General features: G+C 35.3%; 6 protein-coding genes and 2 long non-coding RNA genes across 18 annotated transcripts; 4 read left to right on the top strand and 4 right to left on the bottom strand.

The window, feature by feature from the left end:
- The first annotated feature begins 2,441 nt into the window (after positions 1 to 2,441).
- RIOX2 (ribosomal oxygenase 2) lies at positions 2,442 to 16,113 on the top strand. 2 transcript variants are annotated; one of them, XM_034413750.3, is made up of 11 exons: positions 2,442 to 3,182; positions 4,805 to 4,935; positions 6,027 to 6,459; positions 7,893 to 8,012; positions 9,958 to 10,086; positions 10,466 to 10,569; positions 11,713 to 11,815; positions 12,345 to 12,510; positions 12,959 to 13,047; positions 13,451 to 13,555; positions 15,501 to 16,113. In XM_034413750.3, exons 3-11 carry the CDS (start codon positions 6,031 to 6,033, stop codon positions 15,660 to 15,662), a joined length of 1,407 nt encoding a protein of 468 aa, XP_034269641.2. In that variant the 5' UTR covers positions 2,442 to 3,182; positions 4,805 to 4,935; positions 6,027 to 6,030; the 3' UTR covers positions 15,663 to 16,113. The 2 variants fall into 2 exon arrangements, with proteins under 2 accessions (XP_034269641.2, XP_034269635.2); XM_034413744.3 differs by having other exon boundaries at positions 3,024 to 3,187.
- Positions 16,114 to 19,395: 3,282 nt separating this feature from the next.
- On the bottom strand, positions 19,396 to 85,509 carry CRYBG3 (crystallin beta-gamma domain containing 3). 3 transcript variants are annotated; one of them, XM_034413734.3, is made up of 22 exons: positions 85,073 to 85,509; positions 67,442 to 67,520; positions 65,293 to 65,726; positions 56,376 to 61,014; positions 55,521 to 55,568; positions 55,022 to 55,137; positions 53,576 to 53,720; positions 52,078 to 52,211; positions 50,534 to 50,648; positions 49,265 to 49,300; positions 48,566 to 48,699; positions 45,311 to 45,437; positions 41,607 to 41,749; positions 40,468 to 40,594; positions 39,750 to 39,782; positions 37,774 to 37,883; positions 33,969 to 34,095; positions 31,939 to 32,078; positions 28,022 to 28,145; positions 23,772 to 23,930; positions 22,412 to 22,571; positions 19,396 to 19,944 (listed from the first exon to the last, which is right to left on the bottom strand). In XM_034413734.3, exons 1-22 carry the CDS (start codon positions 85,204 to 85,206, stop codon positions 19,856 to 19,858), a joined length of 7,353 nt encoding a protein of 2,450 aa, XP_034269625.2. In that variant the 5' UTR covers positions 85,207 to 85,509; the 3' UTR covers positions 19,396 to 19,855. The 3 variants fall into 3 exon arrangements, with proteins under 3 accessions (XP_034269625.2, XP_087751080.1, XP_087751081.1); XM_087894954.1 differs by lacking the exons at positions 19,396 to 19,944; positions 22,412 to 22,571; positions 23,772 to 23,930; positions 28,022 to 28,145 and adding an exon at positions 31,066 to 31,312; XM_087894955.1 differs by lacking the exons at positions 19,396 to 19,944; positions 22,412 to 22,571; positions 23,772 to 23,930; ... (7 more) ...; positions 45,311 to 45,437; positions 48,566 to 48,699 and adding an exon at positions 48,736 to 48,951.
- Positions 85,510 to 90,273: 4,764 nt separating this feature from the next.
- ARL6 (ARF like GTPase 6) lies at positions 90,274 to 104,807 on the bottom strand. 6 transcript variants are annotated; one of them, XM_087894958.1, is made up of 8 exons: positions 104,590 to 104,807; positions 103,354 to 103,512; positions 100,163 to 100,224; positions 99,065 to 99,133; positions 96,298 to 96,392; positions 94,525 to 94,654; positions 93,174 to 93,229; positions 90,274 to 91,526 (listed from the first exon to the last, which is right to left on the bottom strand). In XM_087894958.1, the coding sequence occupies exons 2-8, from the start codon at positions 103,474 to 103,476 to the stop codon at positions 91,501 to 91,503; spliced, it is 561 nt and encodes a 186-aa protein (XP_087751084.1). In that variant the 5' UTR covers positions 103,477 to 103,512; positions 104,590 to 104,807; the 3' UTR covers positions 90,274 to 91,500. The 6 variants fall into 6 exon arrangements, with proteins under 6 accessions (XP_087751084.1, XP_087751082.1, XP_034269615.1 ...); XM_087894956.1 differs by having other exon boundaries at positions 100,160 to 100,224; positions 104,590 to 104,665; XM_034413724.3 differs by having other exon boundaries at positions 104,478 to 104,616.
- Positions 98,173 to 119,295, top strand: LOC117663486 (uncharacterized). Of its 2 annotated transcripts, none has more exons than XR_004590719.3 (3): positions 98,173 to 98,241; positions 116,490 to 116,722; positions 117,769 to 119,295. It is a non-coding gene; the product is annotated as an uncharacterized LOC117663486 (long non-coding RNA). The 2 variants fall into 2 exon arrangements; XR_015734436.1 differs by lacking the exon at positions 98,173 to 98,241 and adding an exon at positions 104,636 to 104,888.
- EPHA6 (EPH receptor A6) lies at positions 116,305 to 545,579 on the bottom strand. 2 transcript variants are annotated; one of them, XM_034413652.3, is made up of 19 exons: positions 545,374 to 545,579; positions 509,395 to 509,459; positions 425,998 to 426,661; positions 323,926 to 324,081; positions 321,140 to 321,475; positions 261,871 to 261,995; positions 250,470 to 250,517; positions 249,956 to 250,118; positions 239,154 to 239,262; positions 235,693 to 235,763; positions 232,548 to 232,673; positions 230,887 to 231,072; positions 204,008 to 204,133; positions 189,281 to 189,342; positions 166,360 to 166,569; positions 124,663 to 124,812; positions 120,973 to 121,166; positions 117,114 to 117,263; positions 116,305 to 116,709 (listed from the first exon to the last, which is right to left on the bottom strand). In XM_034413652.3, the coding sequence occupies exons 1-19, from the start codon at positions 545,480 to 545,482 to the stop codon at positions 116,595 to 116,597; spliced, it is 3,165 nt and encodes a 1,054-aa protein (XP_034269543.1). In that variant the 5' UTR covers positions 545,483 to 545,579; the 3' UTR covers positions 116,305 to 116,594. The 2 variants fall into 2 exon arrangements, with proteins under 2 accessions (XP_034269543.1, XP_034269555.1); XM_034413664.3 differs by lacking the exon at positions 250,470 to 250,517 and having other exon boundaries at positions 545,374 to 545,557.
- LOC148113334 (uncharacterized) lies at positions 158,448 to 163,459 on the bottom strand. Its single transcript, XM_087895635.1, has 3 exons — positions 161,734 to 163,459; positions 158,742 to 160,594; positions 158,448 to 158,530 (listed from the first exon to the last, which is right to left on the bottom strand). The coding sequence occupies exons 1-2, from the start codon at positions 163,457 to 163,459 to the stop codon at positions 158,742 to 158,744; spliced, it is 3,579 nt and encodes a 1,192-aa protein (XP_087751761.1). The 3' UTR covers positions 158,448 to 158,530.
- LOC148113333 (uncharacterized) lies at positions 399,519 to 405,846 on the top strand. The gene is made up of 2 exons (XR_015734437.1): positions 399,519 to 399,666; positions 402,756 to 405,846. It is a non-coding gene; the product is annotated as an uncharacterized LOC148113333 (long non-coding RNA).
- Positions 517,351 to 535,880, top strand: LOC148113332 (uncharacterized). Its single transcript, XM_087895634.1, has 2 exons — positions 517,351 to 517,445; positions 535,070 to 535,880. Exons 1-2 carry the CDS (start codon positions 517,351 to 517,353, stop codon positions 535,878 to 535,880), a joined length of 906 nt encoding a protein of 301 aa, XP_087751760.1.
- Positions 545,580 to 572,501: the final 26,922 nt, after the last annotated feature.

Here is a 572,501-nt window from a genome sequence, read left to right as displayed (position 1 = left end):
GATCCATTATGACTTTGCCACTTGTAAAACCAATGTCTCCCCTCCCCAAGAACTGATCTCATATCCAATTTTGATTAAATTATATTATCTATTTCAGAAGTCGATTTTCAGTTTTTGCTATTATTGTGGAGGAGATAATTGGCTGACTGTATTTAGGAAGGAAATTTTGTTAGCCAAATCAGACAAGATGATGATACTATATTCTCAGATAAATTCTCATGGTATTGCACACAAACTAGGTGTGAGTTGCATTTATTTGTGTTTTGATTAACTGCAGGAGGAGATTTTAAAGGGAGAAATGGCAAACATGGAAAAATAGATTGTTTAATATTTTTCCTACTGTTTTCTGTTCCAATTTCCACTTGTTAATACTTCAAGAGAATTAACATATATACACACATAGGCTAATAACCCTGTTTTTTATAAATACTAAAAGTGTATTAATTCTTGAGATCTTTAATTAAAGCATAACTTTTAAGGAGGTGGCAGTAATTTGTTTCTAAACTATGAAAATATAAAGGATGATTGTAACGATTATATATAATGTATATCCCATACATTAAGTATGACTTTTTGCTTGTATACTTTTGAACAATTGTGAAGCTGTTTCAAGAACACTTATGGATACCATGCTTTCAAGGCTGGTTGGGGATCCTTGTGTATCTAATGAAGCAAAGTTTAATCCATGAAAGAGCATGTAATATTACATTTATTATTTAAAATGCTATAGCACATTAATAATTCATATTTTAAAATACTTGCTCAAACCATAATTTCTTATTTATTCTTGATATCTCCAGAAACATTAGAGTACCTCCATTCATGGCAATAAAATTTCAGAGAAACTGATTTGTAGGTTGCACTTTTAATTAATATTTATTTTTTCAGTTTAATTTTCAGTGTAGAAATATGTTTTGGTTAAAAATATGAAAAATATATGTTGATGGTAATTAAAATAAAGACTACTTTAAAACAAGAACACACTTGTGTAATATGGCATTTCTTCAATGTTGAAAAATGAAAACATCGTAGGCTTATGAAAAAGCAAAAAAAAATTGAATATGTATCATATTTGATGTTACAAAGAATTTTGAAGATGAATATTGAGACCAAATGAGGACTCCTTTTATTGGCACTTATGAATAGTAAAGTTAGAAAATACTTATGGAAGACTATTATATATACTTAAAGTAAGATTATATCAGTGGTGGGTTGCTACCAGTTCTCCCCGGTTCTTGCGAACCGGTAGTGGAAATTTTGAGTAGTTCGGTGAACCGGTAAATGCCACCTCTGCCCAGCCCTGCCTCCAATCTATTTGCTGCCTCCTGGGTCCCAGCTGATCGGCTAGAAAGGGCTAAAATCAGGGCTCACTTGACAAAGAAGAGAAAAAAAAACACTTAAAGACACCTTAGCTTTAAATTGAGAAGCCAAGAAGCCTCCCAACTGATTGCTAGAACCAATCCGCTCCTTGTAAACTGCTGGGTGGTGGTAGATTGGCAATTGAGGCCAAGCTGCCTGAAAGCGGTTTCCGATGCTCTCGGTGGTGGCAGAGCAGCAAAAAACTGTTTAAACTCTTGCTGCGGCGCTTCATAGGGCCGCCCTATAGCTGATCAGCGGTAAAAGGCAGTATGGTGGTAGACCAGTGCACTCCAAAAACAAATGGGTAGACCGGTATGGCTCTGCAAGCAGTTAAAAGTCTGGTAGACAAGTACCTCTGCTAAATCCTAAAGAATTGCTTGTCACATCACCATCAAGCCACGCCCACAGAACTGGTAGTAAAAATTTTTAGAACCCACCCCTGGACTATATGCACAAAGATGGAGAAATACTGAAATATTGAAATGGAGGAATGGATTCTGAAGATGGCAGAACTAGCAGAGTTGACAAAACTGACTTGCTTGGGACTTTAGGGACAAAACACTAAGTTCTTTTATAAAAGACTAAAAACTGTTTATGAATTGTTAGCTGAAAATACAAAAAAATAAAATGGTGATTCCCAGATTAGATGATTAAAAAAAAAAAGAATTGAACGAGGGGCTAAATAAATTGTTGTAATTTAAGAAGGGGGAGGAGGGATAATGAGCTTGAAGTGGTTGTAAAGAAGGGTGAAAATAATTTATTTAGCTGTCTTTTTTTCTTATTTCTGTACTTTTTCTTTATTCACTTTCATATTTGTCTTTTAGCTATGTAAAAACCTTTAATAAAAAGTTATATTAAATTTTTTTAAATATAACTCTCATAGCCTCTGCACACTAGAAAATCAATCTTCCTGAATGTGTCTTCCCCATTGTCTTTGCTTGTCAGAAGGTCACAAAAGGTGACCCCTGGACCATGCAACCGTCATAAATTTGAACCAGTTGCCAAAGCATCTGAATTTTGATCACAGGATGCTGCAATGGTCCTAAATGTGAAAAAGTCATGTCCCTTTTTTCAGTGCTGTTGTAACTTCAAACAGTCACTAAGTGAACTGTTGTAAGGCGAGAGCTACCTGTATCTTTTTGAAGAGAGCTTTTTTTTTGTCAGGGGAAAAAAAAGAATTGCCATTCCGTTTTCCGGGACATTTTTTGACTACTGGCAAGCCGGTGGTTCTATCCAATACTATCCAATTCTGTACTGTCCAGAACAGCGAAGGACAGGTCTATTTAAAAGGATTTAAAAGCAGACATGCCACAAGTGCATATTGTCTAAGCCAGTGGTCACCAATCAGTGGTCTGTGGACCACTGGTGGTCCATGAGAAAATTTTGGTGGCCTGCAGAAACATTTTCTGCATTTTTTATATTGCACTAAACACTATTTATCTTTTTAAAAAATTCATATCAGTGGTCCGTGGGATTTAAAATTATGAATTTAGTGGTCCCTGAGATCCGAAAGGCTGGTCTAAGCCAAGGAGGGCTTGTGTTATGACAACAACATGCTCAAGCCGGTGAACTTCTGAAAGCGACTCAGCTGTCAAGGCCACAGAAAACCGCGAAAAGGCGGCGCTCGTGTCGTTTGTCAGGAAAGCTGTTGCCCCGCCTGGTCTATTTGATAGGCGGGCAAAAGCAACAAGTCCGGTTCAATAAGGTAGGCTGCCGCGTCCACGCCTCCTCCTTCTCCTCCTCCTTCCGAGCAGCGGCCTTTGCTCGTCCCTGCAGCCCACGTGGCTTTGGCGGCGCCCTTCCAGAGCCGAATTTCTAAGCAGGTCAGGTCTGTATGAAGTGCGCGCGAAAAGACCAGAAGCGGGTGCTGCTATTTTGGCCCCGCTTCCCGAAAAAGAGGCTGGCGCTTCTTTGTCCATTCCCGCTTGAGGGTGGGGTGGGATCCGGTCCCTTCTTGCCTACCTTTCCCCCGGCGAAGGCTGCCAGACCTTGTTGCCGTTTCCGTGCTTCTTTGCCGGGTTCAGGCTTTCCTCTTGAAATGGGTATTGGGAGTGGGAGCTTTTTTTTCCGGAGCGCCCGTGATTTTGAGGGAGCTGGGAAGCTACGAGGCTTGCAATCCAAATTGGGCACGGGGAGAGGCCTACCAAGTGGCATGGAAATCTGTTCTTCCTGGTAAACGTCGGGACAGATCGTAGGAAGGAAAATACACCTTTTGCTGGTTCGGAAGAAGGGGAGCGAAAGGGACCTGTGCATGCAGAATGAAGTCTGTTCTGGGGGGCTTGGCCCTTTGCAGCTTTTAGGAGTAATGGAGCCTGTTGGATATGAAAACGTGTTTTCCCCAGTAAAGATCTTCCAGACTGTAGTATCCACCTACCCCCATCTTTTGGGGTGTACACTATTTATAAGGAATAACTTGTATTTCTGTTAAAAGCAATCCAATGCTGTGATTAAGGATAAGCCTAGGTGTTGTTTTCGTTAATACTCAACTCCAGTCTCTTCTCCATGAGTTTGTGACCAACATGCTCTTTTGATTGAAAATGCAACAAGTTCCTGCATCAGAAAATAAAATATACACCCACCCACAGCCACACCCCTTTACGGGGATAACAAAAAAAAAGTTCTGATACCATTTCAAAATAGCATATAGGGTCAGGCAAGATGATCAACAAGGTGGGGGCGGGAGAGGAAAGCCATAGGTAAAAAATCCTCTTCCTTTTTTTTTCATACTTATTGATCATCTTGCCTGAGCTACATGCTATTTTGAAATGATATCAGAACAATTTTTTTTCTTATTCCCATAAAGAGGTGTGATTGTATATGTGTGTACTTTTTTGATGCATGAACTTGTTCCATTTTCAATCAAGACAGCGTGCTTGTCACAAACTCATGGAGAACAGATTGGATTTAAGTATTAACTAAAGCAACACCTAGGCTTATGTGGACTGGATGCAGCTGCAGTGAGCCTGTCTTTCTTTACTACTGGATTAAGCCATAGTCATTTCTTGAACCATCATAAAGCAACACTGGAATTTGATCCCAATTGCCAAACTCTGCTCTGCTTCTATTGCATCTGGGAGTCATTGCTGGATGCTGATTTTCTAATCTATACAAGTGACATAATTGGTTTTCTGGTTTTACTGCTGGGTCTCCTCAGGATTGTCACCAACCATCTAGAGTCCTCATCCTGCATTCCCTATGGCATCTTCTACTGTGAAATAAACAGATTGGAAAAGAGGGCAGCAAAAGGCCAGAAGGAAGGATACAGCCTCTGCCATAATTATGCATCTAATAAGGACCTGAACACTGGGGCTATAGAAACTGTATAGCTGTTGGGAACCACATATTTTTCAGAGGGATTTGTGAAAAGATGGTTGAAACTGATAAATACAGGGAATTTGTAAATAATGAACAATAACTGAGTTTATATTTCTTTGTTATTTTCCAGACCTTGCAATAAGGAAAAGGATTCATTTATTTACGTAAACTATATAGCCTCCCATTTTACAACTAACTCTGGGTGACTTCCAATGGAAAATTGTTGCATCTAGAGTTAACACGCCAGGGTTGCCATTTCAGGTACTCTTAATACAAAATTATGTTGATGTATTCTGCTTTCTTCCTGAAATTAAACAGCAGGGGTTCTGCTGTTTTCTCTGATGCCTTGTTTATACAAACATTCCAGTTCTTTGGTTTCTGTTCAGGTAGACTTGTAGGCCAAATGAAAAATACTGGCTATTACATATAAAGTCCTTTATTACATGGTTTTGTGCTGTATTAAGGACCATTGCTCTGAGAATGATTTTGCTGACCCTATTAGGTAATCTTGAGAGAGCCTGTTCAAGGTCCTATCCACTGGGGTAAGTGAGGGAATTGTGGGCACAAAAGGCCTTCTCTGTGCTAGCTAAAGGGTTGGGAAGTGTCCCTGGCACTTTCTCAAGGCTCTCAGGACAATTTTAATCAAGTGGGCTTTTGAAGCTTTGTGTTACTGCCCTGTTTATTCTTTTGTATGCTCAAAAGCATCTGTTCTCTGTGATTGTATTTTGTGATATTTTCTGCATTTAAAGAAATGTTTCTATACACTTCCTTTGGTGGTGGGAGCAGTGTAATAATGATGATGGTGATAAAAAAATTAATACATGTTGTTCTGCAAGCTTTTTTTCTCTGTGAAGAATCATTCCAAAGAAATACATTTCATAGGGTGACCTGTCATCACTTCTGTTAATACTTTGGATGACATAAATTTAGATTAGTTGGGGATTTTGCAAAATTGGGATTTCTGGTGATAAGTGAATTGGTGTGACCTTATGTGAATAAAACTTAAGATTTCTTGGAGGGACTAACTGGTTTTTACAGATGTTGATATCATGTTCTAAACTTTATAATTTGGGTTTAAACGTTATAAGCCCCTTTGGTAGTTCACATTAAAAGAACAACAAGGTATATAAAAAGAAGTTGAACAGGACCCAACTTCTTGAAATTGAATCTAGCAGTGCCGGGTATGCTTCCTGATCCTAAGCAATTTTGCACAGAAATAAAATCCACTGGTTTCAGTACATCATGCTACGTCATCCCTTCTACATGGAAAATCAAATTAGAATGTACTTGTTGGATGTGTTTTGATGAAATATGTATAAAATCAGGTGTTTGTTTCTTCGTTTCTTGTATAGCATCATGCCCAAGAAAGGAGGAAGACGAGCTAGAATAGAGAAGGAACCAGATTTGCCAAGCAAGCAAGCAAAAACAGAAGTAGTCAGTCCTTTGCTTTGGAAATATGACAATCCAGAGAGCTTATTTGAAAGTTTGATTGCTCCTATCAAAGAAGTTGAATTTTTTAGAGAATATTGGGAACAGAAGCCACTGTTGATTCAGAGAGATGACTCCTCCATGGCATCGTATTATCAGTCTCTCTTTCAGTTAACTGACTTGAAAGACCTAGTCAAACTAGGCTTGTATTATGGAAAAGACATCAATATATGTAGATGTATGAATGGCAAAAAACTTATTTTTAATAAAGATGGAAAAGTAACCTACGCACAATTGAAGAAAGATTTTGATCAGAAAAAGGCTACAATACAGTTTCACCAGCCACAGAGATTTAAGGTAAATAAAGAACAATTGTTTGCATTTTGTGGCTGCTTTTGTGCTTCTCAACTTTGACTCAGAACTAATGAATTTAGAAAGAAAACCATTGCATGATGTGTGCCTGCTCTTTGCTTTAGGTTAATGTTTTTAAACAAACAAAAAAAATACCACAGATTACTTTTCTATTTAGCATTAGTTTTTACTTTTATTTTTAGTTTTTCTGTTTTATATTTTTTAAATATATTTATTTATAAAATTTATAGGCCGCCATCTTACCTCAAGGTAACTCTGGGCGGCTACATAGTTACTACAGACATGTATTGCTGAGACTATCATTTCACATTACAGGTAGTCCTTGGGTTATGATGTCAACTGGAACCCAGATTGCTGTTTCTGTAAAGTGCAACATTATATGAATTTATCACTTAATGACAATGATCCCAGCAGTCCTAGTTGCCTTCATAACCCCAAGACACATGGATTGTTAAGTAGCAGGAGTCCTGTGTAAGGATCATGAGGATGCCATGGGTGGTGGGAGAATCCCTGGGAGGCACAACATAGGAGGCTATTGCTTCGCACCAACTTGGAGTTAGAGGAAAGAGACTACAACACCATGCGGGCACAGGGTATCAGTTTTGCAGGAAATTGTGAATTTTCAGTAACTAAAATGCAGTGATAAAACTAACAATTTTTATGAATGAGAACCTATTTGAGTTTTGGGATTGGTTAAATATAAATTCAAAATTATAGCCTCTATATAAAGCTTTAATTCGTTTCTAATAAGCTGAAGTAGCTATGATATCATTGTTTCAATTCTTGGAAATCATCATGTAACACAGTGTGGAGTAATCTCTGTTACCCAGCCAGTTACATTTTCCCTTCTTATTCCAAAGGCATTCAACAATCTATAGCTATTACCTGATTTTGTTGGAATTATCTGCTGTTGAACTTTTTCTCACAAGTAATCTTGTCATACACAGATCTTAGATTTTCTTCAAATATGCTGATAACTCCAGTTGCTTCTTCATAGCCTTCTAATGATGAGGATAACATAATTGTATTAGGACTTTCATTTTTTAAACCACTCTTACTTGCTGTTCCTTGTTTGCTTTCTACTCAAATGGAGTTAGATTGACCAAGTCTTGGCAGGATACATTTAAATGTCAGAAGAGTTTTGTAATGCTAGGATCCTGAAAACGACCTACACAGAAGTTTGCTAAAGAAGATAAAGTTTACTATTTTTGCTTTAGTTTTTGCTTGTTTGAACATTGATTTGTCTCAGTATTAGTGAGCTTTATTTAGGCTTCCTTTTCCTGAGAATACACAATTTTTGTCTTATGCACATCTTACCATATTTGGAATAGTAGAATGCAATACTGATATCAATACAGATATGACAAAAGATAGATGATTTTCCATTATTAAAGTTATTTCTTTTGTATTAAAATAAGGATGAGCTCTGGAGGATACAAGAAAAACTGGAATGTTACTTTGGCTCATTGGTTGGATCTAATGTTTACATCACTCCGCCTGGATCCCAAGGCCTACCTCCACACTATGATGATGTTGAGGTAAATAAACCCTTATTTGCTTGTACATTTTCTGCTCACAAGTATTTTCAAGAACAGAAATTTTAGGAGAGTTGTCACATATGCTATGGACTGAAAAATATGGAAGTTGTATTGTAGTAAATTGGATAATCATGATAAAAACCTATAATAGATTTTGAGCGTATGTCTACAAGCACATTTTGCTTTAAATGAAAAATTCTTGCTAGCTCTATTAAAATTGTTTGTGTATGTGGAATTTGGCTGCCATAAATGTGTATTCTTTAGAAAAACTAGATATACAGTGGGGCAAAAAAGTATTTAGTCAGCCACCAATTGTGCAAGTTCTCCCACTTAAAAAGATGAGAGAGGCCTGTAATTGTCATCATAGGTAGACCTCAACTATGAGAGACAAAATGAGAAAACAAATCCAGACAATGACATTGTCTGATTTGGAAAAAAATTATTTGCAAATTATGGTGGAAAATAAGTATTTGGTCACCTACAAACAAGCAAGATTTCTGGCTCTCACAGACCTGTAACTTCTTCTTTAAGAGGTTTCTTTGTCCTCCACTCATTACCTGTATTAATGGCACCTGTTTGAACTTGTTATCAGTATAAAAGACACCTGTCCACAACCTCAAACAGTCACACTCCAAACTCCACTATGATGAAGACCAAAGAGCTGTCGAAGGACACCAGAAACAAAATTGTAGACCTGCACCAGGCTGGGAAGACTGAATCTGCAATAGGCAAGCAGCTTGGTGTGAAGAAATCAACTGTGGGAACAATAATTAGAAAATGGAAGACATACAAGATCACTGATAATCTCCCTCGATCTGGGGCTCCACGCAAGATCTCATCCCGTGGGGTCAAAATGATCACAAGAACGGTGAGCAAAAATCCCAGAACCACACGGGAGGACCTAGTGAATGACCTGCAGAGAGCTGGGACCAACGTAACAAAGGCTACCATCAGTAATACACTATGCCGCCAGGGACTCAGATCCTGCAGTGCCAGACATGTCCCCCTGCTTAAGCCAGTACATGTCCGGGCCCATCTGAAGTTTGCTAGAGAGCATTTGGATGATCCAGAAGAGGATTGGGAGAATGTCATATGATCAGATGAAACCAAAGTAGAACTGTTTGGTAGAAACACAACTCCTCGTGTTTGGAGGAGAGAGAATGCTGAGTTGCATCCAAAGTGGATATATACCTACACATACCTACTGTGAAGCATGGGGGTGGCAACATCATGCTTTGGAGCTGTTTCTCTGCAAAGGGACCAGGATGACTGATCCGTGTACAGGAAAGAATGAATGGGGCCATGTATCGTGAGATTTTGAGTGCAAACCTCCTTCCATCAGCAAGGGCATTGAAGATGAAACGTGGCTGGGTCTTTCAGCATGACAATGATCCCAAACACACTGCCCGGGCAACGAAGGAGTAGCTTCGTAAGAAGCATTTCAAGGTCCTGGAGTGGCCGAGCCAATCTCCAGATCTCAACCCCATAGAAAACCTTTGGAGGGAGTTGAAAGTCCGTGTTGCCCGGCGACAGCCCCAAAACATCACTGCTCTAGAGGAGATCTGCATGGAGGAATGGGCCAACATAACTAGCAACAGTGTGTGCCAACCTTGTGAAGACTTACAGAAAACGTTTGACCTCTGTCATTGCCAACAGAGGATATATAACAAAGTATTGAGATGAACTTTTGATATTGACCAAATATTTATTTTCCACCATAATTTGCAAATAAATTCTTTCCAAATCAGACAATGTGATTGTCTGGATTTGTTTTCTCATTTTGTCTCTCATAGTTGAGGTCTACCAATGATGGCAATTACAGGCCTCTCTCATATTTTTAAGTGGGAGAACTTGCACAATTGGTGGCTGACTAAATACTTTTTTGCCCCACTGTAAGTACAATTTGCTGTAGATGTTCTGATACGTGTTGACATGGTACTCCTAGGTATTTATCTTACAACTTGAAGGAGAGAAACACTGGCGACTCTACCGCCCAACTGTACATCTAGCTCAAGAATACAATGTTGAACCTGAAGAGAGAATTGGAACGCCAACTCATGATTTCATATTAAAGGTAGCATATGCAAACTCTCTTTTTATTCTTAAGCCATAAAGGGGGTTTAGACTTAATTTAAGGTTTTCAGAATATATTTATGCTCACGTAACAGCATATCCCATTACTGTTCTTTTTCCTTTCCCTGCCCCATCTGCTCAGAGGATTTCCTAATTTCAAACATAAATTGAAAAAGCATGTAAAAGGAAAAAGAATCTGTTCTGTATGCCCAATATAGTTAAGATGTAGTATTTGAAATCTGCTTTTATTCCAATGCAGTTGTGCATGAAATGAGAGCCTGTGTCACTTTTGTTATTGACAGTAGGTAGGCAAACATAGCAACTTAGGCATAAGCGCTTATAGTTCCTATTATAACTATCATGCTTGCATTTCCTTTCAGCCAGGAGACATGCTGTATTTTCCAAGAGGAACAATTCATCAAGCTGACACTCCTCTTGGAATATCTCATTCTACTCATATTACCATTAGCACATATCAGAACAAGTAAGCACCTTGTATTATATTTCTAGTTTAATTTGGTTAATGATTTTACTGTAAATCAATAGTTGTTGGCACGTTAATACTTCAGTCATACCAGAAAAGTTTTAAAAACAAAATTTGGTATGTTTTGCTGTTATGTGCAGAGATTGCTCTATTATGTTTGGGTTTGTGTATACCTAGCAGCACAGGAAATATCATTCAGGTGATAGGAAGAATGGATTCAGCTGAGCATCAATGTATCTTAGAAACTAGGGCCCCATGGTCAGTGAAGAAATGGAAGCTGAAAAGTGATTGGTTGTTTCAGTAAGATTGCAGCCTGAAAAGTACCTCCAAATTATTGATGAAGTAACTTTTGGAATGGACTTCAAAGTCCCTCAGATTAAATATTTCTGAAAAATCTATGGGGAGACATCAGACATATAGTATAGGCAAGAACACTTAAGAACATTTATTAACTCTGTTTTTTTCTTGGGTCTTTCCTTGCTTTTCATGTTTAGTTATTGTGAGACCTGCATAATAACTTTCATAAAATATTTTGTAGGCTATTATGTACATTGGAAAATTAATTTTTACTGGGATTTGAGCACTTCACCACTTTCTCTTTAGGGTCCCCTTAAAGATCTCTTTGAAATTGCAATTAATAGAAAGTTCTTCAGCCTACCTCTTATGGAAGGAGACCGAACCAAGTTTTTAAGAAATCACAGGGATGTTTTAACATTTTAGAATCACTTACAATACTTTGCATTTGACAAACTGCCATGAAAGGTGTCATAAAATAGTTTCAGGGGGAAGTTGAACGTGCACAAAGCACTCATTTCATGGAAAACATGGAATCTAAAAGACATGAAGGTGCTCAAGACCTTGAGTACAAGGTAGAGGTGGATCTCGGACAGTGCTGTGAGCCACAGGTTTGGTATCATCCCTTCTCTAAAACATGGTATCTGATACAGCCCAAGCACACTGGTAAAACTGAGTCCTCACTGATGTCAGTGGGACTTCTCTGAAAATCTGAATGTATGGTATGAGTTTCTGACCTTTGCTATTTTGGCCAGTTTCTGTACATTTTATCCTCAATAAGAAACATTTCTGTAGATTGTTAATATCTTATTTATTCTTAATAACTTTAATTTGTTTTGTGCATGCCAGCTCTTGGAGAGATTACTTACTGGACATGGTTCCTGGACTTCTTTTAGATACAGCAAAAGAAGATGCCGAGTTTCGAAAGAACATTCCAAGGCAATTGTTAATGGTAAAGCTGCGAGGCGAAAGGAAAAATAATTTGTCTGCTTCCAGAAGCAAATTTTGTAGCCACAGTGTTAATTATAAAGTAATTCCTATTAATCACCACTAAGAGTTCCATGATGCTATTTTTGTCAGAACTGTGAGCCTTAGCTCTTGGCGAAAGATCTTACAAATGTTTTTATTTTTAAATATCTTTATGTGAAAACAGTATGTCCTCCACATTTCTAATGTGATATTTTTCATGCTGCTTTGTCAGCTTATGGTAGGATCATAGAACAATTATGTTCCCGATATATTTCTTACAAAAATTTAAAACTTAAAAATACATAATCTAAAACTGAATCTGAAATGTACATTTACATTTTTTAAAATAACAAATATTGTGTTCTTGGATATGTAACTGACTCTTTCTTGTTCTACATCAGTTACTAATATAAAGCATTCACAAATCTCCTTTATCATTATATGAATGGTCTCTGTAATAATTAAGTTCTCATTTCAGGTTGTTAGCAAGTTATTCTTGACTTTTTGTTTAGAAAATGGATTTATCGGATTCATCCAAGCAGTTAAATAGTTTGCTGAAACGCCTTGAAGGCCATTTGGAAAACGGGAGGAAACTGAGATCATCTTATATGAAAAAAGATTTTATTACGAGCAGATTACCTCCGTTTAGTGGAACTAATTTGGATTTTCTCACGCCAGGTGACATTTAAATTCTCTATGGATATATTTTGCAAAAAATAAGGGGACAACTTTTATTGTAATGTTAATTACAAAGTATTTAAAAACTAACCACATGGAAGTAGCTTGCAAAAATTCATACTTAAAGAGACAACACAGTTACTACATTAAAAAAAAAATCCATGTTTCAATTTATATTAAGGGGGTTTGCGAAAGATTGCATTAGCAGCCTCTTGAGTCTGCACTACTCATCCAGGCCAGACCTGAAGAAGCCATTATCAGTCTTTGTAGCAGCTGCAGCTGCTTTTTTTTAAAAAAAAAATTTGATTTATATATCGCCCTTCTCTGGAGACTCAGAGCGGTTTACAATGCGTTAAGCAATAGACTTCTTAGTTTGAATGTGACAAGTAGTTAATGTTGCCTAATAGCATTTCTCTTCCAAATAATGTGGATGTTCTTTCTTTTTTAGATGGAACACTACCAAAAGTAGACAGCACAATCAGGTTAAGATTTAAAGACTACACAACAATTACAACAGAATTAGAACAAGATCTTCTGGTGAGTACAGAGGAGGAAGGCTCACAGAAACATGTTTTTCCATGAGGCCAGCTCTATGGTCAACATGCTATTCTTAGCATGCATAGTTGTGTCTAAGATCATCTAATTGAGCTGTGTAATTGTATTATAGTAATACTGTTGCTCTGTTCCATAAATAGAATGTGCTAGTATTTAAGAAGGTTAAAAAGCTATACAGTGTAAACTTGACATATGAGCCGAGGTCAGAAATCACATTAAATTTGTAAAAAAAAAATACTGAGCATAATTTAAATATCTCCACAAATAATAAATGAAAGTTAGTTATCCACCCAGCCATGAAGAGAAGTAATGATTGTATAAAAATGTGTTTAAGTTGTACACTAGCTGGCTAATGTATAAAAATATATTTCTTATGGTTTTTCAGAACGATTCAGTCAAAGAAATGGTTTTTGTTTATCACTGTTTAAAGAATAAAAGGCAGATCCATATGATGGGGGATGAGAATATGAACGAGGAAGAAATAGCAGAGGTTGGTTTTATTTCTGTTTAGCAGATTTTATCGTGCTACAGTCCGTATTTTATTATTTTTAAATCCTAAATATTTTCTCAAATGGCATTGTTGTCTATATTTTCTTCCCTGCAGTTGTCAGGAGTACAGTTAGTCCTTGATTTATAACCACAATTGAAACCAGAATTTTTGTTGCTAAACAAGATGCTTATTAAATGAGTCATGCCCAATTTTATGAGTTTTTCTTCCACAGTTGTTAAGCAAATCATTACATTTGTTAAGTGAATGCAGTTGTCAAATGATTCCAGTTTCCCCCATTGACTCTGCTTGTCAGTAGATGGCTAGTAAGGTTGCAAATGGTAATCATGTGACCCTGGGACAATGCAACTGTCATAAATACATGCCCATTGCCAAGCACCTGCATTTGGATCATGGGACTGTGAGGATGCTATGATGGTTGTAAGTGTGAGTTTCAGCTATAAGTCACTTTTTTCTGTGCCCTTGTCTCTTTGAACAGTTGATAAATGAATAGTTCTAAGTCGAGGACTAACTGTACATATGTCTTTTTACATATAGAATATAGTTCATTTTACTTCATTTTGAAATTGCTTGGATTCCTCTTCACCCATAATTTTTGTAGATAAGTGTAATCCATAGATGCACCTGTAAATTACCTGTGAATATATGTTCTCAGGAAGAAATCTTTTGTTTATATATTTTGATTTATAAGACCACCCCTCTTGCCAGAGTGACTGTGGGAGGCAAATAAAATTTATAATTGGAAGAATAAAAATAACTATAAAGCACTATATATAACCAGAGAGAAAAAAGAGATGACTGCCAATGATAGAAACCACAAAGCAATGACAAATCACCCTAGCCTCATAAGGTCTTGCCTCCTGTGCCTGGTTAAACAACCAAGTTTTCAATGTTTTTGGAAGGCCAGCAAACTTGGGACCAATCTAATCTCAGGGAGTTCCAGAGGGTGAGTGCCATGACAAAAAAAAGCACACAAGATGGTGTACCATTAATTGACTTCCCTACCTTTTATTTAGAGCATGAGAACAGAAATAATAACTATTTTAGGCTCAAATATTTAGGGGTATGGTTTTGTTTATACATTGATGTTCATGTATATATCAATGTATGCTGATTAACTTACATACTATAGCAATTTTCATTTGATTGGAAAACTTTATTGTCAATTTCCTGATCACCAGTTAATTATTTTCAGAAGCCTTGGTCAGTCATATTTTTGGAGGCTAATTTTTTTCTTAATTGAAATGGGAAAAACCATATGCTACCCAATCTTCTTTGGCATAAGGAGCAAACATAATAAATGAAACCATAATAAAGTTCGGAAGATTATTAGTTTGTGTAAGTAATTTCAGTTGGGAAAAAAATGTTCTGTCTCTTCAATTAATTGTTAAAACCACAAAAAAACCCAAATTACAGGAAAACAATTTCTCATAAACATGCTATTATATCATAATTTTGTCTTAAAACTCAGCAAATATGTTGCACATTTTCTCATTTAAAATAGTTTTCTAGAATTATATCAAATCTATGATTGCATATAGTATTCTAAACCATAATGTGGTTTGATTTTGATTTGGTATGTTATATGGATCTTGTCCTTGTAGCTTGATTTATGGCTTAATGCAGTTCGTGATCCCAATGTCTTCAAACTGTTATTTAGAAAATTGTGATTTAATGTGCTCCATATGGACAACATATATCATATAGTTCTCCTCTACTTGTGTGACATCTTGATACATAACATTTGGGTTCCTACAATTATAATCAGTATGAGCCTTAGCCAACTGAAACACTAATTATATATAACATACATAATAACTATGCATAGTTATTATTAGGCCAGAGTATGTATTGTTCTGTAAATTAATTTATATGTAACTAATGTTTAATTTTACTTGATTTTTAACAATCATTTTTCTTCTTTAAGAAGGCACATGGATTACGATTTCCTCTCTCTCACATGGATGCACTGAAACAAATATGGAGCTGTGATACTGTTTGCGTTAAGGACCTTAATCTTGGTTCAGAAGCAGAAAAAGAGAACTTAGTGATATCATTGTGGACTGAATGCCTTGTTGAAGTAATCTAAAGATAGATTCTTATCATGGTTAACAAACTTTATATATTTTGGATTTGTGTAGAGGAGTCTACTATGAACGTAAATCACAATGAATAAGGACTTGATAATCAGGCAAAGCATATTACATAGAAATTATTCATAAAAGGCTCTTATATAGTCCCAGGCATTTAATAAGATTGTGAAACATCTGATTCTTTTCAAGATGCCTGAAAGTTATGAATTTAGACATATGAATCTTAAATATGAGCAGGACTGATTTCTTAATGTGCAAAATAAGAACACATTGGAGATGCTAAATATAGTTGGGGTCAGTGATGAGTTTATACAGAAAGTTGTTTGTGTTAAATTTGCTTCCTTAAAGTGTCATCTGATATTGGTGTGTTCTTTGAATGAAGCCAAGACATTTCTAATGAACATCTTGCAGTATAATAAATTTCTTCAAATGAAGAAAATTCTACAATTTGTTTAGCATCCTGTTTTGTGTCCATGAATATCAGAAGCAGCATGTTGTTGTCTCTGTAAGCTCATGAGCAGGAGAGTGAAAATTATGAGTTTCTTTTCTTTCTTAACCCAGGTACCAATGTGGAAATACGTGGAGTGTGTTTGATTGCTTTTTCATTGGGTGGAAGCCTTTTCACAATATTCTGTCTGCAATTTTGAATCTGTACATATATTTTAGTTTAAGTTCCAAGCCACCAATATCTTCTCCCTTTTTCTTCTTCAATATGCGTGGTACTTTAGTGACAAAGTTGGTTTGAAAAATATAGTACAACTTACGGCATTGATAATTACTTATAGATCCCATATATGAAGTCATTTGGAGGCAAAGTTTGTCAACTAGCATAGTGATCTTTTTTAAAAATAAAATAGGAAGAGCTCTTTTATAAAAACCTTCCTTTTGTGCTATTTTTAAAGGATTATTTCACTTCAGCACAGTACAAAATGAGAAAATTCTCTTTAAAGTATAGTAGCAGCAAATAAAACCGTAGGATGGTTTAATCACTTAAATAGAGCATGAATTTGTAACAGTTCTCAAATGCCTTTTAAAAGCATGATGGTTCTTATTCCTTGTGGCTTATCTGTTCCCCAGAATCAACAGAAAAGGATGCCATTTTGAAACTATCCTTTATTCACTAGAATCCAACTAGACCAGGAGTGTCAAACTCAAGGACTGTGGGCTGGATTCAGCTTGCAGGGTGCTTCGATTTGGCCCAGGGAGCTGGCCTGGAAATAGAAAAGGACCGGTCCGTGGTTCCTCTGCTAGCGAAAACAGGCCATTGGGGGGGGGGCGCATGCACACACACCCCAGCACCCAGTTTTCAGCCTGGATGGCCTCCTGCAACACTGCCAGCCAAATAGGGGCATGGGGGCCTCTAGAGGCCTCCCCTGGCCTGTTGTTAGCTGAAATGGAGCCTCCATGGGTTGGATCTGCAGGCTTAGTTTGGGCCCAGTGTGATCAACGACAAGCAGCCTCCTCCTTGCTACTGACTGGCTAGGTTGAATGAGCAGCTTCAGGGATTGGTGCATGGCGGTCAATCAGCCCGATGAGAAAAAGAAAGCAAACTCCTCATTGATTGGTGGTGCTGCTGCTGCTTCAATCCCTGAAGCTGTCCTGAGGCTGCTGTGGCCCCACCCAGGCCTTTTGTACTACCAGAGGCCTGCTGGTCACATGACCCCCAAGCCGAAGTCTCAGAAGCTGGCGAAAATGTTTTTCTTAGATTTCACATTCTTATAGCTGTGCGATCACCTGAATAAAAACATTTTGGCTTCTCTGCCAGTGAGTCAGCCTCTTCTGGAGATCTTCAAAAAGTAAGTAATCCATGGGAAATGGGATGGGGAGGAGTAAGTGGAATACTGGAAGCTAGCAAAGCAGGCCCAGTCTGTGGAGACCCGGTGGGGCAGGATGGGGGGGGAGCAATTGTGGGGATCCCAGGGTAGCATGAGGTATCTCAGTCGATTGGAGGCAGCCTTGGATGGCCTTCTCCAGCACTAGGCCCCACATGCTTTTCCCCCACTCTGAGATACTTCATGTGCATTTAATGACCTGCACATTCAATTAACAAATGCATTGGGGAAAGCAGGGAGTGATCACTTTCATTTAACATGATTCAATCAAATGAATCCTTGGCTTATGAATGTAATAGGCAGACCTCTATTACATTTGTAACTCGATTACCTGTATAATGAGGGAGGGTCTCAGGGAAGTCTTGCCTTAGCACTTGGCCACCACAGGTGCCCCCCTGACATGAGTACCATGTCATGCCCACCATGCCCATGCCCACTCTGGCCCTTGATGGTCAAACGACCCTCAATGAAGTTGAGTTTGAGACCGCTGAACTAGACTAAGACTGAGCTGTATCTTAAAGATGCACTACGGTAGGCTTCTTTCAAAGCTAATTTTATGATAAATCTCTTGAAGAGATACTTCATTGTAAGGCTTTAAACCTCAGCATACCCAGAAAAAAAACTAATTACATAGTTTGCTTCCATAATCTAGATTCTCTTGCAGATATTTTCTCAGAAATAATTGACGGTGTATTTATCTAGTCTTATTTTCTTAGAATTATGTTCAGCATTACAGCTTTATGTAGTAGTATGAGTCAGATGATCTTATCAGAAATGGAGTAAGGATAACATGAGCTGGAAAGAACAATTTATTTAAAAGGTGTGTTATCAAATATATCTATTGCTTGTTTTTAGTATACATACAAATCTTATCTATTAAATAAGTTCTTTAGATTAAAATATCAATACCTTGGTTACATAAAATAAATGCAAGAAGTAAATAAATGATTTATTTTACAATATAAAATGCTACAGGGTTGTAGCTCACACAGCTGAACAGCATTGTACCTCCCTGGCTCCAGACCCACCAACGTTTACGGTACTTTAGGATCTGGAACTTGACAACTGCTTTTATTGGTAGGACCTGTGGCAAAATATTTGGTTAGGAGGTAGAGATCCATGGATGTTCTGTTAACGAAAATCAACATACGTTGCAACCACTGCCTATGGTTGGGCTTGAATAGCTGTGAATATTTGGATATTCCAATATTTTATTTTGAACTGGGCCTAAAAACTACAAGAAACATTTTTGGCTATGATATTAGAACCTAAATTAAATCACACTCAAATTGTGTGAAACAATACTATTGAAGATGAAATGATGGATAGTAGAAAATTTGAGGATGAAAAAAGAAAAAAACAATCTGAATACCATTTTGACTAAGTTTCTTTTACTAGATACTGTGGATATTTTGACACTCGTATATAAAGGAAGTTTTTTTTTAAAAAAAAAAACTGCATAGATATAAGTTGTATAATAAATGTTGTATATGTTTCCTTAATTTGTAGGTATGGTAAATGGTAAATTTCCTGCTGTGCTTCATGATGTTAATGACAAGATTTACCAATTCAAATTGCTAAATTTAAGCAATAGCAGTTGTCAAAGGAGAAACCATTAGGGCCAAAGACACATCAGATAACACATCTATTTCCCAACTTTTTTGTTTGTTTGAAAGCAATTGTAAGACCTTCATCAGTTTTCCAGTAAGAGCAATCCTAGGAGGAATAGGTATTTCATAATTTCTTGCCCTACGACATGTGAAAATTTGAAAATAAGGACTTAGCGTGTGTAAGTTTGGCATGATTTGGGAAAATATTAGGCAAAGAGTTAATCACATACCATCCCTTAGCCAATTTTGGCTATATGTAAAAATAAATGAGATCAATTATAGACCACTTTTTTTCCTTTTTAAACATGCTTGTAACTTTTAATTAGAATTATACAGAATTCATTACATTAGAATACAAACTGGATTGACAAATAATTTCATCCATTCTCTTAATCAATTTAGAGTTATTGTATCAAAATGTAGTATAAATTTCTAATATTTAAATGCATCAGTTCTGTGAAGGCATAATCTGTACAAAGTTGCATTTTAAGTTTTGGTTACTAACAATCCAAAATTGTTAAGAACATTTGGCATAAATTACCCTGCAATATTTTATGAATAACAACACTATTGGAAATAAAAACTTAACAGTTTGGTGAACTTTTAAATAAGCTGTTTTTTTATTCTTCGTTTGGCAGTCTTGGGCAGATCTTTAACATACACCAATACTATGTCTCTTCAGTAGTTCAAGTGTTTTCAGACAATTTAATACATATTTTCAAATTAGTTTATCTTGAGAACATCCATTCATAATATTTCAAAGTTCCATTTCTGTGTACATTCATTGATGTTAAGTCGATTTACAATAATGTGGTTTCTGTCATAATAATCTCCTCCTATAAAAGAAGTTTGAGAAATAAGTTACTTATTTTGCCCTTTAAAAACTGTACCTAAAAATGTTACAAAATTATCACCTTAGAATCACTTTTCAGCTCTAATGAAAAAATTCTTACTTCAGAAACAGGAGGGTAGGCAAGAGCAATCAATTAGCCATAACAGAATTTCAAGATTTGAATGGCATTGTTTTTGTTTTTGCATCATACCTTTCTCTACTTTCCTAAGCTGCATTGAATAGTTTCCCTCCTTGACAAGCATTTGATGTAAAGTTTCTTTTATGAATGCAAATATCTTGAAATTGCAATATATTTGGATGGGTTAAGATGATATAGCACTAGGCAATTTCAATCCTAAAGCTCTTTGTGTTCAGAGGTAAATTTAGAGCTGAATATTGTAATAAATTACCCCCAAAATGAATTAAAAACTGCATTTACGATTCAGTCTATAATTCAATTTTACCCCCTAAACAAAGAAAATGATTATTTTTGAAAAATATACTATCCAGGAATAATATTCTAATCATTTTTCCAAACAGGAAAGCCTTACAAATAAAGTATACAATTGTGTAAAATCAAATATATATTCCAACTATTGTTGGTATTTGGATAGCCAATAATAGTAATATTTTATTTGCTCATGTAAATGGCAAATGGGTCAGTATTCAAGCATCTATTCCAATGCAGATGCAAACTCTGTAGTATATAATTATTTTGGAATATTCAATCTTGACCTAAAACTATTTTAAAAACTAGGTTAAATGGCAAGGTAAATCTATCCAAAACTTTAATTATGTATATAATGAAATTAGAAAGTCTATACACCCCTGTTAAAATGACACGTATTTAAGATGCCAAAAAAATCAGACCAAGATAAATCACTTCAGAATTCTTTCCACCTTTAATATAATATATAAGCTGTACAATTCAATTGAAAAACAAACTGAAATCTTTCAGGGGGGAAAATAACAAAAAAGTAAATAACATGGTTGCATAAAGATGCACACCCGTTTCAAACACCTTTTGATTTTTTGACAACATTAAGTCTTAGGGCAGGAGCATATCAGCATGGCAGATCTTACCATGGGAATATTCACCCACTCTTCCTTGCAAAAGTGCTGCAAAATTGTCTGATTGGCACCTCCTGTGTACAGCCCTCTTCAGGTCATCCTACCATATTTTCAAATGGATTCAGGTCAGGGGTGAAGCTGGGTCATTTCAAAACTTTGATATTCTTCTGGTAAAGCCATTCTTTTGTTCTTGGATATATGCTTTGGGCCGTTGTGTTGAAAGGTGACATTCCTCTTCATCTTCAGCATTTTAGCAGATGGCTGAAAATTTTGTGCCCAAATTGATTGATATTTGGAACTGTTCATAATTCCATCTTGACTAAAGCCCCAGTTCCAGCTGAGGAACAGCAGCCCTAAAACCAGTGGTGAAATGCAGCCAGTTCTATCTGACTGGGGCGAATCGGTAACGCCGGCGGTGGAAGGTTCCGCCCACCCATCCGGACATCATCACGTCCTGTTTTTGTCCCTCTGCGCATATGCAGAAGGTCCTGCGCATGCACAGAGGTGTCGTGAGCGTGTGTTTCCATTTGCGAACCAGTTGCGAAGGTAAGTGGATTTCACCACTGCCCATAACAGTGCTGCCATCACCATGCTTCAGTGTGGGTACGGTGTAGTTTTAGCAATATGCAGTACTCTTTTTATGCCTAACTTTTTGGAATTATGGTCAGAAAGTTCAAACATGGTCTCAGACCATAACACATTTTCCCATATGCTTTTGTCAGACTTGAAGTAGGGTTTTGCAAAATGTAGCTGGGCTTGGGTGTTTTTCATTATAAGAAAAGGCTTCCATCTTGCTATCCTACTCCACAGCCAAGACATACGAAGATTGTTGTCATATATAGTATAAAACCAGTACTTGCCAGAAATTCCTGCAGCTTCTTCTTGGCAGCCTTTTGATTTTTTTTTTAAATCAAGTTTGGAGGGACATCCAGGTCTTGGTAATTTTCTTCACTTGCTGATGACTGTCTTCATTGTGTTCCATGGTATATCCAGTGAGATCTCTGATGCTTTGTAAGGTCTTTGCAGACCATACATTTTGATGTAAGAGGCAATTGAGTAAATGACAAAAAATCCCGCTAGAACAGCTGAACTTTATATGGGCTTGATCAGACTTTAATTCATGGCAGATGTGTACTGACTACTATTTAATATCACAGCCACATCCCTACTTATAAAAGGATGTGAACACTTATGCAGCCACATTATTCTAGTTTTTAATTGTTATTTTTTCTCCTAAAATATTTCAGTTTGTTTTTCAACTGAATTATGCAGCTTATATGTTAATATTAAAGGTGGAAAGAATTCTGAAGTAATTTATCTTGGTCTGATTTTTTTTACATCTCAAAAACCTGGCATTTTAATGAGCATGCAGACTTTCTATATCCACTCTAGGCTAATACCTTTGATATCAAGAACAAGCTGATCGCTGAGATAAGATGTGATGGTTCCATCCTTATTGCATGTCCATTTCTGTCTTGGTTTTCCATGTTCTGCCCACAGGGCAACTTTTGCTCCAGGTATATCCCTGCCTCCAATGACATCAAGGCAAGCATCATTGACCTAGATAAGTAGGAGAAAAAATGAATTTGCTTATTGCCTTAAAAGGATTAATTATGCATACACTTCTGCCAGACATATGTCTAATAATACCATAAAATGTAACTTCTCTTAAGGAAACAGTAGTTCTAAAACGAATTGTTGGGGATAGGTAGGCAGTGGCTAAATTTAGGCAGTGGTTTAAATTTGGTCAGTTGTATTAAGAGTTAGGTATAAATTAAGCCAGAAATAAAAAAAAAACCCCTTTCAAAAACAATTTACCCTTCATACTCCACTTACAAGAACAATAATTTTCACGAATGACTGCAACTATAATTTGCTAACAGTTTGTGAAAGAATTTAATTTGTGGAGCAATGATAGGCAGAAATTTGATTTAGTACATAAATAACAAAGGAGTCCTAGTGTATTATTCCTAGTGTTTTTTTTTTTGTTTAAGAGTCTAAACACATTCAGAATTTCTAATTGCCTAATCTACCTTTGAAACCAGTGGAATTTGTGTGCATAGTAGAACTGATTATAGATTTTTAGAAATACGAAAGTGTTGGACTAAGAGTGGTGAGTTGAGATTCAAGTCTACCATTGGGTAACCTCACAGCAAAATCTGTCTCATAATAGTTGTGAAGAAACATTAGAGGACAGCGAGTTGTGTATTTTGCCTTGGGATTTAGGTGGATATAGATCTAACAAATAAATATTCCTGGAATGTATAAGAAGAGTAAGCACATGTAGTAGATTCTTGAAATTGCTTCAAATCTGCCTTCACTTCAGACTTACATGCTGGTAGAGAATTATAGATAAGCAAATTCTCATTTTGAAAAATACCAACTATTTAGGGAACTTTCTAACTCAGAAAAATATCCATTACAATGATGATCACATTCAGAATGAATATTTCTGAAACTCTTAGAAATGAAATGATTTGTTATTCCATGAAATGTATTATAAATTCTCTCTAAAGATCTCTTTCATTTCCTTTTAAAATATGGTCCATTCTTATTCTAAAGAACTTGCAGTTAAAAGTCACACTTGTTACAGCAGACTGTAAGTGCAATGAAACATGGGTTTAAAACATGCAGTAAATATGAAGCTAGTAAATAAGGATGAGCTAAAAATCAATTAATTATTCTGCTCTTATTTTAATTTCTCTGCTGCTTGGAAGTTGAGATGGGTAGCTATATAAATTTGATAAGTAAGAAAACTACCTTGGACTTGATGAGTCCACGACTGTAATGCCAGATCTGAGTATTCTTGCCATTTTGTGGGAACAAACATACAGATGTAGCTCTTCCATCCATTAAAGTGCCAGCAACTGTCAAGTATTTTTCTTGGGATCTGTTCTTTATTCTGAAATACACCGCTGGCTGAAATAGAAAAGCATAATTAACTCATACTTCATGAAGAAATACAAATCCATATGATAAAACTTGTATAGACAGAACATTTTCCTCTAATAGTACAGATAATCCTTGATTTACAATGATTTGTTTAATTAGTTTGAAGTTATGACTGCTGAAAAGGAACATTGGGACTTACCTGAATGTTCGTTCGATGTGCGCTGCAGGAGAGTCCAAGCAATGGGTTAACTTCTGTTTGGTTGGCCAGAGACTGAGTTGAATTTGCTTAGCCACATCTCTTCCTCCTGACTGAGCTTCAGTGTTTCGATGAAGTGGATCTGGAGAGGACGTGGCCTGCCTGATGAAAAACGGATCCACAGGAGACTGGACTGCCACAAGAGCTAGGGTGGGGACTCTCCTGCAGCGCACGTAGAACGAACATTCAGGTAAGTCCCAATGTTCCTTCTGTGCGCTGCTTGGACAGTCCAAGCAATGGGATATACCCAAGCTAAATATCCCTAGGGCATGAATCCAAGGGGTCCAGGGATCTTTTGCCCGGTAGAACCTGCTGCAGGACTCTTCTGCCGAATGCTGCCTCAGCCGAGATGAATTTGTCCAATTTGTAAATCTGATAAACGGAGTAGGGGAGGCCAAAGTGATCGTCCTGCAAATTTTCAGGATGGAAGCTTGGGTAGCCCAAGCGGCCATGGTAGCTGCACTTTGTGTTGAGTGTGCTATGAGACATCCTGGAAGAGGTCTGGCTTGGTGTTCGTAAGCCAGCGCGATACATGCCTTGAGTCATCGTCCAATAGTTGAGGGAGTCACTTTCTTTCCCATCGAACTGGGCTGGAATGAAACAATGATTCAGATGTCCTGAACGATGCTGTTCTGTCCATGTACTTGTGAAGAGCTCTACGAATGTCCAGAGTGTGCCAGCGTCGTTCCCTCGGATGAATGGGATCTGGACAAAAATTTGGTAAAATGACCTCCTTTGCCCTATGAAACCAGGAACTGATTTTTGGCATGAACGTCGGGTCCAAGCGGAGGAGGACTCTGTCCGAATAAAAGATACATAACTCCTGGCGTACAGATAGGGCCGCCATCTCAGAAATTCTCCTTGCCGATGTGATTGCGATGAGAAAGGCGACCTTGAAGTATCTTTGAGACTGGCAGACCCCAATGGCTCGAACGGGGAGACGTGAGAGCTTGCGAGACTAGAGACAAATCCCAAGTGGGGACATAAATTGGAAACCCCTTTTAGGAAACTTCGCCCTTGGGTGTTGAAACAGGGTAGTTGTGCCATCGCAGTGTAGAATAGTCATGAGGGTGGCCACCTGTCTGCGGAGTGTGTTGGTAGACAATCTGTGATTAAATCCAGTCTGGAGAAAATCCAAAACGTTCGGAATGGATGCAAATGTGGGAACCAAGTGTGATTTCCAAGCACCAGACTTGTCGGGTGTTCTACCCTTGTCCTCAGAGAATTCATGCTCTGCTGGTTCCTCCTCCCCAGTGTAGGACACCTCGCTGCCCTGAGACGTCAAAGGTGAATGGGGAGCCTGGGAATATACCCTTTCTGGTTGCCCTTGAGACAAAATAGCTGCTGTGCTATTGGGAATCGGTCCTACTATTCCCCTCCTAAGGAGGGCTGAATCAAAGCCTTGGGACAGGGTTTTGATTCTCCTCAGGCGGAGCCCCGCCGCTGTGGGAGTGAAGGTGGCTAATGGAACTGCCTGCCTGGGGCCTGATGTGATCATCTGTCCTGAAGAGCCCTGAACAGTTAGGGGAACACAATCTCCTGCATAGGCTGGTAATTCAATTTGTGGTTTTGAAAGGGGATCAGGTGACCAAGACAATCTTTCTTCAGGCAAAGCTGAGGAAGATGTGCTTTTTGCCAGGGAAATATCAGCCTCCATGTGGCCATCTTGAGGGCCTGGGCTCTTTGTAGCTTCTGCCTGTTTTTGGGCCTTGGCAAAGTGTTTTTCTAAGGCTTTTTGCCTTCTTTCTGCATCCTTATCTGCTGCTGTGGAAGTGGATGCCTTGGATCTAGTGGAAGGCCCATCATGGAAACCCTTTGCCTTTTTTGGTTCAGATGCCATTGATCTCCGAGATCCAGAGGATGAGGCTGCGATCCGCCATTTTGAGAATGAATAAGGAGGCTTTAATTATGCTGCAGCTCTTGAAATTACTGCCCAAGGTTAAATTATTGGGTCTCACCCCGTCTGATAAGGTTTGATGCCAAACTGACAAAACAGTTTGTGAGTGCAATGGTCAACTGCTGTGGAATAGTTTTGGCGCGAGACTGGCAAAACGGCCTCTTGCGCAAGAGCAAGTATGCAGCAGATAATAGGGAGTGGCGTGAGACCAACAATACAGTCCACAGGCCTCAATCCCAGTTTTAAGCGCGAAACCGACAGAATGGTTTACTCTGCACTGGAGCCAATCGCCTGACTCACATAGGTCTTCCCTGGTGTTATCCTCGATGAAGGGAGTGGTTCCGACAATCCCGCTGAACCTCTGGCTAGTGGCCTGATGTTCCCTGCCGCTAGCTACTTAGAAGAAGCCTGGTGAAGCGCGATCAGCAAGATCTCAATCGCTGCCGCTGCCCCAGTAACCGGCTTCCGCTTGCGATCGGCTCCGGAGTGGTCTGCTGCCCACGTGACTAGAAATCTCCTCCGGAGCTTCTGGAGCTCTACGGAGTGGCTGCTGAGCCGCTTGCACAGCGCTGAGATCGGCACCGAGATAAGAAGGAAGTACTCAAACATAAAAGACAAAATTTTTGAAGATTTGAATCCATCTAATTTCTGCTGAAAAGTCCAAGCAATGGGAGAAGAAAAAAGCAAGTCTCTATAGGCCGACTGAGTTGAAACACTGAAGCACAGCCAGGAGGAAGAGGCGTGGCTAAGCAAATTCAACTCAGTCTCTGGTCAACCAGACAGAAGTTAATCCATTGCTTGGACTCTCCAAGCAGCACACAGGAGAAAAATGATTTATAACCTGTCCTTGAAGTTACAACTGTCACTCCATCACTGTAGTCATAGGATCGCAATTTGTGTGCATAGCAACCAGTTCATATTTACAATGGTTGCAGCATCTTGTGATCATGTGATCAACATTGATCACACCACCTTCCCAGAGGGCCTCTGACAAGCAAAGTCAATCGGGAATCTGGCAGAGAAGATAACAAATTGTAAGCAGGTGATTTTTCATTTAATGACTGTGGCAAATAGGATTATAAAATTATGTGTCTCTTTTAATGACCATGTTGCCTAATGACAAATTTTCTGGTTCCAATTGTAGTCTCAAGTTGAAGACCATTTGCAGATTCATATTCAAGTTTCATATATATGAACTAATGGGATGCAGTGGGTAAAGCATTGGATTAGTACCAGTATTTCAATGGCATTTGAGCAACAGTGACTATGTTTCAATGGCTCCAATGACTATGTTTCAATTCATTTTGATTGTTAGTCTGAATTTTCGAAAGAAGTACCAAACTGAGTACAGAGAGTGATATTTGGTATTAAACTAGAGAAGTAATTTGGCATAATGGTTAAGGTACCAGTTAGAAAGCAGGAGACTGAATTCTAATTCTATCTAAGGCAAGAAGGCTGACTGGGTGACTGGGTCAGTCTGTTCTCTCAGCTCACAATGTCAGATTTGGGTGACAAATTAGTTGGTCAATTCCTGTCACAACCAATGGGTCAATACTTGCTTGGTTTGGAAAAAAAGTGGACCTAACACTTGTGGAAAAAATTTGTGAAAAGAAGAATTTGGAATCACACTGTTTTGCTGACTTAAACCTGGAATTATGGCTTCCTACTACAATATTTGTGAGGTAGATACTAAATTCTAGTTATATATCAATCAATCTCTACTTTAATGTAGTCCATACTTAATCATAGTACTACTCCTAAACAATACTGGGGAAGAACAATACTGAAACATTTTTTTATTTGATTTCATGCTTCCAAGTGTACGTAAAGTGCTAATTTCAGGGTTTGTAGATAGATTTGTATATTTCTAGCCTTAAAATGGCAAGAACTCACTTTACCAATTTTCAGTGGAACCTCAAATTGCCACTTCAGGTTTAGGGGGGGAAATTATCTTTACACTAGTACCTGCTTTATGGGACGAAGTGAGCCAATTGCTGTCCATCCACTAAACTGTGTCCAGTTTGAAATCTTGCTTGATTCAAGAAGAAACTGTTTCCCTCCAAAATTGCAGCCTTCATAAGCAATCCATCTGTTAAAAATGCAATATACATTTAGTACAGTATGCAAAGAGTTCCATTAATGGAAAACACAAAACAACTTAACATTCTATCTTATGCTCATATTTCACTATGGCAACGATTCATACAGAATGAAAGTTTTATCTTTCTAACTACAGGTAGTCCTCGACTTACAGTAATTCATTTAGTGACCATTCAAAGTTACAATGGCATTGGAAAAAAGTCATTTATAACTGGTTTTCATACTTATGACTTACAATATCCCTTCGATCATATGATCAAAATTCACTCTTGGCAGCAGATTCATATTTATGAAGTTGCTATGTCCCGAGGTCATGTGATCACTTTCTGTGACCTGACAAGGAATGCCAATGGGGAAGCCAGATTCACTTAACAACTTTGTTACTAACTTAACAACTGGAGTGATACACTTAACTATGGCAAGAAAGCTTGTAAAATGGCGTAAAATTCACTTAACAAATATTTCACTTAGCAACAGAAATTTTGGGCTCAATTGTGGTTGTAAGTTGAGGGGTATCTGTAGTTGTTTATTTTACAGCTGTTTTTACAAGCGTCCCCTACTTGTGTTGAGAGGAAAACATAGTGGCAAAGATACCATTTAACACTGGAACTTTTCCTTCATATTTAATTATAAAGAAAATCTTTTAGAAAATTCTAGACTCTAGGTTTCTTAAATGTATCCAAGCCTTGGCTATGGTCATGATTATTTAAATAAGAAGCCTCATGTTACAAAAGGCATATCAATAATTCACTTAATACTTTTAAATATTTTTAAGTGCTTGTCTATAGCAGTATGAGACCATACACTTAGAATCAGCATATCTGTATAGTGTTGTACAGTCTCTTGTGTGAGTTAAAATACTGTATATGGTCATATAGTATAAAGGCAGACAAGCACTTTTTTTTGTACTGATTATTTAATTCGTAATATATTTAAGGCACAATAAGGATATTATGATAAATTTTAAGTTCTTAATTTATTTTACTGTTCCCAGTTAGGCTGCTAAAAAGTATTGCACCGAAAATACTGCAGCAATTGCAAATCTGAGTTTTACTGTATTGCATGTTCATAAGATTATCCTAAAATAAGATTGCATACTTCATGCTTTTCATATCAGAAGCTTTATTTAAAGCTGTAATTTAACTACACAGTTTTGCTAATTCCACCTTGTTTGGAAGATTCTAGCAAAACAAAACAACTTCATATTATTTTTTATTTTTAATATTTTTTAATATATTATTGTGAAACTGTCATATCTACATTTACATATGTCTAACTATGTGTCAATTTATTTTTTGGTAAACATAATTATATGAAGTTGTTTCTACTGGAAAGTTTATCACTGTAATCAAGCACTTTAAAATAACACATTATTCCTGATTCAGAAAATAGTTTATTCTTATGAATTCTTTTCATTAGTAGTCATAGTTCAAGACACAAATTAATACCCAGAGCAATTTTAACAGTGTTAAACTTTCAATTCCAAAAATAATGCCTAAATTTTTATTTTAATAAGAACCAAACAGTTCTGATATTGATATTTTGCAAAATAAGATCACTTAGTTTTGAAACATTATCCTTGTCGTTTAGATTAACAGAAAAGAAACATAGAACTTGTATCAAATATGAAAACCTGGTGCAATGATGGATCAAATATTTGTGTAAATATGAAAAGATAAGTACAAAAAATGCACCTCTGTTTAAATTGTAACTATGGAATGATTTTTTAATTCAAAATGGTCTACATAGGTATATTACATACATATTTTAAATATATTAATATTAAAACAACCTATATATTAATAAAGTATTGAAGTAGCATGTTGACAGTTGTTTCGAAAAGACACATACTGTAAATATAAAATCTGTATTTGGAAAAAGAAAACAGGTAAGATGAAAATTAAGAACAAAGGAATAGAAGAAAATATTGACATGTAGAAAATAATGTGGTTTAGGGACAGGAGAAATCTCACTGGCTGGAAAGCTAAGGACCTACTTATGTACTGATTGTAAAGGAATAAGAAAATCTTAGTTGACCTGAAACACTGCTACAATGAAAAGCCTATGTGGAGCCAATCTAAACATTGTTTATTAATGTATAATTGATATATAAATTAATTTAGAAAGAAACATCATGATTTTCAGGAGGAATTTTATGTGAAAATCCAAAGGACACTAAAGGAGAATTGGGTTCATTCTCTTAGTAAGGACTCACACATTTCCAACCAGCTCAGCTATCTCTACCTATTTACAAAGCTGATAATGATAACCAAGTAATAGGAATATACAAATTCACTGATGTGGCAATGTAACAATTGCCTGAAATGTTCTGTCCCATCCCACTGAAATATTGTTCAAGGGACAGATTCCGAGGATTTCCCCATAATAGGCTGTTTTGTCTGTCCGTGACACATCAACTGTTTCTAGCTTGGAAAACTTACTTCCTGGCATTGTCAAACTGCCTCAAAAGAGCATTACTGAATTAGGAATTTTGCATAACTATAAAGTAATATTTTATATTCTGTCTTTGTATTTCTAACCCTAATATTTAAAAGACTAATAAGGTTTTTAAAAATAGAAGATGGACCTCTTTTCTAAGGAAAAGATCTGCTAAACTCAGCAAATACTGGCTTTAAAGAGAAAAATGTTCTTTGCAGCAGATGAATAGGAAGATTCTTGGAGTCTAAATAATTGCCCCATATCTTAGAAGTTGTCATCATCCAGTTTTCCTGCAGGTTCTATGAGGTCTTGAGTCCAAAACACACATATGCTGGTCTTTTAAGAAGACATAAAAATTGCAGTTGGTCCAAAATGTGCAGCATAGCTTTATACTGGCATAGTAGTTTTATAACAGCCATTATGTTGGTTACTAATAGATTTCTAGATCTAGGACAAAATGACTTGTTAGCTTATAAAATCCTATTTTAGCCCATACATACCTTCTGGGCCATGTCTGCTACTACGTTTCTGCCTATCTTTTGCATTCTTTCTGATAAGGTGAAATGGGACCTAAAAGTGATCCTTTTTGGTAAATGCTCCCATACTGTGGTATCCCCTGAATGTATAGGGCTCCACCCTGTTGGTGGAAAACTTACGAAGATCATAGTTCTTTCATGTTTCAGTTTCTTGATTGATGTGAAAAAAGCAGACCCTGCACTAGGAGGAGGAAGGGGAAGGGGAAGAGGAAGGAGGAGAAGGAGAAGGAGAAGGAGAAGGAGAAGAAGTTTTTAGTTATTACTTTTGAAGCTCTAGGGCCAAGTTATTTGCAGGATCACCTCCAGCTATCTATCATTCCTACCATATCAAATAGGATGGGCATGCTTCTAGTCCTTTCCCTTAAACATTGCCATTTTATGGGACCTAGGAAATTGTCCTTTTCATGTCAGCTCCTGCCCTATGGAACACCCTTCCCCCCTTGAGGTTCAGCTATCTTCCTAGCCCTCCAAAGAGTACTTAAGACCTTGTTTTTCCTCTAAGTGTTAGGATAGAGTGAGGTGGATGAGAGGATTCAATGATGAGCTGCATGTGGAAACTTAACTTTGGTGCCAGGTTTTTAATGTATATGGTTTTAATGGATGGATGTATTATGTTGTTTTATTATTAATGTTATTTTAATTGTTGGTTTAGAGCCATCTAGAATTCGATACAAGATAGAAAGCTAAACGTTTTAAATAAAAAGTAAGTAAGTATGTTTATCTATGTGATAGGAGTATGTGATTTCTCCATAGTGAGTAAAGAAATTAAACTCTCAGTACATTAATTTATTTTATCGTCATACTTACATGCCACTTTTTACCCAGATTGACTGAGTAAGAAAGTGAAAATCTTTATTCAGAATTGAACTGGTAGCTTCTTGCAAGTGCAGCTCTTTGCCTTCACAATTATCCAGTGCAAAAAGGCTGATCAACGGCTCAGCAAAAACCTGGAAGGAAAAAAAAAGATTAATACTGTGTTGGTTAGCTATATTTAGATTTTCTTTGGCTCCTCATATGTGATGAAGCTTTTCCTTGGTTTGGAGATGCTTATTTAGAAAATAATTTTGGCTTCATTATATTCTGCAAATTTTAATCAATAAACCAATATTAGCATCAATCATGGTAAAGCAAATTCAGTACCAATCTACCCAGATGTTTAATGTTATTTGTTGAATTCCCTAATCAACTAGGTCTAGGCAATTTATTGTAAATGATAAAGATAAACAGATAAACAGTGATTATAGTTGCTGATCTTGAACTCTTACAAAATGGACTTTCATACATCTATCTATATAACGTTTTTTAAAAAATGGGACCAAGATGTGATCTATACTTAGAGAGGGCTGTAAAGCACTGTAAAGTGGTATATAAGTCTAAGTGCTATTGCTAATTCATTCAAGTAACTCTAATCCTCTGAAGTCATTCAATACATTCAAGTCCTAATTAGTTACATTGTTTAATACAGGAAAATTGAATTAAAAAACAATCTCCCAAGCAAAATTACATTAGTACAATGGTGAAAACTGAGGAAACCATTTTCACACTTTTTAAAAAGCAATTAAGCACAAATGCGATTATCTGCTAACCCAACAGAAAAGTCAGCACGTGTGTCCAACATTTCAGCTATCCCTTATTCTGAAAGTATGACATTGTTTTACTCAGTTATTATATATTGTCCATTACCATGACTAAGTTTATAATGCCTTATCCATTTTGTAATGGATAAGTTACCACTGAATGTTGAACATAACAGCATTAATTTTGTAATGCCATGCAGGTATTTGTACTACAACACTTAATTGTCCTATTGTTACAAACAAATGCTAGAGATTTTCAAACAATCAATCAGAAATTCAGAAGAAGCTTGAAATGTTTTAAAAGAATACTTCTTAGATTCTTCTTCATCATAAAAATAGATATTACATGATGAAAATAACTTGTTTTTATCTTCTAGAATTATTTCTCTGGGCTGCTACTTCCTACTTGTGTAACAGATTTTGCAGATCTGATATGCAAATTTCAGACTACCTCAAGAAAATTTTCTATGCCTCTGCTGCAATCTAGATTTTTGAAGTGATAATGACTGAAGTGGGGTAAGAAAGTAACATGAGTAAATATCTCAGACAAGACTCTCCCTAGTTCTCGCAAAAATAGAGACAGGAAGGTGAAAAGCACATTCAGATTTGCAAGATCCTATTATTAAAGCTTTACAATAAAAATTGTACTGACCTACATGACATTGGATTCCTAGTCTGATCTACCTTGAAGGGCTAATATCCATATTATTCCTTTCTTCTTGAATGGGCATGAAGCTGAGGCAACTTCAATGGCTGTATAATTTAAGTGAATTAAATTTTATTGAGCTAAATGCTTCATAACATTTTAAATGATTACTAGTTACCCTCACTTTAAAACGGAATTCTCCCAAATTTTTATAGCTATACTGCCTAGTTTAGCTTAATTTATGAATCTGTCCCTATTGGTTCAATGGTTATCATTTCTTATACTGTAAGTAAACTATCCATGTAAGAAACATAAGTCAGGTAGTTCCTTTATAATTTTATCACAACCATGTGATCTTATATGGATAGTATTTCAGTGTAAGATCTCTGTCAAGTTGTGTAAATCCTTTACTGGGTTGTTTTTCATTTAATAAAAAGTTTCTTTATATGGATAAATTTGGCTTCTTACTAATATCTGTTACAGTTGTATGCCTCAACTCTTGTAAAATAAAAAATACAAATCAGAACCACAACTGCTTGGTTATATTCTTTTGAGGGCACCACATTTGGACTCTATAAGGCTTTTCTGAATATTGCTAGGTGGTAAGTTCTTACATGGTGAACAGGCTTGAGGGACTTGACTTTAGTTGCCGAACATCCACAGGAAGCAAGGTCAGGATAGAGGTCTTCTTCTAGCACACACTGTTCAATAGCCGTTTTTCCCTGATAATAAAGCAACCAACTGAAAGATAAGAAAAAAATTCCATATGAAGTTGTATTGGTTTCTATTAAATAAAATAGCATAGCATAGAAATACAGATTTATTATTATGAATTACAACTAAATGTCGACAGATTGATGTGTAGAAACAAAATAATACAGCATTCATCTCCAAATGCCCTTGATGCACTTCTCAGATGGCTTTGTTTCTAGAATTCCCTATTTCTGATATTACTCTATTCAGGAGATGGAACAGAGAAAAGCTCTGTGCGGCAGTTGTGAAAGTACTATTTTAATCATCGTCATATCTCTACCATAGCACTGACCAGAAACTTGCAATTCAATGTTACGTATTTCAATGACACCGACAGGGTTGCTAAGGATTCTGCATTGTTATCTGCAGAATCTCAAATAGGTTCTTTGAAAACAGAAAAATTGGCAGACTGCCCTTAGATGTCCCCTTAGATCTTTTAAATTAGCAAAGAGCAGTGAACTGGAGTCCCTATAATTGCTATTATTCAAATTCAATTAGCAGAGTACTAATAGTTTTGAAGGGTTTGCTATTATTAATTACATTAAAATCATTCAATAATTATCTTGAAATATCAGATTTCAATTTTCTGGGGTCCAACATGCAACCCACACCAAGCAATTTTACAATAAATTCAACTGATCAATTAATCTAGCAGGCTCTTCTCTATCAAATGTGTTCATTTTTTTCTACAGCATCTGGAAAGTGAAAAATATAGCAGTTGTAGCAGCTCTAGCGACTAACAGCAACTATTGTACTACACAATTTCTGAAGATTCCATAGATTTCTTGCTGACAACAAAAGAGTATTAATTTCAGTCCTTTAGCCAGATGGTCACAGTTCATTGAACACAGATAACTTCAGAAGAAATGAGTTACCCTGAAATGTCTAAATGCGCATATACATGCTTGTGCCACTCTCACTATAATTGGTAACTCTTTAGAAGCAAGAAAACTTGCATTTTAAACAAAGCAGAAAAATCATGTATGGGCATGACTTTTAGAAATTCTTATAACCTTTCCCAGTAATGGCAAAAAGAAGTGCCTGAATATTATTTTATTTAACAAAGTAATATCTTGCAGCTATCTATATGTGTATACTGGGAATACAAGTTAGGCTGCATACACTTTATTCTAGGCCATGTAAACAGGAAGGAGGCAGACAATGGAGCTTGTTCCAGAATTCTGCTCAGCTTCGTCTACATAAGGATGTTTGAGGAATTTGTTATAAATCTTTATCTCTGCAATCCTTGATCTTATCTGGCCTCTTTTTTACCTTGACTTTTTGTTTGCCAGCTTCTCCTCACAGGTACTAAATCTGGTCCTGTTCTACTCAGTTTTTGGGGATTTATGGTGCTGATAGCCATGTAATAAATTCTTGTATAACTCATTACACAATATCTTTTTAAAAGTATGTTGAAGAATATTTAAAAGTATGTTAAAGAATATTTAAAAGTATGTTAAAGAATAAAAAGAAACAAAGAACAAAATAGAAAATAAAAAGGCCTACTATGCTGTCTCATAAGTGGCTGGTTTCGAGTGGGGGAGAAGAGTTTGGGTGGGGAGGGAGAAAGTTGTTCCTGGAATGTATGAGCGACGAATGCTGGTTGTATGTGCCAAGGCAGTGCTGGGTTCCTCCCGGTTCTGCCGAGCTGGTAGCGGTGATGATATGACATCACTGAACCGGTTCTGCCCCCCCGCCCCCGTTATTCTTAACCTTTTATTTGGCCCCACCCCCAATCTATTGCTGCCTCATGAGTCCCAGCTGATCGGCTAGAAGGAAAAAAAACTGTTTAAACTCTTGCCGCGGGGCTTCAAAGGGCAGCCTACAGCTGATCAGTGTTAAAAGGCAGTGTGGTGGTAGACCGGTGCCTGCAAAAATAAATGGGTAGACCAGTGCCTCCAAAAACAAATGGGTAGACCAGTGCCTCCAAAAACAAATGAGTAGACCAGTGCCTCCAAAAACAAATGAGTAGACAGGTGCCTGCAAAAACAAATGGGTAGACCAGTGCCTCCAAAAACAAATGAGTAGACCGGTGCCTGTAAAAACAAATGGGTAGACAGATGCCTGCAAAAATAAATGAGTAGACCAGTATAGCTCTGCAAGCAGTTAAAAGCCTGGTAGACCAGTACCTCTGCTAAATCCTAAAGAATTGTCACATGATCATCAAGCCACACCCACAAAATAAGCCATGCCCACAGTACCGGTAGTAAAAAAATTTAGAACCCACCCCTGTGCCAAGGGTATATACTTACAGCTACTTTAAGGCATTAAAAGTTAACCCAGCTGCCTAGTTAAGGCAATCAGCCACCCATATTGGGCAGCAGAAATACAGAAAGATGCTAGAGACAGAGGATCACTTTAGGGACAATGGAAAAGGCATGATTTTTTTATTACATGCAGAATAATAATATAGAAGTTTTGTATTTTACCATAAAACCCTCATTGATAGAAAATATAAAATGGTTGATGATATGGTGCTGCATTATGGGCTCCTCAAGTTAGATGGCCCTCAACATGGCCACTCACTCTCATCATGTGTAACCTCTAAGAGGACAGGAAGCCACAATCTGGAAGGAGCATGATGAAAGACTGATCTCAGATCAGCAAGGCGATACACTGCTCCCTTACTTATTCAACCTATGTGCTTAATCTGTAGTGAGGGCAGCTGGAGTGGAAGAAGATGAGTGTGTTTTTAAATTGGATGAAGAAGCATCAGCTTTGTTGATGACACCACGCTGAAAATGCAAATCATCTGCAAGGTTTAGTATATAAAGGAGTACAATGAAAAAATGATTAAATATAAAGAAAAGGGAACTAATGGTAACAGATACAATTAACAGTCTTAAAAATGAAATGAAAATATCAAAAACATCAAAATAGCTTCTGCTTTTTAAGACCACCTATCAACAATAAAGGAACCAGAAATCAAATATTTTACAAACTAGCATTTGGTAGGGGAGCAATGAAAACCTTAGAAAAGGTATTCAAATGCTATGATGTGTCCCTACTGAGAATTTTCTCAGTAATGATTTCTCTTCTGACATCTATGGAAGTGAAAGTTGGACTTTGAAGAAACAAGTCAGAAAGAGTACTGACATTTCTGAACTTTTGTGTTGAAGAAGATTCCTGAAAATACTATATGGATAGCCAAGAAAACAAAAGGCACAAGTGACCAGGCTTAATTTTAGAGACCTTATGTAAAAACCCATCTTCCTTGATAAGTCCATAATATTGGGAAAGATGAAAGAAAGAAGCAGCAAGATGAATGGACTCAGTTACAATAGTGAAGAATATACTGACACATTTTAAGCACATAATCAACCATATAATCCAGTGTTTGGGTGGAAGGCACTGATGGTGACAAATATTGAATTCTGTTATGCCTAACAATTTATCTGACCACATTATGTGCTGCATCAGGCCTCATGATGATGAATAAGGCTCAGGGTTTGTAGTCATATATAAGACCACTACACAATCCATTTAACTATAGTACACATTTGACTGTTTGCAAGAATAACTGTATAAGACATTTATTGATTCCTTCTATTTTAGGAGAGAAATACTTCAAAACAGTTTAAAAATGGAAAAAAAAGGACTAAATCACAGAAATAGATCGAAATAGTTTTCCAAAGTGCTTTAAAAAGTATGCATAAATCAGCTCACCATCCTCGTAAAACTTTAAATGAGCGTGGCATGAATGATGTAAAATCAGCAGCTTCTGTTGTAAAATCAATACATGATCCCTGGAAGTGTATATCATCAAAAGCTTTGATCTGTAAAGAAGCAAAACACTGGAATAAAAAATTAATGTTTAAGAATCAGCTAGAAAACAAACTATGTAATGGAAGAACTTTTGTCAGGCACTACTCCATCAATTCTTTTTTATGTAAGCTGCTGAGTTTCTGGATTGTGACAGGATAGAAATATGGTTAATAAATAATAAATTGTTCATATATGATTCTGCCGAAAAGGTTGTTACAAGTACACACACGTTGACATAATAGTCTGCATGTTACTATTTAATTAGTAAGATGCAGAAATTATTGTATATTATTGCTAACTAAGGTTAAGGTATTCCACATATGACTCAGAACATATTGCTTTCCAGGAAGTTATTTGTCAGCAACATACAAATCTAGCCTAAAAACTGACAGAATGTGCAAGACTTATTGTTGGTAATACAGCACTTCTGGGTGTTTGACAAATGAAAATTCTCATGTTTCATCCATACTGGCAAGAACATCAAACAAACAAATATTTTTCAACTATCTCATCCTCTCACAAATTTAGAAGGTAGTGGAATTTGTTTTAAATTTCCATCCAGAAAAGACAATTCCTATATAAAAGAAACTAAGAAATTCAAGGATGGTTTCTTTTCAAACATTCTTAAAATGTATCTATGGACTATGAACCTGCCTAATAGCCTTGAATATTTTAAATGTCCTTCCACACTGTGGGGAAGAAACTCTATAACTAAAAAGAGAAAATTATTAATAAAACATAACATTTTAAAAACTTATTTTAGACAGGAAATCTCCAAAATTATAATGAACAAAATGTTTAATATTTGAAATATTTTGCATGTGAATCCAATTGTTCAAATCTCATGAGAAATGCCCAATCTATTCTAATCATACTGAAAACATTCTGAGTTTGAAGCAGTCCTGTTTTGAGTTTGAAACCCTTCTGTATGGTTAAAATTGCAACAAACCTATTTGTTTAAACTGTTTTGAACTTGAAACAGGGTATTTGAAACTTGACACATTTCAACATTGAATTTTTCGCATACCACTTTCCAATATTAATAATTTTTCCCTAACTTGTGGTTAGGAAAAAAAATAACAGCAGAATATAGCAACATGTTGTACCATGTTGTACCACAAAAGTATGACATATATGTTAGATATGCCAAGACTTTAGATTTCAGGTATAGTTATATAATAAACTCAGATCCTACAATTTTCAAATGGCTTTAAATCATAGTTTGGCTTGAGTATGGCCTACAGATAAACCTACAGAAATTCCTTTAACAAGATTACAGCTGTTCAGTTTATGTTCTACAATCCAGCAATAAATTGCTCCAGGCATGGTAGTAACAAATTGTTCTAAGACTATATCTTCAAATGTACCTTGAAAAGTCTGTATTTCCAGAGACAGCCACTTCCTGGCAAGCTCTCTGATCCAGTTCAAGGGGTGACCTTCCACTAATTTGAACCTATATTATCCTTGAAACAGTTGTCAATAGGCTCCAGCATGGACGTTCAATGGTTGTTGCATTTCAGCCCATATTAATTTATGGTCAGCATATGTCTAGGGTGGAACACTGTTACATTGTGGCTTACAAAATGGCTGCAATGGCATTTACTCACTCTTCTCAGAAGTTCAAACCAAAATTTTTGAAAATAACATTCAAAATACAACATTTAACCAAGGAAGTAAACTAAATTAATAGAAGCTGCTCTTTCCTGCTCTTGTACCAGCAGTCTAAGTAAGTCTTTCAGCCTCAGCTGTGAGCATATAAGCAATTCCTTGCTTGACTAGTCTCTATTCCCTTCCTTACCTTCAGCACACTCTTATTCTGCTGCGGTTTATACTCACAGGTTGACCACAATGAACAAAACCTCATTTCAAAAACTTACCCAGTGTATGGGTTGATGATCTCCCAATGGTTCCTGTAAAAAGAAAATACATGAATCATATACACAAAAATATGTTATTAAAGAAAAATACGAAACACATAGAGAAAATAATTCAAGAAGATCTAGTTTGAAGGTTTTCCTGGTGAGCTAAGCTTTGTGAAAATTCTCCAAGTACTGAGGAATAGCTGAAGTTGATTTATAGATTTAAACAATGACCTGAAAGCACTTTGAAATATAGTTATGGTAGCTAGGATAAATGACAAATTGAATATGCACTTTATAACTGACTGTATTTCAATTTCCTATTCAAATGGCTTTCTTTCAATAAAATATAGGTTCATATACATATATCCTTGGTTATAATTTTATATATTGTGTTCTATTTCAAATAACACTTTTTGTATGAAATATGTCACAAAATTGTTTTTTCTTCTCTGAAATGTTTTCATAGTAGCTAATTAATTGTGTATTTATTGATGATGCTAGGAAGCAATCATAAAAATCCTAACAGATTTACAGGAATATATTGTAAATATATTTAAAAGAATAGGAAACTATAATTTCATGCATGATACGAAGAGTTTTTATTAACTCTTTAACTGTCTTAACTCTTCAGGTATTAATTGTTATAAAATATTTATTTTATTTATTCATAAATATTATTAAAAATAACTTCCAGTTTATTGCATATCTTTTTTCATAAATTTTGTTAGCTTACCAATTTAATGGGGCGAATTGACATTATAGTTTCACTAGTGCCACCCCAGTCCAAAAAACACTTATATTTTCCTTTCTCCAATATATATTGTTCTCCACAGAAATACTTCTGTTGATAAGCAACCCACCTAGATATAACATACAACAGACATTTTAAGATAAATCAAATATATATTAATAATCTGGAAAACACTCTAAAAGAACCCTGAAATTTTCATCTATTGAACTTTCACATTTTTTTTTAAAAAGTATTATATGCACCTTATTAAATCTTTGACCAGGTTGCCTCTAAAAGTTTCTTGCTATACCCTTATTTCATATTGAAAAAGGGATGGCTGATCCATCCCAATTCTGGTTCTCTAGGCATAAATCCCAGCGTTTTAGGCTGGAAAGTTTGAAAATACAACCCAGAAATGGCAATAACAAATCAATTGCTTAGTGTAATGTTGCCAAGAGAACAATACTGTATAACATGTCCATATAGTTACCAAGAACCAAGGTACATTTGAAAAGCAATTACTGAAATATAACATATACCATACATGGTGTTTCTATGACATATAAAGTATTTCCAGATTCAATGATGTTACAAGCATAAAAAGTTAAAACAGAACCAAGAACTTGTATCAAACCACAATACTGAATTCTTAGTTTCCAAGCGTTACATTTCAGAATAATGGGTTAATTGTTTGACAAACATTTCAATGTCATTTATGAAGTATGTAATACTTTATATTGTGGCTAAATGTTTTAAATGATTTATGTTTGTATTACTTAATTGTTCTTTGACCATAGCTAAGCCCAGTCAGCTAAGCCTTGTCTAAGTTAAGCAGGGATGGACATGTGCAGTACCTATATAGGAGGCAAAGCCCAACCACATCCTAAGTAATCAATTTAGATTAGAATGGGAAGTTGAAGGTTAGAATGGGGAGTTGAAAAATATTCCTGCAGAAGATAACAAACCACTGCATAGTTATATCTCTATGGTCACTGGAAGTCAATCTTAACCCAAGGGTGACTGTACTTTTAATTACTTATACCTTTTTAATTAATTTATTTATGGAGTTAAGACTGAAAAGAAATGATAAAATAGGAAAATCAGGCATTTCATGCTGCACAAACATGTGAAATTCAACTTACACTCCACTTTTCACATTAACTGATCTTGTCACTAGGCCAAACCCTGCCCATTCCAAATCAGGAATTTCTTGATTTACAACATTCAATACTTTTCCATTTTCCTCATCAGTTTCGAAAAGTGTTACTTCAGATTCCATAAAATTCTGCAATTTAAAAATTAAATTAGGAACATCTATTACTACTAAAACCATCTTTCTGTTTGTAACCTTCAATTAGCCCAAACAGTGCCTAATAATGCAACAATTTTTGAATCAAGGTACTTCACATCTGCTAACTTAAAGAATGCTAAAAAATCTAGCACCCATCGCTCCTGGGGAATTGAAATTTCAAGGATCTTCAGGCCAGTTGGATTCGCAAATTTGTGGCTGCTGCTGTGATCACTGCAGTCACATGACTGTGTTTTCCAATACTCCCCTCCAGTTTTCCACAAGCAAAAGCAATGGGGAAGCTGCCAGGAAGTTGAAAGACACTCCTGCTCCCACTGTTTGTTTTTTTTTGTCCACCCATAGCCATTCTGTTTATCTGTTTAAGTAAGTAAATATCTCTGAAAGGATGACCCAGAAGATCATGGGTTATGTAGTACATCCACAAAATTCTTCAGCTAATAAATATAGAGATATTTTCTTCAAATTATTTGATTTGTTCTGGCCAAAATACTGGCATACATCAATTCAGTGCGCATATAATACAATTCATTATTACAATGTCTAGACCCATCCAAAGCTAATATAAATTCATCTATTTAGACAAAGTTATAATAAACAAATAACTACAATTATTTATAGCTGAACAGTGAAAATTTAATAGTGCTGCTTTTCTAAATAGGGTACATTTTAACCTGTTTTCTTTTGTCATAGAACTTAAATAAAAATACTCTGAAATTTCCCCCTACTTTCCTCTTCTTAAAATGTTTAAATACAGTGGTGCTTCAAGGTTTGTAAACCCATTTGAATTTTCAATATACAGAAATATAATCTAAAACATGATCTTTTCTCTACACATGCCCTAAAACTAGATAGAGAATCCAAATAAACAAATGAGACAAAAACATTATACCTTGTTCATTTATACATTAAGAAAAATGATTCAAAGATACTTATTTGTGCATGGCCAAAATTGTGAACTTCGAGGATTATTAGTTCATTTGAAGGGAAGATTAGAATTAGGTGTTTAAATCAATGGGATGATTATGAGATGTGAATATAGGAGTATTGTGCCTTATTTAAAGAACAGAGTTCTGGGTCTTCACAATCAAATTCTGATGTTCACAAGTATATGGAAGTGTCTTTTGGCTTAAACAAAGGAGATTTCTAAAGATCTGCAGAAAACAGTTGTTGATGCTTACTAGGATGGAAAAGGTTATGAAACTTTCCAAAGAGTTTGGACTTTTTCTCCAAAGTATCATGGTTTGGGCCAGCTTCACTGCTTCCAAACCAGGATGGTTTGCCTTCATTGATTAAACTATGAATTCTGAATTGTACCAGAAAATTCTACAGAAAAATGTCAGAGTATCCGTGAAGTTCAAGAGAAAGTAGGTCATGCAGTAAGACCCCAAATACATTTATTCAACTAAGTAGAAGAAAGTTAATGTTTTAGAATGGCCAGTCAAAGTCCTTACTTATGGGGAATTCATGCAAAGGAAACCCACTAATACCCCTGAGTTAAAGCTGGTGAATTCAGAGATATTGAAAAATGAGTAAAAATTCTTCCAAGTCAATGTGCAGGTTTGTTTTGGGAAATGTTTAGTTTTAATTATTGCTTCCCACAGTGACTATACCAGTTACTGAAAGCAAAGGTTTGCATACTTTTGTCACACTGAAATATATATTTGGATTATTTTCCTTAATAAATAACTGAACAGTAAGTAAAATTTTGACTCATTTGTCATTTGTTTCCTTTATAGGAATCCATTAATCAGAACTTTTATATGGAATTTTAAATATAAATATTACATTTTAAGTGATTTATTTAAAGATGTGCAAGTAGATTTATGCACAAATAAGTATAATGATGAGATTGCAACATTTTATTATTACACAAATAACTGCATTTACAACTCTGCATTTATAAGGGCTTAATCCAGGTATCTGGGAAATTCTTAGTAGGTTAGGTTTAGAATGTGAATTCTTTATGCTTTGTAAGAAAAATCAGAGTGTCAATTTATCTCCAAAAAGAACTTTGGAGCACAATATACTGCACAAATAACTAATTTCTCTAAGGTATGTATCATGCATTTAACTATATTTTTCCTGAATGTTCTGCTGATTCTGTAACCAGAATATTCAAAAATTGATTAATGAAGAAACGACTTTCATTTCTGCATGAATTTCTACTTTACAGGTAAATGCTATGTGACTTTCCATGTCTGCAACCTAATCAAGAAAACTAGAAATATGCACACACTCACACTTCGACAGTGGTCATGAGCCTGATGTATAATTGAATGCACATTCATACCATCTGGCATTCAAGGGACCAGTATATTTAAACAGCGAAAATGCCAATTACAGTTTGTACCTGAATGTGTGCATTACTGAAATATTTATAAATTGGAGGTACGCCTCATTTGAATGCCCCGTTTTACATATCATGTTACCAATATATACAATGTGATTTAACTACCTTTTTGCAAATCAACTTCCTTGTATCAGAAGCTTAGAATATAAATTCATTTAGTACTAACTCAATTAATCATTTTTCAGTACTAGTTACATTTTTAAAAAATATCATAAATGTTTCACTGCAGAGATACATGAACATGTTTAAATTCTAGAATCAGGACTCATTTTGTTTCAAGACAAAATATCTTTTAAATGCAGCTGCTGAATTTTTGGTCTCTTAAAGGAACAGACTGCGGTCAATCTCGGGGAGAAACACTATCTGCAATTGATAGATAATTGTGGAGCTTTATATGGATATATAGCAGTAAAGAGTAATGGATTGGTGGTGGGGTACTGGTTAGGAATGCACACTGGAATTGAAATTTGGTCCCTAAAGTGTGTTTAAAATACGGTGCCAACAAAGTAAAAGTCATTTTTTGCAAACAATAAGGAACATAATATATTTTCCACTTAGACTATCCCACAAGTGCAGATTTGATTTTATTTCGATCAACCAAGTGTTGATCCATGATTTGTGCCACGAATTGACTGACTGGCTTCTTGCCTGAGCCTGATGTCACAGGCTGAGAAAGCGTGACTGGCCCAAAGTCACCAAATCTGTTTTCACGCCTGAGATGGGACTAGAACTCACAATGTCTTCTATCCTGGTGTCTTAACCACTATACTCTAACAACAAAACAATGCAAAAACTCTTGGCAGACTATTTTCTCTTTCTTTATTATGTGAATTGTTTTAATGGATGCTTTACAGGTTAAACATTATGGTCTTCAAGCTTCCATAAACATTTATCAGATGTACTGTATGTAAAAAAAATGTTACCTTGGATACAATCAAATATAATGAGCAAAAATAGAGAAAGAAGATATGCTTTGCAAAGTCAATCCTATGAACTTTAAAGTATTTTTTCACTTCCTCAATCTCACTGAATTGACATTTATTTATTTATTTAAAGTATAGCATATCGTACATGGAACTGAATTGACAATAACAGCTCTTAATTTACTAATACATGTTCAATTCCAATTAAACGAAGAAATAAAATGTTGAAAGAATATTGCCTTAAAGAACAAATTAAGTACTTACAGCTTGCAAAAATCTAACAGAAAGCAAAACACTGCTGACTCCACCCCATGATTGCCAGTGTTCATATTCTCCCTCCTCTAACAAGTATTGCCGGCCTTTATATCGTTCCTTGTCGTAAGCAACCCATCTACAATGTTGATAACACAAATTTTGACAAAGTTAGAGAATGAATGACTACTACAAATGTATTGATAATCATTAAAGCATATAATTTGGCACTCCTCCTCTACGGCATTAATTTAGTAGCTTCAGTTACAAGAGGCAAAACAAATGATTCTCTATTCTCTTTGCCCTATCCTTAATCCAAGCAATTCAGAATAACCCACAGCAGTCTATCCTATTAGAATTTCACTGCAATATTATGAGATATGTTAGACATACCCACAATTTACCTGTTGACAAATCAATTCTACCTTTGGCAAGGTAAGTCTGGGGCTGGAGCAGTTGGCTAATGTTTTGAAAAAAAACTACTTCCCTTCATGTTAAATAGCAAGGAAAGAATTTGCTGAATGATTTTGAATTTTCCCTGGGAGACTTTTTATGGTCAGAAGTAACCTTGATAGGCTATGATTGCACACTATCTGATCTCAAACAATGGGCCTTGATTTAGAGTTAAAGCAAATTTATCAGTTCTACCTAGAAACATCTTGAGTCATTCTGCATATCTTCTCCAATCAGCCAGAGACCTTAGCTACATAACAATTCCAAAATTTACAGGGGTTTAATGTTGGCTATATTCAACAGATATTAATGAAGGGAATTATTTAAGATCCCTTTTGTACCGAGACTGCCCATGCGATGGAAGAATAGTTGAACAGTTGGACTGATAAGAGTGTGAGGAAGTAGTGTTGAAACTGTTGTCTGCTCATTTCAATAGTTGCTGTAGTCATGCAAACATCTTCTCTCAGGCAATTGTTCATTACTCCAGTACTCAGAGGCATTCAAGCTGGTGTTCCAACTATCTGGATAATTGTGCCACACCCTTGTGTTTTCAAGGACATGCTGACATCCAGAGGCAGACTCACCCCACCTAATCTTTTGAATGCTAAGACAGAGTGAGAAGAGGCTAGGTATAATAGGAAAGGTGATAGCAAATGACATAAGATAAGGAAGTGGAATAGACAGGTCTTGAGACTGGCAGCTATTACAAGTAGATAAGAACATTTTCATTGAATTGCCAGGGCTACAAGTTATTGTGATCAGCATATTCTGGTGGGAGTCCTATCTGGAGCTTGAAGCTTTTCCTGGAACTCAGCAACAACTAAAAGAGGAGCAACCACCTCATCCCAACAAGTACAAGAACATTTGGAAAAAAGCAACAGTTATATTCTGTGTTTCTCCAAAAAGAAGGCCGGGTCTTATTTTCTTTTGACCCCCCAAAAAATGGCTGGGCCTACTTTTTGAAGGGTTCTAATTATTGACTCACCTCGTGGCTGTGGCACCGACAGCCCCACCTGGCCTCAGTTTTGCCTTCAGATGCCTGCTGGAAGGCATCTGCAGTTGATAACAGAGCTCTGGATCAATCTGGAACTCTGTTAATGGCTGCAGACCCCTTCCGGAAAGCCCTCTGCAGTCAGCAGGCATCTGAAGGCAAAACTGAGGCCAGGGCGATGCGTGTGAGTGGTGGCAAGCAGCCGCAGAAGAAGGCGAGGCAGGTGTCAGGGTATGCAGGCAGGTGTCGGGGTATGCGAGGCCTGGTAAGTAGGGCAGCCTCACCATTCCCCCCAGTTTATCCCTGCCCCTGGGGTGGGCAGAGTACTAATTAGGGCTTAATTTGATCGCATGCACTCAAAAACAGGATAGGGCTTCTTTTTAAGATGGGTCGTCTTTTTGGAGAAACACGTTATTACCTTAAAGACTTTAAGACTTTAGTTCAAACTGAGTATTAACAGAATAATTATTAAAGGATTGAATATCAAAGACATAGTTATGTGGCAAAGTCACCTTGTAAAGTCATAGAAATGTGGAGTTGACCCAAAGCAATAACCTACTGTTGGGGAAGGTATGTGTTGCAATAAAGCATGTGTATAGATTTGCTAGGCTGTGCTAAGTCCTGTCCTTAGAGAGCAAAGAACCCTCACATGGAATAAATTATTTTGTATTATCCTCTATACACAGATGCTTGCCAGGAATTATCTGCATTTTTCACTGAACATCCTGGTCACCCTGACTTGTTTTATCTCGTTACTATCAGAGCAATCTGATTTTATTTCTTTGTCTACAGTAAGTATTACTCTGTAGTTTGTACAGTACACTGTAGTGTATTTTCTAATCCTTCTTGGATATTTTAGAACAACTGTTTTTTCTTTCAGCCTAATTGTGATTTTCTTATCTTATTTGTTGATTTATGACCAAAGAAAAAGTGATTGATTGATATCTGTTTGAGCTATTTTCTACTAATTTTTTAAAACAGCAAAAAACAGTTCCCAGGTTTGCTATGTACATGACATATCTTTATTAAAAGATGCTTTAGAGCACTCTCTAAACAAACATAGAGAGATATATTCATCAGCAACAAATGAGCAAGAAAATAATCAAGTAAAACTGCATATAAAATAGAGTTAATTTATAATATTTGGTTATTAAGCTGACTGGCTCTCTCTCTCTGTACATGTGTGTATATGAGTGCATAACCAGAAACCATTGTAAAGCATCTTTTAATAAAGACATGTCATTTACATAGCAAAACCTTGGAACCATTTTTTTGCTGTTTTGAAAAATGTGAAGACATATTCCCAGCTCAGGCAGCTTTATGACATGAGAGTGACATATGTAAATTATTCCCATTACACTCCACAAAAGAGGAATAAATTAAGGGACAATAAACCAAGGAACAGTAGACTGATTTATAGTCATAACTTACATGAAGTTACCTTTGGCCACATCCTATATTTTATCTTCCTTTTGTCAATCCAGATAAGATAAACATACTATTAATACAAAATATCCAGTTTTAAACAGTTTTAAAGCCCCTCTTGTACATTCTCCAAGCTCCTAAGATTTGTTTGATGAGAATTAAAGAGTTGGGGTTTTTTTAAATGATGATACTTGCACTTAGCTTTTTCATTGAAAACTATCAACTAATACATTTATAAAAGCTTCTGATTAGCAAGTTAAGATACTTCTAGTTAACTGGTGTGGGCTTTTATCTGTTTTAATGAAATATTGTTCTTTTTTACTGATTTAGTTTCTAGTGGACAGATATTTACATATTTAAATATTCTTAATAGTTGTTAATAACAAAATCAAACTTACATTCCACCAATGACATGTATTGATCCAATTCCCTGGAAAGTATCAGAATTTTCAAGAAGTACTGGAATGCAATCAGTATTCTCAGAAAGTTTTTTACACCACCCTCCAAAGTGTGGTCTTTCATATATTATCATCTACAAAAAATGGGAAAATTGATCCTTTAAAATACATTTCTAATCCTCTGTTTATTTGGTAGATTGAAGAAAGGTTTAATTATAAAAAATGAAAGATTTATATGATTTGAAGAAACTGCAAAGCCTGATCAGCAGCTTCCACTGAGCATTCCATACTTATGATTTCAATCAGAGTTTCTTAAGAGACATTCCATTGGAAGAAGGGAAACAAGAGAATTTTTGTTGGAATACTTCCCTCTGCAGAGCTGCCCCCTAAAAAAAAAAAAAAAAAAAGCAAGAAAAGGGGATGGAGAAAATGTATTCCTGTTGCTGTTCTTTACTAGTTATTCTGGATTTATATGATTGATAAAGAAAGCATAATTGAAATCAATGACAACTTTATTTTTTGATTTTCTTAAATGTCTGAAGGGAAAGTATGAATGGAATAGTAAGATTGGTTTAGTCAACACATATCTACTATAATTTGCACTTCTAAAATAAATCTTTAAAAATTAGTGGTAAAGAATACCAACTTGTTTTCTTTTACATGAATAAATTTCTCTTCCTAAAAGGATACTGTGCTTACCATAGTATTCATAGGCACCTGCACCTTTAGGCCACCCTAAAATACAAAATAAAATAAGAAATATGAATATATACTTCCATATTAATACATAATATATAATGTTAATATACTATAATATTTATTATATATATTTATTATATGAGATACCTTATCAATCAATCAATCAATCTATCTATCAATGAGTCATTATTTACATTTTTTCTCTTCACTTTTACTGTGTTTTAGGAAACTTGATTGATTTCATGAATAAAAAAGCTTCATCAACATCATGGCCAACTAAATTAATTTGTTCTGTAATAAAGGGCAGATATGCCTAGGAATTTTTTTCTTTTACTTTCTAATTCATAGCACCAACAAGAAACTTTAGAGTTACTAAATACTAAATATTAAATATTTATAAGGGTTGAGGCAGTTGAAGTGTGTATATGCCATTTCTAGACCAGATATGACTGTTATATACAGTAAGCATACAACTACTTATTTTCAAGGCAACAAATTACTGTACCTATTAATTTGGATGGATAGTCCTCTACATCTTTGTCCTAGAAGTAGGCAACCAACAACCATGTGTGGCTTCAGTTTTGTTTGCAGTAACAATTTCAATTTAGTCAAGTTGTACCTGAGATTTTTTACTCAAATCAAGATAAACTGAGCTAAACTGGTTAGGTATCAGGGAGGTCTATATTTTATTACTAATTTTTCCCATGGAATTGGTACTTTTTAAGAATCATGAATGCAAAATTTGTAATGACACAATATTGTTTTCTTGATATTTTTAGGGAGGGAGGAAACTGAAAGTGGCAAAATATATTCATACAAGTTGTAAGGAAATATATTAGTAGCAATCCAAAATAATTTTGTAGATATAAATTTCTATTATAGAAAATAACTTCTGAGCACCTCCTGGGAATGTCTATAGAGACATGGATTCATCTACAATAATAAGAGTATCAAGCCACGACAACTTTTTCAATCTTGATTTAACAGATAGCACTTAGCATCCTATAACTAAAGGTGATAATGACATTTATTTTTTCTTCAATATTTCTGAAGTAATATATTCTAAGTCAAACATAATTCCCTTTGTCAAGTTACCAGAAGTCTGATTTTAACAGACACAGATTCTTCATCAAAAGGTTAATAGTTTATTTTTGAACTCATAATAATATGACAAAATAAATATGAATTTTCAAGCATGGACACATTCAGATTTAGATTCAAAATGACTGTAGCAAATTAAATTGATTATAGGCATTAATAAGTCCTTACCATTTTCAATGGTCGGAAAGATTTTACAACAGTGGCTGAAAGTTTACATGGGCTTTGATTTTCTTCCAATACTGTTTTTTCTCCTTTGTAATCAGTATCTGAATAAGCAAGCCATCTATTAAAATGAAGAATTAGCCTATTAACATGATAATTAATGTGCAACTTTATTCATGTATCTTGGATTAGCACACATTATTGAAGGAGCATATGGTTTTTCAAAATATGGTATTTCATTTTGCTATCATAGATTATAGTCACATTACACAAGTAGACAACATTTTTGAATGCATGGGTACATTTGGAATTTTAAAAAGTACGAAAGTTTTAAAAATTGGCAATCATGGTAGGTTTTGCTAGCATCCATTTATTTATTTATTTTTATTTATTTATTTTTAAATTTGTATACCGCCCTTCTCCCTGAGGACTCAGGGCGGTGAACAGCCAAGTAAAAGCATAAACTACAAACATTAAAATACAATTAAAAAGATATATATAAATTTGGCCCCATGATTAAAAACAATAACAAACAATTAAAAACATTTTTAAAAGTGTTAAGCCAGCCCGGCTTGCTGGAAAAAGAAGGTTTTAAGGGCACGGCGGAAGGCACCGAGATCTTGGATTCTCCTTATCTCTGGGGGCAACTGATTCCAGAGGGTAAGTGCCCCCACAGAGAAGGCCCTCCCCCTGGGGGGTCACCAGCCTACATTGTTTGGCTGATGGCACCCCGAGGAGGCCCTCTCTGTGGGAGTGCACAGGTCGATGGGAGGCCATTGGTAGCAGCAGGCGGTCTCGAAGATAACTAGGTCCTATGCCATGGAGCGCTTTAAAGGTGATAACCAACACCTTGAAGCGCACCCGGAAGACCACTGGGAGCCAGTGCAGCTCACGCAGGAGCAAACTAAAAAGTTGGTTTTAGTTGCTCTCTTCCTCCCCAAATGCTTTCTATCATCTGGGTTTACTTTTTGCCTTTTTCTTTGCATGTGAACGTATTTCCAAAGAACAATTATGAAATCCTTATGGGACAATCTTTAAATAATAATAGCCTGATAGATTCTGATTTTTGTTTTTTAATTAGTAGAACCTAAAAAGAAGAAATACCAAAGGGTATAACTTCCTCTATTCAGAGTATCTATTATTTAAAAAGATACTAGAACATGGGTACAATTGAGTTACAACTGGAAATGATAACATAAAATTTGAGATCATTGCAAAAGAAAACAGAAAATTTTCAGATTCAAAATAATGAAATAAATATTTCACCTTTTTCCTGCAATATTACTTGTTATACATACAACTCTCAGAGGCATATACTACATATAAGAAAAGTGCTAACATTAAAACTTAATTTCAGTCAAACTTTTCATTTTATAGTATTTTGATAACTTCAGAAAAAGTCTAGGAAAGCTTTTATTTGATAAATAGAACTGTTAATTTTATGATAATTTTTCTTTGAAGACGTAGCAAGATAACAATTATTTTGGTTACTTTTTGGCATGATGAACAAATAGCTATTGTTTATATAAGTAAAATAAATATTTACTCACACTCCTGCTTTCACAGAGATGATAGGATTTTCAACTTCCAATTCATCTACATTGGCTATGCCAGCCTGAATGCAGATTGGAAAATGACCTGTACTATTGTGTGAACAAACTTCAATTTCAGGAATACTACAATCCTGTAAAGCAAATTAAACCAGAATAAAACAAATCAGATAAGAAATATATATATGCGGACATTAGCCCTCTCTATGCTCCTGTCAGTTTTGCAGGAAGCATGGCTAAATGAGCTAAACCTTCTTTATTGCAAGATTACATGAACAGAACCTTAGAAGTCTGAAAGTATATTTCTCTCTTTATTAATATTGATTAAATGAGCATTAAAAACTTGCAAAAGTGAAATATTTTCATACATCCTCTTAAAATAGTTGACAAATTTAGAATATAATATATCTGGTTAGTTAAAGGTATCTTAGAAGTAGAATAAGCATACATCTAAGTACACACTTGTTTATAAATAGGATTGTATTTACAGATTTTAAGAACTTTTTTATGACAATAACTTTTCTAGACTGGAAACCATTTCATCATTGTTATTGTTATATCACTTGTTTTGTTTTCTTATTCTCAAGTAAGAAAAGAAAACAGTAGTTCTGTTTACTGTTAAGATAACTCCAAATTGCTAAATAATTTAAGTTGCTTGTAGCATTACATTTTAGTTATTATTGTGAATTTATTTATTTAAAGTCGATATGGTCATCTGAAGTTTCTCTTCAGCAGAAAGTTTTAGAGGCTGCCATATTTTAAGAACCAATTTATTTTTTGCAGAAATCTGGCACTTTAAAAAAGCAAAGGTAGCACTTTATGGTTATACTTTAATTCACAACTTTAAAAATAACCTTTTGGATTCTTTAGAGTTAATAAAGCTAGGCAAAAAAGGCATAATGAGAGTTGAATTTAAATGCCTGCAATTTGCTCTCACATTAAAATTTCAACATTAGCTACTCACTTCCCTCTTTTCAACAATATTTTTGCTATTTTTATGGCTCTATTTTGCTGTATTTTCAAAGATACCATTTGACCACATAAGCAGTACAATCTGTAGTCAAGTCTCATGTACATAATACGTACTAGTTTAGCATTCTTTAATTGTCAAACAGCAAACAAATGGTAATACAGTGGTATTTATAACTTTTGACCTCACTCTGCTATTATCATTGTAGTGCCACTCATGCACATTGTTAAAAGGTTGGTAAACATTTGGTTTGATAATAAGCAAAATAAAATATGATGAATAAAGCTTGATATAGAAAAGACAAATCTGGGGCGCAGAAATAATTACAAGAGTTATCAAAAGTATAAGAAAAATAGCTGAATCTTTGATAATTTCAACTTTAATGCTCTGGGAAGAGAAAGAAATAATAAAACATTGAGGAAAGATAAAGTAGAGTGACAGGGAAATATATATAAGGATACCCATTTGGTAGCTACTCGTAGCATCTGATTTTCACAAGAATTGAAGTATTCATTATAATTGCTATACCTTCATTATATGCCTGATGGAACCAATTGTGACATTTCCTTGAGCTTTCTCTCTGTGAAGATTCAAGATGTCAGTCAGCATCTTTTCTCCTTCTTCTAGAACATATTTCTGACCTTGAAATGTTGGTTTCTCATATAAAATCCAGCTACATTAATGAATATATCAATATAAATATGCCACTCACATTGCAAGCACAGCACCAATACTAATAAGGATCCATGTTTATCATGATAATTATCTGCAGCCTTTCACATGTGTAGAATGAGCATACATACACACTGATGTATAATATGAACAATTGTTTTTTCCAGCAAGAGATTTACATTGCACACTGCTGCAAGAAAAACATCTGCCACCTAGCTACATTATTTTCATTTGTTAAACATATATGTCTTATTTTTAAAGATTTTAAAAATTAATATGGAAAAAAATATTGAAAGCCAGTCTTTTTGTTTGTTTGTTTGTTTCATATGGATGATTAATTTCCCCAACAGACCATTTTCAAATACTACTTTAGTCTGTCATTCAGAATGGGCAGGAGAATATATATTATTTTTCTAATGTTAGAATAAGATAGGTTGACAACAACGATCACAAAAAAATAATTTCACTCTAACATAGTTTTAGGGATATAATAGAAATAAACATTTAGTTCTTATCACTTAAAGATTTTTCTGTACTTTGTTTACTTCCCAACATTGCTTGGAAAGCTTACATAATTATATATTATGAAAATTACTGCAAGGATGTTTATACTTGTCATTTGACTTTGCACCAGTGACTCTTTCTTCCTAATCCACCTCGTATGTTCGTGGCAAAACTGGAGGCAGGATCATTATGCATGCTGCCTTGAATTGTACAAAATAAAGGTGGGATATAAAACTATAAACTAAATATAAATAATATTTATTTATAAAACAATAAATAAATATTATATATTTCTTGATATCACAATTATTATATACTGTCTGGAAATTAAACTTTTTCTTGCACATTAAACCATAATATTTCTAGATCTATATGTATATTAATTGAGGTGTTATGTCTCTAGTCTTATTCCTAATAAAATATACTTTCTATGTTTTCTGTTTTTTTGATATGGATATATTCTTTAATTACCGACAAATATAGATTTTTGGAAAGTATACATTTACAGTACTTGAGTCGCCATGGGCGAATAAGCTGCAATATAAATTAAATAAATAAATAAAATAAATAAATAAATACTTGCTTATCTTGTATTTCAGCCTTCTTAAAGCTCTGACAAAATATTCAAACTAAGAAAAATGCAAAGTATTACTTACTGTTAAATATTATATGGCAAAATTACAGTGAATAAACTTTGCATAGTGTGTTGTCTTTTTTTTATGTCCACATATATCTATTATCAACATTGTCATGATATTAGTGAAATGTGATTCCTGCTATAAGATACGTTTTTCTTACCATCCTCTAACAACTCTGATTGATGCTTCTTTTGAAAACACCCAGATGGTAGCATCTACCACATCACGATAAATTTCTAGTTTATTTGTGTTCCCATGGAAATCACAAATAAGCATCTGCAATGACATGCAATAATGCAATAATGTAAAGCAAATTTTGTACATTCATTTTATATTCCTCTTATATCAATTATACTGTGTTTTTGGTGCAAACATAACATTTGCATGACATAATTACTAAGCTAGTTTTGATGACTTGAATTTTATGGGTCTAGCCCACCAGGCTGGCTTATCTAGGTCATAAAATGAAACCATCACAAGAATACCTACCAACCTCCTTCTTGCATTTCATTGTTGTAGCAGATAACTATGTTAGTATATCAAAGAAAACAGACTTCCTTTCCATACTCGTCCCTCATTTATTCCTCACTTTTGAAAAAAGTTTATGACAAAGCAGACAATACTGACAATTTTATTGTCTTATATAAAATCACACTCACTTTTCCTGGTCTTGGATTGCATTTGAGTATGTCCCTATCAACAGGACACTATAATCAGAAAAAAAGAAATAATTTTAATACTACAATAAGCCAAGAAAATATATTTTAAACAACATGTTATGAAGCAAATCTTAGCACTTTTAAGTAAATGTGTATAAGTATGCTAACAAACAATTTCTGAAAACCTTAAAAACATAAGTTAAACTTGTAGAAAAATACATTTTGCGACTTCATTCAAAACTATCAGCAGAGTATTCTGAGTCAGTTCTTACAATTCCTATTAAAATATAAAAGGCTGTGTACAATGCTACTTTTCTCATATTATTCATCAGAAGAAGATATGGACTATTATGTTTTAAGCAGATTTGGAAATGTGAACATACATGCTCATTTATCAAACATTATTGCAAGAAACAGAACTATTATACTCAGTCTGCCTGATATCAAAGTGATGGTGGTACTTCAGCTAAGAATGTTCACTCTTCACACTTATAACTCATTTATGAAATAACTTTTCCTCATATCCCACCTAAAATCCCAGGAGAAAAAATAGTAAAGAGAAAAGTATTTTTCAATTCAAATTCTGCTAAAAAAGTGTGCTCTCTTTCATTTCATCTGCCTAGTATATTGTATATTGTACAATATATATAGTGTATATTGGATACAGTACATTGAAAGACTATCATATTATGTACTAAATTCTCACAGTAAATTAAGCAGAATCAAGAGATTCAGAATTTCATTTATATGGAAAATCTATCTCCATAATATATTTAGCCTAAAGATGTGTGTACAGAAGAAATGAAATGAATAGATTAGGTTCCTACTGTGTATAAATTTAGTGAAAAAAATTACCTTTTGACAGGTTACCAATTTAAGCAGCTTTGTAGATTTAGATGGAGGATCAGCTGGCAATATTCTGCTTCCAAGCGTACTTCCTTTTTCAACTAAATAACTTAAGCCAGGCAGATTTTCAGAATATGTATCCTTTAAAAAAGGCTTCATGCCAGGGTCAGGTTTTTGAATAAAATGAACTGCAAACGTTGAACTCAAAGATGAAGTCTCTTCTGAATGAAGTACTTCCTTAGAAATAAATTGTTTAGAAAAGTCTTTTGGGAATTCAGTATTTTTATTGTCTTGCCAAATATTGGAAATAGATGTTTCATTTTCTTCCTCTTGATTTTTTCCTTCATAAAGTTTGTCTTCTTGTTCATTTTCATTACACTGATTACTAGACTTCAACTTTTCAGATACTGATTGCAAAAGTGATAAGATAGACAAAGATTGGTTTTCTCTTGGTGATCCACTATAGTCATTTCTTGGTGAGATATCAGTGGAAGGCAAGTCCTCTTGGGAACCATCATCTTCATATATAGGAGACAAAGAAAAGGGGTAAATCCTGTATCGCTTTGCTTCCACAGTCATGAAAGATTCTGAACAAGTATCACCCAGCATCTCATTCAACTGCTTGCTTTTGTCATAAGAAGGAAAGAGGTCCTCTTTGAATCTGGATGTTTCATACATCTTATGCTTGTTATCTAAGGATAAATCAGGATGGGATAAGGTACTCATTATTTCTTCTCCTGAAAAAGAATAGCTTTCATCTTGAAGACTGTCTTTATACAAAATATTAAAGGAAGAATTGTGTTCCCAGTCTTCTGGTGTAGGAAAGTCAAAACAATTTGGGGATTTGTTTTCATTTTCATTGTCAACATGCAAATAATATTCCTTAAGTACATTATCTGCTATTAAACATGGGTCCTCGTTTACTACTTCTCTATGGACAAAACCAATGTTTGATGAGTTGTTCAACAGAGATGATTCAGATATACTAAAAAGGGCATTGAATTTAGTATCTTGTTGTATTATATCTTCATTTTCCATTTTGCTACTGTCCCATTCACTATTTATTTCATTATATTTTTCATGTGGTTCCTTTCTTTCAGCAGTAATAGCTTTGCTTTTTATTATCTCATTTTTGGGGAAATCATTATGTCCAGGTGAACATAAGTAAGTAAGTTTATCTTTATCAGAAATTTGATATTTATCAGAAAAGCTACCATATGTATTAATGTTTGAGTTAAAGGGTAGCACATTTTTTGTTAAAACTGAGCATGCTGACAATTGCTTATAGGTCATAACAGCCTCTCCTTTTACGAAATTACATTGATTCTCACATGTCCAGCTACTAGTGATATCACCAACAATTGCCGTATTTGTTGCACAATTATCATCTTTATTGTATTTGGCATTATTTATTTTGTCAGGGCTGGAATTTAGTTTAGTTATGTCATCATACCATTCTTCACAAACTGTTTGGCCTAAACACACATTCTTCGGTATAATTTCTCCAGAAACCTCTTTACTCTCTTCTTTGAAGTTAAAAGGAACGGAGACATTTGTTACATCCTCAACAGTTATCTTCTGCTCTTCAACTGTGGATACTGGACTTAGGTTTAACGGTATTTCAATTATTTCAGGAAGCTTAGTTGATAATTCTGTTTCAGTTATAGGTATCTCTGATATTTCAGTGTAGCACATATTTGTATTTTGAGAAAAATCCTTCCTTAAATGTTCCTCATAGGGCACAACTGCTGGATTTTGTATGGCTGTTTTAATAACATTGTCAGTTATTTCTTTTGGTTTTACTATTACTGAATTGTGTAAATCAGTTTTATCAGTGATGTTCAATGGTTCTTTTTCATTCTGAGTATCATCGTCAAATTTAAGTCCAGAGAACTTAATATAACTCACATTACAGGGCTTTAATGAAGAGTTCCTTGACTGTATTTTTTTAGATTCTGACAGCATTTTTCTATTTGTATGATGTTTTTGAAAGTTGGGACTTTCATTATACTTAGTGTCATTATTTTGGCAGATGCAAACTGTTTGTTTTGATCTAATTTCTTCTATTGCTAAATGAAGAACTTCATCTACTATTTCATCAGCCTTTTTAAACAACAGTGTTAAGTTTTGAGATTTAATTTGCAGTTGCTTTCCTGTTTCAACATTTTTCAACGGTTCCTTAAAAAACTGGTTGTTTGATTTAGGAAATAAAGCAGCAATTGCTTGTTTATCCATTCTAGTAGCAATTTTTGAAGGTGTAGCCACAAGGCAATTAGAATTCTGCTCTGAGGGAGTTGTATGAATTTCTTTGCTCTGCTGGGTAGTAAGAGGCATTTCTGATGCTATCTTTGAAGAATCTATGGTATCCATGTAATAAGTAACTGAGGCCATTAATGGAGGTGAATAAGTAACATCTGATATTGATTCAGAAGATAGACTACTTAATTTATTTTTAGATGACAATTTTACAGTATCTTCTTCAGAATTTATAGGAAGAGAATTGATTTTGTCAAAAACAGCCTCTACTGCTTCACAGACAGGAGAATGAAGGTCTGAAGTATCTTTAGAAGAACTTGTAGGAATAGCAGACTTGGGCACATGTACATTGTCAGATGTAAAATCAGGAAAGGTCTCTTTTATGAGAATGGATTCAGAATCCATTGAATAAGAACTAGTCAAATATTTTGTTTCATTTGAATGTGGCAAAATCTTTTTTCCAGAGTTATCTCTGTCAATAGTATCAGGGATAATATGGGATTTAAAGTTATTTCCAGATTCCAGAAAAAAATGTGACTTTAAGACAGTTTTAGAGTTTTCAGACACAGAATCAGAGAAGCATATTTCACTAAAGTCTGTCTCTGCAGAATTTGCTGCAGTGGTGACTTTTGCGGACAGCAACATATTTTCCTTTTCATCAGGCAAAAAATGTGAACCCTTCAAAAAATCCTGATCTTCGGAATGAGATACAGATTTAGCCGTAGTATCCAAATGAATGCTATCTTCAAATATGTTAGCATTACTGATCAATGCAGGTAAGACAGAGCAAGAATTATCTGGTGGCGAGTTAGTTTTTTCAGGTTTCACAGGTAGAGAACTGTGGGTCAAGCACTCATTTTCAGAAGAAATAATAGACAGACAAGAGAGTTCTTTATTTTCAGGAGGCTTGACATGATTTCTTATGCTACTGAGCATTGAATTGCTTGTTTTCTCAGAAATAATTGGAGTTTTAATTGCATCAATTTTTATAGTTTTAAGAGATGACATTTCTGTGTTCTTTACATGTCTTGTGTTTTCCAGTTCAAAGAGCTTATTTTGTTTCTCAAGCGGAGATGAACAAATATTTAAGCTGGTTAACGGTTGGATCAGAGTTTTATTTTCATCTCTCTTGGCAGGATGAGAGTCATTTTCAGCTTCAAAACTTTGTGGAACATCATCTGCATCTGTTTTAAAGGAGTTGACATGTGTATATTCAGTATCTAACAAAGAAATGCTGGCTTTATTTTCCTCTGTACCATTAGACAAAACTGTATCAAGTTCCACAACAGATATTCCAGCATTCTCCTCAACCACTTTACTAGCCCCAATATTAGCTATTATGGAGAGCCTGGAATTATTTTGTAAATCTCTAAGTAATAATGGCTCAGTGTTTTCTTTACTCTCTAGACCACTCTTGCTGCATAAGTGCGACCCAGACCTGTTTTCTGTGGAAAGGGCTGACATTCCTGATTTGAAAACTAATGATTCTTCTGTAACTGCTGGTTTATGGGGAAGCAATTGAGAATGATTTTGAGTCATCATATCTGTATTTAATTCTTCATTACTGTTTGTTCCATTATTTACTTGATCACCAGAGTTATAGCTATTCATGTACAATGATGGATTAACTGATTCTAATTTGAACTGATTGTCAGTCCAAGAATATTTATCTTCTAACAATTGACGATCATTATTAGTTGACTCTACTTTGGGGTAAGATGAAAACTCATTTTGTATTGCCTCTTTTGTTTCTGTGTTAGAAAAAACACATAAATATGTTTCTTTTTTAAAACAAACAGTGGTAGCATTGTTTGACTGTAGCTGCATATGTATTTCTTCAAATGCTTTTCTCTTTTCATCTAATTTACTGTTTTCTGAATTGATTCTTGCAGAATCTATATTTTGGTAGCTAAAACTGACCTGATTTGGCAGCAAAGCTGGTGGCTCTAACAAAAGCTTCTTAGTAGTTTCTGATTTGTCTGAAAGTGATACACATTTTGCAGACTCAAGTTCTTCTGTGCAGTTTTTGATAGTTTCAATTTCTCTCAAAGTGGTAATTTTGTTCTTTAGTTCATTGTGCTCACAATCACCATGAACATCTTCCTTCTGATTCATTTCGGATAAAAGCATGTTTTCTTGTGAATATTGTTTGTCATCTTTAGTTTCAGGTTTTCCATTCTGCAGTAACGATTCTGGTTCTTTTGTAGTTTCTGTGCTTAAAGTATTTATGATTTCCTCTTTTTTGCTTTCCACAAGACAATTGCTAATACTGGTTCTGGTTACTGTTTCTTGTTCCAAGTCTGCTTGTTTCTTAAGCAACTGCTTAATTCTTGCAGAACCTCGGTAGGTTGCATAAGTAACTGCATGTGCGGGGGGTTCACTTTCTGTTTTTCTGGAATAGAAACATTGTTAATGGCATATTAGCAAATGTTTTTAGCCACATACAATTATAAATATATCTACTACTTAAATAGTTAACCTATATTATATAGAGAGGGTATGGTATTAAAAGTGTAAATTGTGCAATTCATTTAATAGTTATCTACATAATAGTTGTAGAATTACTGAAAAAGAACAATTTTCAGACTATTAAGGTCAAATCCCTGATCTAAAGAAGATTCCTCTTGCAATATATATTTTTGTGTATGAGAAATTTTTGCCTTACACCCAGTGGTAGGATTCAGCCAGTTCGCACCACTTCGGGAGAACCGGTTGTTAACTTTCTGAGCAGTTTGGCAAACTGGTTGTTGGAAGAAATCATTAGGGCAGAGAACCGGTTGTTAAATTACTTGAATCCCATCACTGCTTATACCCCCACAAGAGAAGCGGCAAAATACCACTTTAAAACTGGGATAACTAAGGATGACTTTTGGTTGTCTAGAGTGAATGCCGGATATGAGGCAAAAGCAATGCCATGGGAAAATGGCTGAAAAATAAGGCATGTTGGTGCAACAGTTATGTGCAGATAAGGAAGAATCTTTGGAAAGGTTTCTCTCCATGGGAATAAATGGGTTAGCACTGAAACTACATCATTATGCTAACATGAATTACAATAGCCAATGCTATTAATAGAATGATGGTAGTTACAGCAAAATATCTGGAAGGTATTACAGTTAGTCCTCAATTTATAACCATAATTGAGCCCAAAATTTCCACTGCTAAGCAAGACAGTTGTTAAGTAAGTTATGCTCTTTTTTTTACTACCTTTTTGCCACAGTTGTTAGCAAATCATTGCTTCTGTTAAGTAAATCATGTGGTTGTTAAGCAAATCTGGCTTCTCCTATTAACTTTGCTTGCCAGAAGTCAACAGGGAAGATTGCAAATGGTGATTACATGACTCTGGACAAGTGCTAATGTCATAAACACATGCCAGTTACGTCTACATTTTGATCATGTGGCCAAGATGGTGCAACAGTCTTAAGTGTGAACAACCATCATATCACCTTTTTCATTGTCACTATAACTTCGAAATATCACTAAAGAAATGCTTGTTTAGTGGACAAATGGACTACCTATATATTGATAAAGGCTGTTTTACTTTACAAAACAATGTACAAAATCCTCACATGCACCATTTTAAAAAATATGGGAATAGAAAATGCAAAAGCTAAGTATCATCCATTACTTGATGTTGTGTTTAAAACAACAGTTTATTATTAGACTTAGAAACAGTTTGAAAATTTCTTTCTTTTGGAGCAGTAGGATTTGAACAAATATAAGACAGCCTACTTTCTGCTTGTGTATTTTTGATTGAGTGATTTTCTTAAAAAAATATGAAGTCTATATCGAAGGCTATGTGCCAATAAACTGTTATTTGCAATTAGCTCAGTGCACACATGCATGGATAATCCTTAGCATGCTTCCTCTGTAACGTAATGTTCTATGATTTAAACTGAATATAACTTTGCCTCCATTAAAAAGCATGGTAAAGTAATATACCTATAGTATTTGATTTGTAATACAGACATTAGTAAGCATAAATGAGATGTAAGCACATGTTGTGTAAATGAAATTAATGAAAGTTATTGACTGTAAAATCAGGTATGTAGGTCATGTATTCGGGTACTGTTGGGATGTACAATAAGGTGACTATGTCTCATTAGGAAAGATGTATGACTCAGGTATTAAAAACCTATAAAAAGTGATATTCTGTCATGGATTATATATAATTGGTATAATCTCTGCCTTAAATGTATTTTATTCAACTACAAGTGAATAGAGACTAAATGAATCTAAAATAAATACAAATTCTCTTGCATTTAACAGCCCACATAATACTAATGGAAGCTATAATAATGTTGCCAGGAGAGATTATTCTGATGCCATCCTTATTCTTTGGGGGGTAGTGGTGGTGTAGGAAAGCAGCTTATATATTCCAATAGTTCCATCTGGTATTTCAGAGCTGTCTGATAAAAACACTTTAATCCTTGTTACAGCTTTCACTGAAATAAAATATCTAACATTTGAGGAAAAAAAGAAGATAATGCTATATAATACAGTATTGGCATGTTTGCTTTTATGTTTACAGAATTTAGTTCACAGCCTATAAACCACTTTGTTTTAAGATATATTTTAAAAATTGAAAAGGTAATAGAGAAACTTTATCTCAAACTAAGCTCTTCTATTGTAACTTATAATTTTATGACAACCTACATCTACCTGTTAACTAACCTTACAAAAATGCATAAAGAACTGTTGCCATATAAAATAAAAAATGCAATAATACATTTTTAAGTCATATACTTTATTGAATACTGTTGAAAAATTGTGCCATTACTCCCCAAGACAAAAAGTCATTTCAATACCAGTAGTTCTCAGTTAATGACCATTGGTTCAGCAACTGTTTGAAGTTAAGGCACTGAATGACTGGTACTTATAACTGGTGCTCAAAGTTCCAGACATCTGAGAATCCCTGCAGTCACATGATTCTGGTACTTGGCAACCAGGTCCCACTTATGCTGCTTGGGTTATCCTGTAGTCACATGATCATCATTTGTGATCTTCCCTGTTGACTTAGGCTTAGTCCAAGAATGACATAGTATATCTCCCTTCTGGCAGTGGCCATCTCAGCTTGGCCTGGCAACAGTCACCCCTGATTGAGCATGCTCATGCTGTGCCACAGGAGACCTTTGTGCTTCTTCCTTCCCTAAAACTACCCCAGCCTTGTTGCGCCCATGCCACAGCAATCACTTACCCACTCACTTGCTTACAAACTACCTGGATTTGCAACTTCCTGCCGGCTTCCCCACTGTGTTTGCTTATTGGACTCTGGCAGGAAGTTGTGAGGATGTCTTCATTTAATGACCTGTGATCCTTGTGTAATGACACCAATGGCTAGGATTACCATTGCTAAATGATGTGGGCATGGGATGTCATGCTTTATGATCACATTGCTGAGTGACAGAAATTCCAATCCCAATTAACATCATTAAGCGAGCACTACTTGAAAGCACAAAAGAGACAGATCTGAAAGATTTTCAAAACTGGTTATTCAAAACACTGTACTGCATTTTCTCAACTGTAATAAAGCCTATGAATCTAACTGCATAAAATAAACCACTCACATTTCTCTACACATTTTCATTGTGCAAAATGCATACATGAAGAAAACCGATGTTCCATGGAAAGCTATGCTCATATCCAGAGTCCATGTTTGTGAAACATGGGCATGATCAAATATAGGTTCCAATCTCTATAGACTGACTTTCTACTGAGTAGCCATTACTGTTTTTATATACTTTGCATTGTGATTAGTTTCATCTTCCTGCTGTAACAAAGATGCTTTTTTGTTTCCTATAAATGGGAAACTCTGTTTTGCAATAGTGAGTGACGTTGCAGAAGTAGCTGCATTTGTGTAAGCCTATCTATGAGACACAGTTTGCTCTAAAGATTAATATACTGGACTAGGATTGAGAAGATCTGAGTTTTAGTCTTGCCTTAGTTTAGTCTGGCCTACATTTTAGCAGATAGCCTGGACCAGTTATTTTCTCTTAGCCCTAAGAAGGCAATGGCAAATCACTTCCAAAATTGTTCCCTAAAAACTGTTATAAATTTGCTGATGTAGTATGTAAGTCAAGACTCACTAATGGCATAAACAAACAAACAAACATTTGCGTAGCTATTGGAAGGGATCACATTTAATTTCCAGCTCTGGGATAATAAGACCATCTTAGTCCAGCATTTTACTTTTCACAGTGACTAAACCAGATAGTAGTATTTACCTCTGCAGAATTTATGTGATTCTTCTTCATTAAGGCTAGTTCTGCTGTATGCTTACTTCTTTTTTTATTTTATTAATTTTTCTACAATTTGCCTGATAATGTCATTAAAATGACTGGTGTATAATTTTTACAAATTGGTATCATACTGGCCAGCTTTCTATCTTTTGATACCTTATTCGTTATTAGATTCAACTGATAAGGAGTATGTAAAATGTTTATAATCTCTCTTCATTCTTTGTTTTTAATTTTGTAAATTCAAACTTCTTATATATAAGACTGTATCTTTTGCATGACTCTCCCACTCATGAATCTAAAAAAATAGATCATACAGGATGAGAACTATTTTATGTACATTACGCATTGTTCAATATGAATAACATTGAAGAAAATTTTTATGATCCTATGAGCTCAAATTAAAATACATATTTAGATACTATATTTGAACTCACTTGGCTGTTTCAGCAGATTGATCCTGAGGTTTCTGTAAATGTTGTGGACTAGATTTAATTCTTAAATTACTGTCTTCATCTTTGCTTGATATTTTCTGTTCCGTTCCAAAATTTGAAATGACAAATATTTTTGATTTGAGATGCTCAGTGGGTCCTTTGTCTTGATGGCTACCTTGATCTGAAAAGTCTTCTTTAGTTTTGCAATGTCCATCTCCAAAATTAGAAGGTTCTTTTTCTTTGTATGATGATTTAGAAGAAATACCAAATAAACTCCCAAGATATTGCAAAAATCCTTCTTTAGACCGTTTATTGTTATTGTTTGCTTTGCTTTCATGAATCAAACTAGGAAGACTTTTTGCTTTCTTTAATTCCTCTTGAGTGGTAGATCTATTCAAGCCTTCTGTACATAAATCCTTATTTTTACAGACTGAAACCTACAAGGAAAAAAACAGATTATTTTATCAATTGTTGAAGAGGAAGTAGATTTTACTGACTATATAGGAGGAATTGTATTGCATTGTATCCTGTCTTTCTTATGAGAAGCATAAGGTAGCACATACTCAGTTCTTTTCATAGTATTGTTCCTATAAGAGAATTAATGCCATTCCAATTTTTTAAGAGATGAAGATAAGGGACTTCCCAATCTAAAGCCAGAGCTCTTTCTGCTTAAGCATACTGGCTCTCATTAAGTGTACTGGAATACATTAATGTACAATTTTAATGCCAGTGCTTTATTCCTGGCATACATAATATTGATTATCTAAATTACAGTACATTGAACATTGCTAAGTATGCATAACACTGATTCTATAAACGCAGAAAACTAGCTCTTTTACTAAAAGCTCACATGAAAAAGAATCTCCACTATGAGATCTGCCTTTTATTTTTTGAAATATATGTTCATATGTAATGGATGTAACAACATTACATAAAAATAAACAGTTGCAGCATTAGCAGCTATTTTTAGTTAATAAATCTTTTCCCCCCAGGAATGATTAATGTGGCATATCTGCCAGGCTTCTTCCCCAAGAAAGCCTATTTTTAAAAAGTCAGTGTCTCTTTCTCTTTCTTCTTACCTGTGAGCAGTATATCTGACTATTGCTTAGATAAGATGTGTCTATTTCACTAATTCCTCAGACCATTAGACTTTTATGAAAAGTATTTCCTTAGTGTCTCTCACATAATGTCTTTCTTTTCCCTTACTCCTTGCAGGGAATTTTGCCTTAGTTCTCTGTGGAAAGTTTTTTTATCTTTACAAAATCCCAAATTTTGGGAACCGATGGGGGATGAAGCCAGAAAACACGGTTTTTCCATCATGACACTTGTATTAGTCAAAATCCAGAATGGCCCTATGGTTATAGCTTTGCAGAAAGTAGCAAAGGCAGAGGACTGGGCATCATCTGAACCTGGATTTTTAAATTTAATGTATTATCTTATTGGTATTGGGTATTATTTGCACTAGTTTTATTTTATATGAATCTGTTGTTGTTCTGATGGTTTTTATTGTGCTATATATTAGAAGTCACCATGAGCATATTGTGATTTTTAGAAATTTAAATTCTATAAATAATAATTCAAAAGGCATTTCACTTTCTAGGTAATTATCATTACAAGCATTACATTATATATAAGGTATAGGCAAAACAGAGTACAGAAAAATCCTATGTTTCATAGATGCCACAATGCTCTACTGAAACATGCACATTATATAGCCATTTGTATATTTTTCTTATCTCATTATAATATTTAGTTTTGAAAAGCTAGAATTGGAACTGCTGGCATAATATATATTAATTATGCTTATGCTTGAATCATATCTATTTTCTTGCTTTTAAGTTTACATTTCATGCTATTAAACTTTTGAAACAATTATTTAATTAAAAACTATCTACGACTAAACGATAACAAAGCCAGAGATCTTCAAATGATCATTGTAATGATAACTGACGCTAATGTCATTATTTACAATTTCTACTCTCACAATCACATATGAATACACACACACACACAGAGACGTATTTCAGGACAACATTTTCTGCATATAATGAAACGGACAACAATACAGGAAAACCTAAATAAAAATAAACTATAGTTTTTAGGAAGTATAAAACATAATTCTGATTCCTATTATAATAATAAATAGAAAGACCTTTAATAATTCTGGAAGAGGACTGCTTTCTTTTCTTGGACAAATCACATCTGTAGATTCATCTTCCTTAATTTCAAAACTGAAAAAGAGAGAAAGAGATGTAACTATTTGAAAGTCCAAATTTATTTGAAGCATTTTTGAAACAAAGTGCAGAAACCAAATGCATTTATTTTGCCTGCTTGCTTTCAATCATCTTGGCATTGTTTAGACAGCTTTTCTAAACCTGATCAAAGCATTTCCTTTATTGTCATAAACTTTCCAAGCTCATTTTTAAAATTCCAATATTTTTTCCTATCTATTTTTAACACAACTCTTCTGTAGTATATTTTCGAAACTAGTCAGTTAATTTGATTTTTAGCTTAAGGTTACCATCTGTTTAATCTAGAATTTTGTCCCTTATCTTCACATAATGGTAGCTGTAATTGTAACTGCCTTACAAAGTTTTTTGCTTATTGATCAGATTTGTATGCTATCTAATATCCAATGATACTGGATGGCTGATATAGAATAAAATTATAAGTAAAACTAAATTTCCCAATAATTTAATCCTAAATTGGAAGAAAGAAATTGAAAATCTTTGCATATATGTCACATATTTAAATTATATAAAATTTAAATATCTCTTTATTTTGTTAAATTTATTTCAAATTTGGTATAATAAAGATCATTTCTAAAAGTCTCTTGATTTTATAGTAATAGAGACAGACACATGAGAAGTTTGTTCTTGCTCAGTTGAAATGTTAGTTCAACTAATTTCCAATTTAAATGGTTAACAATTTATAATTTTAATAATTAGTAAAGAATGAGTTGAATTAAAAGACTTAATATAGTAGAAGACTCAGATAACATTTAAGTGTAAACATGGTTAAGTGTTGAATATGTTGAATTAACAGCATCAACATGAGAGGAAATTAACACAAATTTGTCTATCTGGGAGTAACTCTGTTATATTTCTCAATACGCAATTTATATTTCAGTAGATTTGGACCAAAACATATTTTTGGAAACTAAACTGTATAAAATATGCAATATCAAATTATGCTAAAACAAATTCTATGCTGGATTTCAGTTAAGCTCCAGAGTATTTCATTCAAATTTCCTCCAAAACAAAAACACAGTTTTAAAACCAAGATCTTCCATAATAAAAGAAAAATACCAGTTATTACTTTTTTTGTTTATTTAAGATACTTATATAGCCATCCATTTTAAGAAACATAATTGTAGGTTCCATACAGTAGCAGTACAAAACAACAGTGAAATGCACTTACCTTTGCTACCGGTTCAGGAATCTGAGCGCGCGCCTGTTCTGCACATGCAGAGCCTTCTGTGCATGCACAGAGGGTCAAAAAGGGGACGTAATGACGTCCCGGTGGGTGGGCAGAGCCTCCTGCCACCGGCACTACCGGTTCGCATGAGCTGGATAGATCCAGCCGGATTTCACCACTGGTACAAAACAGTATCCCCCCCCTCCCCAAAAAAAATGCAGTCAGACACAGTCTTTAACCTCACCCTATTCCAATACTTGGATGACAAGCTAGCTCTCTATAGCCTTCTCAAAGAGATGACAGCCTACTAGATCTCAAGGGGAAGATGTTCTATAGGACAGGGACTGCTATGGAAAAAAGTTGCTAGGTCCCACAACATTTAGGTGAAGGGATCTGGAGTGTGTTTACTCTATTTGATCTGATGGAATGGAAATATACTGTCAGGGAGAAATAATTCCACAAATAACCTGGCCCCATGCTAAGATGATATGGAACAATGGAACAAAACTAAAATAATAACTTTATTGTCATTGTATATATATACACAGTATATCGATACAACGAAATTCACTTAATACCCAAAGACCAGGTCCAACACACATAACAATCCCCAAACACACTCCCACCCACCACAAATTCCCCGCCCCTAAATCACCCAAACATCCACACAACAGACCAAGTAATGCTGTCCAACAGCTCACTGATGGTGGCCCTTTAGTTCATTGTTGAGTGCAATTATAGCTCTGGGATAAAAACTATTCAGAAAATGTGTGGTTTTAATTGTTCTGTATCTTCTGCCAGAAGGCAACAGTCCAAAAAGATTGTAAGCAGGATGGGAAGAGTCTCTGAGAATATTATGCAACTTCCTCAACAGCGAGATTCGAAGATGTCATCCAGGGCTGGTAGCTGGAGCCCGATGATATTCTGGGCAGTTTTAACGATTCTCTGTAGAGCTTTTTTATCCACTGCAGAGCTGCTCCCATACCATGCAAGAATGCCATATGTCAGGACACTCTCAATGATGCTGCAATAGTAGGACAGAAGTAGATGCTGAGATAGATTTGTCTTCCTGAGCATTCTCAGGAAGTACAGCCTCTTCTGTGCCTTCTTCACAAGCATGTTAACTTTCATTGTCCATGAGAGGTCCTTTGAGATATAAATGCCCAGAAATTTAAAACTAACCAACCCTCTCCACCTCCTCACCATTTATGTACAATGATAAATGTACATCTCTCTTCCTCCTGAAGTCAATTATAAGTTCTTTAGTTTTTTTGGTGTTAAGTGTAAGATTATTTTCTTTACACCACAATGTCAGCCCTTGTACTTCTTCTCACACAACGAAAGTATAATATGGGCAAACCTAGGGTGCCAAACACTGTGAGAGCCACTGCATTCTGGACTAGTTATAGTTTCTGGGTGATCTTCAAAGACAGTTCCACATAGACCACAGTGATCTACAACAATAGTTGAATGGCTTCTTAAGAAGGAAGACATATATTCCACACCGACATCTTTCATTCTGCAAATGTCAAACTTAATACAAACAGTAGCAAACATATAAACTTAGCCCAGAGTTCAAAATATGGCCAGAAAAAGAAAAAAACTATTTTAAATAATATTTATTTTATTAAAGACTGGCAATTATAACCAATTGTAAGATTCTTCATTTCTAAAATAAATTGATCTTGCATTTTAATGCATGTACATAAAACTGATTCTTTTGCACAAGATAATAAAAGCATATTAAGTTATATATACTGTGGATAAAGTGTCACACAACACAAACTACATTCCAACAGTAAAAACAAGGTTGTAGACATCAGGAGACATAACTACAGCAACTTCCATAAAATGCAATGTTTCTTACTCCTAGGAGGAGGATATGCTTAAACTACTGCCATAAAGGAGGTGTCCCGGGGAAACTAAGGAAGAAACATAAGGTTCTGGACTGTATTTATTCCTTTTCCTCTTGTTCTTTTCTGAGTGTAAAGGGCAATTATTTGAAATGGAGAACCTCCATTGTCCTATTTAGGTGTCACTACAGGATTAGTGGGGACTAGACAACGGTTGATCTGTTGGGTCCTCACTTTAGCTGGGTCATCATGGGTCATTGTTTCAGCTGGGTCATCATTTCTGAGATATTTATTTACCTAAACAGGTAAGCAGAATGACCGTATGCTAGCAAAAAATCAGTGAGAGTAGGAAGAAGAAATTTCTGATTTCCTTCCTGTTTCCCCACTGACTTTGCTTGTGGAAAGCTTGCAGGGAGAAAATTAATGGGAAAGGGAAATTAATGGGATGGAAACTCTTAAGTTGCTCAGTTAAGTCTCTTCCACCCATATATTTTTCCCCAGTCCCTCTGTGTTTGCACTTCACTGGCCACTCACATACCCTTCCTGATCCTCACCATACCATGTACCCGTACCACAGGGGTGGGTTCTAAATTTTTTTACTACTGGTTCTGTGGGCGTGGCTTATTGTGTGGGCATGGCTTGGAGGTCATGTGACTGGATGGGTGTGGCTAGCTGGGTGGCCATGGCTATGTGTATAGGGACTACTCAGAGGGCTGAAAAAAGTCATTTCTGACAGGTCCTAGCACTTTTGACTGGTCCTCACACTTATGACCATCCTCACATTTATGCCCGTGCAGCATTCTTAACAACCGTGTCACTCATTTCACAACTGCTTCTCTTCACCATGGTGACAACATAGGGCGAAAAAAGTGAAATGTGAGGACAGTTGTAAGTTTGAGGACTGGTCAAAAGTGCAAGGACCAGTCAAAAATAACTTTTTCAGCCCTCTGAGTAATCCGTATGCACAAAAGGATAAAGCAATAAAGAGGGATGAAGGAAGGAGAAGAGAGGGAAGGAAGAGAAGGGAGGAAGGAAGAGAAGGGAAATTAAGAGTAGGAGTGAGGGTAAGAGAGGGAGAAAGAGAGGAGGAGAAGGAGAAAGGAAGAGGAAGTAGGGAGGAGAAGAAGAGGGGGGAAAGAGAAAGTAAGAAGGAAAGAAAAGAGAGGGGTGGTAGGTTTGAGGAGAAAGATTGCTGTACAATAAAAAAGATGAAAGGGAAGAAAGCCAACCCCAAACAAATATAAAGATATTAAGATAAAGAATGAATTGTTAAACTTTAAAGAATAAGAGAGAACAAATATGAATAAATAGCAATAATTAGAAACACACATACAAACATACAATGTATTTTCTTTGAACAGAGTATTTGGCCAGTTCACAAATTTAAACAGTGTTTAGTCATTTCAATTAAATTTACAATTTCTATATTTCCCTTTTGCGATATTTATTCCTCATCTATTTTTTTAAAAAACCAATATTACCCTTCATCCTCATCTCTAATCTTAATCAAATTCATTTTTTCCCTTCTATTCTATATTATACCCCTTCCCATTGTCATCTATTTTTATATCCATCCTCACATTGGATAATTATATATTACAGTTTTTTAATACAAATTCAACATTTTAATATAAATCAATTAGTTATATAACTATCTTTTTTGTATATTAATCAATATGAACATGAATATTCCAATTATTTATTTATTTTTATTTTTTTATTTTATTTCAAATTTATATACCGCACCTTCTCCCGAGGGACTCAGGGTGGTGTACAGCCAGATAAAAACATACAATACAAACATTAAAAACAATTAAAAGGATATATATTAATTTGGCCCCAATTTAAGATAACAAACCAATTAAAAATATTTTAAAATATGTTAAAAAATATGTTAAGCCAGCCCGGCTTGCTGAAAAAAGAAAGTTTTAAGGGCATGGCGGAAGGCACCGAGGTCTTGGATTCTCCTTATTTCTGGGGGCAGCTGATTCCAGAGGGTAGGTGCCCCCACAGAGAAGGCCCTCCCCTTGGGGGTCACCAGCCTACATTGTTTGGCTGATGGCAGCCCGAGGCCCTCTCTGTGGGAGCGCACAGGTCGGTGGGAGGTCATCGGTAGCAGCAGGCGGTCTCGAAGATAACTAGGTCCTATGCTATGGAGCGCTTTAAAGGTGGTAACCAACACCTTGAAGCGCACCCGGAAGACCACTGGGAGCCAGTGCAGCTCACGCAGGAGCGGTGTTATGTGGGAGCGCCAGGCGGCTCCCGTGATTACCCACGCGGCCGCATTCTGGACCAGTTGGAGCCTCCAGGTGCTCCTCAAGGGGAGCCACATGTAGAGAGCGTTGCAGTAGTCCAGGCACGAGGTGACCAGGGTGTGGGTGACTGTGCACAGGGTATCCCGATCAAGAAAGGGCCGCAACCGGTGAATCAGGCGAACCTGACAGAAGATCCCCCTGGCTACAGCCGTCAGATGTTTCTCCAAGGACAGCTGCGTATCCAGGAGGACTCCCAGATTGCGCGCCCTCTCCGCGGGGGCCAAAAACTCGCCCCCGATAGTCAGTGATGGAGTCAACTGACTATATCGGGATGCCGGGAACCACAGCCACTCAATCTTAGAAGGGTTGAGCTTGAGCCTGTTCCTCCCCATCCAGATCCACACAGCCTCCAGGCACTGGGACATCACTTCAAGGGCATCGTTGGGGTGGCCTGGGGTGGAGATGTACAGCTGGGTGTCATCCGCGTACTGATGGTACTTCACCCCAAAGCCACGGATGATCTCACCCAGCGGCTTCACATAAATGTTGAACAGAAGGGGTGAGAGGACCGACCCCTGAGGCACTCCACAAATGAGAGGCCTTGAGGTCGACCTCTGCCCCCCTGCCAACACGAACTGCGACCGGTCTGAGAGAAAGGAGAACCACTGTAACACGGTGCCCCCCATCCCCAACTCTTCCAACCGGTGCAGCATGATACCATAGTCGATGGTATCAAAAGCCACTGAGAGGTCTAACAGGGCCAGAACAGAGGAGCAACCCCTGTCCCGAGCCCTCCAGAGATCATCTACCAATGCGACCAATGCCGTTTCCGTGCTGTGCCCAGACCTGAAACCCGACTGGAACAGATCTAGATAAGATGTTTCCTCCAGGAATTGTGGAAACTGTCGCGCGACCACACTCTCAACAACCTTCGCCACAAAGCGAAGGTTGGAGACAGGACGATAGTTGGCCAATACTGCCGGGTCCAGGGAAGGCTTCTTAAGGAGAGGCCTCACCACCGCCTCTTTCAAGGCAGCGGGGAAGTGACCCTCACTCAACGAAGCGTTGATAATTCCCTGGAGCCAGCCTCGTGTAACCTCCCGGGAAGCCAGTACTAACCAGGAGGGACACGGGTCCAGTAAACATGTGGCCGCACTAAGTCTCCCCAAAATCCTGTCCACATCATCAGGAGTCACAGAGTCAAACTCTTCCCAGATAACGTTCTCAAGACTATTCCTCGTCACCCTGCCCGAATCTACCCAGTCAGAGTCCAAATCCCCCCTGATCTGAGCGATTTTGTAATACAGGTATTGTCTGAAATCCTTGGCCCTGCCTTCCAGGGGATCCTCCCGCACTCCCGGATGGAGCAGGGAGCGGGTCACCCTGAACAGGGCGGCCGGACGATTCTCTGATGACGCAATAAGAGCGGAAAAGTAGTTACACTTTGCCACTTTTATCGCCACTAGGTAGGTCTTAATATGCGACCTTACCAGTGTTCGGTCAGATTCAGCAAGACTGGCCCTCCAACTGCTCTCCAGGCGTCTTTTCCGGCGCTTCATCTCCCTCAGTTCCTTGGTAAACCAAGGAGCCACGAGGGATCGGCACCGGGTCAGAGGCCGCAAAGGCACGACTCGATCCAAGGCCCCACCCGCCGCCCGATCCCAGGCAGCCACCAGGTCCTCGGCCGAGTCATGTGCCAGTTCCTCAGGAAGTGGCCCAAGGTCCATCTGGAACCTATCAGGATCCATCAGGCACCTGGGGCGGACCCATCTTGTTGGCTCCGCTTCCCTGCGGTGGGGTGTAGCGGTTCGAAGGTCCAGGCGAAGGAGCGAGTGATCTGACCATGACAAGGGTTCCATGTCTATATCCCCTATGACAAGACCACTCAACCACTGGCCAGAGACAAAAATCAAGTCCAGAGTGTTATCCCCCTTTTGGGTGGGGCCATGAACTAACTGGGTCAGGTCCATGGCCATCATGGAAGCCATGAACTCCCGAGCCATTTCAGATGTTTCACCAACAGATGGCAAGTTGAAATCACCCATGACCATAAGCCTGGGTGACCACTGCCACTGTGGCTGTCATGTTGAGTAGCCACTGCCACTGCCACTGTGGCTATCATGTTGAGTAGCTCGGGCAGGGCCGTTGCCACGTGGCAAGGAGCCAGGTACGTAAGCAACAAGCCCATCTGCACCCCATGACCCCATCTCACAAAGAGGGATTCACACCCGGCAATCTGTGGCACAGTGGTCTCCCTCGGACCAAGATCTTCTTTAATAATAACCGCCACCTCTCCGGGGCCCTCGGCTGATGGAATGCTCTGAAGCCTGGTGGGCACATCTCAACCAGGGGGACCCCTCCCTCCGGGCCCAACCAGATCTCCGTAATACCCACCAGGTCCGCTCCCCCCTCCTGTATAAGATTGTGAATGAGGGGGGCCTTATTTACCACAGACCTGGCATTGCACAGCATCAGCCGAAGGCCCAGATCCTGAGTAACTGTGCCACCTAGTATCCGAGAGGAGCCTTGGGGGCCAGGGTGCGCAATTGCTCTCAAACAGCGGGTGCGCACCCCTGACACATGATGTGGTCCCCTGCTCCCGCCATATCTGCCCCTCCCATCAACCGTGCTGATGGTACATCCCTCATTGGAATAGCCCTCCATCCCCTCCCCAATCCCTCGTCCTACACCCTCCAAACTGCCATCCCGTGCCGGGCTCGGTTCCGACCTTAGTGGATTACCCCCCCATCCCCTTTGGTCATCCTCCTGGTTCCCCTTAAAAGATTATTAAAACCCCCCTCCCAGAAACCTTTAAAATCTTATTAAAAAACTTCCCCAGAAAACCCCACAGGCCCTTCCTCGCGCCATTTCCATGCAATCCAATTTCTTACAAATCAATTAATTATATTTACCAATAGTAATAAACCAAATAATTTCCCCCATATATTCCTCTAAACCACAACTTAACCATTTCTGTTTTCAACACAATATACAATTAATAGTATCTCAATTATTACAATTCCCTAGTTAAATAGAGCTTTTCTTCTTGTGTTTTAAAATCTTGAACTCTCCTCTTTTGCCCTAAATTTCCCATTATTTGCACCTACCTTTTTGGTGAGCAAAAAGAAAAAGAAATCTCTCCCTGCCTCATTTTGTTGCAGCAGAGCCTGCTTTACTTTCAGTTTCGTTTTTTCCCTAGCATAGCTACTCATTTGTTTTAACACTGATCAGCTGTAGGGCGGCCCTTTGAAACCCCCCAGCAAGAGTTTAAACAGTGTTTTTCCCTCTAGCCATCAGCTGGGACTCAGGAGACAGCAATAGATTGGGAGTGGGGCCAAATAAAGGGTAAGAATAACACGGGGTGGTGGTGGTGGAGGGGCGGTGGGGGGGGAGAACCGGTTCGGTGACGTCATATCGTCACCACTACCGGCTTGCGGGAACCGGTGCGAACCGGGAGCAACCCACCACTGCCATACCCTCTCTGATATATGATGTATCTCTTGCACATTCCTGCACTCTTCTCAATGTTCATCTCACCTCTTGTATGCTCCTTTGCTCACTCCCTCACTCAGCAGCAGTGACGTACCTGTCTGCTGCCTTGAATTAGTAATTCCCGCCAGCCTCCTCACTGAATTTGGTTGTGGGAAGCTGGCAGGGAATGTCAGCAATCATGACTGACTTTAGAATTTCTGCTAGTTTCCCCAGACTTGTGGGACACTCTCATGGAGCACTGGAAATGATTATCATGTGGCTGCAGCTGATTGTGGCAGTGCTGAAATGCACACATTTCCAAATCTGAATCCCACAGAAGTAATGGGTCCTGGATTTTGGATGCATTCTTCGAGTTATCTCATTTGAAATACCTTGGTCCAAAAATTGTTGCCCAATGATGATCTATTTGGCCAATTGAAGGTTATAAACAGACACAACAGTTTTGGCATGCAGGTAAGCCCTGCATTTCCTACCTCATCTTTAAAAGCCGTAATATTTTCAACAGCTATACCTACACTCACGTACTTTATTAGTTAGCATCTCCAATCCATTTCTTCTTTTCCAACTGCTTCTTCTATTCTAAACACATAAACAATTGCTCCAATTTACAGATAATTTTTGGGAGGTCTTCCTATAAGATACTGTTTCAGGTGTCTTTCAAGCCTTTTGGATAGATGTATATTTGTAAAGATTTGGCACAACGTTTTCAAAGCTTTTCCCCATCATGTAGATTAAATATATTTTGGTTGAAGCTTTGAGTAGTAACCACTTTTTTTTTGTACTTTTCAAGTAACAGAATTGGAAGCGACCTTATAGGCCTTCTAATCCAATCCCTGCTCAAGCAGAAGATCCAATACCATCCTGATTAAATGGCTATCCACTCTATTTTTTAAAGTCTCTAGTGACGGAGCACTGACAACCCCAGGAGGCAAGCTATTCCATTGATTAATTGCTCTTGCTATCAGAAAATTTCCCCTTTCTTCTAGGTTATATCTCTCTTTGACAAGCTTCCACTTCTATTCTTGTCCTGCACACTAGAAATAAGTCAGTGTCTTCTTTGGGACAGCCTGTCAGGTACTGAAAGAGTGTTATCAACATCCCTATGCAGTGATGGGATTCAAGTAATTTAACAACCGGTTCTCTGCCCTAATGATTTCTTTCAACAACCAGTTTGCCAAAATGCTCAGAAAGTTAAAAACTGGTTCTCCCGAAGTGGTGCGAATTGGCTGAATCCTACCCCTCGATCTTTCTCTTCAATTTATCTGGACATCCCTCAGATATTCATCATACAATTTAGCCTCCAGATTCTTTATCATTTGTTGCTATTCTCTGCATACTTTTCTGGTCTCAATATTTTTTTTTATATTGTGGTAACCAGAACTATACACAGTATTCCAGTGCAGTGTAAAATGGTACTATCACTTCTTGTTGTCTTGATGCTATCCCTCTGTTCATACAGTCTAGGACTGTATGGGCCTTTTTGGCAGCTGCAGCACACTGCTGGTTTATACTTACGTGATTATCCACTAGGACTTCTAGATCCCTCTCAATTACTGTTGTTGACCTAGGTACCACTTATTCTATATCTGTGCAGTTAAGTTTTCTTGTCTAAGTTTAAGACCTTACTTTTCTCATAACTGAACTGTATTTTATTGGATAGGGCCAAATGTTCAAGTCTGTCAAGATTCTTCTGGATCTTGAGTATATCTTCTAAAGTGTTGGGCTAATGTTAATTTGATAAGTTCCCCTTCTATCACTTCATCTAAATATTTATAAAGATGTTGAAGAGTATGGGGCCTAAGAAATAATCATATGCTACCCCACCACATTTCCCTCCATGTCAATGTAGTTCCATTAAATTCCATTCCAATACATGGAGTGAGGTTGGTCAGCCAGTTACGAATCTGTCTGGTGGTGATGTGACATTGCCCATTTTTCTATCTCACCAAAATGTAGGCTGTGGTCTAATTTGTCAAATGTACTTTAGAAGAGTACTTATTTTTAGGGAAAAAAATAGAAGTAAAAAGAGAAGATTGAAAGGCTGCATGCTAAGGTAAGAATATAGGTTTTAAACAACAGAAAAAATTGTGCAACACTTGGTATAATTATACCAAGTTAGTAACTGATGCAAGAAGAAAGATTCAAAAGAATAGGTCTAAAGATAGTGTTTGGAACTTGGGTTCATCTACTGAAACAGAAAAGATGTGCTCAAACAAGCTTTTGATGAAAATCTACATAATGTAATACTACTCCTGAGGGAACGATTGATATCTGCAAAGAAAAAGCAACAGATGAGGGGAAGAACTTAATCTTCTGCCATTTGTTAATTCTTTCTGTAGACATTTTTCCTAATAAACTCCAAAATGTGAAATAAATTCAGTCTCAAGACACCGGGCTGGAAAAGAAGATTACAAATCACTTGATCTTCATTGATACTTTAATGTGTATCACTGTTATGGAAATGCATAATAGGAGTGCCATCCTGTTCAAACTGATATGGCAAAAATAGAGAAAATACAATGTTTATTAATATACCTATCACCCAATTTTCATAAAGGACAAACAACATACTGGCTACATCTAAATAAATGTAAATGTAAATAATTCAAAGTCAAAACTTTTTCTTAAATGCAAGTTCTAAATTGCAAAAGTTTTGTTCAAATTAAAAAACACCCCAAATCATTACACATTACCTTAGACAACAACATTTGAGACACTTTAGTTTCAATCCCATAATATGAAAACATTTTTTCTCTGTAAAATCTATATATTAATATACCGTTAACTCTTCAAAGTTCATCCAAGCATCATACCAAGTGTATTTTCCCATCTGTTCTTTATTTAAAAAAATCCTCTGGAAATGTTAAGGGAAAAAAACAAAACAAAACCTATCCTCCTTTAATAAGCTACCCACCCACATTATGTATACAAAAGTTTATTTGCAGCATTAGGCATCAATAGTTGGAAAACAAAAGGAAGCAGTACTGGCAGGAGAAAGTAAATATATTAGTTTTGGCAATAAAATTGGCTGGGTTTGGAGTCACACAGGAAGATAAGGGTTCTCAAAATAGGTTCCAACATTTGCAGGCTATATAAAGATACTGTCATTCCAAGGCTGATATTGGACAGCAATATAGCTTTAAATTAAGCTTAGATCAAAATTGCTCAGAGTATAGGGTAATTCTCAATATAATTTGTATTAAAACTTTTAAACAAGGTAAAAGCTAACACAAACTACTAGAAAGTAAGAAAGGAAAAAGAAAAAAGAAAAAAACCCAGAAAAACAAAAAGTGCAAAACAAGACAAGAATAAAGAATAGAAAAGGAAAAAAGTATAAAGAATTGGCTTCCAAAATTCCACATAGCCATTACAAATACATTTTAAACTCAGTTACATTATATTACTTTATTTGTATAATCTATTCTGTCTAATTATTAAAAACATAAGTCCCAAGCTATTTTTTTTTCATTTTTAAAATTTCTATTTTAATTTATAAAATAAGAGGCTTCCAGGTAGGAATAAATATAGATAATATTTTTTTTTTCTAATCAGAGAAGTCCAGTGCTAGGGTAATTAGCAAGAAGAGAATTAATCTTTTTATTTACATTCATTGGAGAGGAAGGGATTACAAGAGAATAAGCAGGTAAGCAAAGTGGAATACACACCAGAAGAATGTGCTAGCACAGGCTCCAGTGAGCTTCTTATGAGGGCAGCAAAAGAAAAAAAAAGCCTTTAGCGTGAAACTGATTAGGGTCCTTCAGTGTCAGTGTCAGTATCAGTCAATACTGAACTAGTTAGAGGGTTCTAAGGCCACAGAGCTGAGTTTAACAATTTGCGATTACTACTTTTTAGGGACATCCTAAAAAGAACCTCTGGAATAGATAGCTTGTTCAGGCAAACTTTCCACTCTGTGGGGTGGAGGAAGAAAAATCCTGTCAGGCACAGACAATGCTTACTGACTATAATGGTGAACATGTGACTGAGAGACAGAAAGTCACTACAAAGGTCGTAAATGCGGGCATAGTCACAAAATTACTTTTTCCTTACTTTCATAACTATGAACAGTCACTATCCAAGGCAATCACTAAATGAAGACAACCTGTAAATCAAATACAAAATTCAAAAGCATTTGAAGAATTAGGATTGACTGCCAGTGATGTGACAAATCAAGAGAACAACTACTTGCATACTATTGTCAATGTTTTGCTTTTTGTTTTGCCTTATAGTTCAGGCCTTTAGCCCAGCCTCTACATATGAAAGTGGGGAAAGTCTGTCTCTAAAAAGCACGGAGTTTCTTAAAAATTTACACACTCTAAGATGGCCCTAGAATTTCCCATCCCACAATTCAAAATCATGTAAAAAATACTGTATTTCTATTGTTCTTTCTCCAGTTTTTCAACAATAATTGACTCAACAGTTATTATTTTAATGAGTGCTAACAGCATCCTCAGAATTGTCCTTCATCTTCCATATCCAGAGCTTGTTGTATTATTTATCAAGTTAACTATTCAGAAACTACTTTTCTGAAACCTTCTCAATCCTACCCGTTGAGTTCATGTTTGTGCATTATTTGTTTTTGTTTTGTTTTTTGTTATAAAGTCTTGGTAAAACTTTGCTTGTTTGAATGTGATGGTTCAGTAATTGATGTACTATTTTGAATTCCCACTATATGTTGTACCATATACACCAGTCTTTCCAGTCCTTCAGCTTCAGTTTTGTTTCATATTTGTTGACCCATAATTGTTAGCTTTTTAAATGGCTCCGCTCCTATTACTTTAAAGATTTCAATGGGTATTTAATTGGTGCCTGCTCTCTAATTTGACAACTTATTTACTGCTGTCATACCTCATTTTATTTATTACAGGACTTATATCCTTCAAAAACTCTGGATGGTTCATAAGCATTAAAATATTCTAATAAAACAATAACAAAAACAAATACTTAAAGGCATTTCACTGCCTTCATGAATACCACCAATATGGAGGCCACCTATCTCTGTCTCTTGACAGGATGCACCTCCAACTCCTCCCCACTGGATCAGCCCTCCCAGGTAAATTAGACAGGAAACCCAACCATATGAGCTAATTCTACTTTATTGTATTGTAAAGTTACATTAACAGAATCTTGCAAAGTACAAACTTCCTGTTGCCTTTTTTAATTGCTTGATCAATTAGGGTGGATCCTTCCTAGGTTTCGTTTGACCTTTAAGCCTTTGGAGGATCCTCCCTCTTTTGTCCGATTGTTTCCTAGCCAGCATCTCTTCCCCTCATCTTCCAAGGTCATACAGACATAATTGCACGCACAGGTCAAGCAGTTTCTGCTTGGAAAAGATAATTCAGAAGATATTGAAGAAACGAAAGCAGGAATGGTTTTATAGATCAAAAACAGCACTTTAAATTGTCAGGTTGCTTGTATGTATGTATGTATGTATGTATGTATGTATGTATGTATGTATGTATGCCTTCAAGTCATTGTTGACTCCTGGTGACTGCCTAAAAAAGTCTATGTAGTTATCTTGGCAAGATTTTTCATAAGTGGTTTGCCATTGCTTCTTTCCTAGGATTGAATGTATATAAGTGGTCCAAGTTTACCAAGTTGACTTTGTGCCTAAGGTGGAACCAGAACTCACACACTTCCAGTTTCTAGTCCAGTGCCTTTACCACCACAGCAAATTGACTTTCACTTGGAAATATATTGGTAACTAATGCAGTGCTTCTAATCTGGGTGTAATGTTGTTGAAGCAACTCTCATATGCTGCATTCCATACCATTTAGTTTTTGAGTAGTCTTGAAAAGCAGTTCTAGATAGTGTTGCAGTAGTCCAGTTTCAAGATAATGAGGGCATGTGTGACTCTTGCCAATATCTCATATTCCAAGCTTTGCCTTGCCACTCCTAGCACATATAATAAAATTGGACAAAGGCTTGGTGACAGCTTCTTTCTGCTAATCAAGCAGAAGGCTTATATAGGTGAAGTGACCCCAATGTCACTTCAGGTAGAGTGCAATCTGGATCCAGACTTGGCACAGGACCCAAAGAGGAGCCAAGATGTTTTTTGAACGAACGGTACTTCCATCTTGTTGGAATTTAGTTTTAGCTTATTTTGTTCCATCCAATCTAATCAGCCACAGTAGAAATTTATAGCCAGATATCCATTCATTGCTGATACATCACCCCAATGATGAATTATCTCCTCCAGCAGTTTAATACTGATCTTAAAGAGGCCTCCGAAAATATCGGTGAAGACCTCAAGTGCAAATCCTCCATTACTATTGAATGGAATTATCTATTCAAAACAGAGAAAAAGGCATGCCCCTCAACCCAATCTTTATAGGTAGTACAAGATAATACCATGTTGAGAGATATAATGGGACCAAGAGGGCTTCATGCTCTTTCTCCAAATCTCAGCAAACATTAACCTCAAGACTTTCTGTCCCACATCCAGGCCTGAAGGAAAGAAGAGGCTAGGTAGAAGTGATCAATACAGTTGGATCAAGAGATGGTTTCTTCAGACATGGCTGCACTATTGTTTCCTTTAAGGTAGTTAGTACAAACAAATTAATAAAAGAAGTATTTTTTGTATAGAAACCTTTTTGTATCTAGTGATATCCCTTTTGGCAACCCAAAGAAATCAAGTAGCAGATGATTCAGCCTGCATTTTATAGAACTCAAATTGGAAAGAACTTGTCCATTTTCTCAGAATCCACAAACTAGGTCTTCACTAAACATTGTCCCAGTCACCTAATGAAATATGTTCAAGTTGAGTCTATGCTAAAGTGAATTGAAGCAATTTGATCAGCAAAAAGTCAAGGAAAAAATAGTCAGAATGGAATCACCATAAGTGGCATCACTGACTGACATTCCGCTGAAACAACCAGGGCAAAGAAGTCGATGCTTCACTACTCTAATCACTATAGGGTGGGTTCAGCCATGAACATGCGTTTGAGTTCTGCAAGCTTTCTCCTTGTTTACTACCACCATTACTGGGAATTATAAGTATTTTAGTGATGCTTTCTAATCAAATAATTTTCAGTCTACATTATTATAATACTGTTATATCTTAATTACTATTGCTTACATAAAAACTAAAACAAAATGCCAAAATATTTATAATTTCCTGTAATGTCCAAACTGAAAATAAAAATATATCTCTACGAAGTAATTATACCTTTAATTTAAACAAAATTAGATTGCAATTATGGTTTATCTAAGAAACTGATCAGTTTCTTAAACAACCAACTTTAAGACACACAATTTATTTACCAAATTATACAACATGGAAATGCTTTAACCAAAACTGTGGTGCACTAAAATTTGAAATTAAAATCTAATTTTAAAAATTGTTTGGCTGCTTATATTCACTATCTAGAGTTTATTATTATAATCTTGAAAATAAAACATTATAAAGGCTCATAATAAAATACTACATAATTTTAACCTTTTGTCTTTGCCATATATTATATGACCAAAAACCACTCTTACAATGGGATTTCCTCTCATTCTTTCCCCTTTCCATTTCAGGGTGTGCTGAAAGGAAAGGAAGGGGACAAGAATGCATTATGTTGATAAGTACTGCTACTGGATATAATCTTGTTTGTTAAGTTTTGGACCATTACATTTCATGTATTGTAAGATTGTCATTAAACAATTTGAACCAAGGGTGTGTAACATGTTTCATACATGAAAGCAATTCAAAACAAACTGTTCCAACCTCACTGGATTTGTTGTGATATTCTTTTGACCATGAGTGGGAGAAAAGACTTTACTTAATTTACAGAAACTTTAAGGATGGATATATTAAATCACCACAGAATTAGCTTAGATTACCACAGTATTTATTAACTGTTACTTTTACTTTGCATTTTACCTATCATAGATCCATAGGAAATGTGCACATACACACAGGGGATGCTCGTAATAAAATGTAAAATATAATATAAAATGTGAGAAATAGATGCACTGGCACTCTGCCCTAGACCAGTTGTTTTATTATCAGAGGCATCCCTGGGAGTTTCCATACCTTTGTAACCCAGAAGAGGTTTTGCCAAAATGCTTCCAGAGGGCAAAGGCTATACTCCCCAAAATGTAAAAAAGCTTGAAACTAGTATTTGAACTTAAATGATCCAATTTTATTTACTGGCTAAGTGGGAGGAAAAGAAAGAGCCTAAGAGAGTAATCCCTATCTAGATCCTGTCTTCCTTGAATGATAACAAACTGGTTCGAGACCCAGCCTTGTGCACAGTTCATCTGCCTTGCTTGCCCCATGTGAAATTACACTGCTTATACTGAAGATGCTCTTAGCGTCTGAGGCTTTTTAAAAAACTTTTTAAAGTTCTTTAAAATTTAAACATAAGACCACCGCCTAGTTTGCATTACAAAGGCTGCGTTCGCCTTATACATTTATCCGGACTTAACAAAAAGTTTCCTCAAACCCCCCCATTTTGCGGGGAATTTGCATAACGCTCTCAGCCCTTCCACGGAACGACTCTGGGCTGAGCTCGCGCCAGGCTAACAGGCGTTTGGCAAGTTTGCGGCTCTGGGTTTAAAGTGGCGAATTCAGCCAAAACGAAGGGAGGATGCCAAAGAAGTATCGCAGCGCGGGGCGGAGAGAAAGGATGGCGAGGAGGTGAAGGGTGGCGGGGGGGGGGGGGAGAGGAAAAAAGAAGCGAAGGAGAGGTAAAATCGGTCGATAGCCAACCTACTCCAGCCAGGAAGGAAAGAAGGAAGAGTCACACCGCTTCTGCCTTCAAACTTTGCCCCCGTCCCTACCTTCGTGCGCAGTGCAGTTCAGGGGCTACTTTGCTCTCTTCTTCCTGTTCCTTGGAAGAACTTCTCGTAAAAAGGCGAGATAAATTGCTGTGCCAGGGGGAACCAGTTCTCCTCCGGGTACTCCCTCCAGACATCTTCAACAACCAGGGAAGCAAGCAGGCTACTTTTTTTCCCCTTAAGGCTGGAAAAAAAACAACCACCACCCAAGGGGCGAATCACCGACGCTTGTCCTGGGGACGGAAGCCCTCCTTCTGACTAGCTTCCTAGTCCATTATTGTCCCAACGGGACCGAGTACGGCGAAGCCTGCCTCCGAACCCTCCCTCTCTCTACTAAGCTGTGGAGGCAGAAATATTTGCGCGTCTCCCTCAGCGGCCCGGCCCAGGAGGCGGGTCTCGGCCCTGACCAGCACCGCCCCCTTCTCTCCAAAGCCCCGCCTTTTCCCCCCCACAGCGCAGGAGCTTGGGTTCCCGCGCGCGTGATCCGTGAGTTTTCGCTTCGCCGGTGTCGCCTCCTCTGCTCCTCCCTTGCTCTCTGCGGCCGAGAAGTTCAGGTTGATCGAGTTTTTGCCTTTCCTCCGAAAATAAACAAGTCACCACCGAAGGGTGTGCTTATTTCTCGACAACAGCGCGAAAGCAATACTGGAGTGACTGCCACGAACACCTCTAATTTAACCTGCTGAAAACCTGTTTTAAAAGTATTCTTAAAACGTTTTAAGAAATAGCTTCGTGTCCCTCCCTTTGCCCAAGACTGACAGCCCTCTTATCAGTGATAGCAAAAACCAACAAAACCCAAACAACAAACAAAATAACAAAACAGTAAAATACCGGAAAATATGTTCGTGGCCATGAAGATAGATATGTTGTAGGGTACATACTTCTGAGCCTTAAGACCACTAAACATTGATGAAATCATGTCCCAGAAGTTAATGCAGTCAGAATTGATTAAATAAGGTTTATTTAATCCTCCTAGGCATAAACTGATTGTCCTATTTTAGTGTAGGTGCTACAGGCACTCTATTTTTTTTTAATATTCCTCATAAAAAGTATAACAATGGGGCTGAGGTTTTTTTTTTTTTTACCAGTATTAAAAACTGGTATAACTAGGACATACCAAAGACCTGTCCTCCTACATAATCTTAAATGTATTTATTATTCTTCATCCATTTTCTCCAAGACACTTCCTTTTCCAGAACAAAAAAATGCTCTAAGGCATGTACACAGAAGGAAGCCCTCTGAATAAATGAGTTTGGACTGGAGCCTAAAATAATTGCGTGCCATTGCATAAATCAGTTTTCTTTTTAAATAACATTTCAGTGTGTTATCGTCAAAATAAAAGCCCAAAATGTAAACAATTTGAAACTATTTTACATTTGAACTGCTCTGAATGTTGTGTAGACTGAAAAATATACAAATAGTTTCCTCTCTGAGTCTTCGGAGAGGAACGGCATATAAATTTAATTTAATTAAATGAATTAAATAAAAATTAAAGTAACAATGTATTACAACAGTTCTATAAATGCCAGTGAGAATGCAAAGTGAGTAAGTACAAGAACACTTCTTTCATCCTGCAGAGTGAACCACACTATGTGGATACAATAAGATCTACTCCCACTTTCTGGTTACTAGTTTTGAGTCATATTCCTCCACCATAAAGGGAATACTGTGAGAGTACAAGAAAATAGTAACACTCACATGCCAATCAATGCAAATATTACTGATACTATAAACAATAGGCTTTGTTCCAGACATCCACCTATTAGGACAGCCAGAAACTTTCTGAATAACAACTTCAATCTGCTTCAGGCCTGGATGCAAGAATGATCCTCTATTACTTCTCCGGAGTATCACAACCTTCTCTGCTTTACGGAGGGAGCTAAAGGATTCAATCTGTCCCATAAGACCTGGTCAGTGCTCAATACGATTAGGACTCAACATGGCAGATATGTTAGCCTACTCTGTAAATGGAAAAGCTCTCCTCTTTGGAATGTAGCAGCCAATGTGGCATATTGTGGCACAATGCCCTCTGAGCACATATAAGGGAAATTCCAGAGATTTTATGTATGCTACACCATCATGCACTGACTATATAATCTACCTTTGAATTTGTAATTAGAGTAAATGTTTTCATATTTGTTCATTGAGCATATAATTGTGATGTGCTTTTTAACATATTTGCCATACACTAAATAAATAAATCCTGCAGAGTTGGATCCAACCTTGAGGAAGCCCCTGCTTCTAGATTCACGGCAAACATAAGATAAAGGACTCCCTGCGGATTTTACTCCCTAGTTAATGCAGGTGCTACTCATCTCCATTTTGAGGCCATTGAGCCAGCACTGTCTGAAGACTTTTTCATGGCCCTGTATGATATCGATGGCTGTGGTCTTCCCACCAAAATGGTACCTATTTATCTACTTGCATTTGCATGCTTTCTAACTGCTAGATTGGCCAGAGCTGGGGTGAGGACAGGAATTTACCCATTGCATGGCGCTCAAGTCTCGAACCTGGGCTTTTGGCTTTCCAGAGACAAGCCTAGCATCTTAACTGCTGAGTCATTGCGTTGCCCTTGGCAAAGGACTAAATGTCTATGTCACTCCAGGGTATGGGATGAAGTTTAAAAACCCACTTCCTGAGTAGAGAATTACCTTAGAACAGTGATGTCAAACTGGCGGTCCACGGGCCGGATGTGTCACATGCAGGCCATGCCCACCCCAGCTCCGCAAAGGGAAAAAACATCGTGATACGTCACAATGCCTTAGAAGGTCTTTGGCAAATACTATGCTCCAAACATAAACACTTAAAACCAATTATTTGATCAATGGTGGCCATCCCAGCACAATATCCTTGCTAGGATTAATTCTATATATTAATTTAATATTACATTCCAATTCTGAAATTAAAATAAGTAGTAAGTAGTAAAGTAGTTATACAACATCTGGGACTTTATATTTTTATTCTGCCATTTTTTGTCAACTCAAGGAAGTATACATACCAAATTTTCCCATCTCATATTTTCCCCATAGCAACAACCCTGGGAGATGGGTTGGGCTGAATTACTGGTCCAAAATCACCCAACCGGCTTTCATGCCTAAGGGAGGCCTAGAGCTCACAGTCTAAGCTACCACCTTAAGCACTACATCAAATAGGCCCATCCCATTGATTAGTTGGGTAGGTAGGTATATAGAGAGGTATTGCCTCTCTTCACCTTCTGAGGTCTTGGCAGCTGTCCAAGGGACCTTATGATTGAATAATTATAGCTTTTCTTTCTAGCGTGCAGTAAAATAACCTAGTTTTACTTCTGATAAGAAGGTTTGGATCATTTAGATGATAGTTCCTTCTCTATTGGTATACAATAACATCAAACATTTACCCAAAGCATTGTGACAAAGGCACTGTAGCAATACACACTTTGGGCTTAACCTTACATTCTTATATTTCATATAAGAAATTATTTGTCATGTGTTAGGTGGCAAAAGCCTCTAGCTTCTGACCCTAATTGCCAACTAAGAACCATGTAAATGCATGCAAATTAAATAGATAACAATGAGGCCCTAGTTACCATATAGAAACCACAATGCTGGCAAAGCCTATATATGAAACCATATGAGGGCTAAAGATATATTTTATATTCTAAAGATTCTTACATGTTACATAGCTTTGAAAAGCAACCAGACTGAACTTGCAACAAAAAAACTCCAGCTATTTTAAATGTTTTATTCAGAATATATTGCTAAGAGCTAAATAATATCTCATTAAATTATATTCATTATTCAACTTGCTTTGCTGCTAATTACTAAAGTTTTATTTCTTAACAAATTGCATGTTGATTTTCTCTTTGACTAATTTTGAAAAACAATTCATTTCATTCCCCTTTTAATTTGTGGACAATGTAATCCTATCTATGCTGCTTATTAGTAAATTGCACTGATTTTAGACTTCTTAAAATTAGAAAATTAACCTTAATATAGTTATTTGGAAGTAAATCAGGAGTGGTATTTACTTACCTTCGCTACCGGTTCGCAAATGTGAGCGTGCGCGCTATGCTCACACCACCTCCACACATGCGCAGAGGGTCAAAAATGGGACGTGATGATGTCCAGGCAGGTGGGCAGAACCTCCCACCGCCAGTGCTACTGGATCGCGCGATCCGGATAGAGCTGGCTGAATTTCACCACTGAAGTAAGTCCCATGGAACTCAGCTGCCCTGAACTGAAAGACTCTAAAATATCCAACTAGATTTCTATATGTATTTACCTATCTTGCTCTTAAGCATACTATGTTAGGTTGCAAAAATTTACATGAGCATGCAATGAGCATTCCTATTAGTTTTTTATGCCCCTTTTTATGATTGAGTTGCAGAAATTTAATAATTAGCATCAGGTTATTTTCTAATCCAGTTTTAATATATTGCATATATTGTATATTTTGTGACATGATATATGTCCAACCTAAAGCTGCGGATTGCATTACTCATTTTCTTAGCAGTTCCTTATGTTCTTAATTGTTCAATGGTCTAGTACTATATTAACAACAGAGGTAGGCAGTACTACCTGCAGATGTATGTCAATAGTTGGATATATCAAATTAGATTTGCTTTGGTCAAAAGTTCTATACTATGAAATAAAAATATGATTATTTATAATTGGATTGTCATTTTCCATAAAGAGATTTGAAAAGTTCAATTATATTTTTCAATATAAAACTTATTCTTAAAGCCATTCTGTTGATTCATGCAGTTTCCATCCTTGTGATAGTCCAGAAATGAAAAAAACATGTGGTTGTTCTCCCAGGCCTTGTGATTGAGGTAGTCGTAGTGTCCCCTTTAGTTTACTTTCGCTCCTCCATGTTCTCATTTTTAAGCTGCCCAGAATCACCAAGCATTTATGTAGCTCCAAAATTGGAAAATATAAAACAAATACGGTAATAAATTCCAATCATTCCTTTCTCTTGATGCAGCCCAAAGATGTGGAAGTTCTGTCCTGCTAGCTTGCTTCACTCTCCAATGAAAGCCTGTTCCCTTCAACTTTTAACTAGGAAAAATATTAGTCCAGGTAACTGATCTTGAAGCAATTCTTACAGAGTGTTTTGCCTGCTTTGCATTTTCCCCAAGTGAAGCATGGTCTCTGAAAAATGCTCCCTATAGTATTTCAAACTACTTCATTTCATGAATGCAATTTTTCATCTTAAAAGATACAAATTCGTTATGTCAGTTATGTACTTTATTTATCAAAATATTGTTTAAGCTATTACAGAAATCAATATAATTTAGCACATAAATAGCACATCATAAACATCCAAATAGCTTGTAAAATCACAATTCACATCTAACTAAAACATTGTATGGCATAGCTAATTTCTGTGCAAGTTAAAAATTATACCAAATGTCTATTGCAGTGGGCTCTTTGACATGATAAACATGGCCTACTAAGACATGCAAGATGCCTATGAATGTTATGGGAATATAAGTATGCAAAATAGAACAGTTTGTTTTAGAAATGTTCAATCTCCCTACCCTAAAGGGGTTGATTCAAATGGTTTGTGTCTTTTCAGAAGTGTATCATCCAGAATACCATACTTTGAGATGTTACAGTTCCGGTAAAAACCTCCCTGCAATGTGTGGATCAGCCTATTCAAGAAGAAAACAAATTCCAGAGAAAACTGAATATTTTGCAATTTTTTTAAAAAATCACCCATTTTGCTTAAAGCAAAACAGTCCAACTTGGTCCTTGTACATCTGTCATCTTCTTCTATTATCTGTCTGGAAAAATAACTTTAGTTCCATTTTTTTCTTAACCCTTATTCTCTTTCTCAATATTTCGTTATATAAAACAGGTTTATAAAGTCAAATTTCAAGCTATGGTTTGAAAGTTATTTTGTACACAAGAGTTAGGGTAAACCATGATCTATGACAATACAACATAATGATAAAAAATAATGGAGGGGAAGAAAAGTGATAAAAGTAGTCTTCCCAGCCGCAGGGAAAAAAGTTTAAAAGAACAAGAAGTGTACTACCTTAAGTTTTACAGCATTTTTTCTTTCTTTCTTATGACTATTAAATTTAAACCTAATTTTAGTTCAGGAAGAGACATGGCCAGTGTGAAACTCTGAATGTAAGACACTATACAAAGCTTTTCAGAAATAATTTTTGTTAAGATACCATATGCTTTCCCCTAAGTTCTAATTAAAAATCAAGCAAAAATATACCAAAGGTTTTTGAATAGTATACAATTACTTCATTGTTTTATTTGACCACAGCTGAATCTCTGGTCACATTATGGCCATTATAAACTATTAGCAAAAATATTATTTTATTTTTAAAGGCTTTTATAAAAACCAACACAAGAAAACACACAGGCCTAAAGTTTTTGTCTCCAAGGCCTTCAGTATCTATAAATTATCTTTAATATTTCCATTAGCATATTAGCTTTTCATGTCTTCATTATTTGGATCTGATCTAGATAAAAACAAATAAAAATTCATATTAAAATGCAGTTTTCTTATAGGATACCATCAAAAAATTTCCACCACTGTTACCATTCAGAAACATTTTAAACTACTAAGGAGTAATGTACAAATATGTTTATAGATTTTCTGGTTCCTGCACAGAAATGTCCAGCAGCCTACTTTTTGATGGACAGTTCTGGGAAACTATTTCAAAATTCTAAATATTTACTAAAGTTTTCAGTTTCCATATAATAAATATTGTAGTTATTTATGAGGTTTGTCTGCATCTCAATCTTCAATCTTTGCTGACATCTAGTGGTGTTTTTTTACGTAAGATTCTTGACTGGAAAGTTTTAGAATAAAGTGTTAATAAAAAACTGTTAGTTTTTATTTATTTATTTTGTCAAGTACGTATTAGATAATGTATATCCATATAAGCATGAACTGAATACATAAAATGAATACAAATAAAGAGAACATTAGGACAAGGATGGTAGGCACGCTGGTGCTCTTATGCATGTCCCTTACAGACCTCTTAGGAATGGGGTGAAGTCAACAGTAGACAGACTTAGGTTACAATTTTGGGGGTTTTGGGATAAAACCCAATAGTTGCTGTCCAATTAATTCTTCTTCAAAAAGTGTATATTTTTATTGCCAAAACTAAAGTCCATTTTTAATACCTTATTCTGTCAAATCTTTTAACAGTGATATAAAGGAGCCTAATGATCTTTTAATGTAGATTTATTTGCTATATTCTGCTTGCTGTAGCAAAATAACTTGAGGTCCAGCGTCTCTTCCTACTTTTGAGGAAAATGCCTCTAGCTGCTCTTTTGTTATGGCAGCTCAAGCAACACTGTTGCTTTGTAGGTCATATTAAAGCAAGTAAACTTCAGGTAAGGTAGGAGTAGCAAAATTATCTTCTCTGAATTGCTTAAGCAAATGTCTTATGAGGATTAATGGAATGACTAGCCTTGTTAGTGATGTTACATGAAATAATTCACATACAGCATATTTGTAATGTGAGTATGAACCATCATCTTGGAATGAAGTTCTATAAACGGCTTCTGTTCAGTATTTGTTGTTCCCTTCCCTTTTAACTGCTTTTGGTTTTTATATATTTTTAAATGATTTTGATTTTTATATTGTTTTTTAGTGTGTTACATTCTGCAACCCATTTTAAGATGCTTTTACATAGGAAACAGTAAAAGTACATCTTAAAAATTTTGATAATAGTAAGAACCGTGTGTGTGTATACACACACACATATATAATTTCAGCTGCTTTAAACAAAAGCTATCATTTGGATCAAATTTAGACCAGAAATTAGAACTGTTATTCTTCTTTTTATTGTATTATTTACAATGAATTTAAAAAGGAAATGAATATTTTTATAATATTATTTGGACTTTAATCACAGGAATAAAAGTATTGCTGACATAGTAATCAAAATTGAATTTTTAAAATGGAGATAACCTTGTTTGAATGACAATGTCTCATTGAAAGAAGTATCCAAATAATTGTAAGGATACTTACTGTGTAATTTGATCTGACAGCAGAAATAGGCAGGAAAAAACAAAATGAAATGATGGAAAAATATTTTTTTTAAAAAAGGAGGGCTTGTGGAAAAAAAAACAAGGAAGGCAAAATTAAGACATACCTTGTAGCCAGTCCACACCTTCTTGCAATCCTTCTCCTTTAAGAGCATCACTAGCACTGAAACAACACATTCTTGTAAGTGATATAATCAATTGAAGAAATATTTTTTAAATTAATCAGCTTCAAGTGAGTCACACATACACAACGGTCTTTAGTTATAAAATCTAGTTTCAAACATAGATGGTACCAAGTGTGAAGTTACTTCCTGCTTCCTGATCTACTGAAGAAGTTAACACACTGGATTTTCTCTACATGCCCACACTGGTGCATGGCAAGTTATCTGCCCTACTGTACTTTATATCTTAACAGCACTTTAAAAAAAAAGTCCAAGAAATTGGCATCAAAGAGCCAGCTGGCAGTATCCGCTTTTATTTCCAAGAATGCTTCTAGTCCCCAAACAAATCCCCTAAATTTGGGGGCAGTTGTAACCCACTGCTTTGTAATTGTGTATATCTTCCCAGAAAAATGGCAATGATAAAGCAGAGGATTAAAAGTGTTCTATAGTTTTCAGTATTCATGCTGCTTCTTGCTGGGAAATCCTTGTGAGGTCCAGCAGCTAGAATGTGTGTTTAGCTGTGACAAAGTCATGTTGCCCGGGTGCACCACGAGGAGGCTAATCTACATTGCAACCCAGGACACTGCTGCCTAATGGTTAAACAATCCAGATATCCGGCCATAGGTTTAGTAATCCCAGTAACTGCTCATAATTTAATTTTATTCATAATTTTATTCATTATTCGTGCTGTGTGTTTTTAAAATGCTGTGATGCTTTATATTTTAATACACATTATATGTTGTTTTTGTGAATTTTTATGCATTAATGCTGTATTCTGTTATGTCATATGAAATAAATAAATAAAATTCTATAGTTAAATGTAAGCCACAATGAAACTATTTGAATGTGGAGACATACAAATTGAACCCAAAAATATAAATAGAAGGTTCTCTTCCCCCCCCTATTTATATGTATATGTAATATATATTTAAAAATACAAATATACCTGCATACATACATACATTGGGTATTTGATCATGTATGCATGGAAGAAACCAACTCTCTTCCTCATTTTGCACAAAACCCTGTATTCAGTGAAATTTTGCATATTCATCATTAGTGAAAGTAATATTTTCCAAAAAAGAATTATGGAAAGTAAACAGATTTATTGGATAGCATACTATTAACTAGTATGCACAAGAAAACTAAAGAACAATGGAATAAAATTAATTTGCTTTCATAAGCTTATTTACATTATCAAACATCAGAACATTCAAAATCCAAATACAAAATATAATTGTGTATTTAATTCATATTAAATATTATTTTAGTTATAGTTATAAAATTAGAATTTTACCAGATCTGCCATGGCTTGTCTTTGATGTTCTCTAATGTCAGTAAATGAGAGACTTTAACAGAGGATACAGCATCTCTAAGATCCATCTTGTTTGCAAAGAACAAAATTGGTATTCGGCGGTGTTTAAGATCTAGAACATAATCATTTGTTAAATTGTCACCATATATATGAAAACTGTTTTAGATAGAAACGGGAAACATACATTGTTTATCTTCCTTAAAGATTACAACCCTCAAGATGAAAGCTCTAAGAATGTTTATTTCTGAAGAAATCTCTAAATAATCTTGCATACTCACATGTTTAAGCACAAAAACTGTTGCAAATGAAAACACATTTCAAAATGCCCCAACATATCCTGTTGTTCAAGTAAAAACATTTTAAAACTCTTCTTTCAAAACAAAGCCCCAAAATATATGAAATTAATGTACTTTTTTCTAATTAACAAAAAAGCTGCACACATAAACCAGAGTAAATTTATTAGACAATATGGGAAAAGCAATGATTAATTGCTTAAAAAAGAAATGTTAAATCAGACTGGGAGGATGCAAACTGTGTGGCTTGTTTACATTATGATTTATGTTAAGCTAATGAAATAGGTACAGCAGTTAGCCTTAGAATGGACAATTAAGATACTGAAGTAGTGGACAGCCTGTGCCTTTCAGGATCAACTATCAACATTAAAGGAACCAGCTGTCAAGAAATACATTGCAAACTAGCAGTAGATTGGGTAGCAAAGGCATCCTAGAAGAGATACCCAGATGTTGCAATTTACAAAGATCAGAATTGTGCAGGCAATAGTTTTCCTGTGATCCTCTATGGAAATGAAACTTAAGCTCTGAAGTAACAGGACAGAAAGTTTAGATGCTTTTGAACTTTGGTCTTGAAGTAGAGTCATGAGAATACCATACAAAACAGAGAAACAAAGAAAAGTCTAAATAAATCCAGATTCTCATTTGAAGTACAAATGACAAGCTCAAATTATCATGTATAGATACCCTAGGGCCGTGATGGCGAACCTATGGCACTTCTAGAGAGGCTCTGGAGGCTGGGGACAGCAAAAAATGTCACTTCCTGTCCCACCGGGAGTTAGGAAATGGGCCCTTTCAGGCCTCCGGAGGGCCTCCAAGGGAGTGGGAAAGGCTGTTTTCGCCCTTCCCAGATGCATAGAGAGGATCTGGAGCCAGGTAAGAAAGAAAAATGGGCCTACCAGGCCATCGCGTGCCAGGAGCGGGGGGGGGGAGGGGGGTTGCGCGTGCATGTGCAGGGGGTGCACATAGAATTATGGATGTGGGCACGCGCACGTGCGAACCTCCCCCCCCCAGCATGCGATAGCAAAAAGATTAGCCATCACTGCCTTAGGGAAAAACCTAGTTCTATTAAGTAAATCTACAATGCTAGGAAATGTGTAAGGAAAGAGAGAACAACCTCTCCTCTCATCTATCAACCTATCAAGGGGGATAGGTTCTATTATAGTGCTGACTGGCACAATGTTAAAAGACCTAAAGGACCAAGAACATACTCAATTAAAAAAATGTCCAATTCTAGAGGTTTTTACTGCAAATTAAACTCAATTTCTTATTTAACAAAAATATTTATTTAATGTTTAAAAAAATGTCAGTAATTTTAATATTGAATTTAATACATTTCATAGTTATAATGATGAAAAATATACCAATAATGCACATATTTTAATCACTAAATAAATAAATAAATAAATATGTAATTTAGAATTATTTCAAAAGCGATTGATTTATTCTGAAAAAGATTCCCTACCTGGATGAGTCAAGAGAGTATCAAGTTCTTCCTTGGCCACAACCATTCTTAGTACGTCACTGCTATCAATGACAAAAATAATGGCCTGACAATCTCTGTATAATATAAAAACAAAAGACACGAATTACATGTATGAAAAATCTGAATAGTAAAGTGGTAAGAAGCCATGAGGCAAAAAAGTGTTATAGGCTATGCCTCAGAATTACACAGAAAAGCAGCATACTGGTACGTGTTCTTTAATTGCCCTTATTTGGGTCATCCTGCTAATAGGAACAACTAAATAAAACAAGACACCTCTGCAAATTGTTTAGGATCATCAGCAACCCTGGTTTCTTTCTTTCTTTAAAGACCAGAACCAAAGGCCATGATTTATTCTTACTTTTTGATTCTGGTTTATTAGGAAAGAACAAGTCAGAATTCCTAGTTTTCACGTAATTCTGAAAAAGGATTGTTTAGTTGTTCCTTCTAGCAGTGTGCATTAGCAAGCATTTTATTCCAAGGAATACAGTAATCCAAATACAGTTAAGGATTTGGAAGAAAAAAAAATCCTATTTACATTAAAATTTAGGTTTTTGTAAACAATGATAATAATAATCAATCTATATTAATACAAGTTGATTTTTAAAATAATGTTTAACTAAATGATTCTATCTGGCAAATTTGTTCCATGATACCTCTTTGTCATCCATTCATGCACCAGGCTGCATTAAACAATTCATGCAATTACGAATAGTTGGAAAAAGTGGGAAATGTACTAAGTCTGAGAAACCTCAGTTGAAAGTGCTCTAGTGCAATAGACGATATTTAAAAACTCAAAAACTAGCTTGAATGCAAAATTGCAATATATACTGTAATACAGCAGTTGTAGAACAGCATTTTTACATTCCCACTCTGCAGCAGCCCTCTCTGCCCCCAAGCAGTAGGAAACAGTCATGTTCATGTGAAGTGCTGCAAAAATGTAACAGGAGCTATTCGTAAAAATGAGATAGGCATTTATCTCACTGAAATTCTGTTTGCAGAAATTTAAATCCAAGCTATTAGGGCCTTTAAAAGGTAATATGGTAATTTGCTAAATCAGAATGCTTAACTACTATAAAGTAAGTTTAAAAGACAGTCCTGTACTTACATACATCTATAGAGCTCAGTGTAATTTACTCTCAGTAAGTATGCAAGTATAGCCTCAATATACTTTAAAAACAAAAATAGCAACTTTGTTTGAAGTTGCAAAGTGGTGAGGCTTTAAATTTTCTCTATTTGAAATCTTTCAAAACAAACAAACAAACAAACAAACAGTAATAAAAGCTTAGATGCTTGTTGCAATGTGGCGACGCTTTACAATTCTATTTGGAAAATAAATAAATAATTAAAATGTAATAGAAGCTTAGATGCTTAATGTAGCAGCTTTTTATCTATTTTTTGCACAATTAATTAAGCAGTAAATGCTAGTGTTTTCAAGATATAAAATGTTTAAATACTGGAGAAAGGAGACATAACTCAATCCATATAAATTCATAATCCATAAATCATTTTATATTATTTCCTATAACTATTCAAGGAAAGAATTTTAATTTGTTATATAAAAATAATTCCATAGGCACTCATACATTCTTAATAGAAGGACCAATATTTTGTAACCTAATTTGTCCATTAATTTATTATATATATTCAACAATTAAGCAGCTGTAAATGTATTAAGTATAAATTCCAGGCTATGCAATCTATAGCCCACCATAACTTAATGGGTTGCAATTTCTATAAGTTGCTTTACAAGTAGCCCTTATCTTACAATAACAATTGGGTTTAGAATTTTGGTTGCTATGTGATGTGGTCATAAAGCATGACAGCATCACTTAGTGATGGCAATCTTTGCAGTCCAATTGCTTTGGTTAAGTGAATCCCAAAGTCAGTGAAGAAGAAATTTACAAGTCCCAGGCGAGCAGGCAGGTAAATGGCTGCTGCCAATGAGGGAAGAAATAAGTGGATGCATGGGGCTGGATTGGGGAGGATGTGTCAGGCTCATGAGAGGAAGGAGGACACAGTGTGTGAGAAAAGCATCACACAGATTGGGAAGGTTGCACACACTGCACAAGGATGTGTGAGGGGTGCCATGCGGATTGGGGAGGATGCATGGAGGTATGGCATAAATCTGGAAAGGTATGCAAGAGTGCACTGACTTTCTGGAAAAACCAGCAAGGAAGATTGCAAATGGCAATCACATGATGGCAGGTGTTTGGCAGCCAGTTGTTAGCGTGAATGAGTTACCAAATGCTCAGATCGTGATCATTTCACCATGAGGGCAGTGCAATGGCCATAACTTTGGCGATCAGTCATGAGTCCTTTTGTTCAGTATTGTAATTGATGAATGAATGGTTATAAATCAAGGACTACTTGTACTAACCAAGACTGCTAGAAAATAGGAATTTAATTTGGGCATTTTAAAGGATGATGACTTTAAAAGGTATTAAAACTAACTAAAAGTTAGTATTTGCTGCTGTAGCTGTAGCAATAATTTTCACAGGAATAGATAATTAATTTCCTTTCATATATTACCTAATTATTCCCAGTTTTGAGGTTTTTATATACATTATATATATTTATATTATTCCAATTCATCATTCCTTCCCTTTTGTTCATGCTTGAGAATACTGCAGACAAGTCTAAGAGAAACTTAATTATAATTTTACTCTGCGAACTATTTTAACTAAATATGTTCATAAATTTACTAGAGGAATACATAACTAAGACTTACTGTTAAAAATGGACTTACTTATAATAATGTTCCCAGAGATTTCTGTATCTACCTTGACCTGACATATCAAACACAGTGAATGATAAACTGTAAAGAAACAATAAAACAGGGCATTAGATCTGTGACACATTCTGGATTGCAATCTTGTATAAATTATATTATGCCAATTCAGTGTAATAACAACTTTTTGACTGGTACACATTTTTTAAAATTGATATTTAATTTAATATGATGTGTGAGTTTTATTGACAAGTGTCAAACTAAATTAAAAACATAGTTTTATACAAAGAAATAATCCATATTAAACAAAGAGGAACTTAATTGGTTCTTCACACTGTTGTCTTACTCAGTGCTGTGCACTTCTAAATATAAAGAAAACTACTTCCCATCGTTCTCTTTTATTCTGCTCCATACTTCCAAAATTTGCCCTGAAGAATATCTACCTCTGTAATCTTGTTAAACTGCATGATAATTTTATACAACACCTTAACTATTAAAAGCTAATCAGTAGCTTTAACAGTCAATCATCATATGGTCAGGAAGATGAGCCCAACTGTAAAGTATTTTTTCGGATTTACTGGTCATGTCCATAACATAAGAGATGGGTGTGTTTTTCTTACAAGAAAGTTAACCTCCATTTACCCAATATCTCCTATTAAACTATAAGAATAGTGCTAAAATGGAAGGAGCAAGGTGGGTCTGCCTAAGAACCTCTAATTCTAAACAAAATAACCACATGATTTCTCTCCAACTAGTTTCTCTAAAGTGTCTCAACATGTCTTGAATGCAAGATCTTATTCAAAAAGCAAGTAACTAGTTTAGATAGATACTGTAGCTGTGCTGATTTTATCTGAAAATGTGTATACAAGGTTGTCTTCCATTTTTCCAATAAACATTTCTTCCTAGAGATTTGGGTTCATTAAAAAGAAAGTTTCTCATTAAAACTTTCTTCACATGTGAGATGCACAATTCAGATTTACCTTATGTGTTTCAGGACATGACATTTTCAGAATGAAAAAATGACACTTTAAATGTTATATCTGAAACATTTTCTTTAATGATTTAATGCATAATTAAATAAAAAGCTATAAAAATATTGGAATAAAAGCGTACTACCTTGATGTTCTGAATTTCTCTATACTGAATCCTATTGTAGGAACAATATCTTGAGCTTGAGCCTGTGCAAAAGAAAAATTGAGTTAAAAACAAATTGTTATTTTAATATTTAAAATCAGTGATATATATTATCTCTTAATTGAAATAGTGTATTGAAGTCATAATAAAATATTATCAAACTGTATAACAAGCAATGATACTAACACTTATAAAAGAATACATATGTTTTTGAATAAAAAAGATATATTTATCTTTTAAGTTTGCCCCTAATTTTTTACTCAGCATAATGGTGGCTCTGCAGGCTTTTTTATTTGCTTTTATTCAATCCAATTGTATATAAACCACCTTACATTTAATTTTACTTCATTTATTAGTACTCAACAATGGGATGCAGTTATTCTTGTTGTCTTATAATGTGAGTTGTTCAGGTGCTATATTAATTTGGATGAGCCTCTTGTTGGCTATGTCATATCTCTGTGCTGTTTGTTTCCATCTTTTTTCATTATTGTATATTGCTTTTTTTAATCGTGTTTTATTACAAGCTGTCAACAATTGGTCTAAAGTTAGGAAAACAAATAAATAAATACATTTATTTGAAGCCTAAATATTTGTCTACAACTTCTGTAGCAGGTATTCATCAGGATTGACACTGTTGTTTGTTTTAGGATAATTCAATTACAACATTCACTTTTGAAAAAAAATAAGTATGTAGTTCATCAAAGAAATAAAGAATATAAGCACTGAATTTGTCTCACTCACTTATCTAAATGTTAGTCATCAACATTGTGGATGTGGATCCAATATTTAATGTACTCTTTCTGTGTTCCTCACAAAACTATAGGGATTAATCATTAGTGTTTGTTTATGCAATCTAAATATATTGTGGAATCTCCTAACTTTTGAGAAAAACATAGAGAATGAGTGATGTACCAATTGAGAAAGATAAAAATATTTATAATCTGTCAAGCATAAGTATTTCATCTTCTTAACTGGAAGATGATTTACTGGTAAGAAACAATGAAATGTTTAAGAACCAGAGTAAATCTTAACTTATTTTGTATTTTGCATTTAAATACAGTACACATATACTTTGTTTTTGCTAAAATTGTTTCTTTAACAAATCAATCATTATTTATAATACTATTACTCATCTGAATGCTTTCATGACTTAAATATTCTTTTTCAGAGATATAATCAAACAAGTCATTGCCCATTTAAATCCAAAAAATGTAAGGAGCCTGGATAGCTCAACAGACTAAAAGCCTGTTATTAACATTCAGCTGTCTGCAATTATTGCATGTTCGAATCTCCCCAGGCTCAAGGTTGACTCAGCCTTCCATCCTTTCTAAGGTAGGTAAATTGAGGACCCAGTTGTGGGGACAATAAGCTGACTTTGTATAAAATATACAAAAGTATGAAGGCTATTGCTTAACGCATTGTAAGCCGCCCTGAGTCTCCGGAGAAGGGCGGCATGTAAATCTAATAAAAATAATAAAATAAAATAAAATAAAATAATTATAGGGGTGACTTATTTATTGTATTTTAAGCTACAGAAAAATAAAATGCTCTTGATTAATTACATAGAAGACCAAAAGCATAAAATTCCACAGCAATCAGTATGTGAAACTGAATATAAATTGTACAAATATAGTCACTTTAACCCGGGGCATTACAATTCTTTAAAAAATATAGGACTGAAATCCTAGATTGTCTTAGAAAATAAGACTATCTTTGCATGAAGTCAAATAAGATATTAAGGTGGTATTGAATGTCCATAAAGGCAAAAGAAGCTTACCAGCACATATTATTACATTACATATACACATACTAAATTTTCATTGGGATTTCATTCTACCCAATAATTACGGATAATAAAACTGCAGATAATGAGGCCTGGAGTCTATAGGGATTAGGAAAGACCAGTGACTGATTGGAGGCTTGGAGGGTATATTGTGAAAAAAAATCAGGGATGAATGACCTGGTGAGAAAGAAAACAGCACTGCAAAGACTGGCAACTGTGCATGGGAAGAAAAGGTGAGAGCGCTGCTGCGGGATGAGTGGCAAGTACCGAAAAGATATAGGAAAATATAGACTGAGCAGATTGGTAAAACTGGCAGCAAACTGCTGGGAAAATGTATTTGAGGACTAATGAATATACAAAATGGCAGATAAGAATCACATCTTCAAACCCACAAATATGCCGAAATCTTTACTCTAATTATTTCTGGTCCATATATATATAAATTGCAAATACATAAAACTGCCTGTAGGTAGTCCTCGACTTACAACTTCATTTAGTGTCTGTTCGAAGTTACAATGGCATTGAAAAAATGATCATTGCAGCATCCCATGGTCACAGATTTATACTCAGATGCTTGACAATTGGTTCATATTTATGATGGTTGCAGTGTCCAGGGGTCATGTAATTAACTATCTTGTGTGACTTTCTGACAAGCAAATTCAATGGGGAAGCCAGATTCACTTACTAATTTAACAACTCCAGTGATTTATTTAACAAATGTGACAAGAAAAATTGTAAAATGGGCAAAACAAACTTAATAAATTTCTTACCTATAAACATAAATTCTGGGCTAAATTGTGGCTGTTAGTCAATGACCACCTGTAGAATTAGGGCTCCAATGTATATACAGTAAATAGCATTAACTTGCTTTACTATGTAATCCTAGTTTAAAAGTCATAAAACTGCTAATGGTCCTCAGCAAAATTGACAAACGTATTAGTTCTTAATTGCTTCATTGTTAATATTGGTTATTTCTTCTTTAGAGGATAAATTAAAGAAATAGCCAATATTAACACTGAACCAATGAGTCTGAGATCATAGTAATTTACTTTCATAATGTTCCTTTTTTGAATTCTACTGTATATTGAACTAAGTTATTTATTCATTAGATGATTAAAGTTTACAGTCCAAAGAATATTTATTTTCTAAATTCAGTATTACAAATTTAAACACAATTTCTATTAGCATTTATTTTTGGAAAGATAAACTGTACAAACATGAAAAGTTTATTTACAATTTACTCCTTCTCAAAGAGGTATATATAAATTTTGTCTTGAAATTAAATATTGAAACTATTCCATGTTTCCACAAATATCTCTAGTGATATATATATATCAGCTTTTCAACAACATAAAATGAATTGGTAATAAAACTAAAAATATCTACTTACATTATATGGTTTTAACTTGTTGATAATTGTTGTTTTACCACTGTTGTCTAATCCAAGGCACAGAACATGAACTTCTTTCTTTTTCAGACCAAGCCAACTTGCCAGTTTATCAAATAATCCCATAATTTTGATTGAATGGCACAGACAATTTGTGTATTTCTAAAGGTTGTAGATAGATAGATAGATAGATAGATTTAAAAATTGAAATTACTATAGATGAACATGAAGGCAAAGATTTCAACACAATTAAATCAGAAGCATCCTGAAGAAGAAATAGTTGCAAATCATGTCACAGCAGGCTGGTTAGCCTAAGGAACAAGTAGATAAGCTGCTTATTTGGAAAGTCTTCTGGTCAAAACAGGCTAGGTACTTATCTTTCTGTTAAAGCACAGTATCTTTCTGTCAATGGATAAATGTGATTTTACAATTCATAAAGCATCGTGCAATGAGGCTAAGTTTTTATTTGTACAAAAAAATTAGAAGTAGATCCACATTTCTCATTTTATAGTTTAACCAAAATCAGAACATTCTGTACAGTGCACTATTAAAAATATTCAAGGATCAAGAAGTGAACCCAGTCATTATATCAGACCCACAAATAAGAGTTTCACGCCTTATTAAGCATCTTTCCCCCTGAGCCGTGAATAAACTTGCTGCATTTCTGGTTCCACCCAGATAACAGAATTGTTTTAAGGGTAATCAAGAGCACGATTTCCCACGCTGGTGCTTTTCGAATATATGAACCCCAAATCCAGAATCCCTTCAAAGCGTGGCCTGAGAACGATTCGCCTTTAAATCCTACGCATCCAGGGGAGCCGCTTTAAAGAATGACATGGTTCACTAGGTAAAACCCGGATTTAAAATCCTTGCTCTGCCATGAAGCTGGCTGGGTTAGCGTGAGTCGATCCCGCTCTTTCGTATTGATAACCTACCGTAATCCTCTCCCAGGATTCGTCCAAATAAAGGAGGGGGGGGGAGGCTGTGGAAAGCCAGGTGACCTAATCTTGCAGAGAAAGACTACATAACGTTAAATTAAAAGTACAAGAGAAGCACTCAACCCGACGTACCCCCCCCCTTTTTTTTTTTATTTTTAAAGGAGCAGGAATCTACTATACTATACTCACCAAAGCAAACGCGACCGACAACAGCTGCCCGCCGGGCCTTGAAAGAGCAAGAACCCCCTCCTCTTCTCTCCCCGCCCCCCACTCTCCACTTCCCCGACGCCTACGTCGTTACCTCGGAAACAGAACCGTTCTGTAAGCCACGCCCTCCTCGAGGCGGAGCGTCTTTTTCAGTCCCGGGTGGCGGTGAACTTTTGGTGGTGCTTTGTGGGGTGAAGAGTCGCCATTGCCTGGATAGGAAAGCGGGGGCGGTCCGCCCTAGAACCCCCTCACCTTCCGCCCCGGGTGACAGGAGGAATACAGAAGTATCAAGAGACGGAGCCAGGGGTTGAATATCCTGGTGACGAAGAAGTGCCGTGGGAAGGAACAGTAATCCCGATAGTCTGCTCTCCGCCCCTCCACATTTGGCGTTTGGTCAATGTCTTCTTTAAATTAAACGGTTAAAAGCTCAATATGTCCGCATAGGAGCGAGGCGAGGGTTGGATTTTGATGGGGCGTGTGTGTGTCAGAGACGTGATTTAGAAAGACGGCTGCTTGGCTTTTAATGCGTATAACACAAATTAACCTCGTCCATCCTATTAACTCCCAAGTATTAACCTAGCAAATTATATTGCGCGCCTACTTGCAGCCCCTCCCCTTCCTGCTGTATGTTAAGAGTTGTCAATTGTGTTGCTGAGTTAAAATGTTCCAAGGCAGCAAAAACCCGCATCCGAATTTAAATGAGCGTTTATTTTATAATCCTGTTCTCCGTTTCTGATTCGGTGTGCCCAAATCATTCCTGAATGGTTCTATTGATCTTTTGAATATGGTTTTTTCCGTGTTGTTGTACCTGGATTAATAGGTGATTGTATTTCTTGGCCATATCTGCTATTTGCTAATGCATTTCTGAATAGATTTTTCTTTTGCAGACTTCACAGCCTGGTTTCTTCGTTCTTAACCTTTGCAATTCTCCTTTATTACTCGTTTTGCATACTGTGCGGTACTGATCTGCACAATAGTTCAGGGATATTTACCTTCTGTAATGAAAACGGAGCATATTGTACCGGGAAAGAGGAAAGAAAGTACAGCATTGCATTCTTGCTTTGTAGAATATTGTTGAATTTCATTTCCTTGCTGAAATTGTGGATTGACTAATGGTAAACTATGTGAATTGTACTCAAAGTCTGGAAGAATCTGGCCCAAACAGTACTTAGAAATTCTATAGGAAGTATACCAGTGTTTTCTAGCTTTTGTACTTCAGCTCCAGGTAATAATGGGCAATTTGCTGACAGTTTGCAGGTTACAGATTATAAAATGTTTGAATTATTCTGTGCCTAGAAAATATTTTTTTCTCTTAGTTTTGTTTAATAACCAGGATGCAGACTGTTTCTTTTAACATGCTGCTTTAAAGCCAGTTGCTCTTTAAAGCCAGTTGTCTTATGGCAACTGTTCCACCAATTAAATTGTATTGGAAGGTTTACTAGTAGAAGAATGAAGCTGTGGTCAGTTTAATTACTGTTTATTTCTAGAGGTAATACCAACATTTCAGATTTTGCTAATTTTATAACATCTCTTTCTATAAAAGAACTAGAGAAAAGTCAAGCTTCTTATCTCTATTTCCCAAGTTAATAGTAGCAAGGAAGGATTAGACCCCCACACCCAATCTAGACTTTGCTCTACTCATTTGTCTTTAAATCTGTGGTTCAAGGTCAGGAAGCAGTGCAGGCTATTGACTAAGTTATTTCACATTTTCTGACTTGTTATGTGAAACAGTACAGGGAACAATGGCTCTTGGCTTTGCTGTGCATCCAGTGTGTATGTTATTAATTTTTTTTTAAAAAAGTATAGCCATTTGCATTATCTGGTTCTAAAAATTCTGAGTTTATTTTCTGTAATTTGTGCATTAATAAAAATAGCTGGTTTCTCTAACATCTCCACCCCGGACCACCCCAACGATGCCCTTGAAGTGATGTCCCGGTGCCTGGAGGCCGTGCGGGTCTGGATGGGGAGGAACAGGCTCCGACTCAACCCCTCCAAGACTGAGTAGCTGTGACTGCCGGCGTCCCGATATAGTCAGCTGGTGCCATCGCTGACTATTGGGGGCGAGACATTGGCCCCCACAGAGAGGGCGCGTAACTTGGGTGTCCTCCTGGATGCACAGCTGTCTTTAGAAGAGCATATGACGGCCATGGCCAGGGGGGCTTTCTATCAGGTTCGCCTGATACGCCAGTTGCGCCCCTTTCTGGATTGGGACTCCCTATGCACGGTCACTCATGCCCTCGTTACTTCCCGCCTGGACTACTGCAACGCTCTCTACATGGGGCTCCCCTTGAGGAGCACTCGGAGGCTCCAATTGGTGCAGAATGCGGCCGCGCAGGTGCTTATGGAGGCGACATGGTGCTCCCACGTGACACCTCTCCTGCGCGAGCTGCATTGGCTTCCAGTGGTCTTCCGGGTGCGCTTCAAGGTATTGGTTCTCATCTTCAAAGCGCTCCATGGCTTAGGGCCCGGTTATTTACGAGACCACCTTCTGCCACCGATAACCTCCCACTGGCCAATACGCTCCCACAGAGAGGGCCTCCTCGGGGTGCCGTCTGTCAGGCAATGTCGGCTGGCGACCCCCCGGGGAAGAGCCTTCTCTGTGGGGGCACCCGCCCTCTGGAATGAGCTACTCCCAGGGATACGACTGATCCCGAACCTCCGTACCTTCCGCCGGGCCCTGAAGACTTTTATTTCAGCAAGCCGGGCTGGGTTAAAAATCTTTTAATTGGGGAATTTTATGGGTAAGGGTTTTAAATTGGGGAAGCCATAGATTTAATTTCATTTTAAAGAATTTTAATATTTGTATTGTGTGTTTTTAATTTTGGCTGTTCACCGCCCCGAGTCCTTCGGGAGAGGGGGCGGTATAAAATTTTTTAAAATAAATAAATAGATAGATAGATAGATAGATAGATAGATAGATAGATAGATAGATAGATAGATGAATAAAACCTGTAGGACTTTTAAAAATTACACAATTTAGGTGAACAAACACACAGAAATAACCACGAGTACTATACTTTTATTTGCTAATAAATATCTTAGTAAACAGGCTTATTCCATTTGTAAGACTTGATAATGCCTCTTAGGAAATCATAGAAAAATAAAACACAATAATAATCAGTAACTTGTACTTTGTACAAATATCTTATTATGTTGCTCAGCATGTAGCTTTGCCAAACCCCATACACTTTCTGCAAATAGATGGCATATGGATGCAATTCACCTTAAAATGCCCTCATTATGAAAGCTGAGCATTTTATTACATTGCTAACTTAATAGGCAAGCTAGCACATGAAAAATCACATGAAACATATTATCAAAGTAGATTTCACATAAGGAGAATAATTTCAAAGTTATTAATTTTTAATTAAAAAATGGGAATCAGGATGAAATTGGAATTCCGAATATATATATATATTAACCTTTCTTTTGAACAACTATTCTTGATTTATTACTATAGCTAATAAAAGAAAATGTGAATGTGATTTTATTTAATGGAGCAGCCTCAAAATCGATACCAAGCCCTTCTTTTCAAACATGGTAGCTCTAATTTGCAATTGGTAGTAAGACACAAAATATTAAAAATGGGTAAAAGGCATAGTTTTAATGCAATGAGCTTAGGCATCCAAATTATTCTATATGCATAGAGATACTGGAGTGAAATATGCATAGAGATATTGGAGTGAAATGGGAAATATTGTCAGATTTGTGAATCTATGAAATGAGTTTGAAACTCAAATTCAAGTTCGTATATTAGAGGACAACGAATTATTTTTTGCCATTGCAACTTGGAGCAAATACAAAATTTTTTTTAATTATTTTTACTTCTTTTAAAGTAAAGCAAGGAGTAATTTTAAAAAGTTGATTGTTTTCAAATGATAAACTTAAAGAGTTTAAATTTAGGTTGCTATCTATGCTCCAGGGTGTAATCCTAGAAACTTTAAAAGTATTTTGCATTTCCATATCAGTGGAGCTGATCCACTGGAATAGGTGTCCTCATTCCTCTGACAGGAGTCTCCACAGCCATTTCTCCTCTGCCATTAGTTTTTTCAGCAAGAACTACAGTATGTGTTCATGGGTGTGGATTGAGGTCAATCTTGAATTTATAAGGTATAAGCCCCACTTAAGACACAATACTAGATTATGTTAGCCACAGAGTATATGTATTTATCCCATTCTACTTGTTAACAAATCTCCAAACATCTTTCCTGATTGATGTGATTCCTGTAAAATTTAGGAATAATAATTTACCCACTAAATTATCCTGTGAGGACAGGTTTCTTTTTGTTACTGTTTTAGAAATCTCGTTTATTTGGACATTGCTATTTCAAATATAATTTTACACTGAGTCAAATATATGCCTGTGCTAGCAATGCAAACGTAGCAATCATATACCGGTAAAAAGGGGAAAAAAGTACAATTCTCTTAATCTGTCAGCATTTATTACTGTGTTGTATTAGTTAAACAGGAATACAATAGAAATAGGTCTTCTGTGTTGCTGTATTTTTCATTAAAATAGTTGTTTGGATCAGGAAAATGATATTTGAAAATTTCTAAAAACTTGTTTTTAAAGACAGAAATAGCATAGAAGCTTTAGATTTGTTAAAAGGAGTGTTACACATTTTCTGTAGTTAATCATACCTAACACCAAAGTAAGAGATAAATACTTGAGTTTCTGCCAGTAGCATAATCCTGTATCCTGAGTGGTTCATATTTTATGAATCCAAGTATAAATGTAAATGTTATTACAACTTGATATTATGTGATTGTTTTGTATTATTAAAATTATTTGATTTTATTTTGTTCTGTGTAGGAATGAACCTGATCAGCAATGTAGATTTATTTGTCCCACCAGTATTTATAATATACAGCTGGGATCAAGTTCTGGTTTTTATTTTAGGTTTATATTACATTACACTATAACAGCAGTTTTCTATTTCCAAAAAATATGTTTTTTGCAGAATATACTGGTAGTAATAGCATCTATCCGTCACTTTTGGAAGTTAATTTTTGTATTTTGATGGACACTATACATAAAGCAAACAGGAAGCCCTTCTAGGTGTATTATTTCAAGTTTACAAATGTTACTATCAAGTAGAAGTACATTACATTTTAGCTAAGTATTGATTTATTGTTGGTCATAAATTCTTTTGTATGAAAAATTAGAACATTAAAAAATATTACATGAAAGCTTATGGGATTGTAATGCTGAATAATATAAATGTTTACAACAATAATAAAACAATTGAATTATATTCTGTATTTATCTTATTTTGTCACAAGGTTTAAGAGTACTGTAAATAGGCTACAATAATATGAACTAATAAATAAATATATTTGAAATTCTTGATTAACTTTTGCTTAATAGTATCAAATCTTTCAGTATTAAGGTCAGGCTCTTGGAAAAATCCTCTGTGGGAATTAATGAATTTTATTTTAAGCTACACGTGCATATCAATTATAAGAGTTTTCCACACTGGGATGAGCAATAGCAGCAGATCTTCTGAAACTGACTATTTTTTAAGGAGCATATTTAATATTAAATGATTTTTTTGGTGTTTTTAATATTGCAATCTGTTTTAAAACATGCCTATAATATTGAATTATTTCTGATAATATACTTTCCAAAGCACAAAAGGCAAGTTAAGTTGCTTATAAAACTACATCTTGGGGTATAAAAAACCCTACTTTTATTGCCATGTTTATCATTACATAGTTTCTTATCTGACTAAATTCACATACTAATGATTTAGTAATAAAATGGCAGCACTTGTAAATAAATTACTTAAATGAAGTTATGGTGTAAATATTCCAGTTTACCTTTTGTTTCAATCAATATCTGAAAATAAAAAATAAAAATCAAGTTCATGTGCCAGGCCAATATCAATTCTTGTTTAAACATAAAAACTTGAGCTTTGATTTTAAAATAACAAGGCAGAACATTCTCGTTAATCAAAATATTATACTATGTCATCTTGAAGTTTTATTGAAATTATTAGCTTTATATCAGAGCTTTTACAGAGTTAACATTTTGTATAATTGACTTAAATACATAAACCAACTAGTTAAAAACTTCATTAACTAGTAGATGCACAATTCACCCTGATCCAGCAAGGTTTTCATAGACTGGTCATCCTTTGCATTCTGATCTTATGTTCACAAAAAGGTGTTATGAAATGTAGCAAAGAGACTATTCCAAATTCTTTCAAACCAGAAACAATCAACTTTTTCAAGCTAAAGACTGCATTTGACATTGAGTGATATGCCAGAGTTTACTTCATCAATAAAGTAAGGACAATTGCTAAAAATTGATTAAATTTGTACACAAATTAAATTAACAAATTAATTGAATACAGTTAATATGATTATTCCCATTATTTTAAAAAAAATTTTTTTGTCCCACATTGATAATTTCATTGATGGGCATTTTCCAAAGAGCTGTGAGACTCATTCAGACTGGAAAACTTAGGGTTCTGTCTTCCATATTAAGAAAAGAGAAGTCTGCATTCAGCCTGAATCAGTTTTTCTTTGTTTACAGGTAGAATGAATAAGCAATTCTGGTGGAAATAAAAGTTGAAGTATTCTGTAGTTTTCAGAAATCTGCACTGATTTAGTGTTAATCAAATTCAACCACTATTTAGGCCCACAGCATAGCTTCTCTATAATTGTCAAATGTGGACTGCTTTATTCTTTTTGTCTCCGTGGGAAACCTAAAATACTACATGGTACAAGCTACATTGGGGTTGGGTTGAAAATGAACTACATCACTTCTATGATAATGTCCAATGAGAGCTACAGGTCAAATTGGTAGGAAATTCTAGATGTTTTTCTGATGCATCTGGAGCACAAAACAATGCTGTGCTAAGTGAAAATGATTGTATGTTCATTAAAGGTTATGTTGTAAATGGCCTTAAACAGAATTTTAAAAGCAGCCTTGGAGAGAACATTGGACATGATAATGTTCACCATATTTTCACCATATCAGTACTCTGAAGAGTGAGTATTTATAGGAATCTGTGTTATGGCAGAACTATTTATAATTTAATTGAGTTTTACCTACTTTATCAGTAATGACTTGTCAAGATTTTGGGAAATTTATATCACGTGTTACTTGATCTTTTTAACTGAAGACTCCAGGGATTGAACATAGCCTTATATGCATCCAGTGCATTGCTATCTGTCACTGATGTATGGCTCCTCTCCTAATAGACTCAATCCTTCTTAAGCCTAATGAAATCAGTGGGCTAAAGAACACAACAGTATTGGCATTGTCTTTCTCTGTTTAGTTGCAATATATGTGTGGAATTGTGTTATCAACAGAGAATAAACAAAATGTAGCTTCTAAAACTTGGAAATTATAGAATCATTAAAGGGTAGGGGGAATATAAAACAAAATGTAGTACACGAAACAAATCCATAGACAGAATTCAAAAGAACATTAAGATTTTTAACTAATAGATTGCTAAAAGAATGTATTCCTTTACTCTTTATTTAATTGCTTATTATAAAAATATATTAAATACACATCTACAATATTTTTCTCCTGTTCCTTTCTGTTGAAAATATATATTCCCACTGAGTGATAAAACAGGAAATAAGTACTTTTTATACTGTAGCTAGACTAATGAATGTGTATCATTTCAGCCATCTGAATGGAAAGGTATAGATCTACTTATGTGAAGAAGAGCTGTACCAACAGTTATTTTAAAAATTGAGTGATTACATATAAACAGAGAGCTTCTAGTCCCATATGAATGTAGGTGTGTGGGTGTAAGTGTGTGTGTATATATATATACACACACACAGACACATGCACACACACATATACATACGCTTCTCTTCCATACATTTACTTAAAAGTAAGGACATTGACCAGTAGCTTCAGATACAGGTAATCCTTAAGTTATAAACATTCATTCAGTGACTGTTCAATGTTATGGCATCACTGAACGAAGGGAGATATCACTGGTCCCCCACGTTACAGCTGTTGCAGCACTCCTGCAGTTATATGATCAAAATTTGGCACCTGGCAGTTTGCCAGCACTTATGACTGCAGGGATGCTTCAATTTCCATGTCCCCCTGCCTGCCTGTTCCCATCTATGCCTTTTTGGCTCCCTGCCATCCATGCCACATGCCCCTTGCCACATGCCCCTTGGCTAACCTTTGCGGTCTTGCTTCCACTGACCATACATGCCCAGCCTGACCCTTCACGAAGCAGCTGCTGGCTGCATGAGGCTTTCTTTTCCAGGTCATATACTGCAGTTTACTTGCAAGACCTGGAAAATATGGACTTGTGGCAGCAATTGCTTCATGAAGGCCAGGGTGGAGCTGCCTCATCAGTGGCAGCAGAAAGAAACTGGAAAAAATCAGCTGAGGCTGTGGAGTGACAGGGACCTCGGAGTACAGGGTAACTAGCTGGGACTGGGCTGAGGTAGCCCAGGATGGTTGTGGCTTGTACCACACTGTTGCTCCTGGTATTTCCCAGGGCACAGTGGCTTTGCATTGTACTGTTGGGATGACCGAGGCTTCCAGAGACAGCTCAACTTTGTACTGTGCTGCAGATGAGAAGCTTTTTGCTGACCCAGAGTTGCAGTACACCAAGATGCCCTTGAGTGCAGAGTGGGAAGCAGCCCAAGAGTTGTTAGGTTCTGGGTTTTTTTATTGCCCCGAAAGGTAGAGTACAGTAAAAGGCAGTGATAGGGGGAGTTCCTTACTTTACTGAGATTCAGAACTGGGATGGACCAAACCTAGAATGGCTTAGATTGGGGTCCCAGGCTATCAACCAGTGGAATTCAGTTAACAATAGCAACGGGAGTGCAATTATTGCTAACAATAGCAATGGAAGTGCCATTATTGATTGCTGTCAATAAGTGATCTGGTCACTCAGTGTCATTCTTTATGGTTACATTGCTTAAGCAATGGAACTTCTGATACCATTTGTGAAAATAAATCAAGGACTACCTGTATTAATGATTTGGTCATTCCTACACCACCCCCCATGCATAGCATTCTGAATCTTGCTGGTGCTTGTTATGATCAAGGAAGAATTTGCCCAGAAGGAATTGTTGGAAATTGTTGGAAATTTGGAAATGAATATGCATTTAGTGTTGGATTGGAGGGGGGGACATCATTTCAGATGAATTCAATATTCAAATACAAGAGAGAGGGTGAGGGAGGGGGGGGACTGACAGTATTTTAAGAGTAGCAACAACAATTCAAATAGCTATAAAATGTTATCAGTGCAGGCCAGAGTGTTGTCTTTTCCTTTTTTTAGTGAAGGGATTGCTGCTTCTGCCAGTGGCTTTTCCTGGCAGTTGACTTTTGGCACATCAGTATTGTTCAAATAAACTTTTCCAAAGACATAGCTCCTTGATTGCTAACTTAAAGCTAGTCATATGGAGACTGCTTATCTAGCTAGCCAGTATTTCATGTACAGTTGCATGCTTCATAGCTTCAACCATAACAAGAGCTGTGGCAAAATGCTGTCTTTGTGGGATTAGCAGCTGCCCAGGCAGAGTTTATGTTTTTTAGGAGGTTGCTTGTTTGCGTAAACTAGTCTGTAATCCATGTATGTTAACAAAATATAATACAATAAGGTTGCCAACAAAACAAAAAACAACTCTATTAGAAAAGTCTAGGAATGAAACTAAACTTGGCAGGCAAATTGAAAAGCCAAAGAAAAAGGAAAGATTTTTTCTATACATGAGGCTGTATTTTTAAATATAAAATATAATTTATATGGCTTTTCCCTTAATAGATAAAGAGCAAACCCACCACAATCATTACAATGATCATTTTTCATAAACAGTATTAAAATGCATAAAATAACATGTTACTTCCAAGCTAGCAAACCTGATGTATCTATATGGTAATCATAGTGCATGTATAACAGTACCTGAAAGATGTTAAAATACAGACTATTAGCGTCTATTAAATACATGGGCAATAAAAGAAATATTCTTATTGATTCCATTTCATATCTTTAAAAATAGTTTTTGTTTGCATTTTGGGGGCTTAAGTTTAAGAAAAAAATAACCTAGTCTAGGTTATATAGTCCTGAAATCATATGTGAAAAACAAAGAAACAAAAAACATTTGCATGGGAAGCCAAGTAGAAGTGTTTACTGAAATTAGACAAAAAGACTAGTCAAGATCATTTTCCTGTATTTCTTTTCTCTGATGCAATATATCCCTTTAAGCATTTCTATTTTTGAATGGAACCAAGAACCAATTTAGTAGTTGGTAGTTAAGGGCACCAGGAGATAGTGAGTTCCAGTTCTCTCTTGGGCACAAAGTGGCGAGGTGACCTTGAGACAGTCAGTCTCTGTCAACCCTAGAAAAAAGTTGGCAAAGCTCTTCTGAAATTGCCATGAAAACTATAAAAGCCTATGTAGTTGCCAGAAGTAAGACTGATTCAAAGGCACCTCCCCAAACCCACTCTGAACTACCGATAGTTCCCTTATATGACCAGGCCATCTTAAGTCTTCCTTGTATAGGCTAATCATATCCATTCTTGAATTATAAATGAGAAATTCTCTATAAATGTTTTTACACTATTATTTATATGCAATTTGTTCGTGGCTTTTAGAGCACGCAGATGTACTCATTTTTTTTTAATTGGAACATAACTTATTCCATGCAAAGATGGAATGATGTAGCCAAATTAGATCTATGTATAATTTTTCTAAGAGATAACAGCATTTTCTTTTAGGATTAGGACATGGCTACTGAAGTTTATAACTCAAACATCTGGTTTATGAAAGGTATCTGTTGAAGTGGCTATTTATGAGCACCGATTCCTAAATGGCCTCATTTACTACTCAAATATATAGCATCCTTCATCATCTTATTTCTTTTTTGATTTTGAAGCAGATCTTTTTCCCATTGGCCACAAGGGCAGGGTGATGTTTCCTGAAAGTAATGTAGTAATTAGAATGTTCTTCCATTTGTACTCATTGGAAAACTTGAAAATATTTCCATGATCGAAAAGTATGAGAATTAAACTGATATTTTTCATGACAGTTTCAAGAAAAATGCCATTTTTCTGGATTAAAAAAATAGGTAACCTAGAGAAGTTAAATAAGTCACAATGAATGGCTTAAAGACATTTTTTCTTAACTGTAAATAGCAATTTCTTATGTTTTCTCATGTTAAATATATATTTATAAAGTTACATAACTGCATTGTGTAAAATCACTGATACCTATCATGGATTTTATTTTGCTTAAAACATATTTTAGGACTTTGCTCAGTGTTATGGAAGCATATAGAAACTTAGGCATGAATAATAACGAAACTAGCCAATGGTTAAATTTGTTTGTACTCTATGTACTCTAAACTTTCTAAGATAGAGAAATCTGATGTTCAAACAAATACATTTAAACACTTGGCATCATTAAAAATGTGATGATGATCTTTGCCAATAATTCACTTTATCTGTTTTTACACAAATTCTGTAACATCTGTTTACATAAAAATTCACTATAAACTTTTAATTGTTCATTTTGGCCAAGAATTTTTATGCTTCCATTCCAGTTGTCATAAACTAAATGTAATAATTACAAAATAAATGTAGAAATAAAACCCTACATTTGGGATTTGGTAAGCAATAAAATAAATACATGTGTCAAGTTCTTTTCTTGATTGCACATTTTATATTGGAAGCTAAAATGTCACAAAACATGAAAATAAATGTCTATCATCGTTATTGGTGTCAGTATTATTATTTAGTAATTTACCATCAAATTCTAATTACAACAAGAAGGTAGCAATTCCAAGTCAAGAAAGCCTTCACTTTCAAAAAAGTTGATGAAAGTTTTCTGAATACTTTACTGTTATATAAAGTTATACATCCATGCCAAGCTATTCAACATCACATAGCAACAGTCTTTTATTAGGGGCCAGGATGTTACCATCAGTTCATTGAGGATGGAACTATGTAATTAAGTAAAAATTCCAAGATGGAAGAATTAACATAAATATTTGTGTTTATAGTATGAAGAAGACGTTTCAGTTTTTGAAGCTGGGAAGAAGGAAGGAGTGAGAGTATTTTCCATTTTAGAAATACTGAGGCACAAAACACAGTTGCTTCTAGAATTTTCATACATGAAATCCTTTGTCCTGTATGTGCATCATGTGTAACCGTAAAGTCTGTAAACTGCTCACTATTCGTCTCTGATGTCCAATAAGAACAACTCCAATTCTTCTAATGTCACTGCAAGATAAAGGTAATGTTGGGAAATATTGGGTGAAGTACAGAAAATACAAAAACAAATTGTTCCAAGCTGTTTTTAAACCTGAAATATTGAATATATTAAACCTGAAATATTGAACATAATATATTTTGTTCTTTAGCCTGAAAACTGTTAGAAAATGGATACTGGATATTAAACATGTTGAGTAACTGGATTTGAAATGTAATGAAAGTTTGTGTTTTTGACTCTGGTATGACCAAAATGCAAATTTTCATTACATTTCAAATCCAGTTACTATTTTTCTATGGGGAATAAATATTTGTTTATTTAACCGATGCCTGGCATTTATCCTTGCACTTTCTAAAATTCCAATCTTACCCACTGTCCTATAAAAGTTAGAAATCCTAATAAATAATGTACTTACTCAATACTCATTCTTGAAACAAGATCCATAGATGTGTACCCTGCTGCCATGAAATTAGCTTTGTATTGGCCCATTTTTATTGAGTCCAGCCAATCACTGACTGATACAAAGAAGGGATATTCTGGAATTTCACCAGGTGAATCTGGCATTCTGTGAAAAGAACAATATATTATTGATTTAGTTTTATGATACCTTTTTAGTACATTCGGCTGACAATTAAACATTACATAAGCTGTAAAATCATATATTTTCCTCTGGAGATTCTCAGCCATCTAGCTCATACTGTAGTTGTCTCAAATGAGGTTTTTCAAAAGGCAACTCAACTTTTTTTTCCTTGAGGAAAAAGAAGAAAACAAAACAAAATTCCTGCCAGAACCTATCCTTCCATCCCCCGTGAGCAAGTCTCAACTATCAGTGTCTATCAGTCCAGCCCCACTCCCCCAATCATATCTGATGAAACTTCTTGGATGAGAAGTGAAACATTTTCTTCTTTAAGGAAAAAAGAAAAACAATCCAGTTACTTTTTGAAAAAGCACCTTTGAGATCTTTTCCTGTAAGAATATTTCTTGTAATTGGAGAATATTTCTTACCTTAGAGTGTAACTATTCCATATTATCATTAATTAAAATAATCGTTACTGTTCTGTTTATTTCAGGTTTTCAAAGTCTACTGGAACAAAATACAAATGTTCTTTATATATATAATTTTAGACTGGACTACTTTCCTGCAGTTGCAACAGAACTGGTCTTCGAACTGCTCTACTTACAAAAGTCCACTATAATTTGCTTAAGAGAAAAGAAGGGATTCTCTTGCGAGAAGCAGACAGAAATAACTGAATAATTTGATCTTACGAATTCAGTATAGGTGGAATAAGAGAAAGGTATAGAATAGAACCTTGAAATGCTCCAAAATTTGCACCTTTCAAGTGTTTGGTAAATAGTTTATAGCTTAAAATGTTGTTCTGAGAGAAAAATACATTTTAAAAAATATTTCAGTATATATTTTAGATGGACATTTTTCCATTTAAAATCCAAAATGGGCAGAGTAGATTGGCAAAAACATTGAAACCCAATAATATAGGGTAAATAAAATCCAATCTGAAGATTTATGTCTAATTTTATCTCTAATTTTGCAATAACTGTTTTGTATAAGGGCCTGTCTACTTTCAACAACTATGGCTCCTCTAAACAACTGACAGAGCATTTAAAAATAAAAATAATTCACTGCTACAAATTAGGAGAAAAGCATTATGTTATCTCTAAACATTTCCATTTAGCAGTTTAAATAAGAAACATTGTTGAGAAATGGAATTTCCATGGGGCTGTTAAGGACAAAGTAACAGCTAGAAGTCCCCTAACAATATCTGCTGTAACTGCCAGAAAATTCAGATCTGCAAAATGATAACCACAAATCATGTAAATGATCTACTGAAAAGTTTGGTTGACAGTAGATTAGTTGTCCGTAGGTTTATTCTACAATATTGCTTATATAACAAGGATCTCTATGAAAAGTTCTTAAAAAGGAACAATTTTCCCGAATCTCATCACAAAAGTCGTCATAAAAAAATACAAAAGAAAACCTTGATAAACTTTAAAAAATGTAAGAACTTGAAATAAAGTGCTTTGGACTGACAAAAGAAAAACAACTATTTTGCCATAACCATAAAGGATCTACTTGTATAAATGTGAAAAGAATACTTTAAGCTAACTATTAAGCTTATATGTTGTGCTGTATATGGATCGGGATACTGCCTCATCCAGGACTAGAAGGAATGTTACATAAATGGAGAAAGTAGATTCGGCTAAATCTCAATATAATCTAGAAATTAGTATTCCTCAGTGAAGTGACTCTGGGCGTTTTCACAAGACAATAATTATAACCATATCTCCAAGTGAACTATGAAACACTAACAGCAAAGAAAAATAAAGATTTCAGAATGGCTTTCAAACTTGAATAGTATTGACAATCTTTTAGAAGATGTTAAACATGCAGCACATGCAAGGAAAGCTGAGAATATTTTTGAGTTGGAAGAATTCTAAAAGTTAAAGTCTTGAAAAAATCTGTGTGATGGAATAAAGAAGAATTGAAGAGAAATTAAATTCTATGACAATATTTGATTGAATTAAAAATTAAGACTGTTAGAAGTAAAAGAAAGGAAAATAAAGTTGGTTTAAATGATCAAGGTTAAGATAAGACTCCCTATCTAAGATAAGATAAGATTTTGGAATATTCGGGCAACTCTTTATGGACATTTTACTCCAAATTAATGTTTTATGGATTTGCTTATAGATAGCGGATAGGATATGGGGTAAGAGATACCTGTTATAGGGATATAACAGTTATATACTGTTATATACAGATATCTTATAGGGAGTAAATAATTATTACATTTGTTTATACTGGTGATGAAGTCTGGAAATAACTTCTTTATAATATTTCTCTTCTTTTTCTTTATTACATTCTTTTTCTTTTTTTTTCTGCATGTTTTCTTCTTTATTATTGTTTTCCCCTGCTCTAAATTTAGTTTGTATTTTTTTTACTATTGTAATTAAAATTATTAATAAAATATATTTTAAGAATTCTGCCAGGGGAAGAGTTTAGCAGGAAGATAGCAGGCTATAATGATTCTTTGGAAGCTGTTATTTCTGTCCAAAAGGTGTTACAAAGTACTGATTGGAAAGGTGCACTTTCCATATACACTGTTTTCTTGTTTTTGAGAAAAGATTCTACATGAAGTGGACAGATCCTATGCCCTAGCAATAACATTGCTATGGGCACTACCAATGTGCCACACTTGAAAATAAAAAGGCTAAATCTAGGATCAGATGGAAAACATTCCTTCCATATCAGTACATATAAATCTGACATTAGCTAGCATTATTATTATTATTATTGTCATTATCAATTATCCAAATAAAAGAATATAAAACATATAAAAAGATAATACTCAGAAGTATAGTATGTGATGATGTGTTTTAATCACAGCAACAACGAAGTTAGTCAAAGTGCTGGGAGGGCAAGCAGAATCAGAAAGTACAATAGAAACTTGTCTAATAAAGGTCTGATATTCAATTCTGTCATAGAGCAACAAAATAAGACAATTCCACATGTCTGTATAGAAATTACAGTGCAGCATAGGAATAAGGGAAACTAAGGAGAATAGTTTCAGTCTTCTCTGAATCACAAGAACCAACCTATTTGGCTAAGGGGATTTTGGAGTAGGTGCCCAGTTAAGAGTGTTGACGGTTGCACATTATCCTGGGGTTGAAAGAAGTTCTTCCTGAAGCTGAAGAAGATAAGACTTCAACATTTGGCTGCTACATGTTTGGCCTTGGCTCCCGGCTGAAGATAGTGGAGGATTATATCATGCAGATATAATCCTATAGGATAGTTACCCGTGTTTTCCCGAAAATAAGACCCTGTCTTATATTTTTTTGAACCTTGAAATAAGTGTTTGGCCTTATTGCCATGTACTCAAAAGCTTTATTATCAGAGGATGTCTTATTTTGGGGGAAACAGGGTAATAAGGGACCTTTGAACCAATATTGGGGTATATATAAATGTGCATTAAAGCTTTTGTGACTTTATTAATTTACACACAGACAGACCCAGTACAAGGAATTTCCTTATGCAGTTTTCCATAGACTTTGAATGAATGTGAGAAGTTACAGGAACTACAGACCGCTAGACATATGATAGAGTCAAATCTATCTGCCATAAAGGAAACAAAAAGGAATGATGATGAAATAAAATCTCTAATGCAGAAACAAAATCATTATATATTATGTAATTAACATGGCAATTTGAAGGGTGGCAGTCATGTATGCACATACAAAAAGCGTAGTGAAATAGTTCTTACATTAGTACATCCTCCACTAAAGTATGAAGAGAGCTGGGGTTTCGTATCAATTTATCTAAGAAGCTGACAATGTCTGTGAACTTTGGCCGATGGCTTCTTTCCTTTTGCCAACAATGAAGCATTAGTTGATGGAGGGCAGCCGGGCAGCCCATTGGAGCTGGAAGCCTATATCCTTCTTCAATGGACAGAATGACCTATGTAGAAAGTGGGAGAGAAGATTTATTTATTTAATTATTTGTATCCTGCCCATCTCGCCAAAGCATAGGGACATTGAATGAAATGCAGTGTAAAACATTAAAACAATAAATAAGGATCTTAAATTTAAAATTCAGTTAAAATAAAACCAAGCAGGATAGAGAGGGAGGGAGCAAAATGCACCCAGGGAGGAGGTGGGGTATTTTCTACCCCATTATTCAATTCCAAAGTGCCACACCCCCATTGGGATCCCAGACTAGTTAGCACATGGGTGTCAAACTCAATTTCATTGAGGGCCACATCAGGATTATGTTTGACCTGGGGGCTGGGTGGGTGTGGTCAGCTCAACATCACTCGTGCTGGAAGGATCCATTGTCTCCAGTGAAGGTGAGACCAGGGAGAGTGCCAAAGCCTTGTCCTCCAGAGGAGCCTTGCCGTCCCTCTCAGGCCACACAGAGGACCCCTGGACGGTGGCGCAGACTGTCCTGAGCCCTAGGCTGCGGAAGACAAGCACTCATCCTGGCTCTTGAGCTCCATGGCACTAAGACCCCACAGCCCAGCGTAGCCCTGCTTCCTAGAGGAGGTGCCCGGCTGTGCTTACCTCCTCCTCGCCGCTGCTGCTACTGTGCTTACTCTCCTTGGCCAGGTTGCTCATGGTGTGTGCAGGAGGGCAAAGTGTGTGAGTCAGAGGGAGGCCCACTCCCTCTCCATGCATGGAAACCAAGCATTGTAACCAAAGCATCCTCAGCAATAGGATGGGAGACCACCAGGAGAGATCAGGAGGAGGGGACAAGGGGATGGCAAAAGGGCAGCAGGGCTGCTGGTGGCCAAGTGCTAAGGCAGGACCTTCCTTCCTTCCTTCCTTCCTTCCTTCCTTCCTTCCTTCCTTCCTTCCTTCCTTCCTTCCTTCCTTCCTTCCTTCCTTCCTTCCTTCCTTCCTTCCTTTTCTTCTTTTTCCTTCCCTCTTCATTCTCCTTTCTTCTTCCTTTCCCTTTTTCCTTCTTTTTCCTTCCTCGGTCTCTTCCCAACTTTCCTTCTTTTTCTTTCTTCTTTCCCTTTCTCCTTTCCTGTCCCTTCTTGGATGCTCAAATGCAAAAGGGGAAACATTTCTCCTTTTGTTTTGTTTTGATTTTAGTTTGTTTTGCTAACCCTCTGCCAGCGAAAATGGAGGTTGGTGGGGCTGCGTGTGCTCCCCAGCCCCATTTTTGGCCTGGATGGCCTGCAACCCGGGATGGCCATGCAGGCTCCGTTTTCACTGACAGAGGGCTGCAGGAGGCCATCCAGGCCGAAAATGGGCCTGGGGGGGCGCACGCAGCCCCCAACCTCCATTTTCGCTGGCAGAGGTACCACAGGCCAGTCCTTCACTGTTTCTAGGGTGGCCCCACCGGCCAGATATAAGCACCCTGTGGGTTGGATTTGAGTTTGACACCCCTGAGTTAACACAACTATATCTTCAAGGCCTTTCAAAAGCAGGTGCGGTGGGAGTAGATCTGACTTTGGGGAACAAGGCATATATCATGGTCCTACTCCGAATTTCCCCTTAACTGTAACCGTATAAAGTCATTCAGCCAGCTTTCCTGCCTTACATTTGTTAAACCAAAACAAACTACACCAGAATTTTTGGCAAGGGTTCTCAAACTTTAGGTCACCTATGGCTTAATAATATTTTTAAACTTGATCAAGCTTGCTCGGACAAAGTGAGAGTGCTGTCAAAATTCTGAGATTTGCTCCTCATTTGCAGTTGATAATTGTCATGCCAGAATATTGGAGAAACACTGTGAAGTATAGATTAAAATTTAATTATTAAAAATAAGTGGTATATTTCTTTCTTGCCCTCAATTTTATTTATGGTGTATGAAAATCAAACAAATTCATTTATCATTTAGGGGTAGCACAATGTTTGAGAACCATTTGCTTATGGCTAGGCACAAAAAGGAAACTGCTGATGTATATTATATGCTATGGGTAGTCCTTGGATTAGGACCATTCATTCAGTCACTTTTAAAGTTGCAACGGTGCTGAACTACTGGTACTTATGACAGGTCCTTGTAGTTCTGATGAACACAGCATCCCCATAGTCAAATAATGATTTTCAATTATAAGCAAATGCAATTGGGAAGCCAATAGGAAATTGAAAGTTTTAGTTGCATGTGGTTCTCACCTATCAGTGGCAAGTGGAAGTACTGGAACTGCAGATGTTAAGCGATGCAGTCTCATGGTATTGTGTTTTACAATCCCCACATGCTAAATAATCATGCTAAAAGAGATTGCAGTAGAAATGGACAATGAACAAGAGTTTCACTTCTATCATGAAACTTTTGCTTGGCTTCAATTATGTTTCTCCCCAGGTATTAATCTTTGATGTCAATGCTAAGAATACTAAATAATTTGCCTATAGAAATAGAATTTTAATGGTACTTATTCAATGGCAATTTTAATCAAATTAGTTGCAGTTAATAGTGATAAGTGGGGAATCAATTTTTATTTTCCACTTTCTAGTAGTATGTTGTAATAACAATGATTCCTATGCATGTTTAGTCTGAAGCCAGGTGTCATGGTCCCGTTGGAGCTCGAGTCTGAGAAGGAGGAGGAGGAGATGGAGCTGGGGCCAGCACAGAGGAATGGTGCAGTCCCTATGGCTCAGGAGGAATGACCTGAGACCAAGGATGAGGCACTCCCAGGTCCATTGGGCCTCAGAAGAGTAGGCAGAGAGGAAGAGAGGGCTCAGGCTGATCAAGGAAGGGGGAGGAGACAGAAAGGGCAGGTAGTGGAGCAGAGGAGTGGTGGAGCTCTGGAGATGAGCAAATACCTCTCCTGCCCGATCCATAAGTGCGAAGAATGGAGAGATGGCAGAGTCAGCGAAGGGTGACCCAACTACTCAGGAGAAGAGGCTTTTGCCAGGAACAAGTGTTTGTTTTCGGATTGGACTCCCTCAGCTGTGACTCAGACTGCTTTGTTCCAAAGATTGTTTTTGCCTTATTTTGAGGACTGTTCTTGGCTTGCCCTAGCCCTGAAGATTCTCCGTTCAGACCTGCCTTGCCTTGGACCCCGTCTTATTTCAAGAAGTGCTCTTGGCCTTTTGGTTTGAACTGTGCCCTTGTTTGCGAACTGTGCTTGTCTGTTGTTTCACTGTGCCCCTTTGGAAAACTGTTCCTTGTCTTGGACCTTTGCTTGCTCTGAGCCCTGCCCTTGCTTTCTGTCTAGACTTTTGCTTTGTAGACTGGTCGGGTAATTTATGGGCTGTTATTTGGGGGACTGAGGGTGGAGCCTGGCCGGTCAGTGGAGGGTCAATTGTTTAATCCTTTCCAGGAGAAATAAAAGACTCTCGGGAGGCCTGCCTAGTCTTGCCCACCTGGATCATAACATCAAATCTTATTCAGTAGGACTTATTACTAGGTGTGCTCCTGATGATTGTAGATTTTTTTTTCTTTTCAATAAGCAATGGAATAAATGCATCCTGAAAACAATAATCTGTAATAACCAGTTAAAACTTACATCCTGATTAGACATCTCCCAATACGGTCTTTCTCCATATGACATTACTTCCCACATAACAATGCCATAACTCCATGCATCGCTTGCAGAAGAAAATTTCCTGTAGGCTATAGCTTCAGGAGCTGTCCATCTTATTGGTATTTTTCCACCCTGAAAATATATATTGAAAAATTCTCAGTATTTAAAACTAATGAAAAATACTCCTCACTGAATAATCCTACAAACATATTAAAATAAATGAAATTCATAATTGATGTCAGAAATATTCTTATACAGTAATTCATGTATTAACATAATATTCCTTATATAATAGTGTATCATAACTGAAAACTAAATTTAGTTCTTTAAGGCATTTAATATTGTTAACCATATTCAGGCTGAGTAGATGGCAAATGATTGTCTTCACTTTGATCATGAATTAAATTTATTTATTTATTATTTTATTATTATTTTATTAATTTAATTTATATACCGCCCTTCTCCCAAAGGGACTCAGGGCGGTTTACAGCCAGCATAAAACCCACAAATATAAAATTTAAAAAACAGTCTAAAAATATTAAATAGTTTGGCCCATAATTAAAATAAACAACCCAATTTAAATAATTTAGGAAGAATAAAATTTAAAGATTAGGCCAGCCTGGCTTGTTGAAATAAGAGCATCTTAAGGGCCCGGTGGAAGGTGCGCAAGTTAGGGTTAGGGTTAGGGTTAGGGTTAAAGTGCCGTCATTACTGTTTTCTTTGAAAGTTTATATTCAAAGTATGATGCAGAATATCCTTCTGAAATAAAGTTTGTTCTCAAATCTATATATATAAAAGCGAAAACCATTCATGCATTAATCACGAAATCTCCAGATTTCTAGGTGCTCAATAAGAAAGGATTTTTCGAAATGGCCATCAGAGCATTAGTAGTCCCTATATTATTATAACACATTCTGATGCTAATTATTTAGATGTTCTATTCCCCCTCCCAACTTGAAAATAACTCTGGAGAAAATGGGATAGCATAGGACAGGCTTCTGTGGGGCAAGCCTCATGGAGAGAAGGGGCTAGAAAGCCTGAGGGAGAGAAGGGGATAGGATAGGAGACGTTTCCGTGGGGCAAGGCTGAGGGAGAGAAGGGGATAGGAGAGGATCTATGGGGCCAAGCCTAAGGGAGAGAAGGGGAGAGGTTGATCGTAACTACTCATTAATTTTCAAACTCTGTCGATTTATCAAGCCAATCACATAGTTTCGCAGCGGAGCATGGGTATTCAGCTAGTACTATATATTTATCTAAAATGTATTGTGGCTCATCTGTACTTTGTAGTTATTATTTTCATAACATGTCTTCTACTTTTGCAAATATTGTTCTAAAATATGCACATTGGTTAAATTCAAATCTAAACCATTTCTGCTTATAAATCATGTTTGCTAAACAAAGATTGCAAATGTTATTAACACAATGTAATACATTAGTTTTCATGTAATTTGTTGTAAAATCTCCAATGGTACATTATATTAGTTATTTTGTTTAACAGTAATAAAAATAGCATTTTTGTTATCTTAAATATTAATGTATTTATCAAAGAATAAGATTTGAATCCAAATCCAGCTAGCTGTCAAAATGTACTCTGGTCTATTAAAGTTTGTAATGTAATATATTTGCTGGTCACAATTCTGTTAAGTAAATAAGTGCTCTGTGTTTTTTCTCTTTCAATTCATTTTTTTAAAATGTTTTTTGAATTTATTTCATTAATGTTCACAATTCTTCCAGTGCAGCAGAACAAAAAAAGCGGCTAGTCATATGGTCTCATAAGAACATTGGCACAGTTTAAATATCTATGATAGATATAACAGAAAATAGCTAAAACTGGGAAAAGAATTTTTATGGGCACAAGCTAAATAAAAAGACATTGTTTATTATTATTACTTATAGCCAGCATTATCTGAAGTTTCTTTAGATCTCAGTGCTCTTGCCTTTTGTTTTTATATGCCTTTTTTCCATTCCTGAATTTTTCCCATTTCTCAAAATCTACAGTAAATTCTAATTCATATATTTCTTTATTTTTTAAATAGAAGCATTGCACCAGTATCCTTGCTTCTAAATTAATTCTGATACCTTTGCCAATTAAATAAAAAAACTGAAATGAGATCAAGAGACTCTAAAATAGACAAAACTAATAGTATAAAGGCATTTAATTGCTTGCAAAGTTCTAAAATCTCCATACTAACACCAACAATATAATAATCAAATAATGGAGCATTGCATGATATGCTTTTTAATACCCCTTTGTGAAGGCTTCTGTTTGAGGCATACATTCTTCCCCATTGCCAGTTATGTTACTCCACATGTAGTTTTCTAACTTAGTTTTGAGGGTAAGTTTAAACTTTTAATTCAAAATCCTAACAAGCAATTTACTTTTTCTTTCTTTTTTATTGCATACCAAATTTATTTATTTATTTATTTATTTATTTATTTATTTATTTATTTATTTATTTATTTATTTATTTATTTATTTATTTATTTATTTATTTATTTATTTATTGGTTCGATTTACAGTATATGCCACCTTTCTCCGGAGACTCAGGGCTGCTTACAATGCGTTAAGCAATAGCCTTCATACTTTTGTATATACCTGCTTAGTAGTACTCTTGTAGAGTAAAACAATAGAAATGAAAATTACAAACATTCATTTAGAGAATTCCATAAAAATACATCTATATATGGCACACCCAAGCACTATAGTGTAGGATAATCTCCTATTATACTCATAACGGCTAACATTTTATTTTTAGTATTTCATAGATGATGTTGCTTTTGTAAGCCCATAGGATGAACAGGAATGGAAAATTTCATTACTCAATTACTTTTTGTAAAGTATATTTTTACGAAAAAAACCTGTTATCATTTTTTTACATACATATGCTAAGTAAAAACATGAAACTAAGTAATATCTATTCATGAATAATAGAAGGATATATTTGTTTCTGCAGTTAAAATAATATTTATAGCGTTTGATGAAACTAGTAAAACAACTTCAGCCCTTCTGTGCTTTTCTTTCTGATAACATGGCTATAAATAAAATTATATTTATTAAAATTTGTTGTTTACAGGTGCTCTATCATCAAATTAAAATAAATATGCCTTTCTACTAATACGAAACTTACAGTATATATCAGATCATCCAAAAAGGTAACTTTCCTCATAGGCTGATTATCTAAGGCAAAGCAGTTTTTCTCATCTTCAACCATGTTGCAGCTGAACATCATTTCTTAAATTTATAATGAGTTTAGGGAAATGCAAATTTCAGTTTTCTGTATAATATAGCAGTAATTGTACTAGTCTAGCTATAGCACTAGAAACTGTGTTTTCATTTGCTGTTTCCTGGGTTTTTCTTGATTTTTCAACTAGAAAGATAAGGCGTCGCTGTAGGCTACCACAATGATTCAATTCACAATGAATTCAGGCATCACTCTAACCCAAAATGTGATAATTGGGTTTGGGTTCACATGTACAAATTGATCCAATTTAGAACTCAATGTCTGCCCAGTGTTACTTATTCAACAACTACAAAAGCAGACTATGTATTGTTGTGAACAATTAACTCTGCTGTTCAATTGGATCATATATGTACATGAAAATTTTGAGATATACTTACAGGCCTTATGAGTTGGAAACTGAACATATTGCCTGAAGGATAAGTGTAGAAATAAGTCACAGAAAAATGGAACACTGTGCAGCAAACTGTTGGACTTTTTTAGGAGAGAATGTAAGATAAATTATACAAATAATAACAAACTTAAAGCTTGGAATGGAAGGAAGAAGTTCATAAACATAAGATTAATGAGTGACATGGGGTTGGATAAAAACCCGTGAAGGAAACTTTCAAGTTCTTAATCTCTGAAAAAGCAATAATTCTTATAACTATTTTATTATAATGTTGTCTATATAAAACAGTTTGCTAACAATTAGCAAATAGTCTTAATAGTCTTTAATACTATTATTTAAGTATATGATACTGCCTCTCTATTTAAGCTTTTTGGGTGTCATCTGTCCAATTTAGGAAAAGACTACAATTTATAGTGCTTTGTGTCTATGTTTGCTCAATATAGTAAGGAAAAGAAAGAGTTAATGAGATTGTGTCTTTGTATCTGTGTGTGTGTGTATATTCGAAGATTTACCATTGTCTTTTGCCAGTTGCACATGACTTGTTAACCAGAACTTGATCTTTGATATGGTATTCATACCCAAGGAAACTGCTATTTTAGTTTGGAAAACCAGAGGAAGAAATAAGAGTCAGTTTGGTATAGTGGTTAAAGCACTGGACTAGAAACTGGGAAACTCTGAATTCTAGTTTTGCTGTTTGTATGAAACCAACTGGATGATCATAAGTCGTCATTCCGTCCCAGCCCTAGGAAGAAAGCAATGGCAAATCTTGCCAAGACAACTGCATAGAGTTGCCAAGTCAGTTGCCAAGACTGACTTGAGGGCATGTGGGGAAAAAAAGAAAGAAAAAAAGAAAGAAAGAAAGAAAGAAAGAAAGAAAGAGAAAGAGAGAGAGAGAGAGAAAGAGAAAGGAAGGAAGGAAGGAAGGAAGGAAGGAAGAAAGAAAGAAAGAAAGAAAGAAAGAAAGAAAGAAAGAAAGAAAGAAAGAAAGGGAAACTTATAAATTATTCTCTTCTCTGCCTTATCTTTTCTTGGAAAATTTAAAAATCAACAAAAGCTGACAGACTTATAATTGCTTTGCTTTCTGTTTACATCATTCTATAGTTTGTATAAGACATCTTTAAACCAAAATATACGGACAGAGATTAGCACCACTTTTCATACTGTGTGTCAAGTCATTGGATGATTTACATTTAGACCTAGATTATGCTATGGGTGGTGTCCATAAATATCATGAGCCCTATAATTTTGGTACATAAAAATTGCTGTTGGGAATATGATTTGGACTGAGAGAGAGAGCAACCTTATCAGTTTGTCTTGTCAGAATAAGCACATGCTTTCTAGATTTCAAATGCGACCAACAGTTAAAACGTTTGAAAATACCTGCTTTACAAGTTAGCCACCTACTTATTTTGTGTACTTCATTATATTAGCATTAATACAGATTAAAGGATTAACTATAAAATATGAGCAGTATACCCATATCATGGATTTTCTGTAAATATGACATTTATTATTTTTAAAATTAAGTTATATCTTGTGTTTCCCCTAAGGAATATCTCACTCTAGCCTCAAAGCAGCCATGTGAAATAGACTGTTTGAGACATAAAGATTGGTTCAAAATCAGTTAATGAGCTCCATGATGACCTAGAGACTTAAACCTGTTTTTCATTTTGTTACTATTTCTTCAATTTCTTGGAAAGAAGAAAGCTTGAAAAATAATTATGTAGTGACTTTCCTTGGTATAAGCATCTGGAATATTTAATTTATTATAGACTTTCTTTTATGTTCTATTCTTTTAATGTGTGTTAGATACTTAGCCTTAAATTTCCGTACTGAATATCTCAGGCAAATTCTTTTTTTTAAAAAAACAAATGAAAAAAACAAAGACAAAAATATAATAGTTTTTCTATCACGGTGTAACATCACCAAAATATCCATGTATATATACACCAATAATCAGAAAGTAAAAATAGAAAATATTTATAGATTCTTATATACAAATTTACATTTCCAATATTTATTGATTACCATAATTATACCATCATCTATAATTATAATCCAGCATTATCCTTTGTCATTCTCCCATCGTTTCTGGATCAAATCATACCACATGTTCCAACTACTATAAAAATCTGAGTCTCTTTTACCCTTGATCAGTTTTGTAAGTCTATCGGGCACATTTCATGATTTTATAAATTATTTTTGAGTCTGATCCTCATTCTTCCATTCTTGTGCGAATGCCAGTCTCCCTGCAGTGATTATGTGCAGCATCAGATACCCTTTAGTCAATCCCCAACAAAAAGGTTTCCAGTTTCAGTTCCATTCTACAGTGTGTAATTTCAAGCAACCATTGTCTTATTTTCATCCAATATTTAGCTGCCAGGACATGTCCACCATTGGTGGAAGTAAGTTCCATTGCTATGCCCACATTTCCAGCACTGTGAAGATGTCCCGTGAAACATTTTAGCTAATCTTGCTGGAGGTAGGTGCCATCTATAAACCATCTTATAAATATTCTCTTTATAAGAGGATGCCATAGTTAATTTTAAATTTTTAAGCCAAATCTCCTCCCATTTTTGAAAATCCAATGAATAACCCATATTTTGCACCCAGGCAATCATGGTACACTCAAATACACTCAAGGTGGAAGAAAGATCAGGACAGTGATATATCATGGGAAACAAGAATTGGATAAAATATTATTAGGTAATGACAGGAAAGTTTTATCGAGATGCTATTCATACCTATTATCATTGAAAGTGGGGGAGGAAGTCGTTAAAGATCTCAGGCAAATTCTTGTTTGCTCCCTTTATTTGTTTTTAATAGTAAAGTATATATATTCATTTGCAACCATAGGTTTAGCAAAATTCATGCTCAATGCTCCCTATATTTTTTCACTTATTTGTAGAAATACTTGACAAAATACGTTTTTGCTGATGTCCAGAAAAGTTGCAATATGCATGCCTTTAATTGGGCTTTTAACATATTTTAAAATAATGCTATCAGTAATAATCTCCCCCCCTCCCCTTGGTGCTCTGGTTTTTTTTATTTGTCTTCTAAATACTGATACAAACTGCTATAAGGTGCTTTTTAAGTGAGACAACAATATTTTTTGTAGTTCAGGATTTGCAATCTGTAGATTAGGAGCTTCTTTTTGGAGCCCCCAAGCCCTTTCTATTATTGTTATTAATGCTGTTGCTGCTATCAACCTAAACCAATAATTAATGGGCTGTAATTTAAATGTTGATCCAGTGTGAGGTTGGTGGATGTTTTTTCAATATCCCAGTTTAAGCCAAGGAGAGTGATGGGCCCTGAAACACCTCGCTGACTTCCAGGACTTGAACCCGGATTTCCCTGCTCTTAGTCCAGCATCTTACATTAATTAGTCCAGCATTAAATAATCTAGTACATTACATTCATATCTCTCTCCCTCCCTCGCCATCCTATTTAATTTTTGTTGATACAAAAGACATTCCAGAATTGATTTAAAAATAGAAGTAGCATCACTAAAAGAAAAAGAAAATTGTAAGTGCTACCTGTGAGTATGACACAGCCCTGTTTATCACTACTCCACCAACCTGCTTCAACCCAAAATAAAATTCATCCCTTCATCACCAGAAGATTGCACACTTTTCAGTTAAATATATAAATTTTCATCCAGAAGAAGAACAAAGCAATGTTATTCTTGTTTCTAAGATTTCCCAGAAGAGTATTAATGAAATCTTCCTGAATAGTTTTCCTGGTCTTGACATTTAGGTGGGGATGGATACCTCCTTAAAAAAGTATCACCCCAAAGCAAAATTGAAAGATTCTGTTTGAACAACAAAGGGATAAATACAATATACCGTATTTTCCGGCATATAAGACGACTTTTTAACACATGAAAATCTTCTCAAAAGTCAGGGGTCGTCTTATACGCTGGGTGTCGTTCTCCTGTAACCAGGCAGACCAGCCCGAAAGGCTCTGACGAGTCTTAAATGGCTCTGGCGATCCAAGCTCTGACGATCTGCTAATCAGGCAACTCAGCTGGGATCGCCAGCGCCATGTAGAAGAAAAAAACTTTTTCCCTTTCACATGGCTCTGGCGATCCAAGCTCTGACGATCTGCTAATCAGGCAACTCAGCTGGGATCGCCAGAGCCATGTAGAAGGAAAAAAAACTTTTTTCTTTCACATGGCTCTGGCGATCCAAGCTCTGACAATCTGCTAATCAGGCAACTCAGCTGGGATCGCCAGAGCCATGGAGAAGGAAAAAAGTTTTCCCCCTCTAGCTTGCTTACATTAGCTGCTAGTCCCAACGTTTGCCTTGCTTTGCTTGCCTGAATCCATTCCATCAGCAAGCAACTCCCTGCCTGCAATCAAGCAGGCAGGGAGTTGTGGACTTCAACTCCGAGAATTCCTCAGCCAGCAAAACAAAGCTGGCTGAGGAATTTTGGGAGTTGAAGTCTACAAGTCTTAAAGTTGCCAAGGTTGGAGACTCTTGTTCTATTGGGTAAGTTTTTTTCCCCTTTGGGATCTTTAAAAAAAATAGTTAATTGGGGATTTTTTTAGTTGTTCTTTTTTAGACCTAGCCATTTAAAGTTAGGAAGTTTTAAATTTAGCTTTCATATAAAAATAAAAATAAAATAAAATAAAATATTTGTGCAGCTTTCTGAGATTTAGTGTGTTTTTGTAGTGTTTCACTCTAACTACACAAACACACAAAATCTCACAAAGCTGTATGTGGAATTTTGTGTGTGTAAAGTGTGAAAGTTGGGTTTTTGGGCTTTTTGTGGCTGTGTGAGGTTCCTGCTTGTTGCAGGGGCCATTTTGGGCCTAGCACAGCTGCTTTTACATTGTGGGTGAGCCAGTTGTGTTGTGTTGTGTGTGTGTAAAGTGTGAAAGTTGTTTTTTTGGGCTTTTTGTGGCTATGTGAGGTTCCTGCTTGTTGCAGGGGCCATTTTGGGTCTAGCACAGCTGCTTTTACATTGTGGGTGAGCCAGTTGATGTTTTTTAATTTTTATTTGGTGTGCGTTGGAAGAGGGGTAGTCTTATACGGCGAGTATAGCCCAAACCCTATATTTTAACAGGAAAATTCAGGGGTCGTCTTATACGCCCAATCGTCTTATACACCGGAAAATACGGTAGATGGTGGAAGAGGGCTGGAAGGCAAAGTCTTGTTTTAGTGTTAAAATGCCTGCTGTGCATTGGAAGAATTGACTTAAATTTCTTGTGTGAGTTGAAAACTCAGGTATGCAATGTTGATAAAAATGACATCCCTTCCTCCATCAAAACTGGACCTCCTTGACACTTCTCATAGGGTACCAAGAGAAGTTAGAGTCCATTTTAGTAGGATGTATCTGGATTCCCTCAAAGGAAATATGGTAGCCAAAATAAAATAGGCAACTAAAAAAACCCCACTATTAAAGTTTATCACCAGAAGTTGTTCTGGAGAATAACTGTCATTCTTCTGGCAAAGTCTTTCAAAGTAGCTTTGAGCCAGGCAATAATACAAGCATAAATGTTCAGAACAGAGTCATTATTTTTCCAAAAGAATTTCCAATTAGCTCTTCCTCTGGTTAAAAGCTTAACTATAGATCTTACTTAGGAACATTCACTGAATAACTCTGCCTGAATGAAGGAGATGTATAATTCATATAATTGCTGCTGGGTGATAAACTTATCTGAAGGTTCATGAAATCCTGGGAAAAGAAAAATATTAGAAGGTAACTGTGCACAAGCTGACAATTACTAGACTTGTCTCATCTTTGGTGTTATTTATTATTTAGGTCTGTTAATTAATATGGCATCTACCTTTGCAGAGTTACTTTTTTCTTATCTTGGGGTAAGATATTTAGTGACTTGTACAGTGATCAGTGGCATAGCAACATAATTAGTCACTATGGTAAATGAATTTGAAGCAAGGTGATTTTCCTTATGCAGGTAGTAAGAAGTTGCATACATTAACTCCCATGCTTCACTTCTTACGTAGGAATGATCTATTCTGGCAATCTGTTTGGATATTAGAATAACAGAGTAGGAAGGGATCTTGGAGGTCTTCTAGTCCAACCCCTGACTGGGCAGGAAACCCTCAAAAGAAATCTCAAAAGAAATTCAAGAATTACAGATGTAATACTTCTGAATAAAATACGCAGCATAATGAAAGAATATCAGTAGTCACATTCCTGGCATTATATGTATGTTGATGCCATCAAAACATCCCTATTTTGTGAAGCCTTTTATGGAAATTAAAATCTGTTACCAGTCATTGAAATGGTGATAAGTTTCTTTGTCAAGCAAACATTTTATTAGAAGAAACATTTGGAAACTTAGTGAAGGTTAGAAATTCAACTGATTGTATTGCATGTATTAGCTTCAAACAGTCTGTAAACAATCCTGCAAGTTTCTTTCAATAATAAAACAATTTGTTCAACATTTAAGGAACAAGAAGAAAGTTAAGAAAACAATAGGCCCACTGATGGGAACAGATGGCAAGAAGATGAGAGGCATTAGGAAGAAAGAAGAATTGCTTTTTTCTTTACACTTGTTTTTAATGCAAAAGGAAGAAACAGCACAACCTAACAAAGGAACACCGGTTGAGATAGAACAGGAATACAAGTCAAAATAGGCATGGAATTAGTAAAAAAAAAACAAACAAAAAACGTTTTTACCATAGGTCAGATGGTTTACTTCCCAGGATTCTGAAGGAGCTGGCAGATGTAAAGTAACTAAATTACTGGATCAGCAATATAATGTGGATACAATATGCTTAGACTTAAGGCATTTGACAAAATAAACCTCAGCCTACCTCTTGGTAAGATAGAACAATATGAGATAGAAAGTACCACCACTAGATGTATTTGCAATTGGTGACCAATCACACTCAGGAGTAATCCACAATGCAACTACACCTACATAGATGGAAGCATGCAACAGAATACCAAAAGGTTCAATCTTGGGTCCAGTAATTTCGACATCTTCGACATCTGATTTAGATAAGGAGATAGAAGAACTCATCAGATTTGCAGATAACACTATGCTGGGAGTGGGGGTGGGGATAGCTATTACTTTGAAGATAGGGTCAAGTTCCAGAAGGATCTTAATAGACTTGATCTTTGTGCCCTATTGAACAAGATGCAGTTCAGTGGTGAAAAAAGTAAGATCCTACCAAATGCATAGGCATAGAGTAGGTGGTACCTAGATCAACTGTAGTAACTATGACAGGATCAACTCTAGGTGTTCTAGTGGACCATGACTTAAGTATGAGCCAGCAGTATGGCAGCTGTGAAAAAGTCAATGCCTGCGTCTGATGGAGACTGTCGGAAGATTGTATCCAGCTGAGTATAAAGAGTTGATTGGACAATGTGATGAATTTGTGGGTGGGGGGCAGGGCTGTGAACTGTTATCTGTGTGGAGAAAACCTGAAAACTTTCAGATTTGGGTTTTCTCGGATGTGCCAACATGACATCTCTAATAAATTGGAACTTTGAGGAACCTCAGGCCTCAGAGCTTTATTTTGTTGGCGGTGTTCCTTGGAACCCTGACAGGAATGTGATAATTGTTTCCCAGTACTTGACAGGCTGTCACAAAGAACAGACACCAGAATGTAGGACAAGAAGTGATGGGTGGAAGCTTGTCAAAAAAAAAAAAAAAAAAAAGATTCAACCTAGAAGTAAGGATAATTTTTCTGACAGTAAGAGAAATTAATCAGTAGAATAGCTTGCCTCCTGTGGTTGTGGGTGCTCCATCATTGGAGGTTTTCAAACATAGACCGGACAACCATTAGACCAAGATGGTGCAAGGTATCCTGCCTTGATATCTTGGGGGATTGGACTAAAAAAAACCTCCAGCCCTATGATTCTAAGAACATTTGTCTATTGTGAAAGTAATTAACTTCATTAGAGCCCCTACCATTAATCAATGTCTCTTCAAGAGGTTTCCCCCCAATATATGGTATATGAACTTCTTCTTACTATATGGGAGTTTATTGGCTTTCCAGAGGACAAATCTTGAAGTTCTTGACTGAAATTTTGGGTAGAAGTTTCACTTTTTAAAAGAGAAAGTTCACTTTTTTTGAGGGAAAAGGAAACCCCATTCTTATATAACAAAAGGAGTTCATTTATGACTTAGTTTCCTTGGCACGTATTTTTCACCACATGAATGAGATAAATTGTTCGATTTAAGTCCCTGGTGTCACATTATGGTTATTGCTGAAAAAGTACCAGCTCTTTTAGCCAAGTTATCAGTCTGCAAAAGGAGATTGAAAGATGATAAATTGCAAACTTTTCAGTGTTAGTAGAGGTGCTTCTATAAGATAGATTCAGGAGTAACAACACTTTTTCTTCAGGCAGAAATCTGCAAACACTTTTGAAGTTTTTTGAAGGTTATATCTGAGTTTCAAAAGTTCAATCTGGTGCAAAAAAAAAAAAGACCACCCAAAAAAGACCAACCCTCTCTGGGGGAGGGTTTCCTGCCGCCTGCCTTGAAAGAGGCGGTGGTGAGGCCCCTCCTTAAGAAGCCTTCTCTGGACCCGGCTGTTATGGCTAACTACCGTCCTGTCTCCAACCTTCACTTTATTGCAAAGGTTGTTGAGAGTGTGGTTGTGCAACAGCTCCCGCAGTACTTGGATGAAACCGTCTATCTAGATCCGTGCCAGTCTGGCTTCAGGCCTGGGTACAGCACAGAAACGGCATTGGTCGCGTTGGTTGATGATCTCTGGAGGGCTTGGGACAGGGGTTGCTCCTCTGTTCTGGTCCTATTAGATCTCTCAGTGGCTTTTGATACCATCGACCATGGTATCATGCTGCACCGGTTTGAGGGATTGGGGGTGGGAGGCACCGTGTTGCAGTGGTTCTCCTCCTATCTCTCCGACCGGTCGCAGTCTGTGTTGGCAGGGGGTCAGAGGTCGACCTCGAGGCGCCTTGTTTGTGGGGTGCCACAAGGGTCGGTCCTCTCGCCACTCCTGTTCAACATTTATGTGAAGCTGCTGGGTGAGATCATCCATGGATTTGGGGTGCGGTGCCATCTGTACGCTGATGACACTCAGCTGTACATCTCCACCCCAAACCACCCCAACGATGCCCTTGAAGTGATGTCCCAGTGTCTGGAGGCCGTGCGGGTCTGGATGGGGAGGAACAGGCTTCGACTCAACCCTTCCAAGACCGAGTGGCTGTGGATGCCGGCATCCCAATATAGCCAGCTGGTGCCATCGCTGGCTATTGGGGGCGAGTCATTGACCCCCACAGAGGGGGCTCGCAACTTGGGCGTCCTCCTGGACACACGGCTGTCTTTAGAAGAGCACATGATGGCCGTGGCCAGGGGGGCTTTTTATTAGGTTCGCCTGATACGCCAGTTGCGCCCCTTTCTGAGACGGGATTCCTTATGCACAGTCACTCATGCTCTCGTCACTTCTCGCCTGGACTACTGCACGCTCTCTACATGGGGCTCCCCTTGAGGAGCACCCGGAGGCTCCAACTGGTCCAGAATGCAGCCACACAGGTGATTACGGGAGCGACATGGCGCTCCCATATAACACCTCTCCTGCGCGAGCTGCACTGGCTCCTGGTGGTCTTCCGGGTGCGCTTCAAGGTGTTGGTTCTCACCTTTAAAGCGCTCCATGGCTTAGGGCCAGGGTATTTACGAGACCGCCTTCTGCTACTGATAACCTCCCACCGGCCAATACGCTCTCAAAGAGAGGGCCTCCTCAGGGTGCTGTCAATCAAGCAATATCGGCTGGCGGCCCCCAGGGGGAGAGCCTTCTCTGTGGGAGCACCCGCCCTCTGGAACGAGCTACCTCCCGGAATACGGCTGATCCCGGATCTCCGCACTTTCCGTAAGGCCCTGAAGACATTTTTAGTTCAGCAAGCCAGCCTGGCCTGAATAGGTTTTATGGGTTAGTTTTTAATTGTATAGCTTAGGGTTTTAAATTGGGAGGCCGATTAATTTAATTTATTTTTAGTTATCTTAACTTTTATATTGTATGTTATTTTAATTTTCGGCTATTCACCGCCCTGAGTCCCTTCGGGGAGAAGGGCGGTATATAAATTCAATAAATAAATAAATAAATAAATAAATAAATAAATAAATAAATAAATAAATAATAATAATAGAAAATTATCTACTAATCATACAAATTTTTGCAGCTCAGATATAGTGGCCCTAGGAAAGTCAGAAAAGATCATGTACAAGTCTCTTGCTGCTCTTCTGTCTGATGCTTTACATTATCTTAATTACAATATTAATATTCCCTGTCTAATATGGACAAAAATAAGATGAACACCTGAAACTCTTTTAATAAGTCTAAATACATAGTAATTGTTTAGTGGAAAAGGAAACAAATTTAGGAACAAAACAAAACAAAATTCAAACTGGTTAAGCTATTGTTGAAATTTGTCATAGCTTTTATTTCCCTTTTTGGACTTATCTATGTAGATTATCTAGAGGATGAAGATGAAGATTTCTAGAGGATGAAGATGAAGATGAGGATGAAGATTTAGAAATATAAGAGATACAATATTTTTATAAACAAAATTCATGCTCACATTCATGAAGTAAAATTCTTTTGGAACTCCAAACTTCTGGATAATTTTATATGCAAATTGAAAATGGACAAGAAGCTGATAATTATCAGTATCTCTTCTTTTGATCTGAGAAGCACAGCATCTGCTATGTTAGTCAGGCTACACTGTATATAATGTTAACATCTGTTCATTTGTGAGAGTGATGTTATTAATACTAACCAGATTTTTCTCAAGAGCAACCTAGTTTGACTAGTCTGAGATAGTTTGGGTGGGGGGTTGTCCTACATAGTTGTCTACTTAATGAATTAGAGATAAGAAATTTATATAATGATACATTTCTGAGGTAGTTTTTTAGAATAATGGCCCCTTGAGTCTTAAAGCTCGGAGGCCTTCAGATTACCTAAAAAAGCATTTCTTTTTACAGGAGCCTGCCCTTTCTTTATGCTAATAAATTTAATTATTTGTCTATATCGCTTTGTCTTCATACTGTAGGTTAGCTGGTATCTAAATCCTTTCTACTACTCTTTTTGTTGATCAACTACCCTTTTTAAAAAAAGTTCTGCAAACTTTTTAAAGTTGCTGCTAGGGAACAGCTTTAACTGCCATTTTAACTACCTGTTCTGTTTTTTAAAAATAATTATTTCATTGCAACATGCTCTTAGAATAAGTTATGAGTTATTTTTCAGAATCTTCTGCTTAGCAGGAATGTTATAAGTATGGTAAATCAATATACCACTAAAATGCCATTTCTGTTTGATTATTTTCTAACTTTAAATTGGGTGAAAATGTGCATCATAGGGCAACAATATTTGAATATATTTCAAAGGAGCTAAACTGCTCCCAGAGATTGAAATTTGGCCAATATGTGGCTGCTTCAGTGCTATCATGCTGCCATAGTCAGCTGCTGTCATGTGATCATCTCTTGCTCCCAATGTTTTTTTGCTTATTGTGGTTATTGTGTTTTTGTGTTTAGGTAAAGAAATATCTATGAAATCTTCACCCAATGAGTCATGGTTTGTCTAATAACAGGATACAAATTCAAGAGCTTGACATTCATTTGAAGAGTATTATGTCTTTCCAGTAGCATTAAGAACACAATTAAACAGAAAGCTATATACTTTCAATAGTATAGTTCCCATACATAGTAATAAAACTTTTTCTGCAGCTAGGGATAATATGTCAGGGGCCATGGCAACAATTATGACTATGTTTCTGCAGATTTATCTGGCTATAGTTGAACTATCCTTATTGATCAATATTCAGACACATACACTGCTAGGGCTGGACCAATATATGTGAATTTAGGATCCAAAGGCCAGAAGACTCCTAATTCAGTACAACAAATGTCTTTAAATCTTCAGTAATTCTATTCCTCTCATACCCTTCCCTCCAAATTCTATCTAAAAGATAAAGTAGTCTATCCATATTTTTTCAAAGTTAATTTAAAGAGAGAGGCCAATGTAATTGCTTAGTAAGGAGGGGAGAGAAAGAAGAGATTGAAAAGAAGAAGGAGGGGCTGATCCAAGAGGAAGAAATTGAGGGATGGAGTACCCAATAGTATATGTGGACCTTGAGAGTCATTACATTCAGTGATTGCAAGCATAAACATGATTGAAATGCATACCTCAGTCAATAACCCAGGTAATGAATCTTAAATGGGGTCATTGTAAACAACCTCTGCATAGCAAAAGAAAAGAAAATCAAATACAACTCTGCAATCTTGCACTTTTGAATATCTCTTATGTCATAAATCATTCAAAGCTTTAAACTGGATGTAATATTTCTGGGAATTTACTGAAGCTGAAGATAGTCTTGACTGATTAGAATAGCCAGAAATATAGACATAAGACTTACAGTCAACAAAGTTTTAAAGAGCTATGAATTGCACTTATCTTCTTGATATTTTTAAATTACTTTATGTAGCTATGATTAATATTTTTATGCTATCTTCTTTGCTAATGGCTATCAAAATTAGAAAAAACCCCAAAGCAATAAAACAGACAATCTACCTATATGAAGTTTGTTGAAATTATAAAACTGTACACGATATAAAATTAAAAAACTGTAACTTGACAGTTTTTTTCTTTAAAAATCTGCAAAAAATGAGCCCATTTTCATTCTAGAAGGATTTCATTCTTCATCTGTTCAATTAATGGTCTTTTCTCATCAATGGGACCCTTCAAAAGGCCTCTATTGTAGTTTTTAGTAAACTTACTTGCTCACAAGACAAGCATTTTCTTAGGGTAAACCCTAATCAGACTCAATCCTAAACTTTATTTCGCCTTTAGATGAACTCAGAAAACAAATGGTAACTAGTGCCAGTTTTTCAGTATTCATATCATTTTTACTGAGTAAATTAGTTAGCAGACCTAGTCCTGAATTTATACTCTATAACATTTCTGGATGTTCTTCCATGATAGTCTTTCATGGAGCTGCGGTATAAACATGATGTAAATAGGGCATGGATAACTGGTGTCACATGTGGAAATTTAGAAAGGCTACAATGATATAATAATTGTGCAATCTACTACTTTTATTCATTTGCATCCCTCTCATTTTAATTTTAAGATGTACTTAATATTCATACAATGTAAAATGAGAAAGTCTAAAAGAGACAAAGCATGTTTATGTTTTAATCTTTTGTCCAAATAGTTCCATGATTACTGTATATAAAAACAGTAGAACAGTGAAATACATTCATCTCATCGCAAGAACAAAAGCATTTGTGACATGACTATATTTACATCTTCTTTTAATAAATTGTCACTAATTATCAAAAAGAAAAAAATATGAAAACACTTTAGAGTGCCAAATTAATTTCTCCAATTAAAGCCCTTGGCATTTTTAATCTTCAGCGTGCTTTATAAAAGTTTTACTAATTATTCTGCACAGATTCTGGATATCTTCATTCGTTTCTTGTTAAAATATGCATAGAATTCTTGCCAGTTTTAATTCAGTTTTTCCTTTCTGCTTTAGAATGAAATGTTGGATGTTTGTCTGTCCAGCTAACTAGCTATCATCTGTCTAGCTAATTGCACAACAGTATCTGTACATGTATTTTCATACATTGATTGTTTGGCTCCAGAATTGGTTTCTTGAAGAAGATATAAAAGGACAATTTTATGGTAGTATCATAAAATGGATTCTAGATTGCAACCTTCCAGGTTAACTTTCTATTTAAAGGAATTAGTGCTCATAATTACAATATGAACAGACTTATATTTAATGGTTAGACTAATGGTTTGTCTACTCTAGTCTTATCTGTGGTAACTTGCATAGATTTGTCAGGGTTTTGAAAAAAGGTCTTGCCAGTGCTGAAATTACAAGACTGAATCAACTGTGAACAGTATGTTTATATAAGTGCATGGAATAATTTCTATGTATGCATATATATTCATGTATACACGCAAACAACATATACAAATAGTGAAGATGGAAGCAGTAGTTAGAGAGGCAATAATAGAAGCCTCCTCTTTAGAGAAGAACTGAATGTAGTACTGTTTTGAACTGATTCAATCTGTATTTAGGAGAAAATTGGAAACCTGCTGGCATCTGTTTCCATCCTATTTTGGATTACCAATAAGAGAGCAATCTCTACCATTATTTCATTCTGGTATTCCAAAGCTCCTTGACTCCAGTTGATTCAACAGGTCATCAGAATAGAAGCAGTGCAAGAGCCAGTTGTAAATTTCCTTGTGTCTGCTGGTGTGTAATGGATTGCTCTACTCATATGGACAAGGGAACCGATGCAGATCACCTGAGATTTAGAGAGTGAATCCATTTCTGATTCCAATCAAAGCAGCACAGGGTTGATGGGATTTTTGTGCAATCGGCACAGCCAAACCTCCTTTAAAATCTAACCTAAAGCTTATTATTCCTTTGGGTAATACTTTATTTATTGTTTTTCATATATGAAAATAAATCATATATGAAATTTCCAATATCACTGTTTGTATGTCCATAACTTGTTGAACTCTGTAGCCATATATGGGCAGATTTCAAATATTTATGTGACGACATAAATGAGAAAAGTACATAACATGCATGCAAGTCTCATGCTAGCTTAATCATGCTAGGAAAATCTGAAAAGGATTTCTATTTATATGTGCTACAAAAAGTTTATTGGCTATATAGAGACATCTTCATTTTTTTTACTGTTAGTTCTAAAATGACTAAAGCAGGGCTGTCAAACTCCTGGCCCGTGGGCTGGATGCGTCACGCACTGGTCATGCCCATGCCTGGTTTAGCGAAGGGGGAAAAAGTCCCGATATGTCATGTGATGCAGCCGTGACAACGTGAGTTTGATACCCCTGGACTAAAGGAAGAGACTGTGTGCTTGTGCTTTAGCTAATTTCTAAAATGTCTTCAGTCTATAACTAATCTCCCCACTAACCTTCCAAATATGTATTTTATCAGTATTAATGACAAGCCTGTTGCTGGTCTAGGCTTGATGCTCAAGGCAGGTGTCCATATAACACACCTTAAATCACTAACCATTTTTCAGTGTTCTTGATACCCTCTCCTCTCTCACTTTCAACCTCTTCTCCTGTCTTTTGTGAATCTTATTATTAAATTATCTATCCCTTTCCATTTCTCAGAAGCTCAGAACAATATTGCAAAGCTGTGGCCCTCATCCCATACTCCATCCCTTGGCCTTTTAGGAAGCCTTTCTCAGTTATCTATTTAATTACTATTTTATTTCTTGATAAAATTTAATATTCTGCAAAATTCTGAATTTGTCCCCATGAGTTTCTGAGCACACTGAAAGGACAGTCTTCTACTCAGACTTATCAAAAGATTGCCTACATTTACACCGTGATTGGCATGTTCATTTTAGCCAGCTCTATCTGACTGACTCTGTTACATTAGGAAACTGTGTTATAGCATCTTATAGTGTCTGCACTAAAAGTGAAGCATAATTGGAACTGGAGTTAAAAGATTTAACTGCAAGAATGCATTACCAACTATGTTTTTTATTAGTGAAAAATTGGTAACAAAATGCAATAGAATTTTTTTTAAAATCCACCTTTTATTTTCTTTCTGTTGCTTAGAAATTTACCTGCCGCATACTGCTATCCAAATTTCTTCCATGAGTGAATACATAAAAAATGGAAAAAATGCCTTTTTATTTCATAAACTCTGGACACAAGTGTTGAAGCCTTCCTGCCTCGCCAGAAACTCATCTGTTTGTTACCATGCATTGTTCAATAGTTAAGCTTCCAGCTGCATTATTTTTACTCCATCAAATTTGCTTCTCTATTGAATGTTCACAGCTTTCAGAGTTATGTTACAATTCTAAAAAGTAAGAGTAATTTTAGTTCTTTTCTAAAACAGCAATGTTCCTGCAATGTTGGGTAATAATAAATACAAAAAATAGTAACAGAACTGGTAATAATTTATGAGAACACTTTCTTAGAGAAAATAATAGCAAAATAAATTCAGGAAACCAAATGAAGGTTTGTGTGACATTCTGATAATAATTCTGGGTAACAACCCATAATATCTTTCAGAAGTGGAAATAATAAGTTAGAAACATTCTTCCAGCAACCTGTTCTCACAATTAAGAAATCTTTTCAATGCTTGACATATAATCAGCATAGCAATCATGATCACAATGCCTTAAGTCAATTCTTGGGTTTATACCAATCATTTTCTATAGCTTAGTTTCTTTTTATAAAAATTACAGAGCTGTAACATAGAGCCATTTGTGTTGCATAGGTGAAAGGCAAAGCTTATTCTTTTAAGCAGTGTAAAGTAATACTAATAATTAAATGTAATAATTGTCTTAAAATGGCATAGAAAAATTGGCTTCAGCAAAAAGAATTGTTACTAAAAATGCTACTTGAAAACAGCTTGATATTACTGCTCATCCTAAGCCAAAACCAGATGTGACACAGAGTTGCATTTGTTTTCAAATTTCAGAAAACTGTAGCTTTGAATGGGGCCAGGAACCAGAACTTTTATTCCAACTATTTTTTCATATTAAATAATCTCTTATCACAAGTTTTTTTCTCTCTGAAAAGATGAAGCTAGAGCTGTTATTTGTCTAAAACTGTTATTAAATAAAAAAGTGCAACTTATATGTTCTGTAGAAACAGCATAGCTTCAGTAATTACTGAATAGTTTCAGTAATTGAAAAGACTAGGAAGATAAGAGGATAAGAAAACAATTTCTCTCAAGCTTCAGAAACTCAGGAAATTAGACTATATTAACATTATGTTATACTGTAATTCCTAGCATGTAAAACCTTAATTTCCCCCCAGTTTTTCAAACTATGATGGATTTACAACTCAAGTTCCCTGTGGTCACAGTATGCATTGGTCTTTCAGGCCAACCTTATCTTGAGGAGGATGTAATCCAGGTAGAAGAATAAGAACAGCAGGTTCCCCAATTATTTAATCAAGATTGGGGAAACTGTGATGACTCTTAAAGGGCAAAGTCAACATAAGAACAGTGAGTCGTAAATTCATCATAACATATAAGACTGACGCTTAATGTAAAGGAAAAATAAAGCGATACTTAGGTTCAAACTGCATGGAAGCAAAAATTAGAAGCAGCAGAAATGGGAGAAAGAATTGAAAAAGATATTTAATACTTAACTGTGGAGAAATTTCAAAGATATATAATGGAATATCAAATAAGTGCTGGAAATGTAATCAATGATAAGATATCTTTTATCATTTTGGTGGACATGTAGGGTTGCCAAGAAATATTGGAATCAGGTATTTTGAAGTTTAGGAAACCATGTTTTCCCCTTGATGTGCAAAAACTAGCCCTTTCAGAAACCTCAACCAAACAATAGGCTGGTCTCTGAAGTCCTTGAGAGTTGCAATGTGTTAAAGAAACAACCTCAGGTAGGAAAAAGAGGAGCAACATGTTTTAAGGATGTCTGCCTTTTTCATGTATTGTATTTTGTGTTGCTTCCTGATGCATCGCATATATAAGATGAATGTATCACTTCTGCATGTTTCTGCATCTTATATAAAGAACCCCTTCCCCTTAATAAAATGTTTTTTTGCTTTGCCTGATTTGTATTGTCAGGGAGTGAAAAATACATACTGGGTGTTTCTTTGTGAAATTCAGAGACTAGGTTCTTTTCAGCTCCATGCCAACTCAGGTGCTTAAGTTTTATGGACAACATTGAGAGCTGGGCAAAGGAGGCATATGATAGACCCAATCACAGAAGCAGCAAAGGGTACTTTGCAAGTGCCAGAATCCAGGCTATAAACGGGACAAACAGTATTAATCCTTTTGGATTAATGTGCAGACTATGAAAGATCCAACTTAACCACTAACAGTTATGTATTTTATTGCCAACATATACTTCTGAAACAGTAGATCAATACACATATATTTTGCAATGCATCCAGAATTGTCTGTTTCCTTAAATAGGAGCATAGAATATGAAAAGAGCAGCAGTTTAAAAATTGCTCTGCCTTTTCTGTGACCATGCAATTCTATATTCACAGTGAGAGACACATACACCACCCAGATGCTACAGCTCTTTTGCACAAACAGCTGTTTTTGGGAAGAGGGATATATGGTATGCTGGTCTAGCATCATCACACTATTCAAATAGAAGGTTTCTGATATATTATTGACAGGCATATTAATCAAAATGAATGAAAAAGCATTATCATTCTGAAATGCTAGGCTGGTAACTACCCATTGGATTTTGTAGGTCCCCCCCCCCAATCAGGAACAATGAAAGTCTGCCTTTCTCAATCTAGTGTCCTTTAATTGTTGTAACTATAATTTCTAGAAGTCCCAGCTAATCGATATTATTTTCTGGATTTTAGAATAATATCAGTGGTGGGTTTCTACCGGTTCACAATGGTTCAGGTGAACCGATAGCGGTAACTTGGCCTGGGTCACTGAACCGGTAGCAACCACTGGCTGGCCATGCCCGCAGACCAGTAGCCTGGTCACCGCTCACTTTTCCCACCCACCTGACTGCTGGGAAGTGGCTGGCAAAGAGGTGGCAGCTGGGAGGCTTCTTGCATCGAAAAAAGCCTCTTTAAGAGCTGTTTTGTGAATGTGGCGGCTCGCTGCAGGCTGCCGAAAAGTACCGGAGGTTGCCAAAAAAGCCATTGCTGTTGCATCCCATTGCTTGCTGCATCGCACTTGGACTAACGCATCCCACTGAGCGTGACACAGCAGGCAATAGGATGCGTGTGTGCGGCTGGCGTGAAGAACAGGGCAGCGATGGCTTTTTCTTTTTTGATGCGTTTGCGAGAAGCCTCCCAGCTGCTGCCTCTTTGCCAGCTGCTTTCTGGCAGCAGCGGCTGACTGGAGGCTGCCAAAAACTACCGGAGGTCATCTTGCCTTCCAGACTCCGGACCAGCCGCCGCAGATGAAAGGTAAGCAGCCCAAAGAAAAAGCGGTGGTTGGGGAGGAAGCGGGGATAGGGCCGGGGCTGCTGAAGGAGGGGAAATGGGGTGACACGTGTGACTGGCAAAGGGAGGGTGGGGCAGGAGGAGGCCTTTGATACATTAGGCCAGGCCTGGGCAGAAAATAAGTAGATAGGTAGAAATTCAAAAAAATTTCCTACCTTTTTTTGTGGGCGTGACTAGGTGGGGTGGTCATGTGACTGAGTGGCCGTGAGTGATGGCAAGTTGGCCACACCTACTCAGTCACATAACCACCAAGCCATCCCATCAAGCAAGCCACGCCCATAGAACCGGTAGTAAAAAATTTTGAAACCCACCATAATGCATAAACACGTATGATAGGCAAGATGCATTTCATGGGATCATTTTAAAAATGATGTCTAGAATTGCTATTACATAATCATAGTAGCTCTCATAAACCTCTTGGTTGTTTTTCATTGCAGGAGAATATAGTATGTTAAGTTTTTAATCCCTTGAATAAGAATAGAATAGAGCTGGAAGGGACCTTGGTCTTTTAATCTAGCCCCCTACTCAAGCAGGAGACTCTATATCATTTAAGACAAGTGGCTGAAATTATTGAAGTGTACAATCATGAGGACAATTATATGTTTTTTTAAAAAAGATGTAACTAATGAATTAACAATGGATTTCAAATATTTATTTAAAGTAGCAATTAGAAAATTTTCTAAATACTTTATGAGAAGGATTCTTCCTTGATCCATAGCTTTTGATAGTATGCATTTAGCAAAATCTTTAAAAAGCTTTACATGCACCATGTACATTTTTTAATTTAATAATTTATGATAAATATACAATTAAGCTTCCATTTTCTCTATTAAGTCATTTAGTTTTGGCATCAGTATTATATAATACAGCATTTTATACTTTTTTAAAGCCATCAACATTGCAAAAACCTTCTCATTTGCATTCAGTATAGTGATGGCAATACTTTCTTAATCTGATAACACATACATCCATAAATTGATATTTATCAGACTAAGAATGTATTGCCATCACTAACTGAAAGCATATGAGAAGGTTTTCGTAATGCTATTTCTAAGCTACCTAAATGGCTCAGTGGTTAAAGACACTGAGCTTGTCAGCTGAAAGATGACAGTCCGGATTTGAGATTTGAGTGCTGCATTATGGGGTGAGCTTCTGTTGCTTGCCCCAGGTCCTGCCTACCCAGCAGTTAGAAAACATGCAAATGTGAATAGATAAATAGGTACCACTTTGTGGGAAGGTAACAGCATTCTGTGTGCCTCAGTGTATAGTCATACTGGCCACATGACCACAGAAATATCTTCGGACAATACTGCCTCCCTTGGCTAAGAAACAGAGATGGAGTACCACCCTTTAGAACTGGACATGACTGAATAGGGGAAACTTTAACCTTTATCTTTAAACTACCTAATAGTTGTGCACTCTGGATTGTTTACACAAAGCAACCTACAAGCAAAAAATACATAAATATAAGCACTTTGACTTTTCTATTGGCTGAAAATGGGTGGTGTGAAATTGAAGACTTAGAGATGTTTGCATTTAATTAATTAAACATATTTCTATGCTGCTGCAATCAAAACAGATTCTCAGCAGCTTGCATTTCTTTCTCACCTTCCCTTTACTAATTAAAAAAATCTCACACAAACTGTTCTCAAGCTAGTTGAAATATGATAATATGGAAGAAAATTGGAAATACCTAAAATCCTTTTTTCCTCTTCTACCATTTATTGTTTGTGTTTTTTTGGACTGATATTTCTTGTACTTGGAAAGAAATAGCTTGTGGATAACTGGATAATCTTGCTATATTCATAATGCTGAGTTCAGAGTAGGAAATCTATCAGTTTGATCGTTCTTGGGGTATATTTCAAAAGCTTGAAGCACGTATGCATACATACGTACAAACACAAATAAACATATACAATTCAGATTCTCCAGTTTTGAGTATTGTCACCAGCTGCAAGAGCAGAAAACATGTCTAAACAACGAAAGACCATAGATCAGAAGAGATGTGGGAAAACTTGTTAGATTCATAGTTTTGCCAAATATAGATAATACAAAAAAGGGGCAACATTGCTGCCCTATTTGCAATTGATCTGTAATTACAAAAACAATCTGTGAATTTAGAAGTGAATTGTGAAGTCACTCACACAGTTCTATTGAAGAGTACCATCAGAATGAATGAATATCACTAAGTGGTTTTGATAAATAACTGAACTGAGACCATTTGGCTATATAATCTATACATTATTGTATAGTATACAAAGTATATAATGTATTGTATAGTATAGAAAGTATATAAGAAACAATACTGAACTGACATTTATAGTAAATTTTTAGGAGAATTCTGAATTGCCTGATGGGAAATTGATTATCACAAAGCATAAAGTAATTATAATGCATCCACAACATCCTCAAGATCATAGAAGAAGAATAAATTAAGTTTCTTACTACCATGACAGAATACTATATTTTATACAGAGATATACATATTATATTTAAATTAAATCAGGAGATGCTTTGCTGATTATCATACTGAGATCAATTAATCAGATTAGTTTTCAGTTACTGAGCAAAGTGGTAATCTTTCAAATTCAATACTTCAGCTTTTGTGAAATATATGTTCATGATTGTATCTGTGCAGATTATTTAAAAATTCAAATTTGCATGAAATGATTACCTTTATTTCAAATCATATAAACAAAATATTTGACTAATTTGCAATAAAGGTGTTCATTAAATTTATCTTTCCATAAGAAGAGCAAATATTTGTGTCTGCTAATTCCAAACTGATTAGAAATACTATATTTTTCTGAAAAAAAGTACAATTCCAGTTCAGCCACTGTGGGGCAGTCAAAGGCAACAAATAATATTTATTCTTTAATAACTTGACAATGCAAAACTGTTCATTTACTGACAAATATTAAACTCAAAGCATTTAGTTTTCTGCTAAAACTAATCTTAATTTTATTTTAATTTGATAACAAAAAGCCGTGTCTGTGACACGTAGGGCAGACTTGCCTGACTGAGGCAATCAAAAAAAGAAACAGGCACAGTTAAATCCATTGTTTCCGATTTTGTATTGGACTATAGCCATAATTTTTAGTCACCCTTAGGCTAGATTCAGAATAAATCACTTAACACCTAAGCACATTGAAATCCAAAAGAATGAAATGAGACAGCTGTAACTTTTCAGACTGATTTTAGTGGGCTCTAGCTGTGACAAACAGCCAGGATCCAGCTCACTGTGTCTCTAGTTTAGCTGTATTTCATTATGTAAAAACAAATCAGAGTAGACTAATACATGCATCTTTAGCATGAATTACAACCATACATTATTTATCAGTACTAATTAATACAATCTTATTTTAATGGATTACTGGAAGAATCAGAAATAATTTGCACAGGCATCTTGAAGTTGCCACAATGGAAATAATACATGTAATTGTTTATTACACAGCTATCTACATCCTGTTAGCCTAATGAAAAATACAAAAAGAAGATTAATATGTTCTTATTTTTTAAAAAAATGTAAAACGGGTTTTAGGGCTACATCTATGTTACTTTTATATTACTATTATAGAGATATATTTGGTTATACTAATACTTTGATTTTTAATTTGATACTTTGATTCCCTTAGAGTAATACAGAAACTTTTACAGCTCCTCTTATTGTAGATTTCAGTCAGATGAAAATGTTCCTTGCTACTAAGAATGAACTGATACAAACAGTCAATGCATGAAATCTTTTAGGCAGGGTGAATCTGAGTAATTGTGTTTTTTGCTAAGTGATAATAAACATTAGGCTTAAACCAATGGTGGAATTAAAACTAGGGAGAGCTGGCACTTGAAAGTGCGCCAAGTGAAGCATGATATCTGCTTCAGATTCATGCAGGATTTATTAGCTTTCCAGGCAGGACCAGGAGCATGTGACAGCAGTCTGCTTCATCTTGCGGATTATTATTCTCTGTCCAAAGTACTTTAAACTACTAGAATATGAAGTTTGCAAAATCTAGCCTTGTATTTTTCTATTTTACCCAGTAAGATTGCAGTACTTAGCTGACCATGGCTGAGCTCAGAAAGCAAAGCAGAATTGGACTTCATTAATCTTGGATAAGAAAACATTATAAAATGTAGAGATGCAGGCTGAATTGCAAATTTGAAGAAAATATCCTGGAACAATACAGTGACAGACCATCTCTACATTTTATAATGTAGAGATAACAGACCATCTCTTGGTCCATGAAGTCAACAGGAATTAAGCTCAACTCAAAGGACATAGTTTGTTTTTGTTCTAAACACGTAGTAGTCCAATTTGACATTACTAGGTTTTTTTAACATAAAGAAACTATCAATAGCTTTTATCAGGTTCGCCTGATCCGCCAGTTGCGTCCCTTTCTGGATTGGGACTCGTTACGCACAGTCACTCATGCCCTTGTCACTTCCCGCCTGGACTACTGTAATGCTCTCTACATGGGGCTCCCCTTGAGGAGCACCCGGAGGCTCCAGCTGGTCCAGAATGCGGCCGTGTGGATGGTTACAGGAGCGACGTGGCGCTCCCATGTGACTCCCCTCCTGAGCGAGCTGCACTGGCTCCCGGTGGTCTTCTGGGTGCGCTTCAAGGTTCTGGTTACCATCTTTAGAGCGCTCCATGGCTTAGGACTGGGGTACTTACGAGACCGCCTTCTGCCACCAATAGCCTCTCACCGACCAGTACGGTCCCATAGAGAGGGTCTTCTCAGAGTGCCGTGGATCAAACAATGTCGACTGGCAGCCCCCGGGGGGGGAGCCTTCTCTGTGGGGGCAGCCGTCATCTGGAACGAGCTTCCCCCGGAGATACGGAGGATCCCGGATCTGTGCACTTTCCGCCGCGCCCTCAAAACACTCCTATTCCAGCAGGCTGGTCTGGGCTAACCTCCCTTTTTAAATGCTTTTAAATTGGTTTTATAATTGGGGTGTTTTAAATTTGGCCAAAGTATTTAATGTATTTTAAACTGTTTTTAATGTTTGTAGTATGTATATTTTACTTTTTTGGCTGTTCACCGCCCTGAGTCCTTCGGGAGTAGGGCGGTATATAAATTTAATTATAAATAAATAAATAAATAAATAAATAAATAAATAAATAAATAAATAAAATCAAACTATGAACATTTTAGTCTAAACATTACCAAAGCCCTATTTTTTTGTAAATTTTCATAAATTTCATAAACACAGAAATACAAGCTGCTCACTTGGTTGAGTGGCTATAGAAATTGAATAAATAGATTACTATTTTCTATGTGTACAGAAATAAGCTAAAACAGAACACTGTAGAAATTATTTCTTTTATCTTGGAGAAAACTGTGACATAGCTTTCAACTGTTGTGAAAGAATGTATATTAGCATACATACAAACATATTTTTAATACTGTCACCTTGCAGGATAAGTGGTTTAATATGAAGTAGAGAAGAAAGAGAAAGAAATAATAAGCCAAATAAATGGAAACTAATCAAGGAAAGAACCAATCTAGAAATAAGAAATTTCCTGACATTTAGAATAATCAATCAGTGGAACGGCTTGCCTTCAGAAGTCGTGGGTGCTCCATCACTGGAGGTTTTTAAGAAGAGATTGTACAACCCTTTGTCTGAAATGGCATAGCTCTCCTGCTTGATCAAGGGGTTGGGCTAGAAGACCTCCAAGGTAACTCTTGGAGGACTGTTATTCTATTCTATTCTATTCTATTCTATTCTATTCTATTCTATTCTATTCTATTCTATTCTATTCTATTCTATTCTATTCTATTCTATTCTATTCTATTGTTTCATTCTCATTTAAAACACACAAGTACACAAACATTTATGTCTCCAGTCAATATATCTCTAGAAACACAACAAATATTTCTTATATATTTATCTTAAGTACAATAAACAGTCAGACGGACACCACACATTTGAATATTAAACCATTTGCTAAGCACTCCATTTATTTGTAAGCATGTTTTACTTATAAGATATAGCACTTACCGTATTTTCCGGCGTATAAGACGACTTTTTAACACATGAAAATCTTCTCAAAAATCGGGGGTCATCTTATACGCCAGGTGTCGTTCTCCTGTAGCCAGGCAGACCAGCCTGAAAGGCTCTGACAAGCCTTAAATGGCTCTGGCGAGCCAAGCTCTGACAATCCCAGATGAGTTGCCTGCTAATGAGGCAACGCTGCTGGGATCGCCAGAGCCATGTAAAAGGAAAAAACATTTTTCCTTTTACATGGCTCTGGCGAGCCAAGCTCTAACGATCCCAGCTTTGCCTGCTAATCAGGCAACGTTGCTGGGATCGCCAGAGCCATGTAAAAGGAAAAAAGTTTCCCCCCCTCCAGCTTGCTTACCTAAGCTGCTAGTCGCAACGCTTGCCTTGCTTCGCTTGCCTGAATCCATTCCATCAGCAAGTCACTCCCTGCCTGCAATCAAGCAGGCAGGGAGTTGTGGACTTCAACTCCCAAAATTCCTCAGCCAGCAAAACAAATCTGGCTGAGGAATTCTGGGAGTTGAAGTCTACAAGTCTTAAAGTTGCCAAGGTTGGAGACCCCTGTTCTATTGGTTAATTTTTCCCGCCTTTGGGAGCTTTAAAAAAATAGTTAATTGGGTTTTTTTTTTAGTTGTTCTTTTTTAGACCTAGCCATTTAAAGTTTAGGAAGTTTTAAATTTAGTTTTCATATAAAAATAAAAATAAAATAAAATAATATTTGTGCAGCTTTCTGAGATTTAGTGTGTTTCTGTAGTGTTTCACTCTAACTACACAAACACAAAAAATCTCACAAAGCTGTATGTGGAATTTTGTGTGTGTGTAAAGTGTGAAAGTTGTTTTTTTTGGGCTTTTTGTGGCTGTGTGAGGTTCCTGCTTGTTGCAGGGGCCATTTTGGGTCTAGCACAGTTGCTTTTACATTGTGGGTGAGCCAGTTGATGTTTTTTAATTTTTATTTGGTGTGCATTGGAAGAGGGGTAGTCTTATACGGCGAATATAGCCCAAACCCTATATTTTAACAGGAAAAGTTGAGGGTCATCTTATACGCCCAGTTGTCTTATACACCGGAAAATACGGTATTTTCATTCAGCAATCAAATATTCTTACATTTATAATTTTCCCATTATACGTTCTGTCTTTTATTTATTCTTTTGTCTTTTATCCTGAGTTCCCAGGAAGAAGGGCGGTATATAAATTCGAAGTAAAATAAAAAAAAATAAAAAATAAATTGTATTTCCCAGATTTGGTCACTGTTACCTTTTATACCCTGCCAACAGAAATGTAGGCAAGCATTTTTCCAGGAACTCTTTATTAATCACTACAATAAAGACATTTTCTAGTCATTGGATACAGATTCAGACTTAACATGTTAGACAAATTGTGCAGTTTCTCCATAAGTAAACCACATTCCCACATTTATATTTATATTTATGTTGTCTATATTTGCATTCCATTTTTCAACTCAATTCCATTCAGTTATGACTTTCCTTTCATTTTTTTTCTGGGATACTAACATTTATAATATGTATTTCAATTTTACTCTTCAAAATATCATTACCATTTAGGTCTCTGAATTATTCCTTTGAGCATTCATGCCATCATTTTGTAACTTTGCTAATTATCACAGTTTTATTACAGTCAAATCAGTCAGATTTTTTGATGTGCATGTCTGCATAGATGTATGCTCAAATCATGTTTTTGAAAAATTGTTTTCTAAGCAGATGATCACCAATCACTATTCTTGAATCTATGAATGATTGAAAGAAGTTTTGACATGACAACTACTGAAATATTATGCATTATAATGCTAACGAACGATTCGTTTATTTTTTGAGATTGGAATAATGTAATATAATCAGCTGAAGACTAGGTTCATCTTAGTCTTATTCAGTATTTGTGTTTTGGTCAATTAAAAGCAGGCAACCCTATACCATTTCAGGCTGGATAGTCACTTGTCTGAAATGGTATAGGGTTTCCTGCTTGAGAAGAGGGTTGGACTAGAAGACCTCTAAGGTCTCTTCCAGCTCTATTCTTATTGATTAGCTGATATCCAGACAATGTACCTTTATTCATCTATTTGTAAGATACTTTTAATGATAGAACAAATACTACAGTTCTGCAATTAAGATATTGTAATGGTATTCAATAACAGTATTCAATAAACTATGATATCTGAAATTGGACTTTTACAAGATAACATTAAAATATTGAATTTTTCAATCTCAGATATTAATCTATCCAAATATAACCATTCTGTTCCATTTAAAACTATAAATCTTAGTTTTGCTCTATAAATCTGAATATCATGAACGTTTCTTATTATGCTTTTTTCTATAAACAAAGTTAACATTCTCCCTTTCTGAAAGCAATTTGGTTTTTTTTCCCTTTATTAACACGGTTACTCTAATGTTTCCCCCCCTGAAAATTATATGAATTCATCACTCCAAACAATGCTATCTGAAAACAAATTATTGATTATTATTTCCCAAATCATCATTTAGATGACATTTGCTGCAGGACACGAAACATTTCAATTTGAAGGGCTAATTGACTCTGGACAATTAATGAAGGGCTACATTCCAGCTCGGCATAAGGCACAATCCAAACTGAACAGGATCACTGCAGGGTTGATGAATAACTCGCAAAATGTTTTGCTAGAGCCTCATTCTAAATCTCATACTTTCATTTCTTCATTCCGTGTCCCTCATCTACCTTGCCATAATTTATATATATCTTCTTCTCAAATTGTTTGAGTGCAAAAACAGTTAATTACATACAAAAGCAATTATTTCATGTTTCTTGCTAACTACTTCTCATGGACAACTGACTCAATTAATACATATTCAAAACCATTGTAATAGCAATGGACTGTTAATTGGGGTGCTCAGAACGGTCCCCTAAAGGCTGATTTGAAATCCATTCAAACAAATATTATGGGAATAAGGATATTGTGCTAATATGCATCCACTGAGCATGCAACATCGTGGATTCTGTAGATTGATCTGATTCATTAGTCTTTCTTCACTGATGAATCAGGCTATATGAATGTGATAACATCACACAATTAAATCATATTTGACAGCACATTAATAATGTGGATAATAAATGGCGTACAGTGTCACAGGGTTCTGGGGCAGAAACAATCCCAGCAGGACACAGACTTATCATTATCGACTGTGTTTATTGATGATGCATTACAAAAATGAAATTGCTTAAGTAAATAGCAAGATGCTTTGTGTTTATTGTATATTTTCTGTTTCTATAAGCTTATCTCCATTTTTCCTAATACATTTAGCATGTATCCTAGAATTGATTCTTAAATATGAAATTGATATAGAATTGAGTTTCTACCTAATAACCCTTATATTTCCAATTGACTCTAACTATGGTAATTCTCCTACTCAAGGCTTCTTTCCTCTTTATCTTGAAATAACTTTTAATAATTGCCATTATAGCCTAACCTTAGTTCACCTCCTTAGCATGCTACTTTCTCCTATCTGTACCCATCTTAATTCTACTTATTTCGTCTTCATCTATTTCAATTTTATTATCATTTTATATAGAAGTCCCAGACCACTTCTACTTGTCTTCCTTGAAATAACTTTCTGCCATCTTTCTCTTTTTCTTCATGTCCCAAATCTGGTCATGATTATGGTGTTGGTATCTTCCAGGTAGCTACTCCTAAATCTATTGAGACTGCAACTCAAGAGTTATTGGATGTTTAGAAATTCAGGGAGGGAGGAAGAGAAGGTAAAGTCATCCTATTTGTGTGCACATTTCTCAATTATTTACTGCTAAGGACTGGAAACTGTGCTGTAAGGCAATTTCCCTGCTGCTTATTATTTTCTAAAAGATTCAGATCTTTTATCAGTTGTGCAATAGCCAAATTCTGTGTTGCTACAATATTTCTAGTTAATGTATTTTATCTCACCCGTTTGATTTCAATTTTATGTTTAGATTTTAAATTTTGCTGGTCATTTGTCAAAGATTATTACACTTTTTAAGGCAATTTAAGTCATTTGTCTACTCTATTGTAAAACTGATGATTGGAATTGTCGCAGACTAAAGATTTAAGGCCTTTAATCATCCCAAATAGGTAATCTTCACCAGCTGCTTCTTTAAAAAAAATCAACAGTGTGAGGTACAAGCCACTTCATGAAGTTCAATTACAGTTTGAACCTTAGTTTAGAAATGTAACATTCTGTAGAATCCAAATTACATTTAATGTTGTTCCACTGATTAACTGGATTAAAAAAATCACATTAAATTACTAGAAAGATTTCAGTTACAGTGCTGGGAAATCATATGGTAATCTTTACAGGATTAGGGTCTCTGAAGTATTTGAAATTAGGCTAAAGTAAAGTAACTATAAGCATATTTCTTTAAGATTTTGATTTGGATTGCCGTCTGTTGGTTCAGTATGTTCAACTAAATATAGATATCATCTGTGCTTTTTTGTGTCTAGCATATCTCAACAGCAGGTATTGTTTTGACACATGTCTTAGCACTACTTCTTCCATTATTTATATAGGAACATCAGAGTTAATTCACCAAAATTCTCAAGGATCATCTTTCAGCAAAACAGGTGAAAAAGATTAAAAATCAACATGTGTTTTAGACCCAAATATATTAGATATTTCTTAAGTGTACTTCTCTGGGAAGCATTTCCTTCGAAGATCAATTCTACTTTTCTAGGTTGTGCATGTGGTAGAAAAGTGATATTAGAGCTGCCACTGGGACAACTAGAACATTATACTTAAACTCAGGGGCATTTCCAATAAGTGTCAAGATCTGTAAGATGCATTGTATGTTGTAGTTATTGTACTTTGGGGCAGAATGTAAATTGCAATTTATTTTACCCTTCCTGTAGTTGCCCTTGCTTAATTTCTAGTATTTCTAACTATAAAATCTGGACTTTAATGATAGTGGCATAGAATAATACAATTACAACGTGACTTAAATAAAAGACTTTTGAATAGTAAGAACTCTAGAATTAAAATCTCTTTTAGAAATGACTTTTAGATCCTGTTTCAAGCTTACCAAAATTCTAGTATGATCAGTCAAATTTGTCAGTCTTAATGCCTGATTCATCTGTATCTTTGGATATTTATGGAACATAAAACTGTAGATAGTTTTTTTTATCAACAAATTCCAAATTTAATAGAAAATGAGCGTTGGTCTTACCTGATACGCCACTTCTAGTCACTAGGAAAGGCCGGTCACTAAAGGGTTACAACCAAGCCAGTAGCTCTAGGACCGAGTCCACCAACAAAAGAAGCCCCGCCTCTTCCTGTATCCAGTTTGAGACGAGGACGAAAGGTAGACTGTCGTGTCTGTAGAAAAATAAAGGAAAGGTAAAAAATCCCCAGGACCCACCCCCCTCTGTCAACAGCCAAAAGCCAGCACGAGAGGTGCCGGACCAATTGGGAGGGGGTGACCGGCGTTTCCTAGTGACTAGAAGTGGCGTATCAGGTAAGACCAACGCTCATTCTCAGTCACGGAGGAAACGCCGGTCACTAAAGGGATATACCAAAGCCCGTGTACCTATTGGGAGGGAGAAGGCCGGCGCCTCTCCTGGTCCTGGGAAGATACCCGCTGCAGCACACGTCTTCCAAAGGAGGCTTCCGCCGATGCATAAACATCCAACCGGTAATGCCGGATAAATGGAGATGGAGACGTCCAAGTAGCGGCTCGGCAGACCTCCTCGAGTGAAGCTTGGGTAGACCAGGCAGCCGAAGTAGCCGCGCTCCTGGTAGAGTGGGCTGTAACACCACGAGGCACTGGCAACGATTGAGCTTCGTAAGCTAAAGAAATGGAAGCCCTGAGCCATCGACCCAAGGTAGTAGAAGAAACCTTTGACCCCATGGACTGGGGTTGGAAAGACACAAAGAGAGCCTCGGAGCGACGAAAGGAAGAAGTCCTGGAGATATAAATCTTGAGAGCCCGACGAACATCAAGCTTGTGCCACACAGTCTCCAAGCGATGACGGGGGAAAGGACAGAAGTTGGGAAGAATGATCTCTTGAGAACGATGAAAAGTTGAATTGATCTTTGGAATAAAAGCTGGATCCAATCTCAAAATTACTCGATCAGGATGAATAATACAGAGATCCTGGCGAACTGAGAGGGCAGCCAACTCCGAGATCCTTCTAGCCGAGGTGATAGCCACTAGAAAGGCTGCCTTAAAAGACAAGAACTTCAGCGAGACTTCCCGGAGAGGTTCAAAAGGAGGACCAGTAAGAGCTAACAGAACCTTATTCAGGTCCCAGGTGGGAAACCGATGAACAGCCAGAGGACGTAGATTGGTTGCGCCTCTGAGGAATGAACGGATGAGAGGATGAGTGGACACCGACTCAGCGGTGCCGCAGGTGAGGATAGATGAGATGGCAGAGATTTGCCTCCGGAGGGTATTGGGAGAAAGCCCCGAAATGAATCCATCGTGAAGGAAGCCCAGGATGTCAAGAATGGAAGCAGCAGTAGGAAGGACCTTCTTACGGTGACACCAGGCAGAGAAGGCCATCCAAGTGGCATTGTAAATACGGTTCGTTGATCCTCGACGGGAGGCCTGGATCATAGAAATTATTTCCGAAGGCACCCTGGCTGAGGACAGGAGGAACCGCTCAACCTCCAGACGGTCAGCCGGAACCACTGAGGGTCTGGATGAGCTAGACGGCCCTGCCACAGAGATATTTTGTCGGCCGGAATCTGCCAATGGGGAGCAACAGAGAGAGCCATCAGATCCGCAAACCACGGTTGTCTGGGCCAGAAGGCAGCCAGAAGGATGAGCTCGGCTTGTTCCTGCAACAGCTTCCTGGTGACCCTGGAGATGAGGGGAAGAGGTGGGAAAGCATAGAGAAGAAGACCACAAGGCCACGGGCTGATCAAGGCATCCACAGCTTCGGCTCCCGGGACAGGAAATCTCGTGTAAAACCTCGGAAGCTGGTGGTTGGATTCGGACGCGAAGAGGTCCACTGCTGGAAGGCCGAAGCGATGCACGATGTCCTGGAACAGAAGTGGATCGAGGCTCCACTCCGTCTGGTCCACCACCGATCGACTGAGAGCGTCCGCCTGAACATTTGCTGACCCTGAGATGTGAGAGGCGTGGATGGATGCCAAGTGACTCTCCGCCCACCTGAAGAGACGAGATGCCTCCCTCATGAGAGCCTTGGAGCGGGTCCCTCCTTGCCGGTTGATGTGGGCCTTGGCAGCTACGTTGTCTGTTCTGATCAAGACATCCAGACCTCGAAGGAGAGGAGCGAACTTGCGAAGAGCTCGGAAGATGGCTCTGAGCTCCAAGATGTTGATGTGAAGTCCCCTCTCCTGGACCGACCACTGCCCTTGGGCCAGCTGAGACCCCAGGTGAGACCCCATCTGAAGAGGCTCGCGTCCGTGGTGATGCTCACGCGTTGAGGCACTCTGAACAGGCATCCCTGAGCAAGAGCCGGAGAGGTCCACCATGCCAAGGACCGGAGAACTTGAGGAGTCAAGGGGACTCTGGCCTCTGACGTGCTCCTGCGAGACCGTTGAAACGGAAGTAAAAACCATTGAAGTTCCCGGCTATGAAACCGAGACCAGGGAATGATCCCGAAGGCAGAAACCATTTTCCCTAGCAAGCGGGAAAGCCCCAGGAGGGAAAAAGAGCGAGAGGCCTTAACCTGACCTACCAGCTCAACAATGCTGTCCTGACGATCCTGAGAAAGGGAAACCTGCAACCTGACAGAATCAATAACAGCCCCTAAATGCTGAATGCACGTGGAGGGAACTAGATTGCTTTTAGAACGATTAACCAAAAAACCATGGGAATGCAGGGTCTGAAGGGTGACCTGAATATCCTCATTACCCCTAACCTCAGAACTAGACAAAATAAGAATATCATCTAGATAAAACAAAACTCTAACAGGAAAAGATCTCATATGGCCCGATAAGGCAGCCATGATCTTTGTAAAGACCCTAGGAGCTGAGGAAAGGCCAAAGGGAAGGGCTCTATACTGATAATGCCTACCCCGATAACAAAAACGGAGGTATTTCCGATGGTCCGGAAAAATGGGCACATGGAGATAAGCCTCCGTCAAATCGATGGAAGACAAAAAATCACCTGGACGGATCGAAAGGAGAATGGTCTGGAGGGATTCCATCTTGAACCGATGATAGACTATATATCGGTTCAAGGATTTAAGATCCAATATGGCCCTCCAGCCTCCTGAAGCCTTGGGAACTAGAAACAAACGGGAATAGAATCCCTGGCCAACTTCCCCTAGGGGAACACATTGAACAGCCCTAATCTCCAAAAGGTGTTGAATAGCCTCATCTAGCAGAACCCTCTTGGACCTGACATGAGAGACAGGGCACCTGACAAACAAGTCAGGGGGAACAGAAGAGAACTCAAGGGTCAACCCAAACCTAATAGTACGTCTAATCCAGGGGTCTGAAACTGAACAATCCCATTGGTCAGCAAAAAATGCTAACCTACCTCCAATTAAGGAGTCAGAGATAGGAAAAGGAGAACTAACGGGACCTGCGAAAGGGACGCCCCCTACCCCCCCTGAAGGGTCTGCGGGGAGGGAAACGGGACCCCTGCCTGACCTGGAAATCCTGCTGTTGTCTGCCCCTGGGCTGAGGGTACCGCTGAGGCCTGGACTGGAAGGAAGAGAAGTCGGAGCGAAAGGAATGGCTTCGAAAGGAACCCTGCTGACGAGGATCAGATCTTCTCGATAAGGCGGGCAGAATCTTGCGATGATCCTTCGTCTCGATGAGGAGTGGGTCCAAGGCTGGGCCGAAGAGATAGTTCCCCGAGAAAGGAGCTGAAGCCAGTCTCCACTTGTTCCGAACATCTGCCTGCCACTGACGAAGCCACAGGAGCCTACGAGAAGTGACTGAAGCCCCGATAGCCTTAGCTGAAAACCTTGCCGCATTCAGAGTAGCATCAGCAGAGAACTCAACAGCAGCTAGGATCTTGTTGATGTCCTGGTGAGATCGCATATCAGAAGGAGGCAGCCTTTCCTGTAATTGGCGAAGCCAAAGGATGGAGGCCCTGTTAAAAAAGGAAGCTGCCGAGGAGGCCTGAATTGACCAAGCAGAGGCCTGGTGGTCCTTGACCAAGGAGCGTTCCAACTTCTTATCTTCAGGGCGCAGGAATTCCTCTGACGGACCAGTAAGAGGAGATGCAGAAGAGAGGGCGACGACGGGAGCATCTACAGAAGGAACTTGAAGAATATTAGCAAAATCAGATGCCATATTATAAAATCTTTTATCTAGACCATTGGGAACCGGGCCAGAACTAGGAGAAGACCACTGTCTTTGAACGACATCAGAAAACAGCTTGGGAGCTGGAACAACCTCTGCACGAATGGAAGGTTCCTGAAATAATAATGATGAAGAGGGATGCTGAGAAGATGGTGTAGAAGCCCCTTGAGAGGAAGGAGTAGAAGAAATTCCCAGGCCAGTAACATTTTGAGCTTTAAATAGAAGGGATCTGAATAATTGAGGCTTGAAGAGACCAATGAAGGAAGGCTGGTCTGGTTCAAGGCCTTCATCCTCCGAGAGATCTTGATCAGGGGCAATTTCCCCCTCAGACAGGGAACTTTGACTTGCATTTTCCGGGGAATCCGCCCTTTCTTCACATTGCACAGGATCAGCAACAGCCTGGGCCCTCACAGAACGACTCTGCTGACTCACATAACTGGAGGCCTCAGAAGAGGCCCTTTGCTGAAGGCCTTCAGCAATACCCTGCCTAATTGAAACAGAAACAAGTTCAGCTAGGGCAGGAGTTAAATTTACAGGAGCCTCAGACCCCTGAATGCAGGTTTGGGCTTGAGTCTCAGGAAATTCTTGCCTTGGGGGGGCCTGAATAGAAACAATTGGAGATAGAGGCCTAGCAGCAGGAAAAACTGAAGAAGCATCAGCAGCTACATTCTCACCCAGAGTAGACTGATCAGGAGGAAAATCATGTTCAATTTGGATTTGGGAAGAAGGAACAGCCACATTGGAAGTGGGGAAGGCAGGAGATTTAGAAGGCCCCACAGAAGGAGATGAAACTCTAGAGGCCTCTGAAGCAGCTTTTTGAAAGGCCTTTTCCATGGCCTTATGCCTCCTGGTCTCTTCTCTTGATGATGTAGCAATATTAGCACTCTTGGAGTGAGTGGATCTAGTAGAAACTCTGGCTGCCTTGGGAGGAACAGAATCCCCTGAGGAACTTTCTTTAGGATCAGAAGAATGGCCCCTTTTTCCTTTGCTTTGGGATTTATTGCTCCTAGCATCAGCCATGATAAAGCAGAAATTTACTTTTGCAGCTCAGAATGAATGCAAAGGATAGAAATCACCCTTAAATGCACCCATAGGGAATAATTGGAGGTTCAGGTAACTCACTGCGCCAGGAGAGAAGCAGAGTAGAATCCAGGAGCCAGGAAGATTACTCAGGAGGCAGGAAATAGCCACTAGCCAAAGGGCTTAACAGCGTGGCAAAATTGGGCGTGGAAAAGCCTTCGCGCCAGAAGTTAGCAGCCAGAATCCTCCAACAGCAACAGGAGGCAGGGAAACCTCTCCAAAAGCCTCCAAAATCCTTTGAAAGTGCTGCAAAAGATAGGGCGATGCAAAACGCACGTGGGCGTTGCTGCAGGGCTGCTCAGGGCCACTGGAGCGTTTCTAGCACTCCCCAGCTGATTCCAATAAAGTTTAGCCACTTTTGAAGAAAACTCCAGCAATTTGAGCAGAAAGGAGCAAACTAAGTAGAAATAAGCCAGCAATGGCCAAATATCTCCCCCACAAAGAGTTAATGAGAGAGAGAACTAACAGACACGACTGTCCTCTACCGGACCGAGTCTAAAAACTGGATACAGGAAGAGGCGGGGCTTCTTTTGTTGGTGGACTCGGTCCTAGAGCTACTGGCTTGGTTGTAACCCTTTAGTGACCGGCGTTTCCTCCGTGACTGAGAATGAAAAGTTGATAATAAATTACAAATGGCAAACAGCTTCAACAAAAGGTCTTCTTGAGTTTTTAACCCCATTTCAGAATGATTAATATTGCATATATGCAGATATTTTAATATTCTAATAAGGAAAATTTGAAAACAGAAAATTAAAATTAATTAAAAATTAAGTTATTTGAATGGGTCTTATATTGTAAGCAAACTGGGGAAAAAGACAAACTAATGCAGAAAATAAGCATTGAAGGCTTCTGGTGAATCAAATAATTGAAGAACATTGTACAATGAAAAGCAGCTTGATAGTGAGCCCTAATAAATTTAATATAAATTTGAAAAGGCATAAGTAGGATTAAAAAAACATTTTTGCAAAACAAAATAAGATAATATACACACAAATACACACATATATAGAAAGACATTCTTATTCAGTATTTATGGATACAAGATTAACAGATTACAAAACTGTTAATATACTAAATAAAAAGGTGAGTAAATTTCACTGAATGTTAAATAAATATGGTTTTACAATTAAAATTTATTTTCATTGTCAATGAAAATCCAATTCTTTATATCCATATGGGAATACACAACTGTTTCATTTTTCATCAAGGAAACCTGACCCTTCTAAAGAAGGAAACCCTAAAAAAAGAACTGCTTCATAAATATTGGTGTGCCAAGCATAGGACAACATATACAATATATCTATTTTTATTTTACACTTTACCACCTCTTAAGAATTGTATTTTTCAAACCAAAAGGAATAGCTCCCACAGAATAAAATATTAATCACTGAGGCTGAAGCAATGTTGATCACAATGGAAAAAAAATCTTACTGAGGCCCAAAATGAAAAATAAATGTAATTAAGAATTGAGACTGAGGCATTGTTTCAAAATAATAGATTAGATTAGATTAGATTTATTAGATTTCTATACCGCCCTTCTCCCGAAGGACTCAGGGCAGTGTACAGCCATATTAAAACACATATAAATTTACAAAATTTAAAAACAATGTAAAACCGAATATATAAAAATTTAATATCCAATTTTAATCTAATTTCATCTAATTTTAAGGTACATGAGTCATTTCTTTAGTCCTGTTCCTCATGCCGTATCACAAATAAAACACTAATTTTACTTGTGAAAGCATGGTGATTGTATGTTTCTAGAAATGCAGGAGGCAGTTTAAATTGGTATTTAGTAGAGCCATAACAAATGCCATCAAAGGTTCAAAATGCTAAGTCTTCCAATAATTCAGTCTATTATGCCAGCCAGAGCCAAAGAGTCAATAAATTCCATCCATCCATCCATCCATCCATCCATCCATCCATCATTATTGTCAACATAAATAATATATCCAATAATAATATTCACACAGAGATATGAAACCAATCTGGCTACAATGAAAACGAAGCAATTAAAAGAGAAAATTAGTTCAAACATCACTAAAGTGTTAGAGGGAATAACTAGAAATGGTGAAATATAACTCTTTGGTAGTTTTCTTCTAAAGTTTATTACACTACAACTTTTAACATCCCTAGGATGGTTGCAAAATGATGTGAATTAGTCTCACCATTTGGTTTATGATGGGACAGGAGAAAGGAGCTGAATTTTATCTGTTGGGGGAAATCACAATCATTTGGTTGAGTTGGGTGGCCTATAGGAATTGAATGACTGAATGAATAACTCTTGTCAACAAATGTTTCAGAATGCTTTAAAATCTCCTTGTTCTTGTTTTGACTATGAAACAGATAGATATAGAAGGGGGTCCTTTATTGGAAGAATGGAATCTATAATTCCATACCTGTAAGAGCCAAATAGAAATTATGATGCTAAAGTTCAGCTTTATATAAGTTGCTGTCTTCCATACCTGGAATATTAACTTCTTTCATTTGTTGAACTTCTGCATATTGAAGAGTTCTGTGTGACAGCGTTGTTAGGAAATGATGAAGTGGCCAGTTCTACAGCTATTATATGTAGAGGACCTTGCCTGAAGCAAGTCTGGTCTTGTGTACATTCCAATAATATAGGCCAATTATTTCCTAAATAAGCTGACTGAAGCAAATTGCAGTTTCCCATTTTGCTCCTTGGCTTGCCTTCTTTGAAGGAAAACTCATTTTGATAGCCTGCTATTGTATATTATAGGCTATGGAAGAGCTGTATATTTGTACATGCGTAAAAAAATTCCATTCTCACCCTCATGAGTGACCTTTTTGTATTAGGAAAAAACCCCAAATGAACTTACAGTTGTTGTATAAGCTGCTTCAGGATCATCCTCTAGTACCCGTGATAATCCAAAATCAGAGACTTTGCACATGAGATTACTATTGACCAAAATATTCCGAGCTGCCAAATCCCGATGTACATAACCCATATCTGAGAGATATTTCATGCCTGAAGCAATTCCACGAAGCATCCCAACAAGCTGGATGACTGTGAAGTGGCCATCGTGTTTCTGAAAGGAAGATAGAGTTTCAGTTGACATTTTCGTATTGTGCTGGTCAAACATTAGCTAAATATTACAGTTTATATTTCAAAGATCTAGTTACTTTTTAGCTAAATCTTCCATGAATTTAATATATAAATTTGATAAATATCTGAACCCAGATTTTACTTGAAGCATAAATAATCAGGATCAAATTATTATCTTTTGGGCATAGTATCAAAGACCTAACCTTGGAAATGTCTACAATGCTGAGAAAGGTGGAAATAAAAAGAGGAGACCAGCAGCAAAATGTATGGATTCAGTGCCAATAAATACAGCATTGGAAGATGTGAAGGACTGCGTTAGGGACACAGTGTCCAGGAAAAAATCTACCCATGTTATCACTAAGAATTGACACTGACTGATGGCACACATTCAACCAATCAATTTTTACAAGGTGTAAGAATAGCTAACAATTTCTCTAAAGCTATCAACATGTCCAGCATGGAATTAACTAATTTCAGACAACTGCAGGGCATAATACTTGATTGAGCAATTTTACTCTGCACTTAACTGACAAGTGGTGTTTGCACTGTTATGCCCTGCATGAGTGCATAGATTATTAGAAGAGCCTCACATCAGTCAGTATAAGCCTCTCCCTCATCTCACTTTAATGCCAGGTCTTTCATTAGCCAAGGACTAAGCACTCTCTCATACAACTACCAAAGAATGACAGCATGAATATTTTGGAAGGCAATGCATTGGTGCATAAAAGGTGAGGAACAGAAGAGTTCCAGGATATAAATAATGGAGAAAACTGGAATACAGTATTGCATTGGAAAATAAAACTTTGTTTTTGTATATTAAATCTTTCCTTGAAATAAAGGGAAATAAATTTCACTGTTGTCTGTGGTCTATACTGGGGTATCAAATTGGCGGCCCACGGGCTGGATGCGCCAAGTGCAGGTCACACCCACCCGAGCTCCGTGAATGGGAAAAACTTCATAAAAGTCATGTAACAGCAACGTAATGCGGTGAGTTTGACACCTTGGTCTATACCAGTGATGGCTAACTTTTTTGCCATTGCGTGCCAGTAGCGGGGGTCGGGGAGGGTCATGCGCACACATGCCCATGTGCATGCGCACGCAACCCCACCAACCCCCGCTCCTGGCACATGATGGTCTCGTAGGCCCGTTTTTCTTTCTTACCTGGTTCCAGATCCTCTCTATGCATCTGGGAAAGGAGAAAACAGCCTTTCCCACTCCCTTGGAGGCCCTACAGAGGCTGAAAGGGCCCATTTCCCAACTCTCGGTGGGACAGGAAGTGACATTTTTTTGCTGTCCAGAGCCTCCAGAACCTCTCTAGGAGTCTCTAGCAGCCTCTCTAGAAGTCTCTGGAGGCTGGGGACAGGAAAAAACATCACTTCCTGTCCCACCGGGAGTCGGGAAATGGGCCCTTTCAGCCTCCGAAGGGCCTCCAAGGGAGTGGGAAAGGCTGTTTTCGCCCTTCCCAGATGCATAGAAAGGATCTGGAGCCAGGTAAGAAAGAAAAACGGGCCTTCCCCACCCCCCCAGGCCCTCCAGAGGCAGGAAACAGCCTGTTTCCCTACTTCTGGTGGGCCCAGAAGGCCCGAAAATCAGCTGGCCGGCACGTGCATGCGCCCCAGAGCTGAGCTGGCATGCCCACTAATATGGCTCCGCGTGCCACCTGTGGCACGCGTGCCATAGGTTCGCCATCACGGATCTATACCATGCTATAATTTACTAGTTAGAGTCTGAGAAAGACAATGGCAGTTTGCAAAATAATTCAGGACTAGATCATCTGTACATTCCTCTTGGAGGAGGAAGTGATAGAATCTAGTTACTAAGACTATATGAAAAACTAGGTTTTTTCATTGTGAGCAGCTGCTAGGGGCTTGACATTAATCTTGAAGATTGGGTATGTATATTTTAATGCTTATCAGTAAATTTGTTAGGGCAGGGATTCTGTTCCTGACTGCCTCTTAAAGCAGTGGGGATTTCGCAAATGTTTTGACTATATAATACTTTGCAAACTGACAGCTTCTTTCTCAGTCTCTCAGAAGTCCATCATAGATCCCTAAAGACAAATAGGAGTTTGAAAATAGATAGCAGCTGATATGTGAAAAATACTGCATTATACCATAGATGGGCATCCTGAGAGAACATTTGATGCTTTGCAATGGAACAATCTAGCGTATTTGAAGCTTATTTTATAGCAACTAGGTGTAAAAGTATTGTACTGCAGCTTTTAAAAATAATGATAAAATAAGTCCTTTTAAATCATACTGTCATTTCTGTCAAAAATATGCATAACATGTTACATTACATGTTACATTAAATGAGAAATTATTTCTTCTCTAAACCTGTAACAATTGTTTAATTAAAGATAAATACCACAATAATTACAGTAAGCCTAAATAATAACTTCTCAAGGATGTCTGTATGACAAGAATGTGGGCAACAAAGTCCAAGAAGAAAAACTTCAACATTATTCATTATTCATCATTCATTTTTGCATACAGAAAAGTTGGCTAAGAACTATTGCTTTCTGTTAATGAAATACTGTACCAAGGCTTTGTTGAGTAGAATATGGAGTTAACTATGAATGAATTAATAGTTAATTAAATTAATAATGATATCTGTAGAATTCCTAAGGGAAAAAGAAGTATCCCTTTTTAGTTTTTATATGCATAGAAGCTAACATACCTTCCCTTCCCATTTAAAATCATTTGAGAAATGAAGCTAAAGTTTATTTATTTATTTAAATTTATTAGCTATTCACCTCTAATCAATTGTATGTTGTGAATGATACGATAGACCTCGAGCACGAGCAATTTAAATATGAATTTATAATTATAATTCCATAAGTGCCAATAAAAAGCACTCCATATATGTTATTTAAAAATGATTTAAAATATATTTATTTTAAATTTGTTGCCAGAATTGCTTTTATTTGGCTGTAAGTAAATGTTCATTTCATGACCCTTTTCTTTCAACCTTCTAACAAAGATATACTGTATTCAAATGATACTGAATTCTGTTTTTTTAATTCTAGGAGCTGACAGAATCTTAAATCTTGGAAGTTCAAACATAGAAATAGAAACACACATGTGTTCATAGACACTAATCTACAACCCTGCACTGGTTGGTATTAAATTAATATTAATTTAGTACTAAAATTTAAAAGTATTAAATTAAGACATTCATTTTCTTTTTTCTTCTATGTCCAGTTATTTTTAAATTAAATAGTCAGCTCTTTTAGGACTAAACAACTTTTAGAGGTTAGAGAAAAGGATTTACTTACTTGTTGGGTTTACACATTGCACCAAGATGTGGCTGAAATAGAGTTGTGTGATTGTTGTTGTGTAGTTTAGCTTTGTTTAGAATGCTATGTGGATCATGACGTTAAATTAAATCATAATATAGCTAATTTGTTTGCTTATGGACTGTTACACGAATATGTAACTATTAGCAATAGTCTTTTGTTAACATGGGTTTGGATTTAGAAGTAGTAGATTTTATCAGACACTTTTTTCAGGTACAGATACAGACTACATGTCTTCTCTCTATTGAAATTTTCCAGATATTTCTATTATTTGTCCATTAGCAGTGATAATTACTGTTATAAATAAAAATTTAATTGCTTTTTATTTAATGACTTTTCAGCTTGCAATTTCTTATTCCGGCCAACAGATATGAGTGACAGATTTAGTTTTGAAGAGAATTCAATCTTAAATCCTAGGTATGCCTTAAATGTCTTTAAACACATTCTTTCCAAAATGTCGTAGTTTCTTGTCTTTCCAACAGAGGGAAAATATGTTCCTTTCAAATTACAATTTATTTATTTAGCATATTTATATTAGCTGCCTTCTCACAATAATGTGACCTGGGCAACATGCAAACCTGGCACCAGTTAAAAATTACAATTAAATCTAAAAACAGTCAAACATAAATAAAGATATTAAAAAAAACCTTCAAGATTGCAGGAGAACAATAATCATTTAATTTCAGGCAGCCATCTACTGGTTTTCCCATGGGATCCCTAAGGCTGATGAAAAAGGAACAGATTTTAAGGGTGTTCCAAAAAGCTAACAGACATAGAGCTAATGTCAGTTTGAGAGAATCATATTCTGGAGGGTAGGAGTCACAGCAGAAAAGACACACAAGTTGGACCCACCAGATGGAGCTCCTTTGATGATGGGACTGGCAGCATACCCCTCCTGCTGGACCTAATGGGATGGGTAGTTATAATATTGTGTAAAATTCTTAATAGATTTTGATGCCATCAATATAAAGGTTAAGATGTATTCTCACAGTGGATGTTGATAAAAAAATCCTTCCTGCTGCCATAGAAACTCACAAGTATATCATCTCATTCCCCCCGCCCCTTTTAAATCCTAAGATTCTTTAAGCCCCAGGGTAGATTCTCCATAATGCATTTTAAATAAAATCTGATAATGTTTTGAAATTATACAGTAACTTTAAGTTCTATGAAAAATAATTAACACTAATTTTTCCAAAAAGAGATTGATGTCTATTTGTATTTTTTACAATTACCTTATCTTGTAATATGGAATTGGCCTGGCCCCAAAGAAACCAAAAGTCCTTTTTATTTTAATAGTAGTTTTATTCTAAATTACAAAGTTTGAGTTTTTGTAGAAACCTTTTTTTCTATTAAAATATTTCTTTTAGAGATATACAACTGAAACTTTCCAAAATACAGCATATACCATGTTTTCCTGAAAATAAGACCTGTCTTATATTTTTTTGAACTCCGAAATAAACGCTTGGCCCTATTTTCGGAGATGTCTTATTACTTTGGGGCTCATGGAGCAAGATGTGGCTCCTCTTGCCATCTTACCTGATTTCCAGCTCTTTTTTTTTTATAGAAACTTTATTTGAGATTTTTTACAGAACAAAAAGGAAATAAAAAGAAAAAACAAACAAACATTGAAACAATAACGTAGAACACATAAATATAATAAACATTTTCAATTTGTATCGGATGTGCAGTGTTTTAACTATTTACATAAATAATACTTGGTGACATTTTAGCTCTCTTTTAACCAATATTTAACACACCTTAGATCTTTCTTTCATTTTATCATGCAACCACTTGTACCACCTTTCCCACACTATATAGTAAACTGACTTTTCATCATTTAATTCATAAGTTAATTTAGTCATCTCTGCGCACTCGAGTATTTTCTTAATTGTAAGCTCTTCTGGTGGTTGAATTTTCTCTTTCCAGTACTGTGCGTATGCCAATCTAGCGGCTGTAATTATATGGATCATTAAATGTGTCATTTCCTTTCTATATGGCTTCTTTATTATTCCCAGGAGGAAAATCTCTGGTGTTAGTTCAATATCTTCATCAATTATTTCGTATAACCACCTCCTAATTTTATTCCAGTATCCTTTTGCTTCCGGGCATGTCCACCACATGTGAAAGAAGGTGCCTTGACCATGGCCACATTTCCAACAATTGGGATGTATATTGGGATATATCTTCGCTAGTCTGGCCGGGGCTAGGTACCATCTATGAAACATTTTGTAATGGTTTTCCTTATAAGCCACCGCTCTAGTCAATTTAAGATTTCTGTTCCATGCCTCCTCCCATTCCCCAAAATTTATATTGCACCCTATATTTTTCTCCCATGCAATTATTTGATTCTTTGTAACATCTTCGAACTTATCATCGCTTAATAAATAATTGTATAGTTTTGCCAGAATCTTTTTATTTGTTCCCATCAGGACTTTATCCAATCCATTTGGTCCCGGTTCTAGACCGTATTGTTCTTTGTCCCTCTGATATCTGGATTTTACTTGTGAGTAGGTCCACCAATCTAAAGTTATTCCTTGCTCTCGTAAGGTATCATTTGGTTTAAGCCTCCCTCCTTCGTCTAGAATATCTTTATATCTGCCCATTTTCTCCCTCTCCCACCTATTTGGGTGAGTCAGGGCCTCCATCGTTGAGAGCCAATTTGGGATTTTTTTGTAATGTTTTTGCCTGATCTGGGTCCATGTTTGTGTCAAGGAATCTCTAATTTTATGTCTATGGAAATATGTCTTCTTTTTCTTCTCCGTTTCCCAGATGTGGGCGTGCCAGCCTTTTTGCAAGTCATGGCCTTCTAAAGTAAGAATTCTCTCATTTTCCAGGGTGATCCAATCTCTTATCCAAACTAGCTTGGTTGACCTGTAGTATATTTCCCAATCCGGGAGTCCAAATCCACCTATATCTCTTTTGCCCCTTAAAATTTTAATGGAAAATCTCATTTTTTTCCCCTCCCATATAAATTCTCTAATAATTTTGTCTAATTCTAGAAAAAATTTTTTATCTAAATTTATCGGTATATTTTGGAATAGAAATAATATTCTGGGGAGGATGTTCATCTTAATTGTGGCTATCTTGCCCAAAAGTGATAGTCTTATTTTTTTCCAGCTATCTAGGTCTTGTTTTATTTTTCTAATTAGAGGAATATAGTTATTGTCTTTCAGGGTCGAACATCTTGATGTAATCCAAATTCCTAGGTATTTAATTTTTTTGGCAACCTGTAATCCTAATACTTCTTCTATCTCGTTTTGCTGACTCTCAGTTGTGTTCTTAATCAATACTTTGGTTTTAGTTTTGTTCAATACGAAGCCTGCCACCTCTCCATATTTACTTAATTCCTCCAATACTTTAGGTCCCGACTCTATAGGGTCTTCAAGGATTAGGGCTACGTCATCTGCAAATGCTTGTGTCTTATAAGTCTCCTTCCTGATCTTCAATCCTTTTATTTCGTCGTTAGATCTAATTTTCCGTAGAAGGACTTCTAGGGCCAAAATAAACAGTAAAGGCAATAGGGGACAACCTTGCCTTACTCCCTTACTAATTTGGAATGTTTTAGTCCTATCCCCATTCACCAGGATACTCGCCTTTTGGTTATTATAGATGGATTTAATCATCATTTCAAAATTTGTTCCGAATTTCATAATCTCAATTTGTTTAATCATAAATTTCCAATTTAGATTGTCAAATGCCTTTTGAGCATCGACAAAAATCAGAGCCATCTGTTTTCCGGGGTGTTCCTCATAGTACTCTAGCGTATCTAGCACGATTCTCATATTATCCCTAATTTGTCTCCCCGGTAAAAATCCATTCTGGTCTTTATATATCCAATTATTTAAAATCTTTTTCATTCTTTCCGCCATTATGCCCATGAATAATTTGTAGTCCGTATTTAGGAGCGAAATTGGTCTATAATTTTGAATTTGTTTTGGGTCGGCACCTTCTTTCGGCACAAGTGTGACATGCGCCTCTTTCCATGACTCTGGAATTTTATGGTCTAACAGTGCATCATTAAAAATTTCTACTAATTTCGGTTGGAGTATTTCTTCTAATTTTTTATATATTTCCCCTGGAAATCCGTCAGGTCCTGGGGATTTATTGTTTTTCAATTTGGAAAGGGCTATTTTTAATTCTTCAATTGTAATCTTTCTATTAAGCATTTCTTTCTCTTCATCAGTTATTTGTGGGAGCTCTGCTTTTATCAAATATTTTTCTATTTTGTCATCCGATATCTCCTCTTCTTTATATAGAGATTCGTAATATTCTCTCACCCTATCTCGTTTTTCTTCCTCGTTAGTCAATAATTTGCCCTTAGAGTCTTCTAAAGTATGGATTATTCCCCTTTCATTTTCCTTTTTTAATTTATAGGCCAGCCACCTCCCCGATTTGTTGGTATTCTCAAAAAGATATTGTTTCGTTCTTTTCATTCTTTGTGCCAACTCTTCTTGCTCCATGATATTTATTTTATGCTTCCACATCATCCAATTTTCTTTGGCTGCTTCATCTTCTGGATTATCTTGAAGTTTTCTTTCTGCTTCTCCTATATGATTTAAATAGTCTTCCAGGGTCTTTCTTTCTTCTTTATTTTTATGTGCGGTGTATGAAATCACGACTCCTCTCAGGTAGGCTTTCATTGTGTCCCAAACTATTGCGCGGGATGTGCCTTTGTTTTCATTTTCCTTGATTTCCTGTCTCTGTCTCCCTAACCCTAACCAGAAGAAATGGCGGGGACTAGCTGCACATGCATTTAAATATTTTCGGGGAGGGCTTATTTTTGGGGAGGGCTTATTTTAGTGCATGTGCTCAAAAGCCCGATTATTATCAGGGGATGTCTTATTTTTAGGGGAAACAGGGTGGTATATAATTTATACTATTTTTTTTATTCCATATGCACATCTTTCAATTGTACTTCTTGTTTCTTTTACTTTTGACTTTCTACTATTGGCAATACAACCTACAGACTGTACTGATGCCCTTTGTCTTGTCTTTTATGTGCTAAATGTTTTAGTGCCTTGTGCTGCGGTGCAAAGATTTTAAACAGGATTTCTATGCTTTATTTCTCTATTATTATCCATTATTTTCAAACAATATTTCCTCCCACACCATTTGCTGTATTTCAGTCTATCTAGTCTGGGTTGTTTTTCTTTCTGCAAAGTTTTTCAGGCCATATATCAAAATAGAACTGTATGAAGTCTCTACTTGCATTTTTCACATGCTTTCGAACTGCTAGGTTGGCAGAAGCCAGGACAAGTAACGGGAGTTCACCCCATTACATGGCACTAGGAATTCGAACCGGTGAACTGCCTACCTTTCGATCAACAAGCTCAACATCTTAGCCACTGAGCCACCGCCTCCCAATAAAGTTTATCCACCTAGAAATGCACTATAGGCAGCATGAAGTTGAGTTTCAGTGCTATCCACTATTCTTTATTTAGCTAAAACATACCAACATGAAATCTACTGACCCATTGCCAGTTTTCATCCTTTCCCCATTACTGCTAACCTGAGGCCTCCCTGTTCATAGCTTAGCAAGTCAAAATGACATCACAATGATTACATGTATATTGCCACATTGTTCAAAGGTGTTGCACATGTACTTAATTCATAATTTTTGATGCAAGCATTTAATTTGCATTATTTGTACCAGGAAACACATAGCATTGTTTGCCAGCCCTTGCCTTGTCTTCAAAAACCGACCTCTGTCCAATTCAGTTTGCCACTTTCAATTGCATTTAAGTACAGTTTTTGTTCAGTAGGAGTCTGCTAGTCTATTGTTACAGTGCATTTGCCTGGACTATGCCGTTTGGTCGTAAGATATGCCTACCATCCATTTTCAGGTGCAAGAAATACCAAAGTAGTATTTATTTTAGAACAAATTCAGTAACTGCAATCAAGAACTGATTTTCAGAAGGTACAGTATGGAAAAAATGTTTTCAGTTCTTAGACAAATTAAAGAGATGTCTTGATTGTTGATTGTCTTGACTGTGAATTTATTTAATCTGAATTTAATCAGTTTTAGATAGAATTCAAATTTGTTGAGCAGTTTATAATGTATTCATCAAATGTATTACAATTTCCATCGTTTAATAATAAGGAATATGAATACACCACAACTTCTAAAAATGTCCACCATAACATTGTACAATAATTACTGGACACCACCCAGAGTTGCTTTTAATGAGATAGATTATATAATCACGATAAATAAATAAATAAAAATCAACACCAATGAAAATAGATATGACCCCAAACATAACACAGCACAGCAATACATGATAGTGATTCAAAGGCTTTACAAAGTAATTATTTTTAACAACTTATAAAAAATCTACCAAGTTCAAACTAATCAAACTTACAAGAGAAGACTGTTCTAAAGTGTAAGTGCTCCTACCCTTTCCCCCTCGTTTCACCATAATAAGGGAGAGGAAATAGCAAAGTGCAGTCCCAAACTCATTTCCCTGATGGTTCTAGTCATTTTTCATCTTCCTATCACAGTGCTCCAAGCACCTCTTCTGCTACTTCATTTCCTGGACATCCTCAGTAAGCCAAGAATTCACTAGGGATCATCCAGCCAAGGGTAATCATGGCAATCAAAGCATTCTGGTCACTTTCTGTTGCATGGAGACGAACAGACGCCCAAAGGAACTGATTACAAGGTCACAATGGATATTTCAAAGAATCTGCTGGAAACCACCAGGATCCACGAGGCACCCAGTCATCCCATTTAATCTACACAGATCCCAGGTCAATCTTATTTGGACAGAAGATTAGAAGTCTTTAAAGCACTGTTCTCCAATAAAGCTGCATTCCATCCGCATGTTTCCTAATGGAATTTAGAGTAACGTTCTATGAATTCTGTAAATGAATGTTAGTTCGTTTGAGATGCTAGAGTATTTTGAAAAGATACACATGAATTGTATAATGCTTTTCTGACAGATGGCGATGTTTCTGGTATGCAAGTGAACTGGCCCAGGGCTCCCATCTTCTTCTTCATCTGTTATATTAAATACCCCACATACAATGCATGACTGAATAATAATTAATAAAAATTTTACATTGCATCTGAGGTAAATTCATATAATGGGCAATTGATACAGATAGGAGCAGGATATTAGTTCTGCTTCTGTTTCAAAACAGTTCCATAGCCCTTAAGAGAGCTTTTTAATACTATGTCATGAAGTGGTGATAATTGTGACTCTGAGTGAGTATGCAGCAGTATATTGTCCAAGAAGCAATGACAGAAGTCAATGCTGGAACTCACTGAAATCCACTTTTGGCTCTGTTTTTGTAACTAATGAGAAGTTTGAGACAGATATGGGGGAATGAAATTGTTAATGTTCAACTACTGGAATAAAGTGTATATAGCAATTTTACCTATTTCTGTCAGCAAGTAATGCACAATACTTTCACCTATATTTTAAGAACCATAAGATTTAAGAAGATATTTAAAGAAAAAGATCAAAAACTAAAATTGTGTGGTATATCTGATTGTAGCATTTTCTGTCACATGCTACATGCTCCAATATAATTTTGGACCAATAAAACAAACACTGTTGTAATTAAATATTTTTTTCCCCAAATGCAGATGCCCTTGCCTTTAGGATATATGTTTTAGCAAGATTCCTGATATATACTGTAAAATCAATTTATTGATTACCCCAAAGATTCTCATTTGGGGCTAGATTTTTTAACTAGACTATCAACCTTGAAGCTGACCTGACTGAAGCCATTTGGAAGCTTCAGTGTTGCCACACTGGAGCTGAGAGATAGGGAGGGGGGAGTAGAGATAGCTGGGGTTTTGTAGCCAAAACAAAATACTTTCTCCTGGGAACCAAGAACATTCCCACAGGTGGCCAGAGAGAGAGGAGGAGTGAAGTTACCAGGCAATCAGGCGACACCTTGATTTGACCATGTGACTGATTGTTTGGGAAAGGGGAAAAACTTTTAATTAGGTGAAAACCGCGGGAACCTTCAGAGTTAGTTTTTATCAGAACTGTGCCAATATGATATATCCAATAAAACTATTCTTTGAGGAATCTACCTGCCTCAGAGTTTATTATTGAGTGTATTACTTGGAACCCTGATATTCACATTTGAATAAATGTATATGTATTTTGATATACAAAATTATCTGGATATTTTTAAAAATTATTTTCCCACAAGAAATAATAGAAACTTTTTACTGAGCATTTATATTACATGGTGTCTAGTGCATACTTTTGATTCCCAGGATTTATTCCCAAAATCACTTTTGATATAATTCCCAGTTGTCTGTTAAGAGTGTTTATCAGTCTTGGCAACAATTCATAACAGTAAATTTATCCAAGGCACTGTTCCATCAAATTCTAAGCAGTCTTTAATAGTTTTGCCAAATAAACTATTCTTGACAGCCAAAGGTATATCTAATGCCTGGCTGGTTTCACTCTTATATTGCCATTCTAGGGTACATGAAATAAATTATTTTATATTCAACAGCTGATGCTGTTTTGCAAAGCTTGTTTCAAGAAATATTCCAGTCCAGTTACAGAATGCTGCATAAAATATTGACAAAAAAATCACTCTCTCCAGTAGAAGCTATTCATTCCACATAAACATTTTGTTCATAAAATATGCCAGGAAGTAACCATTTTAAACAGAAAACTGTATGAATGAAACTTGCATGTTGCCCTCAACATTTAATTATGGAGTTTTAGAAATGCACTAATTTCAATCATTATACATTCTCTGCCTCCGATTGCACGGATCAAACTAAAAAAATGGGGAATCAAGACATTTTATACTGGAATATAATGGAATGAATATTTAAAGAAGTTATGTAATCTGATCCATAATTTAAAGTAGCCTCTAGGCATTTCCCCATTAGCCCACAGCATCTTGTTGATTCTCTATTTTGTAATTTTACACTGTGCCAAAAGTTTGACTTGCACTAATTAAAATGTTTTATTATTTTAATATTAATAATCTAAGAATCATGTTTCACATTCTACTTGACATGTGCAATATGCAAACATCTGAAAAGTGTAAGAGTACACATCTTGAATTGTGGAAGAAACTTCCAGCATCCTTAAGAAACATGTCTAACAGTGAGGGGTGCTGGGAGTTGCAATTAAGCAATAACTGGCCTGTCAAATTTAATTATTCATCAAAGGTATTCCCATGGGCAGAATCACATGCAGCGAAAAAAATAGACTTTATATCAACAGAGCATGAGGAAGTTTGGGAGAGAGGAGGACCGAGCAAAAGAGAAAAAGAGCTCATATATTTCTAAAAATATGACCTCCAATAGTGAGTTGGGTGGCATATAAATTTAATAAATAAATGCTTGTTTTCTAACATTTTAAGACTTTCCAGAGAATAGAACTACATTACTACTGCCTGGAGTTTGTGATTTTCCTATTTCTTGTATATTGAGATCATACAGAAGCATTTTTCAAATCAATCACTATTTAGAACTTAGCAAAGACTGGGAATTTCTCTACAGGAAAACTAAAAGCACAAAGGCTTCACCATGCCCTCAAGATGTTAGATTTCATTAATGAAAAACTGATTTTAGACCAGTAGAACAATCTGCCAGTACTGAAATAGCTTGAAAGGACCCTGAAATAATTGGGGTGGCGAATTTATACAGGATTGTTTGAAGGTTTTGCTTTTAAATATATTTTCCTTAGAAGCGTGGTTTCTAGATTCAGCCAGACTTCCAGCTTAGCTAAGCTATTAAAAGAAATGTAAATCAATACTCCACTCAGTGTGCTGAAGAACAAACTCTTTCCAGAATATTCTTATTTTCTCTATAGAGTTAAAAAGTATCTCATTTTGATCATCATGCAAAGTTTGTAATTCTAAGACTGAATGGAATCCACCTGTCCCATATGGAGGCCCTTTTCTTCAAAAACACAAAGAACAAAAACAAAACAAGAATCCCTTCTTGGATTCTCCTCTCTATGGGACCAGAAAAATCACTTGTCCAGGTGATTATAATACATAGTTGGTGAGCTGTATCTTGCTAGATGATTAGTGAATGCTGAGTGATGTATAATATCATTTGTGAAATCTGGGGTTTGAATGGATATCAACAGTACACGAACCTTGGTGACTTTGATTGTGTGGCATTGATTGATTATGGATGTTCAGGAATTCTGACAACCTGATAATGTGTTGAGATGTAGTGCAGTTAATACTTGATAGCATCACTTAGTGCACAGCAAGATGCTATGTTCTGGTGCCGTTACAAGCTAAAAGCTAAAACAGAAGCAGCTGCTTTTAGATATTGCATGCTTCTGGTTATTTGGAAAAGTGAAACATCTTTAGTTCCCAATATTTTAAAAGGCTCTAAATGTTAGGATATGAAGAAAATAGGTAAAGACAATCCTTATGAAATGTATCAATCAAGTAATGAATTCCAGAACTGTCTTCCTATACAATCAATCTACCCAATTCAATGGGTTTTTTTTCTCTCTATATATATTTATGTCTATGATTTCTGGATGTTCTTTCCATATTATTTTGTTAATAAGTGTCCTGGAAAAATGTACATGAAATGAAAATTCTTACATAAAACAGTTTCACGAGCAACACATTTTATTACTGTTTTTAAAATGTTTAATTTATGAGTTGTACTGGAGCATTATAACATACTAACTTCAATAAAAAACACTTTTTCTTTTTATTATTTTAAATTATGTTAGTATTTTATTGTCTTACCTATTTAAGATAATATTTGAAAAGCATTGAAAAGCATAAAAGGAGTTTTATGACCAAAATTGAAATGCTAGGCATATATGGCTATATGGATAATGGATATATGAATGGCAATAGCTTTACATTTGCCCTAGCTAGTGCTTCCTGAATGAGTTGTAAGATAACTGCATGGTGAAGCTCTTCATTAGTAAATTCATTAATTTATTGTGGTGAGAAATACTTTCCTTCCCTTAGCTGCTAGTATACAAAAGACATTTGAATACTGGCAGAAATAGTGATAGAAATACATATTCTTTCTTTCTGTGCCAGGAAAAACTTGCCTAATCAAACTTTTGAAATATGCCAAGATTTGTTGAAAATTTAGGCAAGATTGGCAGGGAAGCTTTTTCACAGTGATCTATCCTCAATTTCTAAATTGATGTTGCCTGGTTAGATGCTCCAGCTGCCAAATGACCTAGTGTCATGGAGTACCTGGCAGAGCAAACAACAATAATTCAGTTACTTTCTCTCTCATTCAAATTATGGCAATGGTGGCAGTCCAGTTAAAAGAGAAAGTAATCTACTAGTAATGTTCCATTTCCAGCCAAGGGTATCAGGGGCCAGACTGAGAAACCAGGCACTTATGTTCCAGCACCTGGTCAGTTACAAGCATAGTTACTGAGTAGTCCTCAGCTGGATAGTACTTCACTTATGAGATAGATAACACCCATATTCTGATGTCTAGGGTGACTTGACAGCAGAAGTTGTATTTGCTCAGCTGCCTTTCTCACTCTGCTATTCCTGGGAGCCCACTTTAGATCCCAGCCTATTGGAAGATATTGTCTGAATCCTTAAAACAGCTGAAATATTGGGACTATGATTTGTGTAGCCATTCCTATTATATCTTTGCTCATGAATTTTTGGTTCTGTGTGCTGAAGTGTCAGAGCACAAAATGCAGGCATCCCATGAAACTATTTCTCTAAATGCTTTACTCTCTAATTTGTAAAACGCTTTATCCTTGGTTTTCAATAGAAAGCTAAAAACAGCCCAAAGCATTTGGGAGAATTGATGTTAAGATAATGTAATGGTTGAAACTGATGAAGCATGGGATTTTGATTTTCATGCCAAAGATACCCATTTGGTAAACAAGGAACAGATGGCTTAAAGCTTCAAGGCCGGAAAAAGAGCAGCCAAATGTGCACTGGCTCAAATAGGCAGGAGAAAGAAGCCCAGAATTTGAACTTTGGACTGATTAAGATCATATCCATACATAATGCATATATACACAGTAATATATGGATTTCTAAAATTCAGCAACTGAACACTTATTTAACATGTTTGTGTCTGCTCTGGAATGTAGAACTGAATGAGAACAAGAGTTTTATCACTGTGCCTGGCAGGAAACTCATGCTACCATTTTTGTTTATCTTGTTGTAAACATTTATTTCTACAATCATATGGGCAAGTTTGATGAGCTCAACAGAACAATTGAGTGAATTTGCACATATAATCAACTAGCTGGATGTCCGTGCTTCACTATGAAACTATGTGATTGGACGTGATTAATAGACACTTAAAGCCTGAAACTTAATGTAGAATGTGTAACTCCGTAGCATCAGAATGTGTTAATATAAGGCAATTGGCAGTTGGAACAGAGGGGGAGGGGGAGTAGAACGTCTCAGCCTGCAGGCTGGATGAGTCATGCTCTACCCACGCCCATGCCTGGTTTACCGAAGGAGTAGCATCAGAGCGTGTTAATATAAGGCAACTGGCAGTTGGAACAGAGTTCTTTTCAGGTGGGGAGGGGGAGTAGAATGTCTAGCTCCTTAGCATCAGAGCATGTTAATATAAGGCAACTGGCAGTTGGAACAGAGTTCTTTTCAGGTGGGGAGGGGGAGTAGAACATCTAACTCCTTAGCATCAGAGTGTCTGAATATAATACTGTATATGAAATACTAATGATCTGATGGTCATTTCGAAAAATCCTTTCTTAGCGAGCACCTACAGTAGAAGCCAAGAGGAACATACATGCCAAATTTCAAGTTTGTAGGCTTAACAGTTCTGGAGATTTCGTGATGAGTGAGTGGTATTTGGCTTTGATAGATAGATAGATAGATAGATAGATAGATAGATAGATAGATAGATAGATAGACAGACAGACAGACAGACAGACAGACAGACAGACAGACAGACAGATAGATAGATAGATAGATAATGCTGCTATTTTTTAAAAAAATTTAAATTTTTTAAATATAATACATACCATACATATTTTGTGGACAGGGTATTGACTGGATCGAATCTTTTTAAAACAATGCTAACATAATACAAATAAGTATGCATAATCCTGATCTTCCAACTTCAACAGTACCATTCTCTCTTTATAATTCTTTATCATTTTCCCCATTAATTCGTTTAAACATAAATAACATTTCTTTGCGCCATGTATTTGTTGTCCCCTACTGTTACTAATATTTAATATTTTGAGACTTACTCATTATTCCATCATAATTTCAATATCCCAAATTTTCTCTATTTGTCTTTTTTATTTTTTCATTTTATTAATATATTTTATCATTATCCATCATCTCTTCGCCTTTTTGGAGTTCCATCATTTATTGACTTTTTAATCACCCTTTTATTTCTCTCTCTTGGACTCTTATAACTCTTTTAAATATTTTTATACCTACTGAACAGTCCCTTCAGGTTTCCCTTTGTCTCTTTCTGCTGTATTATTTGAACACCCATCAATAAGACTTTCTTTTTTTTAAAGATATTTTTCTTTTTTCTCTAAACCTTTCTTTATTTTGAAGAGATCTTTCTTTTTTCTCTGTTCTATAATAAACGTTTAAGGAATTATCTAATGGATTTCTTACTTAATAATCTTTTCTCTTCATTATCTTTATCTTCTTGCATCTTGTTTTGATTTTTTTCCTTCCACTGCTTCTTCTAATTTCTCATCTATTTCCTGAATATCATGTTCATCTCTTCCCCCCCCCCCCAATTGTTGTGTGGCTTCTACACTCATTTCTTTATCTTTGGACAATCCCATTGTTCTTTATAGTTTCATGCATGTTTTTGAGCATCAAAATTATCTCTTCATTTGCCTCTATTATCCTCTGCAGATCCATTTTGTAACAATTTAATAAAGATTATTCAGTATACCTCTTTGGTTCCAACATCTCAATAACTCAATAATTTAAAAACTCCAACTTAATAAAATTCAGTCAATCCCATAGTTATACCTCCAAATCCCCTAAATTTATAATCTTTAAAATTATTTAGTAATTTACACCCTTATGGTTTTCCAATTACATATCTTCCCAATTGTCCAAATTTTAACTTTTCTTCTTTTCCCTTTTCTTCTATCACCTTTCTTCTTTTGCTTCATAGAATTTCTCTCAAATAGCATTAGTAATCCAAATCCAAGTTAATCCACTAGGTACCTCCAATCTTTCAAATCCATAATCCACTAGTCAGTTTCAATAAAGTTTAGTTATTTGTAATTTAGTTCATCTTAGAAATCTTCAAGAAGAAGAAGAAACTCATTAGGTATTTTCAAAATATCCAAATCGTCTTTAACATTTTCCATGGAGTGACTAGGTCTGTGATGGCAAACCTATGACATGCATGCTACATGTGGCACGCGGAGCCATATCTGTGGGCATGCGAGCATTGCTCTAACTCATCTCCAGCATGCATGTTTGCACTGGCCAGCTGACTTTGGACCTTCCAGGCCCACAGAAAGTAAGGAAATGGGCCATTTCTAGCCTCCAGAGGGCCTCCAGGGGGGTGGGGGTGGCTGTTTTCACCCGCCCCAGGCTCCAAGAAAGCCTCTGAAGCCTGGGGAAGGCAAAAAACAGGCCTTCCGGGTCCACCGGAAGTCAGGAAACAGGCTGTTTCTGGTCTCCAGAGGGCCACCGGGGATGGGGAGGCCATTTTTGCCCTCCCCAGGCACCAAGAAAGCCCCTGGAGCCTGGGGAGGGCAAAAAATGGGCCTATCAGGCCAACCGTTAACTTTTTTGCCATCGTGTGCCAAAAGCACGGGGAGCGTGGTGATGGTGGTGGTGGGTTTCGCACGTGCATGCATGGGGAGGCAGGGAGTGGGTGGCATTGAATTATGTGTGTGGGCATGTGCATGTGCAGCCCTCCCATGCTCCTCCCGCTTTTGGCACGCGATGGTAAAAAGGTTAGCCATCACTGGACTAGGCTATGATTTTTTTTCAAGTTTATTTAAGGACAAAACAAGGATGCCAACTCTCTCTCCTCTACTCTTAGTAATAATCGTTGTTGTTTTGGCCAACAAGATCCAACAAACAAAGAAAGAAACAGATAATTGGGATCAAAATTAAGGAATACAAGATGAAATGTTACACAGATATAGTATTAATAATCATGAAACCATGAAGTTCCACATAGCTGTTGTTGAAATTACTCAAAGATTTTCAGTGCTTTTCCAAATATAAAGCAATGAAAAGAAAACAAAGATAATAGCAAGGCACTTATCTTTTACAGAAAAACATTCTGTGTAAAAAGAATCTGGGTATGAAATAAACAAAAGACCCAGTGAAACATTTAGGATTTTACTTGGAGGATGTAACAAAAACATATTTTGAAACAATTACAATAAACTACAGGAAGAAATAAAACAAGAAAAGTGAGAAAAGTTTAAAACTTTCCTGGCTAGGAGCTACAGTGACAATAGAAATGGAAGTATTACTCAATATAAACTTCTTATTTGAAATGGCAACGTTTTAGAAATGAGTTCATTTTATTTATATTGTTGAAAATGCTTGAAATTAATGCTTATATTTATATATATTGTTCATGGTGGTAAAAGTATTGACTTTGGATTGAGATTTAATATTTTCAGTTCTGAGCAAAGAAAATAGATATACGGACGTGTGTTCAGCATCAGAAAGATAAATACCTAGCTCCAATTAGTATTTGGTGGTTTGCAGAATTTATTAGTATAGATCGGCTATGGATAACTGTAATGGATCATGGCTTAAGTTTCTTGATGTCTGCAAATATAAGTCTTGTGTGTTCTTGTTTTGTTTTCAGCTTTGTTTCTTTTTTTATAATTTTAAAAATAACAAAAGAAGGAAAAGTGAATAAAAATAAGGAGGAAAAAATCAAACATTTTGTTGCGTATGTACTAAGGGAAAAAAGAGAAACACGGGCTCTATTTTTTAAGTATCTTGTAACTAACAAATAAAATAGGGCTATTAAACTTTGCAGCATCATGTTAGCCTCTTCATCTAATCTAAGATAGAGAAGCTAACTTAGATGGATTTAAAGCACTCACTTTATGGCTACATTTTATGGAAGTCTCTTCTTTCTCAACGTTAGCACAGGACTTCTACTTAAGTGTGTAACCTCTAGCTGTCAAGAAGATGAGGTTAATGGCGATGCTACACTGGAAATTATAGAAGAGCTGTTCCATTGTACACATTGTACATTGTTTCAATGTGCAGCCATATATCTTAACATTTCTTCTCCATAGAAAACTATTTTTCACCTTTCCTTCTCAAGCTTTCTTGAGGTTTAGTAAATAGTTTGAGATACCTTGCTTTAATATATATCTCCACAAAAAAAGGTTTGCTATTTTAGTATACCTTCAGCGTAGCTATCTCAGTTTTATATTTTGACACAAAAAGCTTGATACCTATATCAAAGAGAAACAGCAGACCCTCCATTTAAAAATCCATCAAACTTGTTCAAACATATTAATTTACCTTAATTTTACATATACAGAAAACAAAAATCCTAGTACAATAACACTGTATGTATTTTAGGTGCTGCAAGTATTTCTTCTGCTACTGAAGACTGAAGCATGTACCAATTGCAGAAGAATGGACAAAATGCTAAATTATAATCTGGTTTGTTAATTTAATTTAGCTCTTGTGTAAACCTTGCATATAAGCCATGCATGAACTAAGTTACCAACAGAGACTATTTTGACAGCATATGCTCACAGATATTCAAGCAGACTCTTTCTCCTCAATTCTGACTGAAAATATCAGGATTATGCTCTACCAATCACCAATATTTAATTTTTGACTGTACCTAATCTTTATAGACTAATTTAGGCAGATGTTTGTTATTTACAAATATTCACTAGACCAGAGTGTACATCATCCATGTCACTTTCTGTTATTCGTGTAATATCATCATTATAGAAATGCCACATAACCTCATTTTAATCAATGTGTGTCATTTGCATAATATCATCATTATGCAAATGAAATTAATTGGAATAGAGTGGTCCATTTCACGCAAAGTCTGTTGCTTGAAGGCTGTTATGAGTGTAGTGATGAATATGTAACTCTCGTTAAACTATATTGTTGACTCAATTCTATTTTGTCTCCACTATTTCATTTTGTTTTTGTTACATGACTCTAAACATTTCCCCTATTTTAGCTTAAGCTTTAAGGTCCAGAAGCCATAAACAATATTTGTAGGAAATAGTTCCCTTTTTCACTCAAAACTGACACACTTATGCCCATTCAGTTAAGTGAATGGCAGGCATATCTAATTAGGAAAAGGGACCATAGTTTAGCAGGAGGCAGGAGGTTTCCAATATACTTTTATGTTTAGAAACCACAAGGAACAAACAAGATAATAAAAAGAACAACAAATAACCTTCCGAACTAAGATTGTGCACAGTGGTGGGATTCAAATAATTTAACAACCGGTTCTCTGTCCTAATAACTGGCTGGGTGGGCGTGGCCAGGTGGGCGTGGCTAGGGGTGGGATAGCACTCAGCCAGTCAAAACGGGGTGCGGGGGTTAATTACAATATGTGCGCTTTGCTTTGTGACATCCAGATCCAGTGAGCAAGGGGTATGAACTGCACAGAAAATACACTTTTTTTGGTTATGAAGACATATTCCCAAAGTCAGATGTACACTAAATGGAGACTAAGGGAGACTAAGCTAAGAGATAACCAAATAAAAAACAGATTTGAAAAAAGAAAAGGCTCAGGAAAGAAAAAAGAGTGAAAGTGCAAGAGGAAAGAGGAAAAGAAGGAAAACTGAAAAAGAATGAGTTCCAACGTTCTTTGGTACAGATATAAGTAAAAACAAATAAATTGAACTCTTAATCTAAGATTAACATTTGTCTATATTATTTCCATAAACCCTTATTTAATCATTAAAGCCCAGATCAACTTTTAATTTCAGTTTTTCACAAAAAGTCCAGTAATAGTTCGTATCACTTTAATCACTATTTGTCAATGAAACCACAACTGATTTATTTAATTGCATCAAACTCTAAATAAAACAGGAATGGAAAATCCTAAACTCTAGTGTAGACCCATGCTTCTCAACTTTGGCAACTTTAAGGTGCATGGACTTCAATATCCAGAATTACCCAGGCAGCATGAAGTTCACCCATCTTAAACTTGCCAAGACTGAAAAATACTGATCTACAGATAGGGATTTTTCCATTCCTCCTTTACTCCTACTACTTACAATCATAATGTAAAATTCCCATTCCCAACTCACCCTAGAGCAGACATTTTGGGCCTGGAAGGCCTCCTGTCCTGCACCACCCTGGAAGGCAAAATGGGACGTGGGGGGGGCGGGCAGCTCCCTCCCGTGCCCCGTTTTGGGCCTGGAAGGCCTCCTGCACCAACCTGGAACTTCAAAATGGGCCACGGGGAGACTCCTGGGAGGGGCGGGGTGGGTTGGTCGGGACCAGCCAGAGATAGGATTAACCGGTTCTCAGAACTGGGCAAAAAGTTAACAACCAGAACAAAAGCTATTTTCAATCCAACCCAATCATACAGCCCAATCAAACTTTCTTTATCTCTTTCTAACTTTTTCCTTATCATGAACAAAAGACTTTCATGAATCTTTTCCCATAAGTTCATGGCATACAAATTTTAACAATGTAGCTATAAGTGTGCTAAAAACTACTGATTATCCTGAAACAAATTCTGGCAATATGAAGATAGCTGTTGTGACTTAAATTAAGTAGCTGATATATTTTAGTAAGTTTTTAAAGCATTTGTAAGAGCAGGAGGGGGCAGTAGAAGAATTGTATGTCAGGTATCTTTTCTATTATGGCAACGTGTCAATAGAAGGACAAACTATCCTCTGTATTACTTATGAATATATTAAAGATTAAGAATTCATCACCTGCTGTGTAGGGATGCATATGTTATTAATTGAAAAGTTTGTTACAATTTTCTTTTTATGCTCCCTACATTTATTTACAACTGACTTTAAGTGAAATAAGATTAGATCATCAAGTCACTTCAGTGGTTGCTAATTCAATTTATTTAAGCACAAATAACCATTAATAATTATAAATCCATTACTACCTATACTACACTTCCAAGGTGAAAAAAGCTCCACTGAGAAATCATGCTTTTAAATGAATGAGTAAAATGAGCAGTTGCCATATGGCAAGGAATTCACATTTCAATCATCTTTTTGTTTTATACTAGCAAAATTTAAAATACATTTGGCTAAATATAAAAATGTAATTTGTATAACGAATCAATTATATTCTTAAGTTTAAATATTCTTTTCTTTCTGGCTATACTTATATATTACTGTACCTAAGATATTTACCTTAAGCAATGTGTTTCTCTTCTAGTAAAAATCAGTGAATAACATTAGGGAAAAATTAGTAGGATAAATGATTTAAAACCTTTTCTTAGAATGGATTCTTATTCAGATGTCCTGAGAAAATGATACCTCACCCGTAGAAAGGAGTCAAGGGATCCATTCTCCATGAATTCAACCACTATCATTAGTGGTCTACCTGAAAAAAATACCAAAACAATGTATTAGGTTTATAGATATATTGAGAATTTGTTATATTTCCAGCTATTGTGAAAATATTAGTTTTGTACGCTCCCACAGGGCGGGGCTCCTCGGGGTGCCATTGGTCAGACAATGTCGACTGGCGACCTCCCGGGGCAGAGCCTTCTCAGTGGGGGTTCCTGCCCTCTGGAACGAGCTACCCCCAGAGGTACGGAGGATCCCGGACTTGCGCATCTTCCGCCATGCCCTGAAGACTTTGTTATTCCAGCAAGCCGGGCTAGCCTAATTTTAACGGTTTTAAATTTTAAATTGGATTTTAATGGGATGTTTTTAATTATGGGCCAAAGTATTTAATCTGGTTTTAAATTGTTTTTAATTTTTATATTTATGTATTTGATCTTGGCTGTTCACTGCCTTGACTTCTTTGGGAGAAGGGCGGTATATAAATATAATAAATAAATAAAATACATTTTTGTGTTGCTAAAATATGATTTCCCAATTCTTTTCTGTAGCAAAGATGCTCTACAAAGGACAAAATAGTATATTCTCCACATGAGGCTGTCCTTGAAGACCATCTTGAAGCTTTCATAGGTCCAGTATGTAGTGAAGCAAGCAGCAATGGACATGCCTTGATATGCCCATGTAACACCTCTGCTTTGCAAGCTGCACTGTCACTGTTTGCTTCCGGGTGCAATTGAAAGTGCTGGTATTTACCTATAAAGCCCTACATGATATAGGGCCTGATTACTAGAGGTACTGCTTGTCTTCCTTAACATTTTCCTGATTCAATCCTTCAGGATTGAAGCACTTTGGTTTCCTTTGTGTAAAAATGTCATAAATCGATACCCTGGGAGTGTGTGTTGTCTGTAACAGTGCCTGCCCTCTAAAATAAGATTCCCTTCCACTCTGCTGTTGTTCAGACAATCTGTGAAGATCAGTAACTTCAGCCTTTGGTAAGGAAGAGTGAGACTCTTCACTGCATTTATCATTTTTATCTTTATTTTTTATGTTTCATTGTATCTTTTTTATTGGTATGATCTTTAAGAGTTGGGTGGCAAACAAGTTTGATAAATTATTACTTCATTTTTTTATTATGTCCAAACTATGTATTATTTGGTTATAGCAGTGAATGAACCGAAGACATAAACTGAACTTTATGCTATATTTTTGTTTCAATAGCTTCAGTAAAAGGCTAATATGTATAACACATACCCTTGATGGACACAGCACTTAAAAGTCTGCTAGAAGGATTTCTATGTAAGTTCTAACAATTGAACCCTTTGGGACAGACCACCATAAATAGATTCCACAGAAAGATGAGGACTACATCTTATCGAGAAAATTGTAATAACAGAATGTTGCAAGACTGATTGTGCTTCCCCTCTTTCCCTCTTATGCCCCACTGTATCAGGGAGGAATCTACCTGAGTTTCTTCTGATGCTATCTTGTTTCCCGGCACTTAAAGAATATTTCAACTTTCTCTGTTTGCATAATAGTTCTTGCCTATTTTCCTCAAGGTCATATCCTTCAATCTCTGCATAACAGCAGCCCTTCCATTAGATGTAATATCTTTAGACAATAAAGACCATGTGCTACTGCTCCACTGATAAATGATAGCAATTCCTGTATCCCAAAGATCAGTTTTTTCTCCTTTACCTAAGCTACGGAATAATATCAACTCACCAGTGTTGAAATATGGTTCAGGTGGTAGTAAATATATATAATCTATTGATCTTGTTTAATTTACTGCAGCTAGCCATAATTGTAATCATGACTATGAAGGCATATATACATATACATATACATGTACATATACATATACATTACACACACATACATGCACATAGATGGACAAACATATCCACCCCAAAATAAAAAGCAATATATAATAAAAGGTATAATATCAAATTATTTAACGACAATTAAAATTAGTAATAGTCTAAGATACAATTCAATGGAAACATGTTCTCAGTGAGACTAGATGATCGCTCTTCAGTGTTTCAGATCTGCGTTTTTTTCCTGTGAAAAAGGCTGGGATTAAACTTGAGACATTCTGTGTTCAGTTGTTCAGCATTCATGAATGGTCTCTATTCCTGAGTGACAGTCTTTCATTTTAAACAAAATGTATCATTAACATTCAGTGTTTGAGACAAATGCATCCACATCACTTTGGTACTAATTTTGCTTTCCTTATTTACTTGAGAAGCTTTTACTGTTGGTATTCAGGAATAAACTATTACTCTAATATAACATAGAAAAATGGTCCAATTTACATGCTAATCAGGGCATCCCATCAGATGTTATTTAGGTAATGCTAATAATACAAAGAAGTGTATAATATATGCAGAACTACTGTAATGGATAATCTTACATGCAGGGTTGAAAAGAATATAATAAAACAACATACATATTTGTGGGACTGAATCTATTCTGTTTGAAATGAACATCAGATAAAACAATAAAAAGGATAAAGAACATGGGTACTTCCAAGGAGTCGTATTTTGCCTGCTATTATTTTTCATTACTTCTGCCCAGAGATATAAATAGATATATACAATATGGCCTGCCAGAACCTAACCTTGATGGAATTTTATGCTTCTCGCAATCTACTAAATATTTTTCAGCTTTATTTGTGAACTGAAAGATGTTTTAGATAACTAACCAAGCAAAAAACAAAACTGAGGTATTATTTAATCCATAGAAAGGCCTGCTACATTGAAATAAATGGAGGATAACTTGACAGCAGAAATAAGAATAGCTGGTGAAGAAATTTTAACAGATTAATAGAGTTGGAAGGGACCTTGCAGGTCATCGAGTCCAACCCCCTGTCCAAGCAGGAGACCTTACATCTGCCTCTACCTAGGATCGAATTCACAACCTCCTGATTGTGAGGCAAGAGCTCCACCTCAAATCTATTGGGAAGGTCAGTAAGTAGAATTAAATAAGGAATGGAGTAAGCAAGGAAGTATTAGTGATATACAATAGGCAGATTTTATCAGAATCCAACATCATCATCATCATCATCCATTCTGATGACTATGTCTCATTTTTAACTATCTGTGTTCTTGGCTTCATGGAATCTGTTTATGGGCCTCACATCTTCCATAAAATAGGAAATTCATGGTACATCAGACATTATTGAACTATAATTCCAAAAACCATTGGAAGAAAAGACAGATGAAGAATATTAGAAACAGATTGAGGGTTACAGATTGCCTATTCCTGTTATAACTACTATACTCAGTCTGTTAGCATATGGAGGAAATAGTAAGATTGGGAGAATGAGGGGATAGGGTATTATCTTCTAATAATACTTCTAAACATTTAAAACATTTTAGAATTTATTTGGTCTAAAGGTATAAAGCTACTTACTTCATCTTTCTCTACTTTCAGAAACAAGTAGGGAATTGTTCCAGATTTTTCCTTGCAAGCCACCTCTCACACAGTGCATTTAAAATATCAGAAGATCAGACTGAAGACTCTATTGAAGATGTGAAGATTGAAGCCTGGTTCTCTGGAAAACTTTAAGATGCGTTTCTGTTTATAGCTAACCATATACCATGCAATCTTTTCTAAGAGACGTAACAGTTGGCTTGCACTTCTCTATTAACAATATGGTGATCTTGCCTTATTTTTCAATAACTCCTTGTGAACATTCTAGCAGTTAAAGAAAATCATATAATAGTGTTAGAATCAGATAGCTTGGCTAACTATGATTTAATATCCCAGCTAGGGCATGGCTGTCTATGCAAGATACTTCTTGTCTTCCTTATAGAAAAAGGTCAAGGTCAAAATAATTTCGAGTTTTCTTGCACAGAGTAGCAAAAGTTCAATTAACTGATATTCAGATCTATTGTTAATGCTGTCCTAAATGTCACTTAAACCAATTCAGGTCTGGCTTTCTGAGCAGTACTAAATTTCATTTAAATATTCACTATGCTCTCCCACAATAATACAGATTACTATATTGATGTCACTGTAGATAATTAAAAGGGTTAGGCATAGTTTGGTGCCTCAACACTGAGTGCTATTTCTATCAAGTAAGCTTATCACATTATTTATTTATTTGATTTGTATGGCCTGTCATCTCTTCTAAGTGTTTCAGTCACAAATAGGCTATAAATATATAAGAAAGAGTCACAGAACATTTTCAAACTTGAAGCTAGCCTTGTTACGGATTGGGAAGATACTATGTCTTGATAAAGTTATTACTGACAGTGAATAATTGTGATAACCACTGTACTGAATAGGCTACTGTGCCCGTTATTTAAGTATTGTAATATATAACATATTACTGTATAAATAAAATGGTCATCAGTATAGCAAAGAACCCCAGCCAAGAGACATTACCTAGCTGTCTTGGCTGATCTTGAATACTAAACAAGATTGGATCTGGTTAACTCTTTGATGAAAGATTATCAGGAAGTAGGAGGCTAGACTGAGAAATAAAGAAATATTTCAGAAGATGGCAAAGGCAAAGGTCTTCCTTTCCGTTATAAGAAGGCAGAAATGTTCAAGATATTACTAGGAGATGAGCCCATCTCAAGAGAAACTTTATTCTACAGCATGAAAAAAATCAGAGAGACTGTCTACTATATTTTATGTGGGTCATGTTGCATGAAGTTGCCAAAACTGGTATTTAATAGACATACAATTTGCTTGCCTATTAGCAATACATCAACACATAATAGGTGATACTATCTTGAATGGATAATAGTGAATTGGCTACTGTCAAGAAAGCTGCTGAGGTTACATTAAAAACTGCAACACCTGAGTCCTTATTAGCAGGACAAGTGTAAATCAATTGGTCTTTGGTCTATTTCCAAGAACCATTTAATCTTCTTTAGACTTAAAAGAAAAGGAAGGAAAGGAAAGTATGTTAATTGAAAACTGATGGATATAGGGAACAAGATTAAGGCAACAGAGTTAATGCCAATGCCAGTGAGCATAAAAATCTTTTACTAATGGTACAGGATGGTTTAAGATTATGTTGATGGGCAATGTGAATACATTTAGTACTTTATCCATGTAGTTAAGAATACTTAAAGGAACCACCAAAACAAAGGAAGCCATGTAGATCATAAAAAAATCTGAAATAATACAGTGTCTCCATTAGGCCAATGAAAAGTCATAAATATTGAGAACACTAGAAATCTTCGGAGGCAAAACGAAAATACAATACATATATGATTTTAAAACCGTGGAATCTACATATAGTCACAGAAAGTCAGAGGAGAGTGCAGACAGTCAAAAAAAGACTCATCCATTTTATGATGATTTCAGACTGCATTTAGAGCTACACATTTTTTTCAGGGCTGATTCAATATTCCATTCTTGATTTTGTACTTATTACATACAATATTAACATGGATAACCATGACAACCCTGTTTACCTTCCTCTACTCATTCTGTGAACATGAGCAGAAAGTTTTTTTATCATCTGGAAAATAAATTGTATATTTATGTTACTTTGGGCTGGGTGGAAGTTGCTTTGTAGATTGGATTTACTAGATTTGTCATTATTTACAAATCTATATCTTGAAGAGAATTGTTAAGATAGAAAGAGTAATCATTGCAAAATATTTCAGTTAGTATGAATGATACGCATAAATTGTGAAAATGTCAAATAACTTTATAAACAAGGATTGCTTAAGCAGATGAAAAAGGACAGGGGAGATGGGGGAAACAGATACCATATTCCATGCAACAAGGTCTAAGCTAAACATAAGTATTACAGGTAGAAGTACAACTAATATTTTAGTCTTATACTCTAGAGCACGGGTATAAAACTCGATCATGACATGTCATGTAGCATGACATATTGTGGCATTTTTGCCTTTGTGGAGCCGGGGTGGCTGTGACCTGAGCATGACACATCTGGCCCATGGGTAGATTTAGTATATGAGCAATGACAGCAAGGAACTCTGCCTGAATTATTAATCCTGAAAACTTTATGCATGAGTACAGTCCAAGTTTTGCAAACAGGTTATTGTCAAATGTGTTGGAACTATAGTTCCTATAATTTTTAGTTAGCATTGCTTAAATGCAATTAATGGGAAAACTATATTATTCTAATAGATGCCAAAAGGAAGTTGAAAAAGTATCAAAATGAAATAGACATGCATTTTAATTTTACAATTTTCATCCCCACATGTACTATATTGAATCTGTGATAGGTTTCAGCATTTAGAAAATTTAGTAATAACTAATCCTTACTGAAAAACATCAGTGGGATTACTTACTGAAACAACTGAGCCTAAAATTATCAACTGAAATTAAATCTAATTTTATTGATAGAAATTTTAGCATATGCTCTGCTAAAAAAAAAAATCAGCCAACCAACCAACCAACCAACCAACCAACCAACCAATCAACCAATGAACCAACCAGTTTTTGCTGGATTATATTCTTAGCTATTTTAAAAACAAGGTTATTAAACTGAAGCATGTCATTTTGAAAAGATCAATTGTTTAAAAATAAAATAATAATCATAACTTTTAAGTGAGCCATTTTGATAGAATTGAATAATAGAATGATAATAATGGAAATGTAAAGTGTCAAACTGTTCAATAACTTGGTGTCTTTGCCCTTGTTTAAAATAGTGAAACAAGGCAGCAGTCCATATGCCATTCCTCAAAATTCTTCCTCTGGCACAGTCCCTATTTTTGCATTCCTGGTTTCTGGATCTGCTCTTTTCAGGGTCAGGAAACTTTCCAGAAGCCTGCAGAAAGTTGCTGACTGACACTTGGTAGGATATATGAGTTTCTGACCCAATTTTTTGCTCCAAGCTAGAGAAAATAATACTATTCATTAAAATGGATGTAGTGTACTATAATTCTAGGTGTGCACAATACAGTCTTGTTTTATTTAATTGCTCACTTTCTATTTTCAGGCACTTTTTTTGCACAGTTAATTTTTTAAAGCCTTGGAATGTGACTGTTTTCAAATATCTCCTTTGAAGACATCCACTTTTCTTACTGAGTTTTAAATCTTTCCCATTGTAGTGAGTCTTAGTCCTATTGGTAAAGTTCAAAAAGGCTTTCTCTAGAAATCCTTTGAAAAATTTGACAAGGCTTTTAGATAATTCCTAAGAACTTTATTTATTACTACTAAATATATGGGTAAGGGGAATTTCCTACTGCTTTCAGGGCTAATAAAGACATGAAATAGCTTCCTTGTTGATGGCTCCTTACTGCTACGGTAAGAAGTCAGCTCTGAGAAGGCAAATTGGCTTTTCTGGATGGACTAATATTATTTATCAATTACTGATCATAAAAAATAAGTTTCCTACCTGTACTCAGAACTCTCTGGCATCACCACTGTCTCTTGATTTATAGTTAAATCTTCTGTTACATGTAATATAAAATCTGAGCCTTTCAAAGATGAGCAGTGCAAGAGTTTTAAGAAAAATATTTATATATAAAAACTGGAGGAGGTCATCACATTACATGAAAAACATAATCAAATAGATAATTTTCATAGCTATCATAAGCACAATTTTATATTGAATGTTAATAATCAGGCCTTATTTTCAGTATAATTTTATGCATTTTAACAAATACTTTATTGATGTGCAGAGGGAAGTAAAAATAAAATGTGACTTGTCTAATAGTACAGAACAACCTTCATTCTTGTCATACCAAGAACCAGATGATCTATATACCTTAATAAATTCACAGTCTAATCATTTTCAATCATTTCCCATTAACAAGCATCTCCAAAGCAGGAGTTCTGTAAAATGATGCGGTGTTGTTTCTGATATTAATATTTTGAATAGAAATGTGTTAGTTAACTCCTTTCTGGGTAACACAGTGTGAATTAATAATAATAGGCGTTCATCTATGGATCCAATTATAGATGTCAAGCTGGAGAATGGGTAGGAGGTAGTATAATTAAAGCACTGTGCAGAGCTTTGGAGAATATCTATTGACTCCTGATCTTGACTTCCTATAGGTCTTGTTTGACCTTCAGGAAACAAAGCTCATCCTCTGTGCCAAGGCCTTATGCTGGTAATGATGATTATATCTGTGAATCCTTTAAAAAGTTAGAAAGTGTGTAGATAATTTAGAAATAGATTGTATTGTGCTGTTTTGTTCAATAACATTGCTTGCATATGAAATTAAATGGTGTATTGTTTCATTCAAATGGTGGGTGAAACACACTATATAGGCTGAATTCACTTGACTGTAATTAGCAAGGCAGTAAGAACACACCTAGAATACTGCATCCAGTTTTGGTCACCACAATATAAAAAAGATGTTGAGACTCTAGAAAAAGTGCAGAGAAGAGCAACAGGATGACTAGGGGACTGGAGACTAAAATGTATGAAGAACGGTTACAGGAACTTGGCATGGTTAATCTAGTGAAGAGAAAGACCAGGGGAGAGATGATAGCAGTGTTCCAATATTTGAGGGGCTGCCATAGAGAGGAAGGAGTCAAGCTATTTTCCAAGGCATCTTAAGGCCAGACAAGGAATAATGGATGGAAACTGATTAAGGAGAGATTCAACCTAGAAATAAGAAGAAATTTTCTGACAGTGAGAACAATCAACCAATGGAACAGCTTGCCTTTGGAAGTTGTGGGAGCTTCATCATTGGAAGCTTTCTAGAAGAGATTGGACTTCCATTGTCAGAAATGGTGTAGGGTCTCCTGCTTGGGCGGGGGGGGATTGAACTAGATGACCTACAAGGTCCCTTCCAACTCTGTTAGTCTGTTGATTCTCAGTAATTCTTGGAAGCTCTCAAGAACAGGACAATTAGATCTTTCTACTGGGGAGTTAAACCCCACATTTTAAGGAAGTGTCTTTCAGTGGTGGGTTCCTCCCGGTTCTGCCAAGCTGGTAGTGGTGACGATATGATGTCACCGAACCAGTTCTGTCCCCCCACCCCCCACGTTATTCTTACCTTTTATTTGGCCCCATCCCCAATCTATTGCTGCCTCCTGAATCCCAGCTGATCAGCTAGAAGGAAAAAATAACTGTTTAAACTCTTGCCGCGGGGCTTCAAAGGGCAGCCCTACAGCTGATCAGTGTTAAAAGGCAGTGTGGTGGTAGACCACACTGAGTAGACCAGTGCCTTCAAAAATAAATGGGTAGGTACCTCCAAAAACAAATGAGTAGACTGGTACAGCTCTGCAAGCAGTTAAAAGCCTGATAGACCAGTACCTCTGCTAAACCCTAAAGAATTGTCACATGACCATCAAGCCATGCCCACAAAATAAGCCACGCCCACAGAACAGGTAGTAAAAAATTTTAGAATCCACTCCTGGTGCCTTTGGTGGCGCAGTGGTTAGAATGTTGTATTGCAGGCTAACTCTGCATATAGCCAGGACTTCAATCTTCATGGGGTTCAAGGGTGGCTCAGATTTCCATCCAGAAGTCTAAGTGCTATTGCCATTGCTATAATCTTTACAGAAAAATCCACATAGTACTACATTTACAGAAGCAACAAAGAATCCTTCATGTTAAATAATCACATATCTGACTACAAATTATTTCATATGAATCATCCTTGTTTCACTAATGCAGTTCAATGAATAGAGTAACAGAACCATTGCATTCTCTATAATTCTTGTAGTCAATGAATATGGAAATATATGAGGATTGTGTGCTAATTTGAAAACAGTGACCAACTGTTGCATGAAGACAGTTGATTCTGAGAATCAAATCACTTTTCTAACTTTGTTAAAGTTAATTTGACATCAGAAATAGCTGCTACTTTCTTTCAACACTGCAGCTTGTCTGAACATGTAGTATGTCCAGTTCCCATTTGGAGGAACATTGTCCTCCCTATTTGTAGCAGCTCTGGCAGGCAGGGATTTTGAAGAGGAAAGATGCTATTCTTTCCAGGAACTCTTTGGTTTTTCTTTTGTATACAGCCCAGCAAATAAATAGATCCTGAAGTAAATATAATGTATAAAGGGAAGACAGGTATAAGCAATTTATTTTATTTTCCTTTTGTAAGGAATCAGGGAGATGGTTTTGCTTTTCTAGCCAGCTTTTTATTGTCATGTTGTGATATTAGAGATAATGAAGATAACTATGCATCCCCTTTAAACTGTTTTCAGTTACTGTCACTGTAGCAATTTGCATTACTAGGTAACATAGTCATAAAGTGTAACATCAGCTTATCTATCTATCTATCTATCTATCTATCTATCTATCTATCTATCTATCTATCATTTAATATTAAATATAAAATTTGGGCAAAATTCTAAGTATAATTAATCTACAAATAGTAATTTAATTTATGAATGATTTTGCTTGTGAAAACAGGAAGGTTTTTTATTTTTTATCCTGCCTTTATTGTAATTTATTTGTAAATAATTCAAGGTGGCAAACATGCCTAATACTCCTTCCTCCTCCTATTTTTCTCCACAGCAACAATAACCCTGTGAAGTGAGTTGGCTGAGAGACAATAACAAGCCCAAAGTCACTCAACCAGTTTTCATGTGAATACTAATATCCCAGAAAAATATTTCTGAATAGGTCTTTCATTTTATTTTTACCATACATAGGAGGAGGTCAGAAACCTACAGTATGTTAGTAGTTTTTAAATTTTTTATACAGCAATCAATTACATTTGAGTAGAACTGATAAAAAGTTCACTTGGGGAATCTGGAATGTTGCTCCAATTTTATTATGAACTTAACACAACTAGAAATATTTGTTTTCTTTATAAAATAATTAAAACAAGATACTTGAATTTTATAAAACCCTCATGTAAACAAAATACAATGGGCTCAGCATGAAAAGGCTGTTTTAAGTCACATCACAGAAAGTTTTGATACTGAGCAACATTAAACATATGACAAGCTGAAAACAAAGCAAGTGCTAACACAGAACAACATCAGAATCACATATAATTAAAACCATAAATTTTATCAAGATATTGTCAAGAGCTTATTGTTATCTTATATTGGGTTTCAGGTACCGTTGCCCATAATTTGGCTATATTGTATACAATGCTTGAGTGCCCATTATGAAGGCAACATAGTAATTGGCTATAGTTGGTTACCCTGCCTGTCTCATAAAATTTCTAATAAAATAAGATACATAAATCTGTTTACCAGATATAGATGCATTTATTTCTCATAAGGAATCTTATTAAGTGATCCTCCAACAAGGCAAATCACAATATATTAAAAATGGGCTTGAGAAAAGATTCTGTGATTAGTAGGCATTTCCAAAATAGATAGTTAGCCAATTGCAATATGTAACATATTTTGCATATAACCTCCTAATGCTGACCTGCCTTTTCATATGTGGTCTCTGAAATAGCAGGTGAAGTCTTGCAACATAAGAATTCTAAATGTCATTTGAAATGTTAACATGGGAAAAACATCAGATAGAATTAGACAAGATGTTTCTATGGCAAGACAAAGGATTTGTTGAAGTCCTGCTTGGGATATATCAAATAAAATAAATATGATTTTGAGTTTTAAAAATCCAATTATGTGCAAATAGCACAGCATGTGTGATAGTCTGTACTATCACTACATATGTACTTCCACTACATATATCTGTTTGCTTGCTAATTTGCTTCATAAAACTAATGCAGAAGCTAAGGCAGATTTTTTTCAGGATGCTGAAGATAGTTTAGAAAGTCAAAATTATATTGTGCAACCAGAAATCCATTATAATATACTGAATGGGCTTTTTTTTGGTAAGCTACAAGTCAGTGAAGTTCCATTTCAGTGGGTTTATTCTAAATTTGACTAAATGATGGGCCAATTAATTATTAGTCTGTTCTGAACTTGCCAAATCACTGTTCTTGTTTCCATGCTATGCAGAAAAATAAATAAAGAGGAATTAAGAACAAACTTCCAAACAGTTAGCCTCAAATTAAATCTAGTTAATTGTGTTCCATTGATTCTAATAATTCCAAAGAAAGGGAATCAAAATATTTCTAATCCTATCACATTAGGATAGCAGTGAAAATCAAATTACAAAATAATAAATAGAAAGATGAATAATTTAGTGGGAAATGGGAGGCTGAAAAAGTGACAGATGGGTGGAGTTAATGAGATCTGGAAAAAATAAAGACGAGAAATTTAAAGGATAAAAGATAATATACGAGGTGGTATGTGGATGTGAGGAAAACAAGAATTGTTTGCAAGTATAGACATGCATGAACAGGTATTCTGTAATGAAACTTGTGACATAAACCAGATTTAACTATTTCCTTTTTACACTCTGATATTTTGTATTCTATTCTTACTTTCTGCAGAATAATAGCCCAAAGAGATTAGCATGATGGCTTTGTATACATGCATGGCATTTTTAGATGACACCAGAATGAAATATCACTTTCTGCAAGACCACTAAACTATAAATTAACAAAAGTGGCAACATACAAAGAAAACCAATATAAAATGCTATACAGATGGCACCTAGCGCCCGCGAGATTAGCAAGAATCTATCCAAATGTAAGCCCCAAATGTTGGAAGCGTGGATGTCACCAAGGTACCTTCTTTCACATGTGGTGGGCCTGTCCCGAAGTGATGAGGTATTGGAGAAAAACTCAAAATTGGCTACAAGAATCAACCAATGAAAAAATCGAATTGATACCTGAAACATTTCTCCTGGGAATACTAAAGACAAAATATCAGGAAAAAAAAAAAGATATCTAATCATACATATACTCGCTGCAGCAAGAATAGCTTACATCCAGTATTGGAAAGGAAAGGACACAGCACCAGAGGAACATATTCAGAAGGTTCTAGATTGTGCCGAAATGAACAAATTAACATTAGAATTAAATGAGAAAGAAGACTCAGAATATTATACGGTGTGGGATGATTGGTACAGGTGGATTGAAATAGAATAAAGAATAGATAAAAGTTAATATAAATCTTAAGATGCATATGTAAATTACATATGCATATGTTATATTATGATGAAAAGTAAAAGAAGAATCAATCTAACCTGTGTAGAAAAATAACAATGTCTGACTGATTGTACTGTATTGCATTATAATAAATTTCAATTAAAAAAAAAAAGAATCTGGACAGTCCTTCTCAATTAGATCTAGAAAGAAGGCAATGACAAACACTTCTAAAAAGTGTTGCCAAGACACTTAATCAACATGAGATAAGATTTTTTTTTAAAAGTTTAAAAAGTTTAAAAAAACTTGCATTATCATTTGAAACTACAAATATTTTTTTTATTTGGTGATGAACATTTATTAATTTAACATATTATTTTGAAATGTAATTATGAAATACAGCTGCCAGGAAAGAGTTAATGATATTATTTTTAAATGGAAGGTGAGACTAGAGTGAATAAACAGACTTTTTCAAGAAAATTGTTATATTTTACTATTGTACTCCACTTGAATTTCGGAAAGAAACATTGATCTATTATGATAGATGTTAATTTTTCATTTCTTAATTCATTTTAAACATAAATGCTAGTTTACACTATATAGATGCAATCCACACAGGGATGTGTTCTACTTACCTTTACTACCGGTTTGGAACAGAAGCTTCTGCACATGCACAGATCACTGATGGCAGTGGGCGGGGCCTCCCACTGGTTTTACTACCAGTTCTTGCGAACCGGTCCAAACCGTGGGCAACCCACCACTGAATCCACATATACTAAAGAAAATTAAAATGCTCCTGGATATATTTGGAAATCTGACTTCCTTTTTAATTCTTTTCTGTTATAAAGCAACACAATACCCTTTTCACATACATTAATACTGTATATAATGATTTGAAGGACTCTATTTATTAAAATAGTAAATAAACCCAATAGCTATAGATAACATTTCATAGGATCATTGCAGAAGAAGACACAGATGCTTTAAAGGTATGCTGACAGAGGTAGTGTTTGTGCCATTGGGTGCTCAGAAATATCTTTTTTAATGAATCCAAAGTGCTGAGCAGTTCTAGCATTTCATTTTTAGAAGGAGCTGAACATATAGGCAATCCTTGAATTACAACCACAATCAAGCCCAAAAGACAATTGTTACTTGAGTTTTGTCCCATTTTACTACCTTTTTTTTACCACAGTTGTTAAGTGAATCACTGTACTTGTTAAGTGTTCATGAGGTCTTTAAGTGATTTGGGACTTCTCCCATTGACTTTATTTGTCTGAAGCTGGCTTGGAAGGTTACAAATGGCAACCACATGACCCTGGGAGATGCAACTGTTATAAGTACATGCCAGTTGCCCAAATTTTGATCATGTGGTCACAACGATCATAAGTGTGAAAGTCATAAATCACTTTTGCCAGTGCCGTTGTAACTTCAAATGGTCACTAAATATATGGTTGTAGGTCAAGTACTATTTGTACTACATTTATATAGCCATATTACACAGACCAATGCAAAATCTTCAAGCATTATCACTTGTGACATCAAACTCCTACATCACAATAGATGTAGATGGGCCCCTAGCTGTCTAGCCAGTTACTTTTTTTTAACTGTATTATATTAATTTGTTTAAAACAAAGAAAAAATTGCTTCTCTTTTTTCTAATGCTAATTTGGATTTTATGCACTTTTTTACTCAATCTGATGTAGAACCTAGAGTATATTTGTCTAATCTATAACAAAAGTGACATACAAAATGTCCACAAAAAAAGTATATTTGTCCACCTTCTTCTGATCCCAAATACCTTAACAATAGGTGCTTCGAAAATTTACATGGAATACCTACCGGAAAAAATCCTGGAGGGTAAAGATCCTCCCCCTGACAAAGGATGTGGAGCTGCAATGTTATTTAAGAATCCTTCCCTCAGGAATCTTGGACAAAGAGACTGGAACCCAATGGCCGGGAAGGGTCCTTATAAAAGATAAAAACTGTCATTAATTATAGGCAGTGATTTTGGTTGCTGAAAAGAAACTGTTTCCAATAGAGATAATATTGGATAATATTAATAAGATTTGATAATATTAAATAGCTTAATTATTAATTTACAGTCAGTTGGATAATCAGCTCATGCCAGCCAAACAGATATTACTCCAAGGATTAAGTTTCATTCTGGTGCCACATTTTAATTGAAGAAAATGTGAGATTTGAAGAAACATCTTTTGTTGTTATCAGCTTGGTTAACTGTATTTTTTGTAGTTTTTCATTTATTTCATTTTCCATTTTCTGTTTTTTTCTATTTTTTCCTGTAAAATTTATTAAGATAAGTAAAAATGAAAAACCACATAATGCTAGGCATGGTTTACCAATCATGCTAGCATTGCTCGCAGATTTTATTAGGTTAAAGCGAGCCAATACATTTTCATAAGATGCAATGTATGAATTCACTATTGTAGATGCCATTCATTAAAACCTCTCCGATGTTTACCACGCTCTTTTTTCCTTATAGATAAGTCTGTTAAACAGGTAAAGTCAGAATATTTTCAGTGAGCAAAATAATGTTTATACTTGGGGATTGTTAACTACATTTTCAATTTGGTTTAACATATCAATTTCTAAACAATACTTGGACCATACTTGGATCAATATTTGGATATTATGAAAAACTAGGAAATCTTCTTATTGTTCCACCATACTGTCATACAGTAGAAGCTCTGGTCACGACCATAATTTGTTCCATAACTATGGTCGCAACCCAATTTGGTCATGACCCGAACCTAATTTCCCCATTGTATTGTATGTAAATACGATCAATCCGTTCCAGACCCCTAGGAACTGTATATAAATATCGTTTTTTAAAGACTTTTAAGCACAAAAATAGTTAATTATGCCATAGAACTCACAGTGTAATAGTAAAATGTAAAATCCTTTAATAACACTAATAGCTCCTCCTGCTTTCCTTTCGGCCATTTTAGGGGCCTGGCTCTCCCACAACCTGGACAGGAGAGCAGGTGGGTTTAGGCTGGGCTGGCTGGGCAACACTCCTCTTGCCTTCCTCTCTGCAAGGAAGCCCCAGTGAGAAGAAGTGGCCCAACACACTCTCTTTCTACACTCTGAAGCTGAGTACCATGGCCTTTCTGTCGCCGGCCTGCTGAGGCTGCCGGCTCCTGCTCCCGGAGCTGCTGCTCTCTGCAGCTCCTGGAGGTTGCCATGGTGCCACTTCAACTGCCAGCGAGAACGAGATTAAAGGGTAACTTTAACGTGGAATGGCAGACAAGAATCCTTGGGACTGAGAGGAGGGGAGGTGGGGTGGAAATCATAGCTTCCAAAGCTGCTGGGATTCCCAACTACAGAGCTTGCTTGGCTCTGTTCCCAGCCCTCACCATGCATGCAAAGCAACAGTAACAAAAAAGCTGCGATTGAGGCTTCTGCAGCGTCAAGCGACTCTCCCGGGGAGGTAGGACAGGGAGAGAGAGGCTGCCTGGCCGGGGAGAAAGTTAATCTTACAAAACAAGTGAGAAGCCAGCGAGAACGAGATTAAAGGGTAACTTTAACATGTGAAATGGCAGACAAGTTTGTTCAGCAGATCAGGATTTTATGGCGTGGAAGGGGAAATTGGCCGTGACCGTGCTTGATCACCACCCGAGTATGTGTTCGTGATCAGATTCAAAAATGTTGTGAATTTTTTGGTTGGAACCCAATTTGGTCATGGTCAAAAAGCATTTGTGACCAGAGGTTCTACTGTAGGCTGGAAGAGTCATAATCAGACAAGTTCATAGATTCTGCAAACTTCAAAGGAGGTCTGCTAATGAAAAATGGTATACAGTTTTATACATATTGAAAAGTCACAGATAGTAAAATATGAAAGTAATCTTTGAGTTTGATTGAAAAATACAGAAAGCCATAATTATGCAAGTCTTACTTGGATTTAGTTATTACTAAATGGAATAATATTACTTGGAATCCCTGAGTCACAGGGACTCAGGGATTCCAAATATTCTGGCTAGTTGTACATTTGGAATTTTGGAAACACTGGTAAAAATTAAAATCTAATAAGACACTGCATAACATTTATTTGGAGACATTGTCAGTGATAATTTCAGCAGAAAAGTAGGTTTTTCTCCCACATTGTATATATTACAGGAGGAAACTACTAGTTCATGATCTTCTTACTATGTAGGATTTAATTCTCCTCTTCTACCTCCCAGAGTTTGATTACAAAATTTTGCTTGTTATTATGCTTTTAATAACTTTTTTGTTTTTTATTTTTTGCAAATAAAATTTCTCCCATTTGATTTAATCTGGATACCACCACTGTTAGTCACCAAAAAAATGAGTCACCAAATCCTTCTATAATTAACTCTCTGTTAATTATAGAAGGATTTGGTGACTCATTTTGTTAGACTGAATCAATTTGTGATTTGTGATTTCCAAAGATATAGACAGGTTGTTTGGACCAGTAAATTCCATCACTTATAGATCTTTACCCAATTTGGTTTGTAACTTCTAGGTGGCAGGTTATTAGACATACTTAATTTCCCTGATTGCCTGATTTATATTTAGCAGTAAGTTGAAAGAGGGATAGTAAATTGTCACTGAATCCAGACATGTCAGAGGTGTTCACTGTGAGTGGGTGTATTCCAGAGAAGTAATAGACATTGCTTTTCTGAATTGGGCTTCACTCTCCTAGAAAGAACAGATGTTCACATGGGGCAGTTTCTGGAATCAACTGTCTCTGGTTGCAAGAGTCATGAATACCCATTACCAGCTGTGTCTTTTCCAGCAACAAAATGACCTTAATACTGTGGGCCACATGCTGGTAACTTTTAGATATGATTACCATAGTACACTTTATATGACTTTTGTATTTAACATAAATATCTCAATTAATGCCAAATTTATCAATGAAACCACATTATGCTGTAGTAAAAAGATAGCATTGAACCTGTTTCTAGTTTGTTTTAGCAAAAAAGAAAAAAATGTGCTAGCTAAGTGGAAGAATATATCTTTCTACATGAACCCATACCCCTGATCACTGAAATCATCTTAGCAGGCTACAATGCCATATGCTCACCTCATTATGAAAAGTATTGAGCTTTTTCTCTTTATCTGCCACAATTCTTTGCAACTCATTCACTAAGTTAAATGGCTTAATCTCTTTATTCATAAAAAAAAATCCTTTTAACAATTTTAATTACTTATTTTAATTTTAACATGATTGTATTAATTTTTTTTATTGCAAAAGTTTTACAATTACATTTTCACCCTTTCCCCCCCCCCCACCACCCACCCCAAACTTCCCAACCTCCCTAACCCTCCCTAACCCTCCCCTCCCCCCAGACTTCCACACAATATACTCATATCAGGTAAAAAAAAACCCTTAATATAAAACTTGTATAAAACTTGAACCCCTCCCTCCCCCTTATAATTTTTCTTTTTATCTTCATTACATTAAAATATTTCTAGTACATTATTTTCAAATAAAAGCTATTTGATACTTCCTAGTTTGATATTTGTTCTGAACATATTCTATCCACTTTTTCCATTCCCATTCATAAGTCTCTTGTGAACAATATTTTAAGTATGCTGAAATCTTCGCCATTTCTGCAAAACTGGCCATCTTCAAAGTCCATTCCTCAATAGTGGGCAAAGCTTCGTTTTTCCAGTATTTACCTATCAACAATCTTGCTGCTGTTATCATATACAATATCAATTTTGTTTCACCCAATGTAAAGCCCTTAACTATACCCAATAAAAACAATTGTGGAGAGAATTGAATTTTTTTCTTCAAAACATTCTGCATGACCCACCAAATTTTTATCCAAAAAGCCTTAACTTTCCTACAGGTCCACCAAACATGATAATATGTAGCATCCAAACATTCACATCTCCAACATTTTGGCTGAACATTAGGGTACATACATGACAACTTTTTGGGGTCTAAGTGCCATCTATAAAACATTTTATAGAAATTTTCCCTCAAATTCTGCGACTGTGTAAATTTAACGTTCTGAACCCAAATTTTTTCCCATGTTTCCAACATCACTGGTTCTTCAAAATTTTGAGCCCACTTAATCATACAATCTTTAACTAATTCGGTTTCTGAATCCCTTTCTAACAAAACATTATAAAGCCTTTTAATATGCATTGGACCTTTCTCTTTTATATGTCTAACCAATTCTTCCTCATGCAACATAATACCAGTTTTTTGGTCCTCTTTCCATCTCAATTGCAATTGATTATATTGTAGCCAGGTTAAGTTAATCCCTTCAGCCAACAGTGTCTGTAGTGTCTTCAGCTGCCATCTGCCCGCATCTGTAAAAAGAACCTCTTTGTATAAAAACCCCCCGAGTGACATTATATTTGTATTCCACAAAGTATGACCAAGATCCAGCCATAGCGGTATTTTATAATCCCATTTGAATCGGTGCTTCTTCCAAACTCTCATCAAAGAGTCTCTAAGTATATGGCTTTTAAATACTTTGTCGACTTTGTTATCATAAAATAAGTAGGCATGCCATCCAAATTCAAGATCAAAACTTTCTACGTTCAATATTCCAGTCTTTTTCCTTCCAAACCAATCACTTGTTAGAGTCAAAGCTGCTGCATCATAATATAGCTGTAGGTTTGGAAGTTTAAGACCTCCCCTTTCTGGAACATCTTGCATAATTTTCAATTTCACTCTCGGCTTTTTCTCGTTCCAGACAAACTTATTCACTCCAGTTTGCCACACTTTCAGTTGTTTATCACTTTTAAGCACCGGAATCATTTGAAACAAAAAAAGAAATCTTGGCAAAATGTTCATCTTAACTGCTGCTATTCTTCCAAGTAGAGACAGTTGCAGTTTTTTCCAAGTCTCCATATCTTTCTGCACCTCTCGCCACAACACCTCATAATTATTTTGAAACAATTTCGTATTTGATTCTGCAACCTGGACTCCTAGATATTTTACCCTTGGTACAATCTCAAAATCTGCCCTCCTTTCAAGCTCATGTTTACGATCTTGTGTCATGTTTTTAACTATCATCTTAGTCTTTTTATGATTCAGTCTAAAACCTGAAACTTTACCATAGTCTTGTATAATGTCCTTCATCAGGATTATTGATTCCATTGGCTGTGTTAGGGTAACAACTAGATCGTCTGCAAATGCCTTTATTCTGTAATCCTCTTGCCTTATCATAAAATCAAAATTAATACAATCAAGGCAAGATGATTGTATTAATTTTGATTTTATGTTTTATTGTAAATCACCAAGAGACCTCAGTAGGCAGTATAAATCGAATAAATGAATGAATGAAAGCATATAACAGCATACTCTTGTGAGATTCACATTCCAGTGTTATTGCAACACAAAAGATGATGATCAATGTAGGAAAATGCTGGAACGCACAGATTTAAAACCTGCTATTCAATATTATATGCCTATGTCTTGACCAAGAACATGAAAGAGGAGACAAGGAAACAAAGTTCCACATTAAGGGTAATTTACACTGCAGTCTAAACTGCTTGTTTGTCACATTGTTCCTGGCTGCTTCTGAAGCCTCATCAATTCAGATCTGGATTGCAGTGCAAAGATGTCTGGCTTAAGATGGGATTGGTTGTTCCCCTACTTTCTCTCATTTGTTCATGTAAGTAGCAGTAAACGGCCTATACTAGTAATGTACCAGTAAAGATAAATCTGTCCTATAACACAGATATGTGTTTAATCAAATACTGAAGTTCATGATATTTTTCTATAATTCATACGTCAGAAATTACTTTGGTCAAGAATACTGAAATGTATCTTTTTTAGAAGAGAAAGATTGCCTGGTTTAAAACCAAAAGATGAAAGGCATGGAATGTCAGGTGGCCTTTGAAATTTCATTAATTAAAGTATATTTTTAGAGAATTTGGACTCTGGACCATCAATCTTAATTGAAGACCTCACCCCTGACTGTTTTGATTCTTTGTTCAATTTAACCTTTTGTCCATAGACTTCTACTCAATTTCCCCCCCTGCCAATTATGGCTGGTTGTGATGAAGTTGCACTGCTGTCTTCTCCACAAAGACGGAAATCATAAAAGATTTTTTTATTTCTAGAAAAATATAAGGCATTTACTTTGAAATTAAATATATTCTTTTTATTAATTAAAACTCTACACTATTTTGAGTTTTCAAAGCCAAAATCAATCTTTATGAGCCAGAGTACTGTATTTCCCCTTAAATTGAAAATTTGTGGCTGTTGCCGATTTGGTGGGATTTATTCAATCCTATGTAAGACCGAATCTGTTTTAGACTGAATCTAACATGCTGGAGATCAGTTGACATGGTCAGTTGATTCCTTTTTAGCCTAGCTTTCATTGATCAAGTTCATTAAGAGTATTGTGAGACTTAGTTATTGTCTTTCTTGAGTGTGTTGGTGAAGCTTCACCAAGCATTTCCCAGTTATCTCTTTGATTGTCAAAGAATTTGGTATCAAAAACTATGAGGTGATTAAAAGGAATATTATAACGCTATCATTTCTGAGCTGCAAATATCTAGACAATTACAAGATGGCAGGATAAACTACAGAAAATGTAGAGATATACAGTTATGAAAGTCCTTAGGAAGATCTGAAATATTAATTCACTGTAATTGTATGTGCACAGTATGCAGGTATAACGACACACTATAGCAGTTCTTGCTCATATCATACCAGCAGTCCATCTTTTCTGACACATACATTTCTGCACCAATCATATTAGGAAGGATAAAATTAGTGCGTGAATAATGGAGAGAAGGGAGTCTAGGTTCCCTTTGCTATATAACCTTTAGCCATTTCTTTTAGAAGGCTCAAGGATAAATTTTATTAAGTAGACATTTACTTCCAGCTAAGAGTAGATAATATGGCACTTTCTGAAATCAATCATCTGACTCATTAAAAGGCAGTTTCTTAGGTTACTGGTACTTTTGTGTTTGTCTATGTTTGTCTATGGAATGTTTATGTTTAGTTGATCAGCTGATAGCTTTAAAAGTCACAGAGTATAAATATTTCACATTTAATAGCATTCGAATTGTAGCTACATGGTGACATCATTGGCAGCATAGGGATTGTCACACTACTTTTTGTTATAGATGCCAAAAACTATCCTATTTCATTTACCACTATGTGCAGCAACACTTATCAAAATGTAGTAATCCCCAGTGAACCCAATAGAATATATTTGTGTATAACAGCCATATCATAATTTTAGTGCCAAAAGTATTTAGAGAAAGCAACAAGAAATTAGGGAAATGGGAAAGGTGCCATTTTATGGTTGTAAAAAAGCAAACAAACCTTTAATATTAATGAATGATTACATTAACTGTAGCAAATAAAGGGATAATAAGTTGTATGGTTTCTCTCTACTTAATATTAATAGGCATATGGTACAGGTCTTTTTATACTATGAAATTCTTCTCAACTGGAATTATGATTGGACAAATGAAGGAATGAACAAAACGTGATTCTTTACAAATATTACAGTGTTATCAAACATGGCAGCAGTTTATGAGACAACTTGTAACTATTGCCAAATATCAGGGAAAGCCCTATTAATCAGTCTTATGCTTTTTTTTTTAAATGAAGAAACTCATCTAAAATGACTGCCTATTGATTACTTTAGAAACCCTCAGTTGCAGAGTGTACTTTCAGCTGATGTTTACTTCCACTTGGGGGTTGGGGTGGTGAAGAGGAAATGTAAAATACTTTGCCAGGAAGTTTAATAACACGTTTTGCTTCCTCTGGCTTCTGCTTCCATTACTTTCAAGCTGAACTGCATGTTTGTTCCTCAGAGACAGCCAACACCTGCCTCTCATTATAATCAGGAAAGAAACAGGTTCCTTCATCTTCATGAGATGTAATTTTGCAGTGATTAACAGAAATGAAAAGAAAAAAAAGGCCCAGGAAGAAAAATCAACTAAAATATAATTCATTTATATATTCCAAAGTTTACTTAGGCTCAGTGACAAAAAGTAATGGTAGCTTTATGTAAATTTAGAAACACATAAATGGATGATAAATTGCTGTGCCTCCTTGCCTAAGCATTATCCTTCTTTTGTATATAATATACTTCACTTCATACTTTCAACTTGATGCATTCATACCATTGAAGGAACAAAATTTGATCTGATTGTATATATACAGGCCTTTATCTTGTTTAACAAATCTATCCTGGGTCACACTAGTAATAGCTTGAAAATATTTAGATAACAAAAAAAATAAAATAACTGCCCCTCCCCCTATAAAGAGGGACTTTGGTTGTTTGACTTTCCCCTCCATCCCCTTAAGCTGTTCCTAACCTAAATTTCATAAACGCATGGCACAATATAGGAGAACAAACCCATCAGGACAAGATTCGGCAGCCCCTCTGCATTTTAAAGACAAAAGGTACTCTTTTGAAGACAGCAAAGTTCACACTTTGGACAGAGACAACTGCTGGTTTGAAAGAGGGGTCAACAAAACCATCTATGTCAAAATTGAACAGACTTCTCTCCACAGAGGGGGAGGATACGATATAATCTATTTCCTGTCTACAGCACAGTCCTTTCAACAGTTCCACACCCTTTTTTCACTATGCAGGTGACCATGACTATACAAATAAATGTCCAAGTGGCCTCAATGACTCTCTAAAACAGAGGTCTTCAAACTTGGCAGCTTTAAGCTATGCTGGCTGGAGAATTCTGGGAGTTGAAGTCCACAAGTCTTAAAGCTGCCAAGTTTGAAGACCTCTGCTCTAAAAGAATGCAAATGACCAGCTGTCTGCAAGGAATACAAATCCTTCCATTCCCCACCATCCAGTCAGAGCTGAAGAAGCTTCTTGGATAAGAAGCGAAATGTCTTCAAAGAAAAACCAGAAAGTCCAGTTGCCTCTTGAAAAAAGCACCTTTGGGACAACCATTATTTGGATGACTGAGAATCTCCATAGACATTTTCCTAACCTAAAGCTGGAGTTTGTCTTTTATTCCTTTACCAAAAAGATTTATTCGCCCTTTTCCTCATTATTTTTGTTTTAGCAATATATGACTTCCTTCTTTTTTGTCTAGATCAGGATCCAAGACAATAAATGGAGTCATTTCATCTCTTCGGTCTTTATGCTTACTCATAAATGAACAAACACTTAGGGGACTGTTTTGAATCAGAAATAAAGAAAAAGAGTTAAGCTTTCCTTCCACATCCTGCTTCTATATTTTTATATTTCTACAGTACACAATATTATGTAGTTAGAAATATATTGTGGTTTGATACTCAGATATAGTTTATAGCCAAAATACAGATAAATCTGCAATAATGACCAACAATGCAAAGGGTGTGAGGTGTTCTTGAGACGGACAAGGAAAGTACATAGAGTACACCAAGACTGTATATTCTCCAAAAGGTTGCCCAAAATGTAATGGTCATACTAGATAAAGAAGAGGTGCCTATATCAGGCAGCAGCAACACAGATGCTGGAGGTTAATGATAATTTTAGTAACAATAAGATTGTGTGGGAGAAGGCAAAGGTAGCCAATCCTGTATTTTATCAAGAACACTACATGGAAAAACAAGTTAAAGTTGGAAATGGTAAGAAGGAAAATATAATTGGACTGAATACTCTCGGAAACAGGTTCAGCCATTCCACTATTTCTTCAGTACTAACCATCCTTCAAGCAACCACAATAACACTAATATACATTAGCACCATCAGATGAAGCATATTGAAATCAAATTGACTGAATTATTGATATAAAAAAGTTGAATAAATAAGTTGAACAGCAGAGATGGCCAGTGGCTGACAGTGAAACAGATCACAAACGGCACATCTGCAAGTTCCAAATTAAGCTAAAATGGAAGAAGAGTCAACCACTTTCTACAACATGATCGTGAGCATATGATCATCATTTTCAAGTTCAATACCAGGAATTATTTTAAAGTCTTGAATTGATAGGGAACAATAGGAACTCTGAAATATAATCAAAAAAATTGTGAAGGAAGAATGTGAAAAAAGATTGCCAAAAAACAAGAAATGAAAAAAGCAAACACATGGTACAAATTGCCAAGAAGGAAAGAGAAGACAAAGCCAATACAAACGAAGCTGTCAGGATGACATCAAAGAACTTCAGTTCACTGTAATAAGAGTCAAGAAACAACACTACAATGTCATCAGCAAAGATATTAAAGATAGAAACAGTAACAAAGTTTTTCAAAAAATCTCTAAAATCACCAGGTTTCAAGATAAAATTGGTATGCTAAAGGATACCAGGGGACTCTTATAACTATTTCAAAGCACATAAGGCAAAGATAAAAGGAGTATAAGGAAATTCTGTACATCAGCTATCAACACCAAAAATATTTAGAAGATATTCCTTATATCTCTAGTACTAGAAGACAAAATTAGGTCACCATTTTAGTGATAAGCAAGTCAGAAGACTATAAGAATTAATGAAATCAGCTGTCATGTTTGCTTGCTTCTTGGACTTTGTTGTGTTCAAATGCATACCGTCCATTCCTGATACTGCCTGATACTGCTCAGTGCTATTTGGCTACCGAGGTCTGGCCAAGACTCAGTATGCACCTATGCTGCAGCCTTACTTTCCTGGTCAGACCTTTCCTTCCTACCTGTTAGGACTGTAATCACCATCACTCCATTAGGCTTCAGATTATTCTTTAAACTGATTCTGCTTTTTGCTGGCATTATGTCGTCAGTGTTCTAAGTCTGGCAAATGAGGCGTAGCATGCTATAAGCCAAAAACACTGAACTGTATGCTCATTGCTTGGCTGCTTATGACTTTCTGCACATAGAAGTGGGCTGAAATGAGCATAGAGCAGCTATTACACAAATATAAAATTCATTCTTCAACTTTATCATACAGATTTTCAAATAGTTAAGTTAAATAGCTATTTTAATATAGCCTTGTCTCCTTCATCATTTTTGGCTGTAGAACTGAAAAAATGCATATCCTAGATCACCCTGCAGCAACAACAAAAATAATCCTTCTTCTTCTTCTTTTTTTTTGCATTCAACAATCAGAATTCCAAAAATAGACAACAAAATATATATTGAATGCAAACAAAAATAAAACCTGGTGAAACTCTACTATTGTTATGATCAAATGTTTAATTCTGCAAACCATAAACATAATTTTAGTACATTTAGAAACAATATGTTAGCTAGAGCAGTGGTCACCAATTGGTGGTCCATGGACCTCTGGTGGTCTGTGAGAAAATTTTGGTGGTCCACAGAAAAATTATTTGCATTTTTTATATTGCATTAAATCAGAGGTCCTCAAACTATGGCCCCTAGGCCAGATACGTGCAATGAATGTTTGGGTCGCTGCAGAGAGTCTCCCCCTTCGGGGTCCTTTTGTGTGGGTCAGAGAGGGGCAGAAATTCTGACTCAGGGTCTGCTTCAGCCTCCTGGTGCAGGACTTTGGGCAAAGGTTGGAGGGAAGCACCGCTGGTGGTGAAGAGCTGGAGGGCCTTGTCCAGTGGAACTGCCTCATGGCCTGGAACTGGGTGACCATCTCAGCCTGCTGAGCCTCCAGGCACCGGTACCTGGCCTTGCACTCCTGCAGGTCTTCCCTCTGCTTGGAAAGCCTATGCTCGTAGTCCTCAGTGAGGTGCTTCTGCTGAGTCTCCTTCTCAGACAGATCCAATTTGAACAGCTGTTTTGCCAATTCTTTCTTGTGGTGGCTGCTTAGCTCCAACAACTGCTTCCTGTTGGGGCCCTAAGGAGCCCGGGCGGGCAGGCGAGGAGTGGCTAGGAGGGAAGGGGCAAGTAGAGGCCAGTAGAAGCCAGCGAGTGACATCAAGTTGGCCATGCCCACCCAGTCACATGACCACCTAACCACGCATAACCAGTCAGTCATTAGGCTGATCATATTAGTGGTCCACGGGATTTAAAATTATGAATTTAGTGGTCCCTGAGGTCCAAAAGGTTGGTGACCCCTGAGCTAGAGAGTAGCAACTATAGATAAAAAGTTATGTTAAATTAATTATAATTGTGCGTTTTTATAAAAAGAGTAATACAAGGGAACATGGATGGTAGAATAAATGATCCTTTACCACAGTGAATAAATCTTAATATGTATAAGGTTTTTAAAAATCCTCCTCTATAACAGCTATTAAAATATATTAATTATAGGAGGATTTGGTGACTCATTTTGTTAGACTGAATCAAATTGTGATTTGTGACTTCCAAAGATATAGGCAGGTTGTTTGGAGCAGTAAATTCCACCACTTATCCATTAGATCTTTACCCAAATTGTTTTGTAACGTCTAGGTGGCAAGTTAGAGATACCTTAATTTCTCTGATTGCCTGATTTATATTTATTAGTGAGTTGTTCAGTTGTTTTAGTAGTGAGTAAAAGCAGGGCCTTTCTGGTTAAAATATCTAACTAATCTAGTCTGTTTTAAGTTTTAGTGAATAAATAGGAGGAGAAAAAGTTGAGCCATTTGAAAGCAATATATATCTGTTTTTCCCTGAAAATAAGACTGGGGCTTATTTTCAGGGAGGTGTCTAATTTTTTTCCCATGTATGGAAGGCCCACTTCTGCTTGCTTGTGGCAGGACAGGAAGCTGTGTGGTGCAACAGGGCTGCCACTGCGAGGTGGGGGTAGAGTTGCCCCACGTGCCCCACACCAGCTTACCTCAGGTCCCCCATAGCCAGGCCATCCATGCCCTTACACCTGCCTCACAAGTGGAAGAAGTGGGCCGCGGCTACGTGGGCTCCTCCTGCACATGGCTGCCAATGCTGCCTGCCACAAGGCAGGTGTTGGGGCATGGATGGCCTGGCTGTGGGAGCCCTGAGGTAAGCCAGTGCAGGGCGCATAGGGCAGCTCCACCATCCCCCTGCCTTGCCTCATGGTTGCGGCACTGCGAGCAACCAAACAGAATGGGTGGGTGCCAGCTGTGCAGGCTCTTAAGTAGAGCTTGGGGGGGGGGGTAGGACTTATATTAGGCATAAGTTTAAAACATGCTAGGGGCTTATTTTGGGATAGGTCATATTTTTGGGAAAACAGGGTACATATCCTGATATTCTTGGGATTTGAGAAGAAGGAATTAATTTTGTCTTTAAAGCATAAATATTCTAGTTATTTATGAACAAAAACTGTATGTAATTGACCTAAATTCAGCAAATGAAGTTCATTACATGAGCTCACAAGAAAAAAATGAATAAATCCCAAGTGTGTTCTGTCTTCAAAATATTTTTTGTATCTTTGCTGCACTTCCTATCTCATGTGAGTAGCTACTAACTCCTGTTATTAAGCCCTGGAAGCATTTTTTTCCCAGCATCATGTATAAGAAATGCTAAAGAGGTAGAACTGTCTTCAATAACTGCTTATATATTATCCTGGGTATATCTAATGATGCAGCCCAGATAATGTTATTGCAGTGTTCTGCAGTTAAATCTTGCTCAGCTTTGCCAGTCCATAATGAAAGAAGAGGGAGTTAGGCATATTCAATTGTAAGGATCAAGCAATGCTGTTAAAAAGATTCATGACTTTCATTTAACCAAGTTTTTTTTTTGGCAGTCGTTTGCATTGTTGATAATGACCTCATTAATGGATTCCTCAGAGTAAAATTACAAGTATAATATTCTGGAATAAAAACAATTACTAAACAATTGCACCTGGCTGCTTTTGTACAGTGACATCTCATTCTTTAGTATTTGTGAAATTATGAAGTTCAGGGCCACACCACAACTTTATATTTTCTACAATATTAAAAAGATGGCACGATGAACTATAGTAGGATCTAGGTAGAATTTTAGGTCAGTCATCATATTAGCAAAACAATAGGTTTGTGAATCAGATTAGATTTTGAGTTAAGTTTCATTGGGAAAGCATGCTACCTGCACCTTCTTGAACTTTTTGGTATCTCTTCTCTATTGCTATAGGTCTTTCACCCACAGCCCACCCCTGCATCTTCTCAGGGCTTGTTTGTTTTGTAACTTATATACCTACAAATACTGTATACCCACTAAGCATACATTAATGAGAATTCACCCCTTTCTATGGTTATTGCCATCTTTAATTAAAATTGATTGATTATGTGCCATCTAGTCAGTGTTGATTTTTAGCAACAACAAAGATAGATTTTCTCCATAATGAACTGCTCCTAATCTGATCTTTCAGATCTTCCAATAGAGTACCCATTGGCAGGGTATCAGACCATCATTTGTGCTTCCACTGAAAACTATGGATTGATTTGCTTGATGATCCATCAATTTATTTTCTTGGCTGTTCATAGTATTCTCAGGAGTCTTCTTCAGCACCAAAGTTCAAAGGCATCGATACACTTTCTATCCTGATTCTTCAAAGTCCAACTTTCATCTCCATAGAGAGTCATAGGGAATACTATTGGTTACATTAGTCTGATTTTTGTATGAAGACACATTGCAGTATCAGAGTATTTTTTCCAAGTCTTCCTGGCTGTTCTATCATGTGCTATGTGAGGAATATTACTGCTTCTTCCTTTACTGTTGAATGTTGAGCCTAAAAGACAGAAGCCATCTGCCACTTAAATATCTTTATCATCAATTCTAGGGCTGGTTCTTTTACCTGTTGTCATTAATTTGGTCTTTTTTAAAATTTAATTTTAGTCCCGTTTTTCACTCTCCTCCATGATCTTTATTAATAGTCTTTGCAGATCCTTTGCATTTCCAGCTATTAGAGTAGAGCATAATGCATGTTATTGAGGTTCTTTGTCCAATTTTAAAACCTCATCCTGTTGCAATCCAACTGCCCTTAATTCAGCATATAGGTTGAATAAATAAGGGAAAAGTATATAGCCTTGTCCCAGTCCTTTCCCAACCTGGAGCAACATTGTTTTGCCATGTTCTGTCCATACTGTAGCTTCCTGGCTTGTATATAGGTTTCTCATGAGGACAATGAGATATGATGGAACTCCTATTTTTTCTAAATATATTCCACAGCTTGATATAATCAACATACCTTATTTTTCAGATTATAAAACACACTTTCCCCCCCAAAGAGGGTGAAAATTTGGGTGCATCTTATACTGAATGTTAGGAATGTGGTGGCTCAGTGGCTAAGATGCTGAGCTTGCCAATCAAAAGGTTGGCAGTTCAGCAGTTCGAATCCCTTGTGCCACGTAACAGGGTGAGCTCCCGTTATTTGTCCCAGCTTCTGCCAACCTAACAGTTTGAAAGCACATATAAAATGCAAGTAGAAAAATAGGGCCCACCTTTGGTGGGAAGATAATAGTGTTCTGTGCACCTTTGGCATTTTAGTCATGCTGGCCACATGACCATGGAGACGTCTTCAGACAGTGCTGGCTCTTCGGATTTGAAATAGAGATGAGCACCGCCCCCTAAAGTTGGGAATTACTAGCTCATATGTGTGAGGGGAACCTTTACCTTTATCTATACACTGAATGTAGCCAAAAACGCAAGGCACAGAGAAGGCGATGGTCTGTGGCAATCCCTGCAGCCTGGAACAGCTGATGGGGGTATTCCGGGAGGCCGATCCACCCACCAATCACCTACTCATCCTGAATCAGGATGCAATAATGTGCTGAAGCTGACCAGGCTGTTCGCTATTTGCTGCAAGGATGTGTCAGAGTTTGCAGCAGCAATCACATCCAGAAAGCACACACAAGTAACTGATTTAGCAGGATTCAATAACTTTATATATAATATTACAGATGAAGTAAATATACAATACCAAAAGCAGGTTTTCCAACATGGTAGTAAATACAAGCAAAACATAAGCAGAGGAGAGGATTTTCAGTTTTAGTTTTAGTTTCAGAAATCAGCACCACATGCAGCTTTAGTACAGAATAGTTGAGCTAAGGCACACCCAGGCTCCTTGCTGTCCCCTTGTTGCTCACACAGCAAATACTGTTTCAGTTTCCAAACAGTCTTCAACTCTCTCACACACTGACAGGACGCTAGCCAGATGAATACCAATGGATGCTGGTAAGCAGAGGCAGATTTTTTTTTCTTATTTTCCTTCCCATAAACTAAGGTGCGTCTTATACTCCGGAGTGTCTTATACTCTGAAAAATACAGTAATCAAAGGCCTTTATATGATCTAGTGTTCCTTCAACCTTGGTAGCTTGAAGGTTTGTTGACTTTAATTTCCAGAATTCCTCAGCCAGCAAGCTAGTGGAGAGCCGAGGTGGCACAGTGGTTAGGATGCAGTACTGCAGCTATTTCAGCTGACTGCTAGTTCAGCAGATCAGCGGATCAAATCTCACCGGTTCAAGGTTGACTCAGCCTTCCATCCTCCCGAGGTGGGTAAAATGAGGACCCAGATTGTTGGGGGCAATATGCTATTTAGTATACTGTCTTTGGTGTAAGTCCTCGGAGAGTGGGCAGCATAGAAATATAAATAATAAATAAAATAAAAAATAATAAATAGTTGGGAAATTTTGAGAATTGAAGTTCACGCATCTTCAAGCTGCCAAGGTTGAGAAACAGTAATATAATTGAAGCACATACTGACTTCTTTTGGGTATTTTTTGACTTTCTCAATTATCCAGCATGCATAAGAATAGTGTCTAATGTTCCTCAGCTTTTTCTAAAGACAGCTTGAACCTCTTTTTACAGATAGGGATCTAATTTGATTGTATACTCCTAAGCATAATTTTGATAGTAAGTGAAATTAAGGATATTAAATGACACAATGTTATTACAGTTCTATGAAAGATGGAAGAAAATGCCTTCCTTATGACAACCAATTGGGCATTTCATAGGATAATTATGATTACATGTAATTCTTATATTAAATTTTATCACTATAGGTGTTAAGACATAATTCATGCATTCAAACAGTTAAAATTGCTGGATAAAAAGCTACCTGTTTTATAAATGATAAAATAAAAATCCATCAGGACACATGATAGAAATGATCTGATGTAAAATTGCTTAATGTGTGAACTATTCCATATCATACAATGTAAAAAACTTTATAATAATAAAACTTTTGTACACAGATATGCACACACACTGCAAAAATATATTTTTGAATATATTTGTGCAGGAAATACAAGAGCAAGGCAAGCCACATGAGAAACCAAAGGAATACAGAATCCCAGAGAGATTAAAATGACATAGTAGCCAATCTGTAAACAGAGTTTTTTTCATAATTTTTAAAAAGATGTTCTAGCATTTTGATAAGGTGATATTGTCCTTTTACTCATACTGCTATTCATACTTTTCTTTAATCCCTCTTTTTTCTTGTTTGAAAGAAAGTTCAATGAGGCCATCTACATTAAAACTGAACAGCCCTCTCTCAACCGAGCAGCCACCTATCTCCTCTTTACAATACAGTCCTTTCAGCAGTTCCAAGAAGGTTCCACACCCAGTTGCACTATGATTCAGGTGACCCTGAAGGCACAGATAAACCCCCAAGTGGCTTCAACAATTTTCAGAGAGAATGCTAACAACCAGATGACTGCAAGGAATATAAATAGTTCCATTCCTTTCCCTCCCATTCAATCAGAACTAAAGAAGCTTCTTGGATGAGAAGCAAAATGTCTTCAATGAAAAGAAAAACAAAGTAAGTCCAGTTGTCTTTTGAAAAATCACCTTTGGGACAACTATGACCTGGATGACTAAGAATCTCCATATACAAGAAGCATTTATGTTTTTTATCCATTTTCATTGTTTTTCTTTAAAAAAAACCCTTTAACTACTGTCTTTCAATCAACTCACTTGGCAGGTAATTAAAGAAAATGGCCTATTCAGGTCATGTGTCCATGCTGGCTTCTCCATTTTAATTGTGATCAGCTTTCCTAATCACAATGGAGAAACATCCCATTTGTGCCACTGGATGCTACTGCTGCACATAGATGACTTTTCTTTGAAGCTTCTGACCACTACATTGATTATTGCAGCTGGTATTGTCCCTGAAGGGAGTGGAGAACCCCGTGTGAGCCATGCAGACGAATGGGGTGATTTTCTCCCTCAGCAGTCAGGAAATAAGTTTGAAGAATGACAATCTTGTTAGGAAATTATGTGTAGCCTTTCAATATAATTGGTCCTACATTCTACCATGGTTGAGTGAGGAGAAGGAACAGGAAATTCATTGCAGAGAAGCAGAGTAAAAAAAGTGCTCTCAGGAAGAAGATAAAAGCTCTGGAACCTATACCCACAATTTAGATTCAGATTTGTACACAACAATCCATAGATACTTGATAATGGTTCTTTTTAAAAAATAACTGAAAATACATATGAAAAATACATACTACATTCAGGTAAATCTATGCTTTAAAAGAGTCAATATATGTTGCTCTGAATCAATAAGAAAAAATCAGTCACTTCTATTATACATATATTATCACCTTATTGTTCAGTGACTGATGTGTGCTTAATATGTATGGGATTTTGAACACTAAAGCTTTAGGATATACAGATAGAAAGATGCAGGACTTTGCCGCCCAAATAAACTCAGCTGAAGAGATAGGAATCAAGATTGCTTGCTGCTGTACTATAATTCTAATGCACATATTTGAATTCAATAGCTTTCAAAAAAGGTCAAGACTGTCATTTGAAAGACCTTTAATATAACATCTATTTGTTATCTTTTGCTTGGCAATGATAATAAGGGCAAATCTTTGTTCTATCCTAAGAAAAACACTGGAATTAAAATTAATGGCAAAAAGCCTATAAGTATTTTAAGTACATAGTCTAACTCATTCTCCATAGAATTTGACAGAAGTATTGTAAAAGCAGTGACAGGGATTTATTCAAATTTGCACAAAATAACTATGACTGCTAGCATCTCTAAATACTCTTTTACTTAACTGTGCCTATTTTCCTTATAATTAAGGCTACTACAACTGAGCTTTGAAAATGTAGGCGGTCATGAAAATAACTGCAGTTAGAGTTTCTGTACCACTCTGCTGCCATTTAGTTGTCCAGATTTTAAAACCCAATTATACCAGCTCTACCCAACATTTGATGGATACAACAATAGCCAATTTAAGGCTGCCTTTAGTTCAAGAGACAAGGCTCCCACTGACCCTCCCCATCTCATTGTCCTTTTTCTTTTTCCCTGAGCCTCCACAGTGTCAAGATTCTGCACTGTAATCTAACATCATTGTCATTTCCAAACATATTCTAGATTAATGTTAGGACATAATCATGGAAGTCAGTCAAAAGTATCATATTGCTTAGATAGCCAAATAAAACAGATAAAACAACAAGTATAAAAAAGCTGAATAGACATCAGCAATGAGCCCTAAATAATTTCCCAAGAAAGCCAAACAAAAGTACCTGTAGAATACAACTTCTTGAAAATATCCATTGCATTTAGATCAATATATTTGTTGACTAAAAAAGAATAATGTTTAAAGCTTTTCAGAAGAGTATCAGGAAGGAAAAGGAAGTAATCCATTCATGCAAAATCATCACATGACATTTGTCTATTTGATTTTGCTTCATAGATGAAGATAGCCTGTTCAGATATTGTCCTTTTGCAACACTTTGGAAATTACAACAACAGGGTAAAGCATCTGCTTAGTCCTTTCTAACTGCACTGTAAGTTTTTTGTTTTGTTTTTAATTTATAACAGAATCCTCATATCTAATTTTCTACTTCCATCATAAAATGTTAGGGTTAGGGTTAGGGTTAACATCTCAATAACACAATAATATATGGTTATTCTGACTGTATATTCAACTATACAACAAAACCATTAATAGTTTAAAACTGTAAATCAGTATCCATATGTATAATTATATACAAGCAAATAACTTTAGTATATCTGCCAGAATAAATCAGGTTGGATTAAATCTGAATTTCCAATTTATATCATTCTAGGATTTTTCCTTATGTTGTAAACAAAAGGGACTTAATCTGGATGACGATGTGCATTGGAACCATTGAAAAATTTAAAAAGAATGTTACATCTCTTTTCAATTCTGAACACATACTGTACATTTCAAGGACATTGGAAGTTCCACTTTTTGGCATGTGTTTGCAATATCTTAAAGTAATGAAGCTATCAGTCATCTTGTCAAAATAAGCAAGACAAGGATAATGTATGCATTTATATTTTATCCAAAAAGGCTTCCGCTTTAGTTAATCTCTAAAAGAAACTTGGTTTAAAAACATTTGGTTTAGATGTATTATGAGTACAGAATAAAAAATAGCTACCATGTATTTTCCAGCCAATATGAGATGCTTATAATTACAAGATTAATGTTGTAAAAAATCAACAACAAAAACAGGAGATGGTTCTTCCTTTATTAACCGCTAAAGCAAGGATATAACAGAAAAAAGGATCAAGTTTACAGTTGTATCATATAAGCAGCCTCCTTAGGATGTATTGATGAGTTTGGAAGAAATTAGCAGAGACTCTTATGTCCCCTTTTTATTTTATGTCTTCATTATATGCCCACCATGTAGAATGATCTTAACTTGATTATTCTCCAAATAGAAAATAAACCAATATGCTGATGACCCTCTAATGAAGGGAAATAATGTTTACTCATTTTCTTTTGTAATCTCCACCATAATTTAATACTCAAATTATACACTCTGGATCCAGATTATTGAACGTAAATGGCCCAGTTTATATGGTTAGAAGCAAACTGTGAATCAGTTAAGATCAGGCCACTGAGACAGAATATTTTTTGTGATACGCTTCAGTTAAGGACCACATAGCTATTAGTTTTAATTTAAATACAAATATATTTTATGCATAAATGTTACCAGCATTACTAATAATTTTTTCCAATATTGATTATATTTCATTGACATTTTCCCCCAAAACTTATATTTTCAAAGTTACATTCTGAGCCCTCTGCTTAGATCCATTTTTATTACCTTGAGGTGGGAAACAAACTATTGGATTATTTCACAGCAGGTTTAGCCTGGTGCTGAAATAAAATTTAAAATGATCCTATTGTGAATTACTTGTGACAATTACTTATGCTAGAAGAAGCGAAGAAAAAATGATGGGACCCAAATGTATGTTGGTTACTCACTAGATAGTGATTGACATTCTTGCAAATAAATATAACATTCAGCTGAACAAAATACTGATCTTTTACTTTCAAAATAATTTCCCAGTATATAGTATAAGTGTATACAACATGCTGAAATATTTCTCTTTATTTTTTAAGTGCTTTGATCAACAGATCTAAATTTTGATATTCCAAAATACTTATTTTGTTACAATAGTGAAAAAGATTTTATTAGAATAAAAATGTTGTTGTTTAAAAATAAGCATTACTCTAAAATGTTAGTGTTAACTTCATTCTTCATAAAATTGCTGATTGTATTGCATTAATAACACAGTACAATCACAGAATTCTGCATTATATATAAGGAAATACCTAACAACTGGGAGTGCATATACTAACATGCTAATATGTGATCAAAATATACACTGCGTAGGTTGTTTTTGGAAAGTAAATTCTATACAGTTTTGAATTAGGATAAACAACATCAGCATGAAATCCAAAATGGGCACAAAATTCCATTGGAATAGTGAAATAAAAGCAAGTAGCAAAACAGACTGCCCTGAAACACATAGATTTTCCATTCTTAGAAAGTTTATGAATATCTTTTAAATAATATCAATGATTTCTTAAAGCTAACATCAGAAAATTAATATTGCTTTTAAATCAACACCATTGTCAATGAAATCTTGATTTTATTTTTAAAATTTAATTATAGGTTTATGAAACGTTTCAAAAGGGAGTTTTACCTGTGAAAGTTTCTGTAAACTAGTCCATTAAAGTGTTCTTTCTGAAAGGCTGATCCACCTATTTTATCTCACTTTCAGGGTTTCCTCTGAAGCTTCAGTTAGCACTTTGAATAGGTGGAGTAGCCTCTTCTAAATATTTCAAGTTTTGTCTGAGGCTATGATCAAATGCGAAGCATCTCAGTTTGTCTCTGTCTGAATTATAGACACTCTGCAGTGTCCTACTAATAGTGGTGTGAATTTCAGACGCATATTTTGTGCAAAGCTATGATCAAAGTGATCTCAAAATGCATTAAATGTACATTTAAATATAAAACTGAATTCCCGGAAGAATTTATTCTATAGAAAGTTCTCTCACTTCAAATAAATGAAAATAGTTCAGCATCTACTGCTTCACTATTATTAAAAAAGCTAGACAAGAAGAACTGTGTTTGAATTCTGCAGTGAGACAGAATGGTTGAAATGCATTCTGTCTCTACACACTGTAAATCTGTGTATGGTATGTCAATTGAAGAACATTTATTATAACAGAAGTGAAATGGGCCATTCTTTCAGTTCTTTTGTCCTCAACCTCCATAGCCTCTTCCATCCTTGGCAAGTCTGCTACATAATATTGGATGACATTATCAGTTTTTAAGCTAAAGGACAAAATATCTTCTCCCCATTCAATGTAGCACCAAAATGTTATTTCAACACCTTGTACCATAGTCTGCGTATGTCCTTTCTTAATATTATTTTTTTTAAAAAATCCAAAGTAATTTCACCAAAAACCACTTTTTGTCTTATTGAGCAGTAATTAATTAGGGGGCAGAATTCTAAAATCTATTGCACTCAATTAACTTGGGCTTTGTTTTTAAGGCCAATAGATTAAAACATTGTGATGGATCACTTTTCTTACTAACTGAAGCAGTATATATAAGCAAGTGATGCAACTTAATAACTAATGGCTAACAGAGGGGAAAATATCTGCGTCCATACTGTAGATTAGCTAAGCTTTTCATTGTCAGACAGTGATTCATTAACCACTTATAATGTGTATGTGTTAGGGTTCAGTATCAGATTCTATCTGATAATTGCCCCATAATTATATCTCAACTCAGTATTTCTTCAGTCCATAGTATTTTCATAAAGCCAATTTGAACTTTTATATTTCAAGTGATTCCCAAATCAAACTTCCTATTTGGCAGGCACTAGTTTTTTTTAATTAACATATTAAAAATTAACTAATTTTCCATTTAATATTTAAAATTCTGCATAGTATTTTTTGAGTTACATAACAGAATATATTTCTTAACATAAATGAAAACTATAATTCTAGAAAGGGCATACAATTTATATTTTTAATTTCCCTATTAATACTATAACATGGAGCTCCCATGTAACACCTCTCCTGCGCGAGCTGCACTGGCTCCCGGTGGTCTTCCGGGTGCGCTTCAAGGTTCTGGTTACCACCTTTAAAGCGCTCCATGGCTTAGGACCTGGTTACTTACGGGACCGCCTACTACCATCAACAGCCTCCCACCGACCAGTACGCTCCCACAGAGAGGGGCTCCTCCAGGTGCCGTCGGCCAAACAATGTCGGCTGTCGGCCCCTAGGGGGAGAGCCTTCTCTGTGGGGGCACCGACGATCTGGAATGAGCTCCCCCCAGAGATACGGAGGATTCTGGATCTGCGCACCTTCCGCCGCGAGCTGAAGACGCTTTTATTTCATCAAGCTGGCCTCGCCTAAATCTTCTCCCTTTTAAGTGTAAATTTTAAATTTTTAATGTATTTTAAAATATGGGTATTTTAAATTATGGGTATTAATTCAGCCAAATTTATTTAATTCATTTTATTCGATTTTAAATTTTGTATATCTATGTGTTTTATTTCATGGCTGTGCACCGCCCTCTACTTCGGGAGTAGGGCGGTATAGAAATTCAATAAAATAAATAAAATAAATAAATATAACAAAATATCATTAGAGACATACACACATATAAGCACAAAATAAAAAATAAGCCTTATTAAAAGTTTTTTCATTAAAGTTTATGAGACATAATCAAGCTGAAAAAATATTCACTAAGATAATAAGCAAATGCAAGAATATTCTCTATGCTGTAATTATAGACTGAAACATTTCTTTTTATAACAATTAAGAAATAAATTATGTTCTAGAAATGTTTAGATTTTTAAAATATAAAATATTTAAAGTCTTCATAGTTCTGTATCTTAATATTACAATAGACTAGAAAAATAAGTAGAAAATATAATTTACTTGAAAACATGTTATTTAGTAACAATACTGCAAAAGATGTCTATGAAATTCTCATTTTCTCTTTTCCCTTTGCATTTGTACATGTAATATGTATTTTAATGTTAACATATTTGTATTAGGGTTTGGTATATTTATGTACTATTTAAACATGAAAAACAGAAATAAATCTGCTTTTTAAACTAATTCTGATAACTAAAAATCAAGTATCACCAATCAATATTCTAGCTGACTTACCTAAAGGCTAAACTTTCCAGCCCTTTTATATTTATAATGGAGATTGTGCAAAGAATGGCATAACAATGAACAATATACAAATGATGTTCACCAATAAAATGCTCCCTGCTTCTGGTACATCTTAAACACAAATTGGTTTATCTCTAATCATGTTGACTCTAATCAAGTCAGTCCTAAATATAGTTACATGGAAATTAGGTTCTTAGAAGTATATAAGAATAAAATTGTGTTAGAATATCAATTCTAAACATGTTATTATGATCTGCATAATTTAAAAAAATATTCTTTTAACCATGGGTAAATGTTTGAAAAAAACAATGAGCTGACTATTTTTAGTACTTTCCATCTATGAATGGAAGTGATTGAAATGGATTAGATGGAAATTTTATTAATATTATGGACCTTCAAACTTGTTTGGAATGGTAGACACATTGCTATAAGATATTTTAAAACGAAAAAGACACAAACCTTTTGCTCCAGAAAGAGTCCTAAGGGAGGATATGATTCTCCTGAGACAGAAGTAGAAGCTGGGGAAAAGCAGCCTGAAGGGAACTGTTAAGTTTCTAGAATCTATACTGATTCTGCCTTGGGCTCAGCCTTATTCATACTGATAGCTGCTTTCTATTTATAATATGTAAATATGTAAGCAGAGTTTTTCATAATAGCTCTTTGCTATTCTTCTCTTGAGATTCTAAATTTAAGCACTGAATTTAAGCACATGGTCTTAAAGTCTACTCAAAGCTCTCTTGTATTACAACAAAGAGCAAGTTAAGGATGTCATATGTTATTTGTTCAGAATGAGCCCAACTAAATAATTACCTAAAACCACTACTGGAATTATACGATTACTAAAAGACATAGATCTTAGTTCAGGCATCCTATTCCATAATTGCATCCTAATTTTCTGCAATCGCAGGAAAGAATTAAGAACAGAAGATCAAGAAATAATATATAGTCCTTGTAGGTTGCCATCCAAAATTGTTCATTGGAAAGAAACTTTTGCTGTATGTAATGAGTGTTTCAAGGGTGTAGAAAGATCTGCTGTAGGCATCTCTTGAAGTGCCTTAGACACATATCAGAGTGATTTATTGTCAAAATAATTACTACCCAGATTATTTATTCTTTTAAAACTGATCAGTTGACAACATTCCCTTGAGTAATGCTACTTGATTGTCAGTTTTATTACCTTATAAGTTGGAAAAGAAAATTTAAGAAAATAAACCCAATGCCAACAACCTTTATGATCAGTATGAGAATGTAATTTAGGATAGTTAATTATGGAGCAATTGTACTCTAAGGATTTACAGCATCACCCAGCCATTGCTGAAGCAATACATATCCTGCTTCAGTGAAGATATATTGCTACAACAATAATTTAGCTGCTTGATGCTTTAAATTGGTACTGCAGAAATGCTCAGTAACTTGTTACTACTCATTAAGTTTGGTTCTATTTTGTTTTTGTTCTTATTTTGACTTTTATATAATCAAGAAATAAAATTAAAAGTTAAAAAAAGACTTAATCACTGCAGTAATATCAGCACATTTCTCATCTTGTCAGCACATAAATTTTCAGAATGCTCAAGCCAATTTTAAAATAGTAACTAACATAAGGAAGCATTACAAGTCATCAAATCTGATGAGGTGATGATAGGTAGTCTTAATATAAAGCTTAAAAATAAATATGCTTTTTTCAGATAAATTAAATGTATCATGTGGAATAAACTGCTTTCCCCCCCTAATAATATTAGGAAAGAAGCAAAAAAAAAAAAAAGTAGATAGGGGTATAGGCAAACATTTTCCATTGTTTTGACCAGGTAATATTTTTATTCTTATTCTTTTATTTAAGAATATTGCAATGGCAGATATGTAATTTTTAATTTATGAATTCATTCACAGTCTTATTTGAATCATAACTAATATATAAAAATATAACTGATTGTTCAACCTAACTTCTTTAACCTATTTTAAAAAACAAATATCTTGCTAGAAACATGGCAATCTAAGGGTATAGGAAAGATAAAAAGATATAATAGAGAAGACAGAGAGACAGGTTATCCCACCTGAGAAAATGTGGATTCGTTAAATTTTGGTTTCATTCTTCATTGAAGAAATTCACAATTCTTCAAAAATTCAGAACAGTTTCCAAATACGAATATTCAAATTATTATGTCTCAAATTATTGTTATATCTCCAGTATAATTGAAATAACATTTTTGCTTCATTCACTATGTATTGAAACAGTTGAGATGGCATTTGATGATAGATGGTATAAATGTACATTGGTTACTCACTTTATCCAAACTGATAAATGCTGATTTTGAATATGGTAAGTTAATCATTTAAAGCTAAAAAACTGTGGATAGAACTGAAAGTACATATTTGAATACAAATATTTAATATTGCACATATGGTTTCAATGCCATAACTAGGCTTACATTAAAGAATACATACACATGCAATTTTAGATACAATACTTCTTACCTATATGTGTAGATCAAGCACCTTTAGGTAAGGACCTGGGGTGGATAAAGGAAAGAAAGCAAGCAATAGATAATACAGTATATCTTAAAGAACTTACTCTTTGTGACAACTCCTTCAAGGCGAATAATATTTGGATGATCGAACTGTCCCATGATACTAGCTTCTCGTAGGAAATCCCGTCTCTGCCTTTCCACATGTCCACCTTTCAAAGTTTTTATGGCTACAGGAACCTCTCTTTTTCCAGGTGTTTTTAGGCGACCACTGCACACTTCTCCAAATTCACCTAACAGCAATATATATAATTATAACCATTTACTATCTTCTAATATTTTAAATATTTTGAATAAATATATGAAAATATTCTAGCAAAAGAATTTACCGTATTTTTCAGACTATAATCTATGTGTTAAGGAATTAAATTCTAATTCAATTGTGTGGGTGGAAACAGGTTTGTTCTAATTATAACAGACAATAACACTTCATACACTTTTTTAAGAGAAAAAAATCTTATGAAACTCACTGTGGGTTACTTCTGAATATAGATTATCTATCTATCTATCTATCTATCTATCTATCTATCTATCTATCTATCTATCTATCTATCTATCTATCTATCTATCTATCTATCCATTGATCCATCCAACCATCCATCCATCCATCCATCCATCCATCCATCCATCCATCCATCCATCCATCCATCCATCCATCCATCCATCATATAGCTATATTTCTAAACTGCCCTTCTCTTTCAGATTATCTTTATACAGTTGTATAGGTAGTGTTTTTGTAGAGAAACCAAATAAACCATTATTTAAAATAATGTCAAGAAGCTTAATACAAATTGTCTTTATATAAATTTAAAATGTTTAAATAATCTATGAAATATAAAATATTTGTTCAAATATTAAAAAACTTGGGTTGGTGAAATTATTCACACACACACAAATTCTCTCAGATAGTCAAATAGGATTCATTAGGCTATTCCACATACTATTCCACAAATACAGGTAGTCTGGCATTGGTTTAAAATGGTTTGAAGTTATGGCAGCCTTGAAACAAGTTACTTATGACTTTTCTCAAAGTTATGACTATCCTGCCATCTCCATGGTCATGTGATTGTAATTTGGGATTTGGCAACTATTTATGATAGTTGCAGCATCTTATGGTCACACAATCCTGATTTATGACTTGGCTTCTGACAAACAAAGTCAACTGGTGAAGCCAAATTTGCTTGATGATAACAGCCACCTAATGATTTGCTTAACAATCTGATAAAAGTGGTCATAAAATTGGGTTCCATCACCCTTTATGACTGTATCAATTTATGACAGAAATTCCAGTCCCAGTTGTAGTTGAAAGTTGAGCATTACATGTAATATGACTAGTGTTTGAAATAATATTTCTTTAGAGTAGGGTGGCAATGTCTCTTTGCTAGTCAAGTATCTAGCAATGTAAATTGGAATTAAGCAACATTTAGAGGGCTAGAAATTACCCATTTATGTTCTATAACTCATAATAGAAGTTATTTAAGTTTAGACAGCTTTGACAGTAGGGCTGGAATTATTTATGTTCAACTGAGACTCAGTTAAAATCGATGTATTATCTACATATATAAAAAGATTTATCTTCTAGAATATTTGATGTTATTAGAAAACTACATTCATCATAAGCCATTCATACACTTTTTATAGTAATATTGTCACTAGATTATTATAAAAGTGCACTTATTAATCATGGGAAAATTTGATTAATTTTTACCTGCTCCAATAACTCTCTCAATACGAATCCTTGTTGGCTCTATTTCCTTTGCAAACTCATGAACAGCAAGGGATGGATCTTCGTAAGTATCTGGATCAATATATGTTTTGGTTCCTGGGAATCGTACTGTAAAATCAGAAAGGTAGTTTCTGCATTATATACAAATGATTGCAACATTTAAATTAAAATAAAATAAATGAGATCATTAAGACCCATAATGAAATTTAATACTTATTATTGTTCTAAGCTGCCTTGTTATTCTTGTTATTCATGATTGTTTAATTAACATTCATCCCAAACAATTTGTGAAAAGGCTGCATATGGAGAAAGGTAATAGACACTTTACATATTAGCAAATATGCAAATGGATACAATTATAATTGGGCCAAGAAAGAGAGAAAATTAGCTTCATTCCCCCCTTTAATAAAGGTGGGATAAGATGAAGATGATTAGATGGCAGCATGGGTTTCTCCAACCTAAATAATATGGCATTCAAGGATAAATGTGTACATTTTTATTTCCTTTAAGATATATTCATGGAAGAAAGTTTCCAAGCTATTGTGTGGTCTAGCCCTAGCTGATGAAGAAGAATAAAGAAGGCAGTTGGCTACATGATCAATTGTCATTCTAATTTTGCAATCTAGATTACTAAGTAACAGCACTTTTCCTGCTGCCTCAGAAAAACAAGGAATTGTGAGGTCATTGGTACTCTTTGAGGTTGGTTGTTTTCTTGTAGGTATGTCATTACCAAACTTGGTAACATCATCAGTGCTAGAAGGGAGTTGGGTTTGCTCTCATTTTTTGTGTAAGTGGCTTGCCCTGTCAGTGTTGGTGTGAATAGTCTTCATGGATCCTTAATTAGGCTGTTGTCTGCAAGAAACATCTGCAAGAAAACCACCAAGCTCAGAGAGCACTAAAGACTCTATAGTTCAGGGGTGTCAAACTCGTGACGACACATTGTCGTCACATGAGATACCATAATTTTTTCTCCCTTTGCTAAACTGGGTGTGGGTGTAGCCAGTGTGTGATGCATCCGGTCTGCGGGCTGCTAGTTTGACACCCTTGCTATAGTTTCACCCTGAGCTACAAATATTTTCTTCTATTGAAATAAGGAATTATTCCCTTTATGGTGTACGGTACATGATTATTTATTCTGCATTCTTCTCCTTTAACAAGTATATTTTAAAGCACTGCAAATAAAAAAATGATGTTTTTAGATCTGTCTAGCTTTCATGATTGTCACAGGATAACTGATATTTAAACATATGCTATTGCCTTTCATTTTTATACTGAACTCTTTAATCATATATTCTGTCAGGCTATCTTTTTTCTCAGGGGAACATATTTCATCAGTGCATTGACCATGGCCAATATATTTTCAAAAGAATAAACAAATGGGAGATGTTGGGAAACGACGATGAATGATAGGTAAATAATCAGTCTGTTCCTCTGTCCAACTTCAGAGCAAATGGCTCCTTAATAGTCACTTGATTGTCAGGACTTTTTAAATATTTCAATCGTTTTGTTTCTACACATGAATATTAACACTGTATTTATTCTCCTTACTCTTTTAATAATGTAACATTATTCTTCTTTACTTGATAAATTTCTGTTTCTATTGTATTCCACCCAGTGGTGGGATTCAAATAATTTAACAGCCGGTTCTCTTCCCTAATGATTTCTTCCAACAACCAGTTCACCAAACTGCTCATGAAGTTAACAACTGGTTCTCCCGAAGTGGTGCGAACTGGCTGAATCCCACCACTGATTCCACCTTACTGTTCAACTGGTTGGCTTCAGTATAATGACTTGGTGGCTACTGAATCCCCTTAAGCCTAGGGTTTTAAAAGCCTTACTTTTTTCAGATTTCAGTCCATATTTTGTAGCACAACTTCTGGAGAGGAGCACGATGAGGCACAGAATTAAATGCAAAAAATTACTGAAGTGAAAATTTAAGGGAAACATTTCATGAAAGTATGGATTATCCCTACATGTTAAACAAAATTAATGAAAGTCAGCTAGGAGGAAGACTTGAAAGTACTAATATAAAAGTCTGCCTTTTCTTAGCTGCTTAGGATTCTAACTAAACTGACTCATTTGGATTTCTGAATCTTGACCAGATACTTAATTAATCTGTATACTTAAACTGCACTGTCTTTAATATTTTAATTGCTCTACTGGCTTATGCTTTCATTACAGAAAATATTTGGGTAGCTTTTATTTTGGCCCCTAATCATGCTATTTCATTAGACTCTCTAGGAGAGAGTATCTAGGAGAGGTATTAGTGTAATTATTACATATAGTACAAATAGACTTATACCAGTAGTAGGATTCAAATCCCGGTGCTACCAGTTCGCTACCGGTAGCGCACGGGGGGCACTCACTCGCTTTGGTAGTGTGCGGCGCTTCTGTGCAGAGCATTTTTTATGACGTCTGGATGGATGGGCAGAGCATCCGTCCCCACCACTACTGATTCGCTCAAACCAGGGCGAACCGGTAGAAACCCACCCCTGATTTATACCCTAAACTGTTAATTCAGACCATGTTGGTGTTAGTTTTAAAATGTTGATGAATTGTGGAAAGAAAACTATAGAAAAGTTAGAAATGACCAAAGAAGAACAAACATTTTTTACAATGTTTGAACAGGGGAAAATCAAAGAGTTTGGGGGAAAAAAATCATGTAACAAGTATCAGGTGGAAATTCTTGTAAACATCTAAATGCTAATGAGAAGTATTTATTTTGCACACTTCAAAGGTGAACAGAATTATTTTTCCCTAAAATAATATGGAATAAATGCTAAATTTTTAAAAAACACCTAACAATGTGTAGAAGTTGTTTGCTATTTGGTTATTTTGGCTTGGGTGATCTAGAAGCTTCATTAGATTTATGATGCAGTGGTTGTTTTAATCATTTCAAATTTTCAAAACATTTTGTAGGAATAATGAATCTTCCTTGACTTTGAAATGAGTAACTTTTTTCCTGCAAAAATTTCCAGTCAGTTGGACAAAGATGTAAAAGATAATTCTAGCTAGGACATATTGTAAATTGGCATTATTAGCTTGATATGCAATATAAATGCAAGTTAAAATTACAGTGGTAAAACGGATTTAAATATTTTTTAAAATTTCAGTTACGTTTGCTTACAATTTCCATTTTGCAAATTATTTCTTCGTTTTTCTTCAGACTTCATTTTTGCCTTGATATACCACTGGCATCTTTAAGAAAACAAATACTATTTTACTTTTGTCTTAATGTTATAAAATGAATTATAATATGCTATTTATATAATAACCATAAGAGTACTGCATTTAATTGAAGGGGGGCTAAGAAAACCAACAATCAAATTAAGGTAGTAGTTAGCATGTCTTATTAAAATATATTGTATATAATAGATACTAAAATGTATGAAAAGGATTCCAGTAACATATCAGTTAATTAAACTTCACAAGTGTTAAATGGTGCACACATTGTTCATATGTCTTCCAAGTATATTCAAACAAGGTTCCTTCCAAAGGTAAAAGCTCCTTTTAGACTGATATTTCCCACATATAGTTAGAAAGAAATAATTGGTGTCTAGCACTTGAGATCAGACTGAATGTTTTTGAAAGCTTTTTTTGTTCATTATCAAGGGCTTAAGTATCAAAGCAGGTTCAGGATTTTGAAATGCTTAAAATTACAATTATAATCAAAACATCACATTTTCTCATGCATGGGAATATCTTATCATCTTATCACTTAAGTTAAAATAGCCGTAAATAAACCAGAAGTTTATTTATATACTGATTTAATTTCATCTTTGCAACTTAGTAGTAAGGTTGCACTTCCCTGCTCTCTAGTGACCAAGAAAACTAGGTTACATTTTGGGACAGTTGTAAAGGGATACATTTATTCTCTAATTAGAAGTCTTCAATCCCTGGGCAAGATTGTGTCATGGCTGAGTTATACCTGAGTACATTTTTATTTTTTCCAAAGGAGCCAATATTTTGGATAATTGGAGACACCAATGTGGCGAAGTCAAAATCTGTTCATAATATTGAATATTTTGTAATCAAAATACCACTGGTAGATATTCTTAAGATCTAACATCAGTTTTTTTTTTATTCAGTAAGTAAAAATCTTTAAAGCACATCTGCCAAAAAGGGGAGACACCTTTTCAAATTCCGAAATATAGACATTCTCTGAGCAACCACAACGTATCGAATGTGGTATGCTCCATGTCATCAACCATAATTAAATATCATGTCCTTAAATCAGGATTTAAATTTGGCAATTTTAGATCTTTGGCCAATAGGTGGCTCACAAATAAATAAAGGCCACAAAGCCTTAATTATCTATTATTTATAATAATATTACATAACTAATCAAATATTATATAACTTGCAATCCTTACTTTGAATTATCTGTCTAAGAAAGCAGCTTTATCATTAAGTTCATGAAACAAAATTCAGTTCCCACTTAACCTATTCATAACTTCAGTCTAGTTTGCTCTAGCAGAACTACACAGAGGGTAAGTTTTCACATTTTTACCTACAGTTATATACAGCTTCCAAATCAACTTTCAACTTTTCTACAAATGATCTTTTGGGATAGTCTTAAGAGTCATGTTGGATCAAACCAAAGATTTATATAAGGCTAATTTCCACAATGGCTAAACATATATAGGGAGCCTAGCAATAGAAAAGAGTCAACTCTTGTTCTTATTTGAGTACTAAAGATTTCATAATTTCACCAAACTCTGCACAATCTAATAATATAATAACCTTTCTATTACTTTCACCATAATTAACTATTGCATTCTATGAAATTTATCAGCTTCTCACCTCCTCCAACTAATGTTTTTATATTAATACCTTATAAACTTTTGGTTAAGGACTAATCATTTAATCAAGCAGAGATACAGATGCTTATGACCTTCTGTTTCTTCAATCTACATAAATTCATAAGCAACCATAAGATTCAGTGTACAGTAGCATCAAACATCTTTTAGCACAAAGAAGGAAACACTTAGTCAAACCTAAATTATGCACTTTGAAATTTGTTTCAATTCCAATAATAACTTGACAATTTTATGTGAGTTGACTTATTTTGTCTCATCTTAGCATTTAAATTTCAGGAAATAGTTCATTATATTTCATAATGGAACAATTCCATTGAATGTAGAAAACATAGAAAAAATATAGAATGGAGAAAAACTAATTTTTTTGCCATGTTCCTAATATTACCTACTAAATCTAATACATATGAAGAAAATCTCATATATATTTATTTCTCTTACCACAGTAATAACAAGTCTGAGGCATTATATTAGAATGCTATTTACTGTGCAATTTTTTCTACCATGATAACTATTATGATTGCATTTATTTATTTTGATTTTGTTTTATCTTGCCTTTAATATTTTTAGATGTAATTCAAGGCAGTGAACATACCTAATACTCCTTCCTCTTCCTATTCTTCCCTACAACAACCTTGAAAGGTGAATTGAGCTGAGAGATACTCATTGGCCCAAATAAATGCCTTAATAAAAGGATTTGCATACAATTTGAAAGTTAATTGTCACAATTAGACAATTAATAGTGATATCAGTCATTTTGAATGAAGAGCCTTGTTAATCGTGTTTATTTTTCATATCACATGAATCACAGGAAAGTTATACCTTAAACTCAGTGTAAGGGAGAACTGTATTTAGAAACTTCCTGAAGAAGTAGAACATAGGAACAATGTTATCCCAGGAATGTGAAAACTACAAAAACTTAATAAAATGTAATAAAATCATGGAAAGCCTTTCGAGAATTCCATTCCCAATTTTATTCATCAAGGAGAGAATAAAACACTTTATGTAATAATATTATTATGGCCAATTGCCGTGCTGTAAATTCTTAGATCTAAGTAAAAGGCAACAATATTTGATAATGTTCATTTTCAAGAAGTGGTTGCTGATGGGCAGATTTAAAAAACGAAATTGAACAAAACTAGGTGTTTAACTGATATATCTTCTAAATGTCCCAACAGTAAAATTGCTAAGTTAAAAATGAAGCACTTGATATTTTTTAAGCAATGAAATAACCTTAGGTTTGATAAGATGATAAGTATTCCATATTTTTTTAGTAAATTAATATCATTTTTCCTGAGGAAATGTTCTTTACATTGAGTGCAAAAATTCCTTAAATATTTATCATCTTCCTCTGCCTTTCAGAACCAGTTTGGAGAAACACAGAAGCTATTATTTCCTAGATTTCGATTTAAGAAACATGCAAGGTTGCCACAAGTGCCTAATATTTTATACAAATCTGACCTACTCCTTCTGCAAAGCCTTTATTTTTCCAGCATTTACACAGATCTTTGATTTGTTACCATCAAATGGTAATCATAGTTTACAGTGTAGTCAGGAGAGGATATTGGCTCACATTTTGAAACTTCAGCAACATGGTCAGGTTCTGTGCAATTTGTTTATCATCATTTTATGTAAGTAATACAATATAGTTTTAATCTAAAACTGAGGAAATTAGTTCTTTATGTTACTTTAATCTATTATAATCAGCAATTAAAGTTTAGAATGGCACATGGGTACTTGGTTCCATGGGGAGTTGCAGGGTCAATATTACCTTCCAGTAATGAGGAAGAAAAGAGTGAGAATGACTAGAAGAGTGAATCCACCCACAGCAGCTGTGGCAATGACCAGAATCTGCCCTTGTTCTGCTGCTATATCTGAAGCTGGAAAAAAAGACACCACACCAAATAGAAGTCAATTTTTGAGCAATACCTTTAAGGAGAAATTACAGTCCTCTGACAGACCAGCTACAACCTCAGACAAAAAACAGAGTTATTAAAAACTTTGAGATTGATTGGATAGTTTAGTAAGCCTGAAATAACATTTCTGATTTAAAATGGTGGCACTTTGAGCAGAAGAAATATTTTTATTTGTTCATTTTGCATGATGCCAGATAGCATTATAGGGATATAGAAACACTCACTCTACTATGCATTATGTACATCATTCATAACTTCCACAACACTTCAAGTGACATTTTATCCTTAAGGCAATCTTGTGAGATAGACTTTTAAAAAAGCTTGTGATCTAAGCCAGAATGTTAAACAAATACTGGGTCTCATTTCCAAATCCAGCAGTCTATTTTTATATATCTTATAACAGCCTGGTTCCTCTGGATATATTTTGTACTGAATATAAAAGATAAAGTGGCTTTAGCATGCTTACAGACATTGAATATGCTATAAATATGCTACACTGTTAAGAGTTTGGAGTAGACCCACCAATTGGAAAGGAAATGAAATATGTTTGGTTTGTATTTTAATAGAAACCAACCTAATTTTCAGCTCCTAAACTAATAAATGTACGAGAATGTGATTCTCTTCTGGTTTTCACACTGTTCTCAATTTTGTGATATGGTACTGCAATGTTAAAAAGTCTGTATTGTGGAAAGGCATGTTGAAATATGCATAAAAGAATAGTATGAAAAAAAAAAGAGAGTATACATTACACTCAGAAATAACACACAAATATTCGCATAATACCATTTTCTGCAGAATTGAAAGTTCTACCAATTCTGTCAGCAGTATTGATATTTACAGAGGTGCCCAACGGCTTATCGGGGGAGAAGCAGAAAGGGATGAACAACTGGCTTCACTTGGAAGAAGGCATAAAGATAATTTGCCCGTGATTCATGGCTCCAAAAGTATAATGAACTAGAATATATAGTCTATGTTGCCTATATTTTAAGATATTATAGGAAGTAAGTGAAGAAAAACATCTAGCACACAGTGCTGTTTTAATTGCTTTGGTGTAAGTACAGGCAGTTGGGGTTTCTTTTATTAGTCTGAAAAACAGACTCAAGAGGAAGTCTGTAAGAATGAAAATTGTAGTCTAATATTATGAGCTTAAATTCAAAGACTACAGCTGTATTAGAGAGAACTGCAAATTCAGATAAAAGGAAATGTAATTCAATTTCAATTTACAATGCAAACGATTACTGGATGATGAGAATTTCTTATCTTACATGTGGTAATAACAGCACATTTTATAAATTGTTCAGAATCAAGTCAGGCTGTTTAGTGACCACATAGTAAGTATCATATTAAAGTCTTTGATTGAGTATTAAATAATTAGTTTCTCAAATTTCAGTTCATTCATTATGCTGAAACTATCAATTTTACACATCCCATAATTTCTGCTCTTTAATGCCCCAATTACCTGGGGGGGAAATAAGCATAATAAAATATTATTACATGCATTATTTTGAGTTGTATTATAAAGTTCTCAGGACTTTATTAATTTAATTGTTCATTAGTCTAATCATAGTTTCAATTAGTCCAATTAAAAGGAGGATAGAGGGAGCTTTATATCAGCCAAAACTTCACAGCAGTGCTTTGAATGTTCTGTCTATTCCTCAGAGCCCATAAGAGACCAGGTTGTCTTAGAAAGGGCCATTGGATGGCATTTTGCAGATGAATAGAGGCATAAAAATAATCACATTTTGCCAACTTAATGACCAAAGATTAGACCCTAATATGAGCTTGTATGTGTGTTTAGTTGGACTCATTCTTTGTCTTTCTCCATCAGCACACTAAGTATTTGTTCTAAAGCTTCATTCCCAAAGGATCTTCATAAAAACCAAGGACCTACTGGATTCACTTAGCTTCCTGAGGGCACTTGAGGATTTCATGAGTCTCTGGTAGGCAGTTAAGAATGGAGAGTCTTGGCAATTTTGGACAGGATTACATTTGAACACCTCCTGGACTCTAGGTTCTTACTCAACAAGCTAGTGGCACTTTAACCAAGAAAATCTTTCCACTAAACCATCTTGTGGTTCCAATTAGTCCTTATCTCAGTTATGGTTCAGTGTTCAGTTCTGCCTGTAATAGGACTGAGGAAAAGATTAGTTTCTTTACCCAACTTTTTGCAAGTGACTTTGGAACTGGCTGTCAACCATGCACTGAGTGTCTGTCTCATTTTAGTTTTGAGAAAAAGTTCCTGGATATTGCATACTTACAGAGAGCGAGAGCGAGAGAGATATGCAATGTTTCTTTTTTATCCATTATAATATAAGCTAGAGTGGTGGGTTTCAAATTTTTTTACTACCGGTTCTGTGGGCGGGGCATGGCTTGGTGGGCATGGTTTGGTGGGCATAGCAGGGAAAGGATACTGTAAAATCTCCATTCCCTCCCCAATCCAGGGAAAGGTTACTGCAAAATCCCCATTTCCTCCCAATCAGCTGGGACTTAGGAGGCAGGGAATAGATGGAGTTGGGGCCAGTCAGAATTTTTACTACCGGTTCTCTGAACTACTCAAAATTTCCACTACCGGTTCTCCAGAACTGGTCAGAACCTGCTGAAACCCACCTCTGATAAGTTTCATTTATTTTACATTCTGTGTATTTCTCTTTTGAATCGCTTTTTTGTTTAACATATGCAAAGAAAGTTTTGTGTGCCTCTTACCACAAAGTAGAAAATTTAATTTGTATATTTGTTCAAAAATATTATGACAGAGATGTTTGTTTATAAATATCATGGCAAGAGTTAATCTGTAGTCAGTGACTGATGATGCCCAAGATTTCCCTCCATCCCTACTACCTCTATGCATCTATATTTTTAAAAGTTGTAATTTTTCATTTGTAAAAGAATTGAGAAATTTGTGTTGTAATAGTTTAAAGATTATAAAATTATTTATTATTTTATAATATTTCATGTATTCATATTTTTGTAGTAATGTAATGCTCACTTCTTTGAGGTTTATGGTGTAAAATAAAATATAAATCTACTTGGATTTGTTAATTATCATTTACACAATGCAACAATGACTATTTCTACGCAATGTTTATCACCTTGAGGCCTTAATTCCTATAAAGACAAGCAATTAAAGGGAAACAGCATATGCAATAATGAAATAAGTAGTTAAGGTTTTTTTTCAAATTGAGAAACTTAATGTGACTGGAAGGCAGCCATAGCTAAGTTGCTGCTCCTATTCTTCCAGTAAACAGACTCCAAAAATTTATTTTTTATTAGGACACTGATACTGGATAACTACTATCTAGTCTCAAATCTTCTTTTTTAAGATGAAAAGATAGTGGGTCTACAATTATAAGAAGCCCTGAAGGAAATGAAATATCTATCCAGTCAGCTTTCATGTCTGGATATGTTAAGAAAAGCACATTGGTCTTTCTTATGGATCACCTGTGATGCAATATAATTCCAACTGTCTTTATCTTGTTGGACTTCTTACTAGATTTTTATATCACCACTCATAAAACTACTAAACGCCACAGAGCTTTGTGTTACGGGCACACAATTTTCGGTTGGACAATCTTGTTTCTTATTTTTATATGATGGTTCTGGGAGAAACAATCCCTATCAGTACAGGGATAATCAGTATATAAGGATACTGATAAGGATAAGGATATAAGGATGATACTTAATGGCAAGTATCTTTTAAAAATTATTTATCTGTCCTTTTAAAAAAGAAGAAAAAAGAGCAAAAGACCAATAAAAAGAAAGTAAAAAATAAAAATATGGAAATATAATATCAATAGGCATACAAAGGAATTGTCAATATTATACAGTTAATACTCAATATATTGTTGATGAACAATTAACCATAAAAACAGAGTACTTAAATTAATTTGAATATTTAGATTACTTTAAAACCATGAGAAAGGATTTGAATCTCTGAGCTGTGTCAGATTCTCCTGTTTGTTGTTGTGGAATATGCCCCCAGAAGGTAAACTCATAATAGATAATATTAGTTTCGAATTTCCACTTTGTTGTTCTTTATAAAGATTTAACATTTTGTGTGTTTCTGATTTCAGTTCTTTAGTCAATTCTTTTTCCCCTTACAACCATATTCTAAATACTTATATATGGTTAAATTATGAATTAATTTAATAAAATATCTATCCAAATACATGCTGCTAATTTTGCATTACTGCTGTTGCAATCTTGCGAGATCCGGCCATGAATGGTGTGCATGGGCTTTTAATGTTTTTAAAATGTTTTTAAAATGTTTTTTAATAATTTTCCTATATTCTTTGTTGTATTATTTTTTGCTGTAAGTCGTTCAGAGTCCCTTGGGAGTTGGGCGGCATAGAAATTCGATAAATTAAATTAAATTAAATTTTCCAAGTTTAAGTTCTCAATATAATATCTTTAGTAGTGTATCTTTTTTCCAATGCACAGACAACCCAGATGTGTACAAATATATGTTAGAACAATGGTGATTAACTGACTCCATGAAACCAGGAGACTAGAGTGCTTTTCTCTTTCAGAAAGTATGGATATCTTCTGTTTATTCTACAGCATGAAAAAATAACTTGAAATTAAATTTAAAAAGTGAACATTTTTAATACATTGACCATTCAGCCATTGGATGAACTTACAATCTATTACCAGCTCAATTTTATCTGTTAGTTACATGCTTTAGTTATTGCAAATTGACATCTGTCAGCCAGCAGACCCTCCAGCAGAGTGAAAAATAGGAAAGTTGACAGAACGACAGCTGGACAGATAAAAGAGAGCAGCTGCAAGACACATAGATACAAACTGTTGTGATTGGAGCTCTAATGGAAACGAATTAATGTCAAAAGTATAGATAAATGCAAAAGACATTATAAAGAACAAAAACAAATGCCGTTTTTAAAGGCATGGGACAAAATACGATTGCATCACCTTTTTCCTTCTTCATATTCTACATACTTAATCCTATTGAAGTACATTTTAAAATGATAAAAACAGTTAAGATAATTGTTAAACTGACTATTTCAGAGGTTCAAAATGTTTGGCATTGTAGATAATTACATCAATTATTTGCATTTCATTATATTTCACAGAAATAATAGTGTTATATTCAAGAATGGGTAATTTATATTGACCTAATGATTTAACTGTCCTTAATTCAAGAGTATCATCCAGAACTAGATGGACTACAATCTCAAGAAGAATAGCCACTTCCAGATGAGATGGACAGCATGTAAATGTAATAAATAAATAGATAAAAAATATTCTCACTATGTACACGGAGCCATGGCTTCTCTCTTGAGCCACTTAAGCAGACTCAGATGAGGTACATTCATGTAAACACACACACACACACACACACACACACACACACACACACACACACACACACGATGTATATATAACAACTTTCTTCTTGTAGATGTTTCATATTTTGCAGTTTATCCAATTTTAAGATACATAGAGGCTCTTTTGCACTATTGATGAAATCAAATCAATCAATGTTTTCCTTGTGGTTGTAGAGACATGTATAATTTGATCTACTGTATTAAGTTATTCTTAGTTTCTTCAAAACTTAAGAAACATTCTACTCATTTCTTGAACTCTTTAATTTCTTTTTTCAAATACTGTATAAAACTTCCTTATTATTCCTTACATATTTCTTGTTGCCTTTTCTTTATTCACTGTGTGACTCCCAGATATGCTATATTGGGGAATGTTAGGAAATGGTCATTGCCTAACTAGTTGGCCAGGTAATATATAACATTATATGTTAGGAAATGGTCATTGCCTAACTAGTTGGCCAGGTAATATATAACATTATATGTTTGTATTGTGTAAATGTATTATGTTGCTTTAAGAACATTGCTGAGTCATTCTGCATGCTGATTGGATGAGCTCTGTAGCCAATGTATTTAAGGAGAGCTAAATTGTGGTTAGTGTGGACATTACACCATATTTTTACCTGCTGCTATGCTGTAACTATTATTGATCTCTCTAAATGATCATTGTTTGATCATGGTTTATTTATTACTGTTTCCTGATATTTATTGAACTGTTTTTATATTGTTGTTCCTGAATGTTCCTTGTATTTTTCTACAAACTGGTGAGAAGATTTTATATCCCTGGATTGATCTTGTATTGCACTTTATATGGCTAAGACTTGGATTGTTAAAGGACTATGAATTCGCTTTACCCTTAAAGTAAAATACTATAAAACCAGTTTATCTGCATGTTATTCACAATTACTCTCAATACCGTTTCTGTGCGTAAAAACTTCTGATGGTACTGTGCTTTATAAACCATGACTCTGGTGGTGACACAACAATATCCTTAACACGGAAGATTACCGCAGTCTAATTCCCTGGATGTTTGGTGAACTCTGAATCTGCATTTTCAGTGTATGTGAAGAGCACCTTATTGGGAAAAGCAACACTAGTGGAAGAAATAACATTCCTTTGTTTAGCTACATCACCATATCATATATGTTTGGCATTCATATTTTTTATGATAGTAGTAATTTGGGATTTTTGACTGTTGATTCTTTGTAACTCTTGTTGTAGTCTTCACCACCAATCAAGCTAATATCAAGAACCACATTATTATTAAAAGAGAGGAAGGATTGTTAGAAGACAATGAGATTTAAAGAGGAGAAAGCATAATTATGAAAGGAGGCGTGAAAGGTTTTATTTTATTGGCTTTATAGTAGCCTGGATAAATTCCACTTTAAACGCAGACACTGGAGCAAGTGCACATTTGTATGGCTTGCAGTTCCTCTAGCTGACCTCTTAAGGCATATATATGCACTGATAAAGAAGGAAAACTCTTCACAACTTTTATGTGTACATCTATGCATGCACACACAACCAATGAAATTCACTGAGTGAATTTTCTTGTTTTTCCTTTTATGCTCCCACAATTCCAGCTGTTGCTTATAAATCGCCTCTTCTATCTGACTTATCTCTTCGATTGTTTTAGTATTTATTTCTATTATATGCTACTGACTTATATCTATGCAGTACTCTACTGATGTACACCAATTTGAATAAATCAGATTTTCTTTTAATTCACATCTGAAGCTTCTAACTGTGCTATTGGTTATTAATATATGTTGTGCATGAGTACATATTTGACTACTCATATAGTATAAAAACTACATCCTCTTTCATTAATTAGCTTTTAAAATTACTCCTGCAGTGCCAAACAATCCTCTTTCTGCTTCATGCACCACCATTAATAATCATTCCTAAATTTCTGACTGCTCTACATAATGATGTATCTAATTCCATCCTAAATAATTGAAATACCATAGATTGCATTCCATCCAGAAAAACAAGAAATGCATATTGTCCACTGGAAGAAGCAGTAATCAGCTTTTTACAAAAGAATGACTTTAAAGCTTTCTGTATACTTTATTTTCTACCACATGTAACGTACATAAAGTAGAGATTATTTAAAATATTTTACCATTTTTCATAATAGTCATTATCCCATACTTTTCAGAAATTATTTTTATTTACTTATTTACACTACACACTCAAGAGCCAGAGGACTCTGGGCAGGATATAGCATTATGTCTATGTCCATATTATCTTTATATCATTGATCATCTTCATAAAATCTAAGAATTAAATACACAAAATCAAAGTTCCACTTAGAATTGCATGGAGTAAAAGGTTTGGTGAAACAATATAGAATATATTATGAACTATATCTTTTATTTCTCATAAAAATCATTTGCCAAACCTACAAAGGGATTCATTCATGTTTGTTTCACCTTTTGTTCCTGTACTGATTTGCTATTATAGTGCCTTTTCCTTGTGTTTTAAACAATATGTTCGTAACAGATTGTTAGATTCATGAGAGATTGCTAGAAGCTGATTTTTACCGCAGGAATATTGTAGAATCTATAATTACAACTAAAATAATGATATAAACCATAAAAGTATTTCTAAATTTCTTTACAATACTGAAAATGGATGACTTTCTCACAAAACAACCTCTCATATACACTATCACAATGTGCCCGTTCTATAACCATCCATCCATCCATATCCATCTATTTCCCTACTCACCCCTCTGGGTGGTATGTGTCTTCCTCAGTCTCTGGTCCTCTACCAGAGGCCTGGGAAATTGAGGATTCTGTGCAGGATCTTAGCTGTTCCTTAGTTTGCTTGGATGTTGTTCCCAGGATGTGTTACAACCACTTTCCCAGCTTAGGAGTCTCAAGCCTGAGTGCTCCTATCATGACACTTTGGCATTTACTTTCCACATCCTCTCTAGTTCCTCCTTCAGGCCCTGATACTTCTCTACCTTCTCATACTCCTTCCTGATGTTGCCGTCACTTGGCACTGTACATTACCTCTATCTTTTATTTCTTGTTTATTACTGTGATATCTAATTGTTTGACTGGCAGCTGCCTGTCTGTCTGGATCTGGAACACATGTGGAATTTTAGGCCTATTATTCTCTATGAATGTCTGTGGAATCTATCATCCAGACTTAGGAGGGTCTAACATTATACTGCAGATGTTCCTGTACATAATGCCAGTTACTTGGTTATGCTTCACTGAATGCTGTTCCTTCCTGTACCTTACACCCTGTCTGTTGAATTATCTCTAAGGCCTCTTTGCACAGTTTGCACCTCTGTCAGGTAAAGCCCTGCTTCTATGGATCTGATGCCTAGTGCCTGTTCTTGTGTTGCTATGATCAATGCCTCAGTGCTATCTTTTAATTCAGACATTCCATCCACATTCTCAATGGCTGCCATTTTCAGCTATCTCTAGGTCATATGTCCCAATATAAGACATATATTGTCTTGTTATGGAACTACCTCTGCTTGATCTTTCTCCTATGTCTTGGGTATTGTCTCAGCAGTTCATCTTTGGGTGCCAACTTACTTATATATTCTTGGATTCTGTAAGTTTTGTATAGACAGGATTTTTACCATTCACCTGAACCTGCCTGCCCATTTTTTAGCTAGTTACAGTGTCTGGGTGATGGACTTGGGGTGGAAACCTCTTTACGTTGTATGTATCCAGTTCAAAAGTCTTAACTGCTGAAGTCATAAGCTATAGCTTAATTTTTACATTGAGATTTGAAAAAAAAATTAATCTAATATATGGCATTACTGAACTAAATAATTAATTATATCATTTATTATATATATATATATATATATATATAAATTTTATCAGTTTTTTTAAAAAATAAAATATTTTAATTAAACTTTAAGAAAGTTCTAGATATAAGGTAGGTAACTACAAATTATGAATGTATTACAAGTTGTTCTTGTCCCTTTGGATAGACCTTTATACACTAATTCTCTCACTATCCATTCCTGAGGTATACTTTTAATTTCATATATAGTAGCAAAAACACTGCATGCATATTAAAGAAACTGTACAGTATCATTTACTCACAAAAGATTTGGAGACATAGCTCCAATTGCATCCTCTGCCTGTGTCCCTTAATCAGTTATTTGGTTTAAGGCATAGGAGAGGAGAAAGATTGCTGGCAGTGGGGACTTTGTGAAAGTGTGAATTTGGTTTAAATTATTTTGTAAAGCTCAGCTTTGGTCAATGATATCTTATATTTCTATTCAATAGTATAACATATAAAATTTCCAGTAGAGTTACATAATCCACAAGAGCAATAGCACTTAGAGTTATATACCACTCCACAGTGCTTTACAGCACTCTTTGAGTGGTTTACAATGTCAGCATATTACCTCTCAACAATCTGGTTTCTCATTTTACCAACCTCAGAAAAAATGGAAGGCTGAGTCAAACTTGAGTCTCATCAGGATTGAACTCTAGCCTGTGGGCAGTTAGTCCTCAGTACTACATTCTAACCACTATGCTACCAAATTACCAATTAGTGATAGTTTGTCAAAGGTGATGGATTTATAATTATGATGAACTTCAAAACAAACCAACCAAAAAACTCTAATAAAATCCATGGGAAAAAATAAAGTAACTAAATAGTTACTTAAAGGAATGTCTCATCCCACTGGGATTGGCCTCTACCAGCAGGGAAGCCATGTTGTGGGCCCTATCTGCCAGGCTATCCCAGCTGTCAGGGTCCAAGAGAAGGGCCTTCTCTGTCATGCGCTTGCTCTTTGGAACATCTTATCCCCAGAGTGAGGTCTGCTCCAACCCTCCTGACCTTCCGCAAGAGCTTAAAGACCTACCTCTGCTAGCTGGCTTGGGGCTCCAAAGGAGGGACTTCATGTTGGGAGTGGTTAATAGATTAACATTAGATTCCACCTCTGCCTCTGCTCATTCTTCTTCCTTCCTCCCCAATTTTAGCTATTATATTTCTTATTTTTATACTTCTGTAGTATTTTATTTATATCGTTTTATTTTTTTTAATATTGTAAGCTACCCAGTTTCCTTGTTGTAAGATGGGTGGCCAATAAATTGGATAACAAACAAACAGATAAGATAAGATAAGATAAGATAAGATAAGATAAGATAAGATAAGAGCTCAGGATCACGTATTGGAATCTGAGTGATAAGTAAACTAATGTGAATACATATAGACATAAACATTTTCAATCAGTAATTCACTTTAGACCTAATATTCCCAATGGGTAGTTGTGTAATTTTAGATGCATATTCTGTTAGATATACAAAGATCTGGGGTCTTTGCCTGAGACTTACTTTCATCTCCAGTTTCAAATTCAAACTTTTGGCTATAGCCACTGTATCCTGTTGCAGTCCTGAGTCTGATATGAAATATGTACTTGGTGGCTGGTTTGAGACCTGTGACAATGACACTTGGAGCCTTTGACCTTGTGGAAGAATAGCTGAGCTGCTCATTCTCCTGAGGGACAGAAGAAGAAAAAATAGGATGTGACATACTAGCAACCTTTCAAAACTAAATTTTGTTATTAATGTCAAATTGCATTCATTCAAGGACTAAAACCACTATGGGTTGTGGCACAGACTAGGCTTAGCTATATATTAAGAAATGTTTGTTTTTCTTATACAGCAAGAGTTGACTAATTGTGAACTCAAGAGTTAGTAATTAGACAACATAATATTAAATTAGTACAAGACTACATTTATAGAAAATGGCAATTATACACTTTAAATCATGGATACATTTGGATTGCAAATAACTACCAAAAACATAATGTATAAATATGGGAGTATTCCAATGTCTGCTACTCACTTCTACCCGCAGGTAGTGCCAAAATGCCGGCGCTATCCGTGGGTAGGCCTGTGGGTAAAAGAAAGGAAAATTAACTCTGTATTTTTGCTTGTAACCCTGAAATGGGGTTATTATCTTCTTAGATTGGAAATGGGCTTTTATGCATACAATTATCTTACAGATTTGTATTTTGTTACTGAAGTAGTACTGGAAATCCACTCTCTAGGGAAAACTAAAAGCATGTGTATTTTTCGTAGGTTATAATGGATTTCCTTCAAAAACTGTATAGTAAATTTTTTTGAGTGAAATTATTTTTAGACATAGTCCAACCATTACAACTGCTGTAAGATTGATAGGACTATTAGCAGTTTAGTGATTCTTTGAGAATTTCTTTGATTCCTCTTTTGTTCTGCTCCAAAGCCTCAATATACCACATGTGATCATGTTCCAAAAGATTTTTAAAAAATGTTTCTATACATATCATTTGGTAACAAGTGAAACTAGATCATTTTTTGAGTTTGTAAGGCTCTGAGGGATAAGGGATAGGACAAAACAATTTACATGCTTAATAATAATAGCAATATTTTTTCAGTTCACTACATAAATATTTTCAACCTTACCTTAACTTCAATCTAACAACTAAATCACAATTCATTTTAGAAAAGAATTATTATATAATCAATAACCTACGTGGTATTATTTACATTTTAGTTTTCAGAATTCTCAGTGCAACCTATGGAATTCTGGGAGACAAATAATTCTGGGAGTAAAAAGTATCCACTCGGGATACTTAATCTGTGATAAAGCAAAAATATAGTATATTAATTATTAAAAGACATTTTATGTCTAATGTTTTAGATTAGATCCAGTAATCTAATCTAAACATTTCAGTATTCAGAAGTCTCAGTGTAGCCTAAGGAATTCTGGGAGCCATAGGCTGTGATGAAGCATAAATATAGTGTATTAATAAGGAAAAGGCATTTTATGACTGATGTTTTATATTAGATTCAATAATGAATTATAAAAAACAACCCCTAGAAAAAAGGACTCTTTCTCTCACCAAGGGATTCTGTTGTATTAACACTGCAGGTTTGAAACATGAAGCCCTGTAAATAAAATTGGCCTAACTGTCTCTAATCTTATGCAACTAAACTGAAGATATTTATGGCATGGCAAAGTTTTACATGCTGCTCCAGAGAAACAGTGCATCATTGCTATCTTAGATAGTATGTAGCAATTGCTATATGATTAAGTTGTTGTGTTCAGGGAAAATGAAGCACTGGGGAAAATATTAAATGATCTGTCATGTTCATAATTCAAAAGAGGATTAGACAGTTAAAAAAATCCCCTGTCCTATAAGGTGTCTTTATTTTGTTATTTATTTTTAATGAAGTCTCCAGCATATTATTACATTTTGCAATAGCAATCCATTGGTAAACTGAACAAGGAAAATATGAAATATTTATGCATATATAAAGAGAGTATACAAACTAGAACAAAAAGCAATTAAATTTTGCCTCCTCAATAAGTGTTACAGTATCACTGAAAAGAAAAGAATGTGGCTCCAATACTACTGATCCTTCAAAGCCCAACATAATATCTATTTCCCGCTTTGAAAAGCAGTAGGAATAAAAATATTAGCTGACATCCTAAGAAAGTTTTATTTTGTTGGCAGATACCAGGTTCAACATTTAACCTTAAAAGTCAAAGAAAATAATTAAGCTCTCTAGTAGAGAGTACAATTATCCAGACTGATTGTATAATTGCAGACTCAATCCGGGACAGATGACAAGAGTTAACCCATTCCTGACTGCTGGCCCCACGCTCCAGTAAAACGTCTTCATTTTATTGCTTTCATTTTATTTATTAAAATAGGTCTATTAAGTCTTAAATACCCCGAAAGAGTTAAGGTCAAATAAAGAAACAACAAAAGGGAAATAAACAAAAAGAAAATGACATAATATTTCACTTCAACTGATTACCATATTATCACAATATGCTCAATATACCCTGGGGGAATCCCATCAGATCATAAGAAGTAAACTATGGCCTTTCTGTGTAAAAAAGTGAAAAGAGATTAATTTTTATTTTACTTGAGTATAGATTTGTCTTGCTAGAATAGGACTATCTAAGAACTAAAATTATATTGGTAGAGCATATAGATAATATATCCCTTCCATTTGTTTTGTAATAAAATAATAAAAATATTTTATCAGTTTGATTGTGATAGAATCATTCTTCCTCAATTGAGATCTGGGACAGGATCAAAGCAAACCTATGAATACTCTAGGTAACTAAATCTCTTAGTTCAATAATATCATTTGATGAGAAGCATGTTCGAGATTTTAGAACACCGAAAGGAATTGTCTTATAATACTGATTGTAATCCACAAAATGGAGCATGCCTGTTTGATATACTTCTGTTTAACATTATGAGGATGGGAATGAAAAAAATAATAATACTGTAATAGAGGTAACTGAAAAAGGGTCTTGCTTTATGAAAGAATAGTACAATTGACAATTTCTATTCATTATAAGTTTTGGAAAAAATCAAAGTAAAAGCATAGCAGTTGCAACTACTACAATTGGGACTGGAATTTTGGTAGTAAATTGTGATGGTCATTAAGTCAAAGAACCCACTGAACTGGACCTGATTTTATGACCATTTTAACAGTTCACACCATCATAAGCAATGGTGGGTTCTAACCGGCTTTACTACCGGTTCTCCTTGTGCATGCGCTTCGCGCGCGATCACCTCTTCGGTCATACGCTTTGTGCGCTATCCACTCTGCTGCACCTCTCAGCTAATGAAGAAATAAAAGGTAGGGCAGGCGGGCGGGCGGGCCCAGCTCCCGAAGACAGAGAACTGGTTCGGTGATGTAATATCGTCACTGCTGCCGGTTCTTCCGAACCGGGCCGAACAGGGAGGAACCCACCAATGATCATAAGTCCAAATCATTCTCCTAAATGGTTTCTTTTGCTGAAAACTGACAAAAAATAAAAAAATAGGAAAGTGGCAAAAATTGTTTCAAACCACAGTCATTAACTTTGAGCCAGTTGCCAATGCCTGAAATGTGTCATATGACTGTGGAGTGAGGATGTGGCACAACATTTTATTATGGCCAGAAGTTCTTTATGGGCTCTAAACAGGGGTGGGTTCTAAAATTTTTTACTACCGGTTCTGTGGGCGTGGCTTGATGGTAATGTGACAGTTCTTTAGGATTTAGCAGACGTACTGGTCTACCAGGCTTTTAACTGCTTGTGGAGCTGTACTGGTCTACCCATTTATTTTTGCAGGCACTGGTCTACCCATTTATTTTTGCAGGCACTGGTCTACCCATTTATTTTTGCAGGCACCGGTCTACTCATGTATTTTTGCAGGCACTGGTCCACCAAACTGCCTTTTACCACTGATCAGCTGTAGAGCGGCTCCTTTGAAGCCCCGCGACAAGAGTTTCAACAGTTTTTTTCCTTATAGCCGATCAGCTGGCACTCAGGAGGCAGCAATAGATTGGGGGGGGCAAATAAAAGGTAAGAATAATGCGGGGGGCTGGGGGGGCCAGAACCAATTTGGTGACATCATATCATCACCACTACTGGCTCGGCGGAACCGGGAGGAACTGGGAGGAACCCACCACTGGCTCTTAAGCATTCTTCCAAGGTCATTGTAACGCTAAACAGTCATTATGTGACCAGTCATATGTTCAGGACTATCTATAGTTAGAAAGCTAAATGATGTGATGGAGCACACAGATAACTTTTTTTCCTTGTATGGCAAATACATATGAAAGAGAATAAAATAGTGTAATTCCAACATAATATTCCCGTGTGATTCACCTATACTATATTTCAGGATTTAAACTATGTATTTTTTCTTTGATGATCCAATTCTTTTCGATACAGGCTAGCTGGAACTTTACATACTTAAATAATAGTGTATTCTTGCAGCTCCTTAAACAAAACAGTTTGTATTCATTTAACTGATAAGGGATTGAGAGTAGAGCTTACTTTAGATTTTCATAGGAGTATATTTGTAAGAGAAGATGGAACCATAGATGAGCAATAACCATATTAGATAATATGCTGACATTACAGGTGGAGAAGTTGGAGGGGAGGATGTTGAAAATTCCATTCGCCACCCAAGCAAACATTGGAGCCTTCTCTTGCAGACGCAGAATCCAGGCACAGAAATGGAAAAACGAGGGGGGGAATGGGGACAACAAGGTGTAATTAGCAGAATCCAGGTACCGAAATGGAAAAACCAGGGGGAGGGAATGAGGAGGAGAAGGTATAATTAGCAGAATCCAGGCACAGAAATGAAAGACGAGGGGGAGAATTGGGAGGAGAAGGTGTAAGAAGACGTTTCCTTAGATTGCTGACGCTCCCAACAATGAGTTTGGCAGTGATCTAAGGAAACATCTTCCAGCTCTTCAAGATCAACTTTAAGCCGACAGCAAAAGTAGTGGCGGTGGGGGGGGGGGCAACAGGCACATGTTTGTGTGTGTGGGTGTCCGTCCCTCTACAAGGACTTGGAGGAAGACACTGCCCCTCTGAGGAAAAGAGGAGGCAGCAAAGCCCTGGCTGTCACCTGGGAGAGGAGGACCACGGACGGGGACACACACACACACACCCCATTGCCCCTGCTGCCACTACTTTTGCTGTCGGCTTCTCGGCACTCTTAAAGTTAATCTTGAAGAGTTGGAAGATCGCTGACGCTCTGAACAATGAGTTTGGCAGCATGGAAGGCAGGCAAGCATGGCAGGGCTGCTAGGAAGGGAGTAAGCTGCTAGCTCTCCCTTCCCCACAGCCCTGTCATACTTGCCTGCCTTCCACGTGGCCTTCTGCTTGCCTGTCTTCACAAGCTGGCCACGGAAAGGCTACCTGGAAGGCAGGGAAGCATGGCAGGGCTGTGGGTCATGGTCCATTTTGGGGGTGTGGCCAGCCAGCAATTGCTATCAGTATGGCAAACCAGCCCCAATCTCTCCTACTGGTCCTCCCGAACTGGTCCGAACTGGTAGCATTTCACACCTGGTTTGGGAATTTTTTTTTAAAAAAATACTTGGACACCTGCTGAAGAGATTATATTCATTAGCTACTTGAAGGGACAAAAAAGGACATAAAGAAAATAAACATAAATAATAAATTAGATTTTTGAGATAGCTTTCTTCTTTATTTACTTTTGTACTTTTCCAAACTCTGAATATAATGTCATTGTTGTCATTGTTGCTTAGAAAATGAGTGGTTTTTTAATGTCTGTCTCTCTGTCTATCTATCACAATTTATAATCAGTAAGATGAATGTCTTGAATGTCTGTATCTGCTAATGTGGTTCCACTACAATAAATTATTTATTACGATGGATATGAGGCGTAGTGGTGCAGTGGTTAGGGTACAGTACTGTAAGCTACTTGAATTTGGCAGTTCGAATGTCACCAGGCTCAAGGTTGACTCAGCCTTCCATCCTTCCAAGGTGGGTAAAATGAGGACCCAAATTGTTGGGGGCAATATGCTGATTCTGTAAACCACTTAGAGAGGGCTGGAAAGCACTGTAAAACAGTATATAAGTCTAAGTGCTATTTGCCATTGAGTGTCAGGAGAGGGGGGGGCGGGTCGCGCGCGCACGTGCCTACGCACATGCACATGCAACCCCCCCTCCCCTCCCACTCCTGGCACATGATGGCCTGGTAGGCCCGTTTTTCTTTCTTACCTGGTTCCAGATCCTCTCTATTTATCTGGGAAGGGCGAAAACAGCCTTTCTCACTCCCTCGGAGGCTTTCCAAAGGCCTGAAACGGCCCATTTCCCAACTCCTGGTGGGACAGGAAGTGACATTTTTTGCTGTCACTAGCTTCCAGAGCCTCTCTAGGAGTCTCTAGGAGCCTCTCTAGGAGTCTTTAGGAACCTCTCTAGGAGTCTCTGGAGGCTGGGGACAGCAAAAAAAGTCACTTCCTGTCCCACTGGGAGTTGGGAAATGGGGCCTTTCAGGCCTCTGAGGGAGTGGGAAAGGCTGTTTTTGCCCTTCCCAGATAAATAGAGAGGATCTGGAGCCAGGTAAGAAAGAAAAACGGGCCTTCCCCACCCCCAGGCCCTCCAGAGGCAGGAAACAGCCTGTTTCCCTACTTCTGGTGGGCCCAGAAGGCCCAAAAATCAGCTGGCCAGCGCACGCATGCGCCCCAGAGCTGAGCTGGCGTGCCCACTAATATGGCTCCGCGTGCCACCTGTGGCATGCATGCCATAGGTTCGTCATGATGGTTATAGGGATACAAATAGAGCTAACATCCCTTCTTTATACCTATAAGTAAATAATATAGAAAATAAGTTTTGTTCCTTGAAATTACTGAATATGTATTTTTCTTTTGAAAATTCTTTATCTGTTTTCCACCCAGAGCTTTAGCATAACTGCCAGAGGATGATGGATTAGTAATACATATAATTGAGTAGGGTCAATTGCAGTTTAATAATATTATAACAGAATTATATACCAGGAAGAAGAAAGAGGAAAAAAGGCAAAATGAACATAAATCAGAATGGAAACAAAATAGACTGCAGGTGGTACTTCTAGCTTACCATAATTAATAGAACAAGTGATTATCATAATAAAATTTTTTAAAAAGATATATTAAAGTTTACATTTTAATTTTAAGGGAGTTTGGAAAGGATTATAAGGTCTTACAAGGTTCAATAGTACAGAAAGGTACAGATTTAGAAGAAATTAGTATAGCTGAAATGGAAATAGCTGAGGGAGAAATATACCCTGTAAAATACTAAAATGGCTCAGATATTGATTGCTCCTTTTCAGCTGTATATATATCACTCCATTAATGCCAATTTTCCTACATGAAAACTTTGGAATCAATATGTCGAATACTAAGTCGTGCATGTTTATGAAATTGCTCCCAAATAATAGAAGTGATGTCATTAATCCCAATTCCCAATGCGGCAGAACAGTGAAATGAACAAAAGGAGATAAAGCAATCCTGAAGATAATGACAAACAGTTTCTGTAAAATGCTCAAAACACTGCAAGTATTGTTTTAAGATCTTTCACATTAATTATATAAGTAATCTCTGCATTTTATAAATCTGATGTGAATTTTTTCCCAATGGGTTTAAGCCTAGCTGTCTGAATTAAACAGGTTATAAACAAACATTTATTTATATGGCAGTAGGACTTGAAATCCCCTCTGTAAGATACTACAATTATGTTTTTCCACAGTAAATTATCTTTGACTATAGATTTATTGAATATCCCCATAGTTCAATGACTGGAGATAATGGCTTCTAAAATTAGAAAGCTTCCCCAGTATTTCTATAAATTGTATTACCTTGGGGTAAAAGAGCTACAGGAAGTTTCACCTCCTCTGGGATAAAAGACACATTAAAGGGTATTATTTTATTTAAAAGTAAATTAGGAATCCAATCCTTCGTAGAGTGGAAAAGCAATGAGAGCTGCCAAAAGAAGAATTAAGACATATTTATCATTTTCTGCTCAGTTGGTGAAACTGAGTCTTTTTATCTACCATATTTTGTTACTTTCTAAGAGCTTGAGTTGGACATAATGTTACACTATAGTTTAATGTTACACGTTATTCTACAAACCACCAAGGGCAGTATAAAATTAAACCAACAGATTAATTACTAATGCAGAGAGATATAATTGTCAATGGTTTTCTCAATTACAGTTATCAGAAAGATTCAAAACAGATAAAAATAGTTATGGTATGGAGCAAAGTAAGACAGATTCTGAACTACAATTGTGTGCTAATGATGAACATGTAATTTCTAAAATGTACAAATCTCATCTTCAAATTCAAATCCAAATCCAAATCCATGACTTATTTTAAATTTAATTATTTTTGAAAAAGGCATCTCAATGAATAATAGGTGGATATTGACTTATTTCAACATGCCAGAACTTTGATTATCGTAGTTCATTCTAGATAATGATAAGGGCTGATTTAGTTGCTGTGCAGGGGAATAGAATAAATAGAACATAACTCTGAGCCTCATTTCTACATTTAAACAAAATGAAAGCAGGTCCATTGGACATCAATGCGATGTCAGTGAGAAACATGTCTCACTGAAAGAGAACACCATCAATCCACTCAGTTAAGAGTGAACATGTACCGTACTTTTACTTAACAAAGTTAGAGGTAATGCAGAACTGGGTGACTGAAAGTGATGTAAATATTTATTTCAGCTATCTCTGATACAGTATGTCCAAATTTCAGATATCTATAGTTTCATACATAAGCTGATTCATGAATTTCCATATTAAAAATAACTGAAGAGCTTGGGGGGGGGAAAAAGAACTTGTACATTTCAATTTCATATGCTTCACTGATATTGTCTAGCTACTTATCTATCTACCCATTCTGTTGGACCATCCTATTGGAACAATTATCAATGCTGTACATTAGCAATCCAAACAATGTTTCTGCATAGTGTAAACATATTACACCAGTGTGTGTCCTTTGTTCAGCTTGCCTCATCTTAGAAAAAACAAATAGTTTCTTGTGTAGTTCACTTTATTTATACCAGGTTTTAAAAAACCATGGTTGAAATAAACAGAAAATACTCAATTCAGGCTACACTAGAGCATATTTATCTCTTTATCACTATTTTGTTCTTGTAGGAACTCTTCATACCATCCACAAATATCTTTACAATACAATGTCTGCCCCACAATAACGTTCACTTGGCAGAATACAATGCCCTACTTTTTTGTGTGATTTAGAGAAGATTTAATATAATCCCTTTTCTAGAATGCCTTTATATGTGATAACTTCCAGATGCAACACACAACTGCCCAACAAATTGTAGGCAAAACCACAAAAAATTCTCTGGAACCTAGGTGTACACCATTAGGTCTCTTAGAATTGCAATTCTAATCTGTCCTCTACACTGGCTGAGATGAGGGTAGGGGGCAACAATATACAGTGTAATTTTAAGTCATTTGTGATTTTCTCCACAATTTTTTTTAAAAAAAATACTGTATATATGACACAACTATGGTTATTACTCTTTAATTAGGTAATTTTGCTCCTCAAAGGTCTGGTTTTCTAGTCTGACATATCAGAAGAACACAATATTACATTCAGTAATAATAAACATACTATACACAATGTGGCAGAAATGGATACATCCATCTCTTCTACATTTATACTAATTGGTAAGGTCTACAATGATTATGGCATTATAGTTTGTTAATTGGGCTTAGTTGCACTATGAAGTTGCGCTGTGGGTAGATATTCATGACTACATTTTTTTAATAATATGAAAAGGCTTGAAATGAAAAACCAAGGCGAGAAGTTATATCTCTTTGTCCTTCATTTATTATTTTTTAACACCCATTATTATTCATGTGAGACAAATAAATCTAATTTTGTATATATTCTTCCATCTCTATATTCTTAGCAGAAGCAACTTTTCTTTTATAACTTTTTAATATTATATGCTACATCATTATTTTGTCGTCTTCACTATTTTCTATTCGCATAATTAGGTCTACAAAAGTATGTTGAACTAAGGTTCCAGACCAAATAGTATTTCACAAATGATTAATATATTTGCTTTTTGTACATTGCTATACATAGCCAAGCATCTGACTACATATTGTTTGTTCAGACTTTTCTTTAAGCATAATAAAGAATTATAGATTTTTTTAAAAAAGAAATCTACATACATTTATGCATGTAGCTCATATTAGCATGTATAGATTTTGCTTGTGTAATAAATTGCATTATGAATTCATGAGTTTAAAGTAATGGAAGTTATATTTACACAACAGTATGTCTGACATTATTTCATTATTGATTGATTATGCTTGAAAGGACATGATACTTGCCACTGATACAAAGCAAGGTACTTCTATCCAGAAATCTTTTCATTTTAAGTCATTGATTAAGATATGTCTTGTTTATACAAGGTCACTGCAAATATAAGATTGACTGATTGATTGATTGATATTTGGTGTGTCTAGACTACCTATCTCCTTCAAAATGTTGTCAATTGAACAAAATAATTACTATAGTTTACAAACGTTTATGAGCACCTGTATTCCGCCAGAAATTATAACACTAATAATTGCTCAGAAGAAATACAAAATGATAGGCTGTTAACTGAACTGTTCTAACAAAAGTGGAGACAAAGGACACTTCAAAATCATTAGCAAAGCCTGCAGAATATTTAGATGCAGTATATACTGTGATTTTGTTTCAAAATGGTTTTGAGTTAAAATGAGTTCATGGAATGAAAACTTCTATTCCAGCAACTCCATTGTGGGATGGGAGACACTCCTAAGCAATATGAGATTATAAAGAGGGATAGCTGAGAAAGACGAACCCAAAAATAGTGAATATCATATTTTCTTGTAGTAGATCCTTAACCACACCAAGTTTAGAAACTCTGCCCAAACTCTGCAAAACAGAGGACAAATAGGGGGTGTCAGAGGATTGAAGGTTGGAAGAAGGCATGGGAAAATATATTTCCATTGTGTATTAAAGTTCATTTTAAAATGTTTTGTGTTTTTAGGTTTTATTTTATATTATGTACTTTTTTAAAACTGTAACCAACCAAGAAACTTTTTGGAGTATGCACCTCAAAAATTTTTAAAAAATCAATCAATCTAATCAGTCTAATATAATACATTGCTGTATTTCTATATTTGTATATATGCTGGTGTATAATTTCTGGTATTTTTTTAAAAAAATACTGATTGCATCATGAACACATAATTAATCTCTATATAATTTATGTGATCTATTATTAGATTCAAATTAAAAATTAGCATTTATTCAAAACAATAAAAGAACTGCAAAACTCAAATTTGTTTTACAGAAACTTCCTACAAGCTAGCGCCTCATACAATATCCAGCATATACAATCAACACGGCCGTTTGCTGACATTCTGGAAGATGTAATGCCAAGATAGTTTAGGAAAACTGATATGTATATATATTGATGTGTCTCTTCTTCAACATTGGGATTGAAAAGCAACCAAATGTGACGTATTAAAATCAGAAATGTCACTGACTGATAACAAGTTGCACAGAGAACTAATAATTAATTTCCCATTACTAGTTTTCAGTAGTTAAGATGCTATTTATTCTTTCCAAGTGTGTGATATTTTGTATGTGATGAAGTATAGTTGAAAGTTTTTGCCATAAACTGAGGTCACCACTGAGCAGACCCACAGCCAAACCAAAGTAAGAATCAATTTTTTAATGAACATAATCTAAAATGAGAAAAAAAAAAAAGACCTGCAAGTATCAGCTGTCCAGAAAGTGGCCCTGTAAATTAAAATGCCAATTGTTTGGCATAAAAATAAACACCTACAGGCTATACTATAAACTGAGTACAAAAGGGGGAAATGTTAGAATATGAGGCTAATTCAAGGGTTTTATTTTATTGTAGTCAAAACCTACTTTCTCATAGTACTTGATCTCGTAGTCCAGAATGACTCCATTAGGAAAAGCAGGCTCTTGCCATGAGAGGGCAATGCTGTTTTGAGAAGCCCAGTCCTTCCTGACCATACCTATCAAGGAGGGTGCTGAAAAGGAAAAGGATAACTCCAGGTTAAAGATAATGCAGTGAATTTAAACCATCATAAAGAGATAATTTGGAATGATGCTACATGATTTGACCAATGGATCCCTCTTTGCAAAACTAAATTAGTGGTGCTAGAATCATGGTGCATAAAAGTCAAGATGATGATTGGGAGCATGTGATAAAAGCCCCACCTCTTTGTACACATGTGTATCGTCAACATATGTTCAAAAGATGGGCTCTTTCACTTCAGGGTTCACAATATTCTCTGGATGTTTTTGACCCCACTGCTCTGCATTAGTAAATCTTAGTACTTTGGGTTAGCTTCTATTAAATCTATATATTCTTCTTTAAAATCACTATGTCTTTTCCTAGGATTGGTGACTCTCACATGATTCTGGGGAAAAATGAATCTTCTTTAAAAAGTTGCAGATAAGTTGCTATATTCCTAGCTGGTATGCACCAAAGATTTTGTTGGAAGTGGATGCACCATCCTAATAAATGGATTCTTAAAATTGGATTCACTTAGAAATGTGTTGAATGGAACCCAATGTCTCTAGTGTGGAATGGTTCATATCACAGTGTTTCTTATTTCAGTGACCATAAACATATTAAATATTATCCTGTAGAAAGATTTTATAATGAAACTTAAGAGCTACTGCCTCTTCAGGACATTTTTCAAATAATGGGGTGATTATAATTGTTCATAATGGTAATTTATGTATCAGCAACTGCATATGAAAACAACTAATGTAGGAGTTGTTATAAAGGACTCAAAATTTCCACAGAGCTTGATCTAAAAATGTGGATTTCATACTGATATCTTCTATACATACATGATTACATTTGATTTTTATATTTACTATGTAAGTAACCATTACATAGAATATACACAGAGCAAAATAAGAACTAGCTAAGTTAATATAGAATGTTTGCCAAATGAAATGAAGATACCCTGTTTATAGTCAACTGCCACACTTCCTAACTCAAGGCTGCAACTGTCAAAAAGGTATCAGTTAAATTTAGTTAAACAGTATAAATGCTTAATAGAACAGGTATAAGGAAAATATGCATAGGAAAGCACTGAGAATGAAAATAAAGAAAAGCTCTGTAAACATTTATGAAAAATGGAGAAAACGTTGGAATAAGGGTATGGAACCTGTAGCTTTTCTAATGCCATTGCCCACCTGCCATAACTAGCATGGCCAATGGCCAAGAATAATAGGAACTAGTCAGCAACATATTCAGGCTTACAAGTTCCGTTACATATTTCCATAGTGATCTCTTAGGATATAACAAAGATAAAGCTTCTCAACATTGCTCTTTCATATTTGCTTTTCCTGAAATTTACTTAATATTATTTATTTTAGCCTAAAATATTCATTGTAAAAAGAAATACAAGTTGGCATTTAACAGAACTTTTCCACATACTACTATTGAATATAACCCAACCTGTTGCATTTTAGCACAAATTATGAAATATTTTAAATACAACATTTGTAACATGATCATGTTTTTGTGAAGTATCCATGTTGCAACATGTATTCTGTATCACACATGATTGAAATCATTTTATTAATATAACACTACACACATGCATGCATAGATGCATAAATACCTAGATCCACATTTATTTACACTATTTGCAATTTGTACAAATTCCATTTCCTAAAATATTTGAAACTCCTTTGAATTTATCTCAGAACGTCAAAATGTAAATATTTAAATACACAGATGAACTCATTTCACAATATGAAAATATACTTTACAATACAGATAGCTTATGGAAAATACTTTGAAAAATACACTTTGAAAGATACTTTAATTATTTTAAGCAAATTAATGAGACAATAATTAATTATCCAATTTTGTTTTTAATGGGAGATATATTTTTTTAAAAATATATATATTTAAATAATAAAAACATAGGAATCAATATTAAAAAAACCAATAACTTCCAGTCCTTCAAACTATACATTATGTATACGTAGTTCACACAATTATTTTTGTTCTCTAGCATTAGATGCTAAAGGCAAGTGCTTCCTTTCTCTTAAACCCTGCAGTCACAGGAGAAAATATTTCTAGGAAAGATATGTGGCTGAGAAAGGAATCTGTGAAAAACCAAAGCAACCAATTTTTCTCTGAGGATGTAACTAATTTAAACAAAAAAATAGATACAGTTACAGGTTTATATGAAGCAGAGCCATACGCCTCTGTTTTATTCTGCCTCACTTGGCTAATGCCACCTTCAAAACAACTAGCTAGCAGTAAAGAAGATGCCACAGGTTCTGCAAGAAAACATTGAATTTTATATATTTATAAAATTCATACAAAATTCATAACATGCAATTTTTGCAAATGTAATAACTATATCCATCCAGAATTTAATTGCTTCCTTCACTTGTCAACAATTCTGATTTTTATTTGTACAAAATAAATAGGCTGTCTGTAAGCAGGAAAATAAATTGACACAGATCAAACACTGACAGTCAACCATCACAAGCTATTTCTGTCTACTATATCTTGCAATGATCTCAAACTACTATAAATAAATAATTTTTCAAGGAAGACTTTTGAGAAACTTGAATTTATCAAAATGTTCATTCTATTCAATTTAGGCATTTCCTTGTATGATGATATTATGAAGATTTATTTCTATTTTATAATACAGATATTTGGGTATTCTAATTAGGAAGAAATTGCTTTGATTATCTGATTAAGAGGGCTCTAAGATCTAAGTTATCCTCCAATAAATAGTTAATATCTAAGTTGCCATAACAGTCTTTGTTGGTTTTGTAGCACAACTACCCCCATGGAATTTGTTACCTTGCTGTAGCCATCTGCCAGCTCACAGTTCTCCAATTACTTTTTGATAATGCCATCTGGAATTGTCAAAGGCCTTGCCAAAGTCACATTATATATATTGCATTCCCCTTATCCATCAAACCAATTACCCTGTCAAGGAAGGGAATGAGATATGGTTAGTGATATTTCCTATTCCACTTTCTGAAGGGATGGGGAATTTAGAGCAGCCTTTAAAGGTGAAGAAGTAGTGAAATAATAATATTCCTAAACTGTTACAAATAGAAGGAGGAAGCAGTATTACGTTTGCCACCTTGAGTTACATGAAAAGAAAGAAAGGCAGAATAAAAATAAAATAGATTAAAAGGGATTGACAGATGTCATTGAAACTCAATTAGCAATTGCATGCACTTCTTTTACTCAAGACACTCTTTTTGTTTTACAATAGCCAAACTTGCTATTTTGATGTTTTGGCTGCCTGAGATGAAGGACAAGAAAAGAACCCTCTTTACACATACACTGAACCTATTTCCAAATAAATAAGGAATAGCTCCCTCCTTAGAATTGACTAGGGTTAGAACTTATTTAAGGATCGTTTTTATGATGGTTGTGAAGTGAGTCATTCTAAGTGAACTACATGGTTGCTTAGCAAACCATAGAGGCATTAAGTGAATCCAGCATATTCAATGGGTATTTTTTCTGCTCTAAAATAGCAAATAAATAAATAAAATAATAAGTTATAGTCATGCTGTAACGAGTTATAATTACAAGCTGGTTGCCAAGCACCTAAGATGCATCACATAAGGCAGTGCAATATTCTAAGGCAGTCGGAAATGCTTTACAGCTGCAAAACCATTCTTAATGACTTTGAACAGTCATTAAGCAAGGACTACCTGTAATCTGAAATACTGCACAAACGTATTATTTTCATTATAGCTATGTACAAAGAAGGGAACATGGAGAATAGAATGGTCTACTGTATAGGTATGCAGCTCTTCCTATTATAAAAGGTCTTGGCATGTAGAAAGTGAATGGTGTGGTGGCCTAGAAGTGAAGATTCTTGCATTCCACTCAGAAGGCTGAGAGTTCAATACTAAGCAGTGACAGATGTTTCTTTATCAGGGCATAAAGAGAAAATATCTCCTGTGAACTCTGAGTAGGAATTTAGGAAGGGCATCGGTCAGTAAACGCTCAGCTCCATTCAGTCATCCTGAGCTCATCCCAATAAAAGTAATTAAAGGGTCATAAAAAGAAAAAAAATGTAGAGAGTAAAAGGATGAAAGCCAATTCAACATTAACTGCAAATGAAAAAAAAATAAAAAGTTTTATTTTGAAAGAGTAGATTTGTCATGGCTGAATTTGTGAGGAAAGACTGCTAGTCTGGTGCTTTCCTAGGCATACCCAAATAAGATTCTTGGAACTGTCTTTCTAAGCTTCTGGTACAAATGATTCTTCACTCCATTTAATATCCTGAAAACAATCATGATGGTGAATAATGAAATTATATACTGCCTTTTGGTATATACAAAGTAATATAAATTGTAGGTTCTGTTTCATGTAAAGTTAACACAGAAAAAATTTGCTAGATGCTATTAAAGCTTCTTTCTAGATGCTATTAAAACCCCCATTATTTCATAGAGATAGCCTTGGGATTTGTTACAAAATAAATAAATTAGCAATGTATTTACATTTTCTATTCTATCATATTTTTTTTCTTTACTTCTTTCTTCAAATTTTACTGTTCTCTCTTGAGTTCTGCAGTATAAGAACTCTGAGTACTTTAAACATTATTATCAGTACTGCAGGATGTAATTCACCATACAAGCTGTGCTGATTTAGAATATATGTCAAAGATCATTTACCTTATATAGGTGGCTCCCCAATACATTTTATGAAAAGTTTTTGATTTGTAGATGAATCTATTAGAATTGTAAATGGACTACTTCTAAATAAATGCTTGTGGATAGAGTGAAAAATTAGAATTTATATTAGTGATTAATAAAGCAATACTGAAAGGCATCAGTAGCAATTTTTGCTGATTCCAAAATGATGAATGACATTACTGTGCAAATGCTATTCCATATTTGCATCCTGGCATTTGATTCAAATATATAAGTCATGACATTTATGTGATGATGTAATTATGCATGTCTTATAATTTTACCTCTGCTCCCATGATCTTTCTATATACTTCAGAAGTACACATTTTCGTCAAGAGAGTGTATTATCAGAAAAGAGTGATAAGATTGCAGTTTAAAGCAGTAAATAAAACCCAGTGAACAGTGTGAGATATAATTCTGAGTAAAATGCAAATAATTGCTGTGTGCGAGTAGAAAATTTGAGAAATATATAATATGAACATGAGTAGGGGGTAAGTTTATTTGATGAAAAAGATGTACTTAGAGGATATATCCAACCACTGTGAGATTAGAAGATTTTGATTTATTCGTTATCATTGACAGTAATCTTTCCCAGTTAGAGTGGTTCAGTGGTAGTCCATACATTATTCATGAAAAAGATTCTGTCTTCAATCATTGTCATCTCCAGGGAGACTGAGAAACACATAGAAACCTTGGAAACATCATACCTCCCATCATGGGTAATAGTGATAAAGATCAGTGATTGAGCTCAAAATAAATTTAGGTGGTCTAAAAACTACCTCACACCAATGGATTTAAGAAGGATCTGTCAGAAACTAATACATTTGGGCCTAATAAATGGATATAGATTAGGCTTTGCCATTGGGGCCAATTAATACTTTCTTTTTCCTTTTCCATTGGTTCCTCACATCTACCAGAACCTTCCAAGACTTTCTTCCATTTTAGAAACATCAATCTTTCTTTATTTAATTCTCTTTTGGAAGAGAAGAATGCCTGCCATGGAAATGTCAGGGAAACAATCTTTTCAAATATTTATGTGTCAATTCTGCAATGAAGTACTGCAAATTATTTAGAATATGTAACCCAAATTCGGTCACTTGCTTTGCATTTTGTACAATTATTTTCTGTTATCTTATAATTGGGATCAAAAAATAATATGGATATTTTGAAAAGAAGGTTGAAATTTACTCCTCAATTGTTTCTATTGGGTATAACTACGGACTGTACAGTATCAGAGACTAAATTGATTTTGAACTTAATATCAGCAGCTAGGCTGTTGGTAGCTCAATATTGGAAGAAGGACTCTTTGCCTACTATTGAAGAGTGGATATTGAAAATAACAAACCTAGCAGAAATGGCGAAAATCTCAGCATACTTGAAGGACCACACGCAAGAAAGATACGTATCGGAATGGAGAAGATGGATTGATTATATTCAAAATAAGTATCAGACAAGAAAATATCAAATAGCTTATGAATGAATGTTAGTATTAGAAGTATTAGGTTATCTATAGTGGAGTTAAGGTTTCAGGGGGGGAGTTAGTACTTTAAGGATAAGTAGATTAATCTAGTTTATGACTGATTAAATGAAATACCTTGTATTTTGCTCTGGGAAGTCTGGGGTGGAGGGTGGGATGAGGGGGGGAAAGGGTGGGGGGAACATGGGGGGAAGAAAATTTTTGCATTTTTTTTTTGTAAAACTTTTCAATAAAAAAAATAATATGGCTAGATTAATATTATATATTGGGTATAATGAATTAAAATATACTAAACACTCCTATTTCTTTATGGGCCTTCTGAAAATATGATTTATGATAACAAGGTTTCCAAAGTTATAGGAAAATGTTTGATGCATATACAGTACATAGTCATGATTCAGATAAATAAGAAGAGGTATCAAGAAGAAGGATAATGATTAGGTACAGGTAGATGGATCTTGTAAATTGACTTTTGGGAAGTTGGGTGATATCAGTCTTGAGGAAAAATGTTTTAGTGTATACATAATACCACTTTCTAAATACCTGAAAACATGCCACACAGATGATGGCCAAGACCTACTATTATCATATAAGAATACAGGCATATTCATAGAGTAAATGTTTTTAGATCAAGAAAGACAGATTTTTTGATGAATATTGCCATGAGCAGTTTGGTAGTGGAAATTATTACCAAGATAGATGATGAGGCCTTCCTCAATGTGAACAAGCAATAATAAATAACATTTTTTTGAAATGGTTTTTAATTGGATTGCCAAGAGAGTATCATGATTGAAATGGATCCAAAGTCAATAAATACAGAAATACAGAATTTGGATTCAGAACACTGAGGACTTTATTTAATCTGTCCTCTTCAACTGTATGAAGCAAAGTCTCTGCAACTTTACAAAAAAAAAAAAGGAACCAATTATTCTACAAGATCTATAATTGATGGCAAATGTTATTTATGTTGGATGTGATATTCTAGAAAATATTGAAAGCAGTATTGAAACAAAATTTGTATTAGTCCATTTTTCTAGGAAGGCTTTGGTAAGCCAGTTCTTTTGATGACATAATTAACTAAAATACAGAGGAAAAAGTGTTGTGTAAACATTTTCAAGTTTGCATATGTTGTAGCCATCAACATATTCTAAAAAAAATGGCTTTATTCCCAGCTACTTAATTATTTATTTTCTGAATTCTTCTACAGTAATTTTGTTAAACTACAGTACTAAAAGACTTTATTTCTGGTCAGCAGTGTACATTTAACACATTTATCTTCAAACTTCTTTTTCAAGATTTAGTGGAATTAGCTAGACAATATAAAAGAAATATTATCTCTCACAATGTTGTCTCTTCATGTATAGTAGAATAATGTTCAGTTTCCATTCTTAAATGATAACTCTAACATATTAATAATGAAAGATGGAAAATACTATTATTCTTATACAAAATGCCTGAACCTTGATTTCTGTAATTAGATTGCAACATGTATGAAATTTGACAGTAACTTTAAGAATGTCTCATACATAGAAATAAATACAGTCTGTTATTCAGAATGTTTGGCTATTTCAGGGTACTGTAATAAAACTAATTGTTATTTGAAACTCTGCAGGAAAAATAGTAAGTTTAAAAAAAATAATTTTCTTAACAAGGGAATATTATTTCATATTCCCAAATAATCTGTTCTGTCATAGAAATTCAGTGCCTTCAAACTAGAGAATTGTGCATTAATTTTTGTATTAAAAAATAATGGTTTCTATATTTGTCGAGGTATACATTATACTTTCTCAACCATGGAATCTCATTTGCTTTGCTAGTCACTTTGAATATCATGTGTTAGCAGACATGTCTGTAGTTTCCAATGTATATATTTACTAAGTATTCACAATAAATTATAATAGACTTTGGTTATAGTTTCTAAGTGCATTTGTTGTAAATTATTGTATATTAAAATAATTATAATTGACAAATGGTTTGTCTGTACATTAATATAATAATAGTATAATATTTTAAAAATCCTAATGTATTTAAACATATATTAAATTATTGTTTACATAAAAATTAATTGAAATACAAGCACAAATAAATATAGAGAATTGCATAAATTCACATAGATAGATATGTATTGTATATTAGCATAAGCTGATTTAGCCAACCATTTTCTCATTCCAATATTTATTTTATAAAGTTCTGCCTTTTAAAAAAATCATCTATCAACTTGGGAACAGATTTACTAATTAAAAATACTTTTTTCCCAGTGTTTATGATTAGAAATTGATTAGTTATTAAGATTTTTAGTCAAAATTTGTTTTCTGGAAGCTAATGAATGCTAATGAAATTCAGATGAATAAATGTTACCTATATCTCTCAGATGATGTCTGTCATAATATGAAGATTTAAGACAAGAGTTTTCTGCATAAATGTATGACTTGGTTCAGATTTCATTGAAGTTTGTGTTTAGTAGTCAAGGTGTACAATTCCTGTGGATTTGTCCTACTATCACAAATAATTCAGAGTCAAAGCAGGATATCTATCCCTAATCTCATTATGTAATATTGTTTCTTTAGCATCTGAAAAAGACTATATATTAATGTACTTTGTTTAATCGTTTACCTGTTTAACAGAAAACAGATATTTCTGATCTGAATCTCAGATATCAAGGTTACATTTCCCACTTGGCTACCTTACTTCAATCAGATTACAAACAGTGCAGAGACAGAGAGAAGATTTGAATTCTGATGTTCATTTCTGCCTCACTACTAATTGCTTTTATTCTTACAATCTCTTAAAACTGCTTAAACTAATCTCAGGCAGCTGAACTATATATTTTGTATTTGTAAGTGTACATTTTAAATCCTTATTTGGTAGTTATTTTAGACCTTCCACTGTTAGTGAACTCTCAATATATTTTTGATTAAGTCCCTTGAAGAAATCAAACCTAGATGTAAAAACTACATGACTTCAAAATTTTTCATTATCACCTCGCTATTCCCAAACGATGGACAAGAAAATAATTTGCAGAGATAAATGTACTACTAAGTTTGTTGGATGCTTGAAACACTATTTGTCTTTATATATGCTTGATGATGGGTTATTTTTAATGAACACAATGGCACCTGAAGTTTCATCAGCAAAACAGCTACAATTTCACAGAATTAAAAATGGTCTGTAAGTCAGACTGTTCAGAGAAAAAACTTATTACTTAATAAATCTGCAGTATACACTGGGGGGGACAAGTTAATCATGAAATCTTGATGCAGCTCATATTTAGCAACTATATAAAACAATATTCTAAGTATAAAATATACCTTAAAATAGCTAAATATAATTAAAACAGGTTTTAGTAAATTATGAAATCACTGCAGTATGGATGGAGTTGGAACATTATATTAGTAAATTCCACATGGACCATCCAAAAGCCAGGGTCTTACTAGGGGGAGATTTCAGTACCAGATTGGGACCAGATGATTATACACTATATATGAAATATCATCATTATCCACCAACAGAGGTTCCCATAAGAACCAGCGCCTGCCTCACATGACTCTCTAAAGACAAGAGAGCAAATTTCGCCAGCCTCTGTCTTGCAAAGATGGCAAATAAACTCAACCTTTTTATATCCAACAGCTCTTGGGCTGGCAACTATTCTGGCGAGGCTACATTTATGGCAGGGTCCAAAACCAGCACCATTGATTATATCCTAACTTCTATGGACTTATTACATTATGTAGAAAATTTTGAAGGTAGGCCTACCTTACCTGGAAAGCGATCATCTACCTTTGTATATATACATGAAGCCCTTCATCTAGCAGATGCCCTTCGGGGACCAATTTATTCGTGCAATTTTTCCAGCAGGCCTAACAAGATGTAGGGTCAAATGGTCCCAACAACTTGACCAGAAGGTGAGGAGAACTCTATCAGAGGACAATCTTCAAAAACTTCGCTCAGCCTTTATTACAGCCAATCCCTCCCAAGATTTACAACCATTGCTAGTACATGACCAGAACTTCTCAGCTAAGAGGCCCTGTATCGCCTCCAAACCATGGTTTGACAAGGATTGTGTAGAAGCCAAGAAAACTCTTACCTTGGTTTATAAGATGTACAAAAGTGAGACTGAGAATGGTAATAAAGCAAGTCTTAAACAACTTATGAGTCTCAAAAAACAATATAAGCAACTGATTGCTCTTAAGAAGAGACATGACACGAAATCCTCCTGGGAACAGCTTATTGTAGCAGCAAAGCAAAAGAACTCTTCTCTATTCTGGCGTCTAATAGCTGGTTATTCTGACAGAATTCATACCCCATTAGCCAACCATATAACTCCTACAACCTGGGAACTCCACTTTCAGAGAATGTATGAAGACCCCTCCAGTGAGAGTATAAGGTAGACAATTAAGGACTTACTTGAATGGCCCCCGGTTTCAGAGTCCGAAATCAAATCGCTCAATGGCCAACTCAGGACTGGGAAGGCCCCAGGTGCTAACTTCATTACTACTGAATTACTAAAGAACAATATGGAGTGCTGGATAACAGTTCTGGTGGTGCTATTCACTTATATTGACTCCACTGGCTATGTCCCAGAAGATTGGAGCTTGGCAATTGTTGTTCCAATTTTTAAAAAGGGAAAGAGAAATGATCCTGTCAATTACAGATCAATAAGTCTGCTAAATATGTCCCTGCGGCTCAGGAAAGGTGTCTTCTCCACCATAGCAATGTTATATAACAATTGTGGGAAACCCTTTGCACTGCTTAGTCATTTCCCTTTTAGCGTTGAATCTATAATGGGCCACACAGTTTAGGAATTGCAACTATCATATAGTCACACCTTGTATAATTGACATTGGATTTTATTATAGATTTTAGTTGTTATTTATTATTTTATACTATAAATTTTAAGTGTATATATACCCTGTTTTCCAAAAATAAAACATACCCTAATAATAAGCCCAATCAGGCTTTTGACTGCATGCACTAAAATAAGCTTCCCCCCAAAATAAGCCCTTCCTGAAAATATTTAAATGCAGAGCTGTAAATCAGGTAAGATGGCAAGAGGAGCCCCATCTTGCTCCATGCACCCCAAAATAATAAGACATCCCATGTATTATGTATATAATTCTAAGGTTTATTTATTTGTTTGTATAGCTGCCCACCTCAGACTCATGATTCTCAATTTATTGAGCCTAACAATAAATAAAAATAAGATAAAAAATATCTAAAACAAAAGACATAGTATACTTGGATTTCAGTAAAGCATTTGACAAAGTAGATCATAAGCTACTTCTTAGTAAGTAAAAAAAAATTTGAGCTAGACAGCATCACCACCAGATGGATTCATAACTGGCTGACAAACCACATTCAATGTGTAGCCCTTGAACTACATCTACGTGGAAAAAAGTCAGCGGTGTGGTACCCCAAGGTTCTGTCTTAGGCCTAGTACTCTTCAATATCTTCACAAATGATTTAGATAAGGAAATAGAATGGGAACTTATCAAATTTGCAGGTGACACCAAGTGGAATAGCCAACACTCCAGAAGATAGGCTCAAGATCCAGAAGGATCTCAACAGATTTGAACACTGGGCTCCATCTAACAAAATTAAATTCAAAGGTAAGAAAAGTAAGGTTTTACACTTAGACAAGAAAAACCAAAGATATAGAATATGTGGAACCTAGCTCAATATCAGCAACTGAGAAAGTGATCTAGGAGTCCTAGTAGACATCCACTTAAATATGAGCCAGCAGTGTGCAGCAGCCACCAAAAAAGCCAATGGAATCCTGGGCTGCATTAACAGAGGGATAGAATCACGATCACATTAAATGTTAGTACCACTTTATAATGCCTTGGTTGAAACACTTAAAACACTGCTCAAGATTTTGTTGCCACAATATAAAAAAGATGATTAGGGGACTGGAGATTAAAACATATGAAGAACAGTTGCAGGAATTGGGTATGTCTACTCTAGTGAAAAGAAGGCCTCGAGGTGACATGATAGCAATGTTCCAATATTTGAGGGGCTGCCACAAGGAAGAGGTGGTCAACCTATTTTCCAAAGCACCAGAAGGCAAGGGAAGAAGCAATGTATGGAAACTATTCAAGGAGAGATTCAACCTAGAATTAAGGAGAAATTTCCTCACAATGAGAATAATTAACAAGTGGAATAGCTTGCCTTCAGAAGTTGTGAATGCTCTATCACTGGAGGTTTGTAAGAAGAGACTGAACAACCATTTGTGCAGAATGTTATAGAGTCTCCTACTTGTGGAGGGGGGTTGAACTAAAAGATCTCAAAGGTTGCTCCCAACTATGTTATTCTGTTGTTCTATTCTATTATCACAACAAAGTAATAAATAACATATACAGTAGCTGAAATAAAAAAAAAACAACCAACACAATTAAAATAATCATGATATGGAGTCAACTACATACCCAGAACCTCAAACTCAGTAACAAATCCAAGTCTTCAAGGACCTATGGACATCCAGCTAGGTTAGAGTAAATCTAATCTATTTCTTTGAAGGAATGATGTTCTAAAGAACAGTTATTACAACAGAAAAGTCTCTTTGAAGGTCCTTAAGATGTGATTAAAATAGGATAGAATCATACGTTGCCTCTCTTATTTCCAAAATTATGAATAGAAAAAAGTTTACTGCAACTTAATATTACGGTGGTTGTTATTGTTGTTATAATTATTATACTGCTCTGTAACAATGTTTTCAGCCTACCGGTAGTTATAAAGAGGACATCATTCAAACATAATGCCATCTGCTGTGTTTATCAGTTGCTAAGCTTCCATGTTGTAGAAGTAACTTGCCCATTGTACCTATTTTGGCAACAGTATAATCAGTGTCTTACTTGGAATTGTCAGGGCATTTATTAATCCCATGTTTGGCTCTGGGACTAATTACCCTGGTTTAGAGGAGATGAATCGAGGCTCCTCTTTGTTGCAATATTCCGAAAAGAAACGCGAAGGAAGGTTTCTAATAAAACTCATTTATTTGTTATAAAGAAAATAAAACACCTCACTAACTAAGAAAAGTTAATTGTTACATTTTGGAAGTAATTTGGGCCAGCTGCCTTTCAGCAACCGGCACCCGTGGCAAGAGAACAAAGGAAAGAGTGTGAGAAGCAAGTGAAGGAATGTGGGTGGATGGACATGCGTAGTAGCTTTTGATAACAATTCTTGGCAAGGTACAGAGAGTCAGATAGTCCAGAAATAATGAGTTCAGCTGGCAAATAAAATAACACAGTGACTTTCCCCTTCTTTGCCAGTTGAGCGAATATCAGTACATCATCAAATAAGGCACATCTTCTTACGCAGATACTCGTGTTGAGCTGCTGGAAGTGGTTTGTTGAGCATATCAGCAATTTGATCATGTGTAGATACATATTGCATTTTGGCAAAACCTTTTTTCACTAAATGCTTTATGTTTTGGTAACGAATGTCAATGTGTCTGGACCTAGAACCTGTAAAATGAGATTCAGAAATATAAACCACCGATTCATTGTCTTCCATCACGGTGATCGGTCGGATCGGGTGTGTCCAGATATCTGTGACTAAAGCATCAAACCAAGTTAGAGAATTACATGCATCTGAAACACAAGCATATTCAGCTTCAGTAGATGAACAAGAAACAAAATTCTGTTTACGCACTTGCCAATAAACAGGACATCCATTTAAGAACATCATATAACCTGAAGTACTTTTACGTGATTTCTTATCACTTGCCCAATCAGAATCTGCATAACAACATAATTCTGCATAATCAGTATGTGTTGGTTCTAACAATAACTTCAAATGTTTAGTGTATTTTAGGTATCTCAATAATTTCTTAATGCATGTCCAATGAAACTGTTTTGCCTTACCTACGTGTCGAGATAAGAGATTAACACTAAGTGCAATGTCGGGTCTGGTCCAACTACTAATGTACAATAGTGACCCAATGACTGAACGATAAAGTGTTTGATCCTCGAACTCAGGACTTTCTTCTTGTGTCAAGTTATGAAAATCTGTTTGCATGGGTGTCTTTGTTGTATTAGCATCCTTCATGTTGCAATGATGCAAAACTTGTTCAATTTTATCTTCTTGTGAAAGACTAAACCCCTTCTGTGTTTTTTCAATCTGAACACCTAAATAAGTGCTAATGTGACCTAATGATTTCAATGTGAAGTATCTCTGCAAAGCTTTGGCAAAAATTTCACTCATTTGCTTATTTGGACCAATATAAACAATATCATCAACATAAACAAGAACTATCTCATATGCATTGTTAGATCTTTTTGTGAACACGCACTCATCAGTTTCGGACTTAATAAAGCCCATTGAATTTAGTTTGTCAGTAAGACATAAATACCACATTAAACCAGATTGTTTCAGACCATAGAGACTTTTGTTTAGGAACCAGGTATCCCCTTCTTGCTGTCGGAATCCTGGAGGACTTTTCACGTAGATCTCTTCATCTAGGTCTGCATGTAGATAAGCTGTGTCAACATCAAACTGAAAAACTTCTAAACCAAGGATAGTTGCAGTTGCTAAAGCAATTTTTACACTCTCAGTTCTGACTGTCGGTGAGTAAGTATTTGTGTAGTCCTCAGGATAACGTTGAGCGAAACCCTGAGCTACAAGTCTGGCCTTGTACAGTGACTCACCATTTGGTTTCTTTTTGATTCTATAGACCCATCGAGTGCCAATGACCTTTTTGTTTGCTGGAGGTTTTGCAGGTGTAAATACTTTAAGTTTCTTTAGACTGTCCATTTCAACCTGCATTGCTTCATACCATTTGTCTTGCTCTGAATCAGGGAGCTGCTTGATTTGCGTGAAATTATCAGGTGGAAATGTAACATTGCAAATCAAAGGCAAGGGTGCTTTTGTCAGTTGCCAAGAATATCGTTGTGGAGGGATCCCTTTTGTGACCCTCTTGGAACGTCTCAGAACAACTGTCCAATCTTCTTCTGCTTCGTCCTCGTCCTCACTTTCATCGCTAGCGTCAGCATCCGCGGCTTGCGAAGACGGAACATCGGGTTGAGAAGAATCAGTGGAATCTTGATCATCAATCTGCGTGGCATCAGCAGTATCATCTCTAGGAAAATAAACTCCAGGATCATTGGAATGAATCCTGGACCAGTCAGTATCTTCCTCAAAATTAGCAGATTGGGAAATCACAATTGCATGTTTAGAGTCAATAAATCTGCTCCATTTTGAGTTATCATCAATACCCATAAATCTCAGTCTCTTTGCTGCTGGACTTCCTTTTCTTCTTTGAGCTAAGGGAACGTTCACCATAGCGTATGAACCAAAAGTAATCTAGAGTAATTATCAACTATTGTTAGAAAATATTTTCTACCACCAAATGATGGCGGGAATGGACCAACTATGTCAATGTGAACCAAATCAAAAATGCGTGTTGACAGGCGTGTAGCGTGTTTGGGAATGGCTGCTGCTTTGGATTTGGCCTTCTTGCATACAGCACAATCCAAAAACACCTTACACCCCTTTAGATCCAAACCTTTTGCGAACTCCGGCATCTTCCTAAGAACACGGAAACTGGCATGCCCCAATCTTCTATGCCATTTGTGGATACACCTGGAATGCAAAGGTTTACCAGTTAGTGAATTCTCAACATTAACATTTTTATGCGGAACCTCAGGCTTGCTCTGAGCAACCTGTTTACCAATTCTATTTTTGTTGGCTTTAGGAGCCTTAGGAATAGCAACAGGATCTCTCTCTGGAGCATCTCTCTCTGGGCCTGTGCGTTCCCTTTTTGGAGTTTGCATACTTGCCTGTGTTTGTTTTTTAGGCTTTGGCTTTAAGTAATAAACACCATCAATTAATATGGTTTCAGCAACAATATCTCCATCTTTAACTATGTAACTTGCTTTTTCAAGGTGGTGAACCTGGAACTTTAACATTCTAGACAAGTGACACTGACTAAGCAAATTACTGGTTGCTGTTGGTATGTAATAAACATCAGGCTCGTGCATTTCTGTGAAAAGTTCCTTTCTGTAGGTAACATGCAATGCTGCACCACTGTCCAAAGTCCACAGGAGTCGTCTGTCGTACTCTGGTTGAGGTTGTGGATCATTGGTTAAAGCCAATGTGGCGAGTGGAGTTTGTGGATCACGCCGGGGACCACGACAACCTTGTCTTCCGCCTCTGCCTCTGCCTCTGGAATCTGTTCCTCTGGGCTGGTACGTGACGGGAGCTGGAACTCGTTGGGGACAATCCCGGGTGGCATGTCCCACACGATTGTAGGTGTTGCATCTTGGCATCCTTGGAGCATAGGTCCTTCCTCGGAAGGGACGCCTAGCTGGAGCTCTTGATGCGGGTGGTCCTCTCAAGTGTGGTGTGGCCAGCATGAATGCCTCTTCTTCAATTAAAAGTCTACAGACATTGTCCACTGTGCGTTGAGCAATAGGGACTTGGTTAATTTTTGTAACAGCATCTTTCCATTCATAATTCAAAGAGTTAATAATGATGCTGATCATTTGAATATCTTCAATGTTATGGCCTCTTTCTCTCAATTCTGTTCTCAGACCTTTCAGTTTGGTCAAATGTCCTCCAATTTGTTCACCAGGTTTCAATCTCGAACCGTGGAGTTCAGACATGAGTAAACATGAAGATTCAATTGAGATAGGCCTGTAGCAATTTTCCAATTCAGCCCAAATTTGTCGGGCTGTTGTATTTGGTGGAAAAGTGACCTGCAGTTCAGTATCCATGGACATCAATAATGTTGTACGAGCCCTTATCTCTAAATCTCTTATTGCATAAGTCCAAGGTGGAGCAGGTGGGTTAAATACCATACAGTGCGTGCCTTCTCTAAGAATAGTGTAATCTCACTGACCCAGGTTTTGTAGTTGTGTCCTGACATTTTTAGTTTTGACTCACCAGTTAGTGGAGAGACAGAAAATGCCTGGTAAGGAGCCTGCACTTGGTACGCTGGCCATGCTGGCAGGAATGCCTGTGGTATTTGCTGTGCCTGTTGTGGACCTAAAAATGGTCTTGGTTGTGCCATTGGAGGTGGGCCAGGAGGTGGCCCTATTTGCACTTGTGGCTGGGGCACATATGCAGGCATTTGTAGCTGCTGTGGCTGATGCACTGGAATCTGCTGTATTCCAGTTGCCATTTGTGCTTGAGCTGCAATATTGGCATGACCTGCTGGAGATGCAGTCATTTGCCTTTGCTGCATAAAGTTTAATTGTGTTCCATCTAAAAAGACACCAACACCGCCAGGGGGTGTTTGAGTTTGGGCCTGTGGAAACACTTGTGGCATTTCAGCTTCCTGTAGTAAATTACTTTCGCCAGCAGATGGTGCTGCACCTTTGGGCAGCTTTGCATACGTGGCATTGTATGCTTTAGAGTAGGAGTGGTTGTGTAAGACATGTGTAACTTGATCAGGGAGACTTTCATGTGACGTATGCAGTGCTCTTTGCCTTAATTGGCCTGACACAGAATCCACCAGGGGGAGTGTCTTTGGCTCCGGAGAAGAAGGCAATATGGCGCTTTTTGAAAAATTTAAGTTATCTCCCTTATCTTGCTCAAGCATAGATATAGCCATTTTTGCCTGGGATAGCTGCTGTTCATAGAGTTTTATACGGTCACGAAAGGCTTTCATAGCCAGCTCATCCAGGGTAAGCTTAGAGCTTCGAGGAGAATAATGAATTGTTTCTCTCTCTGCGTGGGAGGAATTTTGCTCGGCAGTGTGCTTTAGCCTTGCATCGAGCATTACAAATTCAGAAGGTTCTGGGAAGACTTTTTCAGAGCTTGGAAGATCAGAAGAAAATGTTACTGACCTCAGTCGTAAATCATCATCTTCAAAAACAGCTTCTGTCTTATCTCCGTCCATTTCTGTTCCCACGGCTTCTTCTCGTTCCAGGCGTGTGGCTGTAGTAAGGGGCTGGAAATCTGGAAAACTCCTTTCTGCCACCTTCTCAGCAAAATACATTTTGTATTTGTTTTACTTCTGTTTCGGCATCTTAGCAATATAATTAGCGTACCTCAGTAGCTAAAAACTAATTGCCTATGCGCTCTTATCAGAAGTAACAAAACAAGACAAAAAAAAGCCATAAATCAACCATCCTCGTGCTATCAGATGTCAGGGCATTTATTAATCCCATGTTTGGCTCTGGGACTAATTACCCTGGTTTAGAGGAGATGAATCGAGGCTCCTCCTTGTTGCAATATTCCGAAAAGAAACGCGAAGGAAGGTTTCTAATAAAACTCATTTATTTGTTATAAAGAAAATAAAACACCTCACTAACTAAGAAAAGTTAATTGTTACATTTTGGAAGTAATTTGGGCCAGCTGCCTTTCAGCAACCGGCACCCGTGGCAAGAGAACAAAGGAAAGAGTGTGAGAAGCAAGTGAAGGAATGTGGGTGGATGGACATGCGTAGTAGCTTTTGATAACAATTCTTGGCAAGGTACGGAGAGTCAGATAGTCCAGAAATGATGAGTTCAGCTGGCAAATAAAATAACGCAGTGACAGGAATAAGGCCACACACATTTGGTATGTAACTGCAAAACATCACCCTATCATTAGATGGGGACATTTTCTTCATATCTTTGCTGCCATCTAGTTTTCATCTACAGTATGTTTTCTGTCCAGATACAATAGCTTTACTCTTCGCTATCCTAATGAAATTTTTGTGAAGACCAAAGGCATTGCTGGAAAGAAATATGATACTGGATGACAGTGCTTTGCTTTGTAGCATGACAATGACCTAGTTTTTCTTTTTTACGTTAAAAACAAACTTTTAAAAAAGTAAAGTGCCAATTCCTACTGTACTAGATAGACTTTAGAACAATTCATCATGGCTTTCTTTTTGGAATTCTAATGATATTTATGCTGTAGTTAAAGCAGTCAGAATACCTAGTTGTTGATGCTGTTGCAGGTAAATAAAATCTACAATGATCAGAATTATGCAGACAATGTGTAACCCTGAAGCTGCTCTGACCGAAACCATTTTGAAGCTGCAGTGTTGCCACACTGGAGCTGAGGGATGGGGAGTGGGGAATAGAAATAGCTATGGTTTTGTAGCCAAAACAAAATATTTTCTCCTGGGAACCAAGGACATTCCCACAGGTGGCTTGAGAGAGGAGAAGTGTATCAGCATTCCAGAAGAACCCAACTGCAACTAAAAACTCAGAGACAGGCATTTGCTCAAAGTTCCAATTTATTAGATTAGATATACTGGTATATCTGGGAAAACCCAAATCTGAGAATTCTGGATTTTCCCTCAGTAAATCACCATGACCTTGTCCGAAAAGAAGAATGCTATTATGTCTAACTACAATCCCACTACGAAATCCCCCCTCCTACTTTCCCAAGCGTAAGAAGGTGGCAGCATGGAAACTTCCAATGTTAATATGGCTTCCAAAGCTGACAGAGTGAAGTTACCAGGCAACCGGACAGCACCTTGATTGGACCATGTGACTGATTGTTTGCGAAAGGGGGAAAAAACTTTTACTTTTAATTAGGTGAAAACCCTGGGAACACTCAGAGTCTGTTTTCACCAGTCTGTGCCAATATGATATACCCAATAAATCTATTCTTTGAGGATTCTACCTGCCTTGGAGTTCTGTTTGCTATCTGTGTATTACTTGGAATCCTGACATGGTTTTCCCTGTGACTCTTTGTCGAAGCAGAAGTTGGACATTGAAGAAACAGGATAGATGCTTTTGAACTTGGTGTTGGAAATGATATCTGAGAATACTAAGGCTAGCCAAGAAAATTAATGAGCATAGAATATTTTGACTAGGCTCAAATTATTATTATGTGAAAAGTCAGTTTTATTTTTTTAAAAAAACTTTTAATTAATTAAATGATTATGTGTCATTAAGTTGTTTGTGACTCTCAGCAAGAGCCTTGGTAGTACAGTGGTCTAAGGCACCCTGTTATTAAGCTGGTTATTAAGACTAGCTGCCTGCAATTACTGCAGGTTCGAATTTCGCCAAGGCTCAAGGTTGACTCAGCCTTCCATCCTTTCTAAGGTAGGTAAATTGAGGACCCAGTTGTGGGGGCAATAAGCTGACTTTGTATAAATATACAAAAGGATGAAGGCTATTGCTGAGCACATTGTAAGCCGCCCTGAATCTCCGGAGAAGGGCGGCATATAAATCAAATTTAAAAAAAAAATTACATAAATATATTTTATTATAATAATCTATCCTTATTCTGTTCTTTCACTGGTCTCCCAGTGGGGTTGGTAATCTTCTTTTCTCTTCCACCTTTCCCAAAATTAGGATCTTTTCCAGAGAATTGGGTCATTGCAGGATGTTCAACCAAGGTCAGTTAGTAGCTGCCATCTAAACAAGCAATATACCTCAACTAAAATAATAACATTCAGTGTTTGCTTGTTGTTGTTGTTTTTTTTGCTTTAATTTATATGCCGCCCTTCTCTGGAGACTCAGGGCAGCTTACAATGCATTAAGCAATAGCCTTCATACTTTTGTATATTTATACAAAGTCAGTTTATTGCCCCCACAATCTGGGTCCTCATTTCACTTACCTTTGAAAGGATGGAAGGCTGAGTCAACCTTGAGCCTGATGAGATTTGAACTTGCAGTAATTGCAAGCAGCAGTTGTTAATAACAGTGCTTTAGTCCACTGTACTACAGGCTCTTTTAAGCTAGCAAAATTATTTCTTCTTCTCAAAGGCATACTTTTCCTTCCCATTAATATTCTTTCCTTCATTTTCTTTTGAGGAAGATAGTTGGAAGAGCAGGACTGACAAATAGTCAACATGTTTTTGGAATGAAGCTAAAAACTTTGCATTTGGTTTTTCATGCCAAGCTTCAGTAAAATATGTTAAAAAAGAACCATGGCAATGTTTTCAGATATGTATAAGACTTTGTGTCCATTTGTTGTTGTTACTCACACATATATAGCAGTCTAGTAAGTCCGCAATCCTGTTTCATTGTTATTAATGGAATGATTGTTCTTAGATGTTGTGTATATACTAAACAAACATTACTTCTCCCTAAAATCACAACAATTTATATTTACAATTAAAATTTGCTAAAAATCCATGTATATTACTGTAATTTCTTTTGCAGGGTTATGCTATAGTTAGTGAACATATAATTCTCAAGAAGAAAAACAAGTTTTTTATAACCAATGTTAAGGGAAAACTGAAACTAATGAAAACAAACAAACAAACAAACTCCACCAAGAGTTCTAGCAAAGCCAATAGCTTGCTTCATTCTGGAAACATGACCAACAAAATAATAATAAATGCTAGGAACAACAAAATAATAATCTCTTTTTATAAACAGCACATTTAATACTTGACAATGTCATTTGATGAAAGGGATTTTTAATTGTTTTCTACGGTACTAGATAACTAACCTCTTACATTCTTTGAAAAACTGATGCACAGCAAGCAAACAATAGCATTGCTTTCTTCCTATTATATACAATCCTTTCTTCAATCAATAATTTGTACACTGGCAAATTTTTGAATGGACCTGTGCCATTTCCTCAGTCCTGGGCTAAATAGAGATGAACATATGCAGAAAATGTCTTTGTTCAGGGTCTTTTGATGTTAATTGTACTAAAATGCGAATGATGAAAAGTGAATTACAGATTCGATAGGCAGTTCTGCAACAGATGTAGAAGGTCATTCAACAAGGACTACTCATTACTTTAAATTATTACCGTCGTGGAGAAACTATGGTAAATGCCAGGTTGGAGTGCTTTCATTGAGAACTCATCTTTCAGATTTGCCCAGGAGGCTATCTTTCTCTTTTTGTGTTAACATGGGCCAATTAAAAGTAGTTGGCTTAATGAAAAAGAAATTCTTTGCTGTTTTAGACAAGATTTATGCAGCCGATTGTATGAACACTGACTATAAACATTTTAGATAGCTGCCAGATAGCTACCAAAAGGTTGTGTTATCATTTTTTTAATATTGTTATCATTGTTATTGTTACATTATTATTACTGTGCTGGTTGAATTTTCCATTTTGTTCATCTATTGTCTATTGTATTTTTTAAATTTGGTTTGTGTGATATTGTGAGACGTTCAGAGATGATCTGGAGTCGTGCAGTGCTGAAATCAACTAAATAAGTAAACAAATAAATATTTGCTATAAATAAATATTTCATGGATTCACACCTGCTTTTTTTACTTATGTACTATGAAATAAATAGATATTTAGAACAGAGTATGTATTAAACTGTTAAAATTGTTAGGTACATTTGTCTTTTATTCATTTAGTTTACAAATATATTAGTTCTGCGTGTTGTTTACTTCTCATACTTTAAACTGTTTATATCCATAAATTTTTATGAAGTAAAGATTCCATACAAATCAGGAACTGACAGAGAGAATACTGGTGAATTAATGAAAAGCATTTATAATGGATAAGATGAGTAATTGTAAATGTGCTAACATGACATTCTTCATTTCTGAATGATGATTTTGAAAACCATAATTGTATACCCACTCACAAAGGTACACATCTCAACTTGTTACTTTGAATTCAATTAATGTCATGATGTGAAATAATTTAGGTTATTATGGAGGGAAAAAAACTTTGTTACCAGCAGTTGTTTTTATATCAACAAGTCCTATATATTTAGTGATAGTTTCCCTAGAATAAAAATTATGCAGGTGATCATGCGCAAAGCACGTGCACGAAGAGAACTGGTGGTAAGACTGGTTGGAACCCAGCACTGAGTGCAGGTCAAGAAGACTGCAGGCAGGTTGCAAGGATATATGAGATGCTGTGCTAGTTGGGGATGGTGCCTGGAAGATGTTGTGGTTTAGAAAGGGTGCCTGGAGTGCTTGGCATAGTGCAAGCGGGTGCTGTGCAGATTAGGAATAGAGTGCAGTGGGTGGCAATGGAGGTTGGGAAGGGTATGTGGTAATGGCCAAGTTGGGTCAGGGAAGGCACATAGAGGCAGGTCAAGCAATGTGCATGGGGGCATCTAAGACGTGCCACCTGATTCAATGAAGGTGCATGGGGTGGCATAGATCAGGGAAGGTGTGTGGGGAGAGAGCAAGAAATGTTGTGTGGATCAGGGAAGACAGCAGAGGCACAACAAAGGTCAAAGACTGTGGGAATGTATAGTATGGACCAGGAAGTGTGCATGGAGGTTTCTTTTTCCCTATTCCTCCATTTTCTTTCCCTTCCCTTCTCTTTTCAGCAGACAGTAGGTGGCTGCTGCTAATTAGGGGAGTGGAGAAGAGATTTCAAAACTGGTTGGGAAACTGTCATGGTGTCAGGCCTGGAAGCCATCTTTTACATTGTGCCTACAGGCCTGCCACATTTTGTACTGTGGAAAAATGGGAGGGGGAATTATTTAGAGTTGGGAGATATATAGTCAAAATAACATTCCTTTCTCAGAGAGTCAAGGACGTCTTGCCCTGGCACCTGGAGTTGGATGATTGGAAGGCATCTCCAGTTGGGATGGTGTATGATTGGCCATGTGACGGGCAGGGACTTGGACTTTCACTTGGGTGGGGAAAACCTGGAAACTTTCAGATGTGCCATTATGACATCTCTAATAAAATGAAACTTTTGAGGAATCTTGAGTCTCGAGTCTTCTTTTGTTGGGGGTGTTACTTGGAACCCTGACACATGGAATATTGAAAATAAAGATCACATAACCACTGCAGCAGTACAGTAGCAGTTGGTAGCAGGGAAACATCCACAAATGTCCAAATTTCATTCCCCCAGGAGTCACAAGGACCAGATTTTGGACCTATTCTATAAATTATCCCATTTGAAGCATTTTTGCCCCCAGAAATTTAATAGTATATAGAATAGCACAAATCAGACATTTTAAAATGTGACAAGGTGAAGTACCAAAAGGCATTTTTACTAATTAAAGGCAAAAATCACATATGAAAATATATGACTTTTGTATAATTTGGATAATAATGTATTTAGGTAATTTGAATTTGAAAGGTTTCAGTAGATTTTACTGAATTACTGATATAAGATATTTTTAAAATGAGGTGCAGCAACATGTCCCTCTTCCACCTGTCCTAGGTGGGAAAATGCTTTACTGTAATCCTCAATTTACAACCATTCGTTTAACATCCATTTAAAGTTATGACAATGCTGAAATCCTCAATTTACAACCATTGGAACTTCATGTGATCAATATCACATGATGGCTTGGAAACCATCTTGTGTTTATGATAGTTGCAGCATCCTGGGTTCACAATTGATGTTTGTGACCTTATCAGGTAGCTTCCAACCAGCAAATTTAATGAGGGAAGCCTGATTAATTTAACAACTGTTGCAAAATGGTTGTAAAATCAGGCACAATTCAATTAACGATCACATCACTTAATGATACTAGTTCTGGTGCCAATTATGGCAATAAATTGTGTACAATTTGTATTTAATTCTGAGAGCCAATAACCAAAGTACTGGTCCTGAAGATAAGAAATCTATATTCAAATCAACTATGCAGTTTGATGAGCAGCTTTAAGGCTAATCGTTAATCCCAGCCTATTTAGCAGGGAAAACAGCCCACTCACTGTCATACTTTTTTTCCAGCTGTAGAAAATAAAATCTTAACAACTGGCTGAAGATATCAGAGTTCAAATCCATTAAATCTCTGACTGATATCTGCACATAATGATGTATTTTACATTCACCATTTTTCTCATCTATAGAAGGCTCCTTGGGCAAAAATAATATGGTATTTGTGTGGTTGAATATATTGAGATGCTGTAAATCTTTTTTGGATGTTTCTGATATTTTCCAAATTGAGCCAATTGGCTCTTTTTCTATAAATGACATATTAGAAAACTGTGAAGAAGATAAAAGCAGCTTATGGATTCTACACTCAGTCAATTCAGTACTGGCGTGTCTTGCCTACTGTTTCAAAAAGATAAGTAAATGAATTAAACATTCTGCTATCCAAACATTGAGAACCAGGCCTTATGCCTGGTGTTTCCAAAGTAACAAATCTTAAATGAAACCATGTGAAATGCCACAAGGAAGGAGAATGAAGACAAAACTATGTGATATAGTTATCATAATCCAATTATCAGTTCCATGTTTTTAATGGGTGTTTCTTCTAAACCACTTCCTACAACAGCTGTTTCCAAATGAATTTATTTTAAAACAATGAGCAGCATAATTGTTACCATTTGACACAGAAAAACCCAAAGTGCAAGATTTGGAAGAAACTTATAAAATCATCTAATTCAACTCCTTGCGTGGTGTGGTGCACAATCAAATATTAAACATCCCTGACAAATGGCAGGAATTCAACATTGCTTAAACAACTTCCAAAGAAAAGACTTTAACATTTCACAAAGCAATCTTATCGTTAGGATTGTTAGGTTGATCATTAACCAAAACCTACTGATAATTTAAACCCATTGTTCCTTGTCATGTTTTTGGGGTTACTGTCATACCTCCCTAAAGTCTTTTTTCCCCAGGCTACAAGCTATTAGATACATAATCTAATACTTCAACTACTCCTCATAAACCCTCTTATCATTGTAGCTGCTGTCCTCTAATTATTGGAATAGTTTTCCAATTCCTTTCTTAAAAAGTGCTGCCCATTACTTTCACCTCATATTTTATGTCTGGTTTGAGATATGCAGAACAGGGTGGAAAGATAGCTTCACCTGCACTGCTGCTTAGTATGGTTCCCATGTTATATTTTTGTATCCAGATGAAAGGCAGAAGCATACAATATTGTGAACAAAACACATATCTTTTCCCTGACATTTGTTAAATTGGACCCTTGAAGAGAAGATGATAGGATCCAATTATCTAAGTTATAAGTATATCTTTCCTATCTCTAAATATTGATTAGTTTCACACAAGGTTTCTAAATGATAATCTATTTTGCTTTGTTTTTTCTTTGAACTTTCCACTCCTTTTCCAAAAAGCAAAGAAACTCTACCTGCCTACTTGGATATCAAAAGGTTACCAGCTATTTCTTAAGCTACTCTTTGGCAAGCCAGAGGGACCCGGGTGGCTTTGGGCCAAAAAGCAACTATCTAACTAGATTTACATGATACAGATAATACAGGGGAGACTTCACAAAATGCAGTTCTTCCTTATCAAGTAGAGTTACCAATTTTAAATTATTAGTTTACAAAAAAGACAACTTGCAGATACAGTTCTATGTGCAGATTTATTTTCTGTGGTTGTTTTTGCATGGAAGACAAGTCCTGTGAGACATTTCCTGCAGTTGGAAGATATAGGATATATCTTCAGATATAGGAACATAAATTCATTTCTATTGTGACAATAAAGCCTCAGTTCATGGTAGATTTGGTTAGTTTGATTCCCTTAACATGAAAACATTTCTAAGCTTCATTCTCTCAAGAAATCCATATAAAATTAATGCTTTCAGAGCAAGCAAGAAATGGCTATTACACTGGAATTTCTGTGTTGAAAAAATAAGTAAGTTACGCTTATACTAAACTTTAGAAAAGTCCAGTTTTCACAGGCCTATGAAGACAGATTTATTTAATTGGTTCATATTTTCAAGGATTTTTCAAGTTATTTCTAAGAAAAATCACTGAGGAATATGGAATTATGGGTCTACAAAATTGTCCCCATTATATATAAGAGAATGTTACAGAGATAATTCATATTTGCCAATGAATTTAAAACCGTCTTGCATAAAGTTGAAATATTTTTTAAAAAGAATTTAGATTGTAAATTTCTCTATGCTGATTTGCTCACTTAATGATAGTTCCATTAAACTCAGGTAGCTTTACTCAGAATTGGGGTGATTCAGACTGTAGTAAATTAATATTTTTGTTTGTTTTTAAATGTTAACACAAAAGAAGAACACAAAAGACGACAGAGAATGAGGTGGCTGGATGGAGTCACTGAAGCAATAGGCGTGAGGGCTCCAGATGATAGTAGAGGACAGGAAAGCCTGGAGGAACGTTATCGATGGGATCACGATGGGTCGAACACGACTTCGCAATTAACAACAACAAATGTTAACAACTTTACATTATAAAAGAATAATAAATTACTGTATATTTTCATCATGATAATAGCTTAATTATTTATTCCGGTGATCTAGTGCAATGGAATGCTGCACAAGTAAATAAACATTTGAAATGCTGAACCAATGTATTGAACAGGAAAGATGAGATCACCCAAAAGAATCTGGATTATTTAAACAAAACAACTATCATATGTGCAGTATTAAAAAATGCTACTGTGCATTAATTGGTACGGGAACAAATAGCCATGCATAATTGTCCTGTAATAACAAATGATATAGTGAGGTGTGGCAAAATGTAACTGAAGATTTATTTATTAATTTGTTTTTAGTTTTTTAAAAATCTTTCCTTTATCCAAAGTGGCGAACATATCAAATACTCCTTCCCAATCTTATTTTTCAATTTACAGTATTGCCAGGTTTAATTTCTTTGTTAGCCCAATTCTGTTTTTGCTGTTCTTTATGAGTCTCTGTTTCAGATTGGGTGATTGTATAAAATTATAGGCTAACTGTTGTAGCGCGGGAATAACGAGAGGCACAAGCAGGCTAGTGACAACAGCTCTTTAATTCAGGGTGAGACTTCAGCAAAGGAACACAGGCAACAGCCCTCTTTATATACTTTTCAGGGGCAACCGTTAACCAATCACAATTCACAGGGCATTTGAATTTCCCGCACAAAACAGATACATACATAACACCCTTCCACTCCCAGAAGGCACTTATCCTATCTATTTACATATTTACATACAAAATCATGCAGGTGACCAGGGCGTGTACTTTACTCAATGTAAAAAAATATAAATTTCAGAGCAGGGTAAAAAATACACTAAGATAAACATGATTAAATTCACACCATAACCTGTCACTATCCAGGAACATTACTTCTACCTAGTAAAATCATCTAGTTTTCCTTCTTTACAGAGTTACAAGCAGTGATGGGTTTCTACCGATTCACCCCGGTTCGGGTGAACCGGCAGCGGCAGAGGCAGGAGGTTCCGCCCACTCGCCCGGATGTCATCAGGATGCTCTGTGCATGCACAGAAGGTTCTGCACATGTAAGCGAAGCAAGCGCACACACACGCTCACAGTTCCAAACTGGTAGCGAAGGTAAGTTGAACCCACTACAAGTACAATTATAAATTTACCTCAATGAGTAATTTTCTTCTTTCTATGGTTGATCCTGTACAATTATTAAAATAATCATGCTTTCATTTTTTCTGATTTACATAAAAAGTGCATAAGGAGATTCTAGTTAGTAAATAAACATAGATATTATCTTTGATCAAAGAAGTCAATTTAGCCATTTCAGTAAATTCTATCATCTTCACCAACCATTCCCACGTTGGGGGAACTGCCAAATCTTTCCATCTTTGGGCATAAATAATTTTACTGCAGTTTCCATGTACAAGACAAAGTTAATCTTTAATATCTTCTGGATCAGTGTGTATATTTTCTAGCTTTTTAACATGTCAGCCAAATATGATTACAATGTCATTTCATGTTGTTCACATTTCCAATACATAACATACAGTATCTCTTTTAATGAAGTTTATTATGAAAATTTCAGAGCAGGGGGATAATACACATATTATGTATTTGTTCTTAGTTGTGAAGTCATGTCTGATCCATCATGACCCCATGGACAATGTTCCTCCAAGCCTTCTGTCCTCTATCATCCTCTGGAGCCCATTTAAGCTCACGCCTACTGTATGAGCTTAAATATTTTCTCTATCTTTAACAGAATCTTTTGGAATTACTTCAAATCTGAAACAAAATTTCTTCACTCTTAAATACAATAGAACAAAATTAATAAGGGTTAGGTAGTCTTTGTAATAATTATTATTTTTCAGAATTTACACTTTATCATTAATTAGTTTTACATCTCCAGACACTTCTTTTACAGAATTTTGCAGCTCCTTAACTTCTTTTATCTTATCTTTCATCTTAACAAATCTTTAATCCATTTTTTCAAAAGCTGTCAATTTAATATCAACTTATTTAACCAATTTAGTATCAAGTGATTCAGCTAATAACCCCATAGATATTCAAACATTTTCTGAAGCAAATGTGGTTTAACTACTCTCTCTAAAGGCTGCCCTAGCTATCTACTTCTTGCCTCTACTATTTTTGCTGCTTTTGTGGCATTATTATATCATAATCCAAAATAAAAGTGTCTCAAATAAGAAAAACAAGGGAAAGAGAAAAAGCAAGTGCCCATTCTTTTATTCTGCCTTGTTTTTCTGTACGCTTAATACTTTCATCTCAAGTAGCGCTTTGTAATTACAGTCAGTATCACAGTCTAACTCACATTAGCTTAACTCATACTTACAATGTTTTGTAAATTTACCAATTTCTTTCACTCTTTAATAGTAAATGAAAAAATATTTCCAAAAATGTCCAGTTTAATGTCTAGTTGAATTCCAATTTATTCAAAAGTATTGTCACCAAAAATATCATCTTTGAAAATAACTATTCCCTTTATCCATTTAAAACTCTCTTCCATCAAGTCCTTGTTAAGGTTTTTGCTAAAAGTGTTTAAATATTTAAAACTTTTTTCTTTATTCCTTTGTAATTGAGAAAGAATAATAACTTATTCTTCTCATAAATAATAAGTGGGATTTTTATCCTGCTACTCAGAAAAATATCTCTTTGTTGTAAATTAATTACATCCAAAAGTGTTTAAGAAGTGAGACTCATGTGAATCTTATGTCCATATAGCTGCATTCCGGCTGCGAGTTTGATTGAAATCCCTTGTCTCTCATCTACAAAAAAGTAAGTTATTTTTTGGATCTTTTTCCTTTTCTAGTCTTCTTTTACTTTTTTCCTTTCCTTTTACTTCTCTTTACATTATAGTAGTTTGTATTAGCTTTTACTCTTCATTAACAAAAATCTAATAGAAATTGTTTATTTAGCGTATAGCAATGTTACATTAGCTAGGAGACTATTAATACAGAGTAGTAATTTGGCTGCCTAGGGCTGCTAGCACGTTTGGTTTAATCTTGTATGCACCACAGGAGGTGGTGCATACATACTCCTCACCAGAAAGAAAGACAAATGTTATCCTGCAGCATTATCTGGGACCTACTCTCTGCACCAAAGTCATCTAGCAAGTGGGAGTTGTATCCAGGAAGGTTCAATGCTAGCAGGATTCTGACAATCTGCATGAAGCACAGGATTGTCTTCCCACTGAAATAGTACCTATTTATCGAGTCGCATATAACATGCTTTTGAATTGCTAGGTGGGAAGAAGCTGAGGCAAGTGACAGGAGCTCATCCCCGCCACATGATGCTACGATTCGAACAAAGACCATCTTAGTATCATTAATAGAAATGATATATAAAAAGAAACTCATCTAGCTTTCAAAATGATTTTTTTTTCATTCAGTACCCACTCTGGTTCTATCACAGTGTCAAACCAAGAACTCAATGTCCATTTTTTTGTTATAACTATGCCAACCAGACTTTTACAATATGATGTATAAATATCAGCTCTTCAAAACCTGTTGATTTTTTAAAATTCATCAAAACATGGTCAATAAAATACAAAATAAGGCAACATTTATTACATTGGGAAAGCTCATAGTTCAATACTTTCTTTAAAAAAACAGTTTAGATTTGCTATAAAAATGATTCACAGACATGAATTTAAAAATATCATTTTGAAATAAATAGATGGGAGTGAAAATTTATTTCCTCAAAAGAATTGTAATAAAGAAATTAGGCTCTGGGGTAGATAGCAATTGTAATAAAAAATAAAACTGTTGATGTGGCATGATTTATTTTTCTAAGCTTTCCCTAAATGTTAGAATATAGGGATTCATTAGAAAAAGGGTGAGACACATATTTGCAGAAATATAGGAATCTAAAATGCCCCTGATAGCTACAACACATTTAAACAAAACTATCTAGAGAAAAAGAGTGGACCTCAAGACATTAAAAAAGAATAATTAGCAAGAATAATATTACAATTTGGGATAAATTGGAGAAAGTACTACAGCAGAAAGGAGACCCTGAATTTGGTTTGATGTCGATATTGTTTTAATCATATTTATTTTTGTTTAAATATTTTGTTTATTTGTTTGCTGGCATAGAACTTGTGAATCATAATTCACAGGTCAACTCTGGAAAGGCAAAACTGAAAATGTTTGGTATACTCAACGGTTTTGATGGAAAACTACATACCGTATTTTTCAGACTATAAGATGCACCAGTATAAAAGATGCACCAAGATTTCGAAGAGGTAAGTAAGAAAAAAAGTTTTTTGTCCTCTCCGGCCCCCAGGAGCACTCTGCAGGCCTCCCAAATCCTCTGCGCGCCCTGTTTTTCTAAAAAACGCACCTGTTTTTCACCTGTTTTTGCAAAAAACAGGATGCACAGAGGGTTTGGGAGGCCTGCAGAGTGCTCCTGAGGGCTGGGGAAGGGCAAAAATACAGTTTTTTCAAAAAAATGGATGAAAAACGGGCTCATTTTTCACAAAAACAGGGATGTTTTTGCTTTTCCCAGCCCCCACGAGCACTCTGCAGGCCTCCCAAACCATCTGTGCATCCTGTTTTTGTGAAAAAAGGGCCCATTTTTTGCAAAAATGGGACGAGCGGAGTAGGGCTTCGGGAGGCCAAAAATGGCTGTATTCGGTGTATAAGACACACCAACATTTCCATCCTCTTTTAGGAGGGAAAAAAGTGCATCTTATACTCCAAAAAATATGGTATTTTCTTTTAAATCAAGTGAACTTTTCTGGAAAAATAAATAAACAAACTAGATTCTCCATCAAATGTTTCAAAGAGCATATGATTTTTTTGGATGAAGTTCTGCATGACAATATTTAGCAATGAAAACTGCTGTGACTATCATAATTTTGGGAAAAACAAAAGCTGCTTGATAAATATATTTCCCATCACAATTCAGTGACTACATGTTTGAAAACATTAAGACATGTTAGACTAATCACAAACTTTTGCATTCATGAAAAGGACTATTTCAACAACATAAAAACAAATACCTAAGTCACATGGGACTTTCTGCTTGATATATAAAGTAACTCATATACAAATTACAGGCTGCCTTAAAAGTAAGCCAAGGAAGTTTATTGAAAAATTGAATCAGTATGATTGATGATTTTTAAAGATGTGCACATTTAATAATTACTTTTCCTTTCACTTCATTACTTTAAAGTTATATGTCTACAATGCATTTTTCTATTTCTACAGAAATAAAATTTGAAAATAGTGATGGAACACCTGGTAGTTTTAAATGGCTTATCGAAGTTTAAATATTATATATAGTTTTGTGATTTTATTTTTACTTTAAATGTTTGGTTTCATGATTTGAATGTTTTTCATTTTGTTCGCTGCTCAGAATTACATTGGATAAATGGATGCTATGTACTTTTGGTTTAGATCAATAAGATAAAGGTACATGGATATGCTGATGTCCTCATTGCATTTATATATGTGATCATTTTTTGATATATATACACATTATAGTACTTTAGACAATTTGTTTAGAAGAAGAATCTGTATTTAATTACTTGGAATAAAATTTGATTATACAGTACTATTCATCGATGTCAGCAAATGTCATTATACAGGACAACTTGACAGTAAGATGGGCAACATATAATTTTGAGTAAATAAATAAATAAAAACTCTGGACTTGCTTTATATTACACAGATTCACTAGTAATTAATATGGTTCTGCCAAGAGAGTGATGGTGCCTGGGTTCAATTCTCTCAGCTTTTTGGATCAAGCTTGAAAATGTTTCATTATCTCTCGACTGTGTATGAGAGTTTTCAAAGAACACAAAAGGCTGCACGCGAAAAGAAAATCTCTTGCAAGAGCTTGTTTTCCGCCCACACAATGTTGGCTTTCATCCTCTAACTAATACAAGGAAAGGATAAATCAACATTTCAAATTCAGACTTACATTCAGAGTTTTAAAAAATCCCATCTGTGCACACTGGGTAGAATCTGTCTACTACTGAAAACTACATATATAAATTGTTGTTTAGATCTCCTAAGTAAAGAATAAAATAAAAACAATCTTTCTACTGGTATTATCATTATTTATAATATTTCTATGAAATTTGAAAAAGCTATGTTTTCACAAATCAACAATTCCTTTTTACTGGTTTGATTTACACATACAAATTCAGTCCCATAAATGACACACAGAGCAAGTACAGCTAAGCTTTAAATTATTGTTTCCCAGTAGTTTCCTGTTTATCCAACTGAGAAATAATGTTCCTAACTTGGGAACTTTATTAATTTCAAAGGAATAGGAAAGGCAAATTAATTAAAAGAAATCTTTGAAATAAAAAAAAAGAGATCAAAGATTTCTTTTTGCTTATATGCTGTGGTATTTGAGTTCACCTCTCTGATTGTTATTCATATTAAGAAAAAGATAGCCTAGAAGTCCCTAATTCCAATGCTGCTCTCAAGACAGCTTCTTAATGTGCTGCTGTAATAGAATCTGGGAACAGGTGGCTAATAAATTAACCAAAGGTATGCAATCTATTATTGCCTGGCACTGTTCCAGTCACATAGCTCACATATGACAGCTTGTTTCATGTAAATTTTATTGTATTGCAGGTTTCATTTGTCACCAAGGGATTGCCTTGTTAATGAGTAGAAAATGCAAATGATATTTTATACAAAGCCTACTAAACAAAAGGCAGGTGTGCAACATTCTTATTACCACGTTATTCCTTATATTGTAAATTAATAAAGAAGTTATATATGGCAAAAATAATTCATTAATCTATTGAAACCATTAGCATAATCATATAGTTCTACTTCCCAACTGGCTTGACGATCAGGCAAAATGAGGTAGCTTATTTGAGCATTCTCCCTTTCTACCAAATATCCTAAATGTAGGAAAAATATCACAATTTTTGTACCATTTCATCTTTTTTTTACTTTGGAGAAGAAAGATTGATTCCTGCTACCTGTTACAACAAAAGGCACACATATTTAATGAGGCTTCATTATCATGCTGCCAATTGTCCTGCTTTGACCAATGTAGGGATTCTTATTTAGCACTGCCGCCATTTATACCACTGTATATACCCTAGCATAATACTGCTACTAAGCATGTGTGATTATCCACAGGATAATCAAAGTCCAACCTCTTTGATTCACATAAGAACTGGATTCCCCCCCCCCCCAACTATTTTGAAGTTTGGGAGAAATTGCCCTTCCACAATAATCTTCACCATTTTTCCAAGGTTTCCCAAAGGTGATGAGAACTTTAATATTAACTTGTTTGCTCAGTACGATAGGATACATTTCATATGGTCTGGTGATATGAATTAATTCAAGGTAAGTAATCCATAGTTAACAAACTTCTACTGGAGTCATATTCTTTTATTTTTTTAAAAAAAATGATTTGGTTGATACCCTCTTCTCATGGAAGACCAAACCAAGAACAAAAAGAGCATTATGTCATCCTTTTGGACAAACGTAACAAATTTTATTAAAAGGCATAAGTTTTTATTAAAAGATGCTTTAAATTTATTCACTTGAAAGTTGCTATCAGACTAATAATTTTTGATTACCAATGGCTAATATCGTTTTCATTCCATAATGAAATAAAATAGTATTGCTGTCATTTCCTTGTTATCTTTTGCTAAATTTCATAAGCAGCTGTAATACTGATTTTCTTTTCTTTTTTAAAATTCTACACGTCTAACTTTTATTCATTAGTTTTCCCAATAACATTGCTATATATTATAGATATTATAGATACAAAGGAAAAGTTCCAACAAAAATTAAAATAGAAAAAATCCAGACCAGAGCATTTTAAGGGTTAAATCCTATAATGAAATCCAATATAGATATGAATCCAGTCTGGTCAATTTCACTACTCAGAAAGTTGCCCTTATTTTCCATATGGAAAGGAAAAGAGGAAAAGTTCAGAGCCCCCCCCACAAAAGAAAAATAAGTAAAGCAACAAAAAAAAAATTAACCTTAAAATCTATTAGAGTACCAGTAAATCAGTCTAGTCAGTTTTAAAAATAAGAATCAAAAGGGCGAAAAAAACTTTTGAAATGATCAGTTAAAAACCAAGGCATGCTTAAAAACCAAATAGCTGAGAGAAAAAATGGAAACTGGAATTCTCTGACTGCCCCTACCAGGAATTGCAGCCTCCAGGATTTCTCTTCCTAGTCATCCAAGAGTCATCTTGGGTCATTCCTAGCTGCTCCCATTTGATGTAAGGAGCCGACTGCCAAGGAACCTGCTTTGGCAGCAAAATCAAAAAATGCTTTTCATCAGCAGGAGAAGCAATTCCTCCCACTGCTCATCATGCCATCTTGGAGGGAAATCTTTTTTTATCATATCTTTTGAATTATATGAACATACAGTTTATATATCTATTGATGGCTGATGTGTCTAAGTGCCAAGCTTCTCTAGCATTTTTAAAATTCTCTAGTATTTTTAGATTTAGCTTGATCTAAGATGCTCACAGTTTCCCAGTTGAAACTATGGTTGAGTTTATCCATGTTTTGTGAGATTAATAAGTTTTTATTATGACCTTTATGCAGTGGTGGAATTCAACTGGTGTAACAACCGATTTACTGAGCGTGTGCTTTCTTTGATCATTTTAATACAAATATTGGCAACTGTGCTATCAAATCCATTTCTTGCATTCTGTGCTGATAAGGATCCCCCCCCGCTCTATATATTACAATGTAAGTCTTCTTTTCATTCTGCTTCTATCCTTTATAAACTTCTGTTTTCAATTGATATATTTAAATCATAAAAATCTCATTACAAGTTTTCAGTCGTATTTATTGCAAATAATCTTTGTTTAGCAACTGCTCTGTTTAGTGACCTTTCACAGTTACAACAGTGATAGGGAAGTAACTTTATAGCCAATTCTCGTATTTATGACCATCACAGGTCAATAAAGCAAAGGAGAGCTGAGATAAAATCATAAGCACAGTCACGGTTTTATTTAACAACGGCTTCACTTAATGAACGATTTCCATCCCAACTGTGGTTGCTAAAGTAGGACTACCTCTAACTTGTATTTTCCCTACTGGTACCAGATTCAAACTGATCCAATTCAGCAGGCTTCAATGAAAGGTATTTTTTCTATCTTTCTGAATTCCACTTTGGTGATAGCTAGCCATGATTCAGCTAATGTAAATATATTCTCTGAAAAATATGTTAAATCATGTTATTACCATTGTTACAATCAATTAATCACCTTTATTGTCACTTGCTTCTTTATCTTTCTTTCTAAAGCTTCAAAATCTGAAGTGATATGGTAATATTTGTAGCGGCATCTGTTCTCATGTAGTGTTGATGAATTTGCTATATCAGATTTAATATATAATTTGGTATAGCACATTTTAGAAGCCAGAAATCTAGTTGCCAGATATTAGATTCTGTTCCTCACACCTGGAAGTCACCAACTACTACAACTTTTCCTTTTAAGGATCATGAAGGATAACTGAGTCATTTGTGTTGCTCCTTAGAATTCCATTATCTGTTTGGCCTAGTCTATTTACTGTTCCTTCTCTGAGATTAAGAACCTCCCCCCACTCCAAAAGCTATTTCTGAGTTAAACTAATGAATAACTTCTATGTGTCTAGCTTTTCACCTTGGGCTTGTTCCTGTTTTGGATTTTATTTCTAACAAAGAATTCCTTCTTTGTCAGTTCTTCCAGTATTCATCTTGTTTTTTGTTTGTTTTTGATTTGATTTATATGCCGCCCTTCTCCGGAGACTCAGGGCAGCTTACAATGCATTAAGCAATAGCCTTCATACTTTAGTATATTTGTATAAAATATACATAAATATAAGTCAGCTTATTGCCCCCACAATCTGGGTCCTCATTTTACCTACCTTAGAAAGAATGGAAGGCTGAGTCAACCTTGAGTCTGGTGAGATTTGAACTTGCAGTAATTGCAGGCAGCTGATGTTAATAACTGTTTGATTAATAAATCTCTCATGAGTCGTAATGTGGCCATTTGCAGCTTCAATTCTTTTATTTATTGATGCATCATTATAAACGTCTCCTTGTTGCAAATGATTTACAAACAAGAAAACAAATATGCCACAGGTATTTCAAATCATGACTGTGATCTTGTATTTGTTGACTTTCGCTTCTGTTTCTTAAGGCACTATTATTTTACATTAAAAAAAATTCTGTTCTTAGGCTTTCAGGTTAGCCAAGCAGACTTTAGGCATAGACTGAAAAGTGGTCTGAAACTTCTCCCATGAAATTCCTGCCAAAATCTTGTCAGTTTACTATTTGTTTAGTCAGCACATGTTCCTTGACAGCTGTTATGTGCCAGAAAACAAATTACATAAATTTGATTGGAACCTTATTTATTGATACAGGTTTACTGATATATGTTTAAAGACTGATTATATTTTGATAACATTAATATTAATAAATTTATTACTTTTATATGCTCTCAATCCCAGAGACACCAAGCCATTTACAAATTGTTTAAAAAAAACCTTTCCTTTTCTTCTTATACTCCAGGGAGTTAGGCCACAGCCAGTATGAGAGTATCTTCTTAATACTTTATTTGTTTCCTGGACTCAAAAGATATTTGTTTACATGTTGTTGTACTGTCTGTGCATAGTTTCTGTAAGGTGTCAGATCTACCATCACACTGCCTTGCTTCGCTTTTATGACATCCTGCCATAAAAAGGGGGAATGGGAATGGGGAAATATAGGGAGGGGGGATAACAGTAACCAGAAGTGCCAACCAGAAGTAAGGACACAGATAGTGGAACGAAATGCAAACACCCACAAAAGAGGTATCAAACTTTAGAACTGTTACCAAAACATTGAGCTTGAATGTCATTGGATACTGACCAAGGGGAGGAGGGCCTGGAAGAAGGGAAAATCCCTGGGTTTATGCAGGAATATTCAGATCTGGCTTTACTTGTGCTCTAATGACTTGACTTTAGTAAAAGTATACCTTTCGTTACAAATGGAGTCAAGGGTCTTTCTTTCCTAAATGTCCAAGCTGGGACAGGGCTGATCATTCTCTCACTATACCTGGAAACTGACTGACTCATGTTCCTGCTTCAATTACTATAGTGTACTCTGCTTACACAGCAGGAATCAATAATTCAATCTTTCAAAGGCAATTAGCATAAATTAACACATGCCTCTTACAAACAGCATATCTTAAAACTATAATTTCATCCCCAAAGCTGAGCAGAGTTCCTTAAAACACATAGATTCCCTGGCCATCTTCTGTTTTTCATTGCTCCTTCCTGAAGAATTCCACCTCCAAATTATTTTAATCTCTTCCTGTTTCATTATTTTAATGAAATTTAGGTTCACCCCTCCAATTTAGCTTCACCCCTTTTCCTTTTCCCATGGTGATGACAAATAACAACAAAAATTAATAGCTATATAACTGGCACATATCTCCGCCTCTTTTTTGAGCCATTTAAGGCTATTACCTATGCTGCAGCTATCAGTTTATCAAGAAAGACAGACAAGCACTGTAGAATACAATGTAAGAATTCAGATCATTCAAGACTTTTAATAAAAATTCTTCAGATTCTCTCAAATAGGTAAAAATAACTATGATTAAATAAATGAATAAAAGAACAATTAGACCAAAATGACTATAATAACCATAGGTAAAAATACTGGCTGAAATATAATAAATAAGATGTCATTCCTATTGTTTACCAGAATCTCCAGCATTTTAGCTTAGCTTTCTACATTTTATATAAACTCTTCTATTAAAGACTTTCAGCCATAAGCATATGTCAATCTACTTCTATTGTAGAAGTAGATTATTTTTATATATTTTCTATTCTCTGATAATGACTTTTATTACAAAAAGGCATTTTATTTTCCGTGTAAAGCAGAAAGTTTACATTGGAGTTTTGCATTATTTTATTTTAGTTTCTGTAAAAGATAAAGTGTCAAGTTTGGTTTGGTTTATTCCTGACACACTAAGGGTACATAACATTTGAAAATGTCAAGCTTTTATTGGATATGATGTGAAACTCTTGTTAACAACTAGAAACCAATATGAAGAGAAGCTAAATGTTGCCACTGCCTTCTCTTTCTTTAAATGGCAAATCTACTGAGTAATTTATTCAAGAGACAGTGATTTTAAATGCTTTGATTTATCATCATTAGAGTTTGTTTAATGGAATTTTGGGATAAAGACTACTGTAAATATCAATCGTAATCATCAGTTCTGAGTAGATTCCTTCAATCATCTTCTCTAAATAGTAATTTTTTTATATAATAAACATTCAGATTAAAAACCAATGCCAGCACAGATTGAGAAACTTTAAAAAATTGACTAGTCCTTATCAGAGTGTAATATAGCTTGGATATTTACAGGATGAGACCATATTGGTCTTCACAATTTTTTTTTAAAAAAGGTTAAATTTGACATTTAAATGATAGAAGTTTAAATAATAAGTTGCATCACATACTTGTTGGCATGTTAAGAAATCTGTCTTTTCCTTTTGAAATTCTTCTCTAATTCTGTAAAAGACAGTTCCTTAGAAACCTGAAAAGGAGGAGAAAATAACAGACTTTCACTTGGAAGAGAGCCTATAAATACTGCTCAGAACCTGAAATAAGAAAAACACTATGCGTCTGGCAGAGTTGAGGATGTATCACATCAGAAAACAACAGAATGTACTCTTTTCTGTTGTCATTCTTCTGTTTTCAGGTTGAGAATTTCCCATCTCTAGTTTGAAGGAAACAACTAGGTCACGTCAGTGATACAGCAAACAATGGCTTCTAAGTAATTGTCAAAGAGTGAGTAGAAAGATTTTAAATACAAGCAACCTGAATGATTTGAATACATCTTTAAAAGACATAAGTGAAGAAATACCTAACATGCTAACTAGAAGAACAAAAGATTCTTTGTAGCACAATAACCTAACTTTGTTTTGCTTTGGTACTTGATATATTATCGATATTATGAAACTTCAGTTAAAACAAGTCTTTGACCAATCTTGCTCGAAATCTCTTCAAACTCACCCTAAAAGATACTGCATGGTATTACAGTTAGATGAAAGTACATGAAATACCAGAACATAATTGACATAACAATTATTTGCCAACAAGATTTTTTAATATAGATTTGGTTGTTTGCTGTTCAAAATTATGTGCATTGCATAATAAAACATGCCTAGAAATGTGAGACAACAGCTTAGTATTGTAGTTGTTTTTCATTAAAATGCATTAAAAGTTAATGAAAATGGGAACATATTTTATTTTGCTTGGGACCTGAACCTAGCCTGTGATGCATTCACAGTACAGCAAATCTGAAGAAAGTAATGGAATGAACTCACTCCATTAAGGTGAAGAATATTCGAATACAGTGTTCTAGTGAAATTCTGTTCCATTATATAAAAACTTAGATTTCAAAAAATACTGATAAGTTAGTCGTGATGCTACAACTACATTTTTCTCTGAATCTGAGAGTTCAAAAGGAACTATACAAAATTTCTATAGAAAAGTGAGTCAGATACAGAATATTGTTCATATAGAATATCATCCATATGTTGGTAAAGAGCATGAGTTAAATTGGAGTTCCTGTAATTATGGATTCCAGGTAGTGAAAGAGATCACTGAAAGTGTTTCACATGGTAAGATAACAATACCATTTATTTCAGCTGGATTTATCACTGGAGAAAAAGTTTCATACTGATAGGAAATGACTGACTGAATAGATGCGCCCAAATTCCACTAGCTGTGTCTTTGCAGCTAGCAGTAAATTTCAATTTTGCATATTCTGCAGAGAATAGTAAAATCTTTAAGATCAAACACCTGATTTTTTTCTCCCCCACTGAAACAAATGGTGGAAATTAAAAAAACAATTAGAAAAAGAAAAGAAACAGATGGGGCTTGGTTGCTACAACTGTGCAGATGTACATGGTGAATATCGACATTTTATTCTTTACTACCCCATTTAAGACACATAGGTTCATACAGCACAGTGGGCAACAGTGCCCACAGTTCTGTTCTGGAAAGTAATGACATATATTTTGAATGCTCTCCTTCAAGACAAGATTTTGATATTTAAAATTCTATTATGAATACAAACACTTAATAAAGCTCTTCAGGTAGAATAGGTTGTGCAAATTTTTAAAATTAGCTATTAATCTATTGACTAGGTTCACAATTTTTGCTTTCAGCTATGCAGATAATAGTGTGTGTGTGTGTGTGTGTGTGTGTGTGTGTGTGTGTGTGTGCATGTGTGTATGTATTTTTTTCTTCCATTCAATCTATGTCCAATATCTGCCTAAACTAGTCCCTGCAGTTTTCTTGGCACGGTTTTTCAGAAGTGGTTTGCCATTGCCTCCTTCCTAGGGCTGAAAGTGATTGGTCCAAGGTCACTGGCTTCTGCCGAAGAAGGGACTAAAACTCATGATCTGATGCCCTTACCCCTACACCCAAATGATTCTCATGTATATGGATACATGTGTGTGCGTGCAGGGTATATGTATATACAAATATATGCACATACCTAGGATAGATGGCCTTTTAATTTAATGAACTACAATTCTTTCCAAACACTACTGTTTTAATAGAAACCTTTTTGAAATGTAGCAGAATATTGCTAATGATAACAGTCTGCTATGATTTTAAATTTTTGTATGTTATATCAATGTCACCACAAGTTACTGTTGTTAAGGAGGTCCTTAAATAAGACATGTAGTATTACAATTAAGAACTTTTGCTTATGACAGACATTACTAAGATAATGAAAATTTTGCAAAGCTTTATTAAGCAGAAGCAGCTTTATTATCTGTCTTGTGAATTTATTCAAAGCAAAACAAATTCCAAAAAAAAAAAAAATGCTAAATAAAAAGGCAACATAATGAACAGAATGAGCATTTTTCCATTTTTGCTTTACCCAGAGGTATGAAATTGCCCTGTGCTTGCCTTACATATGAAAAATTGATGAGAACAAATTAGTTTGAAAGTGTGTCATTAAATTGTCACAGTAAGAGCTTTCCTGAAAATCTCCAAACAGGTCATACACTACCTTCTTTCCTGATGCAGTACGGGTATGAATAAATAATCATATCCTATTCTATATTGCGGTTATATCTTGCAACTAGTGTCTATGCTTGGAGCTTGATTAGGTTCTGATTTATCTGGGAGTAATTAAGATTATTTTTTCCCAAACTAACTCTTCTTCCAAGAGACAAGAAAGTTTCTTCTTACAGGAGGAATGAGGTGACTGCTTCAGTTTGTAGGTGCCAGAAAATGAGACAATAGATTTTGGACAATATGTTTTGTGAAATGCATATAACCAAGGAACAAAGAATATAACTATGTATGTTAATGAATAATATATCAACATTATCTCCTTTTTATTTTTTATTTTTTCAAAACTAATTCTCTCTGCCACCTTATTCCCTGGTGGGGGAACTAACTAACTAAGGGAACTAACTATTCCTTTAGTCCAAATTTAAACTACATGGTATATGAGAAATAACTAATCTTTTCTTTCTCATTTGCACCTTTCTTAATATTGTTTCTTCCATACATGGCATCTGCCAATAAACAAACAAAAGGAGTCAATGCTTTGATTTGGTTGTTCTGTTAGAAACAGAAATTCAGGAATAATTCTATAAGAAAAAAAATGTAAATGCCACATTTTCTTCATATTTGATCAGAATTACACATAATGCTTGATTTCCATTAACTTCCATTACATGTCTCTTTTTGGCTCTATGTCATTAGGGAGAATCTGGAGGCGTCAAGGAATGCTTTATTAGGCCTGGAAGTAGCTCAAACATTTATGTCCATCATGGTAACCATGGACACTCCTGCTTATTGACAGTCTGACTGAGAGTGGATTAGATTTGGCTTTTTTAAAAAAAATCAGAGTGGTGGTGACAGGATCTGGAGATGGGAATCTTGTTGTCTGTCCCTCATAACTTGTTGCCATTGTGAGGATTATGTTTAATATCAAATGGATATGAGATCTGTTTGGAAATGGACTTCATTTATGATTGTATCCATCTGATATTAAACATAATCTTCACAATAAGCTTCAAGGAATTCATTCATGGCAACAGGGAATGAAGGTCAGATGACAAGATTCCCATCTCCAGACCATGTCACCACCACTCTGAAATTTATTCTCAGTCGTGACTTGAAAGTAGGCTTATAGCATGGATGTATGGCATAGGTATTTTGTCTTCTCAATGAGAAGACTTCAGCTCAGGTTTCTGTTTTATTGTTAATGTTTTATATGATATGTTCATTGAATTGATTGGATGAGAGAGGCTTACAAATTTGATTAACAAATATATGCAATTGGCATTTTTGAAGTTTCTAACCTACAACAACTTTATTTTTTAATATCTTATGCAAATAATATCTGTACTCACTGGTAATAATTTAAAACTTGATTAAAATTAATCTTAAGGATTATTTATCTAAAATATTTTAGACAAGTAATGTAAATTAGCAGTTGATTATACTGTATCTTTTAATTTGCAAATTGGTCAGTAAAATTTTATTCTAAATACAATTAAAATGAGAATTTATCCCCAAAAATGTAATAAAATTGAATAAACTAGCTATCCAACATGTAAAATAGTCAAGAAAATTTCTTGGGGATAAAAGTAGGGTGGATTTCAATAATATCACAATTATGGGCACACTTGGGAGACTAAAGTCCTCTTCCTCCAACACATATCAAAAATTTCCCAGTCATGTCCACCATTTGACAATATTGATATCCCTCCTTATAGCTGCCTCTATGGTTTGTTTGTTTTTTTAATTTTGATTTATATGCCACCCTTCTCCGGAGACTCAAGGCGGCTTACAAGGCGTTAAGCAATAGCCTTCATACTTTTGTATATTTTATACAAAGTCAGCTTATTGCCCCCACAAACCGGGTCCTCATTTTACCTACCTTAGAAAGGATGGAAGGCTGAGTCAACCTTGAGCCTGGTGAGAATTGAACTCGCAGTAATTGCTAAATTAAAATTATTAATTAAATAAATACATAATTAAAAAATTAAAAAAATAATTATGTATTTCTGTGTATCTGTATATCTCTTTTTCTTTGGTGAGGAGTTATCTTTCCTGGACAGAAATAAACATTGATTATTTTATTATTTTATAGGTATGAATGTTTAATTTGTGGTAACTGTGTCTTTGTCTCCCATGGTATTGACCAAACCTGGTGCTGGTTGTATACCTGCTTGTTGCACGTCTAAGTGTAATTTCAAAACAGATTTTTTTTACAGCCTAGTAATTATCTTATTTTTATTGGAAATAAAATGATAAGAAATGATTTGTTAAAATGTCTGGCTCTTTTTGGCTCTTTGTCACACATACATACATACATTCTTGTTACTTTATAAGACTTTACAAGACTTTGTGTAAAAATCAATAAAATAAATTTACTGTTAAAATTTTTATACTCAGAATTATAAAGTTTTATCAGTAATGCTGTCATATTTTATGGAATTTCAGAAAACAGTTATTACTAAAATCAATTGTTACATAGTTTGAAAAAATAGTTTTGGTTTACCATGTTGGCCACTTGTACCTTACTTAATAAATAATAATAATCTAACATGGCTTAATGGGATACAAAAGCATTAGCCGTAAATTAGACAGACAAACTATTAAATGGTATTAAAAATGGTAAATAAGGAGCTGTGGTGGTGCAATGGTTAGAATGCAATACTGCAGGCTACTTCTGCTGACTGCCAGTTGCCTGCAATTTGGCAGTTCAAATCTCACTAGGCTCAAGATTGACTCAGCTTTCCATCCTTCTGAGGTTGGTAAAATGAGCAGCCAGATTGGTGGGGACAATATGCTGACTCTGTAAACCGCTTAGAGAGGGCTATAAAGCACTGTGAAGCAGTATATAAGTGTTCTGACCTAGGCTTCCTGAATCAGTAAAACACACGAGTAGTCCCAAAAACTGTTTTATTATAACAGCTGTGAATTCTGTTCATTTACAGATGAGTCCTAAATAGTTGTAAAGAGTCCCTCCCCCTGTTCCTCTGTCTCGCTGAGTCTGAGTCTGACTCTGACTCTGGAGGCTCCGGAGGCAGCACGTACCTCCCAGATGGCTCTTTCTCTGTCTCCAACGCAGAGCTATCGTCCGAGTCTTCCCCAGACTCCAGGACTGGCCCATGTTTCTCCCTAGCCTCTTCACTGTCCGACTCTGCTGCCAGCTCCGCAGGCTGCTGGTGGACCACAACAATAAGTCTAACTGCTATTGCTATTAGCTATATAGACTATCTCCTTTGTGCAATGCTTACTGCTATTGAAAATTATCTTGATACTTGAAGCTCTATTCATTCACTTCACAATTTACAGTGTCTTTTAAGTCTTTAAGATCGCAATCTCTTGTATATCAGTTGTTTAGTTTCACTTAATAGCAGTTGTTTAGTTTCACTTAATAGGAAGATAATAGTATATACTTTACACCAAACACAATTTCTCTCAGTAGCCTAAACATTCTAGATACAAGGAAACATCTTCTAAATTGCATCTTAATTTTTAAAACTTCAGTTCCGTTTTTAAAAGAGAGTCGGTGTTAAGGTCATATCTATGCAAAATCATCATAGATCAAATACAAGGCAATTTTTCCCTTCTAATATTTTTACTGAGACAAAACAGTAGCATCCACTATTCAACAGCACATATCTGCAAGCTAGTAATTACTTAATTTGTCACAATTAATTTGAAATAAAGCATGTGCTGTTAGTTAACACTATGGCCATGGCATTTGAGAGTATCTGATATTGCCAGCAGAAGCAGCAGCTATGTCTTCAATTTATAACTGGAAGAATTGTAGCTAAATCTCAGGCAACTGAAAAAAAAATAGTGTTCCAGGTAATTTATTTTCCTCAGGAATACAATTTCATTACAGCAATGGATCATTTTGGGATGACCCTAGGTAGACCATTAGTGTGCATAAAAATGAAAACTTTAATGCAGGTTATGATTTAATCCAAAGGATATCAAAAGATCTCTATCATTTGACTTCTGTATTTTTCCACTTGGCTATATTTTAGTTTCCCCCACCCCTCCATGAAATAGATAAAAGTCTTTCAAAAAAAGTAAAAGAAATTAGCAAGGAAAATAATTTTCCAGTAAGGGATTATAATTTGCATATTGTAATCATTTAGTGCATCTGCTAATTACTGGCTCATATCTATTGTGTGTGTGTGTGGCAGTAGGAGGCATGCTGGCAGCCATTTGCAGTCCTAAACTAATCTACAAGTGAATATGTTTCATGGAGCACAATGAGACTATTTTATATAAACAGATGATCCTGCAGTGTCATCAACAAGCAAGCAAGGAATCAATTTATGACCAGCAAGATATAGCAAAAGCCTTTTGGTATATTCTTCAGATTTCTGCACTCATTATTTTGCAATAAAGAATAGTTCTTAATTTTGGAACAACCATTTCCTCCCTATCTCATATGCTAAGAAGTAAAGAAATACAGTGACTGTCCCTGGTTATATTTAGAAACTATAATTGCTATGCTTGATTCTGTTTCTGAACTGTTTTGACATTTGTCTTCTAAGTGCTTTTGGAAGATTACACAATGATTTACAGGGCTTGTGATATGGACTTCAAGAGTTTTAGCTGAATAAAAAGACCTGCCCAGGTACTAAAAAGAAGTGTAAAATTTACCATGCAGGTATTAGGGTGAAGTTCCTTTCCTTATGATGTCAGTATAGAACTTTCTATGCAAACACAAAATACGTGACTGTAGCAGGATGTTCTCAAATACAAACTCTACATATGAAGTCTTCCTGCAATTATATTTTATTGTTTATAGCTACCGGTATTATAATACAATTTAATATAAAATAAAATTAATTAAAAATATAAAAGCAGAATTTATTCATCATTGGCTATAGATCCTATATCATTATTTGAGCAACAATCATGGATCTGTTTACATGTCTAAATTGTGCTTATTATAAAGAAACAAAAAGAGCTCTATTCTATAATGTATTATGAGAAACATTGGTTTTCTCATTTTCTCTTTGAATTCTGGTAATTGATTTCTATTTTAATAAATAAAATCCTGGATAGTCCACTAATATGCCAATATGCTCCCACAGAGAGGAACTCCTCAGGGTGCCGTCGGCCAAACAATGCCGACTGGCAACACTCAGGGGGAGAGCCTTCTCTGTGGGGGCACCTGTCCTCTGGAATGACCTGCCCCTGGAGGTCCGTATGATCCCTGACCTTCGTACCTTTCGCCACGCCCTTAAGACCCTTTTGTTCCAACAGGCCAGGCTGGCTTAGAATACGAATTTTAAACTAGGTTGTTTGTCAAGTTTTAACTTTGTGGGCCAAATTTTATATATTCATTTTAAATTGTTTTTAAATTTTGTGAGTTTATGTGTGCTTTAACATGTCTGTACACTGCCCTGAGTCCTTCGGGAGAAGGGCGGTATAGAAGTTTAATAAATAAATAAATAAATAAATAAATAAATTAATAATAATAATAATAATAATAATAATAATAATAATAATAATAATAATAATAATAATAATAATAATAATAATAATAATAATAATAATAATAATAATCCACTCTATGGCCTGTTGTTCCCTCAACAAAGATGGATCGATGACGTTAATAGTGCTTGGCTATGCAAGATGTTGCAACATATGCTTAACCAAGTCTGTCTTCCAACATGATGTGGTAAGATTCATTCATGAGATCACCACTTGTATAGGGGAAGTCTTGAGGGAGCCTTGAAAATCACCCTGGAGCAGGTGGATGAGAACAAGTGGCAAGTGATAGTTGGATATTTCATAATGAATCCTGTTACCTTGAAAGAAGGAGTGAACCCATTCCCCAAATACTAATCATCATGTGTTTTGATGAAGTGACTTATTTTATCAAATTGCAATATGTTACTCCCATTAGTTGTACAATTCTACTCATTTGTTTTTCTGCTTGTATACCTTACTCTTAATGGAGCCAGATAGCTCAACAGTTAAAGATGCTGGCCTTGTCAGCTGGAGAGCTGTCAGCCCAGATTCAAGACCTGAATGCTACATAATGAGTTGAGCTCCCATTACTTGCCCCAGTTCCTGCCCTCTTAGCAGTTCAAAAGCATTGAAAATGCAAGTAGATTAATAGGAACCATTTCATGGGAAGGTAACAGCATTCCATGTGCCCAGCCATGCTGGCCACATGACCATGGAAATTGTCTTTGGACAACACTGGCTCCCTTGGCCAAGAAACAGAGATGAACACTGTACCCTAAAGTCAGAAATGACTGACAGGGAAACATTTATTTTTTTATACTTTGGTTCCAGATTTCACAATAGGAAATTTTATGTTTACAGCAGCAGCAACTTTATCCATCTATATGATGGTTACTGTGATTCTTGATAGTTGATTCTTTTCTTCTAATCCTTGCTTATGCCCATGATTGCTGTGTATGTTTCAATTTTGGATCACAAAGCTATTTGTTCAATTAGAAACATCCCTATTATTTTTCTTGCAAAATATGCAAGTGTGGACATGACTATTGTTGCCTTTACTAACAATAAATGTTGTATTGAGATAAAAGATCTCAATATGTGAGATCTTTCAAATGACCTATAGGGATTGAAAATATATAAATGTGTAGGTATGACCTACATTGCACTACACCCTTCCAGGAAGGACAGAATGAATAACAGTGATGGTAGTAATGGAGATGTTAATGATGCTAATGCTAATGGTGATTTAAAAATACAAGGTTTAAAAAGGAATTTAAAAAATTAAGTTAGCAATTACCCAATATAAAAAGTGATGAAAGTAATAATTCTGTTTCCTTCTCTCCTTTTTTCTTTTTTTCTATCTTCTTTTTTCTTCATACTTTTTCTTTAATTTTCTATGCTTTTATTGTTTTGAAAACTTTTAATGAAAATATACAAAAATACAATTTTAGATTACTCCTGTGAAAAAGATGCATTTTTGTATGCAGATGGAAGTGGAGATTCTGTGGGCAAACATCTATTGGATATGAACCATCATATCTGCTAATGTCTTTGCAGAAGAAGGATCTTTGTTAGGTCTACAAACGTGAATCTGTTTTACCCAAGCATGGCCAAATTATGTAGGGGTGTGACTTACCTAGAGAAGTTGACATTCAATTGTTTTTACAATTATTATTGTTCATAATGGTAACTTTCTATCCCTATACACAAACGTGTGCTATAAAATTATAATTTTTTCACAATGTTTTAAAACATGTAAAATAGATACAATTCATAAAGAACAATATCTATATACGTTTAAGTCAGTTACATGCAACATTCAGTAGATATAAATGTAAACATAGTACCACAGATAAAAAATATAGAATAACAAGTCCCACTAAGTAACTTTTAGACCAGAGGAAAAACAGAAGAACTCAATCATATACATGTACACATGGGGAAAAATTAAGTTTATAATTACAATTCATGAATAAAGATGCAGATGGGGCAGGCTTAAAGTTTCTTTAATAATGCTAAATTACTCCAGGGATGAACTGCTAAATAACTGGCATAGCTGTATTCTGGATAAATGCATTTTGGCTTTGAGCTTAATACAGCATAATACAGGAACATTTTACTTACACTTTAAATAGGAACTGCAGTTTTAAACATGCTTGGAAATTACACCTAGTGAACTGTTGGAAAAATTCAATGGTTTTTGATTCAGCTATCTTTATTTAGATAAAAGATTGTAATTTTTCATAAAGTCAAAACAGATGATAATGAAAGTTAAGACCTAACCAAATCAATCTTCCTTCCTTCCTTCCTTCCTTCCTTCCTTCCTTCCTTCCTTCCTTCCTTCCTTCCTTCCTTCCTTCCTTCCTTCCTTCCTTCCTCCCTCCCTCCCTCCCTCCCTCCCTCCCTCCGTTCTAGAATTTTTAAACCACTCTGATCAACAGAATCTGGATGGTATAGATAAATATTTAAAAAATGACATTTAACCGATATATATTCCATCCCCCAATTAAAACAATTACAGAACAATAGAAGAGGGCAAAAACTAATCAGACTGACAATGCTAAGTGCAAATAATCTTACTTAGAATGGAACTTCTTAATTCAAATTTGAGCAGACAACTATGGAGCAGTAGCATAGAAAAACAATAAGTTGTTCAGAATGAGAACAACTTTGCCTTATTATTATCATTATTTTGTAAATACATGAAACTATGGTTAAGTTGTGACTCATTATTTATGGCCATAAGTAATTGATTGGCATGCATCTCACTTCTTCAAACTCTAAGAAGTGGCCCAAGGATGTGAATGTTAGAGCTTCTTAGTAAAGATTTCAAATTCATTTGAATATTAAATTGACATAAAACTTAAAATGCTATGATAGCACTATGCCAGTTTTGTATGAGAAACACCTGATTCTAAGAGTATAATCATAAATTACTATTGTTGAAAAAAATTCATGGCCATTATCACTAATTAGGCTGAGTGCAATTAAACATTTTCAAATAGATTTGTAATATTTTTTCCAGATTCATTGTTTATGATTATAATCAACATGCTTTATCTCAGAATTATTTTCAGAAGGATCAAACCAAATATATTATTTTAAAAAATGGATAATAAGAGTGCATATTTGTTAGGAAAAAAATGGTGATAATTGTACAGTTAAATTAATTTCAGAATGTTATCTAATTTCACGAGAACATTATTTGAATTAGTTTTAGTCTAGTGTTCACAAATACCTAACATAATAAATTCCCATCTTTCCTAAGAAGTAATACAGTATTAGAAAGTGATACTTGATGGATTTATACTGCCATAAATCATAGAAATATATCAAAAGAAAATGGAGGATTGGACTTAAGAATTATCTTTTCAGAGTTATAACAGCTTGCTTCTATTCATTCTACTTCTGCAGTTAAAGAGACAATAATACTTGAACACAATATGTTCTATTTTGTGCAATCACTTAGGACTGGATAATAGATTTTTCTTTTGATTGTAATAATAAAGAAATGATATTTTCCATCAAAGAAATTTTAGAAGTCTAACTATAGCTTGGAAGGAAAATGATTAATCCTCTAGCAGATATGGTATGATCTACAGTAGTTAATAATTTAAATAGATTTTTATAAATCAATGCTTTCCATTTATTGTTTAACACCATGGTTGTTGCCTTATTGTTCCTGTGAACAGCAATATATAGGTGCAATTAAATAAATAATAGTGTGAATACTTCTCCACACAAATTGTGTCTGCAGATAATCGCCCAGCCACTCTCTTTAAGATGACCCTCCTCGTCCTGGGAAAGGAGGAGATTGAGGTCCATCTGAAGGGACGAGCTGAGGAGTTTGCGGATTTTCTGGAAGACAAAATTGCTCGACTTCGTTCCCAGTTAAATGCCAGCATGGTTGCTGGTCTGATGGAAGCCCTTGATGCAGGTTCTTGCTCTGTTATCTGGGAACAGTTTGACCCTGTTGCTCTCGAGGAAGTGGACAGGATCCTAGGGAGTATGCGCACAAACACCTGTGTCCTTCCTGGCTTGTGAAAGCTTCCCAGGAGGTGACAGATGGGTGGACTCTGGTGGTGATTAATACTTCCCTAAAGGAGAGGGAAGGGCCCCAGCACTTTAAGTAGCATGTGATCCATCCTCTTCTTAAGACACCATCACTGGACTCCATCCGGTTGAATAATTTCCGACCTGTCTCCAATCTTCCCTTTTTGGGGAAGGTTGTCGAAAAAGTGGTTGCGGGGCAGCTCTAGAGGTTTCTGGATGAAATGGATTATTTTGACCAGTCAGGACTCATGCCTGGAGTTGTGACAGAAACAGCACTGGTTGCACTTTTGGATGATCTCTAGCAGGAGCCGGACGGGGTAGTGCATCCATCCTTGCTCTACTTGATCTCTTGGTGGTTTTCAATACCATCATGGTATTCTCCTGGAGTGGCTTCGGGGGATGGAAGTGGGAGGCCTTGTGATATCCTGGTTCACTTCCTTCCTCTGCGGCCACTCTCAGTCAATGCTGATAGGAACGGAGAGATCCAGCCCTCAACATTTATATGAAGCAGCTGGATGAGATCATCCATCACCATGGACTGAGGTATCACCAATATGCTGATGATACTCAGCTGTATGTCTCAGCTTGTGGTGAGTTAAGTGATGCCGTGTCCTACCTCTCGCAGTGCCTGGAAGCTGTTAGTGGTTGGATGGGGAACAATGGATTGAAACTAAAACCTGGCAAGATGGAGTGGCTCTGGGTTTGGGGTTCATTGGCTCAGGGAGAATTGCCATCTTTGGTCTTGGATGGGGTGGAACTACCCCAAACAGACCCTGTGCAAAATCTGGGGATTCTCCTGGACTCACGACTCCTGGTTGAAGAGCAGGTGATGGTTGCAGCCAGGAGGGCCTTTGCACAACTGCGAGTTTGCACCAGTTATGCCCTTTCCTGGACCAGCAATCCCTACTCACAGTCACTCATGCCTTAGTCACTTCCTGTCTTGACTATTTCAATGCGCTTTTCATGGGGCTACCCTTGAAGAGCATCTGGAAGCTCCAGTTGGTGCAAAATGCAGTGGCCCACACGGTCATGTGCAGACCCCGATGCGCACATATATCACCTCTCCTGCGGGAGCTGCATTGGCTGCCGATTTGCTTCCGGGTACAATTCAAGGTGTTGGTTGTCACCTTTAAAGCCCTTCATGGCTTGGGACCAGGTTATCTGAGGGATCATCTCTTGCTGGTCACATCTACCCGACCCATTAGAGTGGGGAGGCAGGGAATGCTGCGGGTCCCATCCCCGAAGGAAATACACCTGGTGGGACCCAGGAGAAGGGGCCTTCTCTGTGGTGGCTCCCTCCCTCTGGAACATCATTCTCCCAGCGATTAGCCCCCACCCTAATTCTCTTCCGGAAGGCGCTGAAGACCCGGTTCTGCCAGCGGGCCTGGGAACCCAGAGTGGCATAGAGCCCATTAAATGGCTTGTGTGATCGGCTGTTGCTGGGGTGGGAAGTGGGGGTCAGGGGTGATTTTATTATATTAATTTATTTGATTTTTTATGAGTTTTACTGTTTTTAAAATGTTTTTTTATATTCTGTAAGCCACCTTGAGTCGCCATGGGTAAATAGGTGGCAATATAAATCTAATAAATAAATAAAAATATAAATAATTAAATGCTGGAGTTAGTTCCCACTGCTTCAGCAAGACCATCAGTGAACAGAAGAAAGCACTGCAACCCAAATCTGCACATAGGTAATGCTTTGCAGTTTTTTTTTCTTGCATATAATAACTTTTAAAAGAGATGTACTTCAATGCATGTAGATACTCTTGTTAGAGGCAAATTATTAATGTATGATTATTTATATAATAGTGATGTAATCTTCTTCTTCTTGTGCCATATCCATCATCAGACGTTGCCGATCATGTTGACAATCCTATTTTTATCAACAGCTGCATGAAAAAGTGCTGTTGAGTTTTGTCCAAACCAGCCCCTTAGATTTGGAAGCCATGATGTTCTTCTTCTGCCTGGACCTTGTTTGCCTTCAATCTTTCCTTGAAGACAATCCTTCCATATGTTTGCCGTATTATTCTGGGTGTCGCATCACATGTCCAAAATATTCTAACTTTTGCTTTTTTATGGTTTTGATGATTTTCCTTGGCTTTCCCAGGCAGCTTATCACCTCCTCATTTCTGATTTTGTCAACCCAATTTATAGGTAACAGCCACCACATTTCAAATGCTTCTAGTCTCTTCAAGTGGCTTTCTGTCAGAGATCAACTCTCCACTCTGTACATATAATCTAGATTTATATAAATATCTAGATGTAAATATGAAATACTGATCCATATATTTTTCTTTGTTTTAAAATGATACTCAACTCTTTATTGATCTTCGGCTGGAAATCATCAGCATTAATTAATGTAGGAGAAACAATCTGATTTTGAAAAATGCAAACAATGCTAATATTCATATGCTAATATGACAATAAAGTTATTATTTTTTATTTTATTCAATCATCTGAATCATTCCAATTTTTTTTGTTGACTAATGTGAATGCAAAAAATAAAATCTCTTTCTTTCTCAATTTTTCCAGATTAGAAAATTGGCTCTATTAGCTCCACTTTTGCTTGGAACCACATTTCAGATTTCTGAATAGTTTAATAATCCCATAATTTGGTAACTGCAATGAAAGACAAATCTTGGATAAATAATTGCTTGTATAAATCATGTGCCTCACTCTAGATAGCACATGTTTAATGTTAACAAACTGTATCTTCAAGCACCTTTGTATATTATGATTCTTGGTTCGTAATTGTTAATGTATACATGCTATTTGCACTGTCAACTATGATTATACCAATCATAATTTTAGTTTGAACTGGAAAAGAAGAAGGCAGAATATATACTATATTTTGATCCCAAATATCCTTTTATTAAATTGGTTTGAAGAGAATGTTTTTTTTAATCCCCTCCCTTCCTTCCTTCCTTCCTTCCTTCCTTCCTTCCTTCCTTCCTTCCTTCCTTCCTTCGTTCCTTCCTTCCTTCCTTCCTTCCTTTCTTTCTTAGTAGGATTACCTCTTATCTCACACAGGATAAAATACATTGCTTAATACTATCCTTAAAAGAAGAAAACAAAACAAAAACTAGGATCCATTTCCATCAAATTATTTGTATTTATAACCAATCATACAATGAACACTTAATTAATGTAAGTTTTTTTGCTGACATTTAATGATAATAGATCATTTACAATTCTAAAGCTGAATCCACTATTAACTCTACCACTATTTTCTAATGTATTACTACTCAAAAAATAACTTCACTTCTATTGGTTTCTTTCAGTGGGAATCAGAGGAGTCAAATTTTCATGATTCTGTTCTGTGCTATTTTTCCAGAGTTAACCCAATTTAAATAAAAATACGTTTACCATTCCTGCACAACAGCTCATGTTTCCTTGGGTCTTAACTACAATTTTCTCTTGCTTTGTCCTTAAAAAAACATTATATTAGTGTTTGCTCAGAGAAGATGCTAATGGCATCTATGGCTACATGTTCATAGCGTGAATATGTTGTCGTGATTTAAAAATAGTGCTATTCAGATTTTTATTTTGGTATGGCATTATTAAAATAATTATATTGTTTTTCCTTGCAATAGGTTTTGTGACATAATGCAACTGCTCTGGAATCAATTCAGGTGAAGGAACTTTAGAAAGGTATTACATAAAACAAAAGGGAGAAGCACAGCTAAATGCAATTATAAAAATGACTCTAAACCATAGAACAAGTTATACCACAGAGCAACAATAGATAATGAAATAAGAAAAACAATTCTAATTGGTTTGCATCAACTTGTACGTGATATGAAGAATCTACAGCATACAACAGAAAACTTTACAAGTAGGAACTGATTATTTTAAAATATTAGATAGTGAACACAATTTGTTTTAAAAGTTATAGCTTTCAATGGAAGGAAAGAATAGAAAAATATGTAATAGAAATTGTTCTTAGGTCAGGAAGAGGAACAATGGTTAGTAAACATACAGATCCTAACTTAGATGTTTGTAATGCTTGTACATATATTTGAAATCTTGTCCTTGTGTTTTGTTTTGTTTTTGTTTTTTTGCTGTGGCAGAAACAGAAAGATTTCAAATGCTTGAGACTTTTGGATGAGTCATTTGGATAAGTGTACAGACTCATACATGGTATTAAAGACATGTTTGTAAATATATCAGAAAATAAAAATTATGCTTCTTTTACGATTGTCAGCTCTTTTATACAGTCATGTTGGTTTATTAGAGCCGTGGTGGTGCAGTGATTAGAATGCAGTATTTCAGGCTGACTTTGCTCACGGCCAGAAGTTTGATCCTGCCTGGCTCAAGGTTGATTCAGCCTTCCATTCATTTAGCCTTATGAGGTCAGTAAAACAAGAACCCAGATTGTTGGAAGCAATATGCTGACTGTGTAAACATCTTAGAAAGTGCTATAAATCAGAGGTTCCCAACTTCCAGGCCTGCTACCGAGCCGTGGTCAGTTGAGAACCAGGCTGCGCAAATAGTGGGTGAACCTACAAAGGTTCATTTGCGCAGGCGCAGGATTAGATTGAGCGTGGAACACATCCTATCCCTCCCTGCTACTGGTTGGGGACTTCTGCTGAAAAGCAGTAGGAGATGATATATAAGTTTAAGTGCTATTGATATTGCTATTATCAACATGGGTACTTTATTTTATTTAAAAAAATTATCTACTTTATTAATCTATGATAGGTTGACAATAAAACTGAAGTATGTACATTACCTGCAGCTGTACAATAATTATTACATTACAGTGATTATACTGAAAAAAGTTTCATAGAAGAGGATAATCAATTATAGAATGAACCAGTTTTCTTGACCATATTCAGAAAGTTTTATAGGAAAGGATGCAGTGACACTTAAAATGGTAACCCCACATAAAAGATTTAAAAGAGTATATAAATATCCATTTTTAATGAATGTCTGTTTCTGGTTGTTCATAAAAATGCACAAAATGCAACAGTCCATAAGTGCTAGCTCTTCATTAACATGGTTTTAACAATGACAATGCAGTAGGCATTGCCCCAAGATATCTGGAAATAGGTAGAGAATCAGCTGTGAAGTAAATTAAAACTCAGTTGATAAAAGGCCTTGGAATATTTCAAGGACTAGAATAGTGGCTCTAGGATTACTAAAACAATTCAAACTTTATATTAATTACGTTTGAAACAGCATTCTATTATTTCAGCATTCGTTATGTGGAGATATATAGTGAAAAGTTAAGGGTCAGTTAGGAATATTAGGAAAAGAAGATAAATGATTCTATAAATCTTTCTATCTCGAAGCTGTTCTATTTTACCTTCACCACAGCAGGAGGCTACTGATCTCTTTATCTAGAAGCTTTGATCCAGGACTTAAGCTGCAATGTGTGGAAGAGCAATTTTTTTACCCTTTTCTTTCCCTGCGTGGTCTGGAAGAGTCTGGATTGGAGTCCAAGAATAAGATTATAAGCATTTCTTTGATACTAATGATTATTTAAGATCTGAGTAAATAGGCTTATTATTCATATAAAAGAGTTCTTCATCAGCCTTCATACAACCAACAGTCAAAGACTTCAAGAATTTAGCTAAAATAGTTGAAAAGCTTAACATTACAGGAGGCTGCTTTCAAGGCTTATGGAATCCTTGAGATTCATTATATCTCCAATTCAGCCCCATCTTCCAATTCTTTGCCTCCCTTTCAAACTGTTTAGGAGCTTGATTTGGTTATTTTCTCTTTGTCAATTTTATTGTTTCTTTCAGCTAACACACTGGATGTATGTAAAGTCACTGATATTTTTATATCACAGATGTTGACAGCTCAATATCTCAACTGTAAAACTTACATAAAAAAACACCATATAACTAACCCTAACCTTTAGTTTGATAGTATTTTGTGCAAGCAGAAAAAAGTATCTAGGAATTTAATATTTGAAGTATTTCTTTAGTTGCTCAATAATAATTGGACACAGCACCATCATTTATGATCTTGCATTTTATAGAATTGCTTCTCTTACTGTCAATTACTGCACATCATTACAGAAAATGTTTGAATTAAACTGGTTATTTCTACTTTGTATATAATTCAATGACAATATTTTCCTATACTTATCATTGGACAACACATTCACAACAACAGAAAAAAGGACTTGTCAGTTCTTAGTGCTAACTGAATAATTATATACTTTACTATTTTATTTGTTTATATCATTTATTTCTAATAATGCTAATCATCTGCAGTTATTCTAATGAAAAATATATTATACCCTAGAAAAACATATTTTGAATATAAACATATTTTATAATGGATATAAATGCATTAAAGTAAATAAGAGAATTAAAGCGGCTTACTTCTATATTTCAATTCAGTTTCACGCATTGCTTAACATGCATTGTTAATAACAGCCATTGTTTAACAATGTGTGGATCTTCAGATTATTCCTTTGTCTAACTGATTTATATTCTACCATTGCCCAAGGAAGGCAACTCAAGCCATTAATAATAAAACGAAGGGCTTCACTTAAAAAACAGAGCTGTATAAAACTGAACATAATTCATGAATGATAAAACCCACAGTAAAAATATTAAAATTAATAAAAATACAGATTAGAGAAATGTCATTGTTCTTCTTAAAACTAGAGACCTCTCCCATGTACATGTAGCAATATTAGTGACACATGTTATTGTCCAAAACAGGTGTACAAAAAAGAGAGGAAAAAATAAGTCAATATTGCAACCATAATTACATGAGAAAAGCCCTGCTATCTTTTTATATACATCATATGTATACAGATTTATTAAAAAAGCAGGGCTCCAATCATATCACAGCTGCCTACTTGAGTTTTTTTAAATCTTATGAATAACCTTGTTGCTCAAACAGATAAACAATGGAATATTTTGTATTTTCATGCACATGTAGAAGATTGTTTGATCAACTGAGAAGTATCTCTCAATTCATATTTGACAGTGTTTTCAAAATGCCCACAAAATTCATTAATTACAAGGTTTATTAATACAAGTTTAATTAATACAACCTTGTGAATATACATGTTGTCTGCTTAAAAGAATGTTACATCTAGACTTAACAAACCAGCTACCAAGGTAATTTTTGTGAAATTAGATTAATGAAGCATGCATTAATTTGTTAAATAATTGAAATGTAGTTTTGCACATATAAGCAAGAGTTTCTTTATCTCATAGATTGATAGTTAACTCCTAAATTAAAGTCACAAAGTAGTACTAAGATAGTAAATAGACTAGCAAAATTTCCTGGTTTTTTCACATGATAAAATGTTAAAAATAGACTTGTCCAAGGAAAAATAAACCACATCAATCAACATCCCTTGAATAAAAGTAAGTTAGGCTTGTTCTGACAAACTGTTTCTGAAGTCTTATTATTTATCCTGCAACCAAAACATGACTATGGAAGTATAAATAATTTGAAAAAGCACAAACATACTTTTTTTATATTTATTAATGATAATTCACAAAATATTATTAATCATATTGTATTGTATAAGGTCTAACTGACACACGTATAAGAAGAAACTCACCATTTTGGTCTGTGGTAATTGTGATGGCTGTGAACTGCTTTGGTGAAAAGCTTAATTCAGAGACACCATTCATGGCTTCTATTTCAAAAGTGTAGTTCGCATGGGACACAAAATCAAGCACAGTCACTGAAGAATTGATAAGCCCACTATGTCTTGGAACAAATCGGATTCCTCCTCCACATATCTCACACCGGCTGGTATCAGATCCACATTTTTTACAAATAACACTATAGGTAAGGTCTTTTCTCCCTCCTGTGTCACTTGGTGGAGTCCATTCCAACATAAGGGCTGTTTCATTTATATTAAAGATGACATTCCTTGGAGCAGAAGGTGGTCCTACAAAAGGAAAAACAAAATAATCAGTGCTTAAAAGTAGCAATGTCTTATATTACAATGTACATTCACACAGAACATACCTTCCATCCTTGATTTACAAAAACAAATTGTGTAGGGCAAATATATATGAAGATATATCAAAATAAATGAGACAAAAGCTGTGAAGAACTCTTCTTTAAATTTCTTCACAAATATCATTGATAAAGGAAAAACATTCATTTTTGCTCCTACAATGATATTTGTAAAATATTCTATAGTAATTGGACATCAGAATTTAACTAAGCAAACACAAACATGTAAAACTTGGAATAAAATCAGATTAAAAGTAGTATCCAAATTCAGAACACATTCAAGATATGGCTTGCAGAATCTAGCAACTGATGAAGCAGATATAAAATATGGATTGACTGTTCTGAGATTTGACAAAATGATTGATAGTTTTGAAGCCTTTTGTAAATACTGTACAGTTGCCACTCATAATTTGGCTAATGACTAACCAATATGCAAGCAGAGAAAAGCCTTGGCTGTATTGTATACGTAGAGAACTTAAAGTTTTTTTAAAAAATACAGAAAAAGTAAATATGAATTTATTTTATTGTTCATGAATATTTTCCCCCTAGGTAAAGGGCATTTTGCTATGATTATTTTATATTTGTGAACTGTAACAAAAGATCAAACTGAAAAATATGGGTTTCAGCATGCATATGCATTTTGTATTCTTGCACCTATTTAAGAGAACCAAAATCAAATTATTAACATAAAAATATCAGTGGATTTCTCATCTATTCTAAAAAATCATTGAATTAAAGTATTAAAATACTTCAAACCATCTTGGATCCTATTTGTTTTGTACTACAATAATAAATAGATAAATGTGACATTTATGATAAGAAGTATTCAAAACCTAATGAAGTTCAGCTTCTGGAGAGATACTCTCACTATTTTGAAGTGTTTATATTTTTTAAAAAAAAAATCTTACTGGCAATACCAACTGGCCATAAAATTCTATATGTCCACTAATAATAATTTGGTTGTGCTGCCAATATTTTCTGTATTTCATTTCTTTAACTCCTCTGCTACTAAGTCATATGGATCTTTATTTGTAATTCAGGATATAATAAATTGAATAGATGAAATAAATTGTAATCCATGGAAATGTAACCCATAATAAATTTGTTAATCACTATGATGCCACCACAATCTTTGTTATTTCTGTATAAATAACATTTAAACATCAAATTATGCCCAAGTAATTTTTTAAAAAAATACAATTTGCTAATGATTTTCATAGTTAATCAATGTACAGAGGATTTTAGACTTTGTTTATAACAAAAATATAATTTATTGTCCATTTGTACTGCTGTGAACAGGAAAATTGTTATCAATTGTGGTAGGAGTGTTTAAAAGAACAGAAATGACAGTGTGCAGATTCTTAAGAAATAGACACCCTTCATACTCAAGGGCCTTCATGCCAATTTGCATGACGATTAAATAGGTTTTTAATTGCCATTAAATTATGCCAACTAAACTGTGATTTCATGCAAATATTAAGCTGTAATGACATGCAGTGAATCATTTACTAAGATTTAGAACTTGGAACAAAGAGAGACAATTAATTATAATCCACAGATTCTGCTAAATTATGTGTCATTGGGATTTTACAAATATGGTCTGATTGCTTTGTTATCACTTATACATTATACATAGATTATATATCACACTGGGGGGAAAAACCTGGCAGTCATAGCCTTTTTGGCAGACATCTGTGAGTAATACACTCTGGAATTTCCTTATGTTATATATTTTGCTTAGGCAAGCAAATACATGGATAATTTTAAATTATGCATGCATTATATTCCAATCTTCTTCAGATCTAACAAGTAGTGAATGCTTATTATTGTATTAAAGGAAAAGTATATGATATGCACTACATAGACTGGTAAGTTGGTCCCACCTAAGAAACTTAGTATAATCAAAGGAATCAAATAAAGATCTCAGAAATAACAGCAACATTAGTATCAAGGATGTGCCTATAATCTTATTCTACCACTCTCCCAGACTGTGCAGGGAAAAAGAAAAGGTAAACATTTACTCTTACACACCTTGCAGTTTAAGTCCTGGATCTTTTAGAAAGTTTATCTATGTATTGCTGAGTTCACATTGACTTGATGCCACGCAATCAATTTATAATATATATACACACAGAATCATATCCAGAAAAATAAACACTAGTTACCACTCAAATGTTCCTAAACTGTAATTATTCGATTAATAATGAAGGTAGTGCAGTATGTTGTTTTGACAATATGTATTTTTCAACACATAAGTGTCTTGGGTCTAAAGGAAAAATTAATTTGCATTTTTGATTAGCAAAAACAAATGCTTTTTTTATCCTTTAAGATAAAGAGGATAAGGGAAGAATTTTAAACACCAGGATCAATTAAACTTACGGGTACATGCCATAGTTGGTGGATCCTTATCAGCTCGGAAGTATCCTTTTTCACACTGACATACAGATGTTGCTTCCACGAAGGTTTGGCTGTGTGGAGGACACTTGGAACACTTTATATTTCCAGCAAATGCTTTATAGAATCCTGACCGGCAAGCTGTGAAAAAGAAGAAAGCAACTATACTTAATTTATACTTAAATTGCCTATTTTTATATAAAAGCATTTTCTCTGCCTTTTTCAAAGCATGGCCAAATGGTAATTTTTTTAATTTTTTTTTTAAAATTTGATTTATATGCCGCCCTTCTCCGGAGACTCAGGGCGGCTTACAATGTGCTCAGCAATGTGACTAATAATCACACGGTAATGTGACTAAGAAATGGAATCCAGTTTTTGAATGTACAGGTAAGTACAAACTATATCCTGTATGTTGTTCAAATCAAGAAAAGGAGAATACAGGCAGTCCTACAATTGGATCATCTGTGAGAATGTCTCTTTGCTTTTCATTGGGGTGGAGACTTCAGGGGCCCAAATGCACTGAGATAAACTGCACAGCTTGTGTAAGTAACCTAGAGTGCACAAAGCAGACATATAGGAAATACAAATATATAATACAAATTGTCCAGTAATTATTATATATGTACACATAAAATTTATTAATATTTTATAAATTATATATTCTTACTGGTCAGAATATTATAGTCTAGTCTATATTATAGGAGTAATCATCAGACTTATAGACACTAAGATTTTTTCCATATATTTAACAGTAATAAGTAAATGGGTGGCAATCACATAGTATAATTATTCATAAATAAATAAAGGTTGACTTAGCTTCCCTCCTTCTGAGGTCAGTAAAATGAAGGCCCAGATTGTTGGGGGCAATATGCTGACTCTGTAAACCGCTTAGAGAGGCCTGTATAGCACTGTGACGCGGTATATAAGTCTAAGTGCTATTGCTAATTCATAATATGCCACAAATTTGCATTATGTTACAATGAGATTTTAAAAATTAAAAATCATCCACAGGGATCATGTTGCCTACTTCTTCCAGAATCAGTAGGAGACAGAAGAAAACCATTATATGAAATATGCCATTTGTTTAAAAAAAGTTGCCAGCTTTAACAATGTTGTACCCTTATGGCTGAGAGGAATATTTGAATTTTTGAGAGAATATTGTGATCCCTGTCACAAAATAACTTATACTATAGTAGTAGAATACCTTCTATAGACATATTTTAGAAATTTTATGTGACAAGTCACAAAATGATGAATTACCAAAAGTGGCTGATAAAGTTGCTCCTTCCTCTTCTCCTGGAATGTTCCTGTTCTTACTAGCTTAATTTATCACTATATTTTTCTTGTGTGTAAATGGGCAATTTAAATCAAAGCTTTGATCACTTGCTATTTAATATTCTAATTTTCTTATAATCCCTACATGGAGCCCAAGGGCATCTTTGTAAATAACTTTAATGCTAGAATCTAGTATTCTGTTTCTAGCATGCTAGCTTTTTAACATTAATCTTACTATTAGAATTAGTTTTCAAATAACAAAATGTGAAATATACTAACTGTCAAAGTGTATTATGAAATTCTGTACAATGTTTGCATTTTTAATAATTTGTATCTCGATTTAATTGCACTGAGAATTACAGTTTTATATATACTCTGGTGGATTACAGCTTCCAGACCTGGATTGCAAAACTCTGTGTTAAATATTAGCAAAGGAGTCTTCTGTGTCTCTTTACTCTCATCTTATACTGCTTCGAATTTTTGCGATCCAGATCTGGTGGAAGTTAATGAAATTTATAATAATCATTATAAATTATGCACAGGGGACTATCAGATGTTGAAAAACATTGCCTATGCAAGAAGTCAGAGTATGATTGGACTCCAGGGACTGATCAGACTGCAGTCTACCAATCCTTGGTTTTACTATCATATATCCTTCATTTTTTTTCTCCATCTATACATTTACAAATAATCCAACTTTGTGAAATACTGCCGTTGAACCAGCTGATCAAACAGCGTATGTGAAATCTGATTTATGAACATATAGGCCTGTTTAAATATGAAAAGCAAACAAATGATTTATGTCCATTCTTGATTAAGATTGATTTAAATTGTTGAGTAAAGAATATAAATAGATATTTTAATATAGCTGAAATTCCACCAACTGTAAATTGAACAGGAGAAATAGAAGATCCAGAATAAACTAACTTTGCTTCCTTTTCCTGTCAAATATTAGACTGCTAAATGTTCCAAAGGATAATATCTGTTCCAAACCGAGGTTGTTCTGGTAGTATTTTGTAGGAAGACAGATATGTCTTTTTTCTATTGCTTTTTAAAAAGCATATTAAATAGAAATACAAAAAGTAAAAAACGAAAAAAAAACCAAAATTAAAAAATGAGAATATATAAATATGCATGTTCAATATTTCTACTCCAAATGACATTTTAGAGTGACTGTAATATGAGAATAATTAATTAATTATTAAACAGATTTATACAGCTGTCCAACTCTCACATAGGTGACTCCAGGTGACATACAGTATTTAAAACTCCACCACATAAAAAACGAAAAACATATGTCATTTACTTCTGTGTTAATTGGTATATTGAAGTCTGGGCAATATAGAAATTCATGTAAGTAGTAGGTAAATAATACATATTTTGCACAAATTGTTAATTTATAAGTTACCAATCAATAATTAATATCTTAAATTTACATATAGTTTCAAACACAGTCATGAAAAGTGAAAAAAATTCCATACATTAAAATAAACCACAATAAACCCAGAAATCAACAATATTAATCACTATCCTTTTAAATGCTCACATGTTCTCCAAGACTATTGGTGAAAATCATTCTTGAGAAAAACACATTCTGATGCCAATCTTAGTCTTTTAGTATCACATAAGGTACTTTTCAGACATATTTATATCCCAAATTAATAATGCATTATTTTACCGCATGGTAATATTGATTATCTCCATAACTGTATTTTGCTTTCTATAATCAGAAAAGAAACCTTTGCTGAAGGAATTAAAAATGTCCAAGGAAAAAAGTAACAATTGAACACTAACTTGTCCCAATTGATTTTCAATCTTATAAAAGATTGAGCAATCATCAGCAATACAATAAACTAAGCAGTATCAAGAGCTTGACAGAATGGACAACTGTGAATATTACATCCCTTTTTGGAATAAATCCTTCAAACTGAAGCAGAAGTTCTTTTCAACATTGTCTATCTGAAACACAGAGTCCACATCAAGAACAGATTTAGAAATAATATGAAAAGTCACAAAAGGATCCCAGAGATTTACCAAGACAGTGCACCTATCCTTATCTTAGAACTCATCATCCATTTGATCAATCAAAACATCTTTTTGTCTATAATCAGTTGAAATGAATCCATTTTGGACTGATTAAACTGTCAAATTTAGTTTTATTATTTCAAATCTTAATTTTGCCTCAGTCTATTTTCAGATCAATAGTATTAGCAACAAGGTGCACCTAGCTAGATGTGTAACAGCCTCCCAAGTCAGCCATCCATTGTAAAATAAATATTTGTTTAAATTGTCAAAATCTCATTAAGTTGCTGCTTTAATGATTTATTGGCCAAATATTATAGCTTTCATGTGAAAAATTCAAAATGTTTTATAAAGTCATAAGACAATGCTAAAACCTCAAGAGAATTTTAATAGAAATTCAAAATCCAAATGTCAGAGCAACTTGTAAAAAATTTAGACTATTAATGATCTCACAAGATCAACTATAAATAGTTCATGACTCTACTCATCCATTGAATTCTTAAATAATGTAAGAAAACATGAATGGATTTGTGTGCATATTTATTCTAATATATACTGCTCAAAAAAATAAAGGGAACACAAGCAGAAGACATCTGAGATCTGAATGACTGAAATAGCCTTATTAAATACTTTGTTCTTTACATACAGTAGTTTATACACTGCTCAAACAACTAAAGGAAACACAAAACTACTGTATGTAACAAACGAAGTATTAATAGGGCTATTTCATTCATTCAGATCTTGGATGTCTTCTGCTTGTGTTCCCTTTATTTTTTTGAGCAGTGTATTATTAGAAAAATAATTTTTGCTAATAATTTTCTTCAAAATAAGTCCTTTCCCTTAATATATGCATAGTGGTAGAGTTTTATTTTGGTGTTTAAACCATTGCAAATTATAGAAAGTGCATGTCATAGCTCAGTAACTTAATAACATCAATCAGAATAGACCTGGAAGGAACTTTGAAGATCTTCTAGTCCAACCTCCTGCTCAACCCTATACCATTTCAGATAGGTGGCTGTCCAATTTTTTTCTTAAAAATCTCCAGTGATTAAATGTAATGTATTTAATGTAATATATTAAATATAATATAATTAATGCATTAAAGAATATTTTTATTTTTAAAATAAATTTAGAAAGTACAAATGAGATTAGTTTGTACAAAGTGAAAATCTCTCTTAAAATTGCAAATATCCAGTCTTATCTTCAGAAGTTGTATAGCCATGATAATTCTGCAAGAAATAATCTCAATTAGTTATTTGATTTGATCTGATAAATACATACAGATTTTATAAATATATTTATCTGATCTACAGAGATCATCCTAAAGGCAAGGCAAAGTGCAAGAAATATGTTTTGATGAATAATAACCTTTCATTTCATAGCAACATCAGTCTAAAAATAACCAATAATCTAGTTATCTTTTCACGCACACTATATAGTGCAGGAATGTTATGGTTGATTTTACAAATCTATTGAAAAGCCCTAAGGCCAGACACAAAATGAGATCATCATGGTGACTGAATACATTAAAATAAGAATCAGTCCTTTATAGATATAATATGATAACATGCTGAGAAAGTCCAAACAATCAGTCTTGGAATAACTGAACTGTGGAGAGTACTGATTATTAGATTCAAAATGAAAATAAGGAAGCTCTTTTAACAGGTCAGTGGATATACAATCAGAATCTGAAATAAACATCTCAGTGCCTAATGCAGTTACAGTCAAGTAGAAGTATTTTCCCACAGATTTCACATTGTAAACTTTCCATAGACACTTTCCCAGAACCTGAATTACTCTCAAAGTTGGTCAAATGTGCTTTAAAACTTTTATAGTAGTAATAAAATAAAGTATATCATAGAACAGGAAAAAAATATTTCTTTTTGTAACCTATTATATATTTCAAAGGAATATATGTTCAATATTGCATTGCAGATTTAAAGTGAATACCAGTGAAAGAAAATTGTACTAAAAGAAATGAACACATGGTTCCCTGGAGGCTGGAAAAATACCGTATTTCCCCCAAAATAAGACCCTGTCTTATATTTTTTTGAACTCTGAAATAAGTGCTTGGCCTTATTGCCATGTGCTCAAAAGCCCAATTGGGCTTATTATCAGGGGATGTCTTATTTTGGGGGAAACAGGGTATTTTTTCATTTAGAAATGAGAATGTTAGTACATTGGGGCATAGTGAAAGATTAGTGAACATACTGGAAAGTGATTATCATTTATAGTTCTATCAGTGGTGGGTTTCAAAATTTTTTACTACTGGTTCTGTGGGTGTGGCTTGTTGGGCATGGCATGGCTTGTTGGGCATGGCAGGGGAAAGATATTGTAAAATCTCCATTCCCACCACACTCCAGGGGAAGGATACTGTAAAATCTCCATTTCCTCCCGATCAGGACTTGGGAGGCAGAGAATAGATGGGGGTGGAGCCAGTCATAATTTTTACTACCGGTTCTCCGAACTACTCAAAATTTCTGCTACTGGTTTTCCAGAACTGGTCAGAATCTGCTGAAACCCACCTCTGAGCTCTATTTATCTAATTCTGTCACTATCCCATATCTATACCAAACTGTTCCAAACTTTCATTCCTGATAGTCCAGAATCATGGGTATGCCATATAAAATTCAAAGAAAAACTTTACAAAATAACTAACACAAAATTGTTTATTTAAAATAGGAATCCTTTCAGGGCCTTTTTAAGGTGAAACTAATGTATGATCAAGAAGATAATTACAAAACAAACAAAACAAAATTGGAAAACCCATAAAGTCCTGTAAAATATAAATGTATGATTTTAAAATCAGATTAAAAACCCCAACATAATCCCAAAACAGACCAATAAATTCCTTTCAAGAATGGCCTACAAAAAATTAATAGTTGATCAGTGGTTTCGTAAAATCTGGAAGCTATCATCCAGATGGAGTCAGTCTCTGGGACCAGAGGTTTATTCTTTCAAGTTTTTGGACTCATCCTGGAGCACATCCTCAGGGAACTTTTCTCTCTGCAGAATGTATGCACTGGGCTCTTCTATGCATAATATTTATATGATGCTTAGCTGTGTGTGTGGCTTTTAATTGTTAATTTGAATATTGATAGCCAGCTATTAAATTGTTGAAGGTTGTTTCCTTGTGCCTTTCTGCTCTTGGTTCCAAATACCTGGTAAACTAGTGGTAAATCAGCACTCCTATTGACTGATTAAGGGCTATTTCTCAGGCTTAAATCATTTCTCTGGCTGACTTTGTCTGCTCAGCCAACAATCGTAGTACCTTCAAAATTGAATGCATGTCCTTTTTCATTGCAATATGAGGCTACCAATGTGTTTGGGTCTTCTTGTCTAACTCTTGCTCATGTTCTTGCAATCTGGTGGTTAGCTTCTTCCCCCTCTATATAGTCACAGGGACAATCCATACCAGGAATCCTGTAAATTACAGTAGAAGTTTTCCCCACTTACAATCTTTGTAGTGCATATTTTGTCCTCATATGGTAGCTTCTGGGCAGCAGGTGATGCCCACTTGCAGATCAAGCTGTATTCTACTGCTTCCAAAATGTTTTTGATGTATGGCAGGGTGTGTCATACAGTTGGTATTTTACCTTCTTTCTTCCTTTCTCACTCCTGTTTGTTGCACAGGCATATTGTGATAAATGCTTGGTACCCATTCTGCCTGAATTGTTCACTTGCATCCTGTTGCTTTGCTTGCTGTGTACTATAATTCTTAGCCAGTTCTCAGCCAACAACTTAATTGCCAGCCATCAACATCCCAATAAATAAATAACAATTTATTATTTATTATTAAAAACAAATAAAAAACCACACAAAATCAGGTAGCACACAAATACAACATATAGAATAGCCCAAAGCAAACATTCTGGTAGAGAAATATTCCCTGAGAATGGTCTTCACATAAGTCCAAAAGCTCAGAACACTAATTCTAAATCTACTTCTATACTAAAACTGTATAGATTTATAGTCACGGGTGGGATTCAAACCCCGTTGCTACCGGTTTGCTCGTGGGTGTGCGTGCGCTTGTGCGTTCACCACTTCTGCATGCGCAGAAGCGTCTGGGTGGGTGATTGGAGTCTCCCGCCGCCACTGCTATCAGTTCGCCCGATCTGGGGCGAACTGGTAGCAACCCACCACTGTTTATAGTCCTCATCTTTGATCATTTGTTCCTTACATAAGAAATACCTCTGTACTCTCTTCAGTTTACAGAGTAAAATACAGCATCATTTGTCATTATCACTAAACCAAATGTCAATTTTAATAAATAATACATTATTTGGTTTTATTTACTCCTATATTAGTTGAACTTTTTTAGCTATATTGAATATAACTTCCATTAATTATCTAGTGAATTCATTTGCAAGTGATTTTATGATGTATAAAACTCTTGATGTATTAGAATATGTCAATGGCTGCTCTTCACATATTAAATAGAAAATCAGACACAAAATTGCTCCATACTAAAACAGAATGTTAATTGAACTGCCACAAGTAATTTTGTACTGTGGAATTTAGTAACTGCTATTTTCCTGACTTAAAGCTTAGATTGTTGATTCATAAAAGATTAAATACCAGGTCCTTTAGCTACTATAAACTTCCTTGTTTATTACTATTTCCCCTACATCTTGACATGAATAGTTTATTAACACTGCTTATTCACTGCATAGAACATCAGGACTACATTTATATGAATTCTGACAAAGAAATAACTTCAGTATGTTCATAGATAGTATTAGTTCTTTTCAGTTATAGAAAGGGTTGTCACTTTCTATACATGGAAACATCTGGAAACATCCGATATTCTTTTTATGATCTTCTGCATCTTTCTTCATTTTTATCCAAGTAAAAACACATTGGTATATTGATGTTATTTTTGATGTGATATTTGAACAAATGTTAAAATATATCTTTATACGTTTGCATTTTTTATTATGTGTTCAATCTACCAATGAATTTTTTTCCTTAGATAGAAATGAAGGAAATTACAGAAGACGATTTTGTACAAATGATTTAATTTTTAATGGTTTTAATCAATTTATGGTTGATTCTGATCTCTGATATCTAACCATTCAGCAGTTGAATAACATTGTAATCATTTTCAACTATTGTGATAATAGTTCAATAACTACAATTCTCTAATCATGCCTAATAAAAGAAATATCCCAAAATAAAACAAAACACCCTTTTTACTGCTGTTAAATGATGAAATTCTTCTTTACTATTTCTTGCATCCTACTTAGTGGCAGGCCCAAATGGAATGACAAAAGCTTGGAACAGCTGTTGAATACTAAATGTAATTCATGCTTAATTTTCTCTGATTGGGGTCCATTTTTTCCACTTGTTATCTTCCATTCTATCAAGATACCACTGAAGAAAAATAACAGAAGAATCTCATTATCACAAATAATTAGAAGAAATAAAAATAAAAATAACTTTCTCTTTACCCTTCAAGAGAAGGGTAATAGTTATAGTGTTATAGTGCTTTCACAGTTCTTTCAGTGGAAATGTCAATTATTCTCCATGGCCATCTATTTTCACTGCAAAAAACTGTTATATTACTTTGTAATTGAAAAAATACAAAATAATATTGACTGACAGGTGAGAACTCTAATTTTGGCTAAAATAATGTTTTCATAACATTTTCAATATCAATAACTAAATCGATCCTAGACAATGGTTGAAAAGTGTATGTATATTTTCCTCAACTTGAATTATAGGATGTTTATAAGAGAGGTTCCTATAAAGATTAAAAGGCAGTGAGCAATAATGGACATTATGAAGAGTCAGTTGGAAGAGATGAATATATAAACTGAATTAGTTTTTCTAGTTCATTTTATTTACAAATGTGGCTTATTGGACGTAAGTTTACATATCATTTTGGATTTAATGGATCACTGTGGTCTGATCTGATCTGATCTGCGATATACCTTATTAAAGAAGTGGCCATATAAGGAAATGTATCTATATATATTTAATAGTGTGATTTAGGAGCTGTGGTGGTGCAGTGGTTAGAATGAAATATTATAAGCTAATTCTGCACACAGCCGGGAATTTATCCTGACCGAGGTTGACTCAGCCTTCCATCCTTCAGAAATTGGTAAAATGAGGACCCAGAATGGGGGCAATATATTGACATTGAAAATTGCTCAAAGTGTGCTGTAAAGCACTATGGAGCAGTATATAAGTCTAAGTGCTATTGCCATTCTATATTATTTTGAAAATGGTTATCCTAAGAAGTCCTCCATTTTGCACTGTTTGACAATTCTTTCAGTTATATGGCTAATGTAGTGATGGGCAATTTGTAATTGAACACTGTATGACCTCTAAACATTTTATATTTCTATTTCTTTTTCTATTTCTTTTTTTTTTGGCAACTCACATAGCTCATATAAATCACAACAGGAGAAAATTAATGAAATGAGTCCTTGCCATTTTGTGGAAGAAAGCACACGCAAAGCATAAAATAAGATGCAAAATCCTAAAATAAGATTAACATGATAGGAGCACTCCCAATTTTGTACTCTGCTATGGAATCAACATTTAAGTAAAAATAAGTAAGTAAATGAATTCCATATCTTGCACCTATGGATACAGATTGTGGGTTTATCAATATCAAATATTTTACCTAGAAATCTGTCTTGTTATTGTGAAAACTTTTCCCATCTTGCTTTTTACAGCATAAAATTCTGATTAATAAACTAATTCAAATAAAATAAAAATAAATAAATTTAAAATAAAATAAATAAATAATTTGATATTGCCACATTCAATAACAGACATGAAAAGTATGTTGAAACTAAACAACACAAGAATTAGAGTGGCATGGAATTAATATATCCTTCCATTAAATAATTAACAACTTTGGCTGACACATACTTTATTCCTTTTTATTTTTTTCTCATTAAACTAATGCTATCATATGATATGCAGTCTTATGAAAATAAGGCTACTATAAAATATCCATAATCAGTTCAAATGTATACTTGCCTAAATATATTTAAAAACTAAAATTACAGAGATGTAATTTTCCTTATATGAAATTTTGGCTAGAGTATGCATCACGTACAACAAAATATAATAATAATCAATTCAGTTATGGCTTGATTATATCCAGCAACCTCTTGTGATCTCCATAATTATTTTCTACAGACCTGTAGAATGTCCGAAATGGTATGGATGAAACAAGGTGGTGTAAAAGAGAGAAGATGAGTAAAAATCACCCCCGTTTCTTCATTCAAAATAAGTACTTTTATACTGAACAACCGTCTCCATCTTGAAGAAACGCCGCAGAAATTTTTTTTATCTGGCATGTACACACAAACACAAACACACCATTTTACATTAGTGATCATATATATTAGAAGAAAACATTTCAGAAAGATTTCCTACAGGAGAATAATAGTTTTCTAAGCAAGAGAACTTTGGCAGAATCAATTTAAGCAGCCAAATGAAATTTGGCAGCTTTCCTTTCCTTATGTGATTAATCCAGCTTCTGCCATATCTATTGATTCTTTTACCCATTGATTGGTTAATTTAATGAAATACGAAGCATTAGAAATGGAACAAGTACAGTGCTGACAAAACAGGAATTTGACAGCAACTATTTCTAAAAGTAAAGCCAATATTACAGAATTTAACGCAAATGTCATTTCACATTTAATCCAGTTATATATTATTAAACTTATTGCTCTTGAACATAAAAGAAAATGGACTTTATTTTTTTTACAAGTAGCTGGTTACATCTTATAAATTATTTTTATTACTCATTACATAAAGGCCTCTAAAGTTGTGTGTTTACTTCTTAAAAGTTGTTAGTGTGAATTCTTGTTTCAATTGTGCTGAGAGTTATATTCAAACCATCATCATAATAAAATCTGATGTCAGATTTGTGTTCCAAAATTACATTTATTTTCATTATCCGATATTTGTGGAATTGTCTCTGGGTTGATGGTTGATAGTTTTCTATACCTAATTGTGTCTCTTACTTTTTTAATGTCATCTATCTCATTTTTATCTTTAATACCTAATCAATTTATAATATGGGGGATTCTCTGTAAAGAGCTTTCAAGTCTTTTTATTATTATTATTTAATTAGTTTATTATTATTCCTAATAATTACATTTCATTTTCATATGTAAAGAGCTTTCAAAGATGACCCTAGTAACACACTTGAACTCAGGTTTAAGCATCTTTGTAGTTACCTCTAGTGGTCAAAATGTTTGTTTGTTTATTTATTCTGGCTAGAGTTTATAAAATCAGAGAATTTCAACCATCCACAAAGAAATTGAAGGCTACAGATTATTTTAAAAATACTGTGTTTCCCCAAAGATAAGACCTACCCTGAAAATAAACCCTAGTCTGATTTTTTAGAGTATTCCTAATTTAATCCCTATCCAAAAATAAACCCTAGTGAAGGGGTGTGGGCATGGTCATCATAGGAGGAGGTGAGTATGCATGGGCCGATGCTGTCTGGCAGCAGCCACAGCCCATGCAGTGCAGGTGAGTTGATTACCTGTCCAAGCAGCAGCGGATGCAGAGGCAGGGGAAGCAGGCAACATGGGCTGAGGGAAAGCCGAGTCAGGGGGCTGTGTGGCAATCCTTTTTTTCTTTTAAATGCCTCTGACAATCAAAGCTGAGTTGCCTGATCGGCAGAGGCTTTTAAAAGAAAAAAAGCCTCTGCCGATCAGGCAACTCAGCTGGGATCGTCAGACCCTTTTGAAAGCATTTTTAACAACCTCTTCGCCGAAGAGGTTGTAGAAAAAATGGTTTAAAAAAAAATTGGCCACACCCACCCAGTCAGATTACCCACCACCCACCAAGCCACACCCACAGAACCAATAGTAACAAATTTTAGATTTCACCACTGAGTAAAAGGCTGTGACTAAACAGGGCCTCTTTTATAGTCTTATAAATTGGTTAAGAAATGAAAGGCATGTCTTATTGTCCATTTGAAAAATAAATTCCAAAATGGCTGTTTTGTCCAACAACAAAGTGATTGTAGGGCCATGCCCCAGCTCCAGCTCCCCACTGTTCTGAAGCATGGCTACTGAGGTAATTTGTAGACTGTTTCTGTATGGAGGATCTTATGGGATGATTCTAGGACTCTCTCTCTAACCCAGGAAAGTAATCAAAACAAAGGGAAAGTCTGTTTCTTCTGTTGTTAAATTGGAAAAATGACAGTCCAGAGAGAGAAAATTCTCTGGGTGTGTTAATTGTCGGCCATATCAGCAGAAGTCCCTCTTCTCTCTAGATTTTGATGGTAGTACTAAAAACTAGATAGGTAGTAGAAAGCAAACTGAGATTAAGCCAAAGAAAAGGCATAACTAGGAGTCAAAGATCATAGGGAGGCAAGACAATTCTGTAAAAAAAATTTTTTTAAAAAAAAATCCAAGTCCTAGCCTATTTTTAACATTATTGGTGTGGTGTTTGTATGCAGGGATCAGTGTCTGCCTTAATTCAATTAGAGTTTTGAAAACCTGAATTACAATTGTTCATCAGAATTTGAGTAATCTCATAATACCTCCAAGTTCAACATAAGAAGAGGAAAACAGTGCTATGTTTTAAAAAATGAATTCCAATTACATGAAAATTTTGTGCAACTTGCTATGGAATAAAACAAGAGAATTGCCTACACATGTTATCCAGAAGTGTGAAAATAGAAACTCTTTGTGCACCTGCTTGTTATCACTTTTCTCAGAATATAGAAAATTTAAAGAGCACAGCTGCAAAATTACTTGGGCTTCAGAATTTGAACCTGTTTGTGATGTATTTGTTGTTTTAAAGCAGATAATTATCACTTCTGGGATCAGTTTAGAAACATTATACAAGTTGGTTACAACAAGATTGTTTAAATAATATTATACATCATTATTACTGCTTATAGACTTCCCAGTCACATCTCTCTGATTATCACCAGAAAGAAAATAGCAATGGGAGTTTTATAGTATCCTGCAGAATGTTTTTAATGTTCTTTGTAGGCTTTGTTTCTCCTTGATTATTAAATCCTGTTATCATCCTCTGTATTAGAAATTTTGTTCCTTCCTTAACCATTTTCCTGCTATAACTGTATTTTAAAACATGGTCCTTAATTATCTGGCTTGGTTATCTGATAGGCCATCTTACTCTGATTATTTCAGCCATCTCATAAGACCTATGAATAAATAAAATTCTGCTGTTTATTAATGAATGCCATCTGATGACACCTAGGCATGCCTAGGAAGCATGCCTTCCATGTTTTGGCACCTGTCCTCCAGAATAGTATCATTTTATCAGAAAAGACTGCAGTTTGTGATTAAGAATATGCTCTACTGAAAATGTGCTATGAAAATTGGGAATGCTTCTATGAATAAATAAAATTGTTAGCAATGTTAAACAATACTTATTGTTGACTAATAAATTCTGTATTAATAATAATGACTATTATTTTAGGTTGATACTTGGCTAGTAATACACATGACATTTATTATTATTAAAATTCATTTCTTGGCTAAATAATTGTAGTCAAACGGATAATGAGAGAAAAATTGTAAGAGGAAAAATTAACATTTTCTTTTCTTTTTTTTCTTCCTTCCTTCCTTTATTTTACTCTTCCTTTTTTCTTTTCTTTTCTTCTTTCTTTTTTTTTTTTAAAAAAAAATGGATGTATTTTAAGGCATGAACAGAAAAATAAGTTTGCAACATATATGCACTTTTCTATTATTGAAAATATTAAAAAAAGGGCTCAAAGTGAAATGATGTCAGGTAAGCTTAAGATATTTATATGATACAATAATATAAAATATAAATACCTGGGATATTAGGTCACTATAAAAAAGCAAGAGACTGACATAGCTAAGAAGTTTTCATTTATTCTATGAAATAATAAAAAACAATTGCTGATCTCCCAGATGTCTGAAAAGTGCTGTCATATCACTTTTTTTTAAACCTTGGAGCAGCTTCTCTTTGGAACAATGCCCACTTGTTAACAAAAGACCAAGGGTGGCTCTACTTGTATAAAGCAGATCACAACTAAAAACAATAAATCAATATTTTTTAAAATTAAATCTGTAATTTTATAAATAAACCAAATGGCAATATAACTTTATTACTGCATTACATTTTAGTTAAAAAGAAACATTATATTATCTAGACAATAAGCCATAAAGTCAGGACAAAAGAAGAAGGTAAAAAAAGCACTATAAAAGATAGAAAAGAATACAATAGGAAATGGGGAATGGGGGAAACTTTTTTAAACATTTCTCTGCTAAATGAAATGAAAAAAACCTAAAAACACCTTCCCCATCTAAACACGTACAGAAATCAATTAAAAGCATATATTTTCATTTTTGTTCAACATAGGATTCAATTTCTAAACAATTAATTAATATAGAATCATATTGCTTCTCTTTTGTTACAAAGCTAAATCAAAGGCTTGTTGTTGTTGTTACTTGCGAAGTCTTGTCCGACCCATCACGACCCCATGGACAATGTTCCTCCAGGCCTTCCTATTCTCTACCATCCTCTGGAGTCCATTTAACTCTAGGGTTGCCAGGTCTGCTTCCAAAATATAGCGGATAAGCGGGGTGTGTGTGTGTTAAGTAGTAAAATAATAATAAATTTTTTTTTACAATTAAATTATATATTTTCTTACAAACATTTTAACACGTATTAAAATAATCACTTCAAAACTTTACTTAAAATTCAAAACATCAAATATATTATAATAATATGTAAAATATTAAATTACATTTTACTTTGCTGTCGTGTGTATTTTTTATTTGACTGCACAGCTTTGATCAATTCTTTGTGTTTAAGGAATAATTCTTTAATTTCAGTACAACGTTGAGAAATATTAAAAAATATACAAAGTTCATTTTGAACTGATGGTACAAGCAGTCGGTTACGTTTGTCAGTCCACAAATTTCCCATGACGCTGAAATTTCGTTCAATGTTTGCATTTGATACCGGAATTGATGCACAATACTGGAACAGTTTCAGTAAACTTGGAGCTGGCTCTTTCTTGAAAAAGTACGTCCACTTATCAAGGGATGAATCGCCCTGCAGATGAACATAAACTTCTTCTAAGGCAGAAATTTCATCGAAGAGAGTGTTGGGTGGAAGTTCTTCTCGCCATGGTGATAATAACCAGATGTTCGTAATTTCTTCTAAAGTTGAAGGGTTATTGCGATCAATTAGATGGTACGCAATGGCTCTTTGATACACGTTGATGGCTTCTTTCTTGAACTTTTGCACGGCATTCTCAGGCAAATGTTTTTTACGTAAGGCAAATAAAACTTTCATTCCAAAAAACTGCTCATAGTATTTTTTTTGCAAAGAATCACGCAAGATCACATGCAAGAATTTTCTTGCTTTCCAGCTTCAGTAGGGTGTCTTGCATTATTGACATGAAGAAGTGTGTGAAATATAAATACAATTCTGAAATTGTTGGTTCATCGTCCTTTGCGAGTTCATTTTCCTGATCCGAAATAAGGTTCCAGATAACCTTATGGCACTCATCAGATCCAAGAGAAATAAAATACGATTTTAGAGGTATCCAGTTTAAAAAAAGTCTTTCGACCGCTTTAAACAAATTTAACCAACGTGTTGGAACATGGTGCAAAACTTCATGGAATTCTGACTCGCAAAACTCAAAAAATGATTTCAACTCTTCTTGTTTCTTCACAGAATTCGAAAATTCGGCAAAAACCTTCAGCACTACATTTTCGATATCAAAAGATAACTGCTTTAATGCATTTTTTGCGCTGTTGTGTAAAATGTGATTATTGCAATGAGCATTCGATCTTTGTCTCATTCTAACTTATGAAAAAAAAGACAAAACACGATTCTCCTATCATTATTCTCTTAGACTGTACAGCTTTAGATTACGTACTATTTCATCATAAAGCTTTTGAATAAAAAAAAATGTCCACTATTTTGTGAAAAAAAATAGTGAACATAATGTGAAAAAAGTGGACTGTCCGCGCAAATAGTGGACACCTGGCAACCCTATTAAACTCATGCCTACTGCTTCAGTGACTCCATCCAGCCACCTCATTCTCATCAATTCAGAGAAACAAATAGTTTTCCACAATATATAAGTTTTTATGCACAGTCCAAGTTCATTATATCCAAAGATTATCATAGATTGAATGATAATAGATTTCTGAGTTATAATTTAACAAACCGATAGCATTAAGTCTAAACTAGCTTTGAAGAACTTGATTCGCCATAGAAACAAATGTCTAAAAATTAAGGCATACCATTTGTCACACTCATAATGCATGTAAATTCCTGAAAATTTATTTCATCTGTGACACACAACAGAAAGAAAACCAACACTTCAAAATTTCTAAGCTTTTAAAACCAGTAGGCTTAGATTATGCATGTAAGTACTCTACATCTATTCCAAACTCCTTATATATTGTCCAAATATGGGACATTCTATTTTTGTTAATTTTTGTTAAAAAATAAATTGGGGCTATTGAGGGGGTCAAAGAATTAATACAAATATTTTAGCTATGTCCCATTCAGTCTTTTCAAGTAAATTGCATTCCTTTTATAAAATCTGAAAAGTTTTAGAAATACCATTATTCAACAGCTGAATATGAGGATGAAATTTCCTTCTTAGTTCATGTTAAAAAGATATTACCAGCCATTTTAAATAAGAATTTCACCAATGCTAATTTCTCATGAGAGAAAATATCAAATTTAATTTTCTGTCCAATAATGATCAGATATATCTAACTGATTTTAATGCTGGAAAAGTAATTGAATTCCTACTGTAATTAGAACAAAGAATTTGCCAAGGCTGTAATTATTCTCAAGAAAAGTTCACAATGGTAAGAGTTCAATATTTTTACAAGATTGTGATGTAATGTGCTTCTGTAGCAGCACTGGGGAAAAATTATTGCAACACAGCTTCCCAGTTAGAGGCCTAGATTAAGAGACTGTGAAGTGCTGAGCTGGATGGTGTTAGGGGGAAGAGGTTCAGGATAGCGACATCATAGAACCTCTTAGGATATATGCTGTAATTAGAAGGTGATAATTTTAGATTCTGTCTATTTGGGTAAGCAAATGAAAGACTGAACTCAACTGGATTTTGCTGTGTCGTCCTTAGGTTTGGGCTTGACAACGATTAACAAATATGCTCTATATCTTTAAATTTAGGAAACTTAAAACTTTTAATAGTGTAATATAGACATACAGTAACTTTAACAAGGAACATTGTTTATTTTACTACTTCCATAAAACTTAAGTCATTGAATTAATGTGTGGACAGGTTTAAAATGTCCATGTGGAACCACCAAAAGCATTATTACCAGAATCACACTTGATGAAAAAAGACATTTTTTTCAATCTTTTCTGTACAAGCTTTAAAATATTTTAATCTACATTGTAATTGTCTATATTGTCTTTCATCTGGAACACTAGTATGGAACACTAATATGTTCTTATTGACTAAACTTGTTATTTTTCTGAGGATACAAAAAAAATTGAAATTGTTCTTTGTAGGTGTTGGAAACTTCTTGGTAAAGTGTTTGACTTAATACAAGCATAATTTCACAAATTTAGGTAAAGGTTTTAATAATCAACATAGTACATCACTTTCTTACAGGTGTGTTCAAATTCAGCTAAGCAAATTGGTTTGATTTTGATGAATTTCTAACATGCTAGGATTATATACCTGCCCATATTTTTCTTATAATTCTTCCTTGCGTCCATTACTTTCATATATAACGTTATATATTTTTTTCATTTTCAGGGTTTTTTTGCAGCAAACATTCTTTTAAATGCATTTTATATCCACAATTTATTTCCTTTGATCTTCCTGCCAACTTTTTTTTTTAAATATTTCATCAACACAATGGCAATAACTTTCATTGGACTCCATGAATAAAAACAGTTACTGTATTACTAGCAATTTCCATATTGTCTTTCATCAGTAATTCAACTTACAAGTATTAATTTAAATCAATGTACATGAATTTGCATATATTTACAAATTTAATTCAACAAAATAAAATCACCTCCATTCAAATTTATTTTTCTTTTTTTTTCTTTTTTTTTTTTAAATTAAATTTATATGCCACCCTTCTCCGGAGACTTAGGGCGGCTTACAATGCGTTAAGCAATAGCCTTCATACTTTTGTATATTTTATACAAAGTCAGTTTATTGTCCCCACAAACTGGGTTCTCAATTTACCTACCTTAGAAAGGATGGAAGGCTGAGTCAACCTTGAGCCTGGGGAGATTCGAACTTGCAACAGCAGACAGCTGAATGTTAATAACAGGCTTTTAGTCTGTTGAGCTATCCAGGCTCTTTCTGGTTTTAGTTTCACAGATACAGAACATATCTTTTTCATTATCTCCTTTCATTCATTAAGTTTTCTTTAGACATTTACTCTTTTTACATTCCATGTGGCCATCTACATCCATCTGTATCCCTCTTTTATAGCTATCATTTTCTAAATGGACCATATGTGCTGACCTCTGCAACCCCTCATGGCTTTGGTTAATTAGGACTTATCACATATTGCTTTTTAACAAAGCAGAAGTGAGGACAGGTTACTCTTCCTAGCTTTATGCATGTAATACCCAACATTCCCTGCTAAAAGTAAGGACAGTTTTAGTGTAACTGGCCAGGATTCCCTAAGCACAACCAAACCTAGTTTTGCCACAAGAATGCTTACATTATCCTATGCAAGTAAGGCAAATCTATTTATCTGCCAGCTATCATAGCAATATGTCAGTACTCTCTCTAATACTCTGATGAATAATTTCATTTTGGATATAGGAATATAAGATATGATGGCCTTAAGCCATTCTGAACCAGGCCCAGAAAGGATGGCGTGAGCAGTGGGTGAGTGAATGTGCACTCCATTTACTCAAGAGGCAGGCACTTTCTCCCTCTTTTTTAAATTGACTTCCCACCAATTCTTTACAATTTATAAGGAAGAATTAGTTTTCTCTATACCTCTTAGCAAAAAGAGTTACCACTTATTCTGTGCAATTGGGAACCAGTTTGGTTTAGTGGTTAAGGCACCAGACTAGAAAGCGGGAAACCATGAATACAAGTCCTGCCATGAATACAAGCCATGAAAGACAACGAGTGAATGTCACTCTCTTTCAGCCCAAACCTCCTCAACATATTTGTAACAACAATAATAAAGGCGAGAGAGAAATAAATAAATAAATAAAACTGAAAAATTCAGAAATAGGCTTGTCCTATTCAGCAACTATATGGTTGTGGAATATTAATTTGACAATAGTAGCCTACAGTGTTTACACTTTTCTCATTATTTTCTTTCTATTTGGTGCCCTTCTGACATCAATTTGATTGTTTGATTGAAATAAAAACAAGAACTAAGACAAACACATGAAAAGGGTTCAACTTGCTGGACCAGCACAAGATAAAAAGAACAACAATAAAATGGATGTTATCACTTCCTTTCGTGAAACACCAATGTATTCTATTACAGTAAATGATCCTTCTTTCCTTCCTTCCTTCCTTCCTTCCTTCCTTCCTGCCTGCCTGCCTGCCTGCCTGCCTGCCTGCCTGCCTGCCTTCCTCTCCCTCCCTCCTTCTTTTGTACTATGTCAGGTTACCAGAATATGGATAGATGGCCAAAGGCTGACTTATGCTTATGAAAAATAAAACTTCTTGTTCAAATTTCAAGGGGCGCTATTTAATTTTTTTCAAATAAACATTATATATATAAATATTTATATGAGAATACTCTTATCACCAAAACAACTATTTTTTCTCCTATTGTCGCATATGAAAACTGTAGTAAAAAGAAAAGAAAAAGAGACAACAATAAAACTCTTATTTTATAAATTCCAAAATACCTTTAAAGATAACAGCATCTACATTTTAATTTTATCTCTATTATTTGTCCTATGAATAATATTTGCAATCATATTATTCCCAGTTGCATGTAATTAGAATAGAAGCTTGCTGAATTTTGATGTATACTGGTAACTTTTACAAACTTTTACAAACAAGCCAAAACTGTCATCCTCATTTCAATCATTTATCTAGAAATGGTGACATCTACTCAATCCCAGCTGCCGAAAACAGTTTTCATTAATCAATCAATTCTGGCATGCATCCCTCACTGCCAAAGAAGCAAGCCACTGATTAATTTCAAAAGTAGTTTATCTGTTCAGCAATTTGAAACCTTGGCTTGTTTAAGCAATTCTTCTGATAAGTATATAAACAACTGTCAGCTATGTGTTAAGTTCTGGACTAACCAAATTCTGAAGCTCCTCTGGCTTAATCTTCACAAAAATAATTTAGCTATATTTTTATGTTGTTGTTTTTAGTTGCGAAGTCGTGTCCAACCTATCACAACACTATGTTCAATGCTATATATATTTTATATAAACAGATAAAAATACCATATTTTCCGGCATATAAGACGACTTTTTAACACATGAAAATCTTCTCAAAAGTCGGGGATCATCTTATACGCCGGGTGTCGTTCTCCTGTAACCAGGCAGACCAGCCCGAAAGGCTCTAACGAGCCTTAAATGGCTCTGGCGATCTTAGCTCTGACGATCTGCTAATCAGGCAACTCAGCTGGGATCGCCAGAGCCATGTAAAAGAAAAAAACTTTTTTTCTTTTACATGGCTCTGGCGATCCAAGTTCTGACGATCTGCTAATCAGGCAACTCAGCTGGGATCGCCAGAGCCATGTAAAAGGAAAAAACTTTTTTTCTTTTACATGGCTCTGGCGATCCAAGCTCTGACGATCTGCTAATCAGGCAACTCAGTTGGGATCGCCAGAGCCATGTAAAAGAAAAAAAGTTTTCCCCCTCCAGCTTTCTTACCTTAGCTGCTAGTCGCAACGCTTGCCTTGCTTTGCTTGCCTGAATCCATTCCATCAGCAAGCAACTCCCTGCCTGCAATCAAGCAGGCAGGGAGTTGTGGATTTCAACTCCCAGAATTCCTCAGCCAGCAAAACAAAGCTGGCTGAGGAATTCTGGGAGTTGAAGTCTACAAGTCTTAAAGTTGCCAAGGTTGGAGACCCCTGTTCTATTGGCTAAGTATTTTTCCCCTTTGGGATCTTTAAAAAAAATAGTTAATTGGGGTTTTTTTTAGTTGTTCTTTTTTAGACCTAGCCATTTAAAGTTTAGGAAGTTTTGAATTTAGCTGCTTTTATATAAAATAAAAATAAATAAAAATAACATAATATTTGTGCAGCTTTCTGAGATTTAGTGTGTTTCTGTAGTGTTTCACTCTAACTACACAAACACACAAAATCTCACAAAGCTGTATGTGGAATTTTGTGTGTGTAAAGTGTGAAAGTTGGTTTTTTCGGCTTTTTGTGGCTGTGTGAGGTTCCTGCTTGTTGCAGGGGCCATTTTGGGTCTAGGACAGCTGCTTTTACATTGTGGGTGAGCCAGTTGTGTTGTGTTGTGTGTGTGTAAAGTGTGAAAGTTGGTTTTTTCGGCTTTTTGTGGCTGTGTGAGGTTCCTGCTTGTTGCAGGGGCCATTTTGGGTCTAGGACAGCTGCTTTTACATTGTGGGTGAGCCAGTTGTGTTGTGTTGTGTGTGTAAAGTGTGAAAGTTGTTTTTTTGGGCTTTTTGTGGCTGTGTGAGGTTCCTGCTTGTTGCAGGGGCCATTTTGGGTCTAGCACAGCTGCTTTTACATTGTGGGTGAGCCAGTTGATGTTTTTTAATTTTTATTTGGTGTGCGTTGGAAGAGGGGTAGTCTTATACGGCGAGTATAGCCCGAACCCTATATTTTAACAGGAAAAGTCGGGGGTCGTTTTATACGCCAGTCGTCTTATATGCCGGAAAATACGGTAAAATACAACAGTCTTTCCTGAAATTTATGTAATGTAGATATTGAAATATGTAACATTTATTTTAATGTGATATATTAAATATTGCTTGATTTTATGCAAATTAAATAAAATTCAACAAGCAGACATTGTTGATCAAGATTGTTGATCAAGATTGGGTACTGCATTTGGGAAATCTAACATATAGTATGTGTCCTCTAACTCCTTTAGAAACCACCAGTTTAAAAAGTATCCGGAAACATGAAAAGAGTATTTTAATTAAAACTCTCTAGAAGTAGAAACTAAGTAAATCTATGTAAGAATTGGTAGTTCCTCAAAACAGAAAATTGTCTTTCCCTAAATCAAAACAAAACGAATGAAGAAACAAACTGTTCCAAATGTTTTACTGCTGTCAGGAACATTGTACTCATTATCCCAATATTTACTTAGTGATAGAGATGGCAGGAAGTTAAAAAGCCAAAGAGAAACTTTTCTCCTTCCATTCTGACACCCTAATTATGAGAAAAGCTCAGATTGTGGTGAAGGATCAGTGAAATTGTTAAAATATATCAATCCCACAATTTATATGAAAAAAGATTATTTAGGCTTCTGGTAATAGTATTGACATCTTAAAGGCAAGAAACAGCTTTTAAAGAGAGCGTTTGAGCTATGCTCAGTAATAAACATACATGTTACCCAATGGTGGGATTCACACATTTTTACAACTGGTTCTGTGGGCGTGGCATGGTGGGCATGGCATGGATTGGTGGGTGTGGCTTGGTGGGCGTGGCAGAGGAAGGATACTGTAAAATCTCTATTCCCTTCCCACTCCACAGGAAGATTACTGCAAAATCCCCATTTCCTTCCAATCAGCTGGGACTTGGGAGCCAGAGAATAGATGGGGCGGGGCCAGTCAGAGATGTATTTACAGTTTGTCCAAACTACTAAAAATTTCCGCTACCAGTTCTCCAGAAACAGACAACCTTGCTTAGCAGACACTGTTTTTAAAATATAACTAAGTTATATTGTAATGTTTGCATTTGAATTTTTTTTAAAAAAATTCTATTAAACTGTGAACCTACAGTAAATATCAAAGGAAGATTTCTTTTTTAAAGAACTCAGGCACACTATAACTACATTAGTTGCAGTTTGGAGACAGAACATTCTTTTTGTTCAAAGCAGATTGACCTTATTCTTCCAGGACAAGACTCTGAACTTCTTTACTTACGTACAATTGCTCGCATAACTGAAGTGCCAAACTGAAATTTATAGCAGAGATACTTTAATTAAAGTAATAAACATATTAAATCCTCTTTTAACTGATTATCAGAAGTTAAGTGGATTAAATATATTTTTTGAAATTTACTGCTATGAAAGACAGCTCTTCTTCTGTTTCATTTCTGAGGCTATTATGGTGAGTGTCATTTTGTTATGTTTATTCTTTTAATGAAATCTAATCCATGGTTATATCACATATTTTCCCCTGACTAAGTTAAGTAAGTAATCATCAATAAATACAGTTGCGATGCTCTTCATTTTGGGATATAGAGGCAAAATATGAAATAAATTCTTCTGGAAGTATGTTTGGAGTAAAAGTAAATATTCTCATTTCCCCCCACCTGAAATTTCTATAAGGATTCAATCTATGTATGTATTTCCTGGAATGAAATACATTTGCCATACAACACAACTCTACTGGATGTGAGACATGATGGAGATACAACATAGTGACCTGATTTAGGTAATGAATTAACTTAGTGCCCCTAAAACAATCTTGTCTTTAGAAGCTAAATATATTGGATTGGTTAATATTTTCATAGGATCTCTCCAGGAAATATCAGGCATATAAGTAAGACTGGGAGGTACAAAAATAAAAGAAGGCAAGCCCACGAAATCTATAAAGATATGTCCATGAGGTTACCAAAAGCTGAACTCATCTTGAGATAGACCACCTGTAGCATAATCTAGCTGCCCTCTTTCCTGCAGGAGATTTTAAAGTCTTAAGTACAGTACTGATATCACTGTGGGAATTCAAATCTGGCAACTGAAAATATTTACTTGGAACACACCAGCAAGTTGAAAAAATATGAACTAAACTTTCTCCAACAGATTAAAAATAGCCACATCATTATTTGGTGAAATGTAAAAGAAAAAGCTATCAAAGAGATTGAATTTATAATGACTTGTATATCATGAAAACACAAATATTTTAATAATTAAAATATTTATTTTTAAGCTTAATTTTTTTCATATCCCACATATCTTTTTGAACTATCAGAAGTTGATCATATTCCTTTTGACTTTTGGAACAAGTTGCATGTTTTCAACTTTGATTACTTAATAACAATCTTGATTAAACATGAAAAAGGCATTTAAAAAGTATAATTTCTTTTTCTTGGTTTAAAATAATATTGTTCTGCATAATCAAAATTATCTCTAAAGAGACAGCTCTTTAAAATAGCAATGTCTATACTTTTATAATTGGATAGACTCAAAGGGGTCAAGAGATATGAATTAAAAAGTAAAACTTACCAAACACAGAACTATAATCAATGTCTTGATATCAAAGAAGGGATAAAAGTTTGATTTACTCACATTTTAATAAAAATGACTATATTTTGGAATGCAGTTAGTCTTCAGTTAATTTTAACATGTAGTTTTCTGGTCAGAAAAATTACATAGAAAGATGCACATAACAGGGAAATTGATATCCATGTTTTAACATAGCAAAATATTTATATTTTAGAGAATAATGTATAAAACAAAATAATCCCTAAGAAAAATGCTACCAAATATTGAAATGAATATTATAAAATAGTATTTGGGTTATTACTACTCATTTGTTGACCATTTCAATTTGAATTTCAATTTTCAAGTACAACTAGTTCCTTGTTCCTTGTTCCAAGGCAATAAAAGTTCAATTTATTGCAGCATCTCTGTCACTATGCGATCGTGATTCAGCAACTTGGCAACTAGCTTTCACTTACAATAGTCGCAGTGTCCAGTGGTCATGATATTGGCATTTGTGACTTTCTCTGCCAGCTTTCCACAAGCAAAATCAATGGGAAAACTGTCAGAGAAGGTCTCAAAGGTCTCTTCTGTATGTCACTTCCAATGCTTTTCGCCCTCCAAGTAGTTCCCACTTTAAAGTTTGAGATCTCAGAAAGTACCCTGTAGCAACTCCCACAAACCCATGTTTTATTGTGGCCCACTAGCAGCAAGCAGAGCTGGCAGCAGATTTGGACAGTGAGGAGGTTGGGGAGAAATGTGGGCCAGTCCTGGAGTCTAGGGAAGGCTCGGACGATGGCTCTGAGTCAGATGCAGAGAGGGAACCAAGGCCATCTGGTAGTTCTTTGATGCCTCTTGAGTCTCCAGAGTCTAACATCAGCGAGGCAGAAGAACAGCGTGAGTGTGTTCCCAGTATGCGCATGAGCAGAGCTGCCAGGAGACAGGAACAATTAAGGAAACAGGTCGACTTGGGAGTAAGGCTTGGAGATGATTGGCCCTCCCATAAGACATAAAAGAGAAGCGAATAGGACACGAGCTTTTGTAGGAAGCAATTAAGAGAGAGCCTTGATAGTACAGTGGTTTAGTGCACCCTGTTATTAACACAGCTGCCTGCAATTTCTGCTGGTTCGAATCTCTCCAAGGCTCAAGGTTGACTCAGCCTTCCATCCTTTCTAAGGTAGGTGAAATGAGGACCCAGTTTGTGGGGGCAATAAGATGACTTTGTATAAAATATACAAAAGAATGAAGGCTATTGCTTAACGCATTGTAAGCTGCCCTGAGTCTCCGGAGAAGGGCGGCATATAAATAAATAAATAAATAAAAAATAGTTCATCTGACCGATTCAAGATTTGAAAATTCTGTTTGTGACTCTGTGCCAGATTTGGCCTTGCCCTGCATCTGGAAATTAGCTCTTTGGCAGCGTTCCAGGTGAACTAGGTGGGTGTTGATAACCTTCCTCTGAAAGACTGTTTATCAAGCCTTATGGACTGTAAATGAAAGTAATTTACAGCCGTATGAATTAAAGAGGTTTGCCGGGACTAAGTTTGTGCTGTTTAATTTCTAAGGAAGCCTAGGTCAGAACATATTTCCCCCACCTGGCCATGACCACTGACAGCCCATAGCCGCCTCCAGCCCACTATACTCTGTAATGTCAGTCTGCAGTCCCTGCTGACCAATCCACAGCCATCATTAGTTCACATGTTCTGTAGCACTTCCCCAATCCAACTGCGCACCCTCCGGTTGCACCCAAGCACACCTTTCTTGGGACTCAAGATAATACAATTGAAGTTTTTTTTATGTGTGTCTCAGCAGAGCTTTGATTGCACCGCTGTATTCCACCATATTTGTCTTTTTTGACAATTCCCTACACACACCTCTGTTTTTTTCACAAGCTAAAGTACCTCCTTAAAATGGTTACTCAGCCTGGTACATTATTGTTTTATCTATATAAACTAGAATAAAGCCAGTTTAGAAATTACATAAGTGAACAAAATAATGAATTCTCTTTGTGTATGCTTTGAGAAAGAGCTTACAATTTAAAATAACAGGAGGACAAGCAGGCAATACGTTCTGTAAATGTATTTCATTGATGCTTAAACTGATCTGTTTTATCTGTTGTTCCTATTAAAATATATATTGATTGCAAAAATCTTGAAAAGCTAGAATCATTTAATAGCACTAAAAGACTTATCTCCTCCTTTCTCTTAAAGCTAATTACTGAAAACTATTGGTCTATTTATGTCCCCTTTAAAGAGTCTGGCCTTTTTTTACTGGCACTTTATATCAGGAATTTCATCAACACTTTTTAAATTCCAATAGAAGAGAATATATGTGGCTTAGGAATGAACTGTGAAGTCCTTGGTGGTCTATGAGCTTGTTTGTTTGCCTGCAGACTTTTTTTTTAATCCAACTAAATAACAATCAGTGCAAATGAATGTGGATATTGATCCCTGATTATTTACAGTAGTTTGCCCTGCCTGTGTTGAGCATGTAGTTCTCTCCTTGATTAGGGTATTGCTTTCTGCTTGAATATTTGTCTGCGGTTAATTCCTGCTTATCTGGGTATTGGCTGCTGCAGATTTTTTTTGTTTCGTTGTTAATCTTTTTATTGTCTCTTTTGAATGGTGTGTAAATATTGTTTATTTCTATGTGTCTAATAATGGCTGATTTGTCTGAATGCCAACTTTTTTGGAATTCCACATTTGCATGGAACCATTTTGTAATGAAGTATACTATTCATTTTCAAAATTTGAAACGCTCTGTCAGTTCTGTAATGGAAAATTCTTGAGGATAGTAAGAAGCTTCAGAAAAATGTACTGCCATTTATATCTATCTATCTATCTATCTATCTATCTATCTATCTATCTATCTATCTATCTATCTACACCAACATTATCACTATTCCAAAGTATTAATAAAAATATCATTTCATAGATGTAATTAATAGATACACCACAATCATTAATTCATGGAGATTTAATATTATACAACATTCACGATTACCCTAAAAATTTTGCTGCATTTTTTTACTCATTGGTGAAGTTGCTTTTATCAGTTCTAAGCTTCTGAAGATACCTTAATACTGAGAACTCCGAGAAATGGAGAAGTTTGTGAAGTGTTTCTATTATTATTAACATCCTTTGGTGGTTATTTTTTGTTTTGTTTTGTTTTTAGTTTTTAAATGTTTTTTCATAATGATATAAATAACTGATGTTCTGTATTTATTCACTGTTTTAGTCATGTTGTACGCAGGGGTGAAATGCTACCGGTTCAGACCAGTTCGGCTGAATCAGTAGCAATGATTGCCATTGGTTCGCTGAACCAGTAGCAATAATCCCTGCCCCCCCACCCATGTCCACCCAATCGCCCAGTCGCCGGTCATCCGCTTGCTGCTTCTTTCCAGCTTGCTCACTTTTCCCGCCACTCGCTTTCCCCACCACTCGATTTTCCTGCCATTCGGAGCTTCCGGCCCACCCACCCCACTCCCATCCTATATAAGTTCCCTTTTTGTTGGTTGCAACGCCTGCCTTGCTTCGCCTGCTGCAATTCCTGCAATCAATTTCATCAGCTAGCAACTGAATCTGCCTGCCTGCAATCAATCTCATCGGTGAGCAACTGAATCTGCCTGCCTGCCTTGTGCCTTTAATTGGGAAGTAACTAGTTTTTTTGGGGTGGGGGGCAGGGCTTTAAAAATAGTTAAGTGGAGGCTTTTTTAAGGTCTTTTTTTTAGACATAGCCATTTAAAATTTAGGAAGTTTTAAATTTGGCTGCTTTTATCTAAAAATATAAATAAAAATAATAAATAAAATATTTGTGCAGCTTTCTGAGATTTTGTGTGTTACTGTAGTAACACTCTAACTACACTACTCTAGTGTCACTCTAACTACACAAACACACAAAATCTCACAAAACTGTATGTGACATTTAGTGTGAAAAAAGTGTGAAAGTTGGTTTTTGAGCTTTTTGTGGCTCTGTGAGGTTTCTGCTTGTTGCAGGGGCCATTTTGGATGAAGTGCTGCTGCTTTTGCATTGTGTGTGTCACTTGTGTTGTTTTGTGTTGTGAGTGTGTAAAGTGTGAAAGTTGGTTTTTGGGATTTTTGAGTGCTTTTACATTGTATGTCCTCAGCTAACCAAGCTCCTTTTTTTCCCTTTTGCAGTAGCAGCCACCTTTAACAGAAAGGATGAAAAGGCAACAGACCGTTTCTTGGCCAAGAAACCAAAACTTGCAAAACAACCATAGATGATCCAAAACCATCACAAGCATCACAAGCACCACCACTTCCACCACTTGAAACCGGAGAAAGCAACAAATCAAGTATTGAAAGCAACTCAAAAATTGAAAGCATTCTTCCAGACTGCTGGACCATGTAACAGTACAGCAACTTCTAAGAAAAGTATGACGGGTTGGAAGTTTCAACAAGAAACTAGGTTGCAATTAGTGTGCGAATCATGACTTTGCAATAGAAAGTGGTATTCATGTGTTCAAAGAGTGGAAGCTTTTCAAGATTGAGGTGGCTGGGAAAAGGAAGTGCAGCAGGCGTCTCTAAGGAAGAAAATGACAGAACATTTCATATCGAAATCGCACACCATTTGTGCGAAGCCATGACAAAAACAATGGACAAGATTTCTGAAAGGCAATATGGCACCACTTCTAAAATGGTCAAAACTGTTTACAGCCTGGCAAAAGCATGCAGACCAATTTCAAGCATAGAGTAATCGATAGAATTACAAACTGAAAATGGAGTAGATCTGAGAGTAGGATTGCATTCAAGGCCAATGGTTGTGAAAAACATTGAGTGCATTGCAAACGAAATTAAAACCCAAATGTTTACCAGCATCATTACATATAATCTAAAAATATGTCTGATCATCGATGAAGCCTCAACAGTATCCTGCAAACCAGTTTTGATAGTTTTCATAAAAGTTGAGGACTCAGAGGACCCATCAACAATTTTTGTCGACCTTGTTGAACTAAAGAAACAAGATGCAGAACCAATATGTTCTGCAGGTTTTGAAAGTTTACATAAGGTTGGATTTACCCAAGACTACCTATAAATAATTTAATAGCGTTCTGCTCTGATGGTGTCAGCGTTATGCTTGGAAGAAAATCTGGAGTGGGCACCAGAATAGCAAGAGTTTCCAAACATCATCATATGGCACTGCTTGAACCATCGCCTCCAACTTGTTTTAGATGAACCATAAAAGAAATAAAGCAAGTAAATCATTTTAAATTATTTATTGATAAGATATACTCCATTTTTCAGCAATCCAATAAGAACCGAATTGAACTTGATGAAATATCCGAAGAACTTGACATAAACATCATAAGGATTGGTTGAGTTTTTGGGCCAAGATGGCCTGCCTGTAGTTTAAGGGCAACCATAGTTTTGTGGTGTGCTTATCCAGCGCTACATCAATATTTCATGCAAATGCAAAATACTCAGGTATGGCTGCCTGACTGGAAAATAAATGTTTCTTAAATGATTCGGTGTTGATGATCGATATTCTGGAAGAAATCTCACTTCTTTAAACTGCACTTCAAGCACGCAATATGGACATAATAGAGGCTGAAAAACTGGTTAGAAGATCAATAAAAGCATTTGAACTGCTTACAAAGGGAAAGGGCCCATACGAAAGAAAAGTTGATGGACTAATTACTTCAGAAACCTTCAGAAATATAAACTTCATAGAAAACCATCGATTTGTTGGACTTCATTGGGAAAGACTTTTAGGAAGCATCATAAAAATTTGCAGAAACAACTGATGGACTGTGAACATTTAAAAACTGGTAGCCAATTGCAAGACACCACAAATAAACTACAGTTTCTACATTTTTTGGTGCCAGAGTACTGGGATTTTGAGGAAATAGTTGTTCCATGGACAGCAGCTGAAAAACAACTACGCACATTTTGTGACATTTTCAGTTACAACATTAACATCAACAACTATAGAGATTTTGTGGAGAATGTGTTAAAAGACTCTAAGAGGTATGCAATTCCTGACAGTATTAAAAAAGCAAAAGATATTGTCAGAACAATTGCAGCAAGTTCTGCAAAAGCGGAAAGGGGCTTTTCGAAAATGAACTTCATATGTTCAGAGAGCAGAAGTCGCCTAACCGTTTCCAATTTAACCAACCTCATGACCATCACCATAACTGGCCTACCTCTTCCAAAATGGAACCCTATTCCTGCAGTGAAAAGGTGGTTCAGAGAACACCATCGCTCAGCCAATGATCCTGGCATCAAGTTTAAGAAAAGCGGAAGTGAGGAGTGTGCCACTGATATAGCTATGTGGAAACATCTTATAGCTAAAGACAACTAACAGTTTTATGTAAGTATTTGTGTACCTCTTTTATTGTTTTTCTATTGTTTTGTATACTTCTTTTATTCTTATTTAAGTATTAAATGGTTAAATTTGTATATCGTGGTATATCTTTTTTTTGTAGGTCATTATCATCATTGGTGCAAGAAGTGACGTTGAAGACAACACTTTTATTGTTCTTATGTAAGTATTTGTGTACCTCTTATTGTTTTGTGTACTTTGTTTATTCTTATTTAAGTATTAATTGCAATAATTGGTATATTTTTTTGTAGGTAAAAAAAGGGCAAAGACGTGACATCGAGTTGGCCATGCCCACCTGGTTACCTGACCACCAAGCCACACCCATAAAATAGGCCATACCCGCAGAACCAGTAGGTAAAATTTTTAGATTTCACCCCTGGTTGTATGCTACCCAAAGTTAGTTTTAGATGGCAGACTCTATAGATCATCTATATAAACAGGCAGACAGATACAGATAGCTATCGACTTACGACTACAACTGAATTTTTTTGTTGTTAAGAGAGACTTTTGTTAAATGAATTTTGGTCTTTTACGACCTTTCTTGCCACAGTTGTTAAGTGAATCACTGCAGTTGAAAAGATAGTAAACCGGTTGCTAAGTGAACCTAGCTTTCCCATTGACTTTGCTTATCAGAAGGCCACAAAAGGTGATCACATAACCTTGGGAAGTAGCAAGGTCATAAATATGAAACAGTTGCCAAGCATCTGAATTTAGACCACATGATCATTTTGACCACATGATCACAGTTTGTAATTGTGAAAAAGTCAGAAATCACATTTTTCAGTGCTGTTGTAACTTTGAACGGTCACTAAATGAAGTGTTGTAAATTGAGGACTACCTGTATAAAAAATGTTACACTCTAAGCAAAATAACTTTGTTATTCAGGTACAAGGCCTTTTCAGATGACAAGTTGCCATAGTTTTCAGTTTCAGATGAGAGACTGCAAAACTAGTCCCATGGATTTAAATTGAATTTAAGAACACATATCAGGCATGCAATTCTATAGCATAAAATGGTAATTTTAACACAATATTTATTGATCCTGTTTCTTTTATGAACAGAAAGAACTTCATCCTTAACCTAAATCGAAATACTTTTTGTTTGCAAAGAAGTATGGAACCTAGTGATCTTTAGATGAGTGGAAAAATATGGTGAAACACTGAGCTGTGTCCTTCATGAATAAAAACTGAGAATTAAACCACTCATTTCCTTTTTAAAAAAAATAATGGAGCCATCATTTTAACCACTACTGTTCATTCCCTTGTTTATTCTAATCATTTCTGTTTATATATCTCAAAGGAATTCAATAAAATGAGAATAATTCAATTTTAATGAGACTGGCGTAATATTTTAATGAATGCTCGAGATATTTTAGTAACAAGGTTTTTAAACAGATGCTATTTAAGCTTCTCTTAGTGTTGGAAAGTTTGTGAACATTGTGCAATTCCACATGTATTTAAGACAGTTTATGTAAAATCAGTAAGGAAAAAAGATTAAATTTTATCCGGAAAAAGGGAAATACAGATTTCAAGGAACAGTTATAAAAACACGAGGACTCCCCCCCCCTTGCAATTTTATACAAGAAGCAAATCTATCTTACATATTGCTTCTCAGCTGCCACTGTCTGCTTGGCATGAAAATTAAAACTATGATGGCATATACTACTTGTGTTTAAAGCTGAAACTTAAAACTTAAAACAGCAATATAGCGAGTTCCATCTTACATTGAAAAAATAATAAATGCTGGAAATAAGTACATATGAAGAGGAGAATATTTTGAACATCAGGCATGTGGCCCATAAAATCCCTTGATGTACAAGGAAAAGACTTTTAAATTTAGTATAGTTGTAAACAATTGCATTTCTTAATTAGGAATATGCTGACGTACTGCAGATATCTGAGATTAAGACAAAATTAAATGGTAAATGTTTATAATATGGTAAAAGTCCTGCTGATAAATAACAAAGTCCTGCTGATAAGTATATGAATGACTGGATATCCATAATATTTGCTATCAGGATGATTATGCAGCAGACTTTTTGCTTTTATTTACATAATTATTGTTATAAAATATTTGTTCACATATTATAAATGATATGACAATTCAATAATATTGTATCAGATAACTGATCAGTGAGGTACAAATCAGCATTCATGACAAAATTGTTTGTGGTCAAATGCAAATCTACTGCTTCCACTTACTATAATTTGTTCTTCCGTGTTGCCCCATAAGATAGTCAATGCTGCTGAATCTGATTGCAAAAGCTCTTTGCATGGCAGAGCAAATAACTGGATAAGGATGAATGTGTAGTAAATGGATTTACAAATGGACTCAAACAAATAATGCTCTTACATAGTCCAAACAATGTTCTTACACAGCTTGTCTTTTGGAAGGTTAGGTTGTTTCTTTGATAGTGAAGCACTTGGTTGGTATGAATGTTTTATGATAAACTTGCCATCACTGTCTCTGCTGATGAGAATATCCAGGTAGTATGCTATCGTTTTCTTTTTCCCTTGTGAATTTTATTCCTTTGAAGATGCTGTTGATAGTTTTGTATGTGTTCTCTAGTTGGTCAAATGTGTATAAATATTCTGAGTTATCCAAATCATAGTTGTACGAAAAGTAATTTTTATTTTGAAAAGGCAATGGACTTATTTTGTTTTGAGGAAAAAACAAGACGTTTCACAACTGATGAAGTTTCCAGAATAAGAAGCGAAACATCTTGTTTTTTTCACCAAAAAAAAAGTCCAGTTGCCTTTTCAAAATAAAAACCACTTTTGGTATCTCTAGTTGGTCTTTTTTTTATTTTGACAAGGTGTCACCTACCTACTGGAGCTATATTTTGAGTTTTTGTGTGTGCAAGTGCTATAGATTCTAGGCATTACAGATTCTGCTATTAGTCCTGAAACAGTAGTCCCATGGGCATTCTTTTAATTTATTGATATATTTGTTCATTGAACTGAAAGTATATGGTCAGATAAAGGTTGATAAAGTCCATGCTTCCGGCTTTTTCAATCTTGGTGTATTTGGTTAGGTCATTTATTCTGTGTATTAGTGCTGTCATTGGTTTTTTGTGACATAAAATGAGACCATGATTTCATCTTCTTTAAACTTTATCTTTAAACATTTTCTGAGCATGTTTACATTGGTATTTGGTATTAAGTGACATATTTTTTCTATTGTCTAGAAATTTTCCCTTAAACCATCAGTGCAGTGCAATGGGTTTTTTTTAATATCAGCTCTCATGAAAACCCCATATGTATCAAAAGCAGCTTTTGATGTTATAGAATAATCTGAGTAAGCATATATTTGGATTTTTTTTGCTGTAAAAAGAGGAAGGAGCGTGGCAGTACCAAGCAGTGAGAAGTTACTGTTTGATAATAAACTATTCTGCTAACATCTGAATTTATTCGAAATTTCTTCTTGAGTTAATACTGGGAACCTTATAGAAAAGCCTTTTGCTCTTTTCAAAGATAAAGTAAGAACCATGCAAATCTAATTTTGAGGTCACAGTTGAGCAACCTAGTGGTCTTCTGCATGAATTCCTCATAATAATTTGGATTTTGTAGTTAAATTAATCTTAATATGATCTAAATTACATTTATCTTGATGACCGAGGGGAAAAAAGCTACCTGTGATTCAGATGGTTAACTTAATGTAAGAATTTGTGAACTCAAACTGTGGCCAACTATTGTGACCTCCTTTTGAATTTGAATATAGAAAGAACTATTAGAGCAAAACAAAGCTGCCTAAGCAGGTAATATTTTCATTTGTTAATGCATCTGAAATTGCTTGCATAGGCAAGCACAGGAAAAACTTTTTAAAATAATATATATCAAAGCCTATATCTATACACAATTTTATATCTTCCTGTATCTAAATGTATTTTTTATGCCAACAATATAATGCAAAATATTATTTCAGCTGTATCACCACTCTGAACCCAACAAAGGCCCTGGCTCATGCCCTTATTAGCATTCCAATGAGGTGCAAAGAAATCTGGTAACACAGTTGGGAGCAGGTGGCAGAGGAGCAGGCTTAAAATGAGTTGAAAGATTCATTAAGCTATGGACTAAGTAATTGAAAGTCACAACATTAGGCTTAGTTGGGCTTGAAAAGAATGCTTCAAATTTTGAAGTGCTGCAATAATGAAAGTTCCAATGAAATAAGTTTTTTGAATAATTACTAAGGGGGAAAAAACTGCATGAACTTCAGAAAATGGGCACACCGTAGAGAATAATATATATATATACACATACAAGAACAAATTAAACTGTATATAGAGTTTGTGAGATTTATGGTGATACTGTACATTGCAAGGCCATGTTCAAGGACTCAAGACTGTTCACTGCAAAAACAGTTATATAGAAAGAATTAACAAACAAATTAACAGCATGGCTTCTAACCTGTCTGAGGTAAAAATAGATGCACATCTCTGTTAGCATTAAATTAATCAGCAGATATCAACCAATAGTAGAATTTTATAAAATTGTAAAATTAAACCCAGAAACCCCTTTAGCACTCTACCTTCATTTTTCTCAGCTTGCAGTAGACTAAGGGTGGGGAACGATGCCCTTTTATTGACCTGTGGACTTCAACTCCCAGAATTCCTGAACCATCATACTGGCTCAGGAATTCTGGGAATTGAAGTCCACAGGGCCATAGTCCTCATCTCTGTTGTAGACAAAGTGCTAGTTTGGTATATTTAGGACTAATGAGTAGTTTCCTAGATAATCCTGACTAAAAATATGAAAAATGTGTTTATGGATCATTGACAAATCTATAGAGTTATATCTGTCTATGGAGACATTGTGCATAAAAATATTATCTAGGCTTTTTTTGCCAGAAATTACAAACCCATTAATCTTTGTGTACAACCTCAAAAATTAATGGTCTTTTCTTATGAAGCTGAATGAGATATTCTTAATGCATTAAAAGTTTAATTAATGTTTCTGAGTACAAAACAGAGTTAATGTGCAATTTACTATAATTCCTCAAATAATAGACTGGTGTGAAATTGCACTTCGTATTTTATAGTATGTATTAAATTGCATTCAGTTTGAATGAATGAAAGTGATATCTGGTATAATTTTCCTCTTTTTTGTGTTTGCAATGTGGAATACTTAAAACTTTTATCACAAATATTTCTGATATGGGTCTTTTAAATATGACATTAAAAGTGATAAAATGTTATGGTTGGCAAAGCACAATCAGGAGGTTCTCAATCTGCTTGCTGGAAATAGATCTCCCAACTGTGATTAACAATGAGAATGCTTATATTGAATTAATGAATATACATGTTGACTTTCAGCTTCAATTCACTGGAATAATTATTTCACATTAGCATATCAACAAGCCAAGAACCAACAGTCTAAAGTTTCAGGTCACTGACTATCTATAATAAAGAATATTCTTTTAGGTAGTTTATTTCAGCAGCCTCAGTGCACATTTTATGCTGTTCCTGCATTTCTAATAGGACACTTTGCTCCTCCATATATAGCAAATGAACTATATTATTTACCTCAAAATAATTTTTATTCACTAATTTTAGTGAAGATTTAAATCCGGTATTGCTAATTTGAAATCTATACGTGAAACTCAATTACTGTTTTCTGCCTATGTAACTCCTCCATCTAAGTAGTTTCAGTAATGAAATTCACCTTCCTAACAGTTTATAAATCTGAAATAGCATTTGGAGTATAAATGCAGGAAAAATAAAAGAGCAGTGTGAAGACATAAAAAAAATATTGTTTTGAGTTAATGAGCTACTACTCTAATTATATTGAATTTTATTTATTATCATTTATAAATGTTACTAAAATGCTAAATTTTAGAGAGTTATGACAAATATATATTCATTAAAATGGACTGCTATAACATTTAAATAAAAATAAAAGAGTCCATAAAAAGAAAAAGTGTTTAAGAAGTGTTAATCATGTTGATAAATATAATAGTCATTTCCCTATCTATGGACTTTCAAAAAATTGAAAGAGAGAAAATCTTGGGAGAAATATATTAATTTGGCTATTATATTAGTTTAAATTCTTTTTATAATAAATAAAATTATAATAAATATATTAAGCACTACAACTGAATAGATAAAAATTAATAGAAATTAAATATGCTAAAATAATTAAATATAAAAAATATAAAAAAATAAAAGAAAAAATATAGTAAAGAAAAAGAAAAGAAATATATAAATAAATGACTCCCCCTTCATCACAATAAGTACAAATAATTTTAGTCATTTTTCATCTTCTCTTCTTATATAACAAATGATCTCTTCTTTCCATATTGCACCCATAAACAGGTTCTTAAAACTTCATTGTCTAGTCCCAGCCAAAAAAAGTTTATTGAAAGTTACCAGAGGTAACAACGTAGTATTTTGCAGTACTGCAGGCAGGCTCTGGCCACTATCTGGAATTTGATCCTGACGGGGCTCAAGGTTGATTCAGCCTTCCATCCTTCTGAGGTCAGTAGAATGAGAAGCCTTTGGGAACAATATGCAAATAATGCTTACATTGTAAGCAACCCACATAGAGTTGTAAAACTCTATTAGCTGTGCTGTCTCACTCACTCACTCACTTACTCTCTCTCTCTCTCTCACACACACACACATAGAAGTGTGGTTTAGAGAGTTTATTAATGCTCCCCAGCAGTTTTCTTCATCCAGCCTCAGAACTATCCCAAATAAATCTAGCCACAAGCAAGCCAAGAATAGTCCACAAGGCAATGGCCTATAATCCATAAAACAATAGAAAGTTGCTCCAACAAGTAAGTCCACCAAACAAACTTAAACCCAACAGGCAAAACTGAAAGTACATCCATGAGAGCTCACTTGGCAAGAGAAGTTCAGAGTCTCCAACGCACAAAGTCAAGTAGGAAGCATGAGGAATAATTACACACAGCCATAAATCCAACATGTTGTTCCCAGCAGCATCTCCCTCTACCTGCTGTGATAAATAGTTTTCTGGTACAGCCCATCAAGATGGGCGGAGTCTCCTCCTGAGTAATCTGGCAGATTTCTGTTGCCCTTGTCTTTTCCCTGTCCTGCATGCTCTGGAATCCACCATGGAAGGCAGCTTCTCCTCTTCCTCTTCACTGACTGTCTCTCCCTGCAAACTGTCCCCAGCTGAAGCGCCCTGTAAATCTCTTTCAGCCACACGGATAGAGTCATTAATTAACCCAATTTCTGACATGCCAGGAATGAGCTCATCTTCTTTCAAGCTGACTTCCGAGGAAGAATCTGAAGAGTCATCTAAGGGAGACATCACATAATCCTAAATACTATTGCTCTTGTTACCTGTAAAAGCATGCACTTTTAAATAAATGTTTGAATCTATTTTTCACCGTTATTGTCCAATTTTATATCCTCCAAATTCCATTCTGTATTAATATATCACATTTAAGTGCCATTTTCATTTAATTGTTAATATTTAACTCCTTCTGATTCTTTTAATGTCCAGCCATCACAGTCCATTCCTATCATGTTTTTTTAAGAATCCAAAATAACAGGGAAAGAATATCATTAATTTCATTATTTTATTTCAAAACTATCTAGACCAATGATGGCTAATCTTTTTGCCATTGCGTGCCAGGCATGGGGGGAGCACAGGGGGGGTTATGCATGCGTGTGCCCACACCCATAATTCTATGCGTCTTGCCCCATGCATGCGTGCATGACCCCCCCGCTCCCCCTGCTCCTGGCATGCAATGGTCCAGTGGCCCGGTAGGCCCGTTTTTCTCTCTCCCCAGGCTCTAGAGGCCAAAAACAGCCTTCCCCAACCCCCCAGATGCCCTCTGTTGGCGAAAAATGGCCTGTTTGCCAACTTCTGGTCCCACTTAGAAAGGCTCTGGAGCCTAACCCTTCCCCACCACCCCCTGAGGCCCTCTGGAGGCAGGAAAAAGCCTGTTTCCCTATTTCTGGTGGGCCCAGAAGGCCCGAAAATCAGCTGGCCAGCATGCACATGCACGCCAGAGCTGAGCTCGTGTGCCCACCGATATGGCTACAGGTGCCACCTGTGGCATGTATGCCATAGGTTTGCCATCATGGATCTAGACCTTTAGCCCTTTTGTAATTTTCCAAAAACAACCTTCTAATCAACCTTTTGCTTTTTATTTCAAAAAAGATTTTTTCAAGTCCTCAAATTTGTATTTAAGACTTGTTTTGTTAAGGATTAAAGGAAATACTCCTGATATTATAAAACCTGTCACTTTGAAGGTTTCTAATAGCTCCGTTTTAACTGCAAATTAGTTGCATCCAAAAATGATTAAAAATGAAGCTGAAAAAACCTTATACTATCTGTAAAGGCTACATTATGGCTGTGAGCTTAATGAAAAAAAAATCTATCAACTCTCAGCCATCAAACTCATAATCACTCAAAAATAAACATCTCAGTTCCTGCAGGCTACTTATGAGGAACAACTTTCTGAAGTTCATAAAAGCAATCTCACGATCTTTCCTTTTCCCAGACAGATTGCAACAGCCAAAATTCATAATCTTGTTGTCGATTGTCATCACAATGCATTCCTTGCTGCTTCATCTAGTTCGCTACAAATTCGCACCAGAAGTGTGTATTGGTTTATATTTTTGAAAACAAATATCTTGTATTTTTTTGCAGTGAATTTGAATAGATCTGTTAATCTGAAAACTATTCCAGAACTTGTATCCAAATTACAGTCAAAAATAATCTATAAAAATGAAATCTGCAATGTATTTTCTGTAAAAAAATGAAACCAAAATGGAAAAAAAAATTCGTGGTTTCCTTCCACTCAGATTTGGACAATGTATTTACTTTTAATGCTTTGTGACTAGAGTAATAAATTTGGAAACTTCATAATGGAACTCAGGAATTAAAGGATAAATCATTTACTACTGTTTGGAGAATCAGAATATCCCCAAAACAGCCTTTTTAGAAGCAGGTATTTATATATTTATTTATAGGTATTATATGTATTTTATTTTTAAAGCAAGTTTTTTTTAAACGAAAAAGTACAAAAGTTCCAATGTTAAGGATTAAAATATGTGACATCATTTTGAATCCATGTTTTTCAAATTTATTAAAATTGCATGAAATTTATTAATGCAAATCTAGACTGATTCCTTCTGGCTAGGAGGGAGAAATCATGCAGTGAAACCTGAATAATACCAGCTTGCGAGGTGAATCATTTAAAACAGCACAGATGTTTTCTCAGAGGAATCAGGACTTCTACATTAATGGGAGAAACAATCTTTTTAAGGTAAGAAAATAGACAGTTTGGTAGAGATACATTTGCTCAGCATGTGGATTTTACAAAAATGGGCATCCTAATGTGATAATTTTTAACTATCCACATTATAAGTCACATGTTTTATAAGATTTATAATAGATTTCTATATCTGATGACATTATTGCATCTGCTGTGAATATGAAAATATTGGTACCTTATTTAAATCTAGAAGTTAAGATTTACCTACCATTTGCTACTTCCTTCTGTTGTGCTGGCAACAGAAGAGCTCACAGTCACCTATATTTCTTAGTACCATTAAGAAGTGGTACCATTTATAATCACAACAATCACAATATTACTGAAATATGAGTATGTGCATTCTTAATTGTATATGTGTTAGCAGCATATAATAAAAGAATATTATAAATCACAGAATCTTGTCACTACTGTACAGTATCTCTAAAATAGCAATGTGCTTTTAACAACTTTATATCTCACCCCAAACATGCAGCATTTACAATTTGGAGATACAAAGAGCCCATCGTTTTCCACTGTATAATTGAGAAAAATTAATTACATGAGTGGACTTGAAATTCTGCCACTATTTCTAAGCGAGACTGGAAAAATAATAGAATCTTTTAAAGTATGGTAAAAAAGAAGCTTGGCAAGGAATGCTTGAGAAATGCTGTCATTTCTGCACACATGAAATCTTGATCTACAATATGTCTCTCAAAATAATATGCATATTGAAATTTGGTTGCAAGGATAAAACAATTCCATAAATACAATATGTTCCATGGAATCATGATTTTCTTCATGAATAACTTGCAATTCTTGAATAATTCATTTCATTTTACAGTTTCAGTTCTTCATTTCATTAGGAATGACTAAAGTTACTTTTTGTTGTTGTTTTGAAGTGCTATGTCCAGTGTCTCTGTTATATCTAATATTTGTAACTGTCTGTTCAAAATGCTCATTCCCCCATTCAATGGAGATTGCACTAAAATACATCACTGCATTTGGATATATTTACAATTTAACTACCATAATGAATATAAGAGTAGATATTTTTCATTTTTTATTCAATGGAGCTGTTTGCAGAATTACTTTGTCAGCCTTTCTTTTTTTTCTTTTTTTCTTTTATAAACCTTGATGCCTGTGTGACTGCCTCTGAAGGCCATCTGCTGAGAAGCTAGTGGACTTCTTTGTGAGGTTGGTTAGCTACTGTGAGAATAGACGGCTGAATTAGATGGAACCAAGGGAGCCCAATGCTCATGTTCTTATGATCTTATATTATCTTTATATATTATATTCCTCTCTCCTTAGTAGCTTAAAAAAATGAAAGCGAAGACACATTTAAACATGAAGTCTTTAAACAATTGATTAAATTGCCTTAAAATAAATAGAAATCCCAATTAAAACATAGTTGAAGAGAAACAAGATACCAGAGATCTATCTTTTTGTTTGTCTGTCTGTCTACACTGTCTACAGTGATATATTCTAAATTTTTTTTTATATGAATGGAAAAATCAGTTTTCCCTTTTATTCTCAAACAAGGTTTCATTTCTAATACTAAACTTGTAACCCCATTGAAAACCAAAGTTTGTTGTGCATATTTATTTTCAAACACTACTAGTCTTTTTATTGTAAGCTGAAACTATGAAGAGGGTTTGACTCCACTGTCACAGAACAGTTGTATTATGGATTTATAGTCAGTTATTATTCTGTTTCTGAATTTTATATAACTGGCAACAAGAATAAACTTCCATTTCATTTGTGGCTTTTCTACTATAAACGGATATTTTTAGAGAGTGATACTAGACCAAAAAGATCCTTAAAAATTTCTCACTAGGATATAACTTGAGACAGCTAGATATATCTAGAATTTATAAGCCTCAGTAAGAATATTATACGACAATCCACCTGTATGTTTAACAGCACCATAAATATTTAGCGGTTATTTTTGCTTTTATCTATTTAGAAAAAGTGAGCAAACTACAAGCCTTTTGCTAGAATTTCTCCTTTCATTGAGCCTTTCTCCAGCTGACATGCTTTTTCTGACAAAAACGTTCAATCAGCCATTCAAAATTGATTCTTTAGGAATTGGAAAGGCTGTTTCCTGAGAATATTGGTGTCATTCAAAGCTTCCTATGTACTAGCAAGGTGTGAAAGTAGAGAAAACCCTAAGAAATGATGGATTAGGCCAAGGCTAATGCTATACTCTCTATGGGAAATTATCTGAAAATTCCAGCCAGCATTGTGCCTCATGGGAGCAAAACGATCCTAAATTTGTTTTCCATCCAAAGGATCACACTGCTGGGAGTATCTCCAAATCCATCCTAATTATGCTTTAGATTTGTGGTATTAATCTTGAAATCAGCACTGTACTCTGTTGTTTATTTAAATAATAACAATCTAGAATCTCAATTTCATAAATCTGTTTGGAACTAAGTGGAAGCAATCCAGGTGACTGGAATGTCAGCACTCTTCTGCTGAGATCTGAGGCATTAGCAACAGCAGGAAATGGCTGGAATAGACTGTTATACTATTACTTTTAGTGGAACATTGTTGTTTATATCAATCTTCCAACACAGAACACAATAATCTAGTTTAATCATTTGATCGGCATGCAACAGACCTCTCAGAACTGCCACCATACGCTTAAGCTTCGCATTTGCTAGTTGCCAGTCTGCCATGGGTAGAGGGTGCCAGTCAATAGGGAGAAAGCTCTTGCTACTGTGTTTATTCAACAAGGTGAATAATGCCATCAGCATGTTGAAACATTTGTACCTCTTTGAATATATATATGATATTTTAGTTGGATGAAAAAAAATGTGACATAAATTCTGCATTTTATGTATTTTCATCTATATATTTAAAATGGGGGATAAAAAAGGAAATATTGCCATCATAATGGCAATACCGTGTTTCTTCATAAAGAAGGCTGGGTCTTACGCCTTGTTTTTGGAGAGTTCTAATTATTGACTCACCTCGTGGTAGTGGCACCAACAGCCCCGCCTAGCAGGAGCCCATTACTGGCCCACTTCTTCTGTGGCTGCTTGCTGCCACTCGCATGCATCACATGGATTGATTCGGAGTTCTGTAATTGTCTGCAGATGCCTTCCGGAAAACCTCTGCAGCCAATAATAGAGCTCTGGATCGATCAGGAGCTTTGTTATTGTCTGCAGATGCCTTCCACAGTCATCTGAATGCGAAAGGGAGGCCAGGGCGATGTGTCCAAGTGGCGGCAAGTGGCCATAGAAGAAATGGCCTCAGAAGAAGGCGAGGCAGGTGGTGGGGTATGGGAGGCCTGGTAAGTAAGGCAGCACGTCCCATCCCTACCCTAGCTTATTTTTTACCAGTGTGCCTTGCCCCACCCCCTGCACCCCTGGGTGGGTGGGGTCTTAATTAGGTCTAATTTTGTGGTGCGGCTTAATTTGATTGCTCAAAAACGTGATAGGGCTTCTTTTCAAGGTGGGTCATCTTTTTGGAGAAACACGGTATTATTATGTGGGAAAATAAAAATGTTTGTGCATTCCAGTCCCACAATGCTATCCAATTTGGAACATAGTCCTAATATGACATTATTTCAATAGACATTATTTTTTAAAAGGAAAGGAGTCAATGTGGGGAATAGCTGTACTCTATTAGGAAGACATAAAGTCTGCATGCTGAAGGTTACAGATTCAATTCCCAGAATTTCTAGATAGGACAGAAAAAAATCTGATTGAAACCCTTGACCCTCTTGACAGTAGTATTAATATTAATGGTTTAAACTGATCAATAATAGTACCTGAAAATGATGCTAACATTTGCAGATATTGGTCCTCAGAAATGGGGAAATCTAAACTCCTTTCCCCAAATTGAGGATAAGCATAAAGATTTAAAATGATAGAAAGCCTCCTATTCCTAGTTACATTTTTTAAATTTGAAACCTAAGGGTCAGGGATAATTAACAATCATGATTTATGTGTGACTCTCCTCTTAAGGGAAAGAGAGGAAGAAAAGAAGAAAGGAAAGCAATAATTCCTATGAGTATTTGGGTTCTAGCCTTGCACTTTTTAAACTGATGCCCTTCAGGTTTGTTCATTCAATTTTTGTTTTGTTAAACTTAATAAGGAAGCAACAAAAATGGCTGCAGAACCAAGATTAAAATTATAAATAACTCACAGAAACTATTTCATAGCATCCTCTTCCCAATCATGTAAGGTTTAAACTGATTCTGTTAAACTAAATATTTTTGAAAGCCTCAAACACTATTTGCATATTACTTGCAAGTATGCATTTCAGGGATCTAGCACATATCACTGCAAGCATAGTGCACTAAGAAATATGAGAAACTTAGACAGCTATTGCTATGCTCAAAAACATACTTTATGTTATACCGTGTTTCCCTGAAAATAAGACCCAGACTTATTTAACTGATTTGTTCCAAAAGACACATTAGGCTTATCTTTGGGGAAACACATTATCAGGGACTTCAGCCCCAACCCCCCGGTGTACACAAAAGAGGTGGCGATGCCAGCGGCAAGCAAAGGGACTGTGGGACGGTGTGCAGTGGAGCTGGAGGATGACATTGGAAGGCGGGGGCCAAATTTACAGGGGCCACAGCATGGTGCCATCTCCACCCTTCACCTGATCCGTTTGATGGTAGCGCTGCACAACCTCATGAACAACATGATTGCTAACTGAGATGCAGAAATGAAGGAGGGGGAGGAGAAGAAGGAGATCCTGCTCCCACTGCTTTTTTGCCTGTGTTTGCCTATTTAAGTTAGGAAATATATCTAAAAGAATGACCCAACAGGGCACTGATTGTTTAGTATCTCTTTTTAATAGCACTAAATAACATTTTGGAAAAGAATATAAAAGAAAATGAACAATGTAGTCGTATTCTTTCAGAGTCCTTTCCAAAATTACTCATACAGCAGACTTTGAATAATGTAGGTAACAGTAATGTTATGTACAATAAATGAACAGATATATGAAAACAACTTCCCAGACATTATCGGTCATAGAATAACTGAATGTCAGAAATAAGTGAGAAACAGTTGATTCTTATGCTGTTGATGAATCAGAAAACCAGGCAAGCATGAGGAAACCTCTCCATGGCTGGCAACAATTGTATGTTCTACTGCTTACATTTTTCTTCTTTTATTTATTTCTTGGCTAGAAATGTTGCCCTAACTTAACACTAAGCCAACTGATTACTCAGCAGAAACAAGAATGGTTTTCTTCTTGAGCCAGCTTGAGTGAGATAGCAAATTTAAAGGACATTTATGAAATCTGTGAGAAATAATTATTGTACAAGATGTTTGCACAGGAAACTTCCAGAATATTTATTTATTTATTTATTTATTTATTTATTTATTTATTAAATTTATATACCGCCCTATTCCTAAGGGACTCAGGGCGGTGAACAGCGAACGATAAAAATACATGTAATACAAACGTTAATAAAAAACCAATTAAAATATACTAAACACTCTGGTCCTAGATAATTCAAGACATCCCAGTTTAAAATAAAATCAAAAAAGCAATATAAAGGGAAAGTTAGGCCAGGCCGGCCTGCTGAAACAGGAATGTTTTGAGGGCACGGCGGAAAGTGCGCAGATTCGGAATCTTCTGTATCTCTGGGGGGAGCTCATTCCAGATGGTGGGTGCCCTCACAGAAAAGGCTCTCCCCCTGGGGGCCGCCAGTCGACACTGTTTGGCTGATGGCACCCTGAGAAGCCCCTCTCTATGGGAGCGTACTGGGCGGTGAGAGGCTATTGGTGGCAGAAGGCGGTCTCGTAAGTACCCCGGTCCTAAGCCATGGAGCGCTCTAAAGGTGGTAACTAAGATCTTGAAGCGCACCCGGAAGACCACAGGGAGCCAGTGCAGCTCGCGCAGGAGGGGAGCCACATGGGAGCGCCATGCTGCTCCCATAACTACCCGCGCGGCCGCATTCTGGACCAGCTGGAGCCTCTGGGTGCTCTTCAAGGGGAGCCCCATGTAGAGAGCATTACAGTAGTCCAGGCGTAAAGTGACGAGGGCATGAGTGACCGTATTTAACGAGTCCCGATCCAGAAAGGGACGCAACTGGCGAATCAGGCGAACCTGATAAAAAGACCTCCCGGCCACAGCCGTCAAGTGTTCTTCTAAAGACAGCCGTGAGTCCAAGAGGACGCCTAAGTTGCGAACCCTCTCCGTGGGGGGCAATGACTCATCCCCAATAGTCAGTGATGGCACCAATTGACTATATCGGGACGTCGGAAACCACAGCCACTCGGTCTTGGATGGGTTGAGCCTGAGTCTGTTCCTCCCCATCCAGATCCGTACAGCCTCCAGGCACTGGGACATCACTTTAAGGGCATCATTGGGGTGGTCCGGGGTGGAGATGTATAGCTGAGTATCATCAGCATACTGATGATACTTCACCCCAAAACCACGGATGATCTCACCCAGCAGCTTCACATAAATGTTGAACAGAAGGGGTGAGAGAACCGACCCCTGTGGCACCCCACATACAAGGGGCCTCGGGGTCGACCTCTGCCCCCCTGTCAACACAGACTGTGACCGATCAGAGAGAAAGGAGGAGAACCACCGCAACACGGTGCCCCCCACCCCTAACCCTTCCAACCGGTGCAGCATGATACCATGGTCGATGGAATCAAAAGCTTCTGAGAGGTCTAATAGGACCAGGACAGAGGAACAACCCCTGTCCCGGGCCCTCCAGAGATCATCTACCAATGCGACCAATGCCGTTTCCGTGCTGTATCCAGGCCTGAAGCCCGACTGGAACGGATCTAGATAAGCCGATTCATCCAAGTACTGAGGAAGCTGTCGCGCTACCACACTCTCAACAACCTTCGCAATGAAGCGAAGGTTGGAGACTGGACGGTAATTAGCCAACACTGCTGGGTACAGGGAAGGCTTCTTGAGGAGAGGCCTCACCACCGCCTCCTTCAAGGCGGCGGGGAAGGCACCCTCTCTCAAGGAAGCATTTATAATCCCCTGGAGCCAGCCTCGTGTAACCTCCCGAGAGGCCAGCACCAGCCAGGAGGGACACGGGTCCAATAAACATGTGGCCGCGCTCAGTCTGCCCAGTATCTTGTCCACGTTTTCCGGAGTCACAGAATCAAATTCTTCCCAGATAATATTCTCAAGACTTGCCTCCATCCTCCCTCCCGAATCTACCCAGTCAGAGTCCAAATTTTCCCGAATCTGAGCGATGTAATATGTAATATTAAAGTATTGTCATGTTGTATTTATCAAGTAATAACATAACAGAAAAGACAAAGAACCACATCTTTGAGTGGTTATTCAGAAATTCAAATTCCATAGTCAGAAAGCTATGAATTGTCTTAAGTAATGTCTTAATATATACCATGGGTCTAGCAAGCTATTATTATTTTATTATGGACTATTTTTTTAATCCATAGTTAATACGGCCAAATCTTACTTTTAAAAATAAAATTAGTTTAATCTATTTGTTATTTAGTCTAATGGACCAAAAACTATTGAGATGACTTGGCAAGTTCTCTTTCATAATCTACCCATTTTTATTATTAGGTTGCTATATGTTGCTTTTTTCTATATTTTTTCTATAATTTTTTAAAATTATTATTTGCATTCCAGACAATAGTTTAAAATTCCGTACAATTTTAACACTGTCATTTTCAACAACTTTTTTTTTCAATTTAGTGATGATAACCAACTAAGAAAATTCAAAAAAATTTGCACATATACCAATGGATTATAGTGGCTATTTTGTCATGATGCTTCTTGGAACAATTTTGTTGCATTGTTGGGCTATGACAGCAGCTGTGATCCCAACTTGGGGACGCAATACAATGTTTAAGACATTACTATGAAAAAAATGTGGGGAAAAAATAGCTGAAGAGGAAGTTGGCACAGGGTATGCTTTTTTGTTAATAAAGAGAAAATCATCTGAGAGTAGAAATAAAACAGAAATTGACTCCAATAAGGAAACAAGGTATATGGTGAAGACCACATTCTAGTTAATAAGATACATTATGACCAACTGAAATTAAGCTATTTTCATTAGTTATTTCTGGATTACATTGTGAAATTCCAAGGTGCCAACTGGTGAATTAAAAATTGTGTGCTAAAATGCAACTAAAGGGATTAATAACTTTTTAATATTGAGTATCCGCTCTCAAAAAGTAATAAATGTATTAAAACATTGCACAATGCATTGAAGGATAAGCCTTCATTCTACAGCAAACCAGTAAGAGGCATGCATTATTTTCTCTGATAAAATACCTCATGATGCAAAAGTGGAACAAAGCACCTCAAGGAGGTTAAAAGACTATGCAATTTATTTTCTGAGGTGCTTCTCATCAGTCTCCTGTAAGTAAGTAAGTAAGTAAGTAAGTAAGTAAGTAAGTAAGTAAGTAAGTAAGTAAGTAAGTAAATAAGTGTAAGAAGCAAAGCTTTAAATAGCTAAAAGGTGGTGTGGTTCCTGCCACACCTCTTCCACAGTTCTATGCTGATGTCCTGGCTGACAGGGAATAATAGGAGTTGAGGGGCTCATGACCTGTGCAGACCTATACAGGATTTTTGTCCCTGTATAATTTCTGCACAGGGGTGAGGACTATTTCAAGTACTGGAAGAGTCTTTTGGATAGATGAAATAAGTTAATGTGGCAATGTCATTTTGCTTTTACAGCTGATAGGGCTGCATTGCTTCTGAAATAGTTCAGTCTTAGTCAATAATAAGTGGAAGTCCTATCAATTTCTCCTTCAGATTCTTTTTAGAGGGAAGGACAAATGCTAACTCATCTCTATTCTGTGGAAAATTCATCTCATCCTGGATCTGCTGCAGTAAGATGCTGTAAATTATTCCAAGCACCATATACTTTATGACAACGAATTATTAGAACTTTAGAGAGAAATTACATTTTAGCCCAAAGAATTGATTAGTATTTGTGAGTGGCCAATACATTGCACACAGATTTGGCCAATGTAAAAATGGCCTCTTTAATGGCCTTATTTTAGATTCAACAAAACAGAATTAGCACCCCATCTTGAATAAACTGTTGTAAATTTCCAATTAATATTTTATATTACAAGAAGATAACAATTTTGTGAATAAGACCTCTACTAGAACAGAAAATATGGGAGCAATTACAATAATCAAATATAATTATATTTAAATGATTAGCTCTTTAGCTATCAATTACTGTGCATTGCATAGTAGTTAAAAAGACAATTTAATTTTTATTATGCTATTTTCTATTCAAAACATCAAATGTGCTGACATTAAATGTGTCTTTTTATGTATGTCATGTTCTTTACTCAATTATAACCATACTTTTTCTTAATAGGACAGCCATTGCCAATGATAAAATGTCAAAACAATGTATTTTGCATTTTTTACTATGTAGGACATGGAAATAAGTTAATAATGGTGGCTTTTTTGGGGGGGGGGGGAATATAAATCTAAACAACTGTCTTTTTATTCCCACAGTTGACTTTTTTCATTAAAATATAATATATAATTTATCTGTAATGTTGATGATGTTGATAAAGATAATTGGTCAACAAATATGCATATTGATCAATATGAAACATGGAGATCATATACTTATGCAATCATTTATTAATCCATACACTATTTTTCTAAGAAGACTCTCATGCTCTTCCTTTCTCTCTCTTTAGTTGGAAACTGTCTATGTCACTATTCATCTTTGGCTATCACTTAGTATCACATATAACATTTGTGAAGCTTATAATTACAGTATTATTCAGCACATTCAATGTTGGTAACCAGACAGACATACATTTATTTCTGGAATGCATTCATGATGTATTAATAGTGATAAAGTTGGATTATGACTGGGAGACTAGTCTAACAGTCCAGTAGCTTGGATATAGGAACATAAATATTTCAAGTGACAGTATATTGAGAAAATAACGAGTTTGTATTTGAGTCTATGAATGGTATTTCAATAAACCCGTGACCTTTTGGGATGATCAAATTTGTCTAACTCTCATGTAAGCTTAAAGATACATGTGATAATTTATGAAAAGAAGTTAACAAAAATTCTCAAATTGTGAGAACCATGTGTCATATAGATTGGGGGGAATTGTACTGACTTGATATTAATTTACATTATTGTTAGAACAACCAAACAGGCAGTCATTCCAATTCAATGCTTATTTTCTGTAGAAGGAAGTGTTTGACAGGAAGCAATTAACTTCTTTTAAATGTAATGTAGCATATTGTCTATAAATAGCTTGGTCACAATAAAGTAGTTACAATTTTTACAATTTTTACAATTTTTAGCTTGGTATATCTAAGAACAAATACAGCTACAGAGTACTCATTAATGGAGTACTAACTAAATATGGAGGGAAAAATATCAATGAATATTTTAAGCAATTATACAAGCCTCTTACTAATTAAGTTATATTAGGTTAACCATTGATTGTCCCAGAAAGATGAATCTTAATGTCTTTGTATTTTGAATGTGACTTTGCCTTAGAAGAATATGTTTGCCAGAAATTGCTTACTTAGATTGCTGATACTGGTTTCCATTTTGGTCTTTGTCAGCTCCTGACTTCTTATTTAAATGTTTCATTGCAAATAGCAACATCGATAAACAGAGCATGTTTTTTCTCCCAATTTTTTCCAGATGCAGAACCATTTAGTTGTTTGTTTTTTTAAAAAAAAATCATAGAACCCAGATATATAGGCTAAGATATAATGATTAAAAACGGCTGTTTTTGAGTCAATTCCTTGTTTTTGTTTGCCCTGAGTCACTCATGGATTTCTAGGGTGATACACAATTTGAAAGCCTTGATATAGAAGGATTAGCATGACATAATAAATTATCTATCCTTACTTGGATCTGAAAAATGAAGTCCTGCCAGTCTGTAGGAAACCCATTAGATAACTAAAGAGTTTCATTCAATTTAGTCAGTTGCATATTATAAAGTTGCTGTTTCATATAACTTGCAGTCAAATTTTCTTCATTTTTCAAATTTATCATGAAAATTTATCATGAGTCTTGGTTTCAATATGGAAGATTTCTATAATCAGCCTTGTATTTTTCATATGTAAAATATTACATATTAATAAGTCTTTTGGTGATCACTTCAGGTAATGGATGGAATGTACAGGTAACTATTGTACATTGTAATTTCCATGTCAAATGTGTCATACTCACAGAACTCTATATACTTTGAAATTATGCAAATGCACTAATATTTCAAGATGATGGTTATAACTGCAGTTTTACAAATAACATGGCTTCAGGGAATTTTGTTTTTACAAGGTTTAGATCATTAGATCACTGCTTTCCTATCCCTCCCCTTTCAAATAATAAAGCTATATTTTTTCAAGAAATATTCACAACTGGCAACAAACTACATGCAATCTACAACTTTTCACTAGCATTTGCATTTTTGCAGTTCTTAAAATGAGTTCATAATTTTTCCCATAAATGTTCTTTAAAAACATTTTACCAAGATAAAAAAATTAACTACTTGCTTTATTTTTTACAATTTGTAACTTTCAAGAGTTCACTCCATTTTCTCTGTTGCTACTTTGGTATGAGATATGGTGCCTATAGAGGGAGACATGGTATGAATAAGTACAGTGAAGTAGGAGAAGACACATTCCAAAGAGACAGCAAGACAAAAGGTGATACATCCCAAAGCAGGATAGGAGAGAAAGCCCAAGAACCCCCAATAGTTCAACCTCGAGCTATACAAATTCTCAATAATTTTCTCTCGGCACTTAATTCTTTTTCCCTTGGCACAAGTATTTTCTTACATTTCTTTTTTTTACCGATACACAACCTTTTATGTCATAATTTCATTAACAATTCTCATTTCTCTTTTGGTCCGTATCATATTTCATTGCATACTGTTCTAAGTAGCTTTCACATTTGCTTTTGATATAACAGCAGTTCATTCAGTCTGTTGGAAGATTAATCTATCTTCTTTTTAATAGAGATTTTCATTTTTACTTCTTCAGGTCATTATGCATTCACTCTAGATCTTTTCACTTCTGTCTCCTCATGCATTTTTTGAGGATATTCAAAGTGATATATAATATTATATTTATGTACTAAATGACACTTGTAATTTCATTGTTGAAACTGGAAATGCCTAATTTAAATCAAAAGTGGAAAGTCTTAGCTCTATATGTTGTACTTCATGAATTGGTTGCTTTTGTGTTCAAATGCTAGATTCTCTTGTGAAGTGAATGCTATGCTCTCAGTTTTAAAATCCACACATTAAAACATACATTTAGTTTTCTAATAAGTACCTAAAATTTCCTTTTTATCATTACAAGCAGCCTGCACTGCAATATTATCTAATCTTGACAATCTCTTGACCATCAAAAATGTTTGTGATTTGTATATGAATGTGAACATAAGTAGATAAAAATTAAATTTTAATTTGTTGAAACTAGTTCCATTATTATTCCACAAAGTACAATGTATGAGATGTATAGTGTGTTCTCTGTATACAATGGTTGAGACACAATTAAAATTGAATTATGTTTATTAATTAAAGTGCAGCCATTGCAAAACCTTGAAGTTATAATATAAAAACAAAAATTGGAGGAATGGGAAAGGAGGAGGAAGAATATTATAAAATTATATTACTCCCCTGCAAAACAAAGACATTATTCAGCATATAGCTTTTTATTCTATGCTTGATATAATCAATGTATTAAATAGTAACTGCTTTATAATCTTCAGCTCTATTACTTGAACCATGTTACCAGTGGTGGGTTTCAAAAATTTTTACTACCGGATCTGTGGGTGTGGCTTGGCGGGTGTGGCATGGCTTGGTGGGCATGGCTTGGTGGGCATGGCAGGGGAAGGATACTGTAAAATTTCCATTCCCACCCCACTTCAGGGGAAGATTACTGCAAAATCCCCATTTCCTCTTGATCAGCTGGGAATTGGGAGGCAGAGAATAGATGGCGGCAGGGCCAGTCAGAATTTTTACTACTGGTTCTCCGAACTACTCAAAATTTCCAGGCTTCTCCAGGCTTTTAACTGCTTGCAGAGCTGTACCAATCTACCCATTTATTTTGCAGGCACTGGTCTACCCATTTATTTTTGCAGGCACTGATCTACTCATGTATTTTTGCAGGCACTGGTCTACCCATTTATTTTTGCAGGCACTGATCTACTCATGTATTTTTGCAGGCACTGGTCTACCCATTTATTTTTGCAGGCACTGATCTACTCATGTATTTTTGCAGGCACTGGTTTACTCATTTATTTTTGCAGGCCCTGATCTACTCATGTATTTTTGCAGGCACTGGTCTACCCATTTATTTTTGCAGGCACCGGTCTACCCATTTGTTTTCTTTTAACACTGATCAGCTGTAGGGCGGCCCTTTGAAGCCCCGCAGCAAGAGTTTAAACAGTTTTTTCCCCTCTAGCCATTAGCTGGGACTCAGGAGGCAGCAAAGATTGACGGTGGACCCAAATAAAAGGTAAGAATAACGCGGGGTGGGTGGATGGGGGCGGGGGGCAGGGGGCAGAACCGGTTCAGTGATATATCATCACCGCTACTGGCTCGGTGGAACCGGACCGAACCAGGAAGAACCCACCACTGGGTCAGACCCTACTGAAACCTACCTGTGCATGTTAATAACAAAACAGGACCAGCATATTATATAATACATTCATTAGATTTTTAATTGACTGAAGTCAAGTATTTTGTGTAAACCCAGATTTTGTGCCATTCTCTATTGTTGATTTCAGCATATTTTAGAGTATAATAAAACAGTTTTGATACTTGATTGCTGAGCATGCTTCTTTCCTGGTTTGCCACATTTTTATATTTATGAAAATAATTAACATATCAGAATGGCATGACAACCCCAGACAACACATTATTACTAAAGCACATCATTTAGGAATAATGTGTTGTCTGTGGTTGTCATGCCATACTAATATTTCTAGGATAATATCTTCTTTTTATAATGTTTTAAAATAATATAAAGTTGTATGTTTTAATGAAGAAGTACCTTGACTATTTAGATATTAGATAGAAAGATGTTAGATATAAGAGATAAAGTTACTCAAAAACTTTGTATCAGTTTTAGTAATCAAGTTGAGCACTAATATCAGGGTTTTCACATTGGCAAACTTTCAGGTCAGCACAATAGTTCATACATATGTTTATACAGTAATTATAAGAAATCTGAAATATATTTTATTGAAGGGAAAAACATTGAAAAAAAATAACTAAAGTAAAAATGTTCTTATTAGATATCTAAAAATTTATAAATGACTAAGAAAAGGGTCTCAAACTATAATTAGGTGGCCAACATAAAACAGCAAAGTGAGAATTTTTGGAAAGTAAAGCACAACAGGGAAACCTTTGAAGAAGCTAGTGTGATTACTGTCTAGAGAAATAGTGATAAATATAAAAACTATATTGTCATTAGTCTATTAGTACAAAATACAGAATAACAGAGTTGGGAGGAACCTTGTAGGTCATCTAGTTCAACCCCTTACCAAGCAGGAGACCCTAATAGGTTTAATTATTTAAATCAGTACAAGAAATATAGCAGCAATCTGGGAAAAAAAAACACAGTTTAAGAAATAAACAATGAAAAAGAAAATATTTGTAGCAAATACTCAAGGTTTATTCAAACAAGACTGAGTTGATCAAGCTGATTCTTGATCTTGTTGAATATAATAAAACTTAACAAAAGTACCAAGAACCACATTATTTTATTTAGTATTCTTGTTTGATTAATTCAAATTGTTCTCACCACAACCAACAGACTTTATTTTATTTAAAACTGTGCTATAGATCAGGCATCTTAATCAAAACAAAATAAAAGGCTATGAATGGAACCCATATTTTAAAACAACATTATTTTTAGACATGACTTTTGGTCATATCATTTTATTAAGAAATGATATCAAAATAACCTGGATATTACTGAACACAAAGTAAGTAGCTAAGAAAGATCCTGGATCTTTGGATGATTAACACATTAATCATCCAAATTAAATGAATTCTGATTTTCAACTATAATAATAAAATTACTTCATTTCTTTCTACCAGTATTTCTAAATGAAAAAGACTTAAGGAAAAGAGAGAAATAAAACTTAGAGTTCAGTCACAGTGAATGGCTAGATAAAAGTATAGATAAAAACTTGTAGTCCAGAACTGAAATGTTCAGTGAATGTTTTGCAGTAGAGTTGATAGAATCTTTATAGGGTTCTAGGAAAAGAATTCAAAACAAAAATGAAATGGAGTCAACAACTCTCAGATATTAGAATTGATTTGACTTATTTTAAATTTGATTCAGCATCCCAGATTCTGACATTTGAGTCAATCAGCTCTGAAACAAGTCTTTTAATCAAAGCCGCAGTAGCCATATTTAAAACAAAAAAAGCAATGTGTGAAAAACAGTATAACATTTCACTGGTTAAAATGTTGACAACTTAATGTTATATTCATCTAGTTCAAGTGATACATCATGAAAATTGCTAAATACTTTTCAGCATTCAACAAGCAGCTTATCTAAGGCAAGGTCATATGCAGCATTAAATCACCAAGACATGAAGCGTGAACATGTTAGCTGCTGTGTATGGTGCATCACTTTATTTTTAGCACCAATATTATTACATTTTTATGACCCGGAATCTTCTATCATTTAGGCTGTTAGTCAAAAACTATGATCTCATCAATCAAGATGTAGATTTGAAAGAGCACAATGTTGGCCAGAAGAGATTTTTAACCACTCATCTGAAATGTTATATTAATTTAACAGTAGAATCAAACTGATAGTAGCCATGAAATAATGCTTGCTAAATTTTCCTGATAAAAAGAAACAATCCTTTTAATAATGCACATCTATATATCTTTCCTTTGGAGTTCTGACTTTATAGAAAAAGTGAAAAGGATAAGCTTGATTATAATTTGGTAGTGCAGATATACAAATGTAACGCAAGTACTGATGATTTTTGCTTGTGACAAGAATTGACTGACTGGCTTGTCTCCTGAGCCTGATATCATGAGCCGAGAGAGTGACTGGCCCAAAGACATCCAGTTGGCTTTCATATCTAAGGCAGCATTAGAATTCACAATCTCCTGGTTTCTAACCTGGTGCTTTAATCAGTAGACCAGATTGGCTCTCAATCAAAGGAATAAAATATTAAATAATACATTTTAAAACATTAAAATTCAATAAAGTATAGATTTTGCATTAAATACAGACATCCATAAACTAACAGATAGTTGTTCATTCTCTACTCTATCTCACAGCCTAGATAGATGATGAGGTGGGCTCTGTCATGAGTTACTTAGGGTTATTATTTGATTATTGACATTGGAGGGACATGACTTGCATTTGGGTTGGTATGCCTTTTTATAGTATGGGGAAAACAAGATACATAGTTACTTTCAAAGACAATATATAAGAAATACTTTATCTATATAAATAAAAATGTAAATGTCCGTTTGTATATAACCACACATCTCCGAAATTTCTTCACCGATTGCTTTCAAATTTTGATACAACGTTGCATTCGACTATGGGCATGTTTTTATATACCTATGTCACACCTGTGACAGGTAAAAACATGAAAAACATTGGAAAACATTGAAAGACATTGACAAACATTGAAAAACATTGAAAAACAGCGCCACCTGCTGGACGTAAAACCAACACACCAACATTTTACCACATGAATTTTGAAAATTAAATCACAAATTTTTCACTAGGTATAATTCCAAAATATATCAACAAAAAAATATCAGCAGTCCAGATACAGAAGACTCAGGTAGCACATACATTTACATGTTAAAAATGCTATAAAATTGTTGCTCTGTTCTCTGAGGAAACATACCACACCGCAGCTGCAGTTGTGTTTTTACTGAATGAAATGTCTAAAAATGGGCATTTGCACATATATATCTGAATACTTATAGGAAGCACAGATGAAGGGAATTTTGGGGAAAAGCAGACTGGTTATGAAATGACACTACATCAATAATTTCCAGGATAGATAGATCACTTAGTAACAAATCTTGGCAATGCCATGAAAAAAAATGAACATTTTACCACATGAATTTTGAAAATTAAATCACAAATTTTTCACTAGATATAATTCCAAAATATATCAACAAAAAAATATCAGCAGTCCGGATACAGAAGACTCAGGTAGTCCTCAACTTGCAACAATTCACTTACTGACCATTCGAAATTACAACAGTACTGAAAAAAGTGACTTATTACCATTTTTCATGCTTATGACCATTGCAGCATCCCCATGGTTATGTGATTTACATTCAGCTGCTTGACAACTGATTTACATTTATGACGGTTGCACTGTTCCTGGGTCATGTGATCACTTTTTGCAACCTTCTGACAAGCAAAGTCAATGGAGAAACCAGATTCACTTAACAACAGGGTTACTAATTTAACAACTGCTGTGATTCACTTAACAAATGTGGCAACAAAAAAAAGTGGTAAAATGGGGCAAAACTCACTTAAGAAATTTCTCACTTAGCAACGTAGATTTTGGTTTCACTTGTGGTTGTAAATTAAGGACTACCTGTATTAAAGATTGATTGTATTCGATTGGAAAGATTTAAAGAGCTCAAAACCAGATAAGAAAAATATAGTGCTACAAACATAGCAATAGAAACTTAGATATAGAAATTCATAATTCTATAAAATATAAATAGTTGTAAATCAAAGTAATGAGCTCTAGTTTAAGATTGGTAGGAAAGTAGAAACAAATATATTGTTAACATAACATGCTGTGGTGCGGAGATCTGTGAAGGCCTGGCCTGAAAAGATAAGGGTGATGGCGGGGGATGCAGAAGAGGCCAGGCCAGAGACAGAGATAAACAGAGAGAGAGGGAGAGAGATACATAGAGAAATACAGAGAGACCGGGGGCGGGGGGGGGGAGAGACACATACAGAGATACAGAGAGAGAGGGTGGGAGAGAGAGAGACAGAGAGAGAGATACAGAGAGAGGGAGGAGAGAGAGAGACAGAGATACAGAGGGGGAGAGAGAGAGACATAGAGAGATACAGAGGGGGGAGAGAGAGACATAGAGAGATACGGGAGGAGAGAGACAAAGAGGGGGAGAGAGAGACACAGAGAGAGATACAGAGAGGGGGAAAGAGAGACATAGAGAGATACAGAGGGGGGAGAGAGAGACAGAGAGATACAGGGGGGAGAGAGAGAGAGACAGAGAGAAATACAGAGAGAGGGGGGAAGAGAGAGAGACAGACATACAGAAAGAGGGGGAGAGAGACACATAGAGAGATAGAGAGGGGGCAGAGAGAGAGACACAGAGAGATACAGAGGGGAGAGAGAGAGACATAGAGAGATACAAAGAGAGAGGCGGCGACAGAGAGGGAGGATTTTGTGGTTCCCATTGTTTTTTAGCAACCGGTTCTCTACCCTAATCACCAGCTGCGTAGGCGTGGCTCGGGGGCTGTCATATGACTGATGAAAGTGAGTGACGTTGATTTGGCCACGCCCACCAAATGTTCATGGAGAGTTTGGAACTTCAGCCTCGCTCTTTTAGCCCAGCGGAAGCACCAGACTAGGCCACAGCAATGCGTGGCCGGGTACAGCTAGTTATTAATATGGAAGAAAATTAGAGAACAACATTACTTGAAGATACCAGTTTGGCTTTTGATAATGGAAGCACTAATACATCCAAATATTATTAATATGGGAAATATTGTTAGATATAAGGATATTTTATCAGAAAAGGGGGAACTTAAAATGAAACAGGATTTGGAAAAGCAGGGAATTGATATGGTATGGTATTCACAACTGCAAATACAATCTACATGCGAAAAATATGCAAAATTATATGGTTTCTACATGGAACTTAAAGAATTAGATAAGATATAAACAGGAACAGATGAAGGAGTGATAAGAAAATTGTATAGCTATTTATTGATTATCAAATTAGAAGAAGAGCAAGTTAAAGAAACAATGATAACATGGGCAGCATACATTGGACATACGATAGAGCTAGATAAATGGCAGCAATTATGGGATAGAAATTATAAGTTAACAATGTCTACTGCATATAAGGAGAATTTTTACAAGATGTTTTATAGATGGCATTTGTCACCTGAAAGTCTGGCAAAAATGTTTAAAGATAAATCAACTAAATGTTGCAAATGCCATCAGACACCGGGATCATATGTGGTGGACGTGTGTAGAAGCAAAAAAAATACTGGGCAAGAATTTGTATGTGGTTGGAAAAGATGACGCAACCGCATATTGATTTAAAACCTGAGATATTCCTGTTGGGGATTTTACCAGGGAATTATAGTAAAGAAATTGTATATTTGTTTATTCAGGTAATAACTGCAGCTAGAATTGTATTTGCACAGAATTGAAAGGGTGAAAAGATCCCTGTAGAAGAAAATGTGATTAAGAAAATATTAGAATGTGCAGAAATGAACAGATTAACACTTGCAATTAAAGAAATGGAAGAATCTGACTACTATAATATATGGGATTTATTTTATCAATGGTTAGAGAATAAATATGAAAGTAAGGTATTATAAAATTAAATAAGTTAAGAATAGAAATGTTAAAATAATAGATATGTTAAGTATTATGTATTAGTATTAAAATAAGAGTAGATATAAATAATGAATATGGTGGTAAACTTAAACTGTTATGACACAAAAAAATTGTACCCAGATGACACACTGTTTAATGAATGATGAAATGCTTGTATTAAAAGAAAATAAACTTTATTTTAAAAAAGGGTTATTATTTAAATAGGGTATCCAGTGGGAAAGCTACACAGCTACCAATTGGTTCAAGCACAAAAACCTTTCTGTGACGTTTACTTTTGGATTGATTTCTTAGATATAAAGAGTAGGTAAGATCCATATGAGAAAAGTCATGAGACTAATCAGATAATTTTTACTTCTTATTAAGTAAATCTCATGATAAAAATACTTCAATAAATTAAAATAATGAGATAATGCATACAATAACAAGTAGCAAACCTTGATACGACATATCAGTTAATAGATTCTAAGCCTTAAATTGTAAATTAATTCAACACCAATTAAAAAATAATGATCTTGTAGCGCATAACTGGGAGGAATGCTATCATAGATGTTACACGGGAAGAGTTATCCCTTCTGTAGTAAGAAGGCTGGTCCATAAATTAAATAATTAAATAAATAAATAAATAAATAAATAAATAAATAAATAAATAAATAAATAAATAAATAAATAAATAAATAAATGATATCTTGTTACTTCCCTTCCTTCTTTTTTAAAAGTAACTGATTTAAAGGAGAATTTCCGCTTGTTTTGCAAAAACTACAAGCAGAGATAACTACCCACACTGATGACTTTGGGATGGGTTTGCATCTTGGCAGGGTTGTTGCTAGACTTCATCATTAAATCAGTGTACTATGTTACTACATCTTTCTTATCACTATTTGCTTTTGTACTTTATTAAAGGGATTAACTGAAAATAGAACTCTATTTTCCAGGTTTAATAAACTATAATTAACAGTATTACCTTTTTAGCAGAAAATTGTTTTATCTACGTACATTAGAAATATTCCATTACATTTTCAAATATTCCTTTAAAATTTTCAATGCTACTAGATGCACCACATCAATACTTTGATATTGTAGCTTCCACCTTTTAAGAAATGATGTAATATTTTAAATTATGTGATCTTTCTACACTGGTGTTGCTGATACTTCCCTTCTATCTGTATAAATGTCCATATATAGCAGCTAAACAAAAGGGTACAAGGGTACCAGGTGCTGCTGCATCTGGTCATTTTCTTCTATCCTCAAATGTTTCCATGCTGCCTTTTTTTGGCAAGGAAGTCCAGTCAGGGCAGTCCTTCTGATAATCTGTCATGTGGGAGGAACAGGCAAATATCTGCAAGCACAATGCAACGAATATAATGAATGAGAAGGATGTTTCTCTTGTAAAAACCCTAATAATATCATGTTCATAGGAACACATTATTTCCCATTCACCAGATGCTTCATTTTAATAGCTACATTGATAGGAAATGCCATTTGAATAGGAAATGCATTTTTCTAATGCTACTTGCCATGTAAGACATTTCTCACAAACTGAAAACAAGCAAAGCAATGTAAATTCAGATTTTCTTCTTGTCAACAATGGGAATTTCCTGCAACTTGATTATGCTATTACTGAACAAATTAAGGCAATAAATTTTTATTTATGGTTTATTGGCAATATTAGGTTTATATAATAATTTTTCTTTTCCAGCATTCTCAAAGTTGATCAAATCTTTACTATTAGAGCTGGCTGGCTAATTAATTCACATTAATTAGCCAGCCACCTCCAATAATCTCTGGGTGGCATACAAAACTTAAAAATCCATAAAACAGATAAAACATAAAAACTAACAGACAACCCAAACTAAAACAACCAAGACTTATACAGGAACACCAGTAATACATTAATACATCAATTCCAAACATTGGACCTTAGCCAGGTATTAAGAGCTTTCCAGAAGCCCAGAAGAGAGAACATTCTGGATGGCATTTTGGGGAATGCTGTTCCAGAGGGTGGCAGCTATGACAGAGAAGATACATTTCCTTGGTCCCAAAAGATGATGTTTAATAGATTAGACTGGAGTTAGCCATTCTAACAGAATATACCACCACAGTTTGGTCTAGTGGTTAAAGGAGCCAGGCTAAAAAACAGGACACTCTGAGTTCTAGTCACACCAGGATGTCAGCTCAAGCATAACCAATGGCTCAAGATTCGGTTGATTTTTTTTAAAAAAAGCAGACCTTACATTTCTGGGAAAACACTAGGAAGAAAAAAAAAATAAAGGTTAGTTTAAAATCAATGCTTTATTTATGAGTTATTTTTGATTCAGACATTGAATGGAATAATCTTTCCCTGCTACTTCAAATATGACATAGATGAGTGATCACAGCTCATACTTTACTATTGGAGCGACAGATAAGCAACCTCTTATTTATTACTGCTTTTTTGCTTCTTTTTTGTTTTTAGGCACTAAACTTACTACAATATTCCTCTATTACATAACGAGTTTGCCTCTGCAATCAGTGTGAGTTTTCCCCCACTCCATTTTATATCATTTAATGAGTTTATTGTTTTCTCAATCAGAAGTACAGGATGACTAAAATAGCTTTAAAAGGACATGGCCTATCTGGAACTTTTTATAAAAGACGTCAATGAGTATGTAAATGGTAAAATATTGATTTTTTTATGTTTTCATTTATTATCTTTATTTCAAAGAAATATTTGTGTTGATTGGATCATTTATTAATATGTAATGTCATTAGAAAAATCTCTTTCATTGTCCAGATTTCCTACATTTTTTATTGTTTACATAACAATTCATTAAATATATAAGCATTTGATTTAAGTACATTTTTACAATGAATGGTACTATTTTAATCATTCATTCAAAATTAGATTTGTACTGGTATGCCTAGTGTATTTTTAAAATATATCTAAAGCATATAAAATGTGCATATCAATCTGAAAATTGTCCTTGTGATGGACAAAAAATAAACAATATATGTGTATTTGTGTTGGTGTATAGGTGTGTTGTTTGTGAGAGTAGGAATCTAAGTTTTAACTACTGAAGCAAGGAGATTTAATGAAATACGCTAGAGAGAAAGGCAAAGTCTAGTTGTACCTCTTCATGAAGGAAGTAAAAAATATATGTGTTTTGTGTGTGTATGTGTGGAAAACAAACAAATGTCTTTTGGACAAAGTTTAGAGGCAAAAAAGGCAGAGAAATATTTTAAAGTACCCTTTGTGATAAATATGTCACAAGGAGTTATAAAGTTAGTTCTTTATGTTAAATATGTTTAAAAAAGAGAAAAGAAGAGAAATGGAAAACATAAAATAGAACAAATTCTTAACACAATAGTAGAAAATGCAGTTGTACTGTTGTAATGCAGCTGGAAATTGTTAATGATCACCAGCTGGATTGAAATTGCTCAAAGAGAGGAAGAGCCAAAATGGCAGATATTCAAATAGTGTGACACATAGGTCTCCTTTGTTTTTCTGCTACAGCCTGGTTAAAATGACTTATGGATTATAACAGTGAGTGAAGGTATTGTTAAGGGGCTGGCTCTTCACCCAGAATAATAAAGAACCTCCTATTTGCAGCAGTATTACTAAATAAATAAATGCATGGCCTCAGGCCTGCAGTACTGTTTACAATATATTTTTGTTAATGCAAAGATCCAATCCTTAATACATTAACGTGCATTTATTTTTATGATTGTAATAAAAATAGATAATTGAATAAATTTAGAAATTTAAGTAAATTATTGTTTTTGTAACCAAGGTTTATTCAATACAATGGGCTTATTATTATGGGATGTCTTATTTTGGGGAAAACAGGGTAACAGAAAAGAATCTGCTATGAACTAGAGACAAAAGAATCTTTGCTATGAACTAGAGACAACCTGTAAATTTGCAGACCTAATTTGGTATCCTTATGAAGGAGTAAAACCAAATAAGCCATGTTACCCTTAGTGATATAACGAAACCAGGAAGAATATGAATGTAATAAATCAATATTATTCATGGGCAATGTAATATTTTTTAAACCATTAACTGGGGTAGGCAAATACATAGAAATAAAAATGGGTTATAAATTAAAATCTTTTACATTTTCCCTTTTCTTATAATTTATATGAAGTTAAAATGTCTATATATGTGTGTCTATATATATAATGTATATTTAATTGTAACTAAGGGGTTATAAGGTTAAGGAGCCTTGGTGGCGCAGTGGACTGAAGTGCTGTTAAGTAGCACTTAGCTGCCAGATGCCTGCAATTACTGCAAGTTCAAATCTCAAGGTCGATTCAGCCTTCCATCCTTCCGAGGTAGGTAAAATGAGGACCCGGATTGTGGGGGCAATAAGCTGACTTTGTATAAAAAGAACACTGCTTAAGGGGGGGCTGAAAGCCCTACTAAGCAGGTATATACAAAAGTACGAAGGCTATTGCTTAACACATTGTAAGCTGCCCTGAGTCTCCGGAGAAGGGCGGCATATAAATCGAACCAATAACAATAACAATACACAAACCATTGACTGATACATTCTTCACATCTATTTAGTTAAGTAGATTCCTTTTTAAGTGTATGCTATTTTAACAGAAAACATATGTCTTGGATATAATTGCTTGTAAGATACTATTTTCTAAAAGAATCTAATTGCATTCTTTCTTATGAAAGCAGAATTTGACCCATTGTCAAGTAGCCAAATTTAATTTTGGAGCACAGTTGCATGCAAAATAGTAGATTACTGGTCATCCACTGTTAGAATAAAATCTTGCTTTCTCTACAAGAATACAGAGGAAACATGAAAAATTAATGATTTGAGGTACAGAAGAAAAAAAATCATAAACCTAAGCCAAGAAAACTTTGTTGAACACTAAGCGTGAATTTTACAACCAACATAACCAATAACTAAACTATGTTTGGTAGTGGATACAGAATCAAATTTAAGAAACATATATCTTGGGAAATTTACCATTAAAAATAAAAGGTCAAATAGTATTGCACTGAGAGAACTAGAGACAAATCATTTTACCCAGAGTCAAAGTTCTTATAAACTTGAGAAACACTGCAATAAAAAAGGGTTTTTTTTAAAAAAAGGGTTTTCTTTTTTTTATTATTAAAAAGTTTTATAAGAAATACAAACATTTTCTCCCCCCCACCCTTCCCCCCTCAACCCCTCCCACCCCCTCCCTCTCACCCCCCCTTCCCCTCCTTCCCCCCCCTCCCTAGACTTCCCAGAACAAGCACAGGGTATAGCATTTACAAACATAAAGCTAAGATATGCTAACAAATTATTACATTCATATTCTCCCTAAGTCTTTAACTCCTTGTAACTCAAAAAAATATAAACATAAACTACTTAAAAATATTTCATTCATAAGCTATATGAATCTTCTTATTCGGATACTTTTTTTGTATATAGTCAATCCATCTTCTCCATTCTGATATGTATCTTTCATTTGAATGGTCTTTTAAGGTATGATGAAATTTTTGCCATCTCTGCCAAATGCACATCTTTTAGTGTCCATTCCTCAATGGTGGATGGATCTTCCTTCTTCCAGTACTGTGCCACCAGTAACCTGGCAGCTGTTATTAAATTCAAAACCAGCTTAGTCTCTATTACGGTACAATCCGTAACTATTCCCAACAGAAAAAACTGTGGTGTAAATTTAATTTTTTTCCTTAAAATATTTTGAATAATCCACCATATTTTTATCCAAAAAGCCTTAATTTTTTACATGTCCACCATATATGAAAATATGTAGCATCTTCACACTCACATCGCCAACACTTAGGTTGTAAATTTGGATACATACAGGATAATTTTTTTGGGTCTAAATGCCATCTATAAAACATTTTATAAAAGTTCTCTCTTAAATTTTGAGCTTGTGTGAATCTTACATTTCAAACCCATATCTTTTCCCATGTTTCCATCATTATTGGTTCACCTATGTTATTGGTTCACCCATTTTATCATACAATCCTTGACTAGCTCTGTTTCCGAATCTATTTCCACTAATACATTATACAACCTTTTTATATGCATTTGACCTTTATCTCTTTATCAAATTCTCATCCTGCTGCAAAATACCACTTTTTTGATCTTCTCTCCATCTGGCCTGCAGCTGACCATACTGAAATCAAGTCCTTATAATTCCTTCTTCTCTTAATTGCTCCATAGATTTTAGTTGTAATCTGACTCCTTCCTTATAAAGGACTTCCTTATATGTAATCTTATCTTGCTTTTGCTACAAATTTATATTCTCTATCGCATGTCTGGGTACTGTCCATATTGGTAACTTATCCTTTAGTTTGTATTTATACTTTTTCCAGACACGCAATAGAGCATTTCTTAATATGTGACTTTTAAAAGTCTTATCTACTTTCTTGTCATACAATAGATAAGCATGCCAGCCGTAGACCAGACCATATCCTTCAATATTCAATATCTTTTTCTCCGTTAAATTTATCCACTCTGTAATTGCTGAGAGGGTAGAGGCTTCATAATACAATCTTAAGTTAGGGATTTTAAGACCACCTCTTTCTCGGGTGTCTTGCATTATCTTTTGATTAACTCGCGGTTTCTTCCCTGCCCACACAAACTTGTTTATGCCCTTCTGCCATTCCTTCAAATTTTCATCTTTTTTAAGTATAGGTATCATTTGAAAAAGAAATAAAAATTTTGGTAAAATATTCATTTTTACAGCGGCTATCCTACCCAGCAAAGACAGTTGTAATTTTTTCCAATTTTCCATGTCTTTCTGTATTTTTTGCCATAAGGGTTCATAATTATGTTGATATAATTTCATATTTGCAGTCATAATATAAACCCCTAAATATTTAACCTTCTTAACTATTTCAAATCCTGTTAACCTTTCTATCTCTTCTTTCTGGCTTCTGACCATATTTTTAGCTATTATCTTTGTTTTAGCTGTATTTATTTTAAAACCAGATACTTGTCCATATGAGCAGATTATATCCATCAAGGCTGTAATTGATTGTACCGGTTGGGCTAAAGTAACCATCAGGTCATCCGCAAATGCTCGTAGCTTATACTCATGCTGTCTAATTCTAATTCCTTTTATTATATCCGTCCCACGTATTTTACTTAATAAAATTTCCAGCGTCAAAATAAACAATAATGGAGACAAGGGACAACCTTGCCTTGTTCTTTTTTCTATATTGAAATTATCTGTTAAGCCATCATTGATTATTATTTGCGCTGTTTGTTTTTGATATATTGCCTTAATAGATTGTATAAAATGTTCTCCAAGTTGCATCCTTTCTATTAATTTTAATAAAAATTGCCAATTCAATCTATCAAAAGCTTTTTCAGCATCCAAAAAAAACTAGCACTGTGGGGACCTGGTTGTTCCTTCCCAAATACTCTAATAAATTAACAATTTGCCTTATGTTACTTTTCATTTGTCTACCATTTATAAAACCAGTTTGATCATGATGAATCATTTGCTGCATAACTGTCATTAATCTATTTGCTAAAATTTTAGCAAAAATCTTATAGTCTGTATTTAAAAGTGAAATCGGCCTATAGTTTTTAGGATCTGTATAATCTTGCCCATCTTTTGGGATCAGTGAAATAAATGCTGTCTTCCAAGTTGGAGGTACCTCTCCTCCCTGTTGTATATTATTGAATAATTCCTTCAATGGTTCCACCATTCCCTCCTGTAAACTTTTATAATAAATAGCTGTCAAAACATCCGTTCCAGGAGGTTTGCCCACTTTCAACTGCTTAATTGCAAACAAAATTTCCTCGGAAGTTATCAATTGATTTAAGCTATCCCTTTGCTCTTTTGAAGTTATATAAATATTCTCTTTCTGCAGATATCTATCTATATCTTGAATTTTATCACCAGTATACAGCCTTGAGTAGAACTCTAGAAAAGATTTTTTAATCAATTCTGGCTCATAAACCTCCTTACCCTTGTATTTTATTTTCTCTATTGTCCTTAGTTTCTGCTATTTCCTTAATAAATATGCCAACCACCTGCCTGGTTTATTAGCATTACAAAAAGTATTATGTTTTGCATATTGTAAATTGGTTGCCACTTGATCTGCTATTAACATATTAAACTGACCCTTCAATAAGTTGATTGCCTCTTTAATTTTCTTATCTGTTGGGTTGGCTATTAAAGCCCGTTCCTGTTTATTAATCTCATCTTCTAATTCTATTCTTTTTTCCCCCTGTTTCTTTCTATATTTATTATTCAAATATATCAAATTTCCTCGCATGTATGCTTTACTTGCATCCCATACCATTTCCATAGATGTACGCTTTTGCATATTCATAGCAAAATATTCTTTCATAAATTTTTTACACTCTTTTACATTTTCTTCATATCTAAACAAATTATCATTTAACCTCCAGGACCTCCTAGGCCCTTTTCCATACTCCAATTCCAGCCAGACTGGACTATAGTCTGTCAATGTTCTTGAACAAATCTTCGTGTTCTTCACCCTAGATAAAAGATAATTGGTAATTAATATAAAATCAATCCTTGAAAAAGATTGATGTCTATCCGAAAAAAAAGTAAAGTCTTTTTCTTCTGGGTTTCTTTCATGCCAAATATCCTTCAACTTCCAGTCGTCCATCATCTCCCAAAATGGTTTGGACAATTTTGCTCTTGTTAAAACATTTTGTTTAGGTCCCTTCTTGTCTTTTTTAACGTCCAAAACACCATTCCAATCTTCCAATAGGATACAAGTTTTATACCCCCATTGTGACAACTTTGAATGTAGTAAGTTATAAAATTTTTCTTGTTGTTGGTTCGGGGCATATACTCCAATTACAAGTGGTTTTTCTCCTTTTATTAAAAGTTCAATCGCTAAAAATCCTCCTTGATCATCCGCTTCAACTAATTTTGCAATTAACTCTCTTTTCAAATATATAACTATATCGTTTTTCTTCTCTGGTGCTGCTGCTACATAATGTGTACCTAATCTTGTATTTGTCAAATATTTTTGATCTTGTATCCTAATATGAGTCTCTTGTAAACAAATTACTTCGTTCTTGAATTGTTTAAAATAGTGAAATATTTTCCTTCTCTTCTGTGGTGCATTCAAACCATTGACATTCCAAGTCAAAAATCTAGTTCCCATCTCTGGGCCTCTGAAGCGTCGGGAGCAATTTCTGATGATCTTGCCTCATTTGACCTTTAGGTCTTGCTCCTCCCACAGCTTCTGTTTTGGTAGTTTCTCGGGTTGCCATCTGGAGTTGTTGCTGTCTTAATTCTTCCTTGCGCTTAGTTGTTGCTGTTCTAGTCTGTCTTTGATCCTTTGGTTCTTCTAATATGTCAATTAAATCCAAATCTTGAGAAGCCATCTGAATTTGTAACGGTTCTTCTTGGCCAGTCAAGGCTCCCCATTGAACTACTGTCAGTAGCTCTTCTCTCTCTCCTTCCATTACTTCCTTCTTTCTTTTCCCTTCTGGTGATTTGGGTGTCCCAGCCTTTAATACGTTGATGTAAAAATCTCTTGCTTTCCATATTGTGTTAAGCTGATATCTCTCTCCCGAATAAGTCACCACTAAGCCGGCTGGCACCTCCCATCTATACTGTAGTTGGCGTTTTTTCAGCTCATCCACCAGAAAAGCATACTCCCTTCTGGCTCTCAACATCTTGGGGGGGATTTCTTTCATTGTCATCACCTCCTGGCCTTCAATCTGAAGCTTGTTTTTAAAAGTAGCCTGTAAAATTCCATTGCGTACTCTCCTTGTAGTAAAATATATTACAATGACTCCTGGTAAGTGTTTCTGTCTAGCCACCCAAGATTTGACACGATATGACTTATCAATCTGCCAGCCCAGCTCAGTTTTCGTCTCCCCCAGCAACTGTACCAATGCCTCTGACATCATTTCTTTCAAATTCTCTTATTTATTCTCTTTCACCCCTCTGAATCTTAAAGCAAATTCCATATCTCTATATTGTAACATCGTTACATCAACTTCAGCCCTTTCAAGTATGTTCTGAGTCTCTCCTATTTTATTATCCAAAATTTCCGTGGATTGCTTAATTTCTTCCATTTTATCATCCATCATTTCAATATCAGCTGCCAAACATTTAAAGGCCAATAATATGTCTTCTCTAATTTGCCGATTCCGAGTTAAAATCTCCTCTGAGACAGCCTGTATTTTTTCATTAGTTTCTTTAATTTTTTCATTAGTTTCTTTAATTTTTTCATTAATCACAGTAGCAATTTTATTTTGTGTGGCTTGTAGGGCTTCTTGTATCATCTCAAATGTTAAAGTCTGTGGGTCTGTTGGGCGGGCAGAGGCTTGCAATCTAGGAGTATGAGCTGGGGAGCTTCCAGCACTCCCAGTTCCTTTAATAGGAACGGTCTTTACAGGTTTTGAGGCCATTTTCAGTTTAAATTGGTCATTATATTTTAATCAGAAGCCAAAAGGAAAAGTTCTTCAAAGTCAAAAGATTTCCCCAATCATAAATTAACGTTTAAAATCCTCCTTTTCTCAACACAAAAGTTCTGTCTAGGCAAAAGGCTACGAAACGAAACTTGCTTGTAACTTTCACTTTCCACATCCTTTCAAGTGACAATCGCCATTTTGTTGCAAATTACTAAATTGTTACTTCCAAAGGAGGCTATAAGCATCGGAGTTAAGTGTAAATACTTGCAGTCTGACTTCTCCTGGCTTGTTCTGCCTGCAGCAATTGAAGATATTAAAAATCCCACACTTGTTATCAGCAGAATTGGTCGCGGCTTCTAGTTCCACTAAATAGCGGAGTTGTCCCAGGTCTGGAGCAGATTGACAGGCTTCTAGGGAGCTCTCACCCTTCGCACCCCAAGATTTCTCCTAGGGCGCTTGGGGGGCTCTACCTCCGCCTGTTGGCTCTTCTCTCTCCCCTTTGCCCGGGGAGAGGGTTTCCAAGCCGCCAGACAGCTGTTTTTCGGCTGTTCTGGTGGCTTTTACGGTGCCGGGGATCGGGTGCTCACAGAGAAGCGCCAACGAGGCTCGTGGAGCCAACCAGAAGTCTCAAAAAAAAAAAAGGGTTTTCAAAGAACTAATTGATGATTTTAATTCCTGAGGGCCCAGGCAAAAAACAATAAAAGAAAATATAACAGCATACGAACCAAACTGTCTTAAATAAGAATTCTCAGTTAGGTTCTAATCAATATTGTTAATAAACAGGAACATTACAATAGTTACTGAAGTTACATGAAGTTAAGTTGAATTGGTGCTGCTAGTTTTAAATGAGACATTTGTACTTCCACCTTTCTACCCCCAAAGTTTTATTTGATTGAACTGAAGAAAAAACTGTTAAGTATTTTGAATATTCTTCAAATGAAATGAATGCTTTAAAAATAATTAGTCTGACTATAGAAAAATACTTTTCAGAGATAGGCATTAGATATTTATATCTGAGAACATAATTTTAGAAAAGAACAGTATTTTGATATACTTTTTAGAGAAAATTCATAAGAATTATATTAAATCTGAAGAAAAAAGTGTCATTCTCCAAATGTAAATGAAATAAGTCTTCCTAATTTCATTTTCACCTGTTCTTTAATTTAGTAAAATAATGTTTTTAGTATTCTTTCTAAAGGTCTAGTAACAGAATGAAAATTAATTTGAAATGAAGGAAAAATCAAGACAGGGTACTGGATTTATATTCCTATTTGATGGCACAAAATCTGATTCATCCAATTAACAAACAAGTTAGACATTCAAACACTCTCTAGGACTGTTCTATGAAGTATCCCTACTCATACCTTGTCATTTAGACCAGTAGCTGTTTATTTTTTGTATAAATCAACTTACAGCCTTATGGACTCTCCCTACATTTCTTGAGCTTGCCATAAATTGGTCATCTCTTTCTTTCCCAAATTGATATATATGCTGGATCTCTCATGCATCCCAGGATCTATACTTCTTCCTTGGCTTTTCACCAGTCTCCATATCTCTTGTGAATTTTCCCTTCTTTTAATTTTGGCTGATTTTGTTGGGCTTAATATGATGTGTGAATCCAGTCATTCAATTATTAGTTTATGAGCAGCCTAGGGATTTATTTAAATAAAAGCTCTATATTGAGACTTGGCTATTAGAAACATGCAGAATTCAAAAATAATTTAAAAGTATAATCTTAAATCAGTAAAACTTCTCTCTGCTATCCATTAAACAACCCCTTTTCAGGCTTTTGCACAATCCTGACAACAAAAAAGGAACTGTTTTAAGAATTATATTATTGTGCTCACTTCAAGCAACCACATCTTTTTAAAGGCTTGTTTGAAAGCCTGAAATTGCTTTAATGAACATCAATGAGATGCTTTGCTTACGTGAAAACCAAAGTCTTTATTATGAATCATTTTGAAGTGTACAAGGCCTCTTTGCAACTCATTAACTTTTTCTACTATCCTGGACCAAAATGTCTGTACAGTGGTTTTTGAAACATAAATACAGGTAGTTCTTGACTTATGGCCACAAGTGAGCTCAAAATTTCTGTTGCTAAGTGAGACATTTGTAAAGTGCATTTTGCCCTACTTTATGACTTTTCTTGCCACAGTTGTTAAGTGAATAACTGCAGTTTAGTTAGTAGCACAGTTTTTAAGTGAATCTGGCTTTCCCATTGACTTTGCTTGTCAGAAGATTGCAAAAGATGATCACATGACTCCTGGACAGTGCAACCATCATAAATATGAGTCAGTTATCAAATGTCTGAATTCTGATCACTTGACTATGGAGATATGGGAATGATTGTTAAGTGTGAAAAATGGTCATAAATCACTTTTTCAGTGCTGTTGTAACTTCTAATGGTCACTAATCAAACTGTTGTAAGTCGAATAATGCTGTAATACAAAACTGTAATACAAAAACTGTTGTGTTTTTGTATTATTGTTTTTTGTATTATTAAAATAGATTTAGTGTGTGGTCGCGCAACAGTTTCCGCAATTCCTGGAGGAAACATCCTATCTAGATCCGTTCCAGTCGGGTTTCAGGTCTGGGCACAGCACGGAAACGGCATTGGTTGCGTTGGTGGATGATCTCTGGAGGGCTCGGGACAGGGGTTATTCCTCTGTTCTGGTCCTATTAGATCTCTCAGCGGCTTTTGATACCATCGACCATGGTATCATGCTGCACCGGCTGGAAGAGTTGGGGGTGGGAGGCACTGTGTTGCGGTGGTTCTCCTCCTTTCTCTCCGACCGGTCGCAGTTTGTGTTGGCAGGGGGGCAGAGGTCGACCTCGAGGCCTCTCATTTGTGGAGTGCCGCAGGGATCGGTCCTCTCGCCCCTTCTGTTCAACATTTATGTGAAGCCGCTGGGCGAGATCATCCGTGGCTTTGGGGTGAGATACCACCAGTACGCTGATGACACCCAGCTGTACATCTCCACCCCAGGCCACCCCAACGATGCCCTTGAAGTGATGTCCCAGTGCCTGGAGGCTGTGCGGATCTGGATGGGGAGGAACAGGCTCAGGCTCAACCCTTCCAAGACTGAGTGGCTGTGGCTCCCGGCATCCCGATATAGTCAGTTGACTCCATCGCTGACTATTGGGGGCGAGTCTTTGGCCCCCACTGAAAGGGCTCGCAATCTGGGAGTCCTCCTGGATAGGCAGCTGTCTTTGGAGGAACATCTAACGGCTGTTACCAGGGGGATCTTTTATCAGGTTCACCTGATTCGCCAGTTGCGACCCTTTCTTGATCAGGATTCCTTGTGCACAGTCACTCACGCCCTCGTCACCTCTCGCCTTGACTACTGCAATGCTCTCTACATGGGGCTCCCCTTGAAGAGCACCCGGAGGCTCCAGCTGGTCCAGAATGCAGCAGCGCGGGTAGTGATGGGAGCAACATGGCGCTCCCATGTAACACCGCTCCTGCGCGAGCTGCACTGGCTCCCGGTGGTCTTCCGGGTGCGCTTCAAGGTGTTGGTTATCACCTTTAAAGCGCTCCATGGCATAGGGCCTAGCTATCTCCGAGACCGCCTGCTGCTACCGACGACCTCCCATCGACCCGTGCGCTCCCACAGAGAGGGCCTCCTCAGGGTGCCATCAGCCAAACAATGTAGGCTGGTGACCCCCAGGGGGAGGGCCTTCTCTGTGGGGGCACCTACCCTCTGGAATCAGTTGCCCCCAGAGATAAGAAGAATCCATGACCTCAATGCCTTCCGTCGTTCCCTGAAAACCTATCTTTTTCAGCAAGCCGGGTTGGCTTAGAAGAAATTTTTAGATTTTTTTAATTAGTTTGTGATATCTTAACTTTCGGGCCGAAATTTATATATATTTTTAAATGTTTTAATATTTGTATTCTATGTTTTTTATCTTGGCTGTACACCGCCCTGAGTCCTCAGGGAGAAGGGCGGTATATAAATTGGAAATTAAATTAAATTAAATTAAATTAGAGTTTGAAAACTAAGAAAAAAATCCATTCTGTATGGGATTCAGGTCAGGCGAGTTTGCTGGCCAATCAAGCGCAGTAATCCCATGGTCATTGAACTAGGTTTTGGTACTTTTGCCAGTGTGGGCATGTGCCAAGTCCTGCTGGAAAATGAAGTCAGCATCCCCATAAAGCTTGTCTGCGGAAGGAAGCATGAAGTGCTCCAAAATCTCCTGGTAGACGGCTGCGTTGACCCTGGACTTAATGAAGCACAGTGGACCAACACCAGCAGATGACATGGCTCCCCAAATCAACACAGACTGTGGAAACTTCACACTGGACTTCAAGCATCTTGCAGTGTGTGCCTCTCCATTCGTCCTCCAGACTCCGGGTCCTTGGTTTCCAAATGAGATGCAAAAGTTGCTCTCATCAGAAAAGAGGACTTTGGACCACTGAGCAACAGACCAGTTCTTTTTTTCTTTAGCCCACGTAAGACGCTTCTGACGTTGTTTGTTGTTCAGGAGCGGCTTGACAAGAGGAATACGACATTTCAAGCCCATGTCCAAGATCCGTCTGTGTGTGGTGGCTCTTGATGCACTGACTCCAGCCTCAGTCCACTCCTTGGGGAAGTCCCCAACACTTTTGAATGGCCTTTTCCTGACAATCCTCTCCAGGCTGCGGTCATCCCTGCTGCTTGTGCACCTTTTTCTTCCACACTTTTCCCTTCCACATAACTTTCTATTAATGTGCTTTGATACAGCACTTTGGGAACATCCAACTTCTTTTGCAATTACCTTTCGAGGCTTTCCCTCCTTATGGAAGGTGTCAATGATGGTTTTCTGCACAACTGTCAGGTCAGCAGTCTTTCCCATGATTGTGATTCCTACTGAACCAGACTGAGGGACCATTTAAAGGCTCAGGAACCCTTTGCAGGTGTTATGGCTTAATTAGCTGTTTAGAGTGGGACACTTTGAGCCTAGAATATTGAACCTTTTCACAATATTCTAATTTTCTGAGACTGTGAATTTGGGGTTTTCATGAGCTGTAAGCCATAATCATCAAAATCAAGGCTTGAACTATCTCGCTTTGCATGTAATGAGTCTATCTCATATATTAATTTCACCTTTTAAGTTGCATTACTGAAGTAAATGAACTTTTGCACGATATTCTAATTTTTCGAGTTTCACCTGTATCTATGTGAACAATTAATATGGTCTTATTTAGTACAAATACATTTCAGTGAAGCTTTTAAAAGCATTCCAGAAGATTTGTAACTGTGGTCCTACATTATACTACTTGTTTTAAGTATGCAAGGCATTCAGGTATGTATGGACCATCAGTTTTTTAAAAATATTCATTTCAACTCTTTAGATCCATCAACATTTCCATTCATGAACTCTTTCTCCATGCCATTTCTAGAATGCTTTTAAAGTACTGAAATGCAGTGTTTCAGATTTGTACTTTTTGTGTCTTGGAATTGTTTTATGTGTGTGTCACAGAATCCATAATTTCTTAAGTAACAGTTTATATTTGTCTTTATCCTTAGTCAAACTGCTGATTAAATTATAAATTTTCAGTTTTGTTTCCTTTAGCTGCTGGCTAAATCAATACAGAAACAGAGGTAATAGCCTCAGTTGAATTCTGTCTGATTTTGACATGACTTGCAGAAAAAACAATCCAGAGAACCCCAGTATGCCTTTTTGGTAAGTTCAGTTCTATAAATGCTTGACCTTCTGTAACTCCAGCTTCCTGGAGTGACCAAACAGTTGCCCAGAATTAACCTTGAGATGAATTGTTTAGACTGTGATAAAGTTCACCTAAAATGATCATCCAGCATTACTGAACAATTCCATTAAAAAAAAACTCTGAGGACTTCTTATTTTCCAGAAAAGTGCAAGTTGCTTTTTTTAAAAAAAGGTGACAAGCGAGGAAATGAATTTTAGTTCAGATATGGAATCAAATATCAGATATGTAGAAGTTGTGCAATTTTAAACCTGCAATGGTTTGCAGAATTTTCAGTATTGCTTGTTAATTTAGGCAAGTATGCAAATTGTATAGGACACTTAACATCTAGAATAGAATTAGGCACAGATTTGGGGAACATTTATTTCAAATTAAAAGACTGTTTCAACCAATGCACTTATCTTTGGGAAGAGGGACCATATCCAAAGAAAATATAATGATAACATAATAATAAAAGCTATGCTGATTCAGAGAGCAGTTTGGTGTAGTGTTAAGACATCAGGTACAAAACTGATGTCTTATGGGCTACCTGGAACCAATCAGTCTCTTTCAGCCCTAAAAAGGAGGCACTTCTTAAACATTTTGACAAGAAAACTGCAGGGAATAATAGTCCAGGTGGACAGTAGGAAAAAAAGCCAACTTGAAGGCTGTGCACATGCACATGCATATACACACATATTTGAGATCTGATTTGAGATTTTGCATTTCAACAAATGATATATAAATTATATTAGTCATAAGTAATTTCATAATTAAATAAGTAACATATGGCACCTTCTTTGAATATTGAACTGGACATAGAATGATAAAGATTATTGAATTAAAGTAACTAGATAACACATAAAAACAACAGGGGAGTGAGAGGTTTATCTCCTGTTCTGATTATTTCATCAAATCAAATGGACTATAAGAGCCACATTGACTTATCCTTTGGCCTGCTATTGTTGTAGTTGCTGAATGCTAAATCAGCAAATGATGTGTTAGCTGAGGCATTTAGTGAGTAATATTTGATAGCATAGGTCAGGTTAGATGGTCAGAAATGGGGAGTAATCTATACTGATTTTATTTCTATGTCTTTATCTTCTTGTATCTTAAAGTGCCAATCTAGAATGTTTGCATTTTGTGTTTGATATTCAGGGTATACTGGAAATTCTGTTGATATACCAATATCAGCTCAGTTTTTAAAAAATATTATGAATTTGAAAAAACACTATTATTGACTGCAGAAATACAGGAGAGAGATTGGTGAAATTTTCGGGATTTGAAAATTAGTTTGTATGTTGTAATGTTTGTATCACTGAAAACCTATTTTCTACTTTTATGTTGATTTAAAGATACAGCATTCAGAGAGTCAAACAATGTGTTCCCCCTGTGATCGGAGGAAAATATGTCATTTCCTAAAACTATACTCAAACAACAGTCCTTTTAACATGCTTCTGTAGATAGGCTAATAAAGTTTTCAGAAAAGACAATTCTGTTAGGTGATTATTGGTTCTTGCATGCTAAGAGAAGCAACCTTATGAGACTATCCTTTGAATTTAGTGGTTCCTTATGTACTGTGAATCCTGGATTTTTGGGGTCCAAGAAAAGTGGGAATTGATGGCAATTGTATTGAAGAACTGTACTGAAAGAAGCAAAGTATATCAGAAGGCATTTTCCCTTTAGGAAATGCCTGCATTGGGGTATAAAGTTTAAAGGGTCAAGGAAAGCTATGAGAATCCACTTGTCTTGATTACAACTGCTGTTTGAAGAATCTCTCTGTCAGGCCAAAGATTGGTTGGAACAGTAACCTCACTGAATACATTTCATGAAGTTGCTACTCCTATCAGAGAAAAGAAAGGGGAAGGGAAAAGGAAAGGGAAGGAAAGGACTGGATTTATTTTCTCCAGCAGCCCACACATTAATGATCATGTTTCACCAAATATACTCATGTGAATGAGCAGAAGTCAGATTGTTTCTTTCATAGAGACAATAATAATGAATAATAACTTATTAAATTATATGCCGTCCAACGGTGGTGGGTTTCAAAATTTTTTACTACCGGTTCTGTGGGCGTGGCTTGGTGGGCATGGAAGGGGAAGGATACTTTAAAATCTCCATTCCCACCCCACTCCAGGGGAAGGATACTGTAAAATCTCCATTCCCTACCCACTTCAGGGGAAGGTTACTGCAAAATCCCCATTTCCTCCTGATCAGCTGGGACTCGGGAGGCAGAGAATAGATCAGGGCGGGGCCAGTCAGAGGTGGTATTTACCGGTTCTCTGAACTACTCAACATTTCTGCTACTGGTTCTCCAGAAGTGGTCAGAACCTGCTGAAACCTACCTCTGCCATCCAACTCCTAGCAGCTCTTGCCGGATAACTCTTCAACCTTTCCAGAATCAATAAACTACTTTTCTGTGAAGTAAATACTTACTTCTTGCAATACACTTATCATTGTAGAAAAACTGAAAGAGGTGGAAAAAAAGAAAAGAAAAATACTAATTCTATTCTAGCAAGCCAGGACATATTGCGAAGTACATATAAATCTGGCACTGCACTTGACAAAAACCCAAAGCCCTCGTTTTGCTTTGGTGATTACATATCGTGATAATAGCATGATCTTGGGCTTCAGTCCTAAAGGCATCTATTATGGACTAAGTGCCAGAAGACACAGTATGACTTATTTCTGCGTGAATATGCATTTGATTGTTTTGTTAATAAAATGCAAACTCTATGGGAAACGTTAATTGATCATTTGTTAAACCCAAAGTTCCTTTCTTTTCCCCCCCATTAAAATTGTTCCTACAAACAAAACAAAACAATCATAACATTTTAAGATGCTTGGAAATCAGTTGAGCAATTATTCTGCTCAATCCTGAAATCTGCAAAAGGGTTCTTTTAAAATTGTTGACAGGAAATTATTTCCCCCATATTCTTTGTTTTATTTAAATATGTTTTAACTGGAAAGAGGCAGCTGCAAAACCTTTAGAATAAATACAACATTGCAGAACTCACTGCAAAATACTAAAGAAAAACAGCACTGATATGAGTGTTTCTTCTTATTTTAGGTCTCAATGGGGGAATGATATCACAGATGGAAGCATGACGATGTTTACTCATATCAACCCTTTGATATGCAAATTGCTGTTCTGAGAGAATTAAAAATGCACTGACCAGCAGACATTCCTTCTGAAGAGAAAACCATCACTTCCAAAGGGAGATAAACATTTCTAACTGCAGACACATGGTGAATCCTGGCTGCTTTCCTGAGGGAACACTTGCATTTTGTACACTATATATTTTCTATCTTTAAATGCAAAGATAAAAAAATAAGTTATAACAAATAGAAGGATGTGTTCAAAAATGGACATAAGATACTGAATATAAATTTTGCATGCTTTATTTTGGGACGGGGAACCCAATCAATGAATTAGTCAGGAGTTATTCATAGTTGCAGACTGATGACTTTTGTAATTATAGTGTTCAATTTATTTTCATCATCTATTCACTACTAAATTCTGTTCCAAATGTGCCATACGTCTTTGGAATGTCTGACATGATTTTTGGGGGTCCTCCTGCACTGGTTTAAACTGACCTAGCACATCCAAAATAAAAATCAGCTTTCAAGGTCTCTTTGATTTAAGAAGAAATATTTAATGTAAGATGGCGATTTGCTGTTTGAGAATTACACACATACTTAAAGGCTCTTCAGACTATTTAACAACTGGACCCTGCCAGTTTTCAAGCAAAATAAGGAATTAATTAGGCCGTTCACCTACTGGAATCACATTAATGACCTTGTTAAATTTAATTTTAATCATGGCAAAGATGTTAGCTGTTCCCAGGCAGAAAAAAGGTGGACTCAGCCTCTACTGATCAATATTACCGAAGCACACCATCTCACTTACTGTATAAGGAAATATTATAGCGTATGCCATGGTTTTCTCACTTCTAGGCAGAAAATGTTTGTTCAGTATGCAAGATTTTATTTACCAAGTGTGTATAGAGAATTCCATCCCTTTCCATTGGTTGCCCTTGGAAATGAGAACAATTACTCTCATGAAATTTTCATCACCTTTGTGATGAAATACTAGTGAAAAATATGATATTGGATTGGAACAAACAAGATATTGGATTATATGCAACTTTAGTTCCAAGAAAAGTAGGTTGTTCCTTGGCCTTATTCACACTGCCTGGTTTCCTTGATTCCTTGAGAATAATCATGCAAACATTTATGGAAAACAGAAATGAATGATACCACCTATATCCATCTACCTACAGTATATTTTCAAAATTATTTTTTTAACAGAACCCATGGGTATGATTTTTTAAAAAATCTGACTTTATTTGAAATAGATAATGGATAATAGATACCTATCACAATCCTGGAACCTAGATTAAGAAATGCAACTATATAATAATACTTGGCTGTCTTTATGTCATTGTGGGAGATTCTTTTCAACATCTGTAGGGATATTAAACCTGGATCAGAATCTCACATATATCTTCTAAGTGAGCTTCTGAGGAGACTGCAAATTAAATGGGGCATTCTTTTACTTCTGATGAGAATATGATAAAGTATCAGAGTTTTGAAATGTCATATACAAGTAGGTCATGAATAGTACAATATTTTACTTGATGTAAACTATAAACTGATACCAGATCATATTTAATGCAAGCCCAAATTCAATTAAAGTAAACATATAATAGTTGCGACTAGAGCATTTGGAGTTGGTCTTGGAACTCCAGATACATTAGTCTTGGAAATGCTAATTGTTAAGTGTGCAAAATGGAGAAAAGAAAAGCTTCATTCAAGGAAATTTCAAAAAGAAGAAGCTCTTTTTGAAGCACTACATCAGAATACAGGAGTTAGTGGGCAAATTCTAGATATGGGTTTATCTTCCAGTGTACCCTTTGTTCATTTGATTTATTTTAAATATTTGATCTATCTATCTGGAATATTTTAAAATTGTACTTTCCATAACTAATGTCTGGTTTTATTAAAATAAATTTAGAATAGAATAGTTTTTTTTAGTGGCCAAGTGTGATTGGACACACAATGAATTTGTCTTGGTGCATATGCTCTCAATGTACATAAAAAGAAAAGATACATTTGTCAAGAATCATAAGGTACAACACTTAATGATAGTCATGGGGTACAAATAAGCAAAAAGGAAACAATGTCAATATAAATCGTAAGGATACAAGCAACACAATTACAGTCATACAGTCATAAGTGGATGGAGCTGGGTGGTGGGAATGATGAGATGATTAATAGTAGTGCAGACTTAGTAAATAGTTTGACAGTGTTGAGGGAATTATTTGTTTAGCAGAGTGATAGCATTCAGGAAAAAACTGTTCTTGTATCTAGTTGTTCTGGTGTGCAGTGCTCTATAGCGTCGTTTTGAGGGTAGGAGTTGAAACAGTTTATGTCCAGGATGCGAGGGGTCTGTAAATTTTAACTCTTTTTGACTCGTGCAGTATACAGGTCTTCAATGGAAGGCAGGTTGGTAGCAATTGTTTTTTCTGCAGTCCTAATTATCCTCTGAAGTCTGTTGGATTGCAGAGCCAAACCAGACAGTTATAGAGGTACAAATGACAGACTGAATAATTCCTCTGTAGAACTGGATCAGCAGCTCCTTGGACAGTTTGAGCTTTCTGAGTTAGCACAGAAAGAACATGCTTTGTTGTGCTTTTTTGATGACATTTAAATTGTAATTATATTCTTTTACTCTTTTACTGTTATATTTCATTAATAAACATATAAAAATTATGTTTTAAAATGTTTATTGCCTATTTCCATCAAATTGGAACCAATTACTTTATTTTCCATAGAAATATAACCTTGAATAGCGTGAATTTGAATAATGTGGCCATTTCTTGGGATTCACACTAATCACACTAATCAGGGACTATCTGTATAACCAAAGAATTTCCCAAGTTAATATTGCTACATATCTTTGGCAGAATAAAAAAAACTGATTAATTTTCTTCTTCTATCAGCCAAATTAGTTATTGCTGAACAATAGAAATATCTGAATAGTATCTCAATGTATAGTTAGCGTGATAACATCTGGGCTATAGTTTTGCTTGTAAAGTCTGTGATAAAATCAGTTGTACAATAAGGCAAAATAAAAAATGATTATTTTACAAAGAAAAGTAGGATTTCATTGTTTAAATAAAAAACTAAACACTCTGGCTAGAAACCTCATTAAACAGTATGAGCATATTAAAATATACCAGAACTATGTACATTTTTTAAATTTAAATAAAAGTTGTCAACCTTGAAGCTGACCTGACTGGAGCTTCAGTGTTGCCATACTGGATCTGAGGGAAAGGGAGGGGGAGGGATTAGAGATAGCAGGGGTTGTATAGCCAAAATAAAATACTTTTTCTTGAGAATCAAGGACATTCTCACACCTGGACCATGAAAGGAGGAGTGAAGTCACGAGACAACCAAGACAGTGTCTTGATTGGACCATGTGACTGATTGTTTGGGGTTGTGGGAAAACTTTATCTTTTAATTAGATGAAAACCATGGGAACCTTCAGAGTCGGCTTTCACCAGATTTGTGCCAATATGGTATTTCCAATAAAGCTATTCTTTGAGGAATTCATCTGCCTCTGGGTTTTGCTTGCTATTACTTGGAATCCTGACAGATTATGCACAATGATTATGATATTGCCTAACATATAGAAGGTTACCACTTTGAAACTGGTACAACTTCCTCTTCTACCTATTTGTGTTCCACAACCATCCAGTGTTAAATTTTTATAGTTCCCTGAACTATAATGTACAAAGAGGTAACTGGAAAAAGAATTATAGGTTATATCCATTGATGTTCATTTATTTACGGATGACAAACAAGTGCATAGTTTTTAGCAACATCCTGGATATGCTGAATTTAGTAACAACCTAGTAAAAATAGTGTTTCCTCATATAAAAAGCCACTTTTGGATCCTCTTTGTTATCATTTTCCTCTATAAAGTGAAAGAGTGGAACAAAAAACCTAGTGTATTACCTTAGAACATTTAATGCTATAAACATACTTACACAGTATTTAGAGCCAGATGTATTTTGGTAAATAGTTTTGTTCTAATAGTATAATATTAATGATTCATTACTGTGGAACATGAATATGAAAGTTTCAGCTATGCTATGCATATTTAAATAGCCATATATAAAGATTTTATTGAAAACTTGCAGTACAGCCTTCTTTAAATTTTGGCATTTTGCAAGATAAGTAGCAATTTTAAAATGTCAGTACAAAACATATACATGCAAATGTCGGGTGGTTTTATAATAGCTGTTTAAAACAGATCTGTAAGACTTGTGACAGGTTGTTCATGCATCAGTCATTTATATCCAGCATATTTTTATGCAGAGTAAGTTCAGGTATAACAGCTACTACATATGTATAAAATCAATAGCTCATACTAATGGGAATGTATTAAAGTCACATTGCTTGCTCATATCTCCTTAGTATATTCCTCAATCTAATTCAGTTCCAAAAACTAATGGATCCCATTCAACAAGTTGGTATGCATAAGTGTTCAAGGAATATAAATTTAGGACACAAATCAAAGCATAGTGCTACTAACCAACAATGCATATTGCATGATAGCACAGTGGTTTCTGTATTTTCCCTGAAAATAAGGCCTATCCCAAACATAAGCCCTAGCTTGATAGAAAGCAGTATTGCAGGCTAATTCTCCTGACTGCTGATTGCCAGCAGTTCAGCAATTCTATCCTGACTGGCTCAAACCTTCCATCCTTCCAAGGTTTGTAAAAATGAAGACCCATTTTATTGGGGCAATATGCTGACACTAAAGTAAAGTGCTTAGAGTTGGCTGTAAAGCACTGTGAAGTGGTGTATAAGTCTAAGTATTATTGTTATTGCTATAGAAAACTATTGTTCTGGAAATGTCTTCTTCCAGCAGATATGTTCATTGAACACAGTTAAATCAGGAAGTTGTTTAACAAATATAATATGACATTGTCATCACCCTCTAAAGGTTTAGGGTATACAAAAAAAAAAAAAAAAAGCTTCATTCCTATTCAAAACTTGGTACAACTAATTAAACAGCCTTTTTTCAAAGACAACTAATCCAGTAAAAATTTGGTTATGATTGAAAGTCTTTTAACATTTATGCACAATTCCAGACTGAAGCACAAAATGAATTAAATTTAATAGCTTAACATTCAAAAGTATTCTTGGGTATAACTTCTGTAAAATATAATCAAGAATGCAAATATTAACAAAAAATTGCATTTTCCTGGGCTCAGAAAATACCTCAGGAAACAAAAAGGAGATGTAAAATTTTGACCCTGAATAGAATTCATCATATAGTCATACTTTTTTTTTTGACTGATGATACCATATTTGGAATGTTATTTGACTGTGCATCATTTTAACTAGAATTAACATTTTCATCTGGTTGGTTAATGGTTATATGATCAATTCTGAAATATTTAACTTGTGGGAATACAAGTCATAGTGAAATTAATATATTATTCATTCATAGCAAGTATTATTTAATAAGCAAATTCCAAATACATCCATTGTCGGCATTTTAGACTAAAATCCTTCTGTGCATATATTTTCATGTCTTTTGGGAATTTATGCATACTTTGATCATTATCCCTTTGAAGTAAAACTTGTTTTAAAAAAGACATTTCAAGTGCAGCCTTCAGCTCCGTTAGATGTTTCACTAGTAGGTAGAAACTTATTTTACATAATTTATTTTTCACTCAGAAAATGTATCCTGGTGAATGCAAACTACATAATGTAAGCTTAAAATTCCTATTTTTTTTAATCTTCTAGGAACATTTACTTTGTGGCTTATACCAGTTTCATATTTGCTTAAGAGAACAACTTTATTAAGATAAATAACTCAAAATGTCAGCATCATACAAATTTAGACATTATTTTCTCTTATATAAGAAGAGTAATAATTTTTTAAAAAGTGTTTGTTCTCATGTGGGGAATATAATTTCTTATGAACACTTTCAATATGCACATATTTATGTGACTGGGATCTCCTCTGTATACAAAGTCACATGTTAAAAAAGCAGTATTCCTCAACAGACTCAGCTTTAGTATTTCCTATGAAACATAAATTGCTATTATTTCTTCTATGGCTTTTGTCTGATGTTAATAAAACCTAAATCTGATCTGGTAGAAATGAGTGGTTTCCAGTTTAGGGAAGATTCTTACATGATTAAAATTAAAGTCTATCTCATGGTGCTAGGGGAAGGCTGTCAAACTGGCGGCCAATGGGCCAGATGTGTCACTCACAGACCATGTCCACCCCAGCTCTGCAAAGGCAAAAAGATCACATACATCATAATACATCACATGACACAATCAAGTTTGACACCCATGCGCCAAGGACAATAAAACATAATTGTTCTGCCCTTATTACATCAGTAGACTGCCCAGAAGCCTGGTTCTGGGTGATCTAGTCCCAATTAGGAGGGAGTAATTCTAAAGTTCATTTTTAGTGTCACTGTCAGGAATATGCTGAGTAACTTGCAGATATAATCAGCTGGATTTGTTCTGCATTGTACTTCAGCCTTAATGCAGGACCAGTGGAAGTTACATGGCTGAGTCTTGCATGGTTATCTTGGACGAGTTCAATTCCTTTGAACCTGTGCAAGTGAACACGATTCTTGTAGCTATTTGTTCAGCCACTTTTGTGTTAGATCCATGCTTTTCCTGGTTGGTCAAGGCTGTCTCACAGAGAACATATGATTGAGTTTGGTGATGGTTAATGCTTTGTTGAGGGAAGAAGCCTTTGATACCATTGATCAATGTATCTCTCTGTACTGCTTCAGGAGTTTGAGATGGGTGGCAAGATGATGCTGATTCTCTTCCTTCCTCTGGGATTAGTTCCAATTAATGTTGATAGGAGAGAGTTCCAGTCCATAGCCTCTATTTGTGAGCTGCTGAAGAGCTTGGTCTTCTGTGTTCCTTTATTTAACTTGTTCATGAGGTCACTGGGTGAGTTGCTTTAACTTTTAGGGTCTTCATATCTCATAATAGTTTCATATCTCCATCCTGAGCTTCCTGAACGATGCTTTGGGTGCTTAGGCCTTCTGGTGTCTGTTTTTTTCTATCTATGTTTCTGGATGGAGTGGCACTATCTAAGATTGACCTTGTATACAATCTGGGGGTTCTCTTGGACTATTGGTTCCTGCTGGAAGAACAGATGGTAACCATGGGCTAAAAAGGCCTTTGCATACCTTCAGATTGTCTGCTGGTTATGCCTGTTACTAGACTGGATTCTGCTCTTTGTCCCTAATGCGCTTGTAACCCCCCATATAGACTATTGCAACAAAGGCTACCCTTCAATAGCATTTGGAAGCTTCAGCTGGTACAGAATGCAGCTGGTGGATTGTGAATGGTGTTAGTTATTTGGCACGTGTAACACCATTGCATGTATTGCATTGGTTGCCAGTATGTTTCTGAATGCAATTTAATATGCTATTTGTCACCCTTGAAACCCTTAATGGCTTGGGACTGGGTTAACTCAGGCAGCATCTTTCCTAGTTGTTTCTTCTTGTCCGGCACCGATTGGCAAGATGGCCATGCTTCATATCCTTTCAGTCAAGGAATGTCAGCTGGCAGGGATCAGGAGACATGATTTTTCTGGCATACTGCCTGTCCTCTATAATATTCTCCCTCTTGAGCTTGAGATAGTCCTGACCATGTTGGCTTTGAGTCTTCAGTGTGTGCAAGGTCTGTTTGCAGGTTATGTTGACATTTATGAAATATTATGGATTATAATATCTATCAGCTGCTACATGTATTTCATTTTTCTTGTTGTTTTGTGTTTTAATTGGCTTAATTGATTTTATGATTGTTTGCTGGCCAGAGTCACTTGTTTGAGATAGGCAGCTATGCAAATTGATTAAACAAAAAATAGTTAAAAATTAACGTGTGAGCTGAGATTGGACCATCAAGCAAACTGCCAAGAATACGCTAATTTGTAAAAATAGGAAAACAAAGTTCAGTTCTAAATATAGATCTATATAAAGGCTTTGAGTGCAGAAGGCAAATAATCGGTGTGTATATAGTTTTATTGTTGTTTTCAGTAGAGTTTTATCTAATAAAGTCTTCTGCTGAGTAAGCCTGTTTATACAATTGCAATAATGTTCATAAAGGCACTAAAAATAATCCCAGAGAGCTTTTATGAATTGAACCAGATATGAATTGATTCACATTTGTGTGTGTGTGTGTGTGTGTATGTGTGTGTGTGTGTGTATTCAGTAATGCTTCCAAACTCTTTAAAAGGAACAAACAAACCAAACAATTGGGAAGGAAGGAAAGATATTTAATTAGAGAAGAAATAAAAAATGTGGTAGATTTTGCAATCAGAAAGAGCCGAGATTATATTTGGTGTAGTTAGTTGCTAAAGAAAATTAGGAATTTATAACAATAAATTGATATTTCATATACAATAAGGTGAATTATTTTTTTGAGTTTAGTTTTCTTTGAACTACAACATCCAGTGGGCTGTCAGCATGGATGATCAGCATTAGGATATCTAAGGAAATCTGGCAATCTATTCAGTTGATAAAACACAATTAGTCACTCAGAAACTTATTAAGGAAGTCTCTTTAATAAAGTCTACTGAGACAGATTACTTTTAATTAATGTTTTATTTCATTCACTTGGTTATTGTGTGTTCAGAAAAGTAGCAAGTAAACAAACAGCAGGTCATTTGACCTTTTACTGAGCAAGGATGTTTAACTGTAAGGAAAACTGAATGCAGTACTATAGGTAATGGACCTATTATACTAATAGAGATCGGTATAACTAATGATCTAATTTACTATTAAAATCTTAGTTTTAGTAATGTATAATTCATAGTCACTGTGCTTATCTGGTTGTGCGATCAGCATAATCATGTTATTGGAAAGCTCAGCTGAGTGCTTCTAAGATAAAGCAGTATTTCCTAGTTACTACTTTTTAATTAAATGTGGCAGATACAACTCGACTTATTTCGGAAATAGTGATACGGGAAGAGAGTTTTTAATGTTCAAGTAATAGTGAACTTCCTCCCTGATTTTGCCTTGAAATCTTTTTTTTCCTTATGAACATGATTACATTGGATCTGACTTGGCTGGAGATTGGCTTGTGATTCACTGATTTATAAAATAATCTCATCGGCTGAGTTATTTTATTTTGGATTACCAAAACAATGATGCAGTGAAACAAACTGATCTTGACTTTGGAGATTCCAGCATATATGATGGTTTGAAACTCTCAAGAGAAACGGACCTAACCAAGGCTTGAAAAACAGGGAAAGATGGTTCCAGAAAATTGATGAGATAGTCTTATGGTATAAACATTATTAATCCTTAGGAAGAACATTCTATTCAAATTTAGATTTAGCTAAGAATGAGCATATTTTTTTAAAAAAAACATTTTACTTAGTAGGTTTTTATTTCCACCACTCATTTATGGGTAGCTTACAAGCATTAAGAGTAATAAAAATCATCCAACTATTAAATATTAAAAATAAACTATGTTAGGAGACCATACCAAAGCAAAACTCTATAACTTGCAGAGGCGGGCATGTTTTTCTATTTAGTTTTCTTCATATCATTAATGATATTTCTCTTTGATCATGTATCACCACTTTTTTTCCCCCAAATTAAACTTCCAAATCTTTCAGCATTTTTTCACAAGGATGATGTTCACATTCTGCTTTTGCATTTAGGCTTTTAGACTATCTTTTTTCAAATGTGACATTCACAACTATAAAAAATATTCCAGATGTGGATCCACTATAGATTTATCTATAGCAGTGGTTCTCAACCTTCCTAATGCCGCGACCCTTTAATACAGCTCCTCATGTTGTGGTAATCCCCAACCAGGGGTGGATTCTAAATTTTTTTACTACTGGTTCTGTGGGTGTGGCTTATTTTGTGGGCATGGCTTGGAGGTCATGTGACTGAGTGGGTGTGGCTAGCTGGTCATGTGACCGGGTGGCCATGGCTATATGTATAGGGACTATTCAGAGGGCTGAAAAAAGTCATTTCTGACAGCTCCTCGCACTTTTGACTGGTCCTCACACTTATGACCATCCTCACATTTATGCCCGTGCAGCATTCTTAACAACCATGTGACTCATTTCACAACTGCTTCTCTTCACCATGGTGACAAGATAGGGCAAAAACGTAAAATGTGAGGACAGTCGTAAGTTCAAGGACTGGTCAAAAGTGCGAGGACCAGTCAAAAATAACTTGCACAAAAGGACTACCCAGAGGGCTGAAAAAAGTGATTTCTGACAGGTCCTCGCGCTTTTGATCGGTCTTCGCACTTATGACTGGTCATCATTTATGCCGATTGTAGCATCCTTAACAACCATGTCACTCATGGTGACAAGATAGGGCAAAAACGTAAAATGTTAGGACAGTCGTAAGTTCGAGGACTGGTCAAAAGTGCGAGCACCAGTCAGAAATAACTTTTTCAGCCCTCTGAGTAGTCCATATGCATAAAAGGATACAGCAATAGAGAGGGATGAAGGAAGGGAAGGGAAATTAGAGTAGGAGTGAGGGTAAGAGAGGGAGGAAGAGAGGAGGAGAAGGAGAAAGGAAGAGGAAGTAGGGAGGAGAAGAAGAGGGGGAGGAAGGGAAAGTAAGAAGGAAAGAAAAGAGAGAGGTGGTAGGTTTGAGGAGAAAGATTACTGTACAATTAAAGATGAAAGGGAAGAAAGCCAACCCCAAATAAATATAAAGATATTAAGATAAAGAATGAATTGTTAAACTTTAAAAAATAAAAGAGAACAAATATGAATAAATAACAATAATTAGAAACACACATACAAACATACAATGTATTTTCTTTGACCGGTTCACAAATTTAAACAGTGTTTAGTCATTTCAATTAAATTTACAATTTCTATATTTCCTTTTTGCCATATTTATTCCTCATCTATTTTTTTAAAAAACCAATATTACTCTTCATCCTCATCTCTAATCTTAATCAAATTCAATTTTTCCCTTCTATTCTATATTATACCCCTTCCCATTGTCATCTATTTTTATATCCATCCTCACATTGGTTAATTATGTAATATTACAGTTGTTTAATATAAATTCAACATTTTAATATAAATCAATTAGTTATATAACTATCTTTTTTGTATATTAATCAATATGAACATGAATATTCCAATTATTTCCATGCAATCCAATTTCTTACAAATCAATTAATTATATTTACCAATAATAATAAACCAAATAATTTCCCCCATATATTCCTCCAAACCACAACTTAACCATTTCTGCTTTCAATACAATATACAATTAATAGTATCTCAATTATTACAATTCCCTAGTTAAATAGAGCTTTTTTTCTTTTGTGTTTTAAAATCTTGAACTCTCCTCTTTTTCCCTAAATTTCCCATTGTTTGCACCTACCTTTTTTGGTGAGGAAAAAGAAAAGAAATCTGCCTGCCTAATTTTCCAACGTTACAGTAAAGCCAACAGCCTGCTTTACTTTCAGTTTCATTTTTCAGCATAGATAGAGGAAAAAAATCTGCACTCTTTTCAAGCAAGCAGCAGAGCCCTGAACAAAACAGCTGAGAGCAAATCAGCTGAGAGTCGGGAGCCGATCTAATCAAGGACTAATTAGCCTATGCTGAAGCTCCGCGGGCCAATAAAATTACAAAAAAACACCGAACCATTTGTTAAATTGCTGGCTCGCCTGCCCCTCGCCCACCACTATTTATTGGCAATAAATAGTGGTGCGGAGGGGCGGGGCAAGCCAGCAATTTAACAAACAGTTCGGCCGAACCCCCTAGAACCGGCAGAATCCCACCACTGGCTATAGGGCAGCCCTTTGAAGTCCCGCGGCAAGAATTTAAACAGTTTTTTTTTCCTCTAGCCATCAGCTGGGACTCAGGAGGCAGCAATAGATTGGGAGTGGGTGGGGTAAGCGAACGGCTGGCGATCCAACAGAGCAGAGAGTGAGGGTGAGTGAAGGCGTGGGGGGGGCGAGAGAGGGCTTTGGCGATCCCTGTGAAATGGCCGTTCGACCCCCAAAGGGGTCGCGACCCCCAGGTTGAGAACCGCTGATCTATAGTCATTACAGTTGTTAGAAGTTTAATTTTTGTTCTCTTTCTTTTCATGGTTGCTGTCTTTGTTGACCTATCATTTGTAGTCCAAGATCAATCAATCAATATTATTTATTTGATCAATTACCAGCAAAAAATTTTTAAAAACCCACATAAACAGGATGTAGTAAATAGTTGCAATAATATAGTAGGTAACTAACGAAGTAAGTAATAAAGTATTTACTCATCTATTACTATATTAATAGGTAATCCTGGTAAATATAAAATAATAAATCTAAAATAAACTATATATCCTAATGATTTAATAGTCAAGATATATCAAACCAGAAATAGTATTTAAGCAAAGGTCATTACATTACCAGTTTTGTCTTCCTTTCATTGCAGCAATACAAAATTTAGGTTTTAGATCCTGAAAAATAAGGTCTGGACTCCTGGGGAATTTATCTATTAGGAGTAAAGTATAGATTGTTCCTAAAAATGTACAACATAATAGTATGTGTGAAATGGCTTCAACTTCCTCACAACCACATGGACAGATACACTTACAGGAATTTTACGATACCTTAGTTGAAGAAATGCAAATGGAAGAGAGTTGGGTCTAGGTTTAAAGAAAGAAAGATATTAAAGAAAATGATTCTGAGTTTAGGGAAAGTTAGATTTAGTAAATAATTTGCTAGTTCCCATATGCCCCTGTTTATCCAAATTCTGTCATGCTTGTTAACTTCAAACTGCAACTCCATGTCCCTGTTCTTTGAAAAATTAATTGCTTATCTTGATCAGAACCTAATGATATTAAGAACAGTGAACCCATATGAATCTCATGTATGCTCCACCATCTGCTTCCAGAGTGAGGCAAAGATATTTACTAGTAGAGGAGTCAGTTCAGCTGGGAAGAATTGTATTTTGAGCCAATAAACAATTATCATCTTCCAGTTCAAATTCAGCCCTAACCTGAATCGACTGTATTCCTTTCTCAAGTCTTAGCTAATCATTTGTTCTGTTGGGTGCAGCTTAAACTGATTGCAGGACATTGGTTTGCACCAGTGGTGGGTTTCCCCTGGTTTGGACTGGTTCGCAAGAAGCAGTAATGAGTTCCGCCCACTGACCCAGACGTCATCAAAAGTGATCTGTCCATGCGCGCGGGCACGATGCGAACCGGTAGTAAAGGTAAGTAGAAGCCACCCCTGGTTTGCACTGTTTCCTGAAGCACAATCTTCACATAATTTCTTGTTTTTGCCCAAATACTTTTTCTTGGTTCATTTATAGACTGTCTTGTCTCTTTCTGTGTACATGTGAACTGTAATGACTATAGATCAGTGGTTCTCAACCTGGGGGTCGCGACCCCTTTGGGGGTCGAACGGCCATTTCACAGGGGTCGCATATATGAAGTTAGCATATATATACACATCATTTTATGCTCACTTAAATGAAACATGTTTCCCTTTGATTGATCGTCACTTAGTCAAAGAAATATTTCAGAAGTCTACAATCACTTTCAATTTTTACTACCCAAATAATTTAGTGTCATTTGCAAACTTGGACAGTTTGCAGATAAATCCAGATTATTAAGCACCTTTTCATTGAGATAAATGCCCAAGTATTACTTTTGATTTTTAATGCACATTAACAATGTAAAAAAGGACAGGTTCTCTTATCCCACAATTCCTAGGTTACTTAAGAATCTTTGATAAAGGTGGTCAAAGACTTGGAAAAATCCAACTGTATAAGACTGTAGGGTACCTCCTTTCATGAGTCTGTTGATATCTCAATAAAACCCAGACAGTTTAGTGATTCTAGATTTATTTCTGCAGAATCTGTTATTATCTCATGCTCGATTTGTCTTCATGTGCTGCTTTTGTCTTTGATTACTATTTCTACCAATTTGCCCTGAACAGACATTAAACTGTTAATAATAGTAATAAATCCTATAAAGTATCTTGTTTTCACACTTCTCAAATAATCCATTTCATTGCATATAAATTACTTTCATATTTGTCTTGACATATCTATCTCTCACTTCCATATAACTAAGCAGCAAAAAACACTTTATGGTGCACTGTCATTTTTGCTACTTTCAACAAACCTTCATTTTTTCAAAAAAATCACTTACTATGAACTACCAAGCTGTAGTTCACCATACCAAGATGTAATTGCACATCTTAAAATTTCTGTATCCATTTTTCTCATCTTTAATGAACATTAGACACCTGTGACCTCTTGGATCGTATCTTCAAATATAATTCCTTATATAATCAAGTAACAAAATGATCATGGGCTGGGAAAAATAATCAGTGGGAGCAAGAACAACTTTCAACTTCCTGTCAGCTTCCCCACTGAGTTTCTTTGTGGGAAGCTGGTAGTCAGCATGGGAACCTCTTTTTCCCTCCCTCTATTTCTGTTTAAAACAATACTTCTGAACTTTGCTATATTAATGTAACATTCATATTTATTGTTCCATCATATGGTGTATCAATTGCAAATAGTTCATTGCAAATAGTTTGGGTTCATAGCCAACAAAGCATCATCTGCATAAAAATATGCTTTAAATATCATCGCCAACCAACACACATCTAATGTCACCACCAGCATTTCTTACATGTATACGATTAAGACATTAAACAAAGATCTTTAACACTTCCTTCCACTATACATTTCTCAGTGTTTATCCATTCTCTTAAGTATTCCATTTATTCTTATGCATGACTTCTTTTTGTCATATACAGTACTATAATTGTTAATTGGTTCCATTTACCAAATATGATGAGTATTATATACATTTTCCCAAAAGGAATAATATAACAAGTAACAAGGCATCTAATACTGACAGGTTTTAGCTTTTTCATTGAGTACCAAACAAACAATGAGTGCTGGGACATTTTTGTGTCAAAATGCATTGAGTATCAAATTCAATGAGTTTCAAAGCAGTTGAGGACCAGGGTACTGGTCATAAGCAACCAATTTCAAATTTCATAGTAATGAAAAATATTTCAAATGTATAGATTTATTACGTTTTTTGTAAATCAATAAACATGCATAAAAAGAAAATCATTTTAGCAAATCTGGAAATTAAATACACAATATTGAAATAAAGGATACTTTAATGGCATATCAATGCCATCAACATGAACGATAATTTAAGATTAAAATTTGCATATATATATATTTTATATATGATTATTCACTTTACCTGGTTATTCTGCCACTTCTCTATGTGTGAAGCTCATAGGCTCTTGGATTGACTCAAATGGAGAAATATATTTTACATTATCAAAACAGTTCACTAGGAAAAAGTTAATTATATTTGTTTAGTCTGATTTTACCTTTAACAAAGGCAAATTTATTTTGATAGATAATTAAATAATTATAAATTGTATGTTTTAGTAACTGTGCATTTCTAATTGAAATAACTAAGGGCTTGAACTAATTGCTCAAAGTCACTAGCTGAGAAAGATCTAATAGGAAAAAAAGACTGTATCTGTACCATCAAAAGAGCAAGAGAGGTCATCACAAGGGAGATCAATGTCATTTCTGTTCCTCACCCAGGCCTGTTGTTTTCCACTTTCCCCTAGAAAGGATAGACTGGAAAGATGTTATCTAATACAGGTAGTCCTTGATTTATGACCATTTATTTAGTGACCATTCAAAGTTATGAGTGTGATGAAAAAAAGTGACTTCAGATTGCTCCTTGCACTTATGTCTGTTGTAGTCATGTAATTATAATTTGGGTGCTTGGCAACTGGCATTTATTTATGATAGTTGCAAAATCTAAGGATCACATGATTGCCATCTGCAACCTTCCCAGATGGCTTCTGGCAAGCAAAGTCAATGGGGGAAACTGGATTCATTTAATTCCCATAGTGACTGTAGTATAAAAGGTTGTAAAATCAGATCCAATTCATGTAACAACCACATTCCTTAGCTACGAAAGTTGCAGTCCCAATTGTGGTCATAAGTCAAGAGCTACACCTGTACTGCTCGATTAACAGGTGCTTTTTTTCAGATAAAGGGCATCACCATCTGCTTCAAAGCACTGATTCAGAGGCATTAACCAGCTGCTGAATTCAGCATTTCATCTGACCTGAACTGTCTGAAGGAACTTTGGAAGGAAACATTGGATTCGGTTTGCAAAATCTAGACATATCAAAGAATCCTGATAACCACTTCAGAATATTCTGCCTCAAAATAATCTATATGACTTTGCAAAATGATAATCTAATTATTTAATTAAATTTTGGTAGTACAGAATTTAATTCTTAGGGAATTTCAATTATTTTATTAAAAATTGTCTTGCAAACCTGTCACAAAGCTTGCAAATCTGTCACAATGGCCTGAAGAAGGAATCTCTTCTATCTGATCTTTTGACCAAAGGGTGTAAATTATTTTAATGCTGCTCTTGGATTTTTTTTCTTTTGAAACAATTCAGTTGGAGAAATATGGATATTTTCCCATTCTCATTGTTGCAATTTGATTCTAACATGGGTTTGTACCTGTATCTAATTATACTGATTACTCCTTTTCCTCCATTATTGCAAGATACATCAGCTCTGCTGCTTCACCTCTCACCATTTCTTCTTAAACTATAGGCATCCTGGAATCTGCTATAGAAGAGACACTGCTTAGGGGTAATCCACCTCGTTATTTTGGAACCATTGTCCAAAATACTACCACACAATAAGTTTTGTGGTAGACCTTCTTTTTTATCACTGGACAATTTCTGCAGCACATACCGTGTTTTTCCGAAAGTAAGACCCTGTCTTATATTTTTTTGAACCCCAAAATAAGCGCTTGGCCTTGTTTTCGAGGATGTCTTATTATTTTGGGGCATGTGAAGCAAGATGGGGCTCCTCTTGCCATCATACCTGATTTCCCGCTCTGTCTCCCTAACCCTAATCAGAGGAAATGACGAGGACCGGCTGCACATGTGGTTAAATATTTTCAGGGAGGGCTTATTTTCTGGGAGGGGGGAAAACTTATTTTAGCGCATGCGCTCAAAAGCCCGATTGGGCTTATTATCAGGGGATGTCTTATTTTAGGGGAAACAGGGTAGGTAAACCATCATAATGGACCGCGTTTCTTACAAAGTTAGTAACCTTCAGCTATTAGTAGTAATCTACTAGTACAATTAATGTACTCGTATGATTAATCTTAGGGGACGTGGTGGCTCAGTGGCTAAGACGCTGAGTTTGTCGATTAAAAGGTCAGCAGTTGATCAGCTCGAATCCCTAGTGCTGTGTAACGGGGTGAGTTCCTGTTACTTGTCCCAGATTCTGCCAATCTAGCAGTTTGAAAGCATGTAAAAAATGTAAGTAGAAAAATAGGGACCACCTTTGGTGGGAAGGTAATAGCGTTTCATGCGCTTTTGGTGTTTAGTCATGCCAGCCACATGACCACGGAGACGTCTTCAGATAGTGCTGGCTCTTTAGCTTCGAAACTGAGATGAGCACTGCCCCCTAGAGTCAGGAATGACTAGCACATATGTGTGAGGGGAACCTTTACCTTTACCTTATGATTCATCTACAATTAATCTAATGAAGCTTTTGGGCTTGGCATGTCAAAAATTTTACAAATGCCTATCTGACTCTATTGACATGCAACCGCCTCGCCAAACAAAAGAGAAACAATTATCTATCTACCCCAAAATCTAGGCCACCTTGAACAGCATGAACATTGGAGTAGTGCCAACACTGGCTCTCAAATCAAGGTCTGGGCCTTGACTTGAGCCCTAGCACTTCTACAGCCCCTAACAACATGTGAGCATTGAGGAACAGCATTATCGCATCCTCAGGATCTTCCCTGTACCTCTTTCTTTAAGGTGGTGCTCTCTTTCTCTTGACTGATGCCTGCAACTAACCTGAACTTCTCTGGGCACACACCGTTTTCATTCTTGAAGCAGCTTTGGAGAACGCTTTTCTATGGCCTCTGCAACATCTGAAAACCACATAAAACCATGGCTGTCTTGTGCAACTTTTGGAGGTTTCAGAGGCCACATGCAATCACACTCCCTACCATAGCCTTTGTAGCCTCCAAAAATTGCACAAGTACAGAGCATGCTTTGGAGAATCATGGTTGGATGTTGGTGAACACTAGCGTGTCAGCCCTTTGACACTCATGTGATAGGTTCCCAATGACTGGTCTAATGCAAATAGTTTGAAAAACCCGATATTCAAAAAGATGCTATGACTTTAAATGCAATAGGAAAGCCTAAATACCCAAATTTAAATACTGCATGAAAAAAGCAGTAGAGACTCTTTTTAAGTCATTTACAGGTCCAAAATTTTAGGAAAAAAGTCTTTCCAGTACTGATGAGCTGCTCTTAGGCAATGCATTTAGTGTATATACTTCATTTTACAGAAAATAAGGGAAAATAAGACTTGTGGGACTGCAATCATATCAACTGCCTGATGCATAAAATGGTCTTCAACCTAATCATTATCTTTCTTATAGCTAACTTCAAATGATGAGTAGAAACTACATTTTCCTTTTGAAGTAATTTGAGCAAAAGTGCTATAATATAAAATATGTTTCAGATCATTTGAATTCAGCAACTGTAATTAAGCTGGTGCTGCAGAAATATTTTAAATGGAGACACTTTAAACTTTTCTTAGAAACTGAGCTCTTGATTCATCTTGCATCTTTCTTAAAGAGAAATGCAAATGAAGGAGAAAGATAAATAGAAATAGAAAGAGGTCCTGAAAGCTCAATTTTTGCTAGTAGATAGAAAAGCTGTGAAGTTCATCGTATTTGATTCCAAATTGCATATGGTTGTGAGGATATTTCACTTGTAGTCAATGTCTTAATGCAACTGAGTCTTTTCCTGGGGCTGCACAAGAATTTCAGACAAGTAGTCAAAACATCATTTTATTATCAAAGGTAAAGGACTGCACAGATGTAGTATAGTGTTATATTGACATCACTCTGAAGTAACTTTTAGTAATGTTATATTCAAGCAATTATTCTATATGATGTGTTGCTTAAAATGAAAATAGTGAACATTTTCAGGAATTGCCATGTATATCTTAATTTATGAAAAATCAAACTATCATAGAGTAGTTGGTACAATCTAATATTAAATGAAAGGAACAATTTTAATAAATTTGAGTGTCAAAAGGTGTTTCCTTGTAAAAATCAAGCTATTGTTGAAAATCATTGCACTTTTGGCAAAATAGTTCTTTGAGAATTTCGGCAGTGCAAATAAATCAATGTAGTCGATTATGTTTATGATATAAATATATTTGTATATTTACTGGAAAGCCAATGATTTCAATTTTTATTATTCAGTTATTATCTATCTTCCTGAAATGTAGCAATACAAGAAATATGATGATCAGAATTGTAATGAATTTCCTCCACTCTTCTTTTATCTTTTGTCTTTTGTTTAACAGAGCTAACAAATATTTTATTTTTGTATGAGAGCTATTTTTAAAAGTTATGATTTTAATTTTGAAAATATCTGTTTTCATGTTACATGTAGTTTTCTATTTAATATATTATTTTTATATTTGTCCTTTTTTTTTCTTCCTCCAAAGCAATTGTCATTGTCAAGAACAAGTACATGGACTAGTTAATCAATATTCACCTTTTTAAGTTATCTACATTCTGCTATATAAGAAGTTCCTTGACTGGGGAACTTGGCTCTCTAAAATGTTGCCTTCTAAACAAAACTAATAGGCTTAGAAGATCAGGTGATCAAGAAAGTGGAGAGATATTTAGGGAGAAAAGTCTTTTCATTGAAAAAGTTCAACGATCGTTTTACAGGAAAAGTACAGCTATGTGACAAATAAACTGGATATACCTACTACAAACTTCCTGCTAGGGCGAACCACTAAATGGAGCTTATTTATTAAGGATTCTTACAATTATTTCTTTTGCAGTATATTTAGCATATAAATAATTTATATAAATTAATTAAATAAAAATATGGCATATTTTCCCCTACTAAATTGCAATGTCAGAAAATAAGAAAGAACTATTTTTGTGGCAATATTGAATCAAGAAATACTGTGGTCTGTTTCTGTCCTGCTTCAGGGACAAGAGCTACTTTGCAATAAAAAAACAAGAAGAGAAGATATCTTACACTTTGATGTCCTATATATTGCTTAGGACTTTAATGATCTAATACTCTCTAATAATGATTATTAAATAATAATAATAATAATTTTATAAAGAGGTTACAACTACCAGAAATATCAATTGAAAATATACTGGGAAACTGAATAAAAGTCCCTGTGATGGAACTGAATTGTTTTCATAAAAATAACATGAGTAGTCATCAGGTTTGGTTAAGCAGTTTAGCTTGGTTTAAGAATATTATTGTTTTCTCATAAGAATTACTTAACAACAGGAAGGAAGGAAGGAAGGAAGGAAGGAAGGAAGGAAGGAAGGAAGGAAGGAAGGAAGGAAGGAAGGAAGGGAACTTAGTTGCTTACACTATCACACACTGACACATATATACAAACACACACTTTTGCCACAAATACTAAGTTAGGTGATTCAGTACTGTGACCTCAGTAGAACTGAGTGTTCTACTCAGAAAGTAGAACTCTTTTGAGAGTTCTACTTTCTCAAGAGAAGATTTAATTCAGATACTGTTCATTCACTGCATTAATTATTATGGATCAAAGAATGTGTTCCTCAGATGAAAAGTATGACATTTTACCAGTGGATCTGCAAAAAGATTAAGGAATTGTTTAGCTAATACTTTGTGTAGTAAAAAGAACAAAGCAGAGTTCCTCTTTTATCAATGATACAGTGTGGCTTTAAGAAAATTCTAAATTAATTTAGGTAGTAATTTGGTGAGGCATCTCTTAAGATAAAGTGAGAATCATAACACTGATTCATTCTGGTACTAGTAAAAACATATATTTTTTATGTTATACTGATTTATACAGAGACATACAAAGAACAAAATGACATGGTAAATTCTTACTACTGACCCACTAGTGTTCGTGTTCTTTTAGTGCATATTTTTAAGACTTGCAGACTGAATTTCCAGACTGTCATATAGCATAGCAAATAAACAGTATGGCAACTGAAGCAGAAGATTTCTGCTGCTTCCTGCTACTGTTAAGATTTATAGTATAGTTTGTGGACAGAAGATCAATTTTAGAGGTCTTAATATTGCAGCTTTCCTTAGAATTATTCACATATGCACAGACACAAATGTATGGTATGGAATTTAAAAGCATAGTATGTGCAGCACAATGCTAAAATAATAATTCAAAGATGAACAGATGTATGAAAATTTATAAAATCTCATATTCCTACAGTGTCAAACTGGGAAAATAATACTTCTGCATTAAAACACTGTGGAAGTAATAAAAGAGTGATCTAAAACATAGTCTGTTCAAACATTAATTTTTTACTCCTTAAGCAATTAAATAAAAATACTTAAATAAACATACTTTTAGGTACTCCTGAAATGTATTATGCTCCTACTAAATACTTGTTTAGCAGGAAAACTGACTCTGTTTTTGGAAAGAGAGGGAGGGAGGGGGAGAGGGAGGGAGGAAGAGAGAGAGAGAGAGAGAGAGATGGAGAGAAAAAGAGAGAGAACCTCATGGAAATTAATAGGAAATATTCAGAGAATGATTCTAGTCCTGCAATTACTCTAAAACATATGATTATATTTGGGTCTCTATGTTTAGGCTGTTAAAAAAAATCTTGCTAACCCATTCAGTTAGGAAGTTATGATCACTATTTTGTATTTTTAAATTAAAGTATTTGCATAAAACATAATAATTATTACTTTATTCTACTATTACATTAATTGCAGAAGTTTTAAACTTAAGTAGCCTTATCAAATGGGAAAACGTCATGAAACGTTTTACGGTGTTACGCAATATTTTTGTACATGGATCAAAATGAGATCTATTTATTTAGTTATTTATCTATTTATCTAGTTATTTGGGGCAAAAAATTTGAGAGCACTGAAACCATATAATTTAATTTTATTTGTCTTACCATATAAATCATGCCCTTTCTTCTGTGGTTTTGTTTGAAATAGATTTAATTGTGTGCTACAGGATTTTTAATGAACTTATTTTTATATAAATACCCTTCTGAGAATCTTCATTTTCAATAATTTAAATCTAAATAAAAATATATAAAGATTTAGTTGACCAAAGGCCAATTATCAGCAAATTTTAGAGCCTGAAGAGTATGAATCAAAATATGCTGGAATAAACTTAGTTTGTAAAGAATTCATACGTTGTTCAATAGGAAAATGTGCAATTAATTGCTTCTTGCTTAAATTCTGAGAGGTTCATCATACATTGAAGCTTTTAGATTATCTAGTTCCATGCAACCTTTTTGATCAAAACAAACACCTATGTAGCTAATATATCTAATTTCCAGCATAAATTCAATTTAGTGAAAGTTCTTGGTAACTGCAGGATTAAACTATGATATTCTATGTAGTTTAAAGCAATCCCAATCTTAATATAGTTATGCACAAATATTTTTCATCCATTAATAAAATCAATTTCTTTTCCTTTACTTAGGAAACATTATTCTTTCCATCCATATATTAGCAATATATTTTTTTTAACTGACAAAATTAAAGATCATACTCTTGATTAGAAAAAAAATTGTCCATGATTCTAATCACTATGATTCTATAGAGCAAAATACTATATTTTCCCCCTGGTCTTTTTCCCCTAGCAAATACCTTTTATGTGACATATATTTGTTCTCCCAGTAATTTATCCAAGTAAAATGCTTGGATCTTTTTCTCATAAATAATATGCTTTTTCCAATATACAATACTTGTCACCTATTATAGTGTTTCTCACTTCTGTATTCTTTTGAAATTAAATAAATTTGTACAGCATGTCATTCTTCAAGTGTTTTGGTACTCTAGCTAGCAAAATCAAGGCCAACAAAGCTACTACATATTTGAACAATATAGCCTATACCAATTTATATTATGCTCCTAATTGCTTAGTATACACACTAGAAATTGAAGAGCAAATAACAATGAATGATTCCATTTTACATATTTTTCATATGAGTACACATTTTTTCTGTAAATAAAGCTTTCATCATTCTTCATTGATGACATACTTGTTTTCAATATATGAACTTCACCCAACAATTAAATAAATAATGAATTTAATGCATTCTCTATAGATAAATGAAATTTAGTTAAAAGCAGGACTATAACCCATATGGCTGAGCTTAGCTCAAAACTTCTCTTGGAATTTAATTAAAACTATTGTCTTACCATGGCATGAACCATCCACTTCTTCATAGCCAACACTGCATATGCACCGTCCTAGAGGAACTAGCCAATCTCCATCAGCTCCACAATATAACTTTGGAGTATCCCGTTCTTCAGCACTCTTCACACAGGAACCTCGTACTTCCACTAAAGAAGAAGAATCAACCCTTGGAATGGTGTCAGGAAACATAGCCAAGTTCCGAACAGTGAAAGGACACTTTTTGTAGTAAGCACGGACAGAAACCAAAGCAATGCATGCCCCAATATCTTGAAAGGCAAGAAAAAATCCTTTCCGGTTTATTGGTCCCACCTCACGAACTTCTGTATTCAGTTTCAGGATGCGATCTCCCAAATCCATCTGAGTAAAACTCTCATCAGCTGCAATAGTATCAATTTTGCTGTATTGGTTTGGCTTGAATTTAATTCCATGGGATTCATCTGATTCCAGATAGTAAAGGTTGAATGTTTCTTTGCATGTCCCTAGCACCCATGGAATGCTGTTGCAGTCCCTCAGGGTAAATTTCATTTCCACATAAATTTTCTGGGCGGCATCACGCGAGATCCAATTTGTACGAAGCCAGTTGTTTTGGTTGGGTTCCATAACATTACATACCTGGTATGTGTGGATAGGACGATTATATTCATCCATTTCTGTTATAGCGTCCCACTAAAAAGAAAATACATTCCATTGAAAAATCATAATAATAATAAAAAACTGTAGACATGTTTTATTTATATCAATTCAAAAGATCATAACGTTGTTGGTATATTAACTGATATTAAATTGAAGAACTGTGACAAAACTGAAATTGCCAGAAGTAGATTACTATCATTTCAAATGGTTATTTCATTTGAGCGCAGTACTTTATCAAAAAGCATGCAGGTTCCAGAGTCTACTCTGTGGTAGGCTCTGGAAGTAGATTGATTGTCTGGCATTAATCTGGATGATTGTTTGCACCAATGCTCTGCCTTCAGGGAAAATGAAACACAATTCATCAGAGGCACTTTGAGTTGCATTTTTTCTTTTCACCCCAGTAGCTGCTTTTTAAAACAACTTTGGCAACATTCCCAAAGCTCTCTGTAAATCTCAGTAATTACTGAGAAGCATCTCTGCTTGGCCCATTCTCACTCTCAGTATTCAGTACGGGTTTAAAAGTGTAGGGATGTGTGTTATGCCTAATATTTTAATAATACTTAGACATGAATATTAGTACAGTCCTTGAAGAGAAGAATTTGACATTGTTTCCAAGGTCAAAGGAAGAAAGATAATATACAACTATTTTATTAATAATCTTATAGTAAAAGGAAAAGAAACTTTAAAATAAGGCATATTTAAGACATAACTAAGAAAATAAGACTAATTCAAATTGAAGTGATTATTTATTAATGATTGGAACAATATATGTTTGCAAAAGTAGTAAAAATATGAAAGTAATGGAAATTCAAAAATAAACTAACTAATAGAGGGACAAATGGGAACAGGAATGAGCATGAAGGTAAAATAAATCTGTCAAAATCCCTATCTGCTACAGAAACTGCCATCATTCATGACAAGAGTCTGGACAACAGTGAAGTTAAATAAGAATAGGTGAAAATAAGATCTATCTTCGCTTCGTATCTTTTCACCTATCCAAAAGAATACAAATGGGGATATCAGTAATGGACTGATGGCAAGAATCATTCTGATTTTAAGACAGATTTGTTGATCAGTGAAGACATTATGTTTCTTTCTCCTATCTTCAACAAGGCATAAAACACCAGCAAATGATAAAAAGCTATTGATACAGCTTCTGCAGCCCAGTTATCTTCAGTGCACTGAAATTATATAGTGCTGAAGCTTGGCTGAGGCTTTTATTACAAACATCTGTTCAATCTGTAGAAAAGGTAAATTCCAGATGACTGGTGGATATATATATATATATATATATATATATATACATACATACATATATATATATATATATACATACATACATACATATATATATATATATATATATATATATATATATATATATATATATACATATAATAATATATCTTGACTTCAATAAAGCACAGTAATAATGCTAATTTTGAAATTATTAAGTTGGCTCTATAGCATGACAATTATGTGAATTTGTTACTAGCTTGAAAATAGCTGAAGGAATTCCAATTTATTAAAATTTGACTATGTGAAGGTTGCTACATCTAAAGCAAAATATAGAATAGAGTAGAATAGAGTAGAATAGAATAGAATAGAATAGAATAGAATAGAATAGAATAGAATAGAATTTTTTTATTGGCCAAGTGTAATTGGACACACAAGGAATTTGTCTTGGTGCATATGCTCTCAATGTACATAAAACAAAAGATACGTTCATCACGAAAGATATAAACTTCAAGAAAGAAATGTTCATCAAGAACGTATCTATAGCCTATCTCATGGCTTCATACTATCTTTTCTGTGTGTATATAAGGGTATATACATAAAAGAGCCATGGTAAGTTTATCTTTCCTATTTCCATGAAAACAAAAATCTGATGTCTTCACTGCTATACTTGGAAACAAACTACAAATTTATGATATAAAAAAAATAAAGATTTTTCTGTGATCTTTGTGAGGTGCAATAAATGGAAAAGCATTCTATGTGGATATTGACAAGAATAGTGCAAAACAAAAATCAACAGAAATTTTAATTTGATACTGTTCTGGAGGATCTTGTGGGATGAGTCTGGGACTCTCCCTAATCTAGGAGAGTCATGCAAACATGGGAATATTCTTCTCTGTTTGAAAATTGAAAAAAACTTTCTGGCCTAATAGATAATTAGATAGATAGCTCCATATTTTATATTATTAAACTTTGTAGCATTTCAGGTGTTCTTTTAAAAGAGTTTGACAAAAATAGAATAAAATTTGTTTTCTTGCAGATTTCAGACTAATGTGCTTGAAAAAGAAGCACCACTGTGCTATATAAATTATTATTACTAACATAGCAATAATTAATTTCTGTTAATGTACTGAAAAATCATTCAAGTTATATCAAGTAAGAGTTTTTGCCAATAGGACTTCACAGGAATTGGAAGCAAAAATGTTTATTCATATTTCTTGTACCATAAAATTCTAAACAGATTCTGTTTCATAAAATCCAAATCTAGATGTTATAATATTAGTTCCTAATGTTAGTTGCCAAGATGCATTTATTTAGTTGACAAGGATAATGAAAAGGTCCAATAATATTTGTTGTTTTATCATATCTTGAAACTTTATTGTGATGCTTATTTTTTAAAAAGACTAAAGTTACTTCTTTTTTTATTGTATTTGTTTTAAAACATCTAAACATATGTACAATCTCTGAAGCAGGGGTGTCAAACTCGATTTCATTGAGGACCGCATCAGGATTGTGTTTGACCTCAGATAGGGGGGCATGGCCAGGGGTGAAATCTATTTACCTTCCTTACTGGTTTGGAAGTGCTTGCTCGCTTCACTTGCACGTGCACACACCTCTAATGTGTGTGCGCATTAAAACCAGGAAGTAATGACACCCAGGCAGGTGGGTGGAGCTTGCTCCACCATCGCTACTGGATCATGAAACCAACGGCCAAAATCGCTACCGGACTGGGCGATCCGGTCCAATCCAGGAGCATTTCACCCCTGGACATAGCCATGGTAAGCATGACACAGGACTCATGTGGGGGAGCACCTGTGGTGGCCAAGTGCTAAGGCAAGACTTCCCTGAGACCCTCCCTCAGTCTCATTATATAGGAAATCCTGAGTTACAAATGTAATAGAGCCTGCCAATTACATTAGTAACCCGAAGATTCATTTGATTGAATCATATTAAATGAACGTGATCACTCCCTGCTTTCCCCAATGCATTTGTTAATCAACAACCTAATGCTGCAGCAGGCCATCCAAATCCTCCCCTAATCCTCTAAGATACCTCATGCTCCCATGGGGTCCCCCCAGTCCTGCCATTCCAGGTCTGCACAGACTGGCTCTGCTTTGCTAGCATCCCAGATTCCACTTCTTCATCTCACCTTCTTACAGCTTCACAGGCTTCTGAATAAAAGACTTTGACTTCTATGCCATGTGGGTCAGCATCTCTTGGAGCTCTTCGAAAATTAAGTACAGTAAAGCCATGGGAAATGGGGTGGAAAGGCCTGGATGCGGCCCACAGAGGCTCCATTTCAGCCTGTAACAAGCTGAGGGAGACCCAATTTGGAGGCCCAAATTGAGCCTTGGAGAGCTGGATTCAACCCATGGAGGCTCCATTTTGGCTAGCAATGGGCCAGGGGAGGCCTCTGGAGGCCCCTACAGGTCATTTTGGCTGGCAGAGTACTGCAGGAGGCTGTCCAGGCCAAAAATGGGCCACAGGGGGCCCCTAGCAAAGGCACCGCAGGCCAGTACTTTGCTATTTCCAGGCCAGCATTGCGGGCCAGATCTAAGCACCCTGTGGGCAGGATCTGGCTCACAGGCCTTGAGTTTGACACCCTGCTCTAAAATCAGCATATGCTTAAAAGTTTTTTTTTTCCATATATGAATCATCAAAGCAATCATGTTTTTGTAAGGGGCAACTTTCTCCAACCTGGCACTCTTCAGATGGATTACATTTCCTAAATTTGCAGCTGGGAATTCTGGAAACTGTAGTTTAAAGCATCTGGAAGGCATAGTTGCAACTATTTTTCAGAACTTAACTGATAAATCAATTGACAGTGACAATCAGTCTCTTGTCACTTTTCAGAAATAGAAAAGGCACTTGATCTGGTTACTAGAGATAAAAAAGCATATTTCTCAGAAATGTTTGATTTTTAGTAAATTGAAGAAGAAATAAATTTATATGAATAAAATAAAATATTTATGAATATTTTATTCTATGCTTTCTAGAATTGGAAATAACTAACCTAAGATCATTTTTAAAGCTGGTAGCCAATCATTCTTTTTTTAAGAACAGTTAAGAACTTGTGCTTGTTAATTGTAGATCAGCAACTTTTTACTAATCCTTTTTAAGATTGCTTAATTCATCCATATCTTCAGAAAATCTGTTTCTGAGGTTTATAAAGTTAGATTTATTCCATATTATCTTATAGTCTTCATGACCATTTTCTCCTATGCACTGAATTAATAATGTCATATAGATTTTGGCTTCAACCCCTAAGTAGTATTTTTTTTTTAAAAATATCCACATTGCAAAGAGCAGGGTAAACCCTGTGAAATGCTGACATAAAATTCAGAAATGATGTTTTCTGGAGGGCCCTAGATTAAGGAAGGCTGAAGTAGATTTATAGTTATTTCTTAAATGTATTTAAGAATGAAGAAAATGAAGACAATTGCACAAGGTTGAACTATCGAAAGTGATGCACTCTTCTTTTGGCAAATTCATTTCAAAGGAGACATTTAAAAAGTGTTTTATTTTTATTTTGTTAAACAATAATAATTAGAGGAGATTTGAATGGCAGTACTAGTTTAGATTTTGATAGCTTAATTGCAGCATATTTTTTGCTGCAGGGATTAAAGCCAAAAGTTACAACATGCTTTGTATTCACCTTTCCTCCCAGGACTGCAGTGTTTATTATATATTTATATTTATTTATTGAATTTATTTATCACCCAGGGTCATTCTGTTAGGAGATGAGTGACAAGTTAATTCAAAACAAACAAACAAATAAATAATAAACATTGCAGTCCTGGCAGGAAGTTGGAAAATAAACATTTTGCAATTATTTAGTATTCAAGAAGACATGTTAAACAAAATTCAGATATTCCAAACTGACAAATGAATCATGGAACCTTTTAAAGCAGACCATATCAAGAAACAAATATTCCCAGGATTCCAGCTATGCCACATTATTGTTGTAAGGTAGAGGAATACAATGTTAGCATCTAGAGTTTACCTCTGTTGCCTTTTATATAAAACAGAATCAAAGCAAGGTTATTTTGAGTTTATTTCTCACGCTATTACTTTTTCCAGAACTGATTTGTCTTTTATTACCATACCTCCATACCTTTGTCAAGGTTATCTCTGCATTCCTCTATATCTTTGTATTAGTTGACAATAACTTTCAGATCATTATCAACCTTGCAAGTTCTACTAAGAGTTTCATCTCCATTTGTCAAGTACCAACTTAAATTTAAATTTAAATAAAGAATCAGTTTTATCTGTTGTGGAGTAATTAAATGGTTATTGGTTATTTAAATATTAAATATTTTAAATATTTATAAAATTTGCTTTTCTTGTTACTGCATGTTGAAATTTAACTTATAGCATTTATTTTGATAGTAATATCACAAGAAAGATAAGGATAAAACAAAGCAAAAGCTATTATATGTAGTTTTGTAGTTAAAAATCCAGAGTACCTTTCAAAAATACAGTAATCGAATCTGGGAGATAAAAGTAAAAAACTCAAAGTTTATAGTAAATAATTAATTTTACCAGAATCCTTGAACCCTTAATACTATTAGTTTATAATGAAAAACACATTAAAACAATGTCTTTGACTTGCAGTTCATTGTAAGTTATAACATTGTAAGTTATGGTATTAATTTTCAGTTTTATAAAGAATCAAGAAATGTTGATAAAGTCACCTTCAACTAAACACCATTTCTGAAATGTGTCATAACATATTTAGTGTATCTTTTACTGCTTTGTGAGCATTCTACATTAGACATCCCCATATTTATTTAATTTAAAACAGTTTAAGTCTACATATATAATTTCTATGAGCTCAGCATCCACAGTGGAATAGGAAAAAACAAGGGTTTGGGTGCAAAATATGTGACCTAAATACTTTTACCTAACTACTTTACATAAGGATAGAGTTTATTTCATGATTGCCACAGAGTACATGTTTACATTTTGATATGAGCTGAATCTGCAGTGGGTACCCATCTCTTTGTCCAATTCTATCCTTACAACATATGGTTAAGATAAGATGCAGTGAAGTGCCAAGGAAAACAATGAATTTCATGGGTGAATGTAGGTTTCACCCTAGGCTTCCATCTTTCCTTGCCTAAAAACATAAAAAGAAATTATGTCATCTCTACAAATCACATAGGCTCTTCTACTGAGTTTGCTGACATTGGCAAACATGGCTGTATCTTCTCAGAACTAAGAATTATGCCTTGCCATTACAGTGTCCTTCATAATATACAGAATACATTATTGCCTCATATATTTGTACTCTGCAAAGCCAAACCACTTTCCATTTCACATATGGGTAACCAAGTATAAGATCTGTCCATCAGCTGAATACACAGCTGAGTTGAACTTCAAACTCATTGCAGTGTTTCTATAAATGACTGTGATTCTCCTTTGAAACTTACTGTGATTATTGCAGGAAGAAATCTGAATCTGGTACTAAATTTTTCATTGGCAAACCACTCTTCAGTCTTAAAAAAGGCATTGTGTGATAACACCAAAATATGAAGAATTCTGATGAAGCAATGCTAACCTTTTTTCATTAGGTACACTTTTTTCACTGTTTGTATGAATAGCATCTCAAAGGAAGGAGCAGAATAATTATTTAAACACAATATGAACCTTCTCTTAAAACATCAGACCTGACATTTATCGGTCTGTATGGAAAATCTTGTATGTAAGCAGGGCTGAAGTCAGCATTATTTTTCCTTCCGTTAAACAGAACATGAATTTTTTATGAACTGTCTTGGGGGAGACAGAAAGTAACACAAGGTGAAATACTATGAATGAAATGCTTGATTTATTAACAGCTCCTCTTTGTTTATATCAGTGCAGTTCCTTCAGCTGCAAGATTTTTGGTTTTGAATCAAAGGACACTGCAATGATCCTCCAGTCTTAAGGGAGGTTCAGCTAAGGAACCAAAGAGTAGTTAAGGAGGATGGAATATACACTGTTCAAAAAAATAAAGGGAACACAAGCAGAAGACATTCGAGATCTGAATGAATGAAATAGCCTTATTAAATACTTTGTTCATTACATACAATAGTTTTGTGTTCCCTTTAGTTGTTTGAGCAGTGTATGAACTACTGTATGTAAAGAACAAAGTATTTAATAAGGCTATTTCATTCATTCAGATCTCGGATGTCTTCTGCTTGTGTTCCTTTTATTTTTTTGAGCAGTATATATGCCTTTAAATACCAAGGATTTTTTGTTTTTATATTTTAATTTACTTCTCATTTTAACAATGACAATCAGTTTTCCTATTTTAATAGCTGTTTCAATTGTACAACTGTACAATATAATATCTTTAGCTTGTAATCACAGATTCACTTCTCTATCTTTTGGGAATGATAAAAGGTACTCCTAATTATTTGTATCCTGAAACAATTTAGATTTGCATACAATTTGAATTTACCACAACAGTCCATTTGGGGGATTGCTGTTGTATAAATGAACTGCATAAAACTGAAGCCTTTTTTTGGTACTTTGCACTTTCGATATATTAAAGATTTAAAGTAAAAGTTTATGTTAATATTTGTGACATTCTCCAGCAATAGCGTTTTATAACCAAGCAATCATACATGCTTGAATAAGCATTTCTATATTCAGTAAACTTTAAGAATTGTTAGTATTTCTTTTTTAATTTCTGTGGATCATTTGTCTCTGTGATAAACTCATCTGTAATGCAATTCCTATATCCTTATTAAAGATCTGAGACCGAACTTGGAATTGAGTAGTAATGAGATAATTTAGCTGTGTATAGAGTGCCAAAGATGAAACTGCAGTAGCTAGTAGCAGAACAGTCAGAACCATGCTTTTATTGCCTTAATAACAAAGAAGATTAGAATCTACTACTCCAGTCTAAAATATGTAATATCCCAGGATTTAAATCTTATATCTTTCTCTCCCACTTTTATGTGGTAATGGATTTCTTGCTTGCTTGTTTTTTTGAGCCTTGAATGCTCAAAGAACCTGCACTGTGTTGTGAAAATAATTTTCTCTGATCTGGTTTGTTTGTTTGTTTGTTGCTGATATAGGAAGCCAAATCTTAGGGCCCTCTCTGCAGGCACATCAGCCATCAGCCCAGCCAAGCTCCACCACACATGTGTGTGTGCCTCCCACCAGCCAGCTGGTCTTCGTGTCCCATTTTGGGCCTGGAAAGCCTCCTGCACCAATGTGGAAGCCAAAACGGGGCCTGGGGGGCCCAGGGCGCATGCATGGGGGGGCGGCGGCGGTGTGCATGCATGGGATGCACACGCATGCATGGGGACAGGTGCATGTGTGGGGGCAGGGCGCACGCACGGGGGCGCTTGCATTGCATTTTGTGGGTTCACTGTCTTAGGGTATGGCAGTGGTTAAGGCACCAGGCTTTAAACCAGGAGATTCAGAGTTCTTCACATTTTCATCAATGATTTGGATGAGGGGATAGATGGGAAACTCATCAAATTTGTAGATGACACCAAGCTAGCAGAAATAGCAAACACTCGAGAAGACAGGCTTAAGATACAGAAGGATCTGGACAGACGTGAACATTGGGTACTATCTAAGAAAATGAAATTCAATGGTGAAATAAGTTAGGTTCTACATTTAGATAAGAAAAACAAAATGTACAGGTACAGTATATGTGGTACCTTGCTCAATACTAGTAACTTTGAGAGGGATCTTGCAGTCCTACTGGACAATCACTTAAAAATGAGCCAGCAGTGTGCTGCAGCTGCCAAAATAGCCAACACAGTTTTATGCTGCATAAACAGAGGGATAGAATCAAGATCAAGTGAAGTGTTAATATCACTTTATAAAATGCCTTGGTAAGGCCACATTTGGAATACTGCATCGAGTTTTTGTCACTACAATGTAAAAAAGATGTTGAGACTCTAGAAAGAGTGCAGAAAAGAGCAATAAAGATGATTAGACGACTGGAGGCTAAAACATGTGAAGAACGGTTGCTGGAACTGGGTATGTCTAAAATAAGGACTAGGGGCTGATATGATAGCATCGTTCCAATATATCAGGGGCTGCCACAAAGAAGAGGGAGTCAGCTATTCTCCAAAGCACCTGAGGGTAGGACAAGAAGCAATGGGTGGAAACTAATCAAGGAGAGAAGCAACTTAGAACTGTCAGGAGAAATTTCCTGACAGTTAGAACAATTAATCAGTGGAACAACTTGTCTGCAGAAGTTGTAAATGCTCCAACACTGGAAATTTTTAAGAAGACATTGGAGAACCATTTATCTGAAGTGGTGTAGGTCTCCTGCTTGATCAAGGGGTTGGGCTAGAAGACCTCCAAGGTCCCTTCCAACTCTGTTATTCTATTCTATTCTATTCTATTCTATTCTATTCTATTCTATTCTATTCTATTCTATTCTATTCTATTCTATTCTATTCTATTCTATTCCATTCCATTCCATTCCATTCCATTCCATTCCATTCTCACATTAGGCATGAAATCCAGCTGGCTGACTTTGGATCTGTCATTCTCTCTCAGCCCAACTCACCTTATAGGGTTGTTGTTGTGGGGAAACTAGATGAAGGGAGGAGTATTCTATGTGTCTACCACCTTGAGTTATTGATAAAAATTATACAGGAAGGATAAAAATAAATAATATTTTTTGAAAAAAAGAAGTAGTTAACTGCATTGGCTGCTGGAGTGCTCCCAAGGTTACTTGAGGGAACCCATTCCATCAGGTCCAGCAGGAGAGATATGTTGTGGGTCTTGAGTTCCATCTGAGAGGATCCAGAAGAAATGTCTTGTTGGCTATGGCTACCAAACTCTACAACATCCTCTCCCTCCACCCCCAACCAGAATCCTTCCCTGTTAGCCTTCTGGAAAGCCCTTAAAATGTGACTCTTCCAACAACTTTTTGGATCTCCTGGGGAGCCTGTGACATCATTGTATTGTGCTTAAGTGTTATTTTACCAAAAACTTGTTTCTTACTTATGTTGAATTGTTTTAATAGTTGTTATATTGTGTATAACTGTTGTAGGTAGTATGCTCACCAGAATCACATTTAATAAGATGGGCAGCTATATAAATTTGCTAAATAAATGAAATGTATGTTTTCCAAGAAATCTACATTAGCATTTCAGTGTTATTTTATTACCAAAGTTGGGAGACCTCAAGAAAGTTTTTTACCTTTATGAGTTTTAGGCCATCTGAGGAAAAATATTTAACTATTTACGAGACCACCTTCTGCCACCGATAGCCTCCCACTGACCAGTACGCTCCCACAGAGAGGGGCTCCTCAGGGTGCCGTCAGTCAAACAATGTCGACTGGCAGCCCCCAAGGGGAGAGCCTTCTCTGTGGGGGCACCTACCCTCTGGAATGAGCTGCCCCCGGAGATACAGCAGATCCCGAATCTTCGCACCTTTCACTGTTCCCTAAAGATGTTTTTATTCCAGCAAGCTGGGCTGGCCTAACTTTTTAAAATTGTTTTAATTTTTAAATTGTTAATTATGGGTTTTAATACAGGGGTGTTTTTAATTGTGGGCCAAATTAATTTAATTGGATTTTAATACTGTTTTTAAATTTTGTATTTCTTGTGTTTTATCTGTTGGCTGTTCACCGCCCCGAGTCCTTCGGGAGAAGGGCGGTATATAAATATAAATAATAAAATAAAATAAAATAAAATAAAATAAAAAAATAAAATAAAATAAAATAAAATAAAATAATAAAATAAAATAAAATAAAATAAAATAAAATAAAATAAAATAAAATAAAATAAAATAAAATAAAATAAAATAAGATAGTTGCTTGGTTCAAAACTCTACATTTTCTACTCCTTTACTTTATTTAATATCTTCCTTAATTGAAGAATAATCAGACAATAGCTCCCCAGTCTTTTGATCCCATCTATCCATCTAGACAGCCAACAGCAGCCAGTCAGTGAGCCAATCAGCCAGCTCAGCCCAGCCTTCCCAACCTTGGAAGGATAGAAGGCTGAGTCAACCTTGAGCTGGTAAGAATTGGCTGCCAGCAGTTGGCAGAATTAGCCTGCAATACTGAATCCTAACCACTGCACCACCATGGTTGATGAGTTACATGACCTAGAATTCTCCTACATCTGTATATAAGAGCTCAGATAACTAGCTTTCCCCACATCTGGTTGATTTATCACTTACTTATTTCTTAACCAGAAGAAGCCTAGGCTATGGTTGGTCATATACTGATAAATTACACCACTAGGTGAACCAGTAAATCTTGCTAAACTTAAGAGTGAATGTTTGTAATGTGCTTTATACAGAATTGCCTTTGAAGATAATACAGAAACTGCAGTTTGTATGAAATGCTGCAGCTTGATTTGCCAAAAAATCCAGTGCTGATTCATGATTACATAACCACGTGTGTGATTACACATGCACATGTATCCTAAAATACATGTAAGAAAGCTAATGCTGAAGAAGCAAGTGACAAATATAAGCAACTCTTCTTCCACTTGATGATTTTAAATATTTTGAAGGACTAAATTTGGTAAAGTGGCATCCAGCAGTTCCCAATCTAAGGAGCGCTATTATGTGAACATAGGTCAGTTGTCTCACAAGGCTGTCAAGACAATAGACAAGCAGAGAAAGCTCATCTTTAAACTGAAGATGGCAAGTTATCTCTTGTGTAAATCAGACTTCATTCTTCTCTGCAATACAGAATCTAATCTAATCAAGTCTTGTGTAAGAGTTTTCGGACAAGTTAAGTCAATTGTTGAACAAGGAGTTAAGTATCTGAAAAGCTGAGATTTGCTAACATGTCCTGGTGTGAAGCTTGATAGTATTTATAAAAAAGATTCTGAAAGTGTAGTTGATTACGTATAATCTTCCTTTAAAAAGGCAAGGGCATTTTATAGTGCATCAATAAATAGCAGCCAGAATATGCTGTATTATCTTCACTGTTGATCAGACTCTATCCCAAGTACAGTTTTGGATAACAAATATTAAGAAAATTCAAATAAGCTGGAACAGGTTCAGAGAACGGCAACAAGCATAATAGTAAGATAAGAAGCCTATGATACCAAATTAACAGATCAAGGTTAGTTTTGACAATAAAATATTAAAATGGGAGAAACAATACTTTTCAAATACTAAGGAAGATATTAAACAAAGGAATACAGGTTCTGTACTGAACTATGAGCTTGACTTAGCCTCTTAAATGGTCCTTTCCAAAAGTTCATTATACTTTCTCTTATGTAAGCCAAATAACATAAGGAATATAAAAGTGACATAGCAGAAATATATTGGCTACTATTTTGTACTTTTTTTGACATCAGACCTTCTAAACTTCATTTTAGTATAATTTTATGTTTATGTAATATTGAAGATTGTTAGCTCATATTTTTGTTTTTAGACATTTGCATGATTAACTGAATTTTAGTGATGTGGACATAAAGCTGGATTTCATTGTTAATTATATTTTAATTGTTTGCCATATGATTTTGTATATCACTCATGACATACAGTTTATAAAATAACAATAAAATGCAACAGACACTTATGTAATGGTAAAAATAATAGATTAATCATTTTAAATGTAGAAAATTATGTCAGCATTGTATAAAAACAGCCCAGAGCCTCTCCTTGAGAGAAATGGGTTGTCTAGAAATATAAATAATATATGTCCTGGTCATCTATCATTTGAACTATTGAAATTTGTTTTACATGGGTCCTTGCTCCCACTTTTCAATTTACTTTTAGTATTGATTTTTAATCATCCTTGCCTCTTTTAAATTTTTAACTTTTATATACTGTTTTCATCTTTTAATATTTTATTTGTATACTATCCAGAGTCCCTTTGTGAGAAGGCCGGGCAGTTTCACATTTGATAGATAAATGAATACTGTGCATTGCACGACAATCATTTATTTCAATTTTGATGGAATTACTATTGTAAGACACACTCTGGCTTATAAAAATTTGATTTCCCACTCCCAATATGAGGAAATTGCAGCATTTTAAAATAATATGTTATACTAATACAAATGATTGAAAATGTCTTATAAAAGTCAACTGTAATATTGAAGGAAATTATTCTTTTGTTCCCAGATAGTGAAGGACATAAAACTGCAGTATTTAAAATTTTATATATATTTCCTTTAATTAAAATTGCATGGTTCAATAAATTTAGTGATATTTATTAAGAAGCAACACCGAATTAAAGAACTTTTAGATAAATATTTAGAGAATTACAGAAAAACTATAGCTTACTTCTTTCACCAATATAGTTTTTTAAAAAGTACAATTAGCACAGTGAAATAAGGTAGCCAGGAGATTATTTCCAAGACTGTGTCCTTAAAATGACAATTTATCTCTCTGATCCATGATATCAATGGGGATGTTAAGGGTTCCTCCCTCTCCTTATCGATGAATAAAAGACAAGAGAAAATTGTCATACTCATAAATGTGGCTAGTAAGTATTATGTTAACAAAACCCATGTGCAGAGTGGCCCTGTACATTGAAAGTATGGGAGGAAAGATATCAACATGTCTAATGTCTTTCAAGTGTCTGTCTGTGTCTGTCTGTCTATTTCTCCTATTTTCTATTTCAAAGAAGTTTTAATTTATAATTATATGAAGTAGTGCACAGATAATGCCCACCAAATTAGTTGCTCATGAAATTTATCAGTGTTATACTCTTCTTATATTAATTTCTTATGGTGATACTGTACATGACAAAGCTTTTCAAATATGATAATATATATTTATATAGGATCAATGAATCAATATTAATTTATTAATTTTATTGTTAACTTTATTATTAATTTTTATGTTTTAAATTATTATTATCACTATTATCTCTTATTCATTAAACATGAAACTCAGTCAACTGAATATTTAAAAATGTATCACAAATATCATTGACAATAATAATAATGATTCAGACTGACAGGCACTTGGTCCATAACACACCTGACATAACAATAGTTGAAAAGAAAAAAGTATGGTTCATTGACATTGCAATACCTGGTGATGCACGGATTGAAGATAAGCAGCAAGAAAAAATCACAAAGTACCGGGACTTGCAAATTGAAGTTGAGCGACTGTGGAAAAAGAAATCGTGTGTTGTCCCGATTGTAATTGGAGCCCTCGGAGCAATACCCAAAGGGCTACCCCGCTATTTAGAAATTCTAAATTTGCCGGACTTGAACATTTTGACTCTACAAAAAACCACCTTACTCGGAACAGCTTACATCCTCTGACGATACCTTAACAGTTCCTAGGTCCTTGGTTAGGACTGGAGCTGCTGAGCTATTAACCAGCCTCAAAGGCTGTGAATCTCACTAAAGATTAACCAATAATAATAATAATAATAATAATAATAATAATAATAATGATGATGATGATGATGATGATGATGATGATGATTATGATAATGTTAGGGGACACTGATTACAACATTTGGTATTATTACATGGCAAGATGATAGATAAAAGATTACTTGTAAATACAATAGCAATATACATATGTTCTATAATCCAAAATACATCTATGTAAATATATATGCATATATGAATGGGATGTCCATACACAGACATAAACTCAGTTTAGCTGCTAAAGGTTAGCAGTAACATGCTAGCTGACTGAAGATAATGCTAACTCAGGGTGAATGCACATTTTAGATGTTTGATGACCTAAAGTGAAAGCTTATGCAAAATATGTAAATGTTTCCAGATAACAATGTTCAAGATACAACTACAATATGTGTTTGGTTTTTCTTGTCTAAGTGTAAGATCTTAATTTTTTTACCACTGAATTGCATTATTTTGGGTAGGACCAACTCTATAAGAGTTATTCAAGGTAGGACAACTCTGTACTGAATCTTGAGTCTATCTTCTAAAGTATTAGCGTGATGTCTGCAAATTTATCCCCTCATCTAAAAGGTTTATGAAAATGTTGAAGAGTACTGGGCCTAAGACACAATCGTAGAGTATCCCACTGCATGTCCCCTCCGTAGATGTAGTTCCATTAATTAATTAATTCAAATAATTAATGATATTTAGACAATGTTCATATTTTACGGAGCAATTAATTGTGAGACCCAACAGCAGAAGTATATATTGAATTTCTATGTAAAAGTAGCTTTTGAATAATAAAGAGTAGATGAAGAATGTTGTATGTCACCAATGGTAATTGATCTGATTATTTCCTATGCACTGAAGATGATTATATAGGTGCAGCTGTTCCTTCCAAATATATCAGGATGTATAATTAATTTCAATTCATTTTGCTGTATAATGTTAATAGCAAAAAACAAATATCCTGTTATGGAGCTCTGCAAAAGTGTCAAAGCACAAAGTGTCAAAGCACAAAAGTGTCAAAGCATAAAATGCATGTTTCACTTGTGATGAAAGTTTGCATTTTAATACAAACTGGCTGTTAAATATTATTTTGTTATTGTGTTGCAAATATAATACAGTAGTTTGTGTTTTGAGGAATGCTTCATAATTTTGGCATCAGTGATCTATCTGAAAATGCAGGTTTATTTGTGTATTTTGTTCTCAACCCAAGGATTCAATTCAAATTCTCAGACAGAGGCAAACTAGCTGAAGATTCTATTAATTGTTGTGGTCTAAGTGTAAATTCTAGGCAATTCCATTAAAAAACATCAAGGACTTAACATGCTTGTCATTTCATGGAAATAGGTAAAGGTTATTAAAACAAAGCTGGATAAAAATTCTCACAGACTTACTCAAAAATATCACATTATAATTTTTACAATATGTAATGCATTATAGCATGAAATATTCCCCAAAACCCCCTCCTCTTTCAGAATAATTGCAGGCTAAATCTGGGCTTAGAGTCTCAAATGACTGAGTCAATCCTCCTTTTCCTCACATACCTACTCTTCCACAACCAAGAACTTGAAATGATTGCTTAAACATTTCTCACTGGAGCTATTAATATTTAATGGTATTTTAACTGAAGGAATGTGAATAACTTATGTTCTTTCTTACAACATCCTCTCCTCTCAAAGCTTCTTCCTGTCTTTGTAGTGTCCGAATTTCTATTTCCATATATTCACTAGTAGTGTTCTCATAGTCACACATCAGTATGAAGAGCTATCAAGCTAGGTAGTTATTTTTGCTTAATTAAAATTCACTGAGGTGAAAATCATTAGCACGGTATTAAAACACACACACACGTACTCATACCCTTTAGTCTATTTTGCATGGGTAATAACGTTTTGTTTTTAACTCCCTGAAAATAGTCTCTGAAGGTCTTGATGAAGGTTAACTCAATGGAAAGGAAATAAGCTTACTTTCTGGAGCTTCCTTTTCTCTCACAGCTGCAAGAATTTTATATGAATATTGTGTATTATATCTCCCTCTCTATTTCTCACAAACACATGATTATATGAGTGTTTTGAAACATTCTCTACTAGAAGTCTGCCTATAAAAATGCAAATATAAAATATGCATTAATACAAATAGGACATGTTTAACTTTAGAACATACAGTAAATGAAGCAGGGAGTCTTTCAAACCTATGAATAATCTAAATTCTGATATTGTAACAAGGGTTGCAGTATCAAGCCAGGGAAAGGAACCCTTCTCGATAACACAGTATTCAATGGGTGAAAGGTACTAATTGAGTAGTATGCACAATGTACAGTTATCTTTAAATGTTCTGTGTATTTTGCAAGGAGGAAAGAGTTTAGAATGGGTTCTGTTGCTGAAGAAGATGCCCTTCCATTTTAATTCCAAAACTTAAACAAGATGAAATGAAGTAGTTGTTGTAAATGCTTACCCTTTGCATTTTGTAAATGCTTACTCTTTGATTGGCAAATGCATATTGCAAAGAAACTTGGATAAATCCTAATGATACATACATTTGAATATGATTTGATCACACTAAGTGCTTGCAATGCAAAACCCTGTTTGTTGGTTAGAATCACTATTTATAAGACAGTATCATCTGTTGAATACATATAGTGATGGCAATTCATTGCTTGTGCTAGAGATATTAGAGCTGGCTCCCAATCATTCTGAAATCAACATTTTTTTTTTTTGCAAGATGGGATCTGATTGCTCTGCAGATGAATTTTTAATCTTAAATGACCCAACCAACACCATTAGCTGATTTTTGTGTGACAGTATCTTGTGGATAATTTCTCATATTATGAGTATTCTCAATAATAATAATAATAATAATAATAATAATAATAATAATAATAATAATAATAATAATAATAGAATGAGAAACTCAAGATCTTGTGGGACTTTAGGATTCAGACTGACAGGCACTTGGTCCACAACACACCTGACATAACAATAGTTGAAAAGAAAAAATGGTTCATTGACATTGCAATACCTGGTGATGCACGGATTGAAGATAAGCAGCAAGAAAAAATCACAAAGTACTGGGACTTGCAAATTGAAGTTGAGCGACTGTGGAAAAAGAAATCATGTGTTGTCCCGATTGTAATTGGAGCAATGCCCAAAGGGCTACTATTTAGAAATTCTAAATTTGCCGTACTTGAACATTTTGACTCTACAAAAAAAACCACCTTACTCGGAACAGCTTACATCCTCTGATGATACCTTAACGGTTCCTAGGTCCTTGGTTAGGACTCGAGCTGCTGAGCTATTAACCAGCCTCAAAGGCTGTGAATCTCACTAAAGATTAACCAATAATAATAATAATAACTTTATTGTCATTGTACGTGTATATACAGTATATCCATACAACGAAATTCACTTAACACCCAAAGACCAGATCCAACACGCATAACAATCCCCAAACACGCTCCCACCCAGCACACTCCCACCCAGCACAATTCCCCACCCCTAAACCACCCAAACATCCACACAACAGACCAAGTAATACTGTCCAACAGTTCACTGATGGTGGCTTTAGTTCATTGTTGAGTGCAATTATAGCTCTGGGATTAAAAACTATTCAGAAAACGTGTGGTCTGACTTTTAATTGTTCTTTGTCTTCTGCCAGAAGGCAACAGTCCAAAAAGATTGTAAGCAGAATGGGAAGAGTCTCTGAGAATGTTATGCAACTTTCTCAAACAGCGAGATTTGAAAATGTCATCCAGGGCTGGTAGTTGGAGTCCAATGATATTCTGGGCAGTTTTAATGATTCTCTGTAGAGCTTTTTTGTCCGCTACAGAGCTGCTCTCATACCATGCAAGAATGCTGTATGTCAGGACACTCTCAATGATGCTCCGATAGTAGGACAGAAATAGATGCTGAGATAGATTTATCTTCCTGAGCATTGTCAGGAAATACAGCCTCTTCTGTGCCTTCTTCACAAGCATGTTAGCATTCATAGTCCATGAGAGGTCCTTCGAGATATAAATGCCCGGAAATTTAAAACTACCCACAGCTGATACAAATACATACAGCTGATACAAATCAAGAGTCAGAAAGAGCTAAGCTGAAGAAGCAAAATGTATTTTTTTAAGAAAGGAAATCAGCTTTTTTTTTTAAAAAAAAATCTGTTAAAAGTGTATATAAGTTTCTCAAAATCTGTAAATATAATTTACAGAATGTCATATTCAAAGTCAGATAATTGAAACAATCAAGTGCTAATGAATAGATTAGAGTGTACCACTTCAAGGAGCAAAAGGAGGAATGAATTTCATATGCCCATGAAAAGTCTAAGGGCAAGATAGAATAATGCTTTATCTGCTACAATTCGAAGGCATTCATTGCCTGACTTAAAGCAATTCAAGTGAGGATAGGTGAAGACAGCAAGTGTTTCATTCACTGTCAGCAGCAATCAAGGCTATGATTATAGGAAATATAATGCTTTATTATTTGCATTAGAAAAACAATACTTGATCCTGTGGATTTTTTTCGTTTTTTTAAATGTGGAAAAACTATAATCCTTTATGCTCACAATATCTTGAAATGAACAGAGGCTTTGTACACATTGGGCCATAATCTGTATAAATTATTCATGAATATTTAATATACTTTCCCTGATCATGTTTTTAAAATTCATAGTCCTCTGATATAAACAAACTCTAAAAACTCCTTTTATCATGATCTATACACAATATTCAGTACTGTACAATACTGTACAGTTTTCAGGATTTTTGGAGAAGGGCTTTATAGGAGAAAAACTAATGACAACATACTTCATGTTAGCATTCATGTTACTATAAAGGAAAAATCCCAATTTTAAAAATCTTTTACAACCTGAAGCACTGATCATTCTTATATTTTTTTTAAATAGCAAGATTAAAAACAATACAATACAAAAACAGTCTACTGAAATAAAAATGGTAGTCCTTTGTCCAGTTATTTTTGTCCATGTTATTTAATATATAAACAAGTTTCTTTGTTATTTATCTCTGTTATTTTTGGCCTGCGTTATAAAACCAATTTACTCTATATACTAACATATATATCTAACATATCTTACTACTCCCTTCCTCAACAAACCTAGTTATTGCAAGGTGAAGATGCATTCAGCATGGTAATATCAGCACAAAGGATGAACAGTATATTATATTGAATGTAATAAAGATAGAAAGGGAGAAGATAGGGCAGGGAGAAGCAGAAGTAGAAGCTGGATTTCATCTGTTCAGCACTGCTTTTCACAGCATTATCTCCAAAATTACATTGCACTGAAATCAGATCCATCTGCATGAAATTGCAAAAGTAGCCTATTAAACATTTACTACATCTTTTAATTTTACTCTCTGAAGCTGTCTGGCAATCCTTGAAAAAGAGTAATGCTTTATAGAAGGGCAGAAAGTGCTATGCTTGTATCACATACAACTGTGTAAATACATTAGTTACACTGTATACATATAATCTACTTACATGCCTGTGAGTGCATATGCATAAAATTTCCACATGGCCCAACAATCCTTAGCATTATATCTACATATTGTTGTAAAATTCTGCAGATGATTCTAGACTGTAGAACAAAGCATTTTGATGCTAAATAATAGTGGCAGAATATGAGGGCAGGAGTTAGAGGTTGCAAAACAAGAGCTTTAATGTCATAATATTTTTTTTGTTACATCTTTTAAAGTTATTGTTATTTGTACTAGTTTCTGCTCCTTTAGACCAGTGGTCCCCAACCTTTTTATCGCCGCGGCCCGCTGAGCGCGTGCAGGGGTGGGGGCACGGCCCAGGAGCTTTTGCGCACGGCCCATTGCGCACGGCCCAGGAGCCTTTGCGCTGCAGCATTCATGTCCCCCGGCCGCTGCGCGGCCCGGTGCCAGGTACTCCACGGCCCGGCACCGGTCCGTGGACCGGGGGTTGGGGACCACTGCTTTAGACTATAGAAGCAAAAATAAGGATATAGAGAAAAAACAAAAATATGGAGCAATATGATTGTTGACTTCACTAGTATTAGAAGTCAGATACTATGAGCAGGAATTCAGTAAGAAGGCAGATTGAAAATGTTTTTCTGGGTCACAGTTTAAACAACTTAAAGATGAAGAAAAGAATTTAAAATCTCATGAAGTCAATACACTCAGTCAGAAGAAATATATTCTTTGATTAGTCCTACAGTAAAACTGTTTGGGATGCTTTTCTATTTTTAATTTAAAGAAAAATATGCATATTTCATGAAAGGAAATAGATAGCAAGTATTGTAAAATTATATTCTACATTATTATACATAACTGAAGGTTTTGTATATAACTGGTTGAAAGTATTTTTGACATGGTTAATTATTAGCATAATAAACAATGCATTATTTAACTTTTTAAAAAATAATTGTGATAATCTTACAATAAAACAGTTTATGATGCTTTGCTGTTTTTAATTTAAAGAAGATGCATATTTCATGAAAGGAAGTAAACTTAGATTCTACATTATTTTACACAATTAAATGTTCTGTATATAGATGCACTTTTGGCATGTTTTATTATCATCATAAGTCAATAAATTATTAACTTTTAAAAATAATTGGTGATAGGCTTGTGTAAACTATTCAGTGAGGTACTTGAGTGCAACAAATAAAGGAAGCTTATGCAGCAGCTGAACACTGTAAGTAAGATTTGGTGTTGGTGTAGTGGTGAGGGATGAAAGCTAATGATGACTGTCTTTTAGCTAAAGTAGACTTGCTTTTCTCAGTTCTTGATGCTCCTTAATATTATTTCAGCATGTATCTACTATATACAGTCAAGAAGAAAGAAAAACAGATTAAATAGGATAGGGAGACTTATGTTCCACAAGTCCTGAAACTAACAGCAGAATTTTTGAGAAAATGCTGTTTCAAGAATTAAATTAGAGAATCTGAAATGATACATAAGTGAATGTTCTTGTGCATACGTGTATATCAAATGATTAAAACCTATTTATTAACACTGTTATGTACAATGATTTCAATTTTAAATTTTTAAATATTATTTGACATTTTGATTTCTGAATATCAAAGTGCAAAATCTGCAAAGAGATTCGTATTAGGTTGTTAATGGAATAACTTCTTCATTTCTAATTTTCTCTTTGTAAAGTTGATAAATGAAATGTAAATGGTACGGAAGGAACATCTAAGCAGAATCTAAACTGTTTTGGAAAGATATTTGAAATTAGAAGTTTTAGTTAAATATCTATTTCAAAACAACAGTAATAATATTCTGGAATTAACATTTATGGATATTTGTTGTATAAATTTTCAGTCTTAATTCTCTCCCCATAAGGTGATAAAGTAACTCATTCTAATTTTATGTGTCAACAGGCCACACATTGTCTATGAAAATTAGCAAAGGAAAAACAGTTTAAAGATTATGTATAAAATGAATCTTGCAAGAATAGGGTATCTGATATCTGCAAAGAAAAGATGGACACATAAATTGGAAAGGTAGATAAATGGAGGGGAAAGAACAACACACAGCCTGCTTAATTTCTTGGCATGTGTGACAAAAATTACACCAAAAAACTGCAAAAGCAAAAGCAGTATCTAGGCCTTTATGTATATGAAATTACTTTTTCCTAGCCTCATAAAAACTGGTTTTCAATCACAACATTTTTCATATATTTGAAGGGCTTGCCTGAAATCTATTACTAGTCAGGGAATAACATAAATCTAGACTGCTGAGTCTGTCTCTGGACAAGGGTAAGAAAAAACCCCAGACAATTTACAAGATAACAACACATGAAAGTTTGTGTGACTACTCAAAAAATTCAAAACGTCAGACAATATTTGATTTTAAAGCTATGCCTGTCAGACAGAGGATATGATGACAAAAAGACACACATATTCTTCTTTTGCCAGATGTCTAAGAATGTAACCACATTTAAGAACCTAGATATATCTGAGAAAACTACAAATTATCTCCAAAGTTTCAAACATTTTAGACAAACCATTATAATGAGATGGAAAATGTTTTGGTAATGGGAGGAAGGGCATTTAAAATTCTTTCTTAGCCCCTAAATGCTGTGGGAGCCGTTCTGATGGGGTGGTAATATTACTATAAGGCACATCAAGCTGTTTGACTTCTAAGGGATTTGGAGAGAGTTTCTTTTTTTAAAATAAAAACCTGAACAGACATTTCCATAGGTTTCTTAATATGTCTTGTTTTACTTCGTAGTAATTTTAAAATGAATAACTGATTAAGCATTTTGTTGTTAAATAATAGTGACTTCTTAACCTGTATATAAATTTTTTATGGGGATCTTTTATCAGAGCAGTTTCTGCAGCTTGATATAATTGGTACACTCAAATGTTTCCAATATTCCTCACATGTAGATTTTGGAATGCAAAATATATTCACTAAAAATGCAAAAGAAATATGTAATTGGTCTCCATAATATGCATATTTCTCCTTGCAATCTTCTAATGATCTCTGGTAAATTACAGATAGATTTACCTTTTCTCTTGGGAGAGATCAAGCCAGAAACTTCCAAGACAATATTTTTTTATTTATGCGAATTTACAAATTGGTGCAGATTTGGAGGGTGTCTCTCAGCCATTAGTGTTAGACTTGGAAGATATTTTCACTGTTGATTATATTTTCATGTACAATAAATAGAGCCATCTGGGGTTTTTTAAAGAAATAAACTCAACTGGGAAGGTGCTCCTTTGAAATAAGGGAGGTCCATTCTGAATATATAACAGGAACTATATAATCCTATGCAACTCTGTTCAGTTGTCAGATACATTGAATTTACTAGAACTTACTTTCTGCAGAATGGAGAAAAGATTGATGATAAGTAATTTCCAATCTTTCTATACAAAATTATAGAAATGAAATATTATCAGCATCTAGTTACAGTCACATTATTTGTCATAAATACTATCTTGTAGCTAAGAAACAACCAGGATATGCCAATTTATGCATCTGTTGACCCATTTTTCCTTTTTCTATTGAACCTCTACAGTAGTAAAACTGAAACATTGCTTTCATTGGTGAAGGTAACATGTTTTTCTGTTAATAAACCAAGTAATAACTGTAGCAGGAGAAATATATTAGGGCTTAGAATTGGAATAGTAGGCAAAAATTAATATAAACAATCCTTTTGATTCCCTGTTTTGTGCACTCATAGATTTTCATAGCTAACTGATGTCTTGATCTATCATCCTTGTTCTTTTTTATGTACATTTGCTATCTAGTTGTATTTATTTATAAACACATTGCAATGCAATGCAATGTACTGTGATGTAAAACAATACAATATAGAATACAGAATAACAGAGTTGGAAGGGATCTGGTAGGTTTTCTAGTCCAATCCCCTGCTCAGACAGGAAATCCTATACCATTTCAGACTAATGGTTGTTCAATCTCTTCTTAAAAACTTCCAATGTTGGATAATTCACAACTTCTGGAGGCAAGTTGTTCCACTGATTAATTGTTCTGTCAGGAAATTTGTCATTAGTTCTAGGTTGTTTTTTTCTTTGATTACTTTCCATCCATTGCTACTTGTCCTGCCTTCAGTGCTTTGGATAATAGGTTGACTCCTTCTTCTTTGTGGCAACTCCTTAGATATTGGAGTACTGCTAGTCCTTCTTTTCATTAAACTGATTAAAATACAATACAATACAATACAATACAATATACATATAAATGTATAAGCACACATACATAGATACAAACTGTGATATATGTTAAGCATAATTATATGGGATGATTATTGAAAACATCTGCTCTAGAGTCACTTCTATTCTTGTGGGCAAAAAATATATATGCAGACAATCTTAGAAGAAGTTTACTAAGCTGAAGAGGCTGTATTTCTGATGTGTTTCCAATATGATCTAAGATGTGTTCCATATTTTAAGTATCCAAAATTACATAGCAATGTATTGTAGTTATTATAGAATACATAATAAACAGATTTTTTAAAAAATTGACAGCAATAAAAGAGGAAAAAGCAAGTACTTTTAAAGGTTACAGCCCAAATAAAGTAACCTCTTTCTTGTAAAATAACTGTTAAATGTTGTGGAAAAAAAGCATACAATTATAGAAAACTGATCAGCAAGGTTTAAAAAGCATTGCATTTTTTGCCAATTTAAAAAAATATGTTTTACATCAATAGTTTCAATCTATGACAAAAATATACTTCCACTATAGATCTGTTATATCATATTTAAATCTTGGATATTACCTAGTTGCAATAAAATGCTAGCAGCAAATTAAGATATAAAGTGTCACAGCTGTTTTGAATCAATAAAACTCTCAACATAAGATTGAGTTGTTCAATATATTTTTCACCATTTTTATATGCAACTAAATGGTAATCTATTTACCTATGAATGCTTTACTGATAAATAAATAAGCTTGAATTTGCTGATCCATGAGTTGCGACTGAAATATGTCATCCTTAATTTAAAATTTTAATGTAATAACAAAAAATGTATTTGCATTGAAAGACTACCTTAGTGGAATTTCTGAAGAAGAAATAATAAACTGAAATGATGAGCTGGCAAGTAGACTAATTGTTCATTCCTCTTTGAACAAGGAGAGGCCTTGAGATTAGCCAGAAATGCTCCATGCAGTTGTTTCTTGTGAGGACAAGAAACAACAGACTCAGGGGCTTTAGAGCTCTGAGAGATGAAGAAATAGCCATCTTTTGGCTCATAAAGTTTCAGAGCCAGTATCCTCAAATGGACAATGAAGATCACTTATTTAATATTGGAAATTGTTTGCTAACTGCTTTTCAAATATTAGGAACCTTTCAATCAACGTGTTTTATACCACTGGGTGATTTTCCTTTGATCCCTAGCGATAAAATGTTTTAAATACAAGTTTATGTTTTTTTTAAAAAGCACATTATTTTTGGATGAACAGCAAAAAAGTGATTATAATTTGATTTTGGAATATTAAAAACAGACTAAGGCCCAGATGAATTTGAAATAGAATTTTGGAAATAATTATAAAAATCCATTCCATGCATCTATAGATAGACTGTGTTTAAAAAAATATTATGGAATAGAAAAAGGTTTGAAATAGAAAAAGTGAAACTACTAAAATGATACAGAAAAAGATGCTTCACTGGACATACAAATTAAATGGGCTGATACAGTGGTGGGATTCAGCCAGTTCGCACCACTTCGGGAGAACCGGTTGTTAACTTTCTGAGCAGTTTGGTGAACTGGTTGTTGGAAGAAATCATTAGGGCAGAGAACCGGTTGTTAAATTATTTGAATCCCATCACTAGGCTGATGTCTTAATAACTAAAAGGGATATACAAATAAAATCAAACATTGAGCTGGATAAATTCCCTATAGTGGATTTACAAAAAAACCTTGAATTTTGTGAATTTTGTGAGAAGGGACAATGAAGAAATAAAAAGAAATCAAATTCTGGAACATTATTTGAAGGGAATAAAGACCAAGATTATTAAAAGTAAAAAGGAAGGAATATAAAGCTTATTTTAAATAGATATGTGATTATCTCTGTTAATCCTTAGTAGTCTTTTGTTGATCAAGAATAAACACTGAGGCTTCAATAATTTATTTATAGAAAAGAGATGATATATGTGAAAAAGTGATCATTTGTGGTATATTAAGAGAAAGTTATGTTATTAAAATTGTTTATGGGATAATTTTTTCATACTGCATATTTCTTTTTCTTTACTACATTCTTATTTTTCTTTCTTTACTATTTTTATATTTTATAGATTTATTTTTTCTTTGCTGCATTTTCTTTTTCTTTTTATTCTTTTGTTTACTTTGCAGCAGTTTTTAAAATTGTTTTAATTGTAGTTTTAATAAAATTACTATAAAAGAAAAGAAAGAAAACCTTAGTGACAGTTTGATAAACTATAGTATTCAGATTGGTAAAGTTAAATTCAAAAATTGCAAAGAAATACTGACAAAATCAGGTAGTAGTAAGCAAAAAATTAATATTTATTTTGAACTGATTTTTTGTCTAAATTAATTAGATAAAATAACTGACTAAAATATTATGGTTTTAAGAACATCATAAAAGTATCATTCTTATATGTGTAACATGCAAATAGTTAGGGCTCTCTTAAAGCCTTTTATAGTGGATGGATAGGCAGAACTTTTATGGATAGGCAGAACTGCCTTGACTCTGCTACCAATTCTACCAGTGACTGTGATAATGACACAAAGAAGTGTTTTATTGGTACTACCAAAGTCTAGCCAAGAATGGCATAGAACAATCCATACAAAGTTTAGCTCTTTATTTTCTTACCATAACATTTACCCTACAGAAAGAATCTTGCCAGACTAAAATTATATTACTCTAACCCTAACAGATAGGGTTAGAGTAATAGGAGATTCTAAACAGGAGATTATAGTACTGGGAGATTCTAAACAGTAATTATCCTAAATCTCTTCCTCTTTCTCTGATCCAGTTCTGGACTGTGTTGATTCCGGTCTTGCTGTTCCCCCCCCAAGAATATGTTCCCTCTTTTGTGAAAAATAGCCTCTCCACTATAGTCCATTACACCACTTTCCCTTTCATAGAAACAATCCATCACATCACAGCATTAATCATCAGAATTTCAGGGAAAGGTAGAATTCTATATGTCTTCTACAGCAAGTCTACCAAACTCTTCTTAAAAAGAATACAGACAACTTGAAATATTGGCACTTACTGAATTCTAGGTTCCCACTGACTTCCATATATACGTAATGCAGGTAATTCTATCACATTCACATATAATAATCATCCATCCAGAAGAACTTTAGCATGCTAGTGCCAAAGAATTAAGCAATGTCCTTGATTACTATGCACCTACTGGGCAAAAGTCTTTAGCATCATCAGGCTAAAACACCCGACTGGTAAACCTAGAAAAGTGTTCCTGACTTCCATCTTTCTGGCACCAGCTTTCCAAAATCTCCTGGCCTGAAAGTGTTGGATCAAGGCTTGCTGTGTAGGAGCTTTGGCCATCTAGTGGTAGAAAGGTTTCAATGATTGGATGGTCTGATCAGGAATTGCTTTAGAATGCAGTGTTCAGAGGTTCTGCTCCCACTTCCCATTCAGTTCAGCTTGCCCAAAGCTCCTGATCAGTGCATCCAAAATTAGGAAACCAATGGATGAAGAAAAGAGAAGAGAAGAAGAAGTTCCAGAGTAGATTGTATCAGAGGCTTAAGGCAGAAACAGCATAGAATCATGAAAATGGTCAATATTAAATGTAGAATAAGTAAGAAAGTAAATAAATTTGGGGGCCTCAAGGGCCACAATATTGTCTCAATCTACATAGTAGCTTAAAATATATATGACGGATATTTCCTTTGCTTCTACTTCAATAATCTGGTCCCTTCAGATTATTATGTAATAATAAAATTTCACTCTTATTAAAAGGTAAGCATATCTGGCAGTTTGATAAACTAAAATATCCATATTCATTAGAATAAACTTTCAATACTTCACAATAGAAACTGCAAAAATCAGATAATAGTGAGAACATCTCATCTTAAAAATGTTTTTACATAAATGTCTGTTGTAATTAAGCACAGAGAAAAATTAGGTACATCCCTAGACAGAGTACTAATATTTTACCTATGATTATATAGGGCATGGAAAGTTTGTAGCTTGGTTGACATAATGATTCTTGACCCCATTAGAATGCTGATTATACCTCTGAAAGATTATTTTGGATAATACTAAGATAGGTTTCCACAGATTCTGCTTTTGAATTAGATGCCAAATTGCATAGCTCATGAATATGTCAATTTTATGTCGACAGCCAGAAAATAGAAGGACATTTGTAGACAGAACTTGTACCATAACAAATATTGCCTATAAACTGTATGTTGCCTTGAAGTGTCAGTCCTGTTAATTGGGATTGAGAAGTATCTGCTACACTTTTATGGAACATGAGATCAAGAACATTTAACTTACTGTGTGTTTCAGACCATATCGTTTTTAACTACTGCAAATCTTAACTGACTGCTTTCTTTTTATCATTTCTGCCTTGGCTTGAATGCTAGGAGTGGTGCTTGTCTCCTAGAGTCTTTGAAATTCTACTTCATTTTGATTATATGTTTGATTTACCCTTTGAGTACAGTTCACTAGTAGGAATATTCTTTTATTTGTACTGAAATGCCTTGTCTTCTGAATTAACTCAGAGTACACTATTAATGTATCACTTATTGAAAGCCATCAAAGCATAGTTAATTTGTGGGATTCATTACTACAAGAGATAGCAATGGTTACTAGACTATAAGGTTTTTAAAAAAATGTTGGATAAATTCAAGGAGAACAAGTTTAATGAGGTACATTAATAAAATTATATGCGAGTATAAGTTTCAGCTGGTGTAGAATGCAGCCAGCAATATTGTGTGCCCTAAGGATGTCACATGTAACACTTTTACTATGCAAGTTGCATTAGGTGCCAGTTTTTTAAAACTTTTAAAGCCCTACATGGCATGGGACCAGATTACCTGAGGAAATGTTTTAGCCATGTCACATTAGCATCTCCTACCAGGTCAAGGCAGGGTTCTGGCTTGTAAATAAAAAGAAATGCTTGATTTAGAAAAAGAGTCAAAGGGTCAAACTTCAGATGATCAAAAGAGCATCAACAAATAGTCTCAAATTCATGATACTTATGATGGAAATAATGAAAATTTAGAACAAATTTTATTTTGATTTAGAAAGTTTTGAAACTGTAACTTTCTAATGTTATAACCAGCAGAAAATAAATGCTCAAAGCTGTGATATATGAAAATACTAAATAGAAGAAAGAAAAAAGATTAGCTAAAAGGCAGACAAACTAAAAAAATAAATAAATCTATCTTTACATAATAGTCCTAATTTCTCTCCTCACCTCCAAAGATATGATAATAAAAGACTAAAAATGTGGAATGTCTAAAAAAACCAGCCCTACTGGAATATAAAGAATAAATCTTTATTTTATTCATCTTCAGCTTTATTCAAATATTGTTTTTGACAAATGCTGCAGATGCAACAAAATAATTTCATTTACATATTTTGCAATGTGGTTCACTTTTTAAAGAAATAAACAAAGTCAACAGGATTTTAATGGCCAACAGAATTTTTTTCTCCCTCGCTCTCATATGAAGTTTTCATATTATGTGGTCATTTGTTTTTATAAGAGGTAGAGACAGACAAAAGGAAGGAAATTCTTTTGTGCCATAAAAAAAGAAAATAATTCCATGAGAAATAAAAACAATGAACTTTACATGTTTCAAATATAAAATGACACACACACGCAGTATATACAGTATAATCACTAAAAATATTTAATACTTTTGGTATTTTAGAATTATTTATCATTTTATTTTATTTTTGCTAGATTTGCTTTGTTTATGGTGCTAAGATTTTTTTTTAAATTAGTTTCTATATTCAGCTTAATATTAAATGACAGTTAAACATCTGTTGGGAAGTTGGTAATAATTCAGTACTCAAAAGATATAATGCACGGACCACTTCAAAACTGAACTTCATTTATGACATTTGAAGACTGAAACTTAGATCCTATAATTGTTTTTTCTCCAGCACTGATTTTTAACAACAACTTAAATTCTAAAGCTACAAAACTAGAAAGAATGTAATAATGGAAGTGAAATAAAATTAATAGCTTCAAAATGTATCTAAAAGCACTCTCAGAGTATATTAAGTAAAAAAATAAGATGGCTATGAATTCACTATGCACTATCAGAATTATCGCCTGTAATAGATTTTTTTAGGTGCATTTTTTTTTATTGTTTGTCCTGAGCTGAAACTTTTGCAGTTACAAATGACATTACTTTTATAGTGATAAAACTACTGGGATTTTTACACCATAAAGGTATGTCAATTTATCAAAAATCATTCCAGTCTTTGAATAAGTTGAGTTGCCTATTTCTTGACAACTTAAGGAGCTCAGCTCTCTGATATTGGATTTTTGTTACTTACATCAGAATAGGGTTGGGTGACTGAACATTAGAGTCTGAAATGCTGTCAATGGATCCTGCAGACTTGTTGGATTTTTTCTCTGCCAGAGTAGAGTCATTGGTGCCATTCACTCTATTATTACTAAATACCCACAGCTCCACTTCCTCTCCAACCTTCCTTCTTGAAAACAACTCAGCAGGCTAATACCAAAATCAGAATAGCCCTGGAGTATTTGCCCTGGAAGTGAAAGGGAGAGGGCACCTGGATCATTCTAAAGTGGCCAGAGGGCAGTTCCAATCAGGTAATCTGACTGCAAATTATCTGAATTGTTGGTAAACACATAAGATTTAATCCTGCCATGGTCTCAAGTTTCTTTATCAGGGAAGGCATTAGTTTAAAACACAAACATCTAAGGATGGCTTCTAACTACCTTAGGTTAAATTAGAGAAAGAATGAATGAAGTAGCAGAAAAACAACTTGTCTGTGTGCCCACACATGCAGTGGTTAAAGAGCAAATGTTAAAACCATGTTCATGATCAGACTGTAAACTGAGGGTTTCATTAGTAATGAGGAACTACTGTGAGTATGGAGTTCATACTATGGAGTTCATATGTAGTATGTAGTCAACAAATTTCTGTCTCTTTAACTGTAACACACCCACATTCATGCAAACCAGTGGTGAAATCCATTTTTTTTTACTACCGGTTCTGTGGGTATGGCTTGGTGGACGTGGTGTGACTTGGTGGGCATGGCAGGGGAAGGATACTGCAAAATCTCCATTCCCACCCCACTCCAGGGGAACGATACTGCAAAATTTCAATTCCCTCCCCACTCCTGGGGGAGGATATTGCAAACTCTCCATTCTCACCCTGCTCTGGGGCCAGCCAGAGATGGCATTTGCCAGTTCGCTTAACTATTTAAATTTTCTGCTACCGGTTCTCCGAACTACTCAAAATTTCCACTACCATTTGTCCAGAACCTATCAGAACCTGCTGGATTTCACCTCCGATGCAAACTAAATATACTGTACAAGTCACTATTCAATTCTATTCATTCTAAAAATTTCATGAATGCACAAAAGGTGGCAAGTCAGTTGCTGCCCCTAGAATAGGGCTGTCAAACTTGCGGCCTGCAGGCTGGATACGTCATGTTCTGGCCATGACCACGCCTGGTTTAGTGAAGGGGAAAAAGTTGTGATACATCACATGACGCTGCCGTGATGATGCAAGTTTGTCGCCCCTGCCCTAGGATAACCATCATGCCACACATTTTAGTCATTCTTGAAGGTATGACATAAAGCAAGTCCCACTTTTTTTTAACAATATGATTTTTAAGATCTCTAAGCTATGTTGCTGTTAGATCGGGCGATGGAAGAGACAGGACTCGGCTTGTAATAACAAGAAAAGCTCTTTATTGAGTAGATCGGTGCAACCCAGCAGCCGGCTTGCCCTTTTATAGGGAGCTATTAGACGACTCAGCCAATGGAGCTTGAGTATTTTCCTGCCCTTCTGGCGGACCTGAGTGGAGCCTACGCTCACTCCTAATTTAGTATTCAACAGTTGCCAATACATCCAAAGTGCAATTTATAGCTGTGCTGCAAATTAAACTAGGGGAAAGAAATAGGACAGTTTGTTGATGCATAGGATTTTTGAAAAAAGAAAATAGTGCGTGAGTTTGTGTGTGTGTAGATCACTGTAGTAACAATGCATATTATAACAGCCAATGCCAGGCATGACTGTATTTTCTCTTACCACATTCATAGCCTGTAGCCATTAAAAAATTAGGTGCTTTTCTCATATTGTAAAGAATTATGTTATGAAGATATCCAAATCTCTTGTGAGCATGCAAATAGACTACAAATTATTCAAATATTATTAGATAGCTGAAGAACACATAGAGAACATTTATTTTTAGATTTATACCCTATATTTCCCTCTAGAATAACATTCAAGACAGCAACTTGATCTATCTTTTGACTTATCAGATACATCTCCATTTAATAAAAATCCAGACCACCTACTGTTCTAGGAACAGAAAATATTCCTTGAATTTCAATCTTGAAAATTTTAGCCATAGGTTAAATAAGTTTATCTATTTTTCAAGGATTATCTTTCTGCTATTTAAAAATTGTTCTATAGGCTGTTCATTTTCCAGAACTTTTAGAAATTGCAGGTATGTTCTTAGATACTATCAAGCTTTTCCTAAATTATTGTTCAAGATGCAACCAGATATAAAATTGGCTTTTTAACAGAATCAAGTATATAGTTTCAATAAGAGCATTTGTGCCATACAGAAAAGATAAAAAGCAAAAACAGTATTTTGTGCTTAAATAAAAAAGAAAGTGAAAATAAAGTGAATTCAAGCATCACCCGTATATTCATTTCTCCCCATCACCACTGCAAAAGATTCTCCTATTTTATTGTCACTCTCTACAGAATATCTCCAGTATTGTGAAAAGGGAAGTGGAGTAATAGAGCTTATTTTTTTATGTGGAATATGCCAGATTTAATGGCATATTCCATTAATGGTTGGCCATTCTGAATAAACTGGGAAAACTTCCAGTTTGAGAATTTTTGTCAGTCATTGTAGATAATTAGCTATGGATAAGATTTGGCAGTTCCCCATATTTGTATCATAGAACATGAAGCCTTTTTCTTGATAAATCATGTGAACTTGCCAAATAGCAAACCAAGTTGCTTAATATCTTTAAATTTGAAACTTAATTATATTATAGTAAAGACCAGCATAAGAAACACAATATAAAAAGGAAATAATTTAGGTAATGAGGAAGAGAAACATACAAAACCAGTCATAATATAATCAAGATGATCCAAATAAATCTAAAAGGCTGAATAAGGAAAAAAAAAAACTATAAAATTATGTATTGGCAAAGTAGAGTTAAAATAGAGTGGAGATGAAATGAATAAGGTGTCGATCACAATAAAAGTATCTGATGTACAAATTGAAGGGTGTGAGAACTCGGTGGTTAAAGATGCTGAGCTTGTTGACTAGAAAGTGAACAGCCCAGGTTCAAGACCTGATCTGTAGACAATGAATGAAGCAGGCTTAAGTCTTCCTTAGATGTACCCATGTTAAATAGTCATTTCCCCCTTTTTTCTAGCACTTAGACTTATATACTGCTTCATAGTGCTCTGCAGCCTTCTCTAAGCATAGTCAGCATATTGCCCCCAACAATCTGGGTCCTCATTTTACCGACCTCGGAAGGATGGAAGCTGAGTCAACCTTGAGCCTGGTGAGATTTGAACTGCCAAACTGCTGGCAGCCAGTGATCATCAGAAGTAGTCTGCAGTACTACACGTGGTTACTGTGCCACTGCGGCTCATTTTCTGATAGTTTTCAAGGGTAGCCTCATAGTGTAAAATCCCCTTTTTATTATTATTATTATTAATAATAATAATAATAATAATAATAATAATAATAATAATAATAATAATAATAAAATTTGTATGCTGCGCTATCTCCAAGGACTCAGGGCGGCTCACACAACAATTGACCAACAACTATTAAAATCAACAAATATACACAAAAAATATAAAAAGTTTTAAAAATTTTAAAAAAATTTAAAATATACTACCCTATCATTCAGGCTTGGGGACATAAATAGCCAGGTTTTCAATTCACGGCGGAAGGTGCGAAGGTCAGGGGCCAACCGGAGTCCCAAAGGAAGTTGATTCCAAAGGGTGGGGGTGCTCACAGAGAAAGCTCTACTCCTGTGGGTCGCCAGCCGACATTGTCTAGCCGACGGCACCCTGAATAAGCCCTCTCTTTGAGAGCGCACCAGGCAATGGGAAGTTGACGCTGGTTGCAGGTGGTCCGACAAATAACCTGGGCCTAAGCCATGAAGGGCTTTATAGGTTAACACCAGTACCTTGAATGCTCTTTTATACTATATCTTTAGCATTTACTTTATTTTATGCCCAGAGTGAAACAGATTTAAATCATATTTCACTACACTGGTACAAAAGTAATGTTTTGCCATTTATTCTGATGCTATCCAAGGATAGTATCAACATACAAAATCTGTAAGGCTTTGTGACCCATTATCCTGGATAAAGGTGAGGAAACTGGCAAGTATTGAAACAGAAGCTACAGAGAGAGAATCAGAACCGGCCAGAGAAATGTCATATTTAGGCCAATATAGTTTGTGGAAGTATGGTGGAACTCAGCAGAAGAGAAACACCCTATTTTAAAATCTTTTTTGTCTTTTTGTCCTTCCTTCCTTCCTTCCTTCCTTCCTTCCTTCCTTCCTTCCTTCCTTCCTTCCTAAAATGTTCTAAATCAAATAGCTTTTAGGAAAATTATTTTCTTAAACTATTTTGTTTTTTATAAATAAATCACACTTGGCCAATAAAGAATTCTATTCTATAAAGAATTCTACCTAGTTATAAGATACTCTTTTTATTCAATATAAACTTTCTGAGCTTTTAAATTCCAGTGACGATATTCTGGCTTTAATATGAGTTGAAGATGAAATTTTCATTTTTGCTTTATAAAGGCAACATATTTGCCTTTATAAGTACAAGTATGTATGGGTGGTAGTTGCACTGTCCATCCTGTGCACCTTTCTAAGCTACATGCATTTACCACTCCTCCCCCACGTGCATATAAACACAAATACGTTGATGCAAAAGAATTAGAATATTTCAGGAATAAAATCAATTGATGCACAAATATTTATTTATTATGTGTTATGTATCTTTTTCACATAAACATGAAAAATAATTAAACTTCCAATCAGAGTTGTATAATGTAAAATTAGAATTTGAATATAGATTGCTGTGAATTTTAGAATTTTTAGAATATAACAGTTCCTTGTCACTGCTCCGGTTGCTGCAGGTTCACCTTATGGAAACTCTTTCTTTATTACCACACCAGCTTTTTGGAATGCTCTTAATACAGAATTGAGGGATCCGACTCCTTTATCTGTGTTTTAAGACTCCTAAAAGACATACTGCATTAAGACTTTAAATCCTGTCTTTAACTGTTATTTTGAATAATTGATTCTTCTTATTTTCTGTGTTTGTTTCAATGCCTAATTGAACTGTTTTAATATTTAACTTCTGGTTTTTATTGTTTACCAACATGAGGAAATAGTAGTTGGTAGTATATTAAGTCAAAGAAAAAAAGAATAAAGAAAAATGGTGTATCCTCAAAGCAGATTAATCATAGCTAGTTTTTAAGCAAATGGACTGGTTTGATTGGGAGGAAAGAGCAGAAACAGCAGTATGAAATTAAAAATGCTGAGGGTTTTTTTTTTTCTTCAGTGAACACTTTAACTATTGCAGTGTCCCTCGAGAGCAGCATCCTTTAATGTGTAAAAATCAAAATTGAACTAAACGCTGTTCATCCCCTGGAAACTTGAAAAGAGATGTTTTACTGAGTCATTCCTAGGATGCCTAAATGATCATATGCTGCAGGAAGGGGGAAAAGATGTTCTGTAGACACACTAAACTTCTCTTTAGCAATGAAGGAATATGTCAGTGCTTGGGGCAAAAGAATTTTAACTAAGGCAATTTTTTCCTATGATATATTTTTAGCCTAGCCTAGCCTAACCTGATCTAAGATTTTTTGATCTTTTCCTCACATACCTACTTAGAAAGAGAACATTTGAACTAAAATTAAATATATTTTCCTTTGAACATTATTATCAATACATCATGCATTTTGTTGATATCAGTAAAGAAGAATTGCTGGTATATAATGCCTTCATAGGTTTTTGCAGCAAAGTGGAGTTTATATATGACTGGAACTAATTAACTAACTGCCTCTTTGCATCACAATCAGGGATTAAGAAATCTGGTTTGCCATTTAACAAGCTGTAAATTTACTACCATACATTTTTTCTATGAATAGCACCAGAGTGGTATTAACAGACTTATGCATAGTTTCAGGGAACAAAATGTCATAGTCTCCCTCCCTCCCTCCCTCCCTTCCTTCCATATATCCCAACATAAAGATTAATCTTACATTTTTAAACTTGTTTTGAAAACATGTTCTATAGGAAATTAAATTTCAGCAGATGAAGCAGATTATCATATTTTTGAAGAGGTCTAAAAACCAAGCTTCTTAAATGCTAACCTGATTCACCAATTAACATCTTTAGTTTGAAAAAATCATTTGTGAACGGTATCAGTGATATGAAAAAATATGAGTCTGGTGGAAATCTATTTCCTTTCTATAAACTATTGTACAATACACATGTAACTTAAGAACATTGAGCTGAGGTGGCACAGTGGTTAGAGTGCAATAATGTAGGCTAATTCAGCTGACTGCTAGCTGCAGTTCGGCAGTTCAAATCTCACCGGCTCAAGGTTGACTCAGCCTTCCATCCTTCCAAGGTGGGTAAAAGGAGGACCCAGATTATTGGGGGCAATATGCTGACTCTGTAAACTGCTTAGAGAGGGCTGTAAAAGCACTATGATCTGGTATATAAGTCTAAGTGCTATTGCTATTGCTATTGTAGTAAAGTTGGGAAAGTGAGGAAATTAATGCAAATTGTAAAGGCAGAACAGAGCAAAAATGAATATAGTTAAACCAGGATAAAATCATGAAATTATATCACAAAATGACCTAAGAGGCTTCTAAATGGGCAAAGTGAATGAAAATATTAAGGAAATTGGGCTTTCTAATGGAAAGAGCTCACCTCTCCAGGAGAAAAAAAGAAAAAGTGTGGAGTTTGGAAAGGGTATATAAAGATTAGAGTTCTGATTTTCCTATTTCTAAATGAAATATTACTTTTCAGAACAATAGCCCATAAGGTAGGTTGAGATGAACATTTTAAAAATATTCATTTTAATGTTGTCTAAAATGTGCCACTTATTGAGCGAGTGCTTCAGACCACAACTTTTCTGTTTTGCATTGCAAGGAACATAAATATCAATTTAGGAGGTTTTTGCATTAATCAAGAATTCAATTAATTTAGAAAAGGATTTATAGCTAGCAGATTTTCAATACTGCTGACTTTGACTTTAGAGTTCAGTTTTTTTTCTTTCACTTTGTCACAGGATTGTCATAAACAAGAGTATGAAGTGAACTCTAATTAACATTTAGTATTTGATACAAAGTACATTGTACTCAGATAATTTCATTGTCACTTTATTTGTTTATTTTTATATAGGTGACCAACTGTGCGCGGCATTCAATAGTCAAATAAAAAATAATAATTAATAGTGAATTGCAGGAAGAAAAAAAACATTATATCACTTTGAAACAAAAACAAATCCAAAAGCTGAAAAACACACACACAAACACATACACAAACATATTTTAGTGGTCACCCTTCTGACCAATTACTGTATATCATTCCATAAATTGGGTTGATTTGCTTAAACATGCAATTTTAAACTATGCAAAAAATGCTCTTTGTTTTTAATTTGTAAATAGTACTTAAAGAGAAATTATCATTATATGTCATTTTTGTTTTTTAAAAAATCCTCAATATGTTCTCATATAATAAAATTACAACATTTTTAAAACTGCGGTTTAAATAGTATGAGCATGTAAAAATACTGGTAGTATTTTTTTAAAAAAAATATATGTTTTGTATTAAAGTCAATAATAATAGCATTTGGTGTTAAAAAAGCAATTTAATGCTATTCCAAGGGACGAATATAAAGAAAATGGGAATGCTGATTTAGTATGCACTGAATGTTTTCTCATTTCAATTTTGAGGCTGCAAATAATAATTTAAAAGTGAATAAAATATTCCTGAAATATTCCTGAAAGTATTGTTTTAAATGCACAATAGTTCTTTCAATCACCACTTTAAATGGAAAAGGTTATTTTTGCTTTACATTTTATTAATCTTCTATTTTGATAAATTGAACAATGAATCTTCTTATGGTATCAAGCTGAGTTATCAGAACCAACATGTCAAATTATTTGGATGTTACAGATGATTTTTCCTAATTGTTCGTATTTGGCTATATCAACTAAGAAGCACTCTTACTACTACTTGTTATTTTGGGGTCTCAGGAAGGGATATTCTTGATAATCTTGTATCTCCAATCAGTCTTATCTGCCAGAACTTCATTTTGTGGAGTTACAGTTTTTTAAAATCATTATTTATGTTCATCTTGCCTTGCCTTCTACAAATAGAGATGCTGACTATATGCTTTCCTATTTATTTATTTATCAAATTTATTGGCTGCCCATCTTACCATCAGGTAATTCTGAGTGGCTTATAATCATAAAATATAAACATAAATACCAGCCAATGCTAGAATCCAATTACAAATGAGGAAGGCAAGGGCAAGGGGTGGGGTGTGGGGTGGGGGGAGATGGAATCTATTATTACAATTTTAAAGGAAATAGAGAAATTTAATTTCATCTGAGCAAATTTTTACCTATGGTATATGAAAACATATTTTGTTTTATTAGAAACAAGCATGAAGACTGAAGTGCACTGCTTGGTTGCCTCATCACCAGAATGGGACATCAACCACTTTTTGAGAGTAAAAATAGATGATGTAAGCCTGTATTCATCTTCTTCCCATTGCCAATTCAACTGTCTGCACATATTTTGCTGGGCTTTGAAAATAGTCTTTTCTTTTAATGTCACTTAGAGTACATCTGACTGTTTGGGCTGGACTACTTTACTTACTTTCAGGCCTGCTTCAGAATTTACTGATTTGTCCTCAGAGGACTTCCTCTGAACCACAGCCTACTCTTAGCTCTGGTATTTTTTAGATTTCCTTTTACTGTACTGGCACAGCCAGTATAACCTATACCCGTGATGGTAAACCTATGGCACATGTGCCACAGGTGGCACACCGAGCCATATTGGTGGATATGCGAGCATTCACTAGCTCAGCTCCAGCATGCATGCGCACGCTAGCCAGCTGATTTTTGGGCCTTCTGGGCCCACTGGAAGTCGGCAAACAGAAGGGAGTGGGGAAGGCTATTTTCGCCCTCCCCAGGCTCCTAGAAAGCCTCTAGAAAGGGCAAAAAAATAAGCCTACCGTGGCCCACTGTGCCATCACATGCCAAAAGTAGGGGGATCATGGGGGGGGGTTCGCACATGCATGCATGGGGAGTAGGGCACATAGAATTATGAGAGTGGGCACACATGCGCGCAACCCCCCTGTACTCCCCCTGTTTTTGGCACGCAATGGCAAAAAGGTTAGCCATCACTGGCCTATACATTATTTGGGAGCTGAGGGATGGGGGGTGCTTCTAATTCCAGTAACTACATTATTGAAAGAACAGATAAGTTGGGGATTCAGGAAAAAAAAAAGTAATTATTGGAAATGATTCTGTCTGGTTTCAAATCAGCCATCAGCTGATGTTAAAAGTGGGATAAAAAGGACTTGGGGAGATAAATACAGTAGTAAAAAAAAAAAGGATTTTTCTTAAATAAAATCTTCTTCTGCCTGCTTACCTGTACATTTTTCTCTTTTATATATAATAACACAAACATAAAATATGCATATATTAACAGACACATAAAAGCATAAATCTCTCATTCACAAGAAGGAAAAAGTGGTAATTTGCTTTCCTAGAAGACAAAGATAGGATGCATCAACAGCCAATTGTCCATTGGGAAGACCTACAGTCTGGTTGAATACATTGCAAGTGTTGCACAATTTTATTAATGCAGGCAGATTTTTTTTTCAGCCATTTTAAAGTTGTCATGAACACAGGAGAAAAACACTTAACTATGGATATACTTTTAGTTTTCTTTGTTTTGAATAAGTGGGCTTTTTTATTTCTTGACTCTATTACTTCCCTCTTATTACTCACAAATCCATCAAGAATGACAATGTGCAGAAATAGGCAGCTCACAGCAAGAATAGTGTAGTACGGCTCTAAAATCAGATGTTCCTGTAGCCAGTGGCTTTTCTAGGGTATTGTTTCTTTGTACGGAGAACCTTTAGCTGAAAATAAATCAATGGTGCTTTTATCACAGCTGGGAATACCTATGTTATTGGGGTACATCATTGATTTGAATACCTTGCTTGTACTTCATATTGCATGCCACACAGTTAACATGTCTCAGGTCAGAAAGATAAAGAAACAAAAATAGGCCAGATGCCAATCAGTGTATTACTTATATAGGAAGTGTATTATACAGGAAGTAATAGTTTAAAGGAATTAATAAAAAGAATAGTCATCTGATATTAAAAAAAACCTGCAACCAATAATTTACTATGGATATGGTGGTTGACAAAGTATATTGGCAACTGTCAGTATATAAGGGTTCATGAGTTGGAATAGACATGGTAACAGGTCAGCCAATGGGGACTGTTTGGTGACCCAGATGGCTAAGAGCCTGGGTGTGGCAGTTCTCGTTTCTGCTGTATGGTATTGAATATAAAGAAGTTTCTTATATAAATGAATCCTGCTGAATTGTTTACTTGTGTGCTGGTTGGATTGCTGCAAACTCTAACAGCAACCTTAAATGTATGGAAGTTGTTTGGATTAGTAATATGTGTTCACCAGCCATGCCTATACACATTAACACTTCTCAACTGCAATAAATTGCATTCATGTGGATAAAACTGGGACGAAAAAAGACAGAATCTCAGAACACCACAACTAAAAATAGAAATAAATTAAAAATCAAAGAAAAGTTCAATAAGCAGTGCAAAATGGATACATTGATAATAAATACAGCAGCATAAAGAAAATTTAGCAACCACTTAACAATTCAGAGATCACCAACCAGCAAATCAAGATAGTTGCCAAATAACAATTAGCTTGCTTTTTTAAAAAAAAATCTATGAGAGCAAATTCTATTGACATCAAAGCTTCCTAATATAGCTGCCAAGTTCAGGGGGGAAAAAAGATGAAAGGCAAAAGAGAGAAGCCAATTTTAGAAAGGAATTATTTGTCATGAATAAAGAGTGTATCTCAAAGAAAGAGAGAGAGAAGAGGAAAATGAAGTCATAGAGGTGAAAAGAAATAAATTCAGAGAGCAGATGAAAACCACTGAAGAGCTATAAATTTGCATGAAAAATTTCTTCAGCAAAAACAAATGCAATCTTTCTTGTGCAGTCTAATTTGCAAATAACCATTCCTGTCTGAAAGTGTGCATGAAATGTTTAAAGTCATATATCTTTAGCTGTGTGTCAGATTTCCATGAAACATTCAGTGCTTTTTAACTTACTATGGAATTTCACTTTTTTTTTCTTAAATAAAAACTACCAAATGCTTTAAAGTAAAACTCAATATCCATGATTCAAGCATGCCTCAGAGCAACAGTTGACAGTGAAGTAAACTGGACAACGGCTCTGAAACCTTGGCATGGGAAACAAGCAAAATAAATTAGAAGTTGGGAATTTGGGGAAGCAAACAAGACTTTAGGGCAATCTTACAACTGCCAGTCCACAATAAACTTTAAATTTATTAATTTAAACAACGAGAACAAAGTTTGGAAGCTGCTGGGCATATTAAAAAAAAGAGTAGACAATGAAGGTGGCACTATAGCCACAGTAGCTTATGTTTCTCATGCTTTTATTTACTATTTCAAATATTTAAATAGTTCCAATATTTAAATCCATTTTAACTGATCTTATGAATTTGAGCTGGCTTCTTTTTAGACTTCTACCTTTCTCACTTGGTAGGACTAGCTACAAAACATTCTAAGCCTGTCCATTAATGATTTCACTAATGGCAGTAGTGAAAAAGAAGAACAGAACAGAATAGAATACTTTATTGGCCAAGTGTGATTGGACACACAAGGAATTTATCTTGGTGCATATACTCTCAGTGTACATAAAAGAAAAGATACGTTCATCGAGAATCATAAGGTACAACACTTAATGATAGTCATAGGGAACAAATAAGCAATCAAATCATATTAGGAAATAATTAATATAAATCTTAAGGATACCAGCAACAAGGTTACAGTCATACAGTCATAAGTGGGAGGAGGTGGGTGATAGGAATGATGAGAAGATTAATAGTAATGCAGACTTAATAACTAGTTTGACAGTGTTGAAGGAATTATTTGTTTAGCAGATGATGGCATTCAGGAAAAAAAGAACGTTTGCTCAAATTTAGGACACCCAAATCTCAACAAATCTCCAAAACAACTGAGAACAAATGAGCTAATTCCCTCTCTGGGCAGTAACAGAGTGAGAATATTTTTTTTTATTATAAGCAATCTCCACAATCCTCTTGACTTATTGAAACTGGAATTGTTTTACACCAATTAACAGTGAAATACACTGTCTCCTATTTCCAAAATAAGGCTTTCTGCCTATTCACAGAAGATTTCTACAGCAGCATTCCTACAATCTGAAATAATAATAATAATAATAATAATAATAATAATAATAATAATAATAATAATAATAATATTTTTTAAAAAACACTGTCAGTTGTGGCAGAAACTGTTAGTACACTGAGTGCCATACCAAAACTATCTTGGATGACACTTAGAAAATGTGCACATTGACAAAATTTCCATCTGTCAATTACAAAAAGCCACAGAGCTCAGATTTGCACATATACTATTGCAATAGAGTTATATTGTGACATCCTAGATTCTTGGGAAGAACTTGATGCAAATGAACATCAATACCAGCTTTCTAAATCATATCACAAAACTGAGTGGAGCCTCCTTAGCTTCGCTTTCTCACAGAAAAACTGAAATGCCTCTATCAGTCAGCAACTAGGAGATGTCTACTGTACTCTGGACAGTGCATCTGCATATGTTCTTCAAACAAGTATAATTTATCTAGCTACTAGAACCAATAGAAGTAACGTGCACAGATGGACTTCCCAATGACTTTCTCTCTGAGCCAGCTCCTTCCCATTTTAGTCTGGAGAGATTTAAAAGCAGTAGGCTCATTATATTCCACACCTAGCATTTGGAAAATTATGAAATGTAAAACGTCAACCATCCTGCTGATTATGCTTAAAATGAAAAATTATCTTACTTCCCTTCAACTCTATCACAGACATATATTTTTTTTTACTTGAACATGCCTTGCTTCCCAGCTCCAAGGTAGGCAATAGCATAGTGCTAAACCATGTAACCCACAGAGTTAAAACTATCTTGGATAACCTTTAACACATCGATAAGACAGCTTTGAATAATAATGGAGAGCTTCAGCCTCAGAAGAACCAACCCTTTAAACTCTCACAATCTTATCAGAAGAAACCCTGGTGATAGATGCTTTCTCTCAGTTTTCAAGGCAGGAAGAAAGCTACTATTTTGAGAAGACTTCAGGATTCAACACATGTTCTTTCAAAACCATATCTTAATGCAAATTTGGATATTTTAACTCCAGCATCCAGTGTCAGCAAAAAAGATACAGGGGACTTGTTTTCTTAATTTTAAGAAAACTTGTCAGATCCCAGTAAAGAAGGTTATGTCACTTGCATTTCAATTTTTCTTCATGTCCCTGTCTCTCATACCTTCAGCTCAACTGCTTATGAAAACTGAAAGTTACAGATCTGTTGGCATAAACACTAATGTTGATTCAATGCAAAAACCTGCCACCTAAATGCAGAGGTGGCATTAGCCCGAGGTTTTAAGATTCTGATGAAGAATCCTTCTTCTAGTACTTCAGTGCTCTACACCCACACTTAGCTAAATCTTATCTACTTGACCTTCACTATACCAAGATCAAGGCTATTAACACAGGGGATAGATGTTGGCTCAACTGGCCATTAAATTGTTTTGTTAAAATTAAAATGACACATTCCCAGGGGAGCTAATTTTTTGAAAGGAGAAGAGCTGACATGCCTGATTGATGTTAATTATCCACAGACTGGCTCTTTGTGGTCAGATTATTATATCATTTCCCTCTCTAACAATGACCACCTCCTTTTACTGCCATCTCTCCTTTAAAAGTTGATATCCTAATGGATCCAGAAAATACTACAAGAAATCTCTTTACTTTAGTAGTCAAACAAGCTAGCAAACATTTGCACTTGATTTTTAAATAGTTCTAACTAGTACTTCTGTGTTTCCTAACTCTGCAACTCTAATTGCAGGGATCCTAAGTTATGTGTCAAAGCAATGGCGGTCATAAACCATTGGGTTGAACTTTTTACAAATACATTTCACTCACGAGTACATTTTTTATCCCAGATATTTATATTTTAACAATAATTTTCTTTTGTTTTGGCCTATTGACTGTAAATTCTTTAATAATAATGTTTCATGTTGTAAACAGTATACTGGAATAATTAATATAATTATCCAGGATCAGAAACAAAGTGCATGTAAATGCTACTTTCTGAGAAAAAGCAAAAGTTATTGGCCATTTTCCTCTTGTTTTGATTGTGTTTTTCATATGGCCATCTGGATGATTACATGGCTTTAAAATATTTATATGAAAATGCACGTTCTTTCTTGTAACCAATCAGGAAGGTAGGAGCTCAGGGGTAATGATGTACGAAAAACAATTTCAGGCTTTTGTTTTGTTTTCCTCTTAATTTGCTGTGCACCGTTCAGAATAATTCTGGTTGGGTAGAATACTAATGTTGCTAAATTAATCAATAAATGATTTGAGATTGTATGTGAGAATACAAATTATAGAACTTAGTGGACATAGTTCACGAAGAACTCTTTTCATAGTTCAAAAGAGATTTAATTTCCTGTTTTGGTTCTCCACTGTGTATTTAAATGTTTTATATATGCATACATACATGAATAATATAAATTTATTTGTTAGATTTTTATACTTTAAGAGTTCAGGGTAGCATGCATAACATTTCCTTCAACAAAAGCCCCAACATGGGAGGGGCAAATTCAAATTATACTGTCTGTATTACTTCAGAATCCACCATTTTTTGAGTACCCAGAAATGTTCTTCTTTTGATCTATTTAGCTCAGTATTGTACATTCTGACTCATAATACCTCTGAGAGGAATCTTCAGGATAACCTCCTGATATCCCTCTTCTTTTTTAGAGCATCCTGCCTCTAAGGAAGCAATTTTTATACATGCTAACTATGTGCTTTATTACTGATCTATTGCTCTTTAACTGAAGTGGCATATCTTTTCCTGTGAATATTTTACTTGCAGGGTATAAAATGTAGTTTGAATTTTAATAAAAGCACATTATATGGTAGCAATATATCAAAAGCACTGTCATTGATAAGCACTTAAGTGCCCATTTAATGTCCAGTATGGTCCTAATATGAACTCACAAATCATCACAACTATAATATATTGTATGCTATGTACTTTGAATAATTTGAACATTTATATTAGCTTTTAGAACCTAACTCTAATTACTTACACAGAAAGTCCATTGTTGTAAATATACATATGGCGAGACAATACCATGTATTGAAAAACCTGCATATTTTCAATTTTAATCTAGTCAGTAATTTATTCTTAAAAGATATCATAGTTTTTAAAAATTAGGAAAAATAACGCATAGCTAAATCAAATGCAATTGAAAAAGGCTTCTAAGAAGAAGCTTCACAGAATTATCTATATACTACAGTAATACCTCTTCTGTTTCTTCATATATCTACACATAAAATATTCTAGATTCATTATACCTTAACATTAATGCCACTGTTTCAGCTTCCAGATTTTTAAAATCAAACCTTATTTTGGGGGTTGAAATTGTATACTACCTAATTAATTATTCTCCAACTTTCCTTTGAAAGAGAAAAAAATACTGTGATCTCATAAATGCAACATTATAACTAGATTCCAAATACTCTAGAATGAAGTCCCATCTATTAAGCTTTCAATAAATACAGATTCATCTCACCATTAGGCCTCTAAATTGTAGATGACCATAGTAGTGAGCAAAACCAACATGTACATTTAGCATAAGGCTTCCCAGATGGAAAATATAATAATGTTCACAAACAAGGAACAAACAAGGAACAAGGATCCATATTAACGATGTATTACCCATACTACTGATGCATTATGGCCATGATGGTGAACATATGGCACACGTGTCGTCCAACTAACTTGCAGCTGTGCATGTGCATGCACCCCAGCTGGTGTTCAGGTCTCTGATGCACATGTGCACAATTCAGGGGACCCAGCTGGTCTTCAGAGCTCTCCTGTGCATGTGCGCGTGTTTGCATGCGAGATACTGGTATGCAGTACGTGCATGCACAGACGGCATTTAGGTGTGTGCATTGCATGTGTGAAAACCATGCACATCCACAGGAGCCACACAAAAGCTGTGTATATGTGGAGATGGTGCTCTTGCGCGCGCAGCGTATAGGGGAGAAGCGTGTGAAGGACATACCTGTTCGGCACTCAGTGAGTAAAGGTTCGCTACCACTGCATTATGGCATACTATTAATCTTTTAAACAATTAGAAACTCCACTTTATCACTTATGAATTCTCTAAGATAAAGCATCTTTGGATATGAATTTTTCCAATATTTACAATAAATATTAATATGTCTTTTTTATACTAATTTTTTGATAGAGACTTCTTTTAAGTTATTTTTTTCTCATATGAGCTCTTGTTAAAAATTAAATATTGCATATAAATAATTTTTAAACATGAGAAAATTGCGCAATTTTTTCTGCTTTTTTTAAATCACCTTCATAAATACATGTTTTAGTCATAATTTTGAGTTACTATTATCCATAAAGCTGTCCTGCTGCTAGCTTATTAAATTATTTATATGAATATTTGTAGTATAATGTAGCATACAAAATAGCATACAAAAAATAGCAATGCTTTCTGCTTCTTTTGATAAGCAAAAGTCAGTTCACAATCTTGCTGCCTTCTTTCCCAATTCTGAAAAAGTCTCGGAAACATAAGAAAGGGGGAAAAAAGGCTAAGATTGATGTTGGGACAAGGCTTTTCTTTTATTTACGAATGGATGGATGGTTGGAGGGATGAAAGGATGGATGGATGGATGGATGGATGGAGGGAGGGAGGAAGGAAGGAAAGAAGGACGGAAGGAAGGAAGGAAGGAAGGAAGGAAGGAAGGAAGGAAGGAAGGACAAATCAGGAACAAAGTGAAAAATTCAGGGATGTTGGTACTCGTCTAGAGAAACACCAAGAACTATAATGACAGCAATTAGGTTGCTTCTCTTCTTGATTGTTGTTTCCATCCATTACTTATTGTCCTGTCAGCCCCTTTGCTATCATGATAGCATTCTTTGAATCTTTATACTTTAGTTTTCCATAAACTGAACTTTGGCCGATTTACTATGCCTCAAGATTAGATTTTTCTTCTTCTTTTTCTTCCCAAACATATGAGAAATGTTATGCAGATTGCTAGATATTCTTGTGAGGAAGCAGGTCTGCTTTTCAGGGCAAGATTTCTATGGTACAGTTATCTCAAGCAAACCAATTTTTGTTCAATCTATGTGGATTGAAGGTGTTACTTGTGTATTAAGGGAACTAGGTGACTGAGGCAGCTGAGAAAAGTGAAGATCACCAAAGAAAGGAGAAATATAAGACTGGTGAGCTGCAGGAACAAGTGGAATTAGGTAGAGCAATCTGCAGAGAGACTGCTGGGGAAAGGATTTGACAATGAAAAAAAAGAGCTATGCTAATGGATCAACCAGGAATATCAAAGGTTGAAGTGTGACCAAGCCATAGATTTGAAAGAAGCCTGAAAATCAATGATTTTTCCTCCTCTCTTGACCACTTTAACTTAGAAAAGGAGAAAAGCAGAAAAGCAAAGCTGTCTGAACAAGGAATTAATATAATAAAAGTCAATGATTAGCAACTGTATGATACCAATGATTAAAACTGTTAAGGAATTGCAAGGAAGCTCCTTAGATTCTTTTTGATTGTGGCAGGGTACAAATGTGATGATCAAGCAAAGTAAAAATGCTTCATAAGATAAGACTTGAAATTAGGATGTATATACTCAAAATAGAGACAAGAACTTCGAAAATTAAACCCACATTTTATTCTAGTTAGCACTGCCCAACTGTGTCCTTTTCCTATCCCTTGATAACAATATACCACAGAAGCAATATTAGCATAGGTACAATCACATGAGGTGAAAGATCTGACATGTAAATGCAGTTTTTACTTTATTGAAAACATTGTCCTGATGGTTGTAGTCAATAATGGAGTCTGAGTGGCACAGCAGACTAATGCTACTGTTAAAAGGTAGTATTTAGCTTCCAGCTGCCTGCAATTACTACGAGTTCAATTCTTACCAGGCTCAAGGTTGACTCAGCCTTCCATCCTTTCTAAGGTAGGTAAAATGAGGACCCGGTTGTGGGGGCAATAAGCTGACTTTGTATAAAATATACAAAAGTATGAAGGCTATTGCTGAGCACATTGTAAGCCGCCCTGAGTCTCCGGAGAAGGGTGGCATATAAATCAAAATTTAAAAAAAAGATGTTGCCCTAATTCAGTTTTTGCCATCGCGTGCCAGGAGAGGGGGGGCGGGGGCGGGTCGCGCATGCACGTGCCCACGCGCATGTGTGCGCAACTCCCTCCCCCTCCCCGCCGCTCCTGGCACAGGATGGTCTGGTAGGCCCGTTTTTCTTTCTTACCTGGTTCCAGATCCTCTCTGTGTATCTGGGAACGGCGAAAACAGCCTTTCCCACTCCCTTGGAGGCCCTACGGAGGCTGAAAAAGCCCATTTCCCAACTCCCGGTGGGACAGGAAGTGACATTTTTTGCTGTCCCCAGCCTCCAGAACCTCTCTAGGAGTCTCTAGGAGCCTCTTTAGGAGTCTGTAGGAGCTCTCTAGGAGTCTCTGGAGGCTGGGGACTGGAAAAAACGTCACTTCCTGTCCCACCGGGAGTGGGGAAATGGGCCCTTTGAGCCTCCATAGGTAAGGTGACCAGATTTTAACATTGGTAAAGAGGGACATTGTGGGCGTGGCTTATTTTGTGGGCGTGGCTAGCTGGTCATGTGACTGGGTGGGCGTGGCTAGCTGGTCATGTGACCGGGTGGCCATGGCTATGTGTATAGGGTAAGGTGAACAGATTTTAACATTGGTAAGAAGGACACCATTGTGGGCGTGACTTATTGTGTGGGCGTGGCTTGGAGGCCATGTGACTGGGTGGGCGTGGCTAGCTGGTCATGTGACCGGGTGGCCATGGCTATGTGTATAGGGACTACTCAGAGGGCTGAAAAGTCATTTCTGACAGGTCCTCACACTTTTAACTGGTCTTCACACTTATGACCATCCTCACATTTATGCCCGTGCAGTATTCTTAACAACCATGTCACTCATTTCACAACTGCTTCTCTTCACCATGGTGACAAGATAGGGCAAAAACGTAAAATGTGAGGACAGTCGTAAGTTCGAGGACTGGTCAAAAGTGTGAGGACCAGTCAAAAATAACTTTTTCAGCCCTCGGAGTAGTCCATATGCACAAAAGGACTAACCAGAGGGCTGAAAAAATCATTTCTGACAGGTCCTCGCACTTTTGACTGGTCCTCACACTTATGACCATCCTCACATTTATGCCCATGCAGCATCCTTAACAACCATGTCACTCATTTCACAACTGCTTCTCTTCACCATGGTGATAAGATAGGGCAAAAAACATAAAATGTGAAGACAGTCGTAAGTTCGATGACTGGTCAAAAGTGCGAGGACCAGTCAAAAATAACTTTTTCAGAGAGGGATGAAGGAAGGGAAGGGAAATTAGAGTAGGAGTGAGGGTAAGAGGGGGAGGAAGAGAGGAGAAGGAGAAAGGAAGAGGAAGTAGGGAGGAGAAGAAGAGGGGGGGAAGAGAAAGTAAGAAGGAAAGAAAAGAGAGTGGTGGTAGGTTTGAGGAGAAAGATTGCTGTACAATAAAAAAGATGAAAGGGAAGAAAGCCAACCCCAAACAAATATAAAGATATTAAGATAAAGAATGAATGGTTAAACTTTAAAGAATAAAAGAGAACAAATATGAATAAATAGCAGTAATTAGAAACACACATACAAACATACAATTTATTTTCTTTGAACAGAGTATTTGGCCGGTTCACAAATTTAAACAGTGTTTAGTCACTTCAATTAAATTTACAATTTCTATATTTCCTTTTGCCATATTTATTCCTCATCTATTTTTTTAAAAAAACAATATTACCCTTCATCCTCATCTCTAATCTTAATCAAATTCAATTTTTCCCTTCTATTCTATATTATACCCCTTTCCATTGTCATCTATTTTTATATCCATCCTCACATTGTTTAATTATGTAATTATGTAATACAGTTGTTTAATACAAATTCAACATTTTAATATAAATCAATTAGTTATAAAACTATCTTTTTTGTATATTAATCAATATGAACATGAATATTCCAATTATTTCCATGCAATCCAATTTCTTACAAATCAATTAATTATATTTACCAATAATAATAAACCAAATAATTTCCCCCATATATTCCTCTGAACCACAACTTAAACATTTCTGCTTTCAACACAATATACAATTAATAGTATCTCAATTCAATTATTACAATTCCCTAGTTAAATACAGCTTTTTTTTCTTTTGTGTTTTAAAATCTTGAACTCTCCTCCTAAATTTCCCATTGTTTGCAGTTTTTCACCTACCTTTTTTGGGGAGGAAAAATAAAAATAAAAATAAATCTCTCACACTTTGTATCAGTTTTGTATCCTAATCTTCGCAAGAAGTATCACTAAAAGATAGTTTGTATAAATCCACTCCAATCAATTTTACCGGGGTTTGTCCCAACTCTCCGCACTCTCCCACAGACTTTTTCTTCTTCGAATTATCTAATTCAATCCACTCTGGCCACTCCACATCAGTAAAATCCAATACGATCAATTTATAAATCCACTCTGGCCACTCCACATCAGTTAAATCCAATACAATTTGTAGAAATCCGTCCAGGTTCCTCTCCTCTCCTCCGATCTCCGGCACTCCACACTGCACATGCTCTCTCCGCTCGCTCTGGTGCTGCACGTTCTGTTCTTATTTGTCCAACTCTCTCCGCTCAATCCAGTCCACACTCATAAAGTCCAATAATAATATCAAAATCTTTTTAAATTATTCACTATTCTCGTCGCAGTGTTCATAGGAATTACCTTCTTCCGTTCTTCCGCTCTCACTGTACACTCAGCTGTTCAGATTTTTGCGCTGTCACTTTGCTTTCAAAATGGCTCCATTCCGATCTATCTTCCGTCGCCGCTTATCCTCTTTCTTTTTTCGGGTTTCTCTTCCACCAGCGCTGCTTCTTATTATCAGGTAGTTTTTTGGGTTTTTCTAGATAATAGTCTTCTGTTGATGACCTCTTATAGTTTTCAATCTTCGCTTCCCTCTTATACAGTTATCAGCGCCTCTGGCCAGTCCCGTAAGGCTGGTTTTTCCTCACTCTGGATTAAGGGCTTAATCTTGTACCTTCAGAGAAGTTGCGATCTCCTCTGAGGTCCTAAGATGTTCCCCTTTAAGCTATTGATCACTACGAGATCAATAACGCCTGTTTCGGCTCCAGATGCGGGATTGTTAGGAACTCAGGAGCGGAGCATCGCCCCTTTCGTCCCTAACGCACTGAGATCGCCGCTGATTATTTGACTACTAGAGACTGAACTGTTTGGATTGAACAATTTAAATATTGACTAATACTTGGTGAACCAGATGATAAGGACTTAAATAGAGGATACAACATTATACTCTGGGGATCGGATGTGGATTCTAACAACAGGAATACAGAGGACTATAGATTAAATTGGATCGTGGAATAATTAAAGTGAATAGGGTGACTCAGACCTTTGGAACTGTATTTGGTTGGAAGAAAGATAAGTTTACATAACACCAAGAAAGATAAAAGATTATAATTAATGGACAATATATATATGCTTGGCTTGATTTAAGTTTATTCTACTATATATCATAAGATACTAGACCTGGAAAATAACCTTTAACTTATTAGTTTTTTTCTTAAGTAGTTTGTCTAATTTGTTTATTTGAAATTAATTAAACATTTATAGCATATTATCTTCAATTATATTTAATTAATTTATTCATATACAGTAAATGATTTTAAATAATTAGATAGAACTATAATAATTAAATTGATATTGATACTATTTTAGAACTATTATAATAAAATACATTTTATTTTGTAAGTAATTGAAGAATAAGGTAACTAATGAATTGTTAGAAGCTTACTTTTTCCCCGTTGTTTCCCCCTTCTCTTGCTTCCCCCCCGCCTTCCTTTTTGCTGTTTTCCCAATATCGTATTATTAACCAGAAATACTCTGAAAAAACCTTGTAAAAATAATCCTGCATCTAGGTTATAAACATTAGACCTGAGAATTTTATGAAATTGTGGGCAAAAATAATAAGCATAATAGATATGGCAACCTCAAACATACCAACTACTATTAAATCAACCAAGAAAATACCCCCAACCCAAACACTATTGGTGGCTTCCCCGGTCCAGCAGAAGACAGGGGAAACAACAGATAAAGAAAAGACCAACATAGGTATTCAAAACATCCAAGCTGCCCTTGCAATGATTCAGGAGGGAATGAAAAGGATGGAAGATAAGATGACCCTGAATCATGATGAAACCAAAAAGAACCATGAACAAATGCGATTGGATGTAGGGGAAATTAAAGATGAGATTAGAAATATAGATGAAAAAATAGAGAAAATTCAACAAAATATAACCGAAAACGAACAGAGAATCCATAAAGTTGAGGAAAAGGTGGAAGTCACAGCTACCAGGTTGGAACAGATGGAGAACCAACAAGCAACAAGAAGTCAAGACACAGAAGACGCACTGACATTTCTCGAAATGGAAAAGGCATCTTTCTACTTAAGATTTCAAAATATAGAAGAACAGAGAGAGGAAGACTTGGGCGAAATTATGGTTGGAATTTTGGCAGAGGCGACACATAAGGATAAGGATGAAATAAGAGGTGGTATCGACGAAATTTACAGGGCCTTCACAAACTATGCCAGAAGAAACAAACTCCCTAAAGAAGTACACATCAGATTTACAAAAAAAACAATGAAAGAAGAAATATACCGAAAGATGAGAGAGGAGACAGTCATGTACAAAGGGAGGGAAGTTCTAACGCTAAAACAAGTACCGAGAAGGGCCAGGGATAGGAGAGGAGAATATAACTTCTTAACCCGATACTATATTTATATCAAGTGATACCAATACACCCCGGAAGAGATTTCTTTAAGAACCTCAACAAAACAACAATGAACTACATATGGCAGGGAAAGAAGGCCAGAATTAAAATCAAAGCCCTACAGGATTCACGGGACAAAGGAGGTCTAGCAACACCAGATTGGGAACTCTACTATAAGGCATCAGGATTGACCTGGATTAAAGAATGGATGGAACTCGACAACAAAAGAACTTTATATTTAGAAGGCTTTGACTTAATAAGAGGATGGCACGCTTTCTTATGGGACGGATCGGATAAAAGACACATGTACTTCCAATGTCATATAATTCGAGCTTCATTATTCAAGATCTGGCAGGATATTAAGAGAACTCACTATACTAAAATACCAAAATGGTGGTCCCCGATGGAAGCATTGATATACCCGAACACTCTCGAAATAGGAAAAATGATGAGGTACCAAGACTTACTGAATCATGAAGGCGAACTCATTTCAAGACAGCAACTCCAAAACTCCGGCATAAATATCGATTGGTGGCCCTATACTCAAATACACTCAAGACACATAGCAGACAAAAAGCAATATGGAATCTCGAATAATTTGAATGAATTGGATAAGATTTTACAAGGCCCAGAACAAAAAATGATAACCAAATTATATAACTACTTACTTAGATATAAATTACTGGAAGAAACAGTAAAAGAAAATATGATAAGATGGGCCAGGGACATAGGGCACAACATTCAACTGGCAAACTGGGAGAAATTGTGGAAACAGAACATCAAAATGACAAGAGCCATACCCTACAAAGAAAACCTCATAAAAATGTTTTACAGATGGCACCTAACACCAGCCAGACTAGCCAAAATATATCCAAACACCTCCCCACGCTGTTGGAAGTGCAAAACAAAAAAGGGGACATACTACCATGCCTGGTGGAAATGTACAAAGGCCCAACAATACTGGAAGGACACAAAGGAAATTATTGAAGAAATAATAAACCAACAAGTAGAAAACACTCCAGAATTTTTTTTATTTGGAATGATAACAACACAACACAACAAAGAGACAAAATACCTCATCATACACATCTTGACAGCAGCACGGTTACTGTTTGCGCAAAATTGGAAATCAGATCAACTCCCAACCAAAGACAAACTAATCTCGAAGATAACAGAATGTGCCGAAATGGATAGACTGACACTAGAACTCCAAGATAAAGAAGAAAGTGAATTCTATCTTGTATGGCACCAGTGGTATCAATGGCTAGAAAAGAAAATCAGTACAAATATAGATGAAAGAAAATAGGGTAGAAAAAATAAAACCGGAAATAAATAAATTAAGAGGAGATACAAGATTATTTCCAATCTAAAACATCCAAATCGACAAAGTATTACTTATATATTAATTTATAAAGCAATATATATTCTGATGATGATCAAAACATATATGTAAAGTTTGGTGTGGGTAGGTTGGTGGTGGGAACTTGTTTGTCTTTGTAATATCTTTGTATTTTTTGTATTGTCTTTATATCTCTGTTTAAAACTCAATAAAAATAAATAAATAAATAAATAAAAATAAATCTCTCTCTGACTCATTTTGTCATGTTGCACCAAAGATCCTGGTTTCGGTTTCGTTTCTGCAGCTTAGCTAGGGGGAAAAAAAACTGCTTACACTGATTGCCTGTAGGGCGGCCCTTTGAAGCCCCGGGCAAGAGTTTAAACAGTTTTTTTTTCTTCTAGCCATCAGCTGGGGCTCAAGAGGCAGCGGGACTGAGGAGGCAGAATGAAAAATCGGGACTTTTTTGAAACGCCGCGGGACGCGGGACAAATTGCTCAAAAACGGGACTGTCCCCCCAAAAGCGGGACGTCTGGTCACCTTATCCATAGGGCCTCCAAGAAAGTGGGAAAGGCTGTTTTCACCGTTCCCAGATACACAGAGAGGATCTGGAGCCAGGTAAAGAAAAAAAATGGGCCTTCCCCACCCTCCCCAGGCCCTCCAGAGGCAGGAAACAGCCTGTTTCCCTACTTCTGGTGGGCCCAGAAGGCCCGAAAATCAGCTGGCCGGCGCGCGCATGCACCCCAGAGCTGAGCTGGCGTGCCCACTAATATGGCTCCACGTGCCACCTGTGGCACACGTGCCATAGGTTCGCCATCACGGCCCTAGTTTCTTTATTGTGCTTCCATTATTTCTCCTCTATACTTTGCTGTTCTGTAATTTGGCGTTTTTCATAATGTTCTTTATCAAATTTACATACATAGGTGCAAAGTGTACTTATAAGTCAGCATTGTTGGAACCCTATAGACTTTACAGACTGCTTTTGATATAAATTAGACTAAAGAATCACCAACCAAAAAGACATGTTATTAATTCATTTGTTTATCACAATATATAAGAATGTCCCAAAGGAGCTTTTTCAAAAGGCAACAGTTTTCCTTATATTTCCACATAAGAACATTTCATTTTCATAGCTGCTCAGTGAGAAAGCTTATCCTTAGATAATGACTTTTTTCCCCTAGACAACTTCATGTTTGCATAGGAACTTTTTCTACACTTAAGCTCTAACAGTTGATCCATTACACCCTATAAAATATGTGTTGGTATTATTTATTAAAAGATCCATTTTAAGGAATTCTGTGTAGATTACAAGCATAAAAACTATAAATAAAACATTCATCAAACAGGGTCAGCTGTTCTTCTGCACCTTCTACCCATACTTCTGGCTGACAGTTGTCCTCTAGATTTCTTAAAGAAAACAATATTGTTAGTGTACAGAAAAGATGTTCAGTTAATCAATTTATGTCTAGATAAAGGACACATACTTTGTGTCCTAATAAAAGCACACAGAATTAAGATCAAATTAAGATTCTTTTAAAAACTGATTACCAGCAGAAAGAAGATAAAATAGTTCTAAGATGCAGGCATTCTTAGTGTATCTAAATGGGCAATGCTTGTAAATGCCCTAACTTATTGTAGCATGAAATGAGGAGCTAAAGCTAATCCCTTTAGCCATCCCACATGAAAATGAGATCTCAAGCTAATCCTTTTACAGTAGCTATACCATATGAAATGGGGTATTTAAGCAAATCCCCTTAATCATCATGGCAAGAATGAGGGAGCTAATGTCAATCCCCTTAGTTCTCCCACATGAAATAGAGAGCCAAAGCCATCACTTTAGCTATGCTAGAGTTAAAGCAGAACTCCATCAACTCTTTAACTATTATGACTTGAAATGGATACTTTTGTTTTATCAACATAGGAAGAACCTAATTAGAGAAATAATCATGTTTCCTAGTGCAACGAGCTGAATTTTGTCATTATTTGTTTAGCAATTTATTCCTTCTTCGGACAACGTAAGTCACAGCTGGCACATATTGTACTAAATAAAAAGTAATTAAATAAAGGAACAGCATACAAGATAGAAAAAGTTAAGAATAATGGTGAAATAAAATAAGGACTAAACGAGGACTAAAACTTTAGCTTTTTTGTCATGGTTAAGGAAATTGAGAGGGATTACTAAATAAAGTTAATTATGTACTTTTTGTCCAAGTTAACTGACTTGCCCTTGATCATTAATACAAATGTACTTTATTTCCCATGCTGGATACATGATCTCTCAATGCTTGACTCATATGCAGTGGTGGGATTCAACCAGTTCGCACCACTTCGGCCGAGCCAGTTGTTAAATTGCTGGCTGGCCCCAGCACTCCCCTCCCCACCCCTTCCCGAAGTCCCTATGCATCTGGTTGGCTCCCAGATAAGTGCAGGGAGGCATACTAGGTCCAAAATGGGGCACGGGGGTGCAGCACAGCCCCCACGTGGCCCATTTTTGCTCCCAGGAGGCTGCAGGGAGCCTGATAGGCCCAAAATGGGGCAGGGGGGTGCAGCGTGGCTCCCCCATGGCCCATTTTTGCTCCCAGGAGGCTGCAGGGAGGCCTACTAGGCACAAAACAGGGTGCGGGGAGTGCACACAGCTCCCTCATGGCCCGTTTTTGCTCCCAGGGGGCTGCAGGAAGGCCTACTAGGCCCAAAACAGGGCATGGGGATGTGTGCATTTTGCTACATCTTCCCAAATCAGTAATTTCTTCAAGTTAAAAGTTATAAACGCTCAGGTCTACAGGTAGTTTAAAAATTCATAAAAGCCTGGAAAGCATACTTATTTGTACAAACCGTTCAGCAAAAATTACTAAAATATCAAGTTTTGCATCTATTTGAATTTTTCTATGTCAGTGGAAATATTTTTTTTTAAAATGGAGGAGTGTATTTTTTTTCTTATTTACTTCTAGATTACCAAATAACCTGGTTTTTTGCCTTGCTTTAAAAATTAATAATTTCCCCATGGCTGCAAATCTATTTGCTCACTTGTCATGGAGCTACAACAAATGGAACTTTCCAAGTGGCTATGGTTGAAGAAAGTGTTCAATTTCTGCTGGACTACTTTAAGTCAGCACTTTTTATAGGATTTAAATCAAGTATTCACTTCACATAATCTGAAAGAGTGCCTGCCTATTGCTTGAAAACAATTAAAATTTATGTGATGTTTCTCTGTGTCATATATGTGTTTTTATATGGGTATATGCATAATGGTTATCTTTTGAGATCTGAATTAAATGAAATTTCATTTTAATGTATGCTGATAGTGTACATTTAAAGTGACAATAAAGCTATTCTATTCTATTCTATTCTATTCTATTCTATTCTATTCTATTCTATTCTATTCTATTCTATTCTATTCTATTCTATTCTATCTATTCTATTCTTTTCTATTCTTTTCTATTCTACCCTATCCTGGGGTGAAATCCAAAATTTTCTCCTACCGGTTCTGTGGGCATGGCTTGGTAGGCATGGCAGGGGAAGGAAACTGCAAAATCTCCATTCCTTCTCCTTCTGTGGGAAGGATATTGCAAAATCTCCAATCCCACCCCACTCTGGGGCCAGTCAGAGGTGGTATTTACCAGTTCTCCGAACTACTCAAAATTTCCACTACCAGTTCTCCAGAACCTGTTAGAACCTGCTGTATTTCACCCCTTTGCATGCTCTATGAATAGCTTTAAGTGAATACAGAATCTGATCATGATAGGACTTACTGTACAAAACTTTTCTTAATGCAATATGATTCCTGTATAATTTAATTGACTATATTCATAATTTTGTGAGTAGCCACTGAGTAAAAGTCGGTATCAATTATCTTCCAAGATATGTCACTTAAATCATGGAATGTGAGCAACAGTAGATTACTATACAACCTGGTTCCTGGATTATAGACCCTATCTTTAGAAACTAATAAACAGAAAACTATGTTGCATATAGCATGGCACTACTAAGGCCGGTAACTAGTGTATACTTTATCTTACAAAAAAAAGCATTTTGTGAGATCTTTATTTGATCAAAGCCATAACAAACCTACATGGCTGAACCTCCACCTGCTGATGACCATGCACATGGAAAATTATAACTTGGAATGTAAGAAGCAAGTATAAGAGATAAAACAACAATGAAAACATGAAGAAATGAACAAATAAAAATAAGTAGGTAAGATGAAAGTAAGAAAAGGAGGAGGTTTTAATAGATCTGAATGAAGGTGATCTTGAACTGATAAACACATGCAGAAAACTGAAATATAGCTTTAATTATGCATGGAATTAAAATGTCTTCAGAAAATATGAGCTGGTATCATTGGATTGTTATGCATGCATCTAAAATTAAAATACTCAGGCTGGTAACAGTTGCATCTTTATACTCCTGTGAATGGTGAAAATGAAAAAAAAATCAGAAATGAAAAAAATCAGAGAAAAGTTCTGCAGCATTCTGAATTAATGCCTTTAATCCTTTTGCCTATTCATTTTCTGCTTTTACTGTAGTTGAAACATTGCTTATCTTAAAAAGGAACAGCATGATATGTGTGTATTAGTGATGACTTTGGAGGATACAGGGGTCAACAACATAAAATGGTGAGTGCAACTGGACACTTAATGCATATTAAAAAGTGATGGAATTTCAATCATGCAGTCACATTCATCATTTGACTCTGTTGACCTTCCTCTATGGAACAAAGTAATTATGCTTTACCCCTGATACCCACAGTTACTTCTCCCTCCAGTGTTATTATTATGTGACCCTTTGTAATATTTTTAATATAGTTAAGACTTCTGAAGAGATTTTAAACAGATTTTTTAAAAATATGTTTTAAACATTAACATTTGATAATTATAAAATTTGCATTGTATTTGCAGCTTCAAAGAGACTGTAAGATGAGTTACTTTTTAAGTTTGCAGAGTTGAAATTCATTAAGTTGATATTTAATATTCATTAATTCTCTATTTCCTCTTCCTCTTTATAAATTCATCACTGAGATTCTATTTCCTTCCCTTGAAAACTCGAGGTGGTGAACATATACAGTAACTATAGCTATAACAAAATCATCCATGAAAAGCTTATCCAAGATGGATTGCAACCTATTTCAGTAGCTTTTCTGTCCTGGCACTTTTGGCTTTCAACCAACACGATACAACCTGGATGTCTGCAACCAGGCAGAATTATGTATACTCAGGGAAAACTCTTAGGAACAAAGTGTCCTTTTTACTTAAAGCTAAAAATTGTAACTAAAATGTAGTCAAGGTCTGGCATGGGTCAAGACCAGGAATTCAATAAACAAATGACAAATCCAAGGAAAAAGATGACATGAAACCAGAATTCATGGCATGGCATGACAAAGTAAACACGACATTGTTGAAAATGGCTTGAAAAGTTGTTCTTAGTTTTTCTCTCAGGGAGTGAAGTCAATAAATAAACCATGCTGAGTCACCAATCAGATGCAAAGCTCAGGTACATTACTCATTACAGTACACTTTCCTGCCAGTCTGTTCATAACCAGTTTATCTGACAATATCAAAGTTGACCAGGCAATATGGGAATTTTGACAATTGAACCCCAACATGTCTAAGATTATCAGGCTGAAGAAGGCTGCTAAGGTACCTTATGAATGCATTGTGCATTGTATAAATAGACAAAATATTTCAAACGTAAGTTGCTATAGTGGCAAACCAATAAGTATTTTAATTATAGTGTGTCATGTTAGATATTAAGTGAAATCACTGTCAAGCAATTTTTAAGGAGAACATTGCCTCAAATAGATGGAATAGAATAGAATTCTTTATTGGCCAATGTGATTGGACACTCAAGGAATTTGTCTTTGGTGCATATGCTCTCAATGTACATAAAAAGACAAGAATCATAAGGTACAATACTTAATGATAGTCATACGGTACAAATAAGCAGTCAGGAAACAATCAATATCAATATAAATCATAAGGATACAAGCAACAGTCATGCAGTCATAAGTGGGAGAAGTCAACAGATCATTATAAAACTCTACAATTGGTTATTTAATTTTTAAAGTATCATAATTATCTACTAACATAAATATGAAAAGATGAAGATAATCCTGTGTCCGGTTACATTATATTTTGATTCTTCATTAAATAAATTCAACAAAGAGGACATGATAATAAAGGCAATGAGAGTGATTGCAGTTAAAACCAGAATAAAATGAAACTAAATCCTTTACATTTAAGAAAAATATAGGATAATTCTCATTTTAAAAAGTAGAAAAGATAATCTTTCAAAGATATTATGTATTTAAGTTAAAGTTTACTATTTTAATTTTCCTTCCATAGTTCAGTTCAATCCAATTCATTCAGATATGACAAATAACTGTTAGGATAAACTAAAGGATTATAATTACTCTTTTGCAGGACTCTCAGAAACCTAAGAAAAAATTTATGAGAGCTATTGGTCTACTAAAGAAGTTAATGTATAATTTTGCCTCAATAATGTAAAGTAGATATTATAATTTCTTACGGACTGTTAGGATAATAAAAGAATGAAAATAATAAAATCTCTATGTCTGTCTACATTGCTACCATCTGTATCTCAACGGTCGCTTGATTGTTCTTTTTCAGACTATTTACCTGCAATACAGTCATGCTAAATTTAACAGGCAGAGAGCTGAGTTTAAATGGCCAAAATCCTGGCTGCAAGGCAGGTTGGAATCTTTTTGTGTGTCATAAAATCAGAAATGACAAGCGATTGAACTTTGCTCCTCCATCACTGTATATGTAGCAAAACGGCAATTTCTGAGACAGTGACATGCAACTGCTTCACTTGAGATTTTATAAGAGATGATACTGAATAAAAATACTCTCAGGGTACTTTCCCAGGCTCTGAAAATATATAGAACACATGCAAAAATACCTACAACGTATCTTGAATTTCCACAGCACCAGCTTTATTTTCATTTTCTGTTTTCCACTGTTGAGTTCTACTTTTGGTGAACATGACTATGCTTGCTTGCCTTGACTTTGTCCTCTCTTAATTAAACTATATATATTCAGTCTTCATATGCTTCTATTTGATCAGTTTGATACTGCTGTGTGATCTTGATTTATGCTTGGTTTCATAGTTTAGTTTAAAACCTTCTATTTGTTCTAAGTGCCTTTATTCTTCTTTGTTTAATTCAATTCTTATCTTTGTCAGTGCATATATCATATCATAATACATCATTATTTTTCAGTTATACTCTTTTATTTATTTTAGACTATTTTAATTTGAATTTAGAGATCTGTAACAGTTTTGTTTTCAATTGGCTTTTGATTGGTAACCCACAGACCATATGATGAATGTTTACATCCCCAGCATAGCTAGGTTATGTTTGAACCCACATCATTCTTTTATTCAATTTAACATTTAATTCAATTTGTATATTAATTTAGGGCTTCTAGGATTCTTATCAAATCCGCAAACTAATCTACATTCTGACAGAATGCAATTGTTATATTTTATTCCATATATTTTCATTTTAATTAATTCTCTTTATAACTTGTACATTTGATTTTGTGTCTGAGTCCTCTAAATTCTAACATATTGTTATATAAGTTGAAAGTGAAGCTTTCTAAGTTTTCTTAGGGCCAATATTTTTTCTTTATGACAAGACAGAAATAATTTATACTATGCATATTCATGATTAATTATAGTCATTTTTTAAAAAAATTGATGTCAAATTTTGCCATGTCAAAATACATCCCTCCAAAACTCATCACCATATAACATAAATTGGATAAATTATCATTATTATATATAAACTCTTCTTCAAGAGTTAGACAGGATTTTCATTTCCTAGTTTTGACCAGATAAATTGTTCCACTATACATTGACTTAATGTCTTTTCTTGGTGATTAATAAGGAACTGTAAGTATTTGAGCTCAAATTATCCTACTTTGGATACATTATGCAAACCCCTAGCTCTCTTCAGTGCTGAGAAAGATAGAAGTAAAAAAGAAGAGAATGACTAAAAGCAAAGTGATTGATTACAATGACAATGGGTGAATTGTTGGAAGACATGAAAGATCAGATTAGGGACAGATTGTCATGGAGAAAATCTGTGTAGTTACTAGGAGTTTTCAATGACTTGATGAGACATAATCAATTTAAAAAATGTAAGCATTATGTTAGGTAGCACATTACATTTTAGATTTTTTTTTTATATTGTCAAGCATTTTGTGATCTTGAACTGGTCCCCCTCTCTCTGCTCAACCCATTCACAAGGTTGTTTTTAATGGGAAGATAGGAGGGGAAGGAATATTAGGTAACTTCACTGCCTTGAGTTACCTATAAAGTAAGTAATAAAACCAAGATAAAAACTTAATAAATAAACAAAATTTATCTGCCAAAGAGGTTGCCGAAAAAAATGCTCTTAAAAGCCTCTGACGATCAGGCAACTCAGCTGGGATTGCCAGAGGCTTTTAAAGGCATTTTTTTTCCCACAACCTCTTCAGCCGAAGAGGTTATAGAAAAAATGCTTTTAAAAGCCTCTGATGATCCCAGCTGAGCCGCGCGATCATCAGAGGCTTTTTTTTTTTGTTTTAAAAGCATTTTTTCGGCCGAAGAGGTTGTAGAAAAAATGCTTTTAAAAGTTTAAAAAAAGAGCCTCTGATGAGGTGGGCGGGGTAAGCAAGCGGCAACTGGGCCAGGGACCGGTTCGGGGGAATGGCCAGCCAATGTTATTACCGGTTCTCCAAACTACTACAAATTTTTATGTGTACATGTTATATATATATATATATGTAGGTCTTTGGTTATTCAGGTTTTCTCCTGCGTAAAATTGGAAGTGTCTTGGTGACATTTTGACAAAGTTTCATTCATCATCTTGTTGGTCAGGTGGGTGTGGCCAAGTCAATGTAATTCACTTGTAATTCACAATGTAATTCGCTCACCCACAATGTAAAAGCAGCTGTGCTAGACCCAAAATGGCTCCTGCAACAAGCAGGAACCTCACACAGCCACAAAAAGCTCCCCCCAAAAAACAACTTTCACACTTTACACACACACACAATACAACTGGCTCACCCAAAATGTAAAAGCGGCTGTGCTAGACCCAATATGGCCCTTGCAACAAGCAGGAACCTCACACAGCCACAAAAAGCCCCAAAACCCAACTTTCACACTTTACACATACAAAATTCCACATACAGCTTTGTGAGATTTTGTGTGTTGTGTAGTTAGAGTGAAACACTACAGAAACACACTAAATCTCAGAAAGCTGCACAAATAAGGGCATCCCAATGATGTCCTTAACGTGATGTCCCGGTGTCTGGAGGCCATGCGGATCTGGATGGGGAGAAACAGGCTCAAGCTCAACCTGTCCAAGACTGCGTGGCTGTGGCTTCTTTGGGTGTCCTCCTGGATGCCGAGAACACCAGCCTGAAGATGACGAATGAGACTTCGTCGAAACGTTGCCAAGACACTTCCAATTTTACGTGGGAGAAGACCCGAATAACCAAAGACCTACATATATATATATATATATATATATATATATATATATATATATATATATATATATATATATATATATATATATATATATATATATATATATATATATACATGTATGTATGTATGTATGTATGTATACACATACATACATACATACTCTGCTGCCCAATGGGAGACTAAGGAGACTAAGATAGATCTATTTCGGACTTATTAGTCCTCATCAGTTAGCCACACCCTCATCCCATGTATCCTCCCTGTAAAGGTACAGTATTTCTTTTCTTTTCTTTTCTAAGGCCTTCATGAGTATTTCTCTTTAGCCAGGTTCTTCCTATGTAAACCAAGATTTTTATGCAGCCCTAGTTCAGTGAAATCACAATCCACTAGTTTCTAGGCTTTTTTTCCGAAATAGATCTATCTTAGTCTCCTTAGTCTTCTAATGGGCAACAGAGTGCTTGCTGGCTGCCAGAAAAAAAGCCTAGAAACTAGTGGATTGTGATTTCACTGACCTAGGGCTGCATAAAAATCTTGGTTTACGTAGGAAGAACCTGGCTAAAGAGAAATACTCATAAAGGCCTTAGAAAAGAAAAGAAAACACACACACTCACACACACACACACACACACACACACGCACACATAGTTGGAGGAGGCAGAGTCAAAATTTACTTCTGTAATACTACCTGATGGCAGCTTTACAAAAAGACTGTTTACCAGCCAAGTCTCATTTTGAATAATCAGCACACCTTGTGGGTCAGAGATGTATGCATAATATAGTGACTGTTGAAACATCACAAATAATGTTTCATTATTCTAGTTATATACTGTAACTAGATTTAAAAAAAAAAAAACAAGAGGAACTATAAGAGGATAAGACTACCAAAGAGATTTCACTTCTAAGAAAAAAAACCATGATGGATTTATAAGCTCAAATAACTCCACCAAACCATTTCTGGGTTGACTTCGTGTTCTGAAAAGACAGGTCTAACAGATCTGAGTAGAGAATAGATGGAAAAGGTTTGTTTAAAAAAAAGAGAGAGAAGGAAAAGCATAAGAGGGCAGAGAAGAAAGGGTTCTTTGAAAAATGAAAGATGAAGTGATCACTGAAAACAACGTTGTTAGCTGCAGATATTCCCTGAACATAAAATATATTTTGCAATGTAATATTTGTACTTTCTTTTTATAGGCCAATAGACAAGATAGAATTACCTACTGATCTCATTGTTAAGTTAAGAAATTTTCTGGTATGCTTTTTAAAGATACACAACTGACATTTACTGGTTTTAACATTAGATGCACATTTTATTCCTCTAGAATTATTTTATGTAGTCTTCAAAGGATATGAGGGGAGACATGGGCTTAATCTTTAGGCTTAAATAGAGAGAAAGTGCTTGATTCAAGTTATTAAAGTTTATTAAGAAACATGCTGTACTGCAGTGAAAAAGATATCCTTGAGTCAGTTGTATGAATTTTACCTAGAAATTTCCTTCTCCTTTTCTTTTTCTTAAAAAGATATGCTTTAAAGAAAGTTTTAAAATGTTTAAATTAGAATTTTAAAAGGGGAGGCTGATGAACAATTTTTAAAAGAGGAGTTAAAGAGGGTGAGGGAGTTTTGAATCTTGTAGCAAGTTAGTATATTTTAGCTTATGTTTAGTTTAATGCAATACCCTGTTTTTGCTCTGGGAAGTTGGGGGTGGGGTTGGGGAGGGCGGGGTTGAAGGTTGTGTGGGGATAAAATGGTTGTCTAATTTTTAATATAATTAAAGGATAAATTAAGGTATTAATAGAAAAATGGGGGAAATGTTATAATAAAGGGAATGACAATATTAAGACATGATAAATATTGGAGGAGTAAAAGAAGATTTAAAAGATGTATTCAGAAGATATATTGAATGATTGATTATGCATTATTTGTTTGTTTGTTTACAATATTAAGATATGATAAATATTGGAGGAGCAAAGAGAAGACTTAAAAGATGTATTCAGAAGATATATTGAATGATTGATTATGCATTATTTGTTTGTTTGTTTATAAAATAAAAAAAACTTTTTTATGGAAATTTCCTTCTCCTCTTTCCCACCCTGATTCTTTTCTGCAATTTCAGTCATTGTTGGGGAAGAAAGAAATTCATGAAGATCTGACATGAAGTCTTCAAAGTCATGCTGTTGGAATGGATCTAACTTTAGAAATAAAAGAATTTAGATAAGAATTTATATAATAGACGACATTAATATCATAGATGTGTAAAATACACAAAGATAATAGGTTAGCAAATATTCTAAGAGGCTTCCCTGATAAACAACATTCTCTCACAACTGACACCTTCATTATACCTTCATCATAGAGACAAGTGCTTCATATTTACAAAAGCATTTATCTATATTTTAATATTTGTAGAATGTGTTAAGCACTGAGGTTGGAACATGTTATGTTGGCTTTCCCAGGGCAAATTTTAAGAAAGTATGGTTAACTATGAAGAGATAATCATTACCTGGTAACATTAATGTGAGCAAGAATTTCAAGAATCCAAACATTGATATTTTTCACACACAACTTTGTATTGATATCTCTACTTGCCAAAAATTTGGACATTTTGAACTTGAAATACAACTGCCATCTCATCATATTTAAAATTCTAGATGTCTATTCCAACATAAGACTAATTCAGACAGTTTGCAACATCTATTCAACACTGCATTTTTCTGAATATGGCAAAGGTTGTATGTATTCATGAATTATTAGCAAGGAAACTAGCACAAACTGGATCCATATCAAAATATTCCCACTATAATATAATGCAGAAAATGAATATCGATTTAAATGAATATTGATCTTTCATTTGCAAGAAATGAATGCCTTGCAACCATATTTCAATTTCTCAAATCTTGCTAGAATGTCATTAATCCTGTTGCTTTTATATTGTCCCAAGATTTACAAAAGCTTAATAGTCTGAACTTTGCACACATTTGAATTTTACCAATACTTTTCATGCTTTGCTTATATACTATAATTACTCAAAAATAATTTTGAACAAGTGCTTCAGAAAGTGAATGCAACATCTTTTTAGTGCAGCACTTTTTCATATTTCCATACAAACCTATAAAATAGCTACCTTGATTACTCATATTTAAGATACTGATGTTTTAAGAAGTCAATTCATTAAAGCAGCCACATTTTTCAGCTTATGGGAAAATCTGAAAAAAACCCCAACCCACACTGCTTTAAAAGATGATAAGCTAATAGTCCTATGCTTTTTAAAGCACCTTTTCTGAAGTATTTTCAAAGCAAATTTGTTCAGTGATGGCCACCCTGAAGGCAAGATGACGAGGACATTTTAAAGACAAATTTAATATAATTTGTTTAAGACAGTCAGAACTGAGAAGCTTTTTGTGAACTTGGCCCTGACAGACAGGATGACTCATGAGCTATGAATTATCCACTGGGCAGATTCAATATAAAAACTGTGACTTTTTGGCAAGGCAAAAAGAAAAAGGATTTTTTTTCCATCTCTAACTGAATTCACTCAAAGGAATGCTACAGCAATTTGGTAGTTAGCTCTGAAAACTTCCTCTTCTTTGTAAGGCTTTAATTATCCCAGTGAGAATTTTTTAAACGTCATCTATGGCCAGATATTCTTAGCAGACCTGATCTTAACTTAGCCAATATAATAAGAAAATGAGTAAAGACTGCTGGAAGAGGGAACAAATGATGAAATGAGTTGGGATATTACGTGCAATCTCTACACCCTTTTTATGTACCATATTTTTTGGAGTATAAGATGCACCTTTTTCCTCCCTAAAAGAGGGTGAAAATTTGGGTGCATCTTATACACCGAATGTAGCCCTGCCCACCTGCTGGCTCCCACCCTTTGGCCTCTGCAAATTACCTCCTTGTAGCAAGCAACAAACAGCAAAACAGTTCATTTCAGCTTCAGCACAGCCTGATTAGCACAAGCAGTTGATTGTCGGTTTGATGTCCTCCTGACCCTCAGCTGTTTCAGGCTGCAGGGATTGCCATTGCCTATTGCCACGTGGGCCTCTGCTGCTTGCTGCAAGCAGGCAAATTGCTGGGAGGCAGATTTTTTTTCTTGTGCTGAAAATGAAACTAAAGCAGGCTGTTTGCTTCGATGAGGTAATCTGGGTGGCAGAAGCAGTTATGGTGAGTGTTTTGTGAGCCTTATTTTCTTCTTTGTGTCCTTTTGTTGTAAAATTTCTGTCTAGAATCAACAATTAGCTGGAATTTTAAAAGCATTTCACTAACTTAATTAAAATGTTACCTGAAGGAAAATAAAGAAAGGTGGAAAAAAGCTTTACTCTAACAGATTGCGTGCTGAATAACTTACTGATTCTGATTACAATACCAATCTATGCAAAGAAAAAAACTTAAAACAGTTCCAAACTGGTAAAATTTCATATTATTTCTCATATCCATGCACTAGCGTAAATCTTGTTTTCCTCCCCAAAAAAGGTAGGCGTGTCTTATAGTCTGGAGTGTCTTATACTCCGAAAAATACGGTATATCATTTTAAAAGGTTCTTGGTGCTCTCTGAGCTTGTTTTCTTGCAGATGTTTCATTATCCAAACTAAATAATATCTTCAGTGCTTGTATGTATGGTTTGCTGTCAGGTTATACTATAGTGGCTTGTCCTGTCGGGGTTGGGCCTTAGAGATGCTTAGGTTGGGTGTTTACTGTTTGGCTTCTATGGCAATTTCTTGATTGGGGTATTGTTTACTTGATTGATCTAATATTAATCTTGGAGTTAATATCTTAATATCAGACCAGCAATCAGGTAATAAATACCCCAAATCAAGAAACTGCCAAAGAAGCCAACAGTAAACACCCAACCAAAGAATCTTTAAGACCAGTCCCAGTGACACTGACAGGGCAAGCCACTAGAAATATAAACTGACAGCAAACCACACTCATTGCAGCATTGATGATGTTGCCTAGTTAGATTAGAATAGAATAACAGAGATAGAAGGGATCTTGGAGGTCTTCTAGTCCAACCCCCTGCTTAGGCAGGAAACTCTACACCACTTCAGACAAATGGTTATCCAATCTCTTTTTTAAAACTTCCAATGTTGGAGCATTTACAACTTCTGGAGGCAAGTTGTTCCACTGATTAATTGTTCTAACTAGTTTGAGTAATGAATGTCTGCAAGAAAACATGCAAACTCAGAGTGCACCAGGGACACACACCCATTTCAACCCTGAGCTACAAACATTCCCCTTTATTGGTATGTCATATTATTTCACATTCACATCTAGGGATACAACTTACACTGTGACCTTTTGAATCAGTTGGATTCTGTTATTTCTCTACGGATTGGTACTTTCTTCCTCATGGCCATCTCCCCTCTCATATTTTCATTGTATTGGTCCTGTTTTGATTTGTCTTCCTAATCTATTTTTTGTGGTGCTGTTTTTGATAGGTTGGATTGTTTTTTCCCCTTTGTGTAAAGACAGATGCAAAAAACAAATTAAGTAGATCTGCTTTCTCCCTGTTGTTTGTTACCTTTTTGCTACTTTCTCCCACCAATGGATCAATTGTTTCCTTTACTTTTTTCTTGTTTTTAACATGTTGGAAGAAACTTTTCTTGTTATTTTTTACTTTTGTCACAATTTAACTTGTTCATTATGAGCCTCACTTCATCTTTGCAGGCTCGGGCTATTTGCTGATATTCTGCCTTAGTTATCTGCCCTCATACAGCCATATTCACTTTGGTGAGCATACATCACTGATATGAGGAGCAACAAAGATGAAAAAGAACTGAAAACTTGGGAAATTACTGTACAGTGTTTTATTGTAGAATAAGGTCATATTCCTAAAGTATCTGTTTGAGCTTAAAAATAAGACAAAAACATTTGAAAATACTGAGTTTTTTATGTGGACAAATTTGGAAACATCCTGAATATTGCCACAGGCAAAAACAAAGAGCAAAACAGAAAACAGTGATTATGACTTATGCTGTTTCTTAAGAAATAACTTATTTAAAAAGACATATTTTATTTAAAAATGAGGAAAAAAACTCAGGATTATTTAAAATTACATTTAAATGGGTAAGAGAGTTACCCCCTCCAAGACCGAGTAGCTGTGGCTCCTGGCATCCCGATATAGTCAGCTGACGCCATCACTGACTATTGGGGGTGAGTCTTTGGCCCCCACGGAGAGGGTCCGCAACTTGGGTGTCCTCCTGGATGCACGGCTGTCCTTGGAAGAACATCTGATGGCTGTGGCCAGGGGGGTCTTTTATCAGGTTCGCCTGATTCGCCAGTTGCATCCTTTCTGGATTGGGACTCCTTGTGCATGGTCACTCACACCCACTTCCCGCCTGGACTACTGTAACGCTCTCTACATGGGGCTCCCCTTGAAGAGCATCTGGAGGCTTCAACTGGTCCAGAATGCAGCCATGCGGGTGATTGTGGGGGCGATGTGGCGCTCCCATGTAACACCTATCCTGCGTGAGCTGCACTGACTTCTGGTGGTCTTGCGGGTGCGATTCAAGATGTTGGTTAACATCTTTAGAGCGGTCCATGGCTTAGGACCTGGATACCTACAAGACCACCTTCTGCTATCAATAACCTCCCACCGGCCAGTACGCTCCCACAGAGAGGGTCTCCTCCGAGTGCCATCGGTCAGGCAATGTTGAATGGCAACTCCCCAGGGGGAGGGCCTTCTCTGTGGGGACACCCACTATCTGGAACGAGCTCCCCCCAGAGATTCAGAGGATCCCGGACCTACGCACCTTCCGCCGTGCCCTCAAGACTCTTTTGTTCCAACAAGCCGGGCTGGCCTAATTCTAATTCTTTTTAACTTTTAATCTTTAATCTTTAATTTTTAATTCTTGATGTTTAAAAATGAGTTTTTAATTAGTTACGGGCCATATTATTTAATATATATTTTAAATTGTTATTAAATTTTCTATTTATGTGTTCTTATTCTGGCTGTACACCGCCCTGAGTCCTTCGGGAGAAAGGCGGTATATAAATTTAAATAAATAAATAAATAAATAAATAAATAAATAAATAAATAAATAAATAAATAAATAAATAAATAAATAAAATTATTTAAGCTTAGCACCCATTGAATTTGTATTTTTAAGCAAGACAGATTGTGAGTTAAAATAGTCCAAACTGAATATTGCATGAAGGCCGAAATAGTTTCATGTCAAATTTATATTAAATGTAGATTTCCCCCCCACCCCCGCTGCCTCAACATTTTCATTCATATTGAATGATGATAGTGTCTTCTAATTAAAAAAAATGAAAATGGAAGGAAAAGCATTTAGTATCATATACTTTTCGGTAGTCTTCGGATCCTTGGAATAATGTCCCTAGTGTGCACTAAATCTCTCTTTGAGATCAGAATATAGATATTGATTCAGGTAAGGTAAATTTGACATTGCTTTCCTAAATTCAATAAAGGAGGCAGGGAGAATTCTTGGGGGCCATGAATTTTCAAAACACAACAAATCAAGCTTTCTACTCTTACCCAAATTGTAGCATTATGGAAGTCAATGAACTAGATGCTCTAAGCATATATCCAAAGGCTGGAATAAGAAAAAAAAAAAAAGGAACAAATGTACCAATGTGTCTCTGAAAAATATCAATTCCAGGTTATTTTGGGGTACAACATTTCAAAATCTATGAAAAGACTTTACTTTTTTTTCCTTGCAAATCCTTGGGAAGTTACAAACCAGTATCACAAAAAGACAAATGAGTCAAACTGGCTAGTGGGTTAGCAGGAATAAGATTAACAATGTGGGATGGGCGGGGAGAGAAAAGTTGCTAGAAATTTTAGTTTAGAAAAAGACAAATATTCTAGTACAGACTGAAAATGTTATTGAGAATCATTATAAAAGGAATGAACAAAATCATACATCTCCTGAAAACTAAGGACCACCACTCTCCCAATCAACAAACTGTACAGAACGACAAATTTAGAATCATGCATTCCTACATCAAACTTGTTTTTTTTTTAAATAAATAAATCAGCAACTGGAAATTATTCAAAGCCTTAGAAAATCTCTCTGGGGAATGAAATACACTTCTGAAGTGAAGTAATTACATCTGTGGTTAATTTCATTGGAAGCTTGCTAACTGACAAGGAAGCATTTACAAAAGCTGCAATCACTGGGATTACATGTTCTCTGGAGTCTTACATAGCCATACAATCCAGGACGCTCACGCTCAACTCTTCAGTGCAGATGTGCTCTAATTAGATACGTTTCAGACCCAGGTGTGCATATCAAAAGGTAAACAGAGCATACTGATGAGTTGAGAGATTCGCAAGAAATTCTCCTTAACAGTAGCAGTGTGTGGATGCCAGACTCAGAATGCCTTTGAAAATTAAGGCAAGTTTACTGCCCTTTTCCTTGTAATGATAGCCTTGACTATAAGAATGCAAATGCAAATTCACCCAAATGGGAGCAATCACTTTTGAAACTGTGGTAGACAAAGTTATTTTAATAATAGCCTTCCTGCTTTTTACATCTTCAGTTTATGACTTGCACTTTCAGCAACCCTTGCTTCATTAGGAACAAAACACATTTTTTTCCAATGTAAAATCTCTCTCCTCCATTTCAGATAGATGGAGTTGCTTAATAAATTTCTTGGGGGGAAAAGGGAAGCAATCTATTACTTGAGAAAATGATACTTTATTTAATGGACATTTGGGTATATGCAAGAAATGTGACGTGTGAGGTTACCTGGAGAATGCCAAAGTCCATTCTACTATTTATTTTTAAAACTGTTTCCTGAGGAAAGTCTGAGCAATCATAGAATATATACAATTTGATATAGAAAGTTTATACACTCCTGGTAAAATGCCAGGTTATTGAGATGTAAAAAAATCAGACCAAGATAAATCACTTCAGAACTCTTTACACTTTTAATAAAACAATAAGTTGTACAATTCAATTGAAAAACAATTTGAAATTCTTTAGGGGTAAAAATAAAGATAAAAACCAAAAATAATGTGGTTGTATAAGTGTTCACTCCCTCTTATAAATAGAGATGTAGTTGTGTTCAGAATTAACCAAAAGCATTCAAACTGATGTTAAATAGTAATCACTACACACCTGCAATCTATTAAAGTGACTCTGTTCAAACCTGTATAAAGTTCAGCTGTTCTAGGAGATTTTTTTCTGACATTTACTCAGTTGTTTCTTACAGCAAAAACCATGGTTTGCAAAGAGATAATAAAGCATCAAAGGGACTTTTTCTTAGAAGGTATAAATCAGGAGAAGGGTACATGGAATACACTGAAGACAATCATCAACAAGTGGAGAAAATGTGGCATAACAGTAACATTACCAAGAACTGGATGTCCCTACAAAATTTATTAAAAAGCAAGAATAAACCAGGCCCTAGAGGCTGCTAAGAGGCCTCTAATGTTGCTTATAGCCACTATTTGCCAGAAATTCCTACAGTTCCTTTAATGTTGATAAGCAACATTAAAGGAGTTGTAGGAATTTCTGGCAAATACTGGCTGTGTACTACATATGACAACAATCTTCATATTTTTAATATGTCTGGGCTGTGGGTAGAGTGGAAAGATGAAAGCATTTTCTTATAAAGAAAAACATTCAGACTGACTACATTTTGCAAATACAAAAGCAGATGATGAGACCTGCATTCAGGGGTGGGCTCCTGGGGGTTCGGCAGGGTTTGGACGATCGCTGGGGTTCAGTGGACCCCCAAATGCCACCCCTTGCTTGCCACACCCACCCCTCCCGCCCCTCCCAGGAGTCTCCATGTGGCCTGTTCATCATTCCAGGTAAGTTCAGGAGCCACATGAAGGGTCTGGAGGGCAAAAAATGGGCCTACCGAAGGTTTCAGAAGTCCGGAAATGGGCCTGTTTCCAGCCTCCAGAGGGCCTCCAGAGCCCAGGGGAAGATGTTTTCGCACTACCGGAGACTCAAGCAAAGCTCTGGAGCCTAAGGAGGGCGAAAAACATCATCCCTGCCATGGTGCAGGTGGCCGACTAGGCCATACCCACCATGGCCATGCCTACCCAGCAACGAGCAGCGAACCTGTTGCTAAAGGATCTGAAGCCCACCACTGCCTGCATTGACATTTTAGCCATAATTCCAAAAAATATGTTTGGTGCAAAAATAACACTGCACATCACCACGACTATATTGTATCCACAGTGGCAGCATTATGCTTTGGGGCTGCTTTTCTTCAGCTGGAACTGGGGTTTTATGGAGGGAATTATGAGCAGTTCCAAATATCAGTCAATTTTGCTACAAAACATTCATGCTCTGCTAAAATGCTGAAGACAAATTTGACTTTACAACATGACAATGGTCCAAAGCATAATCAACAAAAGAATACCTTCACTAGATGAAGATCAAAGTTTTATAATCACCCAGCCAGAATACAATTGAAAATCTGTGGGGTGACCTGAAGTGGTCTGGGCACAGGAGATGCCCTCACAATCTGAAAGATTTGGAGCACTTTTGAAAGAAAAGTGGACAAAGATTCTCAAGGCAAAATGTGCCACACTGATAGGTTCCTTTCCCAAAAGACTGAATACTGTCGTAAAATTAAATGGTACTTCAATAAAATATTAATTTAAGGATACGTGCAACTTTATGCAACCATGTTATTGTAAATTTTTATTATCCCCCCAAAAGATTTAAGTTTGTTTCTTAATTAAATGTACAGCTTATATGTTATATTAAAGGTGGAAATAATTCTGAAATCTTAGTCTTTTTTTACATTTCAAAAACCTTGCATTGTAATAGGGAAGTGTAGACTTTCTGTATTCGCAAATGAAACAAAAAAAAATGTTAAAAAATTATGATATTTATCTAGTTACTTATTAAGCACATCTAAAATATATTAAAGTAACCAAAATATCTTTACAATCCCCAAGGCATGTCACAACTTTTGAGCACCCCTAAACAGGGGTGGGTTCTAAATTTTTTTACTACTGGTTCTGTGGACGTGGCTTATTTTGTGGGCGTAGCTTGGTGGGGGGTAATGTGACTGGGTGGGTGTGGCCAACTTTTTTTTTTACTTTTAAAAGCATTTTTTCTACAACCTTAAGAGGTTGCAGAAAGAAATGATTTTAGGAACCTCTGATGACCAGGCAACTCAGCTGGGATCGCCAAAGGCTTTTAAAGGCATTTTTTTTCCTACAACCACTTCGGCTGAAGAGGTTGCAGAAAAAAATGCTTTCAGGAGCCTCTGACAATCAGGCAACTCAGCTGGGATCGCCAATGGCTTTTAAAGGCATTTTTTTTCCTACAACCCCTTTGGCCGAAAAGGTTGCAGAAAAAATGGTTTCAGAAGCCTCTGATTATCTCAGCTGAGCCACGCGATCATCAGAGGTTTTTTTTTTTTTACTTTTAAAAGCATTTTTTCAGCCGAAGAGGTTGTAGAAAAAATGCTTTTAAAAGTAAAAAAAAAAAGCTTCTGATGAGGTGGCGGGGTAAGCGAGTGGCAAGGGACTGGTTCGGGGGCGTGGCCAGCCAATGTTATTACCGGTTCTCTGAACTACTACAAATTTTTACTACTGGTTCTTGCAAACCGGTGCAAACTGGGAGCAACCCAGCACTGCCCCTAAAGTTTGAAAATTGAAAGTTGAAAAATTTGACATGCCCTACATGTATCAGTAGCTCCCAATTAATCTCTATTAGTTTCTTTTTCCTATTTTTGTTTTGTTTTTCTTTTTAATGTATTTTTCTCTCTGTGTTAGGTTTGACCGTTTGTCCTGGGAATCCCTTTGCTATCAAGAAGCAACATCCTTACCATTGGATCAGGATGAAAGAGCACACAATGGCAGTTGTTAAAGCATCTACATCTCTCAGAAGGAAGAACAAGTACATGGTAGATTCTAAAGCTCACCTATAGTTTATAGTTAGAGATTTCTGTTTATTAAAAAATGCAGAGTTTAAATGAGATGATGGGTTAATGCAATATGGGATCCAGTTCTAATCCTATTGGAAATATATGGATTTAATTTAGAGATCGATAGATGATAGACAGACTGATATAATGCAGTTGAAGTATACTAATGGTAAATCCATGCTTTTTGTCTGGGCCTTCACCAGTGTAGGTGAAAGAATAAATTATATTATCTTTGTCCCATTCCATTGTAAATGCACCTGCCTGTATATTTTACAGTCTTTGACTCCAATCTGTTTTCTGATCCAAGCTATATTTACCCCTTCAGAATGGATGCTTTGTTCTATTCTAAAAATAATCCCAGCTCTGATTTGCTGCAGTGTCTGGCATGTCCCTCTCCTTTAGCAACTGGCCATTGCCTGGTGAAACAATTTTATCCTGAGCTGCTAGTGGATATACATTCTCTATAGTTTTGCTTGGTTTTTTAAAAATAAATTTGTGATAAATCCATATATGACCTATTAACTCAATAAACTATTTTCAGGTCTAGACGTTCATACTCCTTTGCACCATCATATCTCCCAATGGCCACATTTACTATTTCTGTCCTGGCTGAGTGAAGCACGCACCCCTTGATTTTTCACATTCTTCCTATAGTACTGGAAAGCTTCCTTTCATTAAGAAAAATCTTTAAGTTTCAATAGAGGAAGTTTGCTACTTTGAACTAATAGTTCTTCCCCACTACAAATTTTTCATGGACCTACAGAGGAACGTTGGAACAACAACAACAAAAAACAGTGTTCTCTGCTGCAACTGATTGCTACAAGGATACAAGAAGGGGTGAAAGAGGAGGGAGAAGAAGGATTTGAATTAGTGTCTAAAGCCATAATATTGTGTGTGTGTGTGTATGTATGTGTAAAAGAATAAGGGAAAGTAAAGGAAAGCCATTCCTTTAAGATTATTGAAGTCTGGGAAAAAAAGGCAGGCATTGGTAGACAGGTCCACATAGAGGCCAGCCAATGTAGTTTGCCTTCACTGCACAGATGGGAAGGCCAAACAATAATAGATCAGGAATTCAGGTCTTGGGGTGGCCATAAAACCAACCACATTGTAAACCATTACAATCTGGATTACAATTTCTGAAGCAGCAGGCTTAAGAATCAGATGGTAGGAACATGGGAGACAGTTTTAGACTGTAATGTGGAATTAGCCCCAAATGATATCTACTCTCACCCTCATCCATAATAGACCACTCTATTAAAAAAAAATCTGTTAGTAACTGAATGAAAACTCATTTCTGATTGTGCAGCTCTCTCGCTGTCTCTCTCTCTCTCTCTCTCGTGTGCGTTCTCTCTCTCTCTCTCTCTCTCTCTCTCTCTCTCTTTCTCTCTCTCTCTTCTCTTCTCTTTTTCAAATGGCTGCATCAACTCCTACTCTCCATGCAGTTTTCATGAAATGATTTTCTGATTTTTGTATTTCCCATGACAAATAGCTTGTCAGAGACTTTCCCTAAACATATTGAACCTGCTTACAAAATTGTAGGAGGGGGGAAAATGACAAATAACTGAACCACATGAAAAATTGTAATTTAAAAGATATGAATGAACCAGTGCTATTCAGAAAACAATATCTTTATAGATGTTCCCCAAAGTTACAAAAGCATATGTATAGAACAAATTCTGTAGAATGTGAAGTAATAAAATAGTAACAGGCTGGTTGCCTACAGTGAATATTCTGTGGAGAAAAGGCTGCAAAGGTAGTTTGAAATCTGCTGTTACAGAATTGTTGAAAGCAGATGAAGTGTTACCATATCTGAGAATATTTATTAGTTCTTTTTTTAGACAAGTGGCTAAAATTAAAAAAGTGCATCTGATATCTAATATTTTTAAACAGATATCTGATGTCAAATCTTTTAACAGAAATTTTCATTTTTTTCTTGTGTCAACTTAAATAGTTCTACAGTTGTCAATTCTTCAAAATAATCATTACTATAGTGCAAATTATACACATAATTCAGTTATTTATACAGATCTGCAATGCATTTGATTCCAGTATTTGAGGAATGTAACTTTTTTGAAACATAAAGGAAAGGAATGTACATTATAACAATGTCCTGGTCACTATTGCATTTTTTCAGCAACTTCTTTCCATCCTTTTAGATTTCTAGATTCCCCATCCAAGTCCTTTTTCTTCCTATATGAAATTCCTGCAGAGCTACTTGTGACTAATCACCTTTTCCCTTATGCTGATAATTATCAAAAACTTTCGGGCAATGCCATGTTAGCAAACCATTTAAACATATTTATATAGCTTATATTTAATGGGAATCAAATGTAAACATATTTAAGAAGAATCTATATCTAAGCAATTATTATGCATGTTGACAAAAATATGTCACTTTGCTGCTCTAGACCTACAAGCACACACACACACACACACAAACACACACAAATATATATCATGGTAACTGCCCTATGGAACAGACTCTTCACTGAGGGTCAGAGGATCTTGACTCTTTTAGCCTTAAATCTGCTCTACCCAATAAAACCCTCAATGACAATAACAACCACAAAAGTCTGAATATTTTTTATTTTTTAATAATCAATGGTCTTGTTTCTCTGCCCATTTTTACATACCAGATGAAGGAAAATTTGGATGAAGAAAAATTAAACTTACGTTAGGCAATATTGTAATATTTTACTTTGTTTCATGTTTAAGTTTCAAGTTTAATGCCAAATTAGAATTATGCCTGCTAAGGTTTTCTTGTTTTCTATGTTGTGCTTTGTGTGTTGGTATGATGTGCCAATTTTGTGCCAAGACCAATAATTACAGATTACATTCTGGAGGTTATGTGTAGCCTGGCTCTGGCTATTTAGAAAAGGCTGCAGTTGGCAAATCTGAAAAAGCAACACTTAGATATTGACAGAATTGGACAGTTTTATCCTACCCTATTTTCTAGATTTGAAAACCAGTTCATAGGCTTTACTTTAATCCTAGTGAGATTGTTGGGGTCAATATGCAAAATAATGCTTCTACCTTGCACACCACCCAGAGAGTGCTGTAAAATACTCTGAGACAGCCTAAAAGCTATGGCTGTAATTATCAATAATATAGGATACTATGGAACATTTATGTTTAATTTCTGTTACTGATATACCCAAAATATAATCTGTTTGTCTAATAAAGTAGATAATAAAGTGTTAAAAGACACTCTTGATGAATTCCTTCAGACATTTTGATAAATGAAGCAATAATTCCATTTGCAATGAGCTCCCTAGAAAGAGACTTGTCATCATTATAGCTTCTTCTCTGTTGATATAATCTGTTTGACTTGTGCCATCACATTCAGCTATCTTATTTCACAATTATACCTGCAATAAAACAGAAACTGGTTGGAATTCGAAAGAGGACACCTGCAAATGTCCAGAAAAATCATCAGCGATATCAATCACATATTAATTAAGCATTCAGGAATTTTGTAGGTTCCACAGCTCTCTGGGGGAAGATAATGTAATGGGCCTATAACAGTGATGGTGAATCTTTTTTGCACTGAGTGCCAAAAAGGGAGCACTTCACTCATCTGGGCCGCGACCAGGAAGAAAAGCTGCCCAGGGGGCATTCACGTGCCAGAAAATGAACTTCCAGTTTCCGGTGCGCACATGCAAGACTTCCGGTTACTGCCAGCATGCACACGTCTTGATCAACTGTCTGGTGTGCATGCTCATGCCAGAAAACGGAAGACCAGCTCTTCTAGTTTCTGACAGTGCCGCATGACAAAGGCCAGATGATTATCATGTGTGCATGCACACCAGAAACCCAGAAGCGGAACAGGTGATGCCACTCATGACAGATGACATGGCTCTGTGTGCCACTTCAGGCACATGCCATAGGTTTGCCATTACAGGTCTATAGCTTTTACAGAAGTCACCAAGAGCCTAAAATTCCACATGAAAATATTTGACAATAATTTCTTACAGAATCCGCTCCAAATTCCTTCTTATAAGATGTTTTAAAGTGATAAAACATCAATAAGGCTCTATGATTGATATAATTAGACCTTTTTAAAGTTTTATTGAGAATGCTCTGTATAGTTATTTGCATATTTGAAAGTTTGATGTTTTTTATTCTCTTAAATATTCTCTAGATCTCTAGGTATAAAACAGAGGGATTAAAAAATTTCAGACTGTAAATGGTAAACATCAGTATTCAGTGTTGGAGTTCTGCTTGTCATATTACTTAGAATAATGGAAAAAGTCTAAAGCATATAAAAGCATATAAAAGCATATAAAAAAATCCATCATTGTTAAAGATAAGCAGAGCATAAATGGACCACACAGCTGGTTTCCTAGGGTATATTCATTCCATTATTGCTTTAAAGAATTTTGACTATGTTTTGGCACAGTTCGTGATACATAAATCAATTCATGCATGCATATAAGCATACTACTGAACCAGAACTTAGAAAGGATAGTGACACTATCAGCATGCTACAGTAACTCAAAACTCTGATATCTGTGAATGATCCCAGGAGCTCTGTGATGTGCTAGTCTTTGCTGTAATAATATATTAAAATGTTTAATGTTGTAACTCCCATTGTCCTAATAAGCTTAACAGAAATGCAGTGGATGAATATAATTTAAATATACTATAAGTTATTTATTTCTTTTATTTATTACTATATCTTGTTCACTCAAATTTTTCTCCTTCTTTTCAAGGCAAATAAAATTCTGAACTAAACAAAAAGAAACGTCCATTTCGTACAAGAAATATACAGTACAGGAAATATAAATGCTATCCAAGACAATAGAGATATAATAGGATTGTAAAACTCTGAAAAATATAATCGATAAACTAAAAAAAAATCTCTTTCATAATCTCTGCATAATTAAATGGAACTTACATAATAGAGTATGCAAAGTAGAATTTTTTGCCCTGTTTTATGTGTGTATGTACACACAAACAAACACATGTACATGTGTGTGTGTGTGTGTGTGTGTGTGTGTGTGTGTGTGTGTGTATCATCTCAAAACCAAAAAGTACTCAGCATTGAAGATACAGCATATAAAAATAAATTGTACGTTGACAACAAGGTATCTTAAATTAAAGTGATCTTCAAAGCTAATCAATAGAATGGATTAAATGTTTAAAGATATGGGTTCCTAATTAATAGTTGAAATATACAAGTTCATTCAATGCACTCTTAAGTGAACTGGCCAAGCAAAATGGCTAAAATGATCTTATTTATTTTTTATATTTATATACCTACCCCACCCTCATAAAACGTGACTTGAGTTACTTGAGAACCACAGTTGAATTTCAAACAGTAGAAAGGGGAAAAATTATTTTAATGTCTCTTAACTTACAAGAAATTGAGTGATGAAGTCAGAATTCATTTTTATCTTATTATCAAAGATAAGGAATCAACTGTCTTCATCTATAGAAACCTGTATTTAGAACATGCATAATGGATTTTGACTTGTTTTCAAAACATGTTGCCTTCTATCCATTGAGTCTGCTTCAAATATCTTTCTTAGGATCATATTTCACTCAAATGAGCAGTGTGACAATTATTACAATCTGGAATTACTGAAATGGAAAAATAAGGAGTCTGAGATCATGTGAAATGAGTTAGTGACTGATTCCCTATTATAGTTCCCATATGAAAAGGGAACAAATTGCACCTGACAGAAACTGCATTATAAACTTTAAATTTATAAAGTTACTCTCTTTCCCTCTCTCTCTCTCCCTCCGTCCCTCCCTCTCTCCCTCTATTCTCTCCTGGTAATGTCAGAGAACAACAAAATCTAATTTGAATAATGTCAGAGATCTGATAATGAAGAAAATGTCCCATTGCTTAGGAAAATATGTGAATGTTGCAGTAAGGTAACATTCTATAGTGTTACCATATGTCATTAACCATGGCATTCTATTGTTTTCGCCTGTGTCTCCTCCTGATATACTATATTTTAGACATAGGAATGTAGTACCTTATAAGCATCTTATACACATGAGAGCTTTACAACATACTTCCAACAATTATTATATTCATTATTCTAAATTTGCAAATTTAGAATAATTATTCTTTGGCTAGATCCCAACAGCTGAGTATTGTATAAGCAGCTAGGGCTTTCATTGTTGTGAGTAGCTTGCATTTACTAGTTCATAACTTCCATAGATAAATATAAGACCCTATTCTCCAAGGAGCTGATAGGATTAATGCTTCCAAAACAGTATTATGGGAAACATTCATATTTTGAACAACAGATACACATTACAGGTCAAATATGATCAGAAGTGTTTCAATGAATTTCATTCATATTATTTTTAAACAGAAAACCCTTTCCATAATTATCAAAAGGTATTTTAAAAAGCTATTCATACTTAAAAGTTGATTTACTATGTAAGTCATAACTATTCATAAATAAACCATGAAAGGTGTTTAATTATTTATGCCATTTTGTGTATACAAAAGATGCTTCTACTGGTGCAGTTCAATATTTTTACAAATATTTACTAAAATGCAGTTTTCAATTGAATTAAATATACAGAGTACAATGTAAATTTCAATGCACATCCGATATATTCCAAAATAGCCATCATACCTACAATGATTGACTTACCCCATTTAGTGGATAGGTTTTCCATCCTAGCTCTCCAATTGCAGTGGTTGTATCAAGCAATACGACTAGAAATAAATAAATAAAGTTAATTAACAATGTGCTTTAAACAATTTAATACACAACTTTATAAAATTTCTACCTTTTTTCTATGTTGCATTAGGTAATAACTCATGAAATATGGATATCCTAAAATATATCTTTTCCATTTCAACTATTAATAAACGTAATTTTAATAATCTTGTTTAAAGACTGTCAAGTATACAAACCTCTCCAAGATATTTTAAATTACTTTTTTGGTGCAGGAATCTTTAATAACTTGTGTATAGAAATTAACACAGAAACATGTCAATAGGAACATGGATATTATTCTTTGTAGAATAATAGATATAATAGATGCCTGCTTAGAGTTAGTATTCTTAAGTAAGTATTTTACTGTTGTGTGATTTGTTGTGTTTGAAGCAAACAACACATTTAGAATATATCTTCCTGTTCTCCCAAAAAACATCCATAACAACAACAACAACTACTACTACTACAGCAAAAGAAAGTATTTCGAAATTTAAAATCAATACAAAAGAAGTAATAACAGAGATTTTTCTTCCAGGTTTGAAGTATGAAATTTATATTTTGGATATAAAATATGCAGTTTTGTATATGCTTATGCTGAACTAAGTCCTAAAAAAATATTTTTAAGAATTCACACATAGCATTAGGATAATAAAATGGAGTTCATCTTATTATGTGCATATATACGTAACTATATGTGTGTGCAAATTTAAATATAAATGCTATTTTGAGAATGCATTTAAGATAGTTAGAACAGTTTGTAAAATATTATTTTCTGTGGCTAATAGAATTATTATGCTTTTTAAAAACCCAATGACCTGGATTTGCATAACATATTGAATTATCTACAGGAAAATATTTGAACAAAATATGAAAACAAACTGGTTGTTTAGTTTATGGTTCAGTATCTGGTAAATATTTGGTAAACTGGTAAATAATTAAAAATAATTTATCATACTTTTATTTAAAGGTAAATACTGGTTTCTGATGTCTTTATAAACTTACTACTATTCAAAAGCAATGTGATATATGCAGAATATTTTAGAAGGCTTTTGTTTATCTGAATAAAAATGTGGAAACTGGTGGAGTGTATTAAATTAAATGCCTTATAAATGCTGGCAGAAAGAAACAGCAGCATGCTATAATATTTACAGGAAAACGTGATAAGGTGATGCCTAAAAAGTCCTCTGTGCTTTATATTTGTAGAAATTTGATATTTAATGAGATTCATGTTTAGTTCATATTTCATTCAAGTGGAAATACTTAACAGTACCACAAAAATAGCACATACTGTAACTCTAATCTTGTTCTTTTATATGGAATAATAACAAGGAGTGAATAATGCTTAATAGATTCTCTTCTGTGAAACTCTAGGCATTAAACATCCACATGCTGTTGATACATCCCTCTCTGCATTTGAATGTATTGTATATGAATATGTAGCATAAAAATATATCATACATTTTATAGGCTGCAAATTCTAAGATTCATGTTAAACTTAGTTGTAATATTATCAAGAAAATATGGTCCTTTTCCTACCATTTCTAAATAAATAACACATATTAATTATTCTGTTAAATAATAGGACCATGCTGAGGTACATAATATGTAGGATGTTTTGAATCTTCTTAACAATAATTACAACCAGATTCAATATTAAACTTCTGTTAAATAGGAAAGAGCGCCATTTGACTGCCCTTCTAGACACCAGCAGATAGGCCATTCTTATTTTCTTGACTGAGGTAAGGACAGAGCATAAACTGAAAAAAGGGGTCTGGCCACCTCCTTGAGTTATGCAGGAATAACTCTTGAGACAAAAACACTCAAGACATGCATGAGATTAATTAATTTTATTTGAAGGAGGCAGTTGTAAATAATTCAGCTATCAAGACATAAAGGGCTTTTTTGAACAAAACCAGCATTTTCAATGGTACTCATAAATTTCTTGTAAATCAATGCAGCAGTTTGCAAAATTGATGATACATGGTATAGAGGGATTTCATTTGCCAAATCCACTTGAGATGCTGAAATCTACATCAACACCATTTAGAATACATTGCAGTAACTGATTCTATAGGTAAAATAATAAATGTTGGAAAGCTATTACCAATAAGTCATGTTCCAGAAAGAATTGCAACTGATGGATTAGTCATAGCTAAGCAAAGTTTTTCATAGCTATGAGCTACCTACTCTTATTTAGCAATAGTCTTGTGTCTAGGACAGCACCTAAGTTTCAGGTTCAATATCTAAGGGATTGCTACAAGGAAGAGATGGTCAACCTATTCTCCAAAGTACCTGAATGCAAAACAAGAAGCAATGGATGGAAACAAATCAAGGAGAGAACCAACCTAGAACTAAGGAGAAATTTCTTGACAGTTAGAACAATGAATCAGTTGAACGACTTGTCTCCAGAAGTTGTAGGTTCTCCAATACTGGAAATTTTTAAGAAGAGATTGGACAACTGTTTTTCTGAAATGGTATAGTGTTTCCTGCTTGAGCAAGGGCTTGAGCAAGGGCTTGGATCTCCAAGGTTGTCATTCTGTTATTTCTTTAGTGAGAATGAAAAAAACCCCTAGCAGCTGGCAAAAGACTCCAGTTTTTCTACAATTCAGTCTCAGATGCAGACTTAAAGCACTTCAAATACTAGGTCAAGATTTCCACTGTCTCAGTTCAGCCCAAGGTGATGAGGTACAACTAAATATTATCAGTGTTTTGATAATACCTCAACTTATATGAGTAGGTGACTTCTTCCAGTGGCTTTATACAGATGTTAAAATGCAAAGAGAGAAATGCAACCACAAGAGAATGTTTTCCTCTCCTAGTCATCATGAGCAGCTGAGAAAATATGGTTGATGGCATCAAAAACTGCTGAGAAGTTCAAAAGGACCTTTTGAAAAAAGTGTACTCCCCCATGCAGATTTCAATAAAAGTAACTAGTAGAACAATAAATAGAATTCTCATTCCATGCCCAGGTCTTAATCCTTACAGTATTGTAATCAATTTATTCTGGAAAATACCTCTTCAGAATGAGTCACTAGAATGAGAAGGCAAGTAAAGGAAGGTTTCATTGGGTGAAAAATTAAACATGACGATTGGAATTCTGCAGAGAAGTTGGTAACTAAATTGTTATGGATAAGTTTCTATATTGTGCCTTAGTTCAGCTCTAAACTGCAGAAGATGATCTTCTAGGGAAAAGGAGTGGAATGCGGGATAAGCCAACAAAAGAATTGAAACAATAAATGATGCATGTAGAACTAGCTGTGCAAATTTTCTCTTTTCCTATAGGGAGGTTTGTGTTTAAAGAATTTAAGAGCATAAATTTAAAATGGCAGAATTTTTTTCTCCTTTACTGAATATTGGTAAAAGTTACATCTTTTATATTTATATCTCTTACGTCAAGGCCCTGAATTTTTCCATAGGTAACACTGATGCAAGTGGCCTATAATTAGGTCAGCCATATTTTTTTCAAGAATATGGTTTCCAATAAGGCAAACAGTGTGCTCCAATCCAGCTTTTTTTCCTAATGTAACGCCCTTCAGATATTCAGATTTCAACTTTCCACCCTGATCTTTGTGATTCTATAACCCTGCCAAATATATTCTTTATGTCTTTGTCTTTGTCTTTGTCTTTTATTAGATTTATATACCACCCTACTCCCGAAGGACTCAGGGGGGTGAACAGGCACAAAATAAAATACATAAATACAAAAGTTAAAAGATATAATTAAAACCAGATTAAATAATTTAGCCCAAGACTAAAGATTTAAAACCCAATCCCAAAATTTAAAACAAATTAAAATTTCGATGTAAAAGAATTTTAAAACAGGGGAGAAAATTAGGCCAGGCCAGCTTGCTGGAATAGAAGAATCTTAAGAGCACGGCAGAAAGTGCATAGATCTGGGATCCTCCGTATCTCTGGGGGGAGCTCGTTCCAGATAGTGGGTGCCCCCACAGAGAAGGCCCTCCCCCTGGGGGCCGCCAGTAAATTATTATTGATTGGGCTTCTTTATAGAAATTATTTATAAAATGACAATATTAACATTTGGTAAACACTTGCTTCAGACATTTCAGAGAATATTTTACAGTCTAGCCTACTTCACAATTTGTTATAAGCATTCTTTTTTCTTCTTCTTTTTTAAGTGCTAGATATTTATGCACAGCTCTGTGAACGAAAACTACATTCATTACCCTGAAGTGTTTTAAAATGATTTTCCCTGGAAACAATGCACTTGTGTATTTTTTTTTACAAAAAATTAATAAAGGAAAGAAAAAAAACCACATACAAATCTGACAGCTAAAACATGATAAGGAAAATACTGAGTTGTTATAGCATAATGGGATTTAGTCACATAGGTGGAACTCCATAAATAAATCTCACCAAATGCCATATGTATTCTAGAGAAGCATTTAACTAATAGCTCCTTACAAACAAATGAGATAATAAATCCCAGCAACCAGTAAAATGCTTTTGAGGCTTTGGGAGGTTTTTTTTTTTCCCCTTTTAAAAATCTCAGAGTCATTAGATTTTCTCCCAAATAAGTCCTTCAGTCTACAGTATTGATGACATATGGTAAATCCCTAATCCGAGGCAACTAGAAATATCTATTTTCCTTGACGTCTGAAAGGCAGAGGAGCTGCTTTCACTGTTTCTTGTTGTATTATTGAACCTCTTTTTTTCTTCCTGCTGGTCTGCAAAGAGCCCATGAAATGAGACATCTGAGATACAAAGGCAAATATCCTAGAGAATCAGACACTGGAAGCCCTGACCTACTTTTCTGATTCACTCAGCAGCTTTTCTCTGTCTCACCTCATCTTTTCATCCTTGATCCTGATGATGGGCAAAATGCTAGTTCTGGAAATCCCTAAATCCATCTCCTTGAACTGAAGAACTTTCTAGCAATGGTACTTTGATAAATGTTGTTAGGATCAGAATCCACCAGCCTTTCAGACAAATATATTGCTCACTTCTGAAGGAAATGTTAAGCCCCTTTTATAAAGTTCCTGGAGTTGATGGAATGTCTGCGGCAGAAGGTGTTTTAACAATAGCCAGATGGCTATCTGATGGAGATGTAGTAGAAGTGGATAAGCCACACTGGGGAGAGTTTGGATTAGGTGCTCTTCAATTTCCCTTCCAACTGGTTACATTCTGTGATTTCTTATGCTATTATGGGTTTGATCTCTGAACTGAATTATATATAATTTTCAGAACCTTGGTAGTTTTGTTTTCTTTATGCAGCACAAAATAGATTTGTGGGCAGTGGAAACTGATCTTCTTTGTGTGGCTTTTAGTAGGTCTTCAGTTATTCCCCGAAGTTACTAAAAATACTGAAAAAAACTGACAGTGTAAGCCACCCAGAGTTACCATGTGGTGAGATGGGTGGCTAATAAATTTTACTAACTAACTAACTAACTAACTAACTAACTAACTAACTAACTAACTAACTAACTAAATATCAACAAGGAGAAAATGTGGCCAGATCAAATTCAGTGGTGGAATTATCAGGGAGGTATACATAATCTAATACCCATAAATCTGTTTTGCCCTGCATCCTTATAGGGAACAAAAATCTTTGCTTTCAAAATTTATTGAATTTAAGGGACGATATCATTTTACCGATGGAAAAGGATGTTCTTGCAACATAACATTTGATGTTATGAAGTGGGCAAAGAAAGTATATGTACATTCATTGCAAATTATGACTCCCTTCTAGTTTTTATGCTTTAGTTAAATCCTAAAGGAAAATTTAATGAAGGTTTTCAATTTTTTCCTCAGGTTTGGAAGTATGGGCAGCCAGAGAAGTTTCAGATGTGAAATGAGAATGAATACCAGCAAACTTCTCTATGTCTAAGCAATGTAGCTCAGAAATGCCACCAAGAGAATTCAAAAATAATTCTCAAATATTCTGAAAATCAAAACAACAGAAGCCTGTTTTGAAAATCAAGAATGTGATTGAGAAAATGCAAGACAGATTTCTGCAAAACATTGCTTTAAAGATTTGAAAAGTTTTTTATGTGGCACTTTAACATTGTGGTTGTCTTTAGGGAATGAGAAAATGAAGGAGGGAAAAAAAAAAACAGGCTACTAGAAGGAAGATGTGCCCTAGTACAAATATAATAATCTCAGATCGGTTCACTGTAGTTCAGAGAAAAAAATATATTCTTCTCTCTTCTGTAAAAACAAACAATACAGTACAATCAAGGTTAAAACAGTGTGTCTGATGGTATTCTGCTGATGTATATCCCAAACTTGAGCCACAATTAAATCTCCTCTTTCCCTTCCCACAAAGAAGGGAATCTCACAAAATCTCTCTTCTTTCAACTTTAAAACAAAAACAAGAGCTATATGTCTTAGAAAAGGAAAAAATGTCTGCTAATGATACATATTTCAAGGCTATATAGACCCTGTTTATTTGTTTATCATATTTTGTATAGCCACCCATCTTATAAGAAAATGACTCTGGGTTATGTACAGAACTCAAAACAAAACAAAACAAAACAAAACAAAACAAAACTAATAAGTACATGCTGTTTAAAATATTATTACCATATTTTTTTGGACTATAAAACACACTGGACTATAAGACGCACCTTAATTTTGGGGAAAGAAAACAAGAAAACAAAAATTTTGCCTCTGCCTACCAGCATCAGGATCAGCAGCATCCTCACTTCCATTCAGATTTTGATAATGAGTAGCACAGAATCTTTTTATCCATTTAAAAAAAACCCTACCACTCTATGCACATTTAACTGGAGTGGGTGGGGTGGGGGATGATTTTCATGGGGGCAGAAGAGGGACTTGGCACTGAAGGCTCTGCTCCCCAGATGCCCCCGTCTTCCTACTTATAGTCATAGGTGTTGAAAGCCTGGCTTTCTTGCAGCAAGGCCCGATAGAGACACAACAGTTCAGTCGTCCTGGACGCTGCCATCTCGTATACATGGTGCCAGGTTTCCTGGCAAGCCCCATGTGCCTTTGCTGCTTCAGTCGGAGTCTGATTCCCAAAGCGGCCTGGAGAAGTGTGGAGGTTGGGACTTGATAGACGAAGCAGGCACTGTGCAGGAGGCGTAAGGCAAGGTGGCTAGCTGCTCTTCCTGCCCCTTCTCCAGATGACCCAGGCAGAGGGTATTGGCTTCTGCTCATGGCCCAGGAGGAATGAGAAGGTGAATCTGTAGAGAAGAAGGAGGAGGGCATGCAGCTCTGTGATGTGCATCAGGAAACCAGGGAGGAAAGCACTTTCAGGTAGCAGTGCTGGCCGCACGCCCCATTTTTGGATTTGGGGAGGGGATCGCAGTGCTGCCGCCTGAAAACGCTTTCCTCCCCAATTCCAAAAATGGGGCATGTGGAGGCCAAAAAAGTGCATTGCGTTTAAGGCAGTGGATCTGGCCAGAAGAAAAGAGAAGGTAAGTCTAAGGAGAAGGATGAGGAAGGCATGCGGCTGTGCAATGTGCATTGGGGAACCAGGGAGAAAAGCGTTTTTGGGCAGCAGCACTTTTTTGGCCTCTGTTCACCCCATTTTTTTGAATCAGGGAGGAAAGCATTTCAGGTAGCAGCGCTGGCCACATGCCCCATTTTGGATTCGGGGAGGGGATTACAGAGCTGCTGCCCAAAAATGCTTTCCTTCCCGGTTCCCAGATGCACATCGCAGAGACGCGCACCCTCCTCCTCCTCCACAGACTCACCTTCTCTTTCCTCCTGGGCCAAGAGCAGAAGCTGACCACCCTCCACCTGGGTTGAAAGATCAGCAGAGCAGCTAGCTGCCTTGCCTTACGCCTCCTGTGCAGTGCCTGCTTTGCCAACCAAGTCCCAACCTCCACACTTCCCCAGACCGCTTTGGGAATCATGCTCTGAACCAGGCAGCAAAGGTGCAGGGGGCTTGCCAGGAATCCCAGCACCATGCTCACAAATGCAGCGTCCAAGACGACTGAAGTGCTGCGTCTCTATCAGGCCTTGCTGCAAGAAAGCCAGGCTTTCAATGCCTATGACTATAGGTAGGAAGACAGGGTGTCTCGGGAGCAGAGCCTCCAGTGCCAAGTCCCTCTTCTGCCCCCATGAAAACCATCCCCTATCCCATCCACTCCAGTTAAATGCACATAGAGTGATAGGGTTTGTTTTAAACAGATAAAAAGATATGTGCTGCTCGTTATCAAAATCCGAGTGGAAGTAAGGATCCTCACTGCCTAGAATCGCCCGAAAATGTGATGCACAGAGGCCAAAAATGTCTGAAGGGTGGGGGCTGTCAGGTGGGCAGGGCTACATTTGGAGTATAAGACGCACCCAGATTTTCACCCTCTTTTTTTGGGGAAAAAGGTGTATCTTATACTCTGAAAAATACGATAGAAAATATTAAAAAGCACACAAAACAAGAGATAATGAAATTAACTACAATCACAAAAGCTCCCTGTTTCCCCGTCCTCCCCCAGCCTGATAAGATAATACCTCCACCCCTCAGGTCTTTTTTTTTTATTGAAAAAGTTTTCAAATACAAGTTTTCCCCCCTTTCCCCCCTTCTTCCCTAACCCCCCCTCACCACCCATCCCCCCTGTGACTTCTTCTTCACAACAATAAGCTAATTCATAATTAATTACATAATATTTTACCATGCCCTTACTCACTCCTCAAAGTACTGACCCTTAGCATAATATTCTTATAACTCCGCTTTTCTCCGCTTTTCGCAATAATCTACCCATTTTCTCCTCCCCCAAACTTATAAAATATTATTATTATTACAACAACATAACCTTTAATCTTTTATATATATTAATATAACATTTCAAAGCAGCCTTCTCCAAATTTAACATTTATTCAGTTCTATCCAATTCTTCCACTCCCCAAAATATATGACTTAAAAATCCTTTTTCTTAAACTAATCAATCACTAAACTAGCCTATTTCAACCCAGTTTCCTGCAAGATTACCATACACTACAATTCTAAATAATTCTAAATATAATCCACTGCCCACTCTGCTATACATATGTCTATATATACATTCCATTTTATAAAAAGAGAAAAGACAATAACTTTAAATTTATAATTCATTTAGTATCTTCTTTGATGTCTTTCCACTAGATTGTTAAATCCATCATCCATAATAGGGTAACATAGCATCCTGGTGCAACAGTTTATTCAAAATCTTCAGTCATCTTCTGCCCCCATCAATAATGAATATCCTCATGTATATATAAAAGTAAAAACAACCACCCGAGTGACATTATAATTATATTCCATATAGTTGTAATTGTGGTTTTCATCAGGATTATAAATTCCCATCATCTTAGTGGGTAACAGCCAGATCTTCTGCATGCCCCAGCATGACTCTCTTGCCTTGTAACTCAAAATAGTTATAATATATTTATCGGTAAAAGAAATCCAAAATAGATAGTTCAAATCCAACAATGTAAGGCTCTTTCCACATCCCAAAATCACGGCATTGCAGAGATCTGCCACTTTCCTCAAGATAGTATTAAACGATAATTTGCCTCCAATATCTTTTCACATATTCATTTATTTTTTAAAATCCCTGGCTTCGCTGTTGCTTGGTTTAGAAACTACTATTTCTACAAGATCTGTTTCTTTTCTTTTTCTTTTTCGGGTTGCATTTCCATCCAGATTTCCTTCCTACAAGTTGTGTATCAGCTGATCGGTTGTCATTCTGCTTTGTAAATTGATCTTGTTGGTTTTGTTTTATTATCTCATATGTCTTTTCCATCACTTGTATATCAACTGGTTGATTTACGCACTTGTCTGTAACTTCTGGTTTGCTGCTTGTCCCCGCTGGACGCTCCTTCGGGATCGTCGAACCCCACTGCCTGTAAGAGCCGCCTTTTTCAGCGGAATGGCGGCTCGAAAAAACTCCGTTTCCATTAGGAAACGGAGATAGAGCCGGCTGGGGTGGGTAGAGTCCTCTGCCTAATCCCAAAAGTTTTTTATTTACTTTTGGGAGGGAGCGGAAGAGACTACCCGTATCCCCAGCCGATGCTCCGGGCTCTGGGAAATCTCGGCTACACGCAGAGCTAGGGGGCAGAAGCAAGCCTGTAAATCTGTCAAATAAATTAATTAAAGAAGATATGAGCTGGACCTCTGATCCTGAAGCGCAAGTATTCTTTTTATTCTATTTTGCCTAAGAAGTGAAGTGAAGGGAAAAAAGTTTTTTTAAAATGGCGATTGCTGCTGTGGCTTGAAGAGAGGCTGAAAGGGAAACTCCTTCCGTTTTCAATTACAAAGTAGCGGAATGAATACTTTTGGCTGTAACTGAAGGCAAAACCTCACTCTCACTTTTGTTTTTTTTTCCCTTTTTTTTTTCCTTGGGGATCTGATATTGATCTTGGTTGGGAAAAAGTTTTTTTTTCTCTTTTCCAGTAAATTTTGTCTGCGTGGAAAAATGGCACTGAGACTTATAAAGCTAGACAAACAGGCAGTGGGGGGGGGATTCCCCCATTAATAAATTACATCAACAAGTTTTAACTCTCCAGTCTCAGAAACCTGACTTTAATATAATAGAATTTCTTCTTGAGGAGATTGTAAGAAGGGATGAGATTGTGAATCAGCAACTTGAAAAATTTAAGTTGGAAATCAAAGAAATTGGTGAATTGGTGAAATCTAAGTTTGGCTTTTTGGATCGAAAGATTTTAAAAACAGCTAATGGCTTAGCAGACTTTGTGATTCAGTTGGAAGCAAATACTAAATTATTAGAGTCTAAAATGAAAGAAACTGAGGAGAATTTGGATGACAAGATCCAAAAAATTAAAAAGGATTTGGCAAACACTCAGGATAATAGCTCAGAAGACAAACTTAAAATGGAGGCTGACCAAAAGACTGGTAATGAAGAAAATGTACAACAGAGGATTGAAAGAGAAGTTTTAATGATCCAACACAATTTTACAGAATATGCAATTAGACTGAGAGGTCTGCAGGAAAATGACAGAGATGATTTAAGGAAGATATCTTCTGAAATTCTGGCTGGGATTTTAAAGGTTCAACCTGATGAAGTGTTTTGCAGGATTGACAGAATTTATAGAATAAACTCCTGGTTGGCAAAACAAAGGCAATTGCCTAGAGATGTGGTGATTTATTTTATAGACAAAGAAATTAGAAATAATATTGTGCAGAATTCTTATGATTCTACTTTGCAATTTCGTGGAAGAAAGATTTGGATTTTTAAGGAACTCCCGCCCAAGATGTTAATAGAGAGGAAGAAATTTGGTTTTCTAGTGAATGAGTTAAAAAAAAGGAATATTCTATTTAGGTGGGACGTCCCAGTTGGTTTAATATTGAGACACCAAGGAGTAAGATACCAACTGAATACTGTTGAAAAAGCGGAAGAATTTTATCAAAAATTTTTAAAAATAAATTTAACATCTTTAGGCATAACACAGGACAAGCAAAAGGAGTTGGAAATAAAGGGAAAACATCAAATTACAGAGGCTGTGGTAGATAAACTGTCTTCGGACTCCTTGGATACCCCAGCTGGACTGTCTATAAATTTGAGAGCAGTGTCATCTGATTCTAATGTGATGAATTATCAAGTTATCCACCCCTCAGGTCTTGAAGGATCTGCAGAATGTTAAGGGGGAAAAGAAGATTCCACAAGCCCAGTACCATGGCAGAGAAGGTTCATCTCTTGAACCCTGCCAACTATAATTCCTTGATAGATGGGAATTCAAAAGAAGGTCACTCAATTCGGTTACAGCTAAGTCTTATTTGAAAATCTATTCTACAGTATGCTAAGGATATATTCACTGACAAAGGTACTGTAAATCCTATTGACTTTGCTCAGATTTTAGCCTAGGTTTTACATGCAGTACATACGTTTTCAGCTTTAATGAATACCTATTTAATGAAGATTTTGAAAATGTACCTATATTCCTGCTGGAAAACATCACAAAGCATACAAAGCATGGTTTATAGCTATTTTCATTGATATAATGGGGTTGTTGTTTTTTGCACTTGTGTCAGAAGCAATGAAGCGCTTCTGGATTGAAAGGATTAGCCAGTGAAATCACCATTGCCCTGGGATCACCTAGCAGGGACTTTATATCCCTGGCAGGACCTTGAGTGAAGGACGAGCATTTGACCCTGTTCCATAGTAGCTCTCGGGTCTCGAACATGGGCTTGCTAACCTCCTGCCCAGCCTCCCACTCAAACCATTGTGCGCCAAATGTAATAATGATGATGATAATAATAGTAGTGCAGAAAGAAATTTCATTTATTATTTATTTATCATTCTACCATATGGTTTCATGACACAGGGCATGACAACAATTAAAAACCTGTGTAAAAGAATAAACAGTAGTATAAAACAACAATATAAAAATCATATTAAAAGTTTATTTACTTCAGAGCCTTATGTCTTAACTGCTTGAACAGTTAAGCAGTTTGATGTTTTCTCTTTTATAATAATTTCTTAACTGATCCAGTCTGACACTTTTGCACTCACTGTTCATTTATTATTTACAATGTTAAGCAACAAGCCTTAGCAGCATGTGCATTTTACAGGTGCATGGCCAGGCTGTCAAACTGAAGTACATGCTTGAGAACAGCAAGCCTTGAAAATCTCATTCTCTATGGTACACAGTCTGTTATCTTGTTATTGTTCAAAAATAACAATCAGTGTTCTGTTTCTAATGTATGCTAAAATGTGTGGGCTTTAAAAATATATTCCACACTGCCAGCTATCACTTGCCTACTTATATCTACTTGTTCCATTTGGTTTCCGCTGACCATCTTGATAGTCTAAAAGCAAGATGAAAAATGAAGAAACTTTCTCCCACATGATCAGTTATTTTGTACATAAAGAAGAAAATGTTCCGTCTTTGTACATTTTGCTTAGAAATCAAATGATCAGGATTATTATTTCTGAATCATGTCAACTGTGTTTCAAATACTAAAAAAAAAAATACAACTGGATGCCTATTTATTTATTTATTTGTTTGTTTGTTTATTTATTTATTTTATGTACCGCCCTATTCCCGAGAGACTCAGGGCGGTGAACAGCGAAAGATAAAAATACATGTAATACAAACGTTAAAAAACCAATTAAAATATACTAAATTCACGACATCCCAGTTTAAAACAAAATCAAAAGCAATATAAAGGGAAAGTTAGGCCAGGCTGGCCTGCTGAAACAGGAATGTTTTGAGGGCACGGCGGAAAGTGCGCAGATCCGGGATCTTCTGTATCTCTGGAGGGAGCTCGTTCCAGATGGTGGGTGCCCTCACAGAAAAGGCTCTCCCCCTGGGGGCCGCCAGTCGACACTGTTTGGCTGACGGCACCCTGAGAAACCCCTCTCTATTAAGGGAGTGGATACTCCTACTCTTGTAATCTTACAACTCTGAAAATAGCCTGAGCCAATATGTATCCTTCCAATGAATTCAGATCTTCATTATCCAACATCAGTACTGATGTTGTTTCCTAGTTGGGTAATAAGACATCTTCCATCAAACATCCAAATGAAAGCATCAAGAATTCTATAGTTTGACCCTGAGCTATAAATATTGTCTTCTATTGAATTTTAGATCTACACAAGGTCTGTTGCTTAATACCAACGCTCCCACACCCAAAATTGTTTAATCTTTCTGCCTCCTGATTCTTCTGTATACAAGATTTATAAACACAGGTATACAATAAAGAGTGAGATTTCGCAGTAGGGTTTTCATTTCTTAAATACATTGCACTTGGCAATCAGTCAAAATATAAAGGTGTATATATGTATGTATGTATGTATGATATATATATATATATATATATATATATATATATATATATATATATATATATATATATATATATATATATACATACATACATACATACATACATACATACATATATATATATATATAGATATAGATATATATAGATATATATATATAATAAAAATATTCCAAGTTATGAGTTAAATTGCAATTTTGTCTCAAGAAGCTGCATATGCACTCATCTGTGGTTTATAACAACTTTGCAAGTAGCATTATAAATGCTACTTAAACTGAGAGTATGATGAAGTGAAATTCAAATTAGGATTTTCCTAAATGAGATTAGTTATATTATTCAGCTTTCTGCAATCGCCATCCTGAATGTATATGAGACTTCTTTACACTTCTGTACTGACTTGTGTTACCAATAAACTTAACAGGCTAAAGCATCCTTGCTGTTACTACTATGAATCACCCGATGCTGATGGTGCTGCATAATTGTCTTTACTGTAGTAGCAAAAATGTAAATTAATATGCCGATCTTTTCCCATATCAGAACATTAACTGAATAGCCACTACTAAAGAAAAAATATTTATTTATACAGTAAATTTATATAGTCATCCACATTACACAAAGTAACTCTAGGCAGCATATAACAATAAATATATAAAAACAATTATTTAAAATAGTCATAAAAATACAACCATATGGTACAGGAAAGATTGAATCAAATGCAATGCCAGAGCCTTCATAAGATGTTCACAGTGTCTTGAGATCGCTAGACCTGATGATATAGACAGGTCTTGAGACACTTATAGAACATAAAAAGGGATAGGATAATACTTTTGTGTGGAAGAATGTTCCATAAGATGGGTACCACAGCAGAGAAAACCCACATCCTGGAACCTCTCAAATGTAAATCCCTAACAGACAGGACCTGAAGTATGCCCTCGCAACCAGGTCTAATGGGAAGGAAAGGTGTCCCTCTAATGGGAAGGGAGATGCTGTCCCTCTGATAAATTAGTCCCAAGCCATAAAGGACTTTATAGATTCAAACCACAACTTTGAATTGGGCCTGGAAACAGACTGGCTATCAATGAAGCTCATAGAGCAGAGGTGTGACGTGCTGTTGTAAAAGCATACATAACTACTCATGCCACTACAGCCTGAACCAGTAGACTTTCCAGATGCTCTCCAGGCAACATTCAGTTCACTGCAGTAATCCAATGTGGAGGGTACTGTGAGCAGAGCCTCCTGATCTAGGATTGATGCAACTGGCACACAATATACAATTGTGCAAAAGCCCTCCTAATCATAACTGCTACCTGCTCCTTTAAGAGTTATGAATCCAGGAGGATCCTCAAATTGTGCACTAGAGCAGTGCAACCCCACCTGCCATCAAAGATAACATAGTCCTAGATTGGATAGGACTCCAAAACCCAAAGCCATTCAGTCTTGTCACAGTTCAACTGAAGCTTGTTGATCCTTATCACTAATCCTTTCAACCTCCTGGTACAGAATAAGGCATTCATACCTCACTGCATGGTAACAAATGAGCTTATGCAATGCCTTTGTGTAGATGTTGAATAGGAAAGTCGAGAATGTTAAACCGTACACTACCACACATAGTAGGGACGAAGAGTGGGAATTCTTCCCCAACCACCACTAACTGGAATTGGTCCTGGAGGAAGGAGGTGAACCTGCAGAATACCATATTGGCCACCCCCAGTCCTCTAACTGATTTCAGAAGGATGCTATAATTAATGATACTGAAAGCCACTGAGAGGTGTGATAGGACAAGGATGGATGCAAAATCCCCGTTCTATCCTCACTGAACATCATCAAAAAGGGCAACCAATGCTGTTTCTGCCCATTTTGGTTCCTGAATCCAAGTTTAAAGGGATCCAAATCATCCACTTTTTCCAAGATCCTCTGAAATACTATGCAACCACATTTTCAATTACTGTACTTTTTGGAGTATAAGACACACTGTGAAATTGTGGTGCATCTTATACACCCAATGTTGCTGAAACTCCGCCCACCTGCTGCCCACCACCTTTGGCCATTTTTGGCCTCCATGCATTGCATTTTCAGTCTCTGCATGCCCAGTTTTAGACCCATTCCAGGCTGCGGGGATTGCCACAGCACATCACCACCGATCACTGCCTCCGCGTGTCATGTGTTCAGCCTCTGTGCATCATATTTTCAGCCTCTGGATGCCCCATTTTTGGCCTCTGGTGTCACATTTTCACCTGGTTCCGATCCCCACCTTCTGGAACTGGCCAAAAATGCAGTGCTTGGATAGCCGAAAAAAGGATGTGCGGAGGCCGAAAACGTGATGCGCGGAGGCCAAAAACGCAATATGCGGAGGTGGCAATGGGCTCTGGCAACCACTGCAGCCTAGAACAGATAATTGGTGGTATTCCAGGAGGCCAGTCAAACTACCAATCAGCTATTCGTGCTAAATCAGGCTGCAATAATGTGCTGAAACTTACCAGACTGTTTGCTGTTTGCTGCAAGGATGTTAACCCCCAAAACTAATGTGCATCTTATACTCTAGAGCAGTGATGGCTAACCTTTTTGCCATCGCGGGCCAGGAGCAGGGGGTATCGCGCGTGTGTGTGCCCACACCCATAATTCTATGCGCCCATCAGAAGTTGGCAAATGGGCTGTTTCCGACCCCCAGAGGGTCTCCGGGTGGGACGGGAAGGCCGTTTTCCAGACTCCTAGAAAGGCTCTGGAGGCTGGGGAGAGCAAAAAACAGGCCTTCCCCACCACCCCCGAGGCTTCCAGAGGCAGGAAACAGTCTGTTTCCCTACTTCTGAGCTGAGCTCGCGTGCCCACTGATATGGCTATGCGTGCCATCTTTGGCATGCGTGCATTAGGTTTGCCATCAGGGCTCTAGAGTGTCTTATATGGCAAAAAATACAGTACCTTCCCCCAAAATGGGGCATTAGACATTGGAAGAAAGTTGTTCTTTATGGTTGGGATCCAGAAATGTCTTATTGAGGATCCCAGGGACAACCTCCTTTCTCAAAGAAGAATTAACCATCCACTCACATGCCCCCACAGGAAGGGCATGAATCTAATGAGCATATGGCTGTGCTCATAGACTTAAGGGTCCTGTTCACTTCCTCAGTCCAACCAGGTTCAAACTATTTCCAGATAGCAGCAAAAGACTCCTTTCAAGGCAACTCCTCCGAGCCTGGACCAAGGCTGGCATTCAATTACAAAGGAATTAAATTAATAATTGAGAAGTCCAGCATTTAAATTATTCATTTGAATCCATTTAACTATTGCACATTAGCCTTACCTTAAGGCTTCTGTAATTTCATATCAGTAGCATACAGACTTTGGAACTATTATTTGGCCAGAAAACACATGAAAAGGAAAATACACTTTTCAAAAGTGCTTTATGTGAATGTTATTAATTAACCAATATTGGTTGATCTTGAAAATAAGCAGGCTGAGACCTAATTAATATTTTGATGAGTCATCATCATCATCATCATCATCATCTTCATCATCATTATCATCATCACATATAAACAACAATGAAGTAATGATCTACTGTATTTATGCTTCAAGGATCATCATGGGGTTATTAGGAATCTAAAATAAAATAGATTTTAATTTTACTTGCCTAATACATTTGTATATACATTCCTTTTAAACAACTCAAAGTCCTGAAAATAGTGTCAAGAATGAACAAGTTATGAACTGTCATTGGAAGCCTGACTAGGTGGCTCAGTGGCTAAGACACTGAGCTTGTTGATCAGAAAGGTCGAAGGTGGTTCGAATCCCTAGTACAGCTCTCCTGTGTGAGCAGGGGGTTGGACTAGATGACCTCCAAGGTCCCTTCCAACTCTTACTGTTACTATTTGAGCTTTCAAAAAAGGATATTTTTGGAAATACATTGGGCTAATGTATTTCAGAGAAGATTTTTTCCCCTCCTTTTTTGTCCTAACTGGTATTTATCTTTTGCTTTTATTTGTGTTTCCTTCTGTGATTAGATTAGATTACATTAGTTGTATTATTTGTATGGGAGAACTGTAGATTATGCTAATGTGAAATACTTTTAAAATATGTCATAATGTTGCAGAAATCAGAAGCAATTTTTTAATAGTGTTCTTGTCCTCAAAAAGTAGTGCCTTAGAGCAGGAAGCTATTACATAACTGAAAGAGATAGCATAGAATGAATGAACTCAGCTATTGTCTACATAGAATGAATAAACATTTATATTTTCTTAATCATTGTAAATATCAGCTCTATCCAATGAACGTTTTTAAAGGATCAAGATGCAGAATTCTTTGGGATTTTCTTATAAATGTTGTTGTTGTTGTTGTTGTTGTTGTTGTTATTGGTTAATCTTTAGTGAGATTCACAGCCTTTAAGGCTGGTTAATAGCTCAGCAGCTCAAGTCCTAACCAAGGACCTAGGAACTGTTAAGGTATCGTCGGAGGATGTAAGCTGTTCCGAGTAAAGTGGTTTTTTGTAGAGTCAAAATGTTCAAGTCCGGTAAATTTAGAATCTCTAAATAGCGAGGTAGCCCTTTGGGTATTGCTCCAAGGGCTCCAATTATAATTGGGACAACACACAATTTCTTTTTCCACAATCACTCAACTTCAATTTGCAAGTCCCGGTACTTTGTGATTTTTTTCTTGCTGCTTATCTTCAATCTGTGCATCACCAGGTATTGCAATGTCAATGAACCATCCATTTTCTTTTCAACTATTGTTATGTCAGGTGTGTTGTGGACCAAGTGCCTGTCAGTCTGAATCCTAAAGTCCCACAAGATCTTGAGTTTCTCATTCTCTAAAACTTTCTCAACCTGATGTTCCCAGTGGTTTTTGCTGTACTCAAATCCAAACTTCTGACACAATTTCCAGTGAATGATCTTAGCAACATGGTCATGGCGTTGTAGGTAGTCAGTTTGTAAAATTTTGCTGCACCCACTGATCAGGTGGTCGACTGTCTCATCTTTCTCATTACAGAGGCGGCATTTGCTGTTGGTGGTAACATGTTGAATTTTTGCCTTCATGCAGTTTGTGGCTAGGGCTTGTTCTTGAGCTGCCAAAATAAAGCTTTCTGTTTCTTTTTTCAGTACTCCTGATCTTAACCAGTTCCAAGTTAGTTTCTGGTCAGCTTTGCCTTCAATACTTTTCAAGTATTGGCCATGCAGAGCTTTGCTTTTCCAATTTTCAGCTCACTGCTCAATTACTTCTTTCTTATATTCTGCTTTTGTTTTAGTTGTCTTTAAAAGGCCTCCTTTATTTACTTCCTTAATCATTGGTTCTTCATTTTTCTGGATGTAATCATTCAAGCTGCATTATTATTATTGTTGTTGTTGTTGTTGTTGTTGTTGTTGTTGTTGTTGTTGTTGTTGTATAAACGCTCAGTAAAAAAGTTTTCTTTTTCAATTAGCAAGAAATAACTTGTATCAGAAGACACCAAACTATGATCACATGAAAACAGGCACTTTTTTCAAAGTGTGCCAGTTCCTTATGCTTTCTCTACTTTTAGTACTAATAATATTTATTACATATTTAGTATTTCATAATATTGCTCAGTTTTCTTCAAAGCAAAAAGATTTTTCTTACCAAATTTTAAAATATTAGCTATTTAATATGGTATGTGGGTGTAAATTGATTAACATTTATGCATAATTCTGTACTTTAGAAGTTACAAATATTCTTTTCCTTTCAAATGATCAAAATCTTTCTAATTTATATAAAAAAATGGATTTGTGAGAAGTATGTTCTAAGAAATCAAATCTTCAGAGATATGCAATACCATAATATGAATATGTCTCAGCAAAGGATGATTAAGCAGGTAGAGTATAGCAGAAGCATTGCATCGCTATTCTAGAAAATAATGTCATTTTGAGTGACTTAGTTTAAAGTAATTCTCTAAAGGGCCACTTCAATCATAAGTGCTCCTTATATAACCCAGTGAAACAAGGGGAATGCCACTGAGACTTTTTACAATGTTTCTGAAGAGGTGCAAAGAGTCAGACAGATATATGCATATACATTATACATTATACATGAACATATACACATACACATACATATTTTGGGGGAATGCCTTTGAGTCAATTTCAACTTTTGGAAAATGCTTGGACATGTCCCTGCAGTTTTCTTGGCAAAGTTTTTCAGAAAAGGTTTGTCTTTGCATCCTTCCTAGGGAAGAGAGAGTGGGACTGACCCAAGGTCACTCATCAGTACTCCAGTATTCCTTAAAGCATCCACACTAATAAAAAAGAATAGTTTTTTTAAAAAATGGACATAATCTTATTAGATATAGTTTTTTTAATCGTTATTTTTGTTGCTGTACAATGGAATGCTGGCAAGGCACTTAAAGAGCCATATCCACAGAGCGCTGTTTAAGAAACATTGTCTTAAGCATAGAGCATACTAAAACTTTGTTAAAAGGAGAGGAAAATTCAGAGCTAAAAGTGATTTATCATTAGGTGAAGAGAGTGGGAAAAATATTATATTATTCATGTGAATTCATAATATTCAAATGATTCCTCTTACTGAACTGGTTAGGGTGGACTGGGTGAACTTCTATTCTTTCTCCAAACAAAAGAAGGATAATTTGGAATAACTAATTGGGTAAAAAAAGAATTTTAATTTCCAATATTTCTTGTGATATTCTCAGAGACCAGATGTGGTGTTCATGCACTTTTCTAATTAGCTAAGGGTTATATGTAAACATCTTGTCTCTTACCAAATAATCACTTCTTTAGAATGTTTTCCTACCATCTCACATTTCAAGTAAATTTCAAGGAAAGATATCATTCCTTGGAAATGAACAGCTAGAGAAAAATTGATGTGTAAGAGAAAGCAATAATATCGGTAATAGCTTCAGTTACTTCCATCAATAAACTAAGCTGTTAGTTCTGTTAGTAGAAATGGGGTATGACACACAAAACTATTGCTACAAGAAGTATTGTGACACAAATATTAGGAACAAGTTTTTCAATTATACCCTCAAATATGGCCAAGAAGGTGCAAATCTGAACGATCATGTTTTAAACTAGTCAACATAGCAGTTGACACATCTGCTTAGTTTTAGCATCATATCCACATTAACCTTTGCAAATTGTGTTCAATATCTGAACCAAGAATAAAAGGATCTGTGCAGATAAGGAAATGGGGGAAGGCAGGGTGGTGTCAATAAATGTTAACATCCTGTGTATAGAGTACTAAATGTCAACATGTAATCAAACCTAATTTATTGATCCTGTCATCTTCATTGGAAAATATACAACTGTTTCTCTACTTTCGTTAAGCAGATACGGTACTTTAAACCTTCCTCCTGACATTTTATATTGAAATAGACAAAAGTGTGTTCTTACAAATTGCAGTCATCTATTAGAACAAGAAAGGCAGAAAGCAGAAAAGTTTCAGAATGGAAGAAGAGATGCTTTTAATTAAAACATCTTCATTCTTTATTTGTTTCATTTATAACCTATTTTCCTAATCACAATTTAATTTAGCATGGATTTCATGTAACTTTCAACCACCACTTTTTATCTTTTTGAAAATAACCATTTTCAGGGTAATCACTGTGTCCTGGGTTCTCAGTTTGTGTATATTTGGTCTACATTAAAAATTACTAATGCTTGACAGCTGATCCAGATTTATGAAGTCAAAATATAAATAATTTAATGTTATAATTCTATTCTAAGGGAAGGTGCAATAAAGCATGCACTAATAGAGTTTGTAATGCCTTCTTTCCTTATATCAGGTTTCTAAAACATGATGTTTATAAATGGAATATGAGTCTGGACTCACACTAGCAGTGTAAGATATAAAATGTTTATTTTTTTCTGTGCAGCTTTATTAGATTGGATATTTTGTTTTTCACATTCCAGTGCTGACATGCTAACATTATGATATATTAATACATAGTTAACATAAAATGCTGTTTTATATAAGGGCCATATTATTTAAGCATCAAGAAAGTTATATATCATCTAACTAAAAATGTCTGGAAATGATCTGGGACTTCTTATGAAAATAGTACAATCTATGAAGTCAATTCATGCCTACCTAAACTAATGAAGAATAAACAGTATTTTAAAATCATACAGTTCATGATATTGAAATATTTTAAAAATATGCCTTGCAATTTCTGTTAGTAAATGTATCTGAAACATTTAGAAACAGATTCATAGCTCAAACTCTTTTCATTTCATTTCTCTAATTTTATTCTTTCTGTTTTTATATCTTAGTTTTAGTTCCTTGAAATAGACTACAATTTTAAGGCTTTAGCTACGAAACACAAACCTCATTACCAGCTATCACAAGTGTGAGTGGAACTATTCAAGGAAATTATAGCAGGAAGCCAGTCTTCAATGTGCAGAGCATTTTAATAATCTTGAAGTACAGTTAATGAGACTGCTGGGTGCTTCCTAATATGTGTAAAAATTCTTCTCATCCTTGAAGTATTATTATGCTCTGCAGTCATTTAACGATAATTTTCACTGACAGTAGTTGAAATAAAGAATCTCAGTTTGAACCTACCAGAAGTTGGAAGGGAGCTAGAATTGGAAGGGACAATTTAAAATCCTGAGTCCAAATGCCTGCTTAGTGCAGAAATCCCAATTAAACCATACTTTTCTTCCAATCAAGATGACTTCAACTTTTCCATAAATTTCCACTGCACTGATATTATTGTTAAATATTTGCCTTCAGGTAACTTTTGACCATTATTTCACATCCTGTGTTGCTTGACAATAAAGAACTAGCCATAATATAGCCAGTTTTATTTTGGAGTTTCAAAAGACTCCTGGATCATGGAGAGACTAACCTTTATATCGACTACCATGCCAACTCTATCAAACACAAGACCAACAGCTCATGTCCCTACAACCACAACAACCCAATAACCAACAATTGACAATTTTATTTATTTATTTATTTATTTTTTATTTATTATTCGAATTTCTATACCGCCCTTCTCCTTTCGGACTCAGGGCGGTAAACAGCCAAAATAAAAAACATTTATACGTAAGTACGATTAAAAATAGATTTAAAATAATTAAATTTGGCCCATAGTTTAAAATTTATCAATTTAAAATCCATATCAAAATTTAAAACCAACCATAAAATCATAAAATCAAGAGAGACCGGCTAACTGAAAGAGATGAGTTTTTAGGGCCCGACGAAAGGTCCGGAGGTCGGAGATCACTCGTATCTCTGGGGGTAGATTGTTCCAAAGGGTAGGTGCCACCACAGAGAAGGCTCTCCTCCTGGGGGTCGCCAGCCAGCATTGTCTAGCTGACGGCACCCTGAGGAGGCCCTCTCTGTGGGAGCGAACTGGCCGGTGGGAGGCTATTGGTGGCAGAAGGCGGTCCTGTAAGTACCCTGGCCCTAAGCCATGGAGCGCTTTAAAGGTGATCACCAACACCTTGAAGTGCACCCAGAAGTCCACCGGAAGCCAATGCAGCTCGCGCAGGAGAGGAGTCACATGGGAGCGCCCAGTTGCTCCCATAATCCCCCGCGCGACTGCATTCTGCACTAGTTGGAGCCTCCGGGTGTACCCCAAGGGGAGCCCCATGTAGAGAGCGTTACAATAGTCCAGACGAGAGGTGACGAGTGCTTGAGTGACTGTGCGTAGGGAGTCCCGATCCAGAAAGGGGCGCAACTGGCGTATCAGGCGAACCTGATAAAAAGCCCCCCTGGCCACGGCCGTCATATGCCCTTCTAAAGACAGCCATGCATCCAACAACAATCCCAACAACCCAACATTCCAACAACTAACAATCAACAAACTCAACACCCCAACATCCAAAACTAGGCATGCAGGCCCCCAAGATAATCCAGGTTCACTGCTACAGATCTTAAATGCAAACTTCTCAATGCAAGAAGCCTTGCAAAGAAAGTGCCAGAATTTCTTCTTCTGCTAAATATAGCTCAATTTGACCTTATATTTGTCTGCGAAACGTGGTTAAACAAATCTTTTCCAGACTCCATTACCACTACAAATGACTACCATGTTCACCGGTCTGACCGTGAAATCTGAAGAGAAGATGGATATTCAAGAAACACAAGAGCTTGTTTTTCCTGAGACCATTATCAGCGATCTATCACTAAATACCACAATTCGCTTCCTATTATGTTACAGATTATGACCTTGATCATGCCAGCAAACTAACTACATTACTAACATGGGCAGCCACATGGCCACATCCCATTATCTTTCTTGATGACCTCAATTTATCTCTTATTAATTGGCCCCTAAATGAGTGCTCAACTGAAACAATACATACGACCCTCTATATTGCTGTCACCACTTTAGGACTTGATCAATTGGTAACTATCAACACTAGATTCAACAACTGTCTCAATCTAACCTGCAACAATTTAAACACAATTTATAACCTTCATATCAAAGAACTTTTTTCCAACAATGACCACAGCATGACTGACTTTTGTCTACTTTTACATCCATACAAAGAATCTCATAATAGGACTCCTAAATACAACTTCAAAAAAGCAAACTATGATCTCATAGCTGCTGACCTCTCATCTCTAGATTGGAAAATCTTATTCAACTGCAACTGCAGAAGACTATTATAACACTTTTCTACTTGAAGTTCAAAGAGTCATTAATCTATATGTACCTTTAGTAACACCCAAAGCCAAAAAGAACAAATTACCCATAGCAATAAGGAAATTCCAATCCCCAAAAAATTCCCTTTATGGAAAAATAACACTGGCTGTATAGCTAAATTCAAAAACCAATACAAAACTTTATGCCAAGAAATAAAAACAGAATGTACTAATTACCACTGCAAACAGGAAGAAGAGCTTTTACACACGAAATCCAATTGTGCCTTCTATAATTTCGTAAACGCCAAACTTAAAGACTCAAAAACCATTCCACCTCTAAAAAAAGCAAAATGGTGAAGATTGTAATGATAATGCCGTTAAGGCTACTCTTCAACACTTTTTTCAGTTCATTCTTTGTCAACAGCAACGGCATCTTCCCCTCATTTCCTAGTCGTACCACAATCAATTGCAATGATCTAATCCATATTGATTTTACTGAAGATACCGTCAAAAGGGCACTACACAAACTAAAGCCATCTCTATCTATTGGTCCTGATGTGCCTACTTTCTAAAAAAAGCTTTTCTCCACCATAGCTGAACTTCTAAGCACCATATATGAAGTATCGTTTAGAATGAGCTCCTTGCCTGACATATGGTCATTAGCAACAGTCACAATGAGTGTATACACATATTGTGTATACACACAATCACATAGTGAATAGTCACTATGAGTGTATGAACCAGTTAAGATACAACTGGAGAAAGCATTTCAATTTATGGAAGTGTGGTGGTGTTTTCCTCTCAACACAGTAATAGGCAGTATGGAAAATGCTTTGCTCTACTTCCTAAACAGTCGTACCTATCTTCAAAAAAGATGACCCTGGCTTTGTTTAGAATTGTAACCCAATCTCCCTTTGCTGCACCACCTATAAAGTCATGGAATCCATCATAAACCAATCCATCACTCTCCACTTAGTGACAAATAACCTATTGTCTAATAAGCAATTTGGTTTCAGGAAAAACTTGTCATGTAACCTGCAACTCATACATTGCAAAAACATTTGGATCTCTCAACTCGACCAGGGTTAAGCAATAGATGCAATCTACATAGACTTCGCAAAGCCTTTGATTCAGTGATACATGATAAACCTCTGTTAAAACTAAGTTCTTATGGCATTTCTGGATCTTTGCATAAGTGGATAGCTACATTCCTATCAAACAGGCATCAAGTAGTTAAAATTGGAAACGCTATATCAAACCCTGCACCAGTTATCAGTAGTGTTCCCCAAAGCAGCGTTCTAGGACCAACACTCTTTTGCTTTATATAAATGACCTTTGTGATCATATTATAAGCAGCTGCATCCTCTTTGCTGATGATGTAAAACTATTTAACACCACAGACAATTCTACTACCTTACAAAATGGCCTAGATTATGTACCTGAATGGTCAAACAATTGGCAACTCCAAATCTCTGTTAACAAATGCTCAGTCCTGCACATTGGCAATAAAAATCAGAACATCAAATATAAGCTGGGCAGAAACGATCTAAAAGATGACCCACACTCTGTCAAGAACCTAGGAGTAGTCATTTCAAAAGATCTAAGCCACAGAGCTCACTGTAACAACATTGCTAAAAAGGCATTAAGAGTTGTCAACCTTATTTTACAAAGTTTTCTCTCTGTTAACGCTATACTTCTAACTAGGGCATACAAAGCCTTTGCCAGACCTCTCCTTGAATACTGCTTACCTGGCTGGAAACTTCATTGTATTTTGGACATTAATACATTAGAGACGGTCCAGAGGTATTTTACAAGAAGAGTACTTAACTCCTCTGCTCGCAATAAAATTCCTTATACCAGCAGGCTTGAAATTTTAGGCCTGGATAACCTTGAACTACACCATCTACATTCCGACCTAAGCTTAGTACACAAGGTTATCTACCATAACATCCTACCTGTTAATGACTACTTTAACTTCAACTGCAATAACACAAGGGCTATCAATGTAATCCACACTAATCTTGATTGCAGAAAATACAACTTCAGCAATAGAGTAATAAATGTTTGGAACACTCTACCTGATCCTATTGTTAGTTTCTCTAATCCCAATATCTTTTACCTTAAACTGTCTACCATGGACCTTACACGTTTCTTAAGAGGTCCCTAAGGGGGTGTGCATAGGCACACCAGCATGTCTACCATCCCTGTCCTACTGTGCCCATTTATATGTACTAATTTTATTTGTTTATGGCTATGTTTTGCTTATATATATCCATTTATTTGTGCCATTTTTTCATGTGTCCATGTCTATGTCTATACTTATACTTGTTTCTTTGTACTTGTTGACAAATAATTAATTAAATAAATATGTATCTTTGCATCAACCATTGTACGATGTCCTTCTTATCAGGCCTCTCTTTTCAAGACTAAAGATGCTTATTTTTTACCAGATTCTATTCTGTTCTGTTCTGTTCTGTTCTGTTCTGTTCTGTTCTGTTCTGTTCTATTCTATTCTATTCTATTCTATTCTATTCTATTCTATTCTATTCTACCCCCACGTGGGTGGGGGGAGCTGTGGGAGGCTCCCCCCACCTGCGCGGACATCATGATATTGCTTTTTTGTGACATTTTAAGCCTCTGTGCATGCACAGAAGGATTTGTACATGCACAGACAACATATTGTGATGCACACATTGGCAAACCAGTAGGGAAGCTAAGTAAATTTCAATCTGTGTTAACCTCTTGGTATCCATTAACAGTAGTTCTCTCCTGATGAAAACTAACTGGTTAACATTTCAAAGAGTGAAGTTTCAATTAAGTGAAGCGCAACTTCAGAGATATACAAGCCCAAACAGCCACCTTAACTTTCTAAACTGTGCAGTGATTTCAATAGAGCTTGTGTTGAATTAATCTCCACAAGGAGAATATTATTTTATATTATATTATCATGGAGACCATCACAGATCTTCACAGACAAATATCTATTGTGATGCAAGGAATTCAAGATATAGCCAACTCTTAAAAGGATTTTAAAAAATTGTCTGTAAACAAATACATTAGCAAGTTGTTTTATAAGACTGTGCCAAATAAATTAGAACATTTGGTAATAATTAAAGAAAGAAAGGCGGAGTGTAGAATATTTTTTCTAACTTTGGGAAATGACTAAACACAAAGGATATAGTGAATAACCTGTGGTCTCTTCATCTTTAACCCAGTCTTCCTCACAACTTATAGATCGAGCTTCCAAGTTTGACAAGGTAATTCCAGACATTATGCTGTATGAGAAGTGAATAGTTATTCCTTCTCATAAAAAAGTAACATAGAACAAATTTTACAATGAATTTTTAAAATAATGCAGAAATGATTTTTGATGTATCCAACAGTAAGAATTCCCAATGATAAATAAAAACAGCTGGAATCTCTCTTTCTTTCTCTTTTTCTGTCTCTCTCATTTGGGAAATTGTAGCTGACCTTCAGTTGCTATGAAGCAGAGCAAATAGAGGATGGTCAAAACATCAATTTTCCTAAAGGGCCTCAGACAGAAAATGAAACTTAGTGCACACAACATTGTTAATATGTATTCTTCCTATCTTTTTTTTTCTTTTGATGTAGTTATTGAAAATTAGCTTAATATTTTAGAGGCGGAAGATAACAAATACTGTGTTTCCCTGAAAATACAACCTATCCCGAAAGTAAGACCTAGCTTGATTTTTACACGTGTACCCAATATAAATCCTACCCCCCCAATAATCCTTAATTAAGACTCCACCCACTCCAGGATATATGGTAAAAATTAAGCTAGGTGGGGCTGCCATACTACTTACCTTGAAACAGTTGCAGCTAGGCCTTGCACATCCTGACATCTGCCTTGCCAGCCCATTTCTTCTGCAGCTGGCAAGGCCTGCAAGGCTTCCCTGAAGGCCTCTGTAGCTGATAACAGAGCTCCAGATCAACCCAGAGCTCTGTTATCGGCTGCGAAGGTCTTCAGGAAAGCCTTGCCGGTCTCAGAAGAAGTTCCTGAAGGCCTCTGACAGCAAAAAGGAGGCCGGGGGGTGATGCATGCAAGTGAGGTGAGTCAGTGGGTAACAACCCTCCTGAAAATAACACCTGGTGCCTTGGTGGCAAAAAATATAAGACAGGGTCTTATTTTGGGGGAAACATGGGTACAAATATTTTCACCATGTAATCCGGTCATAATCACCTACATTTATATATTATTTTATCATAAAAAAGAAAAATAAAACATCTCCAGTGGATGACAAAATATGATATGGTATTCTTAATATAATGCAAAATTTTATTGGAAAGAAATTCTTCACATTTATAAAGTTAATCAGGATAATCATGTCCTCCCTAAATCTATATTTAAATTGGTGGATATTACCATATGTTGTGATGGAAAATTCTGTATTTTAACTATATGTCATGTGAAGACTTTCCTTGTTTTTTGTTGTCTAACCTGATGATTCAGGAAGGGGGGAAGGAAGGAAGGAAGGAAGGAAGGAAGGAAGGAAGGAAGGAAGGAAGGAAGGAAGGAAGGAAGGAAGGATACTATTTGAAATTTAGACGTTTCTTGTGTACATTTTTTGGCCTAGATTAGAAAGCCCATATTTTAATTATCTATTAAATATAATTATAAATTATATAATATTGCCTGGCTATATTTATAATATAGGGCGTGGGAGTCCTAGTCACAATATTAGCAACTTGTAATCTTCTTAAGAATGAAGAAGTATGCATACAGGTTTTTTTTTTTTATTATAAGAAATTGGCATATAACATTTATATAATTTGTTAGCTTTACCTAGCATTGTAAATTATCAAATTTAGGAATTTATAGATGCAATCATTTGCTATTTTAATGATTACTGAACTATTTCCTATATGTTTACATGGCTAATAGTACATTATTCACATAGTTTAATCTGGGACAAAACCTTCACTGTTCTCAGCCCTTGTTTATTAATATGCAGCCAAGAAAAATATAATTAATCATTCACTGTTTTAGAAATATTTTCTTTTGCAGATTACATGCAATTTATTTTATCAGAGGTCACTCCAGGGCAACTTTTAATTTATTACAGTTAGCAAGTAATTTGATACAAAAGAAAGAAGGTTGAGGCAAAAGATGTTGGCTGTCCTGTTTGAGCAAAGTCAAATTCAAATTTTTATTATAGCTCAAAGAGAAGGATGAATACAGAAGAATTCCAAACCTTTTCTGAAATAAATTGATTGGTAAAATAGCCTCAAGGAACTCATTTAACAAATCAACTTATTTGTGAAAAAGCTACATTCTATAGAATATATATATATATATATTCTAGAATATAATTATATATATATATATATATAACAACTTTATTGTCATTGTACGTGTATACACAGTACACCCATACAATGAAATAAATATGTGTGTGTGTGCGTATATATATATATATATATTTTCTGAGGTTTTCGCGGGTGTTTGTATGTAGGTCTTTGGTTATTCGGGTTTTCTCCCACGTAAAATTGGAAGTGTCTTGGCAACGTTTCGACGAAGTCTCATTTGTCATCTTCAGGCTGGTGTTTTCAGCTTCGTGCTTCTAGGAGCTGCAATCACACATTGCTCCTAGAAGCACGAAGCCGAAAACACCAGCCTGAAGATGACGAATGAGACTTCGTCGAAACGTCGCCAAGACACTTCCAATTTTACACGGGAGAAAACCCGAATAACCAAAGACATATATATATGTATATGTATATGTATATGTATATGTATATGTATATGTATATGTATATGTATATATGTATATGTATCACATGTACACATACTCAAATACAATAAGTACACACACACATACATAATTATCAGGTACCAAGGAAAATAGTTTTGCAACCAGTAGTTCTATAAACTCAGTTCTCCTATTTATACATTATTCTGCCTCACGCATATCTACTTTTTTGAATACTTGGAAAAAATATTTTCTGTTTAAGTTGTTTCCAAGGTATTTTTTTAAAATAATCCATTGTATTCTAACAGTCATTCTAACACTGATATATAGATGTTTAAAATTTTACAATGACTACATGAACTTTTCACTGAAGTATTTCACAGAGTGCTGAAAGAAATTGGAAAAGGCAAAGAATAATTAATCATTAAAATATTTTATTATCTTTTGAAAATTCAACTGTTATGTATTTATTTAATGAGATACCATCAATATTTACAGAGTTCTTCAGTTCCTCAAAGCAACAACATAGAACTTTGAACAACTGTTAATTTAATTATTTATTAATCATGCCACTACATTTATTAAATCAGTCATGTAAGGTCAAGACTGACATCCTATGACCCCAACAGCAGAATCCTAGAGACCATTGAATAACCTCAAGCAAAGATATAGAGTTCTAATACAGAGAGATGCATACCATCAACCCCATCAATTCTCTAAGGAACATAGTTAGACTTTTCCTAATCTTATGTATTCAACCTTAACAGACCAAAAATGGGGAAAAAGACAAGATAGAAGGGGAAAAGCTTTATGTCAAACACTTTAAGGATCTACAGTGCCCTCAGATCAATGAAAACATTAGACTAACTTTGATCTGATTTAGCTTATTTCCCTTCACTTATTTAATGAAAAGAAAACTAATTTCATTTAATAAGAAAAAAACAAAACTACGGGTAACCCTCAATTTACCACTACAATTGAGCCCTATGTTTCTGTTGCTAAGCGAGGCATTTGTTAAGTGAGTTTTGCACCATTTAATGACCTTTCTTGTCTTGTTGTTAAGTGAATTACTGCAATTGCTAAGTTAGTAATAATGCTATTAGATAAATCTGGCTTCCCCATTTGCTCTGCTGGTCAGAAGGTTACAAAAGGTGATCACATGACCCCAAGACACTGTTGTCAATATGGATCGGTTTCCAAGCATCTGCATTTTGATCACATGACCACAAGGAGTCTGAAAGGGTCGTAAGCATAAGTCACTTTTTTCAGTGCTATTGTAATTTTGAAGGGTCACTCAATGAACTGTTGTAAGTGGCTTCAATTAGTAAACCAGTCACTTCCAATCTGCTAGCCAGTTTCTTTACAATTTCAGCCTGAGTCAATCTGATACTAAATTTCTTCCATACAAGGACACATCTTTGCTTGATGAAGTAAGCCCCTTTTAGGTGTTCTGCTATCCAGAACCCTTACTACTGATACAACTCTTGTTATGATATGATTAGCTTCAATGTATTTACTGAAATCTGTCTGACAAGAGTGTTTGTTGTATAGTGGCGATTTTATTTATTTATTTATTTTATTTATTTAAATTTTTGTACTGCCCTTCTCCCGAGGGACTCAGGACAGTGCACAGCCTACTATAAAACACATATATCCATAAAATTTAAAAAACAGTTTAAAAACGTATTAAATAATTTGGCCCCAATATTATTAAAAACTAAAACAAACCATTAAAATTCATGTGTAAGCCAGCCCAGCTTGTTGAAACAATAATGTCTTGAGGGCACAGCGAAAGGTGCGTAGGTCAGGGACCATATGTATCTCCGGGGGCAATTCATTCCAGAGGGCAGGTGCCCCCACAGAGAAGGCTCTCCCCCTGGGGGTTGCCAGTCAACATTGTTTGACTGACGGCACCCTGAGGAGTCCCTCTCTGTGGGAGCGTATTGGCCCCCTATCTGTTATCGGTGGCAGAAGGCGATCTCGTAAGTACCCAGATCCTAAGCCATGGAGCACTTTAAAGATGGTAACCAGCACCTTGAATCGTACCCGGAAGACCACCGGGAGCCAATGCAGTTCGCGCAGGAGAGGTGTTACATGGGTGCGCCGTGTCTCTCCCATAATCAATCGCACGGTGGGGGATATTTAAGCCAATCTCAGTGCTGTCAATAGAGAGCTTTCATTCAATATTTGTGTAGATTAAAGCTCAGGTTATGATAGCAATAAGGATTCCTAAATCAAAGTATGAAATTAAAAGAATTTGGGTGTATATAATAATAAACAAGAATACTTTTTAGCAATAAGTATAATAGTAGTAGTTAAATATATAAACAGCGTAAACTTCTAAATCAAACAGCAGCTCACTGAAGGCAAACAATTGCTTACTCGCAATCCAGCAGTCTTGGAGTTTCAGCAATTTTTCAAGTCAGAGGACAGAACTGCTTGCTGTGATATATTGTAGGGTTGATGCTTGAATTACCAAGCCTTCACCTCAAAGGACTTGAACAACAGTTTCTATTTGTCTGCAACTTCATCTTCTAGCAATTGGATTAAACTCCAGCCCCATTAAATGGTATCAGATTAAGCCCTACTCTCACCATATTATTCTGTGAAATCAGCTTTTCTTCAGCATTCACATTTGTGTAATTAACATTAGATAAATAAAAGTTTGTATTATGGTACTGGCTCATATGGTAGCTAACATGGCTCAATGATGAATGTCTTCAGAGAAGCCAATATCATTAAATGTTTATCTGGGTAGCAGTGAGTCACCTGAACTTCTCTTGTCATGAACATGCCAGATTTCTAATGCCTGAATGGGCCTCCTAAATGCAACAGATCCAGCAGACAGAACAATATAATGAAAACTGGACCATCAAGAATGGTCATCGCTTATATAAAAACAGCCATACAGTTTGTTTTACTGTACATAGCTATTAGTGAAACAATATTGGGTGAAGATAAAGGGGAATGGTAACCATATTCCTCTAGTAGCCTACGATGAAACCTAGCAATAAAATATCTGAAGTGTTTAGGAATCTTATAAGAAAGCTCTATACAGCTGATAGTTAAAATTAGCCATATGGTTTTTGTTTTTGTTTTTTTTTTACAATGTACAATGGATTTGTTTAAGTCAATTTAATCAAGATATCAATATATTTCTATATAATGCTATGGCATATTGCTTGCAGTTTAAGGGTATCATTTATTTTAATTACAATTGTTAATGAATCTATAGAGTAAGAAAATGCTAAGACTAGTCTTGAAGATAACGTAGATGGCTGCAGATCTTAGCATTAAAAAAAAAGCTGCTCGCTAGTAATGTTCCAGTTACATTTCTGTACTATTTCTGAAAATACTTTTTGTTCTGCTTCTTAGCAATGAGACAAGAAAGAAGTTAAGACAAGTGAACTATTTATGAAGTTCTATCTGACATCATATATTTGTATTTATGTACTTATGTAAATGCAGACAAAATTAATTCTGATTTGATAGTTTTTATGCTGAGTATATTGGTAAGCATAAATATGAACAAACTAAATCTGAAGTTGCAAAAGCAAATCACCTGGGATATACACAAGTGTGTATGTACTGTGTGTGTGTGTATGTGTATATATATGTACATACACACAAAACCACCATATCTCTGGCATCTAGTATGACAATGAATAGCATACAAAATTTAGCTTAATTAAAAGATGTCATCCTCAAAACCCTGAAATATAAGGACACTCAAAATAATAGAATTGATTCATCCCTCCCTCCCTCCCTCTCTATTTTTATCGTACTATCATTTTCAAATGCACATGAAATATAAATTCCACCATATCATTATCTTTTCTCCCTATACATAAACACAAATGAAAAACCTACTCAGACCCATAGGTGTTGTACAGGAATTGCATGAAAAGCTAATGAGATGTCTTGCATTTAGAACAAGGACTCTGCAGACTAGGCAGTGGCTAGTGAATAATTGTGCTTCTCTGTAATTAAGCTAAGCATAACAACATGGGAATCATACATGGATAGTAAAATACAGATAAATTGAATCCGTGGTTTATGTTTGGAATGCAAAGATTCAAAGGTGCCACTAGTCACTCCACTTTGTAAACTAGATTTTCAAGATAAAGATTGGATTAATTTATAAGGACAATCCATTTCTAGTAAAATCAATATCTGATGCCAAAAATGTATTAAACTCTTCCATAGTATGAAAGTCTGATCTTTTGTTGAGAATAACTTTGGCTATTAAATTACAACATCTATAAATAATTCTTTCAATTTTTTTAAAAAAAGAAGAAGAAACTGCTTTCAGCTTTAATTGCAGGAGTAGAGATTGATATTTTATTTTAAATTAGCTATAGTATATGTCTGCTTAAGCATTCTCACTCATAGCCAAGTAAAAAGGTTTTACTATACATGGCTTTATATTATTTTGAAGATTAGACACATATATGGATGTGTATATGTGTAAATATACACATATTTAATTTCCTGCAGGAATAGAATTTTGCACTTGAACAAATCAATAATAGTTCATTTGTTGACATTCTGTGGTTTTCCTGTCAGCATAAGTGTCCACAGATCATTAAGTAGTAACAAGATTAGTTACCATGCTATTCCCCAAAGAAGAAAAGCAGGGTCAAGAATGACTCCAAGGACACTACTTATTAAAATGATTATGCAGGTAAAGCAAAAGATAAGCTTTTGATTTGCCCAGATCTCCTAAGTGCTGTTCTATTGTACTCAGCCAGCAGAGATGATCCTTTAAGCTTTCATCTGAACAGATTTGGAGACCCAGAGGTGTTTTAGATAGACTATTGGATCATAAAACATGATCTCTATGCCTTAATTTCCTTTTGCAGGTGTAAAGTAAGGACAAAGGAGAAATAAAATCTTTCATATTTATATAGCGTTATTTAAATTGTACTCTGTATATTTATATTATTATTTTCAAATGATCATATCTGTGACCAAGGCCAAGATTCGTAGAATGTCAAATACATGCATACTCAGGGACTTTAGAGCTTCAGACTCTTGGTGGGCCTCAGAAGCTCTATATAGACAGCAATATCCATTCCTTAATAGTACAATACAATTACCTCAAACAGAACAGAACAGAGTTGGAAGGGACCTTGGAGGTCTTCTAGTCCAACCCTCTGCTCAAGCAGGAGACCCTATACCATTTCACTGGTGGTCCAATTTCTTCTTCGAAACCGCAAGTGATGGAGCACCCACAACTTCTGGAGACAGGCCATTTTGACACAAAAGTCAAAATAAGCTTATAGAAACAATTCAGTGAAAAACAGCTTTCCTTGATTTCATGATTAAGGAAAAAAATAATAATCCGGGCATAGGAACTGTATTTCAGGTTACATTCGGATTACCCACTTAAAGCATAATTTCCTGTTATTTTAAGTTTTAAAACTCCATTCATCCATCTACGACAATTAGGTACACAAAGAAACACATGCTTTGAACCAGAAGTGTAAGCTCCAAGTCCATATTCTTTCTCTGTTTAACAGGACTTACCTGAGCAAACCAAGAATATTTAGGTAAGCTAAAATGGAGTGGACATTCCTTTCAAAGCTTCATTGAGTTTAATCAGTGGCATAGCATTGTTGGTTTGGTCTGGGCCTGAGGAAGCTTTGAATTAATGCAGAAACTTAACTTCCTTTCCACCATGCATGAGAATGTTTTCTCCTCCATCTGTCACTTAAGTGGGGCAAATCAATTGACACTGCCAGATGAGACAGAGCGACCATTCCATTAGCCCATGAAAGGAACAAGTGATCCTTTCATGCCTATGGGAATTGTCTTCCCTGGCAGCTACTTTGCAGACTTACAGAACCTGCTTTTTTTTGCACATTAAATAATATTCTTTCAGTTCAGCCATTACCCCTCCCACTCCCAACAACTCCCTCTCCCTTTCTTCCTCTCTCTCTCTTTTACCTTGATTGCTGGAAACATGACTGCAGACTCCCAGGCACACCAGCAGCAACACCAAAGGAAAGAACAGGTTAAATTTCCAAAGGAAGCCCCTCATTTCACTGCTGTCCATGGCTGGGACCTCAGACCTTTCTCCTGGTCCCACACCGGGACTGAGGATGTCAGGTCCTTTGCCTGTCCTGGCTAATAAGCAGCGTGGAAGCCCTGAGGGAAGGAAGAATCAGGTTCGCAGTTGTGGCTAAAGCTGAAGAAATAGCAAAGGGGTGGGGGTGGGGGTGGGGAGAGATGTAGTGGGGTGGGGAAAAAATTGTCCTGAGAAGAGCTTCCTTCCCCTCTAAAACAGTGGCTGGAGGGCAAAGGACATCGTTGAGCTTGTAAGACTTGAAAGGCAAACAGCTTAGCCAGAAAACTTTCCTCGGTTCGGATGCAGTGTATGTATGTGTGTCTGGGTGTGTGTTTTGTCTGCGTGCGTGCGTGTGTGTGTGTGTGTAAGAAGGGTATCCAGGCTGGTGTCGCCCACTTGGCTGCCTTCTTCCGTTTTGCTTCCTTTTCAGCTTCTCATCATCATCAGCAATCGTTTCACTGACGACCCCCCGAACGACTGCAGCCACCGTCTGGGGAGCAGCCTCTCCACCTCTTTGGTTGATTGCCCATCCCCGCGCTTGACCATAAGGGACAGCGCCGGGACAGAGAATAATTTCCGAGCCGCGAAAGGTTTTTTTTTTTTTTCCGCCCACGAAAAGCTGCGCCAGTCGCGGACTAGAAGGTGCTGAAACGCTGGACAGCTCCCCGCTTCTCCTGAGCCGTCAAGAAAACTTGCCAAGCAGGATTTCCCAGCCGCCGCGACGGACTCCCCTTGGCTGGGACGGAGGCTCCTTGACGCCAAGCACTCGCAAATCAGACTCAGTTGGGCTGCTTCCCTTCCTCCCGCCTACTGACATCTCCGTTTTTTCCCATCGGCTTTTGCTTGGGACTGAACGAGTCCTTCCTCCCCACCTTTTCTTTTCTGGAGGACTGTGCGTGCCAGTTGTATATCAAGCCAAGCAGCCCTTCGGAGGCACTCCAGAGGAGCAGGATCAATATGCTACCTGGCGTCCGAAGCTGCAGGAGGGCTGCTGAGGTTTTCTGAGCCGGCAACCCTTGGAAGCAGCAGCCACTGTTTGCTGCAGAAAATCCCTGATTCGTATTTTTCTTTCCTTCCCTGCCAAAAGACGTGTGGGAGGAGAAATTACATTTGCACTGGATCTTTAAAGGTTTGGGGAGGGGTTGGAAGGAAAGAAGCAAGAGAAGCAAGGCAGGAAAGAGGCTGGAGCTTTTTCACCTGCTCAGTTGTTCTTTTGAGAAGAGGTGAAAGATTGGTGGGTAGCTCTTGGAGAGCAGGAGGCAGAAGAAAGAAGCTAGTCCAGCTTGGTAGCTGTGAGCAGCCTGCAGGTCAAATGCAGCCTGTTCGGCACTAGAGGGGGTTAGTTGACAAGATAAAAATAAATAAATAAAATAATAAATAAATAAAATCGTTCTGTTCAGCTTTTGGAAGGCAGTAGCAGCTAAACTTTAAAATTGCATTAGATAAAAAGACACTTGTAATCCTTAGGGCATGCTGGCAATTTGCTATCTTTAGCTTTTTCATCCTTCCTGGGGACAAGCAACTTCCTGGTCTGTGGAATAATGATTCCCCAAGTCAATTGGGATGTTGCGGGCTAAGGTCATGTACAAAATGATGAGTTTCAGAGTTGGGTCAGGGAATCATGATATTGTCTTCAGTGAACTAGACCTATAAGTTTTTTGTTACATGTCCAACAGAGGAAGAAATAATAAAAGACTGATAGATGAGAATGACTGTCTGGTGGTTATTATAGGAGCTAGCCAGAAGGTGAATTAAAGGAATAGAACAGAAATAAACAAACCAAAACATGTTTTCATGTTGTCAGCAGTGTTAGCATTTGAGAAGGTACCATGGGGAAGGAGATGGGCAGCAAAGAAGATACCAAGAAGGACCTCCTAGGTCACAATGGCAGCAGCTTACTTGGTAATGTGTGGGAAACATTGTCCAGGAAGACATCACTCTGGGTCTGAACTTAACCAACGGAAAGACAGAGACTGTTGTGTAAGAGCAATAGTAAATATATTTAAGCGATTGCACTAGTTGATTCTAGGCTTAGAGAAAAATGATAAAAAAGAGCTCAGAAAGGCCTCATATCAGGATGATGTGGAAGAATTTATAGAGGTATGAAGAGTGAGAGGAGAAAAAAGACCAAGGCTCACAACCTAAGGGAGATAATCTAGGTCTAGAAAGTTAGAAAGGAATAAACAAGGGCAAAGGAGGTTTCACATACAAACCGGTGGGTAGATAAAATATTTTACTACTTTACTACTTTACTACTAATGATAGTAAAGTTGGAGAGTGAAAAAAGAATCAAGAGCCCGCCCACCTGTATCATAGGTGAGGAGAGGGCAAATAATTCAACAAAAAAGGCATTGATAATAGATTTAACATGGTATTTTAAGGAGAGGGGACTAGGAAGAAGAAGACTAAGAAAGATGATATATGAGTCTGTCTTGTAAGCACAGAAATACAAAATGTATTTATTCATTTAAAACATTTACAGTATATAGTAAATCATATAACTGGGTGGCCCCTAATCAAAGTATGTAATACATTTAGAAAAATAGATTTCATAGAAGGGCTATTGGAAAGGGCATCAATTGGAAGAAATAAATCAATTTGAATTTATTCATATATGAGGGAAATAAAATAATAATTGTTTCTTTTACACTAAATGCAAGCTAAAGAACTTCAAAAATCCCATTGTATGTGCCATTATTTAGGTTGTTGTATGAATTGATATATTTGTCTTTGGGCCTGAGCTCACATGACTAGATAGCAGTGCTGAACTTTCACAAATATCTCCTTCAATTGATAAACCTAGAGGCAAAGAATACAAAAACAAAATAATAAAATTATCTCATCCATTTTATATTTTATAATTCACATAATTATAACTGCCAATATATAAATGCCACATCAGATGCTGTTTTGTACATATCAAAAAGTTTACTTTCAGGCATACAGTAAAGATATTCATTCTGCCTTTTCAAGATTATTTAGCAAAGTTTGAAATCTTTTCTTTTTATTCTATCAATCTTTGTTAGAATTTAGAGTTAATAGAATACATTCAGATAATAAACTAAAAGTTTTTTTTAAATGATATTCTTTTTGACTGCAGTTGAAGTTAAACTGCAGATACAATGAAGTTTTTAAAATACTGTAGAGGAGCTTGGTAGAACTATAGAACAGTGAAAGAATTTAGAAATCAGTATTGTAATAGAGTGATACAGGTTCAATCTATAATCTAGAAATCTTCAGTCTAAATTACATTTCAGAATGAACTCTGTACAATATGAGTAATGCAAACATGAAACACTTTGAATATTTAGGAAGAATGTGTGCAATAGAATATAATGAATATCTGAACTTGTGTAATAAAAATTGGTATGGCTATATCTAGCACTGTATGGCAAATATTTTTTATTGTACAGTCAAGGAGATTATGATTATGTTGTAGACTTTTCACAAGTTATTCTTTTTAATCAATGTTGAAGGACAACATGACAAGTAAATTGAAAGAACTGTTTCATTTTCAGAATGAAAATGAAATGCTAGCGGCATGTATCATATAGCATATAAAGAGTGCTATTGAGTTGTTATAGGCATATGAAATTATCTAATTTTGAGTAATGACACCACTCACAGTTGTAAAAGGCATCCAGGTCTCTGCTAAAACCTTCCTTAATTTAGACACAAAAATTCATTTGCAATTAAAGGACAACTTCTGAATCCAAACCCACATCTAATTGAATCACTTTACTACTTTTGAAAATATAATTATGTTGGAATACAAGATTATTCTATTCTGCAAATTCAAAGCTATTTTTAAAGTTTTGACACCCCCCAATGAAAAATTGAAGTGACTAATATCTCTCTTGCAATGTGGAATATAAAATCCATAAATAGTGCTTTTAATATCACTTAGGATATTTTTCTATTAAATAATGTCCAAAACCAACTCCAGATTTAAAACACTTGTAATTTATTTCTATATTATTGCTCACAAAATGGTGACCAGCAACATGGAGAAAACTTGCTTTCACTATCAACTTCTCTAGTGGTTGAACTCCAAATAGCTATTAATTATAGAAGATCTAGAAAATAATGCAAAAGAACAATTAGAGGTAACGTTGAGTGTGGGGGGGTGTGAGTATATGATTTTATTTTGTTTGTTTGATTGGTTTCTGGTTTTCAAACAATAATTGTTGATGTTGCTAATATTTATATTATTTTAATATTAATCCAACTTTATAAATAAACATAGTATATAAGCATAATAATCATTTTGAGAACACACACACACATATAGAAAGAGCGAGAGGGAGGAGAGAGAGAGAGAGAGAGAGAGAGATAGAGAGAGAGAGAGAGAGAGAAAGTGAGAACTATTGTCTGTGCTGGGAATTGGAGTACAAATTTAAAACCATTTCATACAATTATATACTGCTCAAAAAAATAAAGGGAACACAAGCAGAAGACATCCGAGATCTGAATGAATGAAATAGCTTTATTAAATACTTTGTTCTTTACATGCAGTAGTTTATACACTGCTCAAACAACTAAAGGGAACACAAAACTACTGTATGTAACAAACAAACTATTTAATAAAGCTATTTCATTCATTCAGATCTCGGATGTCTTCTGCTTGTGTTCCTTTTATTTTTTTGAGCAGTGTATTTTCTAACACAAGCTCCAGATTCAGAATACAAAACATTGCATGCTATGTTATTAGCAATAACAATTTATTACATTTTACAAAAAATTAAAATCTATATTGCACAATGTTTTATTTAATTAACAAAGGGCAAAATTTTAGTCACTAGATCTATTTTAACAATCATAAAATATTATTTTAAAACCTTATTTTTGGTTGCCAGTGAAGTGTGTTTATTATTGTCAGGAAGACATAATCTATGTATTATAATATATAGAAATTTCATCAAAGCAGTAATTTCTAACTAGTATACATCAATACTATGTTTATAAACCATGTATTGGCAAAGAGCCTTTGTAGTGCTACTCTCGAAGAGAAGGAAGTCCCATTTTTATTCTTTGTAAAAGCTGTAAATCAAAAGTACATGTTGTCATTCTATAAACTGCTTTTTAGAATGTAATGTTTAATAACATTTGATATTTTAAAGCTGAATACACTTTATTCTTTAAAATGTCATTGCATTATACTTGTTAAACAATTTACTTTTTTAAAGTACATTACTTAATGCTAATACTTTGAAATATGGAAAATAAATAATTGTAATAAGCATATATTTTAGTCCAATTCCAAATTCTAACGAATCATTCAGGAATGTTGAGACAATAAGACAATTCAATATTTCAAATTCAAACTGAATAAAGTTAGACAATGGTGATTATTAAATTCCAACTTTAAAGTCATGCAGATAATGATTAGCCTACAATTCTAACAATGCAGTTTATGTGTTATGAATTTATTTTTAAATGTGTTCTTTTTACAAAAGAATATTTTACAGTAGGTCATTTCGCATGACAAAACAGTTAATAAAAGGAGCATACATATTGCAAAAGTATTTAATAACAAAATTTTAATTTCCTGATACTTTGTTTTATATTTTGCTGTAGTTTCAGCTTATTATGTATATTTCATATGTTGTGATGACATATATGCACACATGTAAAAAGCTATTTTGGTGTATATGCTCTGTTTATTGTGATTCTTTAGCACCATGGATAATATTTATTTCAATAAACTCCAGAGCTTTAATAATAGCTTCTATGATAACTCCTTTCAATATTGTCTTTTGTTAAAATATTTTTAATTGATCTATTTTAGCTATATATTCCAGTATGTTTCTGAAATAAGGTGAATGGAGAACATAACTTTCTCCTTATTTTAATTAGTGTTACACGAGTGGCAGATTATACTACATCTCTTATGCTTATTTTCCTAATCCAAATCTCTACTTTTAAAACAATTATTTTAAAAACTATATAATAGAAATTGAATTTGATGAGACAGATTTAAATTCACACATTTTCTTGTCATGGAATGATTCTTTTTTCTTGTGTAATGGCTCGGATCTTTTACAACTAAAATGAAACTAGATCTTAAGTACTTCTTCCACTGCATAATAGCTGGGCCATTCATGTCTTACATAAGAGTCTATAAAAGCTTTTTTTTTTCACAAATGGAAACATAAGAATTGTTACACAGTTTTCAATCTGACTGTTAAAACTTTTATTGCAGGCTTTTGTGCAAAAGTTAAGAAACAGCAAAATATGGGGTTTTTTAAAATCCAACTTTTACTGCTAAAATTGGTGCAAAGAGGTGGAATTATTTCATTTTACCATTTATCTCCTGAGAAAAATACATGCATGAACTAACACATATTAATTGAAATTTCAAATGGTATTCAAGGATTAATAACCTTTGAAACCTTAACAGTCTGTTTGGAATAATGTTTCTAATATAAATAGACGCCTGCAATGTTCTATAGAAACATAACTCATCTGTTCAAATATTTCTGCAATTCATCTTCATAAAAGTTGAAATAGAGCACCTGCGCTATTTGATGATGAAGACAACAGTGGGCATATATGACATTTCAAAAAGTGACAAAGCAGCAAAGAGCTTATATTTTAATTATGAGGTTAGTAAAATTATAAAAGTATACAAGCTAGGTATTATAAAACAATTCTATATAGATTCATTTGATAGTAAATCTTTCATAGCCAATATAATTCTTCTTGTTTTGGATCTGATTTTAATAAAGCAAAAACTTTGAATAAGATTTAAAAATATTAATGTGAAATATTAAGTTGTATCTTATGTTCCTAAAAGAAGACTTGAAAAAATAGTCTGGTTATGGTTTTGGGATTGGAAAAAAGGAGGCATAGATTCAAGACAACACTGGATGTGGAAGCCTAATGAATTACTTTGGGACACTATCGACTTCAGACAACCATACTTCTCAAAAAGATTGTTATTACATTAAAATAAGGTATTATATATTTGCTTTAAAATCCTGGAAGAAAGCAAGATGATAAATAAAATAAAGCAAGTTAAGACATAATATAAAGCATGTATTATATGGTGCAGTTCTATGAAAATTTAATTTTGAGAAGACTTATTTAATCCAATAAATATTACATCTGAAGAAGCGTTCAAGAAGTATATGACCACTAAATCGCATCAAAAATCTGAACTCATTGTAAAGTTGGGGATTGTTTGAAACCATTGTTTTATATTCTATTTGATTTTCATGGTGCTGTAACTTTAAGAAATAATGAGGAAGCATCATAGCTTGTGTGATTTATGTTGCTTTTGCAATGGAAGCATTTGGCAAGAGGTTGATTGACATGAGCTACAATGGAATCTGCTGAGAGATTTTAATCTTCCTAATTGTTTTTCTCTCCTTCTTTTCCATACAAGTATCTCAGAGGTGAAAATGAGAAAGCATTGAGACTAGAAGGCTAGAACAAAAAGCAAATAATGTGAACAACCAAATTGAATACATGAAGGCATAGATTTTTGCCCTTATCGAAGTAAAGCAAACAGAATGTATGTACAGAAGCTGACATTGTGTTCAAATAATGATTGTCCCTTTTATTGTTCTATATCATGGGTGTCAAACTCACGGCATCATGTTGCCATCACAAGATGTATCGTGACATTTTCTTCTTTGCGGAGCTGTGGTGAGTGTGGCCTGCATGGGGCCGCCAGTTTGATACCCCTGTTCTTGATCACTTTAACAACTCCAAAATGTCTGGACTTCAGCTTGCAGAATTGTCCAGCCAAAGTGCATGCATTCATATTGTTCTTGATTATCATATCAGTTGTCATTAGAAGATACATATATTTGAATAGACTTGCTGACATTGTTTGAAATAAAAAGGAAACAAATTATTCTTGGGTTTGGCATAACCACATAGCATTTGCTTTTTCTAGCTGATTTTTTGTTGTTGTTGTTATTTTCACACACAAAGTTCACCTTCTTGTAATTAGGTACAGAACCAGGTTTGCCTCATATGTGACAGACAAATCCTCAGCTCTATCCTCTCACATCAGCGTTTTTCCTGAATTTTATTGACTGATTGCCGAAATTTCCTTAATCCTTAAAAAGGTTCTCAGGGTAAGAGCAATAACAAAATCAGAAAAAAATAAAAATAAAATAAAATGCAATAGAAGCATCAAGACCTAAAATCCAAACAGAACCATTTAAGGGTCCTTGGTGCTCTTTGAACTTGATTGTCTTTTTGCAGATGTTTCATTATCCAGAGCTAGCAATGACCATGTTACCTAGTTTGGTTAATGAAACCAAAATTGCAAGAAAACAATCAAGTTCAGAAAGCACCAAGGACCCCGAATTTCAACCCTGAGCTGCAAATATTCTCCCTTATTGGAACCATTTAAGACCTTACAGGGATAAATTCAACTGATCCACATGTATGTACAATACATTGGCTGCTATCCTACTGAAGCTAATAGGGAGTAAATAAGTAAGTTAAATAGTTTTGAAAAGTATTCCAAGTATTCATTCATTTTAATAGGAATATATTGTGACTCTAAAGATCTTGAAACATCTATTATCCATTACTTTAGCATGCCCCCCCTCATTTAAAGATCTCAGACACAGTAGCTATTCCTTCTCAGATGCTCTGATTTCTTGACATTTCTTTATTTGTCATTTGTGCTTATTTTTTAATATTTTTAGCACAAGGGGTGACCATAACTATAAATTACACTTGACGTGTATGGTACATAATATTTTTTAATTTATGATCAGCTAATTACAAATGTCTATGCAATTTCCGTTTTTAGAAGAAAGCTATTGGAGTTCATTGCATCCAGTATTTTCAGATTATTCTCAAGCAAGGAGGCACAGAAGTATCCTATTTTGTCAAGACTTTAGGCAGAAATAAAACAACAAATTATGTAATTAATAAATTGTAGGTTATTTGGATCCTTTTTTATTTCTAAGGTTTATGGGTCTGTTTTAAACAAACAACTAAACAAACCTTTTAGATTTACCCTTTTAGATCATACCGACACACCAACTGAGGGAGTAAAATAGCTATAGAGGCAGAGAATTTAATATTTATTTACATTTATATTAGAACACAAGAAAAAACTGCCCCAAAGTTGTAATTAAACTCATATTTTCATTTTTCAAAACTATGATTAAAGTTGAACTAATTAAACTTGTCATTTGATTAAAGAAATAAAGCTTGAAATGTAGCACATGTAACCTGTCTAAAATAAGGGAGGGGATTACATTTTATTACTGCAGACTGTTTTTCCTATAATAATTGGTAATTATTCACCAGGCTTTTTAAAACACAGTTGTCTCAAATGAAGTTAAATTAACCTTTTACTTTTCAGATATATTGTGTGTTTCTACAATTACATGGAAATCTTTGGTTATAAACTACATGTGAACAGTAAGGCAAAAAGTGCCATTGTTTACCAGAACACTTCAATAAACCTGGTATATGTATTTATACTTACTGTTAGTAAAAACCATTTGGTAACTCCTCTTTGAATTAATTATAATTTTCCACTTCTTATTCAAGAATTTCTTATAAACTTCTCCTTTCTACTACTTACTCTGTCATTATCTGTTGTGACTATTCTTTTTTTTTACAATAATACTTAACATAGTAACCATGGTAGACTTATACACAGAAATTACAACCTCTATTACTTAGATCAAATTTCACAATATAGCTCAAAGCTGGATCATCTGCTTCAAAAATAAAAGTTCCAGGTTAATTTCCAAGTAGACATGAAACCCGCTGGAAAGGCATTGTCAAACATGTCAACAGTACTAAGATAGACAGATCAATGATTTGACTTGATATAAAGCAATTTCTTATGCTCCAGGTAGGTCATCACAGTGCAATGCAACAACCACTTTAAAATCATCTTTTCAGGGCAGTTCAGAAGATTAGGATAGTTATTGATAAGCCCAACAAGTAAATAAATTATGATTCATTTGAGGATCCTATTATCAGAAAGATTAGTGCTTCTATTACTGGCAGAAATTATCATTGTTTGCCACAGACTGCAGAATTACTAGTTGGGTCTTGCTTACAAATTGTTTTGTCTGTATTTAAACTGGTGGCCTCTAAATCTAATCCATGCCATGTTGGAGGGCATTTGAACAATGTGGGGAAGGATTTACTAGAATTTGCTGAATGCATGGCTGATTCCATTCACAGGCATTTAGAATGGATTTGTATTATATAGACCAGTACAAAAATTAGAGAAAAAGGACTTGAACTTCTATCTAGCTTTGATTTTCCATCCAGAAGATTTTGCTACGCTTAATGGCATTTGCTTTGAGATTATTCTGATGTATGCATAATATGTGAAACAGGGCCACAAATAAATGGAGCCATCACTGATTGTACGAGGTGGTGAAAATGCACCAACTGAACTTGATCGGAATATGTCTGTGTTTGCTTATTGATCAGAAACTTTCACTGAATTTAGAGCACTTATTCTGTTGCAACTGTATTATCAAATTACAAATTCAGGTTTGTTAAACTTTCTTTGAAATATGATATTTTTTTTATTGTATTGTCTTACAAATTATGCCTTTTATTAGATAATATATCATTGTTTTCAATTTAATAACATTTTGATTCTTAAATTTAATTGATCAATAAAATGTTTAGTAATGCTATATTTACACATTATGCATAGCTCCTAAAGATTTGTTTCAATCAGTTTCCTTGATACTTTCACTTCAATAATTAATATAAAGAATGGATGTAACCTTAATATATTACTTATCTGAAAATAACTTTTGCCCTTTGAAGCCAAGAGGAATGAATATAAGAACATAGCAATAATAGGAACAACTGTGATATTAAATATATTATTGTTAAAATTCCTACTTAGTCATTTCAATCAGCTAAGAAAAGTGAGGGTTCCATGAGTATTTATTTTTTCACCTAGTATCTACATATGTACTATGAATATTAGGAATATTAGGTTAGTATACATAAGTTCATACTAATTAGATTTGACCCTTGTGTCTGCATGTATATTGCTAATATATACCTAGAAAAATGCTGCATCTTTATCAGACAATATTAGTGTGCATGAAATGAAAAATGACCTTTTTTTTATAAAAAAACAATAATTTCAAATCAGCTTTACTACTCAGTGTTGTGTCAGACCAAAATTCAAGGCATTTTGACTGTTCCAGAAATAAGTCATAATTATATTTCATATATAGCTGTTCTCTTGTATGTTATCTCAAACCTGTAAGAAGATATAAATGAAGGTCCATCTGGAGATAATTGTGATATTTAATAAATATCCTGTGGTATTTTCAAATTTTTGTTGAACTATTTTAAAATTTTCATAAGATTAGAATTGAAGCAAAGCTTTAGTTTGTTCTTAGAAATGGCTGCTTCTTTCACACTGTTAAACAGTCCTTAACCAACAAATATGCATTCACGCAACACATGATTGCTAATTTATCTCAATTGGCACTTATTTAGCAGATAAAACAACAAACCACAATCTCACCACACCCCTTTCTGGGAAGAACAAGTAGAAGTAGCCAATTAAATTGTACTCTTTGCTGTGGACTCTTGCATTACAAAATGTATTGCATCAGCAAGCACACAGACAATACTACCCAAGGCTATACAATCAGCAAGCTAATCACAAACTGAAGAGCCCAAAGGACAAAAGGAGCAATCACTCATAGTTGGAGTAGAATCAGCAAAATTACACAACAAGGGGCAGGAAGGAAGAGCAGGCACTCACTATCAATGCCAAGCAGTAGTCTTCATTCTTGGCATTTTTAAATTCACTCTGGAAATTTAAATAAAAAAGGCATAAGAATGCATACATATTAAAGGCACTGAATACATACATACTAAAGCTTTTGGACAAATTCAGCATTAACAATATTTGTGTGTGAAGTATTGTCTGCTTGCAAAGTAAAGCAAAGTCTATTGCTGTAGATATGCAACCAATATGGAACTGCATCTGTGTTGGCTCACTTGATTTTTCTTCCTTTTTGTTTTAATACCTTGCTACCAATGTTCTTAAAAGCTGAAAGAAGTATTTGCCGAAAGAAAATGGGGAGAAGAAAGGGTTTTTTTCGACTTTTCTATTGAAAGATTAACCTACCTAATTAGCAGGATCAATGATGAGTGAAAAAAAAAGGTTCCAGAAGTTAGATGGCTTCTTGGTCATCCTCATGGATAGTAAGAAGGTGTTGGAACATACCATTAACCGGGTTAAGCATAACACATTAAAATATAGTGTACAAAGATCACAGACTTCATTTATATGGACTTGCTTCTTACTCACACAGTTACATATGAATCAAACTTTTCCTTAAGATGATTTCATTCTGGAAACTTACAGTATGCATCTTTCCAAAGTAGATTGTTTAAAAAAATGATTGATGACATGATCTCCTTGGTATGAAGTTGCTGGTAAGAATATTTATGATTATTATTCAATTTGCTATCAGTTTTGTAACCCCATTACCTATAAACTACTACATTTTTTAAAAAAAAAATCCAAATTCATTTCTAAATTTTTATCTAGACATGATAGATCATAATGACCTGAAGTGTAAATACCGAGTTTTACTTATTTGAACTGGTATCCATATTCAATTTAAAATTTCTTAATTGATAGAAGAAGATCTATCATCTCTCTCTCTCTCTCTCCCTCTCCCTCCCTCCCTCCCTCCCTCCCTCCCTCTCTCTCTCCATGTCTCTTTTCCAAGTACTGTATTCCTGTAACTTTTTTTTTTACTTATAGGAACTCATTGGGAACTGTAATTAATGTAGATTAGATATAACATTTTCTAATCTAATATATATTAGTTATAGTTCCTGATGACCTGTCCTATATAAATTGGTTTCTACATTGTACCAGTTTTTACACAAGACAATTATTTGTGCATTTTCCCAGTTTTTCAATTCCTAAAAGATTTACTAACAAGGGGAAAGGTGAACATAAAAGAAATGTATGTTCCTTTTAAAAAGGAACTTTTAACTTGATTTTAGCTTACAGTAAAGTGTTACCCCTATTGCACTTCTTAGCTTTTGATCTTGACTCTTCATCTTGTTAGACCCATCTCAGAATGAAAAACAAAAGAAAACAACACTTTCACTGCAACTTTCATTGACTGAACTTCAAATGTTTGTTCTGGTAGGAACTGTAATAACTAGTCAGTGAGAGCATCACAGCTGGTAAGATTACTTTGAAGATTTCTTACAAGTCAGTGTCGGTGATTGGATGAATGAATTTAGCACAGATTTGGTTCTAATTGGTTTAGCATAATTTAGCATAGTTTTGATCCAATATTCAAATAGAATATGATTCTATTTAAATTTGCAATGTATTATTTGACAAGAAATTGATTTAAAATGTTTTGAAATCAAAACTTCAATTTAAAAAGGGGTTTTCTGTAGGTTATGATAGCGAAGCATTGAAATGCTTGCAACTGCTTCATTGCTTGCCAAAATAGATTAAAATAGGAAGAAGAGTGTACATTAATCCTGTCAAGTTTCAAAGATTTAACTGTAATAAATGTTTGAAATGTTATCTTTGTACCTCTTTTGGAGATAAAGTAGGGATAATAAAAGGATAGCACAGCAGATTCCAAGCTGTGCACCAAACAGTCTAAATTAACCAAAATAATTAGAAAAATCTGAAATCTTCCTACTCCAATTTAAAAATAAAATCTTTAAATGTAAGCTTTTATATTTTACTTGGTTTTCTGAAGTGTTAGACTTTGTATGACTATTATATGAATAGTAAAGATTACTGAATGATCATTAGATTATCTGGTGTGTTGGGTAGGTTATAATAACTGCTTGACAATCTTGTCCTGTGTTAGGTAAATCTTCTTCATTACTGGTTTCAATTGCATGCCAGGTTAAGCAGGCACATTGGCAAAACATGATTCCTCAGGGCAGAACTCTGAAAAAAAATTAACCTTTAACTTATCTTTGCAAGATAATGTAGATTTGCTTTTTCTAATCAGTGTGTCTTATGAGGCATCAGGAAGATTAACATTACTGGAAGGCTTGGACTCTACTGGAAAGGAAGTGTTCATCACTTATAAGATTCAGTGTCTATGAAGTTTCTCAGACATCCAAGTCATGATTGTTCCAAAAGTACTTTTTCAAAAGGCAACTGGACTTACTTGTTTTTTTTTTTAAGATGTTTTGCTTCTCATATAAGAAGCTTCTTTAGTTGACTTTTGAAAAAGCACTTGGGACAGTTACAGAATTCAGTTGTGTTAGGTTCAATATTTACCAGCAATACTTAGGTAACAGAATTGGACTTACATAATATGACAAAAATTCACAGAGATAGAATAAAGAGGTAAAGAGATTGTGGCATTTCTATACTTTGTTAGACATTAGTTTTCAAAACTGTAAATCGGGGGGTCAAACTGGCAGCCCACTGGCTGGATGCATCATGCAAAAGCCACACCCACCTCAGGTCTGCAAATGGGAAAAAAGTCCTGAAATGTCACATGACGGCAACATGACATGGCAAGTTTGACCACCGTGCTGTAAATATTTGGGCCAATACACAGGTATTAGTTTGGTACCTGATTATTCTCTGTTGATAGACTTACACTTTTGTCAGTACAGCTTATGCTCATTGTGAGACTAGGCTGAAGCTGCTATACACAGAGATAAAGCAGGCAGGTGGACAACAGCCAGGAATCTTGTCTAAACTTTCCTTTCAGGAAATAGATAAGAAGGAACTAAATTGTTAAGACAAAACAAAAACAAATCAACAAAACAAGTTGGACCTGAGCAAATAGGGAACCCCTCACCAAATCTCATCAACAGTTACCAGACTTATAAATCCGCAAGGCTAGAGCAGTTGCCATTTTTATGAATCAACAGAGCAAGGACTTTGGAAAATAAAAGAGATCCTTTAAGTTTGGCAACTCTTTGAATCATCTTTGGATTCACACTTGGCAACTTCCAACCACTGGCTAGTTGTCTGTCAACCAATTGAGAAGATCATGAGCATGTGGATAAGTGTGCACGTGTGCATGTGATAAAGAGCACATATATATGTTGTAAACAGTCAGCTTTTACTTTTTTTAAAAAAAATTCACTCGGTCTCTGTGTATTCTAAAGAACTGATTGTGCCTCAGTGTTTGGTTGAAAGTGATTTGAATATGGTTATTTTCCAGAGAATAAAATCTATGAGAATATGAATGAGTGAGTGATCCTAAGCAAACCTGAGCATATGTGTAACATTGTATTAAGAAATTGTGAGCAGAGAATGAGGAAATAGTTTAAACAAAAAGAAAGCTATGTCGCTTCAAAAGTATTCTGATAGCTAATGGATTTAATGAGGTAATAAATCCCATTGGCCTGCTGATTATATCAATGTCATGAACCCATCACTCCACAATATCCACCTTACTATTTTCCTTTAAGTATATATTATCCATCACAACTCCAGAAACAGCTGAAAAGCCACTGCATTTTTAAAGTAGTTCACAAAGCAGCCTAAATTGATTAGTTGCTTCAAAGGGCTCCACATTTGGATTTATCAATCAAACGATCCAATATAAGTTTCATAAAGCGAAATCATTATTTTGAAGTTTTCCAAAACTCTACTGTTTCTGCCAAATACAAATTCATTCGCGTAACAGGAACAGAAAGATCATGCTAGTACTGAAAACAAATAATATACAGAAAATTAAGCCTGTGCAAGATTATCACCAGGAGTTATTTCAATATACTCTTGCCATGCAGAGGGGCATGCCTTTAACTCGATTGTCAAATCAGACAGATGATAATTTTAAATTAGGCTAGATTTTCCCTTGTGATCAGATGAGTTTCTATTAATGTTAGTGGTTGTAGCTGAGGTTTAAGTACTTATTGAATTGTATTCCTGGAAAATTATACTTGCTATTTTTCTTCATATTTGAAAGTATATTTTCTATTTATGTGCCATTTTTACAGAATTAAAAAATGAATATATTAGAAACAAGCTCAGAAGTTGTTTTCGTCAGTAGCTTGTAATAAAGAACTTTCTATTATCTATAGACAACTAAGAGTTTCTTTTGGGGGGGGGGTTCCTAAATCTTTGCAGTATCCTTTTTAGCTTAGAAATATTTTAGATCTCCTTACACACAGTGCTTGTTTGAGATCTCTCTACAAATTTTGAATAATATTATGGTCTAGGAAGGCCACAAAACTATTATCTTTATTTCAGTAAATGATGGATGACTTGAACATATATTTCTGATTGGTGTTTGCTGGAATACCCATCCTTTTTTAAAGCTTCAATTTCATTACTGAATAGTCATTATATTTCTTAATATCATCAAGCTAAGGTTTTCCAGTGATTAAAATGGTTCAGGCTATGAAGTAAAACATTGTCGGAAGTTGCAATATATTCTGCAGAAGGCCTTAAACTGAGGAAATAACAAAAATGTCATTTACTCTATAATCCTACACTAATTAAAGCTTAAATCTGATTTAAATAATATTCTAAAGCTGAATATAAACTTGAAAACAAACTTATTCAAGAAAAGAAATGAAGAAACTGGAAAATAAATCTCAGCAGTGGATACCAATCCACCCCATTACTGTTAGATACAACGGATTTTCAAGATGCGTTCAAAATATATCTTGAATCTTTTTGACTGCCCATTGATCTTTAATATTTCCTGATTACTAAACTTTGACTACCATAGTGCGTTCTGTGATAAGCTGGAAACTGATAATATATTGCTGGCATTTCCTATTTTTCTTCAAATAATGAAAGATTATGGATTTGGGGATTCCATGCTATTCAGCATTTACATGAAATGATCAGAAGAGTCCAGCTGAAGATGTGATCTGAGCTATCATCTATATGCAATTCTACTTTTTTTTCTTCATAATAGGTAAGAGATGCTGTTTATATTCTGAATTAATAAATAGGTATAACGGACTACATGAGGACCAATAAGTTCTTTCAAGGTGGAAATACTGTTAGCATGCAATTTATTTGCTTAGTTTATTAGTATTTATTCTGTTCTGAGTAGGATAACATTTTCAATAAAATTTCAAGTATGTAATTAGGGAATGCTCTTAATTCCACCAGTATCACTGGGTGTCACATGTGGTCCTTGTGTGCTGAATGTTCATTTTCAGCTTGTAAGACCCATAAGTAGCTGATGTTAATGGCTTTGCCATTCAGCTATTAGCTATTTCCCTGATTGCAAAGTAGGGAATATGTCAGTGTATCCAATTTATTGTGACATTCATACTCATGATACACTCTCCTTAATCAAGCACTTCAGATAAAACTAGCATTTTAAATCCTTTTCTTCTCCTTGCTCTTCATGGTAAACAAGATCTCTCAAGGTCTGATTCTCTTCTATTTCCCATGATTTTTTTCTTTCCACCGAGAATCTATAGATTTTCAGTAATGTTGGTCCACCCGAGAACTTACAAAGACTTCCTGAATCCATCTGGTTTGCCAGCCATCTGCTTCTTCTCTGTCATATCAACTCTAGTAAACATTTCCATCCTTACAGTTCCTTTGCCCATTTCCACTTTCTTCCCCATCTCCATGTGACTCCATATGTGAAAACCTTACCAGCTTCATTCTTCACTATTTTACCAGAGTTGATCAGCCACAAATACAATGATGAGAAATTACATGATATAATGGCTGACAATGTTACCTGCTCAGTTTTGTCAGAGAATCAAATAGTGATGTACACTTTGCAAAGCCTTTGATCATAAAAGCTCTTGGGGTTGGAAAAATGACCCTTGCTTTGGAATTCATACATTTTTCTCATGTCTCAACTTTAATAATAATTTTATTATTATAAAATTAAAGTTTAATTTTGCTCTTTCTAGTGATAATAATGATCTGGTTACTGCTATACATCCAGGAATTCTACACAGTTCTGTGCAGTTTTGATGTGGGTTCAGATTTGGCTAGCCAAAAGAATGCATTATTCCTAAATTATGTATGACCTAGATTCAATGAATAGCCATCAGACCACAAAGTTGGGGTGTATGTCACAGCTGAATGTCTCAACAATTACAATACACATGCACGCACACACATACACATATGTATCTGGCAAAATTCACTATGCCAATTTTCCAATGACTTTTTTTGTGTGGCCTATTATTATTTCTCTGTGCCAGCCTGTTTCTGCTGTGCCTATTAATTAATGTAGAGTTGACAACCAGCCACAACTCTAATATGATAAGATTCTTGTAAATGAACAGGAGGTCCTTCCCAGAAGGAATCAAGCTTGGCCTAAAAGAGATACCCAGAGTCACTTTTATAATAGATGGATAGCATATACATTTAATATATAGAAGTTTCTATTAAAGCTATTGTATTAAAAAGACTAAAAGATACTTGGTGTATTTTTGGTCTCTTAATATAAATGTTTTCAGAATGAATAAATGATAAATATGATTATACAGAATAGAAAGATTCCTGACAGCTGTAAAGAAACCAATATAGCATTATTTCCAAAAGAGGCCCCGGATCTAACTTTAACAAGAAAATATCAATATGTCTGTCGAATAATTAGTATAAGTTGTTTACAATGATTTTGTAAAGGCTGAAAGTTGAAAATAATTTTACAGGACTTTATTCATTAAAATCAATTTGGACTTTTACCTAAAAGACAATTAAAACATTGTCTTTATTTGAAATGTGTGGATCTGAGCTGTGGTGGCATAGTGGTTAGAATGCAGTACTGCAAGGTACTTCTGCTAACTGCTGGCTGGAGTTCAGCTGGCTGCAGTTCAGCTGTTCAATTCTTACCGGCTCAAGATTGACTCAGCTTTCCATCCTTCCAAGGTAGATAAAATGAGGAACCAGATTGTTGGTGGCAATATGCTGACTCTGTAAACCGCTTAGAGAGGGCCATAAAGCACTGTGAAGCGGTATATAAATCTAAGTGCTATTGCTATACGCCGGGGTATCTGATCTTCTTAGGTGTGTAGAATGCTTTTGATAATTTAAGATGGGCTTGTTTTTGTTTATAATTCTGGAAAATATGAATTTTGGAGATATTTTATTACATGACTAAGAATGATATATACTTTACAGATAACACAAATTGTTATTAAACAATTAATGTAAGATTCAAAGAGGAATAACACAAGGATGGTCACTGCCCATTCATCTTCATTCTAGTTAATGAGATATTGAATAGCGGCATAATACAAGAATTATGGGAATTAAGATTAATAAAGGAATTTATAAGTTAAAGGTGTTTGCTGATAAGCTCTTGGTAGTTTTTGAGGATCCATTAGATGGAGTAGAAGCATTTATGACAATATTTGAGTCTGGCAGTTATGGTTGTAAGTCATGACAGTCATAAAATGAGTCATCACGTGACTGACCTAATTTTATGACTTTTTTTGTGGCAGTTGTAAAGCAACTGACATGGTCATTAAGGGAACCCTGTTGTTGAATCATGAACTCATTGTTCACTATGGGTGGGTTTTGCTGAAAATTAGAAATAAAAGCTGGTTTTCAGAAAAAAGTTGCTAATCATAGTCACATGATCATGGCACATTGCAAACAGTTATAAATGTGGGCTAGTTGCCGAGCATCAAAAATGCAATCATCTGATCGGGGTGGTGGCCAGAACTGGCTCAAAAATGCTTTTCGGCGTGTGTGTGTGTGTGTGTGTGTGTGTGTGTGTGTGTGTGTCTGTTGTAACTTCCAACAGTCTCTAACTGATCGGTCATAAATTGAGGACTAATTGTAATGTGAAAATTAAAAGACTTTGGCATGCTATCAGATTTTAAGATTAACAACCAGAAAATGAAGATGCTAACAAAAATTATGGAAACATAAAATCAAATAGAACCGATGGAGAAAACTGATTTTCAGATCCAAAGAGAACAAGCTCACCAAATATCTATGCTAGTAATCAGAATAAGAAAGCACATCATTCTACAAAAGCAATTGAATGATTAATTTTCAATAGCATGCCAATCTCCCAAAAAGCAATCAAAGATAAAAAAAAATTAAATTTTTTAAAAAAAATTTATACTGTTGAAATAGTGAATAATAGCATGTTTTAGAAAATATCTTAAAATATTGTCCTGGTGAAAAATTGACAGAGTCAATTTCTAAGGCTAGCATCTCATATTTTAATCCCTGCTTTTATGAAGCAGCTGTAATGTTTCCCCATTACTTTTTCTTTTCTTTTTTCTTTTTTTTTTGAAATCTAATCTCAAATCTGTAAGCACCTTGAGTTAATTCAGGTGCCCTTCATATCTCCAATTTGAATTGAATTGGTATGAGCAGACTAGAAAGTATAGATATATACATAATAGTGTAATCTATATAGCATTCAGAAATAAAAAACTTTCCACAAATTTTAAGTTTTTTTTTATTAAGAGTGAAGGAGTAATGTTGTACAAAAATGGCAATCTTGTGACAACACACAGTTAATAGTAAAACTATTTGGCTGTTTATTTGGCTGTCACTTAAACAAAATTATGGTTGATATTCTGAAAGATACATTGTGTTCCATGATGACATTTATGATATAATTTTATATTGGCACTTTTTTGGCCAAACACATAGTCATATAATTGTTTTCAAGGATTAAAACTGCATAGTCTAAAACAAAGGAAATGAAACCGACCCCTAAACAGCATTGTTGCATATTTTTTTTAACCATTTCTTATTTCTATCTTTATTTCAGGGATCTTTTAAAAAATAGTTTTTCAATCCATATATCCATCATTCAGTCTGAATTCAATTTTCATCCACCATATTAAGTCCTAAATATATCTGATCCATATTTTAAGGAAATCCCTTATGTTTTTGAATGTTCATGCTAAACACTTTAATTTAAATTAATAGTTTATTTCACCTCATTTGAAACTTGTCTCAAGTGTAATTTAGTTACAGTGTTGGATGGCAGTTTTAACTGCCTGAAGGAATATAACTGCCAAGCAATCTGGTGAGTTACTGCCTTATTAATTAAATTTATTTGATTTTTGTGCCACTCAACTCGAATCAATTATAGAAAATGTTCTTCATATGTATGACCTATATATACTTGGTCCATTATACTTGTAACTGATACTTGTTTGCACAAGAATCTTTATAATCTAGAGAAAAAAAATCTTTTCTTATTTCTGCTTTTTTTCATTACAACATTACCCTTTTCTTACTTCCTCTCTTTAGTTGTAGTATGACCTGCCTTTTCCAGGTAGACCCTCTTGTTGCCACTTCCTAACTAAACCTAAATATATGCAACAAAAATAATTGTATGTTCATTGATATTAGGATCTAGCCAATCTGACGATTTATTGACAGACTAATTCAGAGGTTGGAAACTATGGCCTCTTTATGACCTGGCTCAGGAATTCTGGGAGTTGAAGTCCACAGGTCATAATGGGGCCATAGTACCCCACCCATGGCCTAACTGATAGACAAACAGATATATATCTTTTGCTTTTGCTTTATTTCGAATTTGGGAGCTTCAGTGGATGAATGCTAATGTATCAGATTTTTATCAATGCAAATACTTAATATTGTAATCATTTTTGTCTATGAGCAACATAATTGCATTATGTACAAAATATACTATTTTGTCCCTTTTGATACAAATTATTCTAATATGGATGCGGGAATTACCTGGGATATAATATTTAGTATAAAATGGTTGGGTTAATATTAATATTGATACTGATAATGTTTTATAAAATAGATTTCTGCAATATAAAACTGTGATGTTTGTACAAAATATAATTACAATATCATTTTCTTATAGGATACCACTAGAGGGACTAGAGGAACTAAAGCTGAAAATGTCTTGCATGAGCTTAGAAAAAGACATGCGGTAAACAGATTATTGTTAACACAAAATGGACAAATGATTCATCTTCATATTTAAACTATACATTTGAAATGAAAAATAAAATGAACATTGGGGGCCTTTTAATGCTTGTATATCCCTTTAATTATACTCTTCCAGAACTATCACTTTTCTGCAGTCATATTTTCATTTACAAACTCTTTTGGGATATGCATTGGCCCACTTGTGTAAAAGTGTTGGGCTTTGTAAGTGTTCTACATTCTTTCACAATTGAAGACTAATAGTGGCAAGTTTCTTGGTTGAAAGAAACCAGAGGTTTTGTCATTTTTGTATACCTGTACTAAATTGAATCTGGGGGAACCTCATAAATCAGTACTTGCAAATCAATTACAGGTAGTCCTTGACTTACAACAGTTCATTTAGTGACCATTCAAAGTTACTTTACGACCTTTGCAGCATCCCCATGGTTATGTAATCAAAATTCAGATGTTTGGCAACTGACTCATATTTATGATGGTTGCAGTGTCCCAGGGTCATTTGATCCCATTTTGCGACCATTTGACAAGCAAAGTCAATGGAGAAACCAGATTCATTTAACAACCATACTACACACTTTACAACTGTGGTGATTCACTTAACAATTGTGGCATGAAAGGTTGTAAAATGGGGCAAAATTCATTTAGCAAATGTCTCACTTAGCAACAGTAAGTTTGGGCTCATTTGTGGTCATAAGTCAAGGACTACCTGTAATCTCACAAAAACAGAATAGAATGTCAGTGGCCTTCATGGTATTTAATTCTACAATTAATTAGAAGAAACAGCAATGCACAATCCTATTTTCTTCCTTGTTGGTTCTTTGTGAATAGTAGAAAAGACCACAAATGCAGCAATTTTGGGCAGCACTGTAAGTACTTGCAGTAGTACTTATTGTCCATGAAATATATCATTCTTTCTTGTGCCATGTGGAAAAATAAATGGATATTCTACTTATTTATTTTCATTTGTTCATAGTACTTTACTTCCTCTGCATTTTTATCTCACAGTCCATAGAAATATGGACTTTCTCCCTTCCCTCATTTTTTTCTATATCAGCTTCTAAGATGGGATATATTAAATTTGATTGCATGTCTCTGTTGATCCACATCAAATATCTCATATCCAAGGCTATGTCCTGATCCTAGTGGCAAAAGCTCACCATCTGCTTTCTTTTGAATCACAAAACCATGCCCAGAATTTCATTTCAGTGTCAGGCAGTAAATCCAGCCAACTGAATGGAACTTCACACTTTTTAATCACTGGACGAAGAGTACAATTGCTCATAGAATCTTAGACTTCACCATTGTTGCACTTTTTCTTTATTTGTCTCACCTTCACACTTCAAAGATCTCTGCCTATTGGGCAGAAATAGTAATCACTGTTCTTAAAATGGCTTCAGCTTGCTGCAGAAGAGTGTTTTCAGGTAGAACTGTCACAGTTTGGAAATAATTCTTTTAAGAATGTAAGATTACTAAGTATGCTAACAACCTTAGGGTTTTTTTTCTTAATGAAATATGTGATTCGCAATACGTTTAATACAGGTAAGGTATTCCTTTCAACCTTGTAGGATTTATTTCTGCATCACTACCTATGGGATTTATCTGTGAACATTTTATTTATGTACACATATGAATATTCAATAAAGAGGAATGTAATATTAAAAGCATCAATTTACAATAAAATATTACAGTTTGTAGTGCTGGACTTTATCTCAAGAGCCACGTTCACCCCAGCCAGTTCAGTTTTCTTTTACCTCTTCCTTCACATAAACACATATGTACACATCACATACCATGAGTAGTCTGGTCTTACATGATCTATTTTGATCTGAAAATATGATAAACAATTTACAATAAAATACTACTTACTACATATTTATTTATGGTTTATTTATTTATAAATAGATGTTGGATAACCATTTGTCTGAAGTGGTGTAGGGTTTCCTGCCTAAGCAGGGGGTTGGACTAGAAGACCTCCAAGGTCCCTTCCAACTTCTATTCTATTCTATTCTATTCTATTCTATTCTATTCTATTCTATTCTATTCTATTCTATTCTATTCTATTCTATTCTATTCTATTCTAATCTATTCTATTCTATTCTATTCTATTCTATTCTATTCTATTCTATTCTACTCTACTCTACTCTACTCTACTCTACTCTACTCTACTCTACTCTACTCCACTCCACTCCACTCCACTCCACTCCACTCCACTCCACTCCATTCCATTCCATTCCATTCCATTCCATTCCATTCCATTCCATTTGGTTAGTTAACTTCTATTTCTCTTTAATACTGAATGATTCTAGGAAATTTATTTATTTATTTATTTACTTTATTTTATTTCTATAGCGCCCTTCTCCCGAAGGACTCAGGGCGGTGTACAGCCTAATTAAAAACACCATACACCATTAAAACATCAGACATATCCAAACATGAACACCTTAAAATGCTTTTGTAAGAAACCATTCACAGTTAGCTGAACTGACCCTTAATGGCCACAGGGAGAGAAATCTGAAAAGGACCAATAGCCCATTGAACCAAATTGTTTATATTCACTATATATGACAATAACTTGGGAATAGTATAGCTGCCATGCTGACCTATAAATAATAGGAATGTCACCGAGATGAATTTATGAAAAACATTTCAACATTATGCTGTAATTTAAAGTGTCTGCCTTTTGCTTTGTTTTGCCTTTGAAATGTGGTAGGACAAAGGCATGAAAGCTGTGGTTCTGCTTTTGCCCAGGGCTGCAGAGTGAACTGCCAATGCTTTGTGGGCAGCTCAGAATCCACCGTACTAGCTTGCATGCTTAATAAATGTATGCTGTATCTTCAAAGTTATTTGTTGGCTTTAGGTGAGCCAGGTTTTTGGCACAATAGTTTGGTGCTGTGACATGCAACAGAAGGATAACACGGGAGGCAGGCAATCACTTATAACATGTTCCTGCCAGTTTGCAGGCTGGTGGTTTCTGCTGCTTTCTTTTTTCAATGTATTCTTGAAAATCATTGCACCACAGGCCAGATATAGCAGCAGCCATTCAAATTTTTCCTAATGCTGAATTTCATAAGGAGAATTTTACATCTGGTTGTCTATGACACAATGACTTTGACTACCACCACAGCCCTTTAAATAAGCTGCTCTGTGTTCCATATCTTGAAGTGGTGGTTTGATGCCAAATGTGAAAAACAGATAGATCCGTTCCCAAGAGATAGTATCTTCTTGGGCACATAACCAGTTTAATATGTAGCAAATCCATCTGGTCATGCGCTATATGATTACAGTTGAGGAAGAATTTGCTGCACATTGGTCTGGTATTAAGCAGCAACAGCCAAAGACCAGGCCATGAAAACCTGGTCATGGAACTGGGGATAGAAAAGAGGCATCAGTGTGAACAGTCAAATCTTGTTGCCAATAAATTCCATTTCAAGTCATAACTTAAAGTCTACACCCATGATGGTGAACCTATGGCACGAGCGAACCAGTAGCAGCCAAAACTGAAACCCACTACTGATGTATGCCAGAGATGGCATGCAGAGCCCTCTCTGTGGACACACAAGCCGTCACCCCAGCTCGGCTCGGATGTTCATGTAAGCGTGCCTCCCACCAGCCAGCTGGTCTTTGAGTCTCTGTTGCACATATGCGGGGGGTGGGGCACATGTGGGGGTCATGTGTGCATGAATGGGGCAGGGCGTATGTGGGGGGGCCCACACATGCATCTGCAGAGGTGGGGTGCATGAGGGAGATGCATGTGAATGTGTGGGGGCATGGGGTGCTTCAACACTGTTGCTACTGCCAGTGCTTCTGTTGCTATTGACCTGAGCATATCCCATGCAGGAAAATTCATTTTGAAGGTCCTGCTACTTCCTCTCACCTCACACCAACGTTTAACTCCAGAATACAGTTTTTATACAGTTTATACAGTGTTTGTTGAAATATCTGTGATATGGATTTCCTGGGAGTATATGGTATATAAATATACTATACTAATTAGCCAGTAGATAAATACTTCTTTGCCAAGATCAAGTATACAATTCATGCTGCTTGTCCAATGAAGGCATGTGATGCAGTGGTTTTGGTATAAAAGATAAGCCCTTTTAGTTTTTCTATATGTTCTTAAAATTTGTTCTGGAAGATTGAGGATTTGCAAGAAACGATTTTTAGATCATACAAGGGTCTATGTAAGGATGGGAAATAGTTTTTCCTATCCCAAGCCAAGTAACCTATTCGTATGTTTTACCCTTAATGTAATGTTCAAATGTATGAATTACTTCCATAAATCTACCTCAGAGAGGAATGGAAAAATGTTAGCTAAACAAACTGCGTTAAATTTAAGTGAGGCATAAAGATTTCTGCAGAAATGATATCTGAGTATTTATTCAGCTACATTTAGTTTGATCTGTCAGATAGCAACACCTTGACCATTTAAAATGAGTTACCAAAATGTTGTTTTCATTAAATAAAAAGTTAATATGGATTTTAGTCTTGTATAAAATAAGGTTTTTTAAATGAAGAACAAGGGTTTGGTGTGTCAAATCATAGTTTCTTTTATAAACTAAAATACCATTGCTAAACTCTAAGATGCATAAGGATAGTTGTAATAATAGAGTTTGATTTGTTAAGTATATTCTGATTAAGTATTCAAAAACAGACAGCAGCAATTTATGTTTTCCACTAAGAGCATGTCTATCACACCATTTCCAGGTTGTAAATTATTTACAGCAGTTGAACATTATGCCATTAATAATTTATTTACTTATGAAATTGTAAATTATAATGTACTGACAAATTCCATGTGAGTCGTTGTAAGTCATCGGATAAATCAGGTATAAACCACTACTGGTATCATGCTGAAAAGTGCATGTTTTCTTGAAAATGCTTCCTTTATTTCTATGGAAGGTACGTATGACAAACTTTGGGTGAACCATGGCTGCTGAATGTTAATATTATTCACAGCGTAGCAAGGATATAGAAATCATATTGTCATTGTTCACAAGAAGAATAAAAACATCAAACTCCTTTCATATTAAAATACAGATAGTCTTCTATTGATTTCATGGACATATTTTTTTTTTCATAGGCAACCAAAATGCAAGGGAGCAAAATATCTAGAACTAACATTATACTGAAGGTGTCCTACATTTTATCCTTAGCCATCTCAGAGTGGTTAATGTTCAA

The sequence above is a fragment of the Pantherophis guttatus genome, chromosome 5 (assembly GCF_059756535.1).
Source record: "Pantherophis guttatus breed Tessera chromosome 5, ASM5975653v1, whole genome shotgun sequence".
In the NCBI taxonomy this organism is placed as follows: domain Eukaryota; kingdom Metazoa; phylum Chordata; class Lepidosauria; order Squamata; family Colubridae; genus Pantherophis; species Pantherophis guttatus.
This window is presented reverse-complemented; position numbering and strand designations above follow the sequence as displayed.

Bases quoted from the DNA above. Each gene is read 5' to 3' on its own strand.
- LOC148113332 (XM_087895634.1), top strand. From the start codon at position 517,351: ATGCTCACAAATGCAGCGTCCAAGACGACTGAAGTGCTGCGTCTCTAT. The intron at 517,446-535,069 runs GTAGGAAGACAG...TATTATAAGCAG, and splicing joins TTCAATGCCTATGACTATAG to CTGCATCCTCTTTGCTGATG.
- EPHA6 (XM_034413652.3), bottom strand. From the start codon at position 545,482: ATGGACAGCAGTGAAATGAGGGGCTTCCTTTGGAAATTTAACCTGTTC. The intron at 321,476-323,925 runs GTAAGTTTAATT...TTCCTTTTGTAG, and splicing joins ACCAACTATGGCATGTACCC to GACCACCTTCTGCTCCAAGG. The intron at 166,570-189,280 runs GTGAGGTATCAT...TCTTCCTTTCAG, and splicing joins CCCTTGACTCCTTTCTACGG to AAACACGATGGCCACTTCAC.
- ARL6 (XM_087894956.1), bottom strand. From the start codon at position 103,476: ATGGGATTATTTGATAAACTGGCAAGTTGGCTTGGTCTGAAAAAGAAA. The intron at 100,225-103,353 runs GTAAGTAGATAT...TCTTTTGCACAG, and splicing joins ACAAGTTAAAACCATATAAT to GCTCAAGCTCAAGATATTGT. The intron at 94,655-96,297 runs GTAGGGAATCTT...ATTATGTTCTAG, and splicing joins TACTCTCTTGACTCATCCAG to ATCTTAAACACCGCCGAATA.
- LOC148113334 (XM_087895635.1), bottom strand. From the start codon at position 163,459: ATGGCTGATGCTAGGAGCAATAAATCCCAAAGCAAAGGAAAAAGGGGC. The intron at 160,595-161,733 runs GTAGGGGGCGTC...TCAACGCGTGAG, and splicing joins CCGCAGACCCTTCAGGGGGG to CATCACCACGGACGCGAGCC.
- RIOX2 (XM_034413750.3), top strand. From the start codon at position 6,031: ATGCCCAAGAAAGGAGGAAGACGAGCTAGAATAGAGAAGGAACCAGAT. The intron at 8,013-9,957 runs GTAAATAAACCC...TGGTACTCCTAG, and splicing joins CACACTATGATGATGTTGAG to GTATTTATCTTACAACTTGA. The intron at 10,570-11,712 runs GTAAGCACCTTG...TGTGCATGCCAG, and splicing joins ATTAGCACATATCAGAACAA to CTCTTGGAGAGATTACTTAC.
- CRYBG3 (XM_034413734.3), bottom strand. From the start codon at position 85,206: ATGTCTGGAGGGAGTACCCGGAGGAGAACTGGTTCCCCCTGGCACAGC. The intron at 52,212-53,575 runs GTATAGCAATTA...TTTGCTTTACAG, and splicing joins CCATCAGGCATATAATGAAG to GATTGTAGTATTCCTGAAAT. The intron at 45,438-48,565 runs GTAAGTTTGATT...TCAACATTGTAG, and splicing joins ATACATGTCATTGGTGGAAT to ATGGGTTGCTTACGACAAGG.